Raw genomic sequence first — 576,716 nt, forward strand, 5'->3', positions numbered from 1 at the left:
GGAGCATACACCAGTCCATGTCCTGTTTCCAGGAATGAAATTTGGGAGGCGCTGCTGCTCCCCACAGCCTAGCAATGTTACGCTTTGCCACCGCTTGTCCCAGCGTCACCCACAACCTTCCCTTTGCTGACAAGTCTGTGGGTTCCCATATGTTCAAGAGGCACCTTTTCGCTTCAGCCCGTAGTTCTACCCCCCCCCCCACACCTCCTGCATGCATCTGATCACTTGTTTCTAACAGGGCTGTAGCAACCAGCACTCCCATATTATGTGGATGAAGGTTCCCACCTCCCCGCACCCCCTCCTGTAGAGTCCCTCTTCGCTGCGCCCCATCAGCTTCAACCTAGTGCCGGAAATATACACCCGGTGAAGTACCCTGAGCTGGACAAGCCTCAGTCTGGCAGATTCTTCCTCAACTATTTCCAGACCGTCCGCCTCTCACTTCCTTCTGAGAGCTAGTAACAGGTCTGGGGAGTTGTTGACTAGATTTTTATATGTGAGGGAGTTTGCCCGCTCTGGGAGATGGCCGTCAATAATCTGTCCTCCATAGGGGAGGAACTAGGGGGCTGGGTCCCCGGGGGAATGTTTGTCTGGAGGGAATGCCTGACATGCAGGTAGCGGAAGTATTCTGTGTGTGCGAGTGCATATGTCTGTTGGAGTGAGTCAAACGACACCACCCCCTGCGGGCCCCAGTGGTCTTTAACGTGGGAAATGCCAATGAGGTCCCAGTTGCGGAATCCTTTGGTGCGGCCTAAGTTACCTAACTTCTCAGAGACCCATAGCGGGGTAGCCTGTGTGAGTACATTAGCCCATCCCAATTTTCGCTGAACAATGTGCCATATTTGGACCGAGTGTTTTGTGGGGCCCGTGAGCTGGTAACGGCCTTGGTTTTGAATAAAGCGCTGCCTCGAAGTTACCGCCCGGAAGGAGCCAGCGATCCATTCCGTAGCCCGGGTCGGCCCCATCGCAGTAGGTGCCCTGATAAATGGCGGAGAGGTGGGCAGCCCAATAATACTTACGGATGTCAGGGAGTGCTATGCCTCCATCGAACCACCCCAGTGTCAGTTTCTGCAGGGATATTCTGGGTGTTCCGGCCAATAGGAGTTCTCTTTGCGCAGCCTCAACTGACGCCTAATACGACTGTGGCACCAAATCCGGATAGTTTTGTAAGACATATAAAAATCGTGGCAGCACCATCATTTTAAAAAGGGCCGCCCTGCCCAGCAGAGACAACAGGAGCTTCTGCCAGGTGGCGGAGTCCCACCTGAGCCGCTGTAGCGGGGGTAAGAGGTTCCTTTCGTATATAAGGGTTTAATCTTTGGAGATAAAGATACCTAAGAGCAGGAGGCCCTGCACCTTAGCACTTTGTGGGCTGCCATCTTGGGGGAGGACGGGACATTTGACGGGTGCCATTTTGGTGAGCGCTCTAGTGCCTGGTAGGTATGGGCGAATTTTGCGAATCTCGCGTTCGCGAATTTTGCGGATTTGCGAACTCGCAATCCGCAAAATACGCGAATTCCCGCGAATTTGCGGATTTTTTTTTTATGTTCGCACGGGTTTCTGCAAGTTCGCGAGGGTTTTGTACAATTTCGCAAATTGCGAAATTGTACAAAACGCGTGCGAACTTGCAGAAACCCGTGCGAACACAATGTGCCCAGTAGGGTATGTGCCTCTTGTGTGAATAAAAGGTCAGAGAAAGATCAGTTCAGCAGATGAAGAGAAAGAAGCTCGGGTATTTTGCTCGTGAAAGTCAAGGATGCAAAGCCTATCCAGCATCACAGCTGATTTTCCACGGTAGATTTGGGAAGAAGGCACACCTGTCCAGCCTCGACGACGCTCACGGTTGTTTTTGGGCTAATGAATGAGTCACTGAATTTGAGCATCAACTAGCTCGAGCGACCATGTGTGTGTTACTATGCAATCGCCCCGAAGGGCGCAGGGGTCCCTTGAGTGAGCTGCAGACCTGACCTGTGCCCAGCCATGCAACTATTTTACAATGGCGCCAGCAAGCTGCCAGCGCCGTTGTAAAATAGTTACAAAGTTAGCTTGCACAGGAAGCACTGAGATAAAATAAAGCAGCACCTGCTTCGTTTTATCTAGTGGTTCCTGTGCAAGCTAACTTTGTAACTATTTTACAACGGCGCTGGCAGCTTGCTGGCGCCATTGTAAAATAGTTGCATGAGTGTGGGTTCAACTTTTGAACCCGTTACGTTCGCGGATTTTTTTTTGCGGATTTTGCGGGAAATCCGCAAAATTCACGGATTGCGGATTTCCCAAAAATCCGCAAAATCCGCGAGCGTAACGGATTTCCCGCTCACACCTAGTGCCTGGTCCTCAGCCCCGAGTTACTTAAGGCAGGAGTTGCAAGCGCCCGGGTCTATACGATTCTACTGACTCACGGGCCACGTTTGCACAATCTAGGTTTGGGAGGCTGAGGGAGTGATCCTGACTTGTTTTGGGGGCTCATCTGGGTCGGATCCGCTCTACTGCTGCTGATTAGTTTTAAAAGCACTTTTAAAGCAAGGCAGCTCGTAACTGTGTTTTATTATTTTTAAAAAAGTGTACCATTAAATAGCTTGTTTGTACTGTACTATAGGTGCTGCTAGTTACCGCCACTCACCTGCACTTTAAAAACGATCCCTGAACATCTCTCTTTGCTGCTAGAGCGGGAGGCCCTGCACCTTAGCACCTGTGGGCTGTCATCTTGGGGGAGGACGGGACATTTGACGGGAGCCATTTTGGTGAGCGCTCTAGTGCCTGGTCCTCAGCCCCGAGTTACTTAAGGCGGGAGATGCAAACGCGCAGCGCTTGCGTGCAGCGTGCGTGCCGGCGGCACGCGGGAGGCTCGCCAGAGGCAAGCCCGTCTGCGCCGTCCGCGCCTCGGATGGCCCTAGGGCCAGTCACGCTGCCCATCAAACTGTAGAGACAGGGAGAATATTATATTCTAGAGAAGAACTCCTGGAAGTAGGTAAGAGGGGAGGTCCAATGAAAGCCCTGCGGCATCCCCAAGGGCATATCAGGAATTCAGAACTAATATGTGGGCTACTAAACACACGCTCGCTTGTAAAACATCACACGGAAGTGGCCTCCCTGATAGAAGATCTGGGGTTAGACGCCCTGTTCCTAACCGAAACATGGACTAGCGCTGATAATGGGGTAGAATTAGGGTTGGCCTGTCCCTCAGGGTATAATATCCGCCACATCCCAAGAGGGAAGGGCAGAGGAGGGGGGTTGGTGTTATCTTTAAGGAGGAACTGAATTGCACCGCCCTGCAGGTGGAGGAGGTTGTGGGGATGGAAATGATGGGCCTCACGTTTCAGGGACAGGGGGGTAACTTGCTCACAGGCTTGGTCTGCTATAGACCGCCAGGGAGTGCCACATCCTTTCCGGCCTTCCTAGATGTAGTGGTGAGCCTTGCTCTAAGCCATTCCAGAATGGTGATTCTGGGAGACTTCAACCTGTGGGACAATGGCGCGTTGGGGCCCCATCTGAGAGACTTATTGGATACTTGTAACAATCTAAATCTGGCACAATTGGTAAACTCCATGACTCATCAGGGTGGTCACATGCTTGACCTCCAATTTGCCAACCCGCAGGAGATCGAAGTAGTAGATATCATCCCGCAAAGCTGGACGGACCACTACCTAATCCGCTTTAAAATCTTGGTAGGAGGGATAGTTGGCCCCATCAGTCACTAAGCGGCAGGCTGAACAGGCAGGGAGTGGGCAAAGTTGGATAGAATGGATGCCCATTTGACCCTCCCCAATGCTGACATGTTCGATCCCCAGGCTACGGTAGAAGGGAATTATAACGCCTACTGTGAATTTGTCACGGGAGCTCTGGATAGGATGATTCTGATTAAAAGGATAAGAAGTAGGAAGAAACCATCCTCTCCCTGGTACACGGATGAGCTGAGAATGCTGAGACGGGTATGTAAGAAGGCTGAAAGAAAGTGGCATCTGAATTACCTAGAGGGGGAAAAACAGGAACTAAAAGCAGTACAGGGCAAATATAAGAAGCTGATCCTGGAGTGTAAAGCTGAGTACTACGCCAATTCTATCCTACAAGCCCCTAACAGCACGAAAGCTCTGTTTAAAATAGTTAGGGAGCTCTCCGCCCCGGCCTGTCTTGGTAATAAGACTACTGCGTCACAGGACCTGTGCAACAATATAGCCTGCCACTTTACAGATAAAGTGGCAAAGATTGTTGACTGGTTTCAAGGTCAAGATCCCGGTGACCCTGTTCCCGCGGAATATAAGGCGGAACCAATTCCTCTCCAGTCAGCCACCTTGGATAGATTTCCTAGCCTTAATGACTGTACATTTAACAGCATGGCAGATGGTGCATCCTCGGGTTCTCCGGATGATCCTATGCCGGTAAAACTCTGGAACACATTTGGTCTTTTAACCCTCCCATGGCTGCAACGCATCTGTAATCAATCCCTCGAGGAGGGATCGGTTCCGGATGGCTGGAAGCAGGCAGTGGTGACACCCCTGCTAAAAAACATCTCTGGACCCTGCCAAGTCAGAGAGTTACAGACCCATTTCCCTGCTCCCCTACCCGGTTAAAATACTGGTGTGGGCAGTGGGCGGGTCACTCTCCGGCTTCCTGGAGGAAAACCAGAGGCTGGACAGAGATCAGTTCGGCTTCCGCCCAGCACATGGGACGGAGTCCGCGCTGACTCTGATGCCGGACAAACTGAGAATGCGGGCCGACAGCGGGAATGTCACAGTGTTAGTGCTTCTTGATATGTCGGCCGCATTCGATACAGTTAACCACTTTATTCTGCTAGGAAGGCTCGAGAGTATGGGGGTGGAGGGGTGTGCACTAAAATGGATGCGGTCCTACCTCTCAGGACGACAGCAGGTGGTCACATTGGCAACCTTCTCTGCTAACATAACGGCAATAGATCATGGGGTCCCTCAGGGGTCGTCCATCAGCCCCATTCTATTTAATGTATACCTACAGCCGCTCCTCCCCCTCATTAAATCATTTGGGGTAGAGGTAGTTAACTACGCAGACGACGCGCAGCTGGCATTCTCCCTAGAAGGGAAACACGCAGTCACAATGGACACATTCCAGGAATGTATGCGCCATACAACTAGGTGGCTCAGGAAGAACTCCTTACAGTTCAATGGGGAGAAAACAGAGGTGCTGTACTGTGCTCCAGCAGGATTAACTAAGCACCTACCGAGGTAATTTAGACTTACCCCGGAGGAGGAGCTAGTGCCCCCGTCTGACACTTTAAGAAATCTAGGGGTCTTGCTTGATAAAAATCTACAAATGGAGTCACATGCCAATAGGCTAGCTGGCGTGTGTTTCGGTCTCCTACGGATGCTGAAGAACCGGGCTTTTAGAACCCAGCGGCGCCAGGGGCACCCCCAAAGTCTTCGGATTCACCTGTCTTGGTATACAGAGACACGGAATACTTATGGGTGGCGTCAGAGACCAAATTTATTAGCTGCAGCCAGTAACAGTGATCCTAAAAATACAGCATGGTCTATTTCAGGAGACTGCTCGAATTTGTAGAGCAAGACATCTCCTTTTATACACAATATTCACATTTTGAACATACTCCCACTGCGCAAAAATCTAACCAATGGGGTACATTCTCAAACAAAGTATCACATGACGAAAAGCTCAGTTTGCAACATCCCAACCCAAAGTTAATCATTGGGAATGTCCCAAATCAAAAAAAAACAAGCCGGACAAACCTATAATTGAATGGCACAATGCATGTAGTAAAGAGCATAGAAAAGGAAACAATGACTGATAGCAAACAAGATAAGGCATGTGTAAGGAGACTAAAAGTTAACGATGTCCTGAACAGTGATTGGCAATCTCAGACAACGATCAAACCAGGGAAATTGACTCGGCAGGGTCAGTTTCAGGTGAAGGAATCAGATCCTTACAATTCACCTCGAAGTCAAGAAAGTCCCTGTTAATGTATACCAACACATTAAGGCCAGGCCGCTTCGTTTGTTTGACCACATTCGTCGGCCTGCGTGATGGCAACACAAAATGGAGACTCAAAAACAAAATGGAACCCATGTTCGAGACGAAATCTCCAAACACGTAATAAACTCGCTACTTAACCTGACGAATTCACTCCATATTAGCCAAACTCACTAAATACGGTTCAACATCATCAAAATTGTGACGAAACCATGACCTTACGAGACAAGGCCCGTTTTCACAGAACCACAGGCCCTCCTTTTGCCATTACGTAGGCAATAACCTAAACTCACGTTAATCTGAATCTAGGTCTATATCAATCTTCTTCAGACCATCAAGGTGTTGTTGGAGCATCATCCTATTACTTTCTACGTCTCTCGAGACAGGTCTCAGCACATGCGTAGTAGCACAAAGACTACAAACGGCGGGAGCACACTGGATGCAAAGACAACAAGAGAAGAGAATAGCTGAAACCATACCAAGGAAAATCAGAACTTTCCATCCCCATTTGGACAGCAGTTCCCCAAACCATCCAATCAACGACCAGTTTCCTTCGTCTACATGAATAGACTCAGAAACCTTATGCAATCTGGAAATTGTTTGTTATACTGTCAGGGCATTATCTGGTATGTAAACACAGCAACTAGATTGTATCAATTTGCACACCCCTCCTCTATCTGCAAGTATGACATCTAACGCAATACGATTATGCAATGTCATAACACGATCAGCTTGAACTTCCGCTGTAATATTACTGAGAGCACCTGCAGTCTCATTTATGGTGGCCTCAACCACTCTCGTAAGCTGTTGTATATTCCTGCTATTGGCCATTGGACCCCAAAAGGGTAGGAAACCCTTGAAAAAATCTCCTACTTCCTGTACTGCGGTATCTTCCTGATTGAAGACACCTCTAACATATCTTGTTCTGTGATAATCCATAGCAGCCGTGTATGTAGGGGGAAGCAAAAACGCCACATAACATGTGCCTGAAAAATCAGGTGGCAACCATGTGTAGGCTCTGTCATAACATACCAAATATGTACCTTTAGCTGGCACAAACGGAGGAGAAGTCTGGGATGCAAAAACGCAGGTTTGAGCACATACACTCTCACCTAGCTGAGCTCTCGGATTTCGACCAGTACCACGTAAACAAAAGTGGCCTCGATGGGGTACGATCCAAATCGGGGGAGACCCCTTCCGTCTCTCCTCTGTCAAACTAGTGCTATATCCAGTGACATTCCAACCAATATAAGCCTGTGCCTCATCCTTAGGGATAGTATTGTATGCATCAATATCTCGGATCATATCTACTATTCCCTTTATCAAGGCACTATTACTCGGATTATCTCTCATGGAACGCAAAGGATATACCTCATTCGCATAGATGAGCATAGTCTGAAAAGCCCATACAGACCCATTGGAAGAAAAAGGCAAAACCAGATATGGCATACCTCTATCTGTCATATGAGGCATAAGACCACATACCCAACAATTTGTAGTATTGACTACCAACTGATGCTGATGCAACAGCTGTACAAATGTACAATTTCTGATCTACTTATCTGTTCATGTTCAGGCAACGTATCGAATGGGTGCAAAGAAATAGTAGTAGAAGAAAGCATAGGTTGAGTGGTGGGTGCAGAAATCAGTGATGTAGCATATACAATCCAACCCACACAAGCTAATGTGATACTTAAAAACACAAAAGAACACAATATAATAAAACATTTGTTACGAACAAATGTACTTAATCTCATCTTAAAATCTCTTTTCTCAACAACTCTATCAGTTACAAAAGACTCCATCCTCTAACGTGCTGCTCACGGCAATTTTCCCTCTTCACTTAAGTGTGCATCCAGGCGTCCTAGACATTCCCGGAACCGCAGACCTTGTGTCAATACGCGGGTCACCCCTCAAGAACTTATACCGTGACCCTACAGCTGAACCCGGATGGTGGTTCGAAAAAGAAAAAGACAAAAAAAAAAGTCTTCTGTCTGAAAGAGTATAATTCACAAAATAATAAGTGGTCTTTATTTGTCCAATCTGGTTTGCAGGTTATAACGTTCTTTACCAGACACAGTCTGATCCTAGAAAAGCGTCTCGGGATTGGTAGTGTCAAGTCTCAAACGGAACGGCACAGCTTCTTGTAAAACTTCAACATCCGCACTTTCTGACTGAGTCCATTTCAAATGTGCATCACTAAAGGGGACAAACTCCAAAGCTCTCTCGCTTTCTGAATCAGCAGGACCATCAATCCATCGGTCATACGGTAAAGGAACTGGAAGTTTCTTGCAATGGGTGGCATGCACTCAGTTTTTCTTGCCGACAACTTTGACAGCTGTTCGGGTCGTCAGCAGAACCTGGAAAGGACCAATCCACCTCGGCTCGAGGTTCTTTGTCCTTTGGAAGTTCCGTATTAGCACCCAGTCCCCAGGTTGAATTGAGTGGCCTGCATCCACAGAAGCTGAAAGTAAGGTATTGTGCACCTGTTGGTGAAGAACACGCAATTTAGCAGTCAAATCATGTAAATAATCAACCAACATAGGGTACTTGATGTCGCTGTACTTAGTTGGCCTCGGCACACCCCAAACATTCGCCAGGCGACCAAAGACAATTTCGTATGGGTAAGTCCCACACGAGAATGTACTGTCGTCCTCGTTGACAAAAGTGCCAATGGCAAGGCATCAGGCCATGCAAGGCCAGAGCTCGCTTGTATCTTAGCCAACTTAAGCTTAAGAGTGCCATTGTAGCATTCAACCAAACAAGCTGACTGGGGGTGATTCGCAGCATGACATTTCTGCCTTATTCCCAAACCTGCACTTTCTTCATAATCTGACCCACAAATTCACTTCCGTTGTCACTCCATACCATTCTCTGCAATCCATACCTAGGGAAAAACTCCTTCAACAAAACTTTGGCTGTAGATAAGGTTGTATTATCCTTAAGGGGGTAAGCCTCTACCAATCTTGAAAAGGCGCAAACAACCACAAGGACATAATTCAGGTTGTTGCATCTCTCCATATGAATAAAGTCCAACTGTAGAACCTCAAACGGATATGTTGGAGGAGCAAAATGACCTGCTGGAGTTGGGGTTCCCTTACCAGGATTATGCATCAAGCAAGTCATACAGTTTTTCACCAGATTCTCAGCACATTTGGGAATTCCAGCATTCTGCCATACTGGAGCCAACAACTTACATATTCCTTTCGAACTAATGTGAGCCAAACCATGTGCCATTGTAACCATAAGGGTGGCAGGGTATGCTCAGACGTGAGTCCCTTGCTCACTTTGCCACTGGATTCAAGCATGCCGGGCTGAAGACGGCTGGAATGCTAGAAACCGGTCCTCGGAAGCTTGTTTCCGGTCCAGGGAAGACATGGCTTGGTAGTTCGGGCTGGACTGTTCCCATGAGGCACAGGGTCAGACTGATTTGCATATGGCCATGTTTGAATTGGGGTGGCAGAGTGGGCTAAAGAACGGTGATGGATTAAACCCAGATCTCTTGACTGGGTGTGAGTGTTTGATTGATTCATATGCTCCGTCCATCACCACCCCCTTTTGTACTACATCGTAACCACTGGAAGCACCTGCTCATCAGGCAACAACCATCGCTGGTGTTCTGACAACTAAATCCAACAGCCAGTCGAATCCAACATTCCTGTAGTCTCTCTCCACACATTCAATTCTTTCTCCGTAGCTTCAGCCTGAATCGATTTCACACTCTCTATTGTATCTTTACACATTGTCCCTTTCCGAACCCATCTAGCAGGGCCTGCAACATACATTCGACTCGTCACATCTTTCGCCGTTTCTCTTGCTACTTCATCCACACAACGCATTACCACGACCAACATCATCCGTAACCTTCTTATGTGCACTGCATTTCACAATCGCAACTTGTATCGGCAAAGTAAGTGACTCAAGAAGTTCACTCACCAACTATCCATGCTGAATCTTCGCACCATGAGAAGTAAGAAATCCTCTCTCCACAAACATCCAAAACTATGAGCAACACGAAACGCATATTGGCTATCGGTATACACAGTCACTCTCTTTGCTTTCGACAACACACACGCTCTCGTCAGTGCAATAAACTCTGCTACTTGAGCTGAATTCTGTGGAATACGTGCAGTTTCAACAATCGTGTGCAAAGTCATAACCGCATACGCTGCAGTCGTATCGCCATTCGGGAGCTTAAAGCATGAACCGTCTACCCATAAAGTACCATCAGAATTCGAAAGAGGAGTATCTTTCAGATCAATTCTACCCTTCGTTTCCTCCTCTGTCCGGAGAAAACAATCATGCTGTTCCTGAGCATCTGTCTCTACAGAAATCGGCAACAACGTAGCTGGATTCAACGCGTTGCACCGCTTTATATGCACATGACTAGCCAAAAACGTCAACTCATAACCTGACAAACGTGCACTAGTCAGGTGCTGAGTCTTCGTTTTATTCAATAAGGTATCCACTGCATGTGGGACCATCACAATCAATGTGTTATCCAATACCAGACCAGCAAACTGTCGAATAGAAACAGCCGCTGCCGCTGTAGCTCTCAGACAACTTGGTAACGCTTTAGCTACCGGATCTTAAGTAGCTGAGAAATACGCACATGGGCGTTGCTTGTCTCCAAACTGTTGTGTCAACACTGACAACGCACAACCCTCTCTCTCGTGCACGTAAAGCGTAAAAGGCTTACTGTAGTCGGGGGTACCCAACACCAGAGCAGAACACAATGCATCACGCAATTCAGAAAAACTTCTCTGACATTCGTCAGACCAAGGAAGAGGATTCGGTGTATCCTTAAGAGTAAGTGCCAACAGAGGTTTCGCCAACCAAGAAAAATTCGGAATCCACTGTCTACAATACGAAGTGATACCAAGAAAGCACGCACTTCTCTCTGTGTGGATGGTACAGTCATTTGCGCAATCGCTTGTATACGTTCTGGGGTCAATCGTCTTCCCTCCTTCGACAAGAGATGACCTAAGTCGGTCACTTCTTGGCGGCAATATTGCAACTTCGAAAGTGACACTTTATGATGGAGGTCAGACAAATGTCTGAACAAAGAAAGAGTAACTTCTTTACAGATTTCTTCATCATCAGCAGCAACCAACAAATCATCCACGTACTGGATAAGAGTGGCACCAGAAGGTAAAACAAAAGAATCAAGCTGAGTTTTCAACGCTTGACTATAGATGGAAGGACTTTCACAATAACCTTGAAGAGCGCGTTTGACCCGGAAACTTCAGCCTCCTAAAGAGAAGCCAAAAATATCTCTACTCTCTTCAGCAATCAGAAAACTAAAGAAAGCATTCTTCAGATCGATAACAGAAAACCAAGCAGCTGAAGCAGGGATCATAGTCAATAAAGCAGTAATATCCGGAACAACAGGAAACTGTGGCACCACGATCTTGTTAACCTCACAAAGGTCGATCACAACCTGATACACAGGTGGCTGAGAAGAGTCAGTACGTTTAAGAACAGGCAAAACAGGACTGTTACACACTTTACCTCTCGTTTCTTCAATCACATCTTTCTCAACCAAATCATAGATAATCGCTAAAAGAGCTCTCTCACCATCACTCAATATTCGATATTGAGGAATGCGAGGTAACTTAGCATTCGCCTTGAGGGTAACAACATATGGTGGAATCTGCAACAGACCCACATCATTTGGGCCCGTAGCCCAAAGCGTATCAGGGAGAGAACGCAATTCCAGTGGAAGCCGATCTTTAGACAAATACATCGGAGAAATCACTTTCTCACCCAACGTAAGATGTACTCCAGAAGGGGAACAATACAATGTCGCATGCAATCTCTTCAACAAGTCCAAACCCAACAGATTCTCACCACAACCTGTCGTTAGAATAAGAGGTGCTTCCAACTCACAAAGCCCAACAGAAAGAGACAAAAGACAAGAAACCGGGTTACGAATTGGGGCGCCAGAAAATCCTACCGAAACATTCGTCAAGCCAGACAAAGGTGCGCCAGGGAGTTTAGAGTGTATGATAGACCTCTTTGCCGCACCAGTATCCAAAAGAAAAGATTCTGAAACACCTGATGTAACCACTTCAACATAAGGTCCACTCTGGTCTACTGGAACTGACACTACTCCCTCTCTTTGTCTTTGGCTGTCCTAGTTATCATGAAAATCAGCATTCTCACTTTCGACATAATAATCATCAGCATAATATTGAGCAGACTGACCAGACTAAACATTCTGTTGATCAAAACAATAAATTGAATTCTGAGGGGGAAAGGAACGTCCATTCTTGGGGAACACACCACGTCCCCTTCCCCTAGGCACTTGCTGGACACCGCGACCTCTCACACCAGACATACCATTCGCACGTTGTAGCAGAATCGCACAACTATGCTTGAAGTGACCTTCCTCTCTACAATAAGCGCACTGATTAAGGACTAGTGGAAGTCGCTGAGGAAAAGACTCGGGCTTCTGCAACAATCTCTGAAACTGTGAAGGTTGTTGAAACTGGGATGGTTGCTGGAACTGACGCTGATTAGGGCGAGGCGGATACGCCTGCTGTAAAAGAACCTTCGTCTTTAATTCTTTAGTCTTCTTCTCTGCTTTATCTTTCTCATCTTTATCTCTATTCTCATAATATTGTGCAGTAGCCAATATCTGGGCCGCTGAAGAAACTGCCCATGAACTCTCAGAGTACTTTAACTTATTAGAAAGCTCAGGAAGCAAATTAAAGACAAACTTATCTACAAACAACCTTTGACCACCTTCTGTACTCATATCCTGACCCCTATGATCAATGAATGTTTCCTCAAACCTAGTGAAGAAATCAAACACACTCTCATCTTTCTTCTGCTTACATGCTGGTAACTTATCCCAATTCACTCTCATAGGAGGCATCAAATTCTTCATTAAAGTAATGATAATACCAGGGAGTTCTGCAACTAAAGGCTCAGGTTTAGCCCCTTCTACTTGCCGACCATCTGCAGCAGTAATATTAGCCCACGTATCTCCCAATTCTACTGCATGATACTCGTGACGGATCTTCCCCCACAAAGGTTGAGGGACTACATTCCCCAACAACATATCTATGTCAGCCAAATTCATCACACACGCATCAACTGTCTGGGACAACTCCTTATAATAACCTGCAGGATTTTTACGGGGGTCAGGCAAAGTCTGCTTAAGAGCCAGGACTTCAGCTCTCTTCCAAGGAACATGTACCCAAACTCGCTGAAAACGAGCCGATACTCCCTGAATACCCTGATTAAGATTAGCCACAACTTCCTCTCTCCATACAGGGGGAACTTCTCTCATTGGATACTGCTTCACTTTTCTCCTAACAAAAGGATCAGGTTCAAACAACGACTGAGAAGGAAGTCTACACCTAAACGCAAGAAGCGTCTCTACCGCTTCCTCAACATCGGGACCCACTATCGTCCCTTTGGCAAATTCAGACTGAACATTAAGTAACTCCGATGGAATCGGACCCAATTCAGTATCATCCCATTCCTCACGGAGGAAAGTACACATAACATCGAAAACATACCTTTGTTTTGGTGCTTCCCACTGTAGGAGAACATCCATAACCATTCGCAAATCATACCTGGAGGTATTCAAAACCCATTACACCCATAACACTGTCCTCTCCTCGGAACTCGGGAGCTGACTACGCGTTTGTTTCCTTACAGAAACTGGGATCAGTGACCCAAAAAGAGGAGACAAAAGGCTTTTAACAGTCTCAGTCATTCGTTGTTGAGCAGAAGGAGATGAAGTCGACATGAGGACAGGAGACAAAGTGTTTTGAGGCAACAAAGACATAGGGTCAGTAGAAAAAGAAGTCGAAGGCAAAGGAGAAGAAGGCAAGGGAGTCTGAGGCAAAGCTGTAAGCAAAGCTGGCGGCCCTAGAGAAGGCTGCGCCAGAGGTGGGAGAACCAACTGTGGAAGAACGGGTGGCTGAACAACAGCAGGGTGTTGAACAACTGGAGGTTGTGGAGGTGCCGTAGCACTCTGCACATAAGGGGGTGGTAATCTCAACAAATGCGACATCAAAGGATCCTTTTCAGGGTCCTTAGTCCCATTCGGAAGAAGAGGTGACAAGGCCGAATAACATTTATCAATGGCCATACAATGTTGTCTATCTGACACCTCAATCGCACGATCTTCTTCGTCTTCCTTAAACTGCCTAGCAGCTTGCATTATCGATATATTCTTCTCTTTCCTATCTCTTTTAGCTTGCGTAATTTCTCGCTGTTTGGCTTCCTTACGCCAGAGGCGGAAAGAGTCAAACATCGCCGGCCGGGCTTTCTTCCTAAATAGCACAACTTCCAAATTATCTAAAACATCTGAGTCAAAACTACCATGTTGTGGCCATCTTAAGGCACCATCTTTTCGTGTATAGCGGACCCATACTTCATTATACGTAATGGGACCCACTCCATGCTATGAATAGAGCTCATAAGTCGGAGTTCCAACCGGAGGTATCGGGCACGAGTCCTCCAATCGGGAATCCCTGTTACAACTACAACAAAACCATTTTCTAAGTTTGCTAAGACCAGGCATCTTCGCTTACTAATCTAGCTTCAAACTTCAAGGGGTTATCTAACACGATATACTCGCAAATGTACGAACCCCTCGGCTTTGGTATTTGCAAAAACCAAATCAAAGAACCCAAGAAAAAAAAACAAGTTGTGGGAGCGACCCACTTATACTTAACCAAAATGTCTTGTCACGCCACCAGAAGACCGTCTATCGTCTCGCTCTACAAATCATCACAAAAGGGTCCAAGACAGGGCGACAGTCAGGGCAGCAGTCCTTCGTAGCCGTCGAAAAGGGGAAGCCTCGCAGCAAAAACCTTCAGTCCACATTCGACATGCCGGGGTCGATGAAGTGGGGGCCCTCTTCCAGAATTTCCTCACGAAGCTCCTCACAATGTTCGGGCTTGGACCGGTACCGCTGAAGTCACCCCACGTTGGGCGCCAGTTGAAGAACCAGGCTTTTAGAACCCAGCGGCGCGAGGGACACGCCCAAAGTCTTCGGATTCACCTGTCTTGGTATACAGAGACACAGAATACTTCTGGGTGGCGTCAGAGACCAAATTTATTAGCTGCAGCCAGTAACAGTGATCCTAAAGACTGCTCGAATTTGTAGAGCAAGACATCTCCTTTAATACACAATATTCACATTTCGAACATACTCCCACTGCGCAAAAATCTAACCAATGGGGTACATTCCCAAACAAAGTATCACATGACGAAAAGCTCAGTTTGCAACATCCCAACCCAAAGTTAATAATTGGGAATGTCCCAAACCCATTCTCCAAAAGCCGGACAAACCCATAATTGAATGGCACAATGCATGTTGTAAAGAGCATAGAAAAGGAAACAATGACTGATAGCGAGCAAGATAAGGCATGTGTAAGGAGACTAAAAGTTAACGATGTCCTGAACAGTGATTGGCAATCTCAGACAATGATCAAACCAGGGAAATTGACTCGGCAGGGTCAGTTTCAGGTGAAGGAGTCAGATCTTTACAATTCACCTCGAAGTCAAGAAAGACCCTGTTAATGTATACCAACATAGGAAAGCCAGGCCGCTTCGTTCGTTTGACCACATTCGTCGGCCTGCGTGATGGCAACACAAAATGGAGACTCAAAAACAAAATGGAACCCATGTTCGAGACGAAATCTCCAAACACGTAATAAACTCGCTAGTTAACGTGACGAATTCACTCCATATTAGCCAAACTCACTAAATTCGGTTCGACATCACCAAAATCGTGATGAAACCATGACCTTACGAGACAAGGCCCGTTTTCACAGAACCACAGTGCGCCGGCTCCTCCCGATCGTGCCAGACGACAAACGGTCGCTTGTGGTGACGAGCATTGTCCAGAGCAGGCTGGACTATTGCAACTCGTTATATCTGGGGGCGCCTCAGTTTGTCATTGACAGGCTGCAGAGAGTGCAAAGCTGGCACTAAAAAGAAATCGCCGTGCCTCATCACACCAAGCTCTACGGGATCTGCACTGGCTGCCGATCAAGGAGAGGGTACTATTCAAGTCTCTGTGCATGGTATTCAAAGCAACGCATGAACAAGGCCCAGTCCCGCTGCAGGGGTGTTTCTCCTGGTACCGGCCACAGAGACAACTCCGATCGGCTGGTGCAGGTCTGCTGGAAGTCCCAAGAGTCAAGCGGGCTAGGCTGGGGGGCAGAGCCTTCCGGGTGGTTGTGGCGCGCCTGTGGAATGAACTTCCCCTGAGCATCAGACGGAGTCAGTCCCTTATGAGTTTCAGGCGCAGCCTGAAAACTTGGCTCTTCCCGCCGACTTGTTAGTGCTTCCCTGCGCCCATGATTCTTCTTCATCTGAGTCTGATATTGTAAAATCTAAAGCGCCAGGATACCCGTAGGGTGACAGTACGCGCGGTATAAAACCTTCATACAATACAATACTAAGTACTTAAAACCATCGGCGGCCACCTGAATCGGACAGTCTCGTGGGATGATAGGGGGGTCGCCATGAAGAACATACAGTAGGGATTTACTCCAGTTGATACTGTATCCCGAGTTCTTCCTGAAATTGGTGAAGATGTCCAGAGCTTCCAGGTGGGATCTCCGAGGTCTTGAGAGATACTGGAGGATGTCATCAGCATAGAGCGATATCCTGTCCTCCCACCCGTCCACCCAGCTGAGCCCTTTCAGTGAGACGTCCTGTCGGATCCAGGCAGCGAGCGGCTCACGCGAGAGGGCGAATAGCAGAGGCGACAGGGGGCATCCCTGACGCGTCCCTCTTTCTAACACGAAAGCCTCAGAAGTTTTATTGTTCACCCTAACCTGAGCCAAGGGTTCCGTATATAGGAGAGGCACCCATCCAATAAAATTAGGGCCGAAGCCCAGTTTCCGGAGGACTGCCATCATGTAGGGCCACTCAAGTGTGTCGAACGCCATCGTGGGGTCCAGGGACACCACAACCGCGTCTTCCTGGACTTTATGGCATCGCCCCATTACTCCATTTATGCAGCGGGGGTTAAGCGCAGTATTGCGGTGCGGCATAAAGCCCGATTGGTCCGGGTGCACCAAGGACTGCAAAACTGGTTTGAGCCTATTAGCGAGGACCTTGGCGAGAATCTTACGCTCAGCATTGAGCAGAAATTCTTTTCATTGTCGAAGCTGCTAATATCGGGAAATCCGTCATCAATAAAGACTGCACCAATGGCCATGCCATGCTGTCTTTTTGACTACTATCTCTTCATTGACTTCCACCTCAAATGTTCCATCAATAACATCCTTGTCGATGACAGTCCAGCTGACCATCCCAATGACGAATTTCTCTTTAGTGACCATGCTGTCAGCGTCTATACTGTCAACAAAATCCGCCACGACAGAAAAATCATTCACAATCACTTGCCCCTAAACTGATGAAAAAAACACCAACAGTACTACTGACATCACACACACAGCCCCTAGCAAAGTATCTCCAGCTCTCTAGCTCTACCTGCAAAGTTCTAGAAAATTGATAAACAAGGGAGGTCATGAGGATTTTGAAGACACCAGTGCCTTTGTACCAGCATGTAGCTGGCCTCACTCAAGTGTAAAATGCAAAGATGACCATGATGCCCCAAATAAGTATGCTTCTCACACTCTCCATGGCCAAGCACCATCATACCATTGGGAAAAGATGATTGTGGTTAGTATTATCACCACCCACACTATGATATACATATTACATCCACTACTACGACGAGGATAGATATGATCAGGGTAGAAACCACGAGTCATCTATGATGCAGGGTCCTGTTGAATTAATATGCTTCTAACAGCCCCTGATGATGGACTATTATGCAAACTTTCTATATTCCACTGTCATCTACTGTGTTTCTAATCTACTATAGCTGGAAATACCACAACGGCTGCTACCTCAATTGACACCCCCTCCACCTCGCCTCCTACCCCCCCACCAGATCTCATACTGAATGTGAAGCAGATGGTGAGAAGGAAACAGGGGAGGTCTTTATGGCTACGTTTTCCAGAGACTAACAGGAATGAGATAACTATGTGACACATCCTCCATAACAAGTTGAGCCTCCAACACTTGAGCCTCTGTCTAACAACAAAGTGAATTTCCATACCCTCAGTGGGAGAGCATTTAAAGGATTCGCCTTTCTTTGGCAATAAAACAGGAATACTGTATCAAGATTATCCTACATAAGGCATTCAAGGGCCTCCAAAAAGTGGATCAGATCTGGTTGTAAGGGAAAAAAAGTTAGTGCAGACACCACCCTCTGTCCTGACTGCAGTGCCCCATATCGGGTAAAACTACAGATCGCCAGAAAGCACTGCTGCTTCTTTGGATGGTCATTCCATGGTGGATTCTGTGATAGTCCAGGCAGTACTTTGACACCACTGCAACACAACTTATGCATGCACTGCTCCACCAGAAGAAATGGAGAGCATATGAATGTGCAGCAAATTGCCTGCTGAAAGTAAGGCAGTATGACTGAAAGATATATAAAATGACAATGCTCTCTATTTCCGTGCAGATAAAAGAGAATACAAGAGCAAACCTGTATGAGGAAGAAGAGCCTCCTCTGCCAATATTGATGCTTTGATGGGTGTGTCTGTTGCCAGATTCGTCCAACTTGCTGTTTGATGCCAGGGCTGGCTCTGTTGTATATGTTTTGCCTGGACGTTTAGAGCTGCATCCTCGACATTCCCTTCTCTATTTGGTAGCCATGTTGAAGAAGCTCTTCAACACCATGAGACACATACAGAGACGGTGATTTTCTAAAGGATCTAGCAGGGTCAACAGCAGCAATACTTTTGATGAGTACATTGATGCACTCTGTGCCATCCCGACTAGTGTACCAGCTGTACCATCAACATCAACAGGTTCTGTTACCATCCTCAGGAACACCAAGGGTCTACCAGAGACCCCCAGCCCTACTCCTCTCATTCAAAGAAGTGTGGAGGCAGATTCCCTAAGTCCCAGGTTTCAAAGCAAAATTGTCTTACCACTGGTTTCAGCTGCTTTGCCCGCTGGCCCCTCTTGTATAGGTGGAAGTATGACTCCCTACTTTCTGGAATGGTCCCACATCACCTGCGACAGATGGGTTCTGGACCTTATCCAGTGGGGGCATGCCACCACATTTATCCAGAAAACACCTCTTATGTTACTTCAGCAATAAGTTCATCAACATGTTAAACAGTTGTAGGCTAAGTTCCTTCCCATGTTGTGGAAGAGGGCCCTCAACCCTGTCTCCAAATCTCAGTAAAACAAAGGATTCGATACAAAATTATTTGTGAAGATTATGAATCTAGCAGTGTGGTAACCAGTTCTGGTGCTACCTAAAAAAATCTATTGTTCTTCATAATAATTCTTCAAGAGATCCTTCTGCTCCCAAAGAAAAAAAGGATATGGGCATTGCTTCATCTGTAGGACGCATACTTTCGCATGCCTATTCATCCCAAAGGCCAAATGTATTTTAACTTCCAAGAATCAAAACGCAATTTTCAATATCAAGCTTTGCCCTTTGGTCTCAAATACACCACCACATATTTGCAAAGTATATTGCTCCGGAGGTGGCCCATCTCTGACGTCATGGGCTTTAACTATTCCCTTACCTCAATGATTGGCTCATGAAAGAGAGATTACGATCCAAGGCAGTAGCCTCCACAAATGTTTGCCTACAACTGTTCCAGATAATCAGAATGATTCTGAACCACCAGAATACAATTCCTAGGTGATATTCTAGACACGAAAGAAGAAAAGCCTTTTCCCTTGAGGAAATCACCTCCCACCTCTTCCAGCTCATAAAAAAGGTGACGATATGTGCTTACAAGTCTGCACTAAACATTATATCCCCTTACATCTCTAAACTCCCAAACTGCCACCTAAAAAAAGAGACCCTTAGAAAAAAATAAGGCTCGAGTAAAAACCCAAGGCTCCTTCTGAAACTATTTAAGGTAAATGATCTCTAGAATCCCCAACTGTTCCCAACTTAGAATGAGGCCTTCAGAAGAAGATATGGATAAATAATGAGAGGAAACCCATGTCTCCTTCGACGACAATTTAAGGTAATGGAGCAAGTGAAGTTGTCTCTTGGGTGGTGGACTGACAGAAACATCATCTCAAAAGATCTCCCTTCCGAAATACAACTGTATGTTTTTGTCAAGACCACAGAGGCCTCTTTAGAAGTTTGGGAAGTGCCCATCCCGGAGCTCTCAATAAAAGAGGGATGTATGTTGTTACTACGCATGCTTTTACAACGCATGCCTTTACCATGCAGATTTTACAACGCAAGTCGTTACAACGACTTGCGTTGGGGGGCGCTGGATAGTGAATAGTTTAATTTACTATTCCAAATCCAGTCCCCGTGGATAGTAGGGAAGGTTTTGGATAGTAAATTAAACTATTCCCTATCCTACAGCGCCTCCCAGCGCAAGTCGTTGTAATGACTTGCGTTGTAAAAGTTGCGTGGTAAAGGTACTGCGTGGTAAACGTTGCGTTGTAAACGCTGTTCCCCATAAAAGAGAGTTCGACCCAAGCTGATTCAAAGATGCAGATATATGTGCAAAGATTCATATGAAAAAGGCTTGCTTTCTTCCTTCCCATGATCTCAAAGTGATCAGTCTCCATCAGCACGGACAGCATTACATCCACACTTTATGTAAACAAGCAAGGGGAATACCCGCAGATCCAATGGATATGATTGATTCAGCATGGTAACCCACGGAGACAGGAACATATTCTCTGCTGTTAAAAGCCTGCCGTTCACATCATCAGAACTCACCCCTTACATGGTTTAATAATATAATCATATTACCCCTCACATGGTTTAATAATATAATCTTATACCTGCTCACCCGCACATGGTTTAATAATATAATCTTATACCTTCTCTTCTGTGTTTCCATTTAAAGCACTGGCAGCGACCTTAAACCATGTGCAGGGTGAGTTCCAACGATGTGACCTGTAGGCCTTTATCAGATGAGGCATCGATGTCACGGACGTGCTGTTTCTGCCTCACTAAATGTAACTTCATTCATTGCTCTTGGCAAGTCGTGTCATTTCATTTCATAAAGCTTTATTCGGATCATTTGAAAAACATGTCCATAAAAGCACAAATAATACAGACATTTCATACAATTTCATAGAAGAAAACATAAAATATAAAATATAAAATATAGAATTGACAATTACAGACAATATATATACAGTACAGACCTCAAAGAATACCACATATTACAAAATATCCAGAGGGGGATGGAATAAATACAAGTCGTGTCATATTTCCTACAAGAGTACAGCTACACAGAACTCACTTTCACAACATTTGTGTGTTTTAGTGTTTTGCACATTCACATTTCCTAATTTACTGTATGCACCACAATGCCATTCTCTTTTTGCTGTGCAATGACTTCAAACTACAATGGACCCTAGGCTGTGTATATGCTTTTATCCTGTGACCCTGTCATGCATTGCTGCGCAGGACTTAGCAAAGGGCGAGTGTAGAGATCTCAAGGTTGGAATGTCAGCCATGTAAGGGTATACTATCACAAAAGGGAGACAAGAGGGGCATTATGGGGCTCACACCTGCCCCTACTGACTCAAACAAAAACATAAATTGGGATGATAGCCTCAGAGAAATGGTGTTGGCTTAATCAGCAAATCAGCAGGTTAGTACCGGAGACCCAGTGAGTTCTCTGTGTGCTGCTAGTTTTTTGTTACCTAAATTCAAGGCAATTTCAAGTATTGGACAAGGATGGCTCACTCACGTAATGTGACATGCTTCATCATTTGCCACCTCGTCCCACCCTGGTAATAACCTAGAACTATTTAGCAAGGTGCTTCATGGTCTCTCCTGTAGTCATATTTTTATCAAGGTAGAGAACCGACTTGTCACCTAACTTGACCCACCCCGAACAGACCATGAAGCACCTAGCTAAATAGTTCTAGGTTATCGCAAATTATGATACCATTTGAGAGGTAGGTCCTCTTTTTATATCTAAGTCCACCCAGCACTAACTAATTGTAGTATAGGGGGCAAAGATGACGCAGCGCTCACCCAGAAATATCACCAACCCAGGGTCCAGGTCACTCCGGTGGGGCCCATAACACCGAAGTACAACACACCTAATCACACACACACACTTTACCCCAGACCCATGCAAATATATATATAAACAAAATGGGTTGAGTAAATTCTCTCCTGTGATAGGATACCTTTTAGCACAGATTTTTAACACCAACCTTTGTTTTAATCAATAATTTTACCAACTAATCTTTGCATCAATGTACCCCGCCAATTAGGTCGATGGACCAATTAGTTGAGTAAGTTTTTGGTGATTGATCAAGACCAGCTTAACCTCACTACGACAATACATTGATTTGCATAATTAATTGACTCTAAAAGAATCACACACACCTGAAATAATTTAAAAGATTTTATATAATTAATTTGCATAAAAGAAAATTTGCATTTATTCTGTAATTATTCTCACTAACCATTGCCATTGCCATTTATTCAGGAAATAAACCAAGAAACTGTTAATAAAAGACATGAAGAGAAAATGTAGATTCACATTAAGTCCATTTTTCTCTAAAATAAACGTCAATCAATCCTTGGTCATATAACTGAAAGAGAAATTCTTCATTCTTCAATTCTTCATGAAAAAGATCAGAGAACCATAGTTAAAACATGTATTTCATTCTAAAGATTTCTACACTAAAACCTTCCTACCCAGCACTAAACCCCAGCTATACTTACTAACCTAGGCCTCCTCGGGCGTAATCTCCCAGGATAGTGTCCCGCAACGTTCTCAACCTACAGGGGTTATCAGTGAGCCTTCTGGCATAGTTTCAGGCTCCCAGCATCTCTGCAAACAGCTGCAGTGCAATCAGCTTCTCTCCGCGATCAGCTTCTCTGACATTAAACCCCAATTTTGGTCTGATATTTATACTGTATTTGCTGGCTCTCCACCCTCAAATGTTTCAAGTCTTGCCGTTTCCCTTTCTCTGATTGGTCATGACATTGCAGTTATTAGCTCTCAGGATGTCCGTTAATTGACAATGTATTTTTTAACTTTCAGGATGTCCATGAATAGCTTCCTGATTAAAAAGCTGACAGATACAAATTTGTCTGTCCATGCATTTCTCAACTTCCAGGATGTCCGTGAATACCTTTGTTTGACAAAGTGATAAATACAAGTTCGACTGTCTCCGTTCATCATCAGGCCTTTAAATGTTCATTGGCAGTGATTCAGCTGTTTCCACGTGGTCATTTTTGGAAGGCATTTGACTTTTCTCCTTGGCAGACATTCAGCTGTTCTCATGGTTATCATTTTGGCCCTTAGCCACTCACCAGCGTTCATATCAAATGGCCTCAAACATAGTCAGCTGAGGTTGCAAACTTTTCAGTGAAGCACAGAGCATGGACGAGTTTCTCTCAGCAAGATGATTTAAGCTTTTTCTACTGCGCAAAACCTGGAAAAGCAAAGCCATTTTGGAATTGGCAACCAGCCAAAACTACGATAAACACAAAAAGAAAATGTAGATACACAGAATATAAGTGTTTTCTGTCCCCCCCACCCACCAGTCCTTTAAAACTGTTACCTAGCAGAAAAGCATCACACTGCAAGCCATTAAACAATGAAGCAGAAAAGCAGCATGCAATGCACAATGTACATTACAACATAGACATGCACTATTACACCACTTAAATGCACAAAATAGATTAAACATGTGTTTTACATAATTAATTAATATGTTACTCAAAGCAGTTAGTGCAAAGCATTTCCCACATGTAATGTGTGTGTTTTGGTTAATACACAGCAATCAAAATTAATATATTTACTTTGTTATGGGGGTGAGTGATCAGAATGGGGTACACACAAAATCTTCTGTACCTCGTTCCATCAATTACTCAGCCCTGACAAATGCCTTAGACCCACGTTTGATTAGATGCAGAAACCTGTTGGCCTCATTTTTGTAAAGTGACGCATATAGGTAATTACACCTAAGTATGCCTCCTGTAATTACCCCTTGGTAATCTTTTAATCAACTAGGGTTACCACCAAATTAAAGGATACTTTAGCGGATTATCCCATGGTTTTTTAAAGTCGGAAACTGGACCTAAATCATTGTCCTTAAAGAAGAAATATCTAAGAACTTCCTCAGAAAAGCCCCATTCTGAGGTCGAGTCTGCCCTGGTAGTAACATGGGACGAGGTGGCAAATGATGAAGCATGTCACATTACGTGAGGGAGCCATCCTAGTCCAAATCTTAGAATTGCGTTGAATTTAGGTAACTAACAACTAGCAGCACACAGAGAACTCATTGGGTCTCTGGTACTTACCTGATGACTTGCTGATTAAGCAAATAGCATTTCTCTGGGGGTATCACGCCAATTTTGGTGTGTGTTTGATCCATGTAAGGGTGACATCACATTGGAATGTAGGGGAGTTGGGAGAGATTGATAATGAGACCGTTGTATCAAGCTGGAGATGCGATGAATTAAAGAAGATAACGAAGAAGAAATCCTGTGTCCAGTACCTTTTTACATGGCGACGAGTGACGACTGTCTGTGCAGGGTAGGGACATTGAGGCATCCTCACCCCTGGATGTGTCAAAAAACATAAAAAGTACTATATGAAAACTTACGAGGACAAGAGTATCATTCGTACTACAAGGTGCAAAAGTAGTTTTAAGACTTCTTGAAGGCACAAGGTATGTGATCCATGTAGCTGTATGGATTATTTTTTTGTTATTTTTCATGATTTATTTTCTTGAATGTAACAGCACTGGCATGAGAACTATAGGAGTGGCGAAGTTGGCTGCTGTGTGAGTACTCTGCAAGCCTGTGAATTTCTTTGTCACAGCTGCAGCGTTTCTGTCAAACTCTGTTGGCTCGCGCAGCTTGTCCGTGAAGAAGAGAGCAGTACTCCTTGGCAATGTTGCAGAGTGAATTTGCAAGCGTGCTCCGACTTACAATTTGATTGGCTTGTGCAGGATGGGGCCGCGAGTTTGGGAGCATGCTCCTACCTCAATCAATGTAGTGCGCTTCACCGATGTATTTCGGTGATGTGCCATTAAATTTAATTCAGCTTGGCACGTTCATATTGAAGGAGAAAAAAGTTGAAATAAACTGCCTCACGGATATTCCTGGTGATGTGCTATTGATTTCTTCAATATATTTTTATTACATTTCCAAACAAGTAAAAATCTGGTGGTTCAATTTACATATAAATAAGTCAATATACATCATGACAACAGCACTCAACATACTGTGTTCGATCCCCTTACCCTGCGATGAAATGGTAACTCATTCCACAATGCTAATCTATTTCCCATTTCTCCTTTTCCTTGTAATTATCAATGTTCACATACGGGGTCACTAACTTCCCATTTTTCAAACCAAGTCACTGTTGATTGACAGATATTCGCATAATTAAAAAAAAATAAAAAAAATTAAACCAGCCTCTACTTCCCCTCCCTCCCCACCAGTGGCGACTGGTGACATTTGAAAGTGGTGTGCATAAAAGCTGTAGCAGAGTGCACTGCGCAAGCGAGCGCAACAAGCATGCCTGAACGACATATAGGGTGTCGGAGCAGGGGACCCCCCCCCAGAAAATTTGGAAAATTTGGAAAAAAGTGGGCAAATGGTGCATGGGAGGAACACAAATTACAGGAACATGATGGTAAGTGCCCAATGATTTTCCCTTCTGACCCGTCACTATAATGGGAATAAAAAAGATGGTTTATGTTAAAGCACTGTGTGTGATCGGCACTCATACGGAATTGAGCGCAACGCAGGCCTCCTTTGAGGCGGAATACCTGAGCGTGTGGGCATGGCTAAAAACCCAACATAATCTGTAACTTTTTTCGGTCTTTCACACTCTCGTAACTACATATAAAATACCCACAGTTTAAATTAAAAGGAAATCAGTGGGAAATTGAGCACTATTGAGCATTATGAAACATCTATTAATGCAGTGCACCAGAGAGCCACAGCAGTGAATCCTGGTTGGTGCAGTGTAGAATAGTGACTTGTATATGTTTAGTGCTACAAGGTTTCAGTCTGCGGCAGTAAGCACTGTGACACTTAGGTAATTATTTTAAAATTGTATTACACACACAATATAACATTGGCTGCAATGCTACAGAATGCACAAAAAGGCTTAAGATAAAAAAGTATTACCAAAATATAGATATTTGTGCAGACTCTACGTTGTGCAGGTTTTTTTATAACTGTCTTTGTGAAGCCCACACTTCACAGATTAGGTAGTAGCTCCCTTACAATAACCCTAAAAAATAATAAAGTTGTAGCAGAAAGCTTCAATAAAAGCCGATATGGGCTTCCAAGCACTCTTTATTTATTTATTTTAGTGTTCTATAGAGCGCAAACTTGACCCGTGAGGGTATCAGAGCGCTTTACATGGTATACAAGGTCTACAAACCAAACATAATGCAGATAAATATTAACACATCTTACCCTTACTCCCACAAGTAGATGGTTACAATCATAGTTAGAAACAGTAAAAACAGCGGCCCTTAAATTCTTTGCGGGATAATTGATGATCAGGGAGTTTCTGGGAAGGAAGTACCCAGGCAAGAAGGCTTGTTTTAGCAACCTGCCCCCTCCTCGGTTTACAGCACAGGGAGACTCATGCCTTTTACTTTAGCTAAAGCATTTCAAATGGGACGGTCGTGACTGTCATCTCCCCCACCACAGTTCGCACTTCTCATCTTTGTGCAAGTAACGTTTTGCAGTCGTTTGGCGCAGAAAGAGGGGATGGGGTGACTAGCCTGCTGTGATATATTGGTCATAGTGTTCTCACTCGGCCTGTACAAAAAGTTGCGGTGGGAAGCAAAATGAATACTAATGTGCATCAGGACTGATGTGGATAACTGTGTGCATTGTGCAATGCACGATGCCCGCACACTAAAGCCAAAACACACAGGCAGACAGCTGTAGGCAAAGAAATCAAACGCACTTACCACAAGGCAAGATTCGCCATCAAAAGTTTAAGCCACATGCTGCCTGCAATCCTAGAGTCAAGAGGCTTCGAGCCTTTGAACCAATAAGGAAGTACTTTGGAATTACAGCAGATTTTTCACCTTTCTGGTTAACAACATAGTTTTGAACATGATTTCAACTTTCAATCCATAACCACCTGAACGTTGATTTAAATTTACATCACAGAGATGCCGAAATCTAATGTTCTTTTCAATGTTGTTTTAGGAGGTCGCTGTGGGCTGTTAAAGTCATGCTAACTGTGAATCACATATACAACACTTTGTGTGTGTATATATATATATATTATGCGTTAAGTTCAGTTAATGCAGCTGTACCAGACATCGAAATGTGTTGTACCGACTAACCCCTACATTAATACATTTCCAAAACCAATTAGTGACACATTTTGGTAAATATTTTGAAACAAAATAAACCAGAGGGCTTGAATTCACAAACTTTATTCTTTATCTATGCTAAAGCACATTGAACAAAAATCACATTTTTGCATACACAAACCGTAATGATTTGTGTGTAAATTAATGGGCACACACACCACTCCCATGCTCAAGAATTTTAAAAGCGTTAGGCAGGCTCAGATCCACGTCATTCGTGCATCCCATCTCTCTTGTGAAATCCTTGTCCAGTGTGTGCGCAGGCACAAAATGAACAGAAACGGTCATGCAGGTGTATCGAGTAAATTTAAATGCGCACTGTGCAGAGCTGGCCCGAAACTCACAGACACACTTAACACATTAGCAAGCAATTAAATCCGATTGCTTATACATAGTACTGTAGTACGTACACATAAACGTACACATAAAGCTTTCTTTTCACACGTTTTAAACATGCCGCAAGTAGCGGCCGGCATGACGGGTGGATGGGGGAGAGGGGGTGGAAATGGGGTCGTCCCAGGGGTATGGGGGGAGGCAGGAGGGGTTTGTTTAGTTAAAAAACTAAACCATATATATCAAATAATTTAAAACTTAACTTCCGTCCTGCGCCGCTGCCACCTCAGCTTCTGGATGGGTCCACCGACCGACTCCCACCATCCTGCCTTTTCCGAATTGAATTCCTGTCATCAGCCCAGAAAGGCAGCCTCCCTCCCTCCTGTCCACCAATCACAAGGCTGCAATGGCAGCGTTGTGATTGGTGGCCGCAGCGGAGCGCGCCCCACCCGGGTCATTTTCTCTATGTATGCTGTCATGCAGCAGCATACATAGAGAACAGGGAGAGTGGGCGGTGTTGCTCGAGGGCAGGGGGGAGTGGCCTGCCCACTTTTGTACATACTGACTGTTTGGGCAGCCTGAGGCTGCCCAAACAGTCATCCCCCCTGCCCTCGAGCAGGACCGCCCACCCCCATCCAGGCACTTCTGCTTTCTCGCCGCGCGAGAAGGCAGAAACATAAAATGGTAGTTATTACCATTTATGTTTCTGCCTTCTCGCACTGCGAGAAAGCAGTGAGGCAACGCCCCCGCGCCCCATTGGGGGAGCCGCCACTGCTCCCCACCCCTTGCCACCGGTGTGTTTGGTCGATGTATATCAGACATAAAAGAAACAACATTCTGTAATATTCAAAGTTAAAGAACTCATCAACTTCCGGGCTGCTCTGCTCATCCTATCCCTACCCCATTAGCGCTGTTGTGTCGCATGGGCAAATCAGTGATTCCACTATTGTTCAATGGTTCAGGGCGTCTCCATCTGTACTGCTGGCTCTATGTCCTCATCTGAGTCCGCTTCAAGGTCATGCAATAGCGCAACTAAGGCCTCCCTCGCAGTCTCAATCGCTCTTTCATTATTAGATCTCCTAGCTTGCTGGAACCGAACTGTGCTTTCAATTGTCACCCATTTAAGTAGTTCTGCCCTCCACCGTGCAAGGCTAGGCCCCCGCCTGGATTTACAATGCATTTTGAACTCCCTTTTAGCTAGCAACAGGCCCAAGTCCAAGAACTTGCTTGTGATTTTTATTTTGAGATGTATGGGGGAACCAGTGTAGTAGGCACACACCCATGTCCGGATCTATCTGTCTTTCTGTAATCTCGCAGAGCAGGTCAACCCCCTCCCTCCAGTGCGTTCCCAATGGTGGACAATTCCACAGCATGTGGTGAAACTCCGCTCCTTCTAAATTGCAGCGCGAGCATTGATCTAAGCTGGGGTTAAATAAGATCTATGTAATATATAGAAGGGAACCAATTGGAACCTGGCATTGCGCATGCTCTTCCATGCTCTCTCGACTAGTTTGGGTGATGTGCTATTGATGTGCTATCGAGTTCAATCCGCCCAGCACATGCATATAGAGGAGAGAAAAAAAAAATATAGGGAACGAAAAGTGAAAGTGATATCAAGCTAACTGCCTCACGAGGATTCTAGAAAACATAACTTTAAAAGAAATCACCAACTTAACTTGTGCCTCATGTGTATTCCATATGAGTGAGAATTCACTCACTTCCTGTTCCCAATTAGAGGAATGCGACTAGGGGAAGGGTATTCACTTCCTGTTTGCCGATTAAAGAAATGAGTGTAAGCTGGAACATTTTATGGACAACAAACTGAAAAAATGCCGGTACTGCTACATATCTTCAATTTTCATTTCTCAAAGGGCATGTTGAAAACCCAACAATAAGCCTAGGACTCCTTTTTCTGTCTAGACTAAATCTTTTTCTTTTTCTTTTATTGTTTGTATCACAAAATTATACATTCTTTTTCAAATATCATGACATTTTTAACATTATTCCTCAAGAAAAAACATCTTGTTTTTACACAAAATCCTCACACTCCACATCCTTATTTCATACTTCCTATCTGTTTCATTTCCCATTCAACAATCACACACACTATATAAATTACAATAATCAAAACAAAACTTTTCGTTGTTATTTAGTACAGCAGCTATCGTAAAAAAAAAAAAACAGATTTGTAAATTCACTGTAGTTAAACTGTGTTTTTCGAATCCTATAGCTGAAAAGACTAGTCTATGCAAGGAACATTTAATGGAGCAGTCAACAGCAACGTTTTTGTCTTCGATTGTTACTTTGTTATTTCTTTATAAAACATTTTAATTTTAACTTCTTCTTTTAGCTTGTTTATTTAATTTTCATTTCAGGTCATGGGAGATCACGGTATGGCGTCAGCACCACCATTTTTACCTATTCCTGCTGAACCTCCAGGACCTTGGAAACAATGGAAACATTTATTTTAACATCTATTTTAGACAGTGGTTTCAGACAAACATGGACCAGTAAGGAGGCAGGCAATATTATTACATAATTTAGAAGTCAAAGGGAGGCGATTGTATGAAGATCTTTCAGAACTGTTTTTAGGAAGGATGATGGACAACCTTGTAATGTTTATGAGACGTCATTACAAATACAAGGATTTAAAATTTACTCCTAAAACTAATGTGGTGCTCAAACGACACAAGTGTTTTCAAGAACACAAAGAAATTATGAGGATTTGGATCTTATATAGCTGCTTCAAGAGGTTTAGCCATATCTTGTCAGTTTGAGCAGCTAACAGACTAACTTATTAGATCAAGTTGTGAGCTGTGCCAAGTGTAAAAGTATAAAAGAAAAGCTTTTGACGAAGGAATACAATTTAGATGAAACAATCAAAATTGCAAGGGGTATCAACGTTACCGCTGTATGGATAAAAGAGATGGAAGATGGTGATCAGACATTAAAAAGTGTAGTTAATGAGACAGTCAAAGATAGAAAACCTACAGTAAAAGCACAGGAAGAAGCAGTAAATAAGCATTACCAGAAAACAGAGATTCGACCAGAACAGATTTTTCAGATGGGGTCCGCAAATAAAACTATGACACCTTTAGCGAAAGCATACAAAGTTCTAAGGCAGAGAAATAAGGTGTTTTCTTTGTGGGGCACCAAGGCACATAGCATCTAATTCTAGGTGGGCTGCCAGGAATGTGCTTTGCAGGAATTGTAGAAGGTGAGGACTTTTAGCTAAAGTGTACAGAAGGAACTTACAAGGGAAGTGAATACAGGAAGTTAACCAGGATATTGATGATGTATGTGAAAGTATTCAAGAGATAGGGGCCGATTATTATCTCGTCCTGAAAGCATTCCGACCAAATAAGTTCTGGAATGCTTTCGACTCCGAACGAGCGATTTAGATGCTTTTGGATGTTTCCGGATACGATCTGGTCAAACTCCCACTGACTTCAATGGGAACCTGTGTTCCGAACGAGAACACAGGCTCCCATTGAAGAAAGGGGTGGCTGGGGAAAATCGTGCACCCTGTGGCGGGCACCACTTGGTGCCTGCCACACTGTGCAAGGTAGGAAACGGGGGACCCATGAGTACCCCCACGGCCCCATTTGGAAGGCCTCGGGTGAAGGGGGGCCTGCTACAGTCCCCCAAAGAACGATTTCAACAACTGTTTCATTACGGGCAAACGGCTGCCCGAACCTGCCATCATAATTGCTCTCTCGGAAACCGTGTCCAGTGTGAGTTAAAGAGTGAGAGAAATGAAAAGGCATAAGAGCAAAGGGAACAAATGTTTAAACCTGAAAGTATTGACAGATTTGAGAAATCGCACTGTCTGGTCAACTCTGATAATAAGGCATTAAAAGTGCTTGTAGTTCAGGAAGTCTTTATACTCCAGTATCCAAGAAATCATACAAAGAATTGTTGTCAGGTGGAAATATGTCATTGGAAAAATCTTGCATTAATTCTGTCAGTTATGGAGACAAAAGAATTGAGATTTTGGGAATGAGATGGATGACCATTAGATTTAAATAAGAGGGTGTTCAAGGGCGGGTTTATGTGACCAATTTTGAGTCGAACCTCTCGGGTTGGTGCCATCGGAAGGATCTGAACATTGTCCTAATGTCAAGGAACCTGTCATGGTATTTGACGTGATGGCAGCTGTGGATGCGGTGAATGACGCTGAGAATGACTTCATTTCACAGTACCCCAAGGTATTCATGGAGTAGTTGAGGTTATTGAAAGGTTTTTCCCATAAAATAATACTGAAAAAAGGAACTAGACCTACTGTGCATAAATTAAGGAATGGTTCTAATATGTTGAGGGAACCTCTATGCAAGGAATTGGATACATTGCTAAAACAAGGACTAATTGAGCCTATAGAGGCATCTGAGTGGTGGGAAGATTTGGCTTTGTATTAATTTAAGAGATTTGAACAGGAACATATGGGTCGACAGGCAACCACTTCCAACATTTCTGAGATGATTGCAGTTAAGGGAAGTGGTTCAGTATTTAGTGCATTGGACATGTCAGCTGCCTATCACCAAGTGAATGTGCATGAATCAAGACATTTAACTTCTTTTTTAACACCTTTAGGTGCGTTTCGGTACAAAAGAATGCATCAGCTTTGGCTGTTTTCCAAAGGGTAATGAAGAATATATTTGGAGATATTGAGTGGGTCTTGTGCTTTCAAGAAGACATTCTCAATGTAGGGAAGGATGAAAAGGAACATGATTGCATTTTTGAGGAGGTAATGAGTAGGCTGGAGAAACATGGACTTATGATAAAGAGAGAGCAATGTCAATTGAGAAGGAAAGAAGTGACCTATTTAGGGGATGTGAAAGGTGCAGGAGGAAAGCACAGTCTAGGCGATTGAAAAAACTCGGGAACCATCTAATAAAGATGAACTAAAATCATTTTTAGGATTAGCAGGAATACTGCTCTAAATATGTAAAAAACTTTGCAGAAATTATAGAGCCATTAAGATCAATCATAAAAAAGAATTTACTATTTGAATGGCACCGGGAGTGCAGGAAATCGTTTGACGAGATCAAAAGAAACATTGTGCAGGCACAAAATCTGGGACATTTTGAGGTAACTGGAAAAACGTACATTGCAACAGATGCTAGTGAAGTTGGATTAGGGGCAGCATTAATGCAAGTTGTGAATGGGGAAGAAAGAGTGATTGGTTTTGCATCTAGGAGGTTAAGAGGTACAGAGGTTTCATATTCAGTGATCGGCAGAAAAGCACCAGCTTGTTGTTGGGGAATTAAAAAATTTAGATTTTCCCTATGGGGTGTGCCTTTCAAAGTCAAAACTGTCCAAAACCATTCATTAATCTGTTTAAGGGAATAAGAGGATTGGAAAGAAATGTTACTCCATGCATATCAAGGTTGATGTTGTCTGTGCTGGATTATAATTTTGAAGTTGAATATGTGAAGGGTTATAGGAATGTCATAGTGGACTGTCTATCTAGACTCCCTCTGTGTAAAGGAGAAGAGGAAAGGTGTGAGGAGATAGATGGCAGTGGGAAAGGTGAGGCTGCACTAATTGGGGAAGAGGGGGCAAACTAAGTGTAAGGGATATGGTGTTGATTGAAGTCAAGGATAGAGTTGTTCGGAGATGGAGTGAGCAAGATACTATGATTAGGGAGTGAAAAGAGTTTTACAAGGTGAAAGATGAGCTAAGCCTGAGTGGTGAAAGAATAATGAGTGGAATCAAATTATATCTCCTTCTGATGTTCGTACACGCATAATTGCCATTGCCCATGAAGGCCATCCTGGTTGCAACATGACTAAAAGAAGAATATGGCAGTCTTACTGGTGGCCTGGGTTGGATGGTGATATCGAGAAAGTGGTGAAAATGCAATTACATGTGTTAACACTGATAAAAAAACAAAGTGGTGAGACAACCTCCTTTAGAGTGTGTTGAATTTTTCCTTGAGACAATGAGAAGTTAGTAGTCTGGGTCCGAGGTGTAAGTGCATCTTGATATTGGCTGATTATCACACCATGGGCCAGATGTAGGAAGCCTAATTCCGGTCGGTAACGGACGAAATTACAGAATTTCGGCCGTTACCGACCGGAATTAGGCTTTTCATATGTAGGTGGCTACATTTCAGATTCGGTAATTTACGGAATCGGTATTTATGAATTCAGTAAAATACCGATTCTTCAAAAATACAGAGTCGGTAAATTACAGAATCTGAAATGTAGGGAGCACTCAAATGAGTGCTTTTCCCATTTTAGGATTCATTATTTACCACCAACTATAAGTTGGTGGTAAATAACAAATACCTTTGAAAATGCAAATCTGTGCATTTTTTAAAGGTGCCATGTGGCAGACATACATGCCCTTAGGGCATGTATGTGTGCCACATGTGCACCCATACACAATTGAGGGGTGTAACAGGGGTTCAAAGTGACACCCTGCCACCCTTCAATGTTTTCGGCCTTTTACCGAATCAGTATTTACCGATTCGGTAATTGCCATTCATTCCTATGGGCCTCCAGGCCCATATAAATGAATGGCAATTACCGAATCTGTGAATTCCAATTCGGTAATCACTGAATCTTACCAATTCTGTAATTTTTTACGAAAAATTAACTACATCCCATTTACCTATTCTTAAATACCAAATCGGTAAAAGTCAGTATTTAAGAATAAGTAAATTGAGATTACCTACATCTGGCCCCAAGTGATTCGTGGTAGAGACCTTGGAAAAGGTTAATACTGTTAGTGTCATTGAATTCTTTGAGAAGATTTTTATGGAGGAAGGTATCAATGGTGTTCAGTTTATTTCCAGGAAAATGACTATCTTACCAGAATGAGAATTGTCCATGAGAAGGTGGCCATGTTTAGACCACAGGCAAATGTTTTGATAGAAAGGGTAAATCAGCTGGTGATGGAAAACATATAGCTCTGGTTTGATAACCACCTTCCATTGATAAAGGAGTTGAGGAACTGGTATGGGCACATAGAATGACTCCCCATTCCATAACTGGTGTGTCTCCATTTGTGTCTCTGAAATGGAGAGAGCCAGAGAGGAAGGAGTGACCTGTTTGGTTGAACAGAAAGATGCATGGTTTGATCGTGGTGAAATCAAAGAAAGGGTTAAAGGAGTATTATAACACGAAACAGAATTTAAACAAATTGTGGCTCAATGAAGAAGATCAGGTGGTTGTGAGGAAAGGAGGAATCTTACGAAAGGGTGACAGCAGATACTCTGATCTCCACAGAGTGAAGAAAGTGAAGCGTAATGTGGTAATTTTGGATGCTGGAACTGCGTAGAGTTCTGGTTGTATGTAAAATCAACAAACCTGGTGAACATGGCTAGTAAAATGGAGAGATTTCATTGTTATATTTTCATGTGCAATTCTATTATGTAGATGTGCATCTTAACCCCTTGCCTGCTGATGAAGGAACCGCTCCGTCATCAGCTGCGGTGGCGCTGTGCTGATGACGGAGCGGTTCCGTCATGGCCCGCCCGGCGCTCCTGCGCGGCGTGAATTCCGCGCCTGCGCTGAGCGTTCCATTGAGCGGGGCGGGCCATGACGGAACCGCTCCGTCATAAGCACAGCGCAACCGACGCTGGTGACGGAGCGGTTCTGTCACCAGCATGCGGCCGCCGCGCGGCCGCCCCGCCCCCCTTAGCACTGCGACGGAATAGCCGCCGCAGTGAAGGGGTTAAAGTTTAAATGTAATTGTAACAGGGTCGGGATGAGTGGTCGTGTGGAATGGTGGAACCCTGACTGTGACCCTTCTAATCTACAGACTGCGACTCAGAAGAATGATTGGGAAGTAGATCAGTCCGAAGAAACGTGCTCAAGCCCCTTTAAGTGGGAGTTCGACGACTTCCAAGAAGCCCCGCCTTCTACTGACGTCGAGAGTCCTGGATGGTTGAAAACAGGGGAAGCCCTGTACGCGGCGTGTGACGTCATCGGCGAGCCAACGGACAGAGGACGCGAAGCACACCGACCGGAGGAAGAAGACGTGGGAGAAAACCGAGGACGAGAAGAAGACGGAAAGCCAGGAGGCCAACGATACTGCGATTCGCCGTGCCACACTCCCGGGGGAGGAGTGTGGCTTAACCAGGTACGGAGGCGTTGGGCAGCCTGGGTGGGGAGAAAGAGTGCCCCGAGTGAATAGTGTAAAAAGCCCCTGTACGTTCTATCCTCTGTGTTCCCTTCTTCCCTTCTCTTCCAGCTCCCCCCCTTTCCGATTACCGTTCCTACCCTTCGTACCTCACTCCTCTCCTTACTCAGCCACGTTTTTCGCACTAGAGTGTTTGTATATACACCGGTGTCCCTCACATTCACGGGAATCCCTTGGGTGCAAACACTTATCAGATATAGCGACTAACGGACTCCCTCTGTCCATTCTCTTCCATGTTGCCGGACCGGGAGACGAGAATCATCTAGCAGCCTGTAGCCTTCCTGGAGTAGTCACGACGCTGAACCATCTTGCGTGACCTGGAAATTCGAGCTGTAAACCTGCGTGTCCCGAAGACCACCACCACGGATAAAATTGAGTTTGCGAGGGAGAGACTTACATTCCGTACCAAGAGAACCTTAAAAATAAAACCCAGTTTAAAACGGTATACTGGTCAAGTGTCTGTTGAGCCTGTTGTTACCACTGTGAGTATCCCTAGCCCCCCTGCCCCGGCTACAGTATTGTCAGAAATGGGATCAAGTCCCTCCATACCAACAGCAGTCATGGAACAAGTGGTTCAACAACTTATTGAAGGCCAACAGAAATTAGAATGGGCTATCAGCCAGCAAATGTCGTCTGCAGACGCTGATCGGGACATGTTTAAAAACACCATTACTGCCCAACTCGAAGGACTACACAAAGTAGTACAGAACCCCGGGGTATCCTCAGGAACCGAGAGAAGAGCTTTCGGACCTCACCCTTCAGGAATGCAACTACAGAAATACGTACCGGGGGAAGATCCCGATGCATTCCTTCTCAATTTCGAACGAGCGGCCAGAGCTTGCGGTTGGCCCGAGGACAAATGGCCATTTTTTTTGGCTCCCTTACTTTCCGGGGAGGCACAAGCAGCTTACCAAGTAGCTAACCATGCAGGAGTAACGCCTTATGCTACTATTAAGGCAGTAATATTGGACCATCTGGGACTAGATACAGAGGCCTATAGACTCCGGTTCAGGAAAGAAAAGGGTATAGCGGGGGAACACCCTAAAACGTTATACTTACGACTAAAGATGGCCGCCGACAAGTGGTTAAAACCAGAGAGTAGAAGCAAAGAAGAAGTGATGACCAGTATATATCTGGAACAGTTTATGGAAGCCCTGCCTTACAATACACAGCGTTGGCTAAGACAACATTCAGGTCTCACTGCGGAACAGGCAATTGAAATGGCTTCAAACTTTAATAGAGCTATGCCACGTACATTCCCTTGGGACACTGACAAAGGCCCTAAAGGACCCACAGGGTTGGTGAAACAAGAAAAGAAACTTAAACCAGCCGCAGAGCAGGTGAAAACACGGCCCTTAAGATTCGAACCTCCATCACAAAGAGGTCCGCAGTGCTTTGACTGTGGAGAGTGGGGACACATAGCAAGGATGTGCCCCCGGAAACGTCCACCTGATGAACCCATGGAGGTTGGCTACATCCCAAAGGCCGTGATGTATACAGCGGAGATGGGACCGTCCTTCTATGCCAGGGTACTTGGGAACAGTAAATGTATAAAAGCTCTTTTAGACTCTGGTTGTAAACAGTCGGTCATAAAAAAACAGCACATTCTTCCCTCCCAGTTGGGCCCTGATTCAGTCGTACACATACGATGTGTACACGGGGATGTGAAACCGCACCCAGTAGCCCAACTTGCTATCAAGCCTCTGGGTAGAGAACCTTGTGTAGTGAGGGTAGGGGTAGTAGAGTCTTTACCCGAGGATCTGATTTTGGGGGTGGATAATCCCGACTTCCTGAGTCTATTCAGAAAACAATTGGAACGTCCAAAAGAAGCGCTACTTACTACAGAACCATGGGTGCTAGACCGGAGTTTCAAGTTTGCCCAAAGTAACGACCCGACACTCTTGAACGCATGGGAGGCAGCCCATGTAAATGAAACAACACCGACCTCAGTTTATCCTAAGTTCAGAATCATAAACGATCTGTTGTATAGGGAAGGAAAAGCGGGCGACTCGCCACAGTTAGTCGTTCCCAAAGACTTTAGAGATCAGATACTGTTCTATGCCCATACACATCTAACGGCAGGACATAGCGGATCTGAAAAGACACTACAGAACATAACAAAACTGTTCTTTTGGCCAGGAATATATAAAACGTCGGAGGAATACTGTCGACAGTGTGAGGTCTGCCAAAAGAAAAACATGATCAGACCATCAGCAGTGCCCCTCCAACCTTTACCTATCATTGGTAATCCCTTCGAAAGAGTAGGGATGGACCTTATTGGTCCCCTTCCCCGCACATCTAGAGGGCATACTGATGCACTCGTTGTGGTGGATTACAACACCAGGTTCCCCGAGGCCTTTGCTCTCAGTGCTCCAACAACACGGAATGTAGCCGACAAATTAATTGAATTGTTTTCGAGGGTGGGGTTTCCTAGGGAGATCCTCACAGATCAGGGGACACCCTTTGTTTCGAAAATGATGGCGGAAGTATGTAAGACCCTGGAACTGAGACACATACGCACCTCGGCATACCATCCACAGACAGATGGATTGGTTGAGAGATACAATCGAACTCTCAAGTCCACGCTAAAAAAAATGTTAACTGCCGAAAACAAAGACTGGGACAAACTGTTACCTCTGGCTCTCTATGTGTTGCGGGCCCAAGTACAGAGTAGCTTAGGGTACTCCCCGTTCGAGTTGTTGTATGGACGACAACCGAGGTCACTTTTAGAGATCACTAAAGAGGCCTGGGAAAAGGAAGAGGAGACAGAACAGAGGTCACTACTGGAATACACCAGCCAGTTGAAATCTCGGCTAGGTAAACTCAGGGACCTAGCGTATTCCAATCTTGAAAGAGCCCAAGTGAATCAGAGACACCAATACGATAAAGGAAAAAAATGGAGGGTGCTGAACAAAGGAGATTGGGCATTGGTGCTCCTTCCGTCGTCCAGCCAGAAGTTCAGGAGTGAGTGGAAGGGTCCCTACGAGGTGGTGGAAACTATTGGCAAAACAACCTATAGGTTGCAAATCACCCCGGGAAGGCAACAAACCTTCCATATAAATCTACTGAAAAAATGGATAGGGCCACCACCCAAATCAGCAAATTTAGCCTTACCATCAAAAGACACAAGTACTACTCTTGATAAACTTCCTATAAACCCTGATCTAACAGAACCCGAAAGAAATGAACTTTTGCATACCCTACAAAAGTTCGCCCCTATGTTTTCGGATGTACCTGGACACACTCACCTAGCTGAGCACTGTATCGACACTGAACCAGGCAAGGTAGTGAAGCAAAGGGCCTACCGTATACCAGCTGCTAGGAGAGCCGATGTAAAAAAAGAAGTATCAGACATGCTTCGACTAGGGGTCATCAGACCATCCCGTAGCAACTGGGCTTCGCCCATAGTAATGGTACCAAAACCAGATGGGTCAACCCGGTTTTGTATGGATTTTCGCGCATTAAATGCTATTTCATCTTTTGATGCCTTCCCAATACCCCGAGTTGATGAATTGATTGAGAGAATAGGAGAGTCCAGGTATATAACAACACTAGACCTGACCAAAGGGTACTGGCAGGTACCGCTACGAGAAAAAGACAGGCACAAAACAGCTTTTGCTACGGATGATGGGTTGTTCGAGTTTACTGTGTTACCATTCGGGCTCCATGGAGCCCCGGCCACTTTCCAGAGACTCATGAACACCGTATTAGCCCCTCATACCAAGTATAGTTCGGTATATCTAGATGATATCGTCATTTTCAGCAGGACGTGGAAGGATCATCTAGATCATATTGCCAATATACTACAAGACCTACAAAATGCAGGACTGCACATAAATTTAAAAAAATCTCGTGCAGCCTTTCCCAGAGTGAAGTATTTGGGGTTCATGCTAGGAGAGGGGGTCATCACTCCTCAAGAGGAGAAAATAAAAGCTATCACAGGTACCCCTTTCCCATCCACAAAAAAAGAACTTCGTGCTTTCCTGGGATTGATAGGCTACTATAGGAGGTTCATAATGAATTTTGCAGAGACTGCAGCTCCTTTAACTGACCTTCTGAAACATACCTCCAAGAACAACCTAGGGAACTGCCCTTCCAAGGAGGCTAAAGAAGCTTTTGAAAACTTAAAAACAGCCATTAACTCAAGTCCTGTCTTGATTCCACCAGACTTTGAGAAACCCTTCTCGTTAGCTACCGATGCCTCTGATGTAGGAATAGGGGCAGTGCTGTCGCAAACAGATGACAATGGGATTGAACACCCCATTCTCTTCATCAGTCGAAAATTACACCCGAGGGAATGTAAATATCCAACGGTGGAAAAGGAATGCTTGGCGATCCGCTGGTCTGTGGACAAGTTGAGGTACTATCTTGAAGGGAAGCCTTTTACACTGTTTTCGGACCATGCTCCGTTACAGTGGATGCAAAAAAACATGTCACAAAACTCCAGGGTGTTGAGGTGGTTTCTGTTCCTTCAGCCGTTCTCATTTCATATAGTGCACCGGAAGGGGGTCCAGAATGGTAATGCAGACTTCCTGTCGAGAACTCCTATTCTCCCCGATCGGGAGAATCCTAGGGGGGAGCAGTGTAACAGGGTCGGGATGAGTGGTCGTGTGGAATGGTGGAACCCTGACTGTGACCCTTCTAATCTACAGACTGCGACTCAGAAGAATGATTGGGAAGTAGATCAGTCCGAAGAAACGTGCTCAAGCCCCTTTAAGTGGGAGTTCGACGACTTCCAAGAAGCCCCGCCTTCTACTGACGTCGAGAGTCCTGGATGGTTGAAAACAGGGGAAGCCCTGTACGCGGCGTGTGACGTCATCGGCGAGCCAACGGACAGAGGACGCGAAGCACACCGACCGGAGGAAGAAGACGTGGGAGAAAACCGAGGACGAGAAGAAGACGGAAAGCCAGGAGGCCAACGATACTGCGATTCGCCGTGCCACACTCCCGGGGGAGGAGTGTGGCTTAACCAGGTACGGAGGCGTTGGGCAGCCTGGGTGGGGAGAAAGAGTGCCCCGAGAGAATAGTGTAAAAAGCCCCTGTACGTTCTATCCTCTGTGTTCCCTTCTTCCCTTCTCTTCCAGCTCCCCCCCTTTCCGATTACCGTACCTACCCTTCGTACCTCACTCCTCTCCTTACTCAGCCACGTTTTTCGCACTAGAGTGTTTGTATATACACCGGTGTCCCTCACATTCACGGGAATCCCTTGGGTGCAAACACTTATCAGATATAGCGACTAACGGACTCCCTCTGTCCATTCTCTTCCATGTTGCCGGACCGGGAGACGAGAATCATCTAGCAGCCTGTAGCCTTCCTGGAGTAGTCACGACGCTGAACCATCTTGCGTGACCTGGAAATTCGAGCTGTAAACCTGCGTGTCCCGAAGACCACCACCACGGATAAAATTGAGTTTGCGAGGGAGAGACTTACATTCCGTACCAAGAGAACCTTAAAAATAAAACCCAGTTTAAAACGGTATACTGGTCAAGTGTCTGTTGAGCCTGTTGTTACCACTGTGAGTATCCCTAGCCCCCCTGCCCCGGCTACAGTAATACTAAGCAATTTTTATATTTAGTAATCAGAATAGTGTTAAGTTATATCATTTCAAAGGTATTTATTTATTATAAGGGGGAAAATGTAGATTTCAAGGTTGCAATGCCACAGAAAGGATATGCTGTGTCCTCTTATTTAAAACAGCAACATGCACACATAATCTTTCTCCAAGAGACTGCTAGAGAACTGGCAAAAAAGCTGGAGAGGGATGGTATACGCCACTGCCTACTCAGAATATACCCATGGGATGATCTTCTGTGTCCGTCCAGGGGTTCCCTTTCAAGTCCATGACACGCCCATAGATAGCAAGGGCAGGTTCCTCCTCATGAAGGGCTGGCTAGCTGGCTCTCAGGCCCTATTGGGAAGCATCTGTGCTCCAAATGTGAATCAAGGACCCTTCTGGAACATGCTCTCTGAGGTCCTAGCACATGCTATGGATTCTGGGGGTGTGATTATAATCATGCACTCGGCTCACATCTTGATCAGTCTCACTCACCACTCCTCCCGTCAGCCCAGCACCATCAGACGGAGCGCTTTACGGGTTGAGTCTGCCACTGGCAGATACCTAGAGCGAAAAACACCTTAACGCCCCGGTCTACTCATTCTATTCTGCGCCACAAACTTGTATGTACACCTCAAACATATCCTCTGTTGGCACACCATACTGTGATTGGTGAAACATGCGGACTAGCTAGGGTGGGTGGTACCTGATCATGACATCCACATGCTCGAAGTGCGGTGGAATGCCCCACTTCCCCAGAAACCCACATGGTGTCTCCCCAGAGACTGCCTGGAAGACCCAATCTTATACGACTCCCAAGATTCCCATATCCACCAGTAGTTTTGCGGACAAACACACCTCTGCAGCCACTAGGGCAGTGGAATGGGATGTATTCAAGGAGGTGACAGGAGTTTGTAGAACCCTACAATGGGAGATCGAGGGTATTGAGCGAATGCTCCAGGCATTGGAGAGGGAAGCAGATAGTGATGGCACTAAGGGACCAGCCCTAGCTGAAGCCACAAAACAGCATGCTGCCATCCTCCGCACAGACTACAAGATTTTGGGGAAAATCCGAGCAGATAGGTATACACAGGTTCTCCCTGAACTCATTCACTCCAACCAGAATGGCTCTGTGCCTAGCTGCAGCACCTCACAAACCATCAGGCACTTATTTTACGCAGATGACCAAGCCTCGAGCTAGGTCCACCAAACAGCCTATCTGATCTTGGACATTACAAAGGCGTTTGACATGCTTGTGTGGGACTACCTCTTTCAGGCATTGCCTCGCATGGGAGTGGGCAGCCCTCTCCTAAAGTGCACAAGATTACTTTTATACAAAACCCACATCCTGGGTGAGGCTTGGGAAGCTCCTCTCCCCAACCTTTTTGGTGGACAGGGAGTCTAGACAGGAGTGCCCCTTGTCTCCCCTACTGTTCTCAATGGCAATGGAGCCCCTCAAGATCCATGTCCATGGAGAGGGGCGGGATTGGGGAATCTCCCTAGACGATGGTATGCATGCAGTTTCACCCAGATAATCTATTGCTTTACCTTCGATATGTGCCTTCTAATCTTACATTTAGGCTTTCCTGTTTTCAGTTTCTATTGTTGGTAAATTCTGATGGGTTTTTTCCAGTGTTTTCAAGTGATTTCAATACCTTAAAAAAACAGTGTTTATCAGTGGATACACATTTTCGCGCCATTAAAAACAATAGAAACAGTTTTTTCCGGCGTTTATAGAACATTTTGCTTTTATTATTGCTAGCTTTCTGGTATATAGACAGTGTACGTACAGTGTATATGAGGTCCAAATACATTTTTACAAATCAAACTTACCATAGTACACCATACAATACTTCTTCAGTGAATCTTTGGACGTACAGTCAAAAGCCTTAGCGGGTTCATGTTTCGGTCTCTTGAGAGGGCTGAAACCGCTCCTCGGTTACTTCTCCCCTAAGGTGCGTCAAACTATTCTTCAAGCTACAATTCTATTGAGACTGGATTATGGGAACTTGCTCTACTTATCATCCTGTATTTCTTGTCTCCAAAGAATCCAAAATGCGGCAGCTCGTGCTCTGTTTGCATTGCCCAAATCTTAGTCAGTTACAAACCTCCTGCCTCAACTCCATTGGCTGCCGATAGCTAAGAGTCCACTTTAAGACGCTGTGCGTAGCCCATAAAATCTTGAGACATAAAGGTCCACTGATCCTAGCGGATCTTCTGGTCCAATATGTGCCAAATCGCCCTTTGTGCTCGGCTAACTATGGCTCAGTCTGTATTCCTCGCTTCCAAAGAGCCAGAACAGGTGGCCGCTCGTTTAAGGTCCAGGCGGCGCAATTGTGGAATTCTCTTCCTACGTCTATCAGAAGCCTTCAGAACCATCTAGCATTTTGAAAGGCCATAAAGACCTGGCTTTTCCCTGCGTAGGCCTCTCTCTTGGGTTTGAGTGGTTCAGTGTCATTTGTTGGGGTAGCGCTGGGACGCCTCGTCACTGAGGCAGCTATGTGCTTTATAAAATTCAAAAATAAATAAATAAATAAATGCACACTCGCTCTTTCCTTCCCATGTAAACTTTTATCTGTGATAAGACCCTCTTCAACATTGGCACTGGGCACAGGCAAAGCCTAAATAGCCAGTACACAATTTGCTAACTATGGCCACTGACATAGCTGCAACATTCCAGAGACTGGTCACCCAGGTATTAGCAGGGCTGGAGCAATTCAGCGCTGCATACCTGGATGACATTGCTGTGTTCAGCTCCACTTGGGAGGAACACCTGCAACACCTCTGTGAAGTGTTGAAGGCCCTGCAGAAGGCAGGCCGCACTATCAAGGCCAGTAAGTGCCAGATAGGGCAGGGATCAGTGGTGTACTTGGGACAACAGGTGGGGAGCGGCCAGGTGGCGCCCCTACAGGCAAAGATTGATACCATTCTGGCTTGGGAACCCCCCAAGACCCAGACTGAGGTGAGAGCCTTTCTAGGTCTCACCGGGTATTACAGACAGTTTGTCAAAGGATATGGCACCATTGTGGCAACTTTGACAGAACTGACATCTAGAAATCAGCCCAGGAAAGTGAATTGGACCGAGGCCTGTCAAACTGCTTTTGATGCCCTCAAAACTGCCATGTGCACAGCGCCGGTGCTTAAGGCACCTGACTTTTTCAGTGAGTTCATTGTGCAAACAGACGCTTCAGAGCAAGGCGTGGGAGCAGTACTCTCACAAATCAACGACGAGGGCGGAGACCAACCTGTAGCTTTCATTAGTAGGAGGCTACTCCCCAGGGAACAGAGATGGAGTGCAATTGAAAGGGAAGCTTTTGCTGTGGTCTGGGCTCTGAAGAAGCTGAGGCCCTACCTGTTTGGGACTCACTTCCGTGTTCAGACCAACCACAGACCCCTCAGATGGTTAATGCAGATGAGGGGTGAGAACCCAAAACTGTTGAGGTGGTCCATCTCCCTACAGGGAATGGACTTTACGGTGGAGCACCGCCCTGGTACAGAACATGCCAACGCTGATGGTTTGTCCAGATTCTTCCGCCTTAGTGAAGAGGACTCCCAAGAGGTTGGGTAGTTCTCCCCACTTTCAGCTGGAGGGGACACGTGTTAGACCTGACACCCTTGGCGTTGTTTTCCCCCATCTTTTTGCCTCTGCCTCCTGTATTTTTGATGCTGTGCTGGATTTAGTTTTTGCTGGTTTAGATGCTTTGGACACTCTGCCACTGCTGATCAGTGCCAGAGTGTAAGTGCTCCCTATGTAAATTATCATATTGATTGGGTATACCTGATTGACATATTTGTATCACCATGAAGTCCCTAGTAAAGTGCACTGTGTGTGCCAGGGCTGGTGATGACAAGTGCTACTAGTGGGCCTGCAGCGCTGATTGCGCCACCCACATAAGGAGCCCTAAAATGGTGTCTCAGGCCTGCCACCGCAATGCCTGTGTGCAGTCAGTGAACTGCCATGTCCTCCTGGCGAGTGTCCCCACTGGCTAAGCCTAACCCTTCCCTTTATGTACACATTGGTCACCCCTATGGAAGGCTCAGGGTACCCCCCTGGGCAGGGTGCAGTGCATAGGAAAGGTAGAGCATGTACTAGTGCAGGTAACATGCTCTGGTAGTGAGCAGCAGCCATTTTGTGTGCTCACTGCTGCAAGGTTATCTTGCTCCATAGACTAACATGGGGGAGACTGGTCCCAATGGATACCAGCTTATCTTCTCATAGGAACACGATGGGACATAAGTGATTGATATCCCTGAACACATCTTTTAGGAAAGGTTGTTTTTAAATTCTGTGTTTGAGAACAGTACTTTTAGAAAGTGGCTGTTCTCTTGTCTAACCTTTCTGTGTGCCTGGTCCTGCTTGTGGATTGACTGTCTGGTTTTAGGGTGACAGGGGCTGGGGAGCCCCCAGGAGGTTGTCCGAGTCAGCCCTTGGTTGAATGACTGCATCTGCAACTAGGGAAGTGGGAGGAGATAGCACCTGGGAGTGAATAGGGCTGTGCCTGCCTGCCACAACGCTGGCTCCACCTCCCGCTGGGCGACTGTCACCTCTACCCCTCACACTGAAAGGAAGTGAGGTTCCGTGACAATTGTAAGTGGTGTTCTCGACTCGCACGAATATGGTCGAGTCTGGTATCTACGAACCGCAAATGACGAGTTTAGTAAGTGTGCGCAGTTTCGCTGTGCTAACTTAAACCGTTCGTTTGATACGTGGGTTTTTCATCTGTACCCACGGGTTCCATCTTAGATACGGCATCCATTTTGTCTCTTGCCCTCAAGTAGCCAGCGAACGGACGTTGTCCGCTTCGCGACCCTGGGACTCCCAAGATATTTGCGGAAGACACATGTCCTTTGTAAGTGTCTTTATGATGAGGGGGATGATACTGTAAGGCAGATGGCCCCGCTCGAGGCTCATCTCGCCGTGCCGGTTTATTGTCTCAGCCGTGCATCTCATTAGGCACGTCCCTTTGATGCCTGTAGCTCGTGTTTCCCGATACCTCCCCTTTTACACCTTTTCCAATCTCCCCACTGTTTCCATCTTCCTCCACACCTGTTCTTGTTCCTTCTTCGATCTGTTTTACTGCTGATTGGAATGTACTAATGGTGGGAAGATGGGTTTTTACAGTTGGGAACCGCCAAATGTTTCCGCACTTATGTTCCGGACCTTGTGAGTATCAAAGAGACCAAAGCGACCCCTCTGGGGGATGATTGTGGGAACTGGGTCGTAAACCTTTGTGTACCGTGTAAACCTATGGGAGAATCGTGTATAAAAGGAGCGATCCACAGAACCAATTTGAAGCAGTCTCCCCGAACTACACTCGTTGTACTTCCTGTGACTTCTGTGTTTCCCTGCAGTAAATAAACCTTGAATCTTTGACGCCGAAGGAAGTGTCCCGTGTCTCTGTCATTCGTACGCCGGAGCAGGTTACCCACGAAGGTTTCAGGTGTTGTCCCCTGGCACCGCTGGGTCTTAAAGAACCCAGTCCTTCAGTTGGCGCCCAACGTGGGGCTGCATCAGTGGTACCGGTCCAAGCCCGACGATCGTGAGGAACTTCGTGTGAAATCTCCGAGGGAAGGTGCACTCCGCTTCATCGATCCTGTTGTCGAAACAAGTGGCCCGAAGACTTTTTCCGCGAAGATTCCCGCCTCCTGACGGCTGCGACGGACTGCTGCCCTGACTGTAGACCTGTTTTGGCGCCTGGCGTAGACCTTGGTAGAGCGAGACGACTGACGGGCCTTCCTGGTGACGCCATCGATCTTTGAGTTAAGTATTTGTGGGTCGCTCCCAGAGTTCTTGGTTGTGGTTGCTTAGTGGTTGCATGGTTCCATTGCATTTGTAGTTCTTGGTACTTTGTTGTGATATTTGACGTCTGCAGTCGCCAAAAACCGAGGGTTTTTGCTCTTTGCTGGGACTTGGTAAATCCCGTAACCCTTGAAGTTTGTGAAACTCGGCTAGTGTGCAAGATGTCTGGTCGCAGTACTTTGTTTAGTTGTTTCAGACGTTGTGGTGCGGATTCCCGACTGGAGGACTCGTGTCCGATACCTCCGGTTGGAACTCCGACTTATGAACTGTACAGCAAACATGGGCTAGGCCCGATTACTTTTAATGATTATTGGATTCGCTATACTAAGAAGGACGGTGCCCTTAGTTGGCCACCTCATGGTAGTTTTGAGACAACAATCTTAGATAATCTTGAGGCTAAATTGTTCGAGAAAAAGTCAAGGCCGGCCATGTTTGACGCCTTTCGGTTGTGGCGTAAAGAAGCCCGACAGAAAGAAATCAGACAGACTAAACGAAATCAGAGAGATGGTGTTGCTACCATTGTAAAGAAAGCAGAGCAATTTCAGCGTGACAAGGAGGTTAAGGAAAAGGAAGTGTTTGATAGGCTACAGCGTATGACTATAGATAAATGCTATCCTGCTTTGCCTACGGAGTCGGAAAAGAAGGAAGAAATAGTTGAGGATCCTTTAATGTCCTATCTTATGAAGTCGCCACCACCGTATGTGCAGGGTGCCGCAGCTCCTGTGGTTCCCCCTGTACCTATTCTCCCACCTATTCCTCAGCCTGTTCCTCAACCTGCACCCGTTCTTCCGACTGTTCCTGCTCCTTTGCCTGTTGCTATCCCTACTGCTCCTCCGCTTCCACATACTCCTGCTCCCGCTACTGCTCCTGCTCTGTTAACTCCTGTTGTTGCCTCTGTTTCTACTCCTTCGCTTGTTAGTCCTGTGTCCTATACTTCTCCCTCTACTCGTAGTCGTACTTCTCCTCTTGCGGCTAGCTTCTTTCATTCTCTCGGACCTGTTCTTGGGTCCGCTGGTTCAGATGGTCCTCAGAGACGTAGTCAGCTTCCCGGTAACAGGGAACGTGCTTCGCTATACAATATGGCGATGGGTTGGATGACACATCCTCTTAGAAATCCACCACGTGTTGTACTCGATACGTTCTGTCAATTCAATATACCAACCCAAAGATTCGTGTTCGAAGAAATGTGTAAGGTCCTTCGTGATCAGATATCGGCCGATGCACCTGACGAGGTGCTGACCGCTTTGTCTGATCTACAGCTTCAGTTCTCGACTGGACTGATAGTAGATACCAACGTTCGACGTGCTGTTGAGCGGTTGCTATCTTTCCGTCCCACTCCTATACCTCAAGCCCTCTTTGTTGAAGATGTTGAAAGACAGCCAGATGAGTCTGGTCAATTTCCTATGCGGGAAGTTATACCAGTGTGGATGCCAGGCGATCCTAATGCTAATCTCATTATTCTACCATATTTCCAGAGAGTATGGATACACCTCCCATGGAAACGCTCTTTAGTGTTACAGGTGAAGCAATCTCTGCCTGACCCTCGCAAAAATCCTGCAGGGTATTATAAAGAATTATCGCAGCTCGTAGACGCTACGGTAATGAATCTTGCCGATATTGACATGCTTTTTGGTAATGTTGTACCGCAACCGGTGTGGGCTAAGATTCGTCCGGAAAATCACGCAAATGAATTAGGTGGTGATTGGGCGGCCATTATAGCAGCGGATGGTCGACAAACTGGTGGTGCTAAACCCGAGCAGTTGATTGCTGCTCTTCCTCAGAGAATAATCACGCTAATGAAAACTCTAATGCCAGCTATGAGGGTGAATTGGGACAAATTGTCAGCTTGTAGACAGAAGAAGGACGAGAGTGTCTCCGACTTCTTTACGAGATTTGAGGAGGCATTCATTGATCACAGTGGTCAGGATATGAGCACTGAGGGTGGTCAACGGTTGTTTGTGGACAAATTTGTCTCCAACTTATTGCCCGATTTGAGCAATAAATTGAAAAATTCTGAAAGTGCGTGGGCCGTTTCTACCTCGGCTCAAATATTGGCTACGGCACAGTATTATGAGAACAGAGAAAAAGAGGAGAACGACCGCGCCGATAAAAAGACGAAAGAACTCAAAACTAAAGTGTTGTTACAGCAGGCCTATCCCCCGCGTTCGAATCAGAATACTTCGCAACAAAATAGACCGCAGTCGCAATCGAATCGATCACAATCCCGAAATGACTCCTCTTCCCAAAGATCTTCATTGGGGTACAATCAATGTGCCTATTGTAGACAGGAGGGTCATTTAAAATTCAATTGTCCTGCTCTAAACGATCGTAATAGCGGTAATTCATCTAGAGGAGGTCGTGGTGGTTCGCAGCAGACATCACGCGGTAGAGGTCGTGGTGTTCAAAATGACCGTTCAGATAACTCATCAAATTCCGATAATTGTTTTGATCAACGTGGATCATCGCAAGGACGATCTGCGCAGTATAATGTAGACTATTATTACGTCGATCAGGGAACTGACGACAGTAATTACTAGGACAGCCATAGACAAGGAGAGGGAGTGGTATCAGTTCCGGTTGATCAGAGAGGGCCTTACGTCGCAGTTGCTACATCGGGCGTCGCTGAGCCTTTTCTGTTGGACACTGGTGCCGCGAAAAGTTCCATTAAGCATTCGAAACTCCCTGGCGCACCTTTGTCTGGCTTAACGAATGTTTCCGTTGGATTCTCTGGCGCCCCCGTTAGCAATCCAGTTTCGCGCCCTTTGCCCCTTACAATTGGGCCTCGTGAACTAGAAGCTCCGTTGATTTTGACTACGGGTTGTGGTGAAAATCTTTTGGGCCTGGATTTGCTAAAACGCTTGTATGCAACTCTGTATTGTTCTCCTGCGGGTGTAAAGCTTACTTTAGGAGAGAGGGTTGTCTCTCCTATGTACTTGTCTCTCGATAAGCTTCCACCGGAATTGAGTTCTCTTCCTGCATCTTTGTGGGCAACAGGTCCCAATGATGTGGGCCTGCTTGACATCTCCCCTTATGTTGTTCAGTTGAAATCTAATGTGCGGTTGCCACGTATTTCCCAGTATCGTATCTCTCTTGATGGTGAACGAGCATTGTTAGCGATCATTTATGATTTGATCGAGAAAGATGTCATCGAAGAAACGCGGGGAAACGTGTGCAACAGTCCTGTACTGCCCATTCTAAAACATACTGATCCTTCGAAACCACCTGTTTATCGTTTTGTTATCGATTTACGGGAAGTGAATAAAATTGTGATTCCTCAGTTTCCCGTTGTGCCTGACATCACGGCGCTACTGACTCTGATTCCAGCTTCTGCATCGTGGTTTTCGGTGATCGATTTGAAGAATGCGTTCTTCAGCATCCCGATCGCAGAAGAGAGCAGAGACCTTTTCGGTTTCTCTCTTGGTGGACGCAGCTTCCGGTTTAAACGCGCTCCTCAGGGCTACTGTGAAAGTCCATCGATTTACAGTCAAGCCTTGAAGGGTCAACTGGATGCGTTTTCATTGCCGGCTGGTGCGGCCTTAATCCAATATGTCGACGACTTATTGGTAGCTGCAGATACCCAGGACATTTGCAAAATTGCTACGGTGTCGTTGCTGCAACATCTCTGCGATTTACATCACAAAGTGTCACCTTCTAAACTCCAATATTGTTGTCAAGAAGTAACCTATCTAGGTCACTTATTGTCAAAGGAGGGAAGGCGGTTGACCCCAGAGAGAATTGCAGCAATTGCACGAATGGCTGTGCCAACAACCCAAAGAGATGTGCGTGCCTTTCTAGGTATCACGTCGTACTGCAGGCAATGGATTCCAAATTTTTCATTGCTAGCGAAACCATTGGTAGCTCTCACATGCAAGGATGTTTCAACTCCTTTACCATGGACGGAAGAATGTCAGAAAAGTTTTTCTGAATTGCGTGATTCATTGTGTTCGGCTCCTGTGTTAGGTACTCCTGACTACAGTAAGCCGTTTACATTATATGTTCACGAGAGGGAAGGTTGTGCTTTGAGTGTCTTAACGCAACCTTTTGGTGGTAAGCAACGTCCATGTGCATATTTTTCCTCGACCTTGGACCCGGTAGCTAGAGCATTGCCGAGTTGTTTGAGAGCAACAGCGGCAGCTGCGGTGTCCATCCGACAATCAGCAGGACTGGTCATGGATAATATGCTTACGGTGATGGTTCCGCATGCAGTCGACACTCTTTTAAATCGTACGAAAACTCAGCACTTGACGAGTGCAGGGTTGTCTGGGTACGAGCTGACGCTGTTGGCAAGCCACATTCAGATAAAACGTTGCAATGTTCTGAATCCGGCGACTTTGTTACCAATTAGCTCAGAGTCAGATGAAATAGCAGCCCATGACTGCTATTTGAGAACGGAAGAGGAAACAAAAGGTCGAGTGGACCTTAAAAACACTCCTTTGGAAGATCCAGATGGAACGCTGTATGTGGATGGTTCATGTTTTAAATTACCGAATGGCGATGTGACTACTGCATATGCTGTTGTAACGTTGAATACTGTTGTTGAGGCTGCAAGATTAAATCAGAATTCTGCCCAAGCTGCAGAGCTGATCGCTCTAACTAGAGCGTGTGTGTTAGCGAAAGGGAAACGTGTGAATGTGTTTACCGACAGCCAATATGCTTTTGGCGTCGCCCATAGCTTTGGACGGTTGTGGAGAGAGAGAGGTTTTCTGACATCGCATGGTACGAAGATTCAGCATGGTCAGCTTGTGAATGATCTTTTGGATGCACTTACGTTGCCTAAGCAGGTAGCGATTGTTAAATGTAGTGCGCATCGTAAGGTGACGGATGATGTTGGTCGTGGTAATGCGTTTGCGGATGAGACTGCTAAGGAGACTGCCCGGAACCTTAGCACTCGAATGTATGTGACGAGTTCGGTTAGGTGGCCTACAGAATCGAGTATGTGTGAGGACACTATCGAGAGTGTGAAAGCAATTCAGAATGAGGCCACCGAGACTGAAAAGATGAAGTGGAAAGAAAGTACGGGAAAGTTGGATGCGAATGGTTGTTGGATTGATTTGTCGGAACAGAAAAGATGGATGTTGCCGGATGCATATGTGCTAGCTGTTGTGACAATGGCGCATGGGTTAGCACATATTAGCGTGAAAGGTATTTGTAAGTTGTTGTCTCCTGTGTGGAAGAATGATGGTATCACGAAATGTGCTGAACGCTTGGTTAAGAACTGTATGGTATGTATGTTGTACAATCCTGGTAAGGGAACCCCAACTCCTCCTGGTAGTTTTGCCCCCCCTTCATGTCCCTTTGAGGTGATCCAATTAGACTTCATCCATATGGAGCGATGCAATAACCTGAAATACGTTTTAGTTGTGGTTTGCGCGTTCTCCCGATGGATTGAAGCCTATCCCCTCAAGGACAACACTGCTTTGTCAACTGCGAAAATCCTACTGAAGGAATACTTTCCTCGGTATGGAATGCCTCGGATTGTATGGTCGGATAACGGAAGTGAGTTTGTGGGGAGTGTGATGAAGAGTGTGTGTAAGGGCCTTGGAATTAATCAAAAATTCCACAGCGCCAATCATCCCTAGTCAGCTGGTTTGGTTGAAGGGTACAATGGCACCCTTAAACTGAAGCTAGCAAAGATTCAGGCTACGACTGGTCTCTCGTGGCCTGACGCTTTACCCTTAGCATTACTATCAACAAGGGCAACCGTACACTCCCGAGTAGGGCTCAGTCCCTATGAAATAGTGTTCGGTCGTCCTGCAAATGTTTGGGGGGTCCCTAGACCGGGTGTGTTCTGTGATCTTGAGTATCCAATGTTGATCGATTATCTTCATGACTTGACTGCTAAACTGAGGTTAATTCACCAACAGGTTTACGAAGCATTGCCGACGCAGACGGAGGGTCCAGGCCACCAGCTCCAGCCCGGAGACTGGGTGGTGACGCGCAATTTTACGCGCAAGAAGAATTTGGAGCCCAGATTCACTGGACCCTACCAGGTCCTCCTTGCCACGAGAACTGCTGTTCGTCTAGAGGGTCGGAAAAACTGGGTGCACGCCACCCATACGAAAAAAGTCCCTATTCCGTTGCCGGCAGACTCGTGGGTGAGGAGAGGCATTGCATCAACTGAAACCGAAGGATTGCCGGCATTTGTACCTTTCAGCGACGCACAACCTATCGGAGAATCCTCAGTGCAGCAGAAAGACACTGTTGAACATTTGTCATCAAAAGACTCAAGACCAGAACATTCAACTGATCAACAGGACGCTGTTTCTTCAACGGATCCTTTGTTTGACGAACAGACACGTCCTGGGAAAACCCGATACTTTTTGCGATCCAGCACTAAAGACTAATAAAAGATCCTGTTTTGTCCCTTGACAATTGCATTATCCCGTTTTCCACGATCAGTTTGAACACTCGTATCATTGTAATTATTCTTGTATATATACATTGAGTTTCGTTCCTCATATTTTTGCTTCCACAGCTGAGAGACATTTTGCATACACATAATTGTGAATAAAGGCCGTAGGGCCGCGCGTGTACTTCCTTCTGGTTAGTAGGTCTTGACACTAGGTTAAAGACCGTCGGTTCCTGGGAACTCCTAGGGATTGACTACTGCTACACAGAACGAAGTGCGTCAAGAAACGTTGCGGACGGTCGTAGGGAGTGGCATTTTCGAAGCTGATGGACTTGGAAGAAGCTCAGGCGCAAAGGTTCAAGTTGCAACAACTTAGTCGTACCAAATGTTTTATGTTTCAAATTTTCGTATTGCTTTTGACTGTTTCTGCATTATTGGCGGGTGGGGTGTATTACATGATGTCTTGTTTCCTATCTCCTGCCATTCCTACTCCTACTCCTGACCCTAAACTTACCACCGTTGCATCTCCCCATTCTTTTCATATCTTACCCGAACACGAGCAGGCTAGACGTGCAGAATTCCGCAACAATTCCTTTATTCAGCTCCTTCACCAGCACCAGTTAGTGGTTAACACTACTAATTGTTGGGTGTGTGGGTTGATGCCACATACCACGGATAAGGGAATTCCATATCTGGTGTTACCGTATAGTTCCCAAGGGTCTGCTCGAGCATTTCAAACAATGTTTCGAAGCGCACTAGAATCTCACCCCAATCGAGAGCCACGTTCTCCCTACCTTGGCCCTGGCTCGTACTATAAGCCTTTGTCTATAGCGATTGAAGACTTAGATAGAGATATCTATGAGCCGTCGCTCATTCCAGTGGAAGAGGTACAAGCCTATAGGGTCCTGAGTAAGGTTGAGTACAGTGCGCTCACGAGTGATAAACAGCTTAAAAGCTCGCCTCCGATATGGGTCGTACCCCACATTGGTAATTTTTGTTTAATGGGTCGTGGCCGAAGATCGAAAGCCCGACTTGGAGAGAGTGCTTGCACTGAAAATTACATGCTGCCGATGATCTCGTCCCCTGTCTTTCTGGCTGCCAAGGGTACCTACTTTGTCTGTCATGATCGTGCGTATGCATGGTTGCCCTCTGACTTCATGGGCTCATGTTTTATCGCAAACTTGTTGCCTCCGACGTTCACTGTAGATGCAGATTATCACAAGACTAGAGTTGTGAGAGGCGTAATTAGCGAAGAGGATACTGCCGGTCAAGAGGCAGGAGACTTTTTCAAGGGTTTCCTCCCATTTTGGGGACCTATGGTTAATAGTAGGAACCTGAGACAGTTGACTCGAGTGGTAGAGTCGACAGCTAATATTACTGCCAGTGCCCTTGGTAATATCACCACAGAACTTCAGGCGGATAGACTCATGACGTTACAAAACCGTATGGTTTTAGACGTGATCTTAGCAGATCGAGGTGGGGTATGTAAGGTGATCCATTCGAGCTGCTGTATTTTCATTCCTGATAACGCTCCGACTGTTTATCAAGCCATCTCAAAGTTGCATAAGATCTCTGAATCCATACACGTGGATGTAGGGGATTGGACGCTACTTGGGTGGTTTTGGGGCCTGATGTCGACTTGGGGTTGGAAGATTCTGATGATTATCGGAGTCGATGTGGCGTTCCTGTTCACGTGTTGCCTTTGTGTGCAGTGCGGTCCTGCCTTATGTGGCCTCTGTGCTACAACGTGTATGAGACAGCCGCCTGTTACCAATGGAACTCGGTTGGACAGAGCTATGCTACAGCAACATCTAGATGGTCTGATGAATATCGAGTATGATTCCGACTAGTGCTTGCCTACATGAGGGCAAAAGGAGCGTCTGAGGTTCTGTGACAATTGTAAGTGGTGTTCTCGACTCGCACGAATATGGTCGAGTCTGGTATCTACGAACCGCAAATGACGAGTTTAGTAAGTGTGCGCAGTTTCGCTGTGCTAACTTAAACCGTTCGTTTGATACGTGGGTTTTTCATCTGTACCCACGGGTTCCATCTTAGATACGGCATCCATTTTGTCTCTTGCCCTCAAGTAGCCAGCGAACGGACGTTGTCCGCTTCGCGACCCTGGGACTCCCAAGATATTTGCGGAAGACACATGTCCTTTGTAAGTGTCTTTATGATGAGGGGGATGATACTGTAAGGCAGATGGCCCCGCTCGAGGCTCATCTCGCCGTGCCGGTTTATTGTCTCAGCCGTGCATCTCATTAGGCACGTCCCTTTGATGCCTGTAGCTCGTGTTTCCCGATACCTCCCCTTTTACACCTTTTCCAATCTCCCCACTGTTTCCATCTTCCTCCACACCTGTTCTTGTTCCTTCTTCGATCTGTTTTACTGCTGATTGGAATGTACTAATGGTGGGAAGATGGGTTTTTACAGTTGGGAACCGCCAAATGTTTCCGCACTTATGTTCCGGACCTTGTGAGTATCAAAGAGACCAAAGCGACCCCTCTGGGGGATGATTGTGGGAACTGGGTCGTAAACCTTTGTGTACCGTGTAAACCTATGGGAGAATCGTGTATAAAAGGAGCGATCCACAGAACCAATTTGAAGCAGTCTCCCCGAACTACACTCGTTGTACTTCCTGTGACTTCTGTGTTTCCCTGCAGTAAATAAACCTTGAATCTTTGACGCCGAAGGAAGTGTCCCGTGTCTCTGTCATTCGTACGCCGGAGCAGGTTACCCACGAAGGTTTCAGGTGTTGTCCCCTGGCACCGCTGGGTCTTAAAGAACCCAGTCCTTCAGAAGAAGGAAGCCAGGAAGCCCAAGGGCTCCAGCAACACCCAGAACTGGTTTAGACCGGGCTCAAAGACTTTTAGGGGTATAAGAGAAGGACCCCTGACAACAGAAAACTAGATTCTACAATCAAGAAGAACCTCTGCTGGAAGAAGGACCGCTGAAGAACTGAAGGAAGATTGCCTTGCTGTGTGATCTAAGGGCTGACCTGTTCTGCTGTTCAACTGAAGCTGAGGAGAAGAGGGACTTTGCTGTGTGCTGTGACCCTGCCTACTTGACCTACAAAGACTTTGCTGTGTGCTGTGTCTTCTAACTGAATCTCCAAGGGCCTGAGAAGAGCTGGCCTCGTGGTGCCTCCCTGCGTAGAGAATCATCCCTGACGATCTGGTGGCTTTGTAAGCGGTCCAGCCGCGACCGGTGGCCCTGAAAATCCCTTGCCGCCGTTTCACCGCTGCTGCCTGGGGCCAGAAACACCCTCCGAAGTCTGCCATCCTTGGTGGGAGCTGCGAAGATGAAGAACGAAGCCGCCGCGCTCTCATTGGCCAAAGAGAACGAGCCCCCTCAGTGAACGTCGCGCTAGGATTGGCCCAGCTCCGCTGCGTCATCACCGAGGCCGCGTCCTGATTGGCTGCCGGCGTCTTCATTGTAAAGGGCTTGTCCCGGGAGCCGCACTGCCATTGGCTGACTCCTGGGTGGGTGTAGGGGCTCGCCTGAAGATCCGCGACCTCATTGGTCTGTGTCCCGAGAACCTCGCTGGAAGACACCGGAGCCGCGTCTGAAGCGGAAGAGTGACCCGTCCTCGCCGAGGGAGCCACGAGCAACACGAGTGTGCTACTGCCCCCGGCCTGCCGTCCCAGAATCAGAGTGCCAGGTCAGCTCCGCACCGCCCGCTGGATTGTCGGGAGCGGGCAGAGAGCTGCCGGGACTGGCCGGGGCTTCGTGCAAGGCTTCTCTCCCGCCGAGGGTGCCCCAGTGGAAGGATACAGTGAGGCGCCCTAGTAGGGCTGGCGCAGAGTAGCGAAGGGCTGACTTTGAGCCCACAATACAGCAGCCTAGTTTTGATGATAATATTAAGAGACTTGAGACTGTTTTAAATAAGAACTTCCTAACAAAGTAAGCGCAACCATCAAGATTAAGTGCAACCTTATGATTAAGAGCAATCATTGTGTAACTGTTGATTTTTACTGCTGCAACTAGATAAAGCTATATTTTTATATATACTTACCTGTGTGGTCTCAGTTTGTGGTGGATTTGGGGTCATTGTATGTGTGACTGTGGAGTGCATATATTAAACACATTGCCTTGCTACCTAGGGGGTGAGCAGGGGTTATCTACAGTGTGTATTTCTTCACCCTGACTAGAAGCAAGGGTCCCTACTTGGTCAAAGGTACTTACCTCTGCCAACTAGAGACCCCCAGACCTAACATTGGTGGCAGCGGTGGGATTTTGAACTAATATTTGCACTTGACCTGCACAAGATTTTTCTTTTTGGTGAAACCTATTTTTGAAAAGGCTAGGAAGCATCATGTCTCAGAAAGCAGCAAGCGAAGGAGTTGAATTGGAATTTGAAATTCAGGAGTTGCTCACATATAAAAAGGAGCAGCTAAAGCAATTCTGCAAACAGCTTGGATGCCCAGTGAAGGGCAGCGCAAACAAGGAAGAGCTACAGAAAGCTCCAAGGGCCTGATGGGAGGCCAAACATGTTGATTCAGAAGATGTTACTGGAGAGGGAGGCACACAGGAGAATGCTTTTGGATCCAGTGATTTGCCAGTGAATATGCCAGCTTCTAGGGCTGGCAGCACCCATTCCAGTAGGGGTCTTTCTCCAGAGGAGCTGGAGGACAATCAGAGGGCTAGGGCCCATGAGATTTAGCTTTTTAAACTCAAGGCTTAAGCAGAAGACAGAAAGTTACGCCTTGACAGTGAGAAGAAGCCGGAGGAGAGAAGAAATGCTCTCGCTTTTGAGGAGAAGAAACTCCAGTTGGCTCATGAGTTGAGTCTGAGGGAGCTGGACCTGAAAGCTAAACAAATGGAGTCCAGTTCTAATGGTGGCAGCGCGCAGCCAGTGCAGACGGGTAAGGTATACATACCCAAAGATTTGGTGCAGAATTATCAGAGGGGTGAGGATATCTATGCATGGTTTAGATCCTATGAGCTTGCCTTGAAGATTAATGAAGTGCCTGAGAAGAGTTGGGGGGGCAGGTTTGTGGAACCATTTTGAGGCCTCTGGGAGGGATGTCTTGGCACCCTTAGAAGCAGCAGGTACCTTAACCTACCCCACTATGAAGGAGGCCTTAGGCCTCAGGTATGGCCTCACTCCAGAACAGTACCGCCAGAAGTTTAGGAACTTCAAGAAGCTTGAGTCTAGTACTTGGGTGGAGTGCGTGAGTATGTACACGAGTGCACTGGAAGGTTGGATAAAGGGCAGCAAAGTAACTGATTATGTGGGGTTGTGTCACTTGATTAGTTGGGAGCTCTTGAGTAGTCTGTGTTCCAGAGCTGCGCCAGCATCTTTTAGACAGCAAGTTAACTGATCCCAGTGAGCTTGCTAAGGAGGCGGACCGTTGGACTAGCACCAGGGTCCACAAGGGGGTGGTAAGTACCCCAGCCAAGGGTGGACAGGGTCCCCAGCAGAAGAGTGGGGGGGGACAAGGGTAATCAAAAGGAGTTCTCTAAAGGGCCCCCAAATAGTTCCCAGGAGAAAGAGTCCCAACCCCCCAAGCCTAAGAAGTCCTGGCCCCATAAGGGCAAACAGGACTACAGATCTCCACCTACTTGCTATGCATGAAAGGAGGTGGGGCACATTGCCCCTAAATGTCCCAACAAATCTCCAGCACCCACTGGTGCTCCAACCCCAGGGTTAGCCAGTGTAGATTTGGGAGGGGATTTGATTTCCAGTGGGGAGGAGAAGTTAGCAGTGATGACCCTTGTCTCTTTAGGAGAGCAAGAGATGGCCCAGGAAACCTTGCTGCCCCTTAACACTAAAAAATATGGGCAGAATGTGACCATCAATGGAAAAGAGATAGAGGCTCTGAGAGACACAGGGACCAGCGTGACATCTGTGAGGTGTCAGTGGGTGTCTGAAGAGCAGATCATTCCCAATGTACTCTGTCCTGTGGTGGCAGCTGACAGTTCAGTGCGCCTCTGCAAGTTGGCACGTGTTCCCTTTGAATGGGGAGGACTCTCTGGTATTTTGGAAGTTGTTGTCAGTGATGCCTTGCCTGTAGACTGTCTATTAGGTAACGACCTGGAGAGCTCTCCATGGAAGGATGTAGAGCACAGAACTCATTTGGAAATGTTGGGCTTGCCTGCGTGGATCTGCATAACCACACGTGCTATGGCAGCCAGTAGGGGTGAATCAGCAGAACTGGAACCTGGAACAATGGCCCAGGGACCTGCCAAGAGAGGAAGGGGCAGAGGGCGCGGGAAACCGGCCCCCGCCGTTCCCACGGTCCAGGAGGAAGCAGAACCTGAGGGGGATGCCCTGGAACCTACAGGGGAGCAGGTGGCCGAACTGGGGAAATTGCCTGAGCTGACCCATTGGCAGCAAGAGGGTGGTCCCTCCAGGGAGGAATTCTGCCAGGCTTAGAAGGAGTGCCCTTCTCTCATTGGTGTGCGGCAACAGGCTGCAGACAAGGCAGCAGGCCTGGGGTCCAAGGAACATTTGATTTACTGGGATGATGATTTACTTTATAGTGAGCCTAAGTTCGCTGAGCCCGGTGCAGCCCGTGTGCTGGTGGTACCCGAGCGCATCAGGAACTTCCTACTGGGTCTGGCTCATGACGTGCCTCTCGCAGGACATCTGGGGCAAGACAAGACCTATCACAGGCTTGTCACCCACTTTTACTGGCCCCACATGAAGAAGCACGTCGGGCCTTTTGTAAGTCTTGCCAAACTTGTCAGGCCGGTGGCAAGAGCAGAGGGAAGTGCGTTGCACACCTCCAACCCTTTCCTGTGGTGAGCACCCCTTTTGAGCGGGTGGGCATCGACATCGTAGGGCCCCTGGACCCCAAGACAGCCTTAGGCAACAGGTTTATCCTGGTCTTGGTGGACCATTTCACCCGGTACCCGGAAGCAGTCCCTCTCAGGACAGTCACAGCCCCCGTGGTGGGCTGTGCCTTAATGGGATCTTTTCCCGTGTGGGGTTCCCCAGAGAGGTGGTCTCCGACCGGGGTGCAAACCTCATCTCTAGGGTACATGAAGTCTCTGTGGGAGGAGTGTGGGGTGACATACAAGTTCCCCACTCCTTACCATCCTCAAGGAAATGGGTTGGTTGAAAGATTCAACCGCACCCTAAAAGGCATGATTATGGGCCTAGAAGAACCCATGAGGCGGAAGTGGGACGTCTTGTTACCATGCTTGTTGTTTGCATACAGGGAGGTGCCTCAGAAATCCTTAGGGTTCAGTCCCTTTGAGTTGCTGTATGGCCACCCTGTCAGAGGACCTCTCACTCTGGTGAAGGAGGGGTGGGAGAAATCCCGTGGCAAAACTCCCCAGGATGTCTTCAGCTATGTGCTGGCCATCCGCAACCAGACCAAGCGCTTCAGGAAGCTCGCTCAAGAGAACCTGGAGGCTAGCCAGGAGGAAATGAAAAGATGGTACGACCAGAACACCTCTCTGGTTGAGTTCCACCCTGGTCAGAAAGTGTGGGTGATGGCGCCTGTGGAGCCTTGTGCGCTCCGTGACAAGTGGACCGGGCCATATGAGGTGGTAGAGCGCAAGAGCGAGGTTACCTACTTGGTTAACATGAAGACTCCCAGGCAGCCCCTGAGAGTGTTGCACGTGAACCGCCTTAAACCCCACTTTGAGATGTCTGAAGTGACTATGCTCATGGCTACAGATGCTGGAGGGGAAGAGGATAGTGATCCTCTCCCTGACCTCCTGGCAACCAAGGAGCAAGATGGGTCAGTGGATGGTGTGGTCCTCTCGCCCACCCTGACCCCAGAGCAGCAGAGGGACTGTCGCCAGGTCTTGGGTCAGTTCGACTCCCTGTTCTCCCTGACCCCAGGTGTCACCAACTGGTGCGTCCACGATGTGGACACTGGAGATAGTCTGCCTGTGAAACAAAAATTTTACAGGGTGGCTGACAAAGTCAGAGCTAGCATCAAGGAAGAAGTTTCCAAGATGTTGGCGCTAGGGGTAATTGAGCCCTCCAGCAGCCCCTGGGCTAGCCCAGTGGTCTTAGTGCCTAAGAAAGCTGCTACGCCTGGTGGCCCTCCAGAACTCCGGTTCTGCGTGGACTACCGTGGGCTCAATGCGGTCACCAAGACTGACGCACACCCCATCCCCAGAGCTGATGAGCTTGTGGATCGGTTGGGAGCTGCCCAGTACCTCAGCACCTTTGATTTGACTTCAGGGTACTGGCAGATTGCCTTAACCGAGGGGGCCAAGGAGAGGTTAGCATTTTCAACGCCAGAGGGGCACTTCCAGTTCCGTGTCATGCCCTTTGGGTTGGAAAATGCCCCTGCAACATTCCAGAGACTGGTCAACCAGGTATTAGCAGGGCTGGAGCAATTCAGCGCTGCATACCTGGATGACATTGCTGTGTTCAGCTCCACTTGGGAGGAACACCTGCAACACCTCTGTGAAGTGTTGAAGGCCCTGCAGAAGGCAGGCCTCACTATCAAGGCCAGTAAGTGCCAGATAGGGCAGGGATCAGTGGTGTACTTGGGACACCAGGTGGGGAGCGGCCAGGTGGCGCCCCTACAGGCAAAGATTGATACCATTCTGGCTTGGGAACCCCCCAAGACCCAGACTGAGGTGAGAGCCTTTCTAGGTTTCACCGGGTATTACAGACGGTTTGTCAAAGGATATGGCACCATTGTGGCCGCTTTGACAGAACTGACATCTAGAAATCAGCCCAGGAAAGTGAATTGGACCGAGGCCTGTCAAACTGCTTTTGATGCCCTCAAAACTGCCATGTGCACAGCGCCAGTGCTTAAGGCACCTGACTTTTCCAGTGAGTTCATTGTGCAAACAGATGCTTCGAAGCAAGGCGTGGGAGCAGTACTCTCACAAATCAACGACGAGGGCAGAGACCAACCTGTAGCTTTCATTAGTAGGAGGCTACTCCCCAGGGAACAGAGATGGAGTGCAATTGAAAGGGAAGCTTTTGCTGTGGTCTGGGCTCTGAAGAAGCTGAGGCCCTACCTGTTTTGGACTCACTTCCGTGTTGAGACCAAACACAGACCCCTCAGATGGTTAATGCAGATGAGGGGTGAGAACCCAAAACTGTTGAGGTGGTCCATCTCCCTACAGGGAATGGACTTTACGGTGGAGCACCGTCCTGGTACAGAACACGCCAACGCTGATGGTCTGTCCAGATTCTTCCGCCTTAGTGAAGAGGACTCCCAAGAGGTTGGGTAGTTCTCCCCACTTTCAGATGGAGGGGACACGTGTTAGACCTGACACCCTTGGCATTGTTTTCCCCCATCTTTTTGCCTCTGCCTCCTGTATTTTTTATGCTGTGCTGGATTTCGTTTTTGCTGGTTTAGATGCTTTGGACACTCTGCCACTGCTGATCAGTGCCAGAGTGTAAGTGCTCCCTATGTACATTATCATATTGATTGGGTATACCTGATTGACATATTTGTATCACCATGAAGTCCCTAGTAAAGTGCACTGTGTGAGCCAGGGCTGGTGATGACAAGTGCTACTAGTGGGCCTGCAGCGCTGATTGCGCCACCCACATAAGTAGCCCTAAAATGGTGTCTCAGGCCTGCCACCGCAGTGCCTGTGTGCAGTCAGTGAACTGCCATGTCCTCCTGGCGAGTGTCCCCACTGGCTGGGCCTAACCCTTCCCTTTATGTACACATTGGTCCCCCCTATGGAAGGTTCAGGGTACCCCCCTGGGCAGGGTGCAGTGTATAGGAAAGGTAGAGCATGTGCTAGTGCAGGTAACAGGTTCTGGTAGTGAGCAGCAGCCATTTTGTGTGCTCACTGCTGCAAGGTTATCTTGCTCCATAGACTAACATGGGGGAGACTGGTCCCAATGGATGCCAGCTTATCTTCTCATAGGAACACGATGGGACATAAGTGATTGGTATCCCTGAACACATCTTTTAGGAAAGGTTGTTTTTAAATTCTGTGTTTGAGAACAGTACTTTTAGAAAGTGGCTGTTCTCTTGTCTAACCTTTCTGTGTGCCTGGACCTGCTTGTGGATTGACTGTCTGGTTTGAGGGTGACAGGGGCTGGGGAGCCCCCAGGAGGTTGTCTGAGTCAGCCCTTGGTTGAATGACTGCATCTGCATCTAGGGAAGTGGGAGGAGATAGCACCTGGGAGTGAATAGGGCTGTGCCTGCCTGCCACAATGCTGGCTCCACCTCCCGCTGGGTGACTGTCACCTCTACCCCTCACACTGAAAATAAGAAGGATGCCAGGAAGCCCAAGGGCTCCAGCAACACCCAGAACTGGTTTAGACCGGGCTCAGGGCCCACTTGCACAAAGACTTCAAAGACTTTTAGGGGTATAAGAGAAGGACCCCTGACAACAGTAAACTAGTTTCTACAATCAAGAGGAACCTCTGCTGGAAGAAGGACTGCTGAAGAACTGAAGGAAGATTGCCTTGCGGTGTGCTCTAAGGGCTGACCTGTTCTGCTGGTCAACTGAAGCTGAGGAGAAGAGGGACTTTGCTGTGTGCTGTGACCCTGCCTGCTTGACCTACAAAGACTTTGCTGTGTGCTGTGTCTTCTAACTGAATCTCCAAGGGCCTGAGAAGAGCTGGCCTCCTGTCTGGAACCCAGGGTTAAAAGGTTTCCAAGCATTGCCAAACTGCTGTAAAAGATTGTGTGGGGCTTTGCCCCCAGCGCGTGTTTCTGACTGCTGGCCGTGGGAGAAGATCGCTGTGCTCATCGGCACATATTCAGGGGTGACAGGAGGCTTGTGGTGCCTCCCTGCGTAGAGAATCATCCCCGACGATCTGGTTGCTTTGTAAGAGGTCCAGCCGCGACCTGTGGCCCTGAAAATCCCTTGCCGCCGTTTCACCGCCACTGCCCGGGGCCAGAAACACCCTCCGAAGTCTGCCGTCCTTGGTGGGAGCTGCGGAGACGAAGAACGAAGCCGCCGCGCTCCCATTAGCCAAAGAGAACGAGCCCCCTCAGTGAACGCCGCGCTAGGATTGGCCCAGCGCCGCCGCGTCATCACCGAGGGCGCGTCCTGATTGGCTGCCGGCGTCTGCATTGTAAAGGGCTTGTCCCGGGAGCCGCACTGCCATTGGCTGACTCCCGGGTGGCTGCAGGGGCTCGCCTGAAGAGCCGCGACCTCATTGGTCTGTGCCCCGAGAACCTCGCTGGAAGACACCGGAGCCGCGTCTGAAGCGGAAGAGTGACCCGTCCTCGCCAAGGGAGCCATGAGCAACGCGAGTGTGCTACTGCCCCCGGCCTGCCGTCCCAGAATCAGAGTGCCAGGTCAGGTCCCCGCCGCTCGCTGGATTGTCGAGAGCGGGCGGAGAGCTGGGCTTCGTGCAAGGCTTCTCTCCTGCCGAGGGTGCCCCAGTGGAAGAATACGGTGAGGCGCCATAGTAGGGCTTGCGCAGAGTAGCAAAGGGCTGATTTTGAGCCCACAATACAGCAGCCTAGTTTTGATGATAATATTAAGAGACTTGAGACTGTTTTAAATAAGAACTTCCTAACAAAGTAAGCGCAACCATCAAGATTAAGTGCAACCTTATGATTAAGAGCAATCATCGTGTAACTGTTGATTTTTACTGCTGCAACTAGATAAAGCTATATTTTTATATATACTTACCTGTGTGGTCTCAGTTTGTGGTGGATTTGGGGTCATTGTATGTGTTGAGTGCATATATTAAACACACTGCCTTGGGGATAAGCCTGTCTGCTCGTGCCAAGCTACTTAGGGGGTGAGCAGGGGTTATCTATAGTGTGAATTTCTTCACCCTGACTAGAAGCAAGGGTCCCTACTTGGTCAAAGGTACTTACCTCTGCCAACTAGAGACCCCCAGATCTAACACTCCCTAACATTTCTTTGCTTACCAAGTGGCAAGCACTATAACATGGAACATGCTGCAGTGCCATAGTCACTAAAAGTGTCGCCCATCCTACTCTCAATGAGATGTTTCACATCTACACCAATTATGCTGAACGCTTGGTAGACAAGGGTGTTTTCAGATTCGTTTTTTTATTATGTCCACTACAGCAGTCATGCTTTCCTGTAAAAATCTAAAAATGCAGTAGAGTGTACTTCTTTCAAATTACTATCAATATATGACCAAAGATCCTCACATTTCTTGCCTTTGGCTTCATCACTCAGCAAAGTTCTGTAAACGGTTGCCACATGTATAATATAGCATTCATGGCCTCTAGGACTAGGAACCACCGGCTACGTGACACAGTTGGGATGACTCTTACTTTCAATCAATCAATCAATCAATCATATCATTTGTAAAGCGCACTACTCACCTGTGAGGGTCTCAAGGTGCTGGGGTGGGGAATGCTGCTACTGCTCGAAAAGCCAGGTCTTGAGGAGTTTTTTGAAGGTCAGCAGGTCTTGGGTCTGCCGTAGGTGGATGGGGTGGGTGTTCCAGGTCTTTGCGGTGAGGTGGGAGAACGATCTGCCACCGGAACTCGCTCTTTAGAACCGGGGGGTTGTGGTGAGGGCGAGGTCGCCGGAACGGAGCTGGCGGGTGGGGGTGTTGAAGCTGAGTCGTCTGTTGAGGTACTTTGGTCCAGTGTTGTGGAGTACCTTGTGTGCGTGGGTGAGGAGTTTGAAGGTTACCCTCTTGTTGACCGGGAGCCAGGTCTTTCAGGTGGGGTGTGATGTGGCTGCGGCGAGGGATGTCGAGGATCAGGCGTGCAGAGGCGTTCTTGATGCGTTGGAGCCGTCTCAGGAGTTTGGCCGAGGCTCCTGCATAGAGGGCGTTTCCGTAGTCCAACCTGCTGCTGACGAGGGCCTGGGTGACCGTTCTTCTCGTTTCAGTGGGAATCCACTTGTAGATCCTGCGGAGCATGCAGAGGGTGTTGAAGCAGGAGGAGACGCCGTTGACCTGTTTAGTCATGGAGAGGGTGGAGTTGAGGATGACCCCTAGGTTGCGTGCGTGGTTGTTGGGTGTTGGAGCGGTTCCCAGTGTGGTCGGCCACCAGGAGTCGTCCCAGGCCGAAGGGGTGGATCCGAGGATGAGGACCTCCGTCTTGTCCGAGTTGATGCCACAACAATGCACACAATGAGAAATATTTGCGCTTTAGTTTCCACGCATAACAAAACAGTGCACCAGAATGGACTAAAAAGTCAATAACATTCTTCATTAACTCTGAAGATTGTAAAGATGCTTTCAGCATACCATCTAACAAGTGGCAAGAAACTCTTACAGGGAAGTACTTCAGCCCAGGTATCGATTTTGAAAGGTCATCACACAACTTTTTCATATACGTAGCTGAATCACTGTAAATACAAACAATATAACTCCAATCTTTGTTGAACTTGGTAAGAACTTTTTGCAGCAGCATTCCAAGTGACACTGCGTGCCATGTTTTCCAAAAGTCCAGTGTCATGTTTTCACCAGTATCCCAGATGCTTAGTGACTGCACTCTTTTCACATATACCTGTCACTATACCTTGCAATGAATGTTTAAAGCCTGGGGCACTAGGCAATTCACCTACTATCAATACTGACTCACGAGAAAAGAGAGCCGATGTATCAAGGTTTTTTACCCATTCTCTGAGGGTAAATGTGATGGTACATATTGGGAAAGATTCTTATAAAACCTACTTTTTCCTATAAGTAAAAGACTCAAACGTAGCCAAAATATAAAATATGATTTTGATATTTCCTGATTCTAAACAGTTTATAAAATAAATAAACACCTAAAACATGCTTCTAACCCCTGTATCTTTAGACCAAAGACCACAAAACTGAAAAAAAGGAAGAAGAAACAATATTTTAGTGCCCTCCCTAAACAACAAAACTCAAGTAGAATAATGTTGGCCCAGTCAATCTTACTGCTACCTTATATAACAAAGTTACATTATATTGGCCCCTTCTGGAAGAAATAAAAATTACTCTTTCACTCTCCTTTTCTTATCTTTGAATGGCATTTAGTTTGTGGTTGTGCACGTTTTTTTCCATTGTTTATATGTTTACACTGGTGAGGGCTATTTCCCTTCCAGGGGTTTTATCTGTTATTATAGGTTTAAACCTAAAACCGGACAGCCCACTTACATTCATCAACACCATACTGGAGGCCTTTGCTCATTCAGCAGGACTTCACGTCAACTGGATCAAATCCAACGTTTATCCGATGTGCCCAATGCGCCCCCACAGGATGTGTCAGTAGGAGGATAGATACTCAGCTGTTAGGGCACCAAAGCCCAGTACCTCGGGGTGCACCTATACCACTCAACCACCGATCTCTTTGAAGGGAACCTTCGAAGGGCCCTGTTGTCCCTGCGGCCTCGGTGCAATTCCTGAAACAGATCCTATTAGCTATTACAGGAAGAATACCACTGTCAGAAATGTTCATTCTCCCCCAGCTTCTGTTTTATTTCAATCATCTCCCCCAAGAACCTCTCTGATCCTTCTTCTGGGAGCTGGACGTGCTCCTAAGGGAACTCATATGGAGTGACAAGAGTCATTGTGTTGGCCAAATTACAGCTACCCACGGGCATGGGTGGACTGGGTGCACCCTCCTGTGAGGCCTATACTTGGCAGCTCAGCTACACTGTCTGTTTCGTTGACTAACCAGGCTGCGGTATGCCTCTGCAGGGCATAAAGCGACCCCAGGGGTATACACTGCAGTAGACCCCTGCCACTGGCGTCAGCACTCCTTAGACATAATAGGAGATCTAATATGGATGGTCGACTGCTCACCTTTGAACAAATTGTAGCAGACCACCATGAACCTTCAGGCCAATTCCTAATGTATGGACAACTCCGTAACACCTATCATACCCTTTGGTCCACAGTGGACATAGAACTCCCAAACTATGCAGTTCTACAGACACTGCTTTAAATGGGAACTGGACGGCACCACATCAATTTGATATACAAAGCGATCAGGAAGCATACCCAATCTTCACTTACGGAGTTATGTACCAGATGGGAGGACGATATTGGGAGGGCGTTGCATGATAGGGAGTTAGAGAAGGCTCGGGAATTCCCCCAGACAGTGTCTTTGAATGTATGATTTGAAAACATTGAATTCTCCATCCTCAATCGGACCAACCTTACACCTAACCAACTTAACCGCTACTTTCCTCAGGCGCATCTGCGCTCTCCTCTGTGCCAATCATCATCAGCGGATATGAGCCACATGCTCTGGTCCTATTCCTCCCTCTCCTCTTACTGGCCTACCATACACGCGACGGTAAGTTACAGAACTTTAAGATATATACACATGGGAGACCTGTTCCCCGGGTATTTTCAAACATCGTAAACGCCACAGGGTGCACGCTCACTTTGCTAGCCTGGCTCTCCTGTTGGCAAAAAGACCTTGACTATGCACTGGAAGGTGGCATAGCACAGAGCAGTGTTAAAATGGGTGGAGGCTGAAGGAGATGCTCTTTGAAACAAGATTCCAATTTGTGACGCCTGAGACACATTACTCAAACACTTTTGCCTGCACACACCACCTGGGGCCTATACTCCCTCCCCACTCCAGGAGCCCTTAAACCCCCAACCTCTCCTTAGTGGACCCCATCAACTATCACCCTGACTCAGCCTTTGACCTCTCAGAGATCTCCCCTCTCCATTTCGCACATACCTGAGATCTGCACTCCTTGTCCCATTGGCATTCTTGCCCTGCTTGTACCCTCTGATGTCCATGATCCAACAGCTGAGGCACAGGCAACACTGTAGAGACCAACCGCCACCATCCCACGGAAGTTATTTCCCACTTTCTCACACCTGAATCCCCCCCACCCCGTGCACCAGGGCTGGGCTAGCCCTACAGGGTATCTGGCATTTCCCCATAAGGCTGGAAGGGTAGGGGCTGGTTTTGCAGCAGTGGGAGCTGGTTATTCCAGCGCTGCTGCAATATCGGCCCTCAGGAACAAAAGGAGCTTCCTAGGGCCAGGCAGTGCTTCCCCAAGGGTTAGTCCGAGAAAATAGGCAAGGCTGCTTTGGATCTCTAGTCTGGTCCTGCCGTGCATCTTCCCCAAGTCTATTATTGGTTCTCGGGGAACTTTCCTAGGAGCGATGTTAGTCTTGTGCGTACAAGTTGCACATATACAAACTGCGCCCTAATTCTTGAGAATGTGCAGGTATGGGAAGCCGTTCATGTCAAAATTACAGATCCCCCTATAAGACATCTCCTGAAATGCATGGGGTGCTGCAAAATGTATTTGACACACACCAGAATGAATGTAACATGTGTCAAAGCAAATATGCAACATGGCAGAATGAATATACTATCTAGTAGACAATTGAAATAACACACTCTGAACTGGATAAAATATATACTGAGATGTATAGTAACTATGTTGAAAGGAATATGTTGTTGCTGAAAAGAATACAGCAAAAACTGCAGTGAATATAACCCTTATTGAAATGATAAAGACTAGTGCTGAAATGAATATGACACACATTGGAACGAATATGTCAAACATTACATCAAATCTGACACTCTTTAAAATGACTGTGCCACTCATGAAATGAATGTCAGACATACATCAATGAATACAAGCCATGTTCAAATAAATATCACACATGTCCAAATGAATATAAGATAAGTTGAAATAAATATGACTGGTTTCAAAATGAATATGATTAACACTGAACTGAATATGAAACATGTTCATTTGAATATGATTGCAGTTGAAATTATTTTTATGTAAATTAAAATGAATGTGGCCCACACTTAATTGAATATGAGACGCTTCGAACAGAATCAACATCCATTGGAATGAATATGATACATGTTAAATTGAATGCAACACTCTTTCAAATGACTGTGACACACATGAACTGAATGTCAGACAATCAGCAATGAATACAAGCCATGGTCTAATGAATATGGCACATGTTCAAACAAATATAAGATAGGTTGAAATAAATATGACTAGTGTCAAAATGAACATGACTAACACTGTACTATATATGACATACGTTCATATGAAGATGATTACAGTTGAAATTAATTTGGCATGCCTTAAAAGGAATATGGCCCACTCTTAAATGAATATGAGAAGCTTTGAATTAAGTGCAACATCCATTGAAATGAATATTGCACATCTTGAAATATTTCTGACACATGTTGAAACATACATGACATATGTTGACACAAGTAACATGTTCATTGAATTTGAAAGTACACACTTTCAAAGGAATATGACAACTGCCATAAGTCTTGATCTGTTGAAATAAACATTACTCATGTCATAATGGATAAGAAAGGCATAGCAATGATTATAACAATTGTTAAAATTAATTTGCCCTATATTAAATGGGTGTGATACCCAATTGAATGAGTATGGCATGCACTGAAAGTAATCAAACTAGTGTTAAAATGATAATGATCTACACTGAACTGAATCTGATGTATGTTGATATGAATGTGACCGCAGTTGAAATGATTTTGTTATGCCTCAAAACAAATATGGTCAACGTTTAAGTAATATGAGAAGCTTTGAACTGCATATACTTCCATTGTAATGAATATGGCATGTTTTGAACTTAATCTGAAACATGATGAAAACCTGATTTGGCTGCAAGACAAGCTCTTGTTTAAAATGATGAAGTGGGCATGAGGAATTGCTCATTTTTACATGCTCAACCTTTTTGTTTCCTGAATGTATTGCTGTTTTAGACTCTGAACACTATTTGTTTAGAGCATTTATAGAGTGCACAACTGCCTGGAGGCGACTAGGCGCTAGTACCCTGAAATACAGCATGGCTGCCACTGTGTCTAGGTGTGTGAGAGTTAGTTGACGAAGAGCCATGTTTTTAGTGCTTTTCTAAAGGCCAGAAGTGTAGGGCTGTGTTTTATCCTGTCTGGGGGCATGTTCGAGGTTTTAACAGTCCCGACCATGAAACTTCTTCCACCCCAGCGAGCTCTCTTGATCCTGGGTGTTAGTAGCGGTTTACGGTGGCCCAGATTTCTAGGAGGTAAGTACCAGTTCAGTTGACCTTCAGATAGTGAGGACCAGACCCACGGAGTGCCTTAAACATTAGGCATTGGGATTTTAAAGTAATCCTCTTGGCCACTGGGAGCCAGTGCAAAGTTCTCAATTTGTGCGAGACTGGCTGAAAGTTTGGTTTATCCAGCAGCAGTCTGGCAGCTGCAGTCTGAAGATGCTGCAGCTTTTGAAGGTGCTGCGTTTGGATCCCTACGTGCAGCGCCTTTCCGTAGTTCAGTCTGGACAAGGCTAGTGCCGTCACCAGGGTTTTTAAGGATTCCAGAGGAATGAAGGAGTGAATTTTCCTAATCATCTTTAAGATGAAGAAGATTGAAGGGATGAGGGAGCTGATCTGGGTTTTAAAGGACAATTTATCGTCAAAAATAAAGCCTAGATTTTTTCCTTTTGCACCAGGACAGGAAGGTCTCCCAGAAAGAACGGCCACCATCTGTCCAAATTGAGGTGTCCGAGCCAAACAGGAGAACCTCTATTTTCCCCATTCAATTTCAGACAGTTATGACTCATCCACTGAGGGACCTGTGTCATACAGTGGTTGAAACGATCTGCTGACTCTTCAATGTTGCTGGAAATTGATATGACTAGCTGTGTATCTTCAGAATATGAGACCACTGAGAAGCCGAACTTCCTGATGATTTTAGCCTGAGGGGAACATATAGATTGAACAGTGCAGGCCAAACCCTGTGATATTATTATTATTATTATATTTAAATGTATAGAGCGCATAGCTACCCTGAGGTTTACCGGCGCTAGAGACAGGACGATTGAAGGACAATGCAGGAAAAGGGCCAAGTAATTAGGAAGCTTATTGGTTAAACAACCAGCTCTTAAGATCTTTGCGAAATTTAGGGTAGCTGGGTTCAGTACGGAGGTGAAAAGGAAGGGAATTCCAGAGTGCTGGAGCCAGGTACGAGAAGGAGTGGCCCCCCATTCTCGCTCTTTTTATCCTGGGTATCTGGAACTTGTGCTGATTGGAAGAACGAAGGACGCGAGGGGGACAGTAGTGGTGAACTAGGGATTTTAGATAAAGAGGAGCGGTGCCAGAATTGATTTTGTGCATATAGCACATGGCTTTGAACTTAGTGCGATTTTTAATTTTGAGCCAATGGAGGTTTCTTAAGGAGGTTGAATTAGGGGATTTGTTGGGAAGTTTGCAGAGTAATCTGACCGCGGCATTTTGTACTGTCAGAAGTTTGCGAATTACTTCCTTACTGGAACCTAAGTGCAAAACGTTACCTTAGTCCAGTCTAGATGTTATTAGTGCTTGGACTACGGTTTTTTGAGTGTCCAGGGGAAGCATCCATATAATCTTTCTGAGCCACTTGAGGATGACAAAACAGGTAGAGGCAACTCAGACAGCCTGTTGCTTCATAGTCAGGAGGTCGTCAAAAATGATGCAGAGATTGCGAGCAGATTTGGAGGGAACGGGTAGAGGACCCATCTGAGGAGGCCAATGTTGGGGCCCCACAGTGTGGTGTTATTTCCAAATATAAGGAGTTCGGTTTTCCCCCATTAAGTTTGAGTTTGTTGTTGTGCATCCATTTGGCAATGTCATTGAGTCCAGAACGTAAAGTTCCTGTGTGGTACCACACACAGGAGCATGAATTGCTCTGAGGGAAAGGTTCCAGCCTCTACCGATTGAAGGCTGTGCCTCTGATTCCTATCTCTGAAAGCCTGTTGACTAAGATGGCATGGCTCACCATGGCACTACTGTCAGCGCACAGTGTATATGCTATGAACCCAAAAACGTTTAGTCATTGACTAATCATTGATTGGCATGTTAAGGCCATTGTGTATGATGTAGAAACTGCACCCAAGGCATGGAAATGGAAAAGTCACCTGAGATCTGCAGAACTTATTGTACACTCCACTCAGTATGACAAGGAAACATGACATCAGGGCTAGCATTGTAGTCTGACTGCTGCAGTGTTAAGCTTGCCGAGCAAATGGTTAAACTAACCCTTTTTAATAGGTAAAAACCTCCCTGTTAAATATTAGTCACTCCTATGTTGGTGTTGCAGCCAACAAGGCTCGGTGGATGGAATTTAAAAGTGTTACATGTTAAAAATAAACATGACAACGTCCCTAAAGCAATAAATCCCTAAAAGCTATTTTTGGTGTGACAGGTCTTGCTGTCCTCTATATAAAACCATAGTGATTTCGAATTTCTATTAAATAGAAATAATAAATAGAAAGTTACCATTAATCTGCCTAAGCTGTCACAAGGCTAAACAGCATTCACTTTTGCCAACTCCCGACCTGTTCTCAAGCCTGGTAATAGGTGTGCAAAATGTGTGAACTGCATCCCAGGAGCAAACAATAGGCTGACCTGAATGGGCAGAGATGACCCCTCGGAATTCCACAGAATATTCACAAGGGAGGCTGTGGGCATCCTGTTGACACTGTAATGTCCAATCCTGCCTAACAGGTCTGTTGAGCCACATCTAACACTTGACAGAGAGAGAACAAGATGCCAAGACAATTCTTGTGTATTTAATGCCTTTCACTGAAAGACTTTGCTTTGTTGTGACCTATCAGGCCTCAGTCTCTGGGTTTGTTGTGGTCACAGAGAGTGCTTCAAATTGCAATTAGTGTTAGATGTGGGACGCACTATGCTTACCATGGTACACTCCCCACACACACCCACAGCCTCAGAGCCCAAGTTTTGTGTGGCCAAAGACCTTTGCCATAGGGGATGTGTCCTGACACAATGCATTTTTGGCCTTATTAGAGTAACGCAAACAGGAACTACAGCAAAAATAGATTTGTCACGACCTGGGATCCTTTACTCCATTGGTCATAGAGGAACTAGGAGTGTCATAGGGTGTCCCCCCTCAGGCTGATGAATTGGTCAAGTCTGGACCCTCATCATTAGTCATTGCTTAGAAAAATGCTGAATTTGCAAAAGGATGCCAGGCAGACTGAATCTGCTGCACTTGGCTTTTGAGACCGGCAGGAAGGAACCGAGTAGTTTGGACCCCCTTCCTTTTGAAACAATAGTTTAGAAAGGTCCCCAAGGATCATGAAGCTGATCCTCTGGGTGGCTCCATGAACCTAAAAAAGCTGAAGAGGACATTCCTGTGAAGAATGCCAGTTGACCAGTGGCAACTGTACTGGACTGGACTTTGTTGTTTCCATATGCCAGTCACCCTGAGGGGCAGATTCATCATTGTTTCATGCAGAGCAGTGCAGCAAGCCACCTGCTAGGTGAAAGAGAAAGGGCAGGATTGCACCATATTTAACATAATATAGAACATTCCTATACTTGCTTGCCCTGGTGCACATGTGCTGGCAAACTTCAATGCAGGCATATTTGCGCTGTGGTGCATGGGTGCCTGCTTTGCAGACAGGATTGTTTTGTGCAAGAACAGACACCTTCCTGCGCAAAAACAATCCTCTGAGGTCTTTCCTCTTTCTATGTAGGAACAAAAGAGGAAAAATAAAGATTTTTATCCTCATTACGCCTGACCTGGGAAGGCATATCATTCTGCTCCATTCTCGGGTCTACCAGGAATGGTAAAGCTGGGTATGTCCCAACATCCTTGGGTGGGAAAGTCCATGCTCCAGCCATGATCCACCTCCCTGGGGCAGAGTAATGCAACATAGCAAATTGTGCTGCATTTTGTTAGTCTAGAGTTATCAAGCCACACCTTGCATGGCTTGATAAATCTGATTTAGTGGTTGTGCCGCCCTTGCGCCCCCTTGCATGGCGCAAAGGTGGTGCAAAGGCAATGCAACCCATTGATAAATCTGCCCCTGAGAACATAAAACTACTCCACATGGGGTCCTATGGACCTTATAATTGGCCTCCTGTAGTAGTTCAGGCACCAAAGAAGTTTGGGAACTTTGCTCCAAAGCTTTAAGGGGACCAACAGCAAAATGTATTGGATTGGCAGTTCCACAGTTTGAGATTAAAATTCCTCAGAAAGCAAAATACTTTGGACTTGGAAATTTTTTCAGACTTCCCTACTTCCAGGCCTGAGCAGGGCCAATCCACTTGGTGTATCCAGCTTGGCGAGGCAGCCCTGATATTAAAATGTACAACACTTTATCTGATGAAATGCCCCTCATTTTTAATGCAGTGCCCTCCTGTCAAGGCCTCTGTTTGTCAATAGTTGGCTAGTCTCTTGCTCTCTCTGGGTCTACTGATATGTACTTTAGGTAAGAGAGGGACAGTAAAGACTTCTTTAGTAATCATAGTTCTAAATCTTTTCTTTTTGCATATAGACATCAACGCAGTCACATATTTCTTCCAATGCCCTGCATTAATTATGCAGTGAGTATGTAGCTAGCTAGGGGAAGTGTAATTTTTGTAAGGGCATGGTTTGCACTGATGCTGGCATCGTAAACGGGCCATGCTTTTCTTCCACAGGTGATTAAGCTAAAAGAGGGTAAAGGACAAGGGCAGATGTCCTTTTTTCATGCTTCAATGAGAACAGAACCAGAAATGAGACCAAATTCTTCCCACATTTTCACATATAGAAAGAAGACAATGCCTCTTTGATTAGTTTTTTTTGTAGGATCCTGCACGTAAACATTCCTGCCCATAACACAGCCCCCCTTCTAGCATAATGCAAGGGTGCCTGCGTTGTTGCTAAGCAGCAACAAGTGTGCAAGCCCTTGAGAGCAGAAGAGTGCCATATAGTTTAAATATGGCCCTTCTCAGCTCTCTCCCATTCACAAAACACAGCATAGAAACTTGCCTTGCTGCAGTGTGTTACATAAATTGTTAGTAAATCAGCCCCTAGTCCTGAGCTTCTGATCTTGTGGCACAGTTGTCTCTTCCCCTTTTTAACCATGGATTGTGGGGTGGGATGATGACTGGAAGGTGCCTCCTACTACCTGGATCCATGGCGGGTCATATGACATTTTTGTTTTCAATCTACTTGCAAGGGCAAACAGCCCACAGCTTTAATAAAGACAATTCAGTTAATAGGTTTGCAGACAATTTTGAGGGGAGCCTATGGGAGTATCCTGTTCCTTCAGCCTCCGGCACTGAATTTAACATGTTGTTTCTTTTCTACCAGCTTCCCGGGTGTAGTGGTTACTTTTCTGGTTACTTTTCTGTATGCTAGGGCTACCTCTTCCATTCAGTCCTCTGCCCTACAGAGCCTTGACCACTTTGACTTGTCCATTTCCCCGCATTCTTGTACACTTGCATTTACCAGTTCTCCTTGGACCCCATTCCTACCTGGATCCATATCCCGCATTTAGTCCTCTTCCTTCCTATGTGTACCCCTTCCTGACATTGTTGCTTCAACCCACCTCAACAGGTTATGAACCCTAGTAGACTTCTCTTCCTGGCCACCCGTTAATATTGTGCAATTTTTTTCTTTCACTCTCCTGCACACACTGGGTGTATCCCATGCAGTCTCTTTTTTTCCTTTCCTTCTCTATTCTTTGCTTGTACCGTTCTATCCCTATATCCTTTCATGCTTTGTCCTTACTTTGCTGTGCTTTTGTGACTGGACTCCTAGACACTCTCATGCTTCCTACCTTCGTTTTTCACGATAATGTAATTTTTAACACCTGGTCCCAATGAGTCCTGACCTCCATATCTATCTAGCTCTGGCAGAATGAGTACGTAAGCCCTCAGGGGGTTGCTACTTGGTTAATGCATAACAGATATTTATGCAGAGCACTATCCCTCTTGAGATAGTCCATTTCAGTACAGCCTTCTCTTTATTAGCCCCTAGGCACCCCACAAAGAGTCGATTGTCTGCCTGGAACTCTCTTGTGCGATCAAGGTGGAGCTACTCCTCTCTCTTTGGGTCCAAACGGTGGAGTCTCTCCTCCTTTGAAGTATGAGATGGAAAAAAACGTTAGGCAGTGTGATATTCTGGCCTACAGGGAAAGGTATCACTACCTACAGGAAGAAGGAATCATGTGTCCAGAGTACCAGGTTATCCGGATTGAAGATGTTCTAAGGAGGGTGTACAGAGAGTGCCTGCAATTCGCTGACCCTTCTGGCCGATTTGTAATAGGCATTAGAAAAGCAGTCTTCATAGTTAATAAATGGATTAAATGTTAGACCTGGCATCTTTGGCATGGTTTCCCCCTGTCTTTTTGCCTCTGCTGCCTGTATTTTTGCTGTGTACTGGATTTCGTTTTTGCTGGTCTAGATGCTTTGGGCACTTTGCCTTGCTAATCAGTGCCAAAGTGCAAGGGCTCCCTATGTAAATTGTGCATATGGATTGGTGTTTGCCTGATTGTTTTTTTTACTTACTACTAAGTCCCTAGTACTCATGCACTCAATGCACTCATTGTGGGTACCCAGGGCCTATAAGTCAATTGCTGCTAGTGGACCTGCAGTACTGATTGTGTCACCCACTCAAGCAGCCTTTCAAAAGTTGTCTCAGACCTGCCACTGCAGCGTCTGCATGCAGTCTCTACTGCCTTGTCGGCCAGGCAAGTGCACCCATTTGCCAAGCCCTAACCTTCCCTTTTAGTACATGTGAGTCACCGCTAAGGTAGACCCAAGTTACCCCTATGGGCAGGGTGCAGTGTAGGTGAAAGGTAGGACATGTACTAATATGTGTGATATGTCCTGATAGTGAAATGCAGTGACTTTCGTATTTCACAATTGAAAGGCTATCTGTCCCATAGGATAGAATTGGAGTTTAATTATAATACCTTATAAGTATAACTTTCCATTGGGACAAGGTAGAAAGGTGTTGTTTGGTATCTCTGAACTCAGAATATAAAAGTGCATCTTTTGTTAAAGATGATTTTTCTATTGTGTGTTTGAAAATACAACTTTCAGCAAGTGGGTATTTTCTTGCTTAGCCATTCTGTGTGCCTCTGCTGGTTTGTGAATTGACTGTCAGTTTTTGGATTGACAGAGGCTGCGGATGTGCATTCTTTTCAGACAGCCACTGGGGGGGTAGGTGTGTCCTGCCTTTCCCGGATGAGTCAGAGCTGGGGTGAATAGACCTGGGTTGCATTTAGAGTAGTGGGAAGAGATTTCACTGCACCTGAAAAGGTCTGGCCTGCCTTGGACAATGCTGTCTCCATCTCCTGCTGGGAAGCTGGGCCAGAGAGGACCAAACTGGTTTTGACTAAGCACAGAGTCCCTCTGCCACAAGAGAACAAAGAGAAAATGAACATAAATATTAGGGCCCAGACCCCAGGACTATAGATTACTTATTGACTCAAAAGGAGCATCTGCCATGGAGAAGAACTGGGAAAGCTGAAGGAGAAGTACTGGCCCTTTGCTGTCTGCTGTCTGGGGTTGGCCTGCAGTGGCTGTTTCTGCCAAGGAGAGGACAAAGACTTTGCTGTGTGCTGTGTATCTGCTTGAAAAATATCTCCAAGTGCTTGAAGTGGAGCTTGTCTCCTGTTTTGAAGTTTCAGGGACACAAAGACTTCACCACCAGCTCTCCTGAAGTTCCTTGCTGGAAGTTCTGACCTGTCAAGAGGTGCCTGTTCCTGGGTTGGGCCTTTGGGGGTTGTTCTTGCTGCCTGGAGCTGGGAAAAGAGAAGCAACTACGGAAGCGTGAAGCACCCATTTCCAATGCAACACCATAGTGCGGGAAGAATGTCCACGCATTGCCATCGTGCTGCTGAAGAAACCGTCACAGCACCTGCCCGCGGCAGGAGAAATTGCAGCACGCCGAGTCTCGTGTATCGATTCCTGATGTCCGATATCACAGCACCAACTCTGATACAGGCCCTGCTGTGCGACTGCAAGAACCAACGCATCGTGGGACCGCGGCTGAATAGATCAATGCAGCACGGCTGCGGCCCCATCGAGAACCAACGGATCGCATCGGAGAGCCAAGTCTACAGCAATGCCGGGGCTGCATTGGAAGGAACCGACACATCACCTCCCCTGGAGAAAGAAACCAGCGCATCACCTTCCCTGTGCATAAGGAACCGATGCATCACCTTCCCTGCGGCTATTTTTGATTATGATTTTGACACATCCTAGGTACTTTGTGTTGAAAGTGTTCCATCTATAGTGTGCTATAGACAAAACTGGTTTTACCTTTTAGAAGTCAAATCTTGATAACTGTATGTTGGATTTTTGTCATTTTGGTCCTGTTTGGTTTAGATAAAGATTACTTATTTTTCTAAACTGATGTGGTGTCCATTTGTAGTGTCTTCACTGTATTAATGTATATGTGCACAAATGCTTTATACACTGCCTCTGAGATAAGCCTGTCATGCTCGTGCCAAATGATCTAAATTGTCTAAGGATGAAACTTCCTTAACCTGACTAGAAGCAAGGGTCCGTACTTGAACAAAGGTACCTACCTCTGCCAACTAGAGACCCCCATTTATAACAGAGAGCAATTGTGCAGTGTCTCACATGATGTGCCCATTAGGTCCTTTTGCGGCAACATAAAAGGCCTGCAAGGAAATATATGTTGCAAACCTTTGAGTGACCTAACCACAACAGGTGACTTCAACAAAGAAGATTGTTCTGGCAACCACAAAAAGACAGAAATGGTGAATTGGAGGTAGCTGTGCTGAGAGCAAGACCCTGCTGGGCCAAGGATAGACCATACAGAAGAACCTGAGAAAGGGGTGCAGATAAAGGACTGATCTTCCTATATGAACACCATGCCACAAATGTATCCCACTGGCTGGTGTATACCGACTTGGTGCTAGAATAACATCACAGACTTTATGAGTAAGTCTGAAAGCTGTCAACTGTCACCACTCAATTTCCACTCATAAAGGTGAAAGGTGTGCAGGTTTGAGTGCATGACCCTCCCCTGTTGTTACAACAGAAGATCCTCTTGATGAGGCAGACTGATCGGGGGACTGATGCTCACGCTCAACAGCTCAGAATACCAGACTTTCCATGCCCAATCCGAAACCACAAGAATGATTTGGACCCAGACATTCCTGATCTTCTTGAGAACTCTGGACAGAAGTGGTACTGATAAAAAGACATACAGGAGGCCGGAGCTCCACTCAAGACTAAAAGCGTCTCAGAACAAAAGACGCGTTGGAAAGTCCAGCGCACAAAATTGCAGACATTGCAAGTTCTTGGCAATGGCGAACAGATCTAGCTAAGGCTCTACTCAGTCTTGAAAGAGACCTTGCATCACCTCTGGATGGAGATGCCATTATTGATCCACTAGGCATCGTCTACTGAGTTTGTCCACCCTGACCGTCAGAAATCCAGCTAAGTGTTGAGTCACCAGGGAAACACCCTGGTGCTCCAACCATGTCCAGTGACGTAGGTGCATCTTGACAAAGGATCCACGACCTTACTCATCCCTGTTTGTTGCAGTACCAGATGGCAATTATATTGTCCACGAACACAGATACTACTCTTCTCTTGTTAGAAGGAAGAAAGGCTTTCAATGCCAAGTGGATTATCCGAAGCCCTAACATACTGATGTGAAGACCAGAGGCCTCTGATCTCCATCACTCCCAGTTGTCTGTCCCAGCCAAATAGTGGCACATCTGTCACTATAGTCAGCTCTGGTTGAGGAAGGTAGAGAGATCTGCCCCTGACCCAATCGTGGTTCGTCACACACCACTGCACGTTTTCACAATTCCCACCAAGAAGTAGACCATGTTGGAGAGATTCACCTGATGCTGTGCCCACTGGAACTTCAGGTCCCACTGCGGAGTCTTTGTATGTCAATGGGCATATGTTACAAGCAGGATACAGGATGCCATGAGGTCCAACAGCCTCAGTGTCATTCATAACAAAATCCAGGATAGGGGCTGAAACATTTATATGAAAGCCTGAATATCCTAGTCTCACCAAAACTGCACTTTGTCCAAAACAGCTCTGATGAAAGGAAGCGCATTATAGGGAGTCAGGTATGACTTTGGCACATTGATAGTGAACATCACCAATTGCAGGAGGTTCAACATAGTCTTGAGGTGGGAGACAACTGCCTATTGTGAGCCCGCCTTTAACAGCTATTCCCGAGGTAAGGGAAAACTGTTATCCCTGACCTCCCTAGATGTGCTGGAACCACCGTCATCACTTTGGATAACATTCAATGGGGGCTTGTAAAACTGAAGGGGAGTACTGCAAACTAAAAAGTGCTCTTGGCTCACTGTGAATGGCAGGTAACATCTGTGGACATGCAAGACGGAGATGTGGAAAAATGTGTCCTGCAAGTCAAACGCTACCAGTATCCCGGGTGCAGGGCACACAGGACTTGAGGGAGCATGAGCATTTTGAATTTCTCCTTTATCAGAAATAAATTGTGTAGGCGCAGGTCTATGTAAGTCCGCAGGCCTTTGTCCTTTTTGGGCACCAGAAAGTAGCGATATAGAAACCGTGACCTACTTCTGATGCCGGCACCCTCTTGATTGCTCCTTTGGCCAAGAGAGTCAACACTTTCAGATGGAACAAGGAGAGGTGGTCCTCCATCAGCTGTTTGTAAGAGAGTGACATGGGTGTAGGAGTTGTCATAAAGGGGATGGAATAACCCCTTTTTACAATTTGATGTTTCTAAACTCCGGTGGCGCAGGTGATGGCCTATCCTGCCCCCACTGGATGCCTTAGGGCAAACTAAAGGGGTTTGGAGGCTGCAGCTGCTCGGGCAGTGCACTTTGGCTTCCTCTCCCACAAGGTCTGTGGGACCCGTGTCCAAGGCTATGAAAAGGCTAGGAAGGTATGAATGCGGTTAAAAACCCCTTCTGTGGCGGAAGGTTGACTGAGGTTGTTGAGGGGCCATGGAGAAGCTGGCCATAGATCTGCTATCTTTAAAGTGCAGCCGCACTGAGCCCGCTTTCTCTCAAAAGAGACAAGAGTCCTCAAAGGGCATGTCCATTAGTGAGGCTCAGGTATCCCCTGAAAAGCAGGTGTTTCTCAGCCAGGCAGGGCGCCGAAGGGCCTCGGACAATGAGATCACTCTACCCAGCAAGTCTGTTGTGTTCAGTCCACACAGTATGTTGAATTTTGCGGCATCTCTCCCTCAGTAATGACTTTGGAAAATATGGCTTGGCCTCCTCCAAGTCCCAGATCATATGGGAGTATCGGCCCAAGAGGCATGCGTTGTTCACTGACCACAGTGCAAGGCTGGCAGAAGAGGACATCCTCTTCGAGGAAATATCCTTTACCTTGCAGTTTCAACAAAGACCCGCTTATACAACACAACTCCGACTGTGACTTTACGGCATGTTACTTTAACCCACAAAGTTTTACAATGACTTACTGTAGGGGACGCGTTGTTGGACTGGTGTTGAATTTTAAGTCAAATAACTTCCCTATTGATGCATAAGTTGGAGTTGGAATAGTAATTCATACTATTACAAAGACCAGCGCCACCTAAATCAAGTCATCGTAATGACTTGCATGGTAAAGTAACGTGTGGTAACGTCAGTCGGGTAGTGACTGCTTTTAAAGGCATGTGTAATAAATGCATGTGGGGTTCCTCCATGCAACCCGTCTTCCCAAAGATATCCAACCTCTTGTATCTCCAATCCGGTGGAGTGGTATGGAACACATCAGAATTAACTCCAGAGTTGGCGGCCTAGGCCATGAAGTTCTCCAGGGTGGAATGCTGGGTAAGGAAACTGGGGTCCCCAGGAGCGGAACAACGGTGGCAGGCAATTGTATTATGCACAACAGGCACTGTGCAGGGCTCAGACCAGGCCCCGAGTAAGGGCTTCATTAAAAGCTGGATTCAGATGGGGTGATTCACGACTGAAGCACCTCTGGCAAGACATTCGTCTTGGCTGCCATTGAAGGTCCAAAACCTCAGCCACCCTACACACCATCATAGCAAATGAGGCAAGCAGGAAACACACTTGTCAGCTAGCTGACCAAGAACAGGGGTGGGAAGTTTTATTCTATTTTGTTCAAGTAGCAAATTCTGTTTTACTCTTTTCGAACTCCTTTTGGACTGCTAGGCCTTGAATATGGGAAGTCCACTATCTCTGATGCTCAGCTGTTTACGCTGATGCTCATTGTGACTATGAAGGGCAGGTAGTTGGTGCATATTTTTCGGTGCATTTTCTACTCGGGGAAGTTGGGAAAGGGTGGGGGGGGTCTGGCTTTTTCTTTTTAATTCATCCAGTTTTTGTCTCTATTTTGATTTGCGTTCGGTAGGCCAACCTAAGGGGATTGTAGTTTTGACTGTAAATATACTGGGTGCCTGCCAACCAGGGCCCCAGGGCCAGAGCTCCTTCCCTTAAACTGTAACGCAACTGGTACAGCTTCAGACCACTTTACAAGTCCCTAGTAAAGGGTACGTCTGGTACCTAGGGCATAGAAACTGAAGAGGGCCACTGGAGCTGCAGCACCAATTGTGCCATCCTAGGGGCCACTACCCAAGGCTATGCAAACTACCACTGCAGGCTGCATGCCTTGATGCAAGCAAAACTAAAAGAGACAACATTGCACACACCTCTGTCTGCCATACTTACAGACACTGCCTGTGATATAGGTAAGCCATCCTCACAGCAGACCTTACCAGCACTAATGCAGGATCAACGTCATTACTAGTTTCCTAGCTCCATGATGGCTTCACTGTACCCACAGATGTTTGGTACAAAACATCAGGTGCCCCCTGAAAATCTATTGACTATTTGTGTGGTTACTAATCTTTCTCAGCCAGCCGCCACCATTAGATGTCTACCTGACCTCATGGGATGAGAGCCTGTGCTCTCAGAGGCCGGGAACAAAGTCTCTGGGTGGAGGTGTTTCAAACCTCTCCCTGGGTAGGAACAGCCTTCCAAGGTGGGAAGCGTCAAAGGCCATGCCATCTTTGAAATGTAACCCAGGCAGCTCCAACTAGTGTAGGATGCCAACCCTCCTGTCATGACCTCACTCTTGGTGGGAGGACAGGTGGGAAAACTAGAAAGAATAGGAGGCGTGCCCACCTTCAGCTAGCACCTCCCCTAAGTTGTAGCAGGCGAGGTGAAACCCATTTTCAATCCCATCCATCTTGATTTGGAGGGAAACCGTCATGTTGGGCTTATGCCCATTCCCCTGTGGGAGGGGTCATATTGAGGCTGTAGTCAACCTAAGGTAGATGGCCCAATAGCCATTACCTGGCACTACATTTAATGCCCCTAAATTTAGTATTCAAGCAGCATCCCAAAGCCCTGAACTTCAGATTTGATGGAGGTAAGAGAAGGGCAAAGAAGAGCTGTTGACCCCAAGAACAGAGAACCTGCTGTGGACGTTTGGGCGCGAAACCTTACCCGCCACTGTCAAATTTGACAATCAGTAAAGACTGTCTCATCCTGCCGCAGAGAGACCTCTACAAACCCCAAAGGTCTTCCAGCTATTCTGACTCAACCTAACTCAGACACAATCATTCTTGCTCACTCTGACTCATTCAGTCTCACTCTCTCTTTCACACTGACTCACTGCCCAACTCATTTTGACTCACTAAGACTCACTCAGACTTGACTCACTCAGTCTCACAAACAGTAACATTCAGTTACACTCCCTGTCTCACTCATTCATTCTCACTCTTCTTATCACTCACAGTCCTCACTTTGACTCACTCCTTCATTGACACTCTCTTTTAATCACACATACATGCTCACATTTACACACTCTCGCGGACACACACTCTCACATATACTACACATTATTTAAAAGCATTTTTACTTACTTTGCTGTCTACGCACGTCCTGTTTGCTGCTGAACCTTTCAGCTTCGGAAAATTGAAACTCAAAACTCAAACCTGCGCAGTCGCAGACTCGTGTTTTCAGTCTCTGCTCATTCACTCCACCCTTTCCCAACTCATTTTTAACTCATGATGAAGGAGAATGCATGTGGATTTTACCGGTGTCCCCCTTGTGAGAGAAGGCCGCTGCACTGCAGCCGGAGTAAGGGGCACCGGACTGGTTACATATAGACACGTGTGTACATGCGTGTACACACATTTAGGGGCTGCACGGGGGAAGATTCCTGTTGTGCGCAACCCAGGAGCAGGTACAAATAGAATGGTGTGGCAGGAATGATGCAGAGATGGGTGGTGACATGGAATAGGCTTTATAATGTGGGAAGACACATGGTAGGGAAAGTCAATGTGCTTTACTGTTTTCACTGTTAGAATACTCCATTACTCTCCTATGAAGATGTGGACCACATGGGGTAGTTTCACTTCCCTAGGGCCTACAAATTACAGACACGCCCCAAAGTACACTGTAAGATGTGTGAAAAGAAGTATTATGCTGAGTCCAAAGCCATATCTGTACTGCTTATGGGTCATCCAGAAATGTCAGATTCCTCTGACTCAGATCTGCTCCTGTAATTGTTTGTCTAGCAACTGTTGTAAATCGAAACTGATGTAATCGTGTAATTTTGTGAAACCTCATTTAAAGCGCTCTGATACCTCCGGGTCTAACCAGCGCTATATAAAACTCTTTAAATAAATAAAATAAATAAATAATTGGAGCCTGGCTGGGTGTGACCCTGCCAGGCTGGATTAATGACCTTCCTCCCCAAGCTGCAGCATCAGAGGTCTAGCCTTTCACTGGAAGCATTCCAAATGGGAAAGGCATCCTCTCCAGGAGGAAGAGATGGGGGTGGAGCTGCGGGTTATCTATCAGCAGCTGTCACCCGGTTCAAAGCACCAGGGATGCTCTGGGCCCTGCCCATGAAGGCAGCAAGTGGGGAAGGGGGCTTTTCAGAGACCATGTGGCATGAGACCCCTGGGCGCCATTTTTAAGTATCCCAGAGGCCTGTGCAGGAAGGAGGGAGCAGGGGCCGACAGGTGATGTGTTGCTGCAGATTAGGGCAGAAGGGCCTTCCTGCCAGCACCCTCACAATTCTTTTAAAAGGTCTTGCACAGGAAGAGGAGCTCTCTCTGTGCTGAGGAAGACTTGTGATGGAGCCTGGCGCCATGGGCAGTTGGAAGAAGGAACCTCCTGACTGTCCCAGGACTCTGGACTGCGCCTTTGAGGGAGTCCAGGGCCAGTGACGAGAATTCTGGGCCTCTGCGCAAGAAGAGAGGCCCAGGAGGAGAGCCAGGTGAAAGGCTGGCACAGGGAGCCAGTGAAGACCGCTCCGTGCCAAGTCCAGGAATGTGGTGAAGAGTGCCCAAAGTAGCTAGGGCAGGCCACCAGAAGCACGAAGAGGCCAAAATGGTAGAAATTGGTCCCCTGAAGATATGCCCCCCAGAAAGTTGGCGACCTTTGGCTCCTGAGCTGACCGACGACGGAGCATGTCGGGCTCCGCTGCCGGTCTTAGATGTGCCCCCTGGGTGAGTAAGGTCCCGGGGGCTGCCCCCAGAAGAAGAGAAAGTCAGGGAACGCCATTGCGCTCCCCGTGAAGGTACCCAGGAGGGGGCCAGGAGCCTGCCCCTCCCCCGATGAAGAAGACAGGGAGCACTGACGCCCTCCCAGTGAAGATGCCCAGAGGGTGCCAGGAGCCTACCCTGGCCCGAAGAAGCAGAAGTCAGGAAGCGCTGTCTCGCTCCATGTGAAGTGATCCCCAGGGGCCCGTGACCCCCAACTCTGGGCCCCGCCAAAGGTAAAGTTGGGGAGCGCCGTTGCGCTCCCCGTGAAAACCTCCTAGGGGCTTGGGACCCCCAATTTCGGGCCTCAGTGATGCTGGAAGGGGGAGTGCTGCTGCACTCCCCCCGTGGTAGGAGGAAGGCAGGGGAGTGCTGTCGCACTCCCCCAAGGTCCCGCCGGACCATCAGCAGCCTCTGTGTCTTCCCGCAGGAGCGGGCACACCAGGTGGTCGCACTGGCTCCCGCGGCTGCAAACAAGGGTGCGGGCCAAACGGGAGCCAGCCGCCGGGTGGGCTCCCGAGCTGCAATCACCTCACCTGTAAAGAAAGGGGCCCAGGAGGCACCAGGCCCGCAATGAGGTGCAGAAGCGGCGTGAGGCCGCCAATGATGGTAGCACAGCTCTCCCCGAGCAGCGGGGGAGCCGCTGCTCTGTTATTCACTTTGCATGAGGAAAATACCCCAAAATGCCCTCCAGGGCCCAGGAAGGCCTGCAGAGAAAACCGGCTTGTTGGTGGCGTGCGGTGGCCCCAGGAAGATGGGGTCATCGCAAAATGCATGCAAAGGTGCAGGTAGCTGCAGGAGCAACGCAGACTCCCCAGCACAAAAATGGAACGTTTCCACCCTCAGTCTCAGGGGGACTCAAAGGAGACTACCTTTCAAGGGTTCATCTGTGTTTTAAAACCCATCTCATGCTGGAACTTTTGTTCTACACTCAGGAGCTGACGCTTAGGGTTGCACTGAAGTGTGCAGAGTCAAACATGGATTGTCACTGAGGTGATCCCCTTAGAAGAGGGAAGTTATACTTGCACAGGTGGTGCATTCCCGAATAGCATTTCTTTTGGGGACTGGAAGTCACATGTGTAATGTGAAAACATAAACAAAGTGGGTTTGATTGCTAGGTATTCCTGCTAGGGTGCCTGGTTGTACATGCGTAATCCTATGATTATAACTGGATGCCTTTTAGGGGCTTTAATTTCATTGCATTATCAGTGTGACCAGATATGATAACTACTGTCATTCTAAGTGATGCCTACACATGTATTCTTGCTACTGCATTAAGGGATGAACCACCCAGATTGTTAGCCACTATGATTCAGGGGTGTATACTGTATGGTCAGTATTAGATGCTCAGTCAGGGTTATGTGTCACAATGGCAGGTGTTTCCATTAAATATGCTTGTTGAGATAATTGGGTAGGTCGCCACTGGTATGGTGCAAGTGGGCAGGGTCCTTACTCTAGTTTATGGTCAACCTAATGCATTTGGGGACAAGATGATGTGCATACATCAGAGTGGTGGTACTGGACCCCACCCCCCATGAAGAAAAGGTGGGAAATGTTATGCAATGTCACAGAGTAATTCCAACAGCTTATGTATATTTGTAAATTGTTGCATGATATTGATTAGTGTGTGTGTTTAATGAATGTACTCTTCCTTTTATAAAGCATAGTACAGACTGGACAATCAATTATTGAGGGTTAGTTCTGCGTACTGATAAATGGCGATTACTAGCCCACGTCACCTCCCTTGAGTTAGACTTACACTGCTCTGCAATGCTATCCTCTGAGAGTGAAGCGATACAATGGGGTGTTTGGTTCCCAGTGAAGGACAAATGTAGACATGTTATTTGTGTAGGCCTCACAGATACTGCCTCGTTTGCCAACAGTCTCTAACAGAGCTGCCTTATGTTGCAGCTAGACTGCATTTTCTTTTTATACCAAAGTGAATAAAATATTATTCACTATTGGTATTACAAGTGGGAGCATATCCCTGGAGCCCTAAATGGACCAGCCGCTGGGTGCATATGATTAATAGAGAGCACTGTGGAAAGTAGAGTACACTCATCAAGGGTCCTCCAGTGATATCTTTCAACAGGAGCAACTTAGTAGAACCAATGCCTCCACTGGCGATGGTAAGAGGATGTAAGGCCTGTGATACCCCAGTGGTGCCAGGCACAGTCTGAGAGGTACTCATACACCCAGTGTGCCTCCTAAAAATAAACACCTGATGCTCGGGAGGCCAGGAAATTATAGCGAGGTTAGAGAGGGCTAGTAAACAGCTTTACAGGGAGAGTGTAGGCAGCAGGTATGTCTCAGCCCTTCGGTCAAAAGGGAAAAGCATTTAACCCCTATCATGAGGTAGGAGTCATGGTGGCAGCACAGACAGAATCCCGCACTGAGAGTCCGACGAGGAGTACATATTATCAAAGTACTCACATACATGGCAATAATTTAGAAGAGGAAAGTGGGAGATTTTTAAAAAAATAATAGGGAGAATGTTTTTCTCCCATTTACTTCCAATGAGGCCTGAATCGGGTCTATTGTCATGTGTGGGACTTGCAAGTGTGCTGCTGCAGGATCAGATATCAGAAATGTAAATATACTTTTTTTTCTGTACCTGTCAGGAGCACAGAGAAAGCGCTGTGAAAGGGAGAGAGAACGTGACAAACATGTTGTCTGACTCACACAAGAGCAGTCCCTGTCGACAGAATCCCTAAGTCCTGGCTTTTTGGGCATCCACGCTAAGCATGCTGTAATATCTAAGGCCATTCTTTAATTCTAAAAATAAAACTACAATGCTCACAATGTATAGTGTAATAAACAGTCAGGGTTGGCTGAAGGAATAGCACATGGCATAAGACTACTTGGCAGGTTTTTCAAAATTTAGACACAAGGCAGAGGGGGCATTATGGTACTTTATCGCTCGCTCGAGTACAGTTGACATTTCCTCTGTGCCCAAGACCAAAATAGTTATAGATAGGGACAAACAGAAGCCCACATGTCCAGGGTTGTGGGCCCATGATCGTTCAAGCTCCTAATACGTACTGACACATACATGCCAACAGACTTGGAGACTCCCGATTCTGAATACACAAAAGGCATTATTTGGGGTGTCTCCATCTTGAAATTTCCTCTGCATCATCAGAAGTCAATGTGGAAAAAACTTTTGCTCGATTTTTGTTTTCAAAATCTCCCTCTTTGCTGTTCTAAAATGTTTGCATGTATGTAACATGCCGTTTACTATCCCCATTTGTCAGAAGTACTGCAAGGTTGGCAAACACTCACCAAGTATTAGAAGGACTATTCTAGAGTAGTAAACCCTCATCTCTTCTATTATTTGGAGGGTATTTCTTATGTGCATCTCATCAGTTTCGGAAGCCAGCACAGACAAGTCCTTCCTCTGATGTGAGCAGCACTCACCCGTTGCAGGAACTGCAACAGGTATAGTATATTAATTTCTACTCCGGACAAGCCAGGGATCGCTGGTGCGACTGAGGCTCACACACCAGGTTTTTTTGAGGTCTTGGCTAGACAATGCACGTACTGTCTTGAAGAGACTGCTGTACTGAATATATGGGCCTCAGCCCACCCACATGCTTCCCGTTTGCTCACTCCATTGTCTATCTCATATTCATTGTCACCATTTGTCCCTGGCATTCATGGTAATGCCTCTTTTAGTGTTCAACCCTCCACCCAGTTCCTGGACCAAGTACTTAAAAACAACTACTACTCCCACTTTTACACGCACTTTTGGACCTAATTTTTTCAATTCTTTTTCAGCACTCTACATAGAGCTCATGCTTTAAAGCTCAGTCTCCTCCCACCCGCCTAATGCCCGGTTACTGATCACCCACTCCTCCAACCCTGTCACTGCTTTTCCCTTTGTTGCACTTTCCCTGTTTCGTGCACCTCCCTCCCGCCATTTCTTGTTCCCTTGCACCTCCTCCAATCCTGGGGTCTGTCGAGAGAAGGGAAGTTTGTCCAAGGCCAGGCACATGGTCTAGGAATGATGTATCATTGTTGGTATGTTTCCTTTATATATGATCCTGGCCCAGAATCAGCTTTGGATAATAGTCTGCAATGATACTTATTGTGCATTTTCGTAATAAGCGCATGGGATTTGAAGGATCTTGATATTCTTTGCTCATTTGAGGTATATACCGCTTTGTATATTTCCGGGTGTTTTACAGTGCTAACAGCTTTTGTATACAGTGCATAATATAGGGAGCTCAGGCATGTTTGCGCACTACGTTTCTGAATGATTGTATATTTTTCACAGCTTTAATGCTTAGGTCTGTAGTCTCTCGTATAGTTTTCTCCCCTCATGAGATGGGAGTGCCTCTGGGCTCTTTCCCACTTGCTCTCGTTGGAATATAGATTGTTAACTTGTTTAATACAGTAGATGCCCGCGGAGCATCTAGATGCGCAGCATCGGCATCAGCAAGAATATATTAATTATCAGCTGTTGGCTGAGCTTTCAGGGCAGAGGATTCATCAACAGAAGGACCCTTTTCCCTCCTGAGGCGGAAGCCGGGAGGTCTCTCTCTCTCTCTTTCACTTTGGCCTGACACACTAGGAATTGTTATTTTAACTTTGTTTTGCTCGTGCTTGATTAAAAAGCACTTTTTAAAACTTGCATCTCCCTAGCGTGCTCTTTAGCGCTTGATCAAAAAGCGCTTCAGAATAGAGACTCCTCAGCGCTCCTAAGCGCTCTGTGCCCCTCCCCTACCCCGGACCGCCCTCGGCTGAACATCGACGCCGAGGGCTGGGATTCGATCTTGGCGGCCATATTGGGTGTGGGCCAGGCGAATTGCGCGCTCTAGCAGCGCTATAAAAAGAACGGTCATGACTCCGCGCAGCGGACGCGTACTGCGGACGCGCCGGACCTGCGCCGGAGTCGTGCCAGAGTCATGCCCGTTTGCGCCCGTTCGCGCACAGTCGGGCCCATGGCCCAAGACCCCTGATACATCAGCCCCATGCCCTTTAACATACTCCCGCCTGATACTACTCTCGCTCAATGGGGTACTTCCATCATCATGCAGCCATTCGATGGACCTTGGGCTCGGTGGCTTCTCTTGCAATCACTGCTCTTTTAGGGCTACGGAGGAAACCACCAATACTACACTAATTCCTAAAAATAGGACAGTAGAGACTGCTTTAAAGATGGCACTGGTTAATTGCCGTTCTTTACCAAAGCACGCCACGGAAATCGCCCTACTAATCGAAGACTTGAACGTGGACACTCTGTTTTTAACAGAAACGTGGCTCGGATCGTCCTCCGGCCCCAACATTGTCCGAGTCCTACCTGCTGGATATTTGATCCAACACAGGGATCGAGAACTTAAAGTTGGTGGAGGGATCGCCATTTTATACAGGGAACACTTAGCTTGTCGCTTGACCGACAACACCATCCCAGACTGCGAGAGTACACAATTTTCCATCACCCATTCCTCAGAACTGTCAATCTCCGGTCTCTTAATCTACCGTCCACCTGGCCTGATTGGTCAATTTATAGAAGGGCTAACTGAAACTATTCTGGAATCAGCCAGTATGGTCTCTAATTTCATAGTGCTAGGAGACTTGAACCTCCATTTTAACAATCCTTTGGACACCATTGCCCTGGAATTAACCAAAGATTTAGCTGCATGCCAACTCAATTTGATTGTTCGGCACCCTACTCAATCTAAAGGGAATCTCTTAGACCCAATATTCTCCAACGTTGCAGAATTGTCCACATCTGAACCATATTCTATCCCCTGGTCAGACCATATGGTAATCCCCTTTTCATGGAAAATTAATAGACCTTGCACCAAACAACCCTCCCATAAAACCTTAGGTAGGCGCTGGACAAAGTTAGAACCCAGCGACTGGATAGAATCTAGGAAGCAGAACGAACCTATGGCCAATCAGAATATCGATAGGGCCAATACAGACTTCAACCAATGGATAGAACAATCATTGGATAGTGTGCTCCCTAAAAAATGTATTTCAAATAAAAAAGGTCCGAATAAACAGCCTTGGTTCAACTCAGACCTAAGGTCCCTTAAACAGGAATGTAAACGAGAGGAAAGACAATGGCGAAAACACTTCGACGAGGAGAAGAAAATTAAATACAAACTTACAATAAAGAAATATAAATCTGCTCTTAATGTAGACAAATCCACCTTTTATGCTGGTAAGGGCCCCCGACCCCCCTCATCTGAGCTATCACCTGAAGAATCTGGTGCTCGTTACAACGAACTAGCAAGTTTCTTTGCCACGAAAATCGAAAAGATTCTTCTTTCTCTTCCTCCACTTCCAGCAGCTGAATCCAACCCTCCTCCGAGGGATGACATCAATTCTACCCTACCTCACCTTGCATACTTCCATCCGCTTAGTGACAAACTTTTCCCTTCCCTTTTCAACTCCATAAAAAGCGGTTCTCCACTTGATCCCGCTCCCATGTCCATTTTGAAATTAGCCCTACCCCATGTTAGCAAACACATCATTGACCTTGTCAACACCTCCCTGGAATCTGGCATAGTACCTCAAGACTGGAAGCTAGCCATGGTAAAGGCCCTGTTGAAAAAGCCAAATCTCAACCCTGATGACTTTTCCAACTACCGCCCCATCTCCCTCCTTCCTGGCATCAGTAAGCTTACTGAAAAATGGGTGAACAAACAACTAGCATCTTATTTGGAGTCCTATGACCTGCTACACCCCACCCAAACAGGCTTCCGGAAGGGTTAGGGAACCGAAACAGCTTTGTTGAGGGTGGTCGAGGCATCCAGGAGGATTCTGGACGCAGGTGGCAGCGCGGCCATTATCCTCCTGGACCTCAGCGCCGCCTTTGACACTGTTAACCACCGTGTCCTCCTAGCCCGTCTAGAGAGAATTGGAGTCACAGGCAAGGCCCTTGAGTGGCTCGAGTCCTTCCTTAGTAACAGATTCTTTAAGGTCTTCTCAGACACCAACTGCTCCCTCCCAGTGCCATTACAGTGTGGGGTACCACAGGGCTCCTCCCTTAGCCCCACACTGTTTAATGTGTACATGGCACCTTTAGCAAAGGTAGTAGCCCCCTTCGGAATACAGCTGGTAAGCTACGCTGATGACACCCAGCTAGTAGTCTCCCTTAACCAGGTGGAGTCCCCCCCGACCAATTTTTGCAGCTGCCTGGGAGCGGTTGCAGAGTGGATGGATGCGTCCCACCTGAAATTGAATGGAGGGAAAACCGAGCTGATGCTGCTCGGAAGGAAGGCCACTTCCAGCATCTCCTCTATGTGGCCTCCTTGTATGGGACCCGGGCCCACCCCAAAATCTGAGATAAAAAGCCTCGGGTTCTGGCTCGACACGGAATTGTCCTTCAAAATCCAGGCAAGAAAGATAGTGGCTACTTGCTTTGGTTTAATGAAAACCATCCGTAAAATCCTCCCCCAGTTACCCAAAACTGCTAAGAAAACCATAGTCCAGTCCCTCATTCTATCAAGGCTGGACTATGGGAATGCACTCTACCTAGGAGCCCCCACTTCAGTCACCCGACAACTTCAGATGGCCCAAAATTCCGCTGCAAGGCTACTTACTGGTACCAACCATCGTACTTCAGCAGCACCTTCACTAAGGACCCTGCATTGGCTCCATATAAAGGAGCGGGTCCATTTCAAAACCCTCTGTTTGGTCCATAAAACTCTCTATGGGAATGGCCCTCCCATCTTAAACGATATGGTCAGACCATATATTCCACCTAGGGATCTTCGCTCTAAACAGCAAAACCTCCTCATAATACCCAGGACCAACAGAGCCCGATCTGGGGACCGTCTCTTCTCGCAAAATGCAGCAAGGCTGTGGAATGCCCTCCCTCTCCCACTTCGCCAAGAACCCAGCTTGCTTGCATTTCGAAAAAAACTTAAAACAGCACTGTTTCCCAAGACATAGATGAGCTGGCTCCCATATCTCAGATCCTTGTCTACTTCTGTTCAACATCAAGCGCTGGGATGCTTCCGAGTAGCCATGCGCTATACAAGACCCTCTTCAATTCAATTCAATTCAATCTTTATCTAATGGGGAGAGTGAAACGCCCTAAATGTGACTGTTGTGCTTCCCATGGAGGTGTTGCCACTGAGTGTTCAACAGGAGAGCTTTGTTGCGTTTCCTCATTTTTTTCCTTCTCCGAAAAAGAAGCTGAAGAGCCTTTAATACCTGGAAGCAGTTCATTTACTGATGCCAGAACAGGGTGATCCTGCAAGTTCCGATTCATGTACTAATACACTGGAGAAATCGGCATCAGAACGTTTGTTTGCAGATGCAGGAGGATGGCTGTGATCTGTCTACATCCTTTTCTTTTTCAGGGTAGGTGTGCACTGATCACCTGACTGTCTAATCGAAGATGCATTATGAACAGACTCAAATGCCCTTACTTAGAACAGCGATTGTGTTTCCAACAGACACGAAAATCACCATCACTTTTGGCCATTTCTTTAAAAATCCCAGATCTATGGAAGTTCCGCTCCTCTGCTCAGGCAGAGGAGCGTCGCCCCACTGCATTTCAGCACTACAAAAAAGGACAAATAAAATGATAATAGTGCAATGTAATTATCATTTTATTTTTCTGTGCTATGGCAGTTTTGAGGGGGGCAAAGCAGGGGGGGTTTGTTGGCCCTCTCCAAGTGTGCATGACTGTTTGTCTGACTGTCTTGGGCCGGCCAAACAGTCATGCGCACTTTACATGTTCTCCACTAGCTGTATTCTACAGCCTGGGTGGAGAACAAGCTTGGTGTCATGCACGCACCTGTTATGTCTCGGAAGTGCCCTGGATCCACGCTGCTAATCACCCTGCTTTCCCCTCGTCACCCTCCGGGTGCCAGGAAGTAACACTAACACCCAAAAAGTAACTAAGAGGAACACAGGGGAACAAAACAAGGGTAGGAGGGGGAGGAAAAGACAGACACTCCACAGTCTTCGTCCACGCTGGGGTATATGGTGTCTTCTGTATGACACTGCAAGAATATATAAGAAACAATCATGAGAAGAAACCCCTCCCTGTGTTGCCCCAGTAATGATATGTGCTGTGTATCTTAATGTACCTTAGGGACAGTGTAAGGCACCACGAATCCAAAGGAATACAAATGAAACAACAGGAACTCTAGAGGAAAACTGGAACGGACTGTGTACGGAATGTCTGTACCTTTAAATCACAACAACACTTATTACATGTCTGTTTTCCCCACATTAACCAACTCAAAATACTTAGCGGACAAGGCGCAAACACTCACCCTGCACACCTTCAAGGTGCGCCTCAATATATACGAAATACCCACAGAGGGGTCGAACAACACACTTTGCTATGTGCATGAAACGTAAACGTAAGCCTCCAAATCCTTGAGGCAAAAAACTCGGAAACAACTTAAAGATACCACCGCAACCCGCGGTAAACAGAATTCAAACGGGATAAAGCAAAACAATGTAACTCTTCCAGAAGCAAGCCGCTACACGGAAGAACGAATGCACCTACGAGTACTTGCACGCCAAACTTCTCCTAGCTCCTCGGACGCCGATGTGAACCCGGAACGGAATAACACACTCTAACTGAACGCGAAGCACTTCCTGTAGGTCGGGGCGGGCTTATCACTCGAATACTACTCCGTAGCGCATGCGTGGTGCTAACGCATGCGCACATGTGTCTCTGACGCTTCTTGCCAATCATGCCAACCAATAATAACCTGTCTGGACAGCGGAACGTACTCTAGCCTGTCTTGCCGATCGTACTGCAGGCATGACAGAACACCCCCCCCCACAACGCCCCCCACTGGTTTGGGCTTGTGGGGGTACCGCCTATGAAAAGCACGTAACAATCGGGGCGCATGGACGTGAGACGCTGGTTCCCAAGATCTTTCCTCCACACCAAACCCTTTCCAGTGTATCAAATACTGAAGACGGCTCCTCACTCTCCTGGAGTCCAGAACAGCACCCACTTCATATTCCACATCAGAATCTACCGTCACTGAAAGAGGTGTAAGAGGAAGGCGGGTACCAGGCAATACCTGTTTCAATAAGGAGACGTGGAAGACAGGATGTATTTTCATCGAAGGGGGCAGATTCAATTTGATGGCTACTGGATTCACAATCTTGAGTACAGAAAAGGGGCCAATATACTTGGGCTTTAGTTTGCAAGTTCCCTTCAAAGCCAAGTATTTGGTGGACAACCACACCTTGTCGTTTTGATGGTACACGGGTCCTGTATGTCTATGAGCATCAGCAGACTTCTTATACTCTGTCTTGGCCTTGTCAAGATTGGTATGTATGTTAGCATGAACCACCTGTAAATGTGCTACCAACTCTTGAACGGCCGGAATGGCACAAGGCCTCAATGGGGGGAAAGGCAGCACCTTAGGATGAAACCCATATGAAGCATAAAAGGGTGTATATAAGGTGGAAAAGTGATGGCTGTTGTTATAGGACAGTTCTGCCAACCAGATCAGTTCATCCCACTCTTTTTGTTCTTGTAACAGTTGACATCGCAAGAATTGCTCAAGACATTGATTGACACGTTCGGTTTGTCCATCGGTCTGTGGATGGTGACTAGACGATAGACGCACTTCGATTTGTAATGTCTTACATAGCTGTTTCCAGAAGTTGGAGATAAACTGGGACCCCCTGTCAGTAACCAAGACAGATGGAAGACCATGGAGACGTGCAATTTGTTGCCAGCCCTGCAGAGGTAGGTAACCCTGGAAGCGGGATGAAGTGAGCTGCCTTGGTGAACATGTCTACTACTACTAATAAAGCAGTATTGCCCCTGTGTGTTCTAGGCAATTCCACAATGAAGTCCATGGATACAGATTGCCAGGGTGCTGTGGGTGTAGGAAGGGGCAATAACAAACCCACCGCCCCTTCATGGGAGGACTTGCTCTGTGCACAAACATGACAAGTTTGCACGAACTGTTGTACGTCCTTAGCCATATGGGACCACCAACAATGTCTTCTGATTAATTCTAATGTCCGTTTATATCCGGGATGACCTGCCACCCCATGATTATGGCACCATTCCATGACCTGTTGCTGTAATGATGCTGTGGGAATAAACACCCCTCCCTGTATGTACAGGAGATCGTCTGTGACAATGGCCTGATGTTGCTGTGCTAGGGCTCTAGCAGTAGATTCCTTCTGTGCATGCTTAACCTGTGCTAAGAAGTCTTGTTCATTATGCAACACTCCAATTAATCTATTGGGAGCAATAATACAGGGAGGCGTCTCTACTGGCGAGACCGGATCGAACCCCAGACGGGATAAGGCGTCCGCCTTCCCATTCTGCCTCCCTGCTCTGAAATGGATCTTAAAATCGTACTCATTAAAGAACTGAGTCCATCTCAACTGACGCATGGATAGAGCTCTGGCAGATTTAAGGTACTGGAGATTACGATGGTCAGACAAGACAGTGACTGTGTGATTCGTTCCAAGGAGATATTGTCTCCATTCTTCCAATACCTTTTTTATGGCCAAGAGTTCCCTCTCACCAACAGCATAGTTCACCTCCGCAGGTGTCAATTTGTGGGAATAATAAGCCACCGGATGTAATTCACCAGAGGAAGCATCGACCTGAGAAAGTATCCCTCCCACAGCCACTTGGGACGCATCGACCTCAACAATATAGGGGCTGGAAGGATCGGGGTGTTTCAGAATAGGAGCCTGTGTAAAGGAAGTCTTAAGGAGGTGAAAAGCCTTATCTGCAGTCTCCGACCATTGAAACGGTACCCCTTTCCTCAACAATCTCGTGATAGGAGCCACTAAATCTGAAAACTGATGAATAAAACGTCGGTAAAAATTAGCAAACCCAATGAATTGCTGGATTTCCTTCACAGTTTTGGGAGGGGGCCAATCCAGAACAGCTTTGACTTTATTCGGGTCCATTCGCAAACCTGTAGAGGACACTATGAATCCTAAGAAGGCCACTTGATGGCGATGAAAGAAACACTTATCCAATTTACAAAACAGATCGTTCTCTTGTAATAGCTGAAGAACCGACGTTACATGCTCCACATGTTCCTCTAGCGACTTTGAATAGATCAGTAGATCGTCAATATAGGCTATGACGTGCTTGTCAAGATACTCCTTCAGCACCTCATTGATGAAGTATTGAAATGCTGAAGGAGCATTGCACAAGCCAAAGGGCATCACTAAATATTCATACAGCCCGTATTTAGTACAGAAAGCTGTCTTCCACTCATCGCCCTCTCTTACCCGGACCAGGTGATATGCTCCCCGCAGGTCTAATTTCGTAAACCATACAGCATCTCTCACCTGGTCGAGCAGAGAGGAGATGAGCGGTAAAGGATATTTGTTTTTTATAGTGATGTCATTCAATGAGCGGTAGTCAATACAACAACGTAAACCCCCCTCCCGTTTAGGAATAAAAAATAAAGCAGAAGAGGCAGGGGACCTGGAGGGTCGTATAAACCCAAGTTCTAACATGTTGTCAAGATACTCTCTCAAGTACAGATTTTCTTTCTCCGTAAGGGAGTACACCCTGCTGGTGGGGATGCGTGCGCCAGTTTGGAGGTCAATTCGGCAATCATACGCCCTGTGAGGTGGTAAGCAGGTGGCCTGTTTCTGATCGAAAACGGTATGAAACCTTTGATACTCCGGGGGTAGGGTGACATCGGGTTGTTCTTCCTGAGGTGCGATCATAAGGGACTCCGACACCACGGGTACAGTTTTGTGTACGGGCGTGGCACAGAGATTTTCAGACGACGAATGTTTATGAACATTCTCTAAAGGAGGTGATTGTTTATCTTGTATCGGGAATGTAATACTAGTGGTCTTCCAATTTATGTAAGGGTTGTGAAGACGCAACCATGGAAGGCCTAGGACCACAGAGAACTGGGGGGATTCTATCAAATCAAACGTTAAACGTTCGTTATGTGTGGAATTGATACACATTTCCAAGGGGATGCTGGCATGTGTGATGGGTCCAGATCTTAAAGGACTCCCATCTATGGTATATACTTCCTCAGGGGTCTCTTTGAGTTCCGTAGGAATGTTATGAGCAATGGCCCAACTATAATCCATGAAATTGCCTGAGGCGCCAGAATCAATCATTATCGACTGTGTTATTGACTGTGTCATCCAGGTTAGAATGGCTGTGACAAAAAAATGTCCTTTATTGTTCACCAATGAGGAGACCATTTGAACCAAAGGACCCTGCGGTACGGTCTCTATTACCTTAGGGTCTTCTAGTTTTCCGATTTGCGGTAGGCTTTAGGTTTGACAGGACATTCACGTACGAAATGCCCTGCTTTACCGCAATCTAAACATAGTCGATTGACTCTCCTCCTTTGTCTTTCTGTCTCACTTAAGGGACCTTTTAGACTCCCTATCTGCATGGGTTCTGGTTCTTCTACCTTAGTATCAGTTTCTGTTTTCTTTTCCTTAGGACTGTATCTAGTGTATTCGTATCTTCCTCTATCTCTCCTTCTTTCGCCCAATCTGTGATCTAACTTAACCACAAGATCTATTAACTCAGGACATGTTGAGGGAGGATCAACTACATGAGCCAATTCATCTTTGAGGTCCTCCCGTAACCCTTTATAGAAAAGAGCACTTCTCTTATTCTCAGGCCAATCTGCCTCTACCACTAATCGGTTGAAGGTGGTAATGTAAGTGACCAAATCTTTAGACCCTTGTTTCAGATGTAGAAGCTCCGTATCGGCAGCATGTGTAAAGGTGTGTTTGTCGAACATTTTTCGCAATGCTTGTCTGAATGCTTCATAATCCAACAACATAGGGTCATCCTTTTCTATTAAAGGGATGGTCCAATTAGCTGCTGACCCTCCAAGATATGACAGTACAAAAGCCACCTTAGCTTGGTCAGTGGGAAAACAGGCAGCCTTGCATAAAAAGTGTAACTGACATTGCGTCAGAAAAGCAGCGCATTTGGAAGGTTCCCCGTAGAACCTTTCAGGTGGAGCTAAAGGAATAGACTGGGGGGTGACAACCTGCACTACTGGGGTTGCATTGCTGGTCCCGGCTCTATCTCCGTCTTGAGTGCTCAAAGCAGCCAACCTGTCTGAGATGTTTTGGGTTTCCCTCTGGAGATTACCCACCATGCTAGCAACGTCCTGCAGCGTAAGTTCCATGACACCTAGGAGACACTGTACATAAAGGCTTCGCGTTCTGTCATGCACGCACCTGTTATGTCTCGGAAGTGCCCTGGATCCACGCTGCTAATCACCCTGCTTTCCCCTCGTCACCCTCCGGGTGCCAGGAAGTAGCACTAACACCCAAAAAGTAACTAAGAGGAACACAGGGGAACAAAACAAGGGTAGGAGGGGGAGGAAAAGACAGACACTCCACAGTCTTCGTCCACGCTGGGGTATATGGTGTCTTCTGTATGACACTGCAAGAATATATAAGAAACAATCATGAGAAGAAACCCCTCCCTGTGTTGCCCCAGTAATGATATGTGCTGTGTATCTTAATGTACCTTAGGGACAGTGTAAGGCACCACGAATCCAAAGGAATACAAATGAAACGACAGGAACTCTAGAGGAAAACTGGAACGGACTGTGTACGGAATGTCTGTACCTTTAAATCACAACAACACTTATTACATGTCTGTTTTCCCCACATTAACCAACTCAAAATACTTAGCGGACAAGGCGCAAACACTCACCCTGCACACCTTCAAGGTGCGCCTCAATATATACGAAATACCCACAGAGGGGTCGAACAACACACTTTGCTATGTGCATGAAACGTAAACGTAAGCCTCCAAATCCTTGAGGCAAAAAACTCGGAAACAACTTAAAGATACCACCGCAACCCGCGGTAAACAGAATTCAAACGGGATAAAGCAAAACAATGTAACTCTTCCAGAAGCAAGCCGCTACACGGAAGAACGAATGCACCTACGAGTACTTGCACGCCAAACTTCTCCTAGCTCCTCGGACGCCGATGTGAACCCGGAACGGAATAACACACTCTAACTGAACGCGAAGCACTTCCTGTAGGTCGGGGCGGGCTTATCACTCGAATACTACTCCGTAGCGCATGCGTGGTGCTAACGCATGCGCACATGTGTCTCTGACGCTTCTTGCCAATCATGCCAACCAATAATAACCTGTCTGGACAGCGGAACGTACTCTAGCCTGTCTTGCCGATCGTACTGCAGGCATGACACTTGGGCTCCCAGTCCCTGTCTGAGCACAAAACCATGGTGCTCAGACCAACCTTGACGCTGCTGTCATGGTGACAGTAGCATTGTGATTGGCATAGGGAAACCTGGGTGCTTCCTGGATGCGATTCGCAACGAAGGAAGAGGAGGGAGGAGAGGTGGCAGCCGGCAGAGAAGTGATTTCTTTTTTATACCCCACTCTCAGTCCACTACTTCTGCCAGGGAGGAACTGCCACTGAGTTCTGGGTGTATGCAGTGGTCAAAGTGAGGGTAAAAAGTAGAACTGTGGAGAATCAGAGGTAGGAAATAACTTGAGGACTGGGTCAGTGGGCGGAGTAAGAGGTGCGGCCAGAAAGAGCAAAACATCCCAATTTCTAGTATTTGTTTGGCATTTCACATTGTGCATGAAGCAGAGAGACCATGAGGTTTGTGCATGTACGGGCATATTTTCAATAATATGGCGAAGCGTATCGTTAAGCCAAGATGGATAACAACGCGCTTAATCACTTTTAAACGCAGGGCTGCACCATATTTAGTAGAATATGGTGCCGCCCTCTGTTTCCCCTTGCGCTGACGCCTACTTTAGCTCCATAGCACCAACGCAGGCTCCCTTACACCATAGTGCAAGGGTGCTTGTGTTTTGGGGAAGATTGTTTATGTGCAGGTCCCCCTTCCTGCACATAAACAATCTTTGAGGGCCGTTTTGTAACTTCTATGTGTGCTACTTAATGCGGCACACATTGAAGTTATAAAATTTCTTTTTTTTTTATGAATGTTTATGTGCAGGAGGGGATACCTTCCTGCACATAAACAATCATAGGCAATTTGCTGGTCCTATGTGTGCTGCACAAGGTAGCATTCATGGAAACAGCAAAAACTGGAAGAAATAAAGCATTTCGTCTTGTTTCGCCTGTTTAAGACCAGGTTTTACTTGGTCTTCATTTTGGCGCTGCCTCCAATTTATGCAACCCTTATAAATAGGGGGCAGCATCAAAATCAATGGGTGTTGCAGTGGAACGCCCACTGCAACACCCATTGCCCTTCCCTTTCAAGCTAAATACAGCGTAAAAGGGTGCCTTATTTACAAGACAGCGTTAAGCCAACTTAAGTGGCTTAACGCTGCCTTGTAAATAAGGCGAGGCCACTATCGCCATCAGAACATCAGTGAAAGCGACACTGTGGTGGCGATAGGTGCTTGAACATATGCCCCCTATTTGGTGTGCGTGCAAATCCTGCATTGCCGATCCCTGGTGAGTTGCACTAATACTGATAAAACAAGGCCAATGGAAGTACCAATGTGTGAGGCGGACTGGCCTCAAGGGTCCTGTGACCTCAGTGACAGTCACTGTTGCTCTAGTGTGTACTGCTTCGGCCTGCCCACAAGGCCGGAGGCTTAACTTCAGAGTGGGTTGTGGTGGACAAGCCACACTTGCCACCACTAGGTTAACCCTGCTGGTGCTAAGACACCAGGGCTTCTATGGTCTAGCGGGCCTTCTAAAGTCTAGCACGGGAATGTGTTCCCTCAGGACAGTGGTCGGATGGACTGGTTATGAAGGCTGAACCAGGTTCCTCAGTTCAAAATTTGGCAGCTCTGGCCATAGTTACACATCCTCTCCCCCACTGAACACCATACTGCTCTACAGAGAAACTCACACTGCCTTCAGCTACAACTCAATGTGCCCCACTATAAACACCTGGATGCCTCTCAATTAAAATTATGCACTAGACAAGAGTAATATGCTGCCTGAAAAGAAAAGTACCACCATCCTGGACAAAGCACACATTGAATGCAATATTAAGTAAAGCATGTGAAATGTAAACAACATGGCTACCTTTACCCTTTTACATTCATTATTCAGAAATGAATTAATGTTTTTGTCTGGAAGGGATCCGTTTCAATGTCCTTTGTTTATAGCATTAAAAAACGTAAGCAGTGTGGTTTAAAAATACCTCTTTTCTGATCACAGAGCTGCCGTACACATTTTACAAACTGAAATAAGAACAACAGCTGATTAGTGATTAGGATTACATTGAACGTTTTTCACTCCGCGGACCATTACAAAAGTGCAAGTCATGATTCCACTACCAGACCGCAAATATAGTTAGTTCTCCAGCATCATGTCAATATAAGTTTTCTCAGCTTTGATGCCAAAGCATCTTCTTTTATTTTCTGCAGAGGGTCTTAAAAACGGCTTCCAAATTACTGATTTATTTGAATAGGTACACACTGCAGGCCTCTGCTAGCCTCTAAACACTAGCGTGCTTTCTGTTTTTTAGCCCATTTGTTGTCTACATTTGTCCAGCTCATCGCTCAAGGGCTGATAAGCTGAACTAGTGAGCATTTTTTAAAGAAATTCTTTCCCTCGTTTCTTTTGAGCCCCAGACGCCGTCACCACCGCAGCCTACTCCTAAAAACATATGATTGGGTGGCAGCTGTGGCTTTCGCTACGAGGCAACAGCGACGCACAGCTAGATCTCAGGGAGGGGGGCTGATGAGCACCTGAGAGCCCGTAACCCCTGCTGCGGACGCGGTGCTTCACAGCCATGGGAAGCGCAGTTCTTGTGACATGCACCGTGTCAAAGGCAGTGAGAGGCACACCACCAGGATGACGGGCCCAAAGAGGCTTCAAAGTAAACACGGAGCAAGCCCGGTCCAGGCCCGTCTCACTCCTCCAGCTGCTGATGGCAAGAGTCATCAAAGCTCCGCACCGAGTGGCGATAACGGGCACGGACACCCCAGGCCTCCTGCCTTTGCCTGCAGTTCATAAATGCGTACGGAGCTTGTGATATGTGGTGAGCATGGGTCACAGTGCCCAAGGCCTTCAGCAGGATCAGCCTCACGCTACGTCCGACGGTGGCAGGAACAGTACCTTCCCTGCGCCGAAAAGCGGCGTCAGAGGAGACCACTGTGATTGGCTGTCAGTGTCACGTGCTTTTCAGTATGTTTTATACACACAATTCACCATATCCAATTCATTCACATCCTTATCCAGTTCATTAATCATTCTATGCAACACAATGTGATTCATATCCGATTTCAGTGATGCTCATATTCATTTCAAGAGCAGTGTTATTTGCCTCACTGTTATTTATATCAATTTCAAGAGTTCTTATATTTAAACCATTCTGTAATGTTAATTTTTTTACTTATTTTTAAATGAGCTTTTGCGTTATATCAAGTCTATACAAACAGTACACTTGCCTACAGTAAATGACAGCACCTTAACACATGGGCAGCATATATTTTAATAGATTAACAGTCCAGCAGTATCCCTCTTTACTCAGATTTTTTTTTCCACATCAGGATGGTACCTCCAAATCATAATGGCATTTATTAAAGCTGGAATGGGGCTGAGATGGCACTCAGATACTATTGCATTTGGAGCTTTTGTCTTGGAATCAGTGTGTATACACATTCCCATAATGCCTCCATCCCTCCCCAATTTTACTCTTTGGGGACTCCACATCCTAGCTGCCATCGCTCCAAGAGGCGCACACCTGCATCTGCGGCTTGGGGTAGGAGCCTATCTAGCGCTTAAAGCAATCCCAAACTCCCGGAGTGCAGGCCGGGGACGGGCATGTCCTATGCCTACTCAGAGCCCGGAGGAGGGTGTGACCACCCTCTGACATCGTGATCCGGGGTTCAATGCTCTCTAATATTGTAATGGAGAGCTGAATAGTTTGGATCTGTTAACATGTTTGGGTATAGCTCTACCCTGGTTGCTATTCTTTGGATACTGCCTCTGGTGATCTTGAGGTTTTGATAACGCCAAATTACAATGGGAAAACGCAAACCCCAGGAGGTTGATGCAAAAGCACCTTCACCCTCTAAGAATACCAGCATCGATAAAATGTTGCAGAGGGCTAGGGGGATCATTTCCACAGAAATAGCCCTGACTGAGAGGACCTTGTCTCTGGGAATCCCAAATGATTCAAGCTTGGATGGCTCCTTATCACACAGCCCAACTGGTACGAATAGTGCAGTGGACCATTTGGGGTTGGCTAACAACCAAGCCAGTGATGAAGAGGCAAATTCGGCTCCTAATCCAACAGGGGCACACCTGAAAGTTACATCTCAACCTTCTTGAGCCACCAATCGACCTAAACAGCAGCACACACCTCAGTTACCTCTAGCCCCTGCTAGCCCATATGCTGACTCGAACATTATTGACCCTTATAATTCCATCCTAGAGGGTACCATGCTTACACCTCCTTGGGCTGTGGACCTCATGGAGTCCTGTTTTGGAAAAATTAAAGAATATCTGCATAAAGAACTTTCCTCATTGACAGTGCGGTTGTAGGCCATCGAAAGGGGCCTCAATTGCGTTTTCTCCCAACAAAATTAAGTTGTATGTTCAATACCAGTAGCAGAGAATGGTGGCCAGGTTATGACCTCCAACTGCCAACTCAAATTGGTTAAGGACTCTAGCACCAGCCACACAGCCGCTTTACTTAGAGATGCTGTAATTAGCCAGGGTAATGGACTGAGGATGTGGGTACTTTGCACACATCAAAAGCGTTAGGAGTTAATAAGGCCTTGTTGTCCTTTAGGGGAGAGGGTGTGGTCTCACGGCTAGACTGACAAACTTGGAGCTGGGAAACCAAGGTTCGAGCCCCGGGGTCGACTCCATATCCTGTGATTCTGGGCAAATCACTTAATAATCTCTTAATCTCACCATGCCTACCAAAACATAAATGTGTCCTTGTGTATGTAACTGGCGCTCATGTAAAATGCTCCAATACCTTTGGGTCAAGTTTGCGCTATATAAATCTGGAGAAAAAAAAACACTGGAGCTGCGGGGATACAGCTACCTATGCTAAATACCCCAGTATCTATACTGAGGCAACTAGTGACCGATCTCACCACAGCATCTTGCCCGTATGTACTTGTTTTGGTAGGAGTTCCTGAGTTGAATGTGAATCAATGAATCAGAAGGAGGGTCAGGACGAGTTGACTAATACATGTTTAAATTGGCTAGCCCAACAGAGGAAGTTCCCCTATTACATGGCTACTGAGATTTTGCTCACATGGAGAGTGGTGCGGTTGGGGTCAGGATCCAAGGATCATTGTAGTGATTGTATAGTTATAAACTTCAGATCCCCCAGGTAGTGCAGAGGTTATTTGGCCTGCTTCCCTGACTCAGAAGAGAGCCTATTATTGGGGTATTCCAGCTTGGGTATTTTTTATAAACTATCTTGTGTTAGGGAATGTGATCATTTTGCCCCCAAAAAAGGTCATGTCTTCGCATTGGCCCTGTAAGGACTCCCATAGAGCAAGTGATGAGGCCTGTTGGTTTTACAGTTCCCACCTCAAATCGTTTTGATGCCATGGATGGGATGGATTGACTAGCCCCTGACAGGAATGGTTTTGCCTGATTATGCTCCTGATTAGGGAAGGGCAGGAGAACTTTCCAAGGTGATAGGGCACAATACGATGACGAGGGGGAGTCACGGATTGACGTCACCGGCTTGGCTCTCGACGACATGTCGGTCAAGTTATGGAGGCTTTTGACAAAAATGCTCCAAATGATCTCAAACCTCTGAATCTTCTTCCAAGAAGATCCTTTTGTGGGTTCGGTGTGTCCTTAACAACAATCCAAGGCTCCAGAAGCTCTGGAACCTCATCCTTCTTCCCTCGTGCTCCCTTCATTCTTCCTCACCTTTTACCCCTAATCGCTCATTCTATATCTCTTGGATTTCACCTTTTCTTGTCGCTTTGCTTGATAAGTGCAATTAATAAATGATGATGTCCTAAAATATTAAACACCCGGTCTATTTTAAGGCAATCTAATACTTCACACCACATGCCTCTGTGCTGTGCCTCTTCCTGTCCCTAACCCCTCATTTCTCATTTCTCACTTCTCTTTCTTCATCATGAGACCTTCACTTCTCTTCTTTTCTTCCTCATGCCTCAACTCTTACGCGTTACTCCTTACTTCTTGTGCCAGATTTCTTGTCCCACACTCTTCACATTTTTCACTGCTCGGGCCTCAACCCTCAGCCCTCATCCTTCACCTCTCACCTCTCAACCTTCGCACCTCATTCTTTATCTCTCTTCTCTCATTGCTTATTCTACACTTCTCCTCTCTTACTCTTCATCCTTTACTCCTCACTCATTACCCCTTGTCCCTCAATAACCATTCACATCTCTGTCTTAATCTCTCACTCACAATTTCTCACTCTTTAACTGTCATCCCTTACTCCTCATCCCTCACCCTTTATCCTTGGTTTTGTATTCTTTCTTTTCAGTCTTAATTTCTCAGCCTTCACTCACTTCCAATTTTTCACTACTCATCTCTCGCTCCTCATACATCATGCAGTAGCCCTCATCTCACAATACTTACTCTTCATGCCTTAGTCTCAGTCCTTATCCCCATCCATCACCCCTTCATTTCTGATCTCTATCATCCCTGATTTATCTTTCACAACTCTTCCCTAACATTTCATCCCCACATTGTGCATATAGGTTCTGTGATGAATTATTGAGTGTTGTATTCCTTTTAACATTTCTAGGTCTCGCTTAGGCAGTGCTTGAGCGATCTCTTTGAGACATGCTGTATTCAGAATATGGGCTTGCCCTGCCCATTTACTGGCTATTTACTTAATTGGCTCCTTTGAGTGTCTTTTTGAATTGTTTTTGTTCATTGATTAATTTGTTTCTAAGTCCCTCTTTTGTACCTCCTTTCCTCCTGTTGTAGCCTCCCACAAGGACTGCCCCTCTTACATGTGTTCTTACTCTGGATGTTGTATTTACTGTGTCAAATGTCTGCTTTTCTATCAAAGTCTTTGATAGAAAAGCAGACATTTGAGGTGAGCACATTTAGAGTGTCACTGGTGTTTAAGGTTCTTGGTACAGAAGCTGCTCTCCACCTCAACAGGCAAACTACCCAGTATCTCTGCTTCTTTTTTGTATAATTTATGTGCCACTCTAAGCCTGATACTGTATTGTTTTGACTTATACTGGGTGCTCCCTTGTGTCTGGACAATGCTATACCTCTCTGAAGAGCTCTAATGAGAGCAAAACACGTGTCAGGGGTTGCTTTTATTCATTTCAGGTTGGCTTGGTTGGTATTTTAGCAATTCAAAGCTATAATACTGTGCCTGGAGTGGTAAAAGGCTTTTACTATTTTACAGCTTGGCTTGGATAGCACCATGCTAGTCTTATGCTTTAAAACATTGCTGTCGAAATGGCACTATACTTTGCCCCTTTCTATCTCGGCGTGGATGGCACTCTGCTAATCCTAACCTTAAAGACTTTGATAGAAAAGCAGACATTTGAGGTGAGCACATTTAGAGTGTTGCTGGTGTTGAGGGTGCTCTGTACAGAAGCTGCTTTCCACCTAAACTTGAGAACTACCCAGAGTTCTCTGCTTCTTTTTTTGTATATATATGTATATAAATGTGTGTGTGTGTATATATATATATGTATAAGATCTATACATATGTGTGCGCGCACACTCCTATATGTACTATATGTATATATTTATATAAGTACACAAATAGATGTGTTTCAGAAGTGTGTGTGAGACACCTATACTGGATGCTGTCTTGTGTCTGGACAGAGCTATATCTGTCCGGAGAGCTCTAATAGGAGCTAAACATTTGTTGAGCCGGCCAGAGTAGCTGTTCCTTTGTTTATCCGGACTTCCCTGGGGCATCCTTCCCCCCATTTTTTCCTACCTCTCTCCTGGATTTGCTGTGGCCACACACTGCCTTGATTGATATGGTGGGAAGCCTGGGCAGTGAGAGGCTACCTGCTGGGGGTGTCGCGGGGTGTGATGTGCTAGCCATGCCTCACCCGTGTGGCTCTGCAGGTCAGGTTTCTGTGCCTAGTGCTGGCCTCGGATGCAGCCACCTTCTTGGGTGTGGGGTTACCAAGGCTGGCCAGCGCTTCTCGCTGTGAGGTGGCCTGTGGCGGCCCTGGAATCCATTCACACCCAACCTGGCTGATATCTTGTGGCCCCGGTATGCTATTGTGGCCCCATCTTGCTGCACCATGCAGAGCCTGAAAATCCACCCAGAGACTGCCTATGAGTGACTCTTGACACAAGCTACTGGGACGCGCTGATTGGGAATGCCACAATCTCTTTTTTACTCCTTTAATATTTTCTTTTGCTTTATGCATTTTTTATGCTTTTCTGTCACTTTCTTTCACTTTTTGCATTTTACGCTTTTCAACTTTTTCCTCGTCACTTTTGTGCCTTTTCCTCGCTATGTCCCTGCCTCTGCTCGTACCCCCTGGCCCCACCTCCCTCCAGCACTGCTTACCTGATTTTCCCGCCTCCCAGCTGTTTAGCTATCTTCCTCATGCTACTTAATGGTGGCCGCTGCGAGGCCGAACTGCTGCCCGCCGAAGGCACCTGGACCACGCCAGCTCCACGGTGCCTGGTCCTCGGACCAGCCACCTTTATGACACCAACACCCTCCATGCCTTCAACATCAGACACCACACTGCTTGCCTCCGGGCATCGCTAAATGACACCCAGGGCCCTTTTTCCTACAGAAACTGCAGCTGTACCTTTGCCTGCCACGCACACCATCCTCACTTACTGCACAACTGACAGGTACCGGACCCAACCATCTCAGCTCTATCCTGTCCAACACACGCGCCCTCTACAGAAACGCAGTGGAGATCTGGGACCTACTCTACTCCATTGACCACATGGAAACCTGGATGAACTCCACCTCTGCCCCGGACATTGCCACCACCATCCCGGATGGCTACAAGATCATTCATAAGGACTGCATCAACAAACCGAGTGGAGGAATCCCCATCATACACAAACGTACCCTCTGCCTCACCACTCGGACAACCACTTGCCCTACATGGAGCACCTCCACTTCCAGGTCCAGGCCAACCCGAACACCATCCTCTGCGGCACCCTCACCTGGAGACCCCAAGGACCCCGTCCACCCATCAGCGGCTCCATAATTGACTTCATTGTACCACAAGCTCTGGCCTCCACAGACTACATCCTCCTCGGCGACTTCAACTTTCACCTGGACAACCCCAACGACAAGAACACATCGTCCCTGCTGGAGAACATCACCACGGTCAGACTCAAACAACGGTTCACCTCCTCAACCCACTCAGCAAGACACCGTCTCAACCCCATCATCTCCACCAGCAGCAACATCACCTTCAGCCACACCTCCGATCTCATTTGCACCGACCACCACTGCGTCCAAACCCACCGTACACCACTGCGTCCATTGCTCCCCTTACAGAAGTTGAAAAAAAGTCACAGAACACCTCACCACCTCCCTCAGCGAAACCCCACCTCCAACATCCGCAGACACTAATACCTCAGCACGCAATCACATGTGGCTCTCCAACTGAGCCAACACAATGGCTCCTCTCAAAGAAAATTCAGGCAAGCAACATTCCAAAAAATCCAGCTGGTTCTCTCCCGCCCTTCATGAGTCCAGGCACACCTGTAGATGACTTGAGAAGAGATGGAGGAGCAGCAAGAACCCAGAGGACAACTCTGCCTTTAAAACCGATGTCACTCCACAACACCACCTCATTAGAACAAAGAAAGCGGCCCTACAAGAAGGGATCACCACCAACGCACTCAATAGCAAAGGACTTTTCGCCATGTTCAAAGAATTCACCAAACCCAGCACAGAGACAGCAGGCATCCCACCCTCCCAATGCCTCTGCAACAGCCTCAGCACCTTCTTCCACTGCAAGATTAAGGAGATCTACGACAGCTTCAACAGCCTCAATACCCAAAACCCTCTCACCCTACCTGTTACCACCACACCCAATAACACCGGACCCCAGCAGACCCTGCTCAGTTGGACTCCCCTCACTGCTGACAATACCCTCAAGATCATGAAGAACATTCTTTCTGGAGCCCCCTCGGGCCCCTGCCCAAACCACATCTTCAACAGAGCCACCACCTCCATTGCCCCGAACTCTGCTGCACCATCAGCTACTCCATCAACCCCGCCACCATCCTGAAAGACTGAAAACAGGCAGAGATCAACCCCTTGCTGAAGAAACCCTCTGCCGACCCGAAGGACCTCAAGAACATCAGGCACATCTCTCTGCTCCCTTTCCCAGTCAAGGTCATCCAGAAGGCAATCAACGCCCTCCTTTCTGAGTTCATTGAAGAGAATCACATCCTGGACTTCTCCCAATACGGCTTCCGAAGCAACCACAGCTCTGAGACCACCCTCCGAACAGCCACAGATGATGTCTGCACCCTCCTCAACTGAGGTGAAACTGCAGCCCTCATCCTCCTGGACCTTTCGGTTGCGTTCGACACCATCTCCCACTGCACCCTATGTACAAGACACCACAAAGCCGGCATCCATGACAAAGCCCTGCAATGGATTCGCTCCTTCCTCACTGGCAAAACACAGAGAGTCAGACTACCACCATTGCACTCTGAACCCACAGAGATCAGCTGCAGAGTACCTCAGGGCTCCTCCCTGAGCCCCACTCTCTTCAACATCTAAATGGACCTGCTTACAGCCATTCTCAGGAACCACAAACTCAACATCTTCACCTACGCCAATGACACACAGCTGATCCTCACCCACGAACCCACAGTCGCCAAGAACAACTTCCATGACAGGATAAAGGCAGTGGCCACCTCAATGAAGTACAGCTGCCTCAAGATCATCCAGAGAAGACTGAAATCCCCATCCTGGGCTCCACCCACTCCCCCTGGGACGACTCCTGGTGACCCACAGATCTTGGATCTCTCCACACTCCCAAATCATGCATGAAACCTCAGCATCAATCTGGACTCCTCGCTCACCATGAACCACCAGATCAACGCAGTCTCATCATCCTGCTTCCATATGCTACATCTGCTCTGAAAGATCTTCAAGTGGATCCCCACTGAGTTCAGAAAGATGGTCGCCCACACACTCATCAGCAGCAGACTTGACTATGGCAACACACTCTATGCCGGCATCAATCAGAAACTCCTCAAGAAACGGCAATACATTCAGAACGCCTCTGCCAGACAAATCCTCAATATCCCCCACCACAGCCACATCACCGGTTACCTAAGAGACTTCCAAAGGCTCCCAGTCAACCAAAGAATCACCTTCGAGCTCCTCACACAAGCCTACAAAGCCCTATACGATGTGGGACCTGTGCACCTCACCCACCGCCTCGCACTCCACTCACCCACTTGAGTCCTCCACTCTGCCCAACTGGCGCTAGCCACTTATGCACAAGACCACAGCCAGAGGAAGATCCTTCTCCTACCTCGCAGCAAATACCTGGAATTCAGAAAGGACCTCAAGACTTGGCTCTTCGACTGAACCACAGTGCCTTCGATGAATCGGCAGTCCCCCCCAACAGCGCCTTGAGACCCTTATGGGTGAGTAGTCGCACTTTACAAGTCACATGATAGACTGATAAACTCATGTGTCAAGGGTCGCTTTTATTCAATTCAAAGCTGTGATACAGTGCCTGGAGTGATAAAACGTGTTGGTTATTTTATATTTTGGCATGGTTGACACTAGCTAATCCTATGTTTAAAAGACTTTGCTGTAGAAATGACAAAAGACTTAGGGCCTGATTACGAATTTAGCAGTCTGATGGACTACCAAACCCACAGGGGCGGTGCGGCTACCGGCGGTCCGACTGCCGTATTACAAGTTTGATGGTCAGACAGGCATAGGACCGCTGTTATCACACGGATCCATCGCAGTACTTTACGACGCATCTTTTACAACGCAAGTCGGTACCACGACTTGCGTTGTTGGGGGCTGGATAGTGATTAGTTTAATTTACTATTCCAACTCCAGTCCCCGTGGATAATAGGGAAGGAGTTGGATAGTAAATTAAACTATTTACTATCCTGGAGCGCCCCCCAGCGCAATTCGTTGTTACAACTTGCGTTGTAAAAGTTGCGTCGTAAGGGAACTGCTGTGTAACATCCGCGTTGTAAAGGATGTTCCCTCTGGCCCCCAATATACTGGTGGTGCCGCTGCGGTACGGGCAAGCAAATTATGAGTTTCCTCACCGCTACATTTTTCATGGTGGTAAGCCCTCCATGAAAAGTGTGGTGGTGAGTAAACTAAGGGGGCCTACACAGCCCCCTGTTGCCTCCAGGCCAGGGGATGCATGCTGGGAGGAACATGGTTTGCACCCCTGTCAGTATGCACCCGCTGTTCCAGCACGGCATGGACTTCACAATCCATGCTGTTCTGAAATGCCCTGTGATGGTTGCATGGCGCTGCCTTTCTAAGGCTCACATGTGAGTCTTTGATAGGCACCGCCATGGGCCCGCTGCAGGACTGCTCGACCTGTATTCCAATCGGAATACGGAAGGCAGCCAGACTACTGGTATGGCAGTCTTGGAGCATGGCCTGGCGTGGCAGCCCGCTCCAAGACCGCAAAACTCGTAATCAGGCCCTTAGTCACCTTCTCGCTTGGAGTGGATGGAACTGTACAAATCCTATGCTTCAAAACTTTGCTAGAATAATGGACATTTGATGTAAACAGATTCAGTGGTGTTGTAGAGTGCCCCTAGAAAGGAGCTGCACTCCATTGTAAACTTGGGAACTACCCATAGTTCCCTGCTTCCTCTTTTGCATAATTTAGACGGCACTCTAATCCTGTAATGATAAAGATATATACATATATGTGCACACCCATGTATATGGATTTATATGTATGTGTGTTTTTTTATTTTGTACGTGAGTACCCCTTTGTTATTCCTTACCTCCCTTTGCCTCTATCCTCTTCCTAAACCCTATAATCACCATTACCTCCCTTTACCTTTACCCACCCTAAAATCTAAAATTATTATTACCTTCCTTTAAACCCAAAAATGTTCCTTATCTCCCTTTATCTCTACGCACACATAAAAAATTATGTTATTTGCAATAATACTTACCTATGTGTTACAGCAGGGGTCTCCAAACCGGTCCTGGAGGGCCGGATCCATGACAGATTTTTGGGATTTCCCCATTGAGATACATGTAGTTATTTAAAACATCTGGCATGGATCCGGCCCTCCAGGACCGGTTTGGAGACCCCTGTGTTACAGTGTGACAAATGTAGAAATATTTACTTGCGTTGCAAATGGAAAGGGGCGACCACTCGGTCCCCCCGAACGTATGGCAGAGTGCCTCGATCCCCCCGGGAAGACATTTTTGGGCGGGAGGCGCGTCTCGGCTGGTATGCCCGAAGCGGCGTAGCCGGGGCGCGCTTTTTCCCGCCCTTGAGTGGGCTGGCCTAGACACGGACGCCGCCGGCCACGCCCTCGGGGCAGGCAGGGGCGGGTTTACGCCCGCCCTGAAGATGGATAAAAAGAGACGCAAGACCAGAAGACATCCTCTTGTTCCTGTGCTCTGAAGCTGCACCTCCCCGCTGCACGTGAGCTCGAGACGGAACGAAGAGCCAATTTTGAGCGTTTTAATCGTTCTTGTTTGTTTTTCAGTTACTTTGTTGGAGAATGCCGAAGAAGGTTGGAAAGCGTATGAATACCGACCAGATGCTGCGTGTTCTCATGAAGGAGATGTCCGAGCTAAGGAAGCGGGTGGACATGAATGAAGAAAGGGGTCCAAAACGTCCTTTGGCGGGAGCAGCCCCGGGAGGGAAAAACAAGAGGCCCAGGAGGGGGGCAGCGGGAGAAGAGATTCCCGGTCCCAGTGCTCCGCTCGAGGCTCCAATTCCCGTGCCAGGGGAAGGGAATCCGATCACCCCCGTGTCCGAGGATGATATGCCTCCCGAGTTGGCAGCACAATTGGCAGCGTGGTTGGGAAAAGGTAACGAGGGCGCCACGGCTGTCGAAGCGCAGGAGCTGATTAAGCAATTGCGTGAGAAACGGGAAGCAGCCAAGGTGCCCGTACCGGCTGCAGTAGGGGACAAGACACCAGGGACGGTTGCGACCACAGAGGCAGCGTCAGGTGCAGGTAAGCGGCCATTGCCGATCGCGAGGGATGAGTCAGCACCCTCTCGGAGAGAAAAGTTTGGGCAACATGTTCCTTTGGCAATTAAGGAAAAGATTTGGGCGGGGGAGTATGTGAACATTTTTTCGTTACTTGTTGATCATTATGAGGTTGAGCATGTAAAGAGTCAGAAGGACCTAATGCACCCGAGTGTTTGGCGCGCAAAGATGGCCGCCTTTAAAGTGAATGAGAATATCGCCAATTGGGGCAATGCCTGGGGAATTTTTACATCAATCCTGGGCGAACGTAGGCCTGAGTTGCTTTCCGAGTTCCCAATATACCAATCACGAATCATGGGGTACTCGACATCGCACCAGGGGAACCATTGGTTTTGTTACGATAATATGTTCAGAAAGGAAAAGGAGCATAATAAAAGTTTAACCTGGGATTGTTATGATGCCTTGACCTGGGATAAAATGAAGGAGTCAGGAATGTTAAAAATGCCGTTGGTAGGAAGTAATGTGGGTGAATCCTCTCGACAATATGCGGGGACGCCCTTTCGATCAGGTTCGGGGTCCGACGATCACTCGAAACATACCGGCAATACCGGAAGAAAGGGTTTCTGTTTTAATTACAACAGAGGGAAATGTACGAGACCGCAGGGATCGTGTAAATTCAAACATGAATGTAGTGGTTGTGGGTCGTCCCATCCTGAGGTCTCGTGCAGAGCCAGAACGGGTGATAACGGGGGGAGAGGAGGTGCCAAACAGGTCTAATATAGTCCGAGGGGCGCCTTTACCCACTCCCATTGATACCCTGGCAATGATCCCTTGGCTCAGTGATTACCCGGATCGTACTTCTGCTGGGGTGCTGCGAAACGGTTTTTCGTATGGTTTCCGCATCCCGGTAGGGGACTTTCAGGGTGTGGAAAAGTGTAAAAACCAACTTTCCGTCCTGCAACATACAACCGTAGTACAGGAAAAGATCCGAAAAGAGGTGACTGGAGGTCGGGTCGCTGGCCCGTTTAGTGTACCCCCAGTTCAGAATTTTGTTTGTTCTCCCTTGGGGGTAGTACCCAAGAAAGTCCCTGGAGAGTTCCGACTAATTCATAACTTATCAGCTCCACGAGGTCTTTCCGTAAATGAGGCAATCGATCCAGAAGTGTGTTCGGTGCGGTACGCATCCTTCGATGAGGCCGTAGCCATTTTTAATCGCCTGGGGCCCGGGGCGCTGATGGCGAAGTCAGATATCGAGTCAGCGTTCCGATTGCTCCCGGTACACCCAGACGACCAGCGTCTCCTAGGTTTCATGTTTCAGGGTTGTTATTACATGGATAGGTGTATGCCAATGGGGTGTTCTATATCCTGTGCCTATTTCGAGAAATTCAGTTGTTTTCTACAATGGGTTTTCACAAAGAAAACGGGTTTCCAAGATGTAATGCACTACCTTGATGATTTCTTATTTCTTGGGGCAGCTGGGGGTCTTGAATGTGGCCGGGCCTTGGCCGAATTTTGTGTGTTGATGAAACAGTTAGGCGTGCCATTGGCGCCGGGTAAAACAGTGGGTCCTACGACTTGCCTCGAGTTTCTGGGGATCGAGTTGGACTCCATTGAGGGGTGTTTCCGTTTGCCAGCCGAGAAAGTGTTGAAGTTCAGGGCTGCGCTGCAACTGTGTATAAATGCATCAAAAGTTACGCTGCAACAATTACAGCAAGTGGTGGGACAGTTGAATTTTGCACTGAGGGTGATACCAATGGCCCGCCCCTTTTCCCGTTCAATTGCCCAAGCGATGGTCGGCCTTAAAGAAGGCCATCATCGCACGAGACTATCGGCCGAGATCCGCCAGGACATGCGTATTTGGTTAGCATTCTTGGCGGATTTCAATGGTAGAATCGTCTGGAATAAACCAGCCGTGTCTTCTGAGGAGCTGGGGCTGTGGACAGATTCGGCGGGAAGCATAGGTTTTGGCGCCATTTTCGGCACAAAATGGTCAGCACAAAGATGGCCGACTTGGTGGCATGAGAAGGGTCTACCGAGTAATATTGCTTTCCTCGAGCTGTTTCCCATCTTGGTGGCCTTGAGAACATGGCCCGATGGGTTCAAAAATCACTCGGTCATATTTTGGTCGGACAATATGACTGTGGTCGAGTGCATCAATAGTCAGGCAGCACGTTGTAAACTGATCTTAAGACTACTTAAAGAAATTGTTTTACTATGTATGCAATTGAACGTGCTATTCAGAGCAAAACACGTGCCAGGGGTGATGAATCAGGCAGCTGACGCACTGTCTCGTTTTCAAATGCAGGCTTTTGCTGGTTTCCTTCCCTCAGCGGACCCGGAGCCGGCACACTTTACCGAGGCTCTCTGGTTTCTCGGTGCCCCGAACTTCGTCACCTCGTGGGAGAGAGTCTAGCACCAAGGACGAGGAAGGCATATGAAGGGGCGTTTCGGGCCTATTTAGCCTTTTTGGGGAGTGATAGAGAGCGACTTTGGGGTCATGAGGAATGGGTGGTGAATTTCCTGATGTCCTTACGTAAGGCTGGGAAATCGGTGGCTACGGCCCAGAGGCATCGTGCCGCCATTTCCTTTGTTGCCAGAGCACACGCTATCCAAGACCCAACAGCGTCCTTCGTTGTACAGAAAGCGCTGCGTGGGTGGCAACGCCTGGAGGGTCGCAGAGTAGATGAAAGGCGCCCGATAGGTTTGGATAGATTGTCCCAGTTGTTGGCTACACTTCCTGCCACATGTTCATCTCAGTTTGAGGCAGTGCTGTTCCGAGCCGCGTTTACGTTAGCATTTCACGGAGCAATGCGGGTAAGCGAACTAGTGGCAAGGAACAAACTAGATGTGGCGGGGGGTTTGTGCCGGGAACACGTCCAGATCAGGGGAGAAACAATGACTATCTCCTTTGTAAGGTCGAAGACTGACCAGGATGGGATGGGTGACTGCGTCATCATACGCAGGATTCCTGGGTCCTCCATATGTCCGGTAAAGTGTTTAGAGGATTACCTAGCACGAAGGGTGGCATCATGGGGGGGGACTTTGTTAAGACACACGGACGCCACCCCACTGACGAAATTTCAGTTTCAGCGGGTGCTTGCGATGTCTGTTGCCGCTGCGGGCTTGAACCCGGGCGAATTTGGGACCCATTCCTTTCGGATAGGGGCTGCTACTGAAGCTACGGCCAGGGGTCTTAATGTTGAGCAAGTGAAACGAGTGGGGCGTTGGTCCTCCAATTGTTATAAAAGATATGTGCGGTTGCACATGTTGTGAAGCTGTAATTATGTACTCTGTACTCACGCTTCTTGTTTTTGTTTGGTTTCAGTTACGCAAGCCTACGAGGCGGGGCGGACTATGCAGTCGACCTCACACCGGGCCAGCGGTCTGACATCACCGGCTGTGAAAAAGGAGGTGTGGGTCGTGGGCCACTCATACGTGAGGCGTGCCGCAGACGTATTCAAAGCAGGTGACATGATTCACGTAGCTGGGGAATACGGGTACAGGATGTCCTTCTACGGAAGGGGCGGTCTCTGTATTGACCAGTTTCAAACATTTTTTGAGGGTTTGTTAGGGCGGACAAGGTCACCGCCGGCTATAGTTATAGTGCATATCGGGGGCAATGATTTGGTCACCATCGGTAGACGACTACTCCTGGAGGCACTGCTTTCCACTGTAAGTTGGTTGGCGAGGAGAGTTCCGGGGTGCACGATTGCTTGGTCCCATTTGATTCCACGAAAGGTGTGGCGGGGGGCTGTCTCTATACCTGCTTTGAATCACTCTGTTAGAAAGCTTAACAATAAAGTGAGTAGGTTGTTCCGTTCCAGGACATTGCATTCTATTTCTCATAGCTGTATTACTGATGACAGGATGTATTCGGGGGATGGTGTGCATTTGTCTTGGGAGGGGAATGAGTTGTTCTTAGGAGATTTTTTAGCATGGTTGAAATCTTTGAAACATGACCTTTAGGTAGGAGTTTTTTGTGGGGGGTCCGGATAGCCGGTCAACTATCCGGCCTGTGGCGGTAAGGTCATGATCGGTGAGCACTAATTGGAAGATCCCTATGAGTGGGCGTCACCCAACACGGATGGGAGCGCTCGGGGGAGGTGGCCTTTGGCCCCTCAACGGGGAGGCGGTCCCTTCTAAGGATGGGTCGCCGGAAGAAGAGGAAAGGCGGTCAAGGCCCCTTCCTGTGTAGGAGGGGTTACAGCCCCCTCCTGGGGAATTTCCCGGGGCCGGTGACATCTGCGACGGCAGATGCGGTAAGTTGTGTGGGGTTGGGGGGAGGTCTACGATACCTTCTAGATACCTCACACGAGTTTTCGAACGACCTTTAACTGGCGTCGAGTTGATAAGTGCCCCCGTCAAGACAAGGGAAATTGTAGTAGTTGCACGTGAGTACGCCTCAGTGCTGTCGCCCCTCCCAAGTGGGGGGGGTATGTCTGGTTAGGGATCTTGACACCGGTTACGATCTTGCCGTTGGCCCTTAAACGTTAGGATGTACAATTTCAATATTTCAAGTAAATGTTTTTGTAGGATGTTAGATCGGCTAGGAGAACCTCTGTATTAGAGAATCTGTTAAGGTTAGCCAAACATCGCAGTGTGGTATGAAATTGTACATTAATGTTTAAATGTTCTAATTTTTTGTTTTAATAAATACGGCCGGGAGGGTCACTCCCTCCCACTTCCAAAAACTTCAAGAACCGTTTCCGGTTTCCCTCATTTGGGGATTGTGTTGAGAGGGGGTGGCGGGTATCTCAGCCATATGGAAAGGGGCGACCACTCGGTCCCCCCGAACGTATGGCAGAGTGCCTCGATCCCCCCGGGAAGACATTTTTGGGCGGGAGGCGCGTCTCGGCTGGTATGCCCGAAGCGGCGTAGCCGGGGCGCGCTTTTTCCCGCCCTTGAGTGGGCTGGCCTAGACACGGACGCCGCCGGCCACGCCCTCGGGGCAGGCAGGGGCGGGTTTACGCCCGCCCTGAAGATGGATAAAAAGAGACGCAAGACCAGAAGACATCCTCTTGTTCCTGTGCTCTGAAGCTGCACCTCCCCGCTGCACGTGAGCTCGAGACGGAACGAAGAGCCAATTTTGACCCACCCACCAGCCCCTGAGGACAGCTAGTTGTTTTAATAAAGTTGATCAGTTATTCTATTTTGTTTTTCAGGTTGTTTTTGGGTGTGATATTGATATTGAATGTGTAATAAAGATTGGTATAATGTTACGAGTTGGTGATTAAAGAATGTCGGATTTGAGGTCCATTTGGACACAGGTTTTCGGTCATAGTGGCCAATGTAGTTTCGTTTATTTAGCACTTGTCGTATTTATTTCGGTCAGGCGGTAGGCGGTAAGGTCATGATCGGTGAGCACTAATTGGAAGATCCCTATGAGTGGGCGTCACCCAACACGGATGGGAGCGCTCGGGGGAGGTGGCCTTTGGCCCCTCAACGGGGAGGCGGTCCCTTCTAAGGATGGGTCGCCGGAAGAAGAGGAAAGGCGGTCAAGGCCCCTTCCTGTGTAGGAGGGGTTACAGCCCCCTCCTGGGGAATTTCCCGGATGTAACGGATGCATGGTAAATGCTGGTTCCTTGTTTTATATTCTGTTATATTAATTTTAGTTAATTCAATGTAGTCCTTCTCATATCCTTTCTGAATATGTAATATTCATCTCAATATGTAATATTAATTTTAAAACAAATCAACATAAGTTCATTGGAAGCCATATTCATTTGAACAGGGGTCATATTCATTTAAACATGGCTTGGTTCATTTTGATATGGCTTATTAATTTCAAAGCAAGCTACATTTATCTCAAATAGTTTCATATTCATAAAAAAAATCCATATTCATTTTAATAAAGGCCTTGTTCATTTTGATGTGGTAATCTTTATTTCAATAGGTGTCATATTCATTTAAAAGTGGTTCATATTCATCTTAACATGTGTCATATGCCTTTCAATAAATGTCATATTCATTTCAATGAATGTCAGATTCAGCTTAACACCTGTCATATCAATTTTAACAGGGATCACATCCATTTCAACATGGGTCATAATCATTTCAATACATGAAATATTCATTTTGATGTATATCATATTAATTTCAAAGCATAACGTATTCATTTTGACAAGCTTCGTTTTATATTCAGCCATTTTAAGCTAATTTGAATCAATTTCAATGGGGCTCATATTCATTTCAAACATAGTCTTATTCATCTTAGCATATATCAAATTCCTTTCAATGGATGTCTCATTCAAAATAACAAATCTTATATTAATTTTAACATGAATCATATCCATTTCAACACGTATCATAATCATGTCAATGTGTATCAAATAACTTTTAAAGCAAGCTGTATTCATTTTGATAAATGTCATGTTCATTTTGATGTTACTCGTATACATTTTAAAACATGTCAAAATTATTTCAATAGACCTCATATTAATTTCATCTAATTTCATATTCATTTTAACATGTGTTAGATTGTTTTCAATCAATGTTATATTTATTTCAATAGATGTCATATTCATAGTAACACTTGTCATATTCATTTTGAGATGTAACTTATTCATTTGAACATATATCATATTCATATGAATATGTATCGTATTAATTTCTATGCATGCCATATTAATTTAGACAACTTTCATGAGAATTTCAGCTTTGTTCATACTCATTTTAAGGTATGTCAAATTCAGTTCAATGTGGCTTATATTTATTTCAACACAAGCCAAATTCATTTGAAATCATCTCCTATTCATTTCTATATATCTCATATTCATTGCAATCTAGGTAATATTTATTTCAACTCAATTTATATTCATTGCAACATTTGTTATTTTCATTTTAGTGTATGCTATTACAATTTCAATATGCATTATATTCTTTTCAGAATATAATATATTTATTTCAGTAACTTATATTTATTTCAATCTGCCATATTCATTTTAATGTATGTCATATTCCTATTGGCATATGTCAGTCAGTTCAAGGATTGTCCCATTCTTTTTGATGCATTTTGTATTTGTTTCACTGATTGTTATATTGTTTATAGTGAGGGCCATATTCATTACAGTATCATTGATGAATATTTCAATATATCTCATATTCAATTCAGAGTGTGTGTTATTCATATTAATCACTAAGTAGTATATTCACTTTGCCAGGTATCAAATTTGTTTTGGTTCAAGTCAGATTCACTCTGCCAGGTATCATATTTACCATGACAGATATTATATTTATTCTGGTGTGTGTCATAATCATTTTGTATCTCTATATGCATTTCAGAAGGTGTGGTATATGGCGATCTGTAATTTTGACGTGAACGGCTTCCCATAGTGCAGGCCCATCGGGTGAGGTTACCATTCAGCTGGAGGCTAAACATTATTGCATATCGGATATAACTAGTGCTGCATCTGTCTTCTGTCGTTGACTTCACTAAGGTGTAATTGTATTGGACGCCATTGTTGTTGGGGCCGTGTTTTGCTGCTGCCACTCTCCACACCCTGGTGGGACATCAGGTCCCAGTGTGCACCAAAGGCCCACAACCTGCTACAGCTGCCAGGGGAGAGGCGTGGGCATATTGCGCTTTTAGCGCTGCCTTCTCCCCCGCAGCGCGGGATGCTGTTGTTGTTGGGGCCGTGTTTTGCTGCTGCTGCTTTCCACATCCTATTGGGACATCAGGTCCCAGAGTGCATTGAAGGGCCACGACCTGCTACAGCTGCCAGGGGAGAGGCGTGGCCATCTCGCACTGTTAGTGCTGCCTTCTCCCCCACAGCAAGTGACACCATTGTTATTGGGGCCGTGGTTTGCTGCTGCCGCTTTCCACACTCTGGAGGCACATTATGTTCATGGTGCACCGAAGGCCTACAACCTGCTACCGCTGCCAGGGGAGAGGCGTGGTCATCTCGCGCTTTTAGCGCTGCCTTCACCCCCACAGTGCGGGATGCGCCCGGGCCGTGCCCAGGCCAAGGGTGGGCCCGTCCTTGCCCAGAAGAGGCTGGGCCACCCCCCTGACGTCTGCCCCAGGAGATTCTACCCTTGAGACTTTCGGCTGGAACAGACCACATAAGGTACTGCGCTTTATTCTGTGTTTTATCTGCTCTGTTAAGTATAGGAGTCACCTAGTCAATTAAATCTGTTTCTGGCCCCAGTACTGGGGTTAGTGATACTGTGGACTATATGTTTCAAGCCCAGTTTTGCCCTATTTAAGCGATCACTGTTCAATAACAACTACCCTGACACACAATGGCAAAATTGGCTTGCCATCCCAAGCAGAAATCCATGCCACAACATCTTGCCTCCTCAGTCAACAAGATGCTGCAGAGGGCTACTGTTGTAGTGTCAACAGAAATTGAACTCACAGAAAGGCGGCTCTCTTAACCCCTGACCTCTACCTTTCCGTGTCAAGTATGGCCTCCCCCCCAATCTACTCTCGTCACAGGAACTAATTCCCATACACCACAGTCGGCTGATATTGCCAAGGCGAGAGGAGTACTAAAAGTCATCGTGCACAAAGAGACCACTGGCCCTGGCCCTGTCAAAATTGGCAAATTTAGACAAGCACACAGAGCGGGGGGAAGAGGAAGAAGCTTAACGATGGGACGCCTGATACCGAAGGGCTCTTAGACAAACCCACACAAGCACGAGCAACTCGGACAGCGCCCAAGTGACACTGGATTACCCAGTATGGGTAACAAACTTTGTGGTGGACTTACAGGTCCAAATTAGATCTATTATTAAAGATGAGCTCAGTTCCCTACTAGCACAGGTTGATAAACTGGCTTTACATCTTTTGTGGGGAGGCGAGCACCAACTGTAGGGGAAAGCATCAATGTCAGTTGCCAGGCAGACATTGAAAAAGTTACCACAATAGAGCCGGGACGCCTTATACTGAGTTAGATTCCGTCACACTGTTGAAAGATATTAGCTTGCCTACTCTCACACCGACTGATAAACAACTACTGGATAGTCCTCTGACCGCAGATGAAATCGGCCAGTCTATTAGGTCGCTCCAATCCGGTAAGGCCTCTAGCCCTAATGGGATACCCATAGAACTATATAAACTTTGTCCTGACAAATTATCAACCCACCTCAAAGCCATGTTTGAGGACAGTAGGGAATCAGGGGAACTCCCGCTTGACTAACGTATAGCTAACATAGTAGTGATATACAAGGAAAACCAAAACTGGACTGTGCATGATACCGGCCCATCTCCCTTCTTAATTCCGAGCCGAAAATCCTTGCAAAGGCTCTTGCCAATCGCCTGGTTAAAGTCATATCCACTCTTATACATCCAGACCAATCTAGCTTTATACCGCACCGGAAAACGGCACTAAACCTCTGTCATGTTCACGGAGTGCGTGGTAGGGCAGATACGATATGTGAACCCGAGGTCCTAGTTTCCCTTGCCGCCACCATGGCGTTTGATATGATTGAATGGCCCTACCTTTTTGCAGTATTCCAGAAATTGGGATTTGGTTCAGAATTTATTAGCTGGGTCTGCCTCCTTTACGCGGCACCACTGGCCAAGGTTGTTGATAATAATTAGCAATCAGACACCTTCGCTCTGACTCAGGGCACCAGCCAGGGTTGCCCGCTTTCCCCCCTCTTATTTGCGTTGGCACTAGAGCCGCTCTCGGCCTGGATCCAGCAAGACCTAATGATCCGAGTCTCCGTTGGTCAGTGGATTGGGAAGATCGAATATCACTTTATGCCGACGATGTCCTACTATATTTAACAAATCCTCGGAAATCTCTAATTGCCGTGTTGGACATCTTTGCAGCGTTCGGGAGATACTCTGGTTTCCGCAGTAATTGGGCTAAGTCTCATCTCTACCCCCTTCATGGGGAAATACCAGCCTTGCCCTCCAACTGCCCAATCCAAATTAGTACATCGGGTTCAAATACCCAGGCATATTTAGATCCTTGAACTCTACACTCTGATATAACAATAATCTTCTTCCCCCCCTGCACTGTTTGCAGAGAGACATCATCAATTGGAGAACTCTCCCACTGTCCCTTCTCGGGAGAGCTGCTCTTTTTAAAATGATGTCCCTGCCCCATTTCCTCTATGCCCTGCAGAACTCATTGGATGTAGTCTCCCTGGTTTATTTCAAAGAAATTGAGCGATTACAGCGTGAATTACTGTGGAATGGGCCACCGCACATACCTCTTAATAAGATGATCCTGAAATGGTACGACGGTGGCATTGCCCTCCCTGACATCAAGAAATATTATTGGGCCGCCCAACTGGCTGCCATTAATCACTGCACTTATGGTACACCAGATGACCCTGGGTATCGAATGGATAGATGGCTACTCCCGGGCGGGAACTACAATAGAACACTATACTCTAAACCTGCCCGGCCTGCTCTAACTGGTCCCACCGGACACTCCATAACCACCTGGCCTACTGCCACCAGTTCTCTGGGAAGGGCAAACTGACATTAGCCAACCCCTTATGAGACTCTGAGAAGCTAGGGAATTTATGGGGGACGAAGGGATTCAATAAGTGGGATCTAATTGGCATTTCCCATGTACAGGACATGTGGGAAAAAGGTGACATAAAAACATTTGCTTCCCTGCAAGAACAACACGACTTGGCCAACTCAGAGCACTTCCGTTACAAACAAGTGCGACATGCCCTGCGCTCGGCATTCCCCGACGGCTCACCTCCCCCCCCCCCGCCCGAGTCCTCCCCATTGGAAGATAGGATACTAGACGGTCACCTTCCAGAGAAGGCTATCTCCTTGATCTACAATAAGATGATAAATAACATGGAAGACCCCCTCACACAGCTCTGGCGAAAATGGGTAGCAGATGATATCGAATTAGATGACGAGGACTGGCGGGAGGCCGTTTCATCTCCCAGATTGGTGGCTATCCCTGCACGACTGCGACTGGTCCAACTTAAAATTCTACACAGAATATACAAGATAGGACCTAGATTGGTGTTGATGGGAGGGGCACCCACGGGGTACTATCGAAGGCGGTGTGGCCAACTGGGTACGTTCTTGGGAATCCCCCTGCTCCCAGAGGTGGGGAGCTGTTTGCTCAATATATGGGAGCCTACTGACCTGAATGTACACCAAACACAGTGTCCACGCTGGGCTTTATGGTTGCCAAAAGGAATATTGCCCAGGCCTGGGGGGCGGCTGCCCCTTCAACGCTGAAAGACTGGAAGACCAGCATGGACTGGTGCATGTTCCGTGAAAAGACTGTGTATGTGGCCCGTGGCTGCCCCAGGAAATGGTCCCGTGTTTGGGGACCCTGGAATCGATATAGCGGTAACAAATGTACCCCTCCAATGCAGCTAACCCTTGATGACATGCTTTCTCCCTGATTTACCCCTTCGTGTGTACGATGGTTAGTTGTGAATTACTTTGCCCATGCCTGACCAAATTGTATACGTAACTATAATGTGCCAAATTTAATAATTGAAGTCGATGATTGTTAATAAAAAGAATTAATAAAAAAAAGAAAAAGTTACCATAACATCTAGCAACATGTCCGAACCCCTATATGCCCTAAACTCCATCTCCACCTTCAACTCTAACAGGGCTGAAAATGAGGTTAAGGGTAGAGATACAACACATACCAGAAAGGTAACCAAGCACGATTTTCTGAACCAGCGGGGGCTCAGGTATAATCGGGAGGAGGTGGGGGGGAGAAAATTCCACCACAGAGAATAGGGAAGATAGTTGGGACTTACCTTCTATTAACATGCTTCCAGCCTCTTCTCCGTAAGTTATTGTTTTAGCTGGCGTACCTGAGCTTAAACAATGGCAGAGGGAAATGCATCATGACCTGAGGAATAAGTGTATGTTCTGGCTAGCAAGGAGTAGACAATTTTCTTATGAAGTTGCAGGTGAGATTCTTATGACACGCAGAGTTCAGTGGGTAGAAAACAGACCAAAAGATGTGCAAGGGGACTGCATAGTGATTAATTTAAAAAATCCAATGACTGTCCAATGAATTTTATGTCCAAATGATCACAGACAAGACTCAGGAATTAGGTCCCTACCTCTAGGATATTTTTATATTCCATATCAGGAAGCAGCAACTAATGCGCAAAGGAGCCCTGGTCAGGGGTTGTGGAAGCATAACCATCAGCACTCAAGGTGGTGGCCCCAACCCCCAGACCTCTATTATACAACCTACCCACAGCAAACAGATTTGGGGTCCTCGAAGAAGTTGATAGGCTCACAGCAATTAAGCACCCAGAACAGTCAATCAAATGCTAGGAGGAAAGAAGGTTGTGGCCCACTTCCATTAGGAAGATTTATTCCCCTAACTTTATACTCGGGATTGGGGTTGGTGGTAAGAAGGAGTGCCTGAGCGCAACTATACAAGGTTGGGACAAGAGGTAAAGCTACACAGGTCAAACTACCCCGGGGCCACCATCCAACAATGTCCTTACAAGCCCACTCATGGGATCGTCACGTCATGTGGTTCAGGCTAAAGCCCTAGTATCTCTTTCAGACCGCAACCTCTTAGTGCCTGCAGCTGACAGCAGTAAGGTTCCCAATCATACTGAAGCAATCAAGTCTAGGGAACAATAGAGGGAATTTACTTCAACTAACGCTATTCTCAGTACACACATGTCCGGAGATGCCAGCAACAAGGAAACTAATACCATACCTGTGATCAGGCCAAGTGGACCACAGGGTGAACCTATGTCATCCAGCACTGTTTCTCTGCCACCCATTCCAGGTAGATGCACTGATCTTAAAAAGCTGAGGGGTATATCATGGAATGTTGCGGGCCTTAGAAATAAACTAGATAATCCTGACTGGGGGGGCTTTTGTGGACCAACACGACACCTGCATGTTCCAAGAAAGCTGGGACAGGGAGGATTAAGCCCGGTTGGGCTTTGAAGCTTTCAGGATAGCTGCCACCACCAGGGGTATGGCCAGGCCATCGGGTAGTCTCTGAATATGGGTTGGGTCCAATCTTGGCTGTTCAGCCAAACAACTGAAGCACTTTACAAATGATGTCCAGTGCATTTTGCTGACACTTACATCTAAGGTCAGAATGGCTCTGGTCAACGTTTACTACAGGCCTCCAAGCAATAGCGTGAATCACCAACCATTGATCAACTGGCCGTTACCACTTTCAATATCCAAAGTGGATATTGGATTATTACTAGAGGCGATTTTAACTGTCAGTTTGAGCCCCTAAACAGTTTTATTGGAGGAACCCCCAGTGAAGCAGACCTATATTGGTCAATCCCCGAGGCCAACAAGGGCTTGAACACCGCTGGTGTTCCAGGTTAAATCTTTCACCTTAAACCACTCCCGAAGGGCTTATAATGGTCGAACCAAATCAGATTTACCAGGGAAGCACACCTTTAACCAAACAGAACACTCTTCTATTATGGACTATATTCTGATAGATGTCAGGATATGGGATCGAGTGGTGGACTTCGAGGTTCTGACCCGACAGAATAGCGACCACAATGCTCTAGCTTTGGAGCTGGAACTACCGTCAATGAGGAAGTCCCTAGTATAAATATTCCTCCAGACGACAGAATCACCCTAACAAATAATAGAAGAAGAGTCAGGTGGACAACCATACAGCAATCCCATGGTTGGCTTCCTTATATGACCTAGTAATTCTGTGCCTAGTGGCAGCGGAACCATCTATATCCAGTGATGGTACATCCATCTCCCTTAGGCGAGCTGCAGAGATCCATGACATGTTTTTTCCCCTTTGGCCGATATATTTTCACCCAAATCACATCCAAGAGGTTGTAAAAAGCCTAAGCATCACTGGTTTAAGGACGGCTGTTGGAGGGTCAAGTTGGCATTGATAGAGGCAATTAAAACACGAAATAGACTTCTGATCAGAGAAAAGAGAGTGATATACACAGCTAGAATCATTGAAGCAAAAAAATTATGGGAGCTGTACAAGTGGGATACCTTGAAACTTACACCCTCTACTGGTGATATGAAGTCTTTTTGGTGTTTAGTTGAAACAGGTAGCAGTGAAGGAAAGCCAGCCATTGAACCATATATCATAGCTGATATTTGGAAACAACTTTGCAGGGCCCTGTATTACATGTTGGAAGATGATGGAACCAGCCAAGCTAAAGACCTACCCCTACCGCAGGTTATCTGCTCTAAAGTTTAGGCTTGTGTAAATGTAAATGTATTTGAGCTTATATAGCGCACAGCTACCCACAAAGGGTTTCCCGGCGCTTGCTTAGGGAACCCGTCCTGGTATTCCCCTGTGAGATAACCCGAGCAGGGTATCCACAAGGTGAAAGCCAGGCATCCCGCCGCGAGGGGCCGTTGTGGAGATTAAGCAAGCTATTGCCCAGAGTCGCAGAGTGTGAACCCGTGAGTCGAGAAGGCACCGGAGCGAGAATTATCGAGTCCGTGGAATTTTTTGAGCCCAAGACCCGCCGAGGCGGGGAATTGAACCCTGGTCCAGGGCCGATCTCAGCTTCCGGGTCTGCCACCTCTAACCCCTGAGCCACACTTCTCCACGAAGAAGTAACCAATGACATTAGTAAAATTGCCCCCTTCAAAGCCCCAGGACTCGATACGACCTCTGGGGACCTCTTTTATACCGAGCCTGCTGTTTGGGGCCCTTATTTGTGGACATTGTTTAATGCTATATTGCAGGGAATGGCAATATCTGCAACGTGGGCTGGCGAGGAAAATCCTGCTGTTTTACAAGAAGGGTTTACCACTTCTTCCCTCCAATTTCAGACCCATATGTTTAATTGAAGTTAGACAGAACATCTTTGCCCGTGTACTGTTGGATTGTCTCCAGACCTGGATAGATAAATTTAAAGTATTGAGCCCATTCCAAGCTGGCCTTAGGAAAAACACATCCACTATAGATAACATTTTCAGCCTTCAACTCTTGTACTGGAAAACGGTGATCATAGAGAGTGGCAGCTTCTATTTGATCTTCGTGGATCTAAAATCTGTGTTTGATCTGGTACCAAGAGACAAACTGTGGGCCGTCTTAAGTGATCTGGAGGTGCCGCCCTATCTGTGTTATATGCTTAGGCGTTTGCACAAAGGCAATTATGCCCAAATCAGGTTTGGCAAAGATGGTGAACTCACCACTCCAATAGCTATAGATAGAGGGGTATGGCTGGGATGTGTGTTAGCGCCCACCCTCTTCTGTCTATTTATAATTGCACTGGTAGACACACTGAATGTGGGGAAGGATAACGATGATCCCAAGATGGCAAACCAAAAAGTACCCGCCATGATGTTTGCCGATGACACTCTCCTGCTTTCAAAGTCACCAATGGGTATACAGAGTCCTTGATAACTTCAAGGCTTTCTGTGATACCATTGTCTGCCCCCCAATGTACCCGCTCCTCAACTATAATCAATAATTCATTCTCCTCTCACCTGTTGAAATGATTTTTGACTCTTTGACACTCTTGTTTATGTTACCCTGCATCTTTCTTGCTATCACACTTATATTTCGGATTGAGGTTTTATTTTGCACGTGTTCAGTTTTGGACCGATTATCCTTGTTCATCTGTGTTGTGATAATCAAAGCTACTTGTAAGAGGTTGTATTTTCCTCCATGGTTGGTTTCCTGTGAAGCGTGCTAATACCACCTTGTAATGCTGAGCTATATAAGAAAGTAAACATTTTTTAAATAGATACGTGATGTGAACAATGAGAGCTGATCAGGCAAATGAAGGATGACCGAAAGTGCTGATAAGTAGCCCATGACAGTACCCACAGCAAAGCTCTGCCAGGCCAAAGATAACATGAACAAAAGAATATTAAACTACTTAGCCTTTCGAGGGTCGTTTCAGGGTCATGTCTATTGGTGGGATGGAGGCGCAACAGAGGACCATGGTGCCACATGTGGGCGACGAGGAGGTTTTGCAAGGGTTTCTGCATCCAGTCTGACAACTTGGGAGATTCACAAGGTGAGGAAACTTGGTTAAAGGTATCCATCATAAAAGAAATGTTCTATTTAGAGTTCAACTACCAGATTGCATAATTATGCATATGGAAATCCATGACAGCGCTAAGCTGCGAACACATTCTTACAGGTAACATGTTTCTTATGTTAAATGTATTCGCATTACTGGATGTGGTCATTTTCTGTTATGGTGCTCATTTATTTGACCCTTAGGTTCAAGAGACCTGTCCCAGCGTATACACACTTTGAATGATACCTGGAAGGTAGGTAAGGGTATTTTGCGGCAAGTCTACGTTGGTTTATATTGGACATACATTCAGATCTATAACTTCTTCTATACCCTCATTCCCTAGTGCTTGTGTGCCTTGGACAAGTCTGCTGGCTTCTTTGCAACATTAAGCCTGTAACTCTGAAAAGGAAATGATACTGTATGCAAATACATTAACTGTCACAATGATTTTTCACTGTAGGTGCTCAGCGCTCTACTAAAGAAGCCATCAGCCGACCCCACCGACCTCAAGAACTACCGCCCCATCTCGCTGCTCCCGTTCCCTGCAAAAGTCATCGAGAAGACCGTCAACAAGCAGCTGGCCGCCTTCCTCGAGACGAACGGATCCCTAGACCCCTCGCAGTCTGGCTTCCGGGCCAACCACAGCACCGAGACCGCCCTGATCGCAGCCACCGATGACATCTGAGCCCTGCTCGACAACGGAGAAACAGCGGCCCTCATCCTCCTGGACCTCTCCGCGGCCTTCGAGACTGTCTGCCACCGTACCCTAGTACAGCGCCTCAGCAACGTCGGAATCCAGGAAAAGGCACTGGAGTGGATCATCTCCTTCCTCGCCGGAAGGACACAGAGAGTCCGCCTCCCCCGTTCAGATCGGAGGCCACCGAAGTCATCTGCAGCATTCCTCAAGGCTCCTCGCTCAGCCCAACACTCTTCAACGTCTACATGAGCCCCCTCGCAGCCATCGCACGCCAGCACAACCTCAACATCATCTCCTATGCCGACGACACCCAGCTGATCCTCTCCCTCACCAACAACCCCGCCACCGCCAGAGCCAACCTCCACGAAGGGATGAAAGAGGTAGCCGAATGGATGAAGAACAGTCACCTGAAACTGAACTCGGACAAGACGGAAGTCCTCATCCTGGGATCCTCACCCTCCGCCTGGGACGACTCCTGGTGGCCCCCGGCCCTAGGCAGCGCACCCAAACCAACAGACCACGCACGCAACCTAGGCTTCATTCTGGACTCCTCCCTCTCCATGACCAGACAAGTCAACGCCGTCTCCTCGTCGTGCTTCAACATCCTGCGCATGCTACGCAAGATCTTCCGGTGGATCCCCACCGAGACCAGGAAGACGGTCACCCAGGCCCTCGTCACCAGCCGTCTGGACTACGGCAACTCCCTCTACGCAGGAACCACCGCCAAACTCCAGAAGAGACTTCAGCGGATCCAGAACGCCTCAGCACGACTCATCCTGGACATCCCCCGTCGCAGCCACATCTCCGAACACCTGAGAGACCTGCACTGGCTCCCGGTCAACAAGAGAATCACCTTCCGTCTCCTCACCCATGCTCACAAAGCCCTACACAACCAAGGACCAGGATACCTCAACAGCCGCCTCAACTTCTACGCTCCCAAACGCCAGCTTCGATCGACCGCCTACGCCCTCGCCGCCGTCCCCCGAATCCAAAGAGCCATCACAGGGGGACGGTCCTTATCCTACCTCGCCGCCAAGACATGGAACTCCCTCCCGACCCACCTCCGCCTGACCCAGGACCACCTCGCCTTCAGGAAGTAGCTCAAGACCTGGCTGTTCGAGCAGTAGCGGACCCCCCTCCCCTAGCGCCTTGAGACCCTCTGGGTGAGTAGTGCGCTATATAAATGCTTTGATTGATTGATTGATTGATTGATAGGTAGGTTTTATACCACAAGTCAGTCACTAGGTATGGTTTTCTGTTCGAGAGAATGCTTATTAACAGGTCCAAGCAAAATGGAAAGATGCATAATCATAATGATGGACCACAATTTATTTAGAAAAATCCACATTTCCAAAGAATGGTCCAAGAATCCCATGCTGGTAAAGAAAATATAATTACCTTTATCTATGGCTATCTTTCTGAGCAACACGCCACTCATTCTTTTTATCTTCTCCCATAAATCTAACACAGTATTTCAGAATTCACAGGAGATGAGAACAGGGGGCACTTAATTACGTGGCTATCTCATAAGGTTAATGGAGCACCGATGTCTCAAACAATAAGAAACTAAAAAACAAACGTAAAATTGAAGTGTTTAATACAACACGGATTTCAATAGGTACACTATTGTAACTAAAATATCCAAAATACCTAGGCTCCATTTTATCTTCCCAGCTTGAAAAGCATGAGCCCGAATCCTCTGCGGATTTTGAAGGACGATGGGGGCTCATCCCCCGATAAAACATAATGCATTGTCACTCTCACTTCTTGGTGTGCCTTTTGCATTATTTCCATCCTTTTTCTGCTGTTGTGATGTCGATGCAGGGCAAAGTTCATCACTAGGAGGAGGCAGAGACCAGTCAGGACAATGTGGAGCTGGAGACGCTTCAGCAGGTGAAAATGACCCAAAATTTTAAGGAAAAGTCCCTACGCCCAACCTTGCCTGCCAATCAAAAGCACAAATCAGTTAGGAATTCTTCCCATTTCCTGTGGTCAGGCATTCACTTCTCCTCCATCCCCACACTTTCCCATGTGGACAAGAGGTGATGCTTGGAGAAGGCAGAACGGCTGGTGGAAGGTTGTGCCCTGTTTTCTTTCTTTACATATCACATTCAGTCCTTTGATGTGGCTCATAAACTCTTACAGTCTTCAGACAACCTTTTTGGTAAATAGCCATGATGAGAGGTGGGGGGACGGAGGAGAGGGACTTGGTACCCTTTACCTGATTCAGTGCCTTCGCTATTTTGGCTTTCCTCTTTAAATCATGTTGAATGAAAGTTCAAATCATGTTGAGTCAAAATCCTTCCCCACCTTCCTGATCCACCTGTAAATTAAAGCAATATCAAAAGCAATGCATTAGTGATAAATGAAGAAGTGAAATGTATGGGATTACGACAGATGAGAAGCAACTGATGAACGCACTGACTGAGGAAAGCAAGGGATGGCTATGGCTGACTGCTAACTAGGGACCGAGGACACCAAAATCAAAGGTATGATGTGGCACATAGATGGTTGGAGACTAGAGGCCAATACAGAATAGGAGTTCCTAAGAATCCGAGGGATCAGATGGAATAAGAGCTCTTGAGGTCACGAGGGATGGGATTGACTGGAGGATGGAGGGTCAAGGGAGCCTAAGAAATTAAAGGATCTCTAGAATGAGAGTTGACTGTAGACCAAGCTTCTCAATGTAAGGTCCCACTAGGGCTGGGAAGAAGAGCATACCTAGAGATGGGAGACCAGAGCTAAGACTGTCAAAGGTGGCATACCTACAGGTGGAAGGCCTAGAACTGGTAAATGAGTCATACCTAGAGATTGGAAAAAATAGGGCTGGAAAACGAGCATTCCTAGAAATAGCCATTTAGGATTAGGAACAATGGCATGCCTGGAGATACAAGACATATAACTGGGGAAAGTAGCATATTAGATATGGGAGACCTAGACCTGGTATCAGAAGCATACCTGGAGTCAGACGAACTAGGGCTGGAAAAGTATACCAGGATTTAGAAGAGGGGACTTGTGACTAGCAACAGATACAAGCATGAAGTGTGGAAGCTTGTGACTAGACTACCAGGAAGTGGAAGAAATCTCACCCTAGCAGCCAACAGAAGGAATGTAGATGGTGGAAAAAACCTTGACCTAACATCAAATTTCTGTAGACTAACACCGCTCTTCTTCTGAGCCAACTTCCCTTAATCCGCATGGCATATTCTCCACTTTCCCGGCATGCAACTTTCTGGTACTCACCTCATTGTCCCCCAGTCCAAGGGTAAGCGGCATACCTCTGTGAGGAATGAGCTGTATAAAAACGATGTACAAGGGTCAGAGGAATATGTTTGGTTTCAGGTAGTGTTTAAATCCCTTGCATTGTCCTACATTCTTTATAACTGCAGATTCCTAACTTTTCAAGTCCTGAGAATGTATTAGTTGTGTTGAGAGATCAGCTAACATTTTATTGGGGTGGTAGTTATGTTTAAAAATATTTTATTATCACAACTTTTTCTCATTAAACAATTTTATGTGTTTAATGAACAACCATACTAAAAAGCCAACCTACTCTTGAGGCCCATCCTACCCCAATGAAAGAAAAGGTCTAGTATGCCTACCACCATTCACATCCACCCTCACACACAACATAGTAATATTCTTCAGGGATCCATTTTCTACCCTTCCTATCCAGCAACTACCTAAGTCCCTTACCAAACCTATTGCACTCATTTAACCTTATGTGTTACAACTATAGGGCAATATGCAAACAACACTACAAATCGACGGCCCAGGTAGCCTCTACAAATCAAAACATGTCTGCCTTCACACCGTAAACACTTGGATGATTAGAAACCACATAGCACACAACAACACAAAGACAAAGATCATGACTTGTGGAAAATGTTACAAACACCAACGTATAGCTCTCTGAGCCAAGGAACTTGAATCTTTGTTAGGCACAGCAAGAGAAGTTTGGAAATCTGGGAGTGATCGTGGACTCATGTCTATCTTTGATACCACATGTTCAATGAGGTTACTAGGAGCAGTTTCTAATCAACGAAAACGCACTAATGCGTCTTCCCCTATCTTGGATACCAACAGAACTTACAAGCTCTCATGATTGTGATTTCCAAACTCTGCTACAGCAATATTCTCTACCTTGGCACACCCTGCTTCATCATACACAAAGAACAATGGATCCAGAACACTGCTGCAAGACTCCTCCTCCACCTTGACTCAGGGAACGCATCATACCACTATGCAAACACTTCACTGGCTTCTGGTACATGACCAATGTTCAAGGCACTCTGCATCATCCACAAAGCCTCCCAAGTAAAATTTAAACAATACAGAGTACGTTCCAGGCTGGCATCTCGGATCACCAAACCAACTAAAAATAAGAAATTGCTAGTAGTATTAACTATCGTGGTCCAATCAGCCAAGCTCTGGAGCTCCCTACCAGCTAATGGCTGAAACATTCAGGAATATATAAAGTTTAGAAGAGAGGTAAACGCCTGGTTGTTCCTGAGATAACTGTGTTACCTGCCTATCCAGGGTTAAAACAAGGCACAGCAACCAACAGAAGCACTAGAACTAAGGAACAGTGTCCTGCAGCACACCACGCCGAGAGCACGACCTTTGGGACCCCTCCCACAATCACGATTTGGTCCACAAACCATGACCTAGCAAGGATCCAGGCACAAGGATGGAATATGATCACAAGTTAGTCTACCCACATGCTATGTCTCACCACCCAAAATGAGATGTACCAGCCAACATTTAATACTTGAAAATATGTTTCCTGGTTAGTGCCAGAAAGGATCCTCACTGGATTTGTTGCTTCTGGGTATTTATCACCTCCTGGCTTCTCCTAACGCTCCAACAATCAGTGGCACCGCAGCCAATTGGAATTCAAATCAGGCTGCATGATAAACCTTTACATCATTTACACTATAATGACATAAGATGAATCTATTTCAAATCAAATTTTTCATCCAATACCACTACTGGTCCATGGCAACTAACCACTTCACCCCAACTGGTCAGGCAAATCATAACTGAAGAGATCTACTACACATTGCTGCCCACTAGTGGACTTTACAAAAGTCCCCGCATGCAGATATTGCCCAAATACAAACTCCCATCCTCACTTGCTAACTTATAATGACATTCATGGAAGGGATGATAGTAACACAGTTCATCCTGACAGATCTCTGACCCTTCTCCCCCTTGCACCCATGACTACTCAGGTCCATATGACCTGAGAGTGGAAGAGTGCTGATAACAGACAAACGACTGAGTGCACAAGGAAATCATAATTATCAGAAAGGAACCTGTAGAACTGCATATCACAAACCAGAATTGTGCATCTTCCTCTCACACGTTAGCATTTCTTCATCCAAATACCACTAAGCTCTGCATCCTACAACACAATAACATGGGGGTCATCATCACGCACAACATGAAAACCCTTAATACACAGGATCAAAAATAAATACAATGCCTTTCAAACCAGGTGGTGTTCTACATGTGAAGGCAAATGTTTTGGCGCCGCCACACAGGGGTACTGAGTGCTGTATAGATACTACAATACAATATAATTCCATTGACTGAAGGCAGTGTCTTAGAAGTATGATGTTCAAGAATCACACAGAAAAGCTATAGAGATTTCTCACTTATGCAACCGTGACAAGCTTCACAACCCAAAAATGATTTTGCTCATACTATTAGTGTTATTGCATACCATTAACAAACTTCCACCACACCATTCCACCTTGGTGCTTTTGTATGGTGACAAACTGCTTTTAACTACTTTATGACAAAACAAAGTGAACGTAAATACATTTCTGTTAACCTTCCCATCACGTTACAAACCTTAAAAATAACTCCAATGGAGGTTTAACTTGTCCCCAGCAATCTGAGATTATTTGAATTTGCACTTAGAAGGAAAAAGGAAAGGTACAACTGGTATGAAAAGTGTCTGAGGTTAAATTAAATCTCAACTAATTGTTATCTGTATAATCTTAGAACCCATTCCTCAATGGCACTTGGTTTAAAAAAAATAAAAAAATATTTAAAATACACAGTGAAGCATCACCCAAAAAGGTACCTTTTTCGTGTGCTGTTGCATGAGATCCAGCACTTGGTCGGTCCATCCCAGAAGGGACACCATGCGCTGCACTCCTTGGATCACATCCCCCAGTTCTGCGACATCTTGGTTCCGCGGGGTTGGCCATGCGAATGGTCCCACCAGTTCACGATTTATCAACACCCGTGGAATTGAGCCACGAACTGCACTGGCCAGACTAGCAAAAGGTTCCACCTGACACAAAAGAATGAATAAAGAAATAAAGAAAGTCGTATGGCATGGCTTTGGTAACTGATTTGTCTATTGATGCTTCCAAACTAAGAAGTGGAAGAAGGAAAAGGTAGGTGGGAAGCAAGAGGACAGTGAGCGTGTACACTTATATATCACTATATAAACTGAATTGCGAGGAGAAACTCGGGAACAGATAAACAGGTAGAGATGAATTATGAGAGTGAAGGAGAAAGAAGAAAAGAGAAGGGAATAAGAGAATGGACAGGAAAAATAGAACAGTTAAAAGGGGGGTGTTACTAGAAAAGAGCATAAGAGGAAAGTGGAATGAGCCACATCACAAATTCAAAAAGGGTAAGGAAAAACAGAAGCTCAGAGAACGTGAGCGGGAACGTTCCAAAGAAGACAAAATAGGGAGAAGAGAAAGAAAAGGGATTTAAATGCTACCAGATCTGGACCAACACTCGGTGTCCACCAGGACAGCCCCAACCCTGCTTCAATTTAGGAAAGAGCAGAAGATGCATCAATTTAACGATAACTACACCATGACGCAGTAACAGTCCACTTCCGCTCTCAGATCCCAGCTAACCTACAAATGTGTCATTACCGTTGACCCTGCACAATGCTCTGCTGCCTTCCAACTAGGCTTGTGCCTTACAAATACTACTTACAAACATGCAAAGAGAGATGGTGAAGCATGTGTTAAGCAGGAGTCAGACAGAGATCAGGGAAAATACAAGTGGAGGCAGATTAGTGCAAGATGGAGAGTGGAACAGAAGAAAGAGACAGTAATGAGGTGTAAGCGATTACCCTGGAATAGCCACCCTACATGACACAGAAAATGATCAATTCCTCCAGGGATATCATTTTTGTTCCTGGTACCCCTTATGTTCGTGACGCACTCAAGGCAGAATTAAGTCAGAGCCTCCTTTACAATTGGATCCTTGCTTTTGTTTTAAACTCATGCCAGATCCATTCCTTGGAGAACTCCCAGAAACTACTGCTACACACTTTGGTGCTATAGGTAAATGCTAACGTTGCTAAATGTGAAGACAGGAGATTAAATATGCAGCTCCAACATCTCGTTTTAGACTGGATTCTACCTGAGGCTGAACTTGACTCAAGGAGCTGCAGTGCCTCATGAGGGAGACGCCTAAGTGTTATAGGAAAATCCTAAGTAAAACCTTTTCTGCCTGACCTTCCCCATTCTCAGTGAAAAACTGCAAGCCATGTAAGTACATACTCCTGCTGCATGACACCACCAATCAATCAACCAATCAATAAAGGGTTGGTAAAGCACAACTACTCACCCATGAGGGTCACCAGCACCGACAGACAACCTCAGATAATGTTACCCACAAGACACCTCCCCCATCCCACCCAAAAGAAGCCTATGATATCCATCTTTATAGTGGTAAAGACTGGAGGTTCCTAGAGTTTTCACATGTTTCTACTTCGAACACATCTACAGTTTGGTGTCTGCTCAGGTAAGACGCTTTTGTGATATATTGCTAGATGTGGAGTGTATGCTCTTTTTTGTCACTACGGGACCCTCCCTCAATCCTAGAAAGGCACAGTGCATTAATGATTTTCACAAACCTTTTGCCCTATTGTTTGACTTTCACTGAAGTCGAGAACAAAGTAAAACTGGGACACTTTTTGCTACCAGTCGCATTTTGGCTGTATGCATCAATCCGGTCCTTTCCGTTGCTTGCTCACCTGGTGGGTCTAGGGAATTAACCCTGGAAATATGAGAGAAATCCCCTCATTCATGACTTTCTTCTTCTAACCCTCTTTCACCCCTATGCTTGATAAAGCCCCCTCTCACACCTCCAACGAGGTCCCAATGATGATGAGGAGGTCGGCCAGAGGAAAATCCGTCAGATGCAGAAAAAAGCGCCTGGGCAGTTCCTCGCCAAAAAATATGATGTCAGGTTTGATGAGGCCACGGCATACAGGACAGTATGGAATCTCGCCATTCAGGATCAGCAGCTGAAACAAGAATAACAAATGAAACAAGAAACCAACACAAATCACTGAGACACAACACGTAACACAATATGCAGTACTGTAATGTCATTATATATACGTATATATGTGTGATGTGTGTGTATATATATATATATATATACATATATATATATCCAAAGATTACCCCGACCACTTCCAGCAAGCGCCTGGCGAGGAAGGAGACTCAGGCCTCTGCAGCAGATTTTCAGGCAAAAAGAACTTTATTAATCACCTCTCACGACGACGCGTTTCGGGCTGTGCAGCCCTTGATCACATTATATATATATCCAGCTCCAAACTGCCCCTTCAGTTAAGAACGCACTCGGACACGAACTGTCAGGAAAGCCTGTATTGGCACACTCAAATTCAATGTGCAGATGTCTTGCAGCTTCACAGTCACTTACGCCTGACGCGTTTCAAAGCCTGTAGGTCCTTTCTCAAAGGCTCGACATTCTGTGTGCGATGTGGGAGGCACCTATTAATTTGCTTCATACCAGGCCCTCAATAGGCAAGGAATTCTGGTTCACGTAGTATGTCCCAATGATATTCCTCTGAATGGGTGCACTCGTTTCTGCTGCTGACTTCATTCAAAGCCCTCGGATGGGCCTCCGTGGATGGGTGCGAGATAAATCCTAAGTCCATGTCCCATAAGCAGGGCAGGGTTGTATACCGAGCCCCATGCCCCCCGAGGCTAATGGGGTGTTGCGTTCTTTGCAGCAAGGGCTGCCGCGTTATAAATCCAGCTCCAAACTGCCCCTTCAGTTAAGAACGCACTTGGACACGAACTGGCAGGAAATCCTTTATTGGCACACTCGCATTCCATGTGAATATGCACATGGAATGCGAGTGTGCCAATAAAGGATTTCCTGCCAGTTCGTGTCCGAGTGCATTTCTAAAGTTTAAGGTATGCTGGCAGCATTTATCTTTTGGATCTGGTGGAGATACCAGAAGATTTGGCAAGATGCACTGTGTTATTAACTTCCATTTATTATAATAGGATGCTGTTGGTTCATATATGTGACTATTTGGGAACTGCATGGAGGACTGTGAGACTTCAGGAGGCCAGCAATGTGTGGCAGATCTCCCCAGTCTTCGCAGACACTTCTGGTTAGTATTGCATGGGTAGTTAGTTTGTGTCAGTGTCCTTCAGTTGCCAGCAACAGTCCACATGACCTTTCAAACATTATATGCCTGTTTCTTTGAAGATGAGGGGTCAAGTTGTGGATTGTCACATGGCATCACATGGTGGCACAGATCACATGAGATTGAGACCTGAGGACCATCAGAAAGAATACACACATCACACATGCAATAAATAGAACACAGTCAGTAATGCACTATCTATTCAATCATAGAGGACTCAACTCAATACAGAAAAAACACTGCAATTTCAGCAACACAATGCTGCGTTATTTTATTTTTTTGTTTGTTTATTGTCACTGCAGCAGAAAAAGTATTTCAACAGCACATGATGTACGTACAATAGTTCCATGGTACATAAGAGGTAATCAATTAGGAGTTTTATATATTTTTGCCATGGCAGTGAAAATAAATGTGACCCGATTCACATATTTATCACTACAATCCAAAGGTCAAATTCGAAATTATTCCCACAGCACCTTTGCTAATAGAAAAACACGTTTTACTACCTCACAGACTGCATGTAACAATTACGTCACACACGGAAACAACTCTTCTAATAGTCATAAGGTCTCTATAGCGTGATTCTCCCAAAGTGCACAGATTAACTCCTCACATCGTGGTTTTGATTAAATACCTTTTGTTAAAAAAACATACACATGAAAAAGATCTTGGCATAGGCTATATAGGCAGCTGCTCTGAGTTAATATGCTATTTCTTAGCATTGTTGAGGGAGGTCATGACTCGTAAGAGGCTTTTAGGCACTCCCATACTAAATAGTAATAAAATATATATATATCTCTGTGCTGTGCGGTCATATTAGTGGTCTGGAAGGAGGACTCTACGTAAGGATATATATATTATATATACATATATATAAAAAAAAAAAAGTTAAAGTGATAAAACACATATTCTGAGCACATGCAGTTTTAAGTCCAAATAAGAGTACTCCAGTAGTCTTCCAAATCTATCAAATCTTCTTTTTAATCGCAGATTTTACACCAGCCAACACGTGTTTTGTCTTTGGATTAAGTCACCCTACGACTTCCTCAGGGTTGTAGTTTCCTTCTTTATTCTTCAAGAGGTATGTCACTGTCTACACTGCATCCTATCCTTATCAGTTGTGACTAACATATCATATATAGTTACAGTATCTGAGCGTATACCTGGATAATGGTAAAATACCACCTCCTGCGCGGGCCGGCGTTTCAGATATCTTAACGCAGATTAGCGGTATCAGTTACTCAGGATCCCTATGGTTACAGTGTTCTTGTGCGTCTAATATCCCTTATTCACCCATATCATTTTAATAAAGGTTAAAGTGATGTTATAGATCGGAAATGTGATAATATATCACTGTACATCCAAAAACCCTTGGAAATTCACTGAAAAAGCCAAAGGTTAAAGAAATGTCATAGTTAGGTGAAAATGTCAGTTAAAACCTAATGTACCACATTCCCTACACTAAATGTAACCCTTGCCATGCAGTGTTGTTATCAACTATGTCATTGCAGTTGTCAGTGCATTCATTGAACATGTCATGAGTAATGTATTATGTGAGGGTATGAATAGTGCATGGCGAGAGTTATAGTTGATGGAGCTAACTATAACTAGTGAATACGGAAGATGCCCATTGCTGTGGGCAGCCTTGTGTTGGACAAAGGGCACGGCCTGAGGCTAGCTGCAATGTTGTTGTTCTGTGATACACTGATGTTGAAAATGCCAGGACACTGAACTGGTTCGTAAAAAGGATAGAAAAAAACAATCTGGGTATCCATAGTAAATACATTTTAAAAACATGGAACCCAATCTAATAAATACAGCTCTTGTTGGAATACTACAAACGTGTACATAGAAGCATAGGGGTTTGACAAAATCATATACAGGTTAAAGCAGCTAATGCTATCACAAATCGGCCAGAGCATCATAAACTCCATGGATGGGTTGCTTAAAATAGTTTAAATAAAGGGGTTGTCTGGGATCACCGAGGGCACCAATTTACTGGCGTAGACATACAGATAAATGTTTATAAATTATACATCAAACAAAATAGTAGACCTCAAGTTATTAGAAATGTACAACAAAACCAGTATTAAACTTCTAGTTGAACCTCACAACTAGGCTAATGTTTCCAGTGCCCAATGGCCCCTTACAAGTCTAAACTTTGATAACACAACACACTCATAACTTATAAAAAGGCTTCTAAAACAAGGGCCCCACATTATGCAGCCCAAGCAGCTTCGTTTGTTCCAGGCCACGCTCAGCAAATAAATCAGAGTGACTGAGTGATGTCAAATCACTTTCAACTCTTAGATGAATGCTGCAGTAGCTATTCCAGAAGAGGAAATGTGTCCGATGCGTTATAACGGAACTATACAATATATAGTTGTAGTCAATAAAAAATGAATAAGTTAAATATTTTGAGGTCACACTTTCCTGCAATATCAAAAACTTACAAGACAAAATTTCTTAGTGCTATGGTGAACATCAAAATGATCACAGAGCTAGCTCCATGTTGCGGTCTTGCTTCAGTAGATGGTTGTATGAAACAAAAACAACTGCCAGTACTGCTCGGGCTATTTATTCTTAGACGCAATAAGTTGAGTATACGCTTCCCAACTTAGAAGGACCAGTCATTCAGTCCACACCAAATGTTATTGCGTATGAATTTTTATTCTCTACTTACAAAATTATTTTAAGTGCTTTTTTTGGATTATTTTTCAACCAAAGAACAACAAATCTCTATATACACAAAATGAAATTTTTCACGCTGTACAATTCAATTCACAAAAAGGGTCACTGTGTAAGTGGTGTAAGGGGTAAGAAAGGCACATACACACCATTAATGTACAGTTCTACTCACTCGACAAAACCTTCAATCATACCACAATCAAACCACAAACCGCTACTCATACAAGAAGGGAAGTGCAAAAGTGAATATTTACAAGTGGGCGAGAGAAACTATCTACTATATACACTAAGATAAGCAAACAGAAGCTCAATTTTTTCTTTTTTGAAAACACAAACGTACAGTCACTATGCAACTTAAAGATAAAATTGCTCTACTCAAGTGCAATATATGCAAACAAATGACTGAATAACAATCACTCCGGTGACACGGAGTCACCGTGAGAGGGAATTTTAAAGAGTTATTATTCAATCTAGAGGGGTCGACGCGTTTCGAATCCCATTACTCCTTGGGATTCTCCTCAGGACCGAAAAACAGAAAAGATCTGAAAAACATAAAACCAACATAAGAAACACACTCAGTCGGATGTAAGCATACAAAAGAGACTCTCAACTTAACATTCAGCACGACAAACAAACGTAGAACCTGTCCTGTTTCTTCAGGTTCTAATCCTTGAAAAGCTGTGGGGAAACAAGGGAGAGGATCCATAAGTGTTTGTTCGGAGGCCTAGTATGACCTAACAGAACGGGGGAGGTGGTTTGCTGGCTGACTTACTTGGTTGTATTTCGAATACCCTTGAAGAGTTTCGTGGTGGTCCGGTCAGTGACAATGGAGTTGAGGGGGGACTTCCGTTCCAAGTCAATCTGTTTGAAAAAATGGAGACTTTCAGCATTTTTGTTAAGAAGGGAAGTCTTCTACCAGCTCCGTTTATCAGGTTTCACTTTGGGTCCTTACCGTCCTTAGTCTGTAGCCACAGAATTCAATTGGGCAAATATTTCCGGCGCCGTGTTGGTACGTCATCTACGAAGCGCTTATAACGGATGTGGCCCCTGGGGATTCTGTTTGTTGTAGTTTATAGATGATATAATTCTGACATTTCATTCAATCCTCTTGTGGTAGTGTTGAATTTGAGTATCAGCATTGCCTCTCGTTGTCTGAGTTTTGCTTCCAGATCACCCCCTCTTTTGTCAGGTTCGATTTTTGAAATGACTGTCCATTTTAAATCACTTTCTGTATGTCCATTATCTATCCAATGTTGTACTAGTGGCGCCGTAAGGACTTTGGTCTTAATTCTTGATTTATGTTGTGAGATTCTTTGTCTCACCTCTTGATTAGTTTTCCCGATATATAGCTGGCCACAGGGGCAAACTATGCCATACACAACATTACGGGTTTTACAGTTGGTAAAACTGTCATGTTTCCAGAAGATTCCTTCGTGCTCAAATAGTGTTCCTTCCATCGTTAAGGCGCAATTGACACATGTACCACATTTGCGATGGCCTTTTATAGGTGGTAAGCCTACATATTCTCGCAGTGTTGGGTTTGTTGTTTTTGGTACCATTGCTCGTACGATCTGATTGGCAATGCTCTTGTCTTTTTTGAACGCGAACAGTGGTTTGTTGTTAAATTGGGGGTCCAGTTCTTCTATTAGGTGCCAGTTTCGGTTGATGGTTTTCTTTAACCAATTTGATGACGGGCAATAGGTCGACACACAGACAATTTTGGACAGTTTGTTACGAGATTTTCTTTTCAGTAGTTCTTCCCGTGGTGTCCACCACGCTCTTTTTTGAGCTTGTTTTAAAAGTTTGGACGGATAGCCTTTCTGTAGAAGTCTCTCTCTCAGTGCATTGGCGTGTTCGGTGTATTCCTCTTTGAATGTACAATTCCTCCTGATTCGGAGGAATTGCCCTACCGGTAGGTTTTGTTTTAGACTCCGAGGATGGTTGCTCGAGAAATCCAGTGCCTTGTTTCTATCCGATTTTTTCCGGTATAGAGTTGTCACTAGTTTGCCATTTGTGCAATAGACTTCTACGTCTAGGAAAGTGAGTCTCGTCTCAGAAACTTGAATACTGAATTGAATGTCTCTAGTGCGGTTATTCAGCCATCCATGGAAAGACATTAATTCATCTTTAGATCCTGTCCATATTAGGAAAATATCGTCGATGAATCGTATCCATCCTCTTATCCGATCTGTGTATGGGTTGTTGTTATACACAAAGGACTCTTCGTACTGGCTCATGAAAAGGACAGCAAGTTCCGGGGCGAAAGGGCACCCCATCGCTACTCCCTTGATTTGGAAGAAAAAATCTTCTTTGAACTTAAAGTAATTTCTAGAAAGGGCCATTTTTGCAAGTTCCAAAATAAAATATGTGGGGATCTTCATTGGTCTGTCCCTTCGGTCAAGATATATTTCTAAAACTTCCAAGGCCTGATCTTAAGGAATTTGTGCGTACAACGACACTATATTCATACTTACGAGAAAGTCTTGATTCTCAGTAAATGGCAAGGTGTTTAGCTTGGTGATAAAGTCAGTAGTGTCTTGCAAATAGGACTTGACTTGTGGCATAAACGGTTTCAGAAAAAAATCAATACATTTTGAAATGGGTTCGAACAGTGATTCGCAACCTGAAATAATTGGTCTCCCTGGTGGTTTCTTCTCATCCTTGTGTACTTTGGGAAGTACATAAAATAAAGGTGTTCGGGGGTGTCTATTTTGCAAATACTCGAACTCATTTTTACAGAGGAAACCTTCTGCAAAGCCTTTGTTTAAAATAGAAAACAATTCCTTCTGTAATTCTTTGGTAGGGTCATAATCAATTTTGCGGTAACATTCCTGGTCGGATAACTGACGTGTGGCTTCCGCAATATATTCATTCGTGCCCCAGACTACGATTGATCCGCCCTTGTCAGCTTGTTTTATTATGATGTTATTATCATTTTTCAGGGTGGATAACGCCTCTTTTTGTGCTCTTGAGAGATTCGGTTTAATGTAATTATGCTTCTTTTTCTCCTCGAATGTAATGGCTGAGAGTACCGTTTTTTCGAATGTTAATACCTCCTTTGGGACCTTGTAGGCTGGTGGGCAGAATTTTGATTTTTTTCTCAGTCCTGTTGTCTCTGAGTTCAAAGTTGTTTCTTGTCCCGAGAAGAAAGTGGCTAATCGAATTTTCCTGCAAAATTCTATGAATTCTGTTTTAAGTCTCACAAAATCCATAGTTTTTGTTGGTACGAAGGTTAATCCTTTTTCCAAAACACTTTTCTCAATCTCTGTGAGAGGTCTCTGTGATAAATTATAAATGGATGACTCTTTTAATTTTTGTAATTTTGCCGTCTCGTTGACATTTCCCATGGTTGATTGTACCGTGTTTTGCCTCTTGGTTTTGTGTGATCCTGGGCTAAAAAAGGCTGTTGTTGTTGGTGTTGTAATTGGGAAGTGTTCTGCTGGTAATTGGACTGAAAATTGTGTTGATAATTCGGTTGGTATCCTCCTCTGCGTTGAAATGGCTGTCTATAATTTCCACTTTTTGAATCACTGCCTCCGGAAGATGATGTATCCGAGAAGGTGATATATTTGTTCCGTGATCTGCCTTGATTGTCCGGTAAAAATCTTTTAGCCTCTGGTCTAGAATAGAAATCTGGTTGGAGGTATGGGTACGCCTTTTCAAAATTGAAGTTTTTCTTATCTCTCTCGAAGTTGTTTTCTTTTAGGGTTACAGTGTAGTCTTTAAACTCCAATATTTCTTTGTCGATTTTTTCCAGTAGAGTTTTAGAATCAGTGGTTTATTGGTTTGTCGGATACATCATCTTCCGGAGGCAGTGATTCAGAAAGTGGAAATTATAGACAGCCATTTCAACGCAGAGGAGGATACCAACCGAACTATCAACACAATTTTCAGTCCAATTACCAGCAGAACACTTCCCAATTACAACACCAACAACAACAGCCTTTTTTAGCCCAGGATCACACAAAACCAAGAGGCAAAACACGGTACAATCAACCATGGGAAATGTCAACGAGACGGCAAAATTACAAAAATTAAAAGAGTCATCCATTTATAATTTATCACAGAGACCTCTCACAGAGATTGAGAAAAGTGTTTTGGAAAAAGGATTAACCTTCGTACCAACAAAAACTATGGATTTTGTGAGACTTAAAACAGAATTCATAGAATTTTGCAGGAAAATTCGATTAGCCACTTTATTCTCGGGACAAGAAACAACTTTGAACTCAGAGACAATAGGACTGAGAAAAAAATCAAAATTCTGCCCACCAGCCTACAAGGTCCCAAAGGAGGTATTAACATTCGAAAAAACGGTACTCTCAGCCATTACATTCGAGGAGAAAAAGAAGCATAATTACATTAAACCGAATCTCTCAAGAGCACAAAAAGAGGCGTTATCCACCCTGAAAAATGATAATAACATCATAATAAAACAAGCTGACAAGGGCGGATCAATCGTAGTCTGGGGCACGAATGAATATATTGCGGAAGCCACACGTCAGTTATCAGACCAGGAATGTTACCGCAAAATTGATTATGACCCTACCAAAGAATTACAGAAGGAATTGTTTTCTATTTTAAACAAAGGCTTTGCAGAAGGTTTCCTCGGTAAAAATGAGTTCGAGTATTTGCAAAATAGACACCCCCGAACACCTTTATTTTATGTACTTCCCAAAGTACACAAGGATGAGAAGAAACCACCAGGGAGACCAATTATTTCAGGTTGCGAATCACTGTTCGAACCCATTTCAAAATGTATTGATTTTTTTCTGAAACTGTTTATGCCACAAGTCAAGTCCTATTTGCAAGACACTACTGACTTTATCACCAAGCTAAACACCTTGCCATTTACTGAGAATCAAGACTTTCTCGTAAGTATGGATATAGTGTCGTTGTACACACAAATTCCTCAAGATCAGGCCTTGGAAGTTTTAGAAATATATCTTGACCGAAGGGACAGACCAATGAAGATCCCCACATATTTTATTTTGGAACTTGCAAAAATGGCCCTTTCTAGAAATTACTTTAAGTTCAAAGAAGATTTTTTCTTCCAAATCAAGGGAGTAGCGATGGGGTGCCTTTTCGCCCCGGAACTTACTGTCCTTTTCATGAGCCAGTACGAAGAGTCCTTTGTGTATAACAACAACCCATACACAGATCGGATAAGAGGATGGATACGATTCATCGACGATATTTTCCTAATATGGACAGGATCTAAAGAAGAATTAATGTCTTTCCATGGATGGCTGAATAACCGCACTAGAGACATTCAATTCAGTATTCAGGTTTCTGAGACGAGACTCACTTTCCTAGACGTAGAAGTCTATTGCACAAATGGCAAACTAGTGACAACTCTATACCGGAAAAAATCGGATAGAAACAAGGCACTGGATTTCTCGAGCAACCATCCTCGGAGTCTAAAACAAAACCTACCGGTAGGGCAATTCCTCCGAATCAGGAGGAATTGTACATTCAAAGAGGAATACACCGAACACGCCAATGCACTGAGAGAGAGACTTCTACAGAAAGGCTATCCGTTCAAACTTTTAAAACAAGCTCAAAAAAGAGCGTGGTGGACACCACGGGAAGAACTACTGAAAAGAAAATCTCGTAACAAACTGTCCAAAATTGTCTGTGTGTCGACCTATTGCCCGTCATCAAATTGGTTAAAGAAAACCATCAACCGAAACTGGCACCTAATAGAAGAACTGGACCCCCAATTTAACAACAAACCACTGTTCGCGTTCAAAAAAGACAAGAGCATTGCCAATCAGATCGTACGAGCAATGGTACCAAAAACAACAAACCCAACACTGCGAGAATATGTAGGCTTACCACCTATAAAAGGCCATCGCAAATGTGGTACATGTGTCAATTGCGCCTTAACGATGGAAGGAACACTATTTGAGCACGAAGGAATCTTCTGGAAACATGACAGTTTTACCAACTGTAAAACCCGTAATGTTGTGTATGGCATAGTTTGCCCCTGTGGCCAGCTATATATCGGGAAAACTAATCAAGAGGTGAGACAAAGAATCTCACAACATAAATCAAGAATTAAGACCAAAGTCCTTACGGCGCCACTAGTACAACATTGGCTAGATAATGGACATACAGAAAGTGATTTAAAATGGACAGTCATTTCAAAAATCGAACCTGACAAAAGAGGGGGTGATCTGGAAGCAAAACTCAGACAACGAGAGGCAATGCTGATACTCAAATTCAACACTACCACAAGAGGATTGAATGAAATGTCAGAATTATATCATCTATAAACTACAACAACCAGAATCCCCAGGGGCCACATCCGTTATAAGCGCTTCGTAGATGACGTACCAACACGGCGCCGGAAATATTTGCCCAATTGAATTCTGTGGCTACAGACTAAGGACAGTAAGGACCCAAAGTGAAACCTGATAAACGGAGCTGGTAGAAGACTTCCCTTCTTAACAAAAATGCTGAAAGTCTCCATTTTTTCAAACAGATTGACTTGGAACGGAAGTCCCCCCTCAACTCCATTGTCACTGACCGGACCACCACGAAACTCTTCAAGGGTATTCGAAATACAACCAAGTAAGTCAGCCAGCAAACCACCTCCCCCGTTCTGTTAGGTCATACTAGGCCTCCGAACAAACACTTATGGATCCTCTCCCTTGTTTCCCCACAGCTTTTCAAGGATTAGAACCTGAAGAAACAGGACAGGTACTACGTTTGTTTGTCGTGCTGAATGTTAAGTTGAGAGTCTCTTTTGTATGGTTACATCCGACTGAGTGTGTTTCTTATGTTGGTTTTATGTTTTTCAGATCTTTTCTGGTTTTCGGTCCTGAGGAGAATCCCAAGGAGTAATGGGATTCGAAACGCGTCGACCCCTCTAGATTGAATAATAACTCTTTAAAATTCCCTCTCACTGTGACTCCGTGTCACCGGAGTGATTGTTATTCAGTCATTTGTTCGCATATATTGCACTTGAGTAGAGCAATTTTATCTTTAAGTTGCATAGTGACTGTACGTTTGTGTTTTCAAAAAAGAAAAAATTGAGCTTCTGTTTGCTTATCTTAGTGTATATAGTAGATAGTTTCTCTCGCCCACTTGTAAATATTCACTTTTGCACTTCCCTTCTTGTATGAGTAGCGGTTTGTGGTTTGATTGTGGTATGATTGAAGGTTTTGTCGAGTGAGTAGAACTGTACATTAATGGTGTGTATGTGCCTTTCTTACCCCTTACACCACTTACACAGTGACCCTTTTTGTGAATTGAATTGTACAGCGTGAAAATTTTCATTTTGTGTATAAAGAGATTTGTTGTTCGTTGGTTGAAAAATAATCCAAAAAAAGCACTTAAAATAATTTTGTAAGTAGAGAATAAAAATTCATACGCAATAACATTTGGTGTGGACTGAATGACTGGTCCTTCTAAGTTGGGAAGCGTATACTCAACTTATTGCGTCTAAGAATAAATAGCCCGAGCAGTACTGGCAGTTGTTTTTGTTTCATAGAGTTATAGGCGTAGCCTTACTGCGCTCAAGCCAAACCCCTCTTTGTTCCAAGGCTTTGTATAGCGGACACCAAGTTCGCGAGGTTCTTACCTTTAACGCTTAATTGCGTTGGTCTACTCGGTCGGGTAGACTTCCCTTCTTTCACATTTATTGGTTTGTCAACATTCATTGTTTTGATACAGTTTTGTATCCTTTTTGTCTTTAGGAAATCCTACTTTCTCTACTTACTCTCTATTGCTTCCCCCTTCTTTTTTGTTAGTATGAAAGATTGTTACATGTGTGCTGTGTATATTCAATAATTAGAGGCCACACTTTCTTAGTCATTCGGACACGCTTAGGATGAGTGAGGAACAAACTTTCGCATACAGCGAAGACCATATAAAAAAGCTTCTAAGAGACCCTCCTTCATTCGGCTCGGCTACACTCAGTAGTACTGCACAAAGCAATAACGAATCTGACAAATTAATTCGATTAAAGAAAAAACAAATACGGACAGACCTTCATGGACACTATTTGCTTTAACACCTAAGAGCAGGCACAATTCCAACGGGTCTAATAGTCAAAAACATTCCGGTAATCTTCACAGAAGACGCGCTGTATAAAAAGGGCTATAGTTTCATAGAAACCAAATGCAGTAGGGACCTCATGGTACTAACTATTGAGACTGCCCAGAGACTATCAAAAGAACAACTGAAAGAGATTGAGGCACTTGAAGCAGCGATTAAAAACAACCAACAGATCACTGATTCTAAAACTCTACTGGAAAAAATCGACAAAGAAATATTGGAGTTTAAAGACTACACTGTAACCCTAAAAGAAAACAACTTCGAGAGAGATAAGAAAAACTTCAATTTCGAAAAGGCGTACCCATACCTCCAACCAGATTTCTATTCTAGACCAGAGGCTAAAAGATTTTTACCGGACAATCAAGGCAGATCACGGAACAAATATATCTCCTTCTCGGATACATCATCTTCCGGAGGCAGTGATTCAGAAAGTGGAAATTATAGACAGCCATTTCAACGCAGAGGAGGATACCAACCGAACTATCAACACAATTTTCAGTCCAATTACCAGCAGAACACTTCCCAATTACAACACCAACAACAACAGCCTTTTTTAGCCCAGGATCACACAAAACCAAGAGGCAAAACACGGTACAATCAACCATGGGAAATGTCAACGAGACGGCAAAATTACAAAAATTAAAAGAGTCATCCATTTATAATTTATCACAGAGACCTCTCACAGAGATTGAGAAAAGTGTTTTGGAAAAAGGATTAACCTTCGTACCAACAAAAACTATGGATTTTGTGAGACTTAAAACAGAATTCATAGAATTTTGCAGGAAAATTCGATTAGCCACGTTCTTCTCGGGACAAGAAACAACTTTGAACTCAGAGACAACAGGACTGAGAAAAAAATCAAAATTCTGCCCACCAGCCTACAAGGTCCCAAAGGAGGTATTAACATTCGAAAAAACGGTACTCTCAGCCATTACATTCGAGGAGAAAAAGAAGCATAATTACATTAAACCGAATCTCTCAAGAGCACAAAAAGAGGCGTTATCCACCCTGAAAAATGATAATAACATCATAATAAAACAAGCTGACAAGGGCGGATCAATCGTAGTCTGGGGCACGAATGAATATATTGCGGAAGCCACACGTCAGTTATCCGACCAGGAATGTTACCGCAAAATTGATTATGACCCTACCAAAGAATTACAGAAGGAATTGTTTTCTATTTTAAACAAAGGCTTTGCAGAAGGTTTCCTCGGTAAAAATGAGTTCGAGTATTTGCAAAATAGACACCCCCGAACACCTTTATTTTATGTACTTCCCAAAGTACACAAGGATGAGAAGAAACCACCAGGGAGACCAATTATTTCAGGTTGCGAATCACTGTTCGAACCCATTTCAAAATGTATTGATTTTTTTCTGAAACCGTTTATGCCACAAGTCAAGTCCTATTTGCAAGACACTACTGACTTTATCACCAAGCTAAACACCTTGCCATTTACTGAGAATCAAGACTTTCTCGTAAGTATGGATATAGTGTCGTTGTACACACAAATTCCTCAAGATCAGGCCTTGGAAGTTTTAGAAATATATCTTGACCGAAGGAACAGACCAATGAAGATCCCCACATATTTTATTTTGGAACTTGCAAAAATGGCCCTTTCTAGAAATTACTTTAAGTTCAAAGAAGATTTTTTCTTCCAAATCAAGGGAGTAGCGATGGGGTGCCCTTTCGCCCCGGAACTTGCTGTCCTTTTCATGAGCCAGTACGAAGAGTCCTTTGTGTATAACAACAACCCATACACAGATCGGATAAGAGGATGGATACGATTCATCGACAATATTTTCCTAATATGGACAGGATCTAAAGATGAATTAATGTCTTTCCATGGATGGCTGAATAACCGCACTAAAGACATTCAATTCAGTATTCAAGTTTCTGAGACGAGACTCACTTTCCTAGACGTAGAAGTCTATTGCACAAATGGCAAACTAGTGACAATTCTATACCGGAAAAAATCGGATAGAAACAAGGCACTGGATTTCTCGAGCAACCATCCTCTGAGTCTAAAACAAAACCTACCGGTAGGGAAATTCCTCCGAATCAGGAGGAATTGTACATTCAAAGAGGAATACACCGAACACGCCAATGCACTGAGAGAGAGACTTCTACAGAAAGGCTATCCGTCCAAACTTTTAAAACAAGCTCAAAAAAGAGCGTGGTGGACACCACGGGAAGAACTACTGAAAAGAAAATCTCGTAACAAACTGTCCAAAATTGTCTGTGTGTCGACCTATTGCCCGTCATCAAATTGGTTAAAGAAAACCATCAACCGAAACTGGCACCTAATAGAAGAACTGGACCCCCAATTTAACAACAAACCACTGTTCGCGTTCAAAAAAGACAAGAGCATTGCCAATCAGATCGTACGAGCAATGGTACCAAAAACAACAAACCCAACACTGCGAGAATATGTAGGCTTACCACCTATAAAAGGCCATCGCAAATGTGGTACATGTGTCAATTGCGCCTTAACGATGGAAGGAACACTATTTGAGCACGAAGGAATCTTCTGGAAACATGACAGTTTTACCAACTGTAAAACCCGTAATGTTGTGTATGGCATAGTTTGCCCCTGTGGCCAGCTATATATCGGGAAAACTAATCAAGAGGTGAGACAAAGAATCTCACAACATAAATCAAGAATTAAGACCAAAGTCCTTACGGCGCCACTAGTACAACATTGGCTAGATAATGGACATACAGAAAGTGATTTAAAATGGACAGTCATTTCAAAAATCGAACCTGACAAAAGAGGGGGTGATCTGGAAGCAAAACTCAGACAACGAGAGGCAATGCTGATACTCAAATTCAACACTACCACAAGAGGATTGAATGAAATGTCAGAATTATATCATCTATAAACTACAACAACCAGAATCCCCAGGGGCCACATCCGTTATAAGCGCTTCGTAGATGACGTACCAACACGGCGCCGGAAATATTTGCCCAATTGAATTCTGTGGCTACAGACTAAGGACGGTAAGGACCCAAAGTGAAACCTGATAAACGGAGCTGGTAGAAGACTTCCCTTCTTAACAAAAATGCTGAAAGTCTCCATTTTTTCAAACAGATTGACTTGGAACGGAAGTCCCCCCTCAACTCCATTGTCACTGACCGGACCACCACGAAACTCTTCAAGGGTATTCTAAATACAACCAAGTAAGTCAGCCAGCAAACCACCTCCCCCGTTCTGTTAGGTCATACTAGGCCTCCGAACAAACACTTATGGATCCTCTCCCTTGTTTCCCCACAGCTTTTCAAGGATTAGAACCTGAAGAAACAGGACAGGTACTACGTTTGTTTGTCGTGCTGAATGTTAAGTTGAGAGTCTCTTTTGTATGCTTACATCCGACTGAGTGTGTTTCTTATGTTGGTTTTATGTTTTTCAGATCTTTTCTGTTTTTCGGTCCTGAGGAGAATCCCAAGGAGTAATGGGATTCGAAACGCGTCGACCCCTCTAGATTGAATAATAACTCTTTAAAATTCCCTCTCACGGTGACTCCGTGTCACCGGAGTGATTGTTATTCAGTCATTTGTTTGCATATATTGCACTTGAGTAGAGCAATTTTATCTTTAAGTTGCATAGTGACTGTACGTTTGTGTTTTCAAAAAAGAAAAAATTGAGCTTCTGTTTGCTTATCTTAGTGTATATAGTAGATAGTTTCTCTCGCCCACTTGTAAATATTCACTTTTGCACTTCCCTTCTTGTATGAGTAGCGGTTTGTGGTTTGATTGTGGTATGATTGAAGGTTTTGTCGAGTGAGTAGAACTGTACATTAATGGTGTGTATGTGCCTTTCTTACCCCTTACACCACTTACACAGTGACCCTTTTTGTGAATTGAATTGTACAGCGTGAAAAATTTCATTTTGTGTATATAGAGATTTGTTGTTCTTTGGTTGAAGAATAATCCAAAAAAAGCACTTAAAATAATTTTGTAAGTAGAGAATAAAAATTCATACGCAATAACATTTGGTGTGGACTGAATGACTGGTCCTTCTAAGTTGGGAAGCGTATACTCAACTTATTGCGTCTAAGAATAAATAGCCCGAGCAGTACTGGCAGTTGTTTTTGTTTCATAGAGTTATAGGCGTAGCCTTACTGCGCTCAAGCCAAACCCCTCTTTGTTCCAAGGCTCAGTAGATGGTTGGGCATTGCCACGGGCGTAGTCTGGAGGTAGTAGCGCACCACAGTGTAGCTGGGCACCCCCCCTCCAAAACCACTAAAGATGACTGCAGCATTGCTGACATCGTTTTACCACTTGACAATGAAAAGCTGATCTTCAGCTTACACGCACAAATTGAAATAACAGCAATGTTGGAAATCACCATTCACCGCTGAAAGTCATTCCCAGTGATGCATTACTATCTCTAAGAAACAATGTTGGCAAACAAAAGGACTAATTAGAAACCAATCACTGAGTTCCAGAATATGCATATCTTTTAACTTTCTTCATTGAATTTACAAATCCACTATACAGATCTACAAATTTAACAAATTCTGATGCCTACCCGAGATGATGCCTAGCTAGTCCTAGCATACTACATACACTTGCCAAACAAGTGCCACGTGTCATGAAGAAGCGATGGGTACACAAACTAAAATTACACAGCCACAAAATAAATGTTTATTACATTGGAGGCCTTCTAAGTCTCTTACCAAATATGATGTGTTGCAATGTGTTATGCTCGATGTGACTCTGGCCTGAAGGAATGTAGCAGTGCTTTGAATGCGACAATCGGACTGCTTCGCTGACCCAAAATGTACACATATGAAGTATAAGACAACGGATATGTTGAAATCCCAAATAGCAAACGCATGACATCTGCAAAGATGTCAGAGCATATTGGACCGAGAAGAGCACGAGCGCAGATGACATCCATCAGACTTATGTGCACCAAGCTCCATCTTCTTCACATACCTAATAATCAATGTGAGGCACAAGAAGTGATACTGCTGTCAGGAGTAATGAGTAACTGCACAGTTTTGTAGTTGATATTAATTTGTATACTGTTTTAAAATATTAATATTTTAAAAAAAATATAGAACACAATGCTGCTTAAAATGAGAACCCAGGACCAAAGGACCCCCTTTTGTGCATTTGTTATAGGGAGCAACAATCATGATCTGGGCACACTCGCAGATGTCCCTTGAGTACTGTAACACATAATGATATATGTGTGATATCAGTGTAAATAAATAAGATGGAAAGTTTGTGCCTTGAAAGGTTGGAGAGAAGAGGGTATGGACACCTAGATACATTTAAATATAGACATCTGCAGCAGCATATAGATCTCTCTGGGTCTATTCCGAGATGAATTATTACGTACACAATTATTGTATGAACAATAACATCTAAGGCCAATAAAAGAATTGTGTTAACTGAAATCCAACTTGAAGTAACCTTCACTGATGAAAAACCTAATGTAAAGCATGACTGTCAAAATAGTTTTTCCTAATCAACTAAAGTAAAAAATCTGCGGGCCAAAGCATTAAATCACTGGGCCAGATGAAAAACACAATAATTGGCAACATTTTCAAAATAAAGCATAAAGGTATTTAGATTGGCTTTAATAATTATTCAGAATGTAGAAAGAAAAGCTAATCTAACTGAGACTCAGTACAACCGCCTTGCTTCAGCTACCGAGGTGTAAGTCTTTTCACAATTTCTACTGCTGAGGGAAACACCGGGGTGTACAGCCCGAATTACAGCACCATGCTAAATGTGCAAAGAGGGTGAGGAGTGGTGCCAAGGAGGAGGTGGAGCAACGGAAGAAATGGAGCAGGAAAGAAGTACAATTTAATATCAAAAGAAAAACTGGACAATGCAGAATGAGAGAAGGGGTGAGGTCTGGAATAACATTTAGAAGTCCTAAAGTAAGAGGGCAAAAAGGGAGAAAAATAAGGAAGGTAGCATAGGTTATGGTGACTCCTCTGAAAGGAAGAAAACAATACCACTTGGAAAAAACGGAACGTGTGCAGATAAACTCACAAGTTTACACACCCAAATGTTAAATGATCCACATGATTTTTAAAACTGTCCCGGGGAGGACTTTTGTATTGGAAAATCATCTTGATTTACCACAAGGTTTTCCCTATATCTGCAAGATCCATCTCTCACAGTCTCCAATTTCCACCTTATAATTGTGTTGGCACATATTTTGTAATCTGGTCTCCTTCATATTTATCAGTTCAGTTCAAAAATCTTTATTTCGGTAAAGGTTTACCATAAAAGACAATCATATAAAACAATTCATTTACATGATTTATACACTGGATTGTAAAATTCATAAAAACAATGCTAGAAAGAAATCCTTATATTGTAAAAACCGATCCGTACTCAAGTCTATGTTTTGAGGCATTTCCTTCTGATGGACCAGAGGGCGCCCAAGTACTTGGCCATAGTGAACACAATATGGTCTGACAAGTCAGTTTTTAAAACTCTGAAGGCGGGCAGACACTTCTTGAATCCCAGATTCCTGCATAGGGGGAGAATCCAGTGCCTACGTATCCCATCATAAACTGGACAGAAAAAAAGGATGTGGAGCTCACTTTCGTCCGAATTTCTGCATGCCGGACAGGTACTACTTGGGTCATGGCTCCATTTGGTTGTGAAAGTTCTGATGGGGAGAGAACCATGTCTCCACTGGAGATATAATTTTCTCAGTACGGAAGGATAAATATTATCTAGAGTAGGTTCCATGTTGTAATTCACCTTGTGAGACAAAAAGGAAGCTGTCAAGGACCCGAGGTGTTGGTGGTTGAGTATCAGGGAAAGTTTGCATTCTCGGTATGACCTGGCTAGATCCTTTTTAGAGAGGATATGGCACATGTTCTGGGGGTCAGACCACATAGTTGAGAGACCTAAGGCCTCCAGTTCTAATTTAATAGAATTGAGCCATTTAATTTTTCCGGCACCTGGAGTGGCAAGAACCTCCCGGAGTCCTTCCCTGTAACTGGCCAATTCTGGAGTTGTCCATATTCTACGCCAGAAGGCCAGTGGGCGTAGAGCCAGGTCCTCATCAAGCGGGCATAGGCCTAGGTCCATCCTCAGGGGGACAAGGGGGGTGCTCGGTGGTAGCCCAACAAGGTTACGAATGAATTTGTTTTCCACCTTCAGCAGCTTTGATGTATTTTCATGGCCCCAGAGTTCAGATCCATAGATGACAGCCCCCTTGGCCTGGGATTTGTAGATCTGTAATGGGGGGCCGATCGGCCTGATTGAGGATTTGTTGTTTGCCAAGAGCTTCATTATACCTCCCGAATGCTGGGTCAATTTCAGTGCAGCTTTCTCCAGGTGAGAGCTCCAGGTAAATTTATCATTTAATACGATTCCCAGGTATTCAAAGGTTTTTACCCTTTCCAGCTTGGTATGTGCGATGCTTGGACTGAAGTGGAATTTCAGTGGGGGGTTGAGGACCATGAATTTCGTCTTGGTAGCGTTGTTTTCTAATCCATGGGCTTCGCAGAAGTCCACAAAGCCATCAAGGATGCGCTGGATGCCTTTTGCCGACTTGGATAAAAGCAGTGTGTCGTCGGCAAACATGATGGCTGATACCCTCTCAGCAGCCAATTTTGGGGCGTCAGAGTTGGATACGCCCGCTAAGTGGGAGTTTACACCATTGACATAGAGGCAGAACAGGGTTGGTGCAAGCACACAACCCTGCCTTACCCCCCTGCCAACGGGGAACTTCTCAGACAACTCTCCCATCCTACCGCATCTAACCTGGGCATAGTTACTAGTGTGGAGGCGTATTATCATATTCAAGAGACCTTCGGGGACCCCCAGTTTATCAAGGACCTCCCACAGCTTGTTCCTCGGGACCAGGTCGTACACTGCCCTCAGGTCCACAAATACAGTGTAGAGGCTGCCACCCTCCAGCTGTACTGTTTTCCAGTGTATCATGGCGAGACGAAAGACCTGGTCCACTGTGGAGACCTTCTCCCTGAAGCCTGCTTGGAAATGGCTGAGGATGTTGAAGTCCCTGATCCACTCATGTAGGCGATTTAACAAGAGCTTAGAAAAGAGTTTCTGGGAAACATCGATTAGGCTTATGGGCCTATAGTTTGCAGGGAGAAGGGGAGACCCCTTTTTGAAAATTGGCACTATTTCTGCCCCTGGCCAGGTGGAAGGGATTGGCAGACCTTTCAGAATGGAATTGAATAATACCCCAAGATAGGGAGCCCAGACTTTGGGTTCGTGCTTGTAAAGATCGCCTGGAAGCCTGTCTAGGCCCGGCGCCTTACCTGCAGACAGGGAGGAAATTGCCAGGGTGACTTCTTCTAAGCTGAAACCATCCATGTCAATTAGACTATTTTTGATTTTGGGGGACTCTCCAGCGAGTTCACTTCTTCCACTATCGCTGCTATGTGGATGGTATAGGTTTTTGAAATGTTCCTCCCATACAGATGGTGCTATACAGGCCTCGACTGCTGCAAGTGGTTCGGCTGAGCCGTGCCTGACAATTTGCCAAAAGGTCCGTGAATCTTGGCAAGCGAGGGCAGCTGTTATTTTTGTCCAATTCTCCTCGTCCCAATCTATTTTTGCAGTGTGGAGGGCAGATTTATAGGCTACTCGTCTCTCCCTAATTGTGTTCCGAGTATCTCGTGCTTTCAGTGATTCCAACAGTAGGGTTTTTGCTTCCCTGCAAGAGGCATTGAACCAGGTCGCTCTTCTCTGTTTGGGCTTGCGAGGCCTGGCAACTGGGTTCAGTACCTTTGCAAGATTTGTACATAGCTCCGAATGGATGTTACCAAGAACAGTCAATTGTGCCTGATTGCCCAAGATACCCGTGATTTTGGTCTCGGATTCGCTGGCTGGATGGTTCATGGAGCACTCTACTTTTTCCAGGGCGGGGGCGACTAGTGCATAGAGTCTCTCAATATTATTCTGATTTTCCAGCAATTTGGTCCATTTTATCCTACGCCTATTGCTGGATAGCACTAAGTCGGGCTGTGATGGTGCATTAGGGTCTACCTTATCTGATTGTCGGTAAGGGATCTCAAATTTTAATGAGAGCAGATTGTGATCACTATCATATCTGGTGATAACTTTAAAGTCTTTCACCCTCCTCCAATCCCTGGTTGAAACCATTATATAATCGATTCATATTTATAAAATGGATACTGAATCGATGACAGACAATCTGGGTTCCGGAGTTATCCAAATACAATTGATAATTGCTGCAGTTCGACTGTGGAGTATTGGTCCCACTGCCAAGTGGATGGATCCCTAAAGCTCCCCTTCTTCTCAAAATGTTTAGAAAGCCTGTTCCAAACAGACTCACCATAGTTATTATTTCCTATAAACAAATTGGCCCCTTCCTTTGTGGCTCAAAGGGCCAGATGTACGTCTATAGTAAATTGCTACTCGCAATTTGTGAGTCGCAATTTCTATGCACAAAAGTGTCGGAGACACTATTTGCGATTCCCAATGGGGTCACAAAATGCGAGGCTCATTAATATTAAGGAGGCACTCGCATTTTGCGAAGCCATTGGGATTGGCTAGCCCTCCCATGGATGGTGGTATGTGGGGCTCAACAGACCACCATGTCTGGGACTGCTTTTAAATAAAGCAGTTTTAAAAAAAATGTAGCCCATTTTCCTTAAAGAAAAACAGGATGCATTAAAAAAAATAAAAATGAAACGTTTCCATTTAATTTTGTAAGTTCATGCAGTGGTCTCTGGGACCACTGCCTGCCTTAAAAAATATTTTCGCATGCATTTGCAAGGGGGAAAGGGCCTCTGGGGACATCTTTCCATTTGCAATTGCATTACCACCTACTTGAAGTAGGGGGTAATTTGCGAGTGTTTTGCGACCGCAATGGTGGTTGCAAAACATTCATACATGACTCATGAGTCGCTATTGGAACGGAACGCCCCTTGCTAATAGGAGAGTTGCAAAACCTATTTTGCGACTCGCTAATTGATTAGCGTCTTCCAAAATAGGTTTTTTACATGGGCCCAACATTTTTAGCGTGCGTAAACGGGTCTAAAACCCGTTTGCACACGCTAAAAACTGCTGTACATCTGGCCCTAGAACTCTACGCTCCACTTAAATGACACTTTGTCACCTGTCCAACTTCATTACATTTAGGCATAGTTTACCAAGCACTGAAATAGTTTCACTCGTGTCTCACTGACTGACACTCTTCTGTCTGTAATGTGTTCATCATTCTCTGCTCTACTCCTCTGCTAGTTGATGTTGCACAATTTTATCTTCTAGATCATGGGTACTCACAAACTTTCTCTCGGGGCCAAATTTACACTGTGGTTTGTGTCCGAGGGCCGCACCAATGGGGGCGGGGCTAGAGCAACAAAAAAAACCTGACCATGAGGTTGATCACTGATCCCTGCAGCGGACACCTTCGTCCACTGGGCCACCAGAACCTGGCATACACACATCTCTCTCTCTCTCTCGCTCTATTTCTCTCCCTCCCTCCCTCTCCCTCCCTCTCCCTCCTTCTCCCTCCCTCTCCCTTACTCTGTCACCCTCCCTCTGTCCCCCTACCTCTGTCCCCCTCCCTCTGTCTCCCTTTCCCTCTCTCACCCCTCACTCTTTCTCCCTTTCCCTCTCTCACTCCTTCACTCTGTCACTCCCTTTCCCTCCCTTCCTTTCCCTCCCTCCCTTTCCCTCTCTCACTCCCTCACTCTTTCACTCCCTTTCCCTCCCTTCCTTTCCCTCCCTCCCTTTCCCTCTCTCACTCCCTCACTCTGTCACTCCCTTTCCCTCCCTTCCTTTCTCTCCCTCCCTTTCCCTCTCTCACTCCCTCACTCTGTCTCCCTTTCCCTCTCTCACTCCCTCACTCTGTCTCCCTTTCCCTCCCTCACTCTGTCACTCCCTTTCCCTCCATCACTTACCCCCCCTCCCTTTCCCTGCATCCCTTTCCCTCTATCACTCCCTCACACGGTATCCCTTTTCCTCCCTCGGTCTATCTCCCTTTCCCTCCCTTACTCCCTCACTCTGTCACTCCCTTTCCCTCCCTCACTCTGTCACTCCCTTTCCCTCCCTCACTCTGTCACTCCCTTTCCCTCCCTCACTCTGTCTCCCTTTCCCTCCATCACTCCCTCACTGTCTCCCTTTCCCTCCCTTTCTCCCTCCCTATCTCCCTTTCCCTCTCTCACTCCCTCACCCAGTCTCCCTTTCCCTCCCTCACTGTCTCTCCCTTTCCCTCCCTTTCCCTTCCTCCCTCCCCCTCCTACCCTTTCCCTCTCTCACTCCCTCACCCGGTCTACCTTTCCCTTCCTCACTCACTCACTGTCACTCCCTTTCCCTCCCTCACCCTCACCCTCCCTTTCCCTTCCTCCCTCCCATCTCTTACTCCCTCACTTACTCTCCATTTCCCTTCCCTTTGTCTCCCTTTCTTTCCCTCTCCCTCCCTCTCCCTCTGTCATCTCACCCTGCCTCTGTGTCAGCCCGGGCTGAGACCGCTTCGGAGCACCCACACACACATAGCCGCACTGAGCGCATTAACAGGTCTTTAAAAGACCATTAGCATGTTAATGAGGCTGTGTTGTTCACCTCTTAGCGCCCCTGCAGCTCCACTCTAACTATGGCAGGAATCGCCCGGCCGGCCCCCACAGAGCAGCAGAGTCTCCGAGTCGCGCTGCTGTAACTTAGTTTGCAGACACTCTTTAAAAAAAAAGAAAATAATTAAAACACTGGTATGATGTGTGCAAGATCCGCGGGCCGCCGGGGAAGGCTTGCCGCGGGTAGTACTATGAGTACCCCTGTTCAAGATCCTCTACTTGTCTCTCTTTTCACCTCACCCTTAAGAGACATCATCTTGTCAATCAGATTCTCTTATCATCAATTGTCCAATGACTCGCAATTTATTTCTGTGTCCAACACTTTGAGCTTCAATCCAAAGTCTATGACTGCTTTACTTCCATTTATCTCTGGATGGCCATCCACCCATCCGTTATGCTAACACCCAAGATATTGTGTTTAGCTACACATGTCCCTTTCAATTCCTATACTAATTCCCCCTGACCCTTTCATCCACTCATCCCTATATCTTAACTCAGAAACCTTTATGTTTATTTCATGCCAAACATGACCATAGATTCCTGCATCACATTCAATGGCACAACTACAAGATGCCAAGTAATATATATCTGAAAAATGTGTTCCCAGATACCCTTTCATACAGTCCGAACACTACTCTGAACAAGTTGGATTACTACAACAACCTGTTAGATAGCATTCCTCAGCACTTGTTCCTTCCATTGGAATAAGTCCTAAGCTTTGCCATAAAATCTTTTTAACCTTCCTAAGCACACACCTACATCATCAATTTGGTTGGTTATCAGCAAAAAACAGGGCAACTTACAAACTACAAATTCCGATTGTAAATGTGTAAATGGTGCATCCCCCCCAAATACTAACTTGAACATCAGAAATAGAATAACCTTTAGAAATGCTTGCAATAAAAGAGTGTAGATGCTTCAAAGCATGCTGGTGCACTTAGAACAGGTACTGAAACTTAGGTTCTATTGCCCACCAAAGGAAAATATGGTTCCTGATAGCGTAAAGAAAAGGTGCGATTGGCTGCGAATTGCTGAAGGCCTCTGAGCCTTGTCCACAATTAAACAAAGGAAGACGAGAATGGGACACTTCAGAGAAATGTAACTCATAAGAGAGCTTGGTTGTAGAAACCTTTGTCGAAAAATGGGCACCATATGGCTTACATCGCCCAAGGGATGAGAAATTGCCAAGGAGTTGCCCCTCTGCAAGTAAGGGTGGTCTCTTCTTAGTGGAGGTTGTGCAGAACGGTGCATATTATAACAACTGTGTTTGATCCTCCCCGGCAACTCACTCAACCTCCCAACAGACATTATGGCATTCATGACTATGTAAACTCTACGGTTCATGCATGGAGTGAACTATTAAAAAGGCAGGCGGGCACTCTGCTTCATTCTCCACTACTTCCACTGGATTGGTGCCAATGGTTTTCTTTGGGCACTGAAGCTTAGAAATGTCCAGATTATTAAAATGGGTGATTTCTTCTCTGAGGGCAAAGCCTGGACGTGGGATGAGGTTGCCACTGTTTTTTGGGGGGGAATCTTTTTATTAAGAAAATCAAATCAAATAATATCAAACACATCAACACAAATAAAAAAAGCAGTCGTGAAAATATACAATAAGGATAAAATTAAATGTGGCCAATAACGAATCATACACAGTACATAAGGGGCACGTTTTACAAGAGCATAAATCCGGGTGTCTCCATTAGGACTGTGGACAAAAAGCACAAGATTACAGTGGTTCATTGTCAACCGCAAACGCAGAGGTATCCTCAAAAGAAGTGCACAACCAACCTCTACTTTCATTCCATGGGGCCCATTTTTTGGTCCACTTACCCGGGCAACCCCTGCTTTCGTACGCCGCTCTGTCAGCCTGCATGCACCAAATGCATATCAGATTCCCAATCTGAGCATTTCTATTCAGTTCCACCTTTCCACTTTCTGGCGATGTTATGTTTAGCCACCAAGCACCCCAGGGAGACCCACAGTCGCTCAGGCCTAGTCACATCAGTGGCCTCCAAAATATTCAAGAGACAGAATTTCGGAGTAATTTCAATATCTTTCCTGCAGACCTGGGATAAAGCGGTAATAATCTCTCCCCAGTACCTCTGGAGAATAGGACACTCCCACCATTGATGCAGATAAGTGCCCACCTGTCCACAGCCCCGCGGACAGACAGGAGAGTTCAGAAGACCCGTTTTAACCAATAAAGAGCTTGTATAATAGGTCCTATGCAGCAACTTAAGTTGGATTAATTTGAACCGGGACCAAATCGCAACCTCACGTGGCGAGGGCTTCCCTCCAGTCCTCATCATCAATTTTACCCACATCCGAACACCATTTTGCACAGACTTTGACGAAAAGGTCAGGTGAGTTGTTAAGGAGTTTACGATAGGTTAGAGAGATGGCCTTGTCCAGAAGGTAGTCATTAAAGAGCCTGTCCTCCAAAGGGGAGGACACCGGCAATACGTCCCCCCTGGAGAGCACCTTAGTCAGTGCACTATGCACCTGAAGATAGTGGAAAGTTTAGTTCTCATGCAAGTCAAATTTCCGCTGCAGGTCACCAAAAGGCATTATTTTACCCTTTACCCATAAATCACCCACCTTTGACAATCCAATCAAGTCCCATTTATTAAACCCAGGTTTACACCAAAGCAGACTCAGGCGACAGGAATCAAACAATGGTGTCGCTTGTGTAAGTCTACCCTTCCAGCCGAGGGCCGAGCTCGCTACGTGCCAGATGGAGACAGTCGTCGAGGTCGGAGTAAATTTGGGTTCTAATTTTGATCCGCCATACAGCGCCCTTAAATAAGGGCCAGGCAGCATATTGTGCCTGTCCATTCTATATGCCGGATCAGTAATGGGTCGGTGCATCCAATGATTGGGAACAATAAGTTGTGAAGCCCAGTAATAAGACCTGATGGCCGGCAGGGCAATTCTGCCATTATACCAGCTCTTGGTTTGCTTTGGCCAGTGCGATTCGGGGTGGATCATCGCTCCACAGCAGACTACGCACCTCAGACTCAATGGAGGTAAAATAATGAGGCGGGACAGGATGCAGTGTGTTCTCTAGTGCATATAGGAAGCAGTGGAGTGCCATCATCTTACAAAGAGCTGCCCGCCCCAAGAGTGTAAGAGGAAGAGTCCAATGTTGGACGTCAGCTTTGAGATGCAGAAGGGGGGCAGCAAGTTGCGTTGATAGAAAATATCTGCGTCTGGTGTGATATATATATACCCAGGTATCGAAAGCCCTCAGTCACAATTTTGGCCCCACAACCCGACGGGAGCAGGGGGGAGGTGGGGGCGGGGATGGCCACTGAGGGTGTATATAAGGGACTTATCCCAGTTAATGGTATAGCCTAAATATTTTTGAAAAAGGGTAAATATATGAAGGACATTATTTATCTAAAATCTGCGCAGGTTAAGTGCCGTATTTTTGGTTGGCATAAAGCCATTTTGCTCCGGATGTATCAATTTGTGAAGAAGGGGGGAAATGCGAAGAGCCAGGATCTTAGTCAAAATTTTGAACTGGGGTCAAGAAGGGAAATGGGTCGATACGAAGAGCATTGATCCGGGGGCTTTCCTTGTTTATGAATAACAACTATATGTTATGTTATGTTATGTTATGTTAGTAGCTTTTGTAAGGCGCGCAGCTGCCCCAGCCAAGGGGCGTCCCGGCGCCTGATCAGGTACCACAACACAACAAATCGATGCTGGGAAAGAAAAAAGGGAATCAGTCAGCAGTTGGAAACAAAAAAGTTTTTATGGCGCGCCTAAAGAGAGTAAGGCTGTTCAAGGCTCGAATATGGACAGGGAGAGAATTCCATAATCCTGCCGCCAATACTCGAAAGGAGCGACCTCCCATCCTACTCAATCTAAACCGTGTATTAACCGCCAGATAGAGAGATTCCGATCTAAGAGACCGCGTAGGAACATAGGCGGAAACAAGATTAGCGAGGTCTGGAGGAGAGGAGAGCTTCAAGATTTTAAATGTCAGGCAAAGAGCCTTAAATTTAATTCTTTGTCTGACCGGCAGCCAATGGAGGGAGGTCAGAACTGCTGAGACAGAGCACTGTCTAGGCAGGCCAACGATGGCACGCGCCGCGGCATTCTGCACCCTTTGCAATCTAGTAGCCTCTGCCTGATTCACTCCGAGCAGCAGCGCACTCCCATAGTCCAGCCGAGAGAGAATGGAGGCTTGGACCACCAGTTGCCGAGTAGGGGGGGGTCGAAGAATTTGAGGACCGGTCTCAGCCCTCGCAGAATACCATAACAGGTAGCTGCAACCTTCTTTGTGTGGCTGGTGAAGGAGAGTGTAGGATCCAGCCAAACCCCCAAGTTCTTAACTTCGGCAGCTGGGATGGGGGTCACCCCCAGTTCTGGAGGCCACCACTGATCTCCCCAAAGCTCCGCCTGCTTTCCTAAGATCAGGACCTCGGTTTTCTTGGCATTTAACTGCAAGCAGTTAGTTCGCATCCAATTTGCCACGGCTATGAGTCCTGCACGGAAACTGGGAGCGTTCACCTCGGGATCACCACTGAGTGTCACCGCCAGCTGCGTGTCGTCGGCATACGATGTCATGGTTAGGCCACATTGTCTGACGACTACAGCCAGCGGTTTCACATATAGGTTGAACAGAGTGGGGCTCAACGCAGAGCCCTGCGGAACCCCCAGCCCCAGTGGATGGAACAAGGACTGACCAGGTGGAATAGCCACTTTGAAAGACCGGTCCGAGAGGAAAGAGCGAAACCATTGGAGAGCAATCCCCTCAATTCCCACTTCCTCCAAACGCCGGATCAAGATGTCGTGAGACACCGTGTCAAACGCGGCGCTCAGATCTAACAGGAGCAGCGCCGCTGTCTGCCCAGCATCTAGCACCGGACGCAAGTGCTCGGTCATAATGAGCAATGCAGTTTCGGTGCTGTGTTGTGCACGAAAACCATTCTTGCTCTCGTCTAGAATGTTATTTCGAGAGAGGTGGGCAGACAAGATGGAGTTCACGTGTGCCTCAGTAACCTTAGCGGTCCAGGGCAGGAGGGAGATGGGCCGATAGTTTTCTGGTAATAGGGGATCCAGGTTAGGCTTCTTTAAAATGGGGCTAACCACTGCCTGCTTCCAGGAAGAGGGGACCACACCCGATGTGAGCGATAAGTTGATCAGATCCAGTAAAGGCTCACGACATAGGGGCGGAAGAAGTTTGAATAACTCTGGCTTCAGCGGATCTAATGGAGAGCTAGATTTAATTTTGAGGCTCAGAGTATCGAAGACCTCGTCAGACATTTCTGGCAGGGAGGACAGGGTTTCATGAACCGTAGCCATCACACCAGTTTGCTCATCACCGGGCACAGATGACGTAAATCCTCGGTAGATTGCCTGCACTTTCTCCACGAAAAAGGATGCCAGACTTTCACAGTGAGAGTCCGTGCAGATTTCCATCGAGGTGGCCCGTTTCCCCATAAGGTCTTTGAGAACCTTAAAGATTAATTTGGATGGGTTGGGGCTATTCTGAAACTCCGAAGCATAGTATGGGGCCCGGGTTTGACAGATTGCCCTGTGGTAGATCTTAAGCTGGGCAAAGTACAGAGATTTCAAGGTGGGATCAAAGGATTTCCTCCACGCCCTCTCAGCTTGCCGGCACGTTCTCTTAAGCTCGGCAAGAGTATCATTATACCAAGGGCTGGGAATTTTAGCATGGCATTTCGACCAGCGCATCGGTATAAGAGAGTCAAGGGCGGCTAGGACCCAGTTACAAAACTGCTCATATCCTTGTTCCACATTCAGCAGATTGCCCAGGGGATGCGCCTCCAAGATCTTATAAAACTCCTCCAGTTTGAGCTTATGCCATTTTCTTTTGAGGATCAGTCTGTCCACAGGTTTAAATTGTGGGTCCTCTATAGGACATGAGACTTTGACCAACAGATGATCAGTCCAACCTACCACCATCGGGTCAGATACCATAGCCCGCTCCAGTGTGGTAAAGAAGGGGTCAAGGATATGACCTCCTATGTGGGTAGGGGAAGTAACTAGTTGGTTCAGTTGCATGGCTTCAAGGTCCGCTAGCAGGGAGTTAATAGGTGCTGATGACCTTTGATCAAAATGTATATTAAGGTCACCTACGATGTTAAAATTAGCACATCTTGGAGCTAAAGAGCTGACCATGTAACCAAAAGCGGCCTTGAAGACAGTGTCGTTCCCTGGCGGGCGGTAAATAAGCATACCGCTAAGAGTGAACTGATGACTGAAGGCTACCTTAAAAGAAGCGCTCTCACACGCTGGTAAATCAAGAGCTTTCCATTCAGCCGGGAAGCAAGATTTTATCACCATAGCTATGCCACCCCCTCTAGAAGTGCGGTTAAGGGTAAACACTGTATATGTCAGGTTTACTCCGCGGGATCCAGCCGATGCAAAGATGGTTCCACCTCCAAATGTCACCAACACCCCGAAGTATAAACACAGGGTGTTCGAGTCATTAGGTGAGGGAGAAAAATAACAAACTAAAATAAAAAATTTGTGGGGTGGGTAAAGGTAGGGTCAGCAGGGAAAGGACGCCTGAAACAGAAGACAAGACAGATTTCAGTCAAGTGCTTATTAGCATGAACTACTACTCTCATATGGTCTCACTAAGAAAACATGCACATGAATAAGTACCTGGGCTGAAAGAAAACCCGACCTTGGTTAGAAAACATCTACAATCCTTCTGCCATAATCTGTGAGGAAGGCCTAAGGAACACATAGATATAAGGTAAATGAACACAGTCCTATGTTAACATACACATACACACCTTACTGAGACACTAACCCAACACTCACAACATACCACAGAATATGTCAGCGGACTCAATGTACAAGGGGGGTCCAAAGCATCCACTAGAAGTAAAGATCTCCACCAAAAGTAAATCAGGATACGGTAGTGTGTAGGAAGCAAGAACTACAACACTCCGCTCTCAATAGAACAACTCAAAGAAGAAGTACATGGAAAATGCAAACAGTAACACGTAGTTGCGACCACCACAGTATTCTGTCACACAATAACCCCACTGGAAGCCAGTACACAAGACCAGGGAACATTTGTAGTTTCCTCACTACACACCCTGATCCTTGTTTCCACAGAGATTTGCAGTATAAAACGGAACGCGTGGTTTCCTCACCAAAGCGCCCCGCTAGTGCAGTTTCAGTAATAATGCCGAGTGGACGGTAACACGTGGTTTCGACCGCCACTGTGTTCCGCCACTTCTAAATGCCCATATCAGTTTACAGAGCCAAGAAAGACCCAACGGTAAAGTACCCAGGCTCCGAGCCCCAGGAGACAGGCTACCGAACAGCTGACCGCAGGAGCGGTCGGTGCAAAGGACAACAGTACCTGCTGGCGGGCGCGGACTCCGTCTCAAGCCAGGACAGGATACTGGCGGAGTCCCTACGGGCCCACGGGAAACAAGGAGCCCACAGGAATAAGGAAGTAGCTGGAGAGGCACGGGAAGGATGGCGTGCAGAGCGTCCGCTCTCACGCCGAAGGCAGCAAACGATCAGAATAACGCGCAACAGGAAGCGCATCAGGACCGGTGATATGCTTCCTGTGAACCCCACCTGCTCATGGGAAATGTAGTTCTCCCATTGTGGTAGGCGCGCTGCGCTCGCGGAACCTGACAGTACATCCCCCCTCCCCTAGCGCCTCCTAGGACCAGGTCGCAGGGGGAATCGGCGATGAAATGTACGCACAGCCGCCGGTGCATGAATGTTCCCCTCAGGCTCCCAGGAATCGTCCTCTACAGAGTAGCCCTTCCAAGACACCAGATACCAGAGGATGCCTCTGCACAGTTTGGAGTCCTTGATACTCCTCACCTCGTATTCCGCCCCAGCATCTCCAACCACCGGAGGCGTAGCCCTCCGTCTTGCCGAATGAGCCGGTTTTAACAAGTGACAATGGAACACAGGATGAATACGCAGAGTACCCGGCAGTTTCAACTTGAAGGCAACAGGGTTGATACGTTTCACAATGGTATAAGGCCCAATGTATCGTGGATGAAACACACTACGCAGTTTGAACCGAATGTTGCGAGTCGATAACCAGACCTTATCCCCAACCTGGAACGAGGGGCCCTCCTTACGGTGTGTGTCCTCCCATTTCTTGTACCCTGCTTTAGCCCTCTCCAGATGCTCTCTGACCTTCTTGTGCAGTACATGAAGCTTCCGTACTTGCCCTAAGACCGTAGGCTGTCGAGACACTTCCTCTGGGATGTGCACAGGAAGGATGCGTGCATCAAATCCATAGGTAGCATGGAAAGGCGAGATCCCCACAGAACAGTGCCAAGCGTTATTATAGGCTATTTCAGCCATCCATAATAGGGAAACCCAGGACTCCTGAGCCTCTTCAGCAAAACACCGCAGATATTTTTTCAGGGTTTGGTTCAACCGTTCTGTTTGCCCATCCGTCTGAGGATGGAAACTGGTCGAGAGGGAAGACTGTATGTGCAATGCCTGACACCACGCCTTCCAGAACCTTGCAATGAACTGGGGGCCCCTGTCAGATACTATGACCTCTGGAACTCCGTGCAAGCGTATGACATTGGTTAGCAACAATTGAGCCGTCTGCCCTGCTGTTGGCAAATTGCCACATGGTATGAAGTGGCCTAACTTAGTGAGGCTGTCCACAACTACCAACACCGCTGATTTGCCCTGATCAGGAGGGAGTCCTGTGACGAAATCCAAACTAATGGTCTGCCAAGGTTTCCTAGGGGAAGGTAAAGGCATCAACAACCCCTTTTTCTGTCCGGTTGTGTTTTTAGCCCTGGCACAGGTCTCACATTGCCCTATCCATACAGAGACATCTGTGTTAATTGAGTCCCACCAGAAATGCCGTTTCATGAGCCGCCTGGTTTTTTGCACTCCCTGATGTCCTGCTAACGGGGACTCATGACACCACATGAAAGCCTTTTTGCGCAATGCTACAGAAGGAAGAAACAATCTATTGTCTTGAAAAGGCAACCCCTTTACCAGCGTGCGATTCCCCCCACATGTGACCCAACTGACCCAGGCGTCATGAGTCTTGGCTTGTCGAACGAGGTCCAAAAAGGTATTGGCCTGTATCACACAAATCACCTTCTCGGGACTGACTATTGACGCTTTAGCGTCTCCTTTATCCTTCTCCTCTGACTGATCTCGCCGGGATAGGGAATCGGCTTTCAGGTTGTCTGTCCCTGGTCTGAAGGTAATGGTGAAATCGTATTCCGCAAAGAAGAGCATCCACCTCATCTGTCTCTGTGTGAGGTGCTTTGCGGTCTTCATGTACTGGAGGTTGCGATGGTCGGTGTATACAGTGACAGGGAATCTGGCCCCCCAAAGGTACTGTCTCCATTCCTGAAACGCTCGCTTAATGGCGAGCAGTTCCTTCTCGGAGATGGTATAATTCTGTTCAGGAGGGCTTAGTTTTTTGGACAGATATGCCACAGGGTGGAGCTGACCGGTGTCCTTGTCCCTTTGAGACAGCACTGCTCCTATCGCTTCGTCGGAGGCATCAGCTTCAACAACGTACGGATGTTCTGGTCTAGGATGTGCCAGGATGGGAGCCGTTGTGAAAGCCTCTTTCAGATACTGGAATGCTGCTGTGGCTTCGGGTGACCATTCGAATTGCACGCCTTTACGCAACAGTCTCGTCAAGGGAACTGCCACTTGGGAGAACCCCGCTATAAATCGGCGGTAATAATTGGCGAAGCCTAAGAATCTTTGCACGTCCTTCACACAGGTAGGGGTAGACCACTCCTGTACCGCCTGTACCTTTCTATCGGACATTTGCAGTCCCTCGTGGCTTAGCATGACTCCCAGGAATTCAACCTTGTCCACACTGAACTCGCACTTGCTCAGCTTGCAGTACAAATGGTTTTCTCTCAGTCTATGGAGTACCTCAGTTACATGTTGCGTATGGTCCTTGACGTTTTCCGAGTAAATCAGGATGTCGTCAATGTAAACCACAGCACTGATATCCACCACCTCCTTCAACACATCATTCAAAAAGTATTGAAATGCCGCTGGGGCGTTACACAGCCCGAACGGCATCACGGTGTATTCATACAATCCGTATCTCGTTTTGAAGGCGGTTTTCCATTCGTCCCCCTCGCGGACCCGGACCAAGTGATACGCCCCCCTTAGGTCCAATCGGGTAAAAACCTTGGCATACCGTACTTGGTCTAACAAAACAGAGATAAGTGGCAGTGGGTATCGATTTCGGATGGTGTTTTTATTAAGCATACGATAATCCACACAGGCCCTTAAATCTCCGTTGGCCTTTTTGATGAAAAAGAGGGGCGAGGCCGCAGGGGACCGGGATGGGCGTATAAAGCCGATATCCACATAATGGTCTAAGTACTCCTTCAGATGAGCGGTCTCAGGGTCCGACAAGGCATAAACCCTACAGGATGGTATGGTGGCTCCCTCCACTAGATCAATCCTACAATCATATGGCCTATGAGGAGGGAGGTTCTCAGCCTGACTTTCACTAAAGACATCCCTGTAAGCCCTATATTCCAGGGGTAGACACACGTCTTTCTCAGCAGCTGTTGCGACCACCAAAGGAAGAACAGACGGAGAGAACCCAACACCCTCTTCCATATGCTTTTTACATTCCTCAGACAAGAAACTTATCGACTTCTCCTTCCAGTCGATTGAGGGATTATGGTGACTAAGCCAAGGCATACCGAGAATAATCTCGTATTGAGGGGCTTCGATGATGTTAAGCACCAGTTCTTCCCTATGCCTGCCGTCATTTACATCAACTGAAAGAGTTACCCTCTCTGTCTGTTCCGTTATGAGACCGGAAATTAATGGTTTCCCATCAACTGCCAATACTTCCTCCGGGGTGTCCCTAGGTACCCTGTCTATGGACAAGGAGGTCACAAGCCCGCTATTAATGAAATTCCCTGTGGCCCCCGAGTCTATCATAACCATGACATTGTAAACCTGCAACTGACACTCCAGCCTCATGGGCAGCAGTATGTGAGATTCGGATTCACGTAGGGTGACCACAGTTAACGATGGCACCTTCCAGGGCTGCGGTTCCTTCCGATCTCTTTCCCCCTGAGCACCAGCTTCTTCTGGAGCGTTGCCAGCTGCTATGGCTACACTTTTATTGCGAGACCATGAACCAGTGTTTCTGGATTTGGAAGGGCAGTTCCTTACGTAATGTCCCTTTTTGCCGCAGTACAAGCAAAGACCTGCAACGCGACGGCTCTCTTTTTCTTCCCTGGTTAGTGGGGACCGGACTGCACCGATTTCCATCGGTTCAGATTGAGCATCTGCAGAAGGCAAAGACCTACGTGGACTCCATTCGGACCGGAGGGGCCCCCTGTCCCATCGTCTCCTATCCCCTCCTCTGTCTGCCATTCTACCCTCTAATCTTAGAGTCAAGTTTACCATGTCTACACAAGTGGTTGGTTGGGGATCTATCTGAGCAATGACGTCTTTAAGACCGTCCCTCAATCCCTGGTAGAATAAGGACATCCTCTTTTCCTCTGGCCATGAAGTTTCAGCCACCAGTCGGTTAAATTTGGTGAGATACGTAATTATATCCGACCTCCCTTGCCTTAGTTCCAGGAGTTCCCTATCTGCACTAAGGGTGGTTGCCCTTCTATCGAACACCTTCTCGAATTCAGTCCGAAAAGTGGCCCAATCTGAGAGCATGGGGTCGTCATTCCGAACCAAGGGTACAGCCCAATTGGCTGCATCCCCTGTCAGAAATGAAAGCGCAAAAGCCACCCTAGAATGGTTGTTAGGGAACGAGGCTGGCTTACACGAAAAGTGCAACATGACTTGCGTTATAAACGCCTGAGTCTTGGAAGGATCCCCGGAGTACCTCTCTGGACTAGCTAGAGGAATAGGGGGGGGTACCGTTACTTGTACCTGAGGTACAGACGTAGAAAAGGGGTTCCTAGATAGCTTATCTACTTTTTCTCTGAGTGCTGCTGCCTCTGCTTTAGAGGAGGCCAGCTCCTGCTGCACTACTAGCAGAGCCTGCAGTACATCATCCATGGTGGCCATTTTGCAACAACTGGACCGGGCAGAGCAACGTTCGTGGGCGCGTTATTCTGTCAGGTTTACTCCGCGGGATCCAGCCGATGCAAAGATGGTTCCACCTCCAAATGTCACCAACACCCCGAAGTATAAACACAGGGTGTTCGAGCCATTAGGTGAGGGAGAAAAATAACAAACTAAAATAAAAAATTTGTGGGGTGGGTAAAGGTAGGGTCAGCAGGGAAAGGACGCCTGAAACAGAAGACAAGACAGATTTCAGTCAAGTGCTTATTAGCATGAACTACTACTCTCATATGGTCTCACTAAGAAAACATGCACATGAATAAGTACCTGGGCTGAAAGAAAACCCGACCTTGGTTAGAAAACATCTACAATCCTTCTGCCATAATCTGTGAGGAAGGCCTAAGGAACACATAGATATAAGGTAAATGAACACAGTCCTATGTTAACATACACATACACACCTTACTGAGACACTAACCCAACACTCACAACATACCACAGAATATGTCAGCGGACTCAATGTACAAGGGGGGTCCAAAGCATCCACTAGAAGTAAAGATCTCCACCAAAAGTAAATCAGGATACGGTAGTGTGTAGGAAGCAAGAACTACAACACTCCGCTCTCAATAGAACAACTCAAAGAAGAAGTACATGGAAAATGCAAACAGTAACACGTAGTTGCGACCACCACAGTATTCTGTCACACAATAACCCCACTGGAAGCCAGTACACAAGACCAGGGAACATTTGTAGTTTCCTCACTACACACCCTGATCCTTGTTTCCACAGAGATTTGCAGTATAAAACGGAACGCGTGGTTTCCTCACCAAAGCGCCCCGCTAGTGCAGTTTCAGTAATAATGCCGAGTGGACGGTAACACGTGGTTTCGACCGCCACTGTGTTCCGCCACTTCTAAATGCCCATATCAGTTTACAGAGCCAAGAAAGACCCAACGGTAAAGTACCCAGGCTCCGAGCCCCAGGAGACAGGCTACCGAACAGCTGACCGCAGGAGCGGTCGGTGCAAAGGACAACAGTACCTGCTGGCGGGCGCGGACTCCGTCTCAAGCCAGGACAGGATACTGGCGGAGTCCCTACGGGCCCACGGGAAACAAGGAGCCCACAGGAATAAGGAAGTAGCTGGAGAGGCACGGGAAGGATGGCGTGCAGAGCGTCCGCTCTCACGCCGAAGGCAGCAAACGATCAGAATAACGCGCAACAGGAAGCGCATCAGGACCGGTGATATGCTTCCTGTGAACCCCACCTGCTCATGGGAAATGTAGTTCTCCCATTGTGGTAGGCGCGCTGCGCTCGCGGAACCTGACAGTATAGTTGGAAGGGAATGCCAGATTGATTATTGTAGTGTCCGCATCCTGGAGCCAAGTCTCTGTGAGAAAGATGAGGTCAGGAGAGTCCATTTCGATCATGTCACGTAAGGACTGATGGTGCTTACCCAATGATCGCACGTTCAGACTCCATATGCTAAGTACCCGCTCTGAAATATTAGTACGTGCACTTAGGGCATTCCTTTCCCTAGAACGCACCCCAGCGGGAGTATCGAGTGACAAACAGCCACAGGCACAGCAATAGGGACCCGACAATATTAGCCAGCCGCTGCGGAGCCGGGAGGACCTCTTCTTGCACACTTGCATTGTACATATGGAGTAGGTAAAGGGCAATGTGTGAAGTCACAGCTTTATATAGTTCAATCGGGAGCCCACTGGGGCCCATTGCCTTGCCGGACTGTAGAGAGGAAATAGCCGTAGAAATTTCCTCAACTGTTAGTGCCCCATCGAGATCCGCGATCTCCTGAGAGTCCAGGCTTGGCAGCAGCACTGTAGCCAGCAGCTCAGCAGCCTCCTCCTGAGTGGAAGTAGACACCGGAGAATTTATCAGGATACAATTAGTGGCGATGGCGTCTGCAATACCAGCTCAGCAATGATGTTGAACGGCACCCTCATCCACAATTTCGGCGACCCATCTAATAACTAGGTCTCTCCTGTCGAGCCAGGCCAACAACTTGCTAGTTTTATCGCCAATATCATAAATCCTACATTGAGAGGCCCTATAGTGGGCCCTAGCTGCTTCGTTCAATATATCTCTGTACTCCTTTTGCTTGATACCCGACTTATTCGAGATCTCTGGAGACGCCTCCAACACTAAGTCGCATTCAAGGGCTGTAATCTCAGCTTCAATAGCCTCCAGTTGGTGATGCTTTTCCTTCTCGTGCCCCGCTACAGCCGCCACCCCACACCCACGGACCACGGTTTTAAAGGCTTCCCATAATATCATGTCGGATTGTACCGAACAATCGTTCTTTGAGAAGTATTATTTGGTAACCTCTGTCAGTTTTTTTTTTTTTTTTTTTTTTTGAAAACCTTTATTGGAAAATCAGGAGATACATGCGCAAGCCCACAACCATCATGGCCGGCTGCAAAGACAGTCAATAAAAACAGGAGAGTACTATGCAATAGGTCAATATAGAAACAGGATACTTCAAAGTACATTGTGAGGACTGCGGGGTGCGCGATATAGGATATGAGGTTTTCGTTTTTAAGTTTAGAAGAAGAGAGGGGGCTGCAACAACAAGGACTACACACCTTACATATAAGACAGAGAAGAAGCAGGGGGGATATACCCCAATTACAATCGGAGGTAGGCTATAAGTACAGCAACTATATAATCAAAGCAGCCGCAGCGAGAAACTAGACAATAGCAACGATACAGAAAGCAATTTTACCAAGTCCGATCCCCAGGAGCCCACCCCTAAGAAGGCGAGAAATAGAATATTGAGATGCCGAAAATAAGAAAAAGAGCAAAGGTGTGAGACCCAGTGACAGTCAGCCCCACTAAAGAGGAAGACCCTCCCAAAGCCGGAAAAGAGCGATAGGGACCATAGAACAAAACAAACTAAAACAACAAACCCCCCCCACACCCGCCACCCTGCACCCCTGTAATGGCTACGGCCTAACCCACTAACAGCGTGCCTGTCGCCCCGGAACTGCCCCACAGTAGGGAAATTATAAAGAGTGGAGGAGGAGAGGAGCAGACCTGCTCCCGGGCACCCAGTGCCCCCTCGCCGGCAATTAAAACATATCAGTACAAGGGGTAAACATTAAGCAAAATACGCAAAGTAGGGAAAATTACGAGCAGAGCGTGTGAATTAACACACCAGAAACAGGATTAATCACAAAGCTGTACAGGTCACGTTCCCAAAGCATCCATACCCACTGGAGTAACAACGTCATGAAAGCAATACCCCTTGCCACCAAAATCACAAGCAAAAATGAAAGCTAGCCTATATCAGTCCCTCGGCCCATCCCGTACATGATATTATATGTGCACAGTATATGAACTAGAGCAGCAAGAATCAGGTCAAATCAACATATCCAGGGACAGAGTCAACTAAGCGCAACATCAAAGAGGACAACGTATCAAGCAGCCCACACAGTATCAGCACAAAGGACGATGACCCAGAGGGGAGATATTTATCCTTGTCCAGTCTTGCTGAAAGTACCAGAACCAGCGACAATACCAATCTCCAGCAAGTGCGGCGTGTGAGACCAGTCAGTGAAACAAACCTTCCAAACTCGATGCCACGAAGCAACACAGGAGAACCCCAATCCGATATCAAAATATAGCAGGAACAACACCAGGATATCAAGCAACAGGCCATTGGGGAAGGATGTCGCAGCCAGATCCAAACTAGCAAGTCCAGAACGTCCAGTGCATCCAACAGTACACATACGGAAAGTCCCAAGACACCGTGTTTCCGACCCTCCAACTGCGATAAAAGGCGCCATCTTGAAGCCTCCTGGCGCTGAAGACGGCGTCTCACTGCGTACGAATGGGCCAGCCGATATCCTTGGCTCCACCGCGAGGATCATGGTATCCAACTTGCCCCCCAGCAATAGGGCGCCCTGCACCAAGGTGTCGCGAAGGGCAGCCAAAGAAGCCTGCAATGCGTCGAGGTGCAAACCAGTTCTGTGCTTCCCGTGCATTGTGGTCTCCTCCTCCATGGTAGCACGGGTCAGATCAGGACCGATGTGGGGCCGTGGCAAAGGCTGCAAGGCGGCGAACAGTGTAGCTCCCCCGGCAGGGCCACCAAGATCCAGCAAAAGGCACCGCTGGAAATAGCACAGCTGAAGGGCAGCTCGTAAGAGATTAGGGAGCCTCCCGCCATACGCGGGACGATTAGAAGAATACCTTTCGGCGGAGGGCGGGTGGATACAATGTTGCACTGTCCGATTACACGGGGGCACAAGGAGAGTGTCAATCTTCACGCGCAGTAACAGACCGTCGATCCAGGCCTGCCAGGAGAATCGCCACCACACGCCTCCCCAGAGCTGACCGGTCCCTCCAGGCCAGCGGCGGCCGTTGTTGTTTACTCGGGGACCAGCCTCGCAAGATGGCCGAGTCCCCGGTCTTAAGGCTGCTGCGGGCCGCTAGTGTCGCCGACGTTTTCTCGCCTCTAGCAGCAGGCACGGATCTCGGGATTGCGCCCTCGATGTTCGGGCGCTTTCATGTCCCCGTTTCCTCCGTCTTGCCGCGGTAGTTCACGCGGGATGCGGTCTCGATAGGAGATGACGAACGGAGCCGAGGGACTAGGCGGCCATTGCGGTCGCCGGCTTGGCTCCTCCCCCCACCTCTGTCAGTTTAGAGTGAATTTCGGGAATTTTAAGATACCAAGGGCTAAGGACCATGTCTTGATGACTGGCGGCGGGTGTACTGCCATAAAAAGCGACAATTGGCGAGTGATCAGAGATACCCCATGGCAAGAAAGACAATTTAGAAAACATGGAGAGCTGATCAGCCTTGCAGAAAAAAATAGTCAATACGGGACAATCTACCATGCACACCAGAGTGAAAGGTGTATTGTTTCTCCGCCAGATTACAGACCGCCAGACGTCTATGATCCCAAGTGCCCTCAGAAAATCAGATAAACTCTTCCCAGATGAATCACTCAAAAGAGCGGGCATGCGGTCCAGTGACCCATCTAATGCTGCATTACAGTCACCACCCAAAAGCATATCTCCATCAGGCAATCCCAAAATTATGTGCACCCAGATCATTCAAGGCGGTGGAGTGTAGCCTAGGGGGGATATACAAGGATGTGACATTAAGAGACCTCCCCTCCCATGTCCCAGAGACTGAAACTAATCGCCCGCGGGTCACGCACAGTATTTTGAATTTGAAAAGGGAGGGCATTATGCATCAGGATACCAACCCCCCTGGAACCTCACGTATAAACGGCGTGGGCAATACATTTATATCCCCACCTGTTAAGCGCATAATAAGTAGGGCCTTGAATGTGAGTCTAATGAAGAAGCACCAGGTCAGAAGACTGTCGCTTCAGGTACTGTAGCACTATACCCCTCTTAATCCGATCACCCAAATCATTAACGTTCCAGGAAAGAAGCTTGAGGTGGCCCAATGACGGACCCACTTGATCAACCGCACTCATACTGTAAGATGGAATGGGTCCCCGAAACCCCACAGGCCAGAGGAATGGAACAAACAACTCAGAGATTCCCCCAGCGGAAATTGTAGCAGAGCTGATAAACAGTCCGACATAAGAGAAACATAAGCTCCCACAATAATTGTCCATAATGTCAAAAAGATGCCCACACAATTTAGTCTGTGAAAACCAGCAACTTAAAAAAGACTGCAAAAACGTGACAAAAAAACAAATGAAAACATACAAACCAAACCCCATGAACTACTATTTCCTACCCCCCGTAAGAGGTTGCCACTGTTGATCACGGTGCTAGCTCCTTGGTACAGTTTCAATACATCAGGGTACGACACGCTTTGAGGGTGCTGCTGGGAGATGAATATTTAGAGCCTCCGGCACTCCCGTCTTTCACTTACCTTTTGCATGCCAAAACCCTGCATAGGTTGATCTCTAACAAATACATCATGTCCCAGGTATACTGCTGAGCCAATTACTCCCCGCCAAGAGCTCAGTGGAAGTTAGACTTAGAGGTTCCCATTGGTGATAGTCTATGGAACTACTGGTGCAAGTTCACCCAATCAGTGTCTTTAAATGGTAGGCATAGATTAATACACTTTTAGTTTTTAAATAGAACATATTATACACCCTCCCGCCTCCACGGATATGGCTTACGTGAGTCAGACAGATGTGAGCGCTGTGGGGCAAGCAGAGCAGATTTTTTCCATACAGCATGGGTATGTCCACAGATCGATGCATTTTGGAAACAGATATTCATGGAATTGGGGAACATCGTTGGTACTCCACTTACTCCAGATCCCCTATTAGCCCTGTGGGATATACTAAACCTCACCCTAAAGGGGTTAGGAAGCTTCTGGGATTGGGAATTCTTCTGGATGAGAGGCGAATAGCTATGCGCTGGGCACGTGGACCTCCTCCCTCAAAATCTGAGTGGGAAAAAGATATGATTTTTTGTAATACGCAGTCCAAAACATATAGGGCCAGATGTAGGTGGCCATTTACCGGTCGGTAACGGCCGGTTTCGGCCGTTACCGACCGGTAAATGGGTTTTTGGGATGTAGGGGGCAAATTTTACCAAACCTGTAAATTTACCGATTCAGTACATTTACCGATTCGGTAAATTTACCGATTCGGTAAAATACCGAATCAGTATTTTTACAGATTCGGTAACTTCTAGATGTAGGTGGGACTCTTCTGAGTCCCAAAGGCCTTTCAGATTCGGTATTTTACCACCCAATCCAATTGGGTGGTAAAATACCGAATCCAGGTGTGCATGCACATGTGTGCATGCACACCTATGCCATGTGACAGACAGACATGCCCTTAGGGCATGTCTGTGTGCCACATGGCACACATGCCTGTATTTGGGGTGCTAGAGGGTGTCAAAGTGACACCCCCTGCACCCTTGCTGGAATCGGTATTTACCGAATTGGTAAATACCGATTTGGTAATGCCCATTGATTCCTATGGGCTTCAATGCCCATAGGAATCAATAAGCATTACCGAATCAGTATTTACAGAATCGGTAAATACCGAATCTCAACGATTCGGTATTTACAGATTCTGTAATACCTACACCCCCTCCCCCCCCCCTCTATTTTACCACTTCTTAAATACTGAATCGGTAAAATTCGGTATTTAAGAAGTGGTAAAATAAAATTACCTACATCTAGGCCATAGTGAGTTAATGCCCCTACAGAGTCGCCCCAAGAATTTTTGGGGCCTGTATATTGTTGTCAAGGGATGAGAATGGAACGGAAGGTGCTTAATTTACTGTGCAGGAACTAGTCTCTTAAATTGTGATATGTCATTGGAGGTAAAATTGTTTCAGTTAGGTTGATGTCGGTTGCTGAAATACCCATGATGGTAGAGTGTTATTCAATATGTGTCCGCTGTCCCTTCTGCATAGCTAATGGATCATTTTTCTTGCTTTGTTTATTTTCACTCATGTCTTGCAGACTTTATGATATTTCTCCATGCTATAATGTTACTGACAATGTATTATGTACACTGCTGCGGACTTTTAAATAAAATCAATGATAAAAAATATATAAATTAAAAAAACTGTGTTTGATCCTATGTATTCACGTTGAGGATCTTTGATGTTGGGGTAAGCCGTTAAGCGGCTTTTACTGTTTAGGCACGACTGCTGAAGGCCCTCCTTGAGTGGAAGTTGGACTTGTAATACATAAACTTGAAATTAAAAATGTCCCTGGTAGTGCAATTCTCCTGCATTTTTTTTGAACACCACTGGATGGTCACCAACATTCATTTTCCTAGTTCTTGGGGTCTTTCGGTGTAAAAAAAAACCAAGAAAAGCAATGTGAAATAATCTTATGACTGTGTATCGTCTTAGTCTTTAAAAAAAAACAAAGTCGAAGAAGTAACATAACTTCATACTAAGGGCAGCGAGATAATAATAATCATACTTAAGCTTGGTTGGATGGGAAGGCACCATTTGCTTGCTTATAGCCAGTGCTTTAAATTGGCCGGTACTCACCGGTACTGAGTACCAGCACTTCCAAATGTTCTACCCGTCAGTACCGGCACTTTTCTTTAGTCAGGGAGAGTACCGGTACTCTGCCTGAAGGCACTACAGGCTCGTATCTCATCCAGATGCCGCTCTGCTTCAGGATCTCGAAGTCGAACTGAGCCTCTGAAGTCGACATTGGCAGAGAGGCTGCTAAAGTCCAGAGGCGCCCCTTTGAATGTCCCCACACTGCTGGGGTTTGAGAGGGCTTGCTTCAAGCTGTGTTTAACAGGGCAGTGTCTAGGCAGACCCTGCACTGTTAATTAGGCGTGCAGCGAGCATTCAGGTGAAAGTACTAACTGCCAGCATGAGGTCTGCACCTCCTTGTCTAGAAACGCCTGCCACAGCAAACTGGCTTCTTGGTGACTGGGCACTGTGGAAGCGTTTTTTCCAAGTTAATTTGTTTGTTTACTGGCCTCCTTCGAGCCCGTACTTATGACCTTCACAAATGCCATTTTGTATGCTACTTTTCCGAGTGGGACACTGAGACATTTTGGCCTTTCACCTGAAAACGTCGGAGTTGTGAGGCGCCGTTTTTCCTGCTATGATTGCTTGCCAATTACCGGCATAAGGAACTTAATGAGACAATCATGTTTCCTGAGGAAATGCGGTTTAACATTCGGCTTCTCCTGAGTTATTTCTATAATAAAATTGCCCTGTACATAAGGCATATGTTAAATTGCAGTAGGTTATGCCTCATATTTTACTTTTGTTCAGGTTGAGACTTGCATAACTTAACCTGAAGCATTATGGGACTAGTAGTCCCGGTCGTGCAATGAATGTTAACATGCAGGCCGACAATTTTGTCTATAAGATTACACAATTTGTGTTTTTCAGCCTCTTGCATGTTGTTCATTAAGCTTAATATTAGACTGCCTCTACCTGTTGAGTGAGTATGTGTAGTATCTTGTAGCGCGCTGCTTATTGGATGCTTCAGAATATCGCTCCCCTCTGCAATGCATTAATAAGACAGTAAGTCTTATTGGTATGTCATTTTCAGATTTTATCCCACATGAAATACTGTCTCCTCTTAATTGGTCTAAATATATATCAGCAGCATGTTTTTACTACATGTTTTAACACATGTTTTTTATTGAGGTTACATTCACTGAAGGGGTCAGTCCCATCTTATGATTCCATTCATACACATTTTTGTGTTTTTAATAGTATATGCCCAACCCTTTGGCAGGCAATTTGATCGTTCATGTGCTCTTTCATGTTTACTGGTAATGTGGACTAATTACGTCCCACGCAGTCAAATGTATTTTATAATTTTGCAGTTTAATTATGTTTTTGATGATTTTTCATCTAAATAGCCACACTATTTGAGTGCCGAGTTGTGAATTATTCACTTCATGTGTCTGAAGCACCACAGAACGTCTCATTTCTATGTTTACCATGTCTAACAGTGGGAGAAGAGCTATTTAAACTCACGTGTATGGCGCAGGCCAGATTGAGAAAGGCTGCTTTGGTAGCCGAAACCTTTCTCTTCAGTTGTAGGGTCGAGGGAGACCTGAGAAAATAAAGAATGCATTTACCTTCAGCCCTTGAGTGCGTGTCTTCTTCTGATGGGAGCAGGATGGATCGTGGATATATATATATATATCCTGTATGGCTTTCATTTTGTGTAATGATGTCACCTGTTTTGTTTACATAAACACATTTCTCATGTTTTAATATGTACTCCAACTTGCATAGAAGTTATTATAAATAATTATGTACTACCCTTAGCCCCGCCCCCTAGCCCCGCCCACTTGCCACACCTCTAGCTCATTTTAGTGAGTACCTGCACCTATTTTTTCCCATTTAAAGCACTGCTTATAGCAGTGCCTGCCCAAAAAACTGGAGGTAGCGGAGAGGAGTAAACTACACTTAAGATAGTGATGCAATTTAATGCTCTTTTTACATTTCACCGGGCACATACAATAATTAGACCCTGCGAGCACACTGAAGCAAAAACTCTGGAACTTGAGGGGAGGCCGACCGACCGAGGGGCTCTGCTGGCTGCAGTGAATACGGTAATTAGTAAAACCTACTACGCCATGAGGTGCAGGGAGTAGGGTGACCAACCGTCCGTAAATTTCACGGACAGTCCGTAATTTTGGCTGTCTGTCCGTTGTCCGTGAAGGATTCTTTAACGGACGCCATTTGTCCGTAATTTTAACCGGGCACAGCTTGCCCCCACCTCCCTTCTTGACTCTTATGCTGTATGAAAGCTCAGACCCCCAGCAGCACTGTAGAGGCACAGCGGGATGGCCTCACACCTCCAGCCCTTGATGAGCTGTTAAGAGGTGCTTGAAGGTGACTGAGAGGGAGGGGCTGCAGGTTCAGGAGCAGGGGGCATCCATTCACATGCAAACAGCCCTGAATGCGTCTTGTATCTGCTATTTAGAGGGGGGCTCACACATTCTATTTCTACCCAGGGCCCCAAACATCCTAGACTCGGCCAGATTACACCCCTGATTACACCGAGACAGCACCTGCTTCTCTTCACCGAGCTTAATTACTGTCAGTAATTTGTAAGCAAACCTCGTTCTTCAAACATGCATAATGTAATACAATAAAGAAATGGCACAATCGCACCCACACTGATTAACAAAGTATGGAGGACAATCAGTTCAATCAGTTCTCTCTGAGTATCTCCTGTAAGTACTGTATATCACAGTAGGGGATGGCATTTTGGACAGAGAGCCTGTCTTCTCGTTGTCTTGTGCAGGATGGGGCGAGAAGCCCAAGATGATACTAGAATACTGCATGCCCACCCCTGTGCCCACCCTGGTGGATCACGTTCCCTCTCCTGTATTGACTCCAGCTCCTGTCCCCCAATGTTGTGGCTCCAGTCCACCCCCGCCTGTGATGGCTCTTGTCCCCCCCAGTGATGGCTCCTGTGTCCTCCATGTGATGGCTCCTGTCCCCTCTTCCCAGCCCCCCCCCCCGCCTGTGATGGCTCCTGTCCCCCCCTGTGGTGGATCCTGTCTCTGCCCTGGGTGGTTTCTGTCCCAGTCCTGGAAAGGCCCCTGCAGGGAGGGTGAAGTTCTTGATGGGCCTCTTCTCAAAAGGGCTCAGCTCAAAATAAATATGGAAAGGTGGGCGTGTAAGTAAGTGAAGGGATGTGTGAATGACTGGATGAATCAGTGAAAGGGTGAATGGATGAATGAAAGATTGAATAAATGGATAATGAGCGAGGATAGATGGATTGATGAGTGAGGGGAAGGATGGAGAGAAAATGTAAATAGCTGGATGTATGGGTGGAAGGGTAGCTGGATGATTGATGAGGGGACAGATGGATGAGGGGAAGGATGATGCATGGAGGGGAAGGATGGATGGATGAGGGGAAGGATAAATGGATGAGGGTAAGGATGGATGGATGGATGGAGGGGAAGGATGGGTGGATGAGGGGCAGGATAAATGGATGAGGGGCAGGATAAATGGATGGGATGGATGGATGGGTGAGGGAAGGATGGATCAAAGGAAGGATGGATGAGGGGAAGGATGATGGATGGAGGGGAAGGATGGATGGATGAGGGGCAGGATAGATGGATGAGGGGCAGGATACATGGATGGGATGGATGGATGGATGGGTGAGTGGAAGGATTGATGAAAGGAAGGATGGATGAGGGGAAGGATGATGGATGGAGGGGAAGGATGGATGGATGAGGGGCAGGATAAATGGATGGGATGGATGGATGGGTGAGGGATGAGGAGAAGGATGGATGGATGGATGGAGGGGAAGGATGGATGGATGAGGGGAAGGATAAATGGATGAGGGGAAGGATGGATGGATGGATGGAGGGGAAGGATGGATGGATGAGGGGCAGGATAAATGGATGGGATGGATGGATGGGTGAGGGGAAGGATGGATGAAAGGAAGGAAGGATGGATGAAAGGAAGGATGGATGAGGGGAAGGATGATGGATGGAGGGGAAGGATGGATGGATGAGGGGCAGGATAAATGGATGGGATGGATGGATGGGTGAGGGGAAAGGATGATGGATGAGGAGAAGGATGGATGGATGGATGGAGGGGAAGGATGGATGGATGAGGAGCAGGATAAATGGATGGGATGGATGGATGGGTGAGGGGAAAGATGGATGAAAGGAAGGATGGATGAGGGGAAGGATGGATGGATGACGGGAAAGGATGGATGATGAGGGGAAGGATGGATGGATGGATGGATGAGGGGAAGGATGGATGGATGGATGGATGGATGATGGGGTGGGTGAAAGGATGGATGATGAGGGGAAGGGTGGATGGATGGATGATGAGGGGGTGGGTGAAAGGATGGATGGATGATGAGGGAATGGATGGATGATGAGGGGGTGGGTGAAAGGATGGATGGATGATGAGGGGAATGATGGATGATGAGGGGAAGGATGGATGGATGAGGGGCAGGATAAATTGATGGGATGGATGGATGGGTGAGGGGTAGGATGGATGAAAGGAAGGATGGATGAGGGGAAGGATGGATGGATGACGGGAAAGGATGGATGATGAGGGGAAGGATGGATGGATGGATGATGAAGGGGTGGGTGAAAGGATGGATGATGAGGGGAAGGGTGGATGGATGGATGATGAGGGGGTGGGTGAAAGGATGGATGGATGGATGATGAGGGAATGGATGGATGATGAGGGGGTGGGTGAAAGGATGGATGGATGATGAGGGGAAGGATGGATGGATGGATGATGAGGGGAAGGTTGGATGGATGGATGGATGATGAGGGGAAAGGATGGATGGATGGATGATGAGGGAAAAGGATGGATGGATGATGAGGGAAAAGGATGGATGGATGATGAGGGAGAAGGATGGATGGGTTATGAGGGAAAAGGATGGATGGATGATGAGGGAAAAAGATGGATGGATGATGAGGGGAAGGATGGATGGATGATGAGGGGATGGATGGATGGATGGATGATGAGGGGAAGGACAGATGGTTGGATGGATGATGGGTGGGTGAAAGGATGGATGGATGGAGAGTGGGTGAAAGGATGGATGGATGGATGGATAAGTGGGTGGGTGAAAGGATGGATGGATGGATGGATGATGAGTGGGTGGGTGAAAGGATGGATGGATGATGAGTGGGTGGGTGAAAGGATGGATGGATGAGTGGGTGGGTGGATGGTGGGTGGGTGAAAGGATGGATCAGTGGATTGGATGGTGGGTGGGTGAAAGGATGGATGAGTGGGTGGGTGGGTGATGGGTGGGTGGATGATGGGGGGTAGGTGGATGAGTGAAATGATGGATGGATTGATGGATTGATAAGTGCAAGGGTGAATGAATGGACATATGAGTGAAAGGGTGGGTGTAAGGATGGATGAGTGAGTGAAAGGGAGGGTAGATGGACAAAAGGATGAATAGATGTGTGAAGGAGTGAAATGATAGATGGATGAGTGATAGGGGCAATGGATGGATTCATGAGTGGATGAGTAGATGGATGGATGGGTGGATGGATGGATGGAAGGAAGGCTAAGCGAAAGGGTCGATGGGGAGAGAAAGGGACTAAAAGAGGGGATGGGTGGAAGGATTAGTAAGTGAAAGGATGGCTGGATTGGTGAAAGGGTAAATGGCTGAATGGATGAGTGAATGGATGGATGGGATCAATCAATCAGTGAACTTATAAAGCGCGCTACATACCCGTAGGGTCTCAAGGCGCTGGGGGGGGGGGGGGGTGCCGCTACTGCTCGAACAGCCAGGTCTTCAGCTTCTTCCTGAAGGAGAGGTGGTCTTGGGTCAGGCGCAGGTCGGACGGGAGGGAGTTCCAGGTCTTGGCGGCCAGGTAGGAGAAGGACCTTCCTCCTGTAGTCGCTCTTCGGATGCGGGGGACGGCGGCGAGGGCGTGGTTGGCTGATCGGAGGTGGCGTTTGGGAGCGTAGAAGTTGACTCGGCTGTTGAGGTAGCTCGGGCCTTGGTCGTGTAGGGCTTTGTGTGCGTGGGTGAGGAGGCGGAAGGTGATTCTCTTGTTGACGGGGAGCCAGTGAAGGTCTCTCAGATGTCCGGAGATGTGGCTGGATCGTGGGATGTCGAGGATGAGTCTGGCTGAGGCGTTTTGGATCCGCTGGAGTCTCTTCTGGAGCTTGGCGGTGGTACCGGCGTAGAGGGCGTTACCATAGTCCAGTCGGCTGGTGAAGAGGGCCTGGGTGACGGTCTTCCTGGTCTCTGTGGGGATCCACCAGAAGATCTTCCGTAGCATGCGTAGGATGTTGAAGCACGCCGAGGAGACGTTGTTGACTTGCCTGGTCATGGAGAGGGAGGAGTCCAGGATGAAGCCCAGGTTTCGTGCATGGTCTGTCGGTTTGGGTGCGGTGCCCAGGGCGGGAGGCCACCAGGAGTCGTCCCAGGCGGAGGGTGAGGAGCCCAGGATGAGGACCTCCGTCTTGTCCGAGTTCAGTTTCAGGCGGCTGGTCGTCATTCACTCGGCTACCTCTTTCATCCCTTCGTGCAGGTTGGCTCTGGCGGCGGCGGGGTCGTTGGTCAGGGAGAGGATCAGCTGGGTGTCGTCGGCGTAGGAGATTATGCTGAGGTGGTGTTTGCGTACGATGGCCGCGAGGGGGCTCATGTAGACGTTGAAGAGGGTGGGGCTCAGGGATGATCCTTGGGGGACGCCGCAGATGACTTCGGAGGCCTCTGACTTGTACGGTGGTAGGCGGACTCTCTGTGTTCTTCCGTCGAGGAAGGAGATGATCCATTCCAGCGCCTTGTCCTGGATTCCGATGTTGCTGAGGCGCCGTACTAGGGTGCGGTGGCAGACCGTGTCGAATGCCGCGGAGAGGTCTAGGAGGATGAGGGCCGCTGTTTCTCCATTGTCCATCAGGGCTCGGATGTCATCGGTGGCGGCGATGAGGGCGGTCTCGGTGCTGTGTTTGGCTCGGAAGCCGGACTGTGAGGGGTCGAGGGATCCGTTCGTCTCGAGGAAGGCGGCCATCTGCTTGTTGACGGTCTTCTCGATGACTTTGGCTGGAAACGGGAGAAGCGAGATGGGGCGGTAATTCTTGAGGTCGGTGGGGTCCGCTGTTGGTTTCTTGAGTAGAGCGCTGAGTTCGGCGTGTTTCCAGCTCTCAGGGAAGATGGCGGTGTCGAAGGAGGTGTTGATGATGTCTCGCAGGTGGGGTGCGATGACAGCGTCGGCCCTGTTGAAGACGTGGTGAGGGCAGGGGTCGGTCGGTGATCCGGAGTGGATGGAGTTCATCGTGCGGATGGTGTCTTCGGTGCTGATCGGGGTCCAGGCGTGGAGGGTGGTGGTGGGGGGGGGGGTGGTTGGTCGGTCATGGTGTGCGTTGGTTGGTTGTTGAAACTGCTGTGTACAGGCCCGGACTGGCTGTTGAGGGCACCGGGCAATTCCCCGGTGGGCCGCATGGTTGGGGGCCGGTTTTGGGCCCCTGGGGCCGTTTTTGTTACAGGGCCGTTATGCTGCAAAAACGGCCCTGTAACAAAAACGGCCGAAAACCGGCCCTGTCACAGAGCGCGGTCGCACCTCTCCCCCCTCCCCTCTCCTCCCGGAGGGGGGGGGGGGGGGGGGGGGGGGGCGGCCGAGCACTTTGCCAGGGCCGGTTCTGGTTCCCAGTCCGGCCCTGGCTGTGTATGTCCGTGATCTTGTTGTGGAAGTATGAGGCGAGGGAGTTGCAGAGGTCTTGCGATGGGGTGATGTCGTTGTTTCCTGCGCTGGGGTTGGAAAGCTCTTTCACGATGTTGAAGAGTTCCTTGCAGTTGTGTGCGTTGTTGTCCAACCGGTCCTTGAATGCTGTTTTCTTGGCGGCGCGGATCAGCTGGTGGTGTTTCCGGGTGGCAAGTTTGTAGGAGGTCCTGTTGTCCGGTGTCGGTTCCCTTTTCCAGACTTTCTCGAGGGCTCGGCAGTTCTTCTTGGAGCTCTTGAGTTCGTCGGTGAACCATGGGGCCTTCTTGCTGCCGGGTCTGCTAGGCGGGGTCCTCAGCGGGGCGAGTTCGTCCGCGCAGTTGCTGATCCACTTCGTGAGGTTGTCGGCGGCCAGGCTGGGGTTCGCTGAGCTGGCAGGAGGGTGCTGGCTCAGGGAGGTGGCGAGCTGGTCTGCTGTGATCTTGTTCCAGCTTCTGCGGGCGGTCTGTTGCTGGTGATGGTGGGTCGTCGTTCTCTTCAAGGTGAGGTGGACGCAGCTGTGGTCCGTCCATTGAAGCTCTGTGGCGTGGCTGAAGTCGATGTCTGTGCTGGATGAGAAGACGGCGTCGAGTGTGTGTCCGGCGAGGTGGGTGGGGGTGGACACCAGTTGCTTGAGTCCCAGGTTGGCGAGGTTGTCGAGCAGGGTGCTGGTGTTGTGGTCGTTGTTGTTCTCCAGATGGAAGTTGAGGTCTCCGAGGAGGATGTAGTCAGCGGAGGGGAGGGCATGCGGGCTGATGAAGTCGGCGATGTCCTCGCTGAATTGCGTGCGTGGTCCAGGGGGTCGGTAGATCAGGGTGCCTCTGAGGGTGGTGTTCGGGTTGGTGTGGATCTGGAAATGCAGGTGTTCGGCGCTGGTCAGGGTGTTGTCGGTGCTGGTCGTGAGACGGATGGTGTTCCTGTGGATGATGGCGATGCCTCCTCCCATCTGGTTGGCGTTGCGGTCCCTCCGGACGATCTTGTAGCCCTCTGGGATAGCGATGGCGATGTCGGGAGCTGAAGAGGCGTTCATCCAGGTCTCTGTGAGGAAGGCAACGTCAGGGGCTGTGGCGTCTAGGAGGTTCCAGAGTTCGATGGCGTGTCTGTGGACGGAGCGGGTGTTGAGCAGGATGCACTTGAGGTGGGTGCTGCTGGTGTTCGACTTGGCGGGTGCTGGTGCGGGGCTGGTCCGGATGCAGGAGAACTTGCAGGTGTGGCAGCTGAAAGGTCCGTGGGTGCGTCTTGGAGTGGCTTGGTGGCATTCTGGGAGTCGGCCGGTGTTGAGAGCGATGAGGGTGGCGGCTGAGTACGTCAGGCGGGTAGGTCGAGGTCTTCGAGGTCCAGGGGTCCTGGCGCTGGTCGCGATCCGGTCGCGGACGGGCGCAGACGGGCTTACCTTTGGCGCACAATCGGCGCGCCAGCTGCGCGTGACCGCTGCGCGTTCGCACGGTCGCCATTTAAGGCGAAGTGCGCGGGTGGGCGGAGCAGCTGGGAGGCGGGAGCGGGGAGGGTTACAGAAGACAAAAAAGGGGCGGGGACAAGCGGCGGTGGCGGGAAGGGAGGGCGGGGGGCGGCGAGGTAGGCGGACAACAAGGAAGGAGAGCAAACACGGGGAAAATGAAAATACAATAAAACAGGCACAAATAAACGCTAAAACAGGGGAAAAAAGAGAGTTAAACCAAGCAAGCACAAAATAACGTCAAAACAAGGGCAAAAACACTCGCAGCGGCGGCAGCCGGCAAACGAGGCAGCAGCGAGGCAGAGGGCAGGCAAGGGGCACACGCAGCAGCTGGTGGCCGTGCGGCGCGGGGGTGTCCCACAAGTGGGTCACACTCACCTGCGTCGCACGGTCGCCATTTAAGGCCAAGTGCGCGGGTGGGCGGAGCAGCTGGGAGGCGGGAGCGGGGAGGGTTACAGAAGACAAAAAAGGGGCGGGGACAAGCGGCGGTGGCGGGAAGGGAGGGCGGGGGGCGGCGAGGTAGGCGGACAACAAGGAAGGAGAGCAAACACGGGGAAAATGAAAATACAATAAAACAGGCACAAATAAACGCTAAAACAGGGGAAAAAAAGAGAGTTAAACCAAGCAAGCACAAAATAACGTCAAAACAAGGGCAAAAACACTCGCAGCGGCGGCAGCCGGCAAACGAGGCAGCAGCGAGGCAGAGGGCAGGCAAGGGGCACACGCAGCAGCTGGTGGCCGTGCGGCGCGGGGGTGTCCCACAAGTGGGTCACCGGGATGAAGAGTGGATGGATAAGTGTACAGATGGATAGGGTGAAAGGGTGGATGGATGGATGGATAATGGAGGATGAGTGAAAGGATGGATGAGGGGATGGATGAAGGGATGGATGAGTGAAATGATAGATGGAAGGATACATGATGGATAGGTTTGCAAATGGTTGAATATGTTTGGAAATGGCTGGGCTTACTTATATACTATTGCACAACCTCTGATGTGTCTGTAAAACGTACCTATTGCCCTGAAGTTTTGTCCTGAATTTTGACCTCCTGTCCTGAATTTGTGTCCTGAATTTTGACCCTTTGTCCTGAATTTTTACACTCACCGTCCTGAATTTGCACCAATGCCAGTTGGTCACCCTAGCAGGGAGTGCGGCCGCTCTTGGAGGCCCATGCTGAGTGCTGCTGAAGGTGCCAATTTTTCTGAAATTGCGTAACCAGCTTTTCTTGGTTTTAGTGTTCGTTTGTTCTCCTGCATGCCCGCACGCCTGTTAACCCCCGCACTCCCCCATACCGTGGAAGTCTCTACCCAAAGACCCAAACCAATGTTAACCCCAACACACTTAGCCAACAAGCTCGTAATTGTTGTGGTGGTTGTTGGCCGCAGTTTTATTGGGATCATAAATCATATCTGGGTCATAAACATGTCAACACAATATCCCGAAAATTATATCTGGGTCATAAATGTGTAATACAACATGTCTGGGTCATAAATCATACATGACATTGCCGTGGTCATAAATAATAACGGGGTCATAAATCATACATGCCATCATCATCATAAATCATCTCTGGGTCATAAATCATACATGACATCATCATTTTCAAAAATCATATCTGGGTCATAAACATGTCAATCAACATATTGTGCAGATCATTTCGTGGCACATTCAGTTCGTAGATGGCACGCCTACCAAACCAGTTCTTTTGTTGGTCCGTTGGTATTCCTCATTGTCGTGTTACCTCAGGGACCGCCATTTTGGCTGGTCACCCACGCCCTTGCGTGTATGGAGGGGTAGCTTCTCCAAGGAGTTAGGCCCCAACTCGCTACCTTTATGTGCCCTGCCGTCCGGCCGGGTCTGGGCCGCGAGCGCCGTCTCCGTTCGCTACTCCCCTCCTTGGCCAGGCCACCTCACCCTGCCGTGCGGCATCCCAAAATGAGTGGCCTACTTCTACACACCGCCCTGTTGGTGTGTCTCCTTAGCCATCCGATTGTAACCATTCCCGTCAATGCTTGTGTTCCTGTCCAGCACTGCGACAACTGCTGGTTCCTAGGTGTGGGTGGGTGGGTCCAAAAGTTCAAGGTGCGCTGCTTCCCCCGCTCCGCAAAAATTGGGAGCTAACTGGTGGGAGCGGTGGCTTATATCCCCCCACTACTGTACGTCCGTTCCTTGTAGCTGGCCACCCCATTGGGGGGTTTGTACCATGCTGTCCCCCCCGATTGGCTGAGGGGGGTCCTTGGTGTCAACAGGATGTTCCGCATACGAGGTGTTAAAGTCCTCCTGCCGCTTCTGGGCGCCCAGAACCGGTTCTTCCACTGGGGCTCGGCGTGGGTTAAGGCGCCGGCCCTTGAGCCTCCTCCCCCCCTTCGGGGGGGATGCGGCGGCCTCTGCAATAACCCCCGCACTCCCCCATACCGTGGAAGTCTCTACCCAAAGACCCAAACCAATGTTAACCCCAACACACTTAGCCAACAAGCTCGTAATTGTTGTGGTGGTTGTTGGCCGCAGTTTTATTGGGATCATAAATCATATCTGGGTCATAAACATGTCAACACAATATCCCGAAAATTATATCTGGGTCATAAATGTGTAATACAACATGTCTGGGTCATAAATCATACATGCCATTGCCGTGGTCATAAATAATAACGGGGTCATAAATCATACATGCCATCATCATCATAAATCATCTCTGGGTCATAAATCATACATGACATCATCATTTTCAAAAATCATATCTGGGTCATAAACATGTCAATCAACATATTGTGCAGATCATTTCGTGGCACATTCAGTTCGTAGATGGCACGCCTACCAAACCAGTTCTTTTGTTGGTCCGTTGGTATTCCTCATTGTCGTGTTACCTCAGGGACCGCCATTTTGGCTGGTCACCCACGCCCTTGCGTGTATGGAGGGGTAGCTTCTCCAAGGAGTTAGGCCCCAACTCGCTACCTTTATGTGCCCTGCCGTCCGGCCGGGTCTGGGCCGCGAGCGCCGTCTCCGTTCGCTACTCCCCTCCTTGGCCAGGCCACCTCACCCTGCCGTGCGGCATCCCAAAATGAGTGGCCTACTTCTACACACCGCCCTGTTGGTGTGTCTCCTTAGCCATCCGATTGTAACCATTCCCGCCACGCCGCAGGGGGGGCGCACGTCTTCCTGCGGCTCCCCCCAGCTCCCGTGATTCTTGTGGCTTAAGTGCGCACTTGCGCCACCGGACGGCACCTCGCTGACTCTCACCCCTTCTTCCGTCAGCCATACTCGGTCGTGGCCGAGGGGGTCTGTGCGACCTTGCACAACACCCAATGTGGACAACCGCCACACATATCCTGAGCCGGCCTTGCGTACTTTTGCGCAGCTGTGCTTTTCCATTTATTTGTGAGGCCGGCCCTCCTTTTCCACGCCGCGGTGGGCGCAGGATCTGCGCCGGGGCCCCTCGCACCCAGCGCGACAATCAACTCTTGTTTTCCTTGCGGTATGCAATGGCAACACGTGCCCGGCAGCCGTCTGCCTTCCCCTCCACCTTTTTTTTTTTTTTTTTTTTTACGCTGCTTGGCTCTGTCAGCCACGTGGAAGCCGCCTGTGTGCGGCGCGTTTATCTTCACCTTCCTCGTCAGGTCGATTCACCCCTATGCTGCCTTTAGCTGCCCGGCCGTTCCCAGCCCGACCTGGAGGTTAGCCACTCCTAGTGAACTTAATATTCCACGGGGGTTTCCCGAAACTGTGCCCTTCCGTGATTTTTTGCGCGTTCCAGCGCTTAACAATGAAATCTGCCGGCCTTAGATGCCGTGATATTCGCCTCAGGCTTCAGGCGGCCGCCCTCGCTTAAACCAAGCCAATAGGCTGCGCACTGTTTGCACCACAAAGGCCCGCTCTGTAGCATAAGTATTCATCCCCAGTGCTCCCCTTCCACTGTTTTTGGTCTGAGGGCCCCCAAGTTCACATCCGTGGGGCGGTCAGGCCGCAACCGGTATGTCATGTTCTTCACGCGACATAGTCTCACTCGGCTGTCTAACGACCGCCCTATTTCTGAGGCACCGCTCTCCTGCTTGCTAAGTTAACGTGGTTGGGCCCGGCGGAAGCCTTGCCTACTTTAAACCCCTTTAAACAATGTCAGGCGTTACAAACCCAGTACCACTGGAGCGCCTGCGGTGGTGTGCGGCAGTTTGTTACCGTTCTGCCCAACACTGCCATTGCTCTGGAATTCCTTAGCATGACATATCCGAACCTGTGTATTTACGAAAGCGCGTTCCCTCGCTGCTGATTGACCGCTGTTTCCTGGTCGTACACTTTTTATCGACCCCAGATGCATGAGAGGCTGGCTAGGCCCCACCGGGATTAGAACCTGTGACCCTGATGTCGAACCCCCCAGGCCCCGGTGATGGGTGCCTCTACGAGCGTGACACTTGGGAACTGGTGGTGGTCAGCGCCAATAAATGAATTACCCACTTGTTGACAGGCATCCCCCATCGCACAAACGAAAAAGGCATTATTCAAGGCCGGTGTTGCTCATCTTTTGAAAAGAAATGCGCACCACGTGCGCCTGGCTTCACCCACCGTGCTTCGCCGGTTATCATGCCAGGTGAGAGGCCCTACACTTACATTGTCGGAGCATGTTTGGCACGCCAAAATGTGTGTGCCGATACGCTGGTACAACAGTCGGGTCTACCGACGGACACAGCCTGCCTCGCGGGTGTGATACCTTTTAACCCGCGTCTCGTTTCTTTAAGGCACGAGTAAGGTTTTTTTTTTTTTTTTTTTTTTTTTTTTTATATTTAAGACCAGTGCGTGTCGATTTGGTCAATTCTGCTATCCGTGCGAGAGTGGCAAGAGTGATAGTCAAATTGTGGCCCCAGTTCCGGAACTGGCCAATATTATTAGACTTCTCGTGCCGATCCATGCCTGTTGGTGTCACCTCTCACGGTGCGTGGCCTTTTCTAACTACTGCACTTCTACTCGTAGACATTTTTTTTTTTTTTTTCTATACCGTATTGATGTCAGTTGACTCTGTGATGCATCAATAACCAGTCGCTAAGCAGTGCGATGCGGATTGAGCATCTGCCGGAACCCGGGATCGAACCTGGAACCCTTACATCCGCAGTCAAACGCTCCTTCAACTGAGCTATTTCGGCGCCGGGTTCCGTGCATGTAAACCGCTTCTATGGCCTTGGGAGACTCTGCACGCAGCATGACCATACCTTGGTGCTTCTCGTTCGATTCTACACCCTTCCCTCGCACCGCAGTCACCCTATCCCGGGCAATTATTCCGCGGTGCCCTGCGAGGTTATGACAGGTGAGCGTTTCTGCCTGCCTGGCCTAGCGTGCCTTTCCGTCTGCCCAATCTATCGTGTGTGCTGTCTATGATGTATCTCGCCTGCTAATCTGGATTCTTCCCTACCCATTTACGCTTACACACGGCCCTATAGCGGGTCTTAATTACTATTGAACTAGCCCGCCCGCAGTCTTTCTTTCTCTTTTTTTTATTTTTTTATTTTTTTGAAAGTGGGAGTCGGCCCAAGGCGCGAAACCCTGGTTTTCCAGCTCTAAAGCCGGCCGACCCCCTCCTATATCCCGCGGGCTTTGTCTTCTTACCGGCAGCAAGGTGCTGCATCCCACAGCTTGCCAGGCTTTGGTACAACACGAGGCCAAAGTAAAACCACGGAGACCCCTCGCTGAACCAAAAATGAACATTAGAGATATTGTTATATCCTTTAGTACTGATCTTTCACATAATTTCGAATTGCTCCCCAAGTTTGTTCAACAAAAGGGGGGGGCTAATGCAAGGAAGATTGCAGAGTTATCGAATGAAGTGGGTCTGCTGCGAGGAGCGCCTTGCTGTTCAGGTCCCACAATGAAACTCCGCCAATAAGCCGCAACTAGGCCGTCCCTCTTCCCTTCCCCAGCTGAGGTGTCCCTGACCTGAAAGGAACCACAGCCATCTGCGGGAGGCCCTGCGGACCCCGTAAGTAGCAGTGGGCTCCCCACAATTCAACCCAGGGGAGCTCCACCGTGGCGTGACTGACTCGGTGTGCACACCTCACGCGAGCCTTCTGCCTAAATAACTTTACCCCTTCGCAGCTGTAGCCCAAAGCCGGCCCATTGCGACACCGGGATCCGAACCCGCGTCTATAGAGACTGGGGCGTTACACGCGCCCCATGGACCGCCACGTTACCCGTGCGGGCTAAGCTTTTGTGTCTGTCAGGAACTTCCCTGATATCGCAGCGCCATTTCCCCCTAGCTGGCGAGCGGTGACACCTATTCTTTTTTTTTTTTTTTTTTTTTGCCGTTTGCCGCCTTTGGAATTCAACAAGAAATCTTACGCACGCGGCTGTGCTTGCCTTCCTTGTACTAACGACGTGGGCCTTCCTCCGGCCCACCGGAGCGCAGCTGCCTTACCCTTGGACGTAGCTACCGCTTACCAGTATGCGCTCGCATTCGAGCGTTGCAGCCTCGGAGCCAATTTCTGTACTTCCTCGCCCGCGACTCGTTCGCAGCGTCTTGCTCCGTATGGCCGCCCATCCCTGGATCCTGCTGTGCAGTCGGTCAGGTCCACCCTCTCTCTTCTTATTCCTCGTGCGAGACAGAGATCGAGTTCTCCGACCCCGGCCGTTCTGGCTCTAGGTGCTTCGCTAGTACCTTCGGTTCCCTCGATCGCCCTGCCGCCCAGCTGCACGTCTGTCAGGTCCATCGTCCCTCTCCTTACGCCTCGTGCGAGAAGGGGAGGGGGGGGGGTTCTCGAGTTCTCCTCTCGAGTTCTCCTGCCCCAGGCCGTTCTGGCTCTAGGTGCTTTTGTCGGTTCCAGCGGGCGGGGAGCAGGCGCACCTCCCTTGCTTTCTGCCTACTTTCTTGGACTTTCGGCTTTCAGGATTTTCTCCCTCCTCCTAAGGCGGGTGCCTTCCTCCTTTTCTTCTGGCGAAACTTGCTTCGTACCAACCCACGGGGTACCGTCTTCGTCGTCCAAAAGTTCAAGGTGCGCCGCTTCCCCCGCTCCGCAAAAATTGGGAGCTAACTGGTGGGAGCGGTGGCTTATATCCCCCCACTACTGTACGTCCGTTCCTTGTAGCTGGCCACCCCATTGGGGGGTTTGTACCATGCTGTCCCCCCCGATTGGCTGAGGGGGGTCCTTGGTGTCAACAGGATGTTCCGCATACGAGGTGTTAAAGTCCTCCTGCCGCTTCTGGGCGCCCAGAACCGGTTCTTCCACTGGGGCTCGGCGTGGGTTAAGGCGCCGGCCCTTGAGCCTCCTCCCCCCCTTCGGGGGGGATGCGGCGGCCTCTGCAATATCGGTAGGTGTCAGCAGGGGTCCGAGCGAGAAGACCAGGGAGGTGAGGGGAAAGCGGCTGCACCTGGCTCATCCTCGCAGCTTGCTGACTTCCCACTGACGCCGACCGATTGATTGCTGTGTTGCAGCTCGGACTTGTGGCCAGCTTGAAGTGTGCACTGGTACTTCTGAGAAGATTTCTTCCGTCAAAGTCGGATGCCCTTCCCAGTGACTGCTGGGTGTGGATGCTGGTGCCAGGAGACTGCCTGCCTCGCCTCGTAATCAGCTGATTTCCTCCGGCCGAATTGGATCTTCTCTCCTGCAGATCGTGGCCACGCTGTCGTTCAGTGACGGCCTGCTTTCGCTACAGTGACTCTCCTCCTGGGCTTTCCGGTCAGGCGTTTCCTTTACGCTGTTTAAGCTGTCTGTAAGCTCTATGCTTTACACTTTCCCGAGGCTTTGGTGGCTTATGAAAACGCCTAACACTGCGGCTGCCCGACCTTGGCCCTGATAACTTACCACAGCGTTCCAAGATTACAGAGAGCCTCTGTGGAACTCTTAGTGATTAGAAACTGCTTTGTAATTTGTTATTTTTTTACTATCTTACTCGCCTATAATTTTAGCAGGTTTTGCTACAAGCGGGCAATACTCTGATCTTAAAAGGTTCGTTGATTGGGATGTGCTGGAAACCTTTCCATCCGGCTGTATTTTTCCCTCTTCCCACCTCACTTATACTATTCCTGTGCCTTAAGGGAGACGGCAAGCATAGGGTCATCAACCACGCCGCCATGAGGGGAACAGCCTGGTGGAGACTCCATTTCCCAGGAGGCGACTGAGGCCCTCAAAGGCAGCCCGGCAAAGTAGTTCTAAACGGCCAACAAAGCTCACCAGTCGTTTTATCTGCTTTCCGCCGTGAGGGGATCGGCCAGCCACCGCCACTTGCCCTGACATCGCGCCGTGAGGGGAACGGCTACATCTGGCACCACATCCCCCCTATAAGGCCCCACCAGTGACGCCGACAGTGTGCCAGGAGGCGCGATAAGAGCAGCGCAACGCCCCCCGCGGCCCGTTCAGACCGTGGCAAGGCAGGACCACTGTTGTAATTACCTAAAATGTAAGTTGGTATATTCCGTTCCCCCCCTCTGTTCTGCCCCGGTTGGGCTGACCCTTGTGCTGTCAACATACCAAGACGCACTCCCTGTCAGTACCTGACTGGCAGGCTATGGATGTTGTCCTGTTTTCAATTCTTGAATAAAGTGTTCTACCTACAGTGGTGTGAGTGGTCACTTTCTACACTGGCGACGACTGTTGGGAGGAGGCCAACGGCGACATCCCCTCCTTGTGTTGCCCAGGACCAGTGAAGTGCCGGAGTTGGAAAGAGTAAAGGAAAATACAAGAAACCCAGCGCTGAGTGAGTAACCAGAACTTTTGTGAATAATGAGTGGAGCAAAAGACTGGTCCAGGAACGGGAAGAGGAAAAAGGAGTAAAGAACACTTAAGGGAGTGACCCTGTATGTGGTGAAGGGAGAAGAAGAAGAGAGCACGGTGTGAGGAGAACCGGCCAGTGTAACCTCCTTGTGAACCAGGTGGGAGGAAAGAGTGAAGTGCGGTGAGGTTCTCGCATCGTGAATGAGAAAAAAGCACATTTTAAAGTGACTGGAATCGTATGGCAGAAAGAGCGGATATTGGAGGAAATTGTAAAACAGTCATGGAAATGGAATGAAATGTACGGAACTAGCACTTGAAAAGGAAAAATCCTTGGCAGTACACTGGAGCTACCAGAGGGGAGAGCCGAGAGGAAGCGCTGAGGGGAAATAAATAAAGAAAATAACAATTGAAAGCAGCAGTGCCACTGAAGGGACGGAAAAAGGTGAGGCAGCTGTGTAGTCGAGCGGTGAATGAAAGAAAGAGGCAGTTTGCTGTGCAGGGGGCAGAGAAGCCAGCTGTGAGGAAGTTTAGTCAGCGCATGGTGATAGACGGTGACGGAAGGGAAAGACGTACCTGAAAGGTGACGGCGCGGAAGGAGCAAGTCGACGATCGTTCAGGAGACGCCTGCGTAGCTGTAGACTGGGTGTGGAGGAAGAAGCTTCGGGGCGCGATTTGGAGTGGAACACGTCTTGATTGTGAGGAGCAGCGACGGAGCGGCTCTGAGGAAAGGAGTGAATCACGCAGTGAGGAAGTAGTTTCAAAGCAGCGGCAGCATCGACGAAAGAAAGCTGACTTTGGACAGTAACGGCAGATTCTACAGAAGCAGCAAGTAGGGAGCAAGCTCGAGGGAAAAAGCAGACTTTAGGAAAGGAATCGCTGATTCAACACTAAGAGATTGTGGGAGAATAGAGTATAACTCTCAAAGCGGTGTGGAGTATTTTGTGCTACAGAAGGAAATTGTGAGGAAATTGTTTAAGTCTTGAGGTAAAAGGATAAGGGAGTTGATGTGCAACAGTATATAAATGCAGGAAAAAGGATATGTGGTACAATAAATAAACAGGGAGTGTATACATAGTAGGGAATGTGTAGTGAATAAGTAAGTATCCCATAGGTGGAAATTCGTGTGACAGAGGTGGTAGGTGAGAAGATTTTAAGTAGAGTAAACCTAACATCTTGCGTAGGAGTAAATGTGCTGTGGTGAAATGTGATAGAATATAGTGCAGAAGTGAAACATAGCCAGTCAAAAGGGAGTTAAGGAGGGTAAGGACAGTGTGGAGTAACTTTGTGAAATGTAAGTGGGCTAGCACCCTACCTGGGAAAAGAACAAGGGAAGTTAGCAGTGTAGTAGGTAAACTAGTGCAGAGTGAATTAGCACACCTAGGGATATAGGTATTAAGTGGTGCACCTGTGCAGTTGCAGTACGTTCTAGAAGAGAGAGTTCCATCTCTGTAAATCTTCAGAAGCATGGCAGCCATTAGCATGAGCCAACCGCCACCCTTCCTAACAGAGGAGGGGGAACCAGTGCTGTCATGGAAGGATTGGAGGAAGGGTTTTGAATCCTATGTGGTTGCCATAGGTGCAAGTGGGTTTGCAGCTATAAGAAGGAAGAATATACTCCTAATAAATCTAGGAACTGAGGGAAGGAAAGTTTTTGACAGCTTACCGGATTTGGAAGGAGGGGAAGGAGAAGATGTGGATATCTATGAACAAAGTTTAAAGAAACTAGAATTGCAATATGCTGACAAGATAAATGTAGTGTTAGAAAGACACAAGTTTTATGGAAGAGTACAAGGGAAAAATGAGAAGGAAGGGAATTATATAGCATGCTTGAGAGGATTGGCAAACACATGTGAATTTAATGATTTAACAGAGTCACTCATAAGAGACCAGTTGGTGAGGTGCACCAACAATAAGAAAATTCAGGAGAAGCCGTTGGTAGGTAATCCAGATTTGAGAAACGCCATAGATATAGCCAAGAGTGTGGAACACACAGCGGAATGTGTGAAGGAAATGGATATAAATGAGGGGAGCAAGGTAAATGAAATTGGTGACAGTAAGGAGAATTACAGAGAAGTGTACGCTGTAAAGAATATAAAAGGAAAATAATTAGATAAGGAACAAATTGAAGAGAGATACAGGGAGGAAAACAGACTTAAATGTTTTAGATGCGGCAGTACAAGACATTTAGCGAACAGTATCAGATGCTTGGCAAGAACAGCTACTTGCAGACATTGTAACAGGAAAGGGCATTTTGAAAGAGCATGCAAAGATAATCCCAAAAAATCTGTGAATCTAGTAAGCAATAGTGATGTATGTGAAGGAGGGTATGTGTTATGCATAAACAGCAAAGATGCAGACACTGTCAAGAAGCTAGAATTGTATAAATCAATAAGGACTAGCTAATTTAAGAAGAGTTAAGGAGACTCAGATAGGTACGTCAATGAATAAGGAAATAGCACTGTTTTCCTTATAAATCCCTCACCCACCGACCTAGTCGGTGGCATGCTTCATCATCGGGCCCACCACAGTGGCACCGAATGTGCCCCGGGTGTGCTACAACGCCAGGAGACTGCGGAGCTGGTATGTTGCTGAGTGTGCAGTGAAAAGGTGAGAAATGTGAAGTTTTTAAATGCTATACAAGAGGTCCCAGCACCCGAGGGTTATCAATCTTTAATAAACTGGGCCTCTGTTAACGGATTAAAAAGGCAAAGGGACGTAGATTGGAGTGTTATAATGACCTCCAGCGTCCAGTGTGGTCTACATGTTTCAGCCAGTGCCTTGTAAATTTTAAGCTGACTTTCCTCAGGACCAATAGGATATGTGAAAAGGTGCAAATTAAATAATAATACATTTAATTTAAGTGTTTGTGTAATTCTTTGGCTATGTGTGAAATGAAATGAAATGAAAATTAGGCTTATAGAGCGCTGCAGTTGCCCTGAGGCATCCAGGCGCTGGAGCTAAACCAAACAAACCTGACCACTGAGGTTACTAGTTGTTGAACAGGAGGGTTTTAAGCTGTTTCCTGAAACTGGTGAGATTTGTATTGTTTCGCATCTGCAGAGGGAGGGTGTTCCACAGTTTAGCGCACACTAAGGCGCTATAACTGTTAGAGGGGGATTCCCTCAAGCTTGATCTGTTATTTCTTGTAAAAAGCCTCAGGGGTCGCCTGGCAGAGAAAGAGACCGAGTAGTTTGGTCTGGTTCCTTCTTGGACCTATTTGTCCTTCCGCGGCGCCCGATATGAGATAGATAGAATTACCTAAATGCATGATTGATCTAAATGGCGATGCGATAGAAGTGTATACAGATTCTTGTTCGCAATTCACTTTCATCAATGTTATGACATACAAGGAGAAATCGAAGAAAAGAGGTATAAAGTTGGAAAAACCAGATGCATGCCCGATTGGTTACAATAATGAAAGAATACCGTAAGAAGGTATGTTCACAGGGAGAATATCTTTTAAGGGAAGAAGTACTTTGGGAAAAGTCTATGTGGCAACGGACGGTTTAAACCTACTTGGATGGGCTCAACAAAAAGACTTATGGATGATATTAGACCCTACAGCGGAAGAGCCAGTTATATCAGTAGGTAGAAGGGTGAGTGAAGAAGAGGTGGAAGAAGAGCAAAGAAGTATTGGCAAGGAGAAATTATTTGGGGGAAGGAAAATCACAAGTGTACTTCAAAAAAAGTATGTAAAGCAGGAGGGGATAGAACCTGCAGAGATTTCTAAAGGAGTTGCGCCCATAGAAATAAAAACGGAAGGGAGCACTAACAAAAAGGGACTAGGCTGTGAGGAAAGCAAGTGTAAGGTAATGAATGGATATAAACACTAAGGGAATAGGGGTCACCCTTAGCAAAGGTGTAGAAGAGGAAGAAGAGAAAATTCTTGATCTAGGAGAGCAGGAGAAGGAATTGAAGGAGAACAGAAACAAACTAATATTCCAAGGAAAGAATGTGTACAGTGAGAGGGAAATAGTACCACAGGAGGTCATGAGAGGAGGTATTGTGACGGTGATCTATGGTGGACATTTAAGTTGCAACTTAATGGTAAACAAAGTCAGAGTACATGACTGGTGGCTCGCAGTGGAAACCATGGTAGGGAGATATTCCAGACAGTGCAGGAGTTGTTTCTGTTGTAATAAGACTACAGTTAGCAGGAAATACTGCATATCAGCGCTTGAGGTACCAACCACCCTAGGGGAGAAAGCAGCAGTGGGACCCCGGGAAGCAAAGGAAGGGGAGGCTATAAGCACAAAATCCCTGCTTGACTACCACTCCAGCGGAGTGGAAATAAAGATTGTAGAAAATGTGACTTTTAGGTCAATAATTGTGTGTTGTCCAGAAATGTTAAGGATGGAAGGAGCCTCTCAAACATTGGTGTTGGGAAATGAGGTCCAGATTGGTCTACCTCAGATGAGTGAGGAACTAATTAGTTTGGCCACATCTTATCAAAATACAACACTGTACCGTCCTAGAGGGAATGTAATGTTCAAGAGAGGAAATCCGATGATCCAAGAGATTATACAATGGTATAGCAAGAGTAGGGCTAATGTGAGAAAAGCTTTTGAAGAAATGATTTTGTCGTACCTAATCATGCCAACCGGCGTGACGAGGTAATCTCCATGTGAATCAGAAAAAAGAAGAGAACCAGGCACTATTATAGGTCCATTAAGGCTTAAGGGGACGGAGGAGGAGATGGAGGACAATGGACAGAAGCAGGAAGGAACAGGAAATATCAGGATTGGTATTCTAGATGTACTCACAGACCTAAGTGAACTGGAAAGGGACATGTAAGGGTGCAGACAAGGTAAAGCCTTAGTTCCTCAGATCAGTCCACTCGGGATATTCTAAGTTTTGTGGGAGACTGAAAATCTACATCTCAAGCAAATACCCTGGTTGCTGTTCCGCTATGGGGTAGGAGATGTGTTGTAATTACCTAAAATGTAAGTTGGTATATTCCGTTTCCCCCCCCCCCTCTGTTCTGCCCCAGTTGGGCTGACCCTTGTGCTGTCAACATTCCAAGACGCACTCCCTGTCTGTACCTGACTGGCAGGCTATGGATGTTGTCCTGTTTTCAATACTTGTATAAAGTGTTCTACCTACAGTGGTGTGAGTGGTCACTTTCTACAGCCACATTATTGAATATTTGAATACCGAGCCCCATTAAAACCAACAATCAAGTTCCAAAGGGCAATTTGAACTTGGACCTTGCAGGAATTGCCTGAACCCCCAATGGGGCTGTGAGTGGTAAGACAACTCGAACTGCAATGCGCCTTTTCCTAATCATCTGTTTCTCCTATTGATAGTGTTATTTACCTGTGGCATCAGCGCTATTACTAGATTTTAGAAAAGGGGGTGGTGATGGACAGAGTATCTGAATTAAACAGAACACTCATACCCAGTCAACTGATCAGGGCTTGATCCATCACCGTTTTTTAGCTCACTGCACCATCCCAGCTCAGAACCTGGCTACATGCAAATGAGTCTGTCCCTGGCCCAGTGCATCATGGGAACAGGGCAGACCAAACTACCAGGCCAATTCTTATACTGGGAAGGAAACAAGCTTCCGGGGACCGGTTTCTGGCATTACAGCCGTCTTCGGCCCGGCTTGCTTGAATCCTGATGGTGCAATGAGCAAGGGACTCACATCTGAGTATACCCTTCCACGCTTATGGTGAACAAAATGATTCAGAAAAGGGGGTGGTGATGGACAGAGTATCTGAATTAAACAGAACACTCATACCCAGTCAACAGATCAGGGCTTGATCCATCACCGTTTTTTAGCTCACTGCACCATCCCAGCTCAGAACCTGGCTACATGCAAATTAGTCTGTCCCTGGCCCAGTGCATCATGGGAACAGGGCAGACCAAACTACCAAGCCAATTCTTATACTGGGAAGGAAACAAGCTTCCGGGGACCGGTTTCTGGCATTACAGCCGTCTTCGGCCCGGCTTGCTTGAATCCTGATGGTGCAATGAGCAAGGGACTCACATCTGAGTATACCCTTCCACGCTTATGGTGGACAAAATGATTCAGAAAAGGGGGTGGTGATGGACAGAGTATCTGAATTAAACAGAGCACTCATACCTAGTCAACAGATCAGGGCTTGATCCATCACCGTTTTTTAGCTCACTGCACCATCCCAGCTCAGAACCTGGCTACATGCAAATTAGTCTGTCCCTGGCCCAGTGCATCATGGGAACAGGGCAGACCAAACTACCAAGCCAATTCTTATACTGGGAAGGAAACAAACTTCCGGGGACCGGTTTCTGGCATTACAGCCGTCTTCGGCCCGGCTTGCTTGAATCCTGATGGTACAATGAGCAAGGGACTCACATCTGAGTATACCCTTCCACGCTTATGGTGGACAAAATGATTCAGAAAAGGGGGTGGTGATGGACAGAGTATCTGAATTAAACAGAACACTCATACCCAGTCAACAGTTCAGGGCTTGATCCATCACCGTTTTTTAGCTCACTGCACTATCCCAGCTCAGAACCTGGCTACATGCAAATTAGTCTGTCCCTGGCCCAGTGCATCATGGGAACAGGGCAGACCAAACTACCAAGCCGATTCTTATACTGGGAAGGAAACAAGCTTCCGGGGGCCGGTTTCTGGCATTACAGCCGTCTTCGGCCAGGCTTGCTTGAATCCTGATGGTGCAATGAGCAAGGGACTCACATCTGAGTATACCCTTCCACGCTTATGGTGGACAAAATGATTCAGAAAAGGGGGCGGTGATGGACAGAGTATCTGAATTAAACAGAACACTCATACCCAGTCAACAGATCAGGGCTTGATCCATCACCGTTTTTTAGCTCACTGCACCATCCCAGCTCAGAACCTGGCTACATGCAAATTAGTCTGTCCCTGGCCCAGTGCATCATGGGAACAGGGCAGACCAAACTACCAAGCCAATTCTTATACTGGGAAGGAAACAAGCTTCCGGGGACCGGTTTCTGGCATTACAGCCGTCTTCGTCCCGGCTTGCTTGAATCCTGATGGTGCAATGAGCAAGGGACTCACATCTGAGTATACCCTTCCACGCTTATGGTGGACAAAATGATTCAGAAAAGGGGGTGGTGATGGATAGAGTATCTGAATTAAACAGAACACTCATACCCAGTCAACAGATCAGGGCTTGATCCATCACCGTTTTTTAGCTCACTGCACCATCCCAGCTCAGAACATGGCTACATGCAAATTAGTCTGTCCCTGGCCCAGTGCATCATGGGAACAGGGCAGACCAAACTACCAAGCCAATTCTTATACTGGGAAGGAAACAAGCTTCCGGGGACCGGTTTCTGGCATTACAGCCGTCTTCGGCCCAGCTCGCTTGAATCCTGATGGTGCAATGAGCAAGGGACTCACATCTGAGTATACCCTTCCACGCTTATGGTGGACAAAATGATTCAGAAAAGGGGGTGGTGATGGACAGAGTATCTGAATTAAACAGAACACTCATACCCAGTCAACAGATCAGGGCTTGATCCATCACCGTTTTTTAGCTCACTGCACCATCCCAGCTCAGAACCTGGCTACATGCAAATTAGTCTGTCCCTGGCCCAGTGCATCATGGGAACAGGGCAGACCAAACTACCAAGCCAATTCTTATACTGGGAAGGAAACAAGCTTCCGGGGACCGGTTTCTGGCATTACAGCCGTCTTCGTCCCGGCTTGCTTGAATCCTGATGGTGCAATGAGCAAGGGACCATCACCGCCCCCTTTTCTGAATCGTTTTTGGCCACTATAGGTGTGGCAGGGTATACTCAGACATGAGTCCCTTGCTCACTGCATCATCAGGATTCAAGCAAGCTGGGCCGACGACGGCTGAAATGCCAGAAACCGGTCCCCGGAAGCTTGCCTCCTTTCTGGTGAAGAATTGGCTTGGTAGTTTAGTCTGCCCTGTTCCCATGATGCACCGGGCCAGGGACAGACTGATTTGCATATAGCCAGGTTCTGAGCTGGGATGGTGCAGTGAGCTAAATAACGGTGATGGATCAAGCCCTGATCTTTGGACTGGGTAAGAGTGGTCTGCTTAATTCAGACACTCTGTTCATCACCACCCCCTTTTCTGAATCGTTTTTGGCCACTATAGGTGTGGCAGGGTATACTCAGACATGAGTCCCTTGCTCACTGCATCATCAGGATTCAAGCAAGCTGGGCCGACGACGGCTGAAATGCCAGAAACCGGTCCCCGGAAGCTTGCCTCCTTTCTGGTGAAGAATTGGCTTGGTAGTTTAGTCTGCCCTGTTCCCATGATGCACTGGGCCAGGGACAGACTGATTTGCATATAGCCAGGTTCTGAGCTGGGATGGTGCAGTGAGCTAAATAACAGTGAAGGATCAAGCCCTGATCTTTGGACTGGGTAAGAGTGGTCTGCTTTATTCAGACACTCTGTTCATCACCACCCCCTTTTCTGAATCGTTTTTGGCCACTATAGGTGTGGCAGGGTATACTCAGACATGAGTCCCTTGCTCACTGCATCATCAGGATTCAAGCAAGCTGGGCCGACGACGGCTGAAATGCCAGAAACCGGTCCCCGGAAGCTTGCCTCCTTTCTGGTGAAGAATTGGCTTGGTAGTTTAGTCTGCCCTGTTCCCATGATGCACTGGGCCAGGGACAGACTGATTTGCATATAGCCAGGTTCTGAGCTGGGATGGTGCAGTGAGCTAAATAACGATGATGGATCAAGCCCTGATCTTTGGACTGGGTAAGAGTGGTCTGCTTAATTCAGACACTCTGTTCATCACCACCCCCTTTTCTGAATCGTTTTTGGCCACTATAGGTGTGGCAGGGTATACTCAGACATGAGTCCCTTGCTCACTGCATCATCAGGATTCAAGCAAGCTGGGCCGGCGACGGCTGAAATGCCAGAAACCGGTCCCCGGAAGCTTTCCTCTTTTCTGGTGAAGAATTGGCTTGGTAGTTTAGTCTGCCCTGTTCCCATGATGCACTGGGCTAGGGACAGACTGATTTACATATAGCCAGGTTCTGAGCTGGGATGGTGCAGTGAGCTAAATAACGGTGATGGATCAAGCCCTGATATTTGGACTGGGTAAGAGTGGTCTGCTTAATTCAGACACTCTGTTCATCACCACCCCCTTTTCTGAATCGTTTTTGGCCACTATAGGTGTGGCAGGGTATACTCAGACATGAGTCCCTTGCTCACTGCATCATCAGGATTCAAGCAAGCTGGGCCGACGACGGCTGAAATGCCAGAAACCGGTCCCCGGAAGCTTGCCTCCTTTCTGGTGAAGAATTGGCTTGGTAGTTTAGTCTGCCCTGTTCCCATGATGCACTGGGCCAGGGACAGACTGATTTGCATATAGTCAGGTTCTGAGCTGGGATGGTGCAGTGAGCTAAATAACGGTGATGGATCAAGCCCTGATCTTTGGACTGGGTAAGAGTGGTCTGCTTAATTCAGACACTCTGTTCATCACCACCCCCTTTTCTGAATCGTTTTTGGCCACTATAGGTGTGGCAGGGTATACTCAGACATGAGTCCCTTGCTCACTGCATCATCAGGATTCAAGCAAGCTGGGCCGACGACGGCTGAAATGCCAGAAACCGGTCCCCGGAAGCTTGCCTCCTTTCTGGTGAAGAATTGGCTTGGTAGTTTAGTCTGCCCTGTTCCCATGATGCACTGGGCCAGGGACAGACTGATTTGCATATAGCCAGGTTCTGAGCTGGGATGGTGCAGCGAGCTAAATAACGGTGATGGATCAAGCCCTGATCTTTGGACTGGGTAAGAGTGGTCTGCTTAATTCAGACACTCTGTTCATCACCACCCCCTTTTCTGAATCGTTTTTGGCCACTATAGGTGTGGCAGGGTATACTCAGACATGAGTCCCTTGCTCACTGCATCATCAGGATTCAAGCAAGCTGGGCCGACGACGGCTGAAATGCCAGAAACCGGTCCCCGGAAGCTTGTCTCCTTTCTGGTGAAGAATTGGCTTGGTAGTTTAGTCTGCCCTGTTCCCATGATGCACTGGGCCAGGGACAAACTGATTTGCATATAGCCAGGTTCTGAGCTGGGATGGTGCAGTGAGCTAAATAACGGTGATGGATAAAGCCCTGATCTTTGGACTGGGTAAGAGTGGTCTGCTTAATTCAGACACTCTGTTCATCACCACCCCCTTTTCTGAATCGTTTTTGGCACTATAGGTGTGGCAGGGTATACTCAGACATGAGTCCCTTGCTCACTGCATCATCAGGATTCAAGCAAGCTGGGCCGACGACGGCTGAAATACCAGAAACCGGTCCCCGGAAGCTTGCCTCCTTTCTGGTGAAGAATTGGCTTGGTAGTTTAGTCTGCCCTGTTCCCATGATGCACTGGGCCAGGGACAGACTGATTTGCATATAGCCAGGTTCTGAGCTGGGATGGTGCAGTGAGCTAAATAACGGTGATGGATCAAGCCCTGATCTTTGGACTGGATAAGAGTGGTCTGCTTAATTCAGACACTCTGTTCATCACCACCCCCTTTTCTGAATCGTTTTTGGCCACTATAGGTGTGGCAGGGTATACTCAGACATGAGTCCCTTGCTCACTGCATCATCAGGATTCAAGCAAGCTGGGCCGACGACGGCTGAAATGCCAGAATCCGGTCCCCGGAAGCTTGCCTCCTTTCTGGTGAAGAATTGGCTTGGTAGTTTAGTCTGCCCTGTTCCCATGATGCACTGGGCCAGGGACAGACTGATTTGCATATAGCCAGGTTCTGAGCTGGGATGGTGCATTGAGCTAAATAACGGTGATGGATCAAGCCCTGATCTTTGGACTGGGTAAGAGTGGTCTGCTTAATTCAGACACTCTGTTCATCACCACCCCCTTTTCTGAATCGTTTTTGGCCACTATAGGTGTGGCAGGGTATACTCAGACATGAGTCCCTTGCTCACTGCATCATCAGGATTCAAGCAAGCTGGGCCGACGACGGCTGAAATGCCAGAAACCGGTCCCCGGAAGCTTGCCTCCTTTCTGGTGAAGAATTGGCTTGGTAGTTTAGTCTGCCCTGTTCCCATGATGCACTGGGCCAGGGACAGACTGATTTGCATATAGCCAGGTTCTGAGCTGGGATGGTGCAGTGAGCTAAATAACAGTGATGGATCAAGCCCTGATCTTTGGACTGGGTAAGAGTGGTCTGCTTAATTCAGACACTCTGTTCATCACCACCCCCTTTTCTGAATCATTACTAGATTTTAAGCGTTCTCCATTTTGGACATTTTATCCATTTTATAATCTTGTATCATTTGAACTCTATGTCTTGTGGTAGTACTCCAGCTATCAAGGTTTTTTGTGCTAGTATATATATGTGTGTTGTTTCACTTACGATATAGTGTTGTAACGTATCTGGAGCTCTAGTGTAAATTTCCTGATTCATGCCCTTATATAGATATAACTTATCATATCCTTATATAGGCATTTGAATCATAACCATATTTAGACACAGCCAATGCAGTCCAAATACAGCATGGCTACTTCCACTAAGCTCCCAGAGTACAACGAGTTCTTAAAGACAACCAGCCTTCAGCAGCCCGGGAAATCCCCCTGCTTCAGTATTGATTTGTCCCAGAACTCCTGGAGTGTGTAAAGAACTTCGAGATCTTAGTGTCGTTATTATGTCCACCCTTACGTCAAACTCGGCAACTTCCAGGTATAAATATGCTCACATCTGCCCCAGCAAAACACACAGTGGTTTTGGAGCAGATCGACTAACTACTTGCCCGACGCCCTGCTGTATGCGAGTGCCGAAGGAAGCCGACCCTCCCTGCTGACGCACTGAGAAAGACGCTGTCTTTTCTCCTGCCGAGAAATCCAGCTCCAGTGTTTCCCTGCTACCCTTGCGGGTTACTGGGAGATCGAGTCCTGAGAGAGAGATACAAGACCTCCTTCATTCTATAACCAAGGTACGGAGCTGATTAGACCCTTTGAGAATTCTTGGATAGATTCTTGGCAGAAACAATTTAACTCAAGCTACACCTCACTTACTTCTTCCCTTGTACTAGGCTTAGGTTAGATACACCGGGGTAGGCGTATTTTAGATGCACCAGTTGAGTACTTTTAGTCATTATTTATCATTGTATGTATTTTATCTATTTTAAGTATCATATGGCTTAGAAACCATATAAATGCTTTTACAGTATTATTTCATAATATTCCTTTTACTGTACGCACTTTACTTCATAGCAAGTATTATGATTGTAGCAATTCACTTCTCTTGCATGAGAAAGCAGACTGCTCAATAAATAACCTTTTTATTGAAAACGCCTGCCTCTCTATTTCTCTGCACTTCTGGTGAAACGAAGCATTCACGATCGACTGAGTGAAATAGCCATCTATTGTTTCCGCGACTCTGGAGATATATTCCTTATTTCAGGGGGAACAAAGTTGTCATGTTATATGGTTGTCAGAAGCTAATCCCTTCTTGTGTATTCGAGAAAGTTTCTAGTGACCTCTGAGCTAGCTGGCACACACACAATTAAGTCTAACATATTCAATAGAGACCTAGTGGACCTAAGTCCTACGTCTAAACTATCGTTTATGTTATTCCAATGCGCATAGCCTATTGGGAATATAGGAACTACACTACATAGCGCCCAACGTTTGGTAAGGCGATAATTTAACGCTAGATACTAGAGTAACTCAGTCGTGCTTTTCACACAGACCCCTTTTTCCGTAAAAACTCCAATAAACGTCTGGAGTGGGTAAAAGGTTAGTATCCGCCAGAACTAAGTAGGACGAGAATCCTATGTATTAGTTTTTTGGTTTATTCAACGTTGAAGGATACAGTGTTCCAAAATATTGTGCACCTAATCTTTGTTTCCTTGAAACTTGCTCTGCAAACTTTCTGTCAGCAAAATGACGGAGAGTGACGACGAAAGGGAGAGAGCTAGAATAGTAACTCAACTATTAGAAGAAGACACAAGTCTTCAGCAAAACAACCCGGATGCAGTAATCATCCCAGTAAATGTAAGAAAGAGTGTAACTTACAAACTAATAAATAGTGGTGTATCATCGAGAGGTGGTGCAGTCATAGCCTATTGGGAATATAGGAACTACACTACAATAGTCACATATTCTAGCTTTTAGTGGCTATATCTAACGTTATTTATCCACAGCATTAGCCCCTCCAGGCCCCCTGGCACTTTATATATTGGGATGTGGTGCTTGGGTGACTTAATAGACATTAAGTGGTAGGATTGAAAACTCCTAAAAATGTGGATCCCCCTGGTTCAACTATTGATGCCTATTTAGTTAAGGCGGTTAGCACCATTAACGTTGAAATCAATAGGGCGGAGCGCCACTTATCTCTAGGAGTGGGCACTGGCTTAGAGAACATACATGCCCCGGAGGTAGAGGCCACCATGAATAATGTTCAAGAACCTATCCCATTTGTGAGTATGGAGACCCCTACCCACATTCAAGATCTATCTTTGCAAATTGAGGTTCCCCGTTCGCCACTACCTAGTGGGTCTCCTACCCCAAAAAGAAAAAAGAAACTGTAGGAAAGACTATACTAAACCAGGGAATATTGGGAAAACTAAAAAAGGGCCCCCTTCGAGTCTCATATGTAAGGTACCTGGGAAAAACCCTATTTCATAACCGATGTCCAATGAGCAAGTTAATTACATTGTAACCATTATAACACAAAAAATGGAATCAACCATCAAACCATTGGTTGATAAAATAAATAAACTAAATGGAGAGGTTATTAAACTTAGCAATATCTTAAAAGATGTTAGCGGATCCATAAGGACGAAGGTAAATGATACACAAGGTGGGCAAAATCTAAGTCCAACAAATACTGTAGTCACAGTAAATACAACTGCTAGTAATATAGGTCACCCACACAGCCCTACTAAGAGTGGCATTGGTCAAGGAACCACTAATCCAACACCTATGGTTGCTAATAATTCGACTGTAACAGGTGATAGACAGATAGGGCCACAGAATAGATATCTACGCCCTAATGGAGGGGATATAGGTGTAAATAAAAATGTAGTACATGCCCCCAATAAATTTAAGGAGGGGGAAGTGCAAGTAGGGTCAGTAGACATACCGATTAACTTACCGCCTGAATGTAGTCCATAAATGGCAGTACTGGTTAATGTACCACCACTAGAGACGGGACAAAAATAAAGCTATGGTACCTTAAAAAATAAAGTGGTGCACTGGCTGCATCAAAATTGTGATTTTTCCAGTGGGTCATGCCAACCAGGTACTCTACAAGGGGACTGTATAATTATCAACTTTAAGAATCCCACCTGGGCACAAATCTCCCTCTAAAGAGCAGCAACTAGCCCGCATACAGATTGTATTGCCTCACTCTATCCCCTTGGTTACTTTTATAGACACTTAAGTCACCTATCAAATGGGGGCAGGGATCAAAAAAATTGTAGATTTAATACAGTAGTCAATCCACAGTTATACCCTGCTTTACCTATATCCAACAGATTCCATATTTTAAGCACACTAGATACTAACGATTGACTGGATACAGCTTGTCTATCCCAGGGGGAGATATTAGGCTGCTGGACCCAGGGTTATCGTTAAGGAGTGGGTCTAATAAGAACTCTGATGTTTTTACCATGCCTAAACATTTACCAAGTGTCAATGATGAAACTGTCCATCAAGGAGAGAGTGAAGTCACAAAAAAGGGGGCTAAAATAGATGGGAGTATTGGGCATAGAACTGCAGTGAACACAACCCTCCCTGTATTGTTAGAAGATTGTAGTGAGGATTTTAGTGAAGTTGCTGCCAATGCTCCTACTAGCACAGGAATTGATTTACCTGTATATCATCAAGAAACCCCCTTTGTTGAGGGATATACTATTGTCACTTGGAATATAGCTGGAATTGCAAGAAAGAACGAAATGTTAGCATGGAAGGAGTTTATTAATTCACATGATATAGTGTGCCTGCAGGAAACTTGAAGTACCGTTAAGGTTCACTTTGATGGGTTTACCTCACATAATCTGCCTGCAACCCCATCCCCTTCTGGTAGAGCAAACGGAGGACTGCTAATACTACTAAAAAATAATTTGCCCTTGAGAGTTAAAATAACTATTAATATAGGACACCATTCGCAGTTACTTTGGTTACATCATAGGGATGGCCAGGATGTCTTACTGATTCATTTTTATAATAATGTATTTGATCCCACCCGTCATAGTGTAGTTAAAAATTGAAACAGGAACTAGATAAAATGGCTATTGTATATACTATTAATTTGAATATTGTTTGGCTTGGTGATTTTAATGTTTATACCTGCCCTCTGTCTATGACAAAAGTCTGTGGGTTTCAAAACGATGAAGGTAATGACTATATACATTTCCCACATACTTTCTACGGTGATACTCTAAATACCGTTCTGGCAGAATTTGATTTAGACATTTTGCAGTGTGCAAAGGATGCGAGTGGGCAGGAGATCCCAACCTTTATAGGAAGGTCAGCACATAGTATTATTGATCATGTTATTGTTTCTGCCAACATTGTGAAACTATGTTCTACCCTGTGGATTGTTGACCTGTCAATGAGTGACCACAATTCAATTATTATGAGAGTGCATATATGGGGGAACAAGACTGTTGAATTATGTATCGTTATTAATAATACTGCTCCGTGCCGCTCAAACGGTACTACAATTAAATGGAAGGGTGCCAACTCTTGTGAAATAACAAAAAATATTTTACAGGCCTATGGTAACGAAATTGAAGATAGCTTATTGGTCGAGACCGAACCAATTAAGATCCTGACCAACTTCCTTACAATTAATGAATCTATTTCCAAAATGTTTACTGTGTCGCCATCTAGGAAACAAACACAGGCAAGGGGTTGGTTCGACCATTCATGTAGTGTCTCTTTGAATCGGTTGAAAAAAGCACTCTCGAATAAACCAAGGGATAATGCATTAGTCTATGACCTAAGAGCAGAATATAATTCCAATCTAAAATGCAGGTAGATGGAGCTCTACAGGAGACCTGGGATAACCTTGCATTAGCGGCAGAAACTTCTAACAATAAATTGTTCTGGTATACGGTGAACTCTAAACTTCTTAAAAATGAATCCGTCCCAGAACTTTTAATTCATGTGAGCTGTGAGGAATAGGTGGCTCAGTTTACTAGTATTTTTAACCCAAGCCATTTATTTATAAAATATCCAATAAATCAACATAAATGGCCCATTATTACGCTTGATATCACTCTAGATGAGGTCCTGATAGGCATAGGAAATAGTAAAGGGGGAAAGCACCAGGTGCGGATGGTGTTCCTATTGATGTATATAAATCCGTACCAGAACTGTGGGGGCCTATACTAACAAGGGTTTTTAATGCTGCAGTAATCGAGGGTTGCCCGTACTCTTGGGGGGAATCTGTCATTATTCCCATTTACAAAAAGGGCGACAAATCCGAAGCCAAAAACTATCGGCCCATTTCCCTACTCAACTCCTCAGTTAAAATTATGAGTAGGGTTTTATTGTTAAGATTGGAGGAGTGGGTTTTGGAAAATGGTATTTTGACCCAGGCACAATATGGTTTTAGAAAGGGGTTAGGTACGTTAGAAAAGAGTATTAACCTGGAGCTCTTAGTTGGAAAATATACACAAGCTAAACAGGGTTGGCTCTTTTTATGTTTTCTAGATTTGAGCAGCGCTTTTGATTTAGTGGATCATGTTGTTTTATGGCCAGTTTTACTTAAACTTGGCGCCCCGAAACACATTGTTTACTTTTTAGCTAGGCTGTACGAAAATGTATTGACCAAAGTACGGTACGGCCAGAAGGGTGAATGTACCCCCAATGTTAACGTAAAACGTGAATTCCGACAAGGCTGCGTTCTAGCCCCGCTGCTTTTTACCTTATTTATTAATGAAGCCGACGCAGCACTTAAATTGATACAGGCGGATTCCCCACTAGTGGAAGGCAAGGAAGTCTCAGTCCTGCTTTAAGCAGACGCGCTGTGCTTTTATCTAGAACGCCGCTAGGCCTCCAGAAGTTAATCGATGGGTTTGCGGCTTTTATTAGTAAGAGGAAGCTGATGATAAATAAGGCTAAATCTTTTACAATGGTATGCAGCCCGAAATACAAGAGTTTGAAACCTTTTTTTATTGAAGCCAACAAAGTACAAAACGTGGATAATTTTTGTTATTTAGGTATTTCCTTTTCTTCGGATGGAAAATGGAACCACGAATTCTCATGTCTGGGCCAAATTGAGGAAAAGCTTATATGGTGTTTTTAAATTTGCTTCTAACTTGGGGGATAGACCGTGTTAAAGACATGGTTAATATTTATAAAGCAAGATGCACATCGGTTGCACTCTATTTGGGCTGGGCTTTGGGGATACCAATCTTGCTGTGATTTACAAATGGAAGAGAAATCTTTTTTTTAAAAGCTTTTATGTCTTTCTGGTCTCAGCCTCCTCTGAACTTATTCGTTGTGAAGATGGTCTTAATTATCTGATGGATTTAATATCCCTGAGACCACTTCAGTTATGGAGAGCAATATGATTAAAAGAGGAGACCATTTTTACCAAGTCTATTATTAATGATTGCCTGTGAATGGATAATTACCTAAAGATCCCCTGGCTTAATTATTTAGCCAATTCCTTTGGGGTCATATTCGATCGAACTATCTTGGAAAATCAAAATGAAGTATCTGGTTTGTCCAAACAGGAGTTAAAGAGTACCTTCCTGTCCCATAAGAATGAAAGCAGGCTGAAAATAGTAAGGAAGCAAACCACGTATCAACTTTATCATCTGCATATAGATACGGAGGGCTTCAAACATACCTTTCACTTGTCACGAGACCTTCCCACTGCTATGTTTTAACCAGAATGCGGTTAGGCCTTGTGCATCATTTAGTTGTGTACCCTACGATAAAACAGCGCCCCGTTTCCCCATGCCCTTGTGACGGGAACACAAAGCAGAGCACCTTGCACTTTTAACTTTAATGCAATTTGTACCTGTCTTTTAGAATTGCTTATCTTAAACCATTTTTTAAAAAGTATGATGCCAAAACCACTAATGCTGCTATGACCCTACTTTTTCCACCTAAATCTCCCCCCTTCTATTTTACCGATTCATAAATACCGATTCGGTAAAATTCGGTATTTATGAATCGGTAAAATATACTTACCTACATCTGGCCTCTAGCTTTTATTAATCTTTCTGGCTCTATGTGCTTTAAAATATGTAATTAAAAAAATATTTCTCCAAAAATGTGCCCAATGCGATTAGCCTAATGCTGTTTTATAAATGGGTGAAATCCGGGAATGTGGGCCACTTTTTTAAGTTGTGCCCGGGGCGAATTGTGATCCCAATCCGACCCTGGTTTTCTGGCCCTTTGTACAGTGATGGTGGTTTTGTATTAGTTTAGAAACTGAGAAGCAAGCCCCGGACACAAATGAGCCTAGGAAATATTCAATCACAAAACTTAGTCACTGAATTGTATTTAGGGTTAGTGTAAACATTTAGCGCTAGGGTTAAGGCTTAGATTATGGTAAGGGACAGCTAAAGTACCAACCGTTTTGCCTTGAAACCTTTGTCCACAAGCATAATCAAGGGTTAATTTGCTGGTAAGGCAGCTCAGAAATACAACGCGCCTCTAGCAGAGACACGTGGGTAACTGCAGATCAGAGATGTGAATCTCAATGTGTCTAACTCAATCGCTCGCTTTTCCGAGGTACATAAAGGATTAGTTAATTACCTGTAATCCTAGTTCTCTTCCAGGGGTGTACTCATTAAAGTCATAAGCACTGAATAATTTCCGCCCATGAGCGGAAACCCGGAACACATAACCAAATACATATATATGTGTAAATATATAAATAGAGTACATAGTACTAAACAAATTATACATATATACATGAATAAACTAATAATATGCAGCCCAACCATAACCTATAGGCTATTAAGGCCATAATCACATACGTTCTGCAGAATGAAAATAAACTATAGAAAACAATGCAATTATGGTTTAATACGTTATTATTGCAATTGTATATGCAGATACCTGCAAGGTTTCCTGTACCGTACAAAAGAACTGACCTAACTGTCACCTGTGGGGCATGATGGGAGCAGGGTCCCCCTGGAGGCCTTAAAGGCAAAGTGTTCAGATTCCCTGAGGCCTTAATGGCGAGGTGTCAGTCTGATTTTCTGTACAGGGATATTATTTCTTTATGCAGCCTACTTGAGTTCATTGCCTTTTATTACAGGTTCTTTGATGAAAATAAATGGTTTTTCTGTCTATGGAATGCATTTTAGGCTCATGCCTTTTTCTTGAATTGTTTTCTATAGTTTATTTTCATTCTCCAGAAAGTATGTAATTATGGCCTTATTAGCCTATAGGTTATGGTTGGGCTGCATATTATAAGTTTATACATGTATATGTGTATAATTTGTTTGTATATTTACACATATATATGTATTTGGTTATGTGTTCCGGGTTCCCGCTCATGGGCGGAGATTATTCAGTGCTTATGACTATTAATGAGTATCCCCTGGAAGATAAATAATTATTACATTGGGTAATAATAACCTATATTTTTTTAAACCAAGAGACAATTCAACATGTAGTGTGTGTCATTGACGTGCTCAATATCATTCTCGTACCTTGTTCATTCAATGCAAAATAGAGAGAGGCAGTTCAGAAGTCCATGCCTTTTAAACCCCAGATCAAAGTCAGAGTCAGGGCATATGCTCTCACTCACCCGAAAATCCTGGCCAGGAAATGAGCGGAGACAGACAGTGCATGTTGCTGTGGCAAAAGTGCCATGGGCTTCGACCAGTTTACTGGGGGGAATTCCAGCAGCTGGAACAAGAATGGCAATATGTTAGAGGAAGAGAAAATGTGAGTGTACAGAAAATAGAAATGGAAAGAAAATGAGAGGTAACAAGGGTAAGTGTTGAGACATATGAGGTCAAGCAACAGACGGAAAAGACAGGAAAGGAAGAGTGGACTAGGAAAAGAAGGAAAGTGGCTAGGAAAAGAGGAAGAAGGAGGAAGAGAGGGAAAACAGAACATTGAATGGGGGTAATGGAAAAGAGGAAGGCAAAGTGTAAGAGGAAGTGCACAAAGGTAATAGGAAGGAAACTAAAAACGGATAGGGAAAAAGAAAGGGAAATGGGAAGTAAAGAAAAAGAGGAAGGGAAAGTGAAAAGTAAAAAGGAAGGAAGGAGACAATTATAGGGAGGGAAAGAGGTGGGAAATCGAGACATGAACAGAGAAAGAGGAGAGTGGGGATGAAAAGAGGATACCAAAATGAGGTAAAGGTAGGAGGATGGTGTACGTAGGGAAAGAGAGAAAAGGGAAACAGAAGACATGGAAATGAAAATGGGAAAAGATTTGAGGTAAAAAGGAAAAAAGACAAAAGAAAAGAGGGGAGGAAAAGGAGAACAAAAGAGACTTAAAAAGGAAACGAAAAGTGGAAAGGAATGAATCAAAAGATGGAAAAGCAGACTGAAAAATGGAAAGAAAGAAAGATGAAATAAAGTGGGAAACCTTATGTATGAATGGAAAATTAATGGATGAAAAATGAAAAGAGGGAAATTAGAAGGAATGGGAAGTGGATAGACAGAAAAGACAAGATGAAACACAAAGGACGGAATAAGAGCCCAAAAGTGAGGAAACGAGAGAGATAAGGTGAAAAAATTGGGATAACGGAAAAGTAAGAGAGGAAAATAGGATAAGCGCAAGGGAAAGAAAGAAGAGAATGCAAACCAAAGAAAGGAGCAAAAAAAGAAAATGGAGAAAATGGAAAGAAGGGGGTAAGAGAGGGAAAAGAAGAAAGAAATAGAGTATAGGGAAAAGCGGAAAGCAGAAAAAGGAACCGTAATGTGGGACAGGGGATAGAGGAAGAAAGAAAAAGAATGTAAAAACAGAAACGGAAACAGAAAAGAGGGTAAGGAAATAGGAAGGAAGAAAGAAGAAAATAAAAAAGGGCAAGCAGAAAGAAAAAAGAGAGATGTAGAGAGAAAATCAAAGGCTGAAAACAAAGGAAAATAGAAAAAGAAGGATAAAAAGGGAAAGAGGCAAAGCAAATCAAAAGGGAGAAAAGGGAGTTGGGAAGAGGTAAGTTAAGATACTATAGGAAATGAAATGGGGAAGGAAGAGAGTATCTGTGATGAAAGTGAGTAATAATTAAAGGAAGAGAAAATAAAGCATGGAAAGAGCAAAGGAGAAAACGAAGTAACAAAAAGCAAAAGTGTAAATGAGGAATGCGAAGGGGAACATATAAATGAAAAATCGAAACGGCATATAACTGAGGGAAATGTCAATAGTAAAAAAGGAATGATAGAAAGGAAGATTAGAAAAGAGGGAAGAGAAGGAAGAGAACAAAGCAAAGCACATGCAAGAGACTAAAGAGGGAATGAGTTAGAGGAAATACATGAAATTAAGGAAGGAAGAGAAAAAAGCAGAAGACTGAAGAAATGGAGGAGGAGCAAGGAAAATATTAAAAAGAAAATCGTGAAAACAAAGGGAGGAAAAGAAGGGATTACAGTAATATTAATCTCTTGACGTGGTCTGTTTCCTAACTTTCTTTGCTCCTCACACGGAAATGCTGAGGCTGTTACACAGATGGTGAACATTTAGCAATGAAGATAATCTTTATACCCACAAATCACCCTGGATGTACTGACTTTTTTTAACTCCAATAAAACTGTTATCCCAAATTTATCTCCACCTTCAGAAGTGAGTAACAGAAATCATCCCACAACTGCATACATCCAAGTCAAAGACAATGTAGACAAACATCACAGGAAATGAGAGCTGCGTATTTTCTTTCGTAAGTTGTAACCGCCCAAATCATGCTCTGCACCTTCCTCAATCAGGAGGCTTCCACTAAGCAACTTAAACAGTCCTTCACTCCGACTTCAGAATTAATCCTCATAGTCCACACTAGCTATCCCTGTTGTGCCCCTTTTGTCTTCAAATATCTGAAACATTAGCTCTTTCATCAATTATCCTGCTCCGTCATACCACTGGTTTTAACTATTTCCTCCCTTCCAGGATAGTGACTACTATAGGTTTGTGGTTGTCTGTTCGATCCGAAAGAAGTGATGCTTCTATCCCTCAACTTTCACATATCTTAAATCCCTTTTTCTACAGAACCCTTGAGAGCCTGGTGTTTAATAAAGTGTCTCAATACCCCCGTGCCTACAACTTACTAAACAAGTTAAACTATGGCTTCCGCATATTCTACTCCACTAAAGGAGTTCTCACCCTCCTTAAACGTATCTACCTGTGCTCATCACAAGCATCTCTCCTCTATCGTCAGTCACCTTCACCTCCCTGCTCAGTTCACCTGTTGACTGCCCCCTATGCTTCCAAATGTTTGGTAGCTCCATCTGCTGTGTCCGTGAATCTCTCTAATGCTGATTGACAGCAATATTCAGTTACATTTGAGGGTTTCCACCCAAGAGGGGACCCCATACATACCTTGCTTCTATTAGCATTTTATATTAATGAACCCTATTAAAGACAGAATTTTTCCTCGAAGCAGAAAAAGTCTCTTCCCTATACATCCATACCAGTCATGGTGTTTTAGTTTCTATGACAGACTCTGCTAAATGTTGCAGTTTTACTCTAGAGACAGGCTTATATGTGCCCAAACATGTCCACTCTACTGTTAAATCAGAAATGTATCAACTTCATTTATTGTGGAGGATTACACTACTCATCCCAGAAGCCTCTACTGATCCAAGTGTACTGAGGGACATTTTAACAGGAAAAAGACTGGTTGGTGACCTTGGATTTAAAAGAAACATATTTTACACTACGCATGGCAAAAGACTCTTAGAAATATTTACGGCTCAGGTGGAGAGGTGTTCTGTATCAGTTTCTTAGTTTACCCTTCGGCTTGTCCTCAGCTCCTTGGTGCTTCACCAAGGTGACGCACCCAGTAGTAGCCTTCCTGAGAGAGACAGGGGTCCAACTGATAATCTAATTGGATAACATACTGCTAATGTCTCAAAACAGGTTAGAATAGCTGAAACATCTTGCTTGGACAAGGGATCTTCTAGAGAGTTTAGATTTATAATAACCATGGAAAAGTCTGTTATGGTCCCTATGCATAGCATAGAATTCCTGGATTTTCGGGTGGATACTTAACTATCTAAGTTAATACTTCCACAAAAAAAGATAACGAAGCAGATAAAAGTTGTTCTGGAAAATAATTTGATTTCCTTGAGGGACCTAGAATTTTTCATTCAGGCCATTCCCCAAGGGCCATTACATTACAGAGCTCTTCAGAGGTTGAAGGCCTTGGGACTGAGGAAAGGCTGGTGGTATGCAGATCCGATTTCATTGCCATTGGATATTCAGGAGGATCTGGAATTGTGGTCAGAGAATTTAGAAACTTGCAATGCCAAAGCCATCTTTGGGAATGTTCCTCAATTTATTTTAGAGTCGGATGCCAGCAATTTTGGCTGGAGAGCACAGCTGAATACGTTGGAAACAGGGGAAAGATGGTCTAAGGTGGAACAATTGCTACACATAAACTGTTTAGAAATGTTAGCAGGTTTAAAAGCATTGATGAGCTTCAAGATTTTATTGGCGAACATTGTGACACTGATTCATTTAGACAATTTTACAGCCTTTTCATACATAAATTGCTTGGGTGGCTTGAGATCAAAAGAATTGGCAGATTTAGCTAAAGGCAAATGGCATTTTTGTTGAAGTCACAAAATATTTTTGAGATAAGAATATATTCAAGGGCAGGAGAATGTGAGGGCGGATTGGAATTCCAGATACCTCAGGAATCTCAGCGACTGAAAATTGACTCCAAAGGTTTTTAATCTGATTCAGAGGTTATGGGTCCAGTTCAGGTAGACTTCTTTGTGAGCAGACTCACCTACCAAGTAGCCAGAGACTTCAGTTGGAGACCGGATCCTTGGGCAATGGCGGTAGACGCCTTTCTACAGGATTGGGGAAGAGAGGGAGAATATGAATTTGCTCCCTTCTCAATGCTCCAGAGAGTATAAATGAGGGTCTGGTTAGAGAGATGCAATACCATTATAATAGCATCGTTTTGGACATCTCAGGTTTGGTTCCCAGGTATGATAGAACTAAGCATGGGCGGAAAATCCGTTCCGCTCGCGGATTTTGCGGATTTTCGGGAAATCCGCAATCCGCCAGATTTGCGAATCTCCCGCAAAATCCGCAAATCCGCGAGCAGCGGATTTTGCTCGCACTGCTCGCACTGTTCGCGTGAGTTCGCGGCTTCCCAGTACAACTTCGCGCCCCGCGAATAAGTGCTAAATTGCAGAAATACGATCTTAGCAAAACTGAAACTACTTGCCAGGTTCAAAAGTTCAGGCTCATCATTAGTAGCCATTTCCTGTAGTGCTTCCTGAGGGGCCCCTCCAGAGTTCAGTTGCCAGTTGCAACTATTATGTGACCCTGCTCTGAACCTCAGAATAGTTACACATATGCCACAAAGGTCCTGAATTACAGCTAAGGGAGACAAGCAGGAGCCAGGCTGGAAGTTAAAATCCATTAATCAGCCCCTAATTCATTATTGTCAGTTGGGGCAGGGCAGGTGTTGTAACTAATTTTGCAACAATGAAAGCACTTAGCAAGTGCAAAAGATCACTAATCAGGGCGCACTAAGGAAGCAGGTGCCAGCTAAAAAAATATTCTGTGACACATTAATCAGCCCCAAATTAATTCAGGTCACTTGAGGCAGGGAAGGTGTGCTTTGCTTTGCCGAAAATAATGTACACTGGACAACCAGAGGGTGTGGTGATGAAACAGAGGGTGGCATGGGTGGGCCAGAGGGTGGCATGAGTAGTCAGAGAGTGGCAGTGGTGACAGAGAGTGGCAGTGATGAAGAAGAGTGTCCCAAACAGGCTGGACACGTAGAAACAACAAGTTCGCAAAACTTGCGACCCGACAGGTAAGTTCGCAAATTGCGAAATTGTAAAAACCCTCGCGAACTGGCAGAAACACGGGCGAACACACAAAAAAAAAAAAAAACGCAAATTCGCGGGAATTCGCGGATTTTGCGGATTGCGAGTTCGCAAATCCGCAAAATTCGCGAACGCGAGATCCGCAAAATTCGCCCATGCTTAGATAGAACTCGCTGTAGAGATACCCCATCTAGTTCTGGCTTCTTTGGGTCTTCGGGTAGACTCAGGATCCCTTGAAAGCTCCTCTAGCGCTAGTATCAACCCATTTAGCGGATTTGATCAACTCTGGTCTTTCTTACAAGACACTTAATTGTTATAGATCGGCTGTGTCTGTTGGACATGCTTTAGTCAATAACTCTGCACTAGTGAGTGACCCTTTGATAATGAAAGTATTGAAGGGAGTTAGGATTAGGAGACCCCCTAATGCTCGTTATGATTTGTTATGAGATGCTGGTTCAGTATTCAGATTGTTCACTTCATGGCCCGACACTAATTACCTTTCGCTTAGATAGATTTATTTGGAACTAGCAACTTTACTTTGTTTAATTTTCTTTAGAAGGGTTTCTGATGTAATGGTTTTGGAACTTTGGTATAGATATTATTCTCCAGAAGGGGTACGTTTTGACATTTGGAAAATAACTAAAACCATGTCTGAGACAATCTTTTACCCCTATTTTCATAAATGTGCAAAGTTATGTGAAGCAAATTGTATGAAAAAAACACAAACATAAAAAAGTAAACCTTCTGGAAACAAGCTGGTTCCTGCCAAAATCAAAAAAAGAGGGAAAAAAACCACAAGGGGTTTTATCAACAGTATGCCAATTGTTTACCTACCCACGTTTGTGGGTGGGAAGGGAAAGAGACCCTTTTCTTAATATAACCCTCACTCACTGTATTAGTGACATGCTTCATCATTGGCAGTTGGGGTGAACCCGATGATGAAGCATGCCACAACTACAGTAAGTGAGGGTTATATTAAGAAAAGGGTCTTGTTCCCTTCCTACTCACAAACGTGAGTCGGTAAACAATTGACGTACTGTTGGTTAAACCTCTTGTGTTTTTTATGCCAGCCTGGTTCCGAAAGGGATACTTTTTTGTTTTTGTAGAGTATATGATAAGGAGACGTATCTCTTCTAACCTCTTCAGTGAGGACCTCTCTACCCTTGTAGGGCTCCATCCTGGGTCCCCTAATCCAGTGGATCGGTAAATTGTATGAAGTCATATGAGAACAAATTGTTGGAATTTAGAGCCGATTGGGAGGCATAGTAATTAAGGTCTTATGTGAAACCTTATAAAGCAGTTTCAACAGCTACATTGTCTAAATGGGTAAGAACAGTGATGAGTGAAGCAGGAGTAGATCTTTCAGGGTTTGGAGCTCACTCAATGGCTAGCAAAGTCTTCTGGGCAGGCCGTTCTCTAATAGAGATCCTGAAGATGGAAGACTGGTCTAATGCGAATGATTTTGCAAAATTCTTTTTAAGACCTTTGGAGCATGTGAGCAGTCTGGCGCTGAATGGATTCAAAGAAGCATAATGGTAGCCTCTGGTCTTGTAATGAAATGGCGATTCTCCAATTAACATGCATAGAGAATAGTGATTTCATTAAACTCAGTGGGTGTTAACATTATCCCACCCCCTCTCCATATGAGAAGATGAATTAAATGTTCATTATGAAGAATAAAAACGAATAAAATAAGATGTGAAGGGCTAATCTGAGTGAAAACATGTTTCGTTATATGATGAAATGTGTGGATTAATTTGTGTTTTTATTTACATACAATTTGTAATAGACGTTTTGGCTGAGGATGAAGAAAATATCTTGTTTCTTCACAGCTTAAAGAGGAGGATGATTATGTGTCTTGGACATATATATATTGTTTGAAAATTCTAAAATGGATGTAGAGGTTTATGATGCATTTGTTTTGCTCTTTAAAGGGTTGAATGTTGGGTCAGCAATCAAAGGTTATTGCATAATGTCAGCTTCCGTTGTCTTTAATGAAATCAAGATTCTCTTTGCATGTTAATTGGAGAATCGCTATTCTCTTTTCTATACATCCATACCTGTCATGATGTTTTAAATTCTCTGGCAGACTCTGCTAAATGTTGCAGTTTTACTCTAAAGACAGGCTTATATGTGCCCAACCATGTTCACTCTACTGTTAAATCAGAAATCTATCAACATCATTTATTGTGGAAGATTAAACTACTCATTCCAGAAGCCCCTACTGATCTATCCAAGTCCTGTTAATCCACCTCCTCTCTCTTGGGAACACCTTCTAAAGGGAGATGTAATCACCCACAAGAATGTTGCCAAACAGGAACAAAAGTGTTCCACTGCTGGTCACGATTTATTTTCAGAAATGGAGATCTTCAAAATATACATTTGCAAAACATGATTTCACAGCTTAGTCTTTAATGATATTAACAAAAAAAACACTTTAAAACACTCCTGCCTCCAGCCTTTTCAAAGCCGGAGATGTAAGCAAAGCCACAGGCAAATAGAATTAATTGGGTTATTACATAAAAGATGAGTCTATTTAAAAAATCTAAAAACAAGTGTTTTTCAAACACTTCTCCCTAATACTATTTTGTGAAAACTGAATGTACTTAGGAGGGAAAGCAGCAATAGGTTTTTTGGGGTATCCACAACAACCTGTAGACAACGAAGTAGCAGAATAGTACACTGCTAAAGCAGATTTGGACCAGATTAAAAAAAAATAACATATAAAGGTTTTGGGGTTTTTCCTCCAATGCCCAAATGTTGGACATTAAAAAGAACTTTGTATCGAGATATCAGTTAAACTATTTATGAATCTGTCCCAAAGAGTCAATGGCATTAGTGACGCTTACCAGTGGGGCAGACAGAATAGGAGAAGCAGAAAAAGTGCATATACTCATGAAGACAATGAACAGCGGATTTGCAAAGGGAGCCATGACAGTTAGCTGTTCGTGCCCCTTCAGAAACAAGCATCCTAGTCTAAGATCAAGACCGAAACCAGTCGCATCAAACATGTCCTTTATATTTCACTGCCGTACAACTCTTCACAACAGCTGTACAACTGTGTAATGTCACAATTACATTATCTCCTGTTGCATAGCGCACATGGCTAAAATGAACGATTCACACAAGCAAGAAAAAACACTATTTTAACACCACCATGGAAATCTTAGTGTTGTCAATGCTGAACATAGGCTACTCTACGTCTAGGCATTACAGTCCATGAAAAAACGGCAGATTACGGCTGTCTGTTGAATCAACAGCATAAAGTAAAGAGAGTGAGTGATTTCAAAAGTTTTCACTGACGGTAATGTTCTGGGAGGACCAATCTGTAATCTACAGAAAACAGTACATCTCCCATAGTAGTCAGTCGGTCAGCTAGGATGTTGTGGGGACATTCATAAATCCACCTCACCACTACTCTTTCAAATCAATACCATACAAAAGCAGTTCATAGGCATCCCATATGGGTGTTTGGTTTTATGTAATTTGCAGTTCATTAGGGGAATGCATGCTGTGTGGCAACTGACACTATCCCTTTGCAGACAAAAAAAACCCTCTTTTCTATTTTAGGAAAAATTATAATAAAAGAAAACGAATTTTCTCAAAATTTACATGACAAAAACTTTGTTTTAACACTAACCGAGATGATATGGAAACTGGGAAAGGTGCAGAGTAAAAGAGTGCAAAGGAAGATGAGAAAGGAGCACGTGGCGCCACAAAAAAGACAAAAGAATACAATTACTGCACATCCCCCAAGTAAGACATAAACTAAGCAGAACACATCATTTTAGTTAGAAATATATACCACAAGGAATGCAACAAAATACAGACTGAAAGGCTGAAACCTGGAAGAAGTCAAAGTAGGTGCGCAAAAACGAAAGAAGTGTGAATTGGAGGCAAGCGTATGTGTTTCAAAAGTGATTAAAGCGCTTTACAGGAAGACAAGGACTCACCTCTCTCTAGGCCATCAATATTCTGGGTGTACAGACGGAGGAGCTGCCCTCTGTCATGCAGGAGCCGCAAAAAGTAGTGAGCATAATTTGGTCGGAAATTTCCCGGGTACAGCTCTCTGGCCAGTGTGAAGAAGGGTCTGGGATTGCTTAAGAAGTAATTCAGTTCGAAGATGGCTTCTGGGTATGGAAGGTTATAACGCTGAAGGTTGCTGTACAAGCCACTTTCTGGGGACCTGTTGAAAGGGAAGAAAGAGAGCAAGACAAGCAGGGGTTGAAAAGTAAAACTGTGAAAGAATCTGACGAAATTGGGTGCTGGGTTATCAAATGGTTTGAGGCAACATAAAGTGAACAACAACACTGTAACCAACTAGAAAGGGAATGGAGGGCCAGCCACGACACCACCGTCAACCTAACCTACAAGGCTGCACTTGACGCTATCACCAGCAAATAAGAAACACCAAGAAAAAAGCACTAGTGGACAGTATCGAAGAAAGCTCCAACAGCTGCAAGGAAACCTTCTGGATCGTCAAGAATTTCACCTCGCCCTAAGCCACTGTCACAACATTACTGCCTCCCAACAACACTATGAAAACCTATCCAACTTCTTCCACAGCAAAATAGCAAACATCTACAGCAGTTTTTCACACCAACCCAACCCCAGAGAACTCATTGCTAACCTACCCACCACCAACCAAGACAGCCACTTCAACGAATGGACAACCAACCATCAACAGAAATGACACAGCTATAATCATGCAGATAATCCGCTCAGAGGCCCCAAGCGCTCCATGCTCCCACCACAGCTGCAACCTTGGAACATCACCAATCAACAACATGATGACCCATATCATCAGCACCTCCATCACGTCCGCCACCTTCCCAAATGAATGGAAACTTGCAGATATCAACACCCTACAACATATAGGCCAACGCAGGAGCGAGTAGGGTCAACACTAGAATAAGTGGAGGAGTTTACAGAGTTGCAGGATCTGGCTGCAACTTTCATAACAGATTACTTGGGACCTCCTTGTAGCTAGTGTGGGGCCAATTTAAGGAGGTGTGTAGTCTTGAAACTCTGCAGGTGTACATGGTCATCAGCTAAAAGACGTCACCTCTCTCAGGACTTTCTAAAGTACAAGTCAATGCATCTGATGAAGAACTGCAGAGGTGTTTGAAATAGGGTGACTAACCTTAAATCTGGGAGAGACAGTGGATCCTTCACCGCTATTGATAGACTGTGAAAACTTTCAAAGCAGGCCATGATGTTCTAGCCTCTAGGTAATTGTGCTGCTTTTCAATCAGAACTACTCAAGCCCCAGTATGCAAGGGTAGAGTTCTAAACTGATGGAGGATAATAACAGTCTGGGTTTCATCACACTGCTCAGGGTTCTCCTGATGCCCCAGCAGACAAATCTGTTTCCACTTAGAAGATGTCACTGAGGGTTTTACCTGAAGTCAGGAATACCACTGGGAGTGCTTATGCCGGCACCCACCATCACCACCACTCTCTGGTACTGTCTCTCACGCAGCAGCTTTGCAACATTTCGCAGAGACATTCCCTCCTTCCCTCCATCCTGTCCCTGTGCTCCTGTCTTGGCAATGCTGACAGACAGGGGTGCTCGACTTGAGAATCCTAAGGAACAAGGGAAAAGAATAAGATTACTCTTAAGATTACTCTTAAACAGGTCATCACACTCTCTCTCTCTCCACAGGCATGCAACAAATAGATGGGTTAACCTGACGTTTAAGCATAGACCCTAGTAAAGAGTTTGTCGCTGTATAACTAACCTAAGGAGGGCATCTGCAGAATGGTCAATCTGAATTTGTTTTATTGTGTTTAATATCTGAGAGCTTTGGGAGGCTAGACATAGAGTTCTGTTTGGAGGATATTTAGGATATTGTTCATTAGTTAAATTCATTTGCCTTCTTCTTGGAATGGCTCAAATTGTACAAGCAGTCTGTATATGTTAGTCGCTAGGGGCACAGCAGGAATGTTAGTGACCGAAAGGCTGGGCATCCCAATACCTCTAGTTGTCTGCAAGTGTTACCAGCGTTATCAGTGTGGCAGGGAGTAGGGGTAGCAGTTATATAAAATTGTCCTGCCACAATAAACAAAAGTAATTTCGTTTCAACTTCATTATTTTGTGAGGATTTTGTTTCATGGGCAGCAGAAATCACCTAATGCTTGCTTGGATTATCTAATCCAATGTTTCTACTTTTGTTGTGGTAAAGGTCTCAAACCCTGCTGCATTTTCAAAATCCCATTGACCGGCTCATTTTGAGAAACACCACAGTTTTGATGCACAAGTTCCAAAGTCTCACCACTTGATTGAAATCAAGAAGGTCGATCTTCTCTTTAACTTTCTTTGTAGTATACTTGCTGTACATATGTGCAGCCAATCTGTCTCCCTTGACCATTATTACAATAGGTGCACACAAAATGTTCTTTAAGCCATGGCAGCTTGCTTTCAATTCCAGCTAAGAATGTACAGCATACCGAATATTAAGACCAGCAAATATTATAGACCATACTACAATATTAGCTGACCTACAAAAAGCAAACAAAAATGCACTATTACATTTGTAAGCATATACGTTTGGCATATTAATTTATCTGAAAGGGCATCTTAAAATAAAAGCAAGAAAGTGCCCTCCCCACTGCAAAAATTGAAAATAGCTACTGACTCAGAAGTCTCTACTACAAACCTACCCATCTTCCAAAACCTGAAAAGCTTCAGTGTGGGAAAGCAATCAACAGACTGCTTCACGACAAAGCGAGATGAAGCCCATTTTGAGTATGTAATCATGCTAAGGATTCAACATATTTAATAAACTGACACAGTAACAAGACCTGGCTGCCCACCTGCTTTTTTTTTTTTTTGTCATTTTTTTTTATTTTGCAATTAACAAAAAGGACAAGAAAACACAGTAAGCCGCACCGGGGCGTCACACATGTTCCCGCACAGTGGGAAATGAAGCAATTTAAGACGGTGGTAATGCCACAACGCTAAGAGAAAGATCAGGCAATGAGTCCGAGCACCTATAGAAAAAGAAAAACCATAAATAATGCCCCTTAGGAGCTAAGTCTTGCGAAATCAAATTGTCCCTTCAAGCAGGTCTTCGAGCAATCCAAAGATCACAAAAATGCACCATCCGCTGAAATGAGGTACCCCGGTTGCAACACTGAAAAGAAAGGAAAATACAACTCCCCAGCCCCCCCCACTCCCCCCCCGTGACGGCGACACAAACCTACCACATTCATTCAGTAGGCACACTAAAGTTGGAAGAGGTGTAAGGATCTCAATGATGCTGGGCAAACCGCTGAAGGTAGGCCAGTAGATAGGAAGGTTACCAAGGGGCCCCACACGTGCTTAAAGTTCTTGTAAATACCGAGGAAGATGTCCGCCATTCTTTCCAGGCTCAGGAGTCTCCAGAGCCTCGCGTGCCAAAGGGAAATCGCCGGTGCCTCCTTCCGCTTCCAAGCCGCCGCCAGCGTAAGCTTGGCTGCTCCCAAGCACAGCCATAGGATTTTCTTATCCGCGCGCGTCTGGTGCTCAAGACCGGGGTCCTGTAGGCCCAGGAGCACAAAGGCCAAAGAGTTCTCAATAGGGTATCGCAGGATATCCTTGATATGGGAAAGAATTTCATCCCAGAACGGCCTGAATATTGGGCAATCCCACCAAATGTGGCGGAAGTCCCCCAGAAGGCCACAACCCCTCCAGCACTTGTCCGAGGTAGCCGGGTAGATACGATGGAGCCGAGTCGGAACCATATACCACTGTGTGAGAGTCTTTAAATGAGCCTCCCGTAACTGGATCGAATGATTGAATTGGGTCATATCTCTCCACAGCGCTGACCATTCGGCGTCGGCGATATCCCTCCCCACCATCTCCTCCCACTGCTCCATATAACGTGGCCTAGGTGACAATTCAGATTGAAGCAGCAGCTGATACAGGAAGGAGATGGCTCCCTTCATGGTGGATGTCCTTAGCAGAAAAGCCTCAAATTTCGAAGGAGGCCTCGTGGCTGCTTCCAGCACTCCTGGCGACGTGGCCCAATGTAGCAGTTGGACATGCTTATATCTATCAGTTTGCGGCACCTGGTAGTCCCGCACGCAATTAGTAAAGGTCAAAGGATCAGAGCCATGAAACAAGTGAAGCAGCGCCCTGCATCCACCCTCCCTCCATGCGTCAAAGGGCCCCTCGGCAAGCGCCGGCGGGAAGGCCGGGTTGAAATGCAATGGTGTGAACGGAGATGGAAAGGTCGTCCATCGCTCATCGCCAGCCAAGGTGTCCCATACCTTCAGCGTAGTGCCCGTGGGGGTACTGATGTAAGCATTCACTGAGCGATCTTTCTTCGGTTTCCAGGCTAAATCCCAGATGGACCGACCCGCCATGCTTCGGTCCATATGCAGCCAGTGTTTTTCAGAGAACTGCTGCGACCATTCCACCATGACCCTCAGTTGGGCAGCCTTATAATAGAGGCGCAGGTCCGGGAGACCAACCCCACCTTCCGACCGAGGTCGGCGTAGAACCGCGAAGGACAGACGCGCTCGGCCCCCTTGCCAGACAAATTTCAATACCATCGTTTTGAGTTGCCGGAAGTAAGCGCTATCCAGCGGAATAGGCAAGGCCTGGAATAGGTACAAATATTTGGGGAGAAGGACCATTTTAATCGCATGCACCCTACCTAACCAGGACAGGAATTTAGGTTTCCACCTCTCCAATTCCGCCCGGGTCTTCGCCAGGAGGGGCGGGAAGTTGGCTGCGAATAGCTTACCCACCGTCGGAGTCAGGTGGACTCCCAGATAGACAATTGAACCCGAAGCCCAAGCCAACGGCGTCAACGCCCGCACCTGAGCAACCTCAGCCTGCGATAAAGTCAAATTCAAAATGTAAGACTTGCCATAATTTACTTTAAATCCAGCCACACCCTCAAATTCAAGCAAAATGTCCCTAACACAGGGCAGAGAACCAACCGGATCAGCCACCGAGAGCAGGACGTCGTCCGCGAAGAGAGAGATTTTGTGTTGCTCTCCCGTGAACGGTATGCCCTTCACACCTTCGTGTTCCCTCACCGCCATCGCCAGGGGCTCAATGCTGAGCGCGAATAACAAGGGGGAGAGGGGACACCCCTGTCTGGTGCCCCGCGAGTGTGCGAAGAAGGCCGACAGGTGGCCATTCACTGCCACCCTCGAACGTGGGCTGCAAAAGTTCGCCTGCACCATGGTAATGAATTTATCAGAGAAGCCGAAAGCTCGCAGTGTGTTAAACAGAAAGCCCCAATCCACGCGGTCGAAGGCCTTCTCCGCGTCCAGACCCACCAACACAGCTGGAATGCGGAACCTGTCCGCTTTTTCGATGAGGTGAACCACTCTACGGGTATTATCGTGGGTCTGGCGACCCTTAATAAAGCCAGACTGGTCTGGGTGTATGATCGCCGGAAGCAGATCTTGTAGGCGGCCAGCCAGAATCGCCGAGTACAGCTTTGCGTCAATGTTAAGCAAGGCTATGGGACGAAACGAAGCACATTGCTCCGGGTCCTTCCCAGGTTTCGGCAAAACCGTAATCACCGCCTCCGCCAGGGTCCCCGCGTTCATCCCGGACGTCGCCATATCATTAAAGAGGGCAACCAGAAAGTCACACAACTCATTAGCGTACGTCTTGTAGAAGACCGCTGTGTAACCATCCGGACCCGGGGCCTTGTGTAATTTCAAATTTTTGATGGCGGAGAGAACCCCTTCTCTCGAGATCGGTGCTTCTAACAGCTCGTTCCATTCCCTAGACACTCGGGGTAACGGCAAACGTTGTAGGAACTCCCGCTGTGACTCCGCATCCAGGGCGTCGCCCGTATACAACTCGGCGTAAAAGCGCCCAAAAATGTCCGCCTTCGCTCCATCCCGATGGTGCAACACTCCTGCGGCATCTCTGATCCCTCCTATGTATTCCCGCTCCCTCCTGTCCCGCAATTGTCGCGCTAAGTGTCTACCAACCTTCTTGCCGCAAGAATACGATTGACGCCCCAGTCGCAGAAGCGTAAGCTCGGCCCTATTGGCATAGTGTGCCTTTAATTTGCCCCTCACTGCCGTCAACGGGTGGAGAGTCACTCTCGAGGGGTTGAGTTTGTGAGCTCGTTCGAGCTCGACCACCTCAGCCTCCAATGTCTCACTTTCCTTCCTCCGCAATGCGTTAATCTGCGAGTTGAGTCCCAGGCATGTGCCCCTGATCGTAGCCTTAAAGGCGTCCCACGTGGTCGACAGTGAGGTGTCCGATGGGGGATTGAGGTCAAAGAATTCTCGGATAGCGAGGCGCAATGCCTGATTAGATACATCGTCCCTGACCACCGACGCCGAGAAATACCACTTCCGATGCGAAGCATCAGGTGGCGACCAACGAAGATTAAGCACCAAGAGACTGTGGTCCGACACCGAGATTGGAAGAATGGCGGCATCCATCACGTCCCCGCGTAGGGACTGACTAAGGAAAATGAAATCTAAACGGGAGTAGGAATGATGCACGTGGGAGAAAAATGTGTAATCCTTCGTGGTAGGGTGGAAAAATCGCCAGCCATCAACTAGTCCCAGCTCCCCCACCCCTTGCTGTGCCGAATCAGAAAACACTCCCGTGCCCGCCCTATGTCCCCCAGAGCTATCCAGATCCTTGTCCCACACCAGATTGAAATCCCCCAACAGGAATAAGTGACCTTCTGCAAAGTCCCCCACCTTCACCAACAGATCTTGCAAAAACGTATTTTGACCAACATTGGGTAAATACACCACCACGAAGGTGCACAATCTACCTTGTATAAGCCCTTTGACCATCAACCAACGGCCCTCCTTATCGTGACGGACCTCCACAGGCTGAAAGTGCAGCGCAGCCCGGAAAAGGAGTGCCACCCCCTGTGTTTTGTAGCAGCGGAAGATCTATAAATAATGGGATAGGCCATATGGCGGAGCCGCATCTCATGTTTCCGCGCCAGGTGGGTTTCTTGCAACCCAACAATGTCAAGGTGGTGGTCCACTACATACTTCAAAACCTTCTGCCGCTTCTGTGGCGAATTCATTCCCTTAATATTCCATGTCCCTATGCTAATCGGCATAACAAAGACGAACCCAGAAAACTGCTCTCATCACTTCAAGTGTCCCCCTCCCCACAACTAAACCAACACTCATACAAGAGACGTCCAACACTCGCCAGCCTACCATTGCAATGATATCTACCACGCCATTGTACCCACACACCCGCAGCCACACATCAAACAACCCCCCATTCCAACCATCACGGGTCCCCCCCCACACCCCAAACTCCCCAACTCCCACCCCTCCCCCAGTTGAAACACAACCAAAAACAAGAGCAAAAGCAAAAGTGTGAAAGCAAATACAGTACTCATCGTGTCCAGAAGGCCGGAGTCCGTAAGAGGCCTTCCTTCCAGGAAGCAGGACGGGGGGACTAATACACTATCCCCCATGGCCACAGTCGAGGGTGTCTCCTCCAAGAGTACATTCATACCCCCAGACCAGAAGGCCCGAACCCCTCCGGCGCCTATCCATCAATGAGAAGGAGGTCACGCCGCTCCGGAGCTTTGCTGCGTATCAGCCAATGTGGCCAAAGCCACCGATGCCACAGCGTTGCCCCGCTCCTGCAGGCTGGTAGTGAGGTCCGGCCACCGCCGGTCAGGTGAAGCGCCTACCCTATGCCAGGAAGACGAGCGGTGGCGCCTCCGAGATGGAGAAGTAGCTGTGTCCTGCGAGGGCGGCACATCCTCCAGGTCCAGAAGGTCTTTTGCTGCCTGAAGTGTGCGAATTTGTGCGAGACGATTCTGCCACCGAAAGATGATCCGAAATGGATGCCCCCAGGAATAAGCGATGCCCCGTTCTCTCAGAAAGGCAGTCACTGGGCGGAACTCCCTTCTTTTCCGCAGGGTGGAGGCCGCCAAATCCTGGTACAGTTGGGGGCGGTGGTCCCTAAATTGCAATGACGTGAGTGTTCTGGCCTTGCGGAGGATCCGCTCTTTCACCTGGAAGTCATGAACGCACACAAGTATATAGGGGGGGGCCCCCCCCCGCGCCTGGGCAGCCCCACTCTATGCACTCTGTCCATTTGGATTTCCCGTGTATCCTCCTCATCCAGTATTTGGAGGAACAGATCCTGGACATAACCACGCAGGTCCCCTGCCTCACCATCCCAGGGCACGGCCCGGATACGAATGTTATTCCTGCGGGAATGGTTTTCCAAATCTTCCGTGTGCGTCTGTAAGTCCAGGTTCTGCTCGGTGAGGCGAATGATATCCTGCTGCAGCAAGTGCACGTCGTTGGCCATACTTAGATCATGGTCTTCCAGGGTCGCCACCCTCTCGCCTAAACCGTCTACATCTCTCCGCACCTCCCGCAGATCAGAGGCCAATTGCGCCCGGAGCTCGGAGATATCCTCCTTAATGGAGGCAAAGAGTTCAGTCATGAAAGCTTTCGTTGCCGGCGCTTCATCGTCCGACTGCTTCGACGACCCACTGGCTCCAGGGGACGCCGGCTGTTGGGAGAATTTCGAAGTGCCATCCTTCCCCGGGCGCCCTTTGTGCTGCGCGTTAGACATGGCGGCAAGCAGCGCTCCACCCAAGCGCCACGCGGCCAAACAAGATCGCTCGGCCTGCGATCTCAAGTGCCAGGCCTCAAACTATAGTCCGCAGCACCCCTGATATGACTGATATGACTGACGCGACGTTCACAGCATATACAGCAGCTCGTGTCTTAGGCGTCACAGGTGCACGGGGCAAAGCTCAGGCCCGCGGATGAGTAGGAGTCCAATGGCGGCCATGCATGAGTGCCGTCGCTATGCCCTAAACTGCTTCCGTCCCACACGTGGCCTGGGCTTCACCGGGATCCGCTGATCTGGCACCGCTCACCACCACCGGTCTCGGCCAGCGTAATCGCCACCGCCCAGGTTCACCGCCTCCGGCGTTCAGACGTCTCGGGCCACCTCTCGACGACCACCGCCGGCCGCTGTGGAGCCTTCTCAGCCAATCCCCATGGGTCTGCTGCACCTCACAAGCCAGGGGACTCCAAGCCACCTCCGTAGCAAAGCCCTCCGCTACGCCGATTCAACGCGACTCTCCACCTTCCGCCAGCTCCGGGGTCACCAGGCGGGTTCTCAGGAGCTCTGCCCTCCTCCTACACCGGCCACCGAGATCAAGCGAGGCCGGGGGCGCGCAGGCCGCGGAGTTCAATCGATCTTGTGGGCGATCTCGGAGTTTCTCCGCCCCACCGACGGCACCAAACCACTCCGCCACGCCAGGGAGACTCCCACACCACTTTTGAAGCGGGGCCGCTCCCTCAGGACCGTGCTATTAGATGCTTTTGCTGGATCAGCGCTGGAGCGGCTCGGAAAGGCGTCTTACTCCGCCGCCATCTTGGCCACGCCCCTGCTTTTTTTTTTTTAATTCTTTTTATTAAAAGCTTGAAACAAGTGGTGGTCAACACAGTCTTGCAGTACAGTGTTTACAGTGCACCATGTAGAACACAGAACAAACTATTAACAATTCAGTTTAGGGCGTACATTAGCATATCATGAAACAGTTAACAGTTCAGCCTCTCCGTCTGTTTGTAAGGGTTGGGGGGGTTCACATATGTTGCCTCTGTAATCGTTCCAGTTCGACCACACCGCCCCCCCATTTTTTGGGGCACCCTCGTGCCATGTACACTGTGTTTTCCTGGACCATGCACCAGTCCATATCCTTTTTCCAGGAGCTAAGTTTCGGAGGCGCGACTGCCCCCCACAGCCTAGCAATGTTTCGCTTTGTCACTGTTTGCTCTAGGGTAACCTATAGCCTTCCCTTCGCCAGTAACTCTGTGGGCTCCCAGATGTTTAAAAGGCACCTCTTAGCCTCCATTCGCAGCTCCACCCCCCACACTTCTTGCATACACCGAATCACACCTTTCCAATAGGTCTGTATCACTGGGCACTCCCATACTATGTGAATAAAGGTTCCTACATCCCCTTCTACAGTGACCCTCCTCACTACGTCCCATCAGCTTCAGTCGTGTGCCAGAGATATAGACCCGGTGTAGTATTTTGAGCTGAATGAGTCTGAGCCTGGCTGATATAGCCACTTCCTTGGGTGAAGCGAGCGCACTTTTTTCACTCCTCGTCGTCTAGTACTAGTCCGTCAGCCCCCAACTTCCCTTTAAGGGCTAGCAACGGGTCCGGAGAATTATTTATGAGTTTTTTATCTGTGAGGGAAATTGCTCGTTCTGGGAGGTGTCCATCTAGCAATCTATCCTCCAGGGGGGAGGCTATTGGGAGTTTGGTCCCTGATGGAATATTCATCTGAAGGGAGTGCCTGTCCTGCAGGTATTGGAAGTATTCAGTTTGTGTTAGTTCATACGTGCTTTGAAGTGAGGTGAATGATTTAACTCTGGCAGGACCCCATAGGTCCCGAACGTGGGAGATGCCAATTAGATCCCAGTTGCGGAATCCTTTGGTGCGGCCCAGATTGCCTATCTGCTCGGAGACCCATAGTGGGGTAGCCATTGTAAGAATGTTGGCCCATCCCAGTTTGCGCTGAACAATATGCCATAATTGAACCGAGTGCTTTGTCAGTCCTGTGAGTAAATATCTCCCAGGTTTTGAGTAAAGTGCCGCCTCAAAGTTTCCGCCTGGAAGGAGCCACCGGTCCATTGTATAACCCGGGTCGTCGCCATCGCAGTATGTGCCCTGGTTGATGGCCGAGAGGTGTGCGGCCCAGAAATATTTACGGATGTCCAGGAGCGCTATACCCCAGTCGAACCATCCCAGTGTTAGTTTCTGTAAGGATATTCTAGGTGTGCCGGACCAGAGGAGGTCCCTTTGTGCGGCTTCGACGGCCGCAAAATAGGACTGCGGGACCAGGTCAGGGTAATTTTGTAGGGCATAGAGGAATCTTAGCAGCGCCATCATTTTAAAAAGAGCCGCTCGGCCCAGCAGGGACAGCAGGAGTTTCTGCCAGGTTGCGGAGTCTTGTTTAAACCGCTGAAGGGGTGGCAAAAGATTTCTCTCGTACATGGTTGCTTTGTTCTTGGAGATAAAGATTCCCAGATATTTAAAGCCGTCCGTGACCACCTTAATCGGGCAGTCCCTAGGAACTACCGGAGGGTCGCCCTGGAGGACATATAGGAGGAATTTACTCCAATTAATACTGTAAACTCCTAAGATCTTCCCAAATTTGGTGAAGATGTCCAAGGCTCCATGAGGGATCTCCGGGTTCGCGAGAGATAGAGGAGGATGTCGTCAGCATATAGCGAGATCCTGTCCTCCCAGCCGTCGGCCCACCTGAGCCCCTTCAGAGAACCGTTCTGTCTAATCCAGGCGGTGAGAGGTTCAAGAGAGAGGGCAACCAGCAGAGATGAGAGGGTGGACATCCCTGTCACGTTCCCCTTCCCAGTGTAAATACCTCAGAGGTCTTATTATTCACAGTGACCTGTGCCAGGGGCTCCGAGTAAAGGAGACGCACCCATCCGACGAAACTAGGGCCGAAGCCTAGTTTCTGAAGCACTGCCATCATATAAGGCCATTCAAGCGTGTCAAATGCCATTGTGGCGTCGAGTGATACCACGACTTCTTGAATAGTGTGGCATCTCCCGATCACTCCATTAAGACGACGGAGGTTAAGTGCGGTGTTCCGGTGGGGCATGAAGCCCGACTGGTCTGGGTGGACCAGTGTGTTTAAGACTGGCTGGAGCCTGTTGACGGGGACCTTGACCAGTATTTTGGGCTCTGCGTTTAGTAAGGATATGGGCCTGTAGGAGGAGCAGGAATCTCTCAGTTTTCCTTCTTTTGGGATGGCCACAATTGTGGCTAAAACCTGATCTCGCGGTAATACTCCCCTCTCCTTGCTTTCCTCGAACATACGTTTGAGGTAAAGGCAAATGCCGTCAGGCTTGAGCTTGTACAGCTCAATCCGAAGGCCGTTGGGCACAAGGGTTTTTCCCGGGCGAAGATCTCTGATAGCTCGCCCCAACTCCTCTATGGTAAGTGGCGCCTCCAAGGTGTTTCTCTCGACGTCCGAGAGAGCCAGCATCCGGATGTCAGCTAATAAGGCCACAGAATCTTCTTCCGGGCGGTCAGACCCGCTGCTATACACCCTCTGAAAGTGTCGTGCAAATTCAGTGACTATCTCGCGGAGTTCATTAATAACGGCTCCAGATTCAATAGTAAGCTCAGCCACCATTCTACGCGCCTGCTGTTTTTCATCGAGCCAGGCAATGAGCTTACCCGCCTTATCGCCTTGGCCGTATATTCTGCCCTCCCTGTCTCTTGCTAAAGTCTTTGCGGCATCAGTGGCTAGGGCCCTATATTCCGCTGCCTTGAGTTGCATCCGGTGGGTAACCCCAGGGTCTCCATCAGTTTGCGCTGCCCTTTTCAGCCCAATGAGATCAGTCTCAATGGTTACCATCTGCGCCTCCCTTTCCTTGCGCCGGCCAGCATTCGCTGACAGCCCACCTGCTTTATAAAATAATCTCATTGCACGTAACATTCTGTACTTACATAAATATCCAGGTCTATAATAAAGGAGAACAGATACTGAAAAGGTCATGTCACTGGGAACAGTGCAATGATTGTTGTTCCAGGCAAAACAATGTAGGGCCAACGTTTAACTAAGAAACCAGTATTTTACTGCTATTTTCTTGTAATTTGGTGTCTCTTTTGTGTCCGCTAAAAAGGCAGCAACCTTGCTAAGTCATTTGGATGTCACAGACCTGAACATGCCATCTTAATTATCCAGTAATTCAAATAGTATTACCTTACACTACTTAGTTTTAGCTACCTAGTAGTTGTGCTTTAAGTTATTAAAGTTCTCTTTTTATGATTGAGATTAAACACATATATATTCAAATGAAGTGATACCGCACACCATTACCACTTTATCCAATGACAGAAAATACAACATAGGTCAAAACTAACAACTGCAGTAAAACAGTACCAAGGAGGCAAGGAAATTCAATGCACACGCCTGAATCTGGCTCTCTTACTCTCACAGGCACTGCCATCCACACTGCGCAAGTAGATCTACTCAGGCTCATTATACACACGGCAGCTGATAGAAAGGACCCCACCGTGGCAAAGAAAAGCACTCAAAACGAAACTGATACATCTCATGATGTAAAGGATGTCTGCAGAGATGATCATGCAAAGACATGCCAACTACCATATAACTTATCAGTCAATTCTGGCTTTTTAGACAACTGCATGAGCATGCTGGAACTTTTAATTTCATTTTGAACATTTTAAGTATGGTCTAAAGGCCAGGAAATAGTAAAAGGTATTTTGGATGGAACATGACCACTTTGCAAATAGGAGTGTTTCACGGAAAGAGTGTGTGTTTTCATATTTTTTTTAAAGCAAAATATCTTTTTATTATTTTGGGGCATGTACATTGCATTAATCATAAATATTTGTGGCATTGCAGTCTGGTTCTATTCACTCCCAAAAAGTATTTTCAGCAAAGTTAGGGCTGGCCCATCCCCACAGATTAGACATTCAGTAGAAGCCTCTTCCTTCTTGCAGGGGCGGCCTTAGGCATGTGCAAGCTGTGCACCTGCACAGGGCCACCAAACCCCAGGGGCCACCACGCCAATATATATCCTTAATATAATAATCCTCTGAGGATGGATACATATTTGCGTGGCGGCCCTTGGCAGGGATTTGGCGTCCTCAGGCTCTGTTCCACTTCCAAACACCTTGACCCTCCCCCCCCCCCCCTTCTTCACTGGCCTCTGCGCACCGCCCCACCCGGATCCCCTCTTCCGGGGCCTCCTACCTACGCTCCCTGCACAGGGCCACCATGAGCCTAGACCCGCCCCTGCTTCTTGCCTCTGTCAGTCTCCTCCACTTAAGGTTTTGCCCTGGCCTGGGCTACTCTTTATTCCTCGGGCACAGGTGGACCCTCCTTGGGCCTCCATTTTTTAATTTTCATGGGAAAGCTCTTCCTTCATATAGTATTTTTCAGCTTCCATGCAGATGTCCATCACTACTTCCATTGCACAGTCATCGGTGTGGTTTGGGCACCCCAGGGTCTCAAAAGGTCTCTTTTTTTAACCATGTTCCCCAGGGAACCAAATATTGCCTTGTATCTAGTGAGTCTGTCCTCACCTGAAACCCCCAGCACGACCTGTTTAACTGTGAGCAGGAAGCTGTCTACCACGGTCTCAGGTTTTCTCTATGTGCTTGCTTCCAGAACCCCTGAATCTGGCCACAGGCCAAACCCATTTATAAACGTGATGTCTCAATTCGTACGTTTGAAACAGTTTGCAGTTTTCTCAAAAATGCAAGTTCTAAGGTAGCAAGTTCCGTGCAGTATTTTAAGGTGGAATAGCTTGGCATTTGATCTGATAGCAACCTTCCTTGGGTGTTAGAGTATGTCAAACCAGTCTTCATCCTCTATTTCCCCTACTGCTTCTATGCCACCTCTCCAAGCTGTTGTAGGTTATCCGGGATTTTGCTGATTAGTGTTTTGCTAGTCAGGGAAAGGGCCCCTCTACCTAGCTCTGCCACTAGAGTTCTTATACCTCTGTCCAGGCATCATCTATTCTTTGCAGTGAGTGTCTCAGTATCAATAAGGTTGTGTCTGGTATAAGTCAAACTCATCTTGGACGGTCTTAAAGACTTTTATCCGGTCTACGGCTAGTATATCACCCAGTTCTGATATTCCAATTTCATGTCAGTCTATGAAACCTTACAAACATGTCACCTCCCCCTTTAAGGTGCCTTTCCACAGTAGCGTCTTCAGGCTGCGAACATTATGCCACCCCAGTGTCGCTATGGCCATTTTCCAAACTTGCACCACTGCCCTGGTGGTCGGAGGGAGCTTGTTCACCCTCTGCCCCCCATAGAAGGGATGAAGGAGGGTCTTCTTCCCAACAGCTCTACCAATTCAATATCAAATGCTTGGTCGTCATGCTCTGCACAAGCCACCAGCTGGGAGCCCCAGTAATAGCATCCAAAGTGTGGGAAGGCAATTCCACCCAGGGATTGTGGTTTGTACATGGTGGATAGTGATATCTGAGCTTATCCCCATGCCATTACTATATACGTCTCAGTTCTCTCTACCCCACTTCCTTAAAGAATGAGTCTGTGAGATAATATGGGGTGTCCTGCATTGCGTCCAGAAATCTCTACATAGCAAGAACATTTAAAATAATGCCTAGCAAGGATAGTGGCAACGTTCGCCAACGCCTACGCTCTACCTTCAACTTAAGCATCAAGTGACACAATCGCTTTAGCTTTGTCCCTCCTCCCCCACCGCTCCATCCTCAGGTTTAGACAGTTGGAAGGATGAGTGTGTGCTTTCTTAAATAGAACACCAGATACGAAGCCTAAATCAAAGCAGGTCAGATCCTCACCACACAAGTAAACCTCTCGCACATATGTCCTCATCTGGCAACATCTAAAAAGTAAATGTAAACATCATAGGTCTAAAACAGTACATTTCTGTACGATATTTACAGTTCTTTACCATTTCAATTATACAATTGAAGCTACAGCTATTTATTTAGATGCAGAACACCCCCGGTTACCTACTAACTCAAAATCCACTTCACACATTAACCCAAGAACACGGAGTGATGAAGGTGTTATCCGAGGTAGGACTGACCATCTGATCACAGCAAGTAAATTCCTCACTATTCAACAATACAAAAATACATGCCATACTACACCCTTGCACGGCTTGTGTTCAGGTGGAGATACAGAATTCATGAGGTGATGAAGAGTTTCCCTGAGGAGCCACTGGAATTTAAACCACTGACACAGATAACCAGATCTCCTAACTGTACCAGATGGGCATCCAGACTATACACAGCAGTCTCCATCTTAAAAGTGGCCAATACTAATCTAAGTAAACACGCCTTGGGGCTAGACACAGGGTCTGATATTAGAGATGTCAAATGAGGTTACTGCTGTTTCCAGACTAAAATGATGTCTGCACACTATAAACATTAACTGCTTCATTTTAACTTCTTAGAAAGAGCTTATTTTACCCTGAAAAACAGTATAAGATCGATCCACTCAGACGGCACAATAGTCCACAATTATGCAGGGCTGACACATCTCAATGGGCTTGTCTGCCTAACCCTAATGTTTGGCGTAAGATACTTTCCATTATTTCTACCATGATTGGAAGAAAAGTGGAGCTGTTGTCAGATGTAGATTTACTAGAACATGTTAAACTTAGTCCACATGCTGTGTGACATTTTACGGTGTTTTTTTTTTGTTTGGTCTGTTTATTACGGGTTTTTCAGAACACGGATACTTACAGCATACAGACATAAGAATATTACAAGGGTGTTGATAAATGACTTTGAATGGGCATGACATTGCTAGTCCAGGTTACATCCTCGTAATGAAGGAAATAATTAGCCTGTATGGTTTGGAGTAAGTGTGAGAAATGCTCCTTAAGGTGACCAGTCAGAATATAATCATATTTTCTGCAAGAGTCCATGGTAATGACATCAAACATATATAAACTGTGGAACTATGAGCAACCATTTAGCTCAGGGGGAACAGAAATAAGCAACACAGGGGCGAGGTGAAATAAGCAGGGACGGGGACAAGGGAGTAAACAAAGAGGTTCCCTATCGCTCATTGCAGTACCTGTTTGCCTGGAGTAAAGTGCCATCAATGCAATGTAACTCTGTTTCACTTCCTACCCGTCTCAATGTGTACACAAATAATCATTACAGACAGTGGAATCATGGCCTACGGGGACTACTAGGTGGGGTGCTAGTTATAGCTCGGTGGTATCATCTGCTTCCTCTTCAGAGCACAATGCAGTTTGGAGGGCCGCCAAGATACCGACCCAGTAGGATGAAATGGGGTATATACGTAGGCCCAGGGTGTACTCCCTGTGGAGAGATAGATACTCCTTCTGGTGTAGCCCAATTCAGGATGGAATGTTACCAGGCCTGCAATGACGGTGATTCGCTGGATTTTCAACGCCTCCAAATGAGGTGCTTGGCCACTATGAGGCCAAGGTCCAAGAAACGAGTAGTGGCCATGTCTCTTCTCGCTTGGAAATATGCCCAATCTACAGACCTCCCATATGTTTGTAAGGTGCCGGTCGGTGCATTCAAATACATGATGCGTTACTCCCTTCCTATTATGACGGACGTAGTTTGGGGCATGACCACGACATAGGTAGATATCAGCATCATATTGACTACATCGGGGGCAGCCCGCATCCGGCCTGTGAAAGTAACAATTAATTCTGTCTGGGGTAAGATATGCCCTGTGTATGTACTAACGGGAACCAAGCATTGTGAGGGACATGCACAGGGCTCGCCAGGATCATATTCCGTTTCCCAGGTGTGCATGGACGAGCCAAATCAGTCTTCTAGCAGTGTTGCAGGGAATTCAAGTCTGTGGCAGTCTACAGATGAAGTGCGTCCGCAATCCACCGGGTGAGAGGACGCCCGCGCCCATGACGTGTAGGTAGTGGAGTGTGAGGTGCGTTTGTGGTTCTTGCATAATGTCTTCCCAGTGGTGCTGCAGTGTGCCAGTCCAAGAGGCGTGGCTAATGAGGTTAGGATGTCGTATCATGAGTGCGCTGTCCCCATAGAGGTCACCTAATCTGTGAAGGCCCGCTGCATGTCATGCTGAAAGCTCAGCTAGTAGTGCCTATCTGTTGCCTCAGGGCATTTCCAATAATGGAATTGCTGGGGCATATGGTGTTATATGTTTGGTGAGAAATAAGCAGCGCCGGAAACAACAACAGTAGTACTGTAACAATAGGGGGAGAGGCCGGGATGCCTTAGTACAGGCGAGGAACAGGTAAAGACGATTGTCCAGTCTATACGGAGGAACATCCACTGCCGTGTCCGATAGAGGTAACCCCGACATCCAGCAGGCCACCCATGGATCTGGGATGCATCGTAGTAATGCTCCAGGTTGGGTACCACTAGACCTCCTTGGGTCAATGGTAGAAACAGCTTCAAGAATCTAACCTACATCGCAGTTTGTTCCATATTCGATCGTGAAGCATACGCTCAATGACATTTTACAGTGTTTGTGCTGTTACTGGCAAAGCCCAGAATTGATATCTATTGGTACAGACTTGCAGCACCCACAACAGATGATTGGCTGAAAGATGTGGTGTATGCAAAGATTGATCTGAGACATATGCCATGTTAAAGCCCATACCTACAGTGGAGCCTAGGGATATTTCGGGACCACTCAGCTAATTCGTGACATCATCAACTATGCCCAGTCCACCTCGGACAGAGGGCCTACCGATGACATTAATCCTTATGGCTATTTTAGGATGGATATGGCTGGCTTTTGGAACTCTGTGGACCATCTCACCTTTCCTCTTTCTTTAGAAATAAACTGTTACGTTTGCACAGGCCTCGGGGACAGAGGCTGCCTGTTTTCTAGCAATGGAGAATGTTATGCTAGCCCAGATAACGTCTTGGGTTTTATCAGTATGATTGGAAAGGTATGTTTTGTGAGAAGGGTGACCGGTTTCACGCTGCATTCAGTAAGCAATGCTGATTGTATGCTGGGACTTATGTAATGCTGCTGTTTGTGTAAAAATGAATTTAACAAAGAACTTTAGGGAATAAAATGAAGGAGGAGGGGGGGATTAATTCTCTCTTTAACTTCCATTACAACTAATGCAGTTCTGGAAGGAAGAACGCTAAAATAATATTTTAGCTTAAAGAAGGGGAAGTTTCATTTAAACAGAGGGTGTTGACTTGTATGATGAGACAAATCACATAAATGCTTATGAACAGACAAGGCAAGTCATTAGATTAATAAAATTAGAAATAAAGGGATTCACTAGACACCAAATTAAAATACACAATTAATTTAAATATGTTCCTCTGCCATATCACTGAAATGGTTCCTTTGCTAAAACATGAAATTATATATTATCAAATAAACTCAGGGAACTGGGTCTATGACAGAAAGTCACAATCATACCTCAAAGAAATACCCGTCCGAAAACGAGGGTTTACTTACATTACAATGGTTGGAAAAGAAAGGGAAAGAGCTGGGAATTAAACACAGCCCAGCTCAGAATAAACATGGGCGAATTTTGCAAATCTCGCGTTCGCGAATTTTGCGGATTTGCGAACTCGCAATCCGCAAAATCCGCGAATTCTCGCGAATTTGCGGATTTTTTTTTTGTGTTTGCGCGGGTTTCTGCCAGTTCGCGAGGGTTTTGTACAATTTCGCAAATTGCGAACTTACCTGTCGGGTCGCAAGTTTCGCGAACTTGTTGTTTCTACGTGTCCAGCCTGTTTGGGACACTCTTCTTCATCACTGCCACTCTCTGTCACCACTGCCACTCTCTGACTACTCATGCCACCCTCTGGCCCACCCATGCCACCCTCTGTTTCATCACAGCACCCTCTGGTTGTCCAGTCAGTGTACATTATTGTGGCAACGCAAGCACACCTTCCCTGCCTCAAGTGACCTGAATTAATTTGGGGCTGATTAATGTGTCACAGAATATTTTTTTAGCTGGCACCTGCTTCCTTAGTGCTTCCTGATTAGTGATCTTTTGCACTTGCTAAGTGCTTTCATTGTTGCAAAATTAGTTACAACACCTGCCCTGCCCCAACTGACAATAATGAATTAGGGGCTGATTAATGGATTTGAACTTCCAGCCTGGCTCCTGCTTGTCTCCCTTAGCTGTAATTCAGGACCTTTGTGGCATATGTGTAACTATTCTGAGGTTCAGAGCAGGGTCACATAATAGTTGCAACTGGCAACTGAACTCTGGAGGGGCCCCTCAGGAAGCACTACAGGAAATGGCTACTAATGATGAGCCTGAACTTTTGAACCTGGTAAGTAGTTTCAGTTTTGCTAAGATCGTATTTCTGCAATTTTGCACTTATTCGCGGGGCGCGAAGTTGTACTGGGAAGCCGCGAACTCACGCGAACAGTGCGAGCAAACCATAAAATCCGCTGCTCGCGGATTTGCGGATTTTGCGGGAGATTCGCGAATCTCGCGGATTGCGAATTTACCGAAAATCCGCAAAATCCGCGAGCGAAACGGATTTTCCGCCCATGCTTAGCTCAGAAATACATTTTGAGCAACATTCGCTATTTTTGGGACATTCTTTGTCAGCCAAGACTTAGGCTAGGATAAAAGGAGAAATATACTCTTAACATCCTGCTGGCTTTTGAATGTGAAAATGATGTACAGATATGGGGTCCTCAGAAGAGCTGACGGGGGGGGGTGAGGGGGGGCCGGGGAGGGAATGACCATACTTACATGCCCCCTTCATAAGCCTGTCTTTGCAAGTAAACAACAAATATCTGTAAGTATTGCCAATACGCAGGTATTTAACTTTAAAATGTAAAATAAAATGTAACAAGCATTTACAATGCAATGGTCTCGTCTTTGTTAAATTTAGAGCTATTGGCATTTCAAATGTCATTTTTTTCATTTATTGTTTTTTTTTAAACCGATAAATATATGGTATTGTCATTTACAATGGCGATAGGTAAGTATTAGAGAGTAGTAGAGCGTATTAGCAGTGATTATTAGTTAGTAGAGAGTGACTAGTTGATTAATAGAGAGTATACTTGTATAGAGTAGAGTAGGAGTGAGTTGTAGGCAATAGTAGTTAATGAGTAGTTTAGATTAGTGAAGAGTAGTATAGAGTGAGTAGTAGATAGTGTGAAGAGAGCGTGTAGGAGTTCGCGAGTAGTAGAGGCAGAGTAGTAGTGAGTAATGAAAAGTACTAGATAGAAATAGATGAAGTGTATTGAGTTATAGATAGAATATGGAGTAGTATATCTATTTAGTAGAGTAAGTAGCGAATTACTTTTAAAATAGAGTATATATTAGAGAGCAGTAGTTAGTTAGTACTTGCTTGTATTAGAGTGTAGTAGAGAGTAGTAGAGAGTGAGTATAAAATTGTGGATAATGTAATTTAGTGAGTTGTGAGGAGTGTGACTTGTATGTAGAAGAGAGTAGTTAGAGGGTGTATTAGAGTGCAATTAGTTGAGTCAGTAGTAGAGTGTGAATTGAGAGTATTAGAGAGTAGAAGAGATTGAGTAAAGTGTGAGTAGCTTCCAGTAGTTGTAGAGTGAGTAGTTAGTAAAGTGTAGTAGAGTATTAGATAGTTATAATACAGAGTATTATAGGGAGTAGTAATGAGTGAGTAGTATATTGTAGATATAGTTATTAGAATAGTTTGAGTATGGTATTATAAACTGAGTATTAGACAGTTAGTAGTAGAGAGTGAGTTGTAGAGTGAGTAATAGTGAGTAGTAGATAGTTTTATATAGTTTGTAGTAGAGTAGTAGTGAGTACTATAGAGTAATAGGTATTAATATTGTAGAAAGTTAGTAGTATAATTATTCTGAGTAGTAGAGAGTGTGTAGTAGAGAATTATTATTAGTGAGAAGAGTAGTAGAAAGTATTAGGATTAGGGTATCATAGAGTATTTGAGTGAGTAGTATAGGGTATTTGAGGTGTGGCGAGTGAGTAGTATATTGTAGATATAGTTATTAGTATAGTGTGAGTAGGGTATTATAAACTGAGTAGTAGAGTACAATGCAACGGTCTCCCCTTTGCAAAAGTTAGAGCTATTGGCATTGTAAATGACAAAATCTTTATTTATATGTTGTTTTTGAAAACAGATAAATAAAAGGCATTAAAAATGCCAAACAATAGCCTAAACTTGTCTAAATGCAAGACCTATTGCATTGCAAATGCTTGTTAAACTGAACAATTGTTTTGTCTTTTCTTCAGGGAGAAGGGAAGATAAAAACAGTGTGTGCGCCAGAGAAAGACAGAGAGTGAAGTTACATGGAGACGAAAATGAAAGAGATGGCCAATGAAGAGTGGCAAGGGAGAAAACAGAATGGAAAAAAATAAATGGCATTGTCATCTACAATGCCAATAGCTTAATCTCTTGCAAATGCGAGACCTATTGCATTTTCACCAACACACACACCCAGGCCCCACACACACACACACACAGAGTCCCACACACACACACACACAGAGCCCCACACACAGAGCCCCCCCACACACACACAGAGCCACACACACACACACAGAGAGCCCCCCCACACACACACAGAGCCCCCCACATACACAGAGCTCCCCCCCACACACAGAGCCCCCTACACACACACAGAGCCCCCCCACACACACAGAGCCCCCCCCACACACACAGAGCCCCCCATACACACAAAGAGCCCCCCACACACAGAGCCCCCACACACAGAGCCACACACAGCCACACACACACAGAGCCCCCCACACACACAGAGCCACCCACACACACACACACACAGAGCCACACATACACACACACACACACACACACATACAGAGCCAGTCTAATGGTACTAATAAATGACAATCTTACTACTGCTCTGAATGCATGAGTAAATGTAATGCTAAAGGTGAGTCACTCAGCTACGCACCTGAGAGCGCCAGTACTGTGGGACACCATGGAGAGACAGTACCACGGACGGAAGTTACTGCACGCATGATAACCATTGACTGCCTCAGAACCCCTAGAAAACGTCTTTCGTAGTCCGGCACTGCTTTAAATAGCAATCAGCAGTGTCTGCTGACTTGTTCAGACTTTTTACATGTTAATTTTGGACACCATATTAGAAGTGCATCATGGAAACACTGGCCGGGGAGGTGAAGCCGGACACAATAGGGTCCTGTGTCAAACACCTCCCAAGGGGGGGAACCTCATAAGCCCACAAAAAGTGGAGGGGGGATGCTCTGGATTGGGTGCCCCACACAAGCAGCTAGCCGTCCAATCGGAGCAGAGAGGCAAGTGGCAGGGGGGTTCAAAAAGGGACGTTAGGTTCCTGTTGGGACATAGAAACCCCCATCTTATTGGAATCACCTTGTTGCTGCCAGAATCGCATTGGAGTCGCTGCACCCTGCACGTAGAGAACCCAGAAGGAGCATCGGGAAGGAGGAAGTACGGCCCCACGCGAACAGCAGGACTTCTGGGCGGTGAGGAAGCGAACCAGCACGGGCAGCACAGTGGTGAACGGCGAATGAAATAGCTCTGAACCCGCAGGAACCGGTCCTCGACCTTGAGGAACCCAGTGTCTGTCACCAACAGACTGGATTTCGTGCAACGCTTTGACTAGTTTTCCTGTGGCAACCAGGCAACGAGTGCGGAGGCGGCCTGCTCGAGGACGTGGAGATCCTGCAAGATCTTCCGACTTTGAACTGGGGGCGCAGGTTCGAGTATCGTCGTCGGAAAACTGTGATTGGGGACAGTGTGCATCAGACCCCATCGCGGCTTGCACGAACCCAGGACAAGCGCGGCCAGGCTTACCGCATCGGTTACTTCTAAAGGATGCGATCCGTCTCAGCCGCTTGACGAAGGCGAGCAACAGGGCGTTACCAGCACGATCCAACTAAAATGGGGAGTTGCGATAGCCGACTACTGAACGGGATTCAGGCGGGAAGATACAAGAGAGTCCATCTAAGCAGCTGTAATGTACCATGTGGTAGAGGAGCTTCAGGAGTTTTCTTTGTCTAGCAGAGCAAGTCGCAGAGCACAGCGAGAGGAAGCCATGAAGCGGAGCCAGAGCACAAAGCCGAGTAGAGTCCCCGCCCACTAGAGGAAAGACAAAACAGGCATCCGAGCTATGGCAGGGAGACACAGGGAAAGAAGATTGCCGGTGCGCTTTAGGGAGTCACCTGGGGAATAATGAGGCCACTGGGTCAGGCGAAAAAGGAGCTGAGAAGGCCCAGGGAGGATTCTGTGCCAGAACTGGACAGCGATCTTGAGGTCTTATTAGAACAAGCAAAATGGTGGCAGCAGCTGCGGATATACGCTTGGTGCGATGCGGTGGCAGTAGACTCCGTAAGCCCCGTCCTTTTCAGACTGGGGGCGTGTTTTTCACTGAGGACGTCACTGAGAGAAGAAAACGAAAAAACACGCCCCCAATCCGAAAAAGACGGGGCTTAGATCGTCACTGGGACCTCTTCTCCAATGGCTGGCCAGCGTTTAGGAGGCCAGCCAATGGAGAAGAGGGGCGGGGTTAACCTCGCTACTAAGAGACATTAAATCTCGCCAGCGAGACTGCGCATGTGCGCCGCCTAGGCTAGCCGAGACCTAAAAAAGGACATATCTAGACGACTCTCAAATACCTCTTTCCCATCCGAGATTCTCTTGACCAGCTCTTAGAGATTGCCAACATGACAACAGCGGTGTAAGACTCAGCCAGCCATTACAGACCTACGCCAGCCCTCAATCAACATTCAAAGGCAATTGTTTCTGGAGGTAATGGGTATGACCTCCAGTTACTCATTACCCCCAGAAACTCTTTGCATACCTTCTGACACTGTAAGCCGGCCCTCTGTGTCCCTCAGCTGGCAACCTGCCAAACTAATAGATCAAACCCCACCCCCAGTCGTCCCTCTGCCCACCTTTAACTGAATGTTTCTTAAACAATACTAGAGACCCTGAGCCTGCATTCAGATACCCCCAAATGGTCTTTAGGTGCCATGCTGAGAATGTTGCATTGTTTTTAGACAACCTCAGCAGACCCCTAAGGAGCCTCGGCTGTACCCTTAAGACCCTCTACCTGCATATACATACTCCCAACTTTCCGTAACCATGCTTAGTCGACCTCTCTGTTACCCTCAGTAATCATTCTTAGCATGTCTTCAGAGACCATTGGTGTGCATCCAGAAACCTCTAGCATGCTCAGGGACCCTCAGCTTTCCTCCTGTCCAGAGTTTGTTTATTTTTTGATTTAATGCACAACCAGCGAGCACTGCACACTGACGACACAACAACTTTTCTGCACAAATAAAACTATTTCCAATTTGCTCCACTGCAGAGGAGAAGGAAAGGGGCATATTTAAAAGCTGGTTAATTCTGGGAATATCCTGTCAATTTTTAGAGTTGCTGAACTGCCCGATTTGTGGTTTATCGGCATGTGCAAAATCTAAAATTCAGACAAATGATAAAATGCATACAGGAGAAACATGTCGAAAGTAAGCATTATTTATTTCTACTGTTGCATTAAAACCCACGGCAGGCAATATGCCCACTAGACACCAGAGAATAATGTGTTTATAGATTTTATGGGGGAGCAGCACCCCACGGGGCTGATAGGGAGTTTTTACAGACCCAGAGGTGGAATAGACATCATACATTGTGAACAAGTCAACTGCACCGCCACACCAGCGGACACCAACAGCTGTCTGGAACATCTGGCCTTCAAACTCAACACTCTCAACACTCCTAAATTCAGTGGCTCCCTCCTCGATTGCTCCCCCTAGACCTAGATCAAAATTCAACCCTGCTGTCACTGACTGCACCTTTCACCAAGATAAACAAACGGACACTAACTCCTCAAACCTCAAAGACCTTAGGACTATGGGCCACACTCAGCACGTGAACACACTCACCAGAGTAGTATGCCATGTGTGTCCTCAACCCTGTCTTTGCCAACTTCCCTAATATCTCCGTAGAGAACCCAGTCCCTCTAACATGGACCAACCACCACCTCATTTAATTCGCCATACAACTACTCAACCAGACAAAACCCATCAAAATCCGGACTGCCTGAAGACAACGGAACAGAATCGCAAACAACAAATGGATACCCAAACTCCTCATCCACAGTCTGACCAGAAGCATCTCCAAATTAAATGAATGGATAACCACCTGTGCTGACTCGCTGGCCCTTGTTCAAGTCAACTCCAAACCCTGAGCCACGCTGCAAGACAGCTGGTACACCGAGAACATTCCAACTCTTGAAGCGTCGGGTGAAACATCTGAAACAGCATTGGTATCACACCAATAACGCTGACCTAGCCTCCTACAAATCGGATGCCTAACTTCTGGCCCTATAAGCCCACAACATAACAACTCGAACTTTACCAATGAGTTCTCTGTCATTGTCAACAAGTTTACTTGCCCACCCACCAGGTTCACAGCTTTCACACCATCTCAGGAAGTATGCATCTACCTCTCAGAGAAAATCAAGACCACCTAAAACAACTTTGCCCCCCAATTGGATCCCTTGACTTTCGACCTACAGAGACTAACACAAACAGGACCCTCCCTGACCTGCTGGACAGAAATCTCTACCACGAAAACCGCCAACATCATGGGATCCATCAAGTTCAGTACTACCTCAGATCCCTGCCCTCACTACATCTCTGTAAGAGCATTTGACCCCATCTGCACAACTCTTACCTTAATACTCAACCTATCGCTTGCCACTGCTACCATCTCGAAATCCTGGAAACACACTACTATTCTACCCTTCTTCAAGAAACCATTTGACAAACCCCTGATTGTGTTCAACTAGAGAGCCCTTTTCCTCCTATTCTAACCAGCCAAAGTTCTGCAAAAACTGATCAACTCACAACAGGCCTATTATCAATCACCACAGTACAGAGACAGGCCTCAGTCCCGCCACAAATGATATGCACCTGATCACTGACAAGAGACATGCCGACCCTCATCCTACTAGACCTCTTGGCAGCCTTCAATACAATCTCTTACCCCATCCTCAACCAGAGAGTCCACAAGACATGTGTCCCTGCCCTTAAATGGATCCGCTCCATCCTCACTGGTCGCTCTCCAACAGTCAGCCTGCCCTCTTCTAGTCAGATGCTACCAAACTGACCTGTGGAACACTCCAAGGCTCCTCCATCAGTCCCACCCTGCTCAATGTCTACATGGCCCCTCTCACCAGTATCGCCCCTCCCCACAGCTTCAGCACTGCCTCATGCACAGATGATGCATGTCCACCGTAAGAGCCTGGATGAACACAAACTGCCTGAAGCTCAATGGTGATAAAACCTAAATGGTACTGTTTGGCAAGCACACCTCTCTGTGAACCTTGGCCTGGTGGCTTGCTGGGCAAGGACCCGCACACATCCCCACCAATGACGGGAAGAACCTGGGCATCCTAATTGACAGCCAGATATTTATATCCAACCAAGTCTATACCATGGCAGCAACTAACTTCCACACTCTTAAGATGCACAGGAAAATAATCAAATGGCTCCTACTGGACACCAGAAGAGCAGCTGTGACACATCAGCAGCAGACTTGACTACGGCAACACCCTCTACACAGGCCTCTCTACCAAGCACACCAACAGACTTAAAGTCGTTGAGCTTTGAGCACACATCACCAAGTACCTGAAAGACCTCCACTGACTCCTGATTTAGAAAAGCGCAACCTTCAAACTCCTCATCTACAAGGCACTACGCAGCCTGGGCCCAGCTTACCTCAACGACCACATCTGCTTATGTGTCCCAACTGGGCACCTCCATTCTGCTGGCCTTTTCATCACCCACATCCTCTGCATTTGGCATGCAGAAGCAGGAAGATGCTCATTCTCTCACATCGCCCCCAAAGATACATGGACGTAAGAGGAAATGTGGATTCTTTTGGACACAGTTCTAAAATATGGACTGGCAGAGTAGGGTTAGATCCAAATTTCCTCTTACCATGCTGAATGTTTGCACTATTCGGGCACCTGTTCAGCCATCACCCAGGGATACCTACTAAACAAAGAAAAATCTGAAAACTAGACATCCAGGGGAGTTCGGAATGGTTTACTTTGTATGGAACCAACCAAATGGTATAATCCACAATGCCCTGCAAACCTTACACTTTGCCAAAAATCACACATTTTCATCAAATTTCTGTGAACGAAACTTCCAGAATCTGCAAAGATCTAACACATTCCGACTACTCACACCTCTCCTGATAAAACTGCTACCCTCACCTGTATGGCTCAGCCCATTGCTGTGAGACAATTGGCTCCAAAACACAACATGGCAACATCAACAATAGACATAGCTACGATATTTGGGCTCGGCCGACATACAGAAAAACCTAGCATATGCAGGCATTTTTTAAAAGCTAGAAACCCAGATTAGTCCATGGTGGTCAGAGCCGGACTGCGAACGCAAAGCAGCCCTGGCAAATCTTGTCAGACCAGCCCCCATACGGTGCATAGTGAGCGAGCACAGAAAGCAAGCCTGACCAATATAAGTAAGCTGGAGGGGGTTATTCCCCCAAGAACATTTGGGAAAATTGTGCAATCTACAACAGATTTTTTATTATACATTCAAATGTATTCATTTTTAAAGCATAGTAAATGCTGACTTTACAGTGCACCAGTATAAAGCAATCTTTATTGGTCTCATCGATGATTCCATCACTATCCCCCTCCAACAGTGCCTCTCATCTCTCTATAACCCTTCTCTCATATGTATTTGATTTGTTTTATAGCATCTCGCATACCACTGCAGGGAGAGTTGGAGCATTTACCATCACACACGCATACAGAGACAATAAATCATAAGTGTGTAAATCAGTGTACAGAAAATGTTACGTAAGACAGAGGGGACTACAAGGTGTAGGATTCACATGTCATACATACTGGTAGGCATTTTTAAAAAGTCCTTGGTCTTGGGAAGCACAAACTTAGGATTCAGAACGTAACACAGTGGTTAGGGTTGACTTTACCAATAAGAATGTATTTTTAACCAAACAAACCCTTTTTAGCAAAATTAGGATAATGAAAGACAGGGCAAAAAACAACTTTCTAACCTAGATTACGATTGTAACATATGACCTGCCCAGTGACAAAAGGAGTAACCCACTGAGCTGCGCACATAAAATACTGGTTTGTGATCTGCATAGTATACGCTATTTGCAACAGACATATTAACCCTCTACACTACCTTAAATGAGTCAAAACTGCAACTCATCAAAACTCCGATCTCTCTCCAGCAGGTACATTAATCACCAGAGTTATCTTGGAACTTTTATTGTTGCCTGAAAACTGTTGGATTTGCAGGGAACTCTTCAGGGCTTTTAAAACTGCTGCACTGCTACAAAACAAGCACCCTGTAACAAAAGCGGCCCCCTACCCTTCCAGTCTCAAGAGGAAGCGCCCAATGCCCGGCCTTCTTTATTTTGCACATTTTCATGTAATGTAGTGTTGCATTTTTTTTCCAGCTGCAGCCGCTGGGCCCACTCCCAAAAGTGGGGTACCATTTTTATTAGGGCAAGTGCGGGAATGGAGTGTGGTAGGAAATGTGTGGATCCATGCAAATTTCGGAACTTTCTCTCAAAGAAATATGAGGAAAATGCATCTTTTTTGACAAAGCTTGAAGTTTAAAGGGCTCTGTGGGTAAGAAAAGGTACGGCAATACATGCATGTCAGACAATCCTAGACTTCCCTGGGTGTATAGTTTTCAGTATTTTATGGGTTTGGTAAGTTTCCCTTGGTTGCGGCTGAGCTCAGGCTCAAACTACACAGGTACCCACAATGCAAACAAAAAAAATGTTTTTGTTTTGAGTGGCATTTTGATTTATCATGTTGCATTTATGGGACCTTTCCTTTAACGGGCACCTGGCCTAACCACACAAGTGGGGTGCTGTTGTTATTGGGACAAGTGCAGGAATGCTGGGTGGCTCCCCACAGACTCCAGAACTTTCTTTCACAGGCTTTATAGGTCTGAAAACATATTGGGATCCATATGAGTAAAACCACAGTGGACTTCCCGGGATGTCTAGTTTTCAGAAATGTTCAGATTTGATAGGTTTCCCTGGGTGGCGGTGGAGACGAGGCCCCAAATTTCGAGGGTAGCCACATCGCCACACTGGGTCATTTTTCTCTCAGATTTTTAATATCTCTACGTCGTGTTTTAGAAATTTCTGAGTTGTGGGCTCTAGCACTACTCACTTAAGTGAAGGCCTGTTCTTACTGAAAGAAGTGTAGAAATGCTGGTTGGCAGGAATATTATGGATCTCCGCAACTTCAGGAACCTGCTCTTGAAGAAAAGTGAGAAAAATGCATGTTTTTAGCCACTACTGGAGATTTGCAAGGCTTTATAAATAAGACAACTTCATGGGATGCACATGAGTCACATGACCCTGCACTCCCCTGGATGTCTAGTTTTCAACAAGCATTGGCATAACCAATAGGTCTCACTTTTGGTTAACATTTATAAGGTCCCAAGATCGAGACCTATTGGCTATGTGGCATGCTCACACTGCTCACTTTTCACTAGTGGATAAGTTACGGCATGAAATCATGCCAGGTGAGCATTGTAGGTGAAGAGAGTTATTTTCTCTCTGGATTTCCCTTCTCTTTTTGAAACTCGCGAGCAACAACACTGTCCTGGTGTCACCAGGGCTCTAAGTGGAAGCTTTTTCAATATTATATACAACAAGCCATAGTTGCTGCTTATTTATCTAATGCAACTAACAACCATTGACTAAGCCAATACTCCTGACTTGTAGGTGTGATCTTACTTGTTGTATGATATATCTAGATGCAATGACAAAAACAACAAAATACAAGTCGGGCGGCACACTATGCTAAGCAAAGGCTTTTTAGTTTTAGTGGTTTTAAGCCATGCCCTTAATTACAGTGGCCATTTGAGAGACCCTCCAGTTTTTTCATCCCACTTAAAGCCCTGAGTAAGCGCTATATAAAACGCATAAATAAATACTACCTGTTAGATCTGGGGGTCTCTAGTTGGCAGAAGTAGGTACCAATGTCCAAATAGGGACCCTTGCTTCTAGTCACGGTAAGGGGATACGCTCTTTAGATAACCCCTGCTCACCCCTTTGGTAGCTTGGCACGAGCAGACAGGCTTATCGAAGGCAATGTGTTAAGTATTTGTACCAACACTCACAGTAACACAGTGGCGACAAAATTTCCAAATGGAAGCTGCAGTGTTGAAAAACAAGCAATGTGTCACTCCTGAGACCCTGGGGAGGCGATGTGACAGCCCCGCTGCACGCAACGGACGTGTTGCGACGAATCCGGCCTGTATGGTGAGGGATGCGATACCTTGTATGGATTCCGGTGCGCAGGTTCGGTAGGAAGCATCTCGCACAGGCACAATGCGACAATCTTCAGGACGGCGACGATCTCAGGTGCGGCGGCGATGTGCAGCGCCGATTTCTCCTCTCGCTGCCCCTCGATGCGATGGCTCTGCGACAATGTTCGCAGCGACATGATGCGGTCGGCAAGCAGGCGGTGCGGCCATCTCACCCAGCGACGACAGGCTCTGCGACGATATTCGCAGCGACAGTAATCTTCCTACACCGGAGAGATGCGTTCCGCAAGTGAACGAAACATCGGTTCTTGCAGCGGCAACAGGCGCTGCGATGATCTCGATCTTCGCGGTGGCAGGAATTTCCTCCCACTGTCAGGGATGCGCTCCGCAAGCGAGCGATGTGTGAAAATTGCAGATTGTATTAGTTTCTCCTTGTCCAGCTTCCCAAACAGCAGGCACAACTCCCAGAGGTCCCACAATTGGGTAAAGCACTCTGGGAAGGACAGAACTCTCTCGGTAGATTTCAGGGGGAGGCTGGGGGTGAAGCTCATTTGTTCCTGGGACTTCGTAACAGGAGGCCAGCTCTTCTCAGGCCCTTTGAGATCTCTTCAAGCAAGGGGACAAAGCAACAGCAAAGTCCTTCCCCTCTCCTTGGCAGCAAAGCAACTGCAGGTCAGTCCACAAGAACACAGCAGGACAGTCCTTCCTCTTCAGTCTTCCAGCTTTCTCCCTGGCAGAGGTTTCATCTTGATTCCAGGATGAGCTAATTTTCTGTAGTCTGAGTAGCCCTTTTTATACCACTTTTCTCTTTGTTCTCTGAGGGACAGAGGCCTAGGCTTAATCAGAACCAGTTCTGGTCAGTCCTGGAGCACTTTATTTACTTGGCTTCTTCATTCTTTTGAGAGAGAGGGGCAGGGTCGTCAGCTGCCCAGCAGGAGGTGGAGCCAGCATTGTGGAAGGCAGGCACAGCCCTATTCAGGCCCAGGTGCTATCCCCTCCCACCACTCAAGATGGAGATGGAGCTATTCAGCCCAGGGATGACTCACTCAGCCTCTAGGAGCCACCCCAGCCACTCACAAACCAGACAGTCAATTCACAAACAGACCACGGCACACAGAAAGGTCAGACAAGAAAACAGCCCCTTTCTAAAAGTGCTGTTTTCAAACACAGGATTTAAAAACCATCCTTCCTAAAAGATGTGTTATTAAATTCTGAGTTCAGGGATACCAGACTTTTATTTTCTATCTTGCTCCTATGGGAAGATATGCAGGTAAACATTATACACAGCATTCCCCAGTATAGCCTATGGGCAAGATAGCCTTTCAATAGCGAAAAGCGAAAATGGCTGTAATTCACTACCAGAGCATGTCACCCACACTAGTACATGCTCTACCTTTCACATACACTGCACCCTGCCCAGGGGGGTACCTAGGGCCTTCCATAGGGGTGTACAGAAAGGGAAGGGTTAGGCCTGGCCAGTTTGGTCACTGTTCAGGTCAGCATGGCAGTTAGCAACTGCACACATGCACTGCAGTGGCAGGCCTGAGACACCATTTTAGGGCTACTCATGTGGGTGGCACAATCAGTGCTGCAGGCCCAATAGTAGCATTTGAATCACCAGCCCTGGCAAACTCAGTGCACTTTACTAGGGACTTCCTGGTAACACATATATGCCAATCATGGATAACCAATTACAACAACAATTTATACAGAGAGCATAAGCACTTTAGCACTGATCAGCAGTGGTAAAGTGCCCAGAGTCCTATTGCCAATAACCACAGGTCAAGAAAAACAAGGGAGGAAGAAGCAAAATGTTTGGGAATAACCCTGCAAAAGGGGCCATTTCCAACACTACCCATGTTATGTTATGGTGTAACAATTTATTATGCGCACTACTACCCGGAGGTGTCTAGTAGCTCATGGTCTCCAAAATAATGTGTCAGAAAAGCTAGTTTCTAAAAAGCCATGTTTTGAGCAGTTTCCTGAACTCTAAAACGTAGGAGGACTTCCTGAGAGGGCGCGGAAGGGCATTCCACTCCCTAATAGTGTTGTTACTGAAACTTCTTCCCGCCAATTAGTCCTTTTAATTCTGGGGGGGGGTGGGGTGAGCATAAGGAAGACATTGGCTGAAAGAAGCGTTCTGTACTGCCTGCAACCTTTTCAGTAAATTGGATTGTAGACTGATGTACAGTCCATTACAATAATCCAATTTGGATAACAAAAGGGAAGTCATCACAGTTTTTCTAGTGTTTATAGGAATGAAAGGCAGAATATTCCGTTCCATTTTAATAGTGAGAAATGCGGAAAAGACCACCTTTGAAACTTGGGACTTCATGTTAAGTTTATCATATATAATGACCCCCAAATTCTTAGCCTTGGCCAATGATGTAGGAGTAATGCCCACTGTGTCCGGCCAACAAACTGGTGACCACTGAGGGGAGAGGTTACCAAAAAGCACCACCTCGGTTTTTCCTGAGTTCAGCTTAAGGCAGTGCCTACCCATCAGTCATTCAGGGAGACCATACAATCATGAAGTTTGGTTGAATAGTTGATGTCCTTATCCACTGCTGAGATGACCAACTGAGTGTCGTCAGCTTAAGAGGTGGGACATAGGTTAAAACCTCTAATCAGAGAGGCTAGTTCAGAGACATCAATATTAAAAAAGTGTGGGGCTCAAAGAGGACCCCTGCAGCACCCCACAAGGCAGGATGAAGGATGCAGATTTAAAATTGCCCAGTTGCACAGTTTGTGTTTGGTCCGAAAGGAATGATGTTAAAAGGGAAAGGGTCCTTCCTTCTATCCCGGTGGTTTTTAGACGTTTGACCAGGCTCGTATGGTCCATGGTATCAAATGCCGCGGACAAGTCGAGGAGAACAAGGGCTGCCGACCCCTCGCCGTCTAGTGTTTTTCAGATCTCCTCAGTGTTTTTTATTAGAGCCGTCTCAGTGCTGTGTCCCGCTCTGAAACCAAACTGACTCTGATCCAGGATTTCGTTTTCCGCAATAAAGGCGGAGAGTTCAGTGTTTAGCCGTTTCTCAAAAATGTTAGTGGGAACAGGAAGTCTAGCAATAGAACGGTACGTAGCAGGATCAGTTATATCTAGATGAACTTTTTTTTAAAGAGGCAGAATACAAGCCTGTTTCCATATTGAAGGGAAGTGCCCTTGCGATAGCATCTGATTAAACACGTTAGTTAGCAATGGGCTAATAATGTGGCTGATGCTTTTGAGAATCCTGGGGGGACAAGGATCATCCGGGGATCCTGATTTGGTAGAAGAGAGAAGAGAAGATAGTTGCTCTGAGCAGGCCGGGGAAATCTAAGAAAGTCACTTTGCCTGCTGGTACTTGTACTGCGTTATAAGTGACTGTGTGTAGTGAATTGGTCTTATATTTGGTCCACCTTGGACTTGAAAAGTGGGCAAGAGTGTTGTAGAAATCTTGGTTAGAGTTGGCAGAGTCGTACTTGGGTGCTGAGATTAGGTTCTTTATAGTCTTTTAAAGAGTTCCTTGCTGGACGTGCCAGCCCCTTCAATTTGCGTCCTATAATACTGACTTTTTTCCGCAATTAACTTTTTCTTATAGTCAGCCAGTGTGGCTTTATATAGTTCTTTCTCTGCTTTTTCATAGCTTTTACTCCATCTTCTTTCCTGCCTTCTTCAAGCTTGCTTATCTAATCGTAGGGCCTCTGAGAACCAAGGGGCAGATGGAACTTTACTATTTTTGATTTATCACTAAGGTCGTAACTATCATTGCAAAGTTTGAATCTAGACATGCAGTGTAATTTATGGCTGAGTCTTCTATTTTCCTGTGCAAAGCAGGTTGACTTTGTACTAGCTTGGCTTCTAGGGTACTCTGGTCAATTTTATGCCATGCTCTGCCGAGAGTCTTACTGCTGGCAGTATTACCAGCATAAGATAGGGGCAGGTTGTAGCTAAACAAGACAGCATAGTGATCCATCCAGGTCAAAGGGAGTGACGATGTCTTAGAGATGGCTGGATTGTTGGTGAAAAGTCCCATCCAAAGTGTGACTTGCTACATGCGTGGGATAGTGTATGATCTGCTGTAGCCCTAATTCAGTGGTTGCATCAAGAAGTTCTCATGTATCTCTCCCCTCTGGGAAATCAAGATGGAAGTTCATATTCCCTAGGATAGTGAAAAATTCCGAATGGAGCCCCAGCTCTAATAGTGAGTTAACAGTAGTAAGGAAACTATTTCTGTGGCCGGGAGGACGGTATATTAGTATACCATTAAATGTCTTTTGGTCACCAATGGAAATTTTAAAATGTACTGCCTCACATTCCGGTGTAGGTATGGATGAGCAGAAGGTGTTAAGCTCACCCTTATGAATGATTGCAAGTATTCCCCCTTTTTTAAGTTGTCTATCCTGTCTGACAACTTTACACCCATGGGGGGCTGCGAAGTTGAAGTCTGAATCAGATGATTGGTCACCCCATGTTTCAGTGACAAACAGGATGTCCAGTTTGTTATCAGTGATAAAATCTGCAATTTCGTACTAGTGTTTGATCAGTGAACTAGCATTGATGAGTGCTAGCTGGAGCTCTATAATTTCCGGGGCTAAGATGGTCAATTTTTTGATTGATTTAGGCAAGACCCGGGTGCTCCTCGAGATTTTAGTTAGACATTCAGCACATTGAAACTCCTTTTCACTAGGAGGCGCTTCACAGGGGAGCAGCACACATGCCTTACTCCTATGTTGGCGGAGGGCGTTAAGAATATCTCCTGAGTATGTTAGAAAGTTGCTACCTTCAATGAAAGGTCAAGGGGTTCTGGCGCTAGGTCCGGACGAGGCGCGGACGGGCGCAGACGGGCTTGCCTTAGGCGCGCCTTTGGCGCGCCCGCTGCACATCCTCTCCAGCCTGTCCCTTAAGTAGGTGCAGCTGGGGACTAGAGCGTCAACCTGGGAGGAAGTGCGACCCCGGAAGATTGTAAACTAACTGGTCTTCCCTCCGCAACAAACGGTACAAACTGTGGCGGACCGGGGAAGCCAGACAGGCAACAGGTTAGCAAGCGCGCCAAAAGTGCAAGTGCAAGTGAAATACTAAAACAATTTTAAAAGCAGAAGTCGAGATTCAGTAAATAGCAGCACACAATACAGAAACTTTTAAAAGCGATAGTACATCTGAGCAGCAGAGGTTAAAATCTCCGACTTACAGCAGTTGAAGACCGTGCGTGCTACATGCCTGGAAAGTGCTTCAGAGATTTCTCAAGGGTTATAAACGCTTTACCGTGCCACATGCCTGGCCACATAGGTGTCAATGCTGCCCTAGCAGATATCACCATAAACGCAAGTTGGAGACCGAGCAGAGATGCTCTTGTAATTTTCTGGACAGGGAAATGTATCCTTTGTGAAGTGAAGTGAAGTGAAGCGGTTTTGTAGAGCGCGACTGCTGCCCGAAGGCGTCCAAGCGCTGATAATGGAAAAGAAGAAGATTCTGAGGGTGGGAGGGAGCAGGGGGGATTAGTTTGTAAATAAGAGTGTTTTGAGTTCTTTGCGGAAGTGTAGAAGGGTGGGGTTGGCTCTAAGTGGGAAGGGGAGCGAGTTCCAGAGTTTGGCAGTGTTCAGAGAAAAGGACCTGCCTCCTGCTCTAGCTTTTTTGATTCTAGGGACTACGGCGAGAAGTGCATTCGTGGAGCGCAGGATTTTTCCAGGGCAGTATGGGGAGAGAAGTGAATGATTGATTTTCTGACTTGCTCTGTGAAATGCTTGATGCGATATGCAGAGCGCCTTGAATTTTATTCTCTCTCTGACTGGGAGCCAGTGAAGAGCTCTGATCCCTGCCTTGACTGACTCTCTGCGAGGAATCTGTAAGAGAGTGCGGGCGGCACAATTCTGTGTTCTTTGCAGTTTTTCCAACACATACTCTGGGGCTCCTAGGTATAGAGCATTATTGAAGTCCAGCCTAGATTGTACAAGGCCCTGAATGACCACTTGCCTGGCTTCGAAGGGTAGTAGTGGAAGGATTTATTTCAACATTCGGATAATTCCGAAGCAGGTTGCAGCTGTTTTGGTTGCTTGGGTGTTTAATGTGAGTTTGTTATCTAGCCAAACTCCTAGGCTTTTTATATTTTCTTTGGGAGTTGGCATTGGTCCCAAGCTTGAGGGCCAGAGCTGGTGATAGGTTGTGGGGGGGGAAGGACCGAGGATCATAATCTCGGTCTTATCACCGTTAAGTTTTAAGGATGACATTGTCATCCATCTTTTGACTTCCTCCATGCATGCTGCCAGATTGGGTTGGGGGGACACGCTGCCTTTCTGTGTCAGGGAGACCACCAGCTGGGTGTCGTCCGCGTACGATATGATTTTGATACCGTATTTTTGGACGACATCCGCCAGTGGCTTCATGTACACGTTAAACAGCGTGGGGCACAGTGAGGAACCCTGAGGCACACCACAGTCCAAGGGTCGTTTTTTAGAGTAGGAGTCGCCATCAAAGACCTGGAAGGTTCTGGTGCTGAGAAACGAACTCAGCCAGTCTAGGGCGATTCCTGATATGCAGAGATCAGAGAGTCGAGCTAGTAGAGTTTTGTGGCATACCGTGTCGAATGCTGCGCTTAGATCGAGGAGGACCACTGCCACTGTCCCTCCTCGATCCAAGATCTTCCTAGCTTCTTCTGTGACGGCTAACAGCGCCGTCTCAGTGCCGTGTCTGGGGCGGAACCCTGTTTGGGAGGCGTCCAGTAGGAGGTTCTCCTCGAGGTAGTTAGTGAGATGGAGGTTGACATGCTTCTCCAGGATTTTGCTTGCTCATGGTAGCAGAGAGATTGGGCGGTAGTTATTAGGATCTGCTGGGTTGAGATTAGGCTTTTTTAATAGTGCTTTCACCATTGCTTGTTTCCAGGCGGGGGGGCCAACCCTGAAGAGATTGAACTGTTGAGTAGATCCAGGAGAGCAGGAAGAATAATTGGGTTGACCATATTCATCATCTTAGGGGGTGCGGGGTCGAGGGGGGAGCCATATTTTACCTGAAGTGCCAGTGATTTGAGTGATTCCAGGTCTAATAATGGGAAATCATTCAGGAGGGTTTGCACAGGGTGTTCAATCGCGCATATAGATTGTGATGAAACAGTTTCTGGGTTGGGGTTTGTAAATGAGGAGTATATTTTATTTATTTTTTGGAAGAAGAATTCGGCTAATTCGTTGCAGCGGGAGATGGGATCGGGGGTTGTGATTGTAGGAGGGGGAATTTTGGAAAGGGTTTTAACTACCTGATAAATTTCTTTGGGTTTTGACCTGGCTGCCATGATTTTCTCATTGTAGTAGATAGATTGAGCGGCGTTTATTTCCATTTTGTAGGCTCTGATATTTTCTCTATACCTGCCTTTGTCAGGTAGGGCGTATCCCAGGCGCCACTTCCTCTCCATTTTTCTGCACTGTCGTTTTAACTCCCTGAGTTTGTCCGTGTACCAAGGGGCGGTTTCTCTGGTTCTTTTTAGTTTGGTTTTTCTTGCGGGGAGGATGGTGTCGATGGAGTCCTCTAGCCATTTATTAAAAGTTATGCTATTTTGTTCCGGGTTATTGGAGAGGATAGGTTTGGAGTTAGAGAAAAGGCTAGACCAAGCCTCTAGCGGAAGTTTAGACCAATTTCTCATCTTCCGAGTTATGGGAGGGGGGGGCGGGATGGCGTTTTCTATGAACCAGTTTAGGTGGATTAGATGGTGATCCGTCCAGGGTAGGGGGGTAATGGAGCCGACTGATAGTGTGGGGCAGTTGGTAAAGACTGGGTCGAGTAGGTGACCTTTGTCGTGGGTGGGCGCCTTTACCAACTGTAGAAGTTGGATTGCAGCTAAACTGGAGGTGAGCTCGCTTGCGGTGCAGTCGGTGCTGACATCAAAATGAATATTGAGGTCGCCCAGCAGCGTGTAGTTCGAGGAGGACATGGCGGTTTCTGCAGCGAGCGAAGGTAAGGAGGAGGGAAAATTGTGCAACGAGCCTGGGGGGCGGTAAATTAGCGCACCTGTAAGGGAATCGTTAGGAGTGAGCTTGAGGCAGAAGGATAGGCTTTCACAGTCTGGGATAGGGTCGCTGGTGCAATGGCATTGATAGATGGACTTATAAATTATGGCGAGGCCTCCTCCTTTCCCGCATGGGCGGTCCCGGCGTTCGATGTGACAGTCCGATGGCAAGGTTTGAATTATATCTGGGTCACAGTCTGGGGTTAACCAGGTTTCGGTTAGAAAGAGGACATCAGGGGATAGTTCGTCTAAAAGGAGTGAGATTTCTGTTTTGTGTTTCGGCATGGACCTGCAGTTTAAAAGCAACAGGGTAAAGTTTTTCTGTGACTGCTTGGGAAGAGTCGTTTTTAGGTCCGCGTAGCAATGTTGACAGAAAGTGGGAAGGTTAATGGGGTGATATTGGTGAGGGCAATTATCCTTCAGGGGGTGTCTCAATGAGAGAAGGGTGGCAGAGTTATATTGCGTCCTGTGAGGAGGATCATCGGGGGTGGCCCCTGTCCCCGGCCGGATGCGGACGGGCACAGACGGGCTTGCCTTAGGCGCTCCCGCTGCGCTCGTCCGCTGCGCTTCCGGTAGATGCACATTTTATTGCAAAGGGGAGGGGGCGTGGCCTCGAGGAGGCGTGGTCAGGGTGCACGCCTGCGATGGCGGCAGCTCAGGTTTGTTTTACTTCAAGTCGCAACAGCGTTAATATCGGCTGTGCGGGTGAGTGAAGTTCGGGCTTCTGCCCCACAAGTGCTTTGAATGGTGTGAGTTGTTTTAAAAACACAGAAAATCAAGTGACAATTCAATTAAAAAAAAAAAGCGCAATATCTCCAGCTCCCGGCTTCCGCCTCAGGAGTGAGTCTTTTCCGATTAGGTGCTCGTAGTCAGCAGCCTTTTACCTGGGCGGGAGGGGGCCTGGCCTCGAGGGGGCGTGGCCAGGGTGCACGCCTGCGATGGCGGCAGCTCGGGTTTGTTTTCCTTCAAGTCGCAACAGCGTTAATATCGGCTGTGCGGGTGAGTGAAGTTCGGGCTTCTGCCCCACAAGTGCTTTGAATGGTGTGAGTTGTTTTAAAAACACAGAAAATCAAGTGACAATTCAATTTTAAAAATAAAGCGCGATATCTCCTGCTCCCGGCTTCCGCCTCAGGAGTGAGTCTTTTCCCTTTCAGTAGTAATTTGTTTTAAATTGCCATTCACTTCGTAATACCAACTGTTAGGCCCTCTCATGACCTTAATAAGGCCATCAGTGTAGTCGCAAGACTTTTCACTCTGCACGGAAGCCTTAGTCGCTACTTTATTCTGATGGCCACACATCGTCTTTTCGTTCGTGTTTAAACATTGGTTGAACGAGATCACTGGAAGCGACGTCGAGGACCAGCCGCTATCCGGTATGTGCCACTTGTTACATCAGGAAGACCTCCGCAGGCGTGGTTAATAGATGGCGTATATGTGTTTTCGTTGTCAGTAGGGGACGTCTAAGCTTCTGCCTTTTACATCATTTTAAGAGCGACGTGCGGTGCGGGAATTTTCCAGAGGTGTCTGGGGCGGTCCACGTTTGCGAGGTCTGAAATCACTTGCAGGGTACAGGATGGAGGAAGAGGTGAGGGTACTGGGCAAAAAAAAAACTTTACTTTGTACAGTCAGTGGAGAAAGCAAGGACAATTGAAAGGGGGGAATAGTATGCGGCAAGGGGACAGTACAGCTGGGTGAGGGCAACAAAGGAAAAACAGAAAGGGGAAATGGTGGACAGGAATTATATCAGAGACGCTGATGAAGGTAGTCGAAGAATAGGAGGAGAAAACAAGCACGCGCTGAAGCTGACGAGGAGGGAATGGAAGGGGTAGGGGAGGGCATTCACGCGCGAGATCAAAGACGTTACTGTGTACAGTCAGTGGAGAAAGCAAGGACAATTGAAAGGGGGGGAATAATATGCGGCGAGGGGACAGCACAGCTGGGTGAGGGCAACAGAGGAAAAGCAGAAAGGGGAAATGGTGGTCAGGAAATATATCAGCAACGTTAATGAAGGTAGTAGAAGAATGGGGGAGAAAACAAGCGCCCGCTAAAGCTGACGAGGAGGGAGTGGGAGGGGGTAGGGGAGGGCATTCATGCGCGTGACCAAAGACGTTACTATGTACAGTCGGTGGAGAAAGCAAGGCAATTGAAAGGGGGGAATAATATGCGGCGAGGAGACAGCACAGCTGGGTGAGGGCAACAGAGGAAAAGCAGTAAGGGGAAATGGTGGTCAGGAAATATATCAGCGACGTTGATGAAGGCAGCAGAAGAATGAGAGGAGAAAACAAGCCCGCACTGAAGCTGACGAGGAGGGAGTGGGAGGGGGTAGGGGAGGGCATTCAAGCGTGCGATCAAAGAAGCCAAATGCCAGCTGTGCACCGATGCATGAAGCTAACGAGAAGGGAGTCGGAGAAGGGAGGGGGTAGGGGAGAGCATTCACACGCGCGATCAAAGAAGCCAAATGCCAGCTGTGCACATCGCGTGCGCCCTTGTGCGCGTAATAGCAAGCTGGTGGCCGGCAAGGTAGCACTTTTAAAAGCAGCTACTAAATGTCTCGCTAGAGCAGCGCATGCGGTGGCTGAGGCGAGACCTAAAAATGTCTGGGTTTGGTAGGATTCTCTGGGTGGTGGCTGGTCTAGGGCCCAAATTCCGCAACTATGTACAATGTAAAAAAATTGTTGATTTTGCTCTGTGGAATGTAATGCCTCCAGGTTCATTTTATGGTATGCTGCATTACGGGCGCCAAGCCCAGCCACACAAGTAGGGTACTGTTTTTGGCGAGTGATGCGTAGGAACACAGAATAGTAGAACATTTGTTATCCATACGCTTCCTAGGGATTTTTTAATCAAAATATCAACCAATGTGCAAGAAAGAACACATCTTGCAAAATGCCCACAAACACAAAGATAATTTAGGTAATCACAAATTCAGAGGTGTACAAATAACCACGCTCCCAAACTAAGTATCTTGTGCATTTTTCAGAAATATGTAGGTTTTCTTATTATCCATTTTCATTCATGAGCTTTAAACGTGAATTGCTGTATCAGCTGGGCACGATGAAATATCATTATAAGCTACAGCTCATTTATTAAATCTGGGTATCATGAGTTTTTGGAAAATGTACAAACCCTATTTATCCTTGTGACCAGAACGGTCTGCCAGACATAATGATACAATGCATTTCTAAATCAGCCATTGCCAAAAAAAAAAGCAGAGGAAAATGTTGTTGCCAGTTGCTATTGTTTCTACTTATTTTTTAATTTCAATAATTAATTTCCTTGAGGAAAAGTTCAGGGACCTACCCAAATGACTCCTTGCTGAATATATAATCTTGTCTACTTCACAGAAATGTGTAGCGTTTCAGGATAAACCAAGGATGCCACACCTTTTTCCACTATAAACTGCACATGGGTGGAAACCTCAAAAATTAGGAAAAATTTACTACCTTTTAGAAGAATATAAAAACGGTGAAAAGCTGTAAAAATCTTTTTTTATACAACTCTGTTTATGCCTGCTAGCTAGAATATGGTGATCCTAGTACAGCAAACCTTTCATTGATGTCATATAAAAAACAAACACTTTCTTGAACAGTATGTTGTTTTCATTTTTTCCAAAAATTGGCCACAATTTAGCTATATTTTAGCTATTATCTGTGCGCCCTCTAGGGAATCCACAAACCTTAAGTATCCTCAGGATGTTCGAAGAACACAAATTTGGCCTGGATACCTTTTGTGGAAAAAAGTTATGAAGGCTTAAGTACAAAGTGGCCCAAACATCAAAAAGGGTTGAGGACAGGGGGTGAAAAGTAATCTGTCACAATTTCTACAAGGCCATGAAATATTGACCGTATTTTAACTGAACTCGCCATTTAATTCTGGGCGCCAGCAGTTAGAGGGACGTACTGAAGGTAAAGTATACCTTCATGACAGAGGAGGATAGCTAATCCTAACCGTACTGATGCAACAGGGCCAACCTTAGTAACTAATCATTGAAATGTCACATTCCTACAACAGTGGCATGTCCAGATGTTATTTATTGTGACTGGCACTGGGTTTGGCACCTTCATGGTAACGGGAATTACCATACAGGATCAATTTCTGCAAGCTTTCTCCATCATGGTTATACATTTTGGATCTTTCTCCAGCCTTCCCAGGTATGAGTCAGGCTGTCTTCTGCAGTTCTCTTTAGAGCATAGGTACATGTTTCCTGCAGCTGTGCAGATTTGTTGGAACCTGCCATGATTTGCCCTAGTTGATTTTCAATGGGATGCTGGTCCATGTTGCCAATCTAATGACTTCCTCCAAGGACCTTACATTGTGAACTTTTAGTTTCTACTACTAACTTTAATTGTGGACCTCACATTCACACAGCATCTAAGCACCAGCCAAGTACATAGGAGGGGAGGGGATTTGCTTCCAACTGTGAGCTAATAAGCCTGCAGGGATGTACTGTATGGGAATTCCACAGCTGCATAAAATGGTCTGGTGCTCAGTCGCTGGGATAGGGAGCCTAAAAGATGTACAGCTGCAATCCCAGGGCTTCAAATTGTGAGTTCCATGACAGAATTCCGAGGCTGCGCATGGCAGGTTCCAGGATGATAAACTATTGGTTTCCCAGAGCTGTCATCTTCAAGTGCCAGGGAGCTACACTTACAGTAACGTCCATGGGCTCTTGCAAGGAGATCTGATATGAATCACACCAGCTTCGTGGGAGATGTTGGATTAGTAAATGAAATTCACAGAGATTGTTGGTAAATCCAAGGCTGTTGTTGCTGCCACCGAATCTCAGGGAATTCGGTCACTTTGGGGAATCTCGGTGGTCTTTATGAGTAATCACTGGCTTTAAAGACAATGTTAAGTGATACATCACCCCAGGTGAGATGAAAACTCAACTACGCCATTCACCTGTGAGCTGCACAAGTCCTTGATGCCTCAATAGCTCTCTAAACGAACGAACACACATCTTGGCAGACGTCATCATACTGTCCCCGCAGCCGACAAGTCAAGAGACTGCAAAAGACAAAGGAGATAGGTGAGAGAAGTTGCAGGAGAGGAGAGAGAAGTTGACAATATTCGCAAAAACAAACGCAATACGCAAAAAGGCTGCCAGAAACAAGAGGACATACTGCAACAGAAAAGATGTGATGTGCTAACTTCAACTCCTAAATGCTCTCACTCCAGAATCTTCAAACATCGGCAATCCATTACTACCAGAGACCTCCCAAAAGAAGGAAGTCCTAGGATAAACATCAGTTTCTAAATCTGCTCCTTAATTTGTTGCTTCTGTATAGCCACTGTTGGGAAGGGAATGTCCCCTGCATGATATACGGATGGATCTCTTGCCCAGCGAGCCCAGGTGCGTGGTACGTATAGCATACTTCTTTACATTTTTGCCCCACCATCACAATTATCTAAGCATATGATCAGAGGCCTGGGGCTGCCCCTGACTATGTGAGGTCCTAGCCCTGTCCTGTGATCTGGAGGGGTGCACCAAACATGCCCTCATTGATGGCAAAAGCTGGAACGAACTACCGACAGACAGTAGATGCGCCCCCTCCCTGAACAACTTAACCTTCAGTAAGGCCCTCAAGACCTGGATCTACGGCTAACAGATCTGCGGACCCCCTCAGTGCCTTGAGACCCCCACAGGGTGAGTAGCGTGCATACAATTCCCCTGATTAATTGATTGATTGGCATTGGACTACTGTCTCCATTATGGGTACAGCACATGTAGTAGTGGCGATAGCATACTGTGGTTAAGAGAAATCAATATTGTGACCAGACGTTTTTATCTGCATCACTGGGGTTGAGGCCTACTGGCCTATGTGGGCACATTTTTGCATTTATGTATATGCCCAGACTATTGCGCTGACATTCTGTGTGCCTGTCAAGCGTGTGTGCCCATATATGAAGTGTGAGGGAGCCAGAGTCATGGAAACACATGCAATCCATTTTCGATACCACTGATCTGCCTTTTCAGAAGATGAAGGATGAGGAATGTGCCAGGCAGTGGAAAGTGTAATACCTGCATTCCCGTTGTCAGAAACAAAATATATATCCATATGTATGTACTACATAGAAAACATAGTTAGTTCCAATTTTCATCCACACTGTCTCAAATCTACTGAGTTATCTCACTTCTCTCTGTACGAGCTGGCAGCCAGGTCCTCCGCAGGGATGTATGACGGTACGACGCGGGCTATTACCACGCGTACCGTTACAACGCGTGTTTTACAACGCAAGTCGTTACCACGACTTGCGCTGTAGGGTGCGGACTTAGGAATAGTTTAATTTACTATTCCAACACCAGTCCCCATGGATAGTAGGGAAGGTGTTGGAATAGTAAATTAACTATTCCTTGTCCTTGAGCGCCCTCCAGCGCAAGTCGTGGTTACGACTTGCATTGTAAGAGACGCGTCGTAATGGTAGCGCGGGGTAACATCTGCGTCGTAAAGGATGTTCCCCCCTCCGCAGTGCTCTCCCCTCCTTAATAGAGTGGTTTCCCCCTCCTTCACAGATTGTATTCCAGCCCTGGATGGCTTCCACTCTGACCTTGCCTTGACAGCTCCAACAGTTGCGACCCCTTAGAGATCGCTATGCTTTCCTGTCTCCCATGTTAGTTTAACTCATCAAGGTCATTTCACACCCAAGGACTAGCTTCCTTTAGCAGCATAAAAATGTACACTTGTTTTCTGTTCATTGTACTCTGCATTTCAGTATATTTGGCGCAGTCCCTTCTTTTAGCTTATACTTGTTTTGCATTTTTACAGCTTTGCCCATATTTGTACTGTGCCTTTAGTTTATGCTGATGATGCATTTCTGTACTGTATATAAGGCACAGAGACTGATCACTTAAGGAAGACGGAAACTGAATGCATGGATTGCGTGTACTGCCTTCTCCCTTGCTGGCCAACAAGCACTGGTACCATGCAAATACATTTCATCTGCTCTAGTTCCCAGCACAAGTAGCCTTTCAAACTTTTCTCAAGCCTGCCACTGCAGACCCTGTGTATCCAGTTTACTGCCACTTTGAAGTAGCATTTAAAACGTTTTGCCAAGTCTCAAACTCCACTTTTACTACACACAAGCCACTCCTAAAGTAGGCCGTAAGTAGCCCATAGGACAGGGTGGTGTGTAGGTAAAAGGTAAGACGTGTTATGTTTCACATGTCCTGGTAGTGACAAACATCTAAATTCATGTTTCATTACTGTGAGGCCTACTGCTCTCATAGGTTAGCATTGGGAATTTCTTTATATATTATTAAGATATATATCCTTATTATCTTTGGAATGGAAATGATCTTAAAAAAAGCAGATGCTGATCTACTATGTTTCAGTAACTACCGGCCTATCTCACTCCTCCCCAAGCAAGCAAAAGTTTTGGAGAAGGTGGTACAGGAGCAACTGTCCGAATACCTAGAATCTAACCAGTTGCTACATGACTCCCAGTCAGGCTTTAGACCAGACTTCAGTACAGAGTCAGCCCTACTGGAAGTTTCTGAGTCAATCCGCGAGTGTGTGGATAGGGGAGAGGAGGCCATGTTGGTCCTCCTCGACCTATCCGCAGCATTCGATACAATCTCGCACGATATCCTGTTGGATCGTCTGCGTGAGGTGGGCATAGGAGGGACTCTGCTTGCTTGGGTGAAATCCTTCTTGAAGGACAGAACTCAACAGGTCTTCCTCAGGCCGTATGTCTCCACGGAGAAACCATTGACATGGGGGTCCCGCAGGGCTCTGCTCTCAGCCCTCTTTTATTTAACGTATATCTGATTCCGATAGCAAAAGTGGTGGAATCCTGGGGTGTCAGAGTGGTCTTTTATGCTGATGATACTCAGCTTGTGTTTTCTTTTAAAGACCACTCTGATAGCTCCATGGTTAATTTCCGCCACTGCCTGGTGAACATCACCTCCTGGATGTCCTCCAACAATCTCAAATTGAATACAGATAAGACGGAGGTCTTATTTTTTAATCAGAAATCTCCAATTCCAGCCAATGCTTGGTGGCCGTCTGAACTTACCCCCCCCCCCTTCCCGGAACGAGTCCAAGCTGTCCGTAATTTGGGTTTCCAATTTGATACAGCTTTATCCTGTAAAACCCAAATCAATAAAGTTTCGGCATCTTGCTTTGGAAAGCTTGGAATGATTAAAAAAATCGTTCCCTTCCTCCCACTCGACAGTGGTTCATGCCCTAATTACGTCCCACTTGGACTACGCAAATAGTCTGTATATAGGAGCCCCGGCGTATCTCATTAACCCAATATTCCTTATCGCCACTCCATTACACCTTACTTGGCTAAACTGCACTGGCTACCAGTGAGGTACAGCATACAGTTCAAGGCCCTGGTCCTTGCCTTTAGGGCTCTAAACGGACCAGGCCCTGCATACTTGAGGCACAGACTTAAAATTACACAATCGGCACGTGACCTCAGATCAAATCATCTTCGCCTGATGCATGCCCCACGTTTTCGTCTTGCACGCACTGGGGGCCGGGCCTTTGCTATGGTCACATCCAAACTTTGGAATCAACTACTGATGGAACTTAGATTTACTACATCTGAGCCTCAGTTTCGTAGGAAACTTAAGACCTGGTTCTTCTCCATGATCTAGCTCTCACCGAATCCCTCTGGTTGCCGGTCGTCTGCAGCGCCGGGACACCCCCGTTGGGGGTAGCCGCGCGCTTTACAAGCTTCTAAAATAAATAATAAATAAATGATAGATTCTCTTTATTGGTGAAGTTGAATTTAACATTACTATTCTAGAAATGCTATTTTTACAAAGTGGCCAATCCTCTGCTCTTAGCTTAGCTATGGGTGCCTGCAGCTGTCTCCAACACATGTCTGGGGTGGGTGACAGCTTCACTTTGTGCATTCCCTCTAGACAGCCACAAACACAGGAAGGTTGGGTGTATCTGACTACTTATATGGCCCTTCCTGGGAAGGAAGGGAGGGTGGAGATAACACTTAACTTGAATAGGTAGTGTCCTGTCCTTCAAAGAGTACTCAATATACTCTCCACAGATACTATGGAGCCAGGGCTAGGAAGAAAGAATACTTTTGCACTTGTTCGAAAGTGCTAATTTATGAAATGTTAAATTGAACTTGGTCCTCATAATGTCTTGGGGCTTTCATATGCCAATGAAAAAGAGGGTCAAATTGATACTGAATTCATGTTAAATATTCAGGATGTTGCCATTATAAATCTAAATGCAACTAATATGAAAAGAAGCATTTCCATAGTGGTTGCAATGAAATTCTGGCCTTGTGCCAGCCCTCCTGGAACTAGATTGGACACCACAGGTCTGTTTTCAATTCAGCAGATTCTGCTTTCTTAAAGGGTAGCACTTTTGGAGGAAATCAAGGTGGGGCTTACTTTACAGAATTACATTACTAGATGCCAGTGTAGACAGGATGGAGGACAAGGATACCAGAGATGAGACAAGAGTAGGGATCAGTTTTTTGTTTGCCGATGCCCAGAACACTTTCAGGGGACACAGCATTACATGAGTAACTCTTTTCGGCGATAACAAGGATCACCATAGGACAACGTGGAGAGAGAGAGAGACAGTGACCCAGATTTCAGAAACCCCAGCCCAGTGTTTTATGATTAGACATGCCTGAGGAGAATACCATGTTTCCAATGAAGGTTGGAGGTGAAGAGATTGATTTCCTTATTGATAGTGGTGCCACAATATCAGCAGTAAGGAACAAATTAGGTCCCAGCAGTGGCCAGAAAGTGACCACTGTGGCTTTGAATGGAATGCTAATGCATGAAGAATTAACAGACCCCTACCAATATCTGTTGATGATTATAAAATGACCCACCAGTTTCTCTTGTCGCCAAATGAGCCCATCAGTTTACTGTGGAGAGACCTCCTCTGCAAATTGAATGCAACATTATATTTTTCACAAATAAGGGATTTACTTACAAGTACCTGAGGACAGGTTACAGTTGGCTAGTAGAGTGCTAACTGCTTGCGAATTAAGTGAGGATTCTTTGTTATGTGCAACCCCCATCTAGTCTCTCTCTCCAACACAATACCAATGGACTCCATTGCAGGGAGATTTCTATAATGATGTTTCAAGAACTATTTAAATACAACCCTGACATTAAGATTGATTTGGTAACGCTGTTAGTACAATTGACATTATTACCATGGCCTGTACACTGTACTGCAGCATTTTTCACGGGCCTAGCACCTGAATGATACGCCTACATGGCGAACAAACGTTTGTACTGGACAACAGGGTTGTTAGAAGACACATTATATGTAGGCAAGGAATGGTGACAAATGAGCATTGAGCTAGGAGTACAGGAAGAAAGATTATTTCAAGTGCCAGCTTCTGAACCACATATCTATAGCCGTAGCACCAGCTTTTTAATCTAAAGATTTGGGCCCCATGGTCAAACTCTTCAAAACTTACAAAGAACTAAGGATTGTACATTTTAAACTGGGAGTTGTGTCTGTGTTGAGAGATGGTGAAGGAAGGTGTTTGACTTTGTGCATGACCAGAAATGACAGGACTGCAGCTTTTGACAAGCTTAAAGGTGATATAAATTTACAGATGACTAACAACAAGGTTCTAGAACTAGTGAAGCCAGAGGTTTGGGCAATACACAAAAATGAGGCAGGATTATTGAAAAAATGTCCTCCTCATAAAGTGACACTTAAGGAGACCGTAGAATTACCTTATGCGCGTCAGTATAGATTGTCACCTCAGGCAGGGGCGGGATAAAAACAGTGATTGAGTCCATCTTACTACAGGGTATAATTCAAAAAACACTAGCCCCTATAATAGTCCTATTATCCCATGCCCAAGGGCAATACAGGACAATATAGGTTCATACAAGATTTACGTCAGATAAACAACAATGTGGTTCCCTTAGCGCCTTTTGTGCCTGACACCAATACTATATTATCTTCTATATCTACATCTTACTAAAAGATACCCAGTAAACTTTCACAAGACTGACCCAAGGCTTCACTGAGAGCCCCGCGGTTTATGCACAGGCACTAAAGAGAGACTTGGACAGCCTACACCTCGAAGGTGGTAGCATCATCTTGGAGTAAGCTGATGACTTCCTTGTGGCATCTCCATTACAACAGGCCTGTGAAAACAACACTGTAGCTCTGCTGAACCACCTCCATGAGAGAGGACACAAACCTCATTGTCAAATTTCAGTGCTGCCAAAATGAGGTGACTTATTTGGGTTATGTGGTATCCAAAGGTACAAGCAGCATATCACCTGACAGAATACAACTGATTCAGAGCATGCAGCCTACGTCCACCAAGAAAGGAATGATGTCCTTCCTGGAGATGATGAACTACTGAAACTAATGGAAACCTGAATACAGATATTATGATGCCATTGAGACAATGTACACTAAAAGATGCACCCAACAAAATGGTATGGACTAATGAACTTGCAGGCTGTTTGAAGGAACTGAAAGAGACATTGTGTACTGCGCCAGCATTGGAGCTGACTGATTACAAACTGCCCTTCCATCTCTATGTATCAGAGCAAAATGGCATAGCAAATGGTGTCCTGACACAGCACCATAGCTCTGGAAAACAACCTGTGGCATACTACGGCGTGACTTAGCCTTTAGCAGTTACTGGGCATCTGGTTTGTTTGAGAGCAATGGCTGCAGCAGCTGTGATGGTAGAGAAGACGGCTCCCATTGTGTTCCACTTCTCTTGTAATATTTATGTGCCACATACGGTGCAGTTGTCATCTGCAGCAACAAATCACTTTTCGGCTGCCAGGGGGACAGGTTATGAAGTCACCTTGATGTCGTAACACTAATATCACTATTGATAGATGCCCAACTGTTAATTTGGCAACATTATTACCTGCAATAGGTAATGATATAAGACCCCTCACCATAACAGCATTGATGTTGTAGAAACTTGCACCACACCCAGACCTTATTTACAGCAGACACCATTACAAAAGGCAGACTATGAGTGGTACACCGATGGTTCCTCCAGCAGACTAACAGACACAGATTACAGAGCAGGGTATGCTCTAACAACAGTAGACACCATAGTTGAAAGTGTAGCTCTGCCACCTGGCAAGTATGCCCAGCAAGCTGTACTGTATGCTGTAACAAGAGCATGAGTCCTAGCTGAGGGGAAAACTGTTAACATTTACACCGACTTCAGCTATCGTCAAGACGTCCGCCACACAGAGGAAAGAAATTGGCCACCGCACAGACTGGAACACGAACAGAACTGCTTGAACCTCGCAGTTCGCCACCTCTACGCCAATCCTTAAAATGGCGGATCGCGAGGACACTCCGGCCCGAGGACTCAAGCTTCAGCGTCCTACTGGACTCCGTGGCGCAGGCACAGGTGAGTCGGGCCGGCGTTAAGCCCAGGCGACCTGACTTCTGCCTCTCCTGTCAAGAACTAGCTGACGCACCTGCCGAGAAATTAAGAAGTGCCGGCAGAGAAACGGACTACGAGTCCCAGAAGGCTCAGGGGGAGGAGCTGTTAAAAGGAGGAGGCGTGCAATTCCGCGCGTGCGTAATTCTTTGTTTGGTGACGACCCGTGTCAGGATTCGAGACGAGTCGACTTTGCCGTGAGCCGGTGCACCTACGTGGAAGTTAGAGGGAGAGGATTCACCCGTGGAAACTTCCGACGTTTCAGAGGCTCAACCTCCGACAGGTAGGGAGAGAGGAGTCTGCTCGGCTCCGTCTCTCGACGCTACCACCCTTACTTTCGTATATTGTTTAAGACTTGGCAGGGGACTCCGTGAAGAAACGGACAAGCCCCGCTACCCTGCCTTTCGGTTTCTAGAGGGCTGGAGTGGAGTATTTTTCTTTCCTGGGATAACGAACGCCGTGGAGGTGTACATGCTTAGGTTTGCAGAGTGTTGATCCCCCGTGAGGAGGAACGCTGCAGGATTAAGAACGCCTTGGTTGTAAGGCGAGGACAGCGTGTTGATCCCCCCAGAGAGAAGGAGCGCTGAAATAATTGGGATTAAAGGCAGCGGTTGTTATACCGTGGAAGCCTGTACTAACATGTTTGTGTCCATGGCTTTTTAGCAGTATGGTGACATTTACGAGACAATCCCCCAGGGAAGGTGTTAAGGATACAAGGTTATTCTTATGAAGTAATCAGAGTGTTTGTGCAGGACATGTTTTTTTCATTTCTATAATTGAATATTAGGATTTGGGTTTCATTGAGAAATTGATTGGCAAGAGGATCTGAATGCTAAGGTACTTATGGTTTTAGTGAGACCTAATGAGAGTAGCATTTGGGGGGAGTGTATGCTAATATTGTCTGCTTATGTTTTGCAGATCCTATGTCCCTGCAGTCCCTTCCCGTCCTATATCCCCTGCATGATCTGACCTGAACTCAGTGTCTTTCATTCTGAGTTCGGAACGATCTGGAAGCGGAACCCTTATAGCATCAACCTGACCCTGAGGAGCAGGAGGAACATAACATCTCCCACCAGCAAGTAGCCCCTTCTGTGGAAATTAAACCTCAAACCCCCGCGCCTGACCTCAAAATGGTGGATCACAAGGACCCTCCAGCCCGAGGACACCAGCTACATCGACCTACAGGACTCCGTGGCACAGGCACAGGTGAGTCGCGCCGGCGTTAAGCCCAGGCGACCTGACTCCTGCCTTCTCCAGCCACTAAGCAGCCCCCTCTTTGGAAGTAAAAACCTCTAACCCCCGCGCCTGTCCTTAAAATGGCGGAGCACAAGGACTCCCCAGCCCGAGGACACCAGCTATAACGGCCTACAGGACTCCGTGGCACAGGCATAGGTGAGTTGCGCCGGCGCTAATCCCAAGCGACCTGACTCCTGCCTTCTCCCACCACTAACCAGCTCCGTCTTCGAAATACAGCCTCACACCCCGCGCCTGTCCTTAAAATGGCGAACCACAAGGACACTCCGGCCCGAGGACTCCAATTATAACTACCTACAGGACTCCCTGGCACAGGCACAGGTGAGTCGTGCCGGCGTTAAGCCTAGGAGACCTGACTCCTGCCTTCTCCAGCCACTAAGCAGCCCCTTCTTTTGAAGCAAAGTAAAGATTGCTCTAAGCCCGGGTGACTGCTCATTCCTCGGCACGCGCCCGAGCCTCCCTCGACCCCACACGGATTCCTATCCAGCCATCAAGCAGCCATTCTTTTGAAGACAACTTGCCCGGTAGTGTCAGGCCACACTCTCTCTGGAGTCCTAACCCGGCTGAACCGCTCCCACACCTGCCAACACGCGCGTCCTCCCCCCTCACCTAATGAACTGTGTCGATTTCTAACGCCCCCTATTTTAAAACCGGAACACGGTCACCCCTGGGTGATCAAAGGGGATCTGTGTATAAAATGAACAGTTTCTGTTAGCACCTCGGAAGCAAACCCGGCAACCCTAGCTACGCATATCAACACAACCGATCAGTCCCCGGGCAATATTTTCACACTCACCATCCCCTCATCCATCTCGCCCTGACTCACCCTGTCACCCCCCCCCCCCGCTCAGGCACCCTTCCGCTCACATTACCGCAACGATGGCTTGTGACTCGCCTTCCCCTCCCACCCAAGTCCTACCTGCCCACTTGAGACCCCACAGCCGGAACTCCTTCACCATCATCTCCCCCCCCCCCCGCCCCCCCCCAATCTCTCTACAAAATTGAGACGCATTTTCAAACAGAAACTTATCCGCCAACACAAAGAAACCCTAATCACAGACATCTACCACTCGGCCTCCAAAGGCCCGACTAAGATGGACCTTATATTCCACACTGAGAGACCGGAAGTCTGGATCTCCATGATCAGAACGTAACTGTATATCGCCAAAACCACATCCACTTCCCACAGTTGCAAACTAACTTCTATACTCCCTAACTGCTCGGCCAGAAGAGGGTACACATCCGTGACCATCTATACGAATGGCACGGTCCTAATTCAGGCAAACAATGAGAACCTTGAAGCTTTCGACTCCCTATTTCCCGCATTAAGATCAGCACTCCCAACCCTACCTCACCTCGCCTCAATCCTTACCCCACCCTCATCCACAGCTAACAGCGAAGCCTATGATCCTCTCTTCCACGATACCGTCATGGCCCGCTATGCTCCCCTTCTCCCCGCCACATCCCAACACACGCTTCCAGCCAGCCATCCACAAGAGGAAACTCTAACCTCACCTTCAAATCCCCCTTCCAACCACCACACTTCCCCCACCCTCCGTACCCCACAGCTCCTTACAGAAAACACTACCTCGCCCACCTACTGGATTCCTCCTCAGCAAATTCACAGATGCGACACGACGACAGGGACCCCTATCCCCACGAGCCTCATCCCAGCTCTCAGACACTCAAAGCCTTTCCCTGTCCCTACCCTTCCCCTTCCTCCGACCTTTCCCTCGATCCCAAAAAAAGATAATCCGACTTGCTCCACCATCAAGATACCTCAATCCCTCAACCCGATCCACAGCACACTAGATGTTACCCTAGAGCAGAGGTCTTCAAACTTTTTGATGCCGAGACCCCCTTGTAAAACCTTTTTAGGCGTAAGGACCCCCTTCCGACAAAAGATTCTAGAAACTGGTACTCCTCATCATAAACAACTATCGACAACCATAAATGCGCCTGTTAGACCTCATCACATCCATCCATCCATCATTCATCCACCCACACTTCCACACATCCATCCACCCTTTCATCCTTCCATCCATCCTTTACCTATCCACCCGTCCATCCACACACCCACCTTTTCACGCATCCATCCATCCATCCATCATTCATCCATGCAACCTTTTATCCATCCATACATCCATCATCCATCCACCCTTTCATCCTTCCATCCATACATCCATCCTTTACCTATCCACCCGTCCATCCATCCATCATTCTTCCACCCACCTATTCACACATCCATCCATCATTCATCCATGCAACCTTTTATCCATCCACCCATACATCCATCCTTCATCCATCCACCCTTTCATCCTTCCATCCATACATCCATCCTTCATCCATCCTCCCTTTCATTATTCCATCCATATATCCATCCACCCTTTCATCCATACATCCATCCTTCATCCACCCACCCTTTCATCCATCCATCCACCCACCCATCCATCATTCATCCCCCACCTTTTCACACATCCATCCATCCATCATTCATCCATGCAACCTTTTATCCATCCATACATCCATCATCCATCCACCCTTTCATCCTTCCATCCATACATCCATCCTTTACCTATCCACCCGTCCATCCATCCACCCATCATTCTTCCACCCACCTTTTCACACACCCATCCATCATTCATCCATGCAACCTTTTATCCATCCATCCATCCATATATCCATCCTTCATCCATCCACCCTTTCATCCATACATACATCCTTCATCCATCCACCCTTTCATTATTCCATCCATATATCCATCCACCCTTTCATCCATACATCCATCCTTCATCCACCCACCCTTTCATCCATTCATCCACCCATCCATCCATCATTCATCCCCCACCTTTTCACACATCCATCCATCCATCATTCATCCATGCAACCTTTTATCCATCCATACATCCTTCATCCATCCACCTTTTCATCCTTCCATCCATACATCCATCCTTTACCTATCCACCCGTCCATCCATCCATCATTCTTCCACCCACCTTTTCACACACATCCATCCATCATTCATCCATGCAACCTTTTATCCATCCATCCATACATCCATCCTTCATCCATCCACCCTTTCATCCTTCCATCCATCCATCCATCCTTCATCCATCCAACCTTTCATTAATCCATCCACCCTTTCATTATTCCATCCATATATCCATCCACCCTTTCATCTATACATCCATCCTTCATCCACCCACCCTTTCATCCATCCATCCACCCACCCACCCATCCATCATTCATCCCCCACCTTTTCACACATCCATCCATGCATCCATCATTCATCCATGCAACCTTTTATCCATCCATACATCCATCCTTCATCCACCCATCCACATTTTCATCCTTCCATCCATCCTTCATCCATCCACCCTTACATCCATCCATTCACCCATCACTCATCCACCCACCTTTTCACAAATCCATCCATGCAACCTTTTATCCATCCATACATCCATCTTTCATCCATCTACCCTTTCATCCTTCCATCCACCCTTTCATCCATCCATCCTCCATCCACCCACCTTTTCACACATCCATCCATCCTTCATCCATCCATCCACCCTTTCATCTTTACATCCATCCACTCATCATTCATCCACCCACCTTTTCACACATCCGTCCACCCTTTCATCCTTTCATCCGTCCATCCATACAGCAATCCACCCTTTCATCCATCCATACATCCTTCATCCGTCCACCCTTTCATCCATCCATCCACCCATCATTCATTCACCCACCTTGTCTGTGCCTCTCTCATGGGGGTCAGTATCTCTCTGCTTCATCTTCCTCTCTCATGGGAGGGCATCTCTGTGCCTCCCTGCTTGGGGGGGGGGGGAGGCAGCCGGCTGTGAAAACATCTCACCATGAAGAACAGACTCTCAGCCACATTTCTCCTGCACAGGCGCCAGGTATGAGGGCTCGTGGGACTTGAACCAATGATATGATTGTAGTGTCCTTCTGCTGTCCTTCTGCTGTTTACTGTGTATTTGTAAAGCGCTCTGATACCTACAGGTTAAACTAGCGCTATATAAAACGTTAAAAGTAAAAATAAACCCACAGCTAAGACCATTGAACTCAAAGGGCTACAGCCTACTCCCCCCCCCCCCCCCCCCAGCTCCTGTACGTCAGCCTGGCTGAAACAGCTTGGACACACACAAAGGCACACCAGAGTACTATCACAGGTCTTTAAAAGACCTTTACTTGTTAACGAGGCTTTGATGTTTTTCACACCTCGGTGTGAATTAGGCGGCCTCCGCCTTGAGCACCCTCGATCAGCCCGACGCCAGGAAATGCACTCTGGCAGAATCTGCGACCCCCTTCCCAGGACTCCACGACCCCCTTGGAGGTCGCGCCCGACAGATTGAAGACCTCTGCCCTAGAGGCCCCCAACTCCTCCCTTGATTCCATGTCACAGCGTCTCGGGGCTCTTGAAAGCCAGATAGATGCACGCAGACCCTTGAATTCCCCTCCCTGGACTCCCACACTGTCAACACTAACAGCCCCCCTAGGCCCACAGATACCCCCAATACCCAGCCTCACAGTCCCCCCTCCAGGGTCTCGGGATCATGTTCACATAAGGCCTCAAAAACCGGAGTCCCCTCCCCTAGGACCAAGATCCCAATACTATCTGATACAAAACAACTGTCCTCAAGACCCATCAGAACAGAAGCACCTATGTCAGACAATGAAGAAGCCTTACTAGCCGCCGTGTACGACACTCCCACCTTAGACCCTCCTAAATCCAAAATCCAAGTGATCACAGGTCACAGGAAAGACCTTCCCTACACTAAACCACTGAGACATCCTGTCCTCACCGCCATACCTAGGGCGACTAAAGAAAGTACTGCCAGCAACCAGGAGCTTTTCACCAATTGCTTACTAATCAACTGCAGATTGGCCTCACTGCACGTAACGGAACTAGCTGAGGCTATCCACACTAATGACATTGACATTGCGTTCCTCACGGAGACCTGGCTCAATAAGATATCTCCTCCTTTCCTAGACATGCTGGTACCACCTGGTTTCTCCCTTATCACCAAAGACAGGATAGAGCAGCGAGGAGGAGGGGTTGCTATCATCCACAAGGATAGTTTGGTCATCTCGGAAACTACCTCTTTTGACTATGACTCATTTGAATGTGTATCCTTCATCATCAAGACCAAAGATAGCGGTTCTTTACTGTGTCACCTGCTCTATCACACCCCAGGTAGAAATGCCGCATTTGGAGAACAACTATCCGACCTGATAGCGCAAGGTGCACTCGGTGATACCAATAATTTAATTCTTGGTGATCTGAACCTACGATGGAACGAGACAAACAATCCTCTAATCCTATCCTTATCCAGCCTCCACCATGATAACAACATTAAACAATACTGTACTGAGGAGACTCATTACAAAGGAGTCACATTGGATGCCATCATTGCGCAAAAGAACCCAATCACGGTCAACCATATACTTCCCGTCGAATGGTCAGACCACCACATGATCTTATTTCATATCAATCACCCCACTATCTCCCATCACCCTCCACAAGACCCCCCACCCCCCCCAAATGGATGAGAAACCTCTCCCAAGTACCCCTTGATATCCTGGAAGCTCAGCTAAGCTCACTTCTCCCGGACAACAAAGCCCACCTCTCCTCCAATTACCTCATTGACCGGTACAATTCCGAGCTAGTGTCCATAATCGACAAACTAGCCCGATTAAAGCTCAAAAGAAGCAGAGCCACTCCATCCAGAACATGGTTTAACACTGACCTCAACGCAGAAAGGAGAAACTTAAGAGCCAAAGAAAGAAAGTGGAGAAACAACCCGACCGCCATCCTGCACGATCAACTGAAATCAGCCCGTAGGAAGTAAGACAACCACATCAAAAATAAGAAATCCAGCTTCTTCTGCGAGGCACTGGACAATGCCAAAAACAGACCGAAGGAGCTCTACAGCATTATTAGACAACAAACCTCCAAGCAACTGTCCTCATCTGTACAGGCGTCCAAAGAACTATGCGACAACTACCCCCACTTCTTCAACGACAAGATCGCAAGAATTGAACTATCTTTAGACATCAACGAATCGCGCCTCAAGAACAGCTGTACCTCATGCCTTCTCTCCTGGATCTCCTCTCACCCCCTGGCTTAGCTTTCGTCCCGTTCAAGATACAGAGATAATCTCGCTGATCTCCACCTCCAAACCATCAGCACACATCTTAGACCCCATTCCTCCCCTACTAATCAAGAAAATGAAGCACGCTTTTGCCCCTCTATGGGGCAAAATCATAAACAGTTCCTTAAAAAATGGAGTGGTCTCTGACTGCCTTAAAATGGGGCAACTCACCCCCCTGCTGAAAAAAACCCGGTCTAGATACGACAGATCTGAACAATTTCAGACCTATATCTAACCTCCCCGTGCTTTCAAAAACACTTGAATGTTGCGTACTTCACTAACTAACACAGCACATGGACAACATCAACCTCTTAGACCCCCACCAGTCTGGCTTCAGAAAAGGCTGCAGCACAGAAACCGCGATTCTGAACATCATAGATGATATCCATGGATCACTAGACTCTGACAAATGCTGCCTCCTCATTCTCCTTGACCTCTCTGCAGCATTTGATATGGTGGACCACAAACTCCTCATCAGGGCTCTTCAAGAAAGAGCTGGTCTCTGTGAGGTAGTGCTCAAGTGTTTTTCCTCCTTTATTCATAATCGCACGCAAAAAATAAAAATCAAGAACTTCACCTCCGAAACCCAGCAAGTCAACAAGGGCGTCCCCCAAGGATCGGTGCTCTCTCCACAGCTTTTTAACATCTATATGGAACCGGTCTCCAAGCTACTCACAAAAGCCAACATATGCTTCCATCTCTACGCAGATGATTCACAGGTCTATCTGGAAACTTCCTCTCTCAATGACATCCAAAGACTAAATGTTGTCCTGAAAGATGTTCAAGAATGGCTGACAAACAATCACCTGAAACTAAATGCGGACAAGACCGAGACACTCCTCATCTCGAACAAGGAGGACAACCCACAAATCACCGAATGGCTAAAAGCAATTGATGCGCTCAAAGGGAATCTTACTCTAGCAGACTTTGTTAAATCTCTAGGCATCACCTTAGATTCTAAACTAAACATGATGAAACACATTAAGAACTCGGCCAAAAGTGCACTCTTTAACCTTAGACTTCTGAACAAAATCAAACCCTACATTCCAAACAAGGATCTCAAATTGGCCACACAATATCTGGTACTGTCAAGACTGGACTATGGGAACGCAGTCCTAACAGGTATTCCTAAATAGCACTTGGCACCGATCAAAACTACGTTACATGCGGCAGCCAGAATGATCACCGGCGTCAAAAGATCTGATCACATCTCCCCTGCACTCAAAGAACTCAAATGGCTCCCAGTAGAAATGCAAAGTAATTTCAGAACGGCCTGCCTAACCCACAAAGCCCTCCATACCGGCAAACCCGAATACCTGGCAAAAAAACTCAAAAAAGCAGGCCAATCCAGGAATCTGAGAAGCTCTAACTCCCTCCTACTCATCCTACCTAAAACCAGAAAGAAAAGAACAGCGGACTGCTCTTTCACAGGAAACGCCCCCAAAATTTGGAACTCCATCCCCCCGCACATCAGAACCATACCGTCCTTTGTGGAATTCAAAAGACAACTCAAATCCCTGTTCCTCAACCGTTCTCTTGGTTGTGGATAACACGGTACAGACAGCAACCACAGAGCTATGCAACCGCAATGATTCCTGAAACCAAAGAAGTTTCTGCATTTCAATTACGCAGCTCTTACTCTAACACTCGTTGATTGTTAATACCTTTCTTATGTCATGTTTCTGTTGATTATATGCTATTCTCTTAATGTAAAGCGCTTGTAATGGCAGAGTTTTTGGCTTTATTTAGTAGTGATATAGATCATTAATCTTGCTCGCATCTAGTATAGGTATTCATAGCCTGTGTTGGCCCTTTTAAGCCCTTTTTCCAGACCTAGAAGAGGATAGCTGCTTAATATGCCTTTATTCTTGACTTTAACCTGTCTATTGCCTATTGGCTTTGACATATTAGACACATTGGTATGGTTTATGTAGGTATTCTGACAGAGCTAAGGAGCATTTCACCCCTTTCAGGCCTACAGGCCTAGAGCTAGAGGGACTCCATCTTGATGAAGCTGAGAGGCTTTTCAGGGCAAAGGCAAAGTTTATAGTTATAACTGTTGTTCGCCCTAAGCGGACCGGAGAGAACCGGCCAGAGCTGAATCTAATCAGGAATTGTTCCTGGGCTCAGGTCTCTAGACGAAACAAGCAGACTGGTCACTGTGGGAGCGTCTAGCGCAAGGAGCCTGGTGCATGGGATTGGTGGGAGGAAGCTGCTGGCTGGAACTTTCCATGAGGAAACAGCATTCTATATCAGTGAAGTGCAGAGGCGGAGTCAGTCAGTCAAGCAGAGGGTCAGTCAGCCAGAGAGTCGAGCAGAGGGAGTCAAGCAGAGAGGGTTCAAGCTGGAGAAGAGCTGAGTTGAATAGTGAGCTGGAACTGAAGGAAGCAGTCAGAAGCAGTTGCTTATCAGGAGGAGGTGTGAATAGCTGGAGTCTGAAGTAATGCCTTTTAGAAGAGACAGAGGAGAGATCGTGGACTAACCTATGGGAGCAGATGGAGTTAATTGGACATTGGCGCAGAGACAGAGTGAATAAGCTAGTGGAATGAACGGTGATCAGAGCGGCAGGAACCATTAAGATTGAAGATAGAAGGTGGAGACAGTCCGTGTGGGGGAGAGGAGTCCAGAGACAGAGCGATCAGCGCAGAGGTGTACCCAAGAGTGCAGGAGAGAGAGAGAGTCTGAGATGAGCCAAGGCACAGACGAGAGAGGAACCCAGATGACAGCTAGAACAAGACTTCACACTAATCAGGTGATATTGTTTTCATCACATTAGTTACACTTACACTTTATGTCTAATCTTTTCCCTTTCAGCGGAGTGTTCCTGTTATGTTTAATCCTTCTCTTTCAAGCGGTGTGTTCTACCTATAGTCTTTGTCAGATCTGTGTAAAGGTTTATATTGTACTAATAATAAATGACCCCATTAATTAGTGAATTAGTGTGCATGAGTTCTTTTATGATAAAGTTATCCTGGCTTCAAGCCAGTTGCTGTTGAGCCACTGATGGATCAAAAGGGGGGTAGGAGCGCTTAAATCAAGAAATAACTCAGTCACATAGTGTGTATATCTTTATCCCCATACAGTGAGGGTAATCACTCCTGGTAGTTATTACTGTTTGAACAGATGCTACCCCTGATCAGGTAAGTAATAGTGAGGGAGAGAGGAGACTTGCAACCAAGGGACTAAGTTAGTACACCATCCCATAATATTATTGTAGTAGCAGACCCTTAGTGAAGAGACTTCCCAATATATATATATATGTATAGGTGTTCATAGGAATGTGGTCGTCGTTGATATGCGGCGTTAGTGAGAGCACTGAATATGAGATCAGTGTGGATACCCACTGGATTGTGGCTTGAATAAGTGAGAGCGTTAGGAGGTCGAACTAACGTGTAGTTTCGCAGGATTGCGAACAGTTTGGAAAAGGGAGCATTGGGTTCTGCAGGCCCGTGTGTAGACGCACCGGATTGTGTGTCATATCTGCCCTAGGGTAGAACGGTCTGGGTCAGGGTGGCCGCGAGACCAACTGATGTGAATAAGTGTGGTGTAGGGTATGGATATCCCTAGTAATCAGTGAGTATTCTTAGTATCCCTATAGATTTAGTGGTGTTTTTAATAATATGAGCTTGTATATTGCGAGTTCCCCATCCTCAGGTAGGTACCAGGTGCCTGGATAGGTGGTCCTGAGGAGGGAAGGTGAGTACGTTCTGGCTGGGTTGGAGGGGCCCCTGGGGGCTGATCCCACCTACTCAGAAAATCCAGCCATAACAGCGCTCTGCTACCTTTGGGTCTTGACAGCGCTATAGAAAACGTCTTAAATAAAAATATGCCTTTAGAGTTGTCCATCATTTTGCCCAATTGTGGCAATATTGTGTTTTCATAAAAGCAGCAGAGCATTCCATCCAAAATGTTTCTTTCGAAAAATAACTTGTTAAAAGCAATTTTACTACCCCACAGGACAGCGATAATAAAATGTGAAGTCGACACAGGAGCTAATACTGAGATCACCAAAGGTAAAGCCATGGCTGACACAGCAGCAAGAGAGTCATGTTACAGCCAGTACAGATCAAGCTTTCAATGGCTAAAAGCATACGACAAATACTGTACATTCAGAAACAATTATTGCTAACTGATATAAAGGAAGCACAATATGAACTGCAATACCAGTGTGGATTGATGCTGAATGTGAGAACATTGTAGAGGGATTGTGGGTCCACTGTGATGGGAGGCCTGTGGCTCCATGTATTCGTTCCTTCCCCTTACAGGGCTTGCACATTTACCTACACACACGGTGCAAGGGTAGATTAATTAGACATGGTTGGTTTGCACCGGAAATAACAGCTTTCACTGCACAATTCTGCTCACAATGTCTTGTCTGTGCCCAACATTCTAAAGGTCAGTACCCGTTACACATGATCACTTGCCGGTACCACAGGGTCTCTTGACCAACTTGCAGATTGATTTTGCTTATTTGCTTCTAGTGAATGGATTGAAATATTCGCTGATGTGTGTGGATCCGTTTTAAAAATGGGTGGAGGTGTTTTGCAGCAACAGTTGTCCAATGCTTAATAAAAGACATCATACCCAGGTTTGGGGTCCCCCAGGGCATAAATAGTGACAGAGGTGGAGAGTTGGTAGCTGCTGCTGTGGAAAAGATGTGTGAGTGTTGGGGAATAGAGTGGCAACTGCATGCCCCATACTCCCAAAAGGTCAGGCTAGGTGGAGAGGATGAATTCCACAATAAAAAATAGATTAGCTAAGACAACTGATGCAACAGATCTTAAATGGCCTAATGCTCTGCCTTAGTGTTGCATGACATAAGGGCGACACAATATAGAACAACTCTTTTGTCCCCCCATGAGGTACTGATGTGGTGGCCCATGTCTGCTGTGGACTGATGAAAACATTTCTGACTACACTGTGCAGTTCTCAGTGGTCTTGAGGCATCAACATCTCCAGGTGAAGGCAGCTTTACCCCATGTATCCTAAGAGCCCACACACTCTTTTAAAGCTGGAGACTTGGTCATGGTGAGAAAATAAAAGACGTTTCTCTTAGTTCTAGGTAGACTGGACCACACCTCATGCTTCTGGGGTGGCAGACAGCCGTAAAGGTGGAATAGACTCATGAGACAAGATGCAGAGCTGTGCCAACAGTGCCAGAGAAGGAGGCACAAGTAACTGAGGAGCATCTGTTACCAGAAGAGCAGCGCAACACACCAGTAAAGGGGACAACAGACCAGACCACTTCCAGGAGCCACACTGGGGGCCAATTACCATGTGTTACCAGGACGGCAACACCAACTGATTCTATTGAGTGAAGAACACAAAACACAACAAAGTCTCAAAGAAAGGTGATGGTCTGCACCTGCAGAAAGATAGACTGAAGAGGACACCACAGAATAGGTCAATTAAACCAACCATGAACAAGACAGCGGACCAGGAGGCGAAGAAGGGGACAGCACACTGCGTGCCTTTGCATTACTATTAGAGCAAGTGTATTAGAACTGAGTGACAGAAAGAGAACATCACTTTCGCAAGAATGCCTCGCATAGTATAAACAATATTTTTTACTACCTTAATTTTGTGTGTGCTACCTGTATTATGTGCACCAGATGAACATCCTCTCATTGCAGTACTTTAGAAAAACGCCCAATTTTTAAATCTTCAAAATTGCTGGATTTGTAGAGAGTTATCCAGACATCCCAGCGACCCAAATGGATTGTATGAAGCCCTTGTGTGCTCATACAGAGTTAGGTGCAAGGGAAAGGATGCCTTATATCAAATGTAACGTGGGATTGTGGAGAAAGAAGGATAGGATGGTACCCACATTGTACTGACAACTTATAAACTGAGTTTCTACACATGCAGTCCTTCCTTATGATGTATGAGAACATTTTATTACCCACTTTTCTAGGAGCAAAAGAGAGGAAATGTTTTGGATAGGAAAAGGAGTGGGATAAATATGGCAGAAGTGTCCACTTAACCCTTTTCAGATTCAGTTTTTGTGTCAGCCCACTCAACAAAGCTGCCATGTTACTGTGGGTCAAATAGTCTCAAGAAAATGTTGGTGGCCAGGTTTTCATTCTTTTTTTATAGTCTGATGGACTGGGTGTGGGTGATATGCCAGCCTTTCCTGTACATCTACTTATTTTATGTACAAATGAATTCACCAAGAAAAAATGCAAACCTATATCTCTCTAATGGTGAGGACTACTCAGAGCTGCACTGAGATCTTTGTAAAAATGGAATAGTCAATTTTTTTTAGCAATGCTCCAGTGTTTGGTTAACTGTTGAAAAGTGCTAGAGCAACCCACCATCGTTTTGATATTGAGTATCCCTCACCTTTAGTAATTTTTTGTGCAGCCTATGAAAATCGGTGTTGAATTTCACAAAGACAGTAGTTTAATATAAGGCGTATACAAATGTGCTTGAAAACTATCATTTGCTGGTTAAACCCAAATGACCCTATTCTAACCATGTGTATTGTGAAATGTCTTCTGTTGGTAGAAAGAAACTAAATGCTTGAACAGCTGAGTAGGCAACATAGCATAAAACTGAGAGTTATTTTCAAATATGCATTCTTAGCCTGTCATATTTTTTTTAATGTACTTTGATCTTCCATCGGTTTTAAAACAACTTATAATTCATTGTTGTATAGTAATTTTCAGAACAACGTATAATGCACTGTTGTACAGTAATTGTTAATGTTTTGTATTTGATCATGCAAAGGTTTTAAGTAACTAAACATGAATAAAATAAAATGAAAATGAGTAAGTTAAAGATGTAGTACGTTTGTCTTCCTTTACCTGAGCTAGAGAACAAAAGCCCCCAGAATGTTGTTCAACATGCAGTTAGCACACCCAGAAACTAGTGTCACAGACAATTGACAGCTGGTGCAGGGGTTGGAACCAGCGACCGAAGTGCATTAAACAAATTATGGAAACTGTGATGCCGAGTACAATGGGACAAGGTCAGTGAGTGTGGGAGTGGAGTCAAAGGCATGGCAAAGAAAACCTCAAAATATTCTATAACTATATTTTTGTTTTTCCACCTCCAGGTATCTACATAAGTTTGAAATTCACTATTGCATACATTATAAGATGGACTGCCACAAAATGCCCAAAAAGATTTAGGTTTAAAGAAAAGTGCTCCCAAAATATACATTTTAGTAAAATGCAGACTTTATGTAGAGCAATTTTGTTTTATAACTGTCCATTAAAAACACTAATTCCCCAGTTCAGCTGGTAACATCCCTGCAATACATCTAAAAAATAATAAGCTTGTGAAAGTGAGTCCCTCATTTAAAGTCAATCTGGCTTCCAAGCAACCTTTACATATGCAGATCAACGAACTGCATACGTTTACATTTCTTTCAGAAGCAGGCACCCCTTGCAAGAAGGCTTGATTCTTGTCTGGGTGTCTATTCCTACATCAACTTCACAGCACAGGCGGTTCTCTCTCCTTCGACTTCAGCAACTCGACTATCGGATAACCGTTCTTGGACGGTTGTCTTTTAATTACAGTAGGGGAACTGTTTTTTAGTAGAAAAGTATGGGTATGTCGTGCCCCTCAGATCCATCTCTCCCACTTTCACCTGTGCTCAGGCAGGTTTCAACGCCCCCAGCAAATTGAATCTTACCATAGGGAAGTGTATCCCATGTGGAAAGCAAAGACTGTTACAATATTCGCACAGGACATTATTCACAGGTCACTATTATGACATTTAGCTACATGAATCCACATTTTTAATTATTGTTGGGCAATATTTTTGAAAGACCAATATATCTTTATAATCAGATCCTATTTCCAAAATATGATGCTATCTTGCACTATGAGGACCAACTAGAAGCCTGCGGGGTTGATGAGGGACCAAGACATTACTTTCCAGCCTTGTATGTGCTACATGAGTTATACTACATATTTATTATTATAATAATGAATTTCCGAGATGTTTTTATCAAGGGGGTTTGAGGGACATCAAATAGGCAAAAGGGCGAAGCTCAAGTCGTCTATAATGTCTCTCAGAACTTGTTACGTTTATGTAGTTATCCTCTTTTCTGTCAAATATGGAACTTTTATTAGGAATGTTCAATGTGGATTAGAATCATCATATGATTGTTTAAAGGAGTTACAAGAGTTGGAGGACAGTGTTGCCTTGCTTGCAGCCATTTCCAAGAGTGGCTCTTTCTCGTTATTTATGAACAAATCAACACTAGATTTTTACCTCAGCAGTCTTCTCGGAAGTCCACTTTTACTATGAGATTCATCCCAACATTGGCAACGATTTGCGCCCACAAACTTTGGGAGTATACTTAAAGGCACTGGTGTGTGGCCCTGTGGTATCATAGATCCAGCAGAGCTATGTGGTGTTGTGGTAAGTACCTCTCTTACCTCGCAGCCAAGGCCTGGAATGGCCTTCCCCTCCACCTCTGGCAAGCCCCCCACTGCTTCAGTTCAGGAAGGACCTTAAGACCTGGCTCTTCGGATGACCCCAGCACTTAACGGAGCCCTCCAGCGTCTTGAGACCTTCATGGGTGAGTAGTTGTGCTTTACCAACCCCTGATTGATTGATTGATTCATTGAATAATGGAAGCATCTGCATGTGGACTTGTGCATGTTTTAGTTCCATTCCTATGAGTTATTGATATTGGGATCTTCATGATGTGTAGGTAAAGCAGCACTTTCCAGATGTTTGAGCATCTTAAAACATAACATAGAAGTGATGTGTGGTGACATTCCACATATTCACACCATTGCACATCATCACGTCTTATGCACTTGCATCATCACATGGCTGTGATAGTAACGCGGCACTATATTCAAACGATTTACAGTTTTTCTTTTTATGCGCCTGTCATGATGAACCAGAGTGAAAATTGACAGCGTCAGAGCCTGCTAGTCATTGTGTACATGCTCCGCGTTAACAACTTATTCTCTAGAGATACGTTTTATTTTGTTTTTATTTTATTGTTTAATAAAGGATAACTTTACTCACAGAGTATAGCTACATTTTACATTCCATTTAACTCAATCTCTCAGAGATTCTGCAACATCCTGCGAGTACAAACAGTTAGAAGCATGCTGTTATGCATTTCACTATTACAAACTTTGCAGATTTAGTTTAAATTAATGAAATAACTTTTTTTAAGGGGAGGATAATCTACTTTTGTCCTTATTTGAAAACCCAGCTATTTCTGCAACTTATTGTTTCACAAATCATTTCCTCTTGTAGACAATGCAAGGTGTTTGCATGCCAACAGTCTTTTTTTGCAGTTTTTCGGACCCTAAGTGTGGATTGGAGACAATGGCACATACGTTTTAAATGTTATTTAATTGTCACTGATGGAAACAAATTTGACAACGAATGTAAATTAGCAATGTTTACAGTTGTCTAGTAGCAGAAGAACAACACATTTTTTAACTTCAGAGGCTATTGAAAGACTTGATAGACACTTTGCTCAAAAACCTAGCATAATTGTGGACAGACATTGTTTTTTCACATGTAGACAATTCATTCACAAATCCATCGATAACTATGTAGCGGAACAAATTATTTTGGCTTCAACTTGTGAGTTTGAAGGATCAATATTTAGGTGATCAAAGTGGTGTAGGATGTTTTAACAAGAAGGCTCAAGAACAATTCCTTGCAGTAGAAATATGACATAATTTGAACCATTGACTAAGGGCATAGCATGTTCTGCAGTAGCTTCTAGATAACTTAATACGCCTGAGGTTGGAATATGGTAATCACTATGGGACACGTTTTCTATTCTGAGAACATTCCAACCAGGAGAGGAAAATAATCTGGCCAAAATGAAGGAAACTGTGATTTAACAACTTCTGATTCTACTGGAAATTTGAGCACGAAAACAAGCAAAAACCAGCAAAACATTTTAAATACATTGTGTGCAATTAAATTGTTGTGTAATACATTTGGAGATGCTTGTTGCATTGTATATATTGTTTTGCTGAGGAAAGAGATGTGGTACATACATGTAGTTATCCGTATTTTCTGTCAATTATGGAACCTTTATTAGGAATGTTCAATAAGCATTAGAATCTTTATATGATTGTTTAAAGGAGTTACGAGAGTTGGACGAGAGCATTATCTTGCTTGCAGCCACTTTCATGTGTTGGTCTTTCTTGGTATTTATGAATAAATCCACATTAAGGGGCCGATCAGGATGGTGGAAGGACAACCACAGCCGGCACTGCAAAGGTGGTCCTTCTACCATCACACAGCGATTTACTCACTGCCCAATTAGGAAGGCGGTGGGTACCGCGGCGGACGCAAAGTCCGTCCACCACTTCACCGCCAAAGGCAATTGTTCAGATTGCCTGGCGGACGGTGCAGGGTGCCTAAAATGGTGGCAGTGCCTAGCAGGCATCGTCCACCAAATTAGGATGAGGGTAAAAAATTACCTTTCCATGGTAGCGATGCCGCCATTGAAAGGTTGGCGGGGATTGGGTTAGGGGGCCTGTTACGGGCCCCCCTTGTGTAGGGAGGAGGTGTTGCTGCACTTGGGGGGCACCCTTGGTGCCTGCCAGAAAGTGCGGGGAAATGCACAGCATCACATTTTAACATTGCGTATGGTGCTGCAGCCACTGAGCCCCCAAATGTTTACCCTTGCAGCCTTCCTAGAAGTCAATTTCTACTCTGAAATTCATCCCAACATAACCTCAAAGAGAAAAATATCTCTGTAATTCACTTTTTTCTAATCTATAATTTTATGTTATGCGTGGCCCCCTGTTAGAACCTGGGATGTCAGGTCACCTAGGGTAGCCTGGCCTAGGGCAAGACATGCATTTCAGAGGCACAAGTGTGAAGGTTGCCAACCACCCAACAGTATAACCACGCAATAACACACAAAAATAACGCTACACCAAAATGTGGAAAAATAAGTACTGCTTTATAAAAATATATCTCTTTGCTCTTTACTTTTGGAATTCACAACTTATTTACTACAGGTTGTCTTGGGAAAAGCAAGTATACTCTTAGTCTGCTAAGCAATTTATCAATTAGATTCCAAGTTACATTACATTTGTCAGGAAACCAATAATGACACTTTCAAAAGTATCAAATTACCACCTTAAACAGTATTAGCAGTACATCTCATTAAGCTCTATAATTGTTTAAACTTTGCTATTATGACTTCCTATGACTTTCACCCCAAACCTTACTTTCAAAGAGGCAGTGTCAGCACTTTACATTTGGTCAGATATTTAGTGATCATTTCATTGACAACCATACAATTCCCCTTTCTGGGCTTGTCACCCTCCCAATCAAAGATCAGTTATTCCTTGGACGAAGCCTGTACTCCTCTAGCAAAGAGGACTCCTTTCCTTTCTCCTCCCTTCTGTTAACTGATAAAATGAGTAATCTAATTAGAGCCACGTTACATTTAGGCCATCCGGGGATTTCCCAAGAGCGCTTTACCCTCTGGAATGATCTCTTTATTCCCCTGCTGGTCAAGTCTCGCTCCCCTGCCCTCTCGCTACTCTCCTTACTTGTGGTTGAGGTCTTGTATTGCCAGAGAGAGTGGGGAAAACCACGTGTCAGGATAAATGGGCTAAGCGCCGGCGAGGCTCACCAGCCTCCAGGGCACCTCAGCTCCCCTCTCCCACTCGAGCCAGCTCCTCTGGTGGCGCTCGAGCGGGGAAAGGATTTTGGCAGCTCTCACAGCAGGCGGACGGCTCCTCAGTTCCCCCCTCTCGCTCGCGCCGGCTCTTCCGTGTGGCACTTGAGCTAGGGAGAGATGACTTCACAGCTTTTCCCAGCCGCTTCTAAGCTCTGACGCTTCTCTGACTGGACCCGCCTCCGCCTACTTGAAGAGAGGCAGCGCGACCGGGCATGCGCGAGCGAGCAGCGGCTTCCGCTGGAGCCTGCTCGGTTTTACTTCCTCCGGCTCCGCCCTCCAACACCGGCTCACTCGCTCCTTTTGCCGGATCAGCGCTGACAGGACACAGCGCAGGAAACGATCTCTCACTTCAGCGCACACTGCTTCTACAGGGCACAGGCACGCAGGCAGCCTGATCAAACAGCCAGTGCCCCTCAAAGCGCCTCGAGGAGAGCACGCACCCGGCTCCACTTCAGTCACCAGGAGCTCACTTGGACAAGGGCAGCCCCAGGTACAGGGGGAAGGGGGGGGGGGGGTAACTTGTATTACGTGGCGATAGGCTCCTCACCAGCTCACAATCCCCACAATCACTGTACTGATGTCCTGGGGATCGCTTCCCTTAAGTCCCTTTACTGGGCAGAGGACTGCGCTTCGCAGCGCTGCAGTCTCCTTCTCCTGTAGTCTCCCCCTGTATAATTTAGATGAGGGGCAAGCTAGGCGCCCAGGTTCTCCAGTAATCCTCAACAGCGGGGTCAGGACAAGTAACCTAAAGGGGGCAGTGTGGTGATTCAGTAAGGCAGCTTCCCAGTCCAGGAGGTCAACCCTATGACTAGCCTCTTCCCACCCTTAGCTACAGCCTGTCCTCCAGCTGGCTCTCTCAGGTAGACAAAATGGCTGCCCCGCATTCCGCCTTATATAGGCTGACCCTCAGTGGTCCAGAATGGACCAGAAGGTTCTGGAACGCCCTATGCTAGGCTATGGGCAAGTTCTGAGTTTGACAGTTAGGGCAGTTGGTAGCCACCATTTTGTGTGGTTCCAACTTTTCCTGTCAGAACAGGCCTCTGGGCCTGAGGTGAAAAATTATGAGGGGAAAAAGAACACCTATCCCCTTGGCCAACACCTAGAAAAAGTCAGTGGACAAAAATTATTAAGGGTATGAGGGGCAAAAAGGGGACAAAATAAATAATAAATTGGAGGGACTACGCGAAAAGCCAGACAGGTCTAACACGCGTCCCCCCCAGCTGAAAGTGGGGAGAACTACCCAACCCCTTGGGAGTCCTCATCACTAAGGCGGAAATACCTGGAGAGACCGTCTGCATTGGCGTGGTCCACTCCAGGCCGATGTTCCACACGGAAGTCCATTCCCTGTAGGGAGATGGACCACCTCAACAGCTTGGGATTTTCCCCCTTCATTTGCATCAGCCAACGAAGGGGTCGGTGGTCAGTCTGAACCAGGAAGTGCGAGCCAAAGAGGTATGGCCGCAGCTTCTTCAGAGCCCACACCACCGCAAAAGCTTCCCTCTCAATTGCACTCCACTTCTGTTCCCGGGGAAGCAGTCTCCTGGATAAGAAGACTACAGGCTGATCCAGGCCCTCTTCATTTAGTTGCGATAACACTGCCCCAATGCCATGTTCTGATGCATCTGTTTGGACAATGAACTCCTTGGAGAAGTCTGGGGCCTTCAGGACCGGTGCCGCACACATTGCCTGCTTCAATTTCTCAAAAGCTTGCTGACAAGCTCCCGTCCAAACTACCCGTTGAGGTTGTTTCTTTGAGGTGAGCTCTGTGAGGGGCGCTACAATAGTGCCATACCCCTTCACAAAGCGACGGTAGTAGCCTGTGAGGCCCAGGAAAGCTCGGACCTCAGTCTGTGTCTTGGGGGGTTCCCAGGCCATGATTGCCTCAATCTTCGCCTGCAGGGGCTGCACAGTCCCCCTACCCACCAAGTGTCCAAGGTACACAACCGACCCCTGCCCAATCTGGCATTTGCTGGCCTTGATTGTCAATCCAGCTTGTTTCAGGGCCTGGAGAACTGCTTGCAAATGCTGCAGATGGTCCTCCCAACTGCTACTGAAGACAGCAATGTCATCCAAGTAAGCAGCAGAGAAACTCTCCATTCCAGAGAGGACCTGGTTCACCAGCCGCCGAAATGTGGCAGGGGCGTTCTTGAGCCCAAAGGGCATCACACAGAACTGGAAGTGTCCCTCAGGCGTGGAGAAGGCTGACCTTTCCCTTGCTCCATCTGTCAAGGAGATCTGCCAGTACCCTGAAGTGAGGTCAAAGGTACTCAGATATTGGGCAGCTCCTAGCCGGTCAATTAATTCATCCGCCCTAGGGATCGGATGAGCATCAGTCTTTGTCACTGAGTTCAGTCCTCGGTAATCCACACAGAACCTCAGTTCAGGTGTGGTGCCTGGTGGTGCGGCTTTTGGCACGAGCACCACCGGACTGGACCAAGGGCTGTTGGAAGGTTCAATAACTCCCAGCTCTAGCATCTTGGCAACCTCTCCATGGATGCTAGCCTTCACCTTGTCGGACAGCCGGTAGGTCTTCGACTTCACTAGTGGGCTGTCCCCTGTGTCCACATCATGGGTACACAGGTGAGTCCTTCCCGGGACAAGGGAAAACAACGTAGAGAACTGCTCCAGGATCTGGCGGCAGTCCTCCCGTTGCTCAGGAGTTAGAGTGGGAGAGAGAATCACTCCCTCCACTGACCCATCCTTCTCTTGAGACGAGAATAGATCTGGGAGAGGTTCGCTTTCCGCTTCCTCTTCCCCGTCAGTCACCATCATCAACATGACTTCGGGCCTCTCATGGTGGGGCTTGAGACGGTTGGCATGTAGCACCCGTAGGGGCTGTCGAGGGGTCTTAAGGTCCACCAGGTATGTGGCCTTACCCTTCTTCTCCAACACTTCAAAGGGGCCTGTCCAGCGATCCTTGAGGGCACTAAGCTCTCCAGGCTCCATCACCCACACTTTCTGGCCAGGCTCCAATTCCACCTGGTGAGCATTGTGGTCATACCACTCCTTCATGACTGCCTGGCTGGCCTCCAAGTTGTCAGAAGCTTGCTTCCACAACTTCGCCATTTGGCTCCTGAAGGCCAGCATATAGCTCACCACATCCTGGGGGGGTTTCCTGGGACTCTTCTCCCAACCATCCTTCACCAGGCTGAGAGGACCGCGTACAGGGTGCCCATACAGAAGCTCAAAGGGGCTGAAGCCCACTCCCTTCTGTGGCACTTCCCTGTAGGAAAAGAGCAAACAGGGTAGGAGGACGTCCCATTTCCTCCGCAGGCTTTCGGGCAGACTTCTGATCATGCCCTTCAAGGTCTTATTAAACCTCTCAACCAGTCCATTCGACTGGGGGTGATAAGGAGTGGTGAACCGGTAGGTCACTCCACACTCCTTCCACATTGCCCGCATGTAAGCTGACATGAAGTTGGTCCCCCTGTCGGACACAACTTCCTTGGCAAAGCCCACTCGGGTAAAGATCCCCATTAGAGCTCTAGCCACTACAGGTGCAGTGATTGTCCTCAGAGGAATTGCCTCTGGGTACCGTGTGGCATGATCCACCAGAACCAGGATAAACCTGTGACCAGCTGTTGTTGGTGGATCTAAAGGCCCTACAATGTCGATGCCCACCCTCTCAAAGGGTGTGCTAACGACTGGAAGTGGTTCCAGGGGAGCCTTTAGCTTCACCCCTGTTTTCCCACTGGCCTGGCAGGTTACACATGTCCGACAGTAAGTGTTGGACGCCACTTTCATCTGAGGCCAGTAAAAGTGGAGGACAAGCCGTGCAAAGGTCTTGTCCTGGCCTAAGTGTCCTGCCAGGGGTATGGCATGAGCCAATTCCAAAAGAAAGGCTTGGTATTGTTGCGGGACTACCAAGGCCCTTGATGAACCAGGCAAGGGTACCTTGGGTTCACTGTAGAGGAGTCCATCCTCCCAGTAAATATGGTAGTGTCCCGTAACATCACCTGCTGCCTGGGCTTCAGCCTGTCGCCTCAGTCCCTCAAGGGTGGGGCACTCCCTCTGCCCCTTACAGAATTCCTCTCTGGTAGGACCTCCCTCCACATGCCACTCAGCAGGGATGGGTAAATTCTCCAGGGAGTCTACTTCCCCCTCCACGGACTCCTGGTCCACCACCGCAGGTGGCCGATCTGTCACATGGGGTGTGGAAGCCGGAGCAGGCTCTCCCTGACTCCGGGTCTGTCCCTTTTTAGCAGCGGGTTGGGCCATTGTTCCAGGCTCCAACCCAGGCGAACTCCCTCTCCGGGCAGTCGCAGACCGTGTGCTTGCACAGGCCCAGTCAGGTGTACCCAGCATCGCAGAATGCGTCCGGTATTCCACCTCTCTCCAAGTGTTGTGTTCCATGTCATTCCCCAACAGACAATCGACTGGCACGGCAGGGCTTACGGCAACTGGAAGTGAACCTGCAACCCCCTCCCACTCAAAGGGAACCTCAGCCACTGGATAGTGGCCCATTCGGCCGTCAGCCATCGCGGCGGGGTGGAGTACATTAGGAACAACCTGCTCTGGAGACACCAGTTGACTTCTCACCATAGTCATACTGGCTCCTGTATCTCTCAGAGCCTCCCCTCTCTGGCCATTGATGGTGACCCATTGCCCATACTTTGTAGTATTTGGGGGCACCTGGATCTTTGGAACCATCTCCCGCTCTCCCAGGGACACTAAGGTGACACCCGCCCACTCACCCCCCTTATCTAAGGGCAACTCCTCCCCGAGCGCTACACTAGCTACTCCCGGTGACTTTCCTCCGGTGGGAGGGGGTGGTCTCTTTGGGCATCTGACATCTTCCTTATAATGTCCAACACCACCACATTCAAAACAGTGGAGAACCCTTGGCTGCTGGCTTTGGCCAGGATTAGGGTTTCTGGGCGGGTTTGCCTTAGGGGTGAAACCTGCTCCTTTCCCTGGAAATTATTTTGGGGACCTTTGAAGAACTCCTTTCTTTTATCTCCCCCCTCCTTCTTCTGGGGGGCGCCCTGTCCGGCTTTTTGAGAATCCCCTCCAGTCCCCTTTGAGGACACCCGGGTACTTGCCCAAGTGTCCGCCTCCTCTGCAAGCTTCCGGGGATTGGTCAGCTTGCTGTCCACCAGGTGTTGGCGCAGCTCGGGAAAACATTTCTCGAGGAGGTGTTCTTTCAAAAACAGATCGTACAGCCCCTCATAATCCTTCACCTCGCTGCCCTTGACCCAACCCTCCAAAGCTTTCTTGGCGTAGTCTAAGAAGTCTACCCAATTCTGGGTACTCAGTTTGTGACTTCCCCTGAATTTCTGTCTGTACTTTTCAGGGGTAAGTCCAAACTTCTTCACCAGAGCCACCTTCATCGTAGGGTAGTGGGTTTGCTCCTCCTGCTCCAGAGCCAACAAGGTGTCTCTGCCAGCAGGTGGCATGTATTTATACAGCCCACCCCCCCAGTGAGTTTCTAGGATCCCGTGAGCCCTCAGAGAAACTTCGTAGGCGGCCAACCATTTGGCAATGTCATCGCCTGTGGTGTAACTGGCGACGACATCTTTGGGTAAATAGGGTCTGGTTTCCCTGGTGTTCACCTTAGTTTCGCTGCCACCATTATCTGAATTGGAAGACCTTAGGGTTAAAGCTTGTAGGTCCATTTCTTTAATGGTTCGCTCATGGGCTAAACTCTTGTCCTCCCTTTCCATATCCATTCTAGCTAGTTCCAACCTCATTCTCCTCTCCTCCCTCCTATCCTCTAGCTCGGCGTCAGTTAAACCCCTCTCTGAGACGCTGCTGCCCACCCTTGAAGGTGTCCTGGGACCTGTCAGTAGTTCCCCCCTCCAGCTTGGTACAACATTGCAGTCTCAAGGACAGTGTCCCTGTCACTCCCTTCCGTTTCCAGTTCCTCCCCTGAATGAGCTTCCACCCATGCCCTTATGCTGGTCAGCAACTCGCCTTTCCTGGCACCTTTTTTAAAGAATACCCCCTGTTGCTGACACCACTCCTTGAGTTGGGTCACGGTGTAGGATTCCAGCTCCTCAAAATTTAATTCCATCTTTTACTATTGGAATAAAATTGACACACAGGAGAAAACCAAGAAGTGACCTGAGGTTAACCTCCACCCACCACCAGAAACAAATTTGAAAAAAATCAAAATTCAAATTAGGAGGGCCGCAAGGAGAAAACTCCTGGTGTAGGTCAGTGTATTGCGTTGAATTACTAATGAGTAGCTGCAACCAAGTCAGGATCCCACCGCTAGGCACCAATCTGTTAGAACCTGGGATGTCAGGTCACCTAGGGTAGCCTGGCCTAGGGCAAGACATGCATTTCAGAGGCACAAGTGTGAAGGTTGCCAACCACCCAACAGTAAAACCACGCAATAACACACAAAAATAACGCTACACCAAAATGTGGAAAAATAAGTACTGCTTTATAAAAATATATCTCTTTGCTCTTTACTTTTGGAATTCACAACTTATTTACTACAGGTTGTCTTGGGAAAAGCAAGTATACTCTTAGTCTGCTAAGCAATTTATCAATTAGATTCCAAGTTACATTATATTTGTCAGGAAATCAATAATGGCACTTTCAAAAGTATCAAATTACCACCTTAAACAGTATTAGCAGTACATCTCATTAAGCTCTATAATTGTTTAAACTTTGCTATTATGACTTCCTATGACTTTCCCCCCAAACCTTACTTTCAAAGAGGCAGTGTCAGCACTTTACATTTGGTCAGATATTTAGTGATCATTTCATTGACAACCATACAATTCCCCTTTCTGGGCTTGTCACCTTCCCAATCAAAGATCAGTTATTCCTTGGACGAAGCCTGTACTCCTCTAGCAAAGAGGACTCCTTTCCTTTCTCCTCCCTTCTGTTAACTGATAAAATGACTAATCTAATTAGAGCCACGTTACATTTAGGCCATCCGGGGATTTCCCAAGAGCGCTTTACCCTCTGGAATGATCTCTATATCCCCCTGCTGGTCAAGTCTCGCTCCCCTGCCCTCTCGCTACTCTCCTTACTTGTGGTTGAGGTCTTGTATTGCCAGAGAGAGTGGGGAAAACCACGTGTCAGGATAAATGGGCCAAGCGCCGGCGAGGCTCACCAGCCTCCAGGGCACCTCAGCTCCCCTCTCCCACTCGAGCCAGCTCCTCTGGTGGCGCTCGAGCGGGGAAAGGATTTTGGCAGCTCTCACAGCAGGCGGACGGCTCCTCAGTTCCCCCCTCTCGCTCGCGCCGGCTCTTCCGCTGGAGCCTGCTCGGTTTTACTTCCTCCGGCTCCGCCCTCCAACACCGGCTCACTCGCTCCTTTTGCCGGATCAGCGCTGACAGGACACAGCGCAGGAAACGATCTCTCACTCCAGCGCACACTGCTTATACAGGGCACAGGCACGCAGGCAGGCTGATCAAACAGCCAGTGCCCCTCAAAGCGCCTCGAGGAGAGCACGCACCCGGCTCCACTTCAGTCACCAGGAGCTCACTTGGACAAGGGCAGTCCCAGGTACAGGGGAAAGGGGGGGTAACTTGTATTACGTGGCGATAGGCTCCTCACCAGCTCACAATCCCCACAATCACTGTACTGATGTCCTGGGGATCGCTTCCCTTAAGTCCCTTTACTGGGCAGAGGACTGCGCTTCGCAGCGCTGCAGTCTCCTTCTCCTGTAGTCTCCCCCTGTATAATTTAGATGAGGGGCAAGCTAGGCGCCCAGGGTCTCCAGTAATCCTCAACAGCGGGGTCAGGACAAGTAACCTAAAGGGGGCAGTGTGGTGATTCAGTAAGGCAGCTTCCCAGTCCAGGAGGTCAACCCTATGACTAGCCTCTTCCCACCCTTAGCTACAGCTTGTCCTCCAGCTGGCTCTCTCAGGTAGACAAAATGGCTGCCCCGCATTCCGCCTTATATAGGCTGACCCTCAGTGGTCCAGAATGGACCAGAAGGTTCTGGAACGCCCTATGCTAGGCTATGGGCAAGTTCTGAGTTTGACAGTTAGGGCAGTTGGTAGCCACCATTTTGTGTGGTTCCAACTTTTCCTGTCAGAACAGGCCTCTGGGCCTGAGGTGAAAAATTATGAGGGGAAAAAGAACACCTATCCCCTTGGCCAACACCTAGAAAAAGTCAGTGGACAAAAATTATTAAGGGTATGAGGGGCAAAAAAGGGACAAAATAAATAATAAATTGGAGGGACTACGCGAAAAGCCAGACAGGTCTAACACCCCCAAAATCAGCTGCTTCTGTTTTCACTAACTATGCATGGAGAGAGGAGTAAGGGGGGAGGTATACATAATATGTCCTCACCTCCATGTCCCCAACATAAAAAATAAAATCATGGCCTCCTGCCACCCACCCCTGCCATTCTCGGTGCCTTACTTTTCCTCTCCTTCAGAAGCTGTGCTCCCTGCTTTCCCATACTGCTCTAAACGCCTCTCAGAGAACCCAGTCAGTGCAGCCACTGCAGCCTGGCAATCCTCTAGTACGTAGCAACAGTAGTTAACAGGTTCTGTTACACACCAATGCTACAACATAGCAGTGAAATACTCGTTTTAGAATCCAGTCATTCACACTAACGGTTCTCTATGAAAACCTTGCACGGCATAGAAATATCAGTCCCTGGATTAATTTGGCTAAACCTCTTTCTCACCAGTTGCCAGAGCTTGTGAACCTTGGTCCTCTTCAATATTCTATGCATACCATTCATCTTGACAATGGCTTGAAGACTTGAAAAGTCCATCTATCCCTGAGCAGATTCTTCAGAATGTAAGCATTCTTTTCAACAATAAACTTTTTGTTGAATAACCAAATCAACTATCTCTTCAAACCGCACAATTACAGCCTGAAAGAGGCTTGCATCATCACCATATTTCTATACGCAAACATCAGAGGCTCTAGGAGCAACGGCCATATTATTTTCAGAATGAACAACAGAAACCACCACTTTTTCGGCATTTTTTAAATGTCTGCATTAATACTTCAGTTTATCTAAAACTAGGACCTATACCTAACCTAAATTCCCGAACATTTTCTAAAGCTGATTTTTAAAAAAATGTTTACTGTAGATGTTAAATATAGCAGCCTAGTATATATTTTTTTAGTTATTTTTTTACAGCAATCTGACTACTTTTTACTGGCACTGAAGTTGTATATGAAATTAAAGATGTGGCCCAAGGAATGTTCTTAAGTCTAGATTACTAACTCTTGCATTTCTCCCTGGGTTCTACTCATCTCGTCGTCAGATTTATATGGGTCACAGTAAAAATGACATGCCTGAGGAACCAAGATATGAAACATATTCTCACATAACAGACTAGGCTAATGGATGCCTATCAATAACCCCAAACCTGCTAAACATAGAGCTTTGTCATCCACCTCCTTAGCCATGACATACAAACAAAGCCCTGAAAGCATTAACATATAGAAACAAACACCTTTGAACAGTGGTGGCTGCCCCAAATACTAAGGTGGGGGGCCAGGACGGGTGGGTTAGCGACGAATAATATATTTTATAAAACTTACCTGATAACTCGTCTGCCTCGGTCCTCTTCTCCAGCTCTCCTCCTAGCATGCATTGGGGCACAGGCTCCCCACCCCATCAGGGCGCTGCTCCCTATAGCATTAGGAGTAGCGCCAGGTTTGGTCTGAGCGGCGTGGTTTGCCGCTCGGACAGTCGATTGTGGAAAAGGTGATGGACAAAGTTTCTGAATGATGCAGAATACTCCTACCCAGTCAAGAGATCAGGGCTTGTTCCATCACTGTTTTTTAGCTCACTGCACCATCCCAGCTCAGAACCTGGCTACATGCAAATTTGCAAATTAGTCTGTTCCTGTCCCAGTGCATGATGGGAACAGGGCAAACCAAACTACCAAGCCAATTCTAATACTGGGAAGGAGTTTCCGGGGACCGGTTTCTGGCATTTCAGCCGTCGTTGGCCCGGCTTGCTTGAATCCTGATGGTGCAATGAGCAAGGGACTCACGTCTGAGTATACCCTCCCACACTTAGTGTGGACAAAATCGATTGTGGAAAAGGTGATGGACAGAGTTTCTGAATGATGCAGAATACTCCTACCCAGTCAAGAGATCAGGGCTTGATCCATCACCGTTTTTTAGCTCACTGCACCATCCCAGCTCAGAACCTGGCTACATGCAAATTAGTCTGTTCCTGCCGCTCGGACAGTACCTAGGAGCCTGTGACGTTTCTCCAACCCAGCTGTGCAACACAACTGGGTTGGAGAAACCTAAGTGCACCTAACACTCCTTCCTGCCTCTATCTACACTGCTGGCATTGGCTCAGTTAGTCAGCAGTCATTTTTTTTCACTTGACTGCTGACTGACTGACCGTGGGGCAACGCTCCTCAGCCATTATGGAGGCACTGCCCTGCCTTTGAATTCAGTGACAATGCCCTGAAATAATGTCTGTGCTCAGTCATATAGTAGGATTCAGTACATGCAAAAACAAGGATTTGCAATGCAATAGGTCTCAGTTTGAGGTTTTGGCGTTGCAAATAATAATGCAAGACCAATAGCTCAAATTTTTTGTAATGAGAGGCCTATTGCCAACAGACAGATACCCAAAAATAACGATCAACACAAAAATCACTCTCAATAGAAAGCAACAAGCTCGAGACTCCAATGCCAACCAATGGAATTGCTTAACCTCAGGGTCACGGGGTGCCAGGTCGAACATTCGCAAAATATTTCAGTTACTCTCTCCGTCTCGACGCCAGGATACAGTATCGTTGCATAATAACAAAAAAATGAAGCATAATTTGTAAAACTTGAAAACTTGTGCCGTGGTTGCGTTGAAAGGTGGGCCAGGCGTTCCTCCAGTGATTGCGGCCTTCAAATGCACAGGATGTCTTTTTAATTCAACTGCTGTTTAATGTAATTAAATTCAATGCATGAAAGAAACAAAACAAAAAGTGGGCAGGTTGTCTATGAAGGGTCCTTTCCAGGGCCCTGCTAGTGACAGGGCCGCTCCTCGCTAAGACGATTGCCTTGGCAGCGCAGAGCTATGCAGGGCGGCCCAGTTCATCTTTTAGTGCCTCCTTGTGTCTCTGAGACACAAGACACTGAGGCCATTGTGTGACGAGACCGGGTAGGGTGGAAGTAGGGAGGCCCCTTTAATGAAAGTGCCTGGAAACAGGGTGAGAATTATAGAGGCGGGACGTGTCTGCTGACTTAGCGTTCTGCAGCCAGGGGTGTCCAAAATCAGGTCTGCTGCTGTGGAGTCATTGAAGGCGCTTCTTACTGGGCAAGGACAAGGCTGCGAAAGCAACATCCACCCTCCCTAGGATTTTAGGGAAGGAACACTGCCCGCACCAACGATGCCCCCCCCCCCCCCACCTCATTACAACGCTGATAACAACTTGAAAATAAGATCGACGGAAGAAGAAAAGGAAACTATCTGTACACTGTCCCAATCCACTCTGGGCGAGGAGTCACAGTTCACGTTTCTGTAGTGGTCTGTATATAGTGTGTGTGGCTTCCCTAGCTACCCTTCCTGGGTCTCCTGTTACCGATAGGTCAGTTCTAGTTCCAACTATAGATCCTACAGAAAAAATCTGTTAAATAAGATAATTTTTACTTCTTTCTTGAAGGCAGAGAATGAGCTGTGTGTACGAGTTTCGGGGGGCAGCAAATTCAAAATTCCTGAAACTGAACCTGAGAAGCTGCTGTCAAAGGTTTCCTTTTTTGCTAAATCTTGGAGGTTCCAATAGGAGGAAGCTGGTATTCCTAAGAGAGGAGCCGCCTCCTGATGTCTTGAGTTTTGTGCCAGATATACGGGAGTCTTGAGCTGGAGGGCCTTGTGTATCAAGCAGGCTATCTTCAACTGGATCCTGGCTTTGAAAGGGAGAGATTTGAGAGAGGGAGAGATGTGGGTGAAACACCTCAATCCTGTAAACAGTCAAGCTCCGGCATTGAGAGTAGCTTCAAGAGTTACTGTTCTTGCTTTTAGCAGGCTTGTTAAAGTAGCACTCCTGTGTTTTAGTTTGGAGATGACTAGGGGCTGGGTTGCTATCTTGAAATCTGGAGGTGGTATATATATGGTTTTATCTTCCTGAGGAGAGTCATTCAGTGTCAAAGAACACACAATACATTAATTTACACACATTTATGATTCATTGTGAATGTACGGGGTGTTGCATAAGACAATGAGGGTTTTAAGGTATAAGAGTCACACAGAGCCTTATATGCTCAGAGTGCATAGCTGAGAGAAACACAAGGTCAAGGTTTGAAATATAAAGTGCCTGGGATTCTCTGTACTAATAAAGGGATCTCTATATCAAAAGCAGTAACCCACTTACCAATCTACAAAAAACTTAAATCTGTAATCTGCATGTTACATAATGTACTTTGCATGAGATACAAAAAACCTCTATTGCTACTTTGTGTCTCAAAACTATGATTAGAAAAAACACAGATCTTTCCAACAAGTGCACTATCCACCAGAGTTATCTTACCATTTACTGGGAGCACAAAGCTCTGTGCTGCAGGTGCCTTAACCACATGATATACTTTATTTTATAATGCAGCCTATTCAAGCAATGGCCGATTCAGAAAAGGGGGTGGTGATGAACAGAGTGTCTGAATTAAGCAGACCACTCTTACCCAGTCCAAAGATCAGGGCTTGATCCATCACCGTTATTTAGCTCACTGCACCATCCCAGCTCAGAACCTGGCTATATGCAAATCAGTCTGTCCCTGGCCCAGTGCATCATGGGAACAGGGCAGACTAAACTACCAAGCCAATTCTTCACCAGAAAGGAGACAAGCTTCCGGGGACCGGTTTCTGGCATTTCAGCCGTCGTCAGCCCGGCTTGCCTGAATCCTGATAGTGCAGTGAGCAAGGGACTCATGTCTGAGTATACCCTGCCACACCTATAGTGGCCAAAAACGATTCAGAAAAGGGGGTGGTGATGAACAGAGTGTCTGAATTAAGCAGACCACTCTTACCCAGTCCAAAGATCAGGGCTTGATCCATCACCGTTATTCAGCTCACTGCACCATCCCAGCTCAGAACCTGGCTATATGCAAATCAGTCTGTCCCTGGCCCAGTGCATCATGGGAACAGGGCAGACTAAACTACCAAGCCAATTCTTCACCAGAAAGGAGACAAGCTTCCGGGGACCGGTTTTTGGCATTTCAGCCGTCGTCGGCCCGGCTTGCTTGAATCCTGATAGTGCAGTGAGCAAGGGACTCATGTCTGAGTATACCCTGCCACACCTATAGTGGCCAAAAACGATTCAGAAAAGGGGGTGGTGATGAACAGAGTGTCTGAATTAAGCAGACCACTCTTACCCAGTCCAAAGATCAGGGCTTGATCCATCACCGTTATTTAGCTCACTGCACCATCCCAGCTCAGAACCTGGCTATATGACAGGAACAGACTAATTTGCATATAGCCAGGTTCTGAGCTGGGATGGTGCAGTGAGCTAAAAAACGGTGTTGGATCTAGCCCTGATCTCTTGACTGGGTGAGAGTATTCTGCTTAATTCAGAGACTCTGTCCGTCACCACCCCTTGTTGTTAAATATTTTGTCCACCCTAAGCGTGGAAGGGTATACTCAGATGTGAGTCCCTTGCTCATTGCACCATCAGGATTCAAGCAAGCCGGGCCGACGACGGCTGAAATGCCAGAAACCTGTCCCCGGAAGCTTGTTTCCTTCCCAGTGTAAGAATTGGCTTGGTAGTTTGGTTTGCCCTGTTCCCATCATGCACTGGGACAGGAACAGACTAATTTGCATATAGCCAGGTTCTGAGCTGGGATGGTGCAGTGAGCTAAAAAACGGTGTTGGATCTAGCCCTGATCTCTTGACTGGGTGAGAGTATTCTGCTTAATTCAGAGACTCTGTCCATCACCACCCCTTGTTCTTAAATATTTTGTCCACCCTAAGCGTGGAAGGGTATACTCAGATGTGAGTCCCTTGCTCATTGCACCATCAGGATTCAAGCAAGCCGGGCCGACGACGGCTGAAATGCCAGAAACCGGTCCCCGGAAGCTTGTTTCCTTCCCAGTGTAAGAATTGGCTTGTTAGTTTGGTTTGCCCTGTTCCCATCATGCACTGGGACAGGAACAGACTAATTTGCATATAGCCAGGTTCTGAGCTGGGATGGTGCAGTGAGCTAAAAAACGGTGTTGGATCTAGCCCTGATCTCTTGACTGGGTGAGAGTATTCTGCTTAATTCAGAGACTCTGTCCATCACCACCCCTTGTTGTTAAATATTCAAGCAATGGAGCCAGAACAGATTCGAAGTCACAGGTTTCATTGTTTCAAGTTTCTTTGTGGCAGAGATTTAAAAAAATAAATGGATAAATTGACTGCCAGGTTGCTTTTCATGACTCCGCCCCTATTTGTTGCCACATCTTGACCCCAAGTTATGGGTTCGCCGGAGTAACGTTTTTCCAATTCCAGCACTGGCTACTTGTGTGACAGTCATACTAATTCAGAGCACTACTCTGTGGTGGATAGCGAGTGTAGCCCCTTTAGTTGATGAGTGCTGACCCTAAGAAACATTCAGGTCACCCATCAAGATGGTTAATCTGCAGTACCAAATCTGTAACTTTCTTAGGCCTAAGGGCTACATTCATCATTTTACACAAAACAAAATACCAACACGAGTAGTTACTGTGAAACTAGATCTTATCAGTCTACAAATCAGCAAATAAAAATATAAAAACTACTTTTGGTTTTGCAGAAATCAGGGTAGCTAAAAATACTCTCTTGCCACAGAAAATTGAGATTGTACCAAAATTCTATAAAATTTGGGCTAATAGATAATGAATATATATTTACAAACCCGGCTGCCCCTTAAACTATTTGCATAATCAGAGCCTAGCACAGAATAAGCCCTCGAGTTTTAAAGATTCATAGTTTTGACAGTTGATTGGCTGAATCATAGCTGCCTAGGCCCTAGCACTGAACAATATAAATGACTAGCTGCACACATATAAGCGTGAAAGCAGTTTATATGAACGTGTTAGGCCTACGGACCTTCTAGTTTTCTCAACAGTACCATGAAACATTTTTGCCGAATAAATAAAAAGTATATCCACATTAACAGAACAGTTCCTGTGAACAGGACTTAATCCTTTGATGCTAAATGAAAAGGCTGACATTGCATGGCGTCGGTATGGCGAATTCCAGGCGTTGGCCCCTTGTGGCCCCCAAGGTGAGCAGAGGGAGCCCATATTTCAAAAATGCAGACCCCAGGGGGTGCATCAGCCAACACAATACCTCTTGTGTCAAGAGGGGTCCCCTTGATTTGCCCACAACGGTTGCAGAAGCCCTGTGACAGGACTGCCTGACTTTAAAATGGCGTCAGTCAGGTGATTTCAGGCTTAGGCATGCAGCCTCTGGCCTAGGCCGCAGAACAGGCCCCCTACGTTTCCCCGCCTTCCCCAACCTAGGCAGGCCACCCATTGCCCCGTTCGCCGTCCAGTGGCAGTTTTCAGAGCACAGATGAGTTACGGGACGCCCAGATTACCGTGAGTTGGGGGGGGGGGGGGCAGTCATTGGCATTATACAGCACGATCTCTGCGCCTTCCCAACGTGCTACCACTACGCTCCATCACCTTTCTACAGAAAGGCCCCGGATTGATGCCGTGCTCCAGTCCCTATGTTGCCAAAGAAAGCACACAACACCAAGGTCTTTAACTTCTTCACCCCAGCCAGCTTGGTGGTGGATAAAGAGGGGAGGTCCCAATGCTGGCATGATTTAATACATTCTATGACCGTTATCCGCCGATTACATTACTAAGGGCCTAATACCCCACCTTGATGCCGCAGTAAATGTGTGGTTGGACCAGAGTCTTTTGCCCTGCTAACCTTGACGCCTCTTGACTGCACATTAATCGTATAACTTCATTCGATGACCGGAATATGTGCCCTCTTCTTTATATACTTCTCCTCGCTACCCTAGTGGCACCTTCCGCTTCTTTCCCACCACCCTCCACCTCCTCATTTTCCTAACATGGCCACCACTCGAGTTAAGTCTGGAATTAACTGCTTCAAAATAATGTATCCCCCAAATCTGTCTAAAGCCTAAGCAAAACAGTTCAAGCATAAGACCATTGAACAATTTCCTGATTGCCTCTTTCATGACCAATTCCACAATGGTCGCTATAGCATTTTTTTCACTCACGACATCCCCTCCTGGTCCACCAGCTTCTATAACTCCTTCAACGTCACCTCCTCCTTATCTATCCCACATGGGCAACAGCTAAAAATTTCCCCCTCTATTTATTTTAATGGCTCCCTCACTATTTCATTTTATAACAATGATACTGTCTTGATTCAAGCTAAAGACACCTGTCTCGCTCTCTTTGACCTCCTCTTCCCATCCCTACTCCCCACCCCTGCGACTGTGATCTCCCTTGATTCTTCATATAGTTCCATCCTTTACTCTCTATCTCCTCCCCTGCCCCCCTATGCTCCAATAGACCGCTCCCCCCCGGAGGCACAGGCCGACCCTCCTCCCCCACTTCCCCTTCCCTGCCCTCCCCTCTCCCATTCTTCCCCCTCCCATTGTGCACTTACACATAACACTTCAGCCATACCGCTAGCTAATTCTCCCCTCTTCCTCTCTGCACCTTCCCGGTACTCTAATGTTACCTCCCCCCACCCCTACCCACCACCCCCTTAGTTGATCCACCCTTCCTACAACCTGTTCTACAAGCTAACTTTCCATACTTCCCCCTTTTCTCTCCTCTTCTCTTCTCCCCTACTGGCTCCCCCCCTCGTCTTGTACCCTGAACTCTTCACACACCCCTTGCATCTCTCTTCATCTTCCCATTCCTCCAGTAATGCTGCTAAACCCCTTATCCTCCCTCGGTAATTTCTTCCTTTTCCCTCCCTTGGACCTATCAGAACCATTTTCTTTCTTAAACTACTCTCTAGCCCAATCCCTTCCACTGGTGCCTGTCCCCTCACACTCACCTCTCCTAGCGTACGGGACTTTTTAAGCCCCCTCACCTCTCTTCTCCCCGAACCTTCTGCCATTCCATTTCCCCTCCCTGCTTTCCACCCTTCCTCCTCGTCCCTCACCTGTCTCCTCCTAAATATGACCTCAATTCTTCTCCTCTTTTCAACATCAGCGTAGATAACTCTCTTTTCTCCTCAGATGCACCAATAACCACTCTCAACCACCATTTATCTCCACCTTTTATCCTTGTACCGCAATACCCCCCAAACCCCCACCTCTCCCTGCCCTCCCTCGCCAATTGCACTCCCTCCTGTATCCATCGAGCCACCTAACATTCCGAGCTCAGCCCTACTCTCTCTGGAAAATTAGTTAGGATCTCTCATCGCCTCCATCTCCCAGCTTGAAGCTTCCATCTCACTCTTAAGCACTAAGATATCCACCTTTCCAAACATTCCAATTCCCTTGGCAAATACTCACTTCCCCAAACTCCAGAGAAGCACCTTGCTCCCACGCCTCAAAAAAGCCAATCACAATCTGTCTTCTGCAGACATCGCTAACCTACTGGCTAGTTACAAGACCTCTAATTCCATCCCATCCACTTTCCTCTCCAAGTAAGTCTACTCTGTACACTATTCCGACCATCTCTTCTGTCAGAGCTAATCATCTAGCGTGTTCCTCCCTGGGACCCTCTTACAAGAACATTATCCCTATCACCCCTCAAAGCCCAAACGCCCCAGTCACCAAAACAGTCTTGTTAGAGTTATGCTGTTTGCTCCACAACTGCAGATCTGCAATCAACACAAACTGGAAATTTCTGACACCGTCACTCTCTACAATCTCGACATTCTCTTCCTCACAGAGACCTGGTTCAATGACACCTATCATTCTATGTTTGATTTTCTGTTACCCACCGACTATTCTATCTTTAGAAATGACAGAACAGACAAAGTTGGGGGAGGTGTTGCAATCATCTTTAGAAACGCTCTTCAACTTAAGGATTTTCCTAACAGCTCCTTCCGTACATTTGAATGCCTGTCTCTTGAGCTTCAAGTGCAACACTGCTCACCCTTCAGATTTCATGCCATTTATCTCCCACCTGGTGGCTGCTCTTCTTCTTTGGAGGAACTCATCGACTTCATCAGCGACCGATACTCGCAAAGTAACAGACAGATCTTCCTGGGAGACTTCAATCTTCACCTGGGCTTCTTTGAAGATTCCTCTGCTAATAGACTTGCCACCTTTCTCTCAGCAAATTATCTTTTCCAACACTGTACTGAAACAACACACTCTAAAGGCTCAATTCTGGACCTTGTTATATCTAAAGCAGACATGCTTCTTATTGCTATCCCAATTCATGTAGACTGGTCTGACCACTTCCTCATTCCCTTCTCTCTTCACCTATCACACTCTATAACTCTTGGCAAACCTAAAATGACTACTACCTGGTTCCATAACACCAAAAACATTGACCTTGACACTCTCTGTGATTCTGCTATGCAATCACTTCCAAGGCTTGACCCTAACTTGGATGTCAACAAACTCACTTCCCAATGCCTCTCAGTCCTTGCAGTCGAAATCGATAATGTCGGTCCACTTAAAAGCAAAAGGAAAAGGCCTATTCCTTCAGCACCTTGGTTCAACAAATCCCTTTATGAAGAAAGGAAGAACCTGAGAATCCTGGAGAAACAATGGAGACAATCTCCATCCACCACTAATCTTGCTACTCTACGTTCAGCAAGATCAAATTACCACAACACATCCTCCATGAAAAAACATCACACTTCAGAACCCTCCTCGACTCAGCCAAAAACAGACCCAAAAAACGATTTGACCTCATGAAAAATCCAAACTGCTCTTCCCCAACCATCAAGCCTAATACTTCTCCAAAGAAAGCAGCAGAATTTGCTATATTTTTGGGCAGAAAAGTGAAATCATTGGTGGATCAGGTCAATCATCCTACCTCTTAGAGGAGCGCAAATCCTTAGTCATTTGGCAGAACTTTGAAATCATCTCTGAAGATGCCCTCCTCAAATGCATCATCGAAACAAAGCCCTCTAACCATTCTTTTGACCCCATCCCTAGTGACCTTCACATTGACTTCTACACCCATACTCTTTCCTATGGGACTAGTTTGGTTAACCTCTTCCTCAGTCAAGGCTTCCTTCCTGTTGCCCTTAAAACAGGACACGTTACCCCTCTTCTTAAAAAACTCACCGCTGATGCGAACGACCTCAACAACTTCCGCTTCATCACTAACCTCCCTTTTCTTGCGAAACAACTTTCCTGTCATATTAAGGATAATGATCTTCTTGAAAATTTCCAGTCTGGTTTAATTCAAAACAGCAGCACTGAAACAGCCCTGCTGCAAGTGATCGACGATGCGCTGTGTATATTCAATTCAGGGTAATCTCTATCCTTGCACCCACTTTGTTCAATCTCCATCTGGAACCATTGGGAAATCTTTTAAGTAAATTTAGGTTCCTCTACCATCTCTATGTGGATGACGCTCAAATCTACCATTAAGGTGTCTTCCACACACGATATCTCAATCCTCAACTTTACTCTCTACTCTATTCAAAACTGGATTTAGCTCATCAACTCATTCTGAATCCCTCCAAAACGGAATTCCTCCTCCTCTCTACCTCACTATCTGGCGAATATACATAACAATGCGGCCAAAACACTGCGCTGCCATTAACATGTATCTTTTACAACGTAAGTCGTTACCACGACTTGCGCTGGAGGGCGCTGTAGACTAAGGAATAGTAGATTTACTATTCCAACACCTTCCCTACTGTACGTAGGCTGGAGTTGGAATAGTAAATCTTACTATTCCTAAGTCCAGCACCTTACAGCGCAAGTCGTGGTAACGACTTGCGTTGTAAAAGATGCGTTTTGATGTACCGTGATCTAAAAGATCGCGTTGTAAAATCATACAACCCACTATCTCCTCCTCCTGTTCAATCTTGGATGGATCAGCTGAATCTACTTAACAATAAACCTATCATTTTTTACAGTGCAAAATCCCTTGGTGTCTAACTTGACAAAAGGCTGAATCTACTCTCCCATATCAATTCCATTGCAAAGAATGCTCAATACCAACTGCGCCTTCTTCGGGGGATTTGACGCTTCTTTCCGGAGCAAGACCTAAAAACTCTGGTCCAAATGCTGGTTCTCTCTAGATTGGACTATTGCAATTCTCTTCTTACAGGCCTTCTCAAATCCCACCTGTCCCCTCTTAAATCCGGTCTCCATTCATCAGCTTGTTTTATATTTGGGGCCAAAAGAAGTGACCACATCACACCCATTATGTCTTCCCTCCGTTGGCTTCCTATCGAGGCAAGATCAGTCTACAAGACTGCCTGTAACACCCACAAAGCCTTGCACACTTCCTCCCCTCGATACCTGGCAAATAAACTGAAAATCTCCGGAGGCTCTAGACCAGGGGTACTCTTAGTACGGCCCGCGGGCCGGTGGCGGCCCGGCAAGCCTTCCCTGGCGGCCCGCGGACCTTGCAGACATTGTACCCGAGTTTTTATTAATTTATTTTTTTAAGATGTCTGCAGCCAGAGCGCGACTCAGACTCTGCTGCTCTGTGGGGGCCGGGTGATTCCCGCCATAGTCAGAGTGGGGCTGCAGGGGCACTGAGAGGTGAACCAAGCCTCCTTTACATGCCAATGGTCTTTTAAAGACCTGTGAAGTGCTTGGGTGCGGCTGTGTGTGTGCGCCTGGAAGCTGTCACAGCCCGGGCACACACAGGCAGGGTGAGGAGGGAGAGCGAGCGAGAGAGGGAGAGCGAGGGAGGGAGAGCAAGCAAGGGAGCGAGGGAGAGTGAGGGAGGGAGAGGGAGGGAGGGAGAGCAAGCGAGGGAGAGCGAGGGAGGGAGGGAGGGAGAGCAAGCAAGGGAGGGAGAGAGAGAGAGGGAGGGAGAGCGAGGGAGGGAGGGAGAGCAAGCGAGGGAGGGAGAGTGAGGGAGGGAGGGATTGAGAGTGAGGGAGGGAGAGCGAGGGAGGGAAAACAAGCGAGGTGGCGAGGGAGGGAGAGGGAGCGGGAGGGAGAGGGAGGGAGGGAGAGCGAGGGGGGGAGAGTGAGAGAGAGGGAGCGAGGGAGAGCAAGGGAGGGAGAGCGAGGGAGAGGGAGGGAGGGAGGGAGGGAGGGGGAGGGAGAGCGAGGGAGAGCGAGAGCGAGGGAGGGAGAGTGAGGGAGGGAGAGGTAGGAAAAGTGAGGGAGGGAGGGAGAGCGAGGGAGAGCAAGCGAGGGAGGCAGAGCGAGGGAGGGAGAGCAAGGGAGGGGGAGGGAGAATGAGGGAGGGAATGGGAGGGAGGAGAGTGAGGGAGGGAGGGAGAGTGAGAGGGAGCAAGGGAGGGAGAGCGAGGGAGGGAGAGGGAGGAAGGGAGAGGGAGGGAGGGAGGAAGAGTGAGAGAGAGGGAGAGGGAGGGAGAGCGAGGGAGAGCAAGGGAGGGAGAGCGAGGGAGAGTGAGAGCGAGGGAGGGAGAGGGAGAGCGAGGGAGGGAGGGAGAGTGAGGGAGGGAGAGTGAGGGAGGGAAAGGTAGGGAGAGGGAGGGAGGGAGAGCGAGGGAGGGCGAGCGAGGGAGGGAGAGCAAGCGAGGGAGAGCGAGGGAGGGAGTGGGAGGGAGGGAGAGGGAGGGAGGGAGAGGGAGGGATAGAGAGGGAGGGAAAGAGAGGGAGGAGAGAGAGCGAGCGAGAGAAGGAGGGAGAGCGAGAGAGAAGGAGGGAGAGCGAGAGAGGAGGGAGAGCGAGAGAGAATGAGCGAGAGCGAGGGAGACAGAGTGAGGGAGACAGAGTGAGGGAGACAGAAGGAGAGAGACAGAAGGAGAGAGAGGGAGACATCCGAGAGAGGGAGACCTCAGAGTGAGTGGAGGGAAGGAGAGAGAGGGAGACCTCAGAGTGAGGGAGAGGGAAGGAGAGAGAGGGAGAGCAAGCGAGGGAGAGGGAGCGGGAGGGAGGGAGAGCGAGGGGGGGAGAGTGAGAGAGAGGGAGCGAGGGAGAGAGAGGGAGAGCAAGGGAGGGAGAGCGAGGGAGAGGGAGCGCGGGAGAGGGAGGGAGGGAGAGCAAGGGAGAGCGAGAGCGAGGGAGGGAGAGTGAGGGAGGGAGAGGTAGGAAAAGGGAGGGAGGGAGAGCGAGGGAGAGCAAGCGAGGGAGGGAGAGCAAGAGAGGGAGAGCAAGGGAGGGGGGAGGGAGAGTGAGGGAGAGAGAATGAGGGAGGGAGTGGGAGGGAGGAAGAGTGAGGGAGGGAGGGAGAGTGAGAGAGAGGGAGCAAGGGAGGGAGAGCGAGGGAGGGCGAGGGAGGGAGAGGGAGGGAGAGCGAGGGAGGGAGGAAGAGCAAGGGAGGGAGAGCGAGGGAGAGGGGGAGGGAGGGAGAGTGAGGGAGGGAAAGGTAGGGAGAGGGAGGGAGGGAGAGCGAGGGAGAGCAAACGAGGGAGGGAGAACGAGCAAGGGAGGGAGAGCGAGGGAGGGAGGGAGAGGGAGCGCGAGGGAGGGAGGGGAGGGAGGGAGAGCAAGAGAGGGAGGGAGCGAGGACGAGGGAGGGAGGGAGAGGGAGCACGAGGGAGGGAGGGAGAGGAAGAGGGAGGGAGGGAGAGCAAGAGGGAGCGAGTGAGAGCGAGGGAGGGAGAGCGAGGGAGGGAGGGAGAGGAAGCACGAGGGAGGGAGAGCGAGGGAGAGGGAGGGAGGGAGGGAGAGCAAGAGGGAGCGAGTGAGAGCGAGGGAGGGAGAGCGAGGGAGGAGGGAGAGCAAGAGGGAGCGAGGGAGGGAGAGCGAGGGAGGGAGAGCGAGGGAGGGAGCGCGAGGGAGGGAGCGGGAGGGAGGGAGAGCGAGGGAGAGCAAGGGAGGGAGAGCGAGGGAGGGCGAGCGAGGGAGAGCGAGCGAGGGAGAGCAAGCGAGGGAGAGCAAGGGAGGGAGAGGGAGGGAGGGAGAGAGAGGGAGGGAAAGAGAGGGAGGGAGAGAGAGGGAGCGAGAGAAGGAGGGAGAGCGAGAGAGAAGGAGGGAGAGCGAGAGAGGAGGGAGAGCGAGAGAGAATGAGCGAGAGCGAGGGAGACAGAGCGAGGGAGACAGAGTGAGGGAGACAGAAGGAGAGAGAGGGAGACATCCGAGAGAGGGAGACCTCAGAGTGAGTGGAGGGAAGGAGAGAGACGGAGACCTCAGAGTGAGGGAGAGGGAAGGAGAGAGAGGGAGACCTCAGAGGGAGGGAGACAGAAGGAGGGAGACCTCCGAGTGAGGGAGAGGGAAATAAGAGTGATGGAGAGGGAGACAGAGGGAAGGAGAGAGGGGGCGACAGAAGGAAGGAGGGAGAGGGAAGGAGAGAGAGGGAAATAAGAGTGAGGGAGAGGGAAATAAGAGTGAGGGAGAGGGAAATAAGAGTGAAGGAGAAGGAAACAGTCAGTGTGAGTGAGACAGAGGAAGAGAGGGAGTGAGACAGTCAGAGGGAGTGAGACAGAGGGAGAGATGGAGTGAGACAGTCAGAGTGAATGAGACAGAGGGAGAGATGGAGTGAGACAGTCAAGAGTGAATGAGACAGAGGGAGAGATGGAGAGAGGGAGTGAGAGAATCAGAGTGAGTGAGACAGAGAGAGAGAGGAAAAGAGGGAGAGGGAGGGAGGGAGAAAGAGAGAGAGGGAGGGAGAGGGAGAAAGAGAGAGAGAGAGAGAGAGAGAGAGAGAGATGCGTGTATGCCGGGTCTGGTGGCTCAGTGGACGAAGGCGTCCGCTGCAGGGACCTGTGATCAACCTCATGGTCACAGTTTTTTTTTGCTCTAGCCCCGCCCCCATCCCCACTGACCCCGTCCCCACCAGTGCGGCTCTCTGACACAAACCACACTGTAAATTAGGGCGCCGAGAGAAAGTTTATGAGTACCCATGCTCTAGACCTTCTCAAAATGTGGAAAATGTACAGCTTGAGCCCTCACTTTCAAAAGGGAAAGATCGGTGGCTCAATCCTTCTCAGGCAATGCGGTGAGTATCTGGAACTCGCTTCCTCCACTGCTCTGTACCACCTCCTCTACCCGGACCTTCAAAACTGACCTCAAATCTCTTCTCTTCCAAAGACACTTCCAGAACTAATACACCCCTTTTCAAGTCCCTCGATGAAGTTCTTTCACTATTGAAAATTTGTATTCTATACCTGTACAAGCGTCATCCTAGTGTATTTGTAATTTTTAAGTGACTGCCATCTATTGCTATATTATGCCTCTTCTTATATCTCGTTTGCTTCTGTAACATGTACATTTGTAACATTCTCCTCATGAAACGTTCTTGGTTCTATTGTGAAGCGCTCTGACGCCTTTGGGTTAAGTTCGCGTTATATAAAAATGCATAAATGAATGAATAAATAAATCCACTGCTTAAACCTTGGGCGAACCAATTAATAAATCCGTTAACACTGAGGAATGTGCATACTTATAACGTGGGTAAGTGCACTCTGGGGCAACGTACTGGTGCATCTGACAGCACTGCTTGTTTCTACCTGTTGTACTCTTCAGACGGAAGCTCTCTCCTTGCCACTGACTGCTGCCCCAGCTTCTAGGACTAGCGCGCCCACAATGTTTGTATTAGAGGGACACACGCTTTTAAGGTATCTAATCGTTCAGCAAGCTCCTCGTTGACAAACATTCGACATACTAGTTTGTTTTCCTGTATTAGGTCTCTCGATCCAGAACTCCGCTAAATATTGGATATCGCCAGTGTCTTCTTGAAAAATAAATCCACTATACCGTAAATCAGGCGGACACTACTTACAATATTCGGAGTTATAAATATATCACAGGCTGCGTAAATGTGTTAAGTGTGAAAAAACATTATTTTCTGTAGTGCCAGACCTCGTCTTTATGATACCTAATCTGAGTGCTCCTGTATTCGAAGTGTTACGGGACTTCCCGGCATGCCGTTGGTTGCAGGTCTGCCGGAAGTGAGTGAGCATCCTTCACTGTTCTCTTCCGGGTGCCGCACCGGTCTGTTGAATAGTCATTTGTGAGAAGTGAAGACAGAATAGATATCAACTAATTCGTCGAAACCTGTTTATACGGTTCCAGAACAACTTCCCCTCAAGCGGCTCAGCCATGAAAGATGTGTCGGGCTTCCTTCAGCAGCAGCAGAGCCTGAGCTCGGACCCAGAGGAAGCAGCGGTATGGAACCGCCTGGAGGAGTTCTATGGAAAGAAGTGAGAGACGCGGAGAGTACATGAATTTGGCTGGGGAGAGAGTGTTAGGGAATATGTGACAGAACATTATAAATACAGTAGGAGTGACGCAGTGAATAGGTTAGGATTAAAGGGTTTTTGGGGACTGGGTGTGTTGGTATAGTTGAGCGACTGGCGGTAGAAGGAACGAGTGGGCCATAACGTGCTAGAAGGAAGGTTTAAAGCTAATCGAAGTGTAGGCAGTGGTTGGTTCCAGGCATGGGGTTAAAAAGAGAATGATTTCAGGGATTGAGGGAACTAGAGAGCACCTGCTAAATGCATACAAAGTGGGCATGGTTGGTGTGGTTGTGGAACTTTAGAAACCATCCGTTTGACTGAACAACGAACTGTAAAATCTACCTTTCTCAGCAGGTCTGTACATTGAGATGACAGCTTAATACAGTGTTTGGCGTGTCACATTTAGAATCATAGATGGTAAATCCAAGATGAAAAACATCCCTGTAATTCCCTTTTAACAAACTCCGATTATATGTTATGTATGAACCCTCCACAATTAAGCAGTGGCAGAGTGTAATAAGTCCAATGGGCTACAGGTGTACTTTAAAGATGTATGCTTTATTGATACGTTTCTTTGATGGAGGTAAGTATCAAGCATAAGTAATACAGGAAAGTAAGCCCAAAGGGAGAGCCCCACCAGGAGCAGCCTCCTTGCCGCTCAGCCCATCCTCTCAACTGCCACTCCACACACAGGCATACCAGCATTCCATACACTCATCACACATACCAACATTCCAAGCTCACTCACACTGGCTGAGCAGCAAGGCAGATAACTAGGAAAGGTACATTACCAGCAAATACTAGCATACTACACAGAGCAATGACGGTGGAGCTATATATAACATGGTGTCTGTTATGTATTGCTGTCTCAATGGTAAAGTAATATATATATATATATATATATATATATATATATATACTTATATATACTTATATACTTGAAGATGAAAGATCACAAGAAAACAACAGCCAGCCAGGTGTATATATATATATATATATCAGCCAGGTCAAAAATCTGGATACAATGAGTCACAAACAAATAAAATATCCAAGAAAGAAGTGACTCAAACAGATAGATTTACCAAAAGAACAAAAATATATTTCCACTACAACGTTTCAGCTTCCGCCTTCCTCAGGTAGTTTCAAGATGGTAAGCTCAGTGGCTGCACAGATGACAACAGCTGAATTTTCAAAAAGCATCGAGTGAAGATTCCATTTGAAATGTGGAATCAATGCAGTCCTGGGAGTTCTTGAGATATGCAGTAATCAGGTTGTATTGTCAGTAATGTTCAGTTCATTTGGATGCAATGATTATATCACCTGCCATCGTTGACTAACCCCAGCACCTCCCATGCCTTCCGTCTCTCAGAGAACACTGTCAGCTTGGTCTGGAATACCTCTATGATGAGGCAACAGTGAATAACGAGTTTTGTTATGAGCTGCTGCTACGTCATAACAGTGAGTGATCAGATTTAGAAATTGAAATGAACGCTAGACTGTATCAGAGCTATATATAACAGATTATGGAAGGGTTTGGCTTGTAGCAAGGCTCTGAATTTGCCACCTTTATAATTATACAAGAGTCTGAATATAGTGAGAACAATGGAGCGGTGTACTCCCAGAATGATGTAACATTAATAAAGAAGCTCGATCAGTGTCTTCGTTGAAACAGTCTTTATTTTGGAAAATCCAAATGCATAGAAAAATACACCAGCCAACGTTTTTTGTTTATGAAATGAACTTCGTCAGGCCAAGAAATGTATAGGATGAAAGTGTCACTAGTGCTTTCATAAGGTCTGGAAAGCGTCACGCAGTATGATGACTGTGAAGACACATGGGCCTCCTTGATAAGGGCCAGCAGGAAATGACCTGAATAGATGGTCACAGCGTGTCAGCTAACCATTCAGCAGACACTGATCGAGCTTCTTTATTAATGTTACATCATTCTGGGAGTGCACCGCTCCATTGTTCTCACAGTTCTGTTTCCTGGCCTGGCGGGTTGAAGTATTGTATACAGCAAAACCTCCTACACAATTTTTTAAAGAACACTGCAAGCTGGCAATTTTTCTCGGGACTATTTTTGAATCATGCTTTATCTTTATTTTTTACTTTTAAGATATTGGGTGCTCACACACCTGTCCTGATGATGGTTTTGAATATTTGAGATCGAAACGCCATCAACCCTATTACAACCAAACCCCTTTGATTTGTGTATAAGGAGTTTTTATGTTGTCAATGTGATGTATGTTTTTATAAACTGAAATGAAGATGAATCCAAGGATGGTTAAGGTAGAAGCTTGTTTAATCGAAGAGCACAGTACAAGTAATCCAGCATAGATCAGCATCAAGGATAACTGACTCTTACAAAGGATGCACATCAAGATGACATATGTAACATTCCACATTCAGCAATGACATAAGAGAGAATGTGTGTGATTAAAGGAGCAGTACAAAAGTAAGCAACACAACACATCCCCCTATCCAATAATAAAAAGAAAAAAAAGAAAAGAAAAAGAAACATACAATGAGTGAAAACAAATACTACAGATAATAACAAAATTTGTGATAACCCCTTAACCATTATTAGTGATATAATCTTTAAGCCACGAGGGAACCACCCTCTTCCTTGAGGAATGGCGGAGAGTAGAATCCTCACCAGAAACAAAACAATCATCCATAGGAGTGACAACAGACTCCTCAGAAATATCGCTATGGGAATTTAAGTTATTGCTTTCAGTAACAACCACACTAGGATCAGGAACCTCACACGAACTTGGGCAACTAACCACTCCAGAATTATGAGAAGAATCCAAATTGCCATTAGAGTCATCAACCTCCAAATCTTCAGGTTTCCACATGCGATTAAAAATTTCAAGTTTAGAAGAAGAACCAGGATTACATCTGGCAACTCTACTTAAATTCCAAACTTTCCCATTACTAAGTTTAACTGAATTTTTCAAAATTTCCAATACTTGGAAAGGTTCAGAAAAGGTAGACTCACCTTTCTGTACCTTAAAAGGTTTTTTAATTCTAACCCAGTCACCGACATTTATTGTGACCTCCTTTGATCCATGCTTCAAATCATGATATCTCTTACTTTTATCATGGACCTGAACTAACCGTGCCTTAACTAAATCCTTTGAGTAGGGATCAATTTCACCAGAAAATAACCAAGTGGGAATGGTTCTAGAACGTGGGTTCCTACTCTTCATTAAAACAAAAGTAGAAATACCCGTAGAATCATTCACAGTAATGCGATAGTTCCAAACAACCTTTCCAACCTGAGTTTGCCAATCCAGATTATTGCTAATAGAAAGTTGAATAGTATTCTTTAGTACCCTGTTAAAACGCTCCACAACACCATTGCCACCAGGATTGTAAAGGGACGTAGTCCTATGTCTAATACCAAGTTTGCTAAAATACCTTTTCGCCTTAACTGATAAGAACTGAACACCATTGTCGGTGAGAATGCAAGAGGGAATACCTTCAGCAACAAAAGTTTCATCCAGAAAACTTAAAACGGAATCAGTATCTGCTCTCTCTACAACTTTGACCACAGGCCATTTAGAAAACAAATCAATGATAACCCAAGATGGAAATAGGGTCTCCTAAATAACCTTCAGGGTGGATATCTGATGGTAACAATTTCTCCCCCACATGTTGAATAAATGAAGATTTCCACATATCTTCATTGACAATGGTATAAGGTGAGCCGGAATCGGCATACATTTTTACAACTACACCACCAATACTCATTGTACAAATAGGTTTGTTAACCATGTCCTCATCTCTTATTCTTAGAACTAATTTGTCATGAACATTCATCACTAGATTGTCCTCAACATCATTTTCAAAATTCTCTTCCTCATCAATGTCATTCACGAAATTTACCTTACTTCTCTTTTTCCTATTACATGCTTTCGTTAAATGACCTTTCAAATCACAACTAGAACATTTGGTTTTCAACCCAGGACATCCTTTGAAGTCAGCCAAATGGTCTAAACTGTTGCATCTGTAACATTTAAGTTTAAAATTTGAGGAGGATTGAGGATGTTTAGTTGAAGAAAACTTGTTGTTAGAACTAAAAGACTGCCTAGAACTATAGTTATACTTTTTTTTATCAGTAGCATTAACTTTGCAAACTGCATCATTAGTCATTGCACTATTATCATTCTTTATCACATTAGCGCATCTGCCAGACATTTCTGCCTTGCGTGCAATGGCAAGAATATCATCAAGAGGAGAGTCCCCATTTATCCATAACCTATCCTGTATGGAGGTATTGTAAGAATGCATAACGATTTGGTCTCTAATTAGCTCTTCTTGTAGAACACCAAATTTGCAATCCAAAGACAATTTCTTCAAATCAGCTAAAAAATGATCAATATTTTCTTCTTTAGTCTGTTTCCTAGAGAAAAATTTATACCTCGTTACGCCAATACACACCTTAGGAGCGAAATAAGTGTCTAAATGTAAAAGTGCTAACATATAAACATTTAAATCACCAGGAAAGGAGGGTTTAGTCATAGTTTCATAAACTTTTAGTCCAACAGGACCTAAGGAATGAAGAAGAAGTCTCTTTTTCTGAGCATGAGACATTTTTCCATCCTCATCTAATGCAGCAATGTAATTACAAAAATAAGGCTTCCATTCCAACCACTTAAGTGGTGGTTCATTACCAGAAACCCAAAATGCCTGAGGAGGACTAATATTGTAGTTAGGTTGAGTCATCCTAAATTAAACCTACTGCTACAATAATTAAAAAAAAACTTAGATGATGAAAATTGCTGGATTAGATGCTTTAAATCTATCACTAACTGTGCTAGAACACAATTAAAATGAAAGTTATGCAAATAAAAATGTACTGTAAATCAGCAGATAAAAATGTACTGTAAATCAATAATAAAATATTAAAATAACAAGGTGTGCGAATCACCGTGGATGGTAACTCGCTTGAAAGTAGAGAAAGTGTGCGAATCACTGTTACTTGTAACTCGCTGTTGGAATTATTCTAATCCTCTTCTTCTCTTTTGCGAGTCACCGCCGAAAGTAACACGCTGATCAGGTAGGACAAGGTGTGCGAATCACCGTTAAGGTAAACCGCTGTTGAAATAATCCAAATAGTCACTCCGTTTCCAAGGTAGAACTGTTTTGTTTGAAGTTATAAAGAAAACTTGAAACGACGGTGTCCGCGCCTTCAAGTTTTACTAAAATGGCCGCCGTTACGCTGCAACGTGTTACGTCACACGTGAACTCCCAGAATTCACAGCGGAACGTTGTAGCAGCTTCAATGAGGGAACGCCGTGAAACAGCAATGAGTTCGTCGTTCAGAATTGTTTACCTTCGGAATTGGTGTGAGCGCTGGAGCGAGTTCGTCGTTCAGAATTGTTTACCTTCAGAATTGGTGCGAGCGCTGGAGCGAGCTGAATGCGAGTTGGCAAGCGTATTAAATAACGGTAACGCTTATACAAGTTAAGACACTTCTCAATAATAGCGGTAAAAAAGCACTTTCTTTAAGTTACCAATTCCATTAACACAATGTCATTTCAGTTAAACGAAAGGCTGATTTTTAAAGGAGAAGTTAAAGTTCTTGTTTTTCTATTCGCAAAAAAGCTCGTATTTAAAGTTAAACGCTCAAAATTAAGATATGCAAGAGCATATAAGATTAATCCAAAGGTAAATGGAGTATACAGTATAATTACCAAGTCCAAAGGTTGAATAATGTCCTTCTTAGAGAAATGAGGAAATCAGATAAAAATCCCAAATTAGATCAGGTATCCACGTGGGTTCTGCTCTTCGAATCCCGTCGCCAGTGAAATGAAGATGAATCCAAGGATGGTTAAGGTAGAAGCTTGTTTAATCGAAGAGCACAGTACAAGTAATCCAGCATAGATCAGCATCAAGGATAACTGACTCTTACAAAGGATACACATCAAGATGACATATGTAACATTCCACATTCAGCAATGACATAAGAAAGAATGTGTGTGATTAAAGGAGCAGTACAAAAGTAAGCAACACAACATAAACTTTCTTTCGCTCACTACAGCACACGTCTTTTTCACTTACTTGTGAGCACAGGATCTATATTTTTGAATATTGTGAAATAAATTACTTGTCTTACAATGTTCATATGTGTCCCTCCCTTTATTTGCTCAAAAAATTGCCGTATACCATAGGATACAGGATTGATGTTCATTTGGATAAAATGTATTATTACTAGGGTCGATTGGCCTCATATGAACCATTGTTTTTCCTAATTATGGGGCGCATTTTGTCAGAGTTTGGCTCTGGTTGGGGAACTGAATATACCAGCCCTGTCATGCGAGAGTTCTAATGAGTAATATAGACAGTTTTTCGATATAGCTATTCCATATTTCTTTTCTCACTTTAGTTTGACTCGCTCTTACAGAGGAAATTATTTACTGTACAACATTTAATGAATTTTTCAAGTTAATACAAATTAGCACATACTGTACTAACTGTCCATTGTCTACGTTCCCAAATGAAGATCGAGGCCACTGACTTCTTATCTCAGTTAGCTTTTAGTTAGAAATTACAACTGGCTCTGAGCACTAATTTAATATCTACATTTGTGTTTTATGAGTAGATGTTCTCTGCAACGTCCATTAAGAACCAAAATACTATGCCCATAAAGTGTTACATGTGAATTTAAAGTTTTTTCAGTATTGAATCTTTAAAATGCCATCCACCGAGTGAATATATATGAAGTGTATGCATTAGCAAAATGAAATTTGAAGGTCTTGTTAAAAAAATGCATGACTGTAGGACAAAACTGTCTGCAGTCTTTAAACTTCGTCACAATTTTTCATAGTTTTTTTTAAAGATCATTTTTATTAACTGGAGAAAGATAATTTAAGGCGTGCTCCCTTTAATTGGCAAAACTGTGGTATCAGGATATACTGATTTATGGGTGTAACGGTGTCATTGCAGCAGCCCCTTTCCTTCTGAATAGTTAACTAATTACGCATGCAAAATCTCTCTCCATGACATTTAAAGATTTATTTTCTTTGGGGCTATATTTCCGAGATTGCTAAAACCACTCTCGTTGCTCAGCTGTTTCACTAAAGGTTCTGCTGGAACCAAACAGTCCTGTTTTCATCAATTTCTGCAAACTTAATGAAATGAGGCCATGGTTATTGTCTGTCTGATGGTGGAAAAGCCCTGTTTTTTTGCTCATCTGGCCTTCAGTTTTCCAGGTAAACAGGGAGGTAAAGTCAATCAGTTTTTGGTGATAGGAAAGTAGTCCTGTTCCATTAGCACTGTATCTTATGAAGTTATGTTATGTAAGGGAAGGCGGGTAGAAGCTTGTAGAAAAGAGTCTCAGATTTGTTACTTGTATAAAGTACAATATAGGCAGAAAGACCCTTTCTCCTTCGAACGCAAACAATGTTTCCTGGGTATTACTTTAGGCATTTTCCACCCTGTTATGATCGAGTAACTTCGCCAGTGATTGCTTTGTGCTAATTTGTTTGCTCAGGTCCTCATGTTGCGTTGTGCGTGCTGTTTATGGAGCTTGCTGCTGGCTATTTGCTGAAGTCATTCATGATGACTGTTCGCTCACTGTTTGCTAAGGTCCTCACTGTTGGTGTGGACTCACTGTTGCCTTTTACCGTTGCAGACTGTGGCACCAGCTGACTCTGCTGCTGCTGGAGTTTGTGCAGGACCCACACTTTGCCAAAGGAGATGGACTTATCAAGGTGAGTGTCACAGTGATAGCAGGATGAAACACACTACCAATACAGTGGCCTTTAACCTTGTTCTCTCTACGACATGCACTCAATTCATCTCTATGTCCCATTGTAGTTATTGAATAAAGCAAGGGGGTATCTGGTCATTGCAAACAAAATTACCTGTAGTCAATCTTTATGGTGGCATGCAGACGGAGGGTTCTGGTCGTACTCAAGGAATATGACACTTTGTATATCAGAATCATTGGTTCTACGGTGGCTTGATGGGTCTGTTAAGTCTTCACTTCAGCTTTCATTGACTCTGACGTCACCATAGGTCTTTTTGTATGGGTTGAGGATGAATCCTATTGAAGATTGTGAAAATTGGGCTTATTATAGTCTTAAGTTTGTAAGTTTTTTAAAGGATTTATGGTGTAAAAGCCTGTGTGGACATGTAGCAACGAGGCAAACGGGCAAGCTTCCTTCGTTTTTCAGTTGGTGAAGGTGGGCTTCACCGTGACTTGACTCGACTTTAACTTTTCTCAGACCCTTCTGAGAAATATATTGTCATGTGAATGTACTGGATCCTGGCTATCAGAATTAATGGTGGAGGTAAAATACTTAATCTTTCCCTTACATGCTTACCTACTTGGTATGGCTCTTTAAGTCCTGATTTAATTCCTCACAGTATCCACAATAAATTTAGAAGTATTGCAGGCCCACAAGTTTACAGTTCTATTGAAATGTTCTGTTCTAACTCTATCAATTTGTTAATTCAAAAATATGTTTTGTGTATGCACACTATCACTACCAGACATTAGGGTATTCACTTTCTTTCTTCTCATCTGGTTGGACTCGTGTAGGTCCTTTAATGTCAAGGCATGTGTCGACATATCTGCTTTACCCCAAAGTGGCTTTGTATGCTTGTACATGCACTTGCTGCATTTATGCATGGGCCAACTCTACAGACTGTCCAAGTGGCCTTTGTTTATCTTGCATATGTGAGCTGAAAGTTGTCGTAGTGAAGATTTGATTCTATTACAGCTGTGATCACTGTATTTCTGTTGTGTGGTGGGCACACATTTTAATAGCTGGCCATTTTTTTGCATGATTGATCCTCAAACATTTTTAGTCCAGAAGAATCTGCTAAAATCATTAACGAAGGGAAACCTGTAACTGCATTATTTAGGGTATCAGCTTGTCTAGTGATCTTATGTTTCCACTGATGCTTACTCACTGGTGCACTGCGAAAGATTGAATAATAAGACAGTATTTTTTTGTTTAATTTGTGCCTGTTTTAGGATAAATTTCCTTGAGATTATAGTTTACAAGTGAACCAGCGATGCACATTTCTAAGGGCTATATAGAGTTTTTAGTTCATAACCCGGGTGGCCTGGGCCATTTACCTCGAACAGCAGTGTTTGGTGGTTGGGTGTGGTGGAAAAAAAAGTTAGATCATAAACCAATTACAGGAATACATCTGTTCAACAATATTCGGGAGCCCACGGGGGGGCTGAACTCACTTAGATGCACCACATTGGAAAATGTGCTGGGCTTTCTTTTACACCGGTGGATCCCACCCGCAACAATTGCACTAATGAGATCAATCCTTTCAAATAGCCTTGAGCAGATGAAAGAAACATGGAAAAAAGGTTGTTCAGGAAGCATCTGCCATGAAAAGCACTTCAATGGTCCGTCAGAAATGGCCCTCCTAGAGCAGACACAGCGTTCTGTGTTGTCCTGAGAAGGACAGTGGCCATTTTTATTGTAGTTTACTGTTGCCATATTTTCACCAATGATCACCAGGATAAGTCCTGAGACAAGACCGTTGATTCTTCTCTGGATTACCACCTGTACTTTGTCCCCAGTCCCTGCTTCCTTGAGGACCCAGGATCTAGGTGATCTCTCCCATCATTAGCTGTACCTCCAATACAATAGAAACTGGCACACCAGGAACAGCGGGGATGCCAGGAGGGATAATCCACAGGGATATTCGGCAGTTCCCAGACAGGTAGTATTGCTAGTGGTGAGAACTGTGTTCACACCTGACTGTGGTCTAAGGCTGCTTAGCTGCTCTAAGGAGGAAACTGCCTAGGAGGCAGCAGCCCTGGAGGTAGGTGTGTGTGTGTATGGAGGTGTAGAGAGAACCTAGACTGGGGAAACAATAATTCTGCCCTTAACTGGGACCCTCCAAGGGTAAAACAACCAGAGTAAAGAACCTGCAGATGCGTGCTTGTGCTAAAAATTTAACTTTATCTGGACTAATAAAGTGAAATGAAGTTGATATCCAAATAGAACATCACACAGTTATTACTTATCCAAAAATGTTTACACATTAGAAACCCTCACCCAATGCCAACATCAGATCCCTATATTAGACCCATAGTTATGAGTGTTTGTATCACACGCTATTACCCTGAAGGGTAGCCTGGCGCTGAAGCATGGGTGGGCCAGGCCCGGATAGTAAAGCTATTTGAAGAGCCACGTCTTCAGCTCCTTGTGGAATTAAATAATTGAGTAGGCGTCCCTAATGTGTAGCAACAGGTCGTTTTTAGGTCTCGCTGAGCCTGCACATGTGATACTCTGCTAGACATTTAGTGTGTGGCTCCAGAAAATGCTATCAAGCGCTTTTGCTTGTGGTGGCCTAGAGCTTGCGGTTACGTGCGCTTATGAGCAGAGGCGCCATCTGGCTTTCTACGTCATGCTCATCGCGCGATCACTTTCGCGGTAATGACGCTGACGCATCACTCCACGGGCTTTAAAAGTGGCATTTTAATTAGGTGTGAAGCTTCATGTTTCACGGGGTTCATCTTTGAAGGGCATCTGGGAGTTGCAAACCTTATTTTTAGGGGTGACAGAGTTTGCTACTAGCTCACTGCAGTAGTATGATTTTAATAAGGCTAGTTACGGCACCTACCTTATGGATTAGCCACCAAGGGGCAGTAAAGCACTCTTTATTTTAACGGGGAACAGCAAATCTGACAACTTGGGGGGGCGTGGCCAAGATGGCGACGGAGTAAGACGTGCCTGCGAGCTCCTCCGGCACCCCGAGCTCTTCATAGCTTTGTTTAGCGGTATTGGGGCGACCTCAGCACCGGCTTTCAACTCGCCTGGGATCGCCGAGGCGTCCTGCATTGGTTTGTCCCTTCTCCCGTCCAGCTACGACGCGGGACGGCGGACTTAGCCGAGGTGTGACTTTGGTGACGCACTTGTACCGGAGCGGCCTACGGGGCTTTGTCCGGGCGGCGCCGACTCATCGCTAGAGGGGACTCGGAACTCTGACGGGTGATCGTGAGTGGCGCCTCTGTGTGAGTTCCCTGCGTTGGAGTTGCAACGAGCCTGCCTGTGACTCGAGGTCCTAGCCGGCGACTCGGAGGCGACGAGGAGGCGCCGTCCTGTCTGGGGCTTTGCTGGACAGCGCAGACGACATCCGGGCGGAGAGGTGGTGCCATCTTGCCTCTCGCCATCTGCGCTGGAGCATCGCACCATGTCGACAAGGAATCGCCTGACTAAATCGGGGAAGGAAGGGCCCGGTAAGGGGGCTTCTGGATCGCCCCCCGGCCCTAGCAAATCGCCGACCAAGGACGACTCTGATGGCCCGGTCACGAAGGCCTTTCTGATTGAACTTTTCTCCTCCATCAAGGAAGATATCACGGAGCTGAAAGCACAACTGGCCTCCGACCTCCGGGAGGTCCGCCGTGATGTGGACGGCATCGGCGAACGGGTGGCGACCCTGGAGGACCACGATCTAGGCCTCAGTGGCGATGTCCATCAACTGCAGCAAGACTTGCTCCAACTTCGTGAGCAGAATCTGGACCTCCAGACCCATTGCGAAGACTTGGAGAATAGGTCCCGTCGCAATAACATTCGCATAAGAGCGGTGCCGTGGGATGGGGACGGAGGAAACCTGCGGGAATATGTGGAAGCCCTCTTTTTGCACATCTTGGCGGAAGACGATCGCACTGAAGTCAGGATGGACAGGGTCCATCGGGTAGGCCTGCCGCGTGGCGCGCGCTCGCCGCCTCCCGACATCTTGGTTTGTGTCCACGACTTTCAGCTGAAGGAGACAATCTTGCGGAAGGCGAGAGACACTAACAATCTGCTTTTTCGTGGACACAGCCCTCAACTTTTCCAGGATCTAGCGGCCTCCACCCTGCAAAAGCGACGAGACTTTCGCCCAGTCACGGCCTTCCTGAGGGAGCACGAGGTGTCCTATTCCTGGGGTCACCCCTTTCGGCTGATCTTCCGTTGGCAAAATAGACTGGTGCAGGTGCGAACAGTGTCGGCCGCCAAGGACTTGCTTGGCATGGAGGAGACATCAGCATCGGCGGACGCCAGCGCCTCGCCGGGACGGCGTCGCCGTTCCCGATCCCCACCTTGGCAGAGAGTGGGTCGACGTGGCGCAGCGGAGGGGCCATCCCCGTCGGCGAGCCAGACTGAGAGGGGAGACGCTTTGGCCTCGGTGGCCCAGGTGACTGAATCGAGCCGAGTGGACAGCTCCTCGGCGGCTTAGGCCCCTTCGACAGCGGCCCGTGGGAGCCGGGGGGCTCTACCACCTCAGGTACTCTGTGGGACAGTTCTCCGGTGGAGGGTTACCCCGACCCTGGACTCAGGGGGGGGCATTACCTGGGTCTTCTACCCCCGACCCTTACGGTCATGTCCGGCTTTCATTGTTCTTTTTCTACTTTTTGCTTTTCCCTTTTTATGGTTTGTTTTTGAGGCTCCTGTGGGTTCTGGTAGGCTTGTTTGGGATGGATCCCGGTGGTGGCGGACGGGAACCTGGTATGGCAGCGGTGTGTATGGTTTGTATTTTATGTGGAGCCGCATTGACTGGAGAGCTGAGGGGGGTGGTTGGTCTCGATGTTGCCTGTTACAATAGGCTCTTGGAATGTTAAAGGCCTTAATTCGCCTCAAAAACGCCAGAAAGTTTGGAAGTATATTTTAGATCATCAACTAGATGTGGTGGGCCTGCAAGAGACTCATTTGGCCCGCAAAGATGAGTCCAGGCTCAAGCACAGGCAGTATCCTCTGATTTATAGGTCCTCAGCCACTACTAAACACCGTGGGGTTGCGCTTTTGTTCAAATCTGCCCTTCACTTTCAGCCTGTGGGGGTGCGGGGGGACAAGGAGGGGAGGTGGTTGATGGTGAAGGGAGTGCTCATGGGCAGACTTTGCACCTGGGTGGTGGTTTATGCTCCAAATACAGGGCAGCATGGGTTTCTTGAGACCCTTCTGAGTGTGATTGGGGACTTTGGAGAGGGGGTGTTGATTGTGCTGGGGGATTTGGTTTGGGATAAAAGTCTTGATTGTTCGCATCAGCAGAGGACGGAGTTGGGTCTCTTTTCCCCGGAGCTGCGGGATGGCTTTTTGAGTTTGGGCCTTATTGATAGCTGGCGCTCTCTCCACCCCCACACTAGGGACTACACATTCTTTTCACATGTTCATCACACATATTCCCGTCTCAACCATGTTTTTGTACATCAGTCTCTCCAGGGCGACCTGCGCGATAGCAAAATCTTTCCACTTTCAGTTTCAGATCATAGCCTGTTGGCGACATGCCTGGTCTGGGCCCCGGAGTCGCCCCCTCAGCGCAAGTGGTATTTCCCGGCATCCCTCACGCGGGATGAGGAATCCTGCAAGAGGCTTAGGGCGGCCATTGGTGAATTTTTTGAGCTGAATAAGATTGATGACACCTCGATCTTTACCCAATGGGACGCTTTCAAGGCGACGACACGGGGCACGTGCATTGCTTTGAACTCCGCCCTGAATAGGCTTCGTCGTGAGGAGAGGGAGGCGCTGGAGGCGGAGTTGACCACGTTGGAAACTGCACATAAGCTGAATCCTTCTAGAAAGACTCTTCGCCCACTTGCTGCGGTGCGAGGGAAGCTCAGGGCACACTATAGTAATCGTGCTGAATACACCCTCCTGCGTCTGCGGCGTCTCCTATGCCCAGGGCAATAAAGTGGGGAAGCACCTAGCGCGGCAGCTCTGTGATAAACGTGAAAGAGAATATGTGGGTGGCATCCAGACCCCCGCCGGGGTGGTGGAACACAGGGATGCGGTCAAGGCAGGGCTTTTCGGCGACTTCTACGCTGCACTATACTCAGCGGACCGCCTAGTGCCGGCCGCTCAGCAAGCATACTTGGAGGACCTGACGCTCCCGCAGGTCTCCATGGAATGGAATGAACTTCTGGAGGCCCCGTTTACTAGGGAGGAGGTGCTTTCGGCCATCCGGTCTCTTAAGCCGCAGAAGGCCCCGGGCCCGGACGGCTATACGGCCACCTTTTATCAGACGTTCGCATTCGAGTTGAGTGACCGCTTAGTGCTCCTCTTCAACACCATGAGGGAAACGGGTCACACTTCGGGCACTATGGAGGAGGCTATGATTTCAATTATCCCCAAGGCGGGGAAGGACCCCTTCAGGTGTGCATCCTATCGGCCCATAGCTCTCTTGAATCTTGATGCCAAGCTGTATTCTTCCATCTTAGCCACCCGACTCAAGGACCTTATGCCTGCCCTCATCCACCCGGACCAGTCGGGCTTTATAAAAGGTCGTCAGACCCACGACAACACCAGACGACTGATCCATCTGATTGAGAAAGCTGAACGCTTTAAAATCCCAGCTGTCCTACTAGGCCTTGACGCTGAGAAGGCGTTCGATCGAGTGGACTGGAACTTTCTCTTTAGTACTCTACATGCCTTTGGCTTTTCTTCCAAATTTATAGATATGCTTCGGGCTAATTATCAGGGCCCACGCTCGAGAGTCATGGTGAATGGTCACGTCTCACCGTTTTTTGCTCATTCCCGAGGCAGGGTTGCCCCCTATCCCCCTTGCTCTTTGCGCTTAGCATAGAGCCTCTTGCCATCAGGGTTCGGGAGGACCCGGATATTGTGGGCCTTCCCTTCTCAGGAGAACAGCACAAAATATCTTTGTTTGCTGATGATGTCCTTTTATCGCTAGCTGATCCCGGGACTTCCCTTCCGAGGGTACAGGATGTGCTCTCTCGGTTCGAAGCAGTGGCGGGATTTCGGGTGAACCCCGGCAAATCATATATACTTAATCTCACGCTCCCGACCTCTGAGGTGGAGCGCATTCGGCCGCTCACGCCCCTGGCCTGGTCTGGCTCCTCCATTCAATATCTCGGGGTTAAGTTGACCTCTTCCGTCGCTACGCTGTATGCAGCCAACTTCCCTCCCTTGCTGACTCGGATACAAGCTGAGCTGAATCGCTGGAAACCTATGTTTATTTCTTGGCTCGGGCGCGTGCATGCTGTCAAGATGACGCTGCTTCCCAAGCTTCTCTATATGTTTCAGGCCCTCCCCATTCCCTTGGATGGGGGTTTCTTTCGGCGTCTGAAGACTATGATTCTGCGTTACATCTGGCAGGGGGGCCGTGCTAGACTTTCCTTTCTCACGCTCCGTCGACCCTTGAGGAAGGGTGGGGCGGGCCTTCCAGACATGCTTCTTTACTACAAGGCGGCGCAACTCCGGGTGTTGGCCGAATGGTCCCAAATGGAATCGGAGAAGCATTGGCTGCATATGGATAGGAGTGTAGCGGGGCGCTCTATTTGGGACCTGGCTTGGAAGGCGAAGGGGGATCGGCCTCGCAATGCATACATTAGCACCCCGACGAGCACCACTTTGAAGGTCTGGGACTCGGTCTCTCATGATGACCGGTGGACCTCATTTCCTTCCCCCTTCACACCTATTCACTTTAATCCAGCGTTCCCGCCGGCTCTGGTTGAGGGGCCCTTTGATGGGTGGAGGTCAGGGATCTGCTGCGCGCGAACTCATTTGTTTCATGGCTATGAGCCGCTCACCTTCCAAAATTGCATGCGTGATTATGGAGTGCCTCCTACTGAGCGCTACCGGCACGCCCAGCTGCTACATTGGGCACTGTCTCCTGAGGTGCGGGACGCTGCGACGAGGCCTCCCACAGATTTCGAATCCTATATTACTCGCACAACATCTATGAAGGGGGTGATTTCCTTTGTCTACGACTTATTGTTATCCACGGCCATCTCACCTCGTCCTAGATACATGGGTTTATGGGAGGAGCATTTGGGGCGCGACGTCTCTGACGACGAGTGGTCCCATCTTTGGCGAGATCTTCACACATTCAATCACTCGGTCGATCTGAGAGAAGCACATATGAAGACCATGCTGGATTGGTATCTGTACCCGACCCGATTGCATAAGATTTTTCCATCCACTTCTGACAGATGTTGGCGGGGCTGTGGTCTCCTGGGTGATTTTCGCCATATCTGGTGGGATTGCCCCATCATACGCCCTTATTGGGAGGAAATTTTGTCTCACATTAAGGAGATCCTGGGCTACCCGATTCCAGATTCCATTGGCTTTGTGCTCCTTGGCCTTCGGGACCCGCTTCTGGAGCATCAAACCAGGGCTGATAAACACATCCTTTGGCTTTGTTTGGGTGCGGCTAAACTGACTCTGGCTGCTGCATGGAAAAAGAAGGAGGCCCCAGCCCTGTCCTTCTAGTTTGCTAGGTTGTGGAGGCTGCTGAGTATGGAGCGTATGGCAGATGTTTTCAGGAATAACTTTAAGAATTTTGCTTTCAGATGGGGCCCACTGGTCCGCTTTCTCTCACGAGGGTTACCATCAGCAGTCTGCCCGCCCACTGTACGTGCCTTACATCTGTTTCAGGTGTGAACTGTGCTAGCGTGAATGGTTGTTGTCTGGCTGCCACCATCGGGGGGGATGGATGTAACAGGGAGTTTGGAGCCTCTGGGGGGGGGGGGGGGGGAGGGGGGTTTCGAGTTTGTTTTTCTTTTTTGTAGGGGGATGTGGACGACTTGCTTTTTATGATCTTGCTTGGCACGTTGGTTCTCTTATGGCCGAACTGCATGGAGGCTGCATGGGCTTGGTCGACTCTGCCTTTGCCTTGGATAGCTATGCCCGATGCCCGGACGGGCTTTCCCCTCCGGATTTCTCTGGGGGCTAGACATTCTTCCGAACTGATTTTTGCACTTTTTCTTTTTTGAACTCTTTTGTCCTGCCATGAGTGACGACACTGCTCAGCCCTCCGTTATGGTTACCGCTGCTCGGCCTTTTGCATTGGCCCCTGCGTGGGTCCTTCTTTGATTTGTAAATCATGTGCCTTCATCCCCCTTCTCTTCTCTTCTATTGTTTCTATCTTTCTATTCTCTCAATAAAAATATCTTTAACAAAAATCTGACAACTTAGCTTGAAGAGGTGTGGGGAGTGAACACAGCAGAAAAATGTGCCTTTTTTTCCCTAGTAGTACTAACCATTTGCGTACTACTCCAGAATTGCTTAATGTATCTTAATGTATCTTACCTTAAGAGCATCGCGATCACTTTCGCGGCCGTGTCACTTTACTTCGCTCACTTTTTAAAAAAAATCTTTGCTGTCGTGGCCAATTGGTAAGTCCATTGTCTATTTCAACCCGGAAGAGCTGTCTGTAGCTCCTGTGAATGCCTGGCGAGTTCGACCAGGGTGACCTCATAGATGGCAATAAGTTTCCTTGAGGGCCGAAGTGCAGCTTGACTGGGATATATAGTTTAAAGGCAATCTCGAAGGAGAGTTGGGTAAGACTACGTTACGACTGCCTCTTTCTTCCTAGCTTGGCAAGTAATTAAGTAATAGCCTCAACACCCCTATCCTGGCATGTATCATTATTAAACTCGTGTCTGTGTATTGTGTTTACTTGCGATGTGTTTATCACGAAATAATCACGTTTATCGCACAGTAGCTGCTTGGCAATATGCAAGGCAAAGGTAACATAAGGACTAAGTGAGCAGCTTACACCTCTCCTAGTAAAACTTGTCATCTCTGGCACAGTTCTCAGCCATTAGCCTCATTTCGGATCTAACATTTGGGCGATAAGGGGAGATTTGAGACACACAGCTGAGGGAGACAGTTACTTGAGGGATAGAAACATTAAGATCCTGGCCTACAAGCAAAATGACCACTTGCTCTGCAGCAGTTCTGTGCTGACCGCTTTCATGCCACATCTTGCCACCTCGCCTATTGCCATGGAGCACGCAAGATATGATTAAACATTATGCCTCGTCACTCTCAGCATATCTTGCGGCCATCACTTTTGTCGTCAGTTCTTCATAGAACACAACTTGTACGTAGCAGGCCTCACGCACAAGGTATGTGCCTCGAAGCATGTTCCTGTCAGAGAGAGCTGCAATAGGGTTGACAGGTGTGCGCCGCCTTCTGAGCTCAACGCGGCATCAGCTGAAAAAACTGCAACTATTCCAAAATGAGCATTTGCTTATTTTATTATTACCTTTTGAAGTTGTGTTTCATGTTACTAATTAAACACAGCGCGGTCGCTTTCAGTTTCGCGGGCACGCTTTGTCTTTTTCTTGTTTTGCCTGCAAAGAACACACCTCCCAAGCAGCATCGAGCAGCGCTTGCCGTTCGCCTTTATTTATTCAATTAACAGCGCCAGCATGCTTTAATTTTCTTATTTTGCTTTTCTTTGGTCAGTGCATATGAGTTTTACTTCGCCTTCACGTGTTTCTCCCTCAATGGAGCAGGGAGTAAGTACTGATTAATTGCTGTGTTGAACACCTGGTCAGACTGAAAATAAGAAAATGGCGCAGGTGACATGACACGTCACTGAAGATCGGGGGTGTTTGCATTTGTTCTACATTATAATCCTGAAGCTCGGCTCCAGTGTTTATTTCGAACCAACTCTGGCACCTAAATGGTTTTTGCCGAGCGCGTTGGTTAGCACAATGATTCCAACTTATTTCCTCTACAAATAGCTGTTTACAGGGCGCTGCGCACCCGTCTGATGGTATTTTGACCAGAACAAGCGGAAAGGGGCCTGTATTGTGTTCCTTTGGCATTCCGCTATAGTCTAAGAAAATACATGAAAACTTTTGAAATAAAAAAATCTAGGACTTTTTAAATGTCTCACACAGTGGGTCAGGAGCGCCACGTACTCATGCCGGAACTTTCAACAAAGAAATGCTTTCTGGGATTTGTAGTATCTGGTACTTTTGAAGAGAATTAGCACACTAGAAAACACATTTGCAAAAGAATAGGTTGGGAGCTGAGTGCCCTTGTGACATGGAGTGATCTGGCGGCTTTACTCACAATTGATATCCGACATCCGAAGAGCTCTGCTGTGAAACCCTTATTTTTTTTGATGGATGACGGCCAGGGATAGACCCATCTTGTGAGGCTTTGTCTCTGGCCTCCCATGCGAGCATGAGTCGTGTTCTGCAGAAGAACAGAGCAAGAACCCAGTAACTTAACACCTGTTTATGCAAAGACGTCAGCCTGTGAGTTGTCCTCAGGGCACTGGCTCACCTGTGGATAGAGCGGCAGCCAGCTGCTGAGACTGGACATAGATAAGACACCAGCCAGAACTTTTCTCCCGCACTTTTTCATGTTTGATTTAGACATCCAAGTAGTGTTGACATTTCACTTCAAGCCGCCTCATTTTAATTAACATAGCAGTGATTTCTGGGAGTTGTAGTCTTACTTTGCTCCAATTGGTCCAACTGGACTAATGCACCGGATGAATTTTTGTAAAACAGAAGCAAGGGACTGGATAGCAGTGTCTTGCCAACACTGAGCCATTAGCACATCTGTTTCTAGAGTGCCACTAATTACAGAAGCTCCAGGTAGACAGAACCAGGGTTTTACCTTACCTGTGAGCATGTTTTTATTTTGCTGCACATGTGTCAGCCCTCTTCCCCGTGTTCGGGTTCTGCTGATTAGTGACCACCCATCACCTCAAACTGGGACTGGATTCTGGCATTGTTGCCCCCTCTCTGAAAGCTCTGCCACTTCTTGTCATGATTCATGGCTGCATCTTCATAAGTTTTGTATCCTGAAGATATGTCAACAGAAGTCATCCAATCAGAGGGCGTACAAGATAACGCTGTTTTTTCCTTCTCTCCAATTCATCATTTTCTTTTTAAAGTGGTTTGTCTTTTCAGCAGAGCTTTTATCAAAAGATGTGGTGGCTTCCAAGACCTCAGATTATATTTTATATATTGTTTTTATCAGATGTGTCTGTACGAAACATTTTCCTTTTGTACAGTTTTCCTTGTGTTTGTTGGGTGGGAGATAGTTCAACAGGTTCTGCGTTCGTTGCGGAGAACTAACGCTGCATCCACTTTGTACATTTTTTCAGTCCTGAGACTTGCTAAATACACACAACTCTGTAGGAGGTTCACTAGCACACCGTAAGCAGACAAGCCTGTGCCCATTGACCAGCACGAAGTGGGAGTCCCCCGCAATGTGTGAGGTATACACTGCCACCTTCTACACAATAAATCAGACTCTTAACTGTAGACGTTGTAGAACCCAGGATAATGTGCTACATGGCCAAACACTTAAAAGATCCCAAAGGCGAGACCTATTGGCTACGCCAATGCTTGTTGGCTTTAGGAGCCCATGAGCATGATGGTGACCCTCTTAGAATGGATGGTGCACACGTTGGTGTCTTCAAAGAGCCTGACCAGGTAGGTCTTGCTGGCTTCATGCAGGACCATGACAGCTGAGCTCTGAAAGCGCAGGTCTGTCTTGAAATTGTGAGTGATCTCCGACAGCAGTTTGCGGATGAGCAGTTCTGTGGACTTCTGGTACTGGCAGATCTTGCGGAGAGAGATGGTCGTGGTTTGATGGCGGCAAGGCTTTTTTTTTGTTTGTTTAAAGCTTTTTTATTGACATTTATATTTCAACAGTAGAGCGTAACAATATACCACTAGCCACAAATGCCAGGTGAGGATTCTGTAGCAGATAAATCCTTGGCATTAGCCACAGTAGCATGGGATCACTGCGACTGGTATGGTGTAGTTGGGTTGTCCATAATGTCAGAACACTTAGGAGGAAGTGTGAATGAATTTATGATCACAGCGCTGTGCATTGTGATGCCCCACTATGTGAGATGTTGAGTAGTAATGAACAATGGCTGGAGGATACAACATAATGAGGATAAAATAACTTAACTAGGGGAAAGGAATAACCGCCCATGACCCAAGGCCCTGAAATGTAGCTACGGCTAAATAACTGCTTGTGTAGTGCATGAAGATGCCATGGGTCTACTGGGCGTGAGGATTGTATAAGGCGGCTCCCATTATGGCAACGCATTAGAGAGTGTGGAGAGCCCTCTCGGCGCTGAAGCGACCTCCATCACCTCTTGCGTGGTTGCTGCAGGTGGAGCTGAATTAAACGATTCTATCGCCATAGCCCCCTAGTCTGTGGCAAGAGGGAGCTTGCGGAGTCCCAGTAAGTCTTTCCTTTGCAGTGCCGTACCCTCTGCCTTGGCCCAGTTGAGCATAGAACAGTGCCAGGCGAACGCATGAGGTGCTGCCGGAGCTGTCCATCTTTTAGTGATCAGGCCCTTCGCTGTGATGACGCCCAGGTCTAAGAAACGCGCAGTAGCCTTGTGCTTCTTACTCCTTTTAAAAAGATGTAATACATACACCTCCAGTGGAAGGGAACCACATGCTTAGTACAGCGGGCCAAGAAGTCCGTCTCTCCTGTCCAGTATTCCCTTAGGGTAGGGCAATGCCAGAGCATATGTAGGAGGTCTGCGTTGCGCAGGTGACACCTGGGGAATTCAGAGTAGTCCCTAAGGAAGAACTTATTTATCTGTGCAGGGGGAAGGTATGTGCAGTGGAGAAAAAAATATTGGATCTGCCAGAAGCGCTGGTTGCGAGGGACCCTGGTAGGACTTTCTAGTATAGCCATCCATTCTTTTTCAGATAGGGCACAACCCAGGTCATCCTCCCAGCATAGCCTCACAGGGGTCAGTGATATTGCAGTGCGTTGGTGGAGAGAGGAGGCGAACCAGCGTGTCCCATAACATGTAGATAATTGCAACAAGTGATGGGGGGGGGGGGGGAGAGGGTGGTTCTGTTGCTAAATTGCCCCATCTTACTGGAAGTGAGGCTATGAGTGTCTGGTGCATAAGGAATTGGCCCGGTGGAAGCCCGTCTTCTGAAATAAGGCCTGCATAGGGAATTAAGGCGCCATCTCTAAAAAGTTCTCCTGTGTCATGAATGCCCACAGCCTCATGACTCAGCAGTAACTCTGCTGCTGTGACGTACGACCCACCCTTTGGAGATCGTAGTAAAGGGATAGCAGGGGCCTAATGTGCAGTAGTGCAAGTTATGTATAAGCTTTTGTGATAGCATCTGAATACTATGGAAAGCAACAAGGAGTCCAATTTCCTGGGCTTGCTGCACTGGTAAAACATTTGAAGCAAGTCATGGAGGGCCATGGGAGGTTGCAGAGAGGCGATATCTAGTAGTTGTCGCGATGCTAGCCATCTGGCTATCCATTGCAGCTGAGCTGCCAAGAAAGAGTGCTCAAAATTAGGCATTGCCAACCCACCTTGTCCCACCGAAATGGATAACATCCTGATGGAGACTCTGTCCCGAGACGTGCCCCAAAGGAAATCCCTAACCCTTGTCTCTAGCTTAGTAAAGTATGAGGGCGGAATGTAGAAAGGTAGGGTAATGGCGGTGAGGCTTTTTGATGCCAATGGTGGCAGTAGCACTCTTGTAGGCATTTTTGGAAGCTAGTTGCTTGCGAGGCGCTTTGCTCCTAGTGGGCTTGCAGGCGGTCTGCTTGGTAGGGTCCACAGCGAGAGCATGGACTGTCTCTCTATGATAGTTGATAGTTCCACATCTAGAGTAATTGTATTTATGTTCTATGCAGTCCTAATACTGTTTTTAACGTCACTCTCCGCACATTACTGTTTCTGTAACAAAGCGCTGTAGATAGTCTCTTATAACCTTTAATGTTCGCTATGTGCAACCTTTGCTCCTGGCCAGTAACTTTGAACACTGTCAATTATTTTCCATTAGTGCAGACCCAAGGGTTTCATTAATCATGACAAAGCAGATTCATTTTTTGTTATATGCCTAGCATTCCACACTGCTTGTCACAGTGCACAGTGACTTTAATTATACTTGTGGCCAGCGCCCAGGCTTGACTGCAGACATGGGCTGGATTTTTTTCTTCTTTGGACCGGTTTTAAATGGCGCACTTTGGATCTGTTGTACATGCCATGTGGTTACATATACTATCTTCGTTTGTGTGTCTAAAACATCTTTCATCTATGGTGCCTACTTTGTGGAGCTTTGTAGCATCTTGTACTTTTGTGCATAATGTGTCATATTTTAGCTCTTGCATTGATTGTGCTTTGTGATTAAGTGTATCAGCAGTTGTTTTTCATTTTAAGAATATCAGGAACTAGCCAAGTTCTTTGCTGTTGCCAATTCCTGTAAACTGCGGCTTCCATAAAATGGGGGAATGCAGAATGAATAAGTTTTCCTGCTGTCATTGTGGTATAAATTATTTGTGGCCCTGGAAGCACATGCCTTTGGTTGCCTACATACTGTTTTCTGCTGCTCCACATGGATATAAACTCATAAGTAACGTTTTGTTTCTCTGTAGAAGATTTATGAACTGACCTTTCTCCTCCTTATTTTGCAGTTATATGAGAATTTTATCAATGATTTTGAACACAGGTAAGTAAGTCGCTGCTATGTATATGGTCATAGTTTTAAGAGTTAGTTAGTAAAATTATTAAATTACATTAATTTTTTCCACATAATAGGGTGAATCCTCTGTCGCTGGTTGAAATCATTCTCCATGTGGTGCGACAGATGACCGGTGAGTCAGTGGACTGTGAGGAAAAAAATCCTCCTTTTTGTTATTTTTTATGACCTATTATTGGAGCAGTAGTTGCTGTTCTATAGCACATAAGAACCATTTGCTTTAAATATTGTGTAATGTATTGCTGTGGGCCCATAGTCTTTATACTACATCACGAGCCCTGACTATGTGCATTCTGCTCCCCGTATGCACTTATTTCTCTATTAATTCGGTCTGTGCTTGACATCTCCCTAGAGACATGCTCACCCTTGGAACAGAATCTTCTCTCTTTCTCTCATTGCTTCACTAACTTTCTTTTTCGCTCTTTCTCTCACGCACACCCCTAACCTACTTATGTGTGCTATTTTGTCCTCTGTTAATGCTCCCCAAACCTGGCACTCCTAGTGAGAAATAGTTTAGTGTCGGGTGTTGCCTCAACTTGCCACCTCATCTTGTAGAAGAAATTCAGGTTGCGCTTTCCGTAGTGCTGAATAATGATGGTCAATTCTTCAAGTAAATAAACTGTGCTATAGAGATATGTTGAACATGTTTCTTCTCTCTTTTTTCAATCTAGACCCTGCAGAGGCCCTCACCTTTCTGGAAAAGACTCGTGAAAAAGTTAGTTTTAAGTTCTATTCTTGAGAACAGAGACCTATTGTGTACTCGTTTTAAAAAATATATATATGCTAATGGTGTGTTTGTATTTATATGGAGTCTGTGGTTGTGTGTAGGGGTATTTTCAAGTTTTCAGTCCGTTTTATAGACCCTTGCAAGTAGGTTGTTGACGTTGGATTCCATTTAGATGCATATGCATGAATGTGGTTCATTTCAGACACCCTCTGGGAGCAGCAGTGAGTTTGGAATAGCTTTTTTTTGTTACTGTATGTCCACAGGTAGACATTATGTTTAAAAAAGCCTTTTGCTTGTGCATTAGTAGTTAATAAAAGCTGTGAGTGCATAATGCATTACCCCAGGAGGACATCCAATACTTATTATAATTTAGGATCTAGGAAAGGATGTTATAATCCAATTTCTAAAGCTCTCTTCAAATGCTTAATTTGTTCACTTCAAAATATTTTACATTTTTCTGTGAATCTTTCAGTCTAACTCACATGAAATGTCAAGACGGAATAAACGAATTTTGTGGCCCCTTTGCAGAAAAGAGCTGGTGTTCCTACATCAAATAAATGATGATGAGCACCACCTTAAAGCCAAGATCACAAATTTGTATGTGACAGGGGGCAAAACAAAGATTTTCATATCTGAATTCTCAGAAGAAGGGATGGCCATATATTGCACGGGATAATGCCGATAGTGAAATAGTGTATTATTGAAAGTAAAATGCTGTTCATGTTGCTGGGATTAAAATCGGATTTATGAGTGAGGGGATTGCTGCACAAAATGAGTTTCTGAGACACAAGGGACATCCAATAACTTTCTGAGCAGATTTGTCTGAATATGAGTAGGGTCTCTGTTGACAGGGTAGGTTATCTTGTGAGTCTCAAATCATCCTATTTGCAGATGATTTCAGCACAACAGCAAACATAGGCTTTTAAAGAGGAAAATGTAAAATGTTATTTTTATCTGTTCCTTGTAATGGCAGCATATTCACTTAAGCCATACTCCATTTTTATTTTGTTTATGCCTTTTGACGGCTGCGCCTCTTGTCTTATGTTTGCACCGTCTCATTTAATGGATGCAGCTTGAGGGGTCTTGTGGGCATAGACTGACTTAGTATGAGACCTATTGTGTGCCTTTTGTCACTTAGCATTTTTTTTTCATTTTAAGGTGAAAAGCAGCGATGAGGCTGTCATTCTTTGTAAAACCGCCATTGGGGCCTTGAAGTTGAATATCGGGGACCTGCAGACCACAAAAGTGAGTAAGACTTGGGAGATATGGTAGCTTTTAGCTGAAAACTCTTGTCAAACAATTTCTGGTTGTTCAATGGGGTGATCTTTTGGAAGTGCAAGTTTATGACAGGAACTGTAAAAATCTGTATTTTGTTTTTATATTTCAGTGGCCTCAGATTATTTATTGTTATTTATTCAACGAAAGTATCCTAACCTTTCAAGCACAAATGCCACACTGAGTCAGTGCACATCATAAGAATCATTTTGAGTGAATAATTCAAAAACATTTTGTTTACAAAAAGCTTCCTAGGAAGGATGTAATAGCCTCATTTTGTATGACGCCCATTCCTTAACTTGGTGTTTGAAATAGAAAGTGAGCTCATTCTTGCGGCAAACCGGGTTGGAGAGCTAAATTAATGTAATCTTGTGACCTACTGGAGTAGAGTGTCGTTGACGTGCCCCGGAGTCTGAAATTCACATTGAACTCAAAGAAAACCTGTAACCTCTAGATTGGACCAGGAAGCCCCACATTTCAGGTTATTTCACTTGGTTCTTGAACTTTTCACCTCGTCAGCCTCCATTCTGTATAGGTTGGTTGCATCTGACTTGCCTTCTTTTACCACCATTAGCGATTTGTATGTATTTTCCATTTGTTTCCTCTCGTCTTATTCTTTCCCCTTAGTCCACCAATCTGATCTCTCAAAATCTCTCTCCCCCTTTCCTGTCCATATGGCCATCATCCCACCAAAAGCTTATGAAAAACGGAACAGTAAGATTAATGCTTTACAGAATAGCATTGAGAACATGATCATAGCACCAAATATAGCTGTACCAGTCAGGTATGACTAACAGGTGGTCTAAAATTAAAGCCATATTTAAATTTATTCAAGAGGACAAACTCAGGCAGAAATAAAGGTGCCTTGCCCTCCAGACTAAACAACGCAGCTGTTCAAGACAGAGCTGGAATGGGATTGATTCTAATCCCCAAAACAGTAGCATGTCGAAAAAAAGAAAATAACTGATTGTGCTGGCCTGTAAGGGAATTGTTTTATCCATTCTATTAGACTTCCACCAACTGGACTCGGAAGACCATAACTATGGGATTGAGTACGAGGTGAATGTGTGCCAACTTTGATGGCCAATAAGAGACAATAATTTGGTGCTGGAGACCCATGTGTTTATATTAGTAAAATCAGACCTGTCTCATCAGACCTATCCGAATACATCTCACAGACCTGGTTGAAAGGCACAATTGTCAGGAAGAGGTGTTGCACAAGTGAGAGAATCTAAACTCTCAATACTTTATTCACACTTTTGTTAACCAATTTGTCTTGCCATGGGGTAAATTATCTTAGTTCTTGGAATTCTATAATCTGCAACATTGGTTCTAAAATATATATCCAAGCTCTTCAGGGGGAAGATCATTACCTCCATGAAGTAGAGCAATTGCAGACAGAACCATGGTGTGTGGTGGTCTGAAAAAGACCAAGGGTTACCCTCTTCCTTCACCTATTGGATGACGGTATCTAATGTTTTTGTTCTCCATAGTCTTTTATGCCTTCAAAAGTGGGGGTTGAGTCCAAAACTCCTTTGCCTATTATTTTGAAAATAGAGCTACATGTTTAACGGTGTAGGATTTTAAATACGACCAGATGCCTGTGACGTTTGGGGAATGGGTGCCTCTTTTTTTGAAAAATCTCAAATGTTTTCCAGAAGTCTGAGTTGCAGAATTCTTATGGGTTCAGCTCCTAGATCAGCAGCATCAGATCTGTTTTAGACCTACAAGATCAGAATTGTGTCATTGTGGACACTTTGACTTGAACACCGTGCCACAATTCTGAAGGCTTTGTATCCAGGGGACAGGTTAGCATTGTAGTCCACTAAGATGCCTACATTTATATTCCGGGTAAAAAAAGCATCAAGAGCTACTAAAGGATTGCATAAAGGGGAGCAAGGAGCCCGGTGTGTTTTGCTTAATCAAGACCGTGCCTTCCAGTTACCCTAAACTCTGTTTGAGCAGTGTTCAGAGAGGATCTCTGTAGTGACCTCCCTAATTGTGTCTTCTGGGCATGTACCTTCATATCTTGCCCGTTAAAAACCTAGACCCGAATGAAGCAGCCCTCAAACAACAATTAATTTGCAATTGGATTCACATCGTAAGTACTTGCGTAAACCCCAAAATGATTTGTCGGTTAATCAAAGTCTTCACTTTATTGGATCTTTCTTTGACAAGTCTCTGAGAAGGCCCGGTTAATCACCTGTAATATTCATTACTCGGAGTCCTAGTCTTCCCGTCCTATTCCTTAACAGTGAGTAGCTAGTCTACTCCACAGAAACCTAATAGCTTTTCGCACTTCCCCCAATATGGCACCATCCGGTGACGATGAAGGGGGAAGTGCATCACAAAACATCCTGAGAATACCAAAGAAAACAATCACCAAAGACAAAAACCAGGGAGGGAGGGAAAGGCTCAGGAATGGGACGGGAAGACCAGGACTCGGAGTAATGAATATTACCGGTGAGTAACCAGGCATTACCTCCTCGTCCTGTCTTCCCGTCCCATTCCTTAACAGTGAGTACCCCACAGGAGGAAGAAGTGAGACCCTTCACTAGACACCAGGATGAGCAGTTCTTCCAATGACCGTCATAGGACTTAGAGGTGGAAGAGCGCTGGGACAACTGGATGCACTGGGCAACCTCAACAGATCAACCCTGCCCCACAAATGCAACCTTTCAAGTGCCAAACCCCAAACCGGAGGCGGCACAGGGAGGCCACTCTGAGAAGAGGAGCCCGCAAAGGGGCGGGACACAGGGGAAACCTCCAAGGTGGCATACAGACAAGGTCAGAAGCAGGGGAACCCAAGGCTGACTGGACCACTCCGGTACCACCAGAAGAAACTCTGCCCAGTCCAACCGAATCTTCCGGAGGACCTGGGGAATCAAAGCAAACGGAGGAAAGGCAAACAGGAACCCCAGCGACCATGGAACAGAAAGTGTTGATCGTCCAGGCCAACCTGGAGGGAACGAGGCTACAAAACCGAGGAAGAAGGCTGATTCAAAAAGATCCAGCCATGGAAGGTGGAACTGGAGGACAATCAGATCGTTCAGAGCCGGGGACAGACACATAGTCACAGAGGAAGGGAACACCCTTCTCAAAGAGTCCGCAGGCCCATTCTCCTTTCCCGGAAGATAGACAGCTGTCAGACGAGAGATTCCGCTCGGCCCAAAGAACGATCTCCCTGGAAAGGAGAAACCGAGACCGGCACTTGCCCCCCCCTCACGACGATTAACATAAGCCTGAACAACCCGGTTGTCGGTCTGTACTGAGACCCCACGGCCCGAAGGAGAGGAGCAAACCACAGAAGAGCCAACCAAACTGCCCGCAACACCTTCGAGTTCGAGGACTGGAGAGACTCGAAACAGGACCACCGCCCTGAGCCTTGGAAGCACCCAGGACAGCAACCCCCAACCCACGGCACTGGCATCGGTGGACAACACAACCACAGTCTGAGGAGGAAGAAGGTCGAACCCCTGGGAAAGAGACTGAGGGGACAACCACCACTGGAGAGCAGCCCAAATCCCCAGAGTGACTGGAATCAGAGCATCGTAGTATTTTGCATTTTTTTGTATTTGTGGTATATTTGTAGAGCGCAGACCTGTCACCCCAAGGGCATCCTGGCGCTTTGAACGATGAGCCAACAATTTCAGCGACTTAGCCTATCCTGGGGAAAAGGTGGGTTTTTAACACCTTCCTAAAGGCTGAGAGATCCTCAAGACTCCTTAGAGAAATCGGCAGGGAGTTCCAAAGTTTGGCCGCCGCTACTCTGAACGATCGGCCGCCCATCCTCACTCTCTGAAAGCGCGGTACTACAAGTAGCCTGGATGTAGAAGAGCGTAAGGCTCGGGTGGAAGGTACCAGGCGAACATTTTCCGCAAGGGGACCGGGCCCAGGCCAAGAATGGCCCTGAACACAATGCAGAGAGGCAGGATCCCAATGATCCAGGACATGATGCAGGAGGATATAGAAATGCAGCCGGGCCCAAGGGAGGAGATGCAGAGTGGAAGCCATCTCCCCTTGACTCCGCAACCAGAGCAGGGCAGACACCTGGCACTGGGACTGAACCCAAGAAAGGTGATGGAACAAAGTCAACTGTCGCTCTTGGGAAAGGAACACCATCCTCAGATCCATGCAGAACAGAGCCCCAGGAACTTCAGAGTCTGGGAGGGTAGCAGGAGGACTTTGGGTGATTGATGAGGAACCCATAGGACCCCAGAAGATGTAACACCTGGTCCACATCCGACCGAGCCTAAGAAAAAGGAGAAACAATCAATCAATCATCAAGATAGGGAAAAACGGGGGGAGGAGCCAAGCTCGCGACCGCGATGGCCGCACTGTAGCTCGGCTCCGTCAACCTTCCCGCCTGAATCACAGATCCTGTACTTTATCCTGCCCCAAGGAGACGCACTCGACGACCTAAGGGAAGATGAAAGGCTGCTTGCACTCGCCGTTTGTCCCGGGAGCTCCTGGGTGCCGCGGATCTTGAGTTGTGCCCTTGTTTGCTCCGGGGCCTCCGTGGCGTGCAGGCCGTGGACTCGCCTGCGACGGTCGGCCGGAGCGGGGTATCGACGCCAACCCCTGATGGAGGGGAGGGGTCGACTGAAGAAGCCAGTGAGCGATTGAACCGGTAACGACTGACCGGGCCCGGTCTGGTGGCCCGGGGGCTCGGCTGCGTGGCGCGGCCTGCCTCGGACAGGGGTGAACCGTGTGGAGGGCTTGTCCCCCCCTTTGTTGTCCTGTCCGGCCATCTTGAAGCCCTTCGCCCGGACTCGGCGGGCGGCGCCCATGGTTAGGTGGCGCCGGCTGCCCCTTGCTTCCTGGCGGCCCATCTTTCTGCACCAAGATTGCCATTGGCGGGACCCGGCGAGACTCCTCGGGGCCCTGTTCGTCGGCCCGGTTCGGGGTTGAGGAACAGAGCGCCCCTGTGGCGCTGACAAAATGGCGGCCGGCGTCCTGGGTCTAGTGCCTGTTGGAGGAGGCGACTCTGTTCTGTCGAACTGCACTCCGGCTGAAGATTGTGGGACTGAGCCCACGATTGGCGATATCTTCGCTGCCCTGTGTTCCTGGCGTGCGTCCATGGCCCTTGACGCAGTTGTGAAAGATAGCGGTCCCGCCGCAGTGCCTGCTGGGCCGCCCCCCACACATGCGGCCCGACTGAGGGAGTGTGCTGCCTTGCCTCTCCCGGCTGCTGCGAGGAATACTACCGCCGCTCATCTGGGAGACCATATACCATGTTAGACGGGGATCCGGAGGGTCGGCCAAGGACGGGGGAGAGGCCTCCGGTGAGGGCCGTCTCCAGCGATCGTACAGACGAGTAGCTTCCCCCCCACAGATGGACACCACACAAGGATGAGGTCAACACTCTTTATATACGATTCTTGAAGCAAGGTTATCAGCAATACAGTGAGATTAGAACACGAGGGTCCTCTTAATTCTAGTCTCTGCAGGGGAAAGGGTAGCGGGACAGTCTTGGTACCGGTCTGGTACGGGGGTGGCAAGATGGGTATCTCACAATCCTCGAGCTCGGAGTTCTGGAAGGTCGGGCAGCGCCAGCAGGCTAGGATGATAAGTCTCACTTGAGAAGGGCCGCGGCAGCGCCAGCAGGCAAAGGCGATGGTTCACACAAGGATGGGCCGCGGCAGCGCCAGCAGGTCCCGACGACGATGTAGGTTGCAGAGGGCCGCGGCAGCGCCAGCAGGCAGGAACGATGTTTCACAAGGATGGGCCGCGGCAGCGCCAGCAGGTCCCGACGAAGGTGTAGGTTGCAGAGGGCCGCGGCAGCGCCAGCAGGCAGGAACGATGGTTCACGAGGATGGGCCGCGGCAGCGCCAGCAGGTCCTGACGAAGGTGTAGGTTGCAGAAGGCCGCGCCAGCAGGCAGGAACGAGGATTCACAAGGCAGGGCTGCGGCAGCGCCAGCAGTCCGTCAAGGATGAGTTCTTCAAGGTGTCTCTCGACTCCAGGATACAACTGCCTTCCTGCTCTGGAGCTACCCCAGTTATAGGTCTGGCGCCCTTTGATGTCCGGACCCTCGCTCTTGGAGGTCGGGAGGTCCGGGATGAGGGAGTCCAGACACCCAGCAGGGGGGTGGAGCCAGCGCCCGGGGAGGCTGGGGGCGATCGGCACCTGGCGGGGGAGAGCCATCGACCCTCCTTTCTCCCATTGACCTGCCAAGTGGTCCGTTCACCTCCTGGGTGGAGGGTGGTGCCTCGATGTCGGGGCCTGGCCAGGCCCAGGGTTGGTTTCGAGCTGAGGCCACGCGGCCTCGTGGTGCAGTGTCCAAGATGGCCGCTGGGCCGGGGCAATGCTGCTGATGGCGGCCCGGGCCGGCCGATGTCGAGGTGTTCGGGAGCAGGCGTCCCGTGGGGGACGTGTTGCGGGTTGCTTCTGTGGGTTGCCGGGGTGGTTCTTCTGGGGACACCGGGAGAGCCGGTGTTCGGGCCTTATTATGCGGGGAGGGAGCGGCCCCTTCAAGAGACCTGTCCAACATACCTGCTGCCTCGAGTCTCCGGGAGGTTTTGTTTGTGGCGGACATGGATGAGGGCCCCACGCTGGGGTCCGTCTGGGTCAGTCTGGCTGGGGTACCCAGCGGCTGTTTGACTCGAACTGCTTTGATGGGGTCCCACGGTTGTTCCGTGGGGGACACTTCCCCAATTTGGTCGGCGGGACTGCACCCTTGCTGTTTGCTGCTCCTGACGTTGCTCTTCATCTGTTTGGTCCGCTGCCGCCATTGTTTGCATTGCTGCTCGAGATTGGGATCCCCTGTTCTGTACCCTTGGCCTAGTTTGTTCCGATCCTATACACTTCATGCCTAACTGCTTGCTTTATTGCTCTTTATTGTGTGCTAAAGTAATGATCAGGAGTGGACAGGGGTGAGATGGTCTTGTATCGGTGGACTGCTAATTAATGTACGGAGATGAGGACTGCTCGCAGCTGTAACAGTATGACCGATTCTGATTCATGTTCCTGATGTTTAAGTTTGTGGCGATCTTGTTTTGACGGGGGTTTCAACTGTATTCAGGCGGGGGGTGGGAGCTGGATGTTTGAATGCTTGTCTCCTCCCCCACTGGAGGGGGTTTTTCTTCCCCCTTTTCTTCCTCTTTTTGTCTGTTGTGTTCTTTTCTTACTTTCTGATTCTTCTGCATTTCGGGTTCTAATTAGGGCGACAGGCACGCTGCTGGGGGTTAGCCCGTAGCCGCCTGCAGGGGTGCAGGGTAGTGAGGGTGGGATGGGGTCTGTATATTCTTTTTTTCTTAGTTCTATGGCTCTTTTTGTATACCTTTATCGGGACGCTGTGACCGCGCACGTACTCCATGGGATAGTAGCTGATAGTGTAAGGTATGTCTTCTTCGCTTCAAGATAATGATAGCACGCTTATAAGTCTTACTCGCCTCCACCCCTACCGGGGGTCTCTAGTATTGCTTGCCTTGCTCGCCATGGGGCGCGTTCTGCGACGCTGCGTTCATTCTTTATTGTCTTTAGTATTCCTTCCTTGTTTCTCTCCTCTTTTTCCTTTTCCCTCTCTTTGGGTTAGTATAGTAGATGGTTATCTTTGCGTTGCTGCTCTGACTCCTTTGATTTGTACCAGCACATCTTCAGGTGGTGCCGGGTGGACGGTGAGCTGCGAAGTGAACTGATTAGAAACGGGGAGACTGTTTTTGACTTCGCCAATTGTTGCTACTATTTCCGATTTTCACTGCTCCTTGGTACTGATGCTTTACCGACTGCCCGTAATAGGAACTCAGATGTTAACAGTTGCAACTGGTCCTGCTATACTTCCTACTATAATATAAAATCAACCTTCTTTTATCCTGCTCCTAGCGGTTATACTGGGTCTTTTAATGTTGTCTGATTGTTCATGTACTGCTGAGAAACTGCTGGAGAAATTCAATACTGATTTCGTGCGTCCATAATGTGTCGTGGCCGGCCTGATGGGTTGTAGGCCCGTATTTGTACGCTTTTGATTGCACAATCAAGGTTTTCAAAAAAATTTAAAAAAAAAAAGATAGGGAAAAACCTGAAGACCTCTGGCATGGAGAATACCCACCAGAGTGGGCAAGAGCTTTGTGAAAACCCTTGGCACCGATGAAAGGCCGAAAGGATGCACCCGGAACTGGAAGTGCCAGGAACCAACCGCAAACCGGAGATACTGCTGATCCACAAGATGGATAGGGACGTGCAGAAAAGCATCCATCAGGTCCAGGGACGCAAGGAATCTCCCTGGAAGCACCAGATGCAGGATGGACAGCAAAGTCACCATCTTGAACGTACTTCTGGGTATGAAGAGATTGACACTCTTGAGATCCAAGACAGAGTGCAGATCCGACGTACCCTTCTTGGAGACCGGGAAGAGGTTCAAATAACAACCCTTGAACCTTTCCAGAGGTGGCACCTCAACGATAGCAGCCTTCTCCAACAGAAGGGGCACACCTTCCAGCAAGGCCTCCCGCCGCAGAGGACGGGGCAGGGGGGGTCACCCTGAAGACTGGGGGTGGGGGGTAGGGGGAGGAGAGAAGAACTCAATCTGATAACCCCCGGACACAGCCTGCACCGCCCAGGCGCCCGGAACCGCCAACCAGTGGTGGAGAAAAAACAAAGGCGATTCCACCCCCCTCCCCCCGCCACCAACCGGAAAAGGCAGACAGCCATTGCGCAGGGGTCCCACGGACACGACCCCTGCCACGAAAGGGCTGCGAAGCACCCCAAGCAGAGGGCCCAAAGGCAAGGCAGTAGCCAAACCCACGCCCGAGAAGGTGAGCGGACAAGAGCCACAAGCTTGCGGTTCTCCGCTGACTGCTTGACCATGTCCTCCAGCTGGGGCCCAAACACCTTGGAACCCACAAAGGGCAATCTAAGCAGGACCGCCTTCTGAGACTCAACCTTCCAGGAACGCATCCAGATATGACGCCGTGCAGCAATCAAAGCACCAGAAGCAGCTGCAGCGGCACTCAAATTGTCAAAAGAAATGTCAGACAAATAGCTCACCTGCAACTCCATGAGGGCCAAGAGAGAGGAGGCATCCTCCCCATCCTGCAAAAGAAGAGCCAGGGCCTGGAAATCCTTTAGTAGGGACTGGACCATGTAATTGGAATAGGCCGTTACCCTGACAGAAAAGTTGGAAGCAGCGTAGGAACGCTTCACCGCCCCTTCAACACATTTATCCACAGCGTCAGAAGGAAGGGCGTCATCAGACAGACCCAAACCCTGTGAGGAAAGACCAGGCATCAAATTGTCCACTTTGACAGACTGGGGAAATTCCGCAGCAAACCCCTCCAAAGGATATTACTTAGACAAAAAGCAAGGTAAGGCGGACTTATCCACCTCCTTTCACTCATTATCCAGCACCTTGCACACAGCACCATGCAAGGGGAAGGACTCTGGAGTCGGCTGGTGATACTGTGTAAAAAAAAAAAGTCATCCTCTAGGACATCAGACACAGGAGGAGCGAACCCCAAATTATCACTCACATGGTCGAACACCTTGGCAGGAGGGCCAGCATCCTTTCCAGCCCGGAAGGCAGCAGCAACCGCCTCATTAATAAGGAGGCGCAGGGCATCCATAGGAGGAGTGGAAGAAGAGGCACTCTGGTCCATGGCAGCAATGCACCAAAGGACACACCACACGAAACACAGAGGACTAAAACAGGCACTCACAGAGGAAGGGAACCAAGAAAAAAGGACCCGCATTTAAAGTAACGAAGTCCCGAGGACCCGACCTCACGCGGGACCAGGAAAAGGAGGCGGATGCTGAAAAAGCGGCCGGCCGGCCGGTTTCCCCCAAAAATCCCCAGGGAAGCGGAGTCTGCACTCCACGAGAAACACCGCGGAAGAATCTCCGCCCGCTGAAGCAGGGCGCAGTGGGACCCGCACGGAGAGAAACTGCCGCTAAGGCAGACCGACCAACACAGGTGAGAGCGGCGGAAAAACCTGCACAAACGGCCGCTATTGCGGACCGCGTCAATGTCAGGCTCCCTAGGATAGGCATAATAACAAAATGCAAGTGAAGAAAAAGGCGGCTGCCAACATATAAAAAAAAAGATAGAAAAACTTACCCCAACAGCTCCTGCTAGGAAACGAAGTACACTGCGAAGGCAAAAAAAAAAGAACAGTATGTTCTGTGATGCACTTTCCCCTTTGTCACCTGATGGTGGTGCCATATTGGAGGAAGTGCGAAAAGCTCTGCTAGGTAGTAGGTTTCTGTGAAGCCGACAAGCTGCTCACTGTTAAGGAATGGGACGGGAAGACAGGATGAGGAGGTAATGACTTGTCCTATCCTTGACCACAGTGGGCAGATGCATTGTAACTAAAGATTGACCACTTTAAATGCAGATGGCCGATGGCGTTTAGAGGCTTCCAGGCCCACGGCCTTTCCGCATCTATGTGGCTCCTCTGGCAAAAACAAATGTGAGCCCTGCAACAGGATCTGGTGCTACATTGGGATCAACAGTGACCACACAAGTGGAAAAACATTAAGGCTGATGAGCTCACCAATAGTATCGGAGTTTTTACAGTTAAACAGGCTCAGGAAATGGCACTGCACATCATTCATTGGTAGTATAAAACACTAACCTTAGGACTGTTCCTTTTTTCCTCCTAGCGGAAATATTGACCTCCTACACAAAGACCGCACAACAGCCATTACTAACTGAAGTTGCAGAGAGTAACACATTCTTTCTTTTTTCCTATGTCAGTTAGCTGTTCAGCCATGGAACTGCTGTCTTAAACAAGCATTTACAATGCAACGGTCTCGCCTTTGCAAAAGTTAGCGCTTTTGGCATTGTAAATGACAAATGTTTTATTTATGTGTTGGTTTTGGAAACAGATAAATAAATGGCATTGTCATGAGCAGTAGAGAGTGAGTAGTAGAGAGTGAGTAGTAGAGAGAGTAGTAGAGAGAGTAATAGTGAGTAGTAGAGAGAGTAGCAGAGAGAGTAGTAGTGAGTAGTAGAGAGTGAGTAGAGAGTAGTAAGTGAGTAGTAGAGTGTGTAGTAGAGAGTAGTGAGTGTGTAGTAGAGAGTAGTGAGTGTGTAGTAGAGAGTAGTGAGTGTGTAGTAGAGAGTAGTGAGTGTGTAGTAGAGAGTGTGTAGTAGAGAGTGTATAGTAGAGAGTGTGTAGTAGAGAGTGAGCAGTAGAGACTAGTGAGTGTGTAGTAGAGTGGTGAGTGTGTAGTAGAGTGGTGAGTGTGTAGTAGAGTGTGTAGTAGTGTGTAGGAGAATGTGTAGTAGGGAGTGTAGTAGAGTGTGTAGTAGAGAGTGTGTACTAGAGAGTAGTGAGTGTGTAGTAGAGAGTGTGTAATACAGAATGTGAAGTAGAGAGATTGAAGTAGAGAGATTGAAGTAGAGAGATTGAAGTAGAGAGATTGAAGTAGAGAGATTGAAGTAGAGAGATTGAAGTAGAGAGATTGAAGTAGAGAGATTGAAGTAGAGAGATTGAGGTAGAGAGATTGAGGTAGAGAGATTGAGGTAGAGAGATTGAGGTAGAGAGATTGAGGTAGAGAGATTGAGGTAGAGAGATTGAGGTAGAGAGATTGAGGTAGAGAGATTGAGGTAGAGAGATTGAGGTAGAGAGTGTGGAGTAGAGTGTGGAGTAGAGAGTGGAGAGTGGAGAGTCTGTAGTAGAGTGTAGTAGAAAGTAGTGAGTGTGTAGTAGAGTAGTAGAGAATGTGTAGTAGAGTAGTAGAGAGTAGTAGAGGGTGTGTAGTAGAGTGTGTAGTAGAGCGTGTGTGTAGCAGAGTGTGTAGCAGAGTGTGTAGTGTAGAGTGTGTAGTGTAGAGTGTGTAGTGTAGAGTGTGTAGTGTAGAGTGTGTAGTGTAGAGTGTGTAGTGTAGAGTGTGTAGTGTAGAGTGTGTAGTGTAGAGTGTGTAGTGTAGAGTGTGTAGTGTAGAGTGTGTAGTGTAGAGTGTGTAGTGTAGAGTGTGTAGTGTAGAGTGTGTAGTGTAGAGTGTGTAGTGTAGAGTGTGTAGTGTAGAGTGTGTAGTGTAGAGTGTGTAGTGTAGAGTGTGTAGTGTAGAGTGTGTAGTGTAGAGTGTGTAGTGTAGAGTGTGTAGTGTAGAGTGTGTAGTGTAGAGTGTGTAGTGTAGAGTGTGTAGTGTAGAGTGTGTAGTGTAGAGTGTGTAGTGTAGAGTGTGTAGTGTAGAGTGTGTAGTGTAGAGTGTGTAGTGTAGAGTGTGTAGTGTAGAGTGTGTAGTGTAGAGTGTGTAGTGTAGAGTGTGTAGTGTAGAGTGTGTAGTGTAGAGTGTGTAGTGTAGAGTGTGTAGTGTAGAGTGTGTAGTGTAGAGTGTGTAGTGTAGAGTGTGTAGTGTAGAGTGTGTAGTGTAGAGTGTGTAGTGTAGAGTGTGTAGTGTAGAGTGTGTAGTGTAGAGTGTGTAGTGTAGAGTGTGTAGTGTAGAGTGTGTAGTGTAGAGTGTGTAGTGTAGAGTGTGTAGTGTAGAGTGTGTAGTAGAGAGTAGTGACTAGTAGAGAGTGTGTAGTAGTGTGTAGTAGAGAGTAGTGACTAGTAGAGAGTGTGTAGTAGTGTGTAGTAGAGAGTAGTGACTAGTAGAGAGTGTGTAGTAGTGTGTAGTAGAGAGTAGTGACTGTAGTAGAGTGTGTAGTACAGTGTGTAGTAGAGAGTAGCGACTGTAGTAGAGAGTGTGTAGTAGAGTGTGTAGTAGAGAGTGTGTAGTAGAGAGTAGAGTGCGTAGCAGAGAGTAGTGACTGTAGTAGAGAGTGTGTAGTAGAGAGTAGAGTGCGTAGCAGAGAGTAGTGACTGTAGTAGAGAGTGTGTAGTAGAGTGTGTAGTAGAGAGTGTGTAGTAGAGTGTAGTAGAGAGTAGAGTGCGTAGCAGAGAGTAGTGACTGTAGTAGAGAGTGTGTAGCAGAATGTGTAGTAGAGAGTAGTGACTGTAGTAGGGAGTGTGTAGTAGAGAGTAGTGACTGTAGTAGAGAGTGTGTAGTAGAGAGTGTGTAGTAGAGAGTGTGCAGTGATTTGAGTTTTACATCAAATTAAAAACGGGAACGGAACAAACTCATCCTATACATTATTGTGGTAGGTGCCCACGCATATAGGGTTAAATGATGCGTTAGATGCCACAGGTCCCACCAACACGCTTCCTTTATGATAGGAGAATGCCCAACATCGCGGAGATTTGCTCTCTGCTCTTCCCGGATATTTGTATTTTCAAATGTATAATGTTATCCTGCTAAACGAAGACGATGCTCAAACTATAAAAGAAGAGGGTTTCACAGATATGTTAGTCCTTCCGGGCAAACGAAATGACCCAAAGAAAGATCAAGTGACAGTTTAGAGCTCCAAGTGAGTCTTAATAAAATCAGTGTCTGGAACGCATAGCATCAAAAAACGAGCGGGGCATCAAACTGCAGTGTCATTCAATCAAAGCTTCAAGGCTTCTGAGCGCTAGCCGAGAATTATTTTTTGTGAAGCACTAATCACTGTGGAAGGTGCCCCTGCTATCCCAGATGTGAGAAGTCAGTCTGATATGAAAATAAGCAGTATTTGGAATGAATGTATTTGGCAGGGGGAAGGTGGGGCGGCGCAAGACCGTACTGACGAGTGAACAGGAGCCATTTTGTACCGAGTGATTCTGCCTGTGTGCATGTAGACAAACCAGGCAGCAGCATGAGCATGTGATTCGGTAAAATAACAAGCATTTACAATGCAATGGTTTTGCCTTTGTTAAAGTTAGAGCTATTGGCATTGCTCTTGACACTCTGAAGCTCCACTCTGCATTCTGAAGCTCCACTCTGCACTCTGAAGCTCCACTCTGCACTCTGAAGCTCCACTCTGCACTCTGAAGCTCCACTCTGAAGCTCCACTCTGAAGCTCCACTCTGAAGCTGCACTCTGAAGCTGCACTCTGAAGCTGCACTCTGAAGCTGCACTCTGAAGCTGCACTCTGAAGCTGCACTCTGAAGCTGCACTCTGAAGCTGCACTCTGAAGCTGCACTCTGAAGCTGCACTCTGAAGCTGCACTCTGAAGCTGCACTCTGAAGCTGCACTCTGAAGCTGCACTCTGAAGCTGCACTCTGAAGCTCCACTCTGCACTCTGAAGCTCCACTCTGAAGCTCCACTCTGCACTCTGAAGCTCCACTCTGCACTCTGAAGCTGCACTCTGAAGCTGCACTCTGAAGCTGCACTCTGAAGCTGCACTCTGAAGCTGCACTCTGAAGCTGCACTCTGAAGCTGCACTCTGAAGCTCCACTCTGAAGCTCCACTCTGCACTCTGAAGCTCCACTCTGAAGCTCCACTCTGAAGCTGCACTCTGCACTCTGAAGCTCCACTCTGAAGCTCTACTCTGAAGCTCCACTCTCCACTCTGAATCTCCACTCTCCACTCTGAAGCTCCACTCTGAAGCTCCACTCTCCACTCTGAATCTCCACTCTCCACTCTGAAGCTCCACTCTGAAGCTCCACTCTGAAGCTCCACTCTGAAGCTCCACTCTGAAGCTCCACTCTGAAGCTCCACTCTGAAGCTCCACTCTGAAGCTCCACTCTGAAGCTCCACTCTGAAGCTCCACTCTGAAGCTCCACTCTGCACTCTGAAGCTCCACTCTGAAGCTCCACTCTGCACTCTGAAGCTCCACTCTGAAGCTCCACTCTGAAGCTCCACTCTGAAGCTCCACTCTGAAGCTCCACTCTGAAGCTCCACTCTGAAGCTCCACTCTGAAGCTCCACTCTGAAGCTCCACTCTGAAGCTCCACTCGGAAGCTCCACTCTGCACTCTGAAGCTCCACTCTGAAGCTCCACTCTGCACTCTGAAGCTCCACTCTGAAGCTCCACTCTGAAGCTCCACTCTGAAGCTCCACTCTGAAGCTCCACTCTGAAGCTCCACTCTGAAGCTCCACTCTGAAGCTCCACTCTGAAGCTCCACTCTGAAGCTCCACTCTGAAGCTCCACTCTGCACTCTGAAGCTCCACTCTGAAGCTCCACTCTGCACTCTGAAGCTCCACTCTGAAGCTCCACTCTGCACTCTGAAGCTCCACTCTGAAGCTCCACTCTGAAGCTCCACTCTGAAGCTCCACTCTGAAGCTCCACTCTGAAGCTCCACTCTGAAGCTCCACTCTGAAGCTCCACTCTGCACTCTGAAGCTCCACTCTGAAGCTCCACTCTGAAGCTCCACTCTGAAGCTCCACTCTGAAGCTCCACTCTGAAGCTCCACTCTGAAGCTCCACTCTGAAGCTCCACTCTGAAGCTCCACTCTGCACTCTGAAGCTCCACTCTGAAGCTCCACTCTGCACTCTGAAGCTCCACTCTGAAGCTCCACTCTGAAGCTCCACTCTGAAGCTCCACTCTGAAGCTCTACTCTGAAGCTCTACTCTGAAGCTCTACTCTGAAGCTCCACTCTGCACTCTGCACTCTGAAGCTCCACTCTGAAGCTCCACTCTGCACTCTGAAGCTCCACTCTGAAGCTCCACTCTGCACTCTGAAGCTCCACTCTGAAGCTCCACTCTGAAGCTCTACTCTGAAGCTCCACTCTGCACTCTGAAGCTCCACTCTGAAGCTCCACTCTGCACTCTGAAGCTCCACTCTGAAGCTCCACTCTGCACTCTGAAGCTCCACTCTGAAGCTCCACTCTGAAGCTCTACTCTGAAGCTCTACTCTGAAGCTCCACTCTGAAGCTCCACTCTGCACTCTGAAGCTCCACTCTGAAGCTCTACTCTGAAGCTCCACTCTGCACTCTGAAGCTCCACTCTGAAGCTCCACTCTGCACTCTGAAGCTCCACTCTGAAGCTCCACTCTCCACTCTGAAGCTCCACTCTGAAGCTCCACTCTGAAGCTCCACTCTGAAGCTCCACTCTGAAGCTCCACTCTGCACTCTGAAGCTCCACTCTGAAGCTCCACTCTGCACTCTGAAGCTCCACTCTGAAGCTCCACTCGGAAGCTCCACTCGGAAGCTCCACTCGGAAGCTCCACTCGGAAGCTCCACTCGGAAGCTCCACTCTGAAGCTCCACTCTGAAGCTCCACTCTGAAGCTCCACTCTGAAGCTCCACTCTGAAGCTCCACTCTGAAGCTCCACTCTGAAGCTCCACTCTGAAGCTCCACTCTGAAGCTCCACTCTGAAGCTCCACTCTGAAGCTCCACTCTGCACTCTGAAGCTCCACTCTGAAGCTCCACTCTGCACTCTGAAGCTCCACTCTGAAGCTCCACTCTGAAGCTCCACTCTGAAGCTCCACTCTGAAGCTCCACTCGGAAGCTCCACTCTGAAGCTCCACTCTGAAGCTCCACTCGGAAGCTCCACTCGGAAGCTCCACTCTGAAGCTCCACTCTGAAGCTCCACTCGGAAGCTCCACTCGGAAGCTCCACTCTGAAGCTCCACTCTGAAGCTCCACTCTGCACTCTGAAGCTCTACTCTGAAGCTCCACTCTGAAGCTCCACTCTGCACTCTGAACGGTCAGACTCCAAAAATCGGCCCTAATCACAATAGTATTATTTCACCTGCGTGAATATAAGTCTTTGAAATTCTGGCCAGTGGTAATACACACAAGTAATATAAAATTGTTGCTCCAAAGAGCATTAAATGGAAATAAAACAAGTACCAGACCCATTGACGCCTGCACCTTAAAAGTGAAACTGACTGAAGCAAGCGCCAGGGCCACGTTGAAAAAAAAAGCCACACACATTAGATGCAGTCAAGGCCGCTCACGAGGTCAGAAGGCACTCCACATGAACAACTACCAGACACATTGTTTCATTTCACTTTGAAAGTGCAGGCAAAGTGAAACTGACTAAAGGAAGCGCAAGGCCCATTAGATGCAGTCAAGGCGCGCTCACGAGGTCAAATCTCCAAAGGAGAAGCTCGTGACAGCCTGACTACAGCAGAAAAAGCTCGTAACAGTCTGATGTCCACAATATTCCCAGAAAAGTGGCAACATAAGTTGTCCTGCATAGACAGCAAAAGCTTCGCTTTTGCTTTCGTCTAGGCGAGACCTAAAAACATGACCTCAAGACTGGCAGTTAAATTACACGGTCCTTTTCTCTTGCTTCAAGAAGTAGAGATTTTTCACATTTAGTGCTCATTTTTTCTGGCATTGGTTAAAGATTGTGTAAGAGCTGATCTATAAATTAGCTGGGTAAATTCTCCTGTTTTCTCGATCTCTTCCTATATCTACAGGACTCCCTAGTACCTTTTTAAGTATGCTGCTAATGCGCTACTCGAGCAGAGTAAGTGCGACAGATCATAACAAGAGGTGTTCTCTCTTAGGAAAACCTGTGAAATAATAGGGACTAATAAAACATTTTCCAACCCTGTTTGTCAGTTAATAATCAAAAAGTCACAGAGTTTATTTAGAATAATTTCAGAACTGACAATCTGCAAATGAGAATAGAGAGGTGATGAATGAAATGTAAGTGTTACCTTGTGGTTCGCAGTGTGTTATGTAAGCTGCTCTCAAAGAACTTGTGACTGCCTGTCAGCCAGCTCTCTTATCCTCTATTAACTGTGTTTTTTTTTGTTTTTTTACATGTAACATGTTAGCACAGTCAATCCGTTTTGTAGCCATGCTAATGTGCCCAATGTAGGGCAGTGCCTGTAACTTAGCTGTTACCAGTTCAGACCCTAGAGAGATAGTTAAATTACTTATTGTAGTTATTGTAGAGCTGCTCGTGTTACCTAGACATCAAAAGTTGCAATCCTGAGAAATAGTTACGTGGATTACACACCTGCTGAAAATATATGCATGCTATCTACACAGTATACTTTGAATCCCTGCATAGCTTCGTTCTTCAAATGCTCCAAAAACACAGCATTCTGAATCCAGTTTGTGTCATCCCATCTAAATCCACAGTTTTTGCACCACAAATTCACTATTTTAAATGTAGCAAGGATTGACCTCACTAAGTGCATACTGTGTTTGCAAGTAGTGGACACTAATTTTTAGTTCCTGTAATTATTTTTCATCATCAGACTTTTACCCTAAGCAAGCGAGAAAAAGGCAGAAGATTGGAAAACAATGACCAATGAAAAATCTTGTAAAAATGAGCTTGGGAAATGGAGTGTTGGTTAGAAGCAAGGTATGAGGTTGAATCAAAGCTAGGCAACCCTAGCATTTGACAGCACCATGAGCAGGCCTCTAAGAAAAACATCAAGTTTGTGCACTCCATTTTTTCACAAACTTAAGCAAGAAGTGAATGCATGCATAGACTTTCTAGATATTTTGCTCTGGCAAAGACTGAAAAGATAAAGCTGCAAACTGGAGGTAGAGTGTGAGTGCCTAGGTCATCTTTTGTATAAGGAGCAGCATTTCACAGCTGATGCCATGCTGAGCGTAGGGTGGCTGTGGTTGAGCCTACCAACTAATCAGGTTACAATTAGCAAGTGGGCTTTGGTGTTGGGGTAGAGGTTTCAGACTTTTATTTGCATGTATTTACATCCCAGAGCAAAGCTACACCAGGAGCTACTTGCAGCTGCAAAGCAAGGATTGCTTTCTTGGATAAGCTATGCCTTTTGGAATACAAGCAAGCACACAGGTGGGTTGCAACAAGGTTTTGGTGAGGTTTGGATGGAGGGGGCAGCTAGGTGGTTCCTTGATCTTCTCTATTTTCATTCTCCTGTGTGATATACTAATTTACAGTTTAGTCTTTGCATCTTGAATGCACAAACTATTCGAACCAATGGTATCTTGTATTATTGACTTCTTGACTTGGGAAAACAAAAAGGATAAGTTCCTTCTTTCTGAGTTTTCCCCCACAAAGTGGCACTGAGGAAATTTCTGTAGTTTGTTCCTAAAGTATGACCACAATTTCATCCAAGCCAGGAAAAAGCCCTTTAAATTGTCCCGGCAAGATTTCATAATTACTCGATTGAGGAAAATCTACACAGCTTGGATTGTTTTAGGGCTCCTAAATTCCACTTGGAAAGCATGATTACCATTGTGATTTTTTATCACCTTTTCAGCACCTCTGGAGATTTACCCCCAGGCAATTAAGTGAAAAGGCTGCTATTGCCAATTGGATAGGCTTGTGCTTATCCAAATCATACATCTTAAGCTCCCTAGTCTTTTTAGAGACGACTTACCTATTTCCTCTAGGTCAGTCAGCATCGTTGACTTTTAAAGAACCTGCATGTGGTGCAGAGATTTGTACTGCAGTCCTCTAAATAACCAACCTTTGGCAAGGAAATTTGAAGTGCTTCCATCTGCTGTGTAAACAATTTCACAAAGTTTAGTAAGTGGGAAAGCGAAAATTAACATTAGGATAAAGGTCACTTTTATTAGCTCTCGACTGAGACAGCGCCCTGACGCATGTGACGATCTATTGTTGGTTAAAAAAAACAAAAAACTAAAATGTTTTTTTTAGCCTGCCCATTACATTGATTGGCTTCATGGTCACTTGTCTTCTCTTCCTTTTCATTGATATGTGTCTCTGCAGGTCTTGCCTTCACTTTTTCTTGGATTTAAGTACAGATTGATTTTTTTTAGTAGTGTTTTGTCACTCTTCTTGCACTTAGATCGTGGCACTTTTTTATTTTTGTACATGTGAATTGTTTTGTGTTATGTTTACACTCTCTCATTTGTTAGCTGCTTTTATGCACTTCCTTTGCTCTGGACCCATTGCTGTCCTGGTTCGTTGTTTGTTTCTAGATTTTTCAAAACTTTAATTTCCAGTAAGCTTCTTTTCTCCAGCCATTCTTGTCCGAGCTGCATTTCAAATACAAAACACAATGTATTAAATTTGTATAAAGTTACATGTTGAAGTATTCACCAAGAGTGCGTTTGTTTATAACCCTGTCTCCTGTTAGTCGCATTCCATGTTATGCCCCTTTCCTTCTCAATTTGGGAAAGCCATCGTAAGTTAGATGTTTTTAAATTATACCAACTGGTGATGATAGCGCTTGCTTAAATGTGTGTGTATGTGTATATATATATACCTATTCTACAATAACAGGCCATACTATACGTTAACAGCCCGAAAACATGCTACAAAATGACAGGCCACACTGTACAGTTGCAGGCTGTATGTACCACATCATACCATATCCTACTATCCAATCAAGTCCCACTCACCTCTCTTCACCTCTACTCACCCCATAACCTCCAGTCAAACTAGCCTCCGTTCACCTCTACCTAACCCTAAAACCATTTACCTCCTGGAATTAAGCTCCGGGCATATGGGGGTTTAAGATAGCACCAAAGGTACACCCTCAGCGGCACTAAGGCGGCCGTGTGCAGGGTGCAGATTATTGTTGGGTGCCCTGTAACTTTCAGTGGGCAGTCTCCGGTTTGCGAACACACTGCAGGCTTGAGGACGAAGGTCTTCTGGGAGCGACCACCACTTGGAGAGGTAAGTTGGGATGCTGGGTGTTGGCTAGACACTGTCTGTTGGGCCACCCAAGGCCGTGGGGCGTCTGGTGCAGGGGTGTCTTTTCGGGTTGGATCTTCTTACCAGCTCCTGGTTGTAGTTGGGGGGACCTTCCGTATTGAGGCTGCAGGTGTCTGCTGGAGGCTTGGGGCAGGCCAGGGATCACTAGATCACAGGTCTGGATCGCGGGTGAGACCTCCTTGTCGTGTTGGGCCACTCAAACGCGGGCCATGGGCGACTGGTGCAGAGTGGTGCAGATTCGTGGATTTTGCTGGAGCTGGAGTCTGTGGGTGAACAAATCTGGTGTTCACTAGAGACAAATTCTTTTCCTTGGAAGGCAGCGCAGGTCGGGGTTCTTGAGGTTGCTGGCTGCAGGACACACCAGAGTTTCGCTCCCGCAGGTACAAAGTGGGGATAGTCCGGGGGATAGGGCTAACTCAGCGGGAGTCCTACTCTTCTTAGCTTCAGCATGGCTGTCCGGTCCTTCTTCTTTTTCATCGTTGCATGTCTGAGGAGGCAAGGTTCAGGGGTGCCCCTAAATACTAGATTTTGGGGTGTTCCGGGTAAGTAAAAGGTTGGGACCAATGGGTCGCTTCCTTGGGATTGTACACCCCCTATTATGCCACCCTCCTGCGAGATGGCGGGGACAGAGTTGTGCTTCACCGCTCCTCCCCACCTGAGGGGTGGGTTGGCAAAGGTGAGCACAAGTCCCTTCCTCACTTGGTTTTCCCGCCGGTTCAACCGCCCAAAGTGGGGTCAGAACCGGTGGAGACCAGCTGCTGGGAGCAGCAAATGGCCTGGAGTAGCTCACAAAGGCAGCAAGCCTTTGAAACTTCCCCTTTGTGGAACCTGGCCATCCCGGGGGAGGAGGCTTGGCACCTCATCCCAGAATGTGTATTGTTTCATGCCCCCGACAACAGCAGAAACATGTCTGGTGGTGGCAGCTGGGGCGCAGCCACTCGTCCTGGACACCAGTGTTAGGTCATTTTTCAGGGGGCATCTCTAAGAAGCTCACTGCATTTTTTCATTAAATCCCACACTGGCATCAGTGTGGGTTTAATGTGCTGTGAAGTATGATACCAAACTTCTCATTTTTCAGTTATGCTATTATGGTACTGTGGACTTCGTAATGACAAACTCTCAGCACCATATACTCTGAATGGCATTACTGCACTTACAATGCCTAAGAATTGGCTTAAAACTTGATAGCCAAAACTGGGTACTTACAGGAAACGAGCTGTGGGACCCTGAGGGTTGAAAGGTCTCTTCAACTGTTGAAGAGCAGTGGTGGGGGGGGATAAGTTTTCCCTTTTAAGCTCAAAACTACCAAAGAGTATACCGCCTGAGGTTGCAGGGAACACTACACAAGGCACGGGAAGGGGGGCTATCTGGTACACCTCTAGCGGGTATGCTGGCTCCGCATGATTGATGTGGGGAACAAATAAACTTTTTTATATATAACCCTCACACACTCTTAATAGTGTCATGCGTCATCCTCTGGTTCACCCTGACTTCTAAAGGTCCGAGTGGGCTTGGTCGTATTTCAGGGAGCACTCAAGGATAGAGGGTGACCAGTGGGCTTCACTAGGAATGAAAAATTCCTCACCTTCTCCTAGGTATCCCTTTATTAGTGGAAAAATAGTGGGAAAGCTAAAATAAGATAAAGGGTAATGTGGACTATTCTGGTCCTATCACCCTATGTTTTGTTGACCGACATGTTTCAGCCCTACTCTAAGGCCTAACAAGGTCAGGGCTTTCATCAGGGTATCAAATAAAAACCTCCCAGGTGAATAGAATGCAGAACAATGTATTGCACTCAAATATGTGGGCAGTGTTAATACTCAATAAAAATCAATGGCAACCATTATATGGAGTTTCTTTTAATCTATATTGTTGACAGGTGATGGTATAAACCACATATGCGAGAAAGATGGTGCATGCATATCCCACTGAATGTGTGTGCACTACACCAACTCAGACTGGAGGCAAGTGCATTTGTTCCCTGTGCACCTTTGTTGCTGATATTCTGGAGTGCCTGATTATTCTCAATCAGCAGCCATTGAATCGCCCACATTACTCGTGTGGATACATCTGAGGGCGGTATATTAGCTGACCTTGTATGTGATTGTTCACTATTTTCAACCATGTAAATCAGGCGTATTTTGCGACATAAAACATATGCTTAGAAACCTAGACAGACACCACACACATTTATAAAATAGTATCCTCTAGTTTGTATACAAATGCATAGTTTTGTTTCATGTACCGATACTCGCCCACAACTGATGGATGTCAAATATCTCAGGAGTACTTACACACTATATGGAATTGTTGAGATAAAAAGAGGGAGGAGAAAAAAGGAGTTAGTGATAGAAAGATTGTATGTTAAAGCGCCCTTGTTCGAATCACAGGAGATTTTCTACTCCGACCGGAGGTCTAACATTTCGTCACTTACTTCGTCAAGGGATTTCCCTGGCCATTTGCCTAAACTCTCCCTCATTTTCCAGCTTAGGTGGAGATGTGCCGGGAGGACGCCAACATTTATCTGCTCCTTCCTCACGAGAGTGGGTGACTTCTGCGTCACGTGGTCTGCGTGCATCGGCTTGCATGTTCGCCATGATCAATCACAAACGTGGATGGAGTTGTGGGGGAGACCGTTGTATTAATATTATCAGGTTGAACATAAGGAATTAAAATACCCACGTACAAAAAGAAACTTTCGGGTTTGTATTATTCTTGTTGCGTCAATCTATGGAAAGGGACTATGGTTATGTTTACCTCCGCCATGGAGCGTTTTTGAAGGGAGTGCAAGCCAATACTTTAAAAAAATACTTTTTTACTGATATATATTTGTATACAGCACTCAACATAACAAGAAGGTTTGAAAGTATTATATACCCAGCATTTGCAATGCAATAGGTCTCGCATTACTGAAAGTTTGAGCTATTGCTGTTACAAACAATAATGCAAAGCCAATAGCTCAAACTTTCAGTAATGCGAGACCTATTGCATTGCAAATGCTTGTTTTGATTGGCTGGGTTTGGAGGGGCTTCGTGGCATGTACTTCATCTTTCTAATTATCGGTGAAGCAATATTTTTTTTTAAAAAGTTCCTGGAATGTAAACATTAGTGTTTCAGTCAAAAGTCGAAGCTATTGCTTGACTCCATTCTGCCCATGCCTCTGCCGCCATAAGAAAAGGGCCGGAGGGGAGGAGCTACGACAGCAAGCAAGATGGCAGCATAACTTCCCGGCTCCGCTGACCCCCGTCTTTCGCTCGAAGAGCCTGTCGTATATCCTGATTTCTCGCCCCATATCCGGGTGCATGAACTACTCTGCGGACTGATGGTGCAATCCCGAGATTTTTCCGACATGGTGGAGTGGAGTTATGTTGAGGTTTAATTTGAGGCCTAGCCCAGTCTGGAAGCCGGGGTCTCAAGTGTTGGTCTAGCCGGGTCCTAGTTGAACAACAGCGGACCGGAGAGAGCGGCTGGGTCCGGTCCATGGAACTTCTGACATCTTTGATTGCTTTGCTGCCGATCTGCTGCCTGGAACTGTACCGGAGGTGAGGAGACGAGTGACACCCGAGGTGGTATGTGTGGGGGTCCGAGACCCGGGGGCCTGGCGTTCGTAGCGCCGGTGCCGTTGGATCGGAGACTTTGTGCGCACTAACGCCTATTGACGATCGGTCCCTCACGGTTCATTCCTGCTCCGCCTAATCTTACCCCGGGGAAGGCGCTTCTCCGTGGGGGTCAATATGCTTGATGCTATGCGAAACCCGGCGGAGCGGGTTCAGTGCGGCCCGTCATTGCGGTCAGTGATGGCGGCCCTTGAGGCACTTCAGGCGACTATGAAGACCCAGGCCTGGAATCTGATGTTGGTGGCGGACGGAATTAGAGGATCGGGACCGGACTCTGATTTGCTGCCCGAGACCCGGTGGCCAGTTCCTTTCCCTATTGCTACCCCAGCGATGCAATTTGACCCGGTGCTTGGAGCTTTCCATGCCCCTACAGAAGTGGAACGGTTCGAACATGTGGAGATTGGCGATGCACCTACAAAGTCGGAATCTTTGGAACTGCAATTGGCGGAACATTTCACTGCTTTTCCCGATTTGGAGACGTTTGCTCGTAATTGTGATCTGTGTGGGACTGTCGCACCCCCTTCCCAGCTGGTCCATCAAGATGGCGGATGGGATAGTGCCTGGTCTTAGAGTCGGGAAGGGGCATCGTTGGACTCGAGCGTCTACTTTGGGACTTGCCATTCTTTCTTCAACTTATAGACTATGTTTCGACAACTTCTGTTTGACCTTTGACAATTTTACGGTGGGGCTCTCTTTATCGGAGGGGATCAGCAAATTTGATCGATGGGGCCAAGGCTGCGACTGTTTGAGGTTTCACAATATTGATTTATCGGTAACGGGACTGCTTTATTTGGTTAACGGAGTCCGTGGCGGGATTTCTAGTTTCCTCTGATGTACTGTTTTATTGTGGTCTGCTTGATCGTGTTAGCATTGCGGGGGATTCTTCGTTAAGACGGGGGGGAGAGTCCGGGAATGCGTATGACATAGCCCTCCTCCATTTCTCCTTTTTGGGCAGGGTTTTAGTCCCTTCTTTCTTTCCCTTTTCTTTTTTTCCCTTTGTTCTTCTATATTTCGGGTTCATTTATGGGGCGACAGGCACGCTGCTAGGGGGGTAGGCCGTAGTCATCTGCAGGGTAGGGGGTTGGAGGGGGGGTATTTTGTTTTTACTATTTGTTTCTATGGCCTTTTTTCTTCTTATCTATCTTCGCCTTTTCTTATGTTTCTTCTTTTTTGGGTCAGCGTAGTGAGTCTATTCTTTTGTCAATTGTCGACTTTTTATCTGTGCCTATACTTTCACGGTACTTCAGTACCATCGGGCGGGCGCTCCACTGGTGCGAACATTAATTGTATGCTTATTTATCCTGAATCGTATGCCTCAGCGGCACTGTTTTGAATGATATCGAACTAACTGTGGACCTCCTACTGTTTTGCCCGCCCTTTATGCACCTTTGTGATGTTGTATGGCACCTGATCGTTCTATCTTTATATTATAAAATGGAACCTTTATTATCTTGCTATTCGTATAGTATGCGATGCCGCCAGTTTTAATTGAAGTAGTGCTGTAATCGCCTCCCGGGAGGCCGAGTCTGGTTCTAATTGCTTGGTTGAAATGATACCGATTAGCGGCCAGCCCTGGTGGTTGTAGGCCCATACTTGTAACTGGTTGAAGTATCAATAAAGGTTTTCCAAAAAAAAAAGAAAAGAAAAGGGCCGGACAGATTTTGATCAAGGAGAGGGCCGAGTTTCCAAAACGTATCCACTGGAGGGAGCTGGGCCCCTAGACTGGGGTTGAATCTTGTTGAAACAACAACCTATAACTTTTTGCTCCAGGGAACACTACCTGTCCATTAGAAATTAAACTGACACCCATAACTAGTCATTCTCCTATCAACTGTGCAGTGCCTAGGTGCAACTGTTTGTAGTGCCATACAAGCCTCCTCATAATAAACTCTTTTGGCATTGTCCATTACAGTCCTATGAGCACACATTCAATGATGAGTACCACGTTCAAAATGTAAACAACGAACAACTTAAGATTGGCGTGATCATGCCATCACCCAACACGAAGCTCCAGGACCCTGGAAGGGATGATAAGCTACCTCAGCTCGGGTAGAATTAGATCAGCCTTCCCTGAGATCTCACCCCTCTGAGCCATCTCACTAGATTCTTGAAATGGTTACACGTGCAAGTGAGACAAATACCCCACTCCATGGAATAGGCTTCAACGTTCTTCAACGACGAGACCAGCTCGTCATCAGCAACCATGTTTTAATTGGGATTGCTCGAAAGGCGGGACTAGCGCTGGAACTTTCTAGCTCACTGAAGAAATTCACATGTCTTGTAGAAAGAATGCAGAGGTCAAAGCGCACAACGCCAGCACAGAGAACCCCACCTGTCATTTTAACAATCCGACACATGCAAGGGGAAAACTGTCTCAAAGTTGTGACCCATAAAGATGAAAGAAATGAGGCCAAAATAGCTAGCTGTCTGCCTCGCACATAAATTGAGCTCACCCTACTACTTGTTCTGAGAGCCACCAAACATCTTAAACTATAGAATAAATAGCAATGAGGAAAAGAAAACTGAACAGGCACGGCTGACTTAGTTTTGCACCAATTGAAGGTTACTAAACTCATCCCTGCCCTCATTGTCAAAAAGAAATTAAATACCTATGTATAACATACTGAACAGTCCCTTGGCCACCGTGTGATGAAGTCGATGAATAATGAAGTTACACCCAGCACCCAAAATCAGAGGTATTTGTCACATAGCATCGAGGCCTGGTGGGATTAGCACTTGGATGACGACCATAGATCTGCGCTAAGCCTCTGTGTACAGCAGGCTATTTTCCTCAATCTGCTTCACAGTGACCACATCGCTTTGCTTGGGCTATTACATAATTTCAGGCAAAGGAGGGCAATCACGAAAAAAGACCCAATGACCGCTACAACTGTGATTTGGGAGTTGACGGTTGGTTAGACACGGCTAAAGAACAGTGGCAAAAAAAATCAACTATGTAGTTCAAATTATTTCTAGTGATTTAGATTGAATCAAGCATTCCATCCAACCACTTTTTCTCTTACCTAACCATGATTGGCAGCAAATAAAATACTGATGGTATCCACAGCTACTGGAGTTTACAAACAAAAAAGCAGGCACCGTTTAGTTGTCTCATTGATGGCAAATGTTTCTAACTCAGATGTTAATGTCTCAATAGCAGCATGTATAGCTATTTATTTGGTAGGAACTGAGCTAAGAAGCAATGGGGCCTGTACAAATATCATGATGCGGGAATATCTTTGACATCTGTGAGTTACACAAAAATGACATCTCATACAGATATGTGTTTAATGCCTAGGAACACACAAATTCAACAGGGTTGACTCAAACCCAGATCACTGGGTTCAGTGTCAGCAGCTTAGCGGCTAGACCACATCGCAAGGATGACACCATACCAAGAGACCCTTATATGACCAACCCATGCCACCACCCAGTTGAGATTGGCTAATTAAGGTCCAAGAGGGGTGCCAAGTAATTAGCTATCCCGGCTCCAACTGGCCCGCAAAAGAGGGGTAAGGCATCCAACTAGACAAGGTCTGAGAGCAATGGAACCACCCTAGCAGAGTTGTTTAACTCAGGTGAGAGAAGACATGGCAATCCCATCCAGCACATTAAAGGACAAAAAAGTTCTATAATACAAATACATCTAAAAGAACCGAAGAGTGCCACCCTCGAAAGACTTTATTAAATGGAACCCGATGTCGAAACAAAACCATTTTTGAACAACGTGAGGGGAAATGTTCCACCTAATGATCTAGTAATTTGTAGAGACCAAAGTTATAGCATGTGTTTAGGAGACCGTGATACCCCAATACTTAAACCACTAATGTTGTTAAACACAATTGAAACGTGTTGGGGAGAACCCACCGTCGACCATCAACGCCTGATTTAAGAGAAACGGACTGACACTCCCTGTATAATCTACCAACGACCGTGTGGGCAATACCCAATTTGCCTGATCTATGTAAGGGAAAAGAGGGCAATGCCGCCACTGCCTGATCTACTGGGAGCACACACTCTACCATCTGGTAAGGTGAGGGAACAGTCCCAACCCTTCTCCAAGAAGTGGGACGAGCACAGCCAAAGGATCCATCCAGGAAAGCAGAGGCCAACCATATCACCTGCATCGTCGCAAGAGGTTGGGGGGTGTTTGCAACAATTAAAGGTAGGAGCAGTTAAGTTTAGCCCTCGCCAAACAAGCGATTTACAGTCGAAATCATAGCTCCTGATATACTGACAATGGGGCGGTTGGATGTAACATTCTAATATAACCACAGGACCTCAATGACCTGTCAATCACCTTATCTGTAGATTGCATGCAGTCTAGTCTTATTATGGGTGAATGTACATACAGACTTCTAAACCTATCTTTAATTGGGATGGGGTGGGGTAATCACTTCAGTTTTGCGAGACCACAAAAAATCACATCTAAAGAGAACAATGGTACATTCCATTTAAGACTGAAGGGGTAACTCCCCCGTATTCCTGGTCTACTGGGGCTACGCCTTTATTTGTCCTTCAGTCTACCCTGCAACGATTAAAAGCAACGCAAAGAAAAGGGGTGTTAACTGTAACAGGGTCATTAGCAAACAACTGCCTCTATACTGCTTTAGCTGCAAAATCAAAGGTGCGCTAATAGCAACACCCCTGTTCTCCAGCTGAGCCAGCCCTGACTCACACAGCACACAAAGGGAGGCGATACCATTCTAGAAACTGTGGGTATTCACAGCAGGTAACTAGTGTACTCCTCCCACCTGCCGACCAAAGTGGAGCACTCCTGGTCTGTGCCTGCCTGTGCAGTCTTCTGTGCACCAAATCCGGACCAGAAAAAGGTGATTGCTGGTGGCAAAAACCTTTCAAGAGCGCGTCTCCGGTTCAGCCGAAAATTCGTTTGACATATTTTGTTTACCTCGCTGTATCCAGCGAGCGTAGTCCCCGCATACAAAAGGAGGCAGAGGGGGACTGGAACGGTCCCCATGATGCGCATATCTTCCCTCTGAGAGTCTAAGCCTTTACTGTGCTGAAGCCGCAGCGGCTAGCAAGGATTCAGGTAGACTGAAACGACGTCACAGGACACGCCTTTTCTAGCACTGTCACGGACAGGAGAGAGTCCAGGCTGGTGCAGCAGAGGGATGTGATAGGGGAGGGCACCACGATCCCAGCCTGGTAAACTGTGATGCTGTGCTTTCCAGTGTGGGGTGAGACGCGGGGTGTAGGGTTGGTGGGCTAGGGGATGGTTTCAAGCGGGACAGAGGGAAACAACTGCTGAATAGATCTGAGGGAACTTTGCGTGGTATGTGGAAGCTTTTTGACGGATGATGATTATTGGGGAGGGAAGTTTGTGCAGAAAACAACATTAACCATGGATTTAAAAGGAAATCCGTGGATACCGAGCGGAAAAGGGAGTGAGTGGGAAATGGACAGAGGGATTTTGCGGAATCGTACAAAAATGTGAGAAAACTGACTGTATTTTTAACCAGCACAAGGCAATCGACGTGAGCGTTGCAGCTGCAAAAGTGTTGGCAGTGGAAACGGGTACAGTGGGTGACCGCTACCATCATTGCCAGCTAGTGGTGCGCGCGCACCACAGAGGAGTGGGGGGAGGGAGTGCTGCAGCGAGGCGAACGCGTGCCTCTGCGCTTGCTAGCCACAGTCGGAAATGGACGGAGCAAAGGCGGGAGCCCTAAAAAGTGTGTAATATGCAGGTTCAAGACCTAGACCTGTGCTGCATTTCACATAGTGAGCTCTCATGTTAGTGCAGTCATCATGTAAATGTTAACTGTGGGCCACTGAAAAAGCATGTTCTCAAGCAAAGGGGGGACATATAGGTATATATTTGATAAAGTGGCTGTTGGGATTGGTTGTTGCTCTCATTGTATAATAAGTATAGCCTGAACACATCCTTACCTATTAACAGATCTCTAGGTAGGTGGGCTATTATCAGTATCTCGGCTGGCCCCACTGAATTTCATCATTCAAACCTGTTTTGAGAGTCCCTGGTTAACAATTTTCTCTATTATGTTCCATTTAAGGTCCATATCGGTGTGTCCTTTTTCCATAAAAAGTGTGGTCAGTTTGGTAGCACCTCTCTTACACCTGATGGTGCTCCTAGGTTCATTAATCCTGATCTTTATTTTCCTTGTCGTCATCCCAATATAATGTAAGTTGCAAGGGCATATGATAGTGTATATAACATTGTAGCTTTATTTGTTAGTGTGATGTCTTTGCTCCCAAGGAGTGGGAAGATCAAGATCAATAACTTTGCTTTGTGTGGTAAATACACATGCTGTACATAATCCACAGGAGAACTTTCCTTTGACAAGGGGTTGGTTCCACAGTTTCACTTGTTGTTTACTATGAGGTTTACCCACAGTGCTATATGGGAAACCGCGTTTACACCGCTGGTAGTACCATGCGGGTAGGATACCGCGAACGTTACAGCGTCCGTGTTGTTACCATGCATGGCATTACATCGCAAGTCATTGAAATGACTTGCGCTAGATGGCGCGCAACATCATGGAATGTGTTGGACTTTAAACTAACACCTTCCCTGCTGTCGCGCTAACTGGAGTAGTCCTAAGTCCAGCGCGCCATTTAGCGCAAGTCGTTGAAACAACTTGCGATGTAATGCCGTGCGTGGTAACAACGCAGACATTGTAACCACCGCGCTGTTACCTACAGCGTGGTAACATCACACATAACATCACATATTCGTGCTATATACCAACATATCCCTAATACTTCTATTCTTTCGAAAGAAGAACAGGGGAGACTTGAACGTGAGTTTGTTTGACATTAGTATTCTCCAATTTTTTGTTATGATTTTTTGATTGTATTGGAATGTGTTTTTGTATGTCGTTACACATATAAGGCCATCTGATTCAGGTATGACCGTGGTTCCAAGTAATGCTGCTCGTGGAGTGTTCCGTGCCCTTTTCTGTGCTTGTTCGACCACTTTATGTGGGTATTCTTTCTCCTTTACTTTGATGGCAAGTTTTGCTGATTCATTTTTGAAATTGCGTAATTCAGACCAATTTCGCCAGACTCGTATGAATTGTCCTATCAGTAGGTTCTCTCTTAGTGACTGTGGGTGGGCGCTATTAAAGTGCAGTAGACTGTTCCGGTCACTAGGCTTGGTGTAGAGAGTACTTGTCTTTTTTCCATCCTTTGTTCGGACGGTTACATCCAGCAAGGGACTTGTTTCTTTGTTACTGGTCATAGTAAACCGTAGGAAGGGGTTTTGTTGGTCCATCCATTCTTTAAAGGCGTGCATGGTGTCATTATTCCCTTGGTATATTATCAGTTTATTATCCATATACAAGGGTGTAAAATTTAATAAAATACCTACTTGTCCATGGAGCAGGTTGTTTCATAAATCTACTCTGTAACAAAATCCACTTGTCCCTCTTGGTGCCATGTAGTGCTTCGACAAATTATGGCAGCAGTCTCATTATATACAAACTCTGATATAAACTCTCTAATTATGACAGGGCTCATACTATAGTAGTGTTTGAATACTACCAATCCCCTTATGTTGCCATGTTTCTGCTTATCTACATACTGGGGCTGAAGCAATAGTTCAAGGCTTTGAATGCCCTTTTGAGTCTATGGAGACCTACTAACTTGCATGTTTATGGGTTTTCAACAACTCTTTTCTAATCTTTTCCCATACTGAGAAATGTTGGAAATTTACTCCTGACAATGGCTGACGTAAACTGTCTTCAAGAGAGATTAAAAAAGTGGTGAAAGGGAAAGTGAACTTGCAAATACTCAGATTTGCGCATGAGCAAATCTACAAATACATATTTGCTCATGCTAAAATGCAGTTCAGAAATATTTTCTAGAAGTACTATTTCTAGTCCTACTTATGTAAATTCTTGGGAATTCTCGAAAGCCGTATAGCTGAACTTGATGCAAGGGTATATACCAAGGGTGCACTTTTGAGACTTTTTAAAAATAATTTTGCCACTAATTTGGTCTGGCGTTGACCATGATCTTTTGTGTTTATTAAATTTCTCTCTCACTCTTTATCAGCTGTCTTCACTGTTAGTGACCGCATTCTGCTCTTTCACAAGGAGCATATCGGCACACAAAGTAATTTTTTTCCGTGCCAGTCTCTACTGTGGCAGTGTGTGCTTTTTGAGACAAAAAACAATTTTTGCTTTTTCCAATGTGTGTTATAATGGTGAGGGCCGGGAAGCTCCCACACTAGTAAGGTTTTATAAAAACCACGCCAAAACAATTCACACATTGACAAAACTAGGAAGCTGACCACAAATTTCAGACCTGCTGGCTTTGCCAATGCTTGTTAGTTTCCCATAATCTTATTGAAGCTGGTTACACTGATTTTCCATTGTGAATATGTTTGGGAAATACTAGCATGAATAGACATGTTACTAAATGATGCTTCAAATACATGGTACCTGAAATTTTACATTAGTTTAGCGAAATGTATTTTTCCTGCTTCCCTTTTTTTTTGTGAACATTTTATTTTGAAAGCAAATAATCATCAGTCTTGGTTTCAAGTTTCTGCAAATGTTTGCATCAAATCGGAGAGCATTATACAAAACCTCATATTGCTAAACTTTGAAAACTTTTGTACACATTTTTATACAGGAACCACTGTCAGTCGTACAGTCAGAGCAAACAACATTTACTTAGAGCTCTCACCCAAAAAACAAATGCTTTCAATTAGTGAACCATGATTACAAGTTTTAACAGCATTAACATATGGACAAAAAGTGTACTTTAACTGCAGACAGTGCCCATCCCTGATCCATAATGTGGTACTTCAAACTGGCAGCCAAAGTGTTTGTGCTGCAGGGATTGGCCCTACTTGTCCCAAGGACAAAATACACATGAAAACCTGTTGCCCTTGACCCCAAACAATATGTCTGTGCAGCAAGCAATTGGAATTCCACATCCCTGGATATACCTGTGCCCCAGGCGAATCTGTTTGGTATGGGTTGTTCCAGATGTGTTCCTCTTCAAACCAGCTCATGTAGAGACAGGCTTAGTATGTATTTTTGTTTGTATTGTCCTTACTATGGGTTTTTAATGGCTATTTTTAGCTGAATAAAGTTGAAGTGACTGACTGACTGACAGTAGTAATCAGTAAAAAAACTGAAATACTATCCAAACATGAGATTAGTGATTGTCTATATAACCTATTATTTTAAACCATCCACGTTTTTTCCTTTGACCTCCTCAACAAGCCTTTAAATTACATGTTGCACTATTGAGAAATCTTCCACACCAATTATTAATACTTTCAGAAAGACTACTCTGAGAGGTTATGGGCGTGAGGGCAACAAACATGAATATAAGGCAGTCGCTGCTGGAAAAAATTACCACCCTCACTCCCACCATTCCAGATGATCACTATTTTGAATTGCAGTCAGAAACGTCTCTGGAAGACCTATGCTTTTCAAGTGTTGATAATAAGCCCTACCTTCTTTGGGAAGCCGTTTGGGGTTAATGTACACATGGTATGCTATTTGTCAATACAAAATGGCTGTGAGAGGTAGGCCATCTTTCACTTCCTTTTTTGGCTACTGAAAGCCGAGTGAACTAAAACATGCCTATCAAAGAAAACTGGTATTTTAGAAACGTTCTCAGGATTTCCAGATTGTAACTGGGGAACTGTCAATAGTCACTGTGAATCTACGAAACATACCATCATAAGAGAACTACATTTAGAGGTAATTAGCTCCTGCTTGACTGTTGTCTATTCTTGTTGATTGCATGGGGTAAGATGATTGGAGTATTGTAGACCTGTTCTTAGTAGTTGTTTGTTATTGTTCTCGAGTCAATATGTTATCCCTGCTGATAGGAGCTAATTGAGGAGGTGGATGAGATGCTGAAGAACTTGGCAGGTGTAACCTCCGTGCACAGTCGCTTCTATGACCTTTCCAGCAAATACTACCAGACCATTGGCAACCACGCCTCATACTACAAGGACGCCCTACGTTTCTTGGGATGTATAGATGTTAAAGATCTTCCAGGTAAATGTAACCATAGGGACACGCAGTTTAGTTATGATGCTGCACAATTGAACAGTTTTTCTGCTGTAATGTTTATTGTGGCTGTAGGAGGAAAAGTGCCCAGGACTATATGCTTCTCAGTAGTTCTATATATCACCCCTGCGTGCAGTGCTGCAATATGATCAAAAGACACTGGAAGCAAATTAGTTTTTTAAAATACTACTGGGGTAACTTGAAGTCTTCATACTAAGTGTTTATTGTTACTATTCTAGTCAACATAGGGTTTACTAGTTTGTTTGCATTCTCAAAGCAATTTGGATGCCAATTGTATATCTGTATTAGTCTGTGGACAGTGATAAGTCCTGCAAATTTCTACAAGCAAACCTAGTTTGCCTCTTGGGATTCACAGGACTTTTCAAGGTTCTAATACAAATGTCAGACCTACAGTTTGCAGCATAAACTGCCTCGATACACAAAATGAACCATTGATGCTTGTTTTGGCTAGAATTGTAGTTATCAAGGGAATCGCAAAATAGAATAGTGTGATTATTTTCTTTGTATAAAGACTAGTCTAGAAATTGTAATATTTCCTTTTTTTAATCATAATGCTTCCCTTCCGAAACCTCGGTGCCGGTCTATCTCACGCTTAACCATTTACCAATTGTTTTTCTCCTGTAAAACATTTCTTCTTTCACATACTACAGCACCAATGCACCTTGTCACAAGAGGATACTTCCTTGCACATATTTGAGAAAACAGTGGGCAGTGGATAGGAAATGAGGGTTTTTTGGAGGAACCGGAGGTGGGCAGATGTAGACTGAGTTTAAAGGTGGTTGTTGGGATTGGAGGTTCCTGCCTTGGGGTCCTTACGATACCATGTTCTTCTCCATGCAGTTTCTGAGCAGCAGGAGAGAGCGTTCACCCTTGGCCTTGCTGGTCTTCTCGGCGAAGGAGTTTACAACTTTGGTGAATTGGTAAGACTACTTTTTATGACAAACCTGTTATGCTATTTGCTGTTAAATCTCTCCAAGGCTGGATCCCCAAACCCCATCTACTTTTGCTGAAAATGCCTTCCAATAAAAAGCTTTATTGCCTGTGAAGGGAAGAGTGGCACCTTATTTAGTGGAGTGGTGTGGCTCACTGGTTAGAGGCAGCAGACCCGGAAGCAGAGGACGGCCCGGGACCAGGGTTCAATTCCCGACGCGGCAGGGTCGTGAACCAGTGTCAGCGGACTCGATAATTCTCGCCTCGGTGCCTACTCTAACCGGGGATCACACTCAGCAACTGTGGGCATTAGCTTGCCTCATCTCCACAATGGCCCCCCACAAACGCCGGGGATGCCTGGTTTCACCTTGGAGATACCCAGGAGGGAACATCTCACAGGGAAAGCTAGGACGGGTTCCCCAGCGGTCTATAGCGCCAGGACGCCTCCGGGTAGCAGTGCGCTTTACAAGACACACACATTTACATTTACATTTACATTTATTTTAATTTTTTAAGTTTTTGTTTTCACTGTACAACTAAATTTCTTGTGGGTGTGCCTCTTGACTCAATGATTGTGGTGAAATCTTTGGCGATGGGACTATAAAGCTAGTAGAGTATTACTAGTGGTCTTGTAGCCTACCACAGTTCGTCTCTCTGCGCTTGAATATCTGGTTGGAACGTAATTTGACTGGTTTCTATCTCATACCTCTGCTTTCTTTCTATGCCAATCTTTAGCTCATGCACCCTGTGTTGGAATCTCTCCGTACAACAGACAGGCAGTGGTTGATTGACACACTTTACGCCTTTAACAGTGGCAACGTCGAAAAATTCAGAGCCATGAAGACTGCCTGGGGTCAGCAGGTGAGTAAGTGAAGAAGAGAGTGAAATCTGAATTGAACATTGTAGCCCCTTTTACAGAGGCAGCAGGTAGCATGGTTGACCTTTGTGGGAGTTTAGCATAAAGGCTGGAGTGATGCAAGTGATTGTATCACACTATGTAATGATAATCCTGTGAGTATTCTGGGGATCCACTAGGCATTGTTGAATTACTAGAGTTTCGTTTTCTGTCAGTGCCGGGCAAATCATTTTTTGGGGTGTTTCAGTGTTCCTTTCCCCATTTTTTCTTATTTCCAATCTCTGTTTTATCAGTTTTCCATCCTTTGTCCATTCATGAATAACAACACAAATGTGCAAGTTAAGGCATTTTTATCAGTGACAGACTTTATTGCTGCAAGTATAGAGAGGTTTAGTCTGCCCCATCATTTACTTTGTAATGATCTTTAAGATTTGTGTGTAAATATACCGAAAGGGCCAGTATACCCTTCTGATGTAACTACATTTATAAAATACCAGACTAAGGTGATACCAGCATGTACAATGTGAACCTTTTTAATTTTGTGTGCAAGAGGCGCCTTGAGACCCTAACGGGTGATTAGTCACGCTTTACAAAAACCCTGATTGATTGATTGAGAAGGCAAATCTTCAATTTGTGTTTGTGGGCTCGGATTAGTGTCAGAAGCCCACATCGTACAGTCACATACTCTCACATGTTTCTGTCCCTCACAGGCCCCTCCTCCCCACTGTTAAAAGGTAACTTATGTTACTCCATACTTGTTTTAAGAGGTTTGATTCCGCCTCCTTCAGCATTGACTTCCCTTGCTGAGGAACCGTCAACCACTGGCTTGAGACCTTGTCAGTCATATTTAGAGGAATATGTTTGTCTCAGTTTTTCTATTGACTGTTTAGGCATGTCCTTCTATTTCTGTTTTTGTGCATGGGAGGCCACCGTACAATCAGTCAGTAAATGATCTGGTAGCGAGTGCTGACAAAAGTATCTAAAAAATGGTTGGATAGGCAGCCAATCATGTATACTGACTCAAAAGAGAATGTCACAATCACCTATTGATTTTGGAAATAGATGAGTAAGGGTTTTGAATGTAATTGGTGTACAAGCTGCTTGGTGGTCTGTAATGAGAGATCCATGATATGCACCTCTATACTGCCAAGTCACACAGGTAGCTAGTCATTCCAGGATATGAGTCACCAGCCAGTTGACCAGCAACAAGGCTAGAGCAGTATGCTTCCTGAACGGCTTTGGAACATAAGTGAAACACACAATAGTTATCCTGCCCTCCACATCTGCTTAGTTGTGGGAGACCCTTAAGTCTAGACTGTTGAGGAAGAAACAAACTGCATAAGAAACAATATGTAAATTGTGATCCATAGTATGCGTTACAGGTGTCTGCCTAGCCTTGATGAGTAACTTACAGTTGTAAGTTCATACTATGCATACCAGCCCTCCATTGTGGATGTAAGCTTCCCCATATTACAGATATCCGCTATTGTCTGGCAATGAACCAACGTCCCACTAGCTCAATGCAAAGCATTCCCAATATTGAGCCAAACCAATGCCTCTCATATCAGATCTTTATGAGTACTTTCCTTCAGAGTGCGAACCAAACCCAAAAGCTCCTCATTAATAAAGTAGGTAGCAGCTAGGAGCCAGGCTAGGTAAGTTTGTCTATGCAATAGTGTGACATTAAGGCCTAAAAGAGCTCAACAGCCCTTTCAACCGAAATCTGTAGTTCATCTCTCTGTTTGCAGGATCTAGGGTATTAAAAGGGAGTATCCAAACAAGTAGGTAAACCTTTCAACATTGCAGACAAAGGTGAAATTTAAATATCATTGGCTCAGCCATTATCACAAATGGTCGTTTATACCTCATTGTCCCTCCTTTTAGAAGTATGCTTCACCCCGGAGATGTAGTTCAACATTACAAATGCATGGCCCTATTGAAGTCAGAGAGAAAATGCTTTTTCCTGCTATAGGAAATCTATAATGTGGTTGGGCTACCGCATGGTGTAAGTAATCTCCAGATGTCTCTGCCAACTGAGAATACTTTTTTTTCCTTTTGGACGGACACCACAAGACTGGTTAGATCAATAGTTAACCCCTTTGTGACACAGCTGTCTGTAACTACTAAATATCAGATTTGCAGTCCTAATCATTATGCAAAGGAGCTATAATGGGTCTTTGCATAGCACTGATGCAGGCCACATGTTCAAAACCACATTGAAATAGCAATCCCTTAGAAATGCTTTATAATACGTGCTCAGGGGCTAACTTACTCAAATGCCCTCCTTACATGATGCGTGAATAACACTATCCACAAGAAAGTGGTTAAATCCATTATTGGGAGCCCAGGAATGAGATGTACCCATGCAGTCCTAACTCCCCTCTTGTGTGAAGTGAGGTCAGTACATGAAACAGTAGCCCTGGAAAGCTAACTATGTTTAACCTTTTCTTTCTATGAAAGAAACCAAGATATAAACTGCAGACTAGATGGAATTTTCAAGGTACATTGAGATGGATGTAACCTGAGACAAAATAAATATTCAGTTACTTTGTCCCTTGTCACATCTGTCTCAAGCAAGATAGCTTTGCTATTTAGGGAGAGTGAGAACTGCTGACCATATTTACAGATATTGATCGAATTGTTACATTTGGTTGCAATGCAGAGATAATTATCCTAATCTTTCTTTTGAGGAAGAACACCCCCACCCCCTGATAAGTGAGGCTACTGCTACTATTCAGTGACTCATTCAGATTCAGGCTATTTGCAAGGTTGCTACCTAAACTGCTCTTTCTGCAAATATCATTCATGTTTTGTCTTGGATGTGGAGTTTTGGCCCAGTTTGGTGAGGCCAAACTGGACAACATTTAAGGCTACACTTATTCTGGACGTTCTTTCTACCTCTCCTCAAACCTTGCCTGTTAATTTACTAGGGCTAGAGAGAGGGTGAATTTACTAGGGCTAGGGCTAGAGAGAGGAATGCTGACATGTACCCTAACCAACAAGTTACTTATCTCCAACTGCAGTTCTCTAGCATGGGTATCTTTCATAGATTCGCATGCTTGAATCAAATTAAAATTTCCTTTGTTTGGTAAAAAGTTGAATTACCATGAAAGGTGCATAAAAAACTCAATAATACCTGCTCCGCCCGCTAGCCCCATCACCAAGTTCCCCTCAAAATCTTTTAAAACCAGAAGCTACAGAAATTCCCCATAGTCTGGCTGGCTGTCCCACAGTAAAGTTACAACAGTAATAAGGTGAAATGCCCTTAGAAATTTGTTGCAAATATTTATTTTAGTAGCCCCTTTCACATCATTCGAAATATGACCCAAAGTTCAACCATTGAGGTGAAAGAACACTGACATCCACACCCCCGATACCACCATGTGAGAAGTTGGCCTGATATATGATGCTCACTAGAACTAGTGATCACCTTGTATCAGTCCAAACAACCCTTATGGTGGTTGGTTGTAAAGTCAACCTTATAGACCAGCTATCCTAATGGTAGCATGGACAAAGCAGTCTTAGGTTAAACTCTTTTGGCATGTGAAGCCAGCTGTTTTACCACATATAACCCCTTGAATACCACATGAAAGGACACCACACAGGTTGTTATAAAAATAAACAATATATTTATTAACTAACATACACCTCTGAACTCTTTATGAGATCAGAGGGCTAAGCACATGACAAACTCTTAGGAAAAATACGTTTAAGTTGCACAAATTACAATGGTGCCCTAGGGGCACGACAAACCATATACTAAGTAAGTAGAATGTGAAAGTCAATAATAGGAATGGAGCTGTCCAGAGGCTGTAGGATCGCTGGGACCACGCTATACTAACTTGAGGTAAGTAATAGGAGGCCCACGGAGCGCGTGTGCAGAGTGTGAACTCACACGCGAGATGCGTACAAACGTCTATGGACAGTACAGTTTAAGAAAAAGGTGAGTACGGACGTTCCTGGCTAGATAGGACTAAAACGACAATGGAACTGGACACTAGGAGAGTCAAGCTACCCTTGACCACCGAAATGCTCTTGTTACCTCACCCACGGGCTGCGGGTGCATAGGTGTCAAAGTGTCGGGTTTCCGCGTCGAAGTCTATGGAGCCTTTTTTTTTTTTTTAAATATTTATTACGTTTTTCACACCTTTTTTTCCCCTCAAAAAAAAATTCCAATACATGTTACATTACACATATTTCAAAATACACATTTGTAATGGTTGTAGAAGCAAACAATGACAAAAAACAAACAGCTTCCCATACGACTTTCCTGTAGTTAATATATATACATATTACCCTTTACTTGACCTATATATATATACTACCCTCCCCTTTTCAGTGAAGGATTGCTCACCCCTGGCCCACCCTGTTCTTCCATTGTTCAATGGGCATCCAAATCCTTTCGCCCAATGCTCTTGCCCTTCCACCCTTCCTGTTATATATAGCTTTCTCCATATTATACGTCGATAGTAGCCTTGCCATCCATATCTGAAATGTAGGAGTTGTTCTATCAAGCCATGTTCTTGCGATGCCAATCCTATATACTGCCATTACCATGAATAAAAATTCTGTGGGGAGGCCTTCTGCTCTGGTAATTACCCCTAACATTATTAGTTCGTCCGTCATTTTGGTCTTAATCCCAAGGGAATCCTCCAAGAATTCCTCTATTGCCAATTTTAATGTATGCAATTGCGGGCATTGCGCAAACATATGTACAACATCAGCATTATCCGAGTTGCAGCGCGGGCAGGTTGTTCCGGTAGTCCCTCCCCACTGTTCCATTCTAGCGGGGTGTGGTATAATAAGTATACTGTTTTATAATGCTGCGCTTGTAGTGTCGCCGAGCACAGCACTGACCGGCCTAAGTTTAAAGAAGCCTGTAGGCCATCTGGACACGAGCCCACTTTTTCTACCCATTTATTGGCATATTTACCCCTGTCATCCCCTTTTAGTGCACAGAGTTCTGCATATATCTGTCTGGTTTTACAATGATTACCTCGTTCTATATAATCCAATAGCCTAATGTGGCTAAACCCTAGTTGGCCACCCTGTTTGTTATAAAAATAGCTCCTTACTTGCAAATACTTAAAGTTACTTCTTGGTATCTCAAATTTACTTAGAACCTCCTGGAATTGTAGAAATACTCCATCCAAATCCATTAAGTCCCCTAGTTTCCGGATTCCCTTCCTATCCCATTCTTTCATGACTGCATCCCTAAAAATCTCTCCTGTAAGTGAGTGATTTGTGTACAATCTCATATATCTATTGTATCTGCCTATTCCCAATTTTTTTGTAACGACCTTCCAGATTTTAAATATTGCTCTTAGGGTCTTGAACCTAGTGTGCTTGAAGTAGGTATAATCTACTGTATTTAATAGTGCATTCTCCGCCTCTCTGCCCACCAAAGCTTTATAAACATGCACAAAACCAGATCTGTCAGCTCCTGACCCAGCTCTACCCCCCCAATCAACCCTTGTGAGTATTGCAGTGCAGCCGCCCTGTAATAAAATCTAAAGTCGGGTGCCCCCCAGCCCCCTTGTCCCTGGGAAGTGTCATGAAGCGATAGGCTCTCCTTGTTTTTCCCTGCGCCCATGTCAGTCTATTTAGTATTTTTTTTAATTTGTTAAACCACACGCAGTCGAAGAAGAGAGGTATAGCTCTGAATAAGTACAGAAATTTGGGGAATGTGACCATTTTGATGACATTGATTCGCCCCATTAAGGTCGGGTGTAAATTATTAATCCTTTCAGTATTTCTTTTTACTTTCCCTAACAGTGGTTCCATGTTTATCCCTACCAGATTCTCTAGGTCCGCTGTCACTCTGATTCCCAAGTATGTCGCTTCAGATACTACCCTGGCATCCTGATAAGATGTAAACCTATTCTGCACTATCTGGGTCTTCCCTTTATTTATAAGGTATCCTGATATTAAACCAAAATTCCTGGCCTCTTGCTCTATTTCATCTATTGCTCTCCCTGGCTCCGGAGTTATAATGGCCACGTCGTTCGCATAAGCAAATAGTTTGTAGTCCTCATTATGCAACCTGACAGGGGGGATATTATGATTACTCACAAGTCTCTTTAACAGCGGGTCCAGGTATAAAGCAAACAATAGAGGCGAAGCTGGGCAGCCCTGCCTGGTCCCTCGTTTTATCTGTACTTCCTTTGTATAAGATGTATTCATTCTTATTCTTGCTGTCGGCTGTTTGTATAGGGCCTGAATTGCTTTTATATACCCCATGCCTATTCCGGACCACTCCAGGACCTTCCACAAATAGTCCCAGGAGACCCTGTTGAAAGCCTTCTCTGCATCCAGAAAAATAGCCGTGACAGGGTCTCCTGCAACCTCTGCGGCATCCAGGATGGTAATCATTTGCCTTGTATGCTGGGCGGTCCCTTTCCCTGGAATAAATCCGTGCTGTGATGTAGTTACTAAACCCTCAATGACCTTACTTAACCTGTATGCCAGTGATTTCGAATACATTTTTGCGTCCGCATTCAGAAGTGTTATTGGCCTGTATGACCCTGGCTCTACTGGTGATTTATCCTTTTTTAAGAGCACTATTATGTCCGCCCCTGTCCAGGAGTGTGGTATTGACCTGCCTCCCTGTGCCTGTCTAAAACTAGCCCACATGTCCTCCCCTATTACCTCCCAAAATGTTTTTATAAAACTCTGCAGGAATTTGGTCGGGCCCTGTTGCTTTCCCTGATGGGAGATTAAATACCGCTTCTCTTACTTCTTGGATAGTTAAAGGGCTATCCAACTTTCCTTTATCCTCCATAGATAGCCCTACGTGTGGTATTTGTGACAGATATTCCGTAATTCCTACCTCTATATTTGTTAGGTTCTGTTCATATAGTTTTTCATAGAATCTCCTAAAAACTTCTTGCACCTCTTCCACCTTGTTTACTATATTTCCTATCTCATTTTGAATCTTTTATTTCCCCTGCTGCTATCATTTGCCTAGTCCGGATTGCCAGCAAGTGACCTACCCTTTCATTGTATTCATAACACTTTTCTTTTTTTGCAAAAAAATTCCCTGCTGCCTTCCGTGCCAGGCTTTCGCCTGCTTCTGCTTTATTTAGCTCTATTTCCAGCAAAATCAGCTCTATAGGGTCTTGGCTACTTATGGCTGCAATTAAATCATCTTCCAGCTTTCCCAACTTCCTCCCCCTCTCTTCCATCCTAGTTTTTTCCTTTTTACTCCTCTGTAGCGTATAACTCAAGGTCTCCCCCCTAACTCCTGCCTTCTACGCATCCCACACCATATGTGCTGGGGCTGAGTCCCTATTGACATCCCAGAACTGCGTTATCCATTCCTCCATCCGAGTAACATAATCCTCTTCCTTCAAGAGACCCTGCTCAAATGTCCATGTGCTCTTTACCCTTTCCCCTCTATTAAACATTGGGATACTTAGCACCAACGGATTGTGATCCGATACTATCCTCGGGAAGCGTTCTATTTGGACCCTGCCAACCAGAGAGCTCGAAGTGAAAAAGTAGTCCAGCCTGGCAACCATCCTATGGGGTGCTGAGTAAAAAGTGCTCCCTGTCCCTACTAAATTATACTCCGCCCACACATCCACCAGAGCATTATGTCGAATTAAATTCTGTAGTGCTTTGAGTCTTCCTCTTCCGTCCACTATAACCTCCCCCGGCCCCACCCCTTACACCCAAGCCATCCAGACCGTTAATATTAAAATCCCCGCAGCATATTACAGGCTCTGGCCAAAGCAGCAGCTCTAAATCAAGAAATTCCAGCAATCCAGGTTCATCGTCTGTATAGCCATACACAGAAGCAATCGTGAAGCTCCCAGCAGCTGTCTCCCCTTCCATCAATATCCACCTCCCATCTTGGTCCTCTTTCTTCCTTTTAAGTTTAACAGCACCTTTTTTAGCTGGTATGGCCTCCCCTTTAGTTCTGGTTTCTTGTCCTGTATAGGCAAGCAGCTCCAACCCCATCTGATCTAACATAAACTTATCCTTTCTCGCAACATGCGTTTCCTGTAAACATATTACGTCCACTCTCCACACTGTTATCATGGCGGCTACCTTCTGCCTCTTCACACTATTATTGAGACCGCATATGTTCAATGAAGCTATCCATACCGCTATATGTTCTTGTTGGCCTTTTCCCTACTGGTCGCCCATTTAGCTCTTTTTCTATTCCTTTTTCTGTGTCTATTTAGCCATCTATCCTCTACTATGTGTGTTTTGAATTCTTGTTCCGTAAGTCCTTTGCATCCACCACCATCACCCTTTCGCTTCCCCCCCCCTCCCCACGCCCCCCCACCTTCCCCCCCCCCTCCCGTTGTAAGCCCACCCCCCCCCTGTCCACTGGAAAATAGGTCAGGCCATGACCTATATGTGACCGCTACGTGCTGTAGTGCCGCCTCCCTCTCCTTCCCTACATAACCTCTGATTACTATCTAGCTGCATAATACAAAAACCTGATCAGCAAGTAACCCTTGGTGATTGATCATTATCACACGTTATTGCTTCTCCCCCTGTGCTGCTCTGTCAATTCAGTTAGGAATTCCCCCGCCTTTATTTCGGAGAAGAACATCCTGGTATGTCCGCCCATAATAACCTTAAGCTTGGCCGGAAACATTAGATATGCCTCTGCCCCTTGACGCTGAAAAGCCGCAATTAACTGTCTGAGCCGCCACCGCCTCTCCACGGTCGCGTGGCAGAAATCTGGTCTAGAAAAAAAAGTCACCCCCTCGAATGTTCTCTTTGAGTCTGGCCTTGCTTTCTCTATTATTTCTTGTCTAGCCAGGAAGCTTCCAAAAAACACCAACATGGCTCTTGGAAGAGTAGCAGAGTCTCCTTCCTGCCTTTTTTTCCTTGTCAATGGAAACCTGTGCGCGCTCTGCACTTCCAGCTCCCACTGCCAATGTACATCTGGAAAGGCCCCTTTTAATAGTTTGATAACAAATCCTCTTGGATCCTGCCCTTCCAATCCTTCCTCTATTCCAAGCAGTCTCGCATTGTTACGCCTCTGGCGATTTTCAAAATCTTCAATTTTCCAACTCATATCTTCCATAGCCTTAGTTTGCTCCAATTTGAATGCTTGCCAGTCTGTAACTTCGTCCTCCAACCTGCCAGTTCTTACTTCCACCTCTACCACTCTCACCTCAACTTCTTCATATTTCTTATTAACTTTCCTGATTGCAGCTTGAATTTTCTTGGTATCATGCCTAGCTCTCCGGCTCTCAGCTCTGGCCTCTGCCTGCATTTGCTTTAACGTGGTGAACATCATGTCCAGTGTTATACGCTGAGGAGAGCCCTTATCACTACCACCTGCTGCCTCTTCTTTTGATGCATCCTCCTGATACAGGCTAGAAGTGGCCGAATAATCCCATTGTAGTTTTTTGTGGGTGCTAGAAGGGGATCCCCCCCCTCGTCTTGCTGCTGACTTGCACCTTTTCTGTGTGCTTTTCCCGTTAGAGCCACTGTCCTCTGATTCAGAGCTTGCATCTGTTGTAGCTTTGTCTTCCCCACTACTTGCCGTGGTTTCAGAACCTCTTTGACAGAGTAAAATCTGTCTCCCTCAAGCTCCGTGTGTTCCTTCAGTGACCCGGTACTTGCCAGACTTGCCAGACTCCCCCACTTTGCTCCCTGCCGCTGTGCATTCTCCTCTCTCATTTCATTTTCTAGTTGTGACAACGCATTCAACATTTGTACATTATGTCTTTCAGTTCCCTCTGTGGCCCCCACACTGACATCCTCTCTCACCGTTTGCTCGAGGCTTCCTCTCGGTCTCTCCTGCTCCAGAACAGCTGCATTGAGCACCCCAGCGCGCCGCGTATGCTCTGACACTGAAGCCTGTTGCTTAGCAACCTCACTTGCGTCCTCGAGGACGGCGCCTTCCTTAGTTTCGTCCTGGTGAGAAGGGTGCTCCGCCGGGGATTTTCCAGTTGCCGTTACCGTCACCTTTGCTTCGAATACCTCCGTCAGGGTGGGCTGCCTGAAGGTAGGATCTCTCCCATCTTTTTTCCCTGACAGCAAGTTTCTACTGGGGTCCACGGTGTCTTTGTTGCCCCCGCGCGAGTTTTGAATCTGCTCACTGCGGGCTGCCACGTCCTCGGTCAGCTTTTTCTCTTCGTCCAGCTTTCGCTGCTGTGCTTTGGAAGGCACAGGAACTGTCAGGGTTGGACGCTTAGCTGATGTGGGCTTTAATGTCTTCAGGATCGCTCCTGGGTTAGTTCCTGCGCCCATCCCGTCCCTCTGTGCCCGTTCCTTAGTTGCGCTGACAGGGGCCGGCAAAAGTCTCTTTCTCTTGTCTTCCACGTTGCGCCATTGTACCGGGCGTCCAAATGGTGTACAGGTCCCGTACAAGCCCTCTCAGATTTCTTAACGCTATATAAATGCCTCGCTGGAGCTGCAGTTGTATCCTGCTGCTACCATAGGTATTTGACTCTCGTTGCCAGTCAAGCAGCCGATAGACCCACAGCATACTGCCTCATGCAACCATCAGTAATACCATGGTCCAGAGAGGGAGCATAGGTGTCAAAGTGTGTCGGGTATCCGCGTCGAAGTCTATGGAGCCTTGAAGAAAGATGCTGCAGGCGACCAGGAGGAAGATGTCCGGTGTGATCCAAGGGGGGGATCAGTGAAGAGAAGAACCTGAAAGCAGAGGGGACAATGTTCAAAGTCACTAGCCAGTGACTGGAGTGGAACCAGGTGTCGTCGTCGCGATCAGGTGAAGGTGGACGCTTGTCTCTGCAGCCACGTGGACCAGGTGGTGTCTTCGACGACCAGGATGGAGGCACGAGCTGTCCCACGCAGGCTCTCGCTGTCAGCGGTGTCGTCTCCAGATTCGGGTTCAACAGGCCTTGGCAAAGGCAACCCACGCAGTGAGTGGAAACGGCGTCTGGAGTGGACCAGGAGGGTCCGGGGTGCTCCTCTTTTGGAAGGGAGCAAGGGCCAGTCTGGAGCAACCAGACCAGCAGTGAAGTTGTCGGTGTTCGTTGTCAAGGATGTCACCAGCCAGCCGGCAAGTGACCAGACAACGCGTCGAGCAGCAACCAGGCAGAAGGGCCCCACGCAGATCTCGTGGATGCTGGAGGGCTGGTCTTCGGTGCAGGAGCTGCTCGGGTCGGGGCTTCTCAGTCCCCATAGCACTTGGACGAGGATGCCTCTGAAGTCGTGCTGGAGCGAAGTGCTGCTTCATTCAAGATGGGCGGTCCCACGTGTCTCGTCGCACCCACGGATCTCAGCTGTGCTGCAGATGTAGGTAGAGGTCGGAGAGGTCTGGGAATCCGGGTGTCGTCGGGCTCTGAAGTCTGGATCCTCGAGGGAAGACGACAAAGTGAAGCCGCTGGACGCTTGATGGTGCCTGCAGTTGCAGGGTGGACACTCCTTGCCCACAAGGGAGATTTCTTCAGTCTTCTGTGGAGCAGAGCGTCGAAGTCCAGAGTTTCTTCTTGTAAAGTTGTTCAGGATAATCTAATTTGGAATGGGACCAGCTCCTACCTTTATCCAGCTAAAGGGGGCTGTACTACGACTAGGTCCCTCCTCTGGGTGGAACCAGGAAGGGGGGTGGTTACACCTCCTTTCCTTTGTCCGGTCTTGCGCCAGCTCTGGGGTTGGAGTGCCCCAGGAACTGGTTTAGACCGGTGTATGCACAGGGACACCTTGTGTGCCCCAGGCATGTCTCATTCCTTTCAGCCCTGTCCTACCTAATACACAAAATCCTGTCTGGGGTGGTGCTAGCACCTCCCAAGGCAGGACACCCTTTGTCCAAGCCTCCCTCGCTGGAAGGACTCCCAGCAGCAGGAGGTCAGACTTGTGTCTGTGGTGGCAGCATCCATTTTGTGATGCTGAGGCTCGAGTTAACTTTAACCGGGGTTCACAGTTACATACATGTTGTGTCCCTCTAGAAGGGTGGAATGCTACCCCCATCGCCAGAATTGGCGAGGGGGTAGTATTCCAATTCGTATGACACCTTACTCGACATGTTTTGATAATGTTATACCAGAGTTAGCATTTAACCGCGAGGATTATAATGCACTTAAGAGTATATGGTATAGCGTTATCACGCCACAGCTATTAGGACTTGGTTCCGCAAGCTTCAAACGGGCTCAGCTCATGCCAGAGCACCATCTCACATAATTCCAAGCACTCTGCCTTCAGGATTGATAAGGCCTGCCATAGGAGTGACTGATAGGAATATATGTGTCCATTTTAGGTTTAGATATAGGTAACTATATCTAAAGCAAAGGGTGATTACACCACCTTGCCCCAGCTGTCGTGCAGCCAGTTGTGTCTGTTAAGATGGCCAGCCAGGGGTGGCATAATACATGCTTCAGCCCCTGGTAGGCCCTGGGTACACCTATGCCCTGGGTACCTATAGTACACTGTACAGGGACTGATAAGGTAGCCCAGTACCAATTGGTAAATGCACCTAAGGTACATGGAATCCATTTTACAGAGAGAGCAGTGGGCCTGGGGTCCTGAATAGCAGGGCCCCAGGCCAACTAAGTCGAAAAACCAGCAAAACACCAGGCAAAAAGTTGGGGGCAACCATAGTCAGATATCCACCTTCCTACACACCATACTTCAGATTTTCAAAGCACTAGTGTGAAAGGATAAACTTAACAGTCCCTGACTGGGTAAGAGAGGATCAGGTATGAATCTATGAAAGATATCAACACCAGAGAACAACAATTACAGCTAGGTAACTTTTTCCAGCATTAGATCTATCATCGATATGTATGCTTGAGTCACAACAGCAAACTGTTTTCTATGTCCAAAATGCATAATATAAACCACACCATGCAACATCTGCATTATGAACAAGGAGTAATAAAATGATGGAAGCAGATAGCTCATCGTAGATAAACTGATGACCGAGGAACCATGTCCCACTGCTGAGTCTCTAGATGGTTCTGTGTCCAAGCACTGTTTCACAAACTGGTGGCAGCGCTTCCTTGTTGCCACTCTACAGATGCTAGCTATACGAATACCAGCATACAGGCTACTTACTATTCCACCCACATTTTTTGTGGAATGAGCCGACACGGATTTCTTTAGTGTACAACAAGCCTTAAATAGCCAAGGCTGTCTACCATGCTATTACATGCCTATTAATAAATATCTTGTGTGGAAATAAGCTGACCTTTCTGAAGGAGGCCAAAGGCCATAGACAATAAGTCCATCCTTCTGCAGGTCTTATTTCAGTCAATGTAAAATTTCAAACATCGTTGAATGTGTGAAAAAATTGCCCCATTGTCATAGAATTTTAAAAGTAAGATTTAGGAAAACACAGCCACGTTTAGGTGAAAGTCTGTTGGTATCTTTGGGGGGAATGTAGCACTCAAACATCATCCTGTCCTGAATTTGTAAAAATGGTTCTTCTATGGAGAATGCTTGTATATTAATAACTCTCCTTGCTGATGTTAAGAACAATGTGAGAGCAGTCTTCCATCCTACATATATGAGGTCTGTTCTATGTATGGGTTCAAAATGGGGTGTAATCAGTTGTGCAGATACTGTATTCAGTTCCCATCCTGTTGGTGGATGCAATATGCTTGTAAACTCATTGAAAAGGCCTTCAAGAAATTAGTGGTTTGAGCACGGAAATTTAAAGATGGCCACTTGATAAACCTTCGTAGATGACTTTCATTCTGCATCTTGATAAGAAAGAACCTAACACTGCTGCGGAGTCATAGGGAGCAAAGATTGGCATCTGCACTCACATCAGAACCTCGTTCATTTGCCTTGGTAAGTTCTTTGAGTGAGTGTGCTCTCCTAATGCCGGTTCACCCGGCAGTCGGAAGGGATATCTAGGTTCAAAAGTTTTATGTATTCAGAATTTACAGCTGTCCATTTAATAGAGCCCAGATGGTGATGCAAAAACTGCCCTATATCCTTGGAGGGAAGATCCTGCGTAAGCAAATGTAGGGGGATTCTGGTAGATGGAGAAGATCTGTAAAATAATACTGGCAAGGCCATGCTGACACCACAAAAAGCAATACGCACGGGTACCCTGTTATTTTTCTAATGAACCATGGAGCCAGTGGAAGCAGTAGAAAGGGTTAGGCAAAGGTCTGCAACTATGATGTTGAAAGCACATCTCCCTCTCAAGTGTTGGTGCAGCCAAATGTTTGCGAAGAACCAGTATTTCTTGTTCTGAACTACTGCAAACAAATCCAACACTGGCTGCTCCACTGATGAAATATTCTTGTTCCCGGATCTTGGTTTAGCTCCTGTTAATGACATAAGCCAGCTACTGTGTTGAGTGCATCAGCCCATAAATAGTTTATTTCAGTTAAACGACCCCTATGTCAGTAAAATTATTTTACTGATGGTCCAGTTTGATTGATGTTAACACGTCTGTGACAGGGCTGGGCAGTTGGCACCCCTTGTTTGTATATATCAAACCTAATGTTATTGTCTGTTCAGATCAGTACTGAAGAGTTGCGCAACCTTGCAAGAAAAGATTGAAGGCCTAAAAAAGGGAAGGTAGAGGTAAAAAAAACAGAGGACTCAGCATCCTATACGTGATGTAGTAACCAAAGAGAGCCTGTTCATCAAATGAGACTATCTTTCCACTTCTGATGTTAAGTAGAAAACAGATATTTTTCTTGAAATAACCCTCACCCACCAGGGTTTCTCCTTGGTGGGATACTTCATCATTGGGTTCTTCCCATTCCGTGTGTTTGACTAAAGGCGTCCATTCCCCCTTGTTTGAGCTCATGAGGCCTTAGTTTTGCCAAATTATTACTGTAAATATTTTTTATTTTTTATCCACTGATCTAAATCAGAGTGCACTCGTATTTGAGTTTCATTCGGGGATCATTCCTTGGTCCTGAAGAAAACCATTGGGGTAGGGCTTGAAACATATAGACCACAGAAATTCATGTATTTAATTGCATGATTTTCAAGTGATTCCCCCCTTTTTCCTCATACCGGTTAGAGGCAAGTTTAAAATTGTTTTCCTACAAAGCTAGGTATTTTTAAATTATCCCCCCACCCCCCAACTCCTATTTGTCTCTCCATCCTTTATAATATATGATGAAAGTGCTCCCACATAACCCATTGGTTGTAGCACGTCCCGTTCCGCAGCAGAAGTGAAAGAACCCAATGATGAAGCATGACACCAAGAGGAAACCCCGGTGGGTGAGAGTTATTTAAAGATAATGGTCTGTTTTCTACTGAATATCAGAAGTGGAAAGATAATCACACTTAACGAACAGGCTCTCTTTGGCCACTTCTGACCACCTTAAGCTTCAGGATGTTTATGTTTAGCTGCATTTGCTTCTTTGTTTAATGACTTTTGCCAGCTAGATCCCGTTAATGAGATCCCCAATCATTTAGTCATGTGTCGGTTGTTATTACAAAGTGAGCTTGATGGGACTGTAAGTACAATCCGTTTGACATGTTGAAGAGCACTTTTCACCATCACCTCGATTCTGTTTGTGATCTGGATTTGATTTTTGAAAGATCAGGACACCTGAAGCTGTTTTGCCTCTAGTTCTTGCAATGAACGCATTTTTAGTGTACAATGAGATATCGTCAGTATGCTGTTTGACATGGGATTTGAAAGTTCAAACTGTCATTGTCTTCAGAGCTTGAGATGCCAAGGATGCAATTTCCCCGTTTGGAGCATGACTCAATCCCATGTCAAGTGTCCGGAGGACAGTGAAGAAGAGCAACATAAAGGTGTTGAGCACCTAAGCATCAGCAATGGGGAAGATGGATATTATGGGGATATAAGTTTTAATGAGTCATGGGAGATGTTGTCAACCTCATGAGAATTGCTCATATGATAAGTATGATTAGGTGCAATGTGACAAAAAGCCTGATGAAGGTGCCTACAAATCTTATTAGTAAGTTGCAGCTGTTGATGTCCAACTAGTACATCAGTGGTACAGGATAAGGCACATCCCAAGATCATGACGCTTGAGATCAAATGTCCATGGGTTATGTCTCAAGTGGGCTGGAGAACTAAGCATTTGGGACTCAATATGGTGAGTGAAGTGTAATGTATCCTTGATGATCTGAATGGGATGCAAGTCACTGTTGTGCTGAGACAGTGCTTGTTTTTTGGACTGGCTTCCACACGTTTTCTCTCATGTGCTGCTTCTCCTACACCCTTGCTGAGCTCCCTGGTGTGCACTGTTACCAGCAAGACCGCTATTGGCCATTGCTTTGCCTCGGTCTGACTCTGTGGCTTTGGTACATGACCTGCTTTCACCTGTTTTTACTGCCAGAGCCTAAAGTGCATCCCTGTCCACGTGTAGTCAGTCACCATCAATTACAGTTCGCTAGTTTTAGACCCAAGTTTGTCTTTCTAAATTTAACTTGCATCCTAAATGTAGTGCATTTATTTACGGAGTATTTTATATTTTATATTACAGCCGGACCTTGCCGCAAACGAAAGTCTACTTCTGAAAAAGATTCAGCTTCTGTGTTTGATGGAGGTGAGCCTCATGTGGGGGGTCGATCAGAATTGTTTAGCTAAAATGAATGAATGGAAAATAATGTTAAGAGGCTGGACTGAGAAGGTTGTAGGCTGGAGCCATTAGGTGTGGGCACAAAAGCCTATGTCATGAGGAGAAAGGATTCTTTACCTGTGAGGGGTGGGAAAGATAAAAAGAGAGCAAACAATCAAGAGTCTATGAATATCAGGAGTATAATGCCAGAATCTCACGAATGGAGAACCTTAGATTTACATGAGTTTACTGCAAGAGATGAGCCCTTAAGGATAGAAGTTCAGTCCTTGGTGCAGTTGTACGTGTATTCCCTGTGTCATGTGCTGCCTGTGTCGCACTTAGTTTTAGTATTTTCTGACCACATTCTTTCATTTGATATTCATTGTGGTTAAGGTGGGGGGAGTGATGTAATTTGACTTGATTCTCCATGTCTTGCCGTTCTGTAGATGACATTTACCCGGCCCGCAAACCACCGTCAGCTGACCTTTGAGGAAATTGCCAAGAGTTCACAGGTGGCAGTTAATGATGTAAGTTTTTATCTTTTGGTGATAGGGAATGGTAATGTTCCTTTAGTATGTACTCCAATAATCCTGACATCTAGTAGAAATTGGGGTTCCAGACAATATTTGTGTCTCATTAACCTGTTTGCCGGTCTCAAAAACGGTTGTGAAGGTTAACCTTGGTTGCTAATTCTGCCTTCTTTTGATGTGAATGGCTTCCTGCAGGTTGTTTCCATCATTAACCCTGACATTGCTCGTTTTTGTTGATTTAATCCCTGTCCGTATATGATCCGCTTCTCTATCATTGCTGGAGATTCCTACTGGTGGCACCTGTCCTTCAATTATCTTATTCTTGTTTGCTGTTTGTAATATCTTGGCAGTAATCCAGAACTTGTTATTCCTGGCCCCTCCTCCATCTTTGGGTAGGTATGGTGGATTTTCTGGAAAAATAACCTTCTGAAACTCACAAACTTTAGAGAGCCCTTTAAGCTTATTGATCAGTTCACTTGTGTTAAAGAACTTCACACAGAAAACTAAAATGCAAACACTGGAGGATTTATAGGCTATACCTTGTTACTTCAGTGTCAGTGCAGTTAAACACATTCATTAAAAGGATACCCTATTAACACAAATTATATACCAAAATCAATTACAAAAAATACTGTTGGTATTAAAGTCTTTTTTATCACCTTATCACAAAGTTTTACTATTTCAGCACTTGACCTGAAGTTGGTTTTCTCAAAATATATTTTTGAGCTTTCAGTGTCAGCTCCCAACCTAATTTTGACAAATCTGGCAACGCAACTGTCTGGTTTCTGAAATCTAGCATTAACATTTCTGTGTGATATCTCCTTACCCATGTCTTTATAGCCTTAAGGACTGCAACCAAGGGGAGAATTGCTTGAGGTTAGGTGATTTATTCTGAGAAGTAATACCTGGTCTGTAAAGCAGATCTTGATCCTTTGTGAATGTATGTGGTGAACCGATCATTCAGGAGACCCTGCTTTATCTGTTATGGAAAGCAACACGTTTTCCTTGACTTGAACCTGGACATCCGCCTCCAACTTTACGGTGATATTGTTTTCTCTGCCACTTATTCATTTGCTGCTTTGATAAATTTCTTGTTCTAGCATCGCTTTAATTTGTCTCCTAGTCCTGATGATGGCCCTTAAATAGTTTGGGATTGAAACACTGTTGACAGCCTTAGCAATTGGGACATTGAATTGTTGCACTGTTTTCCTCTTACTATTTTTTTGAAGTTAATAAATGTTTGTCAATTAATAAAAATCATCACAAACAAAGAATATATAAAATACATTGAATTTGGTTAAAAAAAATAGAATTATAAATACATCGAGCAATTGTATTTTCTTCATTCATCAAATGCAGGACTGTGTATTAATAGTGTTATGGTAATTTGGGGATAACATAACGTGCCAAATCATTGGTGTCACAACAGTCCATTACTAGAATGGCATTTCATTCTACAATTTACAAATCATATTTCTTTCTTTATTAAGACCACGCTTATTTATGTACTAGTAAAAATCTTCCATAAAACTATCATTAATTTATAAATTTCCTGTGTTAAAGTGTCATTGTGCATTTTCTTCAAGAAGTACCATTTTTTCTTGAATCGTCTTTCTATATTATTGTGTAAAATTAAAATGGAATTAAAATTGTCACAAGTCAAAATACACCACGTAGAACAAATAGTTAATCATGAAAGTTATTACAGGGTACTATAATGTAATACAATCATATGAAGTTTCCATTCCTGAGCTATCATAACATCTTCAACATTGATTTTTAAGGGATTACAATTAACAATCTCACCATGCTCAGGTTGCACAGCACCGTTGGAAAAATAAAATAAGTGAAAACAGATTACTGGTCATTACAGACTACACTTTATATCTGAAGGGCACCCCTAATGGATCTTGGTTTCTACTATGAGGATTAACTTTACACATTGAGTTGTTAAAATGGCTGAATTCCCAGAAAGGCTAGTTATAATTGCTTGGTGACATGTTCTCACTCTGTTTTCATTGAGGATAGATTTTAACAGTGCTTTCCCCTCTTGACAGTGAAAACAGGGAAGGCTTGGGTCCTGTACTCCCCAGACTGGACCACCCAAATATTGACAATCGGTGGCAAATGCATACAATGTGCAATAATGATTCATTATAAAAGCCACATAGTCTACAACTATTTGTTGACCAATTTTGTACCCATTTGGAGTTCCATCCTTTGTGGAATATCGAACGACTCATAACAAAAGAAGTGTATCCCTTAAAAAAGGGTTTTAAATAGGAAATAAGATATGGTTGTGGTTACAATTTATTAAACAAATTAATGACCGACCAGGCATGCCTTTTTTTTTTTTTTGTTGCAAACTCCTCAATACAGTCGATAAGAAGTTTGACGATTGATTTAATATCTGTCTAAACACAGTTTTATTTCTCACCATAGGGCTGAACTTGAAGTTTTACCTTATATAATACCATTGCATTGTTCCATTGCTTCAATCTGCACACTCCTGTACTGGTTCTGGCATTGTACGTTGTGTGATCCTTGGAGCACGGAGCACTTGTTTATTTTCGTGTTGATACATTTGTGCTTTAATCAGTTTTACATGTTTTACAACATTTGCCTTTTTTTGGTCTAGGTTTTTGTTTGAAATATGAAAATATTGTTGCTTCCGCCAGTAACCACTGTTGTTGTTACATGTATCTGTCCCTGGATCTTGGTTAAATATTGGGCTGCTCCTGTGCTATTACACTACTTGAAAAGGGACTCCTCATTTAGATTTCTTATATTTACATATAAAAGATAAAAGGCATACATAATAATAGTACAGACCTTTCATTTACTATTAATAAAATGTGATTTAGGTGATGTTTTGTTTTTAGTCTAAATTACTAGATAATTAAAGGATGGCACCACCTGAGCTTTATTCCCACCATTCAGCAACACTGGCACTTTTTCCCTACAGACATTATTACCTACATTTTTGATAAATTAATATGAAGACTGCTCTGTGAGCTGTGTGCCTGTAAGAAGTTTATTGACATGAAGCCCTTTCTGTGCATGAGTATCGTCCACGTACAGCATAATCTGTATGGGACTATGTACTTAATATGGCTAGAGAGGCTAGAGCTGCTCCAGTATTGACTATGTACAGAAAAATAAGCAAGTATGGCAACACCCATCCCTGTTTAAAGCCCTATTTTTTTAACAGCCAAGAGCTGTTCCCCTCCTAAAATTCCACGTGTGTTTCAAAGTACACCGCCCTGAGCAGAGTAGTTGAAATCCTAATGTCTTTAAATTCTACCTAATCGCTCCACTATGCACTGTCAAATGCCATGCTGAAATACATTCTGTAAAGCACACACATGAAGGCTAGACTTTTAGAATGTATTACCCAGTCAGGTGACCAGTTTTGTCTTAGTTGACTTTTTGTTTAACTTTTGATGTTTCGTATATAGGTAGTGGGGCCTGAGCTGTTACCCAGTCGTGAACAAATGGTTCACAGTAACCTTTTTACTGGTGTCAGTGGTAAGCTACACCCTGGAAAGTCTAGTAGTAGTTTGAAACAAACCATCTTATGGGGGAGCACAGTCTGTCCATGTGCAGGACTTTGAGACATTTTTTGCATAGCTATATTTTGTAGTTTGCTGTGCGTTATTTGTCCATAGATTTTGTGTGCTCAGGATAGCTGATTTTGTTTTTCAGGAGATCTCCATTGAGTATCCTCAGTACTGAATAGTCCTGCTTCATGTGTGGGATACCAGAGCACTTCTTCAAATATATCTTTTATGTTCCATTTTTGCCTTGCCTACCTCTGGAAGGCCAAATCTTTTCAGCCTATAAAATAGGCTATATTTACCAATTCCACTAATTTACGTTTAAGAAGCCAAAACAATAATAAAAAATTTTAAAGTCACTAGAAAATAGATGCCCCCCTCTACCCCCAAAAAATCCCTCATTCACAAAACATTTTTTGTATTTTTTTTTTTCTCAAAGAAAATAAAGTTGAAGGATTCAGGGCAAAATAGGCTGCAGTTATGTTAACTTTAAAAACTGACGTTGGTTAGCCACTTGCTTCAATGTGGCCCTGTTGCATGCAGTGGGATTGCACATGTGGGTGTTGAAGGATTGGTGGGAGCAGTGGCAAGGGGTGGAATTCAGTGATAAACACTAGTCTGCTTGTGTGGAGCACGTGAACAAGATTGGGTTGTTGTGGAGGAGCCTGAGGCTTGCTTACTGGGGATGATGGTGAGGCCGAAGCTGTTGAGACATGTCTGCTCTTTGATAGACTTGGCCTTTCTGCTGACGAAGCGACGTACAGCGATGTATAGCCTGGAAGGCAACACGTGCCCCCTCCATTAGCGACTGGTGGAGGAATGTGCTGTAATGGTCTACAGCTAAAGTCACTGTGATGTCTCCTCCGGTAGGTCAAAAAACAGGTATCCCCATGAAAAAAAGACTACACTTCCTATCAGTGTTGAGACCAGGCACACTGCCTTTGATGACTGGGTCGAAGAGCAGAAGCTTGCATCATTGAAAACTAGAAGACTTTGATGTCGAGAAACAAAGTGACTTGAAAAACACATTGATGTCGAGAAATACTGGTATTTCTTTGTTCAATGCACAAATCTGCAGACTGGGTAAGGAAGATGAAGGCAAGAAGGTTGCCCGCTATATCATACTCTGGATACGCTACAGCGTATTTGCCTTTATTTCTCTGTGGTCATACCGGACTCTGCAGCTCCTGCTGCTCAGCCTTCTGGGGAGTTCACCTCCACAACACCTAATTTCTCCAGTTACATCACTTCCTGCTATGCCTCCTTAGTTGGTGTCTTTGGAATCTCATCCTCCATCAAGATACCTGAGACAGCAAGGAGATATTTCTCCTCCATCTTGATCCATATCTTAATACAGACGAAGATCAACATCAAAACGCCATTCTGGTTACTCAAGATACACATCTTTTAGACCTTCTTCTAGGCATAAACATTGGGCTAGAACATATTCCTACAACTCTAGATCCTCAACCACATGGTTTTTGCCTCCCTTGACTTGTTCTCCACAGGCAAGGATCTCCCCAGTTGATAGCAACACTTTTCAGGAGGTGCTCATCCTCTGTGCTAACAAAAGTGATATTCCTATGCCAGCTCCTAGAGCGACCAAGTCAGTGATTTCTGAGACTCTTCACGAGTTTTAATCCACAAGGTCACTATTTCCATTAGTTCCAGGCCTCTTATTTATTTTATTCAAAGTTTTATATAGCGCGAACAGGATCCTTACAGATATCAGAGCGCTTCACAAAGACAGGGGGGGGCAAAAGGAGTAAACAGAGATAATGGGAACAGTATAATAGTCAGTGGCATGGTAATAACATGGATAATAAAAACAAACATAAAACCAATCCATATATGATCAGGTAAATAACATGGTAACATGGTAATAACATGATAATAACATGGTAATAACATGGTAAGTAACATGGTAATAACATGGATGATAAAAACAAACATAAAACCAATCCATATATGATAAGGTAAGGGAGTAGTATAGAGCAGCACAGGTCATTGGTCCGACTACACTGGCGTACAGGTGGATCAGTAAACCAACGTGTATCATATCTTGGTCGGTAGTAAGAGAGTAGCGTAATAGTGCCCCAACAAGTCAAGTATAGTGCCAGGGGAAAGGCAGAGCAGCGGTACAAGCAATGCAGAGTCTCTGACCCAACATCTGTAGCGATCAGGAGATCTTGGCCAGAAGCATTGTTTTCACCTCTTTCTTGAAGAGTGCAGTGGAGGTGATTAGCCTTGTTTCAGGAGGGAGCGCATTCCAGATCCTGGGTGCCATTCCAGAGAAGGAGCGTTTGTAAGTTTTCGCTTTCCGAAATCTACGAGGTTTCAAGAGTAGATTTTTAGTACTCCTATTGGATCTCGAACCTCCTGATATAGACAGCTTTTGAGCGAGGTAGTTGGGTGCCTTGTGGTGCACGGCCGCGTGTGTCATAGTTGCAATTTTTAGCTGTATTCTGGCTTCAAAAGGCAGCCATTTTAGAGACTTTAGGTCTGGGGATATGTGCGAGTGCTTTCTAGAGCCAGTAATGAGTCTCGCGGCAGCGTTCAGGGAGGCTCTTAAGGGTGCTGTTGTGGATAGTGGGAGACCGCTGAGGGTCGCAATTCCGTAGTCTATTCGAGGGATGACTAGAGCTTGTACAGCAGTTTGGAAGTCTTTGGCCGGGAGGAAGGGCTTAATTTTCCTCAGCGTGTTAATTTGGAAATTAGCTGCTTTTGTGGCTTTGCTGACGTGCTGCTGCATGTCGAGCTTGGCATCGAGTGTGATGCCTAGGGATTTCGCCGAGTCCACGATGGTAGGTTGGACATTGAGTGCTGTTAGGTTGTTGAGCCAGGTTTGGGTGGTGGAGATTTTCGCCGGAGGTGAGATGAGTAGGAACTCAGTTTTTAGAGCATTCAGTTTGAGGTGATTATTGGCCAGCCAGGATTGGGTGTTAATAAGCGTGGAATTCAGCTGTTTGATATCTTCCGGGGACTGTAACTTTAGGTAGAGTTGTGTGTCATCAGCGTACATATGGAATTGAACATTGGATGCTTGAAGCAAGGTGGCGAGGGGTTCCATAACGAGGTTGAACAGTGTAGGAGAGAGGGTGGATCCTTGTGGAACCCCTAGATCTGCAGGCACAGGTGTAGATAGTACATTGTCAATCTTGAACCTCTGAGACCGGTTGTGAAGGAAAGACGAAAACCATTTGAGAACAGTTCCCGATAGCCCCATCCTAGTACTTAGTAGCCCCAACAAGTTCTCATGTTTGACCGTGTCAAATGCTGACGAGAGATCAAGAAGGATGAGGAGGCAGGACTCATTACGATCCAGAATTTGGAGGGCGTCATCAATTATGTGTGTCATAGCTGTTTCCGTGCTATGTTTCGCTCTGAAACCTGATTGATGAGGGTTGAGGAGGTCAAAATGGTCAATGTGTTTTGTTAGTTGGAGTTGGACACATTTCTCCAACAGTTTGGCCAGGGTGGGGATATTGGTGATGGGCCGATAATTGTTTAGGTCAGACGGATCAGCTGTAGGTTTCTTGAGTATAGGCGTGACTTGACCCACCTTAAGGGAGTCTGGAATGTGTCCTTGTTGCAAAGAGCTGTTAATGATCTTGGTCCAGAGAGGGAGGAGCAAGGGGATAAAGTCTTTTACAGCATTAGCAGGTAGAGGGTCTGTGAGGTGATTAGAGGGCTTCAGAGTGCAGAGCAGTTTGTGTATAGCTTCTTCCGAGTAGGTGTCGAAGTACTGCCAGGATGCATTGTTTTTAGGTTGAGTGTCAGCCATTCCGGTGTAGTTGGAGTATCGATTTACATCCATGATGAGGTCATTTCTTATGTTGTCAGTCTTATGTTTAAAGAAAGCAGAGAAGGCTTCACAGTGTGGAGTGTCATTTGTTGTGTTATTTGATTGTGTGGGTTGTGCCTTTGTTTGGGTCTTAATTAGCTCGAACAGTTTTCTTGGCCTATTCTTCGCTTGGTCCAACTGGCGGCTGAAGAAGTCCGACTTTGTGCGCTTTATTTTCCTAAAGTAGGCATTTCTCTTGTTCTTGAGCTTTTTGAGATGCAGTGCTGAAGGGTCCGATCTCCAGGTGCGCTCTGCCATTCGCATATTACGCCTTTCGTCATTGAGACTGTCATCATACCAGGGGTTAGAGATTTTGGTGGAGACTCTCTTCAGTTGCAGAGGGGCGACTTCATTGACTATTGTATTCATAGAGTCAAGGTAGTGGTCAGTCAGTGATTGAACATCTGAGGCCCCTGAAGGGGGAAGGAGGAGGTTGCCGATGTGGGGAGGTATGATGGAGGGGTTAAGATTCTTCAAATCCCTTTTCCATGTTTTGGATTTGATTGGTTGAATAGGGTTAGGTTTAACTTTTTCGTTGATAAAGAAGGTGATAATGTGGTGATCTGACCAATCGCAGGGTAGAATCGCTTCCAATTGAATAGCGTTCTCTTTGGCAATGATGAGATCGAGTATCGCTCCTTTGTCGTGTGTTGGTTTATCACATAATTGGGTGAGGTCAAGCGCATTGAGGAAAGTTTTTAGACTATTCACTGAAGTGTCTTTCTGATCGTTCCAGCGGAGATTGAAGTCACCCAGATAGACTTGAGTGGTCTGCCGACCGGCGTTGGAAGTGATCAGGTCCATGACTTGTTGGGAGAATATGAGATTGTCACCAGGCGGGTGATAAATGAGATGTAGAGTACATACTTGTTTGCCCTCACTGATGATGTCTAGGCAGAGGAGTTCACAGGAGGAGAGGGAAGGTGAGGTGACTTGAGTAACGGAGAGGTTGCTCTTAACAATGCATGCAATTCCCCCGCCCGTCTTGCCAGGAGACCTGTCCAGCCTAATGATGTGGTAATTGGGGGGGACTAGTATGTCCATAATCGGGGTAGAGGCTTCAGTGAGCCACGTTTCCGTTAGAAAGGCTAGGTCTAGCTCCCTATTTGTGACTAGATCCGCGATGTCAGAGGAGTGTCTCTGGGCCGATCTGCAGTTTAGTAGGATGCATTTGAGTTTGGGAGAGAGAAGGGTGGTCGAGCTTTCTAGTGTGAGGGGAACTTTCCTGAGGTTGTTAGGGACGGAGCCTCTGTTGTTGAGTGTTGGGAGCCTCAGAGCGTTTGTGGGAATTGTGGGTATGGGGATGTGCGAATTGGGAGAACCTTTTACCGGACCTGGGCCATAAGAGCGTAGGAGAGAGCAAAGGTCGAGGTCCGACAAGGGGCTGAGAACACGACGGGGGCGGTGGGAGTTATTGCGAACGGGGATAGTGGACCATTGCTGGTGTCGTCGAGGGCGAGTGCATGTAGGAAGGGTGCGTCGTTTGTAAGGTAATGGGATGGTGGGAGGTTGACTGGGCTGTGAGGAGAGAAGGTCTTTGATTGCGTGGATGTCTTTTTTGATTAGTAAAATTTCCTCCTTGACTTGTTGGAGTGTGGATAAGGTCAAGTCAGGAGGGTTGATGAGGTGTTCCGCGGTGCTAATGGGTGGGATGGTATTCAAGGTGTGGACGTGTTTGTGGGCGAGGGGTGTGAGTGGTGAAGGTGAGGCAGGCGAAGGGTGGGAAGCATAGATAGTGACTTCAGTGGGAGACGGTACAGGTGAGTAGAAGAGTGAGTGAAGATTAAAGACAGTGGGGGAGACAGAAGGGTAGTGAGGGCTAAGAATAGGAGGTGGGAGAGAGGGGGGTGATAGGGTAGGTGAGGAGGTATGTTCTGTATCTTGTGTTGGGAGGGGGATGACGTTATGAGTGGGAGTGGGGAGGGAGCGGGGAAGGGAGAGGTGTCTGCCATGGGGGGGATGGGGTGGTTGGGTGGATAAACTCCGAGTGATGGTGTGTGCAGATGTAGGCGTGTTGTGGGTGGGAGTTGTTGTGTCGGGTGTGAGAGACACGTGGGTGGGAGAGGAGAGAGAGATGGGGAGAGAGAGGTGTCTGTCGAGGGGGAGATGGGAGAGGTGTCTGTCGAGGGGGAGATGGGAGGGGGTGGATAAACTTTGGGCGGTGGCTTGTTCAAATGGTGGAGTGTTGTGGGTGGGGGATGATCTGTCCGAGGGGAGAGGGATGGAGGGGGTGTGTGTGGGGATAAGAAGTGTCATGTTGGAGGGGCTACTAGTATGTGCGGTGGGGATGTTCGTGACTGTCCTTGGGGAGTGGCGTGCGTTAACAGCAGGTGGGCCATTTACTGGGGTACTGGTGGTAGAGGTGTAGTAGGTGGTGGCTACGAAGTCAGGGGGGATAGTGCTGGCGGACTTCTGGGTTCGGGTCCGTAGTTTGGAGAGGTGCTCTTTGAACTTGGGGAACAGGTTGTCTAGTAGTTCCAGGTTCTTGTCCGTGGCTTGGATCAGGACAATCCCGGTATTGTAGATTGTAATGGTAGACCTGCCAGGGAAGAGGTGGGAAGGTGTGATGGTGAGAGTTGAGCCATGGGCTGTTTTCTTGGTGATGGAGACTGTGAGTAGAGATAGGAAAGTTTTTCTCCATTGGGCTCTGCGTGAGGTGTGGAAGATGAAATCAGTATTCAGGGCTCCATTGCCCGATGAGAAGTAGGTGTCAGCAAAGGGTGTTTCCGGGTGCGCCCTCAGGAAGTTGTGTTTGAAACGTTTAGTGGCACTTTTGGAGAGAGGGGTGGAGGGGTATTTGATTCTAAAAGTGTGCTTGCCGTTGAGCTCCATTTTAGAAAGGCTGTGGTGGTAGGTGTCTGAACTAGGGCGATAGTACACGCTGTCAGCCGCTGGTTACAGGGCCAAGGAGGACATTAGTGAGTGGCTGGGCGCAGTTTGCCAGAGAGAGTTGGATGAGGTAGTAATAATCAGTGCAAAATCGTGACGTAGCTTACAATGAAAACCCAATAAGAAATAAGTAAATGCGGAAGCGGACAGCGAATGATGGGGATAAAGGTGAGATATGTGCAGCTTGCCGCATATAAAATACAGGCTAGAATAGAGCTAAGCAACTAATGAGTTACTAGATCCCATAAATGTGCATACATATTGCAGTAATAACAGTATAGCACTACAATAAAAATACAATAAAATACAGGCTAGAATAGGGCTAAGCTACTAATGAGTTACTAAGTCCCATAAATGTGCATATATATTGCAACAATAACAATATAACACTAGAATATACGATGGCAGTGTGAAAGCAATGCATACATTGTAGTAATCATTAGAGCCTGCAGTAAAAGGCAATGACTAGTCCGTGATGGCCGCTGAGTAGAGAGAGAGGTCAGTCTTAAATGGCCGCCATCTAGGGAGACTGGAGACGCTAGTCCTTTATTTGTTGTTATTGCTTGTGAGCATGGGTGGAGAGGTTCCAGGTTCCGTTTGAAGCAAGCCCAGTTCCAAGCTAGGTGTGAGGTAGTGTTCGTTGTGACACAGGTGAAGGAAAGGAGGTTACGGAGACAGCGCCAAATAAGATTAGAGATAGCCTGAGGAGACCAGCTCTTAGTACATAAAGTGCAAAAGAGTGATTAGCCACGATGGTGGTCCGAGGGGGGAGACTGTGTCAAGATGGCCACCACATATGGGGAGAAGAGACATTAGTCCACTATTTATTTCCATGCTTTGTGGGCAGTGAGATCAGACATTTAGTCCTCTTTTATTTCCATGCTTGTGAGCAGAGAGATCAGTTTCGTTTCTCCCTCTGTGGGGGAGACTCATCCCGATGGACTCTCGTTGGCACAGTAGGTGATTTATGGCCTTAGGTTCTTGTTTTTCCGACCCCCGCCATTTTGTGCAAGTACAACAAAGTTCAGAATCAAAGAAAATGTACATAAATACCTTCTCTTGTAGTTAAGGACTGTGAACGCTGCGCGCTCATGTGCTCCACCAGTGACTACAGACTATTTCCATGCCGGCGTCCGCTGCTCCTCTCAGCCCTCAGTCCGTTGGTGTTCCTTTACTGCGGGGCGGGTGGGAGAGTACCTTTACTGCGGGGAGGGGGGGTGCTGTCCTCATCCCGGTGTGCAGTCGGTGACTTCTGGGTGGGGGGGAGGTCCGTTGTTTCGACGGCTACGGCGGCTTCTAGGGGGGGGGGGGGTCCGTTGCAAACGGTGGCTTCTGGGTGGAGGGGGGGGGTCCGTTGTTTCAGCTCGTGAGTGGAGGCGGGGTCCGGTGTTCGTCCTGCGGTGCTCCCCTGCTGCGCGTGTTGTCCGTTGTACCCCTGTAGCGGCCAGCATCTGCCAGTTTAGAAAGGGGGGGGGGGATGGGTCGCAGTTTCAGGGCAATCCAGGTTTGCGGTTTGCCTCGGGGCTCCACTCCGTCGCATCACTCCTGATCCGCTCAGTTAAGGCTGTATGTCGAGTGTCCCCATGGCCAGGAGCCGCTCTCTTGCCAGGGCGTTGTACAATCACGGCGTGAACCAGGCAGTTACGAGTCAGTCTTCGCCGAAATCCACCGATGTCCAGGGGCAGCCCAGGGTCCGGGTGGGGAGGGGAGCCTCGGTCCTCACTTGCGGCGGTCCCAACCTCCGGAGCGCGCAGGGACCCCTAGCAGGCTCTCATCAGCGCCACTACGTACAGGGAATCCCAGAGAGCTCCAGTCTTCTCCCGCGATGATCCCAGTCTCCGTGGTGGTGGGGGCTCCAGCCAGCGCCGCAGCGGGCTCCCGGCAGCCAAGTGTCCGTCTTAGGCTGCGACGATGTCCAGGTGCAGCCCGGTGTCCAGAGAGGGCAGGGGCGGCTCGTTCCTTTCTTGCGCCGATCTTGTTGAAAAAAGTTATTTTTAACGAATTATGATCCAGTTACTTGAGGTAGCTTAGTTGCACAGACGGCTGGGTGCTAACAGGGTGCTAACAGGGATTAAATCCACACGTGGAATCCCAAGCACTAGGAGCTCTGACCAAGAGCTCCTACCCGGCGGCCATCTCTCGCTTTCTCGCATCTCTCTTAAAGCCAGCATTGGAATTATTCCTCACATGCTAAAGTTGAGCCATCCAGGCAACAGCAAAAGCACAGGCCTCCAGATCAGGATCCCATTTCTTTTCTTTTAGATCCTTTTCCTGACTAACTCGTGGTGATATCAGTGAAAATATTTCATGCCACTTTATCATCGCCGACGTTTCCACCAGACAATGAGAGCAGAAAACGTAATTCTGTGAAGCTAAGAATATATGGTAGAGGTTCAACCATTATAAAGTCGGCAAGTGCTACTGCCTTTCTGTGACACCCTCCAGCAATTTGTGGAATATCTTCCATGGGATCGTAGAGACTTTGTAGAAGTGTTGAATGAAGGCATGATGATGTCCAGTCAAGTTTTCATTACAGCTACAGACTCTTCTATTCTGATAGATGCTTCTTTTTTTTTTTTTTTTTTTGAAGACCAATGGTCCCAAACTTTATTTAGTTTCACAGATGAGTTAAACAGCAGTCACACAGTGTCATAACAATAAACCACTACTACAAGCGGTACTCGGCTGTCAGTACAGAATGACATGGCAATTAAATACGAGTGAAAATAAACAGTAGCCAGTAGTAATGCATTAGTTCACAAGCAGCGGTGCTAGGAAATGTCTCGTGCCGCAGTGCCTGCGGCTCATGGCACTGCGCTAGGACCAGGGTGCTGTAAGAAATCCGACAGTCATTGCATTGAGTTATGTTCCCTGTTCAGTACAGTAGCGAGCTGGAGCAGGATCATATCCCCCGTTGTCACATGGATCGCTGGGCTTCCGCTGCCTGTACATGAAAACACCCAGTTGCCATTGTATGATACGGAAACAGGGAGGGGGGTGTCGAGCATTAGCGCGTGTACAAAATCAACAGTCTCTGTGTCAACCAAAAGGTATAACTGGGAATTAAAAGAGGAGGGGGAGGGAGAAACAGTTCAACAACTGCTGGACTAGTGCATGTGCGTATGGTAGTGTGTCTTGAATCCTAGCCGTGTGTGGTGCACCCTGTACGGGCTGCGCAGGGGCGGGGGTGATCGAGGATGTGGTGTCGCTGCGGCCGCGGGGGTGGAGGCGGGGGGGGAGGAGGCAGCGGGGGGGGGGGGGGTCAGGGCAGCGGCAGGGGGGCGGCAGGGGACATCGCTCGGTGTGCAAAAGCCCGGTAGTCGGGGCTGGCGGCGGGGGGGCAGTGAGGGGGGGGGAGGGGGGGGGGGGGCGCAGCAGCGGTGGGGGAGGGGGGACGCGGCAGTGGGGGGGGGGGGCAAATTCCGTGACCTATATGGACAGCAAGCGACAGGGCCCCTTCTATTCCGCGCCAGGTTGGCATTCTATACCGGCCCGGGCGCATGCCCTGTGGTACGCGATCAGGGTAGCGTCCCAGTCTTGGGCGATCTGGTATTTCCGTAGGCCAGTGGTCTCCTCTCTGTGTAGTGACACACTCTCCGCACTGGCCCAGTTGCCAAAAGAGCGACGCCAGTCTGCAGGGCGCGGTGGGTTGGCGTTTTTCCACCGTTTCGTAATGAGGCGTTTAGCCGTTATGAGGCCTAAATCCCAAAAGCATGCCCGCAGCTTGGTCTGCTTGGTTCTCCTGTAGAGCCCCAGTAGGCATACTTCCCACGTCTTGGGGAGAGTTTCGCCCGAGGCCGCCGTCAGCGTGTCAGTGACCACTGACCAGTACGAGGCGAGGTGGGCGCAGTTCCAGAGTGCGTGCAGGAAGTCTGAGTCTAGGAGGCCGCATCTGGGACATGCCGACGAAGTGAGTCCGAAGTAGCGATTCAGTTTGTCAGGAGACAAATATGCTCGATGAATGATATAATATTGGATGGTTTTAAATCGCGCGTTTCGGGGAACATTTCTAGCGCCCGCTAATATTGCGGTCCATTGTTTGTCCGTCCAGTCGGAGCCTCGGTCGGTCGTCCACTTCCCCCTCAGCCTTTGGGAGGAGAATTGGGTATGGGTGTGTAGTGCCTGTGCCAGCCAGTGCACTATGAGACCCATTGCCCATCACGTGCAGGTACTGGATGAGAAGATGAGTGGGCGGTTCTTGGCTCATGTCACCCCATGCCTTCGTCAGTTCATGTAGGAGTCCGGCATGTGCCAGGAATTGACCCACTGGCAGCTCGGTGTCTGCGGTCAGGGTCTCGAAGGGCAGCAGCACTCCGTCGCTATAGAGGCCGCTCAGGTCGTCCAGGTCTGCCGCCGTCCAGCTGCGTAGCGCAGTCGAGGAAAGTATGCTAGTGCCCAAGGGAGTTCCCAGTAGTGGCAGGTTCGGAGCGTAGGGCACTGTACCTTTGGTAAGTCTGAGAGCCCGCGCAAAGCACCGCTTCGCGATCGCCACATGGACTTGTGTGGGGCGTCGCCCCTGCGTTAGGGGGTGGAAGAGTGTGAGCACCTGCACGGGGGGCAGAGTGGTATCAGCCGTGGCCGTGTCTATCAGGTTCTTGCCGCTCAGCCAGTAAGTGACCCATTGTAGCTGGGCTGCTAAGTAATATAGCTCCTGGTTGGGGACGGCTAAGCCTCCAGCGTCCGTGGCCGCATATAGAGTCTTTAACGCTACCCGTGGTCTCCCTTTGTTCCAAATAAGGCGCCTGGTGAGAGTTTCCAGCCCTCTGAATATGCGCGCTGGCACATACACTGGCAGGTTAGCATAATAATAGAGGAGCCGGGGGAGCATTATCATTTTGGTCAGTGCCACTCTGGCCGGCACATTCAGCGGGAGGGAGTTCCAGAACGTGACCTGGGCCGTGAGTGAGGATATAGCCCTTACCAGGTTACCCTCCAGGAGATCCACGGGGTCTCGATATATCAAGATCCCTAGGTACCTGAATACCGTCGGGTGCCATCGGAGCGTCTCCCCCATCATGCGCACCTCACATTGCGGCATCTCGCTACTGAATGCGTAGGTTCCCGATTTGGCCCAGTTAACACGGAGCCCCGACATATCTCCGAATGTACGGAAGATGTCCGCGATTGCCTCAGGTATGCATGTGAGATCTCTGACATACAGTAGTAGATCATCGGCATATAGAGACACCGAGTGTATGCCGTCCGCTAGTGGGATGCCCCATGTGGCGCCGGAGGTGCGGAGCAGTTCCGCCAATGGCTCCATCGCCAGGGCGAATATCATAGGGGAGAGGGGGCAGCCCTGTCTGGTACCCCGCCCAATGCGGATCCTGTCGGAAAACAACCGCCCAGTCCGGACACGCACTTCGGGCGCCTGATAGAGGAGCCCCACCATCTGGATATAGGCTTCGCCTAGTTCGTATTTCTCAAGGACTCGGAGGAGATACGGCCATTCCACCGAGTCGAACGCTTTTTCCAGATCGAGCACAATGCACCCTGAACGCGGCCAGGTAGGGGTTGCATACCGTTGGATCTTAAAAAACCGGCGTAGGTTGTAGGACGTGCTCCGGGTGGGCACAAAGCCATTTTGATCAGCGTGCACCAGCGTGGGGACCAGCGGTGCAAGTCTCCGGGCGAGCGTCGCGGCTAATATTTTATAATCGGTGTTGAGGAGTGCCAATGGTCTGTATGAGCCAAGTTCGGTCGCCTCCCTACCTGGTTTCAGCAGAGAGACCACGTTAGCTTCGTTTAGGGACGCTGGGAGCTCAGCATCTTCCAATGCCGCCTTATACATTCTCAGCAGTTCTGGTATTAGCACCAGTGAGTAGGCTTTGTAGAACTCTGCCGGGAGCCCGTCAGGGCCCGGCGCTTTGCTATTGGAAAGGGAGAAAATCACGTCCCGTAGTTCCTCACCGGTAATTGCAGCACCCAGCTCCGCCTGGTGGGCAGCAGTAGCTGTTGGGAGCTGTAGGGTTGTCAGATAGTCCACGATCTCCGCCACGGTGGCCTGCAGCCGTGTGTTATACAGGGACTTGTAATGTGACGTGAACGCCTCGTGGATCTGTGTCTGGGTGTAGACCTCAACGCCTTGGGGCGTACGGATCGACAGGACCGGCGCAGACTGCGTGTCTTGCCGTATCGGCCACGATAGCAGTCTGCCAGGTTTGTCCCCCGCGTTGTGAGTGCGCGCGGAGTGGGCAGCGAAGTTAATGTTCTTCAGGCGCTCCATCAACGCAGCGTGATCTGCCCTGGTCGAGATCAGCTGGGAATCATCGCCTCCCGTCGCCTCCCGTTCTTTATCCAGTAGCGCCTCCTCCACCCTTATCAGGTCCCTCTCCACCTGGCCTCGTAGGCCCGCCTGAACACTGAGGCAGCCTCCCCGGGTGACCGCCTTGAAGGCGTCCCACTCAAGTCTCGGGGAGGAGGTCGAGTCGGTGTTGTCTTCAAAATATTGAATGATTCTCCTGGACATCTCCTCCCGGAATGGCGGGTCGAGTAGGAGGTCCGGCTGTAAGCGCCATGTGGGTACGGGCGGACGTGGGCGCCGCCATCCATAGACCAGTGTGTGCGGGTTATGGTCCGAGTGCGTCCGTCCCAGATAGTCTGCGTCAGTCACGGAGGAAATCAGGTCGTGGGACAGCATGTATCGGTCCAACCTAACATGCAGAGAATGGGCTCCCGAGTAATAGGAATACACCCGGGCGGTGGGATTCCTGACTCGCCAGGCGTCGTGCAGGTTCCATTGCGTCGCCCAATCGGTTAGGGCCCTGGAAGTCGCTTGCGCTGGGGCGATCGCCGCTGGGGGGGACGAGCGGTCAAGGGAAACATCTAGTACGCAGTTGTAATCCCCGCCCACCATCAAGGGTACGTCTGGCCAGGGCGCAATTACTGCCGACAAGCGCATGAAGAATTTCCCCTGTTCCACATTGGGTGCGTATATGGAGGCTATGACAATTTGCTGTCCGTCTAGTCTACCCTGTATGAAGACGTAGCGACCCTCGGTGTCGATATTGCTGTGTGTTAGTGCGAATGGAACCCCAGGTCTGACCCAGATCAGGGTCCCCCGCGCGAACGCTGAAAAGGTCGTGGCATATATCTGCCCCCTCCACCTACGGCGAAGTGCGGCCACCTCAGCGGCGACTAGGTGTGTCTCCTGCAGTAGTGCAATCTGGACCTGATGTCGCCTAAGGTATGAATACACCTGGTATCTACGTGAGGGTGTGTGCATGCCCCTGACATTCCAGGTACAAAATTTAACCGTAGCCATCACAGTATGCATCGCGCTCAAGCACCCAGCCCCCCCCCCCCACCCCCCCAACCCCCAGCCCACCCCACCCACACACACACACACAGCGGCCGCGGACAGTGGCTATTGTTACCCCTTGCCCACTCCCACAGTCCCAGGGATGCACGTTGTAGCATTGTAATGTCCACACTAGTCTCAAAAGGAAGAACTTTAACAGAAACATAATACCAAAAGGGCAACGACAGAACGAGTCGCCGCCCAAACGCTCTATCGAGCTTAATCAATCCGTGAGTTCAATGGGGGGATGACAAAGTTCAGCACGTGAGTAAAGCAAGTGAGTTCAAGTCGCCAAGAGAGCTGTGGCAGCTCCCCTCCACGGGCAGTATGTCTAGGGGCACCAAATGTCAGTGGCAGTGTCCGCAGACAAGTCATGGTTCCCAATGTCGCTGGTCTCGCATAGTCCACCCCTGGGGGGGGGGGATCCCATCTGCTACTTCCACAGGGGGGGCCACTCACCTCTAGGGGTCCGTCCACCCCACCAGATGCTTGCTCCCAGTGACGTGTCAATGGGACCGCTCCAGCCCCTCTCTCGGTGTCACGGCGGGCCGTGCCGGGCCGGTAGGTGGGGGGATCAGGAGTGGAGCTCAGATCACGGAGATGGGGCTGTATGTAGCTGCCGTGGGTCTCAGAAGTGCTGTTGTGGACTCCCGGACAGGGCAGCCTTAAAAGTGACCAAACTGACCCAGGATGCCAATTGCAACGCCCAGGCCTGGGCTAGGTTGAGGAGGGTCGTTTATGCTATCAGATCCGATGTTTGGGGTGTGACATCCGGCAAGCCCTCAGTGTTTGAGTCATCTGGCAGTCCGTACATGAAATCGTCGTCCTCGCTCCCTTTTGATCTTGGGCTTGCGTTGGAGATCAGGATGGGCGATTGTGAACCACTGATCTCAGCCGTTCTCCGGATGGCCTCTCGATGTTCAATCAGTATTTGCTCTGGGGTGGGTCCGATTTCTGCGTCTGTGGTCGGCGACCCGGGCCTCGAGACGTGTCGTTGTCTCCGCCTGCGGGTACCTCGATTTCGGCGCTGCTTTTTCGGTGCAGGTACGTAGTTCGCATCCACTCCTGAATCCAGCCAGGCCGCCGCCGCCTCTGGAGTATCGAAGAAGTGGGTTTTGTCCTGCGCCACCACTCTGAGACGTGCTGGGAACAGCAAGGAGTACTTGAGAGCCAGGCGCCTGAGCCGTTGTTTCACCTCGAGGAACGATTGACGCCGGCGCTGGACCTGAATGGTGTAATCAGGGAAGAACATCACCTTGGCGTTGTCCACCTGTATGTCCGACAGTTTCCGCGTTTCGCGGAGAATGGCGTCCCGGTCACGGTAGTTCAGCACCCGCATGAGCATTGGCCTCGGGCTGGAGCCCTCCGGGGGTGGGCGGGACGGCACTCTGTGCGCTCTTTCCACCACAAAATGCGGTGACAGGGTGCCTTCTGGTAGGAGCTCTCTGAGCCAGATCTCCATATGTTCCGCAGTCTCCCTCCGTTCCCATCGTTCCGGCAGGCCCACTATGCGTACATTGTTTCTTCTGGCCCGACCTTCAGCATCCTCCGCTCTATCCTCGAGGAATTCCACCCGGTTGAGTAGGTCACGGACGTGCTTATCTGTCTGCGTCAGCTTGGGTGTGGTCTCCGCCATCGTTTGCTCCAAGGCCGTGGTGCGGTCAGACAGTTTCTTGTGGTCCGCTCGAAGGAGTGTTAAGTCCACAGCCACTTTATCGATCCTGTTCTCCAGTGACGTACGGGTGAGCTGCATGGATTCCTCCAGGCGTTCCATGGCCGCCAGCATAGTGTCCAGTTTGGAGGCGGTTTGGTCAACCTCTGTGTTCTTCACCATCTTTCCTTTGCTCAGTGTCCCACCGGTGCCGGTCTTCGCTCTGGTCCCCCCTGACATGTGGGTGGTCGTCACGGGTAGGCAGCCGGTCAGGCAAGCTTTCACGGTGAACGCTGTTGGGTCCCGTGCGTACTAGCCTCTCCTGGTCAGGCCGTCCGCTCAGCCCGTGCCGGGCGGTGTGCGGGATCCTGGATGCCACCTGACGTTGCGTGGGGCACCGTGGAGCTCGGTGCCGGATTAGCTGAGGTGGAGAATGCGGAGCTGTTCTGGGTTCTCACCCGCGTGGGCCTGGGCAGGTCCCCTGGTGTAAGGCCGATTGTTAGATGGGCTGTCTCGACGTGATCGCGGTCCGTGTGTCGCGTGGGCCGGGCTCTTCAGCACTGGATGGGTCCGACGTTGACCAGCGGCTGTATCTGTACAGCGGGTGGGTTCCGGTGTCCAGGAGGTGGGGCCGCCCAGCTACCGTCGCCGATCATTCAGGCCCAGGGGCGACATCGATAGTGCGGGTCACCAAGTAGTGGAGTGCGATAGTCCTCCGGCTCCCGCTAGTTTTGGCGGGAAGTCCCCAGCACCGGCAGGCAGGGCGGGTCAGCAGTGCAGGGCACCGCGGGTCAGTGTGGCGTGCCTGCTTGTAGTCTCTGGGATCCCCGCGCCGTGGGTTCACCGGGGGTACCTGGCGCTGTGGTACTGTCTCGTCCCCCTCGCTGGGCCAGTGACAAGGCGGCTGGCGAGTGTGAGGGTCCAGGGGGGCAGAGCGGGTCAGTTTTCGCTGTGGTCTGCCGGGAGCCAGGGGCAACGCTGATCAAATGGACCCCCAGGTGTCCGAGTGGTCCCCCTCTCCGGTGCTCGCAGGGCCTGGCAGGATGCCTCCAGGGTCGGTCGGCAGGGCGGGCCGATTTCACCGCCTGCCGTGGGCCAGGGTTGGATGCCTTGCAGCTGAATCTGGGGCTCCTGCACGGCTGGAGCGCTGGTGGGCGGCCGGCGTTGTGGCGCGGTCTCCTTCCCCTCCCGATCGCGCCGGGGAGTGCACACGTGTTGCGGCCTACCTCGTTGGGCCGGATCCCCGGTCTTGGGTAGATGGGGCCGCCGACCGGAAGTGAGCCCTGGGCGGGCAGGTGCAGCAGCAGCCGACGGTCGGGGGGTCCGGTGCTCCGATCCTCCTGAAATTTTCAGGGATGGCAGTGCAGGTCCCCGGGTGCACTCGGTCCGAGTTTGGGCCCGAATGCTCCGGAATTGAAGGAGAAATCGCCCGTGGAAGGGGAGCCTCGCTCGGAGCTCTACCCGGGCACGTCCTCTTACATAGCGCTCTTGGCCACGCCCCCCTTCTGATAGATGCTTCTTACTGCAGATTCTGTACTTTGTGAATATTCCCCAAAGTGTCAGTCTGGATCTGGTAATCTAAGAAGCGGTACTGTATTCTCGTGCAACTTTGCGTCTACTACATTCCACTCTGGAATTCACCAATTAATTTATATATAGATTCCACCCATGCGCGCTAATGTTTTTCTTCATTTCCACACCTTCAGATGTCGATCTAGAGCTCTACTCCTTTCATCTGTGACAAGATTTTTATAATCTTTTTCTCAAAGTTTTATGAGTGTATAAGGGAAATGTCCAATCCCATAATAGGAGTATAAACTATTTACATGCTGTCTTTGGCACATCCACTTTAGGTAGGACTCTGGTGTTTGGGGTCAGAACAGAACTCCAAAACCTGCGATAACTGAACAAAAAGGACATATGGGATTGTGAGTCATAGCTGTACATGTCAAAATACTGCATGATTCCATGCCGAAATCGGTCTAAGTCTTTGGGTAAGTCGAAGCAGAAATACAAGCAATCTAATCAGCCCATTCCCACCAGTCTCGATCTCCAAAGAAGGTGCAAGGGAGTAAATGTACCACTTGGGCTCACCCCCAAACTCCTGAGGTGCCAATTCAGCGTCTGGTCCCGATGCTCCCAAACCTTCCGGGTCTGTCAACTATGTTGCAGCATATCGAAGCTTTTAGGAAGCCCAAAGTGCACATTTTTGCCACACTTTCAGCTCCCTCTGCTGCATGTTTAGGCCCCTAGTACCAGCAAGGGGTTGAAGTTGAACTTCTGCCGGCAGATTCCCCCTCCGCACCATTTGTGTCTATCAAACCCACCTCAGTCTCTGCATCAGCGCGACTTTAGTCACAGTGCCCTACACTTCACCGGTGTTGGAGGAGGTACAGCACCTTATAGTGGTCTCTGACTCCAAGCCTAACTCATTTTGACCTCCGAACCCACTGAAACAGAGCCCTTTGGCAATTCTTCCGATTCCAACACATTACCTTTACCACAGCCGCTCACATACATTAAATCAGCGTTTTGGCTCAGATCAGGATTAAAGCCAGAATCATGGTGATACATTTGGCGAGAAATGTGTTCCACAATGTAATGAAGACCATTGGTATGAGGAATTACAGAATGGCAGTGGCATAGACACCTCCCCAGACACTGGATTTGTGTCTCTCCTTGATACTGTCACTGAGGTGCGTGCATCTCTTGCAGTTCTGATTTAGAAGGGAGGCCTCGGTCCGTGACCTGCAACTCCCCATTGTAAGGTTAAAACCAACGTTCTAACGGAGATACTGCAGCCTGGCAAGGCGCCTTCCTAACCTTTCCTGCCATTTAGTGAGGCACTTCCAAATACGTACTTGGGCAAGATCCAGTTCTGGTCCTCCGCTTATCCCCCACAGACCATATCTACACAACCCTAAATTTCTCACACACCACCAGCAGCAATCTTGGTGGTTCAGGAATCCACCAGTAAAGTCAGCCCATATACTTTCCCTAGGACTCCACTTGTCTGCGAATCCAAATATATAGTTATTTGTGGCAAATACATTTTCCTCTGCTAGCATTGCCCTACTTTCCATAAATGCCAGCGGTCTCCTTGGTCGCTACAATTCCGCACTATGGGACGTGGTCACTCAGATCTTATAGGCGTTTCAGAGCGATCTCCAGATGTGTATAGCCCAATGGGGCTAATGCAGTAAATAGGGGACCCCCTCTAAAAGAACAAATAGCTGTCAGGGAGAAGAGGGGAAATAAATATCAACATACAACAGGAATCTCCCTCATGACCTAAATAATTATACAACGGAATCAATCCCAATACATACAGTGAGCACCCAACCCAGATTTTGAACCCACTAGGCAGAAAATTCCAAAAGTTATCAAAAATATTTATTTTATTTCATTTTTTATCAAAAACTTTTTTCATTGTTATTTCTTAGTATTTTTAACATACATTGTAAATTCATAAAAAATCACTGAATAAAGAGACAATACATACAACTAGATCAAATAAAGTAAACCCCGGTAGAGGAAAGCAATACAAATACACACCAACTCATTCAAACCCTACTCACACACACCCAGCCAAACCTTCACATTCTAAACATATCTGGGGAACACAACTACAAGATGGCAATGTATTTGGAATGATCAAAGACAAAGACTGCAGAGAGCAGGATGTTCTCAGGGCAGTGGTTGACGCGTTTCGGTGGCTGGGAGATAAGGTGCCACCTTCATCAGGACCTGCCAGATGTAATGCCACTCCACCCGGGAAAAAAAAATGTTCGCACTAGGAGAACAGTTAAAACAGTCCTCTATTTGGGAGCAACCAGATGTTTCTAGATATCTGAGGACTGGACACTCCTCAGCCCGTCGCTAGTAAACACCGCTCTCAGTACCATGGGCGGCTCAATACCATTTGACGTCGTTTAGAGATGCATGTAGAAACTCAAACAACAACACTTTCCTCCTAAGATATCTCCATGTTGTTCATAGGGGCTCTTATTATTATATTTCCAGGTATTGTATGCTTCAATCTTAATGCAAGCCTCATGTAAGTAAGGATATCCACGTAAGTCACGGCACGTCACGTCCTCAAGACAGTCCAGTCGAGGCCCAATAGGGCTATTCACATTTTTTTTCTATCCCGCAGAACTTTCCACCCCTGTCAGAGCGGCTGATGGAGGATCCTGTGTCCCTTTTGCAGCAGAAAGTGCAGTGCCTTTTGGTCAAAGGGGCAATAGAGAGAGTTCCGGCCTTGAAGTAGGAGCAGGGTGTTAGTCCTGCTGCTTCCTTGTGCCGAAGAGGGGGCTCTGTCCTATTAGCTGTCCACCCTCTCAACACCTTTCTGCGACAGGACACATGTAAGATGCTCACGCTAACCCAGGTTCTGTCTGCCCTCGTTCCTGTAGATTAGATGATGGTGTTGGATTTACAGGACACTTATTTCCATATCCACCGTCCTGCAGGCCCATCGGCCCAATCTGCGATTCACCGTTATCCAGGAGTGTAGGAGAGTGCCCCTTTTTGACATGGTCACCCCTACTTTTTGCCTGGTATTTGATGTGATTTCGACTGGAAGTGTACTGATTTCCTGCTAAATGGGTCTCTTTCCCAAAGCTTTGCAATTGTACCCAAATTGGCAATACCTTTAGCACTCCCTGTATGTTCCAAGTAAATGGTGGCCCTGGTACCTAGGGCAGAGAGGCCAAAGAGATCCCCAAGGGCTGCAGCATGAGTTATGCTACCCTTAAGGACCCTTCACCAAACGCACACAGACTGCCACTGCAGGCTGTGTGTCTTAGTGTAAGGCAGAAGTGAAAGCACTACATGGCACGCATCCCTATGTGCTATATCTACAGACATTGCATGCTGTTTAGGGAAGTCACCCCTACATCAGGCCTTGCGGCCCTAAGGCAAAGCGCACTATACTACATGTGTGGACATACCTGCATGAGCAGATATTGCTGCCAGTACATGTGATCAAAGAAGGAAGATTTTTTTAAAGCGCTATAAAGTAGCCAGTGCAATCCACTTCATAGTGCTTTTTTAGTTTGAGATTGTAGAGACCGAGGCAGGTCGGGAGGGGTAGGAGGAACGAAAAAGAATGGAGAATAGACTCATGGAACAAAGGATTTAGATAATCCACTAGCCCACGGACTGCCCCTGCTACAATTAGGCTTGCTGGCTCCGATGTCGTTGTGGGACTCAGCCAAAGAAAGTAATCTTCTGACCACGAGGAACGAGCTCTGATCACTTCAGTGAGTACCTCACATTTCAGGTGGTGCTGGGTCTTGTCCCGGCTTCGACCGGTCCTGCAAGGTTCACTTCCAAATCTTGTTCTCCTGAGTAGTGGTGCATGCTACTCAAAGGACTGCTGTGTCTCGCTGGTATGATCACGTTTCTTTCAAGGGGTCATATGGCGCCATCCTGTCCGGGCAGGAAAGAGTCCAACACCCATACCAACTGCATGTGCAGTATGACCCAATCCCAGCGAGAAGCCACAAGGTGCATGTTGTAACAAGCCGGGCCCAGGGGTTGTTTACATAACAACCACAGTAACCTCTTCTGTGGGCCTGGCTTGCAATGCCAAGTATGTACAAATATTTTTCTGATTTGCTCCGGCAGGGCACAATGCTGCACTGAGAGCAAAGCACAACGACCTGCAGACAGAGAAGCTATAATGCGCGACAATTCATTTTAGTGCAGTGATGCGGGGAAACGCTAAAAATGCGTTGGACTAACCTACTCTGTTGGGCACTAGGCAGGGCTGGGGATGTGGTGTACTCTCCCGAGCTGCAGACTTTGGAGCTGGGGAAACTGGGTTCGAGTCTCCGGCTCGGTAAAACAGTACCTTGCTGTGTGTTTTTTCTGAAAGCGTACAACTATCTGAAGAACAAGCAATCGGGTGCCTTGCAGTCTTCAGATCATCAGATTAATTTGGAAAAAGTATTTAAAACCTAAACAGCGGAAGACTTGTTCAATACGGGTACAGATTAAACAAGAAAGGTTACAAGCTACTGGCATGAGAGGCTTTCTAAATAAGCACTGTAGTAAGAAGTGTAAAGCGTGCGGGAGAGTCGTGCGTGTCCTGTGTAGTTTAGTGTGGCAAACTTTTTGATCCATGGTAACGATAGAATGACACAAACAAGGGTTTACTGACCTGTCTAAATACAGCATCCAGAGCGTGTTTAATCCTGCTCCACACCCTGACGCTCACCGACCTGCGAATGGACACTTCCCCTGAAAAGCAACGGGTGCTAGGAGCGTTCTTCAACAAAAACCAACACTCCAGCTCCGGGCTTGCGGTTACATGCGTGGAATGAAGGATAGCGCCTCCCATCCCCAGCGCACAACTTCTGCTTTAGGGTCAAACAGATTCTCTTTAATACGAAGCACCACACCCTGCCTGCCCGCCCCACAGTACCTCGGTAGGTATCACCCAACTATCCCTCTTCAATTGCAGATAAAACTGAAAGCTGATTGAAAAACCAAACACACACGACTGCAGATAAAATCTCTATTCTTGGATGTTACTGTGCAAGCAAGTGCACAGAGCGTGGAGCAAGTCTCACTTTGGGCTGAGTGTACGAGTGCAGTGTGGGGGTCGAGACATCGCCCTCTACCTCAGATCCAGCATTTGAGAAGCACACACACACACACACACACACACACACACACACACACACACACACACACACACACCTTCTCATCTCCATCACGTGCAGAATTCGGCAGCAACTAACAGAACATCTCTGACATAAATCATCACACCTGATGGTGTGCCAGATGAGCATTCATCACCCCAGCGCTCAGTCTGTGTGTGGTATGAATCAGTCCCCTGCTATGCCAATACCTTGATCTCGAAGTGTGGGAGTTTTACAACATTTCATACAAAGCCAAGTGACATTAATGCAAGTTAAACAAAGAGCTGCAGCGGTGAGAATGAAAACTCTGAGGTCTGCTTGTCGGATAGATAGAAGGATCAGTCTAAAGCTGGGACATAGGCAAACTTTTCATGAAGATAATAAAAAAGCAACATGTAGGAATTACTGAAAACCGTGACTTAAAGAAACGGTTCACAACCTCTTTCCTTCTTTTATTTAGTTGCTTCCCTGTGAAATGGATCCATAAAAAAGAACAAGCCCGCGAGTTGTGCGCGCTCCACAGCGAGACATCTAGTTTCAATTATTGCCCCTGTGTCTGGGCACGATAGTTGAAACCACATGGCGGCCGTGTGGGTAACCGACACCAATAGGCCATGGGCGGAGCAATGCACCGAACATGCGCCAAAACAAAAGGCACACACAAGCGTGTGCGATTCCTAGGTTAGTTTTGAAACTCCCTACATGAAGTCTCTCGCTGAGCGAGCAGTGCTGTGTACTGCAACGCTAGGCACGAGACCTAAAAAGGGGTAGTAATTTATGGACTTGAAAGAAATGCTAACTTTTGTCTGTTTTCTATAAGTTAAGAACCTTTGAAGCACCAAGTGGAAAGTTAAGAAACTTTGGAAACTAATGTTTGGAGAGCCAGTCTGAAGACCTGGCATTCATGTCTTTTGAAACATGGAATCCATTTTGTTAAGCAACTCCCCTGTTAAACCATTTCCTGTGAGATGTTTTTTTTTTTTAATACACATATATATATAAATCGAGGTTAGCTCATTGGCATGATTCATTTTTCAAGTTCAAAGACTGCAAATATGGCAGTATGTTTTTGAATATCTCCTGATCGCTGCATGACATTTATTTCAATATTGTCATTTTAATCATTAAGATGTATTCCTTTCAACTAAATGTATTTGAAAATGTGTATATCTTAACTGTAATTTTGTTTTGGCTGTTCCAGTGTCTCACAGAATATTGTATGAAAAGGCACCGCTATTGTGCTAAGCTACCACGCATAAGCTCAGAATTCCTCACAGAAACCTATACTTTTAGCAGCGTAATTGTTTTGACTTTATTGGAGCACCTGCCATAGCTCATATCAAGACAGTACCATCTTCATACTTTAACAGACAGACTTCTTACAGTTCCAGTGTGAATTGCCAGTCTTGTTCATGTCCTTACAAGGTTGTGTATTTGCTCAGGAGCTTGACGTTCTGAATAGCTTTTAGGGACAGTTGACAGGGAGGATGATGTCCAATCAGACAAGACTGTGTAATTTGCATAACACTACCTATTCATTTCTTCCTTCATACGCTGGCAGACTCAGGTCTGAGGAGATGAAAGGGACGGATGCTTGATTTACTCAGGAGGGGGGGGGGGCATTGTTCTGTTTCTAGAAACATATGTTATGAAGGTTTTTGCTGAGGTATTCTAGCCATTCAGATATTTGTAGTTTGGTTATAAAAAAACGTGAATTATGTGATACGGTAGAGAAGAGTTTGATTAAATGTGAACTGATATGGCAAAGCCAGATTAAATTGGAAGATGAAATGTTTAACAAATGGACTTCATACAGAAATGTTGATGCCCTGTGTAAGCAGATCTTCGCTCAGCCTTTTGGTATATCTAGATGAAGGCAACACCTTCATATGTCTCTGTAACGCTGCTTTTGTCCGCCACAGTGTGTTCATGAATTCTTTGTTTCAAATCCGTCTTTGAAGCATGTTTTTGCTGGTAGTAAAAGCCCCTTTCCAAGCCTTTAATATGGTAGTGTGTGGGTTTCTTCACATGCATTCCGTCATTTTTGTTACGGATTCCCTTTAAAGAGGTCACATTTTTGCTTAGAGGTCCCATCATCAAAAAACACCATTCTATTGTGATATGTGTATTCCAGCAGTCACCTCCTTTTCTTTCTAAACCTCCAACTTCCTATTTCAGGTGGAGCTATTGGTGATGAAGGCGCTGTCTGTCGGCCTGCTGAAAGGCAGTATTGATGAGGTGGACAAACGTGTGCACATGACCTGGGTGCAGCCTCGTGTTTTGGACCTACAGCAGGTAATATGCTCTTCCATGTAGTGGCATCTCTAATTTAAGGCTATGTGAATTGGGTAGAGCCTTTCAGAAGAGCTGTTGTGGATGGGGGAATAAGTATTTTGGGAGTTAGTTTGCGAGTAGCAGGCATCAAAAAACACTTTCCTTGCTCCTACCCAGCTCGCCCCAACCCACATTTAGAGTGTGGCTGTTCATGTTTTAAATTTTTTTTTTTTTACACCGGGCGCCTCTGATTTCACTGGTTCACCAGTTAAAAATGTATACTGCTTGTGCATAGGGGTCTATTTCCCCTAACGACCTTTTTGCTACTGGATTCACTCCTAATCTGATCCTCTTAGGTGTGTTGCAGTAGCCAACCATGAATCTTGACACAACCCTGTTTTATTTAGGGCTCTGATGGTGGTTCTCTTGCTCAAAGGAGGTGACAGTCAGTAGTGTCATCAATGTAAACACCATAATTTGTAATGTGTATAAGACCGGCATCATAATGTGTCAATCTGGGTCCCTACCAAGGCACTGTTCATTTGGGTATTAACTTACCAACTTGCCAGAGAGCTAAAATGTCTATGATGTTCTAAATGTTAAATGTATACATTTTAATTATCCGCTCAGCAGTTGTTGGGGTCTGCTGCATATTGAGGAGCTTTAGGGAGTTGTTTTATGTCTGTGTATGTCTTTCTGTGTTTATGCTGTTCCCTCTAAAACCAGTCCTGCTTTAGCCTTGAATGTGTGGAGTGGAGAAGTCCTGATATTTGTTGTTATATGTATATATTGTTTAGCTCCCCCATTGGCTTATTCTGCTGTGTGCCTTAATGCATCGTTTTCCCATGGAGAATTATGCATTAAGGCACTGGATACTGTGTGAATTTTTGTTTGTCTGGTTTCCTCATAGACCAGTCCTGATGAAAGTTCTTTTTTGTTGGCTTGAATTTTGCTTCTCTTACAGATAAAGAGCATGAAGGACCGGCTGGAATTCTGGTGCACAGATGTGAAGAGTATGGAGCTGCTTGTTGAGCACCAGGCCCATGACATACTAACCTAAAGTGTTGCTTCAGTAGCTTTCCAACGCTAAGGGAAAGGACATTGTAGGGCTGCTGAACTGTCTTTGTTCACCATCTAAAACTAGAATGACAACTAAAAGCCATTAGCTTCTGTGGGATTTGTTCTTTCACTTTGACCTATTTGCCTATTATAAATTTGGTTGGAGTGATTCCTCATGAGGAAATCTAGTCAAACAGCAGCTGTCAACGAAACCAAATTGGTTTTAGTGTGAAGGGTAATGTAGCGTTTGGATAGCCCAAGATACCGCTCTTTTGCATTGTCCAGAGAGTGGCTGTTTGGAGTCCTTCCTGCCTTGCACTCCACCACAAGAGCTCTATCATAATGTACAATACCTTGCTGAGAGTTTGCCTTAGACACATCAGACACCTTCATTGTTGAGCCTTCCGAATTGATGTCGTCTTCCACGGCTCCAGGCGGACTCATGTGCTGTTCTTAGTAGGTGAGGAAGCATTTGACAAGAATACACTTGTTGAATGCTTCTGAGGTTTTGAACTTGAGTCGGTGAAAATTGTTCAGCTCCATACGTCTTGAAGCATTTTGGTAGGCTGCTATATTAAATGTAGTTCTACCCTGGATGCATCATGCCATCATTTGATATCCCTTGTTTATTCGATTTTTCCCTAATTGCTTATTTCAGGAGTATATCAGTAGACCTACTATTGTTGCACTGATAAGGCATGTCCAGTAACGATAAAACTGTTTTATAAATCTTTGTCTTTAAGTCATAATTTTGGTAATACTGGTCTCTGCTGTTATAAACGTGAATCCACTAATAGGCTGTACCTCATTTTTTATACTTGTGTTCCTATCAGGCCGGCTCTGTACTGCTCACTTGTCTCCTTTGAATCTGCATTCATTCCCATACCCACTTCCTGCTGTGTCATTGGTGTGAATCCCCTAGAAATTTTAGGACTAGATCTTTCTGAATCTATTAAAATGGCACATGCAGGTGTACCGTTCTGGAAGTCTGTACTACTTAACCACCACCTGCCTTTTGTTTCCTGGTCCATCAACAAAAAAGGCATATGGTGAAATCAACTTGGTCTGACCTTCAATTGTTGTGGACATTTTGGCATACGTCTCCTCTCGTGATAAATCTACTGCTTAATGTGTCACAGCTCAGCTAAAGCTACAAAATCACTGGTTGGGACCTGCCAAATGAAGCATTGGATTCATTGTTTGGAGACAGCCTGGAGCCGTTTGCTGTGGTGTAAGTAGAGTAATAACTTTGCTCACACCCTGTTCTTCAGTAGCTTGACCCATTGGCAAAATGATAGATGTCCTGCAGCTGAACTGACAGGAAGGTATTGCTAGTAATATGCTTCTCAGTTAAGACTGCTGAGGTGAGAGCAAAAGTATGGCCTGGGCCCTAACTGGAACAGGCACTAAGATGAAAGGCAGTGAGCAATCTCGTACTTGGTGCACAGTCAATTTCTTACCAGAGGTTAAAGTGAGCTAGGGGTGGTTAGGAGGGGCCACCCTTGATGTTTGAAGTTGAAGCATGCAGATGGGAACTGTTCTCAGTCATTGGACCTTTCATAGTTGACAAGCTTAAATCTTTACCTATTATCAGGTGGGAAAGCACCAGTAACGTCCTTAATAACTCAAACGGTACTAGTTTGCATGAACAACAGTGCAGCAATGTGTATTTAGTAGCTCATTTGTGTTTCCTGTGTTAATTGTTTGTGTTTAATAGTGGATCATTATTAGTGTTGGTTCTTCTTCTTCTGAAAATAATTGTTAGAAGGGGCGATCCCAGGGGGGCACAGAATATGCTCCTGACCACCCCAAGACACACCTCTCCCAGGAACACTGCCGAGCACTGGCGGGAGACCCTTCAGGTGAAGAGTCTCGTCTCTAGGATGGCACGCCCTGAGCTCGCACCACTCGACAAAGGGACACCACACAGTAGGTTCTGAGAAACGGTTCTTTTATCAATCGGAATATCTGGATCTTTATGATCCTCAGGTCACGCATGTACAAGCAGAACAAGGGTTCATAGAGTCTCGGTAAGGATAGGGGTAGCGGGACAGTCTCAATTGTTCACGGTCAAAGGCAACAGTGTATCCGGCGCACAGCTCTCAATCCTCGAGCCAGGGGATACGGTAAGATCTTTGGTCCAGTCGGACCAGAATAGTCTCCGAGCCGTGACCAAGTCAGCAGGGCTCGAGCAGGAATGAACAGGAGGTCTTACGATCTGCAGGGCTCCGGTGTTCTCAGAGTTCAAGGGAGCCGCGACCACGTCAGCAGGGCTCAGATGGTTCAGGCAGAAGTCCATATCTGCCAAGCTTGAGCCGCGACAATGTCAGCAGGGCTCGCCAAGATTCAAGAGTTCAGGTAGCGTTTCTTCTTCGATGTTCCGTTGAGCCGCGACCACGTCAGCAGGCTCTCTTCTTCCAGGATTCAACTGCCTGATCGTTCCAGAGCGCCCCTTGTTATAGGTCTGTTCTCCTTTGAAGTCTGGAGTCCTCGCAGGCAGGGGTCTTAGCGCCTGGGGGCCGCTTGTCGGGGTTTCCTGCCACCTGGCCCTTTGATCCTTTGAAGTTGGGTCTGGAGGGATCCCAGACACCCAGCATGTGTGGAGCCAACCCCCAGGGAGGCCGAAGGGGTAATCGAAACCCACCTCCCGAGAGGAGGTCAGAGGTGTGAGCGAAACTTCTCCTCCCTATCTTGCTCACGGGAAACTCTCTACCCCCCAGCCGGGCATGGCGCGTCTAGGGCCTAGGTCTCGCCGGGGTCAGCCATTTTAGGTACATGGGTATGGTTACCGGAGGCCACGGGTGTGATGGGGTGTGGGGGCACCTGGTACCGGGAGGATAGAGGGTGGTGACGGGGAAGTCTTGTCCTATCTGTGGGGTCATGGAGGGAGTGGGTCGGGTAGGCCATGATAATCAGGGGTCTGGTGTGGTGCACGGGTCAGGGTTGGGACGCTACGGGTCAGGGAGGCCCACTCCACAAGGCCGGGTCTAACAATAATGTAATTCTTTATAGTGTCTCAAACGTGCTGGATCTTTTCCAGGGTTATAAAATACTCTAATAAGATTTCACTGTAGGAAGACCATCTCTAAAATGAGGTGATGAAAAAGAAAACAGTGTGTAGAGAGGTGGAGTGTAATGTGGGATAGTATACAAAAGGGCCAGCTTTGTTCCTGCTTCCATTTGTCCCTTTTTAGGTGGAAATCCCTGCCCGCTATGTTATTCATACTATTTTAGGCTCAAATTCAGTCTGCTCTCTATCTCCAGGGTTTGGATAACAAAGTGGCAAAATACCCCACACCCGGAAGCCTTGGAGTCCTGTTGGAACCAAAGCATTGTGTTTGCAACACATTGCAAGCAGTGTGTAGCAAACATATGTGTTTTATGTAAGGTAGCTTGGGGTTAATGCACGTGTTGCCTTGTTTGTACCATTTTCATTACAAGGCACAATCCTTGTAAAATAGATTGGTGCATTTTTCACCCACTGACTACAAACAGCCTCATTTAACCTGCTGTGGAACACAGGCCTTCATTAATCTGAAGTGGGTTAACTGGGTTCTCCTAAGTACTATACATGAATTCCGTTTGCTGTGTATGATTATTATTAAAGAAATTCTACTCCTATAAAGACACTGCAAGTGGCTTGCATTGCAGAGCCCCATGTGAATATTGCTTATACAGGTATGCAGACAACTCGTGAGATGTCACATAAACCTGTTTGTAAGCTGGGCAACAGGAATATACATACTAACTTGCTGTTAGTACATAGGACAATACATTTTAATAATCCTGTCTTTATACTGGCATAAACTAAATAATATACCCCCGTGCTTGAGGTCTGCACACAAACAATTTATTTTTCTGAAAGCCGCTTTCCCCGAAATTCCTTCAGTTGCAGTCTACTTTGAATTCAATTAAAAAATAAAAAAAGTAATCCATTAGTTCGATAGTTGTTAGCATCAGAGTGAGGGGTTTGTCCTTCTGGAGACCAGCTTCCTGTTAGATATGTTTTTGTAATCACCTTTAAGTTGGGGATTGGCAGTGGTGGTATGGTAGCTAATGCAAATAAGAGAAATTGACCCATTGCTTCCTGATTGGAAGGTAAAAGAAACTGTTCAATGGAGTGCAGTGGGCTAAGGTGCCACCACACCTGTGCTAGCCAAGTCCATGCCTGCATGATTGCTCTGTTAGAAGAATGAGTTGTTGTCTGAGCATTCAGCACTCACTCCAGTCCTAGACTGATGGCACTTAGAGCTGAAATGGGCCAAATGGATATTGGACTCCTTGTCAAAGGCACAAACAGGAAGCACATTCTCCTTTCTCGAATGGACATTAAATAATTAGAAGAGCAAGTTACAGAGGTAGCTTCTGAATAATAATCTGTTCTCAATCACATGCATCTGCTTTACTGTTCCAGAAAAGCTCTAAAGGACACTGGTACTAAACTTTCTATCGTCCTCATCTTCTAGTGCTTGGTCATCAGATATGACTTATTTCCAAACAAAATCTCACTAACACGCTCAACCTGGTCTTCCTTAGATCCTTTACCAACAAGTAAAACGCTACCACTGCCGCACTGTTAAGAACAACACTGTTAGTGTTTTTGTCTACTTTGTATCGTCTTTGACCAAACGCCATGATGGCACCTCATTAATGAAGATGTCAACCACCTCAAATTTGTCCCGTTCGATGACACAATTGTCCATGCAGGATGTATAAAAAAAAAATCTGCAACCTCATAAACATTAAGGTGGTCCTAAAAATGCTTCTGGGATCATTGCTGCGATACTTCTAGTATCTATTGTCACGTCTCTGGCATCACAAATTAGGATGCCTCTGCAGCCCTCGCAACAAATCCTGGAGTCTTTATCAGGGGGATGGCAGTGAAGAAGAGGTGCAAAGAGAGAGGGCCATGGGTAGCTTCTCATCCCTTTAGAACACAGTGTGCAGCTTTCAAATTTCTAGTGCCACAGCCAGTATATAATTCTTGTGAGCCCACCTCTGTGGTTTAAGCTGTTAGCTCTCTTGTGATTTTAAGATGTTAGCACCTCTGATGCGGCATGACATATTGTCTTTACTGGGCATGCTTCACACAGACAAATTGGTGGGGACTGAGGTTGTAGTGATAGAGCATGCTTTGCCCTCAGCAGCTGTGATTGATGCAGCTATGTAGGCCTCTCTCTCTCTCTCTCTCATATACAAGATTTAGGCCAGGTTTCTCCAACAAGTAGCTTATGTGCTACTGGTAATTCTCAGCTTGTTTTAAGTTACTGTTCTGTGCGCAGCCCAGTCTACTAAAGACGTTTTTTGCTTCATTGAATTTATGTATACAAAAATTGTGTGTTTTCAAGATGAAAATGTGTGTATTTTAAGAATTTACAAGATGTGTGGTGAAAAATGGCTGGGTCTCCAAAATATGATTTATCTATGAAATATCAGCTTTAAATATAAGGTATTGGGTAGACTTGTTGCCTTTGTGCCGGGGAAGGTGGGTCAGTTGGGGTAGAGGGAGGTATTGCAAGTATCGTCATTCTGTGTTCCAGATTGGCAGAGCCTTTTTTCAGATTACTGCTGGCTTTCATGCCTGATGCACGGAGTAGATCACTGCTGGTAATCTTGCTTGAGGTGCCCACTAATGTAATCTTGACTGATCTGGTCACTATTACAACTCTAATAGTATTTATTAGTAGCTCTGAATGATTTTTATTGAACATAAGTAGCTCTTATTGCATAAAAAGTTCACAGCCCCGTTTTTTTAGACTATGTTGGGAGTCGTAAAGATTCAGAGCATGGCTCTTTATAACATATTTTGCCCAAAGGTTCAGGGTCTCATACATGAGATATTTTATGAGTGCAGGTCTGTATTTGGAAAACGCCTTGACAAGAATGCTGCAAGGGAATAAATATCATTTTTTGCAGAAGCAACCAACAGTCCCACCTCTGTTGACATACTGGCAGGATTCTTCTGGATTAATACTTAGAGTCCATCCTACATGAGGCTTTCTCCGACTGCTACTTAGGCCAGAATATAAATCACCTGCACAGAAGGTGCTGCAGCAGGCAAGTGATGGTTTAGAAAAACACTTTATGGGCTCCTGAATTAACGACTACTCAGCCTCGCAATAAAAACCTTCTCCTTTTGTCTTCTCACTCTCCTCCATGTGCTCTGCCTGGTTTCTTCTCGCTCATCAAGCACCCACAGACAGTCCATCTTTGGCTGCTGCTCTTCTGAACTTAATATATCCATATTGAATATCCAAACCCCTGTATTGTAGATGACCTTGATAACTGGTTCGACAAACCAGCACTAACTGAGACCTCCTGTCTCCTCGCTAACGTTGAAGCACTTGACCTCCATCAACTAGTAATGGGCCCTCTCTTTAGTAAAGCTATGCTTTGAATTCTATCTTCGTCTCAAAAAGACACACCTGAGACACAGGACACAACCTTGTTACCTGCAACGATCACCACACCTCCTTTAATGTAAACCTTCCCAGGACCACACTGCCAGTTATATCAATTAGACCCTAGAAGAACCTAAAGAGCATCAAAGGAAAACATGTTGGTAATCAATGCACGAATCTAGCAGCAACCATAACACAATTACACCTATGGCTGACAAAAGTCCTCAACACAATGACTCCATTCAAAACAATTTATCACTGACCTTCACAGTGGACATAAACTGTGAAACTGGAACCAGAAGCCTCAAAAGACAATGGTGGTTGCACCTCAGAGGCTACATGCCCTACAAAAGAGCTCTTCAAAATATGATCTCAAATCTGTATGCAACTCATTCCACAGCTCCCATTGGTATATAGCCACATTCTGGAGCTGTGTACCTGTTTGCCAGGACACTTCATCAAAAAAAACTGATAGCCTTGAATCCCATTTTGTTTTCTTCTACAATGAGGCATTAACAGCCCACAACTACAAACTGAGCAAGCATAAAACTGTGTGATAACTGATTAGCGATGAAAACAGCTACTGAACTAATCAAACCTGCCAATAGCAGGATCCCTCTAAGATAGTTGCCCTCCTTACATATTACACAGTATTTTTCGAAAAAGCTTTTGCACATTCATTTCAGATATATCTGGTCGTCACTATCAACTGTAGACTTTCCAAGGAATCTAAAAATATTTGATACCTAAAAGAAATAGGGAAAAGATCAGTCAGACTGGCATATTACAGGCCAAAGATCCAGAATACCAGCCCAAGGTAAATTTGTTGTGAAAGCAGCGTTCCCTTAGATCATCAGATTGGTTTAGTAAAATAGGGTTAGGAGAAGGAAACCTTATGCAGTTAGAATTAATTTCCATTGGGTTGAACTCAAGCACACTGTAAACTTAAGTAGAATTGCACCATGGCTCCTTCTTAATCTGTCTTGAGCATTTAGCCCTGTAGATCACCAATTGTTGGCACAAAAACTATGGAACACAGGAATCTAGGGAACAACCTTCTTTGAAAAGAATCCTTGGACTGTTCTCAAATTGTCACATTTCCAGAGTTCTGATCCTCAATATTAACCCCTGAGGTGGTGCCTCCCTTTATTGTATGCTTCACAGGTATCCTGACCACATCAACACTTTTACCGGCTACTACTATTCAGATTTAACCCAGGTCATCCTGAAACCTAAACAATCTTCATGAAATAGCATCTTCAGCTCAACTCATTCAGTATTGAAATACTTACCATGGTTAAACTATGACCAGTGGCAGCCGATGACATTTGAAAGTGGTACAGCGTAGAAGGTGGGTATAAGCGTTAAGTCGCATGCATGCGAAGCGCACAAGCCTGAACAATAGAAAGGGTGTTTGGGAGGGGGTTCTTTCCCATAGAAAATTTTGAAGAACACCGGGGCAAATTGTACATGTTAAAGAAAGTGTTGAAATGTTTAACTACATCAGAAACTGCGCCAGATCTTACATTCAGCAGTTACTGTACAATTGGACACAAGTGCTATAGAAATGAAATTATGGAAATGTTGCACATAAGCAATCTGAAGACCTGCCAGCTATAAATAAACACTTTGTCAGATCACCATAGCGCAAAATCTGCCATTGAAAGCAGAGGTGCCTCTGCAAAGGAAGAGTAACAATTGTCAATTAACAAATAAAAGCTCACAAAAAGCAACCTCAGTTGCTTTAAATGTGGTTGTAATTGTCTAAAATTGAGACCAGCTGTTCGAAATGGGATTTTTGGTCGGCTAGGGCATGGGCCAAAGTCGGGCAGAAAGCACCACTCTAGTCCGGATAAGGGAGTTACACTCTTAAAATAACCCCTGCTTAACCCCCTTGGTAGCTTGGCACGAGCAGACCGGCTTATCTTTAAAGCAGTGTGTAAAACATTTGCACATAACCAACAGTGTAAGCACTACAACAGGACACCACACCAGTTTAGAAAAATATCCAATATTTTTATATATTTAAGACAAGACCAAAAATGATAAAAATCCACAATACAGTACTTAAAAATCTTCAATTATCAAAATATGCTTGAAAAATAGTTCCTTGATATCGATAGCTCCGTCCGGGGCTATAACTGCGTCGTAAGCAAACAAATCCAAACAGTTCTGGCTGACTGCTGCGTTGCAGGCCAGCTACAGTGTCAGGAACACCCGCAAACAGTACCTTTTAGAAATGCAGGGCGTCGGCGACCTCTCGTTGGGCTTCCGAAAGCAAGGCGTCTGTTTCGGAGGTCGGTGCAAGAGCCGTCAGGCCCTTGAAGTCACACGCGTTGCAGGTCGAACTTTCCTCTGTTGAAGTCAGGAGCGGTGCCTTCAGGTTGCGGTGCTAGCAGCGGCTCAGTGGCGGCATCAGATGGCATCTTCGGTGAGACCAGGGTCGCAGTCCAAGGTGAAGGCGGTGCTCGTCGCAGTGCTCGCAGGTCACGATGCAAGCAGCAGCGTTGTTGTGGCTGAAGCGCTGTGGTCAGCTGATAAACTGGAGTCGATGGTGTCGGCGTCGGTAGGCCAAGCCTACGGTGTGGGTGAAGGCAGTGCGTCGTGTAACTTAACAAGTGGTGCCCTCGAATCACGGTGCAAGCTGCGGCGTAGATTTCAGAGTGGAGTGGCGGCGCTGGGGATTCGAAGACTGCGTCGGAGTGCAGTGCCCACAGCAGCTCAGTGGCGGCGTCAGCAGGAGTCGTCGGTGAGATCAGGGTCCCATTTTGGGGGGTGCCCTCTGCGGTGTCTTCAGGACACTGAGACCGCAGCGGCATCGTAGACGGCGTTGGGTTGCTTTTTCCTCTGTTGTAGCAGAAAACACACAGTCCCCAGTGCTGAGGGCAGGAGAGCTTGAAGTATTTGCCGTTCCTAAGACTCCTTGAACAGGGGGCAAGCTCTACCTCAAGCCCTTGGAGAAGCTCACAAAAGTAGATTGCATAAAGTTCAGTCCGGTTCTTTCACTGCCCAAGACAGAAGCAGCCACTGCAGGCCAACACAGCAAAGTGGTAGTCCCTCCTCACAGCTTCTCCAGCTCTTCTTCTTGGCTGTCTTGTTGATCCAAAAGAGTTCTAAAAGGCAGGGGTTTGGGCCCCAATATTTATATCCCAAAAACCTTTGATCTCTTAGGCAGAGAGTGTCTGTGCACAGCCAGAACCAGTTCTGCCTTTTCTGGTGTGACTTCCTGGCAGGAGGTGGAGATGGCATGGTCAGAGGCAGACCAGGCCCATTGATGTGCAAGGAAATCTCCTCCCCCTTCCCCAATTGCAGCCCAGGGCTGTTCAGCCCTTTCCTGACCCACCGAGACTATCTGGAGCCACTCCTGCTCCCCAGCCCTCTTTCATCCAAAACCCAGGCAGGCAATCCACATTCCACACGGAATGTCTGAGCAAGAAAATACCTATTTTCTAAAAGTGGTATTTTCAAACACAGAATGTAAAAATTACCTTCACTAAAATATGCATCTTTAAATTCTGAGTTCAGGTATACTAAACTTTTATTTTTCCACCTAGTTCCCAGGGTCTGTTATGTTTATAAGATGTTATAAACAGACTCCCCATTCTGTCCTATGGGGAACAGGTAGCCTTGCAATAGCGAAAAACTAAATTGGCCGTAGTTCACTATCAGGACATGCCACACACACAAATGGGCATGTCCTACCTTTCACACACACTGCACCCGGCCCACAGGGTTACCTTGGGCCTACCTTAGGCGTGGCTGACATGTAAGAAAAGGGAAGGTGAGGGACTGGCAAGTGTGTGCACTGGCCAAGTTGACATGCCAGCTACAAACTGCGTGCAGATTCCGCAATGGCAGTTCCGAGTTACCTTTTACGGGCCGCTCTTGTGGGTGGCACAATCCCGTGCTGCAACCCACCAACGGCATTTGATTCACAGGCCCTGGCACACGCAGTGCACTTTACTAGGGACTGACACATAAATCAAACGGGCCAATCATGGAAATACCAATCCATAACCTTTTACCGCAGGAGTACTTGCACTTTACCACTGAATAGCTGTGAGAAAAGTGCGCAGAAACACTAAGCCAGCACAAACCGAGTCAGAACCATGAGGTTAGAAAGCAAAAATCTCCGGGGAAACACGCCAAAAGATACCAAGTCTAACACATGTCCTCTCCAGCTTAAAGTAGGGAGAATTACCCACCCTCTTATGAGTTCTCTTCACTAAGGCGGTAGAACCTGTACAGACCATCCGCATTGGCCTGCTCTGTGCCAGGACGGTGTTCCACCGTAAAGTCCATTCCCTGTAGGGATATGGACCACCTCAGTAGTTTTGGATTCTCACCCCTCATTTGCATTAACCATCTGAGGTGCCTGTGGTCTGTCTGAACCCAGAAGTGAGTCTCAAACAGGTAGGGCCTCAGCTTCTTCAGTTCCCAGACCACAGCGAAAGCCTCCCTTTCGATGGCGCTCCACCTCTGTTCCCTGGGGAGTAAACTCCTGCTAAGGAAGACTACAGGCTGGTCTAGGCTCTCTTCGTTCAGGTGAGAGCTCCCACAGCATGCTCTAAAGCGTCAGTCTGCACAACAAATTTCTTGAAGAAGTCTGGTGCCTTGAGCACGGATGGCGGCTTTCAGGGCATCAAAAGCCTTCTGGCAGGACTCAGTCCAGATCCCCTTCTAGGGCTGCTTCCTGGAAGTCTGCTCTGTCAAGTGGGGAACAATGGTGCCCTTTACAAACCTCCTGCAGTACCCGGTGAGACCTAAGAAGGCTCTTACCTCTGTCTGGGTAGGGGGGGCCAGGATGGTGTTCATCTTGGGTTGTAGGGGCGCCACCTGGCCGCTTCCTACCTGGTGTCTCAAGTACACAACAGAACCCTGCCCGATCCGGCTTTTGCTGGCCTTTCTCGTGATGCCTGCCCTTTGCAGAGCTCTCAACACTTTACGGAGGTGTTGCAATTGCTCTGTCCAGCTGGAACTGAGCAATGCGATGTCATCAAGGTAGGCGGCACTGAAATCCTCCAGTCCAGCCAACACCTGGTTGACCAACCTCTGAAAGGTGGCCTGGGCATTCTTCAAACGAAAGGGCATTACCCGGAACTGGTAATGCCCTTCTGGGGTTGAGAATTCTGGCCTCTCCTTGGCCTCGTATGTTATGGCAATCTGCCAGTACCCAGACGGTAAATCAAACGTGCTGAGGAACTTTGCAGCTCCCAACCAATCTGCTCATCAGCTCTGGGGATGGGGTGTGCGTCAGTCCTGGTGACGGCATTGAGCCCCTGATAGTCCACACAAAACCGCAGTTCTGGGGTGGCACCGGGTGCAGCGGCCTTTGGAACCAAGACCACTGGGCTGGCCCAAAGACTGCTGGAAAGCTCGATCGCCCCTAACGCCAACATCTTAGAGACCTCCTGTTTGATGTTAGCCTTGACCCAGTCAGTCAACCTGTAAATCTTGTGCTTCACAGGAGGGCTGTCACCGGTGTCCACGTCATGGGTACACCAGTGAGTAACACCTGTGATCAGAGAGAACAGTGGAGCAAACTAACCCAACACTTGGCGACAGTCGCTCTGCTGCTCGGAGGTCAGGGTAGAGGAGAGGGGTCACACATTCCACAGACCCTGCCAATCCACCAGGTAGGTGACATCACTTTTGCGCTCCACCACCACAAACGGCCCAGTCCACTTGTCCTGCAAGACACAAGTTTCCACTGGGACCATAACCCACACCTTCTGCCCCATTTGAAATTCAGCCAGAGTGTCATTCTGGTCATACCACTTATAAATTTCTTCCTGGCTGGCTTCTAGATTTGCCTGAGCAAGTTTCCTGAAGCGGGCAGTTTGGTTTCTGAAGGCCAGCACCAAACACATCCTGGGGAGTTTTACTCAGAGCTTTCCTTCTCCAAACTCAGGGCTCCTCTCACAGGGTGACCATACAGAACCTTAAAGGGACTGGACCCAAGAAACTTCTGCTGTGGCACCTCCCTGTATGCAAAGAGAAGGCATGGCAAGAGGACCTCCCACTTACGCCTCATGGGTGCAGTTAGACCCTTAATCATGCCCTTCAAGGTCTGGTTGATTTGCTCAATCAGACCGTTACCTTCTGGGTGGTTAGGGGTGGTGAACCTGTAGGTTACACCACACTCCTTCCACAGGGATGTCATATAATTGGTCCCTCTGTCAGAAACCACCTCTCTGGGAAACCCCACGCGGGAAAATATCCCCATTAACACCCGTCCCACCACTGGCGCCCTCGTAGTTCTGAGATAGATTGCCACCGGGTGGCATGGTCCACCAAGACCAGGATGTAATGTAATGTAATGTAATGTATGAGTACTTGTTAAGCGCGGCTGCCACCCAAAGGGTATCCTGGCGCTGTGACCATACCATTCCATCGGATGTAATACACTACATTGCTCTTGGAAAGAGGTGGGTCTTGAGATCCCTCTGAAAGAAGTTAGATCCTGCCTACTCATCAGCGCTAGAGGTAAGGTGTTCCATAATTTGGCGGCCGTGAAGCTGAAGGCACGACTGCCCATGCTCACTCTGTTAATCTTGGGGATCATCGCCAGGAACGCTGAAGAGGATCTCAAGGGCCTAGCGGCTTGGTACCAGGAAAAAAGATTTTGGAGCAACACTGGTCCCAGTCCATGCAAAGCCCTGAAAACAAGGCACATGGCCTTAAAGGCAATCCGCTGCTGGACAGGTAGCCAGTGGAGATCAGATAGTGCTACAGATGACGTTGCAGAACGTGGGCGAGATAGAGCCAATTTGGCTGCCATATTTTGAATTCTCTGCAGCTTTAGTATCAGGATCTTAGGAGCTCCCAGAAGCAGGGCGTTGCAGTAGTCTAACCTACTGAGAATGGAACTACCCACCACCTCTGCTCTGGCTCCTAGGGGAAGTAACAGCAAGATTTTTCGTAAGGCTCGAAGCAAGCCCATACACGTCGCCGTAGTCCTGTTGACAGAGGCGTCAAGCTGCAGGTTAGGCTCAAACAAGACTCCTAAATTGCGAGCCGACTCCGCGGCAGTCACCGTGCCCATAATAGAGGCTGGCCAGAAGTCATCCGGCAACGGGTGGGGGAGTCGATCCAAGGAACAGTGAAGGACCTCGGTTTTTGACCCGTTGAATTGAAGCGAGTTGACTCGCAGCCATTCTGCTGTTGCTGACATACACCGGTGAAAGGTGTCCCTCGAAACTGACTCTTTACCCTCAAATGAAAAGATCAGTTGAGTGTCATCGGCATAGTTGATGACTGATATGCCGAATGACTTTATCAGACTTACTAGGGGTCGAAGATATAGATTAAAAAGGATCGGACTGATCGCTGACCCCTGGGGTACACCCTGATTCACCTGTCGAATGGCTGATCGGAACGGTGGTAGCGCCACAGCTTGCTGTCTATTGCAAAGATAGGATGTTAACCAGCTTAAAGCCAGGCCAGTTACCCCCGCACTCCGAAGGCGGCCGAGTAGAACCGTATGGTCCACCGTGTCGAACGCGGCCGACATGTCGAGCAGCACTAAAAATGCTGACTTACCCCTGCCGATACACGTTCGTAGATCGTCCAACACGGCGACCAGAGCGGTCTCAGTACCATGGGCCGGCCTAAAGCCAAATTGGGCTACATCCAGACAAGAGTTGATTTCAATGTACCTGTTGCCCTTGGCTGTCTTTGGATCCAGGGTCCCCACAATGTCCATCCCTACCTTTTGAAAGGGTGTTCCAATGACTGGAAAAGGCTGGAGAGGAGCTTTGACCTTCCTCCCGCTCTTACAACTTGCCTGGCAAGTTTGCCAAGACCTGCAATGTCCATCTGACTGCCTTCGCATTTGGGGCCAGAAGAAGTGGGTGACAAGCCTGTCAAAGATCTTGTCCTGCCCCAAATGTCCTGCCAAAGGACGTCATGAGCCAGACCCAGTAGGAAGGTCCTGAAACACTGGAGTACCACCAGCACACGGGCTGACCCAGGCTCTGCTGCCTAAGGCTCGCTATACAGGAGATCATTCTTCCAGTAGATCCAATGTGATCCGGACTGATCACCAACTACCTGGTCTGCAGCCTACTGCCGCAGACCGTCTAGAGAAGAGCTCTCTTTCTGCTCCTTGCAGAATTCCTCCCTGGTGGGACCCCCTTCTTGCTGCCTATGGGTCAGTTCTGAGATGTCTCCCAGTTCAGCTACCTGCTTCCCTGTAGGCACCGGGGCGTCCCCCTCGAGGTCCGCCTCCTTCTTGTCGATGGGAACCTTAGGAGCCGGTTACACGCGCCCTTTGCCCTTCCTCTTGGCCGGGACTTGGGCCACTGTTCCAGGCTCCAAGTCCTTTTGATCACCCTCTCTGGACGCCATTGACCAAGTGGATATGCATGCCCAATCTGGCAACCCAAGCATCTCCAAGTGAGACCTGAGCTCAACATCCTTCCATAAGGACTGCTCCAGGTCGTTACCTAGCAGACAATCTACAAGCATGGAAGGGCTCACAACCACCCTCAAGGGACCCGAGACCCCCACCCACTCGAAAGGAACCTGCGCCACCAGACACTGGCGCTCTAAATTGTTCACAGCAATTACTTGGTGGAATGCCCCGGGACTACCTGCTTCTCAGAGACCAGGTGACACCGGACTGAGGTCACATTGGCTCCAGTATCTCTGAGACCCTCTAACATTTTCCCATTGATGGTCATTCAGGTGCTTTATTTCTTTGTGTTAGGGGGCACCTGGTTTCCTGGGACCATCTCACTGTTCCCTAGTGAGACGAGGGTCATTTCTGAGGGATCCCCACCCTCCTGTGGGTTTCTCTTCCTCCCCAAGTGCTACGCTAGCCAACACCTTTGAGTCCCCACCGGTGGGTAGCTGTGCCCTCTTAGGGCACATGGGGTCCCCCTTCATGTGGCCCACCTGGTCACATGAAAAACACTTGTGGGACGGTGTCAGCAGGCTTTCCTGAAGACCCCTTGCTTCTTATCTCTGGGGGGGTGGGAGCCTTTACCCTGGGTGTTAGTTTGGGGCTCTTTCGAGAACTCCTGTATTTTAGCCTTTTCTCCTGCACTTTTCTGCTGGGGACCCTGCCCACCTTTGGCGGAGTCTTCCCCAAACACTTTCTTGTGGACCCGGATACTCACCCAGCGGTCCGTCTCCATAGCAAGCTTCCTGTGGTCAGTCAGTCAGCCAGCTTACTATCGACTAGGTTCGGGCGCAAAACATAGACTTGAAAAGTGCTCCCATGCAATCAAATTGTAGAGCCCCTCAAAATCTGTCCCATTACTTCATCCAGTGACCTGCAAAACATATCTACATATTCCAACCAAGTGTTGGCATCAGACTTCTTACTGGACCTGAACTGATCCCTGTATTTTTCAGGAGGGAGACCATATCTAGTGCGAAGGGCCTCCTTCACGTCAGCATACGTGAGGTTATACCCCTGACCCAAAGCTTCTAAAGTATCCCTTGCTTCTTCTGGCAATAGAGGCCACAATCCTGCTCCCCAATTCTCCTCAGGGACCCCATTCATGTGTATCGCTGTCTCGTAACCCTGAAGCCACCTTTGTATGTTGTCCCCCTTCTTGAATTCCTTGCCTACATTCTTAGGCATGAGCACAATTCTGTCTGCCTGTCTTGACGAGTTGCTGCCACCATCTGAGCTTGCTCTATTCCTTAGCTCCAGCTCCTTAAGACGTTGCTTATGAGCTAAGATCATCTTCCTTTCCTCCAAGGTTATTCTTTTTTCTTCCTTTTCACTTTCTATCCTGAGTTTTTTCAACTCTAACTTCCTTGCTTACCGCCTGTCCTCCAGCTCCTCTGGAGACAGGCCACTGGCTGCCTGGCCTGGAGAGATCCCCCCTCCCCAAAAGCACATCTACCCTAGAAGTAGGCTCCTCCGCCTCTCCACTGAGATCCCCAGACTGCTGGCTGGCATGTCTGGCTGCTACCCAGGCCCTCAGTGCCTTTTGTAGCTCCTCCTTCCTAGTGAGGCCTCTGACTTGGACTTTTAGGTTTTTGCAAATTGATTTCAATTCCCTAACATTATAGGATTCTAACCTATCCTCAAAGGCAATTTCCAGGGATGCAACAGATTATGCTCTTTATTCAAGTATGATGAAGTAGCAAGTTCAAACAGTCAAGGTCAAAAATAGGCCAAAAATTAAAAGAAACCAGTATGTGGTACGTAATGATCTGCGATATGGTAGTAGTGCACACCAATCACTATAAGTCAAGTGCAAACGCAAGTCCTATCCTCACTGCTGACAACCAATGTTAGAAATTGGATTTTTGGTTGGCTAGGGTATGTGCCAAAGTCGGGCAGATGCCACCACTCCAGTCAGGATAAGGGAATTACACTCTTAAAATAATCCCTGCTCACCCCCTTGGTAGCTTGACACGAGCAGTCAACCTGATCTTAAAGGCAGTGTGTAAAGCATTTGCGCATAACCAACAGTAATACAGTGTAAGCACCACAAAAGGACACCACACCAATTTATAAAAATATCCAATATTTTTATATACTTAAGACGACCAAAAACGATAAAAATCCACAATACAGTACTTAAAAATCTTCAATTATCAAAATATACTTGAAAAATAGTTCCTTGATGTCGATAGCGGAGTCGATCCCAGAGCTATCACGGCATCGTAAGCAAACAAATCCAAACAGTTCAGGCTGACCGCGGCGTTGCGGGCCAGCTACGGTGTCGGGAAGACCCGCAAACAATACCTTTTAGAAATGCAGGGCGTCGGCAACCACTCGTTGAGCTTCCGAAAGCACGGCGTACGCAGGTGTCGGTTCCTGAGGTCGGTGCAGGAGTCGTCTGGGCCCTTAAAGTCACCCGCTTTGCAGGTCGAATTCCCCATTGTTGAAGTCAGGAGCGCTGGCGTCGGCAGGCTCCGGATGCTGCAATGCGAAGTGCAGCGGTGCAGCGTGCAGTGCTCTCAGGACGCAGTGCGAGCAGCAGCTTTGTGGCATCGTCGGTGAGACTAGGGTCACGGTAGGAGGTGAAGGCGGTGCTCGTTGCGGTGCTGGCAGGTCAAGATGCAAGCAGCGGCGTCCTAGTGGCTGAAGCACTGTCGGCGGCTGACGAACTGGAGTGGATGGTGCCGGCAGGCAAAGGCTGCGGTGCGGGATGAGGGCAGTGCGTCGTGTGACTGTAGTAGCGGTACCCTCGAACCACGGTGCAAGCAGCGGCAAAGATTTTGCCGTGGAGCGCGTCATCCGGGATACCAAGACGTCGTCGCGAGGCGGTGCAGAGTGCAGTGCCCACAGGTCGCGGTGCGAGCAGTGGCTTGGTGGCGTCATCAGCAGGCGGCGTTGGTGAGACCAGGGTCGTGTTGCGGCGGTGCCCTCTGCAGTGCCTTCAGGACACTGAGTCAGCAGCAGCGTCTGATACTTTTTCCACTGTTGCAGCACAAAACACACAGTCCCCAGTGCTGAGCGCAGAAAAGCTTGAAGTCTTTGCTGTTCCTGAGACTCCTTGAACAGGGGAAAAGCTCTACCTCAAACCCTTGAAGAAACTCACAAAAGTAGATTGCAGAAAGTTCAGTCCAGTCCTTTCACTGCCCAAGACAGAAGCAGCCACTGCAGGCCTACACAGCAAATCACACAGAAAAGTGGTAGTCCCTCCTCACAGCTTCTCCAGCTCTTAGCTGTCCTCTTGATGATCCAAAATAGTTCCAAAAGTCAGGGCCCTAATATTTATATCCCAAAATCCTTTGATATCTTAGGCAGAGAGTGTCTGTGCCCAGCAAGAACCAGTTCTGCCTTATCTGGTGTGACTTCCCGGCAGGAGGTGGAGACTGCATAGTCAGAGGCAGACCAGGCCCTTTGAGGTGCAAGGAAATCTCCTCCCCCTTCCCCAGTTGCAGCCCAGGACTATAAGCCCATTCCAGCAGAGGCACACCGGATGACCGAGCAAGAAAACGCCTACTTTCTAAAAGTGGTATTTTCAAACGCAGAATGTAAAAATCACCTTCACTAAAAGATTCATCTTTAGATTCTAAGTTCAGGCATACTAAACTATTTTCCTACCTAATTCCCCAGGCTAGTTAAGTTTATAAAATGTTATAAACAGACTCCCCATTCTGTCCTATGGGGGAACAGGTAGCCTTGCAATAGCGAAAAACGAAATTGGCCGTTACTCACGATCGGGACATGCCACACACACACACACCCACCAGGGCATGTCCTACCTTTCACATACACTGCACCTGGCCCACAGGGGTACCTTGGGCCTACCTTAGGGGTGGCTGACATGTAAGAAAAGGGAAGGTGAGGGACTGGCAAATGTGTGCACTGGCCAAGTCGACATGGCAGTTACAAACTGCGTGCGGACTTCGCAATGGCGGGTCTAAGTTACCTTTTACGGGCCGTGTGTGGGTGGCACAATCCCATGCTGCAGCCCACCAAAGACATTTGATTCACAGGTCCTGGCACACACAGTGCACTTTACTAGGGACTGACACATAAATCAAACAGGCCAGTCGTGGAAACACCAATCCATAACACCTTTCACCACAGGAGCACTTGCACTTTACCACTGATTAGCAGTGAGAAAAGTGTGCAGAAACACTAAGCCAGCACAAACAGAGTCAGAACCGGGAGGTTAGAAAGCAAAAAAACTCAGAGGTTAAACGCCAAAAGATGCCAAGTCTAACACCAGCTTTCCCTTCTTTATTTCTGCTCTACACACACCAACAGGCAGTAGTCAACATGGACATATGCATTCCAGCTCACGATTTTATGACCTCACAACAATCAAACCAGTAATTTACAGAGCTTTTGGTTGCAACGGTCAAGGGTTCCCGGCTTGGACAAATGCCAGGCACCTTCTCAAGCATTCACACAAATGAAATATTTTAGCCTCCCAACACTCTCCAGCCTGCAATATTTAAGCTTCCCGCGCATCATATGAGGAGCTCTTTTATCTAGGCCTGGGTGGTGAACTCCGCTCCGTTTGCCATGTTTTCTGCATTCTGCACTCCCTGCAGCGTGCGAAGTGCAGATAACTGCTTTGCGTATTGCCGCAGAGTTTAAGTTCGCAAGCTATCGCTCGGGTAGGATTTCTACCAGAGCGACAGGAAAACCAGCACAATCAGCAGTTCACACTCCCTTTGCGGAACTCCGCTGAGTTTTTCTGTCACTTCGCGAAGTTCCGCGTAGCAAAACTACACCCAGGCCTACTTTTATCCCACACTCAAGACAGTACAGCCCTGTCACATAAGCACAGTCCGGCTACTGACGAAATAACACTGTAGCTTCGTGATTACAATTGAATTCGGTGTATTTTTAAGCTGAAAATTGAAGATTGTAATCACAAAGCTCGAGCGATAGCGCTGCTTGTGTTTAAAAAGATCCTTGCTGTAGTGCCAGAAATATTGGCAATGCTGGTGTGCATGGATGAGAAAGTATCGTGCCTGTTCTTATTCATTAATTGCATCTATAATTTAGATTTATTGCTTTTAAATGAAGAAAATAAAACACTTGGAAATTGCAGAGCTACATTCCATAATACTTCATAAATGCACCAGTCCTCAGCTGTGGCTGTTTTTCACGTGAGCACAGTAACATACTTCAACACTATGGTGGAACGAGGACCCCTATACCTATTTGTGCCAATCACCAGCACTGCAACTGGAGGTGCTACCTGTTGGGGTATCCCATCCGTTCTCTCCAACATCGGATTTTAAGCAACTATGTTAGATACCGCCAAGTGAATGAGCCATGATTGGTGTGGGGGAGACTCACTCCTGAGGCTCGGCACCAGGATGGCCACTTCCTGCTTCATCTAGCCAACATAGCTCTCCCATGAGGCCGACACTGATTCTGCACCACTCCCTATTAATTAAGATATTTGAAAGTCTTCTAGACGAAATGTGCTTGAGCTGGCAGCGTTTTTATTTCACATTTTTCATAAGTGGAGACAATGTGGATGTCATCCACATTCTTATAATTTATTATCAAAAATGTGACACAAAAACTTTGCCAGCTCAAGCACATTTTGTCTACAAGACTTTGTTATCTTGATGAATAGGGAGCTACCCCAAGGCTCACAGTGCCTAGTGTTTTTCTCCTTTTTTTCCTCGAACTTCCGGTTTGCCTCATGTGCAACATGTATACATATGTTTACTTTAGGGAGCTATAGTCTGCATGAAAATATGTATACATGTAGTAAATGAACTGGAGGTTCGAGGGGGAAAAAAAGATAAAAGCATGGAACACTGTTCGAGTCTTGGCACGGGCTCTGGGAGTTCCTGTGTTTCTGGACAAATCGCTTAGCTTTGTGGTACTTAAAAATATCTGACCTTGTGTAATGTAGCCACGTGTTTCATGTAATACACAGCAGTATCAGATTCTGATTCAGATTCATAAGTCTTTATTTCGATTTTTACATCATAAAAGACAGTTTACAAAAAAAATAAAAGATTAAAAGGATTAAAAAACCAGTTCATTAATATTGGTATAAATTTTTTTACAACAATGTATTTCTAAGACAAGAATTAAACAGTGAAGAAAGACTTAGTATAAGATATAAAAATTTGAGATCATTAAACATGAAGGTGTCTGGCTCTGATTATCCAAGCCCACCCTAAGAACTTCGCTACTCCTGTAACCTCTAACTCTGAGGTATTTGTTCTTAAAACCCACAGTGCCTCAGCACTCCCTCCACAATTCAGCTGCCGACAAATAGGACTAATCCATTTATTCCTGGCAGCTGAATAAGCTGGGCAGGCAAAGAAAAGATGACCCACACTCTCCTTTTGGTCATTACACCAGGAACAGTACTCAGTTGTATGACCATCCCATTTCTTAGTATCTCTTAATCAAGTTTGCAAAACAACAAACTTTCCTACGTGAACAGCATGAGGCTGCTGAACTACACGGACATAAATTATAATCCACAATAATAAATGCAGTTTAAAGAGACAATACATACCTGAATTCTTTTGGGCCTGTGATGCAAAAAAACAAAGGCTCTGTTTTAGCTATATTACGCTTTAATAAGTGAAAGCATACTACACGTGGAGCAAAGAGAGCAGACAGCATCACCTCTCCTACTGCCCACCCCTCTCATGATGACTGTTAAATTGTTGCCACCCCTTACCTCGTCCCCTCTATCACACTGCCCCGCTCTCTGCCATTGAAATGAAAGAAGTTCCATGAACTCCTCCTAGGGCCATTGTGTAAAGCACCCTTATACACGACATTCTAACTCGCACACCCTCTGCGATTATGTCTCTGCTGCAGCTTGTGCCTGCAAGACGAATATCTCGCCTGGCAGGCACATGCGCAGCAGGACGTCTGTAGTTTATCACAGTTGCCCAAATTAAAATAGCACAGGCAGCACATAGTAATTTCTTTTTCAGATGCTTGGTGTTTAATTCTCTTCTTTCCTCTTCCCTTAGGGTGGAAGGGCAACGCCCCTTTTTTAATTTTTTTTTTATTGAGAGTTCATATAAGCATAAAAACAGTACATATCAGTTTCATTTAAAATTTAAGAGAAACTGTAAAATACATACACAACAAGGTAAAAATGTAGCACATAAGTACTAATACTGGGAGAAGATATTTCTTATAAAGTGCAAAGTGCATATTCCATATAAGGTGCAATGTGCATTGAACAATATAATATAATATAATATAGAAACCAGTTAGCATTCAAAAACACTCCAGAATTTCATATTTTTTGATTGCCCCTGACCTTAGTGCATATTTTCTTTCCCTTCCCTGAACTTTTAGTATTTTAGCTTTCCAAGCATTAAAAGTCGGTACTCTGTTTTCCATAGTTGTAGAATAAGTGATCTTGTTACCAGGGATACCATAAATAGTAACTCATCATAGGGAGTGGAGTTAAGTGAACAACCTATAATCGCAATTAATTTGTTAATAGAAATTTGGGTATCTATAGTGTTTCTAAGGTATTTTTCGATATCTTTCCAGAATTTCTGTATTTCGGTACCTTCCCATAGAATATGTCTCCAATTACCCTTTTCTTACCACCGAAAACACTTATCCTCTACTTGGGGGTATACTTTGTGAAGGAACAAAGGTGTTCTATAGATTAGCCATTTAGAAAAGAATTGCATCAGTTTGAAGTTAGCACCTCGGAATAATGATCTTTTAAATGTATTAATTTTATCCCAAGTGGATCTGTTAATCTCCACATCTTCTCGCTTTCTCCACCTGTCTCTTGCTTTATCATATGCCGTACCTGATCTATCTTCATTAAAAATTTTGATCCAAGTGCTAATCTTCCTCTGTATCTGGCTGTTTAATGCTTCACTTATATATGTTTTATAGAATAGATTATCTATATCTAATTATCTCAAAAAGGCATGTAAGCTAATAAACAGCAATTTTAAAATTGTATTTGAATGCTGAATTTCTTTTTCTACTTCTTCCCAGGATTTCCAACTATTCCCTAGGACAAAATCCTGAATCTTCACAAAGCCATTTCCCCCCCCCAAAGTCTCAATGTTTTTATACAAAATACCCTTCTCACCTATACTCAGATTCATTAAGCTAGTTGAACCATTCGTTCTGGGAATAACTTTACCATCTTGGGTGATTTTAATTTTCACCTAGAGAGGAATGAGGATCCTGACACTCACTCCCTCCTCACTGAAATGAATGCAGCAGGTCTCATCCAACTTGTCCATTCCTCTACGCACCTAGCTGGACACACCTTAGATGGAATTTTTTCCAATCTTAATTCCTTAACTATAGAGCATATAATACCACTTACATGGACAGATCATTCCGCTGTCTGTTTTAATATTCTCCCTTCCACCCCAACCCTTACGAAACCTTGTAAACCCAACACTTTTAAATCCTGGAAAAACATTAATGTTCCTGAATTTATTAATAAACTAGGCCCCTTAAAAGATATTGATACCTCTGATCCAGAAGCCGCGGCCATTGATTACACCACATGTATCAAGACTGCAACTGATATCTCTGTCCCCACAAAAGAACGCTCTACCAATAGACTTTTAAATTCTGCCCCATGGTTTACTGAAGCCCTTAGGTTAGAAAAACAAAGTTGCAGACAACAGGAACGCAAGTGGCGCAGTAACTACGACCCTCATGAAAAAAGCTGCTATAAAGAGAAGTTAAAGAATCACAAATCCTCAATCATCACTCAGAAAAGCATTTTCTTTAACAATCAAATTGAATCAGCTCAAGATTCAATTAAACAGCTTTTTCGGGTTGTTTCCCACCTTTCCGGACACGACAAATCTCCAACTACAGAAGCCTCTCAATCTATGTGCAATGCACTTTCTACCTACTTCCAAGAAAAGGTCTGTGACATCTACTCCAACTTTAATAAACTTACTAATGATACACATCAGACCCATACTCAGACCACACCTCAATTCACACCCCCCAATCTTCACAATTTTTCTTTCAATCACATTTCGCCTGAGCTAGTTCACAAACTTATGATGACCACCAACTCTGGCTCACCCAACGATCCCTGTCCACCTTCAGTTTTTAAAATGGTTCCAGAAACGATCTCAACTGTTCTTGCAGACATCTTCAATGCCATGATCACATCAAGCACTTACCCTACCATATGGAAAAAGACAGTAATTAAGCCACTACTTAAAAAAACCACATTAGATCCTTCCAAAGTCACTAGTAACAGACCCATATCATGTATTCCCTACCCATCTAAGATCATTGAAAAAAATCATGAATACTCAATTATCTGAATACATGGATATTAACAACTGCTTAGATGCTTCCCAATTCGGATTCAGGAAGGGACACGGGACGGAAACGGCACTAATAAAAGCTTCAGATGAGATAAGAATGATCCTCGATAAAGGAGGTGCTACGGTGCTCATACTACTCGACCTTTCCGCGGCTTTCGACACGGTCGATCATTCTATTCTCATCGACCGTGTCGGAAAAGCTGGAGTCTCATCAAATGCCGTTTCACTCCTTGCTTCCTTCTTGACAGACCGAGAGCAATCGGTTTCCATGGGTGCATTCTCCTCTGACTCCTTCTCACTACCTTGTGGAGTCCCCCAGGGATCCTCGCTGAGTCCAACACTTTTTAACATTTATGTGGCGGACTTAGCGAGGGTTATTAAAGCTTATCGTCTAGCAGTAACCTCGTACGCAGACGATACACAGCTTGTCCTGGCCATTAACAACAATGTAATGGAAGTTGCTGATAATTTCCAAAAAGGAATGCTTGCCATATGTAATTGGATGAACTCAAACTGTCTGAAACTTAACTCAAATAAAACCGAGGTGATGGTGTGTGGGAAACTCGTTCCTGCATGGTCTCCCACTTGGTGGCCTCAAGACCTTGGCCCCACACCTAACCCGGTCACCAAGGTTACAAACCTGGGTGTAATCTTTGACAACAGACTTTCATAGATTCATCAAGCCAATTCAATAGTTTCTGCCTCCTTTTTTACACTTAAAATGATTAAAAAACTCCAACCTTACCTTCCCCTAAACACCATAAATACCTTGATCTCAACTCTATTAATGTCTCAAGTCGACTACTGCAACGCCCTTATGCTTAATGCTCAAGAACAAGTAGTCAATAAACTTCAGCTGGTCCAAAATGCGGCCGCAAGAATCGTGACTGGCACACCCAAATACAAACCCATCTCAAATATCATTCGCAAACTTCATTGGTTACCGATCAGACAGCGAATTAAATTCAAAGCCCTGTGTATCGCTTTTAAAAGCGTTCATGAGAAAGCGCCGTCTTTTCTCAAAGTCGCCATTTGTCCCTATCGACCATCACGCACTCTCAGATCTGCTGATGCTAACCTTCTGAAGGAAGCCAAAACCAATAAGGCCACTTGGGGAGACAGATCCTTTGCAGTAGCCACGGCTAAACTATGGAACACCCTGCCAGGTGATCTAAAGAACATCCCTACATTAATATAATTTAGAAAGCAGCTGAAGACCTGGTTATTGAATCATTAGATTCCATCATTTCTCGGGTACAACCTTTCAGTTTTTTTCTGTCAAGCGCCAAGACACCCATGGGTAATCGTGCGCTCAACAAATTGCATAAAATAAATAAATAAATATCAAAGTATTTCAGGAGCTGGATTTTTTGTTTGAATAGCCATTGTATAGACTTATATCGAACCTTCTTTGGGTATTTGGTCACTCTTACTGGGTCATTACCCTTAAGTTCAATTGAGATCTTTCTCATAAAAAAAATGATCTGCCTCATAACTGTCTAGGAAGAAAAACCGCCCTCTGTGATCGAACAATTCAAAGTGCTGAGTGCCAACCTTGGAATCTTATTTGCCCATAAAAAAAGAAGAGAACATACCGTCCACTTCCTTAAAAAAAGAAGCCTGAATTGCACATGGAACTGCACTGAAGAGAAAATTAAAAAGTGGTAAAATAGACATGCGAATTAAAGCTACCCGGCCCATTATTGATAGTGGGAGGTTATTCCAGCGAGCTAGTTGGGAACTAACCCTTTTTAATAATGGCATATAATTTAGGGCATAAAGATCTTCCAACTTTTCTGTTATTTAAATTCCCAAATATCTCTTAGGGACCGTATTGTATGTCTGCCTGAATTCTGCTAATAAAGTGTCTGGAGTGCAATTACATAAAATGATTTCAGTTTTATTTGTATTTTTAACTTATAGCCTCCCAATTTCTGAAAATCTGAAGAAAAAAATTACAATTTCCAGCTGACTCGAAGGCTCAGGATTTTAAAAAAGCATAATGTCGTCGGCGTAAAGGTTTATATTCGTCATTCCAGGTATTGGTGCCGTATGGGCCATTTTCCCCCTAATTGCAATAGCTAGAGGCTCAATAAATAGGGCAAATAAAATTGGGGATCGAGGACACCCTTGACGAGTGCCTCTGTTTATATTGCATGTCCCTACATTTACATTATTAATCATAATCTGTGCCTTAGAATGCTGATATAATTGTTTCAAAAGGGATACAAATTCAATCGGGAAATCAAAACTGTGCAAAATCGCAAATAGGCAGTCCCATGAAACGAGGTCGAAAGCCTTTTCTGCATCTAAAAACCAGATCTGTGCTTTGACTTTATTAACATTAAAAAAATCTAGGGCCTCTAATAAGAATCTTGTGTTAGTATACTGATGTCTCCCTGCTATAAAACCGCATTGATCTGGTCCAATAAGTGGCCCTATCATTTTATTAAGTCGGTTCGCCAGGAGTTTGATAAACATTTTATAATCTGTATTTAAAAGGCTTATGGGCCTGTAGGAATTCATATTTTCTTTATCTTTCACTTTCTTCAATGCTAACTACCACTGCCGTACGGAATGATTCTGGCGGTAGCCCTCCTTGAAGTAAGTAATTAGCTAATATCAAGAACTCACTCCGTAATGTTCCTGAGAATATCTTTAAAAAATTCCCCAGGGATGCCGTCCTCCCCGGTAGCTTTACCGCTAGGCAGGGTGCTTACTCCTCATCCAATTCTACTTTTGTTAACTCCTCTATTAAGTTTTTGTACTCATTTCCTAGTTTTGGAATTCGTAGTTCAGCTAGAAAGTCACGAACTGTTTCACTTGCTTCTTGTTCATAAGTCTGATAGATTCCCGCATAGTGTTTTAAAAACATCTCTCCTATAGCTGCAGTAGTTTTCGCATGTGTTTTAGTAACTGGGTCATAGAGATGGTCTATTCTATTACATACTTGATTTTCTTTGGCTTGCCAAGCTAGGAGTCTCCCTGTATATTCGCTTTCTTCATAAAGCTTCTGAGCGTATAGACTGCTAGCTGCATCGCCTAAGTCGTAATAGAATTCTTTCTTTTTTTTTTCGCTTCTAATACCTTTTGCCCAGTGGCTAAAGATTTAATTCTATAATGCTCTTGGTTTGCATGAATAAGATTCTTCTGAATAGTAGTTTTCTCCTCCTTTTTGGCCTTTTGCTTAGGGATTTCTTTGGACGTAATTATGCCTCTAAGTGTGGCCTTAAATGCATCCCATATTATATTAACTGGGGCGGAACCTCTATTCAGATTAAAAAAATGCCTGAATCTCCTCCTCGATATCTGTGCACCACTGTGATTCTGCATGGTTCAATTTATTAAAATGCCATCTTCTAGGTCCCTCTTTTTCCTGAATTCCTATATTTATTTCCATTTTAATTAATGCATGGTCTGAGAATGCGTTTGGGAGATGTTCATTGTAGGAAGGTGGATATCTGACTATGGTTGCCCCCAACTTTTTGCCTGGTGTTTTGCTGTTTTTTTGACTTAGTTGACCTGGGGCCCTGCTATTCAGGACCCCAGGCCCTCTGTAAAATGGCTTCCGTGTACCTTAGGAACATATCTAATTGGATACTGAGTCACCTTACCAGTCCCTGTACAGTGTACCTTAGGTACCCAGTGCATAGGTGTACCCAGGGCCTACCAGGGGCTGCAGCATGTATTATGCCACCCCTGGCTGGCCATCCAAATCTGACACAACTGGCTGCATGACAGCTGGGGCAAGGTGGTGTAATCACCCTTTGCTTTAGATGTAGTATTCCTATATCTAACCCTAAAATGGACACATGTATTCCTATCAGTCACTCCTATGGCAGGCCTTATCAATCCTGAAGGCAGAGTGCTTGGAATTATGTGAGATGGCTGTTCCATGATAACGCGTACCATATACTCTTAAGTGCCTTATAATCCTCGCGGTTATTTGCCAACTTTGGTATCGCTTTATCAAAACATGTCGAGTAAGGTGTCATACGAATTGGAATACTAACCCCTCGCCAATACTGGTGACGGGGTTAGCATTCCACCCTTCTAGAGGGACACGACATGTATGTAACTGTGAACCCCGGTTAAAGCTAACTCGAGCCTCAGCAATACAAAATGGATGCTGCCACCACAGACACAAGTCTGACCTCCTGCTGCTGGGAGTCCTTCCAGCGAGGAGAGCTCGGGCAAAGGGTTTCCTGTCAGGGGCGGTGCTAGCACCATCCCAGTCAGGGTTTTGTGTATCCCAGGTAGGCAGGGCTGAGAGGAAGGTGACTGCAAGTGGCACCCCGGTGCTCACTGTGCATATGCCGGCTTAAACCAGTTCCAGGGGCCACCAGCCCCTGAGCTGGGGAAAGTCCGGACAAGGGAGAGGGGTGTAACCACCCCCCTCCTGGTCCCACCCATGGGCAGGACCTAGTCGCGTGCCAGCCCCTTTTCTTAGGATAAAGGTAGGAGCAGGCCCCCTTCCCAATTTAGATAATTCTGAATCTTGAACTACTTTCCACGAAAGGAACTCTTGACTTTTTCTGAAGACTCTCCCTTGTGGATAAGGAGTAGCCACCCTGCACCCGCAGGCACCATCTAAGCATCGCAGTTTGCTGTAAGTCCATCCTCCGGATCAAGACTGCCCAGCTCGACGAGACCCGGATTCCCTGGCATCTCTGACCTCTACCTACATCATCAGCCCAGCTGAGATCCGTGGGTGTGACGAGACCTGAGGGACCGGCCATCTTCAAAACTGCACGACGCTTAACCAGCACGACCGCCGAGAGATCCTCGAGTGAGTGCTTTGGGGTTTGAGAAGCCCTAACCCTGAGCAGCTCCAGCACCGAAGTCCAGCCCCCCAGCATCCACGAGATCTGCGTGGGGCCCTTCTGCTCTTTGCTGCTCACCGCGTTATCCGGTCACTTGCCCGTTGGCTAGTGGCCCTCCTGACGACGCACCACAACGTTTTCACCGCTGGTCTGGTTGCTCCAGACTGGCCCTTGCTCCCGCCCAAAAGAGGAGCACCCCGGACCCTCGTGGTCCACTCCCGACGCCATCTTGACTCCACCAAGTGGGCTTGCCTTTGCCAAGGCTTGTTGCTCCAATCCTGGTCCCAGCATCGCAACAGCAGACACCTTCGTGGGACAGCTCGCACCTCCAGCCTGGTCGCGGACAACGCCTCCTGGTCCGAGAGACAGCAGAGTCCAGCGTCGCCCACTCACCTGGTCGAGGTGACTTCATCCGGTGCCATCCTGGTGCCCACACAATTTATTTATTTATTTGAGAAGCTTATAAAGCGCGCAGCTACCCCCGACGGGGGTGTCCCGGCTCTGAAAGTACAAGTTAATCACCGGAGGGGGTTGCCAGGAACAAACCGTCCAAACCTGAAGCTGCAGGGGCTGGCCTGATCAGAGTTTGGTGAATAGCCAGGTTTTTAATTTGCTTCAGAAAATTCGTTCTGACTCAATGAACCTAAGGTCCAGAGGAAGGCCATTCCAGTACCTGGCCGCAGTCACGCCAAACGTTCTGCCGCCACTTCGGGAGAGCCTAAATCTGGGAACAGTCAGTAGGCGGAGGCTGTTTGATCTCAGGTGTCTTTCTGACCTGGATAATTTAAGTCTTTTGCTCAGGTAAGCTGGGCCAATTGTGTTTATGGCCCGAAAGGCAGGGATCAGGATTTTAAACTGAATGCGTCGGGCGATGGGGAGCCAATGTAGGTCACCTACAATCACTGGCTAGTGATTAAGAACTGAGTCCCCTCTGCTTTCAGGTCATCTCCATCATCGATCCAGGCTTGGATCACTCCGAACATCTTCACTGGTCGCCTGCCAGCAACTTCTTCTTTCAGGCTCCATAGACTACAACGAGGATTCCCGACGTCTTTTGAACCCTATGCAGCCGCGGCCCCTGGGCTAGGTAACCTGAGCATTTCGGTGCTCCAACGTAGGTTCACTATCTAAGTGTCCAGAGCCTTTTTCGTTTTCAGTCTACCTAGTCGGATTCGTCCGGAAACAGTAACTTCACAAATACTAGCATCCATAGACTTTGTCCCGCATCCCGCGTGAGAGTGCACACTCTGCACCCGATCTCCCTAGGCCTCCTGCTCCTAACCTTAGGGTTCAGTAGTGTAGTCCTAGCGATCCTGAAGCCTCTGGATCTCGTTACTTACCTGCTAGTATTTCGCATTCCACTTTTAGTGTATATGGTTATTCGTGCCCCTCGGGCATTTGTGTAAATTGTGCAACTTGAAGTATTTTCTTAAGAGTTTTGTATTGTGCTTAGCTCCCTGACTCATAAAGAGTTCAGGGTAGACTTGTTATAAATAAATATCCTTTTATTTTCATAACAACTTGTGTGGTGTCCTTTCACTTGGTGTTCAAGGGGTATATGTGATGGTATAACAGCTGGCTTAACACGCCCTCTAGAGTTTAGCCTAAAGACTGCTCTTGTCCATGCTACTAGGATAGCTGGCCTATAAGGTTGACTCACAACCAATCATCAATAAGGGTCGTTTGGTATGATACACAGTGATCACTAGAATAGTGAGCACTATATATCAGGCCAACTTCTCACATTCATAGGTACCCATTTCAAGACCATGCGATATTAGGTAGAAATCTAGCCTGGAAGATGAATTGTATTTTGCAGAATGGCAGGAGTTTTCACGTTTAAATGGGTTTTTTGAACGCCAACAATAAAAAATATCCAAATCTGTTTTACAGCTTTGGAGCGCAATGGCTACTTGTGGTTTATTTTGGGGCCGATCTTTTTTAGATGAGTCAATTGTGGGATTTTGTAAACCATTTAAATCGCCTCCCCATATTATTTGTCCTGGTATACCCGTCAGTGCTTGCTTAAGCTGCAATATTGGGAGAGGGTCATCGATAACTGGTGTGTATATTGTAGTTAATATTCTGTTTTTCTGATTTATTTTCCCATAAACAAAGGCCCATCTTCCGCTCTGGTCTGAGTGTGACCCTTCAATAAAAAACCTCACATGTTTTCCTATATATATGCTAACGCCCCTCTGTGCCAGACCAGATACTGACGAGAAACCATAGCCTGCCCAGCTCTTTAAAAATTTATCAGCGTCTGCTACGGTTCTATGATGAGTTTCCTGTATAAAAACCACATCTGGGCAGAGATTCTTTAACCAACATTCTATAGCATTTTTTTTACGAACGTTATTCAACCCATTTGCATTGAGAGACAAAAAAATCAAATTATTTCTCATTAATTAACAGAGTCAATATATATAAATGAATCTCAAGGTGCAAATCGCGTTAAATTCAAACATCCTTCCATGTGCAAAATACGCGAACCATATATCCAAGCAGCAAGAAATGTGCAAAGTTAACCTTAAAGTGCATACGGCATAAAGATTCGACATCTTACTATGTGCAAAATATGCATCCTTCTGTGTGCAAAGTACGCAAACGTTATGACCAAGCAGCAAAAAGATGTGCAAAATTAGCCTTAAAGTGCATATAGCATAAGAATTTAGCATCCTGCTAAGTGCAAAATGTGCAAACCAAGAACCTGAAAAGACATAGCATATAAAACCTGTATTAGACTGAAAAATAACAAGACGTCCCGACATTGTTTCAAAAACTATGCCCTCCGTTAACGAAAAACATACAAGTATAAAAAATCAGTGTTTCTGTGCAAATAGTATCGGCAACGGGCATCTGGTTGTGTAAAACTGCAGTAAAGTGAAAGAATATTTCAAATATTATCTTATTTAAACCAACCAACATACGTTATATAATGCAAAAAGTACCTTAGAGTACAAACTATATACCTGATCTCTATTAACTTCTCCCTTACAAGTATTGTGCATATTTTTAATATGAACTCTCTTTTTTCCCTCTGCAGCACCCCCTTCACCAACCCCCCTCCCTACCCATCTCGGAGAGAACAGACACCCCCAGTGTCCCACTTCCGTCCCCTTCAGTTTGTTTTTCTTCTTTCTGGATACCATTTTATAGCATCCGTGCGCGCTCCCTGGGTCATCTTGCTACCGCCCCCTTGGTAGCAGTATCTATTTATAACATCTTAGCTCTTCAATAATTTCCATGCTTTTTTTTACTACCCTTAGAAGTCTCTACGTCTATGGGCCGATGCCGCTGACATGTCCGAAAAAATCCTAAAATTCTTTACTTTATCTGTAGTAAAGGCTCTCTTTAAAAATGCCATATTCAAGATTTTCTCTTCGACCCTATAATCCAAACAATTCATTAGTATAGTATGTGGGTATTTAAGGTTATTAGGCTTGTGAGCGGGTACTCTATGTGCTCTTGTAATTGTTAAGTAACCTTGAAGTTCGGGTTTTACCTTTTTTTAAAGTGACGCAGACCAGTTTACCGTGTCTGTGCTCTCCAAACCTTCCGGAACACCTACTAATCGTAGATTAGACCGCCTGTTATAATTCTCTAAATCCTGTAATTTTGCCTCCATTTGAGATTTATCTTTAGTTGCTGCGCGGATGTCCTTTTGCATAATGGTGATGGTATCCTCCAAAGTTGAGGCCCGAGCTTCAGCCTCCGTTAGTCTTCTAGGCAAATTACCGAAATATTCTTCCAACTTTGTAAGCCTTCTAATGAGCTGAGAAATTTCCTGTGCTTGGGTGATTTTAAGATCCCTTATCTCCTGGAGAATAATTGACAGCATTTCCTGTACTGAGCTTTCTTTTATGCTCGTTGTTTTCGGCAAGATGTGAAAGCCTCTTCTTGTAACTTCTGTGGGCTTAAGCCTGACAGGTCTTTTGATGGATCTCTTGGGGATGATGTGCTTAGGGATGGGGGGGAGGTTTCCAGTCATAGATACCACTTCCACCTGCTCTGTGAGCACATCCGAATCGAACTGTGTGTGAGGTTGCAATGTAGACTGGACCAAAGCCATGGGGTGGTGCTGTGGTGACTGAGTTTGGGGAACCAGGTAAGGTACATTATCGTTTAACACTGCCCCTGCCACTGGCTGTGCTTGTAATACTTGTGCATTTATTCTCTCCCCGTCCCCAACCCCGCCCCTGCCTCCATCCTCTTTACCGTCTTCCGTATGTTCTTCTTCCTGCTCCTTAGACCCCTTCCGCTCTTCCCGACAAGCCCGGGGTGACCGAGGTGTCCGGTGGGGTACTCATAAGCTGCCCCTGTAATGCCACAGGCTTCGAGAAAAGAGGATATTGCTTAGCACCTGTTTGATTCTCTGCCCCCCTACTTGTGGCTTTCTCCGAATTCTCTAATTTCTACGCTTTATCCACCCCATCTCCTTCGCACTTGTCCCCAATCGCAAGCATGCTCAACTCTGCCGATAGCTCCGATAGGGTCTCTGCGTCTTCTTCTAACTCATCCTCCTCTTCTTCTTCCAGAGATTTATTTGATGTGTTCTGTCTATTTTTTCCGCCAATAACATTACTTTATTTTTTAGAGCATTTCTTTGCTGCGTGTTTCTTCTCCCTTTTTTTTAGTCCTTTTGACACAAGGGAAGGTATTGGTACCGTTGAGGATAACACATCAGACTTCAGCAGTAAATCTCTTGCCTCTGCCTTAGCTTGTTTACCTCTTGCTTTTGCTGCCATCTTAGTATCTTAGCCTTTGTTGATCCTCTGAAACTTTTTCAGAGTCCACAGAGGAGATAGGGAAAATGAAATAGCTTAACACCAGCAACCTCAGCATCAATTAGAAAGGACTCCCCCCCCCCCCCCCCCCGACCAGTTTCTCTTGGTCTCTTTCTCTTCTTACTCTCACGTGCGGGGTATTTTCCTTCAGACAGTTATTTTACTTTCCTCCGCAGTTTCTTTCTTTCGTCCCCTGCTCAATTACTTATCTCACTTATTTCACAGCTCCCAACTTCCAGGTAGTTAAGGTGGTTCAGTCCACTTTAACAGGCTCAATTCGGGCTTAACCTTTATAGGTGTAGGCTTTTGTCAATTAACACCACCCGCCCCTGCTCAAGTCCATTTCTTTCATAAAGTGTGCGACTGCCTTTCATTTGGACAGTACTGACGAGCTATATTTAACTCCTTATCATGAGTATTGGGGATGTCAATAACCCTTTCCTAATGGGTGGCACTATTGGGCGTTATGGAGATTATTGGGGGAACCAGAAGGGATTGCTCCCTTTAAGTCCCAGAAAGAAAGCTCGCACATCTCTGGATTACTTGTAGAAGTCTTCTTTAATAAGTTATGTGTATCAGAGACCCCAGCCACAGAAACATCCAGCAGTCAACTGGGTCAGAATCAAACTGGCTCAGTAATTCCATTTTAGCACCAATCTCTACATTCCAGAATATAGCATCATCCCACGAGTATAGAAAACATCAGTTTCCTCACCAAACATTACACAGCAGAAAAATAAGGGAAGTGTAACAACATTATATAATGAACTTGTATTGCACTTACATTTATATAATGCTTACTACCCCCGACGAGGCGTCAAAACGTTTATTCTCAACACATCATCAGGGGTAGCAAGCACTATATAAATGCAAACCTTTTCCCCTCTTCTATCCCGCCGCTACCCTTCTCTAGCCAAATAACTGAACAACATATCCACCACTCAAATTCCTTTTATATTCCACTATACTACTTTTCAACACTAATCCTTTTTGGGTTCCGGAGTAGCGTGCTACTCGCCAAAAAAGAGCTTCATCACCCCATCAGGGGTAACAAGCGCTATAGAAATGCAAACCTTGTCCCCTCTTCCATCCCTCCCCTCCTCAATCAAAATAACTGACTAAAGTATCCACCACTCAAACAACTTTCAAATTTCACTGTACTAATGCAACACTAATCCTTTATGGGTTCAGGAGTAGCGTGCTACTCGCCAAAAAGGCGCATCAACATCCCATCAGGGTTAACAGGTGCTATATAGACACACTTCTATCACAGACCCAGTCACGGGGGGAGTTGTTTCAAAAGCAGTCTTGTAGCTGCTGCAGCAACTTCTTGATACGTTGTGCTCTCACCACACGGTTTTCCACTGGTTGTGCAATAGGAGGACATAGAGACTCCCCTTCCACCAGATGATATTTAGCCACCCTGTTGAGGTTTTAGTTCTATGATCACTCGTCTTCACTGCATAATTAAACAGTTTTATTACGTTCAAGGGCTATCCAGATTTACTGATTCTAAAATACCGAATTTTACCGATTCTGTATTTTAGAATCGGTAAATGGGATGTAGGTATTCATTCTGTAAATATTACCGATTCGGTAAATACCTAATCTGTATTTACCAATTCGGTATTTACCATTCATCCCTATGGGCCTGGAGGCCCATAGGAATGAATTGGAATTACCGAATCAGTAAATACCGATTCTGTAAGATGGGAACACATTCAAGGGTGGCAGGGTGTCACTTTGACACCCTGTTGCACCCCTGAATAGTGCATGGGTGCACATGTGGCACACATACATGCCCTTAGGGCATGTATGTCTGCCACATGGCACTGTTATAATTTGCAAAAATTAGCTTTTTTTAGGGTTTTCGATATTTACCACCAACTTGTAGTTGGTGGTAAATAACGAATCCTGAAATGGGAAAAGCACTCTTTTGAGTGCTCCCTACATTAAGGATTTGGTAATTTACTGAATCGGTATTTTAAGGAATCGGCAATTTACTGATTCCTTAAAATACTGATTCGGTAAATTACCGAATCTGGAAAATGGCCACCTACATCTCAAAAACCTAATACTGGTCGGTAACAGCCGAAATTCGGTAATTCCGGCCGTTACCGACCGGTATTGGGCGACCTACATCTGGCCCTTAATTTTTATCCTATATCCAACTTGCACAGTTGTTTTCTTGACAGCTTTACTCTCATCATCATAAAGTTTTTTCAATTTTCTCTTTTTCCTTCTCGTTCCACCTTGCTTATTTGATCATCTTTTCTCATTCAACCACACATGAACCACCTCGCCATTTTTAATCCTTTTTTTGAACCGCTTAACTGGCCTGACACCCGTGGACGGGGATATTTTCACACCTTTTTCCTCACCTCACAATCCCAATTCACACTATTCACTAAAGCTTGTTGCAAACTCTCCTTCAACTTCTTTATGAAACATTCCACGACACCATTGCATTCTGGGTGGTACAGTGCTGCTTATTTTTTTTTAATGTCTTATGCTTCTTGTCCTCAAGAACTCTGTAAAGATGACTCCACCCACACGGTAGTTTAAGTTCATGCATTTATTATATTCCCAACACACTCGAGAGGAACTGTCAGGAACACTTCCGTTTAACCTCCTCTCTGGTCAGTCTCCAGTGCTCATTCTGTCAACATTCCAGAACGTCCAACTGGTGTCAATGACCTACAAAGTTAACCTCAGATACTGTGTCTCATATGGCACATAGGCAGGAGGTAGTACCTAACACATCTTCCCCCTTTATTGACACAGAAAGGTTTAACTAATACAACAGAGAAATGATGGGTAAACCAAAACTAAATAATGCAAACATCTAATATAAATAATTCCCATTAACAGTTTATGGAAACCTTTTTATTACTTTATACACCACAAGGTAAAATAACTTCAGCCAACTATACTATTCAAAAATAATCTTGGAATCTTCTTGGTATGACTACAGGACGTCTTGTCATGATAATTTTTATAGCTAATGGTGGCACCTTCGTTAACTGGTGTAGAGATGCCCCATCCCACCAGTTGACCTTGTTTGATCTGATGTCGCAGGTTGATTGGGTAAATCGCATTCATCGTCTAACCATCACTCCTAGTTTTGTCTCATTCCACCTTCCGTGCCCTTTACCTAAGACTTTGTATTCAACTCTCTATTCCTACATACGGGGATCGCAGATAAATGTCAAACTTTTCAGTCACTTAAAAGTGCTGCATTGAAATACATTTTATTACTGCCAGAGGTTGTGAGTATTTGCTGTGGTTCTTTCCAAGGTGACTTTTTCTTTTAACCCCTACCAAATCCCCTCCATTTACTGGCACTGGTATGCTTCAAGTAATGTCATTTTTTACACACAGGTTGAGCTTTCTCCAAATTACCTTTAACTACTTGAGGTGCCCAATCCACCCTTTAGCTGCTTTCAACGCACCAATGTTGTCTTTAGACATTCATGAGTTAAAAAGGGCTTGAACTAGTGCTCTCGCACAGTGATTCTTTATGCCCACACAGTTTTAGTTAATTCTCTCCTCTGAACTAAGCTGTTATTGCTAGATCATTTGATAATTCCTTTGATCACATTGTTAAACCGTCAACTGCACTGTTCCAAACTGGATTGTAGACAATCTGACATAAATTGTGGCCCATTGTCACTCAAAATACTCTTAACCCCTTTGCTGTTAGGACTTCCGCCTTTACCCCCCTGTGTTGAGGCTTATTTTATGGCTATTTGGGGGTAGTTCGGGCCTGTGACATTTTGTCCACTTAAGGTATCCTCACCAAATATTTATCCTTTTCTTCCAACATCCTGAGGGTTTTTGGATGGAAAAATGGGGGAAAAGTGCTGCAGGAGAAACGGTCTGTTTTTTTCTCTGCAAATGGTACCAACAAAGGATTTGTGGTATGGAAATCACCATATTCCAAGCTTTCAGGAACAGGCAGACTTTTGTCTGAAAATCAAACATTTTCTGCTCTGTTTCGTCATTTCACTGGGACATAGCCTGTTTGTCCTATTTTCTGGGCTTTCAACCGTCTTCTGGTTAGTGGTAGAAGTGGGTATAAAGCAATAATGGATTCCAGAAAGCTGTAAATTTCTGAAAATTAGATAAAATTCTAAATTCAGCATACGGTGGATTATGTAGATCCTTCAAGGTTTTCCTATGGAAACTAACAGTAGAAATAAAAAAAATATTGAAATAGAGTTGAACAACACTGCCATTTGTGCCAATGTTTTCACCTATAACAACTTCTAAGTATGGTAGATATTTAAAAGCAATATACGGTTGCATCCGCTGGACCCTTCTAGTTGCAGGTATATATACGACTTGTAGGTTCACCAAGAACTCAAGGTACCCAGAGCCAATAACTAAGCTGCACCTTGCAATGTTTTTTTTATTGGGTACCGAGTATATAGCAATTCATTTGGTAAAATGTAAAGAGTGAAAAATGGGTATTGAGGAAACCTTTGTATGTCTGAAATGGGAACAAAGTATAGAGTTTAGAAGCAGGGCTTATTTGCACATCCCGAAATTGTGGCTACCAGTATTATCATGTGAATTACTTCTTCTTTACACATTGTCTTATATTTGGAAGGCAGAAATGCATAGAAAGTCAATTGGTAATAACACTTATTCTACTATTCTGTGTTCCCCTAAGTATCTCGATAAAAATGGTACCTCACTTGTGTGGGTTGGCCTAGTGCCTGCGACAGGAAACGGCCCAAAACGCAACGTGGACACCACATTTTTCTACAGAAAACTGACCCTTTTTTAGAGTATGGCCAGCTGTGGATTTGGGACCCCAGCTCAGCTGGCACCTAAGGAAACCTAGGAAACCTGTACATTTTTTACAACTAGACACCCAGGGAATTCCAGGGTGGGGTAACTTGTGTGGCTCTCACAAAGTTCTGTTACCCAGAATCCCTTGCAAATCTCAAACTTGGTCAAAACAAAACACATTTTCTTCACATTTCTGTCATGGAAAGTTCTGGAATCTGCTGGGAGCCACAAACTTCCACCCACCCAGCATTCCCCCAAGTCTCTCGATAAAACCGTACTTCACTTGTGTGGGTAGGCCTTGTGCCTGTGACAGGAAACGGCCCAAAATGCAACGTGGAAGCATCACATTTTTCCAGTGAAAACTGACCCTTTTTTGAAACGTGCCTAGCTGTGGGTTTTGTGAAAATGTTTTTTTCTCCAGGTAAATTTGAGGTTTTCAGGGGATTCTGGGCATGAAAACGTTGGGGGATCCATGCAAGTGACACCTCCTTAAACTTCCCGAGTGTTCAGTTTTGAGAAATGTCTGGGTTTGGTAGATTTCCCTAGATCACTGCCAAGCCTGGGACCAAAAATGTATGTGCCACCCATCTATCACAAAACAGCCTGGTTTTGTAAGGGGGCACCTGAATATGATACCGCTCCAGTCTGCCTACATGCTCGGGGGCTGAGATAGCCCCATGAGCACGTAGGTAGTGAAAGTGAAACAACCCGTACAGCTCATTTCACTTTTGTTTTCAGTGAAATGACGTCAGCGAGCGGATTGTCAATTCAGTGAAAACCCAGAACAGCATCAGGAGCTATGGAAGCTGTTGCCCAGCTCCTGAGGCTTTTTTGGAATATTGGAAATTCCACACCAGGGGGATTTTCAGTGCCGTGGGCGCAGACACGCAGGAGCCATCCGACGCACACGATCACCGTTGTGTCGGACAGCTCATGCGTGTCTGATGCATGATGGGGTTAAGTAAAGATTCTCTTATGAATATATTATCAACATTTTTTTTTGTAATACTACAGGAGTCAGCTTTCCACTCAGTTTTTATTTCTGTCCATTTAGCAAATTTATCCATTGTAACAATCACAAGTATTTGTTTATCTTCTTCACTAATAGGCCCCATTATAGACACACTCACATTTTCCCAAGGCATACTAAGGCCAGCAATGGGGTCTAGGCATTGTCTAAGTGTAATCTGTGATTTGTCCAGATTTTCCCAATGTATGCATTCTCTGACCTTCCTTTCCCTTTCCTTATCCACTCCTGGTCACCAGTACCAGATTTTCACTCTGCTTTAGGTCTTGATGATTTCTAAATGTCCTTTGTGACACAATTCTAAAATGTTGGTTCCTAATTCCTCTAGGACGAGCAACTTTACCACTTCTTAAGATCAAACTTCCTTCAAAAGATAATTCACTTCACACTTTCCAAAAGGGCAATAACTCTATCGGAATTAACCTCTTTTCTGGCCAATCCCTTGACATCCTGTTGCAAACATTCACAAGTAACACATCCTGTTCATGTTTTTTAGAAATGGGGGTCTCTAGTTGGCAATGGCTGGCCATTGTCCAAGTAGGGACCCTTCTTCCTAAGGTAGAGTAAGGAGTTACACCCTTTGATAACCCCTGACCAACCCTATGGTAACGTAGCACGAGCAGCTAGGCTTACCTAAGAGGGAGTGTGTGAAGCATTTATGATCATACACAGTAACACAGTGAAGAACACTACAAAGGGACACCACACGAGTAGTTATAAAAAATAAGTATCTTTATATATAGACTTAACACAAGACCAATAACGTTAAAAAGCCACAATACTGTCAAATAGGGTTATTCTTGGAAGGCTGTAAAATAGTTCAAAGTGTGCAAATAGGAGTTCAGTTCAAAGCAGTGGTCTCTGTGACCCTTTTACTTACTAAGTACCTGTATTTTGTAGCAAAACAAACAAAATGCCGCAAACTACCTGTAGCGATAATTTTCCTCACACGAGGCTGGCTATGCGTTGAATCCTTGCCGCAAGGGAGGCAGATGCGCCGATCTGCAGATGCGTGCGGGATACAAACTTCTTTACGCAAGGCCAGCGATGCGTTGAATCCTTGCCGCAAGGGAAGATGATGTCCCGAGCCTGTTGCGTGAGTGACCCTGTTGCAATGAGAAAAAATGGCGCTCCGCGAGGAAGCGACGCTCCGGGTGTGATGCGACGAAAATGGCAGACGCACGGTGCCCGCACTGCGATGTCGTGATGCGATGATCTCGATGCAAGGATCCGGGGTTAGCAATCACTTGACAGCCCGCAAACGTGCGATGGTCTTTGGGTGTTAGTGAGCACTTGGTGGCACGCAAGCGTGCGATGCAATGGTTTTTGGTTTGCAAGTGCTCGGTGGCAGCAGCACGGTGATTTTTCTTAAGCTCTTCAGCTGCGGCGGCTCATAAACGGGCATTAGCGACTATTTCAGCACTCTCTTCTCTGTAGTAGAACTAGAGACCTTGGAACTCACAGGGGCCTCAACTTCAGAGAGAAATCCTCTCTGGGAGGAATCAGGATGCTAGTGGTGGTCAGATGTGCCTGTGACTCCAGCAGGAGGCTAGCTTTCTTCTAGCCCTTGGATGATTGCTTTAGGAAGTTGAAATAAAAGTTCTCTCAAAGTCCTATTCCGTCTTCTTCCAAGTCCAGGGGAAGCTACTGCAGGCCAATCCAAGAAACAGCACACAAGCACAAGGACAGTCCTCTCCTGCAAATTCCTTCAGTCAAATGGACAGAGGTTCTTCTTAACATCCAGGAGCAATACAACTTGTAGGGGTTTGGGCACAGATATTTATACCCCAAAAGTCTTTGTTCCAAAAAGTCACTAGTCACTGAACCCAACCAAAACCAGTTCTGCTCAGTCCTGGAGCACTTTGTTTACCAGGCTGCATCCTTCCTTCGAGGAAGAGGGGGTCTGCCAGCAGATGCACAGTAGGAGGTGGATCCAGCATTAACCTTGCCAGGCACAGCCCTATTCAGGTCAGGGAGCTACCCCTCCCCACTACTCAATGCAGATCTCTCTATTCAACCCAGGTCTGGCTCAGCCTGCCTTGCCCCTCTAAACCCCGACAGCCAATACACATAACAGCAGAGTACACTGGAAGACTTAGGCAAGAAAATGCCTACTTTCTAAAAGTGGTATTTTCAAACACAGAATGTTAAAACCAACTTTGCTAAAAGATGTATTTTATCATTCGGAGTTCAGGCATACTAAACTCTAGTTTCTACCATGTTCCCTGAGTCAGTTAGGATTATAAGATGTAATAATCAAACTGCCCATTCTAGCCTATGGAGAATAGGTAGCCCTGCAGTAGTGAAAAATAAAATGGGGTGTAATTCACTACCAGGACATGCTACACATATCAAGCCATGTCCTACCTTACACACACAATGCACCCTGTCATAGGGGTGGCTGATATGAGGCCAAGGGAAGGTTCAGGGGCCGGGAAGTGTGGGCACTTCACCGCCGAGATGGCAGTTCTGGACTGCACACAGACACTGCAGTGGCAGGTCTGAGGAACACTTTGCAAGCTGCTTCTGTGGGTGGCGCAAACTAGTGCTGCAGGCCCACCAGCAGCATTTGGGTTACCAGCCCTGGGCACACACAGGCCATACTACTAGGGACTAACCAGTAAACCAAATAAGCCAATCAGGGATATACCAATTCACAGTCCTATTTACACAGGTAGCATTCGCGCTGTGGCACTGAATGGCAGTGGCACAGCACCCAGAGCATCTAATGGCAGCAAAAACAGAGGAGACAACGAAAAATGGAAGGGAGACCCATGCCAATGGTGCCAGGTTTAACACGTGTCCCCTCCAGCTGAAATGTGGGGAGAACTACCCATCCCCTTGGGAGTTCTCTTCACTAAGGCGGAAAAATCTGGACAGACCTTCACCAGTGACGTGTTCTGTACCAGGGCGATGTTCCACAGTGAAATCCATACCCTGTAGGGAAATGGACCAAACAGGTATGGCCTCCGCTTCTTCAGTGCCCAGACCACAGCAAATGCCTCATGCTCAATTGCAATCCACCTTTGTTCCCAGGGGAGTAACCTTCTACTGATGAAGGCTACAGGTTAGTCTAGTCCCTCCTCATTTATCTGTGACAGAACAGCCCCACCCCATGCTCTGAAGCGTCTGTCTGGTCAATAAATTCCTTAGCAAAATTGGGCGCCTGGAGGACGCGTGCTGTACACATGGCAGTCTTGAGGGCATCAAAAGCTTTATGACATGTCAGTCCAGTTCACAATATTTGGCTGCTATTTGGAAGTCAGCTCAGTCAAGGGTGCAACAATGTTGCCATACCCCTTGACAAACCTCCTGTAATAACCAGTGAGACCTAGGAAGGCCCTCACCTGCGTCTGGGTCCTGGGGGGCTCCCATGCCAGGATGGTTTCAATCTTGGGCTGTAGGAATGCCACCTGGCCACTCCCAACCTGGTGTCCCAAGTACACCCCAGAACCCTGCCCAATCTGGCACTTACTGGCCTTGATTGTGAGGCCTGCTCTGCGCAATGCCATCAACACTTCCCAGAGGTGGTGCAAGTGGTCCTACCAGGAGGAACTTAACCCTGCAATGTCAACCAGGTAGGCGGCACTGAAATCCTGTAGTTCAGCCAACACCTGGTTGACCAACCTCTGAAAGGTGGCAGGGGCATTCTTCATCCAAAGGGCATTAAACAGAACTGGTAGTGCCCATCTGGGGTGGAGAATGCTGACCTCTCCTTGGCCCCATCAGTTAAGGTGATCTGCCAGAACCCAGACGTTAGATCAAACGTGCTGAGGTACTGGGCAGCCCCTAACCGATCTATGAGCTCATCAGCTCTGGGGATGGGGTGCGCGTTGGTCTTCAAGACTGAATTGAGTCCTCGGTAGTCCACACAGAATTTAAATTCAGGAGTGGCACCAGGCATGACAGCTTTTGTTACCAAGACCACGGGGCTGGACCATGGGCTACTAGAGGACTTAATCACCCCTAGGGCAAACATTTTGGAGACCTCCTCCTTAATGTAGGCCCTGACCCTGTCAGTGCTTGACAGGAGGACTGTCCCCGGTGTCCACGTTATGGACGCACCACTCAGTGACACTAGGCACCAGGGAAAACGAAACAGAAAATTGCCCCAACAGCTGGTGACAGTCTCTCTGCTGCTCAGGGGTCAGTTTGGCGGAGAGGACCACACCCTCCACTGACCCATCCTTCTCTCCTGCACACTGGAGGTCAAGAAGGAGCTCACTCTCCTCCTCCATTCCAGCATCTGTGGCAAGAAGCATGCCCACTTCAGACCTCGCAAAGTGGGGCTTCAGGCGGTTCACATGCAGGACCCGTAAGGAGTTCTTGGGAGACTGAAATGCGACCAAGTAGGTAACTGGACTTTTGCGCTCCACCACCTCAAATGGCCTGGTCCACTCATCTTGGAGCGCACCAGGCTCCACTGGGGCCAGTACCCAAACCTTCTGACCAGGTTGAAACTCGACCAGACTGGTATTCTGGTCGTGCCAGCGTTTCATTTCCTCCTGGCTGGCTTCCAGATTTGCCTCAGCAATTTTTCTGAAACGCCGAGTCTGGTTCCTGATGGCCAATATGTAGTTAAATACATCTTGGGGAGGTTTCCTGGGAGATTGCTCCCAGCCTGCCTTGATCAGACTCAGATGTTACCGGATGGCCATAGGGCAGTTCAAAGGGACCGAACCCTAAGGACTTCTGTGGCACCTCGCGGTAGTCAAACAAGCATGGCTAGAGGACGTCCCACTTACGCCTCAGTGGCTCTTCTAGGCCCATAATCATGCCCTTCGAGGTCCGGTTGAACCTTTCAACCAGACCATTACCTTGGGGGTGGTAGGGAGTGGTGAACTTATAAGTTACCCCACACTTCTTCCACAGAGACTTCATATACTGGGAGATGAAATTGGTGCCCCTGTCAGACACCACCTCTCTGGGGAACCCCACATGGGAGAAAATCCCCATCAGTGCACGTCCCACCACGGGGGCCATCAGCTTCCTGAGCGGGATGGCTTCAGAGTACCGGGTGGCATGGTCCACCAGGACAAACCTGTTTCCCATGGCTGTCCTGGAATCCAGAGGCCCCACGATGTCAATGCCCACTCGCTTGAATGGGGTACTAACAACTGGAAAGGGTTGGAGTGGGGCCTTGATCCCCCCCCCCACTCTTCCCACTTGCCAGGGATGTCTCACATGTCCTGCAATGAGTGTCTGAGCTCTTGCGCATCTGGGGCCACCAAAAGTGGGTGGCCAGCCTTTTAAAGATCTTGGTCTGCCCGAAATGTCCTGCCAATGGAATGTCAGGAGCCAACCCCAGTAGGAAGGCTCTGAAGCATATGGGTACCACCAGCACACGGGCTGACCCCAGCTCAGCAACCTTAGGCTCGCTATCAGGATACCGTTCTTCCAATAAATCACCAGACTGGTCACCTGCTGCCTGTTGCCGCATACCCTCAAGAGCAAGACCAACTCTTTGTTGCTCACACAACTCCTCCCTGGTGGGCCCTCCTTCCTGCTGCCAATGGGTCAGCTCAGGTAGGTCCCCCAGGTTGGCACTCTGCTCCCCGGTAGGCTCCAGGGCATCTCCCTCAGGGTCTGATTCCTCCTGAGCCGTGAGAACCAAGGGGGCCGGCTTCCCATGCCTCTTCCCCTTCTCTCTAAGGCAGGGATCTGGGCCATGCTCTCGGGCTCCAGATCCTTCTCAACCCCCTCCTTGGCTGCCATGGACTTAGTGGTAGCACACGCCCACTCAGGCAGACCCAACATTTGTAAGTGAGCTCCCCTCTTCACCGTAGCCCACGGGGAGTTCTCTAAATCATTGCCCAACAGACAGTCTACAGGCATGGCAGGCCTCACAGCCACCTGAAGAGTTCCTGAGACCCCCCTCCACTCAAAGGGAACCTGAGCCACCTCACATTGGCTCTCTGAGTTGTCTGCTGACACTACAAGGTAGATTACATGAGGGACAACCTGCTCTTTGGACACCAACCGGGAGCTGACAGCAGTTACACTGGCTCCTGCATCTCCTAGAGCCTCCACTCTATGACCATTGATGGTCGCCCACTGCCTGTACCTCTTAGTGTTTTCAGGCAGTGCAGGTTTAGGGACCATCTCAAAGTCTCCTAATGAAACAAGGGTCAATTCTATGGGATCCCACATATCTGGGGTGCCCATCTCTTCCTCTCCCAGGGCTACACTAGCAAGCTGGCAGGGGGGTGCATGGGTTGGTTCAGGGAGGTACTTCAGGGGACACTGGGGATCAAAATACCGATGGCCCACTTAGCCACACTTAAAACAAGTAAGGGGCCCCCTCTGAACAGGCCTACCTGTCAGGGCACTGACCGCTGCTTTTTGGGAGGCTGGGATACCACTGCTTGGTTCTCTTGGGAATTACTTTGTGGTCCTCTTGGAAACTCCCTTTGTTTACCCCTGTCCCCCCCCCCCCCACTTCTCTGCTGGGGACCCTGCCCACCTTTGGCGAAGTCTCCCATCAGACCCTTGCAAACCCGGGTGCAAACCCAGCAGTCCGCCTCCTCAGTAAGCTTCGTAGCTGAGGAAAACAGTTATTAGATAAATGCTCCCATGCAATCAAATCATAAAGTTGCTCAAAAGTTTCTACTTTGCTACCTCTTACCCAGCGCTCCACTGCTCGGCAAAAAGAAAACACATATTCAACCCACGTGGTACCCTTTAACTTCTTACAGGTCCTAAACCTCTGCCTATGCATCTTAGGGGATCAAACCATAGCAGGTCATCCAAGCTTTCTTCATGTGGGCATAAACCATTCTACTTTCCTGGGGCAGGTCCAAAAAGATATCCCTTCCCTCACTAACAAAGCTCCCCCACAAACCTGCTCCCTAATCCTTCTCCAGGATCCGGTGGGATACCATGGCTAATTCGTAGGGTGCAAACCACTGCCAAATATCTTCCCTTTTGTGGAAATCCTTTATTACTTATTTAGGTATGTATACTCTATTCTCAGTATGCACCACAGGTATGCTGCCACAGAGGGGGAGATCTCTACATTCTTTGCCTTAATCTCCAACTCCCTCAATATTCTCTCATGTTTAAATTTCATCTTCATTATCTCATTCCTAACTTCTTGTTCTCTAGGTGCCTCTGACCATCCATCTTGAGCTTAGCCATCTCCATATTATGCCGTTTCTCCCTCACTCTCCCTGTCCTCCATCTCTTCTGGAGACAGACCCCTTGTGGACACACTAGTGCCCAGGCTAGAAAGTGCTTTACCACCTACCAAGTCTTCTAATTCCACCTGCTGCTCTCTTGCATCCTCTCCCTCCTCCACAGGCTCCCCCCATCTTTAGGGGCATCCCTGGCTTCTAACCAGGCCTTCAGTGCTTTGTAAAACTCCTCCCTTTTAGTGAGACCTGTGATAGGGACTGTGCATTTTCTGCAAAAATATTTGAGCTGCTTGCCATTGTAGGTTTCTAATTTCTCTTCCCAGGAGAGCTCTTCCAAGTCATTGGATCTGGGCTTGACGATTGTAGGAATAACTAGCGATATCAATCAAAAATAGAATCAAAAGCCTCAAAAATGTATGTGGTTGCGTTATGGTCTGCACTCACTAGTAGTGTACACTATAATTACTGTATGAGATCATAAATGCAAGTCCAGATCCTCACAGCTGACCACCAGTGTTAGAAATGGGGGTCTCCAGTTGGCAATGGCTGGCCACTATCCAAGTAGGGACCCTTCTTCCTAAGGCAGAGTAAGGGGGCTACACCCTTTGATACCCCTGCGGTAACGTAGCACGAGCAGCTAGGCTGATCTCTGAGGCAGAGAGTGAAGCATTTATGATCATACACAGTAACACAGTGAAGAACACTACAAAGGGACACCACACAAGTAGTCATAAAAAATAAGTAATTTTATATATAGACTTAACACAAGACCAATTACGATAAAAAGCCACAATACTGTCAAATAGGGTTATTCTTGGAAGGCTGTAAAAATAGTTCAAAGTGTGCAAATAGGAGTTCAGGTCAAAGCAGTGGTTTCTGCGACCCTTTTACTTACAAAGTACCTGGATATCGTAGCAAAACAAACAGAATTTCGCAAATGAGCTGTAGCGATGATTTTCCTCACGCGAGGCCAGCGGTGCGTTGAATCCTTGCCGCAAGGGACGATGATGCGCCAATCTGCAGATGCGTGTGGGACACAGCGACAAACTTCTTCACTCAAGGCCAGCGATGCGTTGCATCCTTGCCGCAAGAGAGGATGATGCGCCGAGCCTGTCGCGTGTGCGAACCTGTTGCGATGAGAAGAAATGGCGCTCCGCGAGGGATCGACGCTCCGGGTGTGATGCAACCAAAATGGCGGCCGCACAGCGCCAGCACTGTTATGTCGTGATGTGATGATCTCAATGCGAGGATCCGGGGTTAGCGAGCACTCGACAGCCCGCAAACGTGCGATGCGATGATCTTTGGGTGTTAGCGAACACTTGGCCCACAAGCGTGCGATGCAATGGTTTTTGGTTTGCTAGCGCTCGGCGGCAGCAGAGCAGTGATTTTTCTTACGCTCTTCAGCTGTGGCGGCTCGCAAACGGGCGTTAGCGAAGATTTCAGCACTCTTCTCTGTAGTAGAACTAGTGGCCCTGGAACTCAAGGGTCCTCACCTTCAGATAGAAATCCTCACTGGGAGGAATCAGGAGGCTGGAGGTGGAGTCAGATGTGCCTGTGACTCCAACAGGAGGTTAGCTCTCTTCTAGCCCTTGGGTGATTACTTTAGCAAGTCGAAATAAAAGTTCTCTCTAAGTCCTTTTCCCTCTTCTTCCAAGTCCAGGGGAAACTACTGCATGCCAATCCAAGAAACAGCACTCAAGCACAAGGACAGTCCACTCCTGCAGATTCCTTAAGTGACATGGACAGTCGATAAGAATCTTGTTGTTAAGGTCGCACAAATCTATGCATAGCCTCAGTTTGACATTGGCCCTCTTGACCAAAACCAAGAGTATTATCCACTCCAAGGACTCCACCTGTTCTATGATCCCCTCCCTTTGTAATGTATTCGGCTGTATTTTGACCTCATTTTTCACGGTAAATGGAATGTTTCTAACTTTTGCACACACTGTTTGGCATCTTGTTTCACCTGTATCTCAAGTCTGAAACCACTTAATTTCCCAATGTTCCCTGTAAAAACCTTGTGCAATTTGCTCAGTACTGCATTGCCAAATTCCTCCTCAGGTTGAACCATTGAACGGGTTCAGGACTATTTAGATTCAAGGTCATGCCCAATTTACCTTGCTCCTCCAGCCCAAAACAAATGAACCAGTAGCTTAGACATACAGTTTACGCATACCCTCTCGGTTCTTGAATTGGAACTCTAATTTCGTGTACCCTACAACATCTATTTGTGCGCCTATGATTATTTTGATAGAAATATTAGATTGATCCAACTCATTTCCTAAAGCTGGATTGAAGTTTCCCTCCCACAAATCTTTATTAACTGTTACGTAAGTAGAATTCGCATCAGCCGCAATTGAAATGTTGACCCCTCCAATTAACATTTCACATATAGGTTTGTTCTTCTTTCCATTCTCTTCATTATCGATTTGTAACACTTGGACATCTGCTACCCTCAGCACACACATGTTTAACTCTTCATCTTTCAACAATCTAGTATGACATCCATCCTCTTGGTCCACCATCTCATTTCACCCCGCCCTCCTATGGCATATTTTTTTTAAGTGTCTAACAATTCCACATTTAGAACACTTCTGTTTATGCGCTGAGCATTATTTTAATCATTAGCCAGATTTGCGCTGCCACACCTTTAACATCTTCTCTTCCCAATTTCTTTGAAATTTTTACTATCGGCATCCACTTTCTCTGAACCTTTCTTTTTTGTAAGGAACTGCACATTTGGTACCACTTTGTTTTGCCACTACTGCATCCTCTTTCTTTTCTGATAACATTGCCTTTGCACACCATCCAGTCAATTTAGCTCTTTTGACTAGATCTATGATGTCCTGGAGAGGACTTTTTCCTTTGGCCCATAGATTGTACTGGATACTTGGATTAGATGCTTGCATTACAATGTGATCTTTAATAAGATCTTCATGCCGGTTCCCAAAATGACACGTAAGGTCTAAGTTTCTTCAACGCAGATACATAATCTTCTATGACTCTTCTTTCCCTTGTTTTCGATGGTACAATTTGCAACAATCCACCGCTACACACGCAGTGGTGTTAAAATCTAGTTTGCGACATCAACATTATCGGCGCCATCTTGTCCCTTTTTGGGCCCATTCGTGTGCGTAAGTGGCAGCCATTTTGAATGCCATGGCCTCTCTGCCCACTGCCGATAGCCAGCGCGTCTCTCTCTCTCTCTCCTAACCTCGCAGGCATCCCCCGCGCGCTGACAGCCCCCGCTCTCACATGCTTGGGCCATAAACTCCTCTTCAGCGCAACTCTGCCTCAGAACCCCATCCTGTTCCCAGCTCAACACCTCCCTCCATTCCTTTCATGATCCTGTATCCTTTGATAAACCCCCTTTTCCTCTGTGCCCGATTGTCCTGCTCACTCCCAGGCCGCCACCTGGCTCTGCGGGTGCTATTTATTGCCCCCCCATACAGTAGGAAGCTTTCCCCATCAAAGGATCCACAACTGATCAATGCCCCCACCCCGTGAGATCCGATCATCCCCATGCATTCCGGGAATCGGCGGAATGCCCAGCTGCGCGACAATAGTCACCTGTTGTGACCGGGGTGGGGACTTCTACTGTAAATGTGTGTGGAAACGGGCTTGAAGCGGGGATTCCGAGGATGTCTGTCCGTACATCAAAGTGTTGACAGAGATGTGTTTTATGCAATAAAGCAATAAACTTGTGTATAAGAGGCCAGGCCTCAGAGATGCGGTTAGAGCACCTCGAAAAGATACCCTGTTATCTGAGTTGACGTGTTCTGCTCCGTCGGAATAAAAACTTCTGTTTCCTGCCTTCCAGTCTCCAGCGCCTGCCTCTTTGTTTGAAAGATTCGAGTGGTATGAGAGGCGGTTAGCGCCGGGCAATACTGAAAAAGGTTCTCGATCGACATCGGCCTACCTTTTTCCACAATTGGCGTCCCAAACGTGGGGCCCATAGTGACACGTGGATCCAGTGGGAGAGGTCCTGACGACAGAGTGAACGCCTGCAACGATCGGGAGAGCTCCTGTCCGATAGACCCTCGTCTGACAGCCGATCATCCGAACTTTACTGGTTCCGAACAGACCTCTCTCTCGAGTGATCTACAGTCCTGACTGGGAACCATCAGGAGTGCCGCGACAGTCACGGAGAATAGAGGACGATCGGGCGCTGGATTCGGAAGACAAGAAACTGTCCATGCGGTCCGGGTAATGTCATGTAACACGACAAATTGCGAAATGATTGTTTGGAAAATACTAGTATTACTCTTCAAATTGTTGGTTCTTTTTGGAGATTCTCTGTCTGCAAACGGAGAAGAATAGAAAGATTCTCTCTTCCTTTGCAGGTAGTGAAGGGTAGGTAACGCGGACTTTTGTCCCCCATTGTAACCCGTCGTGCCTATTTTTCTCCCCCACTGATTGATTGTTTGCCCGAACATTGTTTGTTCGAGGATTGTTCTTTTGAGATTCTCTGTCTACAAACGAGGAAGAATAGAAATATTCTCTCTTCCTTTGCAGATAGTGAGGGGTAGGTAACGCAGACTTTTGTCCCCGTTGTAATCCGTCGTGCCTATTCTTTCTCCCCACTGATTGTTTGATTGTCCGAACATTGACTGTTCAATACTGGGTCTTTGAGATATTCTCTGCTTGCAAATAACGAAGAATAGAAATATTCTGTCTAGTCTTTGCAAGTAGTGAAAGGATAGGCAGTGCGGACCTTTGTCCCCCGTTGTAATCTGTCATGCCTATCTTCTCCCCACTGATTGGTAGTTGGTTCAGCCCGGACCGCTTATTAGAGATGAACCATTCAGCTCCACTGGAAGGCACCCCTAATAAGGACATGTTCATGAAGCATGGATTAATCGCCATAGCCTATAGCAAACTATGGCATAAATATACGAAAAAGGATCAGAAAAGTCAGTGGCCACTGATAGGATCCTTCGATGAAGATAAGATAGGCGTGCTAGAAACAGCCCTTTGTAACAATAAGACAACGCCCACTATGCTTGATAGTCTCGGCATGTGGCGCAAAGAAGCGGAACGTAAAAAGAGAAACAAAATTAGATTAGAGAAAGAGCTACGAAAGGCAGCCCACCTAGCTGCTAGAAAATTAGAAGAGGAGATAAAGGAGAGAGAGGAAGCCAAATGGAAACAAGAATCCGAAACATCGAGTCAGTGTCCTGTTAGAACACCCTCTACGCTCTACCCTGAATTACCCTATAAAGCAGCGAGCCAACGATGATCTTTTATTAGGTCCCCCGATCATCTACATGCCCCCTCCATATGCCCCTTCCCAACCTTTAGCGCAGCACCCGCTGCCCCCAAGCACAGGCGAGAGTAGTACCAGGGCCTCAGTCCCCATGGCCTCCGCGCCGACCGAACCTCTTGTACTAGATACAGCACAAGCAGCGATGTTAGATGACCCTGAGGCCCGAAAGACAGATTCCACAAGAACGAACAGGTTGAGCAAAGATGAGCGAACAGGGATTGACAAGGTAGTAAGGACACTAGTAGAACGAAAGGAGAGTGAGGAACACATCATGGATATGTTCAACTCATATGCTGGGAGCCACAGACGGCACTTTGTTGTACGATTATGTTATCATGCCCTAAATGCGTATGAGGACCGATACCGAGACAAAGGTCCAGAAAGCCTAACGGCTCTGTATAGAAAGGTGATATAGGGGATGAGGGCGAGTGTGACGTGATGGACCTCCTTGTGCATACGCTTGAGGTTTTCCGCCACCTCACTGAACAAGGGTTGGAAGCTAAACCTACGACACCTGTAGCGACCGAACCACGAATAGAACAAGCTAGCACCATGATGCCAATAAGAGAGGCTGCCCCCTACTGGGTTCCCCCACGAGGTCAGGGAACACACGATGAGGTCAACCACCAAGATGCAAGAGGGAGGTTAGTGTACAACTGGGTCTACCAACCATGGGATCGGCAAGATATTCTGACGTTTCGGATGTCTCTGCCCGATTTACGTAAAAACCCCACTGCCTTCTATACCGAACTAGGTACAGCCCTAGGTTCAACGATTATGACCCTAGCTGACATCGATTTGTTTTTCGGGTTATGTCTGCCAGCTGATGTGTGGAAGCAAATCCAGAAAGTCGACCACCTTGAGCTATTTGGGCATACCTGGTCGCAACTCGATGGCATAGATAGACAACGAGAGCCTGGACAAAAGCCTTTGAAATCCATTCTAGAACTCCCAGACAAAATTGTGCAGAAACTAAAAACCCTGATCCCAGAAAAGAAAGTAGACTGGTCGATAGTGACGGCCTGTCACCAGAAACCCCAGGAAGATGTATCAGAATACTTCTCCCGGTTTGAAACGGTGTTCTCCGATTACAGTGGTCAGGACATGACCACTGCAACTGGACACCATCTGTTTGTCCAGAATTATGTCAAGGGTCTGTCGCAGGAGGTCTCTCAGAAGCTGCAGGCCAGCGAGAGTAGTTGGGCAGCCTCCAAACCCGCGGCTATCCTCCTGATGGCCCAATATTATGATCAGAAAAACGAAAATGATAGGGCAACTGAGAAAAAGAAAAAGGATTTGAAGGAGAGGGTGATGATTGCACAGTTGCAAGGGGTGACCATAGGACGAGAACAGTACAAGGGAAATTACCAGACGAATGCCCCTAGGAATCCACCCCCTAAAGACCGTTCTCCCGCACCGTATGTTGGACGTAAAGATATTAGCGAAGACCAGTGTGCATTCTGCAAGGGATTCGGCCATTGGAAATCCCAGTGTCCGGTTCTGTTAGAGATGAATAAGAATAGGGACCCCAAAGACGTAGCGGGAGGACCGAGAAATAGAGGACAGGGACGAGGGTCCACGAATGTTACGAATAACGACAGATCGGGCAGACCGAATACATTTGACCGTCCCCGACAGAACCAGTACCAACAGTCTGACTGTGACGACACCCACGACTTCGCATAGGACTGCCTAGGGCAAGGGAGGGATCCAGTCGAGCTCTATGTTGACCAGCAAGGTCCTTATGTCACCGCTAAGGTCCTGGGTACGAAGTCTCCATTTCTGGTAGACACTGGCGCGACACGTAGTGCGTTATCTAAACGACTGATTCCAAGGGCACCCTTGTCTGGCTCACTTGTAACATCGATAGGTTTCAATGGGACGCCCTCCACTAACCCCTTGTCCTCACCGATCTCCTTTGACTTAGAGAATAACATCACTGACACTACGTTTTTGCTTTCTTCAAATACCCCTGACGCCATTATGGGACTTGACTTGCTAAAGCATTTCCGAGCCACTATTAGGTGTTCGCAAGATGGAGTTCGGGTTTTCCTGTACGACAACCCGGCTCTGCTCAGACTTTGTCCTTCCCGACGCATGTTCTCCATCACTGACGCTGACTCATCCCTACTTGACACTCTGCCTCCGTATCTGTGGGCCAAAACTGACTCGGACGTAGGACGCATGATGATTGACCCAGTGCACATAACCGTTCGACAGGACGCAATACTCCCGAAACTTCCACAATATCGGATATCGCCCGAGGGCGAGAAGGCATTGGTAAAGATTATTCAGTCCCTGATAGACGCAGGAGTGGTAGAGGAAGTAGTGAGCAATGTTTGCAACAGCCCTATCCTACCCATCATAAAGAAGCAAGGAGAGGGAGATGAGAAAGCGTACCACTTCATCATCGACCTACGAGAGGTCAACAAAGTAGTTGTACCTCAGTGCCCCATAGTCTCAGACATCACCACTATTCTGACCCTGATTCCTTCCACTGCCTTCACTGTCATTGATCTAAAGAACGCTTTCTTCTCTATCCCCATCCACCCAGATAGCCGATACCTCTTTGGCTTCACCCTAAAAGCCCGCTCATATAGATTCTGTCGAGCACCCCAAGGCTACACTGAAAGCCCCAGCATCTACAGTCAGGCCCTCAAGAGACAACTGGACGCAGTCCAGTTACCAGATGGAGTGGTATCGATACAGTACCCCACCGAGACCACCCCCTCGATACAGTACCCCACCGAGACCAGGAAGACCGTCACCCAGGCCCTCGTCACCAGCCGACTGGACTACGGCAACGCCCTCTACGCCGGTACCACCACCAAGCTCCAGAAGAGACTCCAGCGGATCCAGAACGCCTCAGCCAGACTCATCCTCGACATCCCACGAACCAGCCACATCACCGGACATCTGAGAGACCTTCACTGGCTCCCCGTCAACAAAAGAATCACCTTCCGCCTCCTCACCCACGCACACAAAGCCCTACACGACCAAGGCCCGAGCTACCTCAACAGCCGGATCAACTTCTACGCTCCCAAACGCCACCTCCGATCAGCCAACCACGCCCTCGCCGCCGTCCCCCGCATCCGAAGAGCGACTACAGGAGGAAGGTCCTTCTCCTACCTGGCCGCCAAGACCTGGAACTCCCTCCCTCCCGACCTGCGCCTGACCCAAGACCACCTCTCCTTCAGGAAGAAGCTGAAGACCTGGCTGTTCGAGCAGTAGCGGCACCCCCCCAGCGCCTTGAGACCCTACGGGTATGTAGCGCGCTCTATAAGTGTCACTGATTGATTGATTGATTACGTCGATGACATCCTTTTGGCGGCCGATACCACTCCACTTGCAGTCACAGCCACCATCCAACTCCTGCACTTCCTTGCGGAAAATGGCCACAAGGTCTCCAAGAAGAAGTTGCAATTCTGCCAACCCCAGGTCACTATCTAGGCCACCTCTTGTCAAAAGACGGAAGGAAACTTACTCCCGACCGAATCCAGACCATTCTAGAGAACCCTGTCCCTAAGACCCAGAAACAAGTCCGCTCCCTGCTAGGCCTCACTTCCTTCTGCCGACAGTGGTTGCCAAATTTCAGCCTCATTGTGAAACCACTGCTTTCTCTGCTGGCTAAAGATGTCCCCTTCCCACTCCCTTGGACCCCTGAGTGCCAATCCTCCTTCATAGAACTACGAGATGCCCTCTGCTCGGCCCCTGTCCTAGGAACCCCCGACTACACGAAGCCTTTCTCCCTCTACACTCACGAAAGGGAGGGATGCGCTTTGTCTGTCTTGACCCAGTCCATTGGCCCAAAGTAACGACCATGCGCTTACTTCTCTGCCACTCTTGACCCCGTAGCCAGAGCTTTGCCTGCCTGCCTTTGAGCTGTAGCTGCCGCTGCTATCTCTATCCGACAAAGTGAGGGGATCGTGCTTTCGAACTCCCTCACGGTGTTAGTACCCCATGCGGTTGACACCCTCCTGAACCAGACTAAGACCCAACACCTGACGAGTGCACGACTGACTGGATACAAATTGACTCTGCTCGCACCCCACATCACCCTGAAAAGATGCACCACACTGAACCCAGCGACTTTGTTACCCCTACCAGAGAAAGATCCCAATGTGTCCCCTGTACATGACTGCGCGACCCTCACGGACGAACAGACTAGGGGTAGGGTTGACCTCAGAGACACAGCTTTCTATGACCCTGACGAAGAGCTATGGGTGGACGGTTCTTGCATCAAACTCCCTGATGGCACCACCTCAGCTGCTTACGCAGTTACCACAGCCCGAACTGTAGTAGAGACAGCCCGCATCACACAACGATCTGCACAGGCAGCAGAACTGATTGCCCTCACACGAGCATGTATCTTGGCAGCAGGAACCACAGCAAACATTTACACCGACAGCCAGTACGCCTTCGGGGTGGTTCACCATTTTGGGCTCCTTTGGAAGGAGAGAGGATTCCTGACCTTACACGGCACCCCCATCTTACACGGAGATCTAGTCTCCGCCTTAATTGAGGCAGTCCTTCTTCCCAAACAACTTGCAGTCATAAAATGCCAAGCACACAAAAAGGTGACAGACATCATTGGACAGGGGAATGCACTAGCCGGCCTCACAGCCCGAACTACAGCTGAAAATAGGACGATGACACGCATGTACATGACCAGGTCACAAGCAGAGAAATGGACAGACGCTAGGGAAACTATTAGGGACATCCAAATGGCCAGCTCGCAACACGAATTGACTGAATGGGCACGGGTGGGACTGAAAGACGATGAAGGCTGCTGGCGGACAAAGGACACGAACAAGTGGTTGCTACCCGATTCATACCTGATCCCCATACTGACCATAGCACACTCTCCTGCACACATAGGATCAGCCCCTATGACCGAGCTTGTCTCCAAAGTTTGGCACAATGACAAGATCGCAGACTCCACCAGACGTCTGGTCCAACAATGTCGGATATGCCTGCAACACAACCCTGGGAAAGGAACTATAGTACCCCGGGGAGGGTTTGGGGTTCCCAATCATCCATTTGAAGTCCTGCAGATGGACTACATCCAGCTAGAAAGATGCCAAGGCCTGAAGTATGTACTTGTTGTAGTATGCGCATTTAGCAAGTGGGTGGAAGCCTATCCAACCCGTGGCAACACTGCCATGGCCACTGCAAAGGTACTACTAAAGGAATTCTTCCCCAGTTACGGCCTTTGTCGAATTTTGTGGAGCGACAATGGCCCCCACTTCGTAGCGAAAGTTATCCAACTCATTTTGAAGGGGTTGGGTGTAAAACAAAAGTTCCACGCAGTCTTCCACCCCCAATCTGCTGGACTAGTTGAACGACATAACGCCACATTGAAGCTCAAGCTGGCTAAGATAGTGGCTACCACAGGACTGAAATGGCCAGACGCTCTCCCACTGGCATTGCTATCAATGCGTTCCACCCCCACCAAACACCACTTGACACCCTACGAGGTCATTTTCGGCCGGCCCATGAGCATCTGGTCTGCACCAAAACCGACTTCTATTCATGACGTCCCGGACGTCCTAATGTCTGATTACTTGCACAAATTGACTAAGACATTGTCTTTTATCCACCAACAGGTGCTGCATGCCATTCCCGATGCTTCCAGGGGTCCCGGACACGCCATCCAACCCGGGGATTTCGTACGGATTCGAAACTTCCAGCGTGAGAAAAGTCTGGAACCCCTGTGGACGGGCCCCTGGCAAGTCTTGATCACCACCCGAACAGCTCTTCGAGTGGAGGGAAAGCGCAATTGGGTGCATGCACACCACTGCAAGAAAATCACCTCGACTCTGACGACGACCGAAGACGTGGCTACCCAGGAAGAGCTCCTGAACAAAGACCGACCATCTCTGAACTGCTATCCTGATACAGAGACACTTGAATTAGCAAAATTTCCCGATCTCACTGTGCCATCCAGAGAAGGGTATAACCTGCGACGAAAGGAGGGAGCTGCGGCTAAGCAGACCACTGACTAAGTCATAATTCTCAGAGCGGTGGCCTAACACTACTAAGGCTGTCAGGAGAGAAGCCAGACGAAGTTTGTGGTTCTGCCCGCTACTGAGCCCCCTTGATGGTGATGGAAGCGCCCGATAAGAAGATGATGGAAGCACCCGGCACGAAGATGATGGAAGCAACCGGACATCCGAGAATTCGCTACAGAAACCCAAAGACTGACAAAATCCATAGTTCAAAGACTATTGCTCTTTTTATCGCCCTTCTCTTTTGCCTCCTCCTCATGACCACCCTCTGGATTGTGGAAGAGAGCGCACCAGCTCATGAGACATTCCTGACCACTGCACAGCCTACCACAATGAAAGAACATTATCTGATTTCTCTTTCACCCCAGCTCCGAGAAAGGCGTAAGGAGTTTTGGAACAACTCCTTTGTGCAACAGCTGCACCAGCACAATCTTGCTACCAATGCCACCAACTGCTGGATTTGTGGGTTGCTACCCCACGCCACTGGACACTCTATACCCTTCATCCCTTCACCCTTCTCAGTTCACGGCTCCTGCCTTGCCTGGCTGATCCTCTTGCAAGAAAGCTACAGGGATAATGCCACTTCCAGCAGAACTATGACAATTTTCTTTCATGGGGTCTGGCAGAACAAAACGAAGAAAACTGCTGCACACTTCTGCCCACAGACATCCAACGATTCTATCCACATGGACATCCCCGTCAAAGAACGGATTGAAATGCAGGTGTTTAACAATCCGACCAGACCCACCTTCTCCTACCTCCGGAAACGAACAGCTGCCACCCCGACTGTGGCCCTATCCGTCATCAACGTCACAGGCCTTATGTGCATCGAAGGGCTTGGGACACAGCTGGTCGGCCGCAGCGCTTGCCGCATCACCAGAACTTTGGACTCCACTGATCCACCCTCTTTTGTCTCCTCTCCGAACATGTACTTTGTTTGTGGTACTAAGGCTTACACCTGGCTCCCCAAAGGCTGGGGGGGCACCTGTTACATTGCCTTCATCCTTCCTCCGACCTATGTGGCTCCAGCGAATCATCACAGACAAAAACGAGCCAAGGACATTGAGCAAGCTGACTCCGCCGGAGCACAGTTCCTCGATGCAAAGAAGGGACTTGTTTCACTCTGGGGCCCGATGGCGAACAGCCGTGCCATCCGACATTTGACCCAGGCAGTTGAAACAACGATGAACATTACAGCTGGCATCCTCACGAACAATACAGCCGAGCTCCAAGCGGTCCGCCTGGTGGCTCTCCAGAACCGCCTTGTTCTAGATGTGGTTCTAGCGGATCGTGGAGGAGCATGCCACATCATTGGTTCCAGCTGCTGCACATATATACCGGACAATTCACCCTCAGTATACAAGGCCATTGAACACCTCCACAGACTTTCCTCAGAAGTTCACCAGGAAGAAGAAGAATGGTCGCTTGGTGGTTGGTTCTGGAGTACTGTAAAGAGCTGGGGGTGGAGGTTATTTACGATTATACTGATTCCTGTTGTTGCGATATGTGGGTTCTGCCTAGGGATCCAATGCCTGCCACCTCTGTGTTCACTATGTGCAAACTGTATCTGCCCTAAGACTTTGGACTTCGAAAAAGAACGCATGAGAGCATTGTACGACGTCGAAGTTAGGAACTTGATGAAGATAGATATCGATTAGACAAGCTGGCTAGATATGTTGAAAAGGGAGGACTGTTAAAATCTAGTTTGCGACATCAACATTATCGGCGCCATCTTGTCCCTTTTTGGGCCCATTCGTGCGCGTAAGTGGCAGCCATTTTGAATGCCATGGCCTCTCTGCCCACTGCCGATAGCCAGCGCGTCTCTCTCTCTCTCTCCTAACCTCGCAGGCATCCCCACTCGCTGACAGCCCCCGCTCTCACATGCTTGGGCCATAAACCCCTCTTCAGCGCAACTGTGCCTCGGAATCCCATCCTGTTCCCAGCTCAACACCTCCCTCCATTCCTTTCATGATCCCGTATCCTTTGATAAACCCCATTTTCCTCTGTGCCCGATTGTCCTGCTTACTCCCAGGCCGCCACCTGGCTCTGCGGATGCTATTTATTGCCCTCCCCCCCTCATACAGTAGGAAGCTTCCCCCATCAAAGGATCCACAACTGATCAATGCCCCCACCCCGTGAGATCCGATCATCCCCATGCATTCCGGGAATCGGCGGAATGCCCAGCTGCACGACAATCGTCACCTGTTGTGACCGGGTTGGGGACTTCTACTGTAAATGTGTGTGGGAACGGGCTTGAAGCGGGGATTCCGAGGATGTCTGTCCGTACATCAAAGTGTTGACAGAGATGTGTTTTATGCAATAAAGCAATAAACTTGTGTATAAGAGGCCAGGCCTCAGAGATGCGGTTAGAGCACCTCGAGAAGATACCCTGTTATCTGAGTTGACGTGTTCTGCTCCATCGGAATAAAAACTTCTGTTTCCTGCCTTCCAGTCTCTAGCGCCTGCCTCTTTGTTTGAAGGATTCGAGTGGTATGAGAGGCGGTTAGCGCCAGGCAATACTGAAAAAGGTTCCCGATCGACATCGGCCCTACCTTTTTCCACAGTGGGTTTGTAGTAAGAATGAAAGTTCTCCAAGGCATTGAAGTAAACATCTCTTTGGTCCTTTGGTCTTTATTTCTTATGTATCCGATTATATAGTTTAACCCCACTTAACCCTAAACAGTGTATTAGTATTTTCATTTTCTTCTTCGCAGTGAAATCTTCATCATTATTAAAAGTAAAGATGTAGTGTAGGAAGCTGGCTCTGCACAGTATACCCACCTAGTGGTATACCATATACAGAGTTCAGAAGTGTACAGGCTCAATACAAACCCAAGGTGCTCTATTTGTGTTAGTGTGGGAGAGCAGCCTAAGAGAGGAGTGCAATACATTTGTTGTGCCCACAATGACCAATAAATAAAACACTGCTCAAAAAGGAGATCCACACCATTTTTTTAAAAATAAGCTTTGTTTGAATGTTATTGTAAGACCAAGATCTTCGCAAAAAAGGTAAGTACGTTTTTCAGGATTTTTTTTCAGTCTTTCAGCACAGTGCAATATTCAGGTAAGCACAACGTCTGAACCACCAGCGGCAAACAGGTGGCACGGTGTCGATGTCAAATTTGAAGATAGGGCCAAAGCTTTTTAATGGAGACTGCGGGCACATGAAGCAACATTGCTTGCAGGTAAGTAAATCGGTTGCAGGGGCAAAACATTGGGTGTTAGGGCAAGCACCAGGGGTGGGGGGGATGCCACAAGGCAGCACCAAACATATACTACCAGCAGCACAGGGGCGGCAGGGTGCAAATAAGGCATCCAGCACCCAATGCTTTTCAATAGAGCAAGTCGGTTGCACAAAAAGGCTGCAGTTCTCGAACCCAAGGCTGTACGAAAGAAAACAAGTGACAGTAAAGGTAAGTTGAGGGTCAAAGGGACACAGTTGATCAAGCTCCCCAAGGCCCAGGGCCATGGGTGCAGCAGTACCTTTGACATCGGATTCTTCTTATTGGAGCCCCTCATGGGTAAGGCGAGTCTTTGGATTCATAATGCAAGCATCGTTGTGGAGTCCCGGAGTGGTCAGCCAATGCTGTACTTGGACTTAGGATCTCTGGGGACCCTTTTTTGGATTGGTGGGGCACCTGGACACAGCCCAAAGGCTTCAGGTGCACAGTGGTCCAAGATTGCCGAACTGGAGGGCACCAGTGTCCTTGGTGTTGTTTTCATTTTGGACAGAACCACTGTCCTTGTGAGTTCTGGTCTTCTTCAGAGACAATGGAAACCAACAAAAGAGCGACATTTACTTAGGTGTAAAGCCGGAAGCAGTAAAGTAATTCCTACCACCTGAAAAAAGGAAGAAAAAGTAGAAAGCGAGGAAACAATAAGTAGTGCAGTTAAACAGTGATGAAAAAAGAACCCTCAGGCACCAAATCCAAGTCGGATGCCAGTTATCTTCTTTGGGTTCTTACAAAGAAAAAGTGATATGGTAACCACAAGTGCTGGAAAAAGTGAATCTAAAAGGAGTGTGGACTACTCCCAGGATCAGAAAATTATTTTAATAGAGGGGTAGTTCTAACTCCATTAAAAACATTAGTGGAGGCGGACATACATTTGGTCATGTTAATTCAAACCAAGAAGTCCTATACATATAAAAACAACAATGGTCGACATGACATGTTTCTGCTATACAGAGCTATAAATAAGCTCAGCTTTCATCAGGACCAAACAAGAAAAAGAAGAAAGAAAGAAACTTGCTTGGAGGTTGGTGCACACTAAGGCACCAAAGCCAACTACAGCGAGACCAAACACATACAAACTTGTATGTAGTCACGGCACAGGGACTTCCTCGTGCGTCCTCTCCAAATCGTGAGAGAAGTGATTTCTGAAATATATCAATAGATATAAAAAAGAAAAACAAAGAATGAACTGCAACATATTATCACTTTCTGGGTTCAAAAATAACTAAACGCAAATTGTACAAATCAATAATGATGTTAATAGTGCCCAATTACGACATTTCATCACTGTTTTGTTTAGTATCACTATCGTTATCCCAAACGAATCATTAGCTCCACTGTGTATTATTGGCAAGGAGAATGTCTAAAGTACAAAGCCTCTTGTAAGCTAACCCGATCCCTTTTGGTACACGAAGCAAGAGGAAGCGGCCTAAATCAGGCGCACAGAAGTTTACACAAGTGTCCGATTTGAAATAAATATATTTACAAAATTTGCAACATTATTACACCTTCATAACAGGAAAGAGGTTGGGCCAAAGACTCACTCGTTTTATTAAGAAGTCGAGCCTCATGGGCGCGTGGTTGGGGGCAATTCTTCACGCCCGGGTCATCTGCAAAGCAAAGAGCGGGCAGGCGAATCGCCGTTAATAAAAATGTGCCGACTACTCAAAAGCGTAAGATTTAGAAGATTAATGATCTTGACTGTCGGCACCTATACGCTAGAAAGCCGAGAAAGAAGACAAAGAACGCCAAGGTAAACTTACTTTTTCCCTGGCGGCTCCCCTCTCAGGAACCTAAAAATGTCCAAATCCACGGCCCGAAAACAACCAGAGAACGGAAACGACGTTGTTTAAATGTGTGCGTAATGCACGTCGATTCCGATCACATGGTAGTCTGATTCCCCAGTTGTTTAAAGGGACCAAGTTAGTTATTGAGCCTGTCCGATTGTTATATGAATAAAGCAACTAGTTAAAGCTAAAGATGCTTTATTCAATCATCCATTATGTAAAAAAATGTGACAACCAAGAAATAGCACGTCTGCCCCTGAGCCGGTAGCAATGAAATTAAACAGTAATGTAGTTTCTTATATAGCGCATGTATCACCACAAAGGGTATCTCGGCGCTTGCTTTGGGAACCCGTCCTGGTTTTTCCCTGTGGGATAGCCCAGCTGGGCACCCCCAAGGTGAAAGCCAGGCATCCCGCCGCGGGGGCCGTAGTGGAGATTGAGCAAGCTATTGTCCAGAGTTGCAGAGCGTGAACCCTTGATTCAAGTAGGCACCGAAGCGAGAATGATCAGGTACGTGGACATTTGGGCTCCAAACCCTGCCGCGTCGGGGATTGAACCCTGGTCCCGGGCCGACCTCTGCTTCTGGGTCTGCCTCCTCTAACCGGTGAGCCACACTTCTCGGCTAAGGCTCTCCGTGACATGGCAAGCCACCGATGACTTTGCTATTCTTGCTCAAGGACGGACTGCAGATAGTAGTCAATTGTGCTGCAACCAAAAAACAGATCCGACCCCGCTGAATTATTAGGATTAACATTAAAGGCTAAGATTTAGGCATTAATGAATCAAATTATAAAAATATATAAAAGGTACCAAAGTGAAATATATACACATTTTTTATTCATACTTGGAATAAATGCGAGTAGGGTACACAGGACCAGGAATAAGGATCGAAGATTTCGATCTATGTATATGTAACTGCAAAACCTCACTCAAAATTATATAATTACCTAACAGAGCATAAAAATCAGGAGACAGAGCTAGGTTCTAATGATGTCAGGTTTGGGCAAAAGGTATTAAAATGCTGCCAGTTGTACAAGGGGAATTAGTTAACATAGATCACTTGCGTGTAACGTTTTTAATCCACATAATTGGGACAGATAGATGCAACCATGTCAATGTATCACCAGTACTTGGGAAATTTGTAATTGTCTCACAAGGAGGGAATGGATTTACCGCCGCATCACTGTACTCCATGGTCTTTCGTCATTTAATCCATGTGTATGCGTCGAAAGGCGGTAAATCCATCTCTGTTCCTTTTCAAAAATGGTATGTTCACTGGTTAGGTTCAGTTGTTCTATTATTGTCCACCTTATATCGTTTGGACAATGTCCCTGTTCCAAAAAATGAGCAGTTAGTTTTGTAGTGCTCTTCCGGCACCTGACATTACTACGGTGTTCTCCAATGCGTACTTTAATTTTTCTAGTGGTCATACCCACATATTGTAGACTACAGGGGCAAGTCACAAGATAAATAACATTGCTGGAGTTACAATTAGTGTGTCCTCTAAGGTGCCAGAGCTTACCATCTGGCAGGTTAAGTGTCTTGGTTGCTGTGGTGAGATGGCAGACACTGTACCCTCCACAAGGGAAATGGCCATTCACAGGTGGTAAACCCCATGTGGTAAGTATGTTGTTTTCCACAATGGTACAATCAGTTTTTGGACGGGTATGGACCAATGCATCTTGTAAATTCCTTTCTCGTTTATAAGAGAAAAGTGGTCTCTGCCAGTTCCGCCCAGTGCTATTTAAAATACGCCAGTTTTTGTTTATGCAGCGGCTCACAGCATTAGATACATTGCTGTATGTTGTTACACACGTTAGGGGTGGCTCAGCTTCCTTGTCTTTCGCATAGTTCTCAAGAAGGGCTTCCCTGTTTTGATTTTTTGCTCTTTTACGACCTTTATGGAGAATTTCTTCAGGGTAACCACGATTTCTTAATTTGTTGGTAAGGTCTGCTGCTTGCGTGTTAAAATCCCTCACGCTGCTACAATTTCTACGAATGCATAGATATTCCCCAAAGGGTAAATTTTCCCGTAAGGGCCGCGGATGAAAGCTCGAATAGTGGAGCAAATTATTTTTACTGGTTGGTTTCTAAAAAGTTTTTGTAGTGAGATGATTACCTTCCCTGGTTATGGTCACATCTAGAAAGACAATAGAGTTAGGGTCGTAATGATGCGTAAATCTCAGATGCGGATCGCATGTGTTCACCCAATCAAAAAAGGACAGGAGGCTCTCTTCAGAGCCCCGCCAGATTAAAAGCACATCATCAATGCACCTCTGCCACAGGATAACATTGAGAGTGTAAGGATTGGTATTAGCTAGGATGTGAGTTTTTTTCAAAATTATGTACATACAATCCTGCAATACTAGGAGCAAAAGTACTCCCCATCGAGGTACCTGTTTTCTGCAAGTAGATGGTATTCTCATATTGAAAAAAATTGCGCTTAAGAGCTAAAGTAGCACAATCAATTACAAATGTCCGGGAGGTGGTATAGTCCCACGGAGTCTGTTCTAGGACATCAGCTAGAACTTTAATAGTTGCATCCTGCGGGATGCAGGTATACAAACTTTCGATGTCCAATGAGACAAGAAAACAGGGCTCGACCGGCATCTGGACTGTTAGAAGCATACCAAGCAGGCTTTTTGTGTCTTTTATGTAGGTACTCGTTGCCTGCACCAAAGGTTTGAAGAAAAAAATCGCAGTATTTTGAGAGAGGCTCTAGTAAAGAGCCAATGCCCGAAACTATCGGTCTGCCAGGAGGAGGGAGACTATTTTTATGAGTTTTCGGGAGAGTATAAAAATACGGGATCTTGCCCTCAGAGTTGGTGAGAAAATCTGCTTCATGTTTATTGATATACCCGTCTCTTTCAGCTGTCATGACCAATTCGATAATTTCGCCCTTAAGGAAAGGGGAGGGGTCCTGAGGTAATACAGTATAATTGTTACTGTCACTCAGGAGGCGCCTGCACTCAAGGTCATAGGCAGTTGCATCCTGAATGACAATGCCACCCCTCTTGTCGGCACTTTTGATGACAATTTCCCTATTGTTTTTGAGCGTTTTGATAGCTTTGTATTCGCCCGCTTTTAGATTCTTAAAGGGAACTGGTTCAACCAATGAGTCCACTTCATAAACAACTGCCGTTCAAAGGCAATAATGTCTGGTGGTATTGTATGTAGTGGCGGAGCAAAGGTAGACTTTTTTCTGAAGTTTGTGTCACTGTTTGTCATCTGGCTCTCCATTGGTTCTTGATGTTCAAAGAAGGTTTTTAGCCTAAGTTTTCTAAAGAAATCCCTGAGGTCGCATTGTAGTTTGAAGCGATCAAGGCGTGGTGTTGGCATAAAACCAAGCCCTTTCTCTAAGACAGCCGTCTCGTCAGGGCTTAAAATGTGTTTAGATAGATTGGCGATTAGGGTTTGGCACTGCTGGGCCCCGCTCTCTGCTCTTGAGTTTTGCGCCGTGTGTTGTCGCCCACGGAGTCTGTTGGTCCCCAGTGCACTTGGTTCGCTCCTCTCCTCCTGCCCCTCCCCCTCTGGCCAAACCCTAAAAAAGGTTGAGGGTACATATTTTGTTGATAATGTTGTGGTGGGGGAGCAAAGAAAGGATTCCAACCTAACTGTGGTGGATAAGGTGGTTGGTTAAAAGGGTTGGGGTGGAAACCCTCATTCCCTGGTTGTGGATATGGAAACCAGTGTGGGGCATTTTGATTTTTCCTACCACGACCCCTACCTCGTTGTTTGTTACCTCTGCTGCCCGAACTGGAGCCACTGGAGTCAGAGTCAGCAGATGTGTCAGAGTTGTAATTTGTCTGATCTGGAGGGGTAAAGTCTGAGCTGGCATAAGGGTAGGTTTTCTCATACGCCCACTTTTTAAAATCCTTCTGGAATTTCACAACCTTAGTTTGCGCTAGGTTCTCTTTATATTCTTTAACCTCCTTATTAAACTCATCAAGTTTCTTCTTGAAACCGGTTATTGTTGTTTTAATATGAGTTTTGGTGGCCTGTATCTCAATAAGTAGGGCTTCTGACAAACGCAAGGCAGTTTTTATAATCAAAATGGCCCAATCATGCGTGCAGTGCCATGCAATTTGAGCCCATTCCTTTCTAAACACACTGTCATCTAAAACAAATTTGTGGTGCGTTTGTCACTATTAGCCCCTTGGGCGCCATTTTATTCGTTATGTACTCTTTCATCATTGTGCCATGTAAAATAGCCCTAATGCGACTCCTCCTCTTCTGCTCACCCAACTAGTCCCACTCAGAAGTTTGTGATATTGCTTGGGCCACAAGAGGGTCCGCAAAGAGAGGAATCATTAAGGATTGCATCTGCTTCTTCTCTAGAGTAGGAAAGACCCGAGTCTTCCATAATGAAGGTGTAAACGGAACACTTGTCAACAAATTAAAATTATACTCTCGCAGCTGCATGCTGCCGTAGTCAACTAATCAACAGGAGAGGAAGGGTCAGCACGCCACTCTTAAACCCCTTTAGATAATCAATGGAAACCAGCAAAAGAGCGACATTTACTTAGGTGTAAAGCCGGAAGCAGTAAAGTAATTCCTACCACCTGAAAAAAGGAAGAAAAAGTAGAAAGCGAGGAAACAATAAGTACTGCAGTTAAACAGTGATGAAAAAAGAACCCTCAGGCACCAAATCAAAGTCGGATGCCAGTTATCTTCATTGGGTTCTTACAAAGAAAAAGTGATATGGTAACCACAAGTGCTGGAAAAAGTGAATCTAAAAGGAGTGTGGACTACTCCCAGGATAAGAAAATTATTTTAATGAGGGGTAGTTCTAACTCCATTAAAAACATTAGTGGAGGCGGACATACATTTGGTCATGTTAATTCAAACCAAGAAGTCCTATACATATAAAAACAACAATGGTCGACATGACATGTTTCTGCTATACAGAGCTATAAATAAGCTCAGCTTTCATCAGGACCAAACAAGAAAATGAAGAAAGAAAGAAACTCGCTTGGAGGTTGGTGCACACTAAGGCACCAAAGCCAACTACAGCGAGACCAAACACATACAAACTTGTATGCAGTCAAGGCACAGGGACTTCCTTGTGCGTCCTCTCCAAATCGTGAGAGAAGTGATTTCTGAAATATATCAATAGATATAAAAAAGAAAAACAAAGAATGAACTGTAACATATCACTTTCTGGGTTCAAAAATAACTAAACGCAAATTTTACAAATCAATAATGATGTTAATAGTACCCAATTACGACATTTCATCACTGTTTTGTTTAGTATTACTATCGTTATCCCAAAGGAATCATTAGCTCCACTGTGTATTATTGGCAAGGAGAATGTCTAAAGTACAAAGCCTCTTGTAAGCTAACGTGATCCCTTTTGGTACACGAAGCAAGAGGAAGCGGCCTAAATCAGGCGCATAGAAGTTTACCCAAGTGTCCGATTTGAAATAAATATATTTACAACATTATTACACCTTCATACAGGAAAGAGGTTGGGCCAAAGACTCACTCGTTTTATTAAGAAGTCGAGCCTCATGGGCGCGTGGTTGGGGGCAATTCTTCACGCCCGGGTCATCTGCAAAGCAAAGAGCGGGCAGGCGAATCGCCGTTATGCCGACTACTCAAAAGCGTAAGATTTAGAAGAATAATGATCTTGACTGTCGGCACCCATACGCTAGAAAGCCGAGAAAGAAGACAAACAAGCATTGGAAATGCAATAGGTCTCGCACCATTAGAGTTAGTGCTTTTAGAATTGTTTATGGTTTTTTTTTGTAAATGTTTAGCATTTTTGTTTCCTGTAGCCAATGCTAAAGAATTACAAATAAAAAAAGCCATAAACATTTCTTAAAGCTCTAACTGAAATGGTCTGAGACCTATTGCACTGTGTGAGGGTGAGTGAGGGTGAGGGTGGGTGAGGGTGAGTGAGGGTGAGGGGTTGAGGGTGAGTGAGGGTGAGGGGTTGAGGGTGAGTGAGAGTGAGGGTGAGTGAGGGTGAGGTGTTGAGGGTGAGTGAGGGTGAGGGAGGTGTTGAGGGTGAGGGTGAGTTAGGGTGAGGAGTTGAGGGTGAGGTGTTGAGGGTGAGTGAGGGTGAAGGGTTGAGGGTGAGTGAGGGTGAGGTGTTGAGGGTGAGTGAGGGTGAGGGTGGGTGAGCGTTAGTGAGTGAGGGTGAGTGAGTTGTTGAGGGTGAGGGGTTGAGGGTGAGTGAGGTTGAGGGTGAGTGAGGGTGAGGTGTTGAGGGTGAGTGAGGGTGAGTGAGGGTGAGCATTAGAAAAGTTGGAGCTATTGGTTTTGTAAATGACAAATCTTTTATTTATTTGTTGGTTTTTAAAATAGCTAAATTGATAGCTTTGTTATTTACAACGTCAATAGTTTTAACTTTTGCGAATGTGACACGTATAGCATTTGGAATGCAACATGTTTTGTATTTACGTTACTTAGATTGCAGTTCTGGTGGTTAGGCCACATCTCTAGAGAGCAGGAGAGTGCAGCAGAGGAGAGACGCACAGCAATGCAATAGGTCTGGCATTAGGAAATTTTGAGTTATTGGTATTGTAAGGGACATTTTTTTGATTTATGGGTTTTGTTTTGAAAGTAGCGAAATTAATAAATCAGTACAATTTTGTTCTCTGCAGGAGCAGGTCAGCGCGTCTAAGTGTCATAGCTGCCGCTATGTCCACGCCTTTTCATATTTTACAGACTGTTTACCTGCATAGGACAGGCTCAGTTCTCACTGCAGGTATGCGTGCAGGTCGGACAAGCAAGACGTGGACTTCCTCCACACCTCTTCCCTCCTAAAATGATCATTGGGCAGAGCACAAGCACTGCACCCGCCTCTTATCTGTGCAGCATATTTATTTTAACTTACTGTGATATGGTGCACACACAAAACAAAAGTGTATAATTTGATTATTAACTTATAAGCAGTGGTTAAAGAGTTTTAAAAAATGTATGGGACTATGATACTGATACTGAACACAAAGGGGGCGGGTCAGACACAAACAAAATATTTGGGAACTATTTTGTTGGCCTTCCACCTAGAGGTAATTGTATATAGCACGTGATGCACACACTTTAAAATGACAAATGCAAGTTAGACTCATCTTTGAGAAATGCATTGATCTGCTAGGAAAACCCAGCTGGTTATTGCAATCAGTTCAGGTTTCTGTCAGTGTAGCCGGAGGGTCGCAGATCTGAATCCTGGTTGGTGCACCTGGGAATAGCATTGTGTATCTATGGTTATATGAGGGCCCCGTCTGACAAAGTACTATGAACACATACCAGGAGTTTAAACAGTGTATTACAGACTGTATAAAATAGGCTGCCACAATAAAAATAGAAAATGTTATCGCACGCTGTACAAAAGGCAGGTGAATGCAGTATAAGATGAGTTACCACAAAATTAGCTAAAATATTAAGTGTTTACTGTGCGTTCCAATCAATGTTGTATTACTATGGCTGAAAAGCTTGGCAATGGCATAAAAGTGTGATAACGGGACGGTGAAGGCGATATAGAGGGAGGTTAGGACAGAGCGAGATGATTACTAGCGAGATGTAAAGGCAGAGAAGCATGGAGGGTGATGGCAGAGCAAGCTAAGTGACAGGTCATGGGAGGAGGAGTGGTGACATAACGGGAATGGCAAGGAAAGGTGATGACATGACTGTGGTGGCAGAAGAAGACACTATCACAGGAGGTGCTTGCTGAGGATGGTGACAAGTGGGATGGTGGTGATATAGGAGGGTTATGGCAGGTAAGTTAATGACAGGAGAATAACTTTTTGGGGGCTTTAAACTGTGGTAAACTAAGGGACATCAGTAAAATAAAATTCCAAAATATTGCTGCAAAAAAATGCAAATGTGTGCAGCACAATTTCAATGTTTGTGCCACAAAACACAGGGGGTATTAATAAAATAGAGAAGTGCAATATTCTGCAACAGGGCTGAAACAAAATAATGCTATATACTCCAGCAGGAATACAGCAATATTGTTTGGCCCAATCAAACCTTGCAAATGCAAATCTTTAGGTGACATCTTGATCCGATGGGGTGTAAAACTCAAGTGACTTAGTCCCATGTAACCCATTCACCCAGTCCACTTTCTTGCTAATTACATTCTCATTCCATTTCTAAAAAGTGGACATACCAAAGCATCCAAAAAACACGTTTAGCAACTATCCCAAATATAATCTAAAATGCAATGGGCTTGGGAACTCAATCAAAATGTAGTAAAACGATAATCCTCAACGAATGTTAAGAGCATACATTCGTGTAGGTAAAGGTGTGAAAATATACAACGCAAAACGTTTGAGGGAATTGATGAACGATTAGGTTAGAAGCTGGAAATGCGGCTATACAAGCATTTTATCCAAAAGGCTTGGACAGAAAATACGTATCTAATCAAGGAAGAGTAGCAGTAGTTTCCAAATGACAAAATATAAAAACACAGTCACGGAGAGGGAGGGGGCTATCTGGCATGGGGGTTGCCACTTAAAACGCGTGGACTGTCACAAGAGATCCCAGTTAAGAACATACCTAGAATGAACCAAACGATGCAAGTAACCACGTATTTTTGGAGATATACATCGAAGCAGGAGGACAAAGTTTCCACACACACACGCCTTATATTCAAGTGAAAAACAAGACTGAGTAGTCCGAAAAGAGGGTTTAAACCTCAGCGAAATCAATTTAAAATACAGGGCACTTACGTTTCAAATGGCAGCCCTGCCTTGAAATCGTGCAAATCATAATGCACTCAAGCTGCCCGTGATGACCTAGGGAGGTTTAGGAGTCGTCCAAGAACAGCCAAAATCAATTTCCATCCCACTGTTATTACTGGGTTAGATTTACAACAACAACAACAAGAAAAGAAACAAAAAGACGGGTAGGGAGAGGCGGCGGGAAGGGGAGGGGGCGGAGCGGGTTAAATTAAACAAACGAGACGGAGGGAAGAGAGGGGAGGGGGGAGGAGAAATGCGACACGGCGGGAGGGGGCGGAGCGGGTTAAATTAAACAAACAAGACGGACGGAGGAGAGGGGAGGGGGGAGGAGAAATGCGACACGGCGGGAAGGGGAGGGGGCGGAGCGGGTAAACGAAGACGGACGTGCACGCGCTTTTAAGCTCAATGCGCATGCGCATTGAGCTTAAAAGTCACGGGCACTGCAAGGAATCGCCACGATTCCTTGCAGTGTGGATAAAGAGCGGATAAGTGCCAATACTCTCGCTTGCTCGATGCGCATGCGCATCGACAGGCGAGACCTAAAAACGCCAAGGTAAACTTACTTTTTCCCTGGCGGCTCCCCTCTCAGGAACTTAAAAACGTTCAAATCCACGGTCCGAAAACAACCAGAGAACGGAAACGACGTTGTTTAAATGTGTGCGTAATGCACGTCGATTCTGATCACATGGTAGTCTGATTCCCCAGTTGTTTAAAGGGACCAAGTTAGTTATTGAGCCTGTCCGATTGTTATATGAATAAAGCAACTAGTTAAAGCTAAAGATGCTTTATTCAATCATCCATTATGTAAAAAAATGTGACAACCAAGAAATAGCACGTCTGCCCCTGAGCCGGTAGCAATGAAATTAAACAGTTACTCGGCTAAGGCTCTCCGTGACATGGCAAGCCACCGATGACTTTGCTATTCTTGCTCAAGGACGGACTGCAGATAGTAGACAATTGTGCCGCAACCAAAAAACAGATCCGACCCCGCTGAATTATTAGGATTAACATTAAAGGCTAAGATTTAGGCATTAATGATTCAAATTATAAAAATATATAAAGGTACCAAAGTGAAATATATACACATTTTTTGTTCATACTTGGAATACATGCGAGTAGGGCACACAGGACCAGGAATAAGGATCGAAGATTTCGATCTATGTATATGTAACTGCAAAACCTCACTCTTCAGATACAGTCAGACCTCCCAGCGTTTGTGCAGGTTAGCGACTGCTACACAAGTGTTGTTTCTTTGCAGGATTTTTGAGGGCTGCCGACAGGCCCGTATGGCTGGGGCAAAGTTAGTAGGAATCTTCTTCTGCGTGGTGTCTTCATCCTATTTCTTTTTAGGTCGGCTGGTACTAGTGTCATGGGGAGGTACCTAAATTAGATTTAGGGGCGGTTTAAGGGTGTGTCAGTTGGGGCCAATGGGCACCTTACCTGGGTGACTACATCCTCAAATATGCCACCCTCCTGTGGGAGGGGGCATAGTCCTAGCCCTGATTGGAGGGTCCACCCCATCTTCAAGATGCAAGGGATTGGAAGGTGTGCTTCACTTTAGGGGTGAAGTTGGGAGTGTTGGGCACACCTCCTATTTTTCCTAGGTTTTCCCTCCCAAAGTGGGAGTGTACACTCGGGGCTGCCATCTGCTGCTTCTCACATGTAGTTAGTGAAATATTCATGCCATTCCACCCACTTTAGTACTGGTTCAGCAGAAGGGAGGAGGAAGGCTTGTGGTGGGGAAAGATTCAAAACATTCCTTGACACCATTAAACCAATAACCTTTACAGTACAGTGGATATGAGTTCATGGTAAATGGTATTTAAAGTATCTAAAACTTGCTGCCAAAGCCTCAGCTAGGAATTTGAGTTGTAACAATACTGTCAGTAGTATACACCCAAAGCAAACATGCACTTACTGTCAAAAACCATGTCACAATAAATACTGTAAGTGCGTTGCAGAGTTGAGGTGGAAGATGCACACAGCGCGTTGACTAGGTACGGCCTGCAGAAGTAACAGGACGTGTGTCTCGGCTAATTAAGGTCTGCTGAAGAGACTGGAAAGCACCCAATATCTAATGGGCGTGCCACTGAGAAGGGTCATTAGATTGTTGTGAAAGCCAAAAGCGGAAACCAATGACGTACATCTTCAGTGTCTGATGACCAATCCTGCAAAGGCACACCTCCACGTAGCACAAACAGCAAATTGTAAAATCCAATATGGCACTACGTATGTTACATCGTGCATCAGTGTAGCAAAAGTTGCGCTCTATGCATTAAGATTGTTATCGTACGATGGCGGCCATGCGTAAAGTGTAATTATGAAGTGTTGGAGTGACGGTTTGGGTTGAAGCTGTTGAGACGGTTAAGCTGTCACCGATAACGCAAAAGCCACAATCAATCGACACAAGGTATTTACCTCCTGATATGCAATTTTCCAAAGTTAATACGAAGATTGTTAAAATAGCTAGTACTTGCCTGATGTTTGTAAAACATGAATTTCTAAAGTTTTTCGGTAGGAGGGTGCGGAGGAGTACTGGAAACGGTTGCACGCTGATGAGTGCAGTGTGTTGGAGATCATCGCCCATTCTGTTAAGATGATGTAACATAAAATAGTGTGATTTCATGTATTTATTGTATTTTTAACATACTCAAGAGGAACTGTCCGAAAAACGTCCGATTAACTTCCTCTCTGCTCATCTCCAGTGCATGTTCTGTCAACATTCCAGAAAGTCTAGCTGTGACAATTACCTACAAGGTACTTGGGTGTCTCATATGGCATATAGGTAGGAGATGGTACCTAACAAACTCCTCCAACATCACATAAGTCACCTGTACTCCATTAGAAGTGTTGAAGGAAACCTCTCCCTCTCAAACATCTCTTCCAGAAAAGTGATCACCAACCTATATTCCAGAGTTCACAATCTTAATCTCTGGCCAATGTGAGAACATGTCAATGCAAAAAAGGACCTACATATCACAGGGTTTGCTCTAGACGGGACCAAGAATGTCCAACGCAATGTCCACCCATGGACCAGAGGCTTATGTTCTCAAGACCATAGGTTATGTCTGCCACTTCAACACCCTATCACTGTGCACAAACTTTATACAGTTCCTTACCTTTCTCTCGATCATCAAGTCCATTGCCGGCCACAAATAGCTCTCTCTGATCCTCTCCTTGGCCATGGATATGCCCATGTGCCTAGCTTGTGCATTATTCGCCAATTGCTTTCTCACATTGCTGGAAGGTAACAGTTTGGTCCCTCATCAACAATCCATCAACAACAGTCAAATCCTCCTTCACCTGCCAATGCCCTCTGAGATCGTCCTCACACTCATTCTTACCACATCAGCCCCCTGAAATCCTACCAATTACCTTCTGCAACACTGTCTCTTCCATGAGTTCTTTCCTTAGCTCTCCTTCCAGTACAATACCATTGGTTATCAGACTAATACTTGCCTTCTATTCACACTCTTCACCAACAAAGAAATCTCCCTCTTCTGGAACCTCATAATTTATATCACACATCCTTGAAAACCAGTCTGCCAGTAATTTGTTTGCTCCAAGTGTAAATGATATTTTAAATTCTTGGAGGGCAACCACTCTCTTGCGAATCCTGTTAGAAACAAAATCCACACCATTCTTTGAAAATACCTCCCTGTGATCTGTCTCGATCTCAAACTTGCACCCAGGAGGAATTTCTTTAATTTTCTCACCGCCCAGAAGACTCCCAATACCTCTTTCGCGATCACTGAGTAATTGAGCTCTGCTACTCTCCACCCTCATGGCCCAAACAATATAGTCCTGTCCCTTTTATCGTTGCATAAGGACAGCCCCCAACCATTTTGATCTAGCATTGATCGTCACAAAGGTTTCATCCTTGGGCTCAAAGCTTCCTAAATTTGGAACCGTATCTAAGTAAGATATTACACTTTCAAAGACCTTCTCACACAACTTACACCAGACAACCAGACAAACTCCTTGCCTTTTATCAGCAAGTTTCTCAAACATTCTGTATTTTCAGCCAACTGGGACACAAATGTATTGTAATAGTCATGCCAAGGAGCTTTACCAGCTCCTCCTTATTCTGAGGCGAACGCAAATTTTTGATGTCTTCAACCAAAACAATTTTAGGTCGAATACTGGACGTTGTAACCAAGCGACCTAAATATTAAAAATTCACATTTATTGATTTGAAAGTTTTCGTAGAGCGCAGACACGCATCCCCACAGGGATATCACAGTGCTAATAACTACCCTTTGAGTTCAGCAGATGTACAGATCTAAAGATTGAAATCAGAGCTGTGTTAATGAGGGAAGAGTCATGCTTTCCGTTTTTTACTGCACAGAAGATAGTCCTCAGTACATCGAATGTCCAAGGATAGAGTTCCAGTGGGTGGCCGCCAGAAAAGTATAGGAACGGCTGCCTGCTTTGGCCTTTTTGATCCTTATTACATTAGCTGAGGTCAAGGTGGATGATCTTAAATTTCTTGCTAGTTTATAAAAAGTTCAACCCCATTCCTGATGAGCAAAAGGCCAGAATCATGTAAAGATCTATATGTGTAACAGAATAGCTTGAACTATGCCTTCTTGTGTATTAGCAGGCAGTGTAGTGATTTTAAACACAAAGTTGCAGAATTGTGTCTGCCTGTATTGAAAATAAGATTTGCAGCTGTCCTTAGTCCAAGTGACTGACTATCAGAGCCCGGACAACCCTATGATCAGTCCGTTGGGATCCACTGGAATAGCTTTCTGAGATGTTTTAGCAGTTCAAAGCAGATGCACATGTAGATAGCACCTGGGCTTTCATTGTGAAGGGTTGGTCAATAATGATTTCAAGATATTTTGCTGCTTTTTTTGTCAAAGCCCCATTGTTTGACCAGTGTAGTAGAGGTGCGATGCACACATTGAATAGCGTGGGGTTCAAGGCTGAGCCCTGGGGAACACCATACTTAGAACTGTGAGGGAGCAATCTATATTTGTCCAACTGGATGGAGTAGGATCTTTTAGATAGAAAATAACTGAACCATTGGAGGGCGGTGGAGTGAAAACCTGCCTCATGCACCCTTTTGATCAAAAGACCGTATGACACAGTGTCGAAAGCTGCAGATTGGTCTAGCAGATTCAGGGCTACTGCCTTTCCCTGATCTTGACATTGAAATTACATTTTTCTGATTGCATTCTCTTCCCAAATTGGTAGCGCTCAAAGACAGTGCTTGCTTTGGGAAGATAATGTACAATTTTATTTCCATTCAGGTACGCTGAATCACTGTCAGATCAGGAAGATGTTCACATGCCTCCTGACCTTCAGGCCCAAAACAGTTCATTAATAACAACATTTTCCTTCCAGCACTAAGCGAGGTGCCACAGACCCTTGCATGGTGACAGAAGACCTTTCTTCATTTTTACCAGTGTATGTGGGGGGGTGGGGTGTAAAATCATAAAGCGTTGTTAGGAAAAATGGTGGGCAGTAACATTTTGTAAGATAAAACAACTAAATAAAGCAGTATACCAACAACAGTAGTACAACAGAGTTCACATAAAATGTACACTGTAACAACTATTGTTAAACGACAATGGTATTCAACCTCAATACCCCAAGGACAGCCTTAACTGAGATGATATCTGGTAAATCAATGCCCTCTGCAGTACTTTAGTTGCTAGCCTCTTCCTACAATCAGCATGAATGATTTTCAGCTCCCCACTCACAATGTTCTTTCACATTCATCAGAATCAAGTAACAACAGGTCACCTTCCTGACATTGCACACATAGAGCCATCTGTAAATACTGCTTGAATGCCATTAATACTGCCAAAGCAAGGCAACAGTACAGAATCCTTGCGCTATCTTGCTGGTAACTAGCGTCCTAGCCATGGAACACCTTAACACTACTGTGATTCGTAAAGTGAGGTGTGACCACTCTCTGGAGCGAACCGAGCACTCAATCCTTTTGGCTGGTTGCTAAAGAGAGGCATGACAGCTTCCTGGTACGATCTGAGCACTCCATCCTATCCTGCTGCTGGTGTAATGCAGCCGCTGACGTAGTGATTGCCAAGCAATGCTTAGGCACCCTCTTGAGCCGCACACTGTTGAATACCTTTGCCAGGTGACGCTTGTGCGCACACATCACTGCCATGCTCTTCTCCACAGCGTCATGTGGTGCACTCCCAGGCTTTCCTGACGCTCAAGACTCACACAGCCATTATGCAACGTGAGGGGTCGCACTGAGGAAATTTAACTAAACAGACGTAATCCAAATCATAGAAAGGTAGGAATTCCTTTTTATGTCTTTAAAAGTAAGTACCACATGCCTGAGCAATTTGAAGTGTGGAAGTGTTCCATAGTGTTGGTCTCAGTGTGCAGCTTTTTCAGCTAGGACATGTGTTCATGCCGGTAGCAGCACGTTGCCAGTGTAAAGTCACAGAAAGGTTCATACATCTCTGGAAGACTTGTAGAAGTCTTCCCTAATAAGTTGCATGTAGCAGAGATCCCCGCCATAGCAACATCCAACAGTCAGCTGGGTCAGAATCATACTGACTCAGTAATTCCATCTTAGCAACCGTCACTATGTTCCTGAACATATAGCATCATCCCATGAGTACAGAACACCACCTTGTAGGGATTGGGACAATACTTGCCAAAAGAGACATTGCCAAATTCTGGTATTCCCTATCCCCGCCCTCTTTGGCCACCTGGAGAAGAGCAATGGACTGGTGTGCCAAACAAGAAGGAACAATTTATAAAACAACAATCCCTTGCACACGCCAACAGTTTATATTTTATATCATTAACAGTAACAAAAAACTCAGTTGAAACAGTCACTTCAGTTTAATCCTGAAATCCTTAGCAAACACGTGTTACGTCGTGCTAATTGGTTGTGCGCAGCGACTTCTTCAGGGCTAAGCAACAAACAAGTGTATAGAGGTTGGAAGTAAAAGATATCCATCACTAACATCTGATGTCAGTAACCTTTTTTGACAGTATGTCTATTGCAAAGTGCGGCTCAAGTCTAATCCTCGAGGATTAGATTTGGGCCGCTCTTTGCCATAGAATAATAAGGTGATTTGAGTGTGGTCTCCTGTCGATGACAGTCATCATGAATGAAGAATCACTTCAAGCATAAATGGGATTTCTGAATGGTCAGCGTGTAAAACTTCTAAACCAGTTGATGAAACCTACAAATACAGGGAAGGAATGGAAAGAACTCACTCAAATCCTTTAAGACTTGCAAAAATAAGTGTTTGAAACCGCACGCTTGCACACGTGATATAACATACAACCTAGTGATAGAAATAATTCAGAGCAGTAAGATCCTGCTGTAAAAGAGCATTTTACTCCAATAGAGAAAGTTCTTGCAGCAATTCAGACAGCACAGGCTGAGAAAATGATTGTGGTTGCATCTATAACGTAAATGGATGCTGCCATCAAAGCAAGGATACCAAATGTTCACACTGTACAATTTGAATATGATTTGTCAATAAAAACACAGGATCTTCTCCAATACCAACAAACAAATTCCTGAAATGTCAGTAAAACAGTTTCATGAATACTGTGGTGTCTTGTACATGAATGGATCAGCACAGCCTGCAGTAAGCGCTAAATAGCGTTGTTCTGCAGATATGCAAGTTGTATGAGGATTAAAAATATAGAATAAAGTATTTACATGTGAAGCTCTAGTAGCAGACCTATATGATCTACTCCTAGCCTTGCAAAAAGCTGATGCTTCAGTTCCTAGATTAAAAGTATCAAACTCTTCATTTTGTGTTCATGGGATCATTGTAGATCTAAAACATTGGGATTCCAAAACTCACAAGAGGAGACAATCAGAGCTAGGTACCTAAAAGCCCCACTAACTTGAAAGAGAGTTCTGCATCAGAGCATTTCTTACCCGAGAGTTGGTGTTCGACAAAAGTGCACCAGGAATGAAACTCTGTACTCCACTGATTCATGAGGAATAGAGCAGTCGTCGAAATATGTACTGATCAATGTTTTGTGCTACATTCAGTGATATTACATTTACACCATTCTACATTGAATTACTGGTAGGTATTGAAATCATCAAAGTTTTTAGTCGGCAAACGAGATGGAAACAAATGATTGCTAATCAAGACGAGCATCACACAAGACTGTGGTGTTTGTGGCAGTGCTTTAGAAGGATATTAATGCATGTTGTTACAAGAACAGCCAAGCTGTGTGTAATAATATAGACATTTAAAAAGAAAAATGTGTGTGTGTGTATCACAGATGTAACACACAGAAAAAATTCCACATCAATTGTTCATCTTTAACTTGGTCACTAGATGGCAGCATTGGATAACGTTGAGACAGAGAAGAACATTAAACTTGTCGGTTCCATCCAAACAATAAGAAAATAGCAGGAAGTAGAAGGTGGGATATCCATGAAGAGTGCCTTCTGGGAAAGAAAGGTGCCTTTCCTTCAAGTGTAGCATGGAAGAAGAACACTGAAGAGGAGTGGATACACAATGGTATGTGCTGTGTGTGTCAGTGCGAAAAACAAAATCACTGGACGTGCGTGTGAAAAAGCCTTGGAAATACATGGCTCAGTGAAGCGACTTGGTTGCTTGGCAACAGAATGTTCTTGAAGAGCAGTGGAAGGTAGCTCGTGAGTGAGCTGTCGGAGCGAAGAGATGTGGTGTTGCGCTCTAGCCTTCGGCGGCCAGCGCGATGACGTGCTGCGCAGGAGCTAGAGCGGCAGACGGACGCATGCGCGTAGGGGCTAAGAAAAGCGCACGAGGAGACTAACGGCTGAAGCGACCGGAGCTAGACAGGGATAGACGCTCGGCGCTCTATGAGAAAGCAAATCTTGTTTAACAGTGAATAAAGTAAGCAGTTCATCTACCCATGCTTCCTGTGCTTTGTGGGGACCATTGTACAACATTACAGTGGCGACGAGGACTAGGAGCACCCCACTGTCTCCACACAGCTTCACTGGGAAACGGCGACCGGAGCACCAGAACTCAGGAGCAGGTCAGAGACGACCTGGTCAGTGCAGCAGTGCTCTTCTCATAGAGTGTGGCAGCAGCGTAACTCCAGAGTGGCCGACATACGCGTGGCGCCAGACCACAGAGAACAGAAAGGTCAGTGCAGACCCAGAGCGCAGAGGGGCCCTAAGCCAGGATCCTGGCTGGAAGAAGGGACACTGAGAAGGAGGAAGGGGGACTACCTCCCTCCAGCGCCACACAGGGTGCTACCAATAGCGCACCGGGCAGTCCCAGAGGCCGAGGAGACGTCTCAGTCGGGGAAGGACCCCCTAGTGCGCCAGGCAGCCCGGGGAGCCAGTCAGGGGAACCCAGGACAGAGCCCAGAATGGCCAGCCAGGCGACTTCACTAACAGCTCCCGTTCCCTTCCTACCCAGACCAGGTGAACCCCTGATGAAGTGGGAGGACTGGAGGGAGTACTTCAAGAACTACGTGGAAGCCTTAGAGGATGAGAACGGTGAGCCATTCCCTAGTGCTCGGAAGAAAAGGCTGCTACTGCACAACCTAGGCCCGGAGGGCGTGCGAGTGTTTGCGAACATTGTACCTAAAGAAAGGCCCGACACAGACGTTGATGTCTTCAAGAACGCTCTGGAAGACCTAGACAACCACTATCGCCCGGCAGTGTGTGTATCCATCGACCGGTACAACTTCCAGCAAAGGAAGCAGGAAGAAGAAGAGCCGATAGATGACTACGTTGCAGCTCTGAGACGCCTTGCAATCACATGCAAATACGGACAGCTTCAGGACGAGTACATCAAGGACCAGATAGTCATGCACACAACAAACAAGTCGGTCCAGGACAAGCTATGGGCACAAAGAGAAGCGTCACTCAAAGACGTTATAGCCATGGTGAAAAAGGCGGAGCTGTCGAAGCGCTGTGCAGATGCGGCTAAAAGAGAAAGCGCGCAGAAGCAGATGGTCAACAGGATCGACGATGCTCAGGCGGCCTACAAGCAAAAAGGGTCCACTAGTGACAGAGGCAGGATTTGAGGTGGACAGGGAAGCAAACGGTACCAGGAAGACAACCCACACACAACAAATTTTCATGCTACAGGTGTGGAAGTACGGCCCACTCGGCGCAGGACAAACGGTGCCCGGCGTTTCGCGCCAGATGCGCCTTCTGTGGCCTGGTCGGCCATTTTGAGAAGGTGTGCCGCAAAAAGGGGAGGAAGACCATGGTGAAGTGCATTGAGCCAACCCAGTCGGAGGACCTGACGGAAGAAGTCCTGGAGGATGACGACATGGTCTTGTGTGTAGACGATCAAGTGCTGGATCTGACAGGCAAGCGCTCAGACAAGCCGCGCACGGACATGTTCATCGGTGGAGTAAAGGTGCACGTAGCAATCGACTCAGGTTCCCCGTGGACCATTGTACAGCGATCTGTGTGGGAAGAAGACTTTGTACCTACCTTGGGGCCGATGCTACACCCACCAGATATCCGTCCCATTTCATACACCAGCAACGCAATCCCCATAGTGGGTTTCCGCGCACTGAAGTTCAAATTCAGAGGTAGATCAGCCACCTGCAAGCTATACGTGGCGGAGAAGGGGCCCTCTGTACTAGGCTGGAGAGATGCTGGCGACCTAGGAATTAAGTTAGATCCCGGTGGCAAAGAGCAAATCCTACTAACAGAAGATGGCCAATCGCCCCAACAAGACAAACTGAAGCAAGCCTTCCCCAAAGTCTTCGGAGGCACAGTAGGAAAATTAGAAAAGTTTGTACATAAGATACTACTCAAGGATGGTGCCCGCCCGGTGTCCCACAAGGTCAGGAACATCCCCATCACCATTAAAGAAGCAGTCCAGCTGGAACTCCGAACATTAGAAGACCAGGGGATCATCGAACCGATTGACAGTTCCGAATGGTTGGCCCCCTTGGTCGTAGCCAAGAAGCCAAATGGCAAGGTCCGTTTATGTGTGGACCTCCGTGAGCTCAACAAGTGCCTAATAGTGGAGAAGTTTCCCCTACCGAGGATTGAGGAAATGTTGGCGAGAACGAAAGGAGTGTCATGGTTTTCCACTATCGACCTCACGTCGGCGTATCATCAGATCGACCTGCACCCATCAAGTAGAAAATACACCTCGTTCATCACACCCTTCGGGTGCTATCAGTTTCGCCGCATGCCCTTTGGACTGGGCTCTGTGGCCGCAGTGTTCCAAAAACTGATGCATCGTCTATTTAAGGTTCTACCGGGAGTCCAATATTTCCAGGACGACATCCTGATCATGGGAACGAACCAAGAAGACCACGACAGTAAACTGACAAAAGTGTTAACAGTACTACAAGAAAAGGGTCTCACGGCGGAGTGGAGTAAATGCAAGCTAGGCATGTCATCTGTCACATACCTAGGCCACGAGATCGGGAGTCAGGGCATATCACCCAAAAGACAGAACGTGAAAGCCATTTGTGATGCCAGGGCCCCAATCAACAAGGAGGAAGTTCGGTCATTCCTCGGGATGGCCGAATACTACAGCAAATTTGTAAGGCACTTTGCCACTAAGACTCATAAACTTCGTCAGCTCATCAGAGACAAATCGATGTTCAAGTGGGATGCAGAGACACAAAGCGAGTTCGAAGGACTGAAGAAGGACATCAGTGGGGCAGTACCCTTACATGGATATGACCCCACAGGCAGCACCATATTGACAACGGATGCCAGTGACAAGGGATTAGGAGCGGTGCTCGCTCAAGAAAGGAGGAACGGCACAGTAGAGACTATCAGCTTTGCGTCCCGAGCACTATCCCCCACCGAACAGAAATATAGCGTCATTGAAAAAGAAATGCTGGCGGTCACATGGGCCAGGGGAAAATTTAGGCAATTTATCTGGGGCACCCGGTTCAAACTACAAACTGACCACAAACCACTGGTCAAGGTGCTGACATCTTGCGGCCACGACACGGCCACACCACGCATAGCCAAGATGACGCTTAAGCTGCTGGACTACACGTATGATGTAGAGTACCTGCCAGGGACACAGAATAGGGTAGCGGACTACCGAAGCAGAGCCTCCGCCATGGAAGACGCACCTGCAACCCTACCAGAGACGGACAAGATGGTGGCAGACATGGCCTCCACGGAGACGACGATAAGCAAGCAAGAATGGACTGAGGCTTATGAAAATGACCGTGAGATAGTGGAAGTCAAACAATATCTCATCTCCGGATGGCCAGAAAAGCGGAATCTCAAAGCGGACCTGAGGAAGTATAACGAGATTCGGTAAGAGTTGTCGTTGAGTGACTCAGGAATCTTCATGTACCGAGGTGACAGAGTGATACCACCGGGGGCAATAATCCCAGTGCTATTGACACAACTTCACGAGGGACACCTAGGCATTGTGAAGACGAAAGTCAGGGTAAAACAGATGTACTGGTGGCCGGGAATGGACGGTCAGATAGATGAGGGAATGCGTCCAGTGCCAAGGAGCTGATAAAATACTGAGACCATTGATACCTGCGCTGGGGGAATTTGACCGCCCCCAAAACCCATGGGAAGATATTGCTGTGGACATTCTAAGACCCGTTCTCGACAACAGAGGTATTGGTAAATACCTGTGTGTGGTCATTGATAAATACTCGAAATGGCCTGAGATAGATGTGCAGGAATCCATGGACACGGACACGTTGCTGAAATTCCGCACCTCACTGTTCTTGAGGGAAGGAATACCTAAGACAATATTGAGTGACAATGGGCCACAGTTCACCTCGGACAAATGGAATAGGTACATGAAGAGAAATGGAATAAAGTCTAAACACACATCAGTCTATCACCCAGCGTGTAACGGACAAGTGGAGCGGTTCAACCGCGTACTGATGGGGTCAATACAAGCCGCCATAATGCAAGGGAAAGAGTGGGAAGTAGAAGTCCAAAACATGTTATGGGCATACAGGATTACTCCGACGGTGCTAGGATACAGCCCTTTCCAAATCCTGAGAGGCAGGCTCCCCTTCACAAGAGACAATGTAGTGTGGAGAGAGAAGACAGTGACTAGTAAATGGTCACCAGCAGTGGTGCAGCACAATCTGGAAAAAGCTCAAAAAGTGTATGCTGCACATTACAACAAGCGGCACAACACCAAGGACACCATTCTGGAAAAAGGGGAGTGGGTTAGAGTCAAACTCCCAACTCTCCAAAAGAAGGGCGAAAGCAAGTACAGCAAAGCCTTGCAAGTTCGAGAAGTGTATGGTAGAGCGGCCTTGCTCAGCGATGGAAGAGTGTGGTCCCAAGACCGCATGGCAAGAGTCAACAGGATCATGCAATGGCCGGCGGTCAAGGTAGAGGAAGCTGAAGAGCAGCAGCAACCCGGTGGAGAGGGTGAGATGGAGATAAGTGAGGAAGAACAGAAGGAAAGACTTGTGGTGAAGGACAATGAAGGGAATGGAGAATCACGGACCGTGGAAGAAGCAGGAAGCAACGGAGCCCCGGCTGGGGAAATGGAGAACGGTGCCTAGGTGGACACCAGGAGTCTCCCCGGTGGAGGTAACAGTGAAGAACCTAACCTGGTGGAGTGGTGTGGCTCACTGGTTAGAGGCGGCAGACCCGAGAGCAGAGAATGGCCCGGGACCAGGGTTCGATTCCCGACGCGGCAGGGTCTTGGACCAGGATCAGCGCACTCGATAATTCTCGCATCGGTGCCTACTCCAACCAGAGATCACACTCGGCAACTCTGGGCATTAGCTTGCCTCATCTCCACAACGGCCCCTCACAAACGCCGGGGATGCCTGGTTTCACCTTGGAGACTCCCAGGAGGGACTATCTCACAGGGAAAGCCAGGACGGGTTCCCCAGTGGTCTATAGCGCTACGAGGCCTGCGGTGCGGGTAGAAGTGCGCTTTACAAGACACACTCAATTTACAACTCAATTTACAATTTACCTGGTAAGGCGCACCCGTGCCGGTAGAGCAGTCACCTTGCCTCCTCGATTCAAAGACTATGACATGAGTGACTATTGAGCTGAGACTCTATGTAAGTGTTGTTGTTTGATTTGTAAAAGGAGGAGATATGTGGTGTTGCGCTCTAGCCTTCGGCGGCCAGCGCGATGACGTGCTGTGCAGGAGCTAGAGCGGCAGACGGACGCATGCGCGTAGAGGCTAAGAAAAGCGCGCGAGGAGACTAACGGCAGAAGCGACCGGAGCTAGACAGGGATAGACACTCGGCGCTCTATGAGAAAGTGAATCTTGTTTAACAGTGAATAAAGTAAGCAGTTCATCTACCCATGCTTCCTGTGCTTTGTGGGGACCATTATACAACATTACAAGAGAGAAAGGCTCTATTGTGAAGGCAGCTTGTGGAGTAGCGCACGATCAAAGCTCAGAATTCAAAGGCAAACGAGTAGGCCCCTTTGTTAAATAAAGAGAAAATCTCGCTGTTCTCAAGTCACGCTGGGCAGTATACGAACAGCAAACTCGGGCAGCATAGACACAATAGAGCAGCAGCGTAACAGGCAGTCCCTCGCAGCAAGTAGAAACGGAGTGCAAAAGAAACGCTTGGAGAGAGGATAAAGAGGGGCACGGCTCGCTGTACCAATCGCACAGATGTGCCTGGGTGAGGGAGTAGTAAAAAAAAATACTCACCGCTGAGCTTTCAGATTACAGCAAAGGATACCTGTGACACAGCTCACGTGAATCATCAGGAAACGAAGGTGGCTGTAGATAGTAGAATCCCATCTTCTGTCGCCACTGATGTAAAGTAGAAAGGACACAATGGTAGAAACTGTAGCAGACTTTATTGAAGTGGTAAAGAGAGCCATCTCAGCTGGCACAGCCAAGGCACAAGCAGTAACTGCCACTGAAGGAACACTCAGGGCAGGATGCTTATCAACACTCAAACGGAAAAAAGGACGCCATGACGCAAGCGCTAACCGGCAACATCAGTGGCATCCGAGTCTCCCCCAGAGCTGACCTCAGCCCCTCATTGTCATGGCCCCTATACGCTGAACCGGCCAGGTTAAAACACTAAGTAAGCTGCCACCGCCCTCGGTAGCCAAGCCTCGGCTGCCAAGCAGTAGCAGCAGCAATCACTCCTACCTCCTACCTTCACGACCACACGCCGCCTCAGCTGTTCTCCCATCGTGGCAAGGCAAGGCCATACCACAGCGAAGGCAAAGCCCCGGAGTAACGCTGTAAGGTAAATACCAGGAGGACACTTGGTCATGGGGGCCAAAAGAAGAGCCGCCTGGCGACGTCTCCGGAAAAAAGCCCCACGACTCAATCACCAACCAGTAAGAAAATTCGGATGACAAGGAGTAAATCACTAACTGTCAGCCCAAACGAAAGGCCACAAGAGGCAGACCAAAGAGGAACGATCACAAACGTTTTCAAGAAAAGGGATCGCCAAAATAGCAGCCACGGCTCCAGCTAGACTACTACCTCTGGCACCCCAGACCCGGTTCAAGACAGCAGCACACACATTCACAGTGGACGACTGTCCAACTCCAATTGCACTCTTGAAGTTGCGACGCCCTTCCGCGAGGAACCCAGGGCCATCCAGGAACAGGCCAGTGCATAGGCCAGCATAGCCCATGGCCATCCACACCCAAAGCTAACAGCAGGACAACAATGGGTCAGCTCTTCCCCCCAGTCTACAGATGAGACGCAGGACATCACAAGTGACAAGACCACAGTTACAGTCCCCACTGAAAGCGGCCCCACTGTAACTACAATAGTGCAAATTCACCAGTCAAAAGCCTCCGGCCCATCTCCTCAGAATCCGGGCTCAAGCATCTCCCAGTACGATCATGAACATGAGTTTAAGAATCTTAATGTAACGTTCCTCCAACCGGATTCCCCTGTTTCAGTGCTGCCAGCCGTTGGGGAGCTTACAGGCTCCTTAATTTATAACCTCGAACAAAAGATCGAAAGAACCCTCGATCTAACCCCTATTCCATCGTGGCCCCAAGAATCTCTTTGGGCCCACAAAACGAAAGCTGAGAATCATGCCCGCAATAGCAGTACAGACACGACTACAGACAACCCATCTCAGTCGGAGACAAACAGTGCCACTAACAAAGCGCTCCTGTGGCAGTCCACTAAGATGGAACTACAGATAGACCTCCTACAGGCAATAACTGGGCGATTAGCAGATATAAGCTTCAAGGTGGAGGCCCTGGCTAATAGGATCTCCCAGTACGAGCTTTCCAACTGGGGGGGCTGCTCTTGCCGCTGCTCAGACCTCATCGACTCATCGAGAAGTGGGCTTCTCTGCCTGAGGTACTAGCTGAAATAATGGAAATAGCGAAAGGGAGATCTGCGGTACCAACGTCAAACAACAAAGAAGAGCAGGCAAAGCACAACAGTCACACCCCGAAGGTGACACAGACACTATGGGCCCCAACGGGGAACAATGACACAGCCGACAACGGCAAAAGCTTAGAGCACACGTCCATCAAGTCAGTCAGCAGCTCACCAGAATCCCTAACTGCCCAAAGCCCAAACTACAGGGACAGTGATGACATCGGAACAGCTAGGCCGGAAGACTCGTCAGGGATAACATACACGCAGAATCCCCCACTGTCAAGGAGAACAAAAAGGAAGCTAAAAAAGCAACAGAAATAATTAAAGCTAAAAGTGAGACAACCACAGCTACTGAAGCTCAAGCCTCCACCTTCGAAGGAGGGGACAAAAGCAAAAGCAACTCAGCTGTATCCATATTCACAGATAAAAACTGTGGCAAAAGGATTCCCCCGGTCTCCCCACCAAAGGGAGCGCAACACAAACAAACCACACCATCAAGCTCCCCTAGCTCAAAAGGTGAAAAGCCACCAGTAATGCAAACTACCCCAATAGTAAATCAGCCAATGGCCAGAACACGCCTACTAGTGCCAAGACGGCCCTTACAGCCAACTCCGTCGATATCAGTGCCACAAGCAGCCAATCTGCATCAACCTCAAACAAGCCCCCAGCTCTCAACTAGGATCAATGACGACCAAACCAAGAGGCCACAAGGAGGCTCGCCCTCAATCCTCCTAGGCAGTTACAGGTCAGTGCCCACTCCAGTAGAAGCAAAAAGGGAGCTGGGGAGTAATATTTGAGCGCACTTGCAGCCGTTTATGAGGTGGTTCTTACTTCAAGATTTTCCAGCGCAGGACGCCATGATATCCTGAACCGGAGCAACCTCCTACGTCTCTTCAAACACCTGGACACCCTGGACAAGACACAATCAGGGGACATAGAATGGGTGAGACTCCACCGTGGTGGGATTGAAGAATAAAGAAACACAGCAAGCCATCGAGCAAAACTCCATCCTACTCGCGGAGTGGGGCATCGAAGTTCAGATATTATCACCCCCAAAATATCCACTCGTCCTGGTCCCAGATAGCGGGATAAAGGCCACCCGATCTGTCCTAAAAGGGACAACCAGCTTGGGTCCCCCAAATAGAAGCCAGACGGGCCAAAGCGCACCCTCAGGAATCAGAATCCTATGTGAAAATAATCAACGAGTCATACACAACATCTCTCCCTCCCCTGAGCAAAGGGGTCTCGGAAGCAGGAGGACACAGCACTCCTAGCCGCTACAAAAGTCTGCCCCCCAACGGGGACGTCAGGCTCGGTACTACTGCGAAGTCACAATTAACTGTAATCTCCTGGAATATAGCAGGGATTAGTAAAATCTGCAACAATGAAAACCTGAAGCAGTTCCTGGAATGTGGAGACCTAATCTGTTTCCAAAAAACCTGGGCCCTGACCCCCACCCCTCTGGCCGGGTATTACGAATTCCAAGTACCAGCAACGAAAAGGAACATCTCCGGTCATCCAGCGGGCAGACTATCAATTTTCATAAAACACGAGTGTGCCCTCGTTGCTACCACCATCAACGTCAATTTACTCGGTCTACAAGCGCTACAGATAAGGGGTCTGAGTCTGACCAAACATCCAATCCATCTGCTAGTATTAAACTGCTACATTAACCCCGCACAGACCCTAATGAAAGACCAGCTGGAGGCACTGGCATCAAATCTGGAGGACTTGTTAAATAAATACAAAACACACCAGGTCATTGTAGCAGGGGACTTCAACCTAAAAGATCTAGACAATTTGGAAACCCTTCCACAAGGATCAGGAAGGGCAGCTCCCCTGCGCGACCTTTTCCCCTGCGCGACCTTTTCTTCAGCTATAAACTGACATCAACTCATGCACAGAAAACATCTCGTTCGAGTGCTTGGCAGCCACAGCCCACTTTTCGGAGCGTGTCCAGAATCGACTACATCTTGATAAGTGGAGTACTGGCAGATAGAATGACTGACTTTGAAGTAGTGAACCGGCAGGATAGCGACCACAGGCCATTAAGAGCTTCATTCCAGCTGGTCATACCGGCCTCCACCCTTTATCAACCCATTGGGGAGTCAAGTGGGGAGGAGACACACACCGTCCTGCGGAGAATCAAGTGGACAGACAAGACAGAAGGGAAACTTCAATCATGGCTGGGCCATATACAGCAAGGGAGACAGCTTGCATTTGATTCCCCCACAATAGGATTGGAGCAAATCATTGTGGAAATACAAAACAAACTTGGTAATTCCAAACCACAAAACTCAATGATAAAAGTGCCTCCCAAGAATTGGAACACCTGCCCTCAGGACGTACGGGAACTTAAACGACTCCTGCGCAAGGCTCGCGCAGCAAAGAAAAGAGGGGGCTGCCAAACAGTAAGGCCATCAATATCAGAACTGAGGACCTCCCTAAGGAAGAAGCTATGGGAAATTAAAAAAACAGACATGGAAAGCAAATGGCTAAAAGTTTTCTCCCTCCTCAAACAAAAGAACCTTGCACGACTCTGGAGATTCATTTTTCAGCTGAGCAACCGAGGGCCAACGAGAGAAAATGGGGTAGCTGAAAAAGATTGGATCCAACATGTGAAACAGCTATACGAAACAGTCCCCAGTAATGAACTCTCGTCAACGGACAAGGCAGAGCTAACTGAGGACTTCCACCAGTTCTACCTCCAGCCAGAAGCAGCCATCTCAAGCCCAGGCAACAACCCAAGGGGTAGTAGCTCCCCGGCCGACGTTGATGATACCACACCAACCTGGACAAACATCAGACAGGTCATCAACACCATCAAGCGAATGAGGTATGACGTTGCGCCGGGGCCCAACGGGATACCAGCGCCGGCCTTTAAACAGGCATCAGAGTTCTGGGCGACACTCTTAACTCCGCTCTTCAACCACACCTACCTGACCGCTACAATCCCCGACTCTTGGAGGGGCTCTATACTGTTTCCAATCTTTGAAAAAGGTGACCGCACAGAGCCTTCGAACTACAGACTCATCGCCCTGCTCGACTTGGAGGCCAAGGCATATGCACACCTACTACTCAGCGACCTAGAAAAATGGGCAGAAGAGGAAAATATAATACCTACGTATCAGACTGGTTTCAGGTCCAAGGCATCCACAATGGACAACGTCCTGGCGTTAGCACAACTTTCAGTCAAGGCAACCTTGAAGAACCACCCCCCACTATTCTGCTGCTTTGTGGACTACAGTACAGCATTTGAAAAAGTGGACAGAAAACGCCTATGGTGGAAATTATAAAAGTGGGGATACTACCGAAACTTTTGAAGGCAATTATGTCACTATATGAGGCCACCTGGGTGCGAGTTAAAACAAGCACTCGTACTGTCACTCGCAAAATAGCCACAGCAAACGGGCTGAAGCAAGGGTGCGTGCTGGCCCCCATCCTCTTTATCCAATAATTCTTTATTTCGGCCATTTAAGACCATAAAAGATACAATAAAAACATATAAAACACATGCCAACATACAATATAAAAGCAATGCAAGGAAGCGAAGGACTAATTAAATCAGTGCATATAAAAATCTGGGAGACTAAAGGCCCATTTAGCTACAGTTCATTACAGTTCATTGCACATTTAAGAGTTAAAAGTTACCCTTTCAGTATTTTTCCCCTTATCTGCCACATAGCCATTAAATACTTGGCTACAGCAAAAACAATATAGTGCAGGGTACTTGTCTTCAAAATTCTGAAGGATTGTAGATGGTTCCTGAAGCCCAGATTCCTACACAGTGGAACTAGCCAGTACTTTCTCGGTCTATTGTAAGCAGGGCAAAAAAACAGCACATGTTGTTTGTCCTCCACATTCGTGCTGCATCCAGGACAGATTTTATCGTCCAGCGTTGTCCTTTTACTTGTAAAGGCTTTAAGGGGCAATGTGCCAAACCTCCACTGGATAAAAAGTTTCCTTGCAGTGATTGAGAAGATAATATCCATATATCCTTCGAAATAAAAAGAACTTTTGGTGGCCAGAAATTGTTCAGTAAGGGTGCCGTTTTTCGAAGCACACACAAGCAAAGTTAGGCTCTTGTCCTTTAAAGTCTTAGTGAGCATTTTGCGGGACAACCTCCTAGACAACCTCTTTCGGGATCATCCCACAGATCAGCCAGTCCCAGTCGATAGAAATCTCGTTTTACGTATGCCACCCATGGAATTCTGTCAGAACAATTAAGACTCAGAACGTGCTTCAGATCTTGCCTGTAGTGGGAGAGTTCACTAGTAGACCAAAGCCTATGCCAAATCCTGAGTGGCTTTAGAGCCAATTCATCCCCTATTGAAGGGAGCCCCAGATCAAGTCTCAGTGGTAGCAGGGGTGTACCTTGTGGTAGAGCCAACAATCGTCTAAGGAAGTTGTTTTCCACCTTGACGAGTTCTGTCCCGACAGTATGACCCCACAGCTCACCACCATAGGATGAAGCTGCTCTGGCTTGGGTTTTGTACATCTCCAAGGCTGGACTAACTGGTTTGAAGGTTGATGAGTTCGAGACCTTCAGAATTGCCCCCAACATTTGGGATAACTTTAAACGGGATCTTGCTATCTGTGGACCCCAGGATAGATTTTCATGTAAAGTTACTCCCAAATACTGGAACGTCCTGACACTTTCCAGCCTATCGGATCCCAGGATTGGGTTGGGCCTAGTTGTTGTCGAGGGATTGAATACCATGAATTTGTTTTTTCCGCGTTGATCTCAAGGCCAGGCGCCCAGCAGAAATCCCCAAACCCATCCAGTATCCGTTGGATCCCCATCGGGGATTTGGAGGAGCAGGAGGGTATCATCGGCAAACATAATTGCCGGAACCCTCCTGCCTGCCAACCTCGGGGCATCCTTGTTCCTGACATTGTCAAGGTAAGATATTACACTGTTAACAAAGAGGCAAAACAGGGTCGGTGCGAGGACCCAACCCTGTCTTACCCCCCTGCGAACTGGAAATCTAGATGACAGCGCCCCCTCCCTCCCGCACCTGACCTCGGCAAAATTTCCGTCATGAAGCCTGATTATTGCCTGTAGTAGCTGTGGAGGAACACCTAGCTCCCTGAGCACCGCCCATAGTTTCTTGCGTGGTACCAAGTCAAATGCGGACCTCAGGTCCACGAACACCATGTACAGTCTCCCCCCTCGATCCTCACCGTTTTCCAGTAGAGGAGGACGAGGCGAAAAATCTGGTCCATGGTGGACGTGTTCTTCCTGAAGCCCGCCTGGAGAGGACTAAGGATCGCATTGTCCTCCATCCAGTCCAGGAGGTGGTCCAGCAGAAGACGGGCGAATAGTTTTTGAGGTACATCTATAAGGCTGATCGGCCTGTAGTTGGCCGGGAGCAGAGGAAAGCCCTTTTTAAAAATCGGTACTATCTCTGCCCCAGCCAAGTACAGGGGATCTCCATCCCTCTTAGAATAGAGTTGAAAATAATAAGCAAATAGGGACCCCAGATCTCTGGTTGATGTCTGAACAAATCTCCGGGGAGTTTATCGAGACCTTCCCCGTCGCTAATCTCCCTATAGCATTTAATACCTCCCCCAGTGTCAACTCTAGTTTTTCATTGGGCTCAGAGGGGCTATCAAAAACTGCCTCTGTGGGACTTACAGAAGTGTCTTGATACAGTTTACTGAAGTGGGATTCCCATATTGAGGCAGCGATATTTGGCTCCACAGCTGATTCCCCTGTACCTGTATGGACTAATGACCAGAATTTTCTTGAGTCCCTAGTTTCCAGTGCCAATGATAAGTCATGCCATCTATCCCAATCCCATTCGGACTTTGCATGGGCGATGGCTTCCCTATATATTCTTCTCAGCTCGGATACTTTATTTTTATCAGTGCCTGACTTGACCATAAGGATCAACTCTGTTTTTATCTTTTTACACGTGGAGTTGTACCAAGCTGGGGTTGGTGTCCTCTTCTTCCTACTCACGGTCTCAGGGTAGAAAACCTCTCCTAAGCTTCCCACTAGGTCTGCATGAATTTGGCCTAATTTCTCGTTAAAGTCAGTAGCCTTGGGTTTGTTAATCAGTTCATCCAATTCAACTAACTTAGGGAGCGCCAAGTCATACATTTTCGTAATGCACTCTGTTGATCTAGCCAATTTCCCCCATCTTACCCTACGTCTGTTATTAGATAAAACTAGGGTCCCTGTGTCTTGCTTTGGGTCATTAAGTGGCGTACCTTCTTTGGGCCCTGGGTGTACCATATCCAAGCAGAGAGCATTATGATCGCTATCTGCTCTTCCAATCACCCTAAAGTCCAAAACCATGGGCCACATGCTTGTATCTACAAAAATGTAGTCCAGACGCGATTCGTGGTCCTTCCTATTGAAGGTACACACTGAAGGGGCATCAGATGGTGTGCGCCCATTACAGGCCCTCAGGGCATAATTCAAGGTAAGGGACGTAATTTGCAACGCTAAGGGGGACCATGATTTCGGGTTTGGAGATTGACAGGGTGGAATCCCCCAGTAATCATCCTCAGCCGTTAAAGCACCCTCCTTTAATCCTTTTAGTGGTTCGAAGTGGCAGTTGAAATCCCCACCCATCAGTATCTTACAGTCAACGGGTAATTGTCCCAAGAATACAGATAGATCGTCTAGGGTGGATGATTCCATGGTCACACTCACTGGGCGCGAGTACGCATTAACAGTCGCCGGGCTGAAGCAAGGGTGCGTGCTGGCCCCCATCCTATTTCATCTATATACCGTGGATTTGGGTGAGGCCCTAAAAGGTGCCAGTCTAGTAGCCCCCAGACTAGGAAGACTGAGGCTACCAGTTTTACAGTATGCTGATGATACAGCCATAATGGACCACCAAAGATAGGCCTACAAAGAGCTTTAACGGCCCTAAACAGTTTCAACATCGCCAATAGCCTGACAGTCAACAAAGGGAAAACTAAGGTCATCATCTTCAGATCCTTCCATCAGAAACGGCAAGCACAGTGGCAGTTGGGAAATGCTCAAATACACTCTGTGGCCTCTTACAACTACCTGGGGTCTGGTTCTCGGAACGGGCCAAAGCAAATGTCCACCTCAATCAGCTGGCTTCGAAAGCCAACAAGGTAACACATTTGCTAAGACAACTTAGCCAGAACCTTATCAGCCCCTCTGCAAGCCCAATACTGATAGCTTTAAGAGCAAAGCTTCTTCCTGCAATCTCCTATGGACATTTAGCTTTCCCTGGGAAGCTGGACGCCCTTCTCAAATCTGCCCAAGCAAAGTCTTACTGGTCGGTGTTACAGATACCAAGGTCTGCAAGAAGAACCAGGCTGAGACTGGAGCTTGGCCTAGCAAGGCCAGATGTGATCGCCAGGGGGAGCTTATCAAGTTGTACCTAAGGGTATTAAAGGCCCCGGCTAACTCCTTAAAACAGCACTTGAGATCCATTTTTGAAGACCCAGTATCGATATGGCACACTAGGCTGGGAAATGCAACTAAAGCACTTAAATTAGTGGAAGAAAATCTCGCGCGGCAGGATATCCAGCTGAATGTTTGAAAGAGAGCCATTAACAAACAAGTGTAAGAAATCTCCTTTGAGCTTGATTACAAATCCCTTCGCCGAAGCTCCAATTTGGAACCCCTAAACAATTCATACATTGCGGGCAAATCACAATCATATCTAAGCGAGGCTATCTCAACCCAGGCCCGAAGCAAAATTCTATCTATGAGGCTGATCACTGTCGGGATAGTAGATTTCAACCCCGTTGGGCCCAAAGAGGGGACTCCATATCCTGCAGGCTATGTACGTACAAAAGGGAATCCTGGCTGCACCTTCTCTGCTGCTGTCCTCATTTCAAGAATGAACGCCGCAACTGCTGCGCCCGATCTGCCTCAATCGGAGCGTAACAACATGCTCGGAAGCATCAGCCCTGTGTTTGTCAACCACCACCACTACGACACTAGCAAGATCGGCGAAATTTGTTCACCAAATTAGACTAGCACTAAAAACCCATAACATGAGCATTTCATCATTCAGGAAGTTCACCCCAAATGCAACGGATCAGAGTTGAAGTGAACTTGTCACATAGCATCATTGACAGTGACACTTGTACGCCCCCCTATGAAAGAAAGCAAAGACTTATTCCTACGCATACAAGGCTGGGAAAGGCCAATCAAATGGCACTAAGACTGGGGGAGCTGTACCCTTCTTCCTTATTTTGTTTTTTTATACCATTCTTTTAACAGTACAGGCGTACACCTTTTTTAAACAAGCAAAGAAGTTTTAGAATTACTGTTTTCTGTACTTTCTATTTTTACTGTAAAGATTTTAATTAATTGTACAGTTAATAAAAAAACCTTGAAATCACTCTAGATGACATCACAGTCTTCTCGCTGATCTGTGCCAGCATCATATCACTACAGAATCCTACCCTGTGTCTCCTTGTGGACTCTAACAACAACTTTGAATCATTTTAGGAAGCGGTACTGTTTACAGCTAATCGTTATACCTATTGTTCGCTAGCCCCTCAGCAACATTGTCTGCTTTTGGGCGACATTCATATTACTTTACAAACTTTTCAAGCGTAGAGCTGGGCTTTGTGTGCTGCATATTGTGATACTGACCATTTTTATGCTCCTCCATCAGCTATTCTTTGAACTGTACACAGTTTTATACATCCTAAGGTAAAGTGCTGACTTCCCTTTCCTTTAAGTGGGCATATTTTTTTGTAGTTACTAACTGCCAATTGCCTCCTCATGATCAGAGGTACACACAGCTCCCACCTGCAACTAAGCTGTGCACGTCAACGCGCATCTGCAAAATGCTGCATCTCATTTGACTCGAACATAATACTGGTATTTCTCATAGAGATGGCCTTTTCTTCTCTTTGTCATACCGGACAGATAGTTTGTCATTTCCTTCATACTGCAGGAAGAAATGTAGCACCACACTGACATCTACTGGATTTATTGGATCATTGCTACTGGAAGGATTTGTTTTGTAATTTCCATCGTTGTTCATTAAGAAATGTAGCACCACCCTGCCATCTACTGAATACATTGGATTATTCTTCTGTATAGGATTGCTATTTGCCTCCAGGTATTTGGCATTTCGGGTACCGTGTAGAGAGCACCGGGATTCCTCCTCTAGGGTATCAATTCGGATACCGGTGTTTTTTGTTGGTTTTATTTTCATTCCTTCTTGTTTACTATACTACGATCCTCTATTCATTTTTATCAACTCCCGGCCAACCAATTTTAAAGTGATCAAAGTGGAAAAAGGAGTTCAATAATTATTTTAAAGTATGTGGTCCTAATTTTTCTGCTGAAAAGAAAACTTCTTTACTTCTTCATTGCTTAGGACCTGAAGAGTAGAGGGTGTTTGAAAATCGTACAACATTGTGAGATGATGAAGGAGGTGGGGATGCTATGCCCAGTCTTAATGAATATGAAGTCTGTTTAAGAAAAGTAGATAAATATTACCTACCTAGAATTTCTACAATTTTAGAACGGTATCACTTCAGAATGCGCTCTCAGCAAACCAACTAATCTGTTGAGGACTACATTACTGCATTAAGGCTAGGGGTGGGCGGAATTTGCATAGTTGCGCTACGCAAAGCTCTGTGAAATGATAAAAAAATCTCCGCAAGCACGCAGAGTTCCCCAAACACGCGAAATTGCTTGTTCCGCTCGTTCACAATGCTTTTTTCCTGTTCGCGAACGCTGTTTGCGTGCTCGAGGGGAAATATCTTGCGAACACACATTGTGAAAAGCGCGAACAAGCAAAAAAATCTACAAATCCACAGATGGCAGAATTTTTGGCAATTCTGCTTTCTCTGCGGAATGCAAAATTACCCAAATTCCGCAAATTCCACGAGCGGAACCGAATTTACCGCCCAGGCCTAATTAAGGCAACTTTCTGCTTCATGAAGTTTTGGAGAAACTACTGACAAGCTCATAAGGGATCAATTTATGTTGAAATATAGAACTGATAAAGTGAAAGAAAAGTTGTGGTTAAAGAGTGATCCAAAACTCAGTGATGTAATAAATGTTGTCAAACAAATTCAGCACGCTTTGGCTTGTGTAGCTGAGTTACATAGGGAGACAAATGAGCCACAATCTGTCCAGGCTGCTAATGTTAAATTCAATACTAATTCTATGAACAAAAACACAAAGGAGCTCATTTTAGATGCAATAATGTAGGACACTCGGAAAATAGCAAAAATTGTCCAGCCATCAAAAGTGGGTGCAATACCTGTGGAAAGGAAGGACACTATGGCAGGAGTAGTTCTAACGTCATTGAGAAGGTTGATGAAATTACTACTGTTAATGAATTTACCAGTGTTAACAAACCTTATATTTTGCAAATTATTGGCACCATTAATGGAGTCAGTGAAGATAATGGTCATCCTTCTGATGTTGTATTAGTTAATGCCACTGGTATGAACATAATGATTGATTATGGCGCACCCTTGACTTTGATATCAGATGTGACCCATGACAAAAACACTTTAAAGGGAAAGTTATACTGTCTGAATCAGATGCCAGACCCTTTCCCCATGGAAGTGGGTCAATAAAATTAGCCAGACACTTTCAAGGACATTTCAATTTCAAAGGTAATAAGACTGAAGGTAAAGTCTATGTCCCTAAGGGAGGTGACACTGTCCTAAACTGGCAGCAGAAGTTCGTAGGTTTGTCTTTGAATCCCAATCCCACTCAGCAAGTTCAAGTACATTGTGTCAAACAGATACCTAAAGATCTTGTGGCTGAGTTTCTTAAGGTGTTTTTAGGGAATATAGGTTTTTTGATGAACTATTTACATGATAAAAAACTTAAACAAAGTGCAGTTCGCCTTTCTTGTAAAACAAGAAATATCCCATCCAATGTTAGGTAATCTGAAAAGAAAGAAGTAAGTCAATTATGCAAGTAATGTATTATTGAGCAAGTTGAGGCAACAAACTACTTAATAGGGGTGTTGGAGGAATCAGTAATGAAGCGGAAAGATTTCAGTAAGGTTTACAATGAATTGCCAGTGAACGATGGAGTGGTCATGAGAGCTTTACATTTAGTACCCCCAATTGATCTCAGAGTATGATCGATAGATTTAGTGAGTGCTGGTCATCTAGGTATGAGTAAAACCAAGCTGATGTTAAGAAGTGAATATTGGTGGCCAAGAATGAACGAGTAATTAGAGATCAAATTACAATTAAACTAAAGTTACAAGATTAGAAATGTGGGAACACCACCAATGGTGTATAAAAAGTCCTGGTGTGACCCTAGGAAGAATTAGCCTTAGACATTTTGGGACCAATGACAATGGGGTCTGCTCCCATTTACTTGCTGGTACTGAAGAATATGTTCTCTTAAGTGTCCGGAAGTTGCAATGGTGAGAGAAATAACTACAGTTTACGTGACCAGGTTTCTGGAGAAGGTTTTCAGTAATTAGACTAATCGTCGAAAAATTGTGACTGATATTGTGGTTCATTTCAATCATGGGAAATGGAGACATTTTTGAAGAAGAGAGGTATCAAGCATACAAAATGGTCTCTTTATTAGCCACAAACCAATGGGATGGTAGAGAGGTTCACTAGAACACTAAACAAAGGAATCCAAATTGTCTAGAAGATGTGGTAGATACTGAAATGAAGAAATGTGGAACAACAGAAGCTTATAGATTTACTCCACATGCAAACAACAGGTCAAAGTCCTTTGAGTTATTTAGAAGTAGAAGACCAAATACCAGTGTGTCCCTTTTTTGGATAAGAAAGAGTAGGGTACACAGTTAGAATGGATGGAAGGAGCTTTATCAGAAAATTGCTGATGATTTCTTGAGGAGAGAGCAGAACAAACAGTTGCAAAGAAAGGCTATGTATGACACACGCAAAGGTGTGTCTGATATAAAAATTGCTGTTGGTGACATGGTTGTAGCAAAGTTACCTGTAAATTGTTGCAGCAATTGTAGGAGAGTAGGATCTGCTTCTTATAGTTACCCCCACTTTTTTCTGATGTTTCACTGTTTTTCGACTTTAGTCTGGCTGGGGCCCTGCTATCCAGGACCCCAGCCTAGCTGCTTCCTCTCTAAAATAATTGCATGTACTTTAGGTACACAACAGATTGGATTCTGGGGTACCCTTATAAGTCCCTAGTATATGGTATCTATATACCCAGGGCATAGGTACCCCAGAGGCCTCTCAGGGACTGCAGCATGTATTATGCCACCCCTGAGAGACCACTCAAAATGAAACAACAGGTCTGCTTCAGCAGCCTGTGTAAGGTGGTGTATATATATACCTTGTGTGGTTCTCCTTTCGTTTGGTCATTCAAAAGGTTATAATCTAGTCAACCAAGCTGCTTTACACTCCTTCAAGATTTAGCCTGAAGGCTGCTCTCCATTGCTACCATTAGGATAGCTGTCAATACAGGTTGTCTTAAACCTATCATCAATAATGGTTGTTTGACTGGTGCAAGCTGCCCACTATAACTAGTGGAGAGCATATGTCAGCCATCTTCTCACAGCAATTCTAAGTAAATTAGTTTGAAACTATTTTATACCAGTGCTTTAAGAATTTATCATAGGTATTGCTGTGATCTAACAGTTATTTGTGTTATTATGATCTCCTCTGTGTTTTTATGTGTGTTTCTTTCTCCCCTTTCCTGTGTTCTATGTCATGGATATGTTTTTTGTTTTATGGAGGTAAGATGTGTGTCATATATATTGTTCTTATAGGTAAAATCATTGTTGTCATACTGGTCTCCATTCTTGATTCTGTGTTGGAATTGTTATTGCTTGAAGCCTAGAGGAGGTTGGGACTAAGAGCTGGAACTGGAGGCTGGATTCTTTTTTCCAACCTCCTGGAGTCTTGATTTAACCTTGGATTATAAATGACACATAGGCTATTTGTTTACCAATAACAAGTAATTAAACAGGAGACAATCCATTTAGCTAGAATCTGCTCAGAAGCCAGACTAGTCGTGACAGCAGCACAATTCGCAAAAAGCTGTTTCACCTTAAAAATATCCTTAGTTCTTTCTAAATATCATAGAAAGTGATTCCAGAGGAAGGTTGGTAAAGAAATAGTTGATTCATGTGGAAATCTTAAACCACTTTAGGAACAAAAGATTGGTGGGTAAACAACAAAACTTTATTTCGATGGAAAATTATATGGGTCTTTAGTATAAAAAGCATGTACCTCACTCACCGTTCTTGCGCAAATAATAACTACTAAGAAAGGAACCTGCCAAGAAAGGTATTGCAACTCTGCTTTGTGCATTGCTTCAAATGAGAGCCCTATTAACTTTGAGATAATAATATAAATTCCAAAAGAGAAGTCAACTTCCTAACTAGGGAAAATACTTTCTTCCAACCTAGAAAGAAAACCTTAATCACTAGAATGGTGATAAAAAGGGGGGGGAGGACGTGGCGAGCTGCCCAAGATGGTGAACACGTGAGCGCAGTGCTCCACATTGGCCCTGCATTTCTCCTCCACGAACGAGTGGCACCATCCAGATCACCGAGCTGTGAGTGGTGGTCTGGATGCTGGGACCTGAGTCGCTGACCCAATAGGGAGATTGGATGTGCAGCGTCCACGGCTGGTGAAAAACGGATGGACACCGCAGAGTAGCCTGAAGCCCCGGCCTCGAGTGCTGGACTGGGGCGGGCCCACCGGCACTAAGTGGCGGCAGACACGGCGCACCTGAGGCCGGGGCTGCCAGAGATGGGTAGGCTGCGCCGGAGACCTGCCTACATGCTGCCTGTGAGGTGAGGAGTCGGCCAGTGCACTTAGAAGTGGCACGGTTTGGCTGGTGACACGCAGCTTGGCCGAGTGGCGGAGCCAGGACCCCCGTGCTTGGACCTCCGATGAGGCCCGACTGAGCCGTCCAACGGTGGAAGCGGCATGGCTGTCAGGCTCGGCCCTGGGTAGGCAGGTCTGCCGAGATCGGACCCCCTGGGCACTGCCACAGAGGGGAGGACTGACAGACACCAGAGGCCTGCGGCGATGCATCAAGCTCAGCAGCCTTATTACAGTAGAGCCAAACTGTGACACGCAACAGAGTCCCCAGGAACGGTGCGGGGGCTATTATCACATGGCGGGCTAAGTGAGAGCCCTTTGGGAACCCTGCTAGGGGTACACTTTGTGCACTGAACTTGGCAGCTAGTGGGAGCTCCTAGACACAGTGCTGCAACCCTAGTGGGCAGGAGGGTGACAGCGGCCCACTGGGGGCAGAAGACATCCAGCTGTGCAGCAACAAGCCGTGCATGGCGGGCCATACTGGACTACACTGGTTGCGGAGGTGGGCGTCCCTCTAATTGGACAGAGGACTGGTCAGGCGACCCCACTGAAGACCCCAAGTGTGGTAGCTAACTTGAACCTGTGGGAACTTGGGTGAGAAGCTTGGAGGAGCACGTCGGGCAGCCTGGAGCCCATGGAGTAACCCAGTGCAGTTTTGCGGCACTGGATGCAGTCAGAATATTGTGTAGTGGCTGGTGGCTGAGCGATCTGCGACCCAGTGGAGCCAGTGAAGGCTTAGGTTTGGCACAGAAACTAAACCCCCCTAATACCAGAACCTGTAGTGATGGGAAAATCGGAGGGGAAACAAACAGGCACTGCCCCTGAGCACGAGGAAGAGCCCTCCGACGGGCAGAGGTGTAGCCCTGAACCTCAAACACGACCTGATCCCATCCAGCAACATCTGGCGAAAATACTGGAAGCTATTTCAGATACAAAGGCCACGCTCCATTAATACATAAGCACGGTCTCAGTGGGATTGGGCCTCCTGCATCAAAAACTCAGCGAGAGGGTAAAAGAAGTGGAAACTGGACTAAGAGAACTAACGCCCGAACATAAGGCCCTCTCCCAACGAGTAACGGAACTTACGGACAAAGTCCACATTCTGGAATGACGGGCAGAGGATGGGGAAGGTCGCAGCCGCCGCAACAATGTAAGAATTTTGGGCCTTCCAGGTTGGATAGAAAAAGGAGACATGGTTGCATACCTCAAGCCGTGGCTAGAGAATGTGGTAGCCCCAGGAGCGCTGACACAACTTGTTTACACTAAAGAGGGCGCATTGCATGCCTACATGTCCGGTGGCGCCAGGCCGCCCCCCAAGACCAGTAGTGGCTAGGATGCTCCACCACAGAGATAGGGACATTATCCCACAAAAATCCCGCATGAATGGCCCTTTCATGGTCAACAACACCAAGGTCTCCATGTTCCCAGACTATACGCTGGAGGTCCAGCGGAAGCAGGTCTCGTATTCCGAAGTCAAGAAGGCACTCGGGGAGGAGGGGGTCCAGTACTCCCTCATGTTTCCGGCCAAACTCCGCATTGTTCTAGATGGCAGGACTCACTTCAGCGACACTCGCCAAATGGCTTGGGATTAGATTGAGTCTTACCGTATGGGAAAACCAGGCCATGCACTGAAACCCCAGCGGACGGTGAGGGACCGGAGATCTGGAAAGCGCTCCCAAAGATGATCTGAAAGGATAGGAGTGAAGAAGACGAACTCCTCACAGACTGAACTTGAATGAGCAGTAGCACTGCAGGTGGTGGTGGAGATTGCTCAGGATTGAGCATCCCTGTCGGAACAGGGTTCCAGATGTAGGAAGGGGACTGGTGACTCGGAATCAAAGTCCTCTGGCAAAAGCAGTCTGGAGCTCCCAGTGGTGACCCCACACACGGCGGACGACATTATATAATAGAGAATGGCTGCTCTGAGTTTATATGAGACTGGGCCGGTGCTGCAGATTGTGTAGTAGTGCACAGAGAGAATTGGCCTATTACAGGTTGTGATAAATTTGTTAAAGTAGCATAACCACGACCCCCATGAAGGTCTTGATTGCATATGGTTTGGACCTTCATCACTTAGTCGTTTTGATAAAGGGAAAGTTTAGGCAGATGTCCGTTGCTAGTATGCCCTTGGGCCGGGGAGTTGTTTTAAGTTTGGGATTGTTACAATTGGTCAGTCCTGATTTCAGTGCATGCAAAGGTCTCATATTGAGGATTTCTGCTCTCTTATGGGGATGGGGGTGGCTGGGAGAGGCAGATCAGTAATGTAAAGGTATGCAATGGTGCAACACGGGGTGAAACTGCTCACATAATACATCAGGGGCATGGGTTCAATGTTCAAATGTTATAAGATCTATAACTATTTGAAAAGACGGGGAGTGCAGATTGCCCCTTTGCAGGTGGGTCACCTGACCAAGGGGGAGGTTGAGAATTTGAAACGGCGATGGCGGGGTCAAATCTTTGCTATTGGTTTCTCTGCGTTCGCCCGAGGGGTGTTGGTGTGGGTTCGACCGGGAGTGCCCTTTGAGACAACCCACACCCTAATAGATGTAAAGGGGTGGTATGTGCTAGTGGCGGGGTGCCTTCTAGGGCAGGAGATAACAATCTGTTGTTGCTATGCCCCCAATCATGACTAACTGGCGTATTTGACCTCCCTTTCAGCACACGTAGCAAGTATAGCAACGGGGCAGCTGGTGCTGGGGGAGATTTTAATTGTGTGGCAGATGGCCAACTGTTCTGGTCTCACCCACCTCTGATAGGAATACAAGCACATAAGACAGCAGCGGGGCGGTGAGATTGGATGGCACACTGGGGTCTTCATGGCATATGGCTTGTACAGCACAGTGGGATTAGGGAATATTCCTACCGCTCACACTTGCACCATCTCCACACAAGAATAGATGCATTTTGGTGTTCGCAGACCTTTGGCTCCCTCACCCAGTCTACCAAATATTTGGGCCACACATATTCAGATCATAGCCCCCTGGTACGACCTATTGCCCTCAGAGGAGCACACTTCCGATCCCCACATGGGGAAATAACCCTGCATGTGTCAGACCATTGGGATACAGAGAGAACTTCATAGAGAGCTCACCGGGATTGAGGTAGAACTGTAGATCCTGGTTAAACTGCAGGAGCCGGAGTTACAGGCTCGTAAGCAACTGCTGGCATAACGAATGCAATACGGTGAGGCATTGGAGAGGCTCCGCTCACATGACTGTAGAGCCTACATGGATAGAGTACAGAATGAGGAGGGGAAAGCTGGGCCGTTACTGGCATGGATCATTAAGCCTAAATCGCTGGAATCCCCGACCACCCGAATTAGGATGGTGGAGGATAGGACCGAGTATGACCCAGCTACGATAAATGGAGCCTTCCAGACATACTATGAACAATTATACACGGCCCGATGAGTGCCTCACAAGAAGAGATTGATGCTGCCTTGGCCCCTCTGGCCCTGATGGCGGTTGAGGAGGAGACTAGGGAGGAACTGCGAGAACCGGTTATTCTCCAGGAAGTCAGGGACCTTGCAGAAATATATATTTGTTCCTCGTTTTCCTTTAAGTACCTGGGCATTCAGATTTTCCATTGTTTGTAAGATATGAGAGAAGGTAACCTGGGAAGGCCGGCAGGTTCCTAGCGCTCTAGTGTGGCCTTCTGAGGCTCACTTCAACTACCGTTGATGGCTAGGATCTCGCTGACGAAGATGGTTATGCTGCCTAGGTTGCTATATATTTTCGTAAATTTACCAGTGTTGATGCTGGCAGGTTGGTTTAGACCCCTGGATGCACTGGTGCGAAATCTTGTTTGGGCAGATGGTATGCGTAGGGTTGCGTAGCGAACCTTGCAGCACCCTATGAGGGAGGGTGGATTGGAGGTTCCAGACTACGAATTCTACCAGCTGGCTGCACAACTTCAGTGGGTGGCGAAGTGGTTGGAGGGGGTGAATCAGGAGGGAACGTATCTGGTGGAGCCTGGACAACACTCGCGATTACTGCTCGTTAAGCTGCTAAACTCAGCCACCAAAGTCCCCAACATCTCGGTATTGCAGGCTACGGCTTTGCAGTGTTGGAGAAGGTGCATGGCTAGACTGCCAGTGGGTACACACCGGTGTTGCCACTGATAGGGCTACCATATGGAGAACCTCAGATGATCCTAGGGGGGTAACAGCTGCTGGCCTGGAATGGGGTGGGGATTAACACGACCGGGGATTTTTTTCAGGAACACTGCTTACTCCCCTTTGCGGACCTGGTGGAGAGTTATAGACTCCCTACTGGCCAGTTCCTTATGTATGAAACACTGGGGAGTACATTTGAATGGTTGTGGGGTGTGGGAAGAGAGGAACCAACTACACATGGGGTTCTCCACTCCTTGATAACACTGGGTACAGCTGGCCATCAAATTAAATGGTTCTATGCCTCCCTCCTAGAAACATCCCTGTCCCCGATGCTCAGCCTCCGGGGGAAATGGGAGAGAGCTCTTAACCAAACACTCACTGACGCAGACTGGCATCGCGTTCTGGAAACGCCTAAAAGGATATCTTGCAATACCCGCCTGAAATACCTGCAGTTTAACTAGGTCCATATGACACATAGGACCCCACACCGCAACCAGGCTGCATTTAGTGGGTGACCCATGAAGTGCCCAAGATGTAAACACTTAGATGCGGACTTCCTCCGCATGACATGGAGCTGTATGACCATGCAGGGATTCTGGGACCCAGTAAGGACTAAAATTAATAACACACTGGGACGCACACTAGCACGCTCAGCTGGGGTGTCTACTCAGGCTATAACCCAAACGCAAGGAGGGACACCATTTTATTGATCTGTCCTTGGCCCTGGCCAGGAGGCGCATTGCAATAACATGGAAATCAGCACTGGGACCACAGTTTGGGGTTTGGAATCAGGAGGTGAATAGTTGGGCAGGGGTGTAACAATAGCCCCCGCAGCCCCCACGGTGCGGGGGGGCTCCAAGCTACAGGGGGCCCCCTCTGGCATGGCATGGGAGATTAGTGATAGGGATCTTAAGCAGCGTTGCTCTACAAGTTACCAGGGAGTCAGCAGCAAAAGTCAAATACAGGGAAAATGCTCATCACAGAGCTGTCTGTCTGTATTACTATCAAAAACATTCCTCGAGTTTTTTTGGGGTTGGGGCAGGTACACATGTGGTGGAGTGATTCACCTTTGAGGCAAAGTGCGGATTAATGATGCCACGATGCTACCATCGTGGCCATTTTATGCATGGTCCTACAGGGGCTTTGGCTGATGTGGCCCAAGTCAAGATAAGTAAAGCAGAACGAAAGGCAGGACAAGGAAAGTCAATGTAGAGTCTGGCAACTGCATGCACCATAGAGCAGTCTCCACCCGCCCTGTGGTTTAGTTGCTGTGAGATGACAAAATGGTGGAGTCCTGAAGCTACTTCTGTGCACACATTTAGTATGGCCCTTTGGTCAGAGACAGGGCTGCTTGCGTGTGCACTTTTCTTCTGTTCTGTCTGCACTTTGGTGTCTTTTTATACTGCAAGAAAGGTCTAGCAAGAGATCGACTTTGCTGCTGAACTGGGAACTTGGATTAGAGTTACAGTGTTACATCCCCCTTCATTCATTTGCTCCTGATGATCAAACATTGAGAGAGCGCTATACAGAGCTTTAAGTGGGTGGGCCGAGCAGTGGAGTAACAAAACTTGAGGGAGCCCCCCTGCAAAGATCATGGAGGGAGCCCCCCCCATGCTCCAGACTCAATCAGGAGCTCTCAGGCCAGGGGGGTGGCAGCTGGTGGATAATAAAAGTTGTGCGGCAGAAAGCTGAGATCTACGTTGAAGGAGCAAGTGAATACAACAAGCACACCAAAGTGAAAGAGGAGTGTTCAGTATTGGCCTTCCTGAGTGGGCCCTCCCCCAGCAAGAAATAGGTCCCCCAGCAAGAAACCAAAAAAAGTTCAAATGGTGCATTGCATTTAAAGCATACATATCAAGAAAGCTTGGTATCACATTTGAAAAACACGAGTTTGAATGGTACAATCTGCAACGCAAGGTTCAAGACATTTCACTAGAAAAAAGCCAAAAGATACCAATGCGTAATACTGAATAGCCTGGTTTGAAAAATCCTGTCCTTTCCCGGCTCAGTACAGAGCTGTTACTCACAGGACACCCTTCTGAGTACATATCTCCATCCATACTTATTAGAATGCAGAGCTTGAGTTGGGCTAAAGCTGACATCCCCAGATACTAAGTATAGGACTACTCTGCTAAGATGAATGAATGAAGGGGATTTATAAAGCACAAAACAACTGCAGGAGCCTCCTGGCGCTACGTGCAGCCCTATCTGGTCAGTACATGCTACATGTTAAGCTCAGAGATCTCCACTCAGCAATTAACAGGCCTCATTGCTCAGCACAGAACCACTGAACATTATGAGCCCGCCTCGTCTATATAAGACCCATTACTCACTGAAGGGTTCATTGGTGAGTACAGTGCTCCCCATCAGCACAGAATGTCCTTCACAGCTCCAGTTTCCATGCACACTCCTATCTCTACATTGGCTGGTTGCTTCATTTTAGGCTTGACATCCTTAGTGTGGACTCCCCTGCTTTTTTGCATCTACCTCCTGCATTTTTGATTGTGTACGAGATTTTGTTTTTGCTGGTTTAGATGCTTTGGGCACTTTGCCACTGCTGATCAGGGTCAAAGTGCAAGTGCTCCTTGTGTAAATGTGATCATGATTGGTTATCCATGATTGGCATATTTTATTTACAGGTAAGTCCCTAGTAAAGTGCACTAAGTGTGCCAGGGCTGGTAAATCAAATCCTATTAGTGGGTTGCAGCACTGGTTGTGCCACCCACATGAGTAGCCCTGCAAATGTGTCTCAGACCTGCCACCGCAGTGTCCGTGTGTGCAGTTTTAAACTGCCATGTTGACCAGGCAAGTGCACCCACTTGCCAGGCCCAAACCTTCCTTTTCCCTACATGTAAGGCACGATTCAGGCAGGCCCAAGGTACCCCCATGGGAAGGGTGCAGTGTAGGTGAAACGTAGGACATGTGCTGGTGTGTTTTTCACTGTTCAAAGGCTGTCTGTCCCATAGGTAAACATAGGAGCTGACTTGTCACATTTTACAAGTGTAATTAGCCATTTAGACAAGATAATTCAAAATTTAATAGCACATCTTTTAGTAAAGGAGGTTTTTAATTTCTGTGCATGAAAGTGGCACTTTTAGAAAGTAGGCATTTACTTGTTTAACCATCACGTTTGCCCTGTCTGTTTGTGTTCTCACTGTCTGGTTTTTGGAGTTACAGGTGCTGTGGATGTGCATTCACATTAGACAGCCACGAGGGGATTTGAGGTGTGCCCTGCCTTGGCTGGGTGACTCATATCCAGGCTAAATAGACCTTGTCTGCATTTTGAGTGGTTGGAGGGGTTTCACCAGCACTTGAATAGGTTGTGTCTCCTTTTCACAATGTTGTCTCCACTTCCTGCAGTCAGGCAGGACCAAGGAGGCCGGGACTGGGCTCAGAGACCCTTGCCACAAAGAAAGCAAAGAGAAAATGGGGTATAAGTATTGGATCTAAAAACCCAAGATTTTAGATCACTTCTGGAAACAAGTGGACCCTGCCAAGAAGCAGAGCTGAAGAGCTCTGTGAGGGGCGCTTTTTTGTGTGAGGGATGGGTCGGCCTACAGTTGCTGTTTCTGTCTGTGACAGAAGAATAGGACTGACTCTTTTTGCCCTGCTGTGGTATCCTGATTGTGAAGAATCTCCAAGGGCGTGTGTGTGCTTGCCTCCTGTTTTGGAAGATTCAGGGATATTACAGTCTTCAATGTGCTTCACAGGGAATTTCCTTGAGCTTTGCTGGAAATTCCCTTGTGCTTTACTGAGAGCTCTCCTGTGCTTTATTTATTTGGGGAGTTTTTCTGCCGTTTCCCTTCATAGAAACCTTCCTCTGCTTCGCTCCTTGGAAGCCGAATGAACGTTAATCTTTCTTAAAGTTCTGGGCTGAGCCTCCACCCACTGTGTGCAGAGTCTGCAGTTGGAGAAGATCTGGAGGTGCAAAAGTGGCCACTCATCAGCTAAGCGAACGCAAAGGATCTTCAGCGTTGCCAGCAAACGCAAAGGATCCTCAGCGTTGCCAGCGAACCAGCACAGCTGACCGGAGTTCCCGGCATTGCCTAGCAACATCCCCGGAGGTCGAAGAAGACACAGCGTCATCAGCGGCCGCCCAACCAGCCAGTACCCCCGAGTGGAGTCCAGGAGGCTAGGCGGAGCAGGATGCTCTGCTGGTGACCGAAGCAGAGGGCCAACACAGCGCGCACCACTACAGAAGCGGTACCTCACGCCTTCCGCCTCTGTGCAAATCTGTAGGGGGCATTTTCTTTATTTGCCTACATTTTGTATTGGTGCACGGGCAGGCAACCCGAATATATGAAACAACATCGCACCGGAACTGAGTGCTAAAGGACCATTGGCACCAAAGTGCTGACAATAACGTGGTAATCCTGGTGGTGTTCGTTTTCTACACGTGGGCATTGTTGATGGTGATAACTGTTATTTCTTTTTCCCTTCTGAAGACCGTCGAACAAGTGTCTGGTTTGCAGTGGAAGTGATTTTATGTGATAAGCAACCAAAAAGTGTGTGTTACAATGTTCTAACTGTTATGCTTATGATAGTTGCCTAGTTTGCGAACTGATAGTGATTTATGTGATTTTTATGTAATCTGCTTATATATATATAAAAGGGGGTATTTTTATATACTACTGAGTGGATTCTCTCTTGTAGTGTGTGTAGTGTGTAACTGGTGTGTGTGTGTGTTGCAGAAACGCTTTGCACATTGCCACTGGGATAAGCCTGACTCCTCTGCCAAGCTACCAAGGGGGTGAGCAGGGGTTATCTTGGGTGTGTAACTCCCTTATCCTGAATGGAGTGGTGGGTGGATGTATGACGGTACAACGCGTACCGTTACAACGCGTACCTTTACGACGCAGGTTTAACAACGCAAGTCGTTACAACGACTTGCGTTGGGGGGCGCTGGATAGTGAATAGTTTAATTTACTATTCCAACTCCAGTCCCCGTGGATAGTAGGGAAGGTGTTGGATAGTAAATTAAACTATCTCCTATCCTAGAGCCCCCTCCAGCGAAAGTTGTTGTAACGCCTTTCGTTGTAAATCCTGCATTGTAACGGTACCGCGTTGTAACGGTTCCGTTGTAATGGATGTTTCCCGTGGTGGGTTGTACCTGACTTGGGTGCATACGTTAGTCAACCAGAAACTCAATTTCTAACACTTCATCTCTTGAATGTTATACCTATTCATTCCGAAGTCTTCCAAGATTTAGGAGAATCAGAGAAAAAAACAATCAAAAAACAATTAAACACTTCACACAAATGGCTTCTAATCTGACAAGAGAGACACAGACGCACAATGACATACACACAGAGAATAGAACATATGTCTATGAATAAAAGCAGCTTCCCAAAGGAATCAGGAGACATCAGAGAAAACCTTTGGAGGGATTCTGGCACAAGGAATATCTGTCTAGAATTGAGGGAAAAGTTCAGAAACATCCTAAAGTTTTAGGTGATTGAAATGCATGTCCAATCAATTGAAGAATGTGAAGACAGATGGATCAGGTACAGGAAGATGCACTTTCAGGTATTACGGATCATGTTAAAGGAGAGGGAACATGCCCAAATACATGGAAAGCATGTGTCTCAACACCTATGAAATCTCTGAAGGCAATGTCGGTAGAGTTTGTGTTTAGTCATGGTAGGTATTTGATCAGAAAATGCATGGATTGCAAAAATGGACTGGGGAGAGAGGGCCAAACTGGATGAGGGCACCAACAAGATTTCAAGCCCTATGGCCTAGCTTAAACCAATAACTGTAATCACATACTGCTCTTTAAATAAATGTGCTTCACAGACTACACAAAGCTCTACAAATGCATACACTGTAATCAAGTACCTCAACTTCCAACATAGCTCTGTAAATGTACTGCTGCCATGCTCTATATCAGTGCACTGCTGCTCAAGCACTGAAACACTGGTATAGCTCAGGTAATGTACTTCAAGAAGCCCAAGCTGAACCCAGTGGTACTAAGACCCAGGTAAAGCTCAAAGAATGTATCTCTGTTTTGGCCTGTTGCACCCACTGATTTCTGAAAAACCCCTCTGCTCATATCTAGACCTCCTAACATCTTGGAGCTTCCTTGCTATGCAGAATCTTTTAGGAGCTAAGCCCACAGGTGTGCAGTGTGAGCCTTCACAGAAATGTGGGAGTGACTGGAAGTTATTCAAGATTAAAGTTTTTCGACCTGGCCTCTGTGCACTGTTACCTATTACAAACAATTGTGAGATTTTCAAATTAACTTTTAGCATTCATACTAATAAACTCAATAACATGTGAAGTAACAAACAATAAGTTGTTCAAACATCAATGAATGTCCTTATAACATATACATGTTTAATTTGTTCAAATCACAAATCAGTTTCTTTTGTGGAGTTTCATGCTTTACATCACAAATTCAATGTTTCAAGAGAACCGCCCAAAGCATTTCAGGCCCCATCGGTCCTTCTTCAGGGGATTAATCTGTAAACAAAGTAAACATACTCTCATATAAAACAGAACCCAAGTATGGGTGAGCAGTCTAATCAATGTGCACATAAAAAAAACATCATATCATCAGATAGAACTTTAAAGTCAAACCATGCGAGTACAACAAGAATGTGGGTAAAGGCTGTAAAGAAAGATAGACAAAGACCCATGAATAGACTGAAAACAAATATGTAACGAGAAAGTGCCTAGTAACTGGTTAAAATCCAAACTAATACACTCAACTCCATAAAGACCTGTGAATAGACTGAAAGCAAATATGTGATGAAAAAGTGCCAAGTGACTGGCTGACAATCCAAACAGATACACTCAATTGCGTAATGCAAAAAACATACCACCCACAGTGCACCAAATCAATATACCCATGATAATGTGTCAGCAAATTGAATACAACTGCAAAGTAAAAAAACTTAACAATGCAAATGTCAGACGAACCTTGAACTCCATCTGTGTGTTTAACGCAAAGTATGGCAATCTGTGGTACTGAAAATTCTGGACCCGAGTGTCTGTGGTACCGAAATTCTGGACTCGTGTCATAAACATCGTCGTATCATGACGATTTTGGTACTAGCAGACCGGTAATGGTTTAAACACTATGCATAAGCATTTTCGTCACGTTCGAGTGACAAAATCACCTTAAATCGAAGTTTTCGTCTTGAACCCTCGGGTTCCATTTTGTGAGCGGCAGCCATTTTGTGATTGCCCTCACATAGCCAAATGACTAAGGCCGAATTCGATCCGAAGGACACGTACACCTTTGCTGACTCCTCTGTGACCTGGGCAAGCTGACTCCACTGCCCAAAGCCAAACCTGTTCGGCCAGGTCCTCTCCCAGCGGCTGAGCTAGATTCGTATCAAGGCACAACATATCATAAAACCTTTCATCGCACACAAACCATGCCTAATCTTGCACACACCTGCCCCTGTTTCTTGCTTTATGACTTGCTTTACGAGGAGGAGGTGCCCGATTTTATTGGGGGTCCGTCGATATCTGATGGAAATACTGGACCTTGCCGGGTAATTAATTATGAGCTGGACGAACAGAAATGTGGGCTTGTCATCATGAATCTGCTTATTCTTTGTAATGAAAATATTTGTATGGGCAACTGTAAAATAAGGAATGTTTGCCTGAAGCATATTATTTTGTATAAAAGGAGAAGGCTGGCTTTGTAACTTCGAGCAGTCTCCTGAGAACATACATGCCGTTGTACTTCTAGGATACCTGTTACTGGCTGCAGCCAATAAATACGATCTTTGACTTCACCTAGAAGACTCTGTGTTTCTGTAGTCTGAAACAGGAAGGACTCTGAGTTTTCAGGTGTGTTCCCTGGCACCACCGGGTCCATAAAAACCCGGTACTCCAGTTGGCGCCCAACGTAGGGCGGTATCAGCGGTACCGGTCCAAGCCAGCGGTTCGTGAGGAGCTTCGTGTGAAAATTCCGGAGGACGGCCAACCACTTCAGCGACCCCTGTATGTCGACGTGGTCCGAAGGTCTTTGCTGCGAGGTTCCCCGCGTCCCGACGGCTACGAAGGACTGCTGCCCTGACTATCGCCCTGTTTTAGACCCTCGATGATTGGTAGAGCGAAACGATAAACGAGTCTTCTGGTGACGTCATCGATACCTCAGTTAAGTATAAGTGGAGCGTCGCCCAGTCCTTAGTTTGGTTCTTAGTTTTGGGTATCCTTCGGGACCATTTTGTTTGGAACTTGCAAGTGCCAAAACCGAAGGACTCGTGTATTCACGAGACTATCGTATTCGATAATCCTTCGAAGTTTGAAGCTAGACTAGAGAGCGAAGATGCCTGGTCTTAGCAGACTTGGAAATTTGTTTTGTCTTGGTTGTAATAAGGATTCCCGATTGTAGGACTCGTGTCCAGTTCCTCCGATTGGAACTCCAACATATGAGCTCTATGTGAAACACGGCGTGGGCCCCATCACATATAATGAAGTATGGATCCAATACACCAGAAACAATGGTGTTTTAAAATGGCCCCAATATGGTAGTTTTGACACAGAGATTTTAGATAATCTAGAGGTAAAACTTTTTAAGAAGAAAGCCCGGCCGGCAACGTTTGACTCTTTTCGCCTATGGCGCAAAGAAGCAAAACAGAAAGAAATGAAATTAGCAAAGAAAAATAAACGAGGTATGTCAATGGTACAAGCTGCCGTTGCGTTTCGGGATAATGAGGAAGAGCGAGAAAGTGAACAAATTCTTAGAAGTAGGAAGTTAGCGGTAGATAAGTGCTACCCAGTTTTGCCACGTAAAGGACAAGAATCTAAGGAAAAACTTGATAAAGATCCTTTAATGTCTCATTTACTGAGTTCACCACCTCCTTATGCGCAGAGTGCTACAGCACCCCAGCAACCTTTGGTTGTGCAACCGCCCAGTGTTGGACCACAGGTTCTACCTCAATCACCAGCTCCTCTTCAGCTGGTTCCTACTCCTCCGGCGCAGCCCCCTCAAGGGCCGCCGCCTTTGCTACCTACTCCTTCTGTGTTCCCTACGACTTCGCCTACTGTTCCGACTGCTTATCCTAATACTCCCTCTGCTACTGCCTCCACCTCTGCTTTACCTCAGCATGTCTTTCCTGGTGTTTCTGTCCTTCCGTCAGTTTCTCCTTCAGTTCGACAGAGAATGGCCAACACTGTTACTGGTCTTTTCTCCCCTTTCTTTGGATCGGCTAATACAACCCCTAGCGTAGAACGAAGAAAGTTGCGGAGTCAACTGCCCGACTATCAAGAGAGAGAATTACTGAATCGGTTAGCACGTAAATAGGTTGTCGATACTGTGAGATATGATGTACAGTCTATCGTGGAAGTCTTCCGTCAATGGGAAGCATCGAAGCAAAGATATGTTTTCGAGCAAATGTGTGTATTTCTCTGTGAAGATTTGGAGGGAAATGATCCGGAACACGACATGCCTGAATTGTGCCGTGTGCGGTTCGAGTTCTCAGAGGGCATGATCATAGGCACCGATGTTGAGAGAGCGGGTGCGACATTGTTGTCGTATCGGAGTAAAGGGGGCACCTCTCGATCACTATTTGAGTGTGACACATCCGGTAGGAAGAAGGCGCAACAGTATCCCATGAGAGAGGTTCCACCGGTTTGGAGGGAAGGGGACGCAAATGCTAATCCAGCCATTCAGCCGCATTTTCAGCGTGTATGGGTGCATGTTCCTTGGAAGAGATCTGAAGTTTTGGCTCTCAAACAGACATTGCCTGACCCCCGTAAAAATCCTGCAGGGTATTATAAGGAGTTATCGCAGACTGTAAGCTCATGCATTATGAACTTAGCCGATATATACATGTTGTTTGGGAACTTGGTTCCACAGCCTTTATGGGGAAAGATTTGCCACACCGATCACGATCAGGAGTTAGGTGATACATGGGTTAATATTGCTGCTGTGGATAGCAGACAAATTGGGGGTGCTAAACCCGAACCTTTAATTGCGGAACTCCCTGGTAGAATAATAACTTATATGAAGACTCTAATGCCTGAATTACGTGTAAACTGGGACAAGTTGTCTGCGTGTAAGCAGAAGACGGACAAGACTGTGTCTGACTTCTTCACACGGTTTGAAGACACTTTTGTAGACCATAGTGGTCAGGATATGGCTACCGAAGGTGGCCACAGATTGTTCGTCGACAAATTTGTGCATAATTTACTTCCGGAGTTGTGTGCTAAGTTAAAGGATTCCGAGACTGCTTGGGCTGTCTCAACGTCAGCACAGATTTTAGCTACAGCCCAATACTACGAAAATAGGCGCAAAGATGAGTTAGAAAAAGCGGATAAAAAGACTAAAGAATTAAAAACTAAAGTTCTGATGCAACCAGCATATCCACCCGCACTAATAATCAGCGCAATTATCAGCAGCCTCAGCAATATTCGAGAAACTCGCCGAGAAACGAGTCTCCTCAACAGCGTTTACCGTATGGCCCCAATCAGTGTGCGTATTGTAAAGAGGAAGGCCATTTTAAGAATAGTTGCCCGGTTTTGTTACAACGCATGAATGGTGCTTCCAGTGTGCGAGGCCGCGGTGTTCAACAAACGCCTAGAGGTAGGGGACGCGGTGCGTTCCCACAAAACGCACGTTCGTTTCCACCACAGAATTCAATGAACAGTTGTGAACAACAGAATAACGCATCTGGTAGGACCACCCAGTACTATGCTGATGACTACTATGCAGAGGATGACAATATGGTAGGTAATGATTGCTAGGACAGCCATGGACAAAGAGAGGGAGTTGTTTCAGTTCCAGTAGATCAGAGTGGACCTTATGTTGAGGTGATTACATCAGGTGTGTCAGAGCCGTTCATGTTGGATACTGGTGCTACAAAGAGTTCTATTATGCACTGAAAACTCCCTGGCGCACCTTTGTCTGGCAAAATGAATGTTTCAGTAGGTTTTTCGGGTGCCCCGGTTAGGAATCCGATTTCTAGTCCTATGTCTCTTTCTGTTGGACCTTGTAAATTCGAAACACCCCTTATTCTTACAACAGGTTGTGGCGAAAATTTGTTGGGGTTGGATCTGTTGAAAAGACTATATGCGACTTTGTACTGTTCTCCTTCGGGAGTACAACTCACACTAGGTAAGAAAGTGGTTTCTCCAATGTATTTGTCGAAGGATAAAGTTCCGACAGAATTGTCTTCTCTCCCGGATATTCTTTGGGCTACTGGTCCTAACGATGTAGGTCTCTTGGAAATAGCGCCATATGTTGTAACATTGAAAGCCAATGTTAAAATGCCACGCATTCCCCAGTACAAAATCTCTAGCGAAGGTGAAAAGGCATTGTTAGCGATCGTCTATGACCTGATTGATAAGGATGTGATTGAAGAGACAAGAGGCAACGTTTGTAATAGTCCTGTTCTGCCTGTTTTGAAGCGTACTGATCCTTCCCAGCCACCTGTTTATAGGTTTGTGATTGATCGTAGAGAGGTGAATAAGATCGTTGTGCCACAGTTCCCAGTTGTCCCTGACATCACTGCCCTATTGACTATGATTCCAGCCTCAGCGGCTTGGTTCTCAGTGATTGACTTGAAGAACACTTTTTTCAGCATCCCGATTGCCGAGGAGAGCAGAGATATTTTTGGCTTCAGTTTAGGAGGCCGAAGTTTCCGCTTCAAGCGCGCTCCTCAAGGCTACTATGAAAGTCCATCAATATATAGCCAGGCTTTAAAGACACAGCTTGATACGATTCTTGTACCTGGTGGTGCTACCCTTATTCAGTACGTCGATGATTTATTAGTCGCCGCAGATACTGAGGAGATTTGTAAAGAGACTACCTTGTCGTTGTTGCGTCATTTGTCTGATTTGCATCACAAAGTCTCTCTCTCGAAATTGCAATATTGTCGACTAGAAGTGACCTACTTAGGTCACCTCTTATCGAAGGAGGGAAGGAAACTGACCCCAGAAAGAATTCAGGCAATTGCAAAGTTGAGTGTGCCAAGAACTCAGAGAGAAGTACGTGCTTTCTTAGGTATTACATCCTATTGCAGACAATGGATACCGAATTTTTCCTTGCTACCCAAACCCTTGGTAGCATTGACTTGGAAAGATACACCGAATCCCATCCCATGGTCTGAAGATTGTCAGAAAAGTTTTTCCGAATTGCGTGATGCATTGTGTTCGGCTCCTGTGTTGGGTACCCCCGACTACAGTAAGCCCTTCACACTATATGTCCATGAGAAGGAAGGTTGTGCATTATCAGTGTTGACACAGTCTTTTGGGGACAAGCAACGTCCATGCGTGTATTTCTCGTCAACTTTGGATCTGGTAGCTAGGGCGTTGCCGAGTTGTCTAAGAGCCACGGCAGCAGCAGCTGTTTCTATCCGACAGTCTGCTGGTTTAGTGATGAATAGCATGTTGATTGTAATGGTCCCGCATGCGGTGGACACTTTGTTAAATAGAACCAAGACACAGCATTTAACTAGTGCTCGATTGTCAGGTTATGAGCTGACATTGTTAGCAAGTCATGTCCACATTAAAAGATGCAATGCATTAAACCCAGCTACGTTGTTGCCAATTCCAGTTTAGACAGAGAACGCTGAAAAGCAGCACAACTGTTTCTTTAAGACAGAAGAAGAAACTAAATGGAGAGTAGATCTTAGGAACACTCCTCTTACTGAATGTGAATGTACGTTGTGGGTTGATGGTTCATGTTTCAAACTCCCGAATGGTGACAAGACTGCAGCATACGCTGTTACGACTTTGCATACAATTGTCGAAACTGCACGCATCCCACATAACTCAGCGCAAGCAGCAGAATTGATTGCACTTACGAGAGCATGTGTTTTATCGAAAGGAATGAAAGTGACCATATATACTGACAGCATGTATGCCTTTGGTGTGGCTCATAGTTTTGGGCGTTTGTGGCGTGATCGTGGGTTCCTGACTTCACATGGAGCTAAGATCCAGCATGGTCAGTTGGTGAATGAGCTTCTTGAGTCACTGACCTTGCCTTTGCAAGTGGCGATTGTGAAATGCAGTGCACACAAAAAGATTACAGATGATGTTGGTCGTGGAAATGCGTTTGCGGATGAAGTTGCGAAAGAAACAGCAAAGAATGTAATGAGTCGAATGTATGTTGCAGGCCCTGCACGATGGGTGGGTGACATTGGTATGTGTGAAGATACGATTGAGAGTGTGAAGTCCATCCAAGCTGAAGCTACAGAGAAAGAACTGAAGGTGTGGAGAGAAAGCATGGGTAAAGTGGACGCGAATGATTGTTGGGTTGAATTGTCGGAGCATCAGCGTTGGTTGCTACCCAATGCGTATGTGCCTGCAGTGGTTACAATGGTGCATGGAATGGCACACATCAGTGTGAAAGGGATTTGCAAGTTATTGGCTCCAGTATGGCAGAACACCAGAATTCCTAAGTATGCAGAGAATATAGTCAAGAACTGTATGGTGTGTCTGAAATACAATCCTGGTAGGGGAACCCCAACCCCAGCTGGTCATTTTGCTCCTCCTACATACCCGTTCGAGGTTTTGCAGTTAGATTTCATCCACATGGAGAGGTGCAACAATCTGAAATACGTACTTGTTGTTGTTTGTGCCTTTTCAAGATGGATAGAAGCATATCCCCTGAAAGACAATAGTGCCTTATCAACAGCTAAACCCCTTATCAAAGAATTCTTCCGCAGATTCGGAATGCCGAGAATGGTTTGGAGTGATAATGGGAGTGAATTTGTGGGTCGAGTGATGAAGAAAGTGTGTGAAGGGCTAGGCATTCACCAAAAATTCCACACTGCAAATCACCCCCAATCAGCTGGATTAGTAGAGTGCTATAACGGTACGCTAAAACTAAAACTGGCCAAAATTCAAGCGAGTTCTGGTCTCACCTGGCCTGACGCTCTGCCCTTGGCACTCCTATCAACAAGAATGACTGTACACTCGAGGGTGGGACTTAGTCCCTACGAAATAGTGTTCGGCCGTCCGGCCAACATATGGGGAGTGCCAAGGCCAGCCAAATTCAGCGAGTTAGAGCACCCTGTACTACTTGATTATTTGTACAAATTGACGTCTAAATTGCGTGTTTTACACCAACAGGTACATGATACTCTACCTCAAGCTACTGAAGCTCCAGGACACCCTATCGATCCTAGAACCTATGTGCTCGTAAAGAATTTTCAGCGGACAAAGACTGATGAGCCCCGCTGGACCGGTCCCCACCTAGTACTTCTCTCCACAAGATCAGCTGTTCGAGTAGAAGGAAAGAAACACTGGATCCACGGGGTCCATTGCAAGAGGGTCCTTTTACCTCTGCCTCACGACCGGTGGGTCCAGGAGGTGATTGCTGATTCTGAGACCGAAACTTTGCCTCGCTTCCTGCTCTTTAGTGATGCACAGGTAAAAGGAACAAACTCTGTACGCGAGAGTGACGACATTCTGCAAGGATCTGTCCCACCGTCAATGCGATTGAACATTACAGAACCTGAACTGGTGTTCGAAAACCAGATAATACCTGGAAAACACGTTACGATTTGAGGCCGAGAACTATGACTATGGACAAATAAAATATTGCTTTTTGACTATTCTTGAAAGTGCAGCGCTCTCATCTGAGAAACTTGCTTATTTTTGTTTTTCGAACCGCCATCCGGGTTCTGCTGCTAGGGTCGCGGTTGCCAAAGTCTTTGGGGTGCAGCTGAAGACGTTAGGGCGACAGTTCTGGTTGGTCTAAGGGAGTTGCCCTGGACTGACAGAAGCATTCCTTAGCATAGAACACCCTACCGCCGCGGGCAGCAATTATAGAGGATGGAGTTTCCCGAGATGGAGAGACCTGCCAAACCAATGAACAACTTTAAAGCCAGAATGTGTACATTAATGACAAGAACACGATTTCTGATATTATGCATTTGTATGTTGCTAAGTGTGATGAAATTTTTTATATAATATGTTTTATTCACTTTTCAAATGGCGTTCGCACCTACTACACAGCCCATACCTCCTCCTACTGTTTCCTCACATTCTTTTCACCCTCTGCCTGAACACGAGACCGCTAGAAGATCAGAATTTGCAAATAACTCATTCATCCAGCTTTTACACCAACACCAGTTAGTAATGAACACGACTAATTGTTGTGTGTGCGGCCTTATGCCACATACGACGGATAAAGGTATCCCATATTTTGTCTTGCCATTCAGCTACTATGGTTCTTTGTGGGCGTTTCAGACGATGTTCCTATTTGCCATCGAACCATATCCCCCACGTTCCACGAGAAGTAACTCTAGCAACAAAGCATTAGTGGTAGGAATCACGAATATGAGTAGAGACATTGACTCGTATAGAACCATTCCTGGAGATGAGTTGCAAGCATACACTAGATGGAACATAACTGGATATAGGGTTTCTCTGAATGAAAACGAGCAAGCAAAGAGATCCTCCCCAATTTGGATTGTACCCCATAAGGGTCACCTATGTCTACAAGGTAATGGCAGGAATCCCGGAGCTCAGTTAGGGAAGAGTGTCTGTACTGAAACGTATGTCTTTTCGTCTCAGACCTCCCCTTCATTCCTAGCAGCTAAGGGCACCTACTTCATCTGCCATGATAGAGCGTATACATGGCTACCCCCCGACTTCTCGAGCACATGCTTCATTTCGTTCCTATTGCCTCCCACCTACACGACCGCGGCAGATTACCATAGGACAAGGACAGTTAGAGGTGTCGTGAGTAAAGACGACACTGCGGGACAAGAATTTGGAGACTTCGTAAAAGGTTTTCTGCCGTTTTGGGGGCCCATGGTGAACAGCAGGAACATTCTCCAATTGACGAGGGTAGTTGAATCTACCATAGTTGAAACTGCCGGTGCCCTTAGTAACCTGACTGCGGAGCTCCAGTCGGACCGCCTTATGACTCTTCAGAACAGGGTCGCCTTAGACGTCATACTTGCAGACCGAGGTGGGGTATGTAAAGTGATCCAATCAAGTTGCTGTATTTTTATCCCAGATAACGCTCCAACAGTATACCAGGCCATCTCCAAACTGCATAAAATCTCCGAATCTATTCACGTGGATAAAGGAGACTGGTCACTGATGTGGTGGTTCTGGGAACTGATATCCGCCTAGGGTTGGAAGATATTGATAGTCACTGGGATGGTCTTAGCCATTCTTTTCCTGCTCTGTCTGTGTGTACAGTGTGCTCCTGCAATATGTGGCCTCTGTGCTACATCATGTGTAAGGAAACCTGTATCAAGAGACGAACTAAGTAATAGGATGATGCTACAGCAACATCTCAATGACTTTATGAATACAGACCTGGACTCAGATTAGCGTGAGTATAGGTTATTGCCTATGTAAGGGCAAAAGGAGGGTCTGTGGTACTGAAAATTCTGGACCCGGGTGTCTGTGGTACCGAAATTCTGGACTTGTGTCATAAACATTGTCGTTTCATGATGATTTTGGTACTAGCAGACCGGTAATGGTTTAAACACTATGCATAACCATTTTCGTCACGTTTGATTGACAAAATCACCCTTAAATCGAAGTTTTCGTCTTGAACCCTCGGGTTCCATTTTGTGAGCGGCAGCCATTTTGTGATTGCCCTCACATAGCCAAATGACTAAGGCCGAATTCGATCCGAAGGACACGTACACCTTTGCTGACTCCTCTGTGACCTGGGCAAGCTGACTCCACTGCCCAAAGCCAAACCTGTTCGGCCAGGTCCTCTCCCAGCGGCCGAGCTAGATTCGTATCAAGGCACAACATATCATAAAACCTTTCATCGCACACAAACCATGCCTAATCTTGCACACACCTGTCCCTGTTTCTTGCTTTATGACTTGCTTTACGAGGAGGAGGTGCCCTATTTTATTGGGGGTCCGTCGATATCTGATGGAAATACTGGACATTGTAATTAATTATGAGCTGGACGAACAGAAATGTGGGCTTGTCATCATGACTCTGCTTTTTCTTTGTAATGAAAATATTTGTATGGTCAACTGTAAAATAAGGAACGTTTGCCTGAAGCATATTATTTTGTATAAGAGGAGAAGGCTGGCTTTGTAACTTCGAGCAGTCTCCTGAGAACATACATGCCGTTGTACTTCTAGGATACCTGTTACTGGCTGCAGCCAATAAATACGATCTTTGACTTCACCTAGAAGACTCTGTGTTTCTGTAGTCTGAAACAGGAAGGACTCGGAGTTTTCAGGTGTGTTCCCTGGCACCGCCGGGTCCATAACAACCCGGTACTCCAAATCTGTAAAAAATACATTCAAATGCTTAAACAATGGTATCCTTACTGTAGTATGCTCAACCAACATTAACAATGTAAAACGTGGGGTACTGAGACACACGCTGTCAACTGACCTTCTTTCAAGCTTTTTACTGTGGAATGCAGCTTCCTCGTCTAACCGGCCTGATACTAACAAAGTGTTCCAATCTGTAAAAACAAATGCGTACAGATGCTCAAAAATTACCATCCCACTACCATATTCTAAACCTATGATAACGGCAACGAGGCGGAAACCACCTTCTGACAACTAACCTTTATCCGGACTTCAAACCGATGAACACGACTTCCCCGTCTAAGCGGCCGTGCTCCAACTTCGCGGCTGGTGAAACCGACGCATGTTCAAATTACGGCGATGTAATAAATCTCAGAGACAGATGATGGACTACAAACCAGTGATTCAACTACATCGAGCGCCGTATCTAAATGGTGAAATGGAGCGTACTTGCACCAATATTGCACAGAATATAACAGGAATCTCATGTAAACCCGAAGGACAACCCGAATGCGCTATACACATGTGCGCGGTGGAGCACTTATAAAATCAAATCCATGAAGTGAAAGGGAAGTACTCTTGTGAAATTGAATCTACGTTATGAAAAGAAATACAGAAAAGAAGAAAGTGAAAAAACGTGACACGGGAACAAATACTCACTTGCAATGAACCTAAGTATGCACATACCATCCATATTGATGATTGCATGGCCCTTCTGATAACTGTATGAATGTCAAAAATGATAAGCATAAACCAACATGTGAGTGCCTACAAAAAAGCAGCCTGCAATGCTTTCCATCTAGAGAGAAACTACAGAAAACATTCTAGATCAACTTTATTGTTGATCCCTTTGGGATCTTTAGTGTTAAGCCTCCTTATCCAGTAAATTTCCCTTTAAAGTAAAGTTCTTGTGAGATCTCTCCAGGGTACGGGTTTAACCATCTCTGTGACCTGAAATTTCAGCTGAGCTATTTATGACGACTTTTGGTCCAATGAACAGCTAAACTACTATTCATGTTGCAATTACAGATGGTACTTTTATGTTCAGAAATACGTATTTTGATTTTTCGCTCAGGTTTACCTATATACAATAGGCCGCATAGACACTTAATTCCATAGATCAAGTTTGTGGAATTGCAATCCGCATTGTGTTTCGTTTTGATTGTCTCCCCCGTCTGGGGGTGCTGTGTGCTGTTGCTGCAAATTACATTATTACAATGGACACAATTCTGGCACCGTCTAGTACCGCTGAAGTTTCCCATGGTTTCTATGGGTTTGGGTTTTAGAATTTCTTTTAAGTTCCCTGATCTTCTGTAGGCAAACATGGGTTTGTTCTTAAAAGGATCGTGGAAGTCCCTTTCATTAGCAAAAATTTCCCATCGTTGATTGATAATCCTTTTGACCTGCCGCGAACAGGTGGACATTTTTTTTTATACGAATACTTCTCTATTAACTTCTGGTTTAGTTTTTGTCTCTAAAAGACTGTTCCGTGTTCTACTATTCACCTTCAAAATTGATCGGTCCAAAATCGACTCTGGATGGCCTTTAGATTTGAATCTTTCTTTGATTATTTTGTTTTAAATTTCAATTTGATTATTTTGTTATAAATTGTTTTGTAAAGAGAAGTTGTCCGAACAGATCCTTTTAGCGACTGGACGGGACCAGGGGCCATGGACTCTGTCCAGGTCAGTAGAGACCTCGATGTAGTAAGTCGTGTTTGCTACTCAGCTCAGGAACTATTGAGCCCTCAGATAGCACCTTTGCAAGGTTGCGCACGAGACACTTGGCCATGCTTAGAAGGTCCTATTTCGTGTAGCCGGTTTCAGGCCTCCCATATAAATACATCAGTTGGGTGTCACAGGGGAGAAATACCCTCGTTGAATGGGTGGAAGAGTTTATTATGCAACACTCGTTCCCTACCTAAACACCACACAGAAATTTGGGATCTCATTTCCACCGCACAGCCTGAGTTATGTTTCCTGGCCGAGACTTGGCTGAAACCCCACACGGTCCCTGCAATTACCTTGGGTATCCCTGTGGGATATAAAATGATAAGGCTAGACAGACCTGTTAAAACAGGTGGTGGCATTGCTATCATTCATAAAGAGCGGATTACTGTTTCTATTTTGGAACAAAGGAGTACCGCCATGATGGAAATTATGATCTTTAGGATCAATAATCCCTCTAAAGCCCACTGGAAGGGGGCTCTGGTCTATCGCCCACCAGGGCAGAGTGCCAATTTTGCCCTCTCCCTAGTTGAAATATTGGCCCGCATTTTAAATCCGGAAACGATTTTCTACTTTTAGGGGATTTTAATGTGCATGGCGACCTCCCTAATAATCCGGAGACTTTGTCTTTTCTGGCGGACCTATCTATACTAGGATTTACACAACACAACAAAGGCCCAACTCACCTAGCAGGCCACACATTGGATATGATCTTTTCTAACTCCTCTAAGATTGTATGTCGCCCCTCAACTCAGGTGAATTGGTCAGACCATTTTGTTATTGAATTCTCCCTGCTGGGCTTGGACAAACCTAGTAAACTGCCCTTCCCTCCTCCTTTTTGGCGTAGACAATGGTACAAAGTGACATCAGATGATTTTCAGAAGGCACTAGTCGAGCCTCTTATTACAGCCTCCGACAATATCGAATTGGCCCTATCTAAGTTCAATTCTGCCATTTTAACTGTGGTTGACTCTCTGGCTCCCATGAAATTATGTAAACAGCGCCCTACGTCCTGTCAAGAGGCGTGGTATACTGATCAACTACGGTCTGACAAACAGGCTTGTAGAAAGTTAAAAAAAGCCTGGAGACAAACTCACTCTGAGGAAGATAAAAATGGTTATTATACTGTCCTGTTTATATATCATAAAAACATTAGATCGGCCCGGAAAAACTACATTGCCTCGCAACTAACTGAGGCAGGCAATTCCGCTAAGGTATTATACCGGATTCTACAATCATTTACTAAACCTACGGCTTGTGAAAGTCTTGACTCATCCTCACAATCATTATGTGATAACATCTCTCTCTTTTTTAGTAGTAAAATAGAGATTATTTATGATAAAATCATCAAGATAACAAACCCTATGGACTGCCCCCCCCACACCACCATATTATTCCCACACCATCAATTCCACCACACTTATGGCCTTCCCAGCAGTTAGAAAAACCAAAGGGGATGATGGACGGAGCGTTGACAATACAGACACTCACCCCCAGTCAACTGATCTGGGTTTAATCCATCACCGTTCTTTAGCTCACTCCGCCACCCCAGTTCAGACATGGCCATATGCAAATCAGTCTGACCCTGTGCCTCATGTGAACCGTCCAGGCCGAACTGCCAAGCCATGTCTTCCCTGGACTGGAATCAGGCTTCCCAGGACCGGTTTCTGGCATTACAGCCGTCTTCAGCCGGGCTTGCTTGAATCCAGTGGCAACGTGAGCAAGGGACTCACGAATGAGCATACCCTGCCAACTTAGGGCGAACAAAGAAAAACCAAAGGGGATGATGGATAAAGCGTTGACAATACAAACACTCACCCCCAGTCAACTGATCTGGGTTTAATCCATCACCGTTCTTTAGCTCACTCCGCCACCCCTGTTCAGACATGGCCATATGCAAATCAGTCGGACCCTGTGCCTCATGGGAACAGTCCAGCCCGCACTGCCAAGCCATGTCTTCCCTGAACCGGAATCAAGCTTCCCAGGACCAGTTTCTGGCATTACAACCGTCTTCATCAGGGCTTGCTTGAATCCAGTGGCAAAGTGAGCAAGGGACTCACGTCTGAGCATACCCTGCCACACTTATGGCGGCCAAAAGCGGTACAAAAGGGGGTGGTGATGGACGGAGCATCTGAATCAATCAAACACTCACACCCAGTCAAAAGATCTGGGTTTAATCCTTCACCGTTCTTTAGCTCACTCCACCACCCCAGTTCAGACATGGCCACATGTAAATCAGTCTGACCCTGCGCTTCATGGGAACAGTCCTGCCCGAATTGCCAAGCCATGTCTTCCCTGGACCGGAATCAAGCTTCACAGGACCGGTTTCTGGCATTACAGCCGTCTTCAGCCGGGCTTGCTTGAATCCAGTGGCAAAGTGAGCAAGGGACTTACGTCTGAGCATACCATGCCAACTTAGGGCGAACAAAGAAACCAAAGGGGATGATGGACGGCAGTTAGTCAGGGTGACATTGAGACACTAATAGGCCAAATTAAGACAGGATCCCCATTAGACCTTATTCCTTCCAGAATTGTTTCTTCCTTGGGCAATTATCTTGGTCCTATGATCCAGACTTTGGTGAATCTCTCTCTTGCTGAGGGTCAGGTACCACAGGAGTGGAAGAAGGCTCTTGTAACTCCTATCTGTAAAAACTCTACTCTTCCCTGGACTGATTTATCCAACCTCCGCCCCATATCTCTCCTCCCATTCCTGAGCAAGATAACGTAAAAGCATATCAATATCCACCTGTCGAATTTCATTGAGCTAACTGGAGGTTTAGATCATTCCCAGTCCGGACTCAGGCCCAACTATAGCACGGAATTGGCGCTCCTCTCTGTGACTGATACCATCAGAATATCACAGGATAAGGGGAGCGCTCTGTGATTCCGGTGCTATTGGACCTGTCCGCAGCTTTCAACACGATATCGCACGAAATCTGGCCCAGTCGTTTGCAGGAGGTAGGGGTTAGGGGTAGGGCCCTGTCCTGGTTGAAGAGTTTTTTATCTGGCCGCTCGCAGAGTGTCAGTTTGGGTTCCTTCCGTTCGGCATCTGTGGAGCTCACCAAAGGGGTGCCACAGGGCTCGTATTTAAGTCCCATGCTTTTTAACATGTATGTGGCCCCCCTGGCTGACCTTATGCGATCATATGGATTCATTCCAGTGTCGTATGCTGACGATACTCAGCTGCTCTTCCCTTTCCAGTCCCTGACTGCGGCAGTTAAGCACTCCTTCTCAGAAGGTATGAGGGCTGTGTCTCGATGGATGGCCTTGAATTTCCTGCAGTGTAATGTAGGGAAAACTGAGGTTATGCTGTTTGGGGAGGCCTCATTACTGTGGTCGCCGGACTGGTGGCCATTAGATCTGGGCCCCGTTCCCAGTCCTAAGCAGGTAGTAAAAAACCTGGGTGTTCGGTTGGACCAAGGGCTGTCCTTGAAGGAGCATGTCAATCAAACAGCTGGGTCTTGTTTCCATGTAATTGGACTACTTAGAAGAGTGTTTCCTTTACTGCCAGACTCATCTAGAAAGACTCTTGTTTAGGCTCTGGTGCTCAGCCGCCTGGACTACTGTAATGGGCTACTAATATCAGCAAATGACAACTTACTAAGTAGACTCCAGGTGGCTCAGAATACCGTCGCAAGGCTAGTTTTAAATGCTCCGCCCAGAACCCCCTCTCGTCCCCTTTTAGAAAAGCTTCTTTGGCTACCGATCCGACAACGGGTTAAATTCAAAACCTGTTGTATCATCCACAAGGGTATTCATGGTTTAGGCTCTCTGTATCTGGCTGAGAAGTTTGTCCCCTACAATCCTGTACGTACCCTCCGCTCCAGCAACCAATCTCTTCTACAATTCCTCCCATCAGAAGGGCGAGACTGGGCGGAAGGGCTCTCTCATTCTTGGGTCCTAGTCTTTGGAACAATCTGCCTGCTACCCTCAGGCTTTGTACTAATCATCTAGCCTTCAGGTAATTGCTGAAGACGTTCCTGTTTCAAATGTAGCGCCTCCATTTCTTTAAGATCTTGAGAGCATTGTTTTTCTGTCTGTAGGGTGAATTGAGCGCAGAGATACTCCTTCGGGAGTCGAGTCTAGCGCTATATAAGCCTATAAATAAAAATAAATAAATATAATAAAAGAGCTCTGAGGAACTGGGAGTAAGGAAGATTATGAATTAAACTTAGTGGATGAAAACTAATAAATAATAAGGCATTGTTCTTGTCAGTTGGTTTATGATACACTTCCGTGTGTATGTTCCCATTCTCCAAGATCACTAAAACATCCAGAAACGGTAGAGATTTTCGATTCGATTCATTGTACTTGTAAATTCAATATTCTTGTCGAACTGATTTATTTGATTGATTGATCCACAATAGAAAAATGTCATCTATATATCTGCAATATAATAGCAGATTCTCAGACCATTCTTTGTCGTTGTAGATAAAAGAATCCTCAAACTTGGCCCTGTACGTATTTGCATACGCCGGAGCCCCGGCAAAGCCCATTGAAGTGCCTTTCAGTTGCAAAAAACATTCAAAAAACCTATGATGAAGGCAAAATTATAGTATCTCCAGTATAAACACTTTGTCAGCACCTATAGCATTTTGCTTCAATTAAGCCCATTCTACTCCCTCTATACCCCTGGAATGGGGGATGGAGGTGTATAATGCTTTGACGTCCAGGGTACACAAAATAGTGTCCTTGTCAGGTTTGACAGTACTGAGTTTCTGAAGAAAATGGGGGGTATCCTTTACATACGAATTCCAAGCCTGAATAAAAGGTTGCAAAAAGTAGTCTATATATTGACCAATGGGCTCAAAGATGGTTCCGCACCCCGTGACAATTGGTCGAAAAGGGGGATCTTGTAAATTCTTATGGATCTTTGGTAGCATGTATAATCCAGGTCTTTTTGGATTGATGACAGTAAGATAAGATCGGGTGTTGGTCGTAATCCATTCCATCTCAATGGCTTTATTTATTATAGTATCAAATGTAGAAATCAAATCATGTGTGGGATCTTGATCCAATTTAAGGTAGGTGCTAGAGTCTGAAATATGTTCCATTACTTTTGACACGTTGAACTGTTTGTCCATTATGACAATGGCCCCTCCCTTGTCTGCTTTTTGTATGACGATGCAAGTGTCTAATGCTGGAGATTTCAAAGTATTCTTTTCATATTTAGATAAATTAGTTCTTCTTGATCCCTTGACATCAATCTTAGCTAAATCATTCTTCACCAAGTTTTCAAACGCATCCAGGATTTTATGTGATGTAAGGGCTTTTGAATTCAATTAATTCAGGTTCAGGACGAGCAGGGTCTCCAATGTTCATAGTAGAAAAAGAGTATTGTAAGTGTATCACTCTCATAAACTTGAACAATGCAGTTTCGTTCTCCAGAGTGTTTATTTGATAAGTGGGAACAAATCCTAGTTCTTGGTTCAAAATATGAGTTTGTTGTGGGGTAAGCACAACAGATGAGATGTTGACTATTGAGCCTTTTTCTGGCTCCTCAGGTTTTGTCTTGGTTTTTCTTTGACTTCTCCTGGTTTTCCTGTTGCCTTGCCTGGTGGTTGGCTGGTATTTGTCTCCTGGGCCAAAAAAGACTTTGATGTAGAGGCATGGTCCACTCTTGTCTCACCTGTTGGTCCGCGTGGTGTTTCACTACTTTTGTCAATCCTAGGTGGTGCTCTATTGATGGTTGTGTCACCTTCTGTTGCCACACTTTCTTCATAAGAGGTGTTAGTGATTTTTTTTGAAGAAAACCATTCTCTGGGCATATACCTCAGCCCAGGTATACACCTTGCTCAACTTATAGTCCAGACTGTCCCATTTGTATTTTCTTAATTTCCCTTCCTGTAATTTCTTAGAGTATACATCCAATTTGGTATTCATATCCTCCAAAACTTTATTCCACTCTTCTGAGTCCATGTGTGTTCCAGCAGTTTTTTAAAAGGGGCCTTGAAATGGGTCTCTGTCGGGCTCCATTTTGTAACCTGGCACAGGCGGTCTGTGTTTTTTTTCCAGACTGCAGTGACAGCAAGCACATTGATGTGCGCTGCTTACAATCCTCACTTCTCACTAGTGGAGAAGTTACGGCATGATGTCATGCCAGGTGAGCGTTGTAGGGAAAGGGAAATCCTTTAAAGAGAGTCATTTTCTCTCTGGATTTCCTTTCTCTTTTTGAAACGCAGGAGCAGCAACATTTTCGTGGTGTCACCAGAGCTTTAAGTGGAAGCTTTTCAATATTATATACAAGCCATAGTTGCTGCTTATTTTTCTTATGTAACTAACAACCATTAACACAGCCAATAGTCCTGACTTGTTGTAGGTATGATGTTACTTGTTGTATCATATATCTGGATGTATTGACAGAAACAGCAAAATACAAGTCGGGCCGCACACTATGCTAAGCACAGATTTTTATCCACGTCCTTAATTGCATTGGCCACACCCCTTTGAAAGCCCCCCTCTCAGTTTTTTCATTCTTCTCATAGCCCTGGCGCTATAAGAACCTTGTGTCACTTTTAAGAGCTGTTGAATCTTGCCCCCAGGCCCTGGATGACTTCCTGACTGGGAACTCATCAGCAGTGCATAACTGGCATTGTGGTAGCTTGGACTACAGGAGAGGTGTGCATCTCCATGTGAGGACTGGTGAGACCATGTGAGGACTGGTGAGAAATTCCTTTATCACCATGAGACGCCACCCTCATAGACCACAATTTGAAACCAAATAGGAGGCATAATATTACCTGCTGTTGACAAAGACCCACATTTTTAGGTCTCGCCTGTCGATGCGCATGCGCATCGAGCAAGCGAGACTATGGTGGCTTATCCACTCTTTATCCAACTTGCAAGGAATCGTGGCGATTCCTTGCAGTGCACGAGAAATTTAAACTCAATGCGCATGCGCATTGAGCTTAAAAGCGCGTGCACATGCCCCCAGCCGCCTGCCTTGCCTACTCTCCCAGCTGGTGCCGCTCCACCCCCTGCGGCATCAAAGGCTTTCACGGCCAGCCGGCCATGCTTTCAGTTTCACGACCGGCCGGCCGTGTGAAGTACATTTTAAAAGCCCGCTCTCCCTGCTCCGCCCCCTGCTCCGGCCGAGACGCATTTCTCCTCCCTCCTCCCCCCTCCTGGGTCAGTTCCAGTCCACCTCAGCCCAGTAGTTGATGTACCGCCATCATGGAATCCCACTGAGTGCTTGTGATAATTCCTTGCTGCTATTTTCTTGCACGGTTTTTGAGTTTGGAAATCGGTTAATGGTGAGATAAAAACAGCAGCAGATTTTTTTACCATTTTTAACGTACATATGGGGATTAGCTTCGCCCACCCACTCCCCATATCTCTGCCACATTAGTTATAGTCCCATTTTGTGTCACTCAAATTTAGATATGCCCTGACCCCTGCCAGCTGCCAGGCCCCCGCTCCGCCCCCTCCCCTGCCCGCCGTGTCGCTCCAAAGCAGCCTACGGCCAGTATAGATAAATCTGTAGCTCTGAATTCGCAATGTATAAGCACACCGATGATTGGGGAATACTCCACAGTCTGAGCAGAACTTTGAAGTATCTATATTGTTACTTTTCATTGAAAAAAGCGTGAGTTTTGCTTTTTTTCTTCAGAAACAACATTACAATAATTTGCAGTTCACGGAGTTCACAGCAAAGCGTCCAACCCTAAAAGGGAGTTATTAATGTCACAACTGCACGCAAGTGTGCTTCGGCCGATTACTGTGCATTTTGGGAGTTGCACAGATGACTGCTCAAGAGCGTGAACATTTATTGCTTCATCAACGCTGAAAGCAGTTGCTTTAGGTGCACAATGTTCAAACGCACACATCCCATATACCCCCCCCACCCCCCGTCAGCCACCACGTGCTTCCCACATTGAGCAACGCGGTCAGTATGCCGGCTCTCACGTGGTTACCGTTTCCTGTAACTGAAATGCGACCATGCTTGACAAACATCCCGCGCACAGGAAAAAGCCCCACCCGGGCTGCTGCTCTCTCCCTCCGTTCCTCGAGCCACAATAAGCCGCTTCTCACAGGGTGATTCCAACGCCCTCCAGAAGTAAGCACCAGGTTCAGACCTCAAGGGGGCATTTCTCCTCCCCCCTCCCCTTATCTGCCGTTCCTTCTTCTGTTCCTTCTCCCTGCTCCGCCCCCTCCCCTGCCCGCCGTGTCGCATTTCTCCTCCCCCCTCCCCTTATCTTCCTTCCCTCCGTCTTGTTTATATCTGTAATCTATTGACTTTCGTAAAAAGCCGTGGGAAACGGTTTATGGGGTGATGGATGTTCGCCTCGACTCTGGGAGTAGGGCATGCTGCTGGACTTTGGGAAACCATGCATTCCTTCCTCGAGGACCAGACGTCTCTGCAGAGGTAAAACATTTTGTATATTAAAAACAAAACTCTGCCTTTCCCGCGACAAGTTCAAAGGTGCAACATTCAGCTTACAGGACGGACACATTCTAAACAAACTGTGCACCTAACCCTGCTCGAGAGAGTCCTCGTGGGCGCAGGCTGCCTCATTTCCTGTTGCACGTGCATACCACAGCCTGTCCTGCTTTGCAGCACCCCGCCCTAAGGGCTTGGCTCCCTTCCAGGAAGCAAGGACCGCGAGAGAGGGGGGGGGGAATTGAATTACTATTTGAATCACATTTTAACCTCTCCAATTATATATTTTTTATAAACCGTTGCTTTTTGTTGTGCGTCTAGAAAACCTGGTTTGGATCACGCCTCCAGGATATAAGTTTAAGAGCGTTTTTCACCCACAACAATCCTTGCGGTACAGAGTGGAATGTATATGCACATGGACATCAGCTCATTAATTCGCTGAGGATAGCGAAAGTGACATCACTGATTATTTGACTCCTCGCCAATGACAGCACACATTTGACTGCCAGGCCCACCTTTATCCCCTCAAGAGACTCCTGTTTCATGGTGCTGGGACCAAAGTTAAGAGCAACGAGAGGCATCACTGATTATTTGACTCCTCGCCAATGACAGCACACATTTGACTGCCAGGCCCACCTTTATCCCCTCAAGAGACTCCTGTTTCATGGTGCTGGGACCAAAGTTAAGACACAACCCCTCACTCACCCTCACCCTCACTCACCCTCAACCACTCACCCTCACTCACCCTCAACACCTCACCCTCACTCACCCTCACTCACCCTCACCCACCCTCACTCACCCTCAACCCCTCACCCTCACTCACCCTCACTCACCCTCATCCTCACTCACCCTCAACCCCTCACCCTCACTCACCCTCAACCCCTCACCCCCTCACTCACCCTCACTCTCACTCATCCTCACTCACCCTCAACCCCTCACCCTCACTCACCCTCAACCCCTCACCCTAACTCACCCTCACTCACCCTCACTCACCCTCACCCTCACTCACCCTCAACCCCTCACCCTCACTCACCCTCAACGCCTCACCCTCAACCCCTCACTCACCCTCACTCTCACTCATCCTCACTATCACTCATCCTCACTCACCCTCACCCTCACTCACCCTCAACCCCTCACCCACCCTCACTCACCCTCACTCACCCTCACCCACCCTCACCCTCACCCTCACTCACCCTCAACCCCTCACCCTCACACAGTGCAATAGGTCTCAGACCATTTCAGTTAGAGCTTTTAGAAATGTTTATGGCTTTTTTTATTTGTAATTCTTTAGCATTGGCTACAGGAAACAAAAATGTTAAACATTTACAAAAAAAACCCATAAAAAATTCTAAAAACACTAACTCTAATGGTGCGAGACCTATTGCATTTCCAATGCTTGTTTTACTTTATAAGCATGGATTTACCCCTTTCGGCCCGGCCCACTCCTTAGAACGCCCACACTGCGCCGAAATAACGGCTGCGGTAAACAGGTTAAGGATTGAAATAAACTTTTCTAGAGACAGCTACGCCTCTCTATGTCTGATATTAGAACACAGAAATGTAAAGTGATCTCATGACACCTGCTATACTTTTTTATTAGCAGGCTGCTCGGCCGTTAGCATTCTGCGTATCCGGGCTTGGTATTTCAATTTTTTTATAACCATAAGCCAACGAGTCACAGAATGCAATATGGGTCTAGTTTGGAAGAAAGTGCAAAATAAAGACTTTTTCTTTATTTACAATTCACTGCTGGCTGGCAACATTGCGTATGATAGGCCTCCTCCACAAAACTGCCCCGTCCCAGATTATAGTTCTGACATACTAGTCTCCTTTCCTACTCCAGAGTTACAGCAAGCTGCACAGATTTCCTTGATGTCACCTTCTTTGGTGACTTAGAATCGTACGTCACAACATCAATGTAAATCCAGAGTTGCCAAATAATAGAAGATTTGTGACACATGAGGTTGTCACGGCTGAGGTGTGTTTGTTCATGTGCAGCTGTCTGTGGGTAGCTGTCTATATATGTAAAACAAATAGAACTACTTTCCCTCAACATCCTGACTTCTCTTTCCTTTTTCAGTGGCTCCTTTACCTCATCAGCAACTTCTCTCTCAACCATTCTCCTTCCACTACATGTGTAACTTCCAGTCACTCCAACATTTCTGTGACGGCCCACACTGCACACCTGTGGGCTTTGCTCCTAAAAGATTCTGCATAGCAGGGAAGCTCCAAGATGTTAAGAGGTCAATATGAGCAGAGGGGTTTTTCTGAAATCAGTGTAAGCTACAAGCCAGAACAGATGAATTGCTTGAACTTTACCTGGGCTTAGTACCACTGGGTTCAGCTTGGGTTTCTTGAAGTACCTTACCTGAGCTGTACCAGTGTTTCAGTGCTTGAGCAGCAGTGCACTGATACAGAGCATGGCAGCAGTGCATTTACAGAGCTTTGTTTGAAGTTGAGGTACTTCATTACAGTGTGTGCATTTGTAGAGATGTGTGTATTGTGTGAAGCACATTTATTTAAAGAGCAGTAAGTTATTGCAGTTATTGCTTTAAGCTAGGCCGTTTGGCTTGAAATCTTGTTGGTGCCCTCATCCAGTTTGGCCCTCTCTCCCCCAGTCCATTTTTACAATCCATGCATTTTCTGAGCAAATACCTACCATGACTAAACACAAACTCTATCGCCATTGCCTTCAGAGATTTCATAGGTGTTGAGACACATGCTTTCCATGTATTTGGGCATGTTCCCTCTCCTTGAACATGTTCGGTAATACTTGAAAGTGCATCTTCCTGTACCTGATCCATCTGTCTTCACATTTTTCAATTGATTGGACATGCATTTCAATCACCTAAAACTTTAGGATGTTCTAAACTTTTCCCTCAATTCTAGACAGATATTCCTTGTGCCAGAATCCCTCCAAATGTTGTCTCTGACGTCTCCTGATTCCTTTGGGAAGCTGCTTTTATCCATAGACAAATGTTCTATTCTCTGTGTGTATGTAATTGTGCATCTGTGTCTCTCTATTCAGATTAGAAGCCATTTGTGTGAAGTGTTTGATTGTTTTTTGATTGGTTTTTCTCTGAATCTCCTAAATCTTGGAAGACTTCCTAAAGAATAGGTATAATATTCAAGAGATGAAGTGTTAGAAATTGAGTTTCTGGTTGGCTAAGGTATGCACCCAAGTCAGGCATAACCCACCACTCCATTCAGGATAAGGGAGTTACACACCCAAGATAACCCTTGCTCTCACACCCTTGGTAGCTTGGCAGAGGAGTCAGGCTTATCCCAGTGGCAATGTGCAAAGCGTTTGTGCAACACACACACACACACACCAGTGACACACTAGACACACTACAAGAGAGACTCCACTCAGTAGTATATAAAAATATCCCCTTTAATATATAATAACAGATTACATAGACATCACATAAATCACTATCAGTTTGCCAACTAGGCAACTATCATAAGCATAACAGTTAGAACATTGTAAACACACTTTTAGGTTGCTTATCACATAACATCACTTCCACTGCAAACCAGACACTTGTTCAACGGTCTTCAGAAGGGAAAAAGAAATAACAGGTATCACCATCAACAATGCCCACGTGTAGCAAACGAACAACACCAGGATTACCACTTTATTGTCAGCACTTTGGTGCCAAAGGTCCTTTAGCACACAGTTTCGGTGCAAGGTTGTTGTTTCAGATATTCGGGTCGCCTGCCCGTACACCACAGCAAAATGTAGGCAAATAAAGAAAACGCCCCCAACAGATTTGCACAGAGGCGGAAGGCTTGAGCCACCGCTCCTGTAGTGGTGTGCGCTGTGTTGGCCCCCTGCTCCGGTCAGCAGCAGAGCATCCTGCTCCGCCTAGCCCCGTGGACTCTACTCAGGGGTGCTGGCTGGTTGGACGGCCGCTGATGATGCTGTGTCTCTTTCAGCCTCCGGGGGTGTTGCTAGGCAATGCTGGGAACACCGGTCAGCTGTGCTGGTTTGCTGGCAACGCTGAGGATCCTTTGCGCTCGCTGGCAATGCTGAGGACCCTTTGCTTTTGCTTTGCTGATGAGTGGCCGTGTTTGCACTTCCAGATCTTCTCCAACTGCAGACTCTGCACACAGTGGGTGGAGGCTCAGCCCAGAACTTTAAGAAAGATTAACGTTCATTCGGCTTCCAATGAGTGAAGCCGAGGGAGGTTTCTACGAAGGCAAACAGCAGCAAAACTCCCCAAATAAGTAAAGCACAGGGGAGCTCTCAGTAAAGCACAAGGGAATTTCCAGCACAGCTCAAGGAAATTCCCTGTAAAGCACATTGAAGACTTTGATGTCCCGAAGTCTTCCAAAACAGGAGGCAAGCACACACAAGCCCTTGGAGATTCTTCACAAGCAGGATACCACAGCAGGGCAAAAAGAGTCAGTCCCTTTCTTTTGTCAAAGACAGAAACAGCAACTTCAGGCCGACCCATCCCTCACACAAAAAAGCGCTCCTCACACAGCTCCTCAGCTTTGCTTCTTAGCAGGGTACACTTGTTTCCAGAAGTGATCTGAAGTCTTGGGGTTTTAGAACCAATACTTATACCCCCTTTTCTCATTGCTCTCTTTGTGGCAAGGGTCTCTGAGCCCAGTCCTGGCTTACTTGGTCCAGCTTGATTGCAGGAGGTGGAGACAACATTGTGAAAAGGAGACACAACCTTTTCAGGTGCTGGTTAAACCCCTCCCACCAATCAAAATGCAGACAAGGTCTATTCAACCTGGATAGGAGTCACCCAGCCAAGGCAGGACACACCTCAAACCCCCTTGTGACTGTCTAATGTGAATGTACATCCACAGCACCTGTAACTGCAAAAACCAGACAGTGAGTACACAAACAGGCAGGGTACACAGGATGGTTAAACATGTAAATGCCTACTTTCTAAACGTTCCACTTTCAAGCAAAGAAATTAAAAACCACCTTTACTAAAAGGTGTGTTATTAAATTCTGAATTATCTTGTCTAAATGGCAAGTTACACTTGTAAAATGTGACAAGGCAGCTCCTATGTTTACCTATGGGACAGACAGCCTTTCAACAGGGAAAAACACACAAGCACATGTCCTAAGTTTCAACTACACTGCACCTGGGGCCTGCCTGAAGCGTGCCTTACATGTAGGGAAAGGGAAGGTTTGGGCCTGGCAAGTGAATGCACTTGCCTGGTCAACATGGCAGTTTAAAACTGCAAACACGGACACTGCGCTGGCAGGTCTGAGACACATTTACAGAGCTACTCATGTGGGTGGCACAACCAGTGCTGCAAGCCAACTAATAGGATTTGATTTACCAGCCCTGGAACACTTAGTGCACTTTACTAGGGACTTACTAGTAAATCAAATATGCCAATAATGGATAACCAATCATAATCACAATCAAGGAGTGTTAGACCCGGGACCCCGGGCTGGCCAAGGCTCACGCCAAAGTCAGTCAGAGACCACCATGTCTAAGGTCAGGGCAAGGGAGTTACACACCAAGATAACACCTGCTCACCCTCTAGGTAACGTGACGCGAGCAGCAAGGCTAATCTCGGAGGCGATGTTTAAAGCGTTTGCGCGCGCACCCAGCAACAACACCCGAGGCCCACCACAAAGGAAACTCCACCCAAGGTTATATAAAAAATAGCCTTTGTATTATAGTAAAAACACATTAGATAACACACACACTTTACAATGTGTCAACAGGCACGGGCAGAATGTACAAGGGATTATGTACAGGACAGGGCCACATGGACCACTGTCAAGGGTAGGCACTTGTTAGAAATAATACTTGTAGGTATAACACTTAGCACATAAACATATAATGACTGTAGCACTAAAATAGTAAATGTAGCACACAACCAGTAATTACTGGTAAAGAGTAAATACCTCCTACGCAACCCTAAACACTGTAGGAAAATCACGCAGGGAACTAGGGCCTTATCATCAGGACCTATAGAAGGAAAACCATCACCTAAGCAGGTCATTTTTAGCAAAGGGAAGGAAACCTAAACAATCACCTAAGCAGGTCACTTTTAGCAAAGGTAATACATAAACAATCCTCTAATCAGGTCACTTTTAGCAAAGGGGATAAAACATAAAATAATTATAACAAGAAATACCAGTAGGTCAAAGAAAACAGAAAACTGTCTGAAACTATGTGTTGGTTAGGGAACAGTCACAAAGTCCATATTGGAATGATACGTGGTGACCATCAAATGATTCCCATCAGATACCCATCCTGTACCGCCCTACATCATTTGGGATCCTTCAGCCGAAGGAAGTGATGTACAACCACTGAGATTAGGTGAACTGTAACCCAATCAAGTGGAAAGAAACTCAAATGTGGTAGCTTAATTTGTGTGGCATAAGGAGGGTAAACTGACTCGCAGTGCAAAAAGTGTGTTAAAGTAACAGTGCTTGAAAAGTGAGTGATTTTCTGATCTCTGAACAGGCGAATTTCAGGTGACACAATTTTCACTTCATTTAGTTGCTCACATTACGCAGTAGCATTGATATAAGGTCCTGATGAAGCAGGAGGAGATCTCGAGACTCCATTCAACCGCAGAAACATGTTGACCTTTAATCCATCTGAGTAGTTATTTGTATAACACTATCTTGCACTGTTTTTATTGTTGGGTGTGGATAGGATGCAATTAAAACATATTTTTTCCACTTCCACAACTCAATCTTAAATCACTCACTTTTCAAGCACTGTTACTTTAACACACTTTTTGCACTGTGAGTCAGTTTACCCTCCTTATGCCACACAAATTAAGCTACCACATTTGAGTTTCTTTCCACTTGATTGGGTTACAGTTCACCTAATCTCAGTGGTTGTACATCACTTCCTTCGGCTGAAGGATCCCAAATGATGTAGGGCGGTACAGGATGGGTATCTGATGGGAATCATTTGATGGTCACCACGTATCATTCCAATATGGACTTTGTGACTGTTCCCTAACCAACACATAGTTTCAGACAGTTTTCTGTTTTCTTTGACCTACTGGTATTTCTTGTTATAATTACGGTACAGGGGATGATATCACTGTATGGTCACTAAACATTCCCCATTGACCCTCCTTATTGTTAATCGATAAAACATAAAACACATTGCACATGAGGCATTAAAACACATTCAGAGATGCAGGTAGAACATTTGCGCAGGAATCAAAATAAGCAGGTAACTCACAATGCGCAGGGTGCACATAGCACAACACTAGAACGGTCTCTCAGGCCAACTGGCCTCGCAAGGGCTGAAATGCCCTGAGTCAAATGTCAGGGAGGGCGGCGCAGGCAGCCAAGAACACAAAGCCTAAACGTAGCAACTGTCCACTAAGTGCTGGACAGTTGTAAATACTGATGAGGTCAACGTTGGAGCCTTGTGGGCTCAAGAACACTGGGGTGGGACACCACGTGGGAGCCTCTTGGGCTCTAAAGAACAATTATGCGGGCGTGGAGCCTCATGGGCTTGAGAACAGATGTGCCCCCACAAGCTTTTCTGGCTCGTAAATTAAATATGGGCTGAGAGCCTCTCTCGTGGCTCTAAATACACAAAAGGCGGGCCTGGAGCCTCGTGGGCTCAAAAACGGGAATGCCCTGAGCCTCTCGGGGCTCGGAAAGAAATCAAACTGCCCCCGGGATCGGTGGAGCCTCTCAGGCTGTCTGCACCGTTGGAGCGGCCCGCTGTCAACCGGGGCCGCTCTTAGCACGAAAGGAAACTGGTGGAGCCTCTGCTCGGGAGACTCGGGGTCCACAAGGCACGTCAGGGAGACCCCTCCCAACAACAACACCGGACTACACTCACCGGTCGGCGGGACTCGGTCGGTCTCCTGGGCGGCCTCTGGAGAGCCGCGCGTCTCCTCTCAACGCGGTGGGGGCAGGCACCGGAAATGTGCCTCGGGCCCCCTCCGCCTGGATTCCGCAACTGCTGCCGGACACCGGGCACGCTTCCTCGGGGGAGCCTCGCTTCCTGCTCCTCCTTCGATGACGCGGCGGAAGGCTTGGCCGGCTGGGCCAATCCCAGCGCGGCTCTCCCGACAGCTTCTCTCGGCGGTTCTTTGTCCTAGGCTGCGGCGGTGATCACACGGGGCAATGCCGAGTGGGCACCGGCTTTTAAATAATTAAATAATACGGGGCAATGCCGGGTGGGTACCGGCTTCCAATTAAAATATAAAGCGAGGTGGGTACTCGCTCTGCCACAAATCGGCAATTAAAGCGGGCAAATGCCAGGTGGGCACCGGCTGCACAAAAAACGCTCCCAAGCGCTTAGGGACAAAATAAAGCGCTCTCAAGCGCTAGGCAAGGAATCACAGCGCTTCCCAGCGCTGAAAGGCAAGAGAGCAGCGCTCTCAGTGCTATGGGCAAAAGCAAAGCTCCAGCAAGGTCTGGAGACAGGCAGGGGGCAAGGCTGGGCCCAGAGCCAGCTCACTGGGTCTCCAGGCAGGGAGACAATCCAAATGGCGGTCCTCCTGGCCCCAGCAGCAGCAGCAGCAGCAGCAGCAGCCCCCTCTGGCAAGATCCTGGAAGAGAACAAATTGTATGGGGACACAGCCCCTTCTTATACTGTAAATTCCTTTGTCTGTAGGTGCAGGGTGGGGGAGAAACCAGTCGCAGCTGGTTTTCAAGTACCCTTGATGGCCCAACCACCCATTTCATTCACTGGCAGGGCTAGGGTCATCAGCTGCACCACAGGTGGTGGAGCCAGCATTGTGTGGGGAAAGTCCAGCCCCATCAGGGACCAGGTGCACTCCTCCCCAGCCATCAACATGCTAATCTCACACCCACTACCGGGCAGACCCTTCCAGCCTTTCTGGAGCCAGGCTCACCAGCCCGCTCCAGCCAATCACACGCCAGGCATATTTTATACTAATATGCCAAGTCCTAGAAGTGGCATTTCTACACAAGATACACTCATTCCACATACATCACTGCGAAGCATTCATTCTCACGAGTTCGCACATACCAAATTCGAGTCTGCACTCCCCACGCATCAGGAACTACCAGGGACACAGACATTCCCCATGCATTCCTATGGGAGAGCAGGCCAGCCTAACTACATGCACGCACTTTACTCTGGGACACAGGGAAAAAGTGCGCACAGACCACAAATCATCAACACAGATCATATATTAAAAGCAAAAAGATTAGGGGTGAACCTGCCAGAAGGGCCAAGTCCAACAAGGAGCATTTACACTTTGACCCTGATCAGCAGTGGCAAAGTGCCCAACACATCTAAACCAGCAAAAACAAAATCTCGTACACATTCAAAAATGCTGGAGGTAAATGCAAAAAATCAGGGGAGTCCACGCTAAGGATGCCAAGTCTAACATGAATCAACCAGCCAATGTAGAGATAGGAGTGTGCATGGAAACTGGAGCTGTGAAGGACATTCTGTGCTGATGGGGAGCACTGTACTCACCAATAAACCCTTTAGCGAGTAATGGGTCTTGTTTAGAAGAGGTGGGCCCATAATGTTCAATGGGTTGTGTGCTGAGCAATGAGACCTGTGAATTGATGAGTGGAGAGCTCTGAACTTAACATGTAGCATGTACTGAACAGATAGGACTGCACTTAGCGCCAGGAGGCTCCTGCTTGAGCAGTTGTTTTGCGCTTTATAAATCCCCTTCATTCATTCATCTTAGCAGAGTAGTCCTATACTTAGTATCTGGGGATGTCAGCTTTATCCTAACTCAAGCTCTGCATTCTAATAAGTATGGATGGAGATATGTACTCAGAAGGGTGTCCTGTGAGTAACAGCTCTGTACTGAGCCGTGAAGGGACAGGATTTTCCGAACCAGGCTATTCAGTATTACGCATTTGTATCTTTTGGCTTGTTTCTAGTGAAATGTCTTGAACCTTGTGTTGTAGATTGTACCATTCGAACTCCTGTTTTTCAAAATGTGATACCAAGATTTCTTGATAGGTATGCTGTAAATGCAATGCGCCATTTGAACTTTTTTTTTGGTTTCTTGCTGGGGGACTTATTTCTTACTGGGGGAGGGCTCACTCAGGAAGGCCTATACTCTTTCACTTTGGTGTGCTTGTTGTACTCACTTGCTCCTTCAACTTAGATCTCGGCTTTCTGCCGCACAACTTTTATTATCCACCAGCAGCCACACCCCTGGCCTGAGAGCTCCTGATTGAGTCTTTAGCATCGGGAGAGCCCTCCATGATCTTTGCAGGGGGTGGGGGGGGGCGGTGGGGGGACTCAAGTTTCATTACACCACTGCCTTATATAGAAAAGAGCTGAAGTGCCTGCGCAGACACCCGATTGCAGAGGTGTGGAGGGAAGTCTTATACAACTGGGAACATCCGAGTTGCCCTACTAGCGGCGAGGAGGGGGGTGGAGATACATTGACTGGCTCAGACTTACAAATTCTAGTTCATGCCACCTCTCTCACCGGAGGTCCCCCTCACACCCTTTTCCCCCTTCCTTCTACTTTTCTTCACCCCACAAATGACTGATGAGACCCTGAGATATATGTTACGTCATTGATATCTGGATGGTCCCTCACCCCCCCGGACCTCCCTAATGAGAGACTGACTTCCACCGCTGATGGAGATAATGATAAAGACACCC

The 576,716-nt window shown here is 46.5% G+C and overlaps 2 protein-coding genes across 3 annotated transcripts; one reads left to right on the forward strand and one right to left on the reverse strand.

Moving 5' to 3' along the window:
* Positions 1–133,769: 133,769 nt before the first annotated feature.
* Positions 133,770–325,222, reverse strand: SIRT3 (sirtuin 3). Of its 2 annotated transcripts, none has more exons than XM_086956382.1 (8): positions 325,155–325,222; positions 274,248–274,352; positions 232,012–232,195; positions 230,563–230,795; positions 221,410–221,510; positions 140,318–140,479; positions 138,281–138,493; positions 133,770–134,509 (listed from the first exon to the last, which is right to left on the reverse strand). In XM_086956382.1, exons 2-8 carry the CDS (start codon positions 274,321–274,323, stop codon positions 134,480–134,482), a joined length of 999 nt encoding a protein of 332 aa, XP_086812508.1. In that variant the 5' UTR covers positions 274,324–274,352; positions 325,155–325,222; the 3' UTR covers positions 133,770–134,479. The 2 variants fall into 2 exon arrangements, with proteins under 2 accessions (XP_086812508.1, XP_086812509.1); XM_086956383.1 differs by having other exon boundaries at positions 325,088–325,182.
* Positions 325,223–325,576: 354 nt separating this feature from the next.
* On the forward strand, positions 325,577–433,783 carry PSMD13 (proteasome 26S subunit, non-ATPase 13). The gene is made up of 13 exons (XM_086956384.1): positions 325,577–325,847; positions 333,526–333,604; positions 349,037–349,071; positions 349,161–349,216; positions 349,773–349,816; positions 350,987–351,073; positions 384,868–385,039; positions 385,913–385,992; positions 386,738–386,863; positions 403,226–403,288; positions 403,747–403,827; positions 431,900–432,016; positions 432,960–433,783. The coding sequence occupies exons 1-13, from the start codon at positions 325,747–325,749 to the stop codon at positions 433,053–433,055; spliced, it is 1,137 nt and encodes a 378-aa protein (XP_086812510.1). The 5' UTR covers positions 325,577–325,746; the 3' UTR covers positions 433,056–433,783.
* Positions 433,784–576,716: the final 142,933 nt, after the last annotated feature.

This window comes from Lissotriton vulgaris, chromosome 2_1, assembly GCF_964263255.1.
Source record: "Lissotriton vulgaris chromosome 2_1, aLisVul1.2, whole genome shotgun sequence".
In the NCBI taxonomy this organism is placed as follows: domain Eukaryota; kingdom Metazoa; phylum Chordata; class Amphibia; order Caudata; family Salamandridae; genus Lissotriton; species Lissotriton vulgaris.

What these genes read in the sequence shown, in the direction of transcription:
- SIRT3 (XM_086956382.1), bottom strand. Translation starts at nt 274,323, where the DNA reads ATGATGACGTCTGCCAAGATGTGTGTTCGTTCGTTTAGAGAGCTATTG. An exon ending in TTCCTGGCCAGGATTTTCGG is followed by an intron (nt 140,480 to 221,409) that starts GTGAGTGAGAGC and finishes TTCTTGTTTCAG; the next exon opens with CTGCTGATCCTGAATGGCGA. An exon ending in TGCAACAGCACACGAAAAAG is followed by an intron (nt 134,510 to 138,280) that starts GTACCTTTTTGG and finishes TTTAATTTACAG; the next exon opens with GTGGATCAGGAAGGTGGGGA.
- PSMD13 (XM_086956384.1), top strand. Translation starts at nt 325,747, where the DNA reads ATGAAAGATGTGTCGGGCTTCCTTCAGCAGCAGCAGAGCCTGAGCTCG. An exon ending in GGGACCTGCAGACCACAAAA is followed by an intron (nt 351,074 to 384,867) that starts GTGAGTAAGACT and finishes CCCTGCTGATAG; the next exon opens with GAGCTAATTGAGGAGGTGGA. An exon ending in TTTACAACTTTGGTGAATTG is followed by an intron (nt 385,993 to 386,737) that starts GTAAGACTACTT and finishes GCCAATCTTTAG; the next exon opens with CTCATGCACCCTGTGTTGGA.